The following is a 536,152-nucleotide window of genomic DNA, read 5'->3' as shown; positions in this document are numbered from 1 at the left end:
TATATATATACAAAATTAAGCAGGTTCTATGGGCCAGGCACACTATAGGAGCTTAAAGTTTGATAAGAAAAGGGTTAATAATTTTACATTGATTAGGCGCAGTGGCTCATGCTTGTAATCCCAGCACTTTGGGAGGCCGAGGCAGAAGGATCTCTTGAGGTCGAGTGTTTGAGACCAGCTCTGGCAACATAGTGAGACCCCACCTCTACAAAAAAAAAAAAAAAAATTATGTTAAATAAGATAAATGTACATAAATTTATACCAATAAGCAACATTATATCAGCTACAGGCAATCATCCCTTTGCATGATAGTGTGAGACTGCAAAAAAAGACTGTGCAAGCTAAAACCATGCAAAACAGTTATAATAATCAATGGGGAAAGTTACAACTGTCTGTGATGTTTAAATTTTTGTTGGAACATTGCATTGAAAACTTTCCTTCTCTTGGTTATAAATGTATAGTGAAATGGGAAAAAATGTACAACTAATATTTATTCAGCATACTCTAAAATTTTAGAAACATTGAGAATTAAACTGTTTTATTTCCTTATAAAAAACATATCAAGAGTAGTCTGAAAAGTTTTTGCCTTTTTGTCATATAATTTATGGTACAATATGAACATCTTTTCTATGCTTTGGAGAATTGTCATACTTTTTTTTTTTTTTTTTTTTTTGAGACAGAGTCTCGCTCTGTCGCCCGGGCTGGAGTGCAGTGGCCGGATCTCAGCTCACTGCAAACTCCGCCTCCCGGGTTTACGCCATTCTCCTGCCTCAGCCTCCCGAGTAGCTGGGACTACAGGCGTCCGCCACCTCGCCCGGCTAGTTTTTTGTATTTTTTAGTAGAGACAGGGTTTCACTGTGTTAGCCAGGATGGTCTCGATCTCCTGACCTCGTGATCCGCCCGTCTCGGCCTCCCAAAGTGCTGGGATGACAGGCTTGAGCCACCGCGCCCGGCCTGTCATACTCTTTTCTAAGTTTGAATCAGATACCAACATTTTATCCTTCGTGCTTTCAATGTCATAAAATATCTCTGAGAATTCCTTTAATGAAAAATTTTTTTGCTGCTGTCACTTCCTCTGGAAGATCTTCATCCTTTTTCTCACAAATATTTTTCTTCATTTATGTCAATAAAGTCATCTTCACCAAATGCCTCTGACTGCCTGTGCATTCTGTCAACAATTTCATCTATAGCTCCATTGATGTTGGACTCAAATTTCATGTCTAGCATTATCATTCATTGTTTTTGTTTTCTTTTTTTTATTCTGCATTCATCTTTACTGACCAAGTCCCTATTTCAATTGTTCACTTTTGTGGAATGCTGTGTGGGTTTATCACCAGGAGACAAAGAAGCAACACAGCTACATGCTTTGCTGCCTGTGTGTAAATGGAAGAACAGGTGCACAGTGACCATAACACAACCCAAGTGTCCCTAGATGGATAAATGGATAAACAAAATATGGTATAATCATACAATAAAATATTAATTAGCCATAAAAAGGAATGACGTTGGGTACATACCACAATATGAAGGAACCTTGAAAACATTATGCTAAGGCACAGGTCACAAAGACTATCCATTGTATGATTCCATTAACATGAAATATTCAGGATAGGCAAATCCATAAAGACAGCAAGTAGATTAGTGGTAGCCTAGTGTGGAGAGATTCAGGGAAATGAGAAGTGACTGTTAATTAGTATGAGTTTGGGAAGTGATTAAAATGTTCTAAAATGTATAACTATGATGGCCACACAACTCTGTGCAACTAAAAATCATTGAATTGTACACCTTAAATGGGTGGCTTACATAGTATATGAATTATATCTTGATAAAGTTGGCATTTAAAAAATCTTATTTCCCATTTAGTTTAAATGTTCATGGGAGGGAAGGCAGATAACACCTTAGGAAGCTATTCAATGCTCAAGAAAAACAATAATTAATTACGATAAATCATCTCAGTGAAACACAGAAATCATATGATTACAATTAGAAATTATAACTATGAAGATTAAGGCCAGGCACAGTGGTTCATGACTGTAATCCCAGCACTTTGGGAGACCGAGGTGGCTGGATCACTTGAGGCCAGGAGTTAGAGACCAGCCTGGCCAACATGGCAAAACCCCATCTCTACTAAAAATTTGCCAGGTGTGGTAGTGCACACTTGTAGTCCCAGCTACTCGGGAGGCTGGGGTGGGAGGATTGTTTGAGCCCAGGAGGTGGAGGCTGCAGTGAGCCGAGATTGTGCCACTGCACTCCAGCCTGGGCAACAGTTAGACCCTATCTAAAAAAAAAAACAAAACAACAACAACAAAAAAACTATAAAGATTAAAACATGGAAAAGATACATATAGTATAATGTTAAGTGAAAAAAGTTGAGTGCAACATTGTACCTAAACAACAAATTCTAAAGTGTTCCCTGGAATACAGTTTAATCTTGCTATGTTTGCTCTGTCATTACAGGACCTGCAGTTCCTAAATATACTAGGCACTCCCTCTTTCTTTCTCATCTCCCCAGATGAAATGATTTGAAACCATGCTATAAAGAGTTATCCTATACATATTGAAATTCCACTTGACATTGATTATACATACATATAAACATACATACATATACACACACACACACACACACACACACAGAGAGCCATTCTATTTAAAAGCTGTAAATACAAATTTTATATCAGGGTCTCTGGTTATTTTCAGGCTAAAAACACTCCATCTTAAAACAGGATGGCATTTAGCGCTTGGGTAGATTCTGGAAGCAACCTGTGTCAGAATGTAGCTGGCACCTATGCAGACCAAGTCCAGTAGGTGGAAAGAGAAAACAAAATTCTGCTTGCAGGAACTAACTTAAAATAAATAAATAAATAAATAAATAAAAATGAAAAAAAAAAAAAAGAAAAAGAATTTGGAGTCTTTTACACAGGCCAACTTGGATTTGAATCTGTTCTAAAATTCACCAACCATGTGACCTTTTGCTCTACTTAATTTACCTCTCTGTCTCTGAGCTTCAGCCTTCCCGCTGGTAAAATGGGAATAATATCTACCTCAAAGAGTTTCTGTAAAACTTGCGAAAGTTAGAGCAAAGCGCTAACAAAGTACCTCCCTCATAGTAGAGGCTCAATAAATGGTAGAGATGTGAGAAGAGGAGCAGCTGTGGTTCAGGTAGTAGGAATAATAGGATTTTTGGTAATCACGGGTGAGTTAATCATTAAAGAGCCAAGGGCCAAATGTCAAGTGCTTAGGTCAGGGGGACAAAACTAGGAGTGTATTCAGGAGATCACCAAGCAAACAAAACAAATATAAAAAAATAAGACAGAGGAGGTCATGGTCCCCAGGATGCATTCAGGAATGAAGAAACAGAAAAAATAGGCAAGTGAGCAAGAAGCAAAGCAGAGCTTTCTCCAGGAGAGCGAAGCTGCACCTGAGGCTGCTTCCACCGGCACACGTGATTTCTCTTGCCAGTCAGCATCCTCATCTCAAGGCCTGAAGGGATCCTGGCCTATCACAGGATTTTGTTCTTGTAGGACAAAGTTTCTTTACATATGCCAGCTCATTCTATCTCCTGTATATTCTGTGAATTCCGTATATCTGTATTGGCACCTAATGGTATTTCCAGCTGGAGAGAGGGAGGCCAGAGTCCCTGACATTCTCTGCATTGATTTGTCTACTGAGGCAGGGTCAATTATCTTCAAAAAGGTATTTGAGGCCAGGTGCAGTGGCTCATGCCTATAATCCCAGTACTTCGGGAGGCCAGGGCAGGTGGATGCCTTGAGCACAGGACTTTGAGACCACCCTGGGCAACATAGAGAGACCTCGTCTTGATAAAATATAAAAATTAAAAAATTATTTGACTATGTCCCTGACATTATCAAGTCTAGTGATTTTCAGACTTTATAGCAACAGAACCCATTTTGAAGGAAAAAGAATTGTATTTGGGACCCCAATAATAAAGAAAAAAACTATTCTCAATTGACATAATGCATATTTTAAATTCAAATTTATAATATGTACAACTTATAACGTCAGTTAATTAGAATAATGAGGCTGTTCTAATGAACACCAAAATTTAAAATGATACTGAATGTTGTAGCAATCTCTAGAGCAAATTTATTTATTTATTTATTTTTATTTATTTTATGTATTTATTTTTTTGAGATGGAATTTTGCTCTTGTCACCCAGGCTGGAGTATAATGGCGTGATCTTGGCTCACTGCAACCTCTGCCTCTCAGGTTCAAGTGAGTCTCCTGCCTCAGCCTCCCGAGTAGCTGGGATTACAGGCACCCACCACCTTGCTCAGCTAAGTTTTGTGTTATTAGTAGAGATGGGGTTTCACCATGTTGGCCAGGCTGGTCTCAAACTTCTGACCTCAGGTGGTCAGCCCACACTGGCCTCTCAAAGTGCTGGGATTACGGGTGTGAGTCACCACACCCAGCCGTTTTTTAAAAAAAACTTTTATTTTTTAGAGACAGAGTCTTGTTCTATCACCCAGGCTGGAGTGCAATGGCACTATCTCGGCTTACTGCAGCCTTGACTTCCCAGGCTCAAGTAACCCTCTTACTTCAGGCCCCAAGTAGCTGGGACTACAAGTGCATGCCACCATGCCCGGCAAATTTTTTCTTTTTTTCTTTTTTTAATTGTACAGTACTAAAAATTCTGACAATATTCAGGAAGAGTTGTAAAGAGTAAAAGCTATTTTTTTCTTGTATTTAAAACCATTTGATTTATTACATTGACAATTGTTTCCCCAGCAGTGGTAAAAATGACATCAAAATAACAATTTTGTAAGCTCAGATCATTAATATAAAATCAGTAATCAGGCCGGGCGCAGTGGCTCACACCTGTAATCCCAGCACTTTGGGAGGCTGAGATGGGTGGAACACCAGGTGAAGAGATCGAGACCATGCTGGCCAACATGGTGAAACCCTGTCTCTACTAAAAATACAAAAATTAGCTGGGTGTGGTGGTGCACGCCTGTAGTCCCAGCTACTCGGGAGGCTGAGGCAGGAGAATTGCTTCAACCTGGGAGGTGGAGGTTGCAGTGAGCTGAGATGAGATCATGCCACTGCACTCCAGCCTGGCAACAGAGCGAGACTACATCTCAAAAAAATATATAAATAAATCAGTAATCAGCTTTTTAACAGGTGTAGAGATTGGAGAAAAGGATAACCAGAATGTTTAACTCAAAGTTGAATCACCAGCAATATCCAACACTAGTTGATATTTTTATCAAAATATAAAAATCAAACATGAAGTTGGCAAAATATACAATAAGGGCCAAAATTCTTATATCATATTATCGTAACATAGCATATTGTATATTTAGCCACTACTGTGTAACAACTACCCATTCACTGTGGAATACTCTCAAGGAGTCTCAAATGGGTGTCCAATCTCTGCCTTATTATAACAGATTTCTTTCCATTTAGCAATGTTATAGAATGTCATATATATACTTATTTAAATATATATAAATTTACATATTATTTATATATAAGCAAAAAAAATTGGATACAATTCAACCTTAAAATAAGGTCATAGCACTGTTATTTGCCATACAGCACTTTTAGAAGAAGATAAATGTTCTGAAGATCATAGGGGGCTGATAATTGATCTATCATGTTCTGCAATCATCGTGCCCAGCATTTTGAGTTAGTTGCTGTTGCACTATTGTATGACCTATCAGATTTGGATAACAAATTTGTCCTGAAAAGAGAACAAAAGATGGATCTTTGAAAATGAATATACATATAGCACTGTTTCCATGGGAGAATTTAGAGTGATTGTTTTAAAGGTGTTTCTCTTTCCTTTCCCCAGATGAACCTCTACATTAAGTCATTAGGGTGTAAACCCCAAAATCTTCTATAAACGAATAAAACAACGCAAACATTGCTACACATTCAAATCCAGTACTGATTCGGAAGAGCTATGGCCATAGCTCTATTGCCAATCTAGGACACTGAGACCTGCTTTTTCAGGCTGAGAACACCAGGTGGCATATGGTGGCTGAATCAGAGCCTCGGTAACCATGGCAACCAGCTACCCTTCCAGCTCTGCAGCTGCCATCTTTTATCCAAAGCAGCGTTCTGTGCACGCTGGGGGTTTTGCTTTGAAATGGTGGTGTGGTGTGCTGTTCATTCTTCATACGGTCAGGGTTCCTACTTCTGGGCGGGGAATTCAGGTGTCAGAAATAGATAAATACTTCAGATCAGTAGCATTCATTTTATTTTCTGTGCATTATTTATTGTGTCTACATAAAGTCATCTGCAAACTGATACTTGAGAGGGCCACACCTTTCACAGCAGGCTTTCTCTAGGGAGGCTAGACTTCACTGAAGGGAAATGAATGATGGAGTGAATAAGTCCTCTCCTGACGAAGGTTAAGAACAAATATGAGTGCCCAGCTCAGTGCTTGAATTGGTTGTAGGTACAATAACCCTGAGATTTGCCTGTACCCTAAGGGATGTCTGCTAGAAATATCACTGATCTATAGACAGAAGACATCTGTTCACCAACCCACTGGGAGGCTCTAGTTGACATAAATAGTACCTTCTCACAAAATTTGTTTTGTGTCTGCCACGCAATAATAAACCAAATATTTATAAATTGGAAACTAGCCATTTCCATTTTTATCAGTCAAAAGTGATGAGATTTTCTAAGTTAATTGTCAGGCATTGCCCCTGGTGATTGGCATTATATCACACACCCAGCTGCCAAAAGCCATTTTCTTTGCTACTGGGAAGAAAGCTAAAATGAGTAATGTTATCCAAACTTCCCTAAATTCCAAAAAGGCTCTGGACCTGAAGCAGGACTCATTTATAAACACATCTATTTAAGCCTGGTGTTTTTCTCGCTATTACAGGGACTGTATCATAAATGTGCATTCTTTAGATGAAAGATCCTTCTCATGGAATGACAGTTCTGTTAAAAACCCATTATATTATGTCGCATAAAAAATGAAAAATTCACATTGTATATGTAACATAATAATAATGAAGGATGAAAGAGAAGAACTTCTGCTGGGAAAAATGACTGAAAAGAAATACAATGAATATTAAAAACCATGAGGCTTTGAATGGATTTTTTTTCTTCTTTCCACATTTACGGGCTTTCTACTTCTTAATCAGAACTTATTACTATGTCATAAACTTATGAAAACATTGAAATATTGTATTTTAGAATACATTTTAGAATTATATTTCCTATAGCAATGTCATTGCTTTTCACTTATCATGTTATAAATGTAAAACTTTAGCATTTCATTTGAAGGAATCATTTGAAATCATGAACTTCTCAAAATATTTTAATTCATTTTAATTGTTAAATAAATTGCAATATGCTTGCTCTAATAGGAAGAAAACTTTTTCAAAATCTATAAATAAGAAACTACTACTAAAACAGTTTTTATTTGATATTCCCTGTGAATTAAAGTATTATTTAAGGGTATCAGAAAGGAATTATTACATTTAACTTCAAGTCAAACCCAGCTTCTGGTTATTTTATAAAAATATCTATTAACACGAGGGATTTTATATCTTTATCTATATATATAGATATAGATACAGATAGATATATATTCATTGAGAAAGCTGCTTATAATTTGAGAAAATGGAGTTTTCACACATTTACTGGTTTCATACTACCACATGTTTTCCTCCCGCCTCTCTTTTCCATCTTTAGCTTAAAAAAGGGAAAGAAGACGACGAGGAGGAAGAAGAGGAGAAGGAGGAGGAGGAGAAAAGGATTTGAGGAAATTGAATCAGTTCTGGAACAGCAGACACAGGTAACCCATGCAAGCTAATCATTTGGGACACTTTATAAATGATTGTTCATTGTTGATTGACAAGAGCCTGTGTCACTGACTGGAAAGGATGGAGGTGGGTCACTGAGGAAAGCACCTTACTCACTCTCCTCCAGGCCAGCTCCACTGTGGTGACCGCAGCATTCAACACTACACTCAGCATAGTGAATTTCTGTGGGGCTATTAAGAATTATGTTCTAGAGACACACTTAATAATATGAAAACATGTTCAAATTATGTCATTATGTGTGAGAAAAATTATGATATTGAGATAGATGACAGTCAAACCCTCAATGAGGTTCTCAATGATTAAGAACCATCATCTCTGTCATCAATTAATTAGCTCAAGTGTAAGTATTTTCTGATTTTTTTCTTACACATTGCAAATATTTTCTGCCAAATTGTTGTTTGTGTGCATTGGGAAGTGGGATAGGGGAGTTGCGGAGATGGGGTCTCACTGTGTTGCCCAGCCTGGTCTTGAGCTCCTGGACTCAGGAGATCCTCCCACCTTGGCTTCTCAAAGTGCTGGGATTACAGGTGCAAGCCACTGCACCCAGCCAAATTGTGGCTTTTAAACAACATTTTGCTTGTTTTCTTTTTTCTCTCTCTCTCTTTTTTTCTCTTTAACAACATTTTAAATGATATCTTTTGTCATTGCTTAATATTTTGCTTTTATCTAATTAAGTCACTCAGTCTTTTCTTTTTCTAACTCTGGGTTTTGTGTTGAAGGAATTCAGGACATGCTACCCCAAAATGTGAAACTTTGGCATTTGAGAAGACAGCAGAAGCAGGAAGGTCACTCTCACTATCTCCCCAACAATGCCCCACTCCTCTGAAACAGATCATAAAACCTAGGAAGGATTTCCTGACCATCCCCTCAAGTAGGTCTTATGACCCTCATGTGGGAGGTGTCCTCCCTACACCCAGAAGATAGGAACATCCTCTTTTCTGAAGACACAGGAACAAAGAGAAGAGTTTGAACAAACAGGGCTTCCTAAGTTCTCCCCAGTTTATTACCATTATGTTACAGTCTCACCAATGCACCACAATGTAGTAGTCTCTCGTTTGAGGTACCACCCTGAGTTCTTTGTCTCACAACCATGACAATTAAGGAACATGATCACCAAGGTTGAGGTTGGAGTGGAAGTTTAATAAGCAAATGAAGAAAGTTCTCCACCACAGAGAGGGGGCCCAAAAGAGGTTGCCATTTTTACAGTTGAATGCAAAGGCTTTTATAAGAAACCAATTAGAGCTGGGCATCTCCTTTGCATGAGATGCGAATTTCTGGTAGCTCCACCCCATCCTCCTAATGTGCATGTAGGCCCTTAGCTTGAGTTACTCCATATTGCTTTGTTGCCCTTACTGCACATGTGTCAGGGGATGGAATTTTCCATTGCAGGCATGTCTGGGCAAGTCACCTGTGTAGCCTTTCTTATCTGTGTGGCTCTGGGCATGTCTTAGGCAAGCCCCGCTGTGCAAGTTGCCTTATCTGTGCCTGCAGCTTGATTTTTCTGGCTGTTCTTTTGTTTGAGAGGATTCAACCAAGGACCCACCATAACTGCCTGCCTGACTGGTTTCTTCCTTCCTCCTCTCTCAATGACATCATTCTCCCTTTGTTCAATCATATTTCTTCATCAAACCTAGCATAAAGAATATACAAATTTATGCATTTGGGGGAGGTCTTCCTTTCCTTATGAAGGCTTCCATACCACGTATAACTTGTAGTAAATAAATGTGTATGATTTTCTCTTGTGAATCTGTATTTTGTTATAGGGCCCTCAGCCATGAACCTAGAGATTAGTGAGCAAAAAGTATTTTTTTCTCAAGTGTTTCTTGCTTGAGATTACTTTCTTATCCCCAAGATTAAAATATTATCTGTTTCTTCCATGATTTTTATGGTGTTTACACCTATTTCTTTAATCTTTCCAGAATGTATTTTTGTACATGCTGAAATTTAGAATTAATTTTGCAAAAAGGAAAACGCTACTTGCTACTTTTACTATAATTATAATAATTATTATGTTTTTTCTTTTTTCTTTTTTAAAATTATTATTATTACTATTATTATTTTTGAGACAGGGTCTCACTGTGTCACCCAGGCTAGAGTGTAGTGGTGCAATCTGGGCTCACTGCAACTTCTGCCTCCCAGGTTCAAGTGATCATCCCAACTCAGCTTCCCAAGTAGCTGGGACTACAGGTGTGTGCCACCACAATTATTATTTTATTAGACCCTCTGTGGATCTTGTTCCATCTCTAATATCTCTGCCAAATGCTTTGAATCATGTAGATATATTTAAATTATAACTGGTGCAAAGAAGGAATAATTTGAAAAAGAAGAAATACTTTTAATACACATGCAAATAATAGACGTATTTATCTAGTTACTTGCATGCATTTATGGCCAAAAGCCATGAATTATAAAAAGAAGTAGCTGCAGCCAGGTGTGGTAGCTTATGCCTGAAATCCTAGCACTTTGGGAGGCCAAGCGGGGTGGATCACCAGAGGTACGAAGTTCAAGACCAGGCTGGCCAACATGGTGAAACCCTGTCTTTACTAAAAATACAAACATTAGCTGGGCATGGTGGTGGGTGCCTATAATCCCAGCTACTTGGGAGGCTGAGGAGAACTGCTTAAACCCTGGGGGATGGAGGTTGCAGTGAACTGAGATCGTGCCACTTCACTCCAGCCTGGGCATAAGAGCAAAACTCCATCCCCGCCGCACCCCCCTCACCAAGATAGAAAAAAAAAAAGGAAGTAGCTGCAACGCTGTTTTCAAGGTACGTAAGCCAATTTGGTCATACACACTTATTAGTTGCCTTATGATAGATATCCAAAGCTTCCAATAGTTAGAAGCCGGTGACAACCATAGAGACTTCAATTCCAGATGGTATGTTATAATGAAAGCAAATTTCAGACCTCATTCAGCCATGGGTATAAATATGTATTAGCAATCAGGCCCTCCAAATAGTCATACAACCCATTTTGTAAGCTTGATGAAGTCTTAGCTCTCTGACCTTTCAGTGTTCCCACAGAACCTTATGCGCATCAGAGACAGGAGGACCACGTTCCAGCTTTGGGGCAGGATGAACTAACTCTCAAGTAAGAGTCAGGTGAAAAATGTTCTCACTACAGTCTAGAATTTCAAGCCTGGAGAGATAATTCAAACAGTCTAGAATTTCAAGCCTGGAGACATAATTCAAAGTGAATAGACAGGCTAGCTGAACTTTTACACCTCATTTATGCAAAGGCAAGAGTATCCATAAAACATTTTTATACAATCCACATAAAATTGAATTCATTTTACCAGTAAAAAAATCATTTCTAACATCCCTTATGCTAATTAACAAATCCCCTGGGATTGATGTGAGATAAAGATGGCTGGAACCATAATCTAATCCTCCTGGAATATGGCTTCTGAATTGAGAATTTTTTTTTTTTTTTTTTTTTTTTTTTTGTGAGATGAAGCCTCACTTTGTTGCTGAGGCTGGAGTGCAGTGGCACCATCCCGGCTCACTGCAACCTCTGCCTCCCGGTTTCAAGCGATTCTCCTGCCTCAGCCCCCCAAGTAGCTGAGATTACAGACATGCACCACAATGCCCAGCTAATTTTTTTTTTTTTTTTTTTTGAATTTTTAGTAGAGACGGGGTTTTGCCTTGTTGGCTAGGCTGGTCTTGAACTCCTAACTTCAAGTGATCCCCCTGCCTTGGCCTTGCAGAGTACTGGAATTACCTGCATGAGTCACCATGCCTGGCCTGAAATGACAATTTCAAATATTAACCTACCATGGCTGGAGTATATTTTTCCTGAGGGAGTTTAGAAATGTCACTCCAAAATATGCAGCACTGGTATGCTGATTACTTTAAACCGAAGTCTTTTGGGAAATGGCAAATGCACAGATGGACTTTTCTTGAATTTCCCTTATCTGACTAAGTGCAGATTCTCCAGAAGGAAGCCAATTGTCATGAAAATGCTTCCTGGGGATTTTTATCTATCCGCGAAGATTAACACACAACAGAAGTCAAACCTAGAAAAAGCCGGAGGTTAGCACCTCCTACAGACAGAATATAACCTATTCTTCGGAAGGCTGATTCGTATTTTTCATAATCATTTACTCTCTCTAGGTTGCCTACATACTCCTCTTCCCTCTTTCCTATCCTATGAAGGGAATATAAAAGCTTTTAGGTCTCATTGAGTTATTGGGCAGTTTCTTACCTTCCATGTGATGCCCTTCTGCATGTCAATAAAATGTACATATATTATATATATATTTTCTCCTTTTAATCGGTCTATTGCCAGCTTATTTCACCAGACTTTTAGCCTCAAATCTTCAGAACAGGGGAAAGGACTTCCTTCACCCATATATCCCAATTATGTAACCTTCTGATTGGTTCTTCCTGCCTGCTGCACATACAAAATCAACTCACTGAGACCATGCCATTGCTGTAAAGAACGAGTTTGATTGACACAAGGCTGGCCACACCACACAGGAGACTGTTATCACTCAACTCAATCTCCCCAAAGGCTCAAAGGTTAGGGTTTTTTCCAAGATCGTTTGATGAGCAGGGGCCTAGGGTAGGGGTATACCGATTGGTTGGGTCAGAGATGAAATCATAGGGAATCAAAGCTGCCCTCTTATGCTGGGTAAGTTCCCAGGATGGGGCCACATGACTGGTTGGCAGGTACAGGTGGGGCCATCCCTTGTCAGAAATGCAAAAACCTGAAAAGACGTCTCAAAAGCCAGTCTTAGGTTCTACAATAGTGATGTTATCTGCAGGAGTAATCGGGGAAGTTGCAAATCTTCTGACTTCCAGAATAAGGGCTGGTAATTATTTAGAACTCAAGCCCCTCTCATCCTCCTAACTTGGTGGCCTTTCATTAGTTTTGCAAGAACCGTTTAGTTTGGGGAAGGGCTATTATCATTTAAACTATAAACTAAGTTTCTCCCAAAGTCATCTTGGCCCACACCCACGAATGAGCAAAGACAGCCAGCCTGTGAGGCCTAGAAGCAAGATGGACTCAGCCACGTTCAATTTCTCTGTCATACTTTTGCAAAGCCAGTTTCAGTCAGGGCTCTTCAAATGCCCAACTAACTATTCCTAAGTAAAGAATGAAAGTAATTAGAACACATCATACCACACTATCCATGCTGAAGCATTTTAAAGTAAACGTAAAGATAATGTAACGTACAGACACCTTCATTTTTCTCATGGTGATTTCTCTGGGATATTGTTTTGTATTTCCCTGTCTGACTTGTGGCAACATCTGTATTTCTGTAATTATAAAAGGCAAGACTTACTACTTGACTTTAAGAGGAACATTTGAGGCTGGGCACGGTGGCTCATGCCTGTAATCCCAAAGCAGTGGGAGGCCAAGGCAGGTGGATCACCTGAGGTCAGGAGTTCAAGAACAGCCTGGCCAACATTGTGAAACCCCATCTCTACTAAAAATGTAACAATCAGCCAGATGTGGTGATGTATGCCTGTAATCCCAACTACTCTGCAGGCTGAGGCAGGAGAATCGCTTGAATCTGGGAAGTGGAGTTTGCAGTGAGCCAAGATTGTGCCACTGCACTGCAGTCTGGGTGACAAAGTGAGACTCCGTCTCAAAAAAAAAAAAAAAAAAAATTTGATTAAGGCCTGGGGATTGCTAGGGGAGCCCAAATCCACTTTTGTCTTAGCCTCGGCCATTATGAGTAACAAACACCCTCTTCTCAACACAGTCTGTGATTCCCATGGGGAGGCTGGATGTTGGGAAAGCTGCCTCTCCCAGTTTGGCTTATTTTTTGACTTATCAGAATCTTCTAAATCAAAAGACCTCTCCTGATCTTTCTCCTAGGAGGAAAAACTACTAGTCGTCTTCTCAAATGTAGCACTCTTAGACTGCATTCCCCTAAGGATTTCTCTCTAGCTTCTGTATTTTCTCACCCTGTTGACCTTAATCAGTAACAAAGGCTTTTATAATACTACTACTGCATTGCCCCCGACCTCAAGTTTAGAAACTCCTTAGCTCCCTTGCCTCTGGGCAGGTCTGTCTATTGCGTTGCACAAAAGAAGAAGAAAGAAAGAGTAGAGAAAGGAATGTCTAGCCCTAAGCTTTCTTTTGCATCTGTATGCTTGGTGGCCTCGGAATCGCCTGAAGCAGTCAAAGGTAAATAAGCTTTGGTCTATTCTTCCTTTGTTCTCTGAACTGAGACTTTACTCCCGAGGAGATTTTCTTCTCAGATTAGACTTGGAGAGGTCTTTTTTTCTCCTTTGCTTAGATGATGTGAACTGATAATTTGCATCTACAAAGGGAACTAAGAAATATTGAATGACTAACTCTCTCACAGAAGACTGGTGGAGGTGCTCCATTCTGTAATCTCTCCTCTACTCCAGGAGACCTCCAGAGTAAATGGAAACCCAAAAGCAACGTTTTCAGGGCCAAGTTTATTTTAATATTGTCTCTGGATAGTTCTCTTTACAATCAAACAGGTTTTAAGTCACCAACCTTAAAACCAGCACTCCTCTCCTCCAGTTAAAAAAAAAAAAAAAAATCAGATAATTTTAACAAAAATAAACAAACAAGACATAGGATTTTTAAAAATTAACTCGCTATTACAAACCAAAGAAGGGCAATGTAGTAAAGGCTCAAGCGAAAATCTCACCCCACCCCACCCCTAATAGAGTTTCTCCATAAAGCATAGATTTTTTTTTTTTTGTAGCAAAATATATATGCACTTTATTCTCAGTGAGGTAAAGGAAAGCATTACTTTTCTTTGTTGAATCAGAATAGACTTTCCTAAGAGAAATAATACGACAAAACTCACTGCAACTGAAATAAAACAGATAAAATGAAGAGATGACAAGATGAAAGGAAAGCAAGCATTACCAAGGAAATCAGAACAAATGGAACAGAAGCAAAATCAAAGTTATCATACCCCTGCCAAAAAGAAATCCTATCAAAAGAAAACAGATAACGGATTGTAAAAGATCACCATACTGTGGGGGAGGGGGACGTGAACAAAGAACAGTGCTCACACATACCTTGGGAATAGTTTTAAATTCCAAACACAAAGGCAGCAGGGACCCTGCAGATGTGAATAAGCCAGCAGCTTTCTATTGAAGAATTTATGAGGTTCTCTTAGCCCCTTCATCTAGCACCTAATAACAGTGCCACCTTTGCCTGAAAACTATCCTGCCTCCCTCAAGCACAGCCATCAAACACATTATAAAAGGAGAGCTTCAGGCTTCAGGAAACACCAGATAATGACACAATTCTGTGGAAATCAGAAAGCATTAGCTTTGATTTCATCAGGCTGACAATACCAATAGACATGTAAGTTACAGTTGTATTTAATAAGAAGCTTGATGAAATTCAAAATACTGGGCTGGCCATTCTCTTTCTCAGTGCAGGTGAGAGTCGGCTAGAGAACATTTGCCTTCTGGTGATAATCATGTCGTTAAAAAAGAACCAGGTAGACAAAAATGTTTCCAATTGAATATACATGTTCACTGCTGCTCATCTACAAATTTCACTAAGAATAATAATAAAGTAGTATGACTTATAAGCGCAAAAGGCCAAAGAGAATAGGAGCGTGGAGGACAAAAGGCATCAACCCAAAATTGGGAGCTGGAATGAAAAGGAAAGATTGGCAACTGGTGTATCAGACCGGAGAGCACTGTTAAAATAATTTAATAGGAGGTAATTAGACAGGGGTGGCTCTGAAGTCCTAGGTTCCTACATGAGCAAACCAAAACCTAACTCAAACACATCTGTTTGTGTGTTTGTTTGTCTGTTTGTGCGTTTGTTTAGAGACAGAGTCTCACTATGTTCCCCAAGCTGGTCTTGAACTCCTAGACTCAAACGATCCTCCCCATTCAGCCTCCCAAGTAGCCAGGACTACCGGCATAAGCCACTGCACTGGGCTCTCTTTTCTAAGTGACCAGCTTAAAGGAAAATGAAACTGAAGCTTAACCACTCTGAAACTTCCATCTAACCTCAAACTCCAACTACTTTCCACTGGAATGATCAAATTTGGCTACTGCTCCACTTTCACCTACCAAATATTTTCTTGCCCTGGTTCCACATTCACCTTACAAAAGCCTTTCACTCCTGCGTCTTCTGTCTGGCGCTGTGGTCTGGAGCTGTCCAATTCACGCACTGCTGTTTGTTTAAGTAAACTCTTTAAAATTTTAATGTGACAGACAGGTACAGTGGCTCATGTCTGTAATCCCAGCACTTTGGGAAGCAAAGGTGGACAGATCAACTGAAGTCAGGAGTTCGAGACCAGCCTGGCCAACATGGTGAAACCTCGTCTCTACTAAAAATACAAAAATTAGCTGGGCCTGGTGGTGCAAGCCTGTAATCCCAGCTATTCAGGAGGCTGAGGCAGGAGAATCACTTGAACCCAGGAGGTTGCAGTGAGTCAAGATGGCACCACTGCACTCCAGCCTGGGTGACAGAGTAAGACTCTGTCTAAAATAAAATAAAATAAAATAAAATAAAATAAAATAAAATTGTAATGTGCCTCACTTTATCTTTTAACAGTTCTGACATCAAAGTGCCTAAAAGGAGTCCAGGTGGGTATATGGAAGCAAGAGGGAGTTAATGACAACGGATTCCCAATGCTGAAGCTCAGAAATCCCGGGAATTTGAGGCCCCAGGACACCCCATAGTTGGGGTGCAGGTGGGTCAAAAAACAGGAGAATTGCTAGAGTCTGTTTGTAAAGTAGTGGGATGAAGCAGGAAGGCCAGAGCCAAAACAGCAGTGACTCCTGTGTGCAGAGCTGGCCTGCATGGGAACCGCTGCACAGCCATGGCTGATGGAAAAAGCCCCAAACTCCTATTCTGAGTCACCTGAAGATGGCAGAACTTAGAAAGCCACACTTAGACCTCTGCTGAGCCTGAGTCCTCCATAGAGTGACCCCAAATCGAAATCAATAGGAAGATACTATGATCAGAAACATGCAAGTAAGATTTTCATTCTGATACTGTGATATCAGGTTTCTGCCTATAGTTCCTGGCTCATAATTCCCATAGCCCTTGTTTCAGTGAACAGAATCTTGCTCTCTGACCTTCTCCTGACCCCTTTGCACCTGCCCAAGGCAGAACTCTCATGTGACTATGGGTCATGAGACCCTCATTTCAGAAGGGGTTCTGCCCTGTACCCTGGAGGAAAGATTACTGCCCATATAGGCCAAGAAGAATCTGAATAGACAAGCCTTACTGGGTTTGGATCATACCCTGTTATTCAATCACATCTCTACATGGCTATCAATCATGCCTATCCAATGAAGTCTTCATAAAAGGCCCAAGAGGACTGGGTTCGGAGAACCTCCAGGTACCTGAAAACATGGAGGTTCCTGGAAGGTGATGAACCCAGGGAAGCCTGGAAGCTCTGCACCCCTTCTCACGTGCCTTGACCTATGCATCTCTCCATCTGCACCCTTTGAAAGAACCTCCATAATACACCAGTGCCTGTAAATGTTTCCCCGAGTTCTGTGAACTGCTCTAGCAAATTAACTGAACCCAAAGAGGGGGCTGTGGAAACCTCAACTTCAAGCTGATTGGTCAGAAGTTTCTGGAGGCCTGAACTTGCAACTGGTGTCTGAAGGAAGTCAGGGTGGGGGCACACAGTCTTGTGGGACTGAGCCCTCAACACGTGGGATCTGGAGCCATCTCCAGGAAGATAGCACCACAAGTGACTTGAATTCAAAGACACTCAGCTGGTGTCTGTTTCTCAGGGCATGGGGGAAAACCCATGCACATTTGGTCGCAGAAGTCTTCTCTGTTGTGGTAGTGGCGGTGGTGGTGGTGCGAGGAAAAATGATTTGAGTTTTTCAAACAAATGTGTAAAGAGTTTGGAAGTCATCACTCCCATCCTCACAACAAGAAAAGATGCTGTTGTAGACTAAAATTCAGCAATTCTTCTCAGAACTATCCGAGAACTTAGGTCACAGAGCAAACTCCCACATCAAAAGCTGGAGAGACGGGTGAATCACAGCTTACTAGGAGCAGAAGCTGACAGAGATGAAGCCTGTGGGAACGCTTAAACTGTAACTGACTAAGTGCTGGAGGTTGAGTGTGGATCAGCCTGTGAGTTAAAAACTATTATGGGCTCAATCTCAGGCACCCCCCCACCCCACCGATGCTTCCATGAGTTTTCCTCCAGAAGTCCCATTAGGTTCTTATAATGAAGAACACAGAAAAATCCCCTCATGTGTAGGGAAGGTGGAGAGAAGAAGTAATCACTTTGAAATAAGCCCAGAAACTTCTGTTCTCCATAACAAAAGCCTTCTCTCAAAATAAAGTACTTTGTTAAAGCCTTATCTGATCTTGTGGAAGGGCAATAAGCAATTAAGCCACTTTTAGCTTCCTACCTCATATAAACAGAGGGAAAAAAGCTAAAACTCTTCCCAAAGTTACAAGCCAGGGACAAAGAAAGACATAGAAAAAGAAAGAAAGAGAGAAAGAAAAGAGGAGGAAAGAGAAGGAAGGAAGAAAGGAAGAAAGGAAGGAAGGAAGGAAGGAAGGAAGGAAGGAAGGAAGGAAGGAAGGAAGGAAGGAAGGAAGGAAGGGACGAAGGGAGGGAGGGAGGGAGGGAGGAAGGGAGGAAGGGAGGGAGGGAGGGAGGGAAAAAGAAAGAACAAAGAGAGAAAGGAAAGAAAGAAAAAGAAAGAAAGAAAGAAAGAAAGAAGAAGAAAGGAAGGAAGGAAAAAGAGAGAAAGGAAAGAAAGAAAGAGAGGAACAAAAGAAAGAGAAAGAAAGAAAAAAGAGAAAGGAAAGAAAGAAAGAAAAAGGAAAGAAAGAAAAAGGAAAGAAAGAAAAAGAAAGAAAGAAAGAAAAAAGAAAGAAGAGAAAGGAAGAAAAGAAGAAAGGAAGAAAGAAAGAAAGGGAAAGAAAGAAAGAAAAAGGAAGGAAGAAAGAAAGAGAAAGGAAGGAAGAGAAAAGAAATAAATAAATAAAACAAAGAAATGAAAGAGAGGAAAAGAAAAAGAGGAAGGAAGAAAAAGAAAGAGAAAGGAAAGAAAGAAGGAAGGAAGGAAAGAAAGAAAGAAGAGAAAGAAGAGAAAGGAAGAAACAAAGAAGAAAAATAATGAAGAAAAGAAGGAAAGAAAGAAAGAGACCACACAAGCAAGAAGAGAGTGGAGTGAAATATTTAAAGTGTTGATACGACTATAATTTGTCCATTTACAATTTTAAAAACATGGACGGGCACGGTGGCTCACAGCTGTAATCCCAGCACTTTGGGAGGCCAAGGTGGGTGGATCACCTGAAGTCAGGAGTTCAAGACCATCCCGACCAATATGGTGAAACTCCGTCTCTACTAAAAATACAAAAATTAGCCAGGCATGGTGGCGGAGACCTGTAGTCTCAGCTACTCAAGAGGCTGAGACAGGATAATCACTCGAGCCCGGGAGGTGGAGATTGTAGTGAGCCAAGATCGTGCCACTGCACTCCAGCCTGGGCAACACAGCAAGACTCCATCTCAAAAAAACAAAAAGTATATATATATAAATTTTAAAATAAATCAAATGGTGAAAGCACAAAACCAATAATCTAAAATTCTGTATCCAGTAACATACCCCTGCAAAAATGGAAAGAGAAATAAATACTTTCTTAGCTAAACAATAAAATCATTTGATGTCTGTAGATCTATCTTATACGAAATATTTTTTTAAAGTTTTTCAGAGACAAGGGAAATTATTTAGGCCAGAAACTCAGGTTCACATAAAGAATGGAAAAGCCATCAGAGAAGGAATAAATGAAAGATAAAATATTTTAGTTTTCATACTCTTATTGATCTAATAATTATTGTTCAACATAATAATAGCAATTTGATGATAATTTGATTATAGTGTATGGATAAGTGAAATGAGTGACAGTAATGTTTTAAGGGAAGGAAGAAAGGAACTAGGAATACTTTGTTATAATGCATCTGCACTACCTGTGAAGTGGCATAGTATTAATTAACAGTGAACTTAGATTGGTTGTAAATGTACAGTGTAAATTCTAGGGCAACCACTGAAAAAAATTTAAAAGTGTAGTATTATACTAAGAGAGGATAGAAAATGGAATCACATAAAATATTCCATTAAAACCAAGCAGGTAGTAAAAGAGGGAAGACAAAGAAAAAGACAAAGTACAACAAGTATAAAACAGTTATAAATATGGTAGATATTAATCCAACTATTTCAATAATCACTTTAAATGTGAATGGTCTAAATATACCAACGAAAAGACAGACAGATAGAGTGAATCAAAAAATAAGACCCAATTATATGTTGTGTGCAAGAAACTCACTTTACAAATAGAGACATGTATTAAGAGTAAAAGGAGAAAGATATACCATGCTAACACTAACCAAAAGAAAAGTAGAGCAACTACATTAATTTCAGATAAAATACTTCAGAATAAGAAAATTTATCAAGGATAAAGAGAAATATTACCTAACAATAGAAGAGTCAATTCTTTAAGAAGACATAATAATCCTCAATGTGTATGCACCAAACAACAGAATCAATATCCTTGAAGCAAAATCTGATAGCACTGCAAGGAGAAATAGACAAATCCACCACTATTACACCTGGAGACTTCAACACCTCCTTATCAGTAACTGACAAATCCAGCAGGCAGAAAATTAGGAAAGAGATACCTGAAGTGAACAGCACCACCAATCAACAGGATCTAATTGAAATGTATGAAATATGTCATCCATCAACAACAGAGAACACATTTTCTCAAGCTCGCATGGAACATTCACAAATATAGACCACATTCTGGGCTATAAAACAGATCTCAACAAACTTAAAAGAAAACATACAGAGTATGCTGTGAGACCACAATGGAAGTAAACTAGAAATTAATAATGGAAAGATAAAGCTAGGTATGGTTATATGCACCTGTAGCACCAGCCATTCTAGAGGCTGAGGTGGGAGTGAAAGGACACAAAGATAGATGTGTACCCGCCCCCCACCCGCTACACCCTTGTTCTGCTCTCTAATCTTTGCACATACCAGAGATTTCGTAAGTTCTGTGAGTACCTGGTTTTCTGCACGTACCAGAGATTTTGTTTTGCACATACCAGAGATATTGTAAGTTCTGAGGCAAGGTCACAAGACGTGTTTAAGTAAGATAAACTCTTGCTGCCATAAACCTGCTCTCCCGCCTCAAAGTTTGAACCAAAATATCAGAAATGGCAGGAACCAATCATAGTTAGCCAAATCGCCTTGTTCAAACACTAGCCAATCATATATCTGATTTGTATAATAACTCTATGCCCACTTTTCTTAGACTATATAACACTGCTCGGCGCTCAGTGGGGGAGCTCTCCTGCCCGTCTCGTTTCACGAGCGAGGGAGAGTTCCAGGTTCGAACCTGTAATAAAGATCCTTGCTGCTTAGCTTTGACTCTGGACTCTGGTGGTCTTCTTCAGGGAATAAACGGTCTGGGCATAACAGGAGTATTGTTCAAGCCCAAGGATTCAAGCCCAGCCTGGGCAATATAGCAAGACTCCATCTCTTTAAAAAATAACAGACAGGTAGCTGAAAAATCCTGAAATATTTGGATATTAAGGCACACACTTCTAAATAACAACTGAATCAAAGAAAGTCTTAAGAGAAATTTTGAAGTATTTTGAATTAAATGAAAATGAAACAGCATTAAATGTCCTCCCATCCTGAGAAAGTTAGGACACTACTCTGCCCCTACCCTTGAAGAAGACTGAAAATTAACTCTCTGAAGATCTTGCTTTGCACTCTGAACTCAGACAGCAGGCATAGTTGAAGATGCTAGCTGAATAAGGGGAACTAAGTAATATTCCACATACCACATACTTGGTACTCTCTCCCAGCCTCCTTCTCCTACTTGTCTTTCAGAATAATACTAACCAGGAATATACCCCTTCAGTAGACAGAATAATGGCCTGGCAAAGATGTCAACATCCTAATCCACAGGACCTGTGAACATGTTATGTTACATGGTAAGGTGAAATTAAGGTTGCTAATAAACCCTGGATGATTTGGGTGGATCCAATGTGATCACAAAGGTCCTAATAAGTGACAGAAGGAGGGAAGGAGTATCAGGATATGAGAAAGACTCCACTGGCCATTGCTGTCTTTGATGATGGAAGGGGACCACAGCCAAGAAATGTGGAGCAACCTTTAGAAGCTGGAAAAGACAAGAAAACAGATGCTCCCTAGAGTCTCCAGGGAGGAACACTGTCCTGCAACCCCTTGATTTTACCCCAGTGAGACTTGTCCAACCTCTGACCTCCAGGACTGTAGGATAATACATTTCTACTGTGTTAAGCCGTATACTTATGGTCATTTGTTACAGCAGGAACAGAGAACTTACACAGCCCCCAATCCAGAAACTGCAGGTTTCCTCACCTTCAACACTGACCAGTCCACAGGAAATTCATATAGACCAATATTGGCACCTGGAGTCTCCTGAACAATAGTCAATGGCCCTCCCTGATCATCCTATAGTGAAATCTCCTTTTTAAAAACTACACTATCTAAGTCTGAAATATAAATGAACAGCTAAGGATCAGTCGACACTTGGAAAAAGCTTTTGACATCAAAGAGATCCCAACAAACACAAAGAGAGAGGAATTGGATGGAAATAGAGACAATGCCAGTGAAAAATGACTTTAAAAACATAATTGAGGGTAGCTGTAGTGGCTTCTGCCTGTTACCCCAACTAATCGGCAGGCTGAGAAGGGAGGATGGCCTGAGGCTGAGAGTTTGAAGTTACAGTGAGTTATGATCACGTCACTGGACTCCAACCTGGACAACAGAGTAAGGCTCATCTCTAAAACAATAAAAATTAAATAAAAAATCAAAACCCTAATTGATATCCTCAGAGAGAAAAGAGAATATATTGAATATATGAAATGGGATGCTGAGGTAACCCCAAGGATGAGATTATCAAACTGAACTCATAAGAATCAGAGATCTTAGCCAGTATCAACATTTACTAATTAGGCCAGGTGCAGTGGCTCATGCCTATAACCCCAGGACTTTAGGAGGCCCAGGCAGGAGGATCACTTGAGCCCAGGAGTTCAAGACCAGTCTGGGCAATATACTGAAATTTCATCTCTACAAAAAAATAAAAATAAATTAGCCAGGTATGGTGGCATGTGCCCACGGTCCCAGTGACTCAGAAGGCTAAGGTGGGAGGGTCACTTGAGCCAGGGAGGTCAAGGCTGTAATGGGCCATGTTTGTGTCACACACTCAAGCCTAGGCAACAGATCTAGACTCTGTCTCAAAACAAACAAATAAACAAACAAAAAACCTAATTATTCAAAGGATATGTAGGCAAAACCTGGAAAAGCCTGAAATGACCCGTGCAGATTCCCAGTCCTTCCTTGCCACTTTATAACATTCTCTAGTCCAGAGTTAACATGTAAGGTTCTAAGTAGCATATATAAGACATCCATTACACAAATAGAGTTATTTTATTGACAAAAGTCTTCTTTATATACTGTGGCAATTACATAGCAGACACTGACATTTTCAAGTGGGCCATGCCTCCATGTATGCATGGATTCCAGATTTGCACAACAAAAGCACCCTAGCCAGAGCAGGTACATCCTGGTAAAAGCATTCCAGAAATGAGACCTCTTTCTGCTTGTAGATGCTATCCCATTAGCTAGTTTGCATGAAGATTGAACTTGGTCCTTTCTTTTTTTTTTTTTTTTTCCCCTGGCATTTCCAAGTCAAGTAGAGTAAGTTACAAACCAGCTGCTAATCCTTTTCTTGCCAGAAGGTATAAAAAGAAACATTCAGAAAGCTCTTAGAAATTAAAAATATGGAAGTGGAAGTAAATACTTCAATAGGAAGGTTGAAACATAATGCCATGGAAATCTCCCATAAGGCAGAGCAAAAGGCAAAGATATGAACACAGAACAAGTAACAAATATTAAAAGATCAATTTAGGATTTAAGCAGAGTAATAGGAATTCCAGAGAAAGGAAACTAAGTTTTAACATGAGAAAGTGATGCTAGACAAAACAGCAACAATTGTTTCCAACTAAGGAAAGCCACTTTCCAGATCAAAAGGAGTCCCCTAGAAACAAGCACTACAAATGAGAGGGAAACTACACCGAGCCTCATTGCAATGACGTTTCAGAATACCAGGGACAAAAAGAAGACCCTCAGAACTTGCAGAGAAGGGTAAAAAAAAAAAAAAAAAAAAAGCAAACCAAAAAAACACATCAAGTACAAAGAATCAGGAATCAGACTGGCATCAGATTTCAGTGGGAACACTGAAATCTAGAAAATGATGAAGCAATGACTTCAGAATTCATAGCAGAAATCATATGCAGCCTAGAGACTATATATACACATCTCTCTCTCTCTCCAATGTGAGGACAGAATAAAAACTTTTTTTCTTTACATGCCAAATCTCTATAAGCACTGGAAAACAGCCTCTACCCAAACAAGGGAGAATACTAAGGAAAATAAGACATAGGGTTTAATAAACAGAGTCTAGCACAGAGGAGAGACAATGGAAATTCTGAAAATGATGGTTAGGAGACCTTTCTCTGTCACCCGGGCTGGAGTCTGGAATGCAATGATGTGATCATAGCTCACTGCAGCCTCAAACTCCTGGGATCAAGCAATCTTCCCACCTCAGCCTCCTGAGTAGCTAGGATTGCAGGCACACACCACATCAGCTAATTTTTATATTTTTTTGTAGAGACAGGGTCTCACTATGTTGTTCAGGCTGTACTTGAACTCCTGGCCTCAAGTGATCCTCCTGCCTTAGACTCTGAAAGCACTAGGATTACAGGTGTAAGACACTATACCTGGGCAGACTCTCTAAAACAACTATAAAACAAGACTAGAAGACAAGTCATCCAGAATGGAGAGGGAGGAAAGAGGACAAGAAATCCAGAACAAATATCAGCAATGTCTCAAACTGGATGGATGGATGGATGGATGGATGGATGGGTGGGTATGGAGAGATAGAAGACTATTGATATTTATCAACTTGTATTTTAACAGATAAGCTATTCATTTGCATAAGAATATATTATGTATGAATTACAATAGGCAGTACATTCATATAGTTTTTAATAACATAAAAAATCTGTTTTCATCCATGTCTCCATCCATCCTGACCACCATCTTCCACACACACATCATTATTTACTATTTTCTTTTTTGTTTATTTATTTGTTTTTTGAGACAGAGTCCTGCTCTGTCACCCAGACTGGAGTGCAGTGGCATGATCTTGGCTCCCTGCAAGCTCTGCCACCCAGGTTCATGCCATTCTCCTGCCTCAGCCTCCCAAGTAGCTGGGACTACAGGCGCCTGCACCATGCCTGGCTAATTTTTTGTATTTTTAGTAGAGACAGGGTTTCACCATGTTAGTCAGGATGGTCTCGATCTCATGACCTCGTGATCCACCCGCCTTAGCCTCCCAAAGTGCTGGGATTACAAGTGTGAACCACCACATCCGGCCTATTTTCTTTTTAATGTTCCTTAATGTGACAAATAATTTTATATACTCCTGATGCTATGTAAGTATATCTCTAGGATAAATGGTCATCAGTAGGAGTTTCAGGTCACAGAATAAATGCATTCGTAATTTGGGGGATATTATCAAATTTCCCTACATAGAGATTCTTTTTTTTTTTTTTTTTTTTTTTTTTTGAGACGGAGTCTCGCTGTGTCTCCCAGGCTGGAGTGCAGCAGCGTCATCTCGGCTCACTGCAAGCTCCGCCTCCCGGGTTCACGCCATTCTCCCGCCTCAGCCTCCCAAGTAGCTGAGACTACAGGCGCCCGCCACCACCCCCGGCTAGTTTTTTGTATTTTTAGTAGAGACGGGGTTTCACCATGTTAGCCAGGATAGTCTCGATCTCCTGACCTCGTGATCCACCCGCCTCGGCCTCCCAAAGTGCTGGGATTACAGGCTTGAGCCACCGCGCCCGGCCGAGATTCTTTTATAACACGTGCAATCACAACAGCAATGCATGGAAAAGCCTGTTTCTCAACAGTTTTGCCAAGAATGCATTGTAAAACTTTTAGATTTTGCTAATCTGAGCAGTGAAAAATGGTCAATTCAGTTTAATTTGCATTCATCTAATTACGAATTGGATTTAACGTGTTTTCATAAATGTTTTAACATTTGTATTTCTTTTTTGTGAAATGTCTTTTCATGTCTTCCACTCTTATTCGATCAGGTCACTTGTTCTCACCAATTTCTGTTTGTGTGTGTGTGTGTGTTTGTGTGTGTGTGTGTATATGCATGAATGTATTGAGAAAAGATCTATACTTCTGACAATGAGTTTGGAAACTAAATACTAGTATTGGGAGTAGAGAAAGAAGACAAAGGTATTATGGTTACAAGAGCTAAAGCCTCTTTTTCTACAATAGGGGAATGACAATAAATAATAGCTAAAACTGAAGTCAAGAAATAGCATTAGACAAACTCAGTGGCTCATGCCTGTAATCCCAGCGCTTTAGGAGACTGAAGCAGAAGGATCAATTGGGGCCAGAAGTTCAAGCCTAGCCTGGGCAACATAGTGAGATTCCATCTCTACAAAAAAATTTAAAAATTTAAAATAGCTGAGTGGTGACACATGCCTGTAGTCCCAGCTACTTGGGAGGCTGAGACAAGGAGGTCACTTGGACATAGGAATTTAAGACTGCAGTAAGCCATGATCATACCACTGCACTCCAGCATGGGCAACAGAGTGAGAGCTTGTCTCAAAAATATATTTTTTTTTAAAAAGTAGGCTGGGCACAGTGGCTCACACCTGCAATCCCAGCACTTTGGGAGGCCGAGACCGGCAGATCACAAGGTCAGGAGATCGAGACCATCCTGGCTAACACGGTGAAACCCCATCTCTACTAAAAATACAAAAAAAATTAGCCAGCGTGGTGGCGGGTGCCTGTAGTCCCAGCTACTCGGGAAGCTGATACAGGAGAATGGCATGAACCCGAGAGGCAGAGCTTGCAGTGAGCCGAGATTGCACCACTGCACACTCCAGCCTGGGCAACAGAGCAAGACTCCATCTCAAAAAAAAAAAAAAAAGAAAAAGATTAATGTTTGCATATTCCGTTTTCTTAGATACAAGATTCTCTTCCTATATTTGCTGATGGTTACTGAGAAAGAAGATTTCCCTGTTATCAAAAAACCTAGGAAACCTAATCTAGGTGTTTTCTTCCTGTAGTATTGTAAAATGCAAGTCGATAAAGAAATGAATCTGAGAGATCTAAGTATAAACACAGCATGATTCTTTCATAGTCTTGAGTCACTTCAACCAATTCCACGGATTTTTTTCAACTTGCATTTCTAATTCTATTAATTTCCTAGAGCTACTGTAACAAAGTACAAACTAGGTAGCCTAAAACAACAGAAACTCACTGTCTTACAGTTCTGGAAACTAAAAGTTTTAACTTAAAGTGTCAGCAAGCCATACTCTCCCTGAAGACTCTAAGCGAGATCCTGCGATCCTTCCATCCTTTCTCACCTGTTGCTAGTTTTTGATAGTTTATTGTTTGGTTTCGTTTTTGTTGTTGTTGTTGTTTGAGACAGGGTCATGCTCTGTCACTCAGGCTGGAGTGCAGTGGTGCAATCATGGTTCACTGCAGCCTCAACCTGGGCTCAAGCAATCCTCCCACCTCAGCCTCCCAAGTAGCTAGGACTGCAGGCGTGTGCCACCACATCCAGTTAGTTTATTTTTATTTTTTATAGAGATATGGTCTCACTGTGTTGTCCTAGCTGTTCTCCAACTCCTGACCTCAAGCTAACCTCTTACCTTGGCCTCCTAAAGTGCTGGGATTACAGGCGTGAGCCACTGCGCCCAGCCTGGGTAGTTCCCTGTTTGCTATTCCTTGACTTGTAGACACATCACCCCAAGCCTCCATCATCACATGATGTTTTCTCCATGTCTAAGTTTCCTTCTTTTTATAAGAATACAAGTCATTGGATTAGAGTCCACCCTTCTCCAGTACAACCTCATTTTATCTTGATCACATCTGCAAAGATCCTATTTCCAAATAAGATCACATTCATAGGTACGAGAGGTTAGGACTTCAACATATCTCTTTGGGGGACACTCAACTCACACACCTTCATTTTGTTTATTCTAACATATTTTTTCTTCTCTTTCTCTCCAGACTTCACCTTTGCCTTCCTTCTGGTGAAGCCAAAATAGGCATTTCTGAGTAATACAACTGATTCAGGGAATAACTATTCTGAATATACCCCAACCCTAACCCACCTGTCCCAGGAAAATTGTTATCCTCATCTACTTTCTCTTATACCCTGTTATCCTAATCTACTTTCTCCAAGTGGTAAACCCCACAATATTTAGTAGTTGCCTATTAAATTTGATATCCAGGTTGGGTGCAGTGGCTTACACCTGTAATCCCAGCACTTTGGGAGGCTGAGGTGGGTGAATTACCTGAGGTCAGGAGTTTGAGACCAGCCTGATCAATATGGTGAAACCTCGTCTCTACTAAAAATACAAAAATTAGCTGGGTGTGGTAGCATGCACCTGTAGTCCCAGCTACTTGGGAGGTTGAGACAGGAGAATTTCTTAAACCCGGGAGGCAGAGGTTGCAGTGAGCCAAGATCATGCCACTGCACTCCAGCCTGGGTGACAGAGCAAGATTCAGTCTCAAAAAAATAATTAATTTAAAAAATTTGATATCTAAATGATACAATGATCTCAGGACAAAAATCAACAGAAGAAATAATGGTGTGTTTGAAAGAGTACAAGGTTTGAAATCAGAAAACCTGAGTTGCAATTCCAGTGCTGTTACTTAAAACAGAACCAATCTAGTTCTTCTAAATGCTACTGCAATATTCTTTTCATCATCGTAAGGCTAAAGCCTCCACCTGTGACCCAAATTCAATTCCCACACCAAGAGCGGTCCTAGATTGCACAGAATGTTGCACCTAAATTTAAATGGAAATGCCCAAAGAGAAGGAAAAGAAGAGAATAAAGAGGAGGAAAGGAGGAGGAAAAGAAGGAGAAGGAAAAGGAGAAAGACAGGAGCAAATCGCAAAATACAATTTCCAGAAAATCTCTTTTAACAATTTTTAAGCAGATACACAGAAAAAAAGTCCCAAGAGGAAACTGTCTCTTGGAGCTTCCCTAAAAATGAATGGAAAGAAGTCACTGGCAGTTACCAGCGTGTATTTCATGCTATTTTCGTTAGTGGGTGACTCATCCATGCCGGGTAGTGAATTTCCCAGGCTTTCAAATTTAAATGAATGTAGATAGTGCAAGGCATTCATTTTACCATGGAGTGTTTTCTCCTGTTGGTCATAAAAGGAATCCATTGTGTTATGATTAGGTCATGCTTGACCCACCTCAGGAATGTTTTCAGAGTGACAGAATATTTATTTCTCAGAGATGTCTCCAAGGTTCAAGGAAGTCTGATTGGCATACTTACAAAGGCCTTGTGATCCTAATAGGGTCTAAGACAAGTCCTCCCCTTCTTTTGTGGGCGGGCTGTTATTGTTAATCCAGCTGCACTTGGTAATGACGCCCACCTTTTCATTCTAAACATAGAATAAGAGAGTAATTAACAGAGCATAATCACACCGAAAGAAAATCCTGCTTTCTAAAAAAATATTGCTTCAGAATAATTTAATTGTGCTTCACATGTTGTGAACAATTTTAGACAAGAATTTAACTTACTACTAGTAATAACATGTCACTTTTTCTCCATCTGTCATAATTACTCAATAAACACATAGGCTTCAAAAATTGCATCTAAACTTATGCATGCAAGTGGTGTACTTTCTGATCAAACCACTGTAGGCGGTGAGTAGTGCCATCAATCATTTTTTTTTTTTTGAGACAGAGTCTCGCTCTATCATCCAGGTTGGAGTGCAGGGGCGCAATCTCAGCTCACTGCAACCTCTGCCTCCCAGGTTCAAGTGATTCTCTTGCCTCAGCCTCTCAAGGAGCTGGGATTACAGGCATGTGCCACCACACCCACCTAATATTTTTGTATTTTCAGTAGCGACAGGGTTTCACCATGTTGGCCAGGCTGGTCTTGAACTCCTGACCTCAGGTGATCCACCTGCCTCAGCCTCCCAAAGTGCTGGGATTACAGGCATGAGCCACCATGCCTGGCCTTTCTATTTTTTAAAATCCCTCTCCATGTCCCCCCATTGACAATACAGATGAGTCCCAGGGCCTGGGTTGAGATGTATATGGGATAGGTTAATTCAGCCTCCTCTTTCTGTTTGGTTGGGGTAATAACATATCCTGTGCTGAGCACCAGGAGGCTGGCACCACAAATCTTTGAGGCCAAAACTTGTAAGATTTCAGCTTCTGAAACAACAAATCAGACCCAAACTGGCACTGAGCTAAGGACTCAGTGCCTACCAGTTACAGTTTGCATTTGTCACTCATATTTGACAGGTAATTATTTCTCCTCAGATTTTTTGACTTAAAGGGACCTCAGGTGAGAGACTAGGGATAACAGAAAAGGGCAATTAGGTTTTTGCTTAGCGGTTGTTACTGAATGTTAGAAATAACAGCTCGGGGTCATAAAGAAAACCAGCACTCGAACAAAAGATTTCTCAGCAAGGCAAATTTGCTTCTGCAGAAGGGTGCTGCTTGCACTCCTGGCCATGGCGATAGCAAACCAAGTGGGGTAGGGCAGGGGTTTTTATCCCTAATGCAGCAGTTCCTGTAGCTGTGTCCTTTCCCCATTGACTGGAGTCCAATCACACAATCTAAGCTGACTTGATTGGCTACTGTTTAAAATTGAATAGGGCTAACTAGGCAGGAAGGGAGAGGCTGTTTGTTAGAGCACAAGGTATGTCCGGGCATGTTAGGGCGCAGGAAAGGCTGGAGGGGTAGTTTTGATGGAAAGGACAATTGCAGAGCAAGTAATCAAGGAAATAGATGTGAATTACAGATTAGGGCTGGCTGGAAGGTTATTTACCATAACTAGGGGCAAGAAGAGGTACAAAGAACGAGGAAGTTAGGCTTGAAAATAGAGAACAAAGAACAAGGAAGCTGAACAAGCCAACTCTTTGAAGAGGAACTTACTGTACCTAACACTGAATAAGATTAACTGTGGCTTATTTCCATTCAAATATCAAATCACAAAAATGGAAATCTTTCTTGAAACTCATAAAATTTAACTTTAAGGAAGATTTAGGTTTAACAATATCAATTCATTTTTGTTTTTGTTGTTTGTTTTTTGTGACAGGGTGTCACTCTATTGCCCAGCTCACTGCAACTTCCACATCCAGAGCTCAAGCCATCCTACCCACCTCAGCCTCCTGAGTAGCTGGGACTACAGGCACATGCCACCAAGCCCAGCTAATTTTTGTATTTTTTTGGTACAGACGAGGTTTCACTATGTTGTCCAGGCTTGAACTCCTAAGCTCAAGTGATCTGCCTGCCGGGGCCTCTTAAAATGCTGAGATTACAGGCATGAACCACTGCACCCAGCCAATTCATATATTTTAATTGTTTCCTTTTTTTTTTTTTTTTTTGGAGACTGAGTCTTGCTGTCAACTTGCTGGAGTGCAGTGGCGAGATCTTGGCTCACTGCACCTCTGCCTCCTGGGTTCAAGCGATTCTCCTGCTTCAGCCTCCCAAATAGCTGTGGAGACAGGCGTGAGCCACTGCGCCTGGCATGCACCAGGATATTTATACAGGAACTGTTTTACCAGGTGGTCAGGTAGTGCCACAGGATAAAATATGACATGAATGTGGCCAAGGTCAAGAAGCAGGTAAGTGCCACCCAGGGAAGAGACCAGAGCATGAGTCAAGGTCACTGAGAACAGACAACATGCACACCAGGGTCAAGTATCTATTTACAGCAAGACAAGTGAGAACACAAAATCCAGTCCCTTGCAAGACATCAGTCCCCACAACTAGCAGATGCACTTCATATCCAATCCAGGCAGCATGGTCACATACAGGCCTTTTTGGGCTGTGGTAAGCTAGGCCCAGACCCTTGCCCCATGGGGTCTGAAATACAAAAAGCTGGGGGCATGCCTGACACATGCATGGCTAAACAGTCTGTTTTTTATTTGTTTTTTTTGTTTGTTCATTTGTTTTTGAGATGGAGTTTTGTTCCTTTTGCCCAGGCTGGAGTGCAATGGCGTGATCTTGGCTCACTGCAACCTCTGCCTCCCAGGTTCAAGCAATTCTCCTGACTCTGCTTCCCAAGTAGCTGGGATTACAGGCGCCCACAACCATGCCCGGCTAATTTTTGTATTTTTAGTAGAGATGCAGTTTCACCATGTTGGCCAGGCTGGTCTGCCATTCCTGACCTCAGGTGATCCACCCTCCTCTGCCTCCGAAAGCGCTGGGATTACAGGCGTGAGCCACCGCACCCAGCCTGTTAAGCAGTTTTAAGAAAGGTTTACTTGTGCTCAATACAGAGGGAACAGCGACAGTCTGGTGTGCTCTGAGCTCTTGCATGCAATGTGCTTAGTGAGCTGGTCAGCACCTCCTGTACCAAGCTCAGGGTTCTTCTTGGGAACACTGGCGGCCTTTGGACCTTTCTTTCACAAAAATATTTGACATCATACATGTATCCTGATGGTCTTATATACTCAATATTTTTTGCAATAGCCCATGCAGGAAAAACATTGGACTAGACAAACTGTGAGATGTTGAAACAATGAAATACACACAGCAATAAAAGTAAACAGACTAGAGATATGCACGATAATATAGATGAATCTTAAAATTAATATCATGCAAAAATGCAAGACACAAAAGCATACATACTAATTCCATTATATGAAGTTCAAAAATAAGCAAAACTAAACTATCGTTTAGGAATAAATGCATGATTGGCAAAACACCAAAGAATGGCAAGTGACCAAAAGAAGTGACCAACATTCATAAAAGGCAGAACAGTAGTTGCCTCCATGGAAAAGGAGGGGTTTGAGCCGGATGTTGTTTCTAAACACAGGGATATTCTGAAATTTCCTGTCTTGATCCAGCTGATAATTAGATAAGTGTTTGCCTTATAAATATTTACTGCACTGAACATTCACTGTGGAGGCTACGAGAACGCACCACCCAGCCCTCCTATTACAAGGAGTATAACTTGACTGAGGGCCCAGATGCATGCAGAACCCCACTGCAGCATTGGGGCAAGGCCAACTCCACCCCTACAACAATGGGGTTGGCCCTGAGGCTGCTCCACTCATGAATGAGATTAACAGGTAGAGCAGGGCAGAACAGATCCTGGGAGGTACACGAGGCTTGCAACCACCAACTTTAGCTGAGGGGCTCCCCAACAGCTTTGCCAAACCTTCCCTAGACTTCAGGTCAATCTAGGACAAATCTACCCACCTCGCTCTCTCCCCCTCTGAATGAGACTCACAGGGGAACAATGACTGCCCTAGCCTTTCCCCAAAGCCTCTCCGATTCCCTCTCTATTTACTTTCCCAAAGGTATTTCTCTTAATAAAATCCTTGCACATTTAACCCCCTTCTTGGCCTCTGCTTCTCGAAGGACCCCAAGCTGGCAAAATTATGTTTTATTCCTTTCTTTTTTTTTTTTTTTGAGATGGAGTTTTGCTCTTGTTGCCCAGGCTGGAGTGCAATGGCACGATCTTGACTCACTACAACCTCCACCTCCCCAGGTTCAAGAGATTCTCCTGCCTCAGCCTCCCGAGTAGCTAGTACACGTGTTCATCACCACGCCCAGCAATTTTTTTCTGTTTTTAGTAGAGACGGGGTTTCACCATGTTGGCTGGTCTCGAACTCCTGACCTCAGGTGATCCACCCACCTCGGCCTCCCAGTGTGCTGGGATTACAGGTGTGAGCCACAGCACCTGGCTGTTTTATTCCCTTTTCTACATGCGCATTCCATTCCTCAGTGTTAAAAATGTTTAAAACGGTCATGCCGGCTGGGCATGGTGAACCACACCTGTAATCCCAGCACTTTGAGAAGCCGATGGTGGATCACAAGGTCAGGAGTTGGAGACTAGCCTGGCCAACATGGTGAAACCCCATTTCTACTAAAAATATAAAAATTAGCTGGGCGTAATGGCGCATGCCTGTAATCCCAGCTACTTGGTGTGTCTGGAATTGGTTCTTCCCCATGGGCTCTTGGTCTCACTGATTTCAAGAATGAAGCCACGGTGAGTGTTACAGTTCTTAAAGATGGTATGTCCGGAGTTTCTTCCTTCAGATGTTCAGATGTGTCCGGAGTTTCTTCCTTCTGGTGGGTTCTTGGGCTCGCTGACTTCAGAAGTGAAGCTGCAGACCTTCGCAGTGAGTGTTACAGCTCATAAAAACAGTGCATCCAGAGTTGTTCATTCCTCCCGGTGGGTTCATGGCCTCACTGGCTTCAGAAGTGAAGCTGCAGACCTTTGTGGTGAGTGTTACAGCCCATAAAGGTGGCGCAGACCCAAAGAGTAAGCAGCAGCAAGATTTATTGCGAACAGCAAAAGAACAAGGTTTCCCAAGCATGGAACCGGATGCAAGCACATTGCTGCTACTGGCCCTGGTGGCCTGCTTTTATTCCCTTATTTGACCCCACCTACATCCTGCTGATTGGTCCATTTTACAGAGAGCTGATTGGTCCATTTTACAGAGTGCTGATTGGTGCGTTTACAAACATTTAGCTGGACACAGAGTGCTGATTGGTGCATTTACAATCCTTTAGCTAGACAGAAAAGTTCTCCAAGTCCCCACCAGACCCAGAAGCCCAGCCAGCTTCACCTCTCATTTGGGAGGCTGAGGCAGGAGAATTGTTTGAATTCAGGAGGCGGAGATTACAGTGAGATCGCATCATTGCACTCCAGTCTAGGTGACAGAGCAAGACTCTGTCTTGAAGAAGAAAAGAAAAAAAAAAAAAAAAACTGTCATGCCAATCTGTATAGCAAAACAGCGAGGGGGAGATACTATCTGGTGGTGTATATATGGGGGTTGATGGTGTTGCTGAAATGCCCCTGTGATGGTTAATATTGTGTCAACTTGATTGGATTGAAGGATGCAAAGTACTGTTCCTGGGTGTGTCTGTGAGGGTGTTGCCAAAGGAGATTAACATTTGAGTCTGTTGTCTGGGAAAGGCAGACACACCTTCAATCTGGGCAAGCACAATCTAATCAGCTGCCAGTGTGACCAGAATAAAAGCAGGTAGAAGAACGTGGAAAGACTACACTGGTTTAGCCTCCCAGTCTACATCTTTCTCCCGTGCTGGGTGCTTCCTGCCCTTAAACATAACACTCCAAGCTCTTCAGCTTTGGGACTCACACTGGCTTCCTTGCTCCTCAGCTTGCAGACGGCCTATTGTGGGACCTTGTGATGGTCTGAGTCAATACTCCTTAATAAACTCCCCTTTATATATACATCCATCCTATTTGTTCTGTCCCTCCAGAGAACCCTGGCTAATACAGCCCCCAAAACCAACACTGACCTCTTAGGTTAGCATTTGGAAAATGTGGGAAATCATGCTGTACTTGCCAGTGATCTTAAATGGTTTGTATTGGGCTAATTTCTTGAGAGAAGCTCTTCTCTTTTTTCCAATCTTTAAAGTGTCTGTGAGACAGAAAGTGCTAATAATGGTGAACATCTTTGCATGTATTTCTCTGTTTCCACATGTGCTGTCTCGGTGATCCTCACCATAACCCTATTACTGTTTTATGGAGAGGAAACCAAGCCACAGGGAGATTTAGTGATCTGCCTGTTGCCGCTTGTCTACTATGAGGGATAGCAAAGACAGACTTTGACTTAGGGTCCTCAGTGTTTTCTTTCCTTCCTTGGCTGGACACCGTCTACATTTCAATACTATTACATTTATATTTTAACAATGAACCTTCTACTAAATAGGGCATTCGATCTCATAGAACTTCCAAGAAGCCTTAGTCCCCTCTCTGGGTTTCAGCCAATAGCTCATCTCAAGACATGTGGAGTCTTATCTCACTCTGGCTCTTGGTATTCACCCCAGACATTGTCCAGACAAACTAAAAAGAGCTCTATCAGGATCCCTGGCACCAAAGACCCAAACTAGGCCAGGACAACAAAAACAGTGAGGGGGAAGAAACTGAGCCCCTTGATGGTCCTGTTTCCCAGCCTACGCTCTCCCATCCACCCACTGACCACATTAGAAGGCAGCTTGTCACTGAGGAGTGACCTTGAACACAGGGGCCCTTAGATTCAGAGTGTGGCTAGGGTGTAAGGAAGAGCAAGCCCATTCTAGCTGCTTTTGCAGAAGCCAGAAGACATCTGGTAATTGCCAGGGAAATCCCTGCCATATCAGTACCATAGGAAAGGGAAAGAAAGAAAAAGAGAGAAAGAAAGTGAGAAAGAAAAGAAAGAGAAGAAAGAGAAGAAAGAAAGAAAGAAAGAAAGAAAGAAAGAAAGAAAGAAAGAAAGAAGAGAAAGAGGAAGAGAGAAAGAAAGAAAAGAAAAAAAGAAAGGAAGAAGGAAGGAAGGAAGGAAGGAAGGAAGGAAGGAAGGAAGGAAGGAAGGAAGGAAGGAAGGAAGGAATCCCTGCCGTAAACCTCTCTTAGCAGCTCTGAAGACAGTCTCCAGATTTCCTGGTTGCATTAACCCTTAACCTTAGTCCCCAACCCTTTCCAGGGTTCAACCTGCATCCTCAGAGACCTGTCACAACCCTGCATCCTCAGAGACTGTGCTTCAGTGTCCCAGCCAAGTTTGCCACTGCTTAATTTGCCTTACCCAAAGAGCTCTATTCTGGAAAATCTAGTGACCCGGGGTCACTAGAAAATTTATATAAAGAGCTGGTTTGCCCTTGGGGAAAACTACATAGACCTGATAACTGAAAAAACTGCATCATACCTGGTAATTGGAAAACAAATAGTTTGGAAGTGATGATTTAAATTACACCATGGAGGAAACAAAATATTAGGCATAATGAATATGGTTGATTATAAAAGAATATTCCTTTGATCTTTGATGGATTGCTATTCATAACACAGGCCAGCAGAAAAATGTAAATGCTGATATTATTTGGATTGATTACTACAGAATATATATATATATATATATATATATATATAAATTTTTTTTTTTTTTTTTTTTTTTTTTTTTGAGACGGAGTCTCGCTCTGTCACCCAGGCTGGAGTGCAGTGGCCGGATCTCAGCTCACTGCAAGCTCCGCCTCCCGGGTTCACGCCATTCTCCTGCCTCAGCCTCCCAAGTAGCTGGGACTACAGGCGCCTGCCACCTCGCCCGGCTAAGTTTTTGTATTTTTAGTAGAGACGGGGTTTCACTGTGTTAGCCAGTATTGCCCTCTGTAAGTCCCCATTCAGCATCTGGAATGCATCTGCTACTAATTAGTAAAAGAGACTTAAAGCTTTCAATTCCCATTAAATAGCCCGTTGACCCTCATCAAGTGGGCAGTTCTTTTGATATAGTTTGGGGTTCTAGGCACACATGGTTTGTTATCTGTAGAACTATAACTAGTTTGCTTCTTTTCCCAAACTAGGAAGAGAAGCCAGCTTTTGGGAACCTGAGATGACCAGAACTTTTTTTACAACAGCCATGTTAGCATTATGTAGACAAGAGTGTATTGTATATCTTTCTGAAATAACACTTACTGCACAACTGATAAAGGTCTAGGATTTAGGACTGAAGGATATGTGAAAAAATTCAGAATCTAAGCTGTTGGAGCTCTAAATTATTTTGAGTCTTAAAAGAATGTGACCTAAAAAAGAAAACTATAGACCAATATCCCTGATGAACATAGATGCAAAATTCTTCAACAACATACTAGTAAGCCAATTCAAACAGCACATCAAACAGCACACATGATGACCGAGGATGGGATGCAAGGATGGTTCAACATATGCAAATTAATAAATGTAATACATCATATAAACAGAATTATAGACAAAAACCATATAATCATCTTAATAGATGTGAAAAAAAGCATTAGATAAAATTCAGCATCCCTTTGTGATAAAAACCCTCAAGAAACTAAGCATAAAAGGAATATACATACCTCAAACTAATAAAAGCCACGTATGACAAACCCACAGCCAACATCATACAGAATGGGGAAAGGTTGAAAACATTCCCCCAACAAACTGGAATAAGACAAGGATGCCCACTTTCACCACCACTATTCAATGAAATACTGGAAGTCCTAGCCAGAGCAATTGAGCAAGAGAAAGAAGTAAAAGGCCTCCAAATTGAAAAATAGAAAGTCAAAGTATCCCTGTTTGATGATGACATGATCTTACATTTGAAAAAATCTAAAGGTTCCACCAAAAATCTCTTACATTTGATAAATGAATTTAGTAAATTTGTAGGACACAAAATTAATATACAAATACCAGGAGTATATCTATACACCAATTAGCAATATAGCTAAGAGTGAAATCAAGAAGACATCCTCCTTGCAATAGCTATAATATTAAAGAAAAATAAAATACCTTGGACTATATTTAACCAAGGAGGTAAAAGATGTCTCCAAGGAAAACTAGAGAACGCTGATGAAAGAAATTGGGGATGCTACAAACAAATGGAAAAAAAAAAAAATCCCAGTTCATGGACTGGAAGAATTAATATTACTGAAATGGCCATACTACCCAAAGCAGTCTACAGATTCAATGCTATCCCCATCAAAATACCCACATTATTTTTCACAGAACTATTAAAAAAATTCTAAAATTCATGCAGAACCAAAAAAGGAGCTCAAATAACCAAAGCAATTCTAAGCAAAAGATTGAAGCTGGAGGCATTGCATTACCTGACTTCAAATTATACTCTGAATCTATAGTAACCAAAAACAGCATGATACTGGTATAAAATTAGACAAAAAGATCAATGAAACAGAATAGAGAACCCAGAAACAAAGCCACATATGTAAAGTCAACTGATCTTTGACAAAGTCAACAAGAACATACACTGGGAAATTTCAATAAATGCTGCTGGGAAAACTGGAATGTCATATGCAGAAAAATGAATCTGGACCCCTGTCCCTCTCATCATATACAAATATCAACTCAAGATAAATTAAAGACTTGCATGTAAGACCTGTGGCTATAAACATACTGGAAGAAGACCGGGCACGGTGGCTCACACCTGTAATCTTAGCACTCTGGGAGGCCGAGGCCTGTGGATCACCCGAGGTCAGGAGTTTGAGAACAGCCTGACCAACATGATGAAACCCTGTCTCTACTAAAAATACAAAATTTAGCTGGGCATGGAGGTGCATGCCTGTAATCCCAGCTACTAGGGAGGCTGAGGCAGGAGAATCCCTTGAACTCAGGAGGAGGAGGATGCAGTGAGCCGCAATCACACCACTGCCCTCCAGACTGGACAACGAGAGTGAAATTCCATCTCAAAAACAACAAAACAAAACAAAAAAAACCTGGAAAAAACTCATCTGGACGTTGGTCTAAGCAAAGAATTTATGACTAAGACCTCAAAACCACAGGCAACAAAAACAAAATTAGACCAATTAGACTTAATTAAACTAAAAGCTTCTGCCAGCAAAAGAAATAATCAATAGAGTGAACAGACAACCTGCAGAATGGGAGAAAATATTTGCAAACTATGCATCTGACAGGGGACTGATATCCAGACTATACATACAAAGAACTCAACTCAACAAAAATAATAATAATGCCATTAAAAAGTGGGCAAGTGCCAGTCCATTGTCCTGTATGAGGAACCTGACCTTGTTCATACCACGGGGGCATCTGGCACAGGGCATTTCTCATTAATAATCTGCTTTGAAAGTCTTGATTTTAGGACCGATTCAGGTTTGGGTCTTATCAATATCTTCACTTAAGACAGGGGTCAGGCCGGGCGCGGTGGCTCAAGCCTGTAATTCCAGCACTTTGGGAGGCCGAGACGGGCGGATCACGAGGTCAGGAGATCGAGACCATCCTGGCTAACACGATGAAACCCCGTTTCTACTAAAAAATACAAAAAAACTAGCCGAGCGAGGTGGCCGGCGCCTATAGTCCCAGCTACTCGGGAGGCTGAGGCAGGAGAATGGCGTAAACCCAGGAGGTGGAGCTTGCAGTGAGCTGAGATCCGGCCACTGCACTCCAGCCTGGGCGACAGAGTGAGACTCCGTCTCAAAAAAAAAAAAAAAAAGACAGGGGTCAGCATACTGTGGCTAGTGGACTGAATCCTGCCCACTGCCTAATAACATATGGTCTGTATCTGGATTTTACGTTTTTATTTTTTATTATTTTATTTTTTTAGACAGTCTTGCTCTGTCACCCAGGCTGGAGTGAAGTGACATGATCATAGCTCATTGCAGCCTCAAACTCCTGGGCTCAAGCAAACTTCCCGCCTCAGCCTCCTGAGTAGCTGGGACTGCAGATATGTGCCACCACATCTGGGTAATTTTTTTTTTTTTTATTTTTAACAGAGGAGAGGTCTCACTGTGTTGCCCAGGCTGGTCTCAAACTCCTGCGTCCAAGCGATACTCCTGGCTCGCTCAGCCTCCCAAAGTGTTGGGATTGTAAGCATGAGCCACCACACCCATCCTGATTTTCACATTTTTTAATGGTTGAAGACAAATTTTTAAGATATTTTATTATGTGAAAATCAGGCCAGGCACAGTGTCTCCCGCCTATAATCCCAGCACTTTGGAAGGCAGAAGCAGGCAGATCACATGAGGTCAGGAGTTTGAGACCAGCCTGGCCAATATGGTGAAATTCCATCTCTACTAAAAATACAAAAAAATTAGTCAGTTATAGTGGTGCATGCCTGTAGCCCCAGCTACTCAGGAGGCTGAGGCAGGAGAATCTCCTGAACCTGGGAGACAGAGCTTGCAGTGAACCAAGATCATGCCATTGTATTCCAGCCTGGGCAACAGAGCAAGACTGTCTCAAAAAAATAAAAATAAAAAATATGATATTTCATTATGTGAAAATCATGAAATTCAAATTTCATTTTAGTGAATAAACCTTTATTGAGACACAGTCATATCTGTCTGTTTAAAAAAAAAAAAAAAAAGGTGGGCAAAGGACATGAGTAGACATTTTTCTTTTTCTTTTCTTTTCTTTTTTTTTTTTTTCTTGATGGAGTTTTCGCTCTTGTTGCCCAGGCTGGAGTATAATGCCATGATCTTGGCTCACTGCAACCTCCACCTCCATGGTTCAAGCGATTCTCCGGACTCAGCCTCCCGAGTAGCTGGGATTACAGGCACCCACCACCACGCCCGGCTAATTTTTTGCATTTTTAATAGAGAAGAAGTTTCACCATGTTGGCCAGGCTGGTCTCAAACTCCTGACCTCAGGTGATCTGCCCGCCTCAGCCTCCCAAAGTGCTGGGATTACAGGCATGAGCCACCACACCTGGCCCAACATTTTTCAAAAGAAGACATAAAAATGGCCAACAACTATGGGAAAAAATGCTCAACATCACTACTTATCAGGGAAATGTAAGTTAAAACCACAATGAAATATCATCTAAGCCAGGCATGGTGACCCATGCTGTAATCCCAGCACTTTGGGAGGCCAAGACAGCAGGATCACCTGAGCCCATGAGTTTGACACCAGCCTGGACAACATAGAGAGAAGCCACCTGCACAAAAAATACAAACATTAGCCAGGCATGGTTGTGCACACCCATAGTCCCAGCCACTCAAGAGGCTCCAGCCTGGGCAACAGGGTAAGAGCCTGTCTCTAAACCAAACAAAAAAATTAAATATTATTTTATCCCAGTCAGAACAGCTATTATTTAAAAGTCAGAAAAGACAACAACTATTGGCAAGGATGTGGAGAAAAGGGAACTCCTACGCAATGTTGGTGGGAATGTAAATTAGTAAGCCCTCTATGGAAAGCAGTTTGGAGATTTCTCAAAGAAGTAAAAATAGAACTACAATTCAATCCAGCAATCTCACTACTGAATATCTACCCTAAGGAAATCAATATGTGAAAAAGACACCTGCACTTGTAGTTTATTAAAGCACTTTACAATAGCAAAGATGTGGAATCAACGTAAGTGTTCTTCCATGGATGATTTGATAAAGAAAATGTGGCATATATACACATAATTCAGCTATAAAAAAGAATGAAATCACGTCTTTTGCAGCAACATGGATGGAACTAGAGGCCAATGTCTTAGGTAAAGACCAGGCGCGGTGGCTCACACCTGTAATCCCAGTACCTTGGAAGGCCAACGTGGGCGGATCACCTGAGGGCAGCAGTTCAAGACCAGCCTGGCCAACATGGTGGAACCCCATCTCTACTAAAACTACAAAACTTAGCCAGGTATAGTGGCATGCACCTGTAATCCCAGCTACTCAGGGGGTTGAGACAGGAGAATTGCTTGAATCCAGGAGGTGGAGGTTGCAGTGAGCCAAGATCGCGCCATTGCACTCCAGCCTGGCTGACAGAGTGATACTCTGTTTAAAACAAACAAACAAACAAAACTTAGATAAAACAAGTTAGATACACAAATATCTCATGTTTCCATAAGTGGGAACTTAAAAAAGTGTATACATATGAATGTAGAGAGTGGAATGACAGAAGAAGGGTAAGGGGGTTGCAAGGGTACATGAAGACAAATTACTTAAAGGGCACAATGTATGTTATCCAGATGATAGTTACCCTAAAAGCCCTGACTTGAGCACTATGCAATCTATGCATGTAACAAAATTGCACTTGTACCTTATACATTTTTACAAGCAAAAAAATAAAATAAAATAAAATAAATGAATGTGAGGATGGCACCTGAGTCACGCGAAAGACAGCTGTAACCTAGGCAGCCGTAAGCTTTGTTTCTCTGTTTATAGATTAACCTTTCTCCTTGCCTATATTGTTTTGTAAAATGTTGCAAATTATTGAAGAGCCCCAAGGAAGACCCCTTCCCGCTTCACTGGTGATCTCCATCATAGATTAACATTCCTCTTACCTTTCTCACACAAAAACTTCATGGCTATCACATTGTTTTAAGACAGGATGTTAAATACATTCTTTTTAATTGGAAAGGAAATAAAAACCAGCTATAAAGAAAAGAAAACAAGCCTTATGGAAAAGAAAACAAAACTGCAACAAATTACATTGTTGTAACTCATAAACCAGTCTTTTATAGAAAATGTTATAATCCTACTAAATGTCTTTATTATCTTTCTATACAAGTAAGAACTTAGCTTTTAGTTTAGGAACACTGACCCCATTTCTCTAGAGTCTTTGTCTCCCAGATGGCTATTCCCAGCTTTTTGCTTGAATAAACTCTTTCAACTGGATTCTGGTCCTTTGGTTATTTCGGGTTGACAGAGACAAGCAAGAAAAAGTATACGTGTTTGAATGTCCACTTGCTTTAAGCAGATTGTTACCTTATGATGACTTGTCTTGCAGAGCAAAGAAAATATGAAAAAGCAGCACATCTCAATTCTTCTTTCTGGAAGGAATCCAAGAACATCTAGACTAGAGATTTTATATGGCTGGTCTCCCATGGAAAACTGACCTTTTCCATTTTCAGTAACTCCAAGACCAGCTGTTCAGATTGTGAACCACAAGGGCTTAAAGGATGTCATTCTTATCTTTTTTTTTTTTTTTTTTTTTTTTTTGAGAGAGAGCATCTCCCCCTGCCCAATCATAGATCACTCAAGCAGCATCAAGCTCCTAGGCTCAAGTGATCCCGCTGCCTTGGTACCCCAAAGTGCTAGGATTACAGGCATGAGTCACTGTGCCCAACTCACAGGCATTTTTATAATTTTCTATTTTGGGGAATATTTGTATTTATAATTTTATTGGCTCTAAAAATTGGTGCTATGACAGTTTTTGGCAGATGGCAGTAAAATGTCTTTTGCTAATAAAATCTGTATATTGCCATTTTCTGAAAAATGAAATAAATGGTTTATCTAACTGGTTCAATATGTATAATTCTGTTTCAATTTAAACAGGAGAAATAAGTATAATAATATAAAGATCTTGAGGATCCAAAAGCATCTGAAACAAACCTGTCCTTCTACACAAGGAGATGCTTTTCAACTAAAATACTGTTTGGGGAGCGTCGTAACATTTGAAGCAAAATTCTTTATTGGTCTTAGGGCACTTGGTATATCATATAATAGTTCATATTGTGACCTACTTATTTATTATATTGGAAAGATGTTGTTGAGTATCTCTGAGTCTTTTGATTATGACATGTGAAGGAAATCAAAATATTTTACCCCAAAATATATTTCTTTGACATACTTTGAAGTGACCCTGCAAGGATGTCTTTTGTGGGATAAATTTGCATATGTCCATCTATAGAGAATCTACATTAATACAGCCAGGCCATCTCTGGATCCAGGAAAGATTAATTGAGAGTTAAAGTTCTGAAAAGGAACATTTACCATCTCTTCTCTCTAAGGGCTCCTACCTGTGAGGTTTCATTTACATAACAAGACCACATCTACATGTAGGTTTCGTCTACATAACAAGACCACATTTGTTAGCCAATCCTCTTCCTTTCTCCCTCCATCTGCCTTGCCACTAAAACCTGACTTATCGCTGTAACTTATTATTATTATTTTTTTGGCCATACTCTGAGCCCACATTCTTTTTGTAACCTCAAGATGTTATACAAGTTTTTGTACCTCACTGATGGGTTGGGTCTTCATTCTGAAGGCTCACATGTATATACATTAAATACATTTGTATGTCTTTTCTCCTATTAATCAATCTACCTCATTTCAGTGATTTCTCAGCAAACCTTTTAGGAGGACAAGCCCCTTGGCTCCACATATGATTCACTACATAATAACTAATCTTCATTTACCACTAAAAATTTACAAAGAAATACTGCATAGAGATTGTTAAATATTAGTCCACTTTTAAAAATAGCAATTTTTTATTATGGATATTTCATCAGTATAAAAATAACTACTATTAAGATTTAGAGACTGGGTGTGGCGGCTCACTCTTGTAATCTCAGCACTTTGGGAGGCCTAGGTGGGTGGATCACCTGAGGTCAGGAATTTGAGACTAGCCTGGCCAACATGTTGAAACCCCGTCTCTACTAAAAAATAATAAAATTAGCTGGGTGTGGTGGCAGGCACCTTAATCCTAGCTACTTGGGAGGCAGAGGCAGGAGAATTGTCTGAACCCAGGAGGCGAAGATTGCAGTGAGCCGAGATCAAGCCATTGCACTCAAGCCTGGGGGACAAGAGCTAGACTTCTCTCAAAAAAAGAAATAGGCCAGGCGCGGTGGCTCAAGCCTGTAATCCCAGCACTTTGGGAGGCCCAGGCGGGTGAATCACGAGGTCAGGAGATCCAGACCATCCTGGCTAACATGGTGAAACCCCGTCTCTACTAAAAATACAAAAAACTAACCAGGCAAGGTGGTGGGCGCCTGTAGTCCCAGCTACTTGGAGGCTGAGGCGGGAGAATGGCGTGAACCCGAGAGGCGGAGCTTGCAGTGAGCCGAGATCGCGCCACTGCACTCCAGCCTGGGCGACACAGCGAGACTCCGTCTCAAAAAAAAAAAAAAAAGAAATAAATAAAATAAAAATAAAAGTAAAGATTTAGAGTAACATGCATACTATTTTTCATTTATCTTTAGTTTTCAATTTTTTATTTTTAAATGATATCAGACTTATTACAAAGTTGCAAAAATGGCATAAAAATTTTCCACAGACTATACACTTCACTCAGTTTTCCCTAATGTTAACTTTTTTTTTACTTAGAGGCAGGGTCTCACTATATTGCCCAGGCTGGTCTCAAACTCCTGGGCTCAAGCGATCCTCCCACCTCGGCATCCCAAACTGCTAGGATTACAGGTGTGAGCCACCACGCCCAGCCTTAACATCTTACATAACCATCACACAAGGATCAAAAACAGCAAACTAATATTGATATAATATTATTAACTAATCTCAAAGCCTTACTCAAATGTTACCAGTTGTCCCACTGATGTTCTTTTTCTCACCCAGAATCCAATCCAGGGTTCCGTGTTGCATTTAATTTTCATGTATCCTTAGTCTCTTCCAATCTAGGACAGCTTGGGTTTGGGGGTGGGGTTTGTTTTTGTTTTTGTTTTTTTTTAATCTAACTGACAATTTTGAAGAGCATTAGCTGGTTATTTTGTGGAATATTCTTTAACTGCCCAACAGGTTCACCTTGCTTACTGCTTAGACAGCGCCGACTTGTCAAGACAGAGGAATCACAATAGAGAAAGAGTAATATGTGCAGAACCGGCTGATACATTTCCAGAAAAACCAGAAAAGAAAAATACAAGACTCCATTAAGCCCAATATACTTTCTGTAGATCCTACTACACATTCATATAAATGGAATATTTAAAGAAAACTCTAGTTGGTAATTATCTATCTGAAGCTACAGGTAATACGTTTTTAAAAACATTACACACAATTCTCCCAGGTCACAAAAAATATTACTAGTCTTTTATACTTCAAAATAGTGTGTATTCTGTCTCTATGTGAAAATCTTCGGGAATAGAAAAAAAAACAACAAACGATTGAAAATAAAACAAACATTGGCAGCATTTATCACATGCCCTTAATAAACGTGAAGAAAATTAAACAGATATCAACAACCGTGTTAAGCATTTGAAATTGAGATGTGATTTTAAAATATGGTTACACTTACTTCATCTGTGAAAAAAGGGAAAAATATTTTAAAAATAAAATAATTGTATGTATAGCTATAATCATTAATGCTACAAAACATTAACTATATGAAAATAAGATAAACTACAAGTGCATATTGTGAAGGACAGAATGTAGATGACTCATTTTTGTTGGGACAAGGTCAGGATTCAGAAGATCATCTAAGAACTTTATAAACATAATAATGAAAACATAATAATGAAAAGCTGAGATTGTGCCACTGTAGTCCAGCCTGGACGATAGAGTAAGACTATCTCAGAGAAAAAGAAAAAAAAAAAAAAAAAAAAGACCAGTAAATCCCCGAAAAAATGTACATAACACAGCCTGTGTTCCTTGTTTTGCACATTCTTTAAACTTTACAGAAAACATGCAACAATGTCTTTGGCACCAGAGTTGGAGATACTTGAAAATAATTTTAGAAGAGAAAATTTTGGAACCATTTTTGAAAAAAAAAAAGATAAAGTCCAGTCAAAGCTATCATGGACCCTAGAAACTCAAAGAATGCAATACTCAGACATTACTGTGAGTTTGTTATATTTTTCTGCAACATAAGCCAAAGTTATAATTTTGAAAATAACCAATTTTAAATGTATTTACTCAGCACCAATTTGGTATAATAGCTTTAGTAAAATTGATGTTATATGCAAAATGATGCAGGAGCAAAAATTCAATGTACATAATACACTTAAAAGCATAAAAGGAATTAATAACTTTTTTGAAGACAGCAATAATGCTTAGGGAAAACACATTCATACTAAAGAAGTTGCAAAGTCTCTTGGCATTGACAAACTCACTGATATAGGCAAGACTGAAAAAGAACCAAGACATTTCAATTCAACTGAAAATCCAATCTATGATCCAAAACTAAATTTCAAATTCAATTTTTTCCTATACTAGATACAACAATATCATCTTTAAAGGAAAGTTTTAAAATACTGAAAGAAAATCATGGTCTTTCTGTGTTCCAGATGACAAATTTAAAGAATTCTAAGAAATATAAACTACTACAACTATGTAAGCATGAACTATTGAAATTGACTGGTGAACATCGTAAGAAAAATGACACTGACAAGACTTCAATGTATATGAAACTAAAACTTTTAGTTGATTTCTAAAATCAACACTTCCATTTCTCTAGTTGAGGTACTGTAATATATTTGCTACAATAATTTGCTGTACACATGCCCTATAACGTTGGTAGCTCTAAGCATAAAGCTAACTTTGTGACAGTAACTGCCAATGGAAAATTTTATAGCTTCACCAAACTAAAGTTTTTTAAAGGTATATGATGGCATAAAAAAACTTTGTGTTTCTTTAGAAAATAAGACATGAGCAAGTAAGCACTGAAACTGTTACCAGTTGAGGGTGTCCAGGTTCTTGGCATTTTGAACAAAGAACTGGACAAAACTCACAAAGAAAAAAATGAAGCAACAAAAGCACAGATTTATTGAAATGAAATCACACTGCACAGGGTGGGAGCGGCCTGAGCAAGTGGCTCAAGGCCCCAGTTACAGAATTCTCTGGGGTTTAAATACCCTCCAGAGGTTTCTATTGGTTACTTGGTGTACACCCTATTTAAATGAAGAGGCTGAAGTGAAGTTACAAAGTTATTTACTTGGTGTACACCCTGTGCAGATGAAGGGGATGAAGTGAGGCTACAAAGTTAGTTATTTTGTGTATACCTTGTGCAAATGAAGAATGTTTCCTGTCATAGCTGAAGTAGAGTTACAAAGTTATTTACTTGGTCTTAGAAAGTTGGTTTTTTTCTGTTTAATTCTAGGAAGTCCTTAGGTTCCCTGCCCCCAGACCCTATTCTCTTGCCTCATCTCCCCCATGAGAGACATGATCCCCATAAATCTTTATGGGAATCAGAGGGACTGATGGTCTTTCTTCTGCAACTCCTTCATGCTGGCTTGGGGCGTAGTCTCTACCTATTGGGGATCATGGAACTCTCACCCTGTTCTGTCTAATGGAGGCAGGGTAGCTTCTTCATGGCCAGGGAGGTGGGGGATGTCTTTACCTGGAACTGACTGGAACCCTTGTTATATGATCATCTGAAGCTTGATGGTCTCTAGGTGACAGGAAATGCATTTGGTTAAAAGATTTAATGGGAACTTCAGGGGGTGGATACCTGTGCTGTCAGGAATGTTTGTTACAGAGATTTGCAGGAGAAAAACAAAACCTGGTCCGTTCTAAGATCTATATGTTTCCTTAAAGTCTTAGCATGAGTGACTCCATTTTGGTTTGGTTTGGTCTGTTGGGGCCTAGCACATGAGCTCAGTCCAAAACAATGACCTCCCATAATTTTGTTTTAAAAAATTCCCGTTTTTGGTCAGGTTCTCACTTAGGTGAGAGTATGACCAAAACTTAGGGCCTTACTGCCACTCTCAGTTACCATCATGTTGGGTTTCCGGTCTCAGCACGTCATTGATAGGTTATGGTGTCCTCATGGTGGCACATTTCTTTCAGCTCTTGTCATTCCAGTTGAAGAGAAAACATTTGACATTCTAGAGATGGCTGCATGCAAACACTTAAAACCTCTGAGAGCATGCAGCACACCAGGCAGACTATTATTATGACCACTGGGAGGATAATACCAAGACCTTGGAGTGTACTCCTTACCCAGGGTTCCCATAAACCAAACCACATAAAATCAAATAGATCAAAGAATGAGCTAAACAGTCTACTCACCTAAATAAGCAATCTCTTCATTAATACCCTGCCATTGAATCTCCATAATCTTCATTTGATGTATTTCTCCATGGGTCACAGTGCCAGCAGCTGCACAGATACTTCTGTTCAGCCAATTCTATCATAACCTTCACAAGAGAATTTAAAGTCTTTAAAGTCTGTTGTGTAAATATAGCCTTTACAGTAGAATCCGCTATAGAGCCTATCATGAGGGATAAATTTCTAATCATTGCTTTTACTCCAAATCATGGAAAAAGGACCTAACAAATGATGCCCTTCTAGAATAGTGAAGGCCTCCTGGCAATGTTCTCTTTAACTCATGATGTGGATTAAGAGGAGTGAACCAGTGTTCCATTTCTGACTGATTATGAGGCAACATATGTACCATTAAAGTTTCTAACTTACAGGCCAGAGGCGGTGGCTCATGCCTGTAATCCCAGCACTTTGGGAGGCCAAGGCTGGCAGATCACGAGGTCAGGAGATCGAGACCATGCTGGCTAACATGGTGAAACCTTGTCTCTACTAAAAATACAAAAACAAAATTTGCCAGGTGTGGTGGCGGGCACCTGTAGTCCCAGCAACTCAGAAGACTGAGGCGGGAGAATGGAGTGAACCCAGGAGGTGGAGCTTGCAGTGAGCCGAGATCGCGTCACTGTACTCCAGCCTGGGCAACAGAGCGAGACTTCATCTCAAAAAAAAAAAAAAAAAAAAAAGAAGTTTCTCACCTACACCAGGCTTTCACCCTTTATCTACCAAAGTATAAGGGTATCCATGTGTATGGCTGGCTGCAAAATCTTTCACAAATAAAAGTATACTCCAACAAACCCCTTTTCCACTTCTACTGTTCATAGAGGCATAAACAAGGAAAAAATATTCAAAGATAAGAGTCTCATGATAGTAGAGAAGTTTTGATCCATGATGTTGGGAAAAGTTATTCGCATTAAGGATGCCATCTTCTTCTGGGGAGAAACTTCCCTGGTGAGCTTTACCTTAAGGGCTCCAACGGGTGTACAATTCCAAGAGTGTGGAGGGACCCTTTTCATCTGTGAGATTATGGACTTCAAGGTCCCGAAGTTTTGCTGTAGTGTGGATGGCAAGAACAGTCTTTCTCTGATGTTCTCAGAAGATCCAATCTTCCGGTTCTGGACTGTGAAGGGGTTGATTGTCCTCATTCAGTGAACCATAAAAAGCTTTCTTTACCTGGTGAAAATACACTGTAGCATAATAATCTACTGTTATAACATCTGCCCTCTTCAATGGGAAAGCTTTTACACAGCCAGAAAACATGCATTGAAAATGACAATTGAAATGTTTAAATGACCCATCAGGTAGCCAAATGCACCTGAGGCTTTGATTGACTTCCCAGGAATATGGATTTGACAAACCAAATATTGCTTATAAACTACCTTAGCAATTTATAAGTCAGCACACCAGTATAAATTTAATTTGGATCATTTTATCTTTTCCATGATGAGTCATAGAATGCATAACCTTTAATAACAAAAGCTTTAAGGACTCAGGAAGGACAACGTGGCCGTCCTGGTTCTCCATGAGTCCATGTTTAGCACTGGACTTATGACCTCTTGAATACCAGTTGTTTCTCCAACTTAGGGGCATAATACTGGTAACTATGGATTATAATAGGTAATTGGACTTAGACCATGGAGTTCAAATGACTTTAAATAATGGTAGTTAAAAACACTATTGACAAGAAATTTGGTTATTTCTGTGGTCTACCATAACTTAACATAATAATTAAGATTGATAGAATATACTCAGAATATACTAGAAATTTAGGATTCCCATAAAAATAATTCAGTCGACTGAGAAGAAAAAAACTTTCTTCCAGAAAAACAAGATCCAAGAAGAGAAAAAAACATAACATAAAGGCCTTCTAAATATACCTATAGTTAGAATTCACTTTTAATTAAACTGACTTAACCATAGCATTCTTTAAAAAAAAAAAAATCCTTTAAAATCTCGTATTATCCAATTTTAGCCACGCCAAGTGGCCAATATTTCTGGCTTTTGAATGTTATCAAAGGTAACCTCCCAAATGCTCAGAGAAGAAAAATTCAAGATGGTTCACAGAGGGGAAGAGAATCAACAAATGGTAAAGGTCACACAGATACAAAACCAGAAAGGAATCATTTCCCAAGCCGGGACTGAACCCAGGCCACCACTGTAAAATGGCAAAACCCCAGCTGCTGAGCCACAGCATTGGACAGTCTACATTGTTCCTTCCAGAAGGAGTCTAGAGTAGCTTATTTTGAGCTTGCAAAGGCTTCCAACTACGTAAGACAATTTTTAGAGCTAACTATGACATGAACCCCAAAATTCCTGTTCCAGATGGTAGAGACTAAGAGAAAGTACTGCCATGTGGTTAAAGGGCCAAGCTCCAGGGACATAAAACAAGATGGAGACCTCATCCAGTTGTTTTGTTTGTTTCAGGGACCTGCAGCAAAGTTTGTTACTGACCAGCCTACTGGGTTGTCATGAGCAGTGAGCTTATGGGGTCCTAAGCCCATGTTCTACCCTAAGGTACTCCTCTTCATGACAGGACAACAGAGAAAGAAAAATTCATAGCACAAAATACCCCAGATTTGCTACAGCTTATGACTAGCCTCAGAATTTCTTTTCACATTAACCAAAACTTTACAAAGGAGATAAACAGTAATTTTAATGATTCATTCAAATGGTTTGCACAGAGAGAGAAAGGCCAGAAGTTCAACTATAAGAAATTCTTACCCTTTTGCTGGCACGTCAGGTTTCTGGGTTCTCCTTCCCTATGCAGCCCTAGCGATCCTACTCAACTGCATGCAAAAAAATACATTGCCATGAATTAAGAACATTCACAAATAGTTTACAAATTTTGGAGAAATAAGGCAGAGAGAAAAATGACTCAAATTCTATTTATGAAAGTATACTCAATACACTTAAAGTATCAGGGAGCCTAATATCTAAAAAGTTAGTTTAAGTTTAAAAAGCTGGTGCACCCCATCAATTCCTGTGGGCCTGACAAATGCAGTCTAGGAATTCCAGATTAATAGAACAAATGATGACTTGCTAGAAAGGCATAGGAAACAAAATAACTATTCACAGAACCAAATAAAAGCTTTCCACTAGAAACAAAAAAATAAAAATAAAAATTTAAATTTAAAAAAATCATGGTTTTAGATATATGCATACACAAGCAAAGCCCAGAGGAGAATAAACAGCAAATGAATAAAAATTAGAAGCAAAAACAAAGGAACAGGAAACCAACCCTAAATTTTTTCTACCTAATCTACCCTGGAGGCTACATTGTTACCCAGGGCCCCCCAAAACCCACATAATAAATATTTTATTCCTGATACACAATTCAATATCCTTAAGTCCACCAGTATCACCATACATCCTGTGCAATCAATAAATTCACTCTAGGCCAGGCACAGTGGCTCACGCCTGTAATCCCAGCACTTTGGGAGGCCAAGGTGGGTGGATCACCTGAGGTCAGGAGTTTGAGACCAGCCTGGCCAACATGGTAAAACCCCATTTCTACTAATAATACAAAAATTAGCTGGGCATAGTGGTGTACGCCTGTAATCCCAGCTACTTAGGAGGCTGAGGCAGGAGAATTGCTTGAACTCTGGAGGCAGAGGTTGCAGTGAGCCGAGATTGCACCACTGCACTCCAGCCTGGGTGACAAGAGTGAAACTCCATCTCCAAAGAAAGAAAGAAAGAAAGAGAGAAAGAAAGAAGAAATTCAATGTAGGCACATGACCAATAAGTACTCCAGTGCCAGCACTATCCATGCAAAACAGTAAATATAGTGTGAAGCAATGCAAGTGTGTATGTGAAATTTGGCTCCACATTAAATCCAGCTTCAGGCTTAACTACATTTTAAAAAGAACTATCACCAGGCACGGTGGCTCAAGCCTGTAATCCCAGCACTTTGGGAGGCCGAGATGGGTGGATCACGAGGTCAGGAAATTGAGACCATCCTGGCTAACCTGGTGAAACCCCGTCTCTACTAAAAAATACAAAAAAAAAAAAACACTAGCCGGGCACGGTGGCAGGCGCCTGTAGTCCCAGCTACTTGGGAGGCTGAGGCAGGAGAATGGCGTGAACCCAGGAGGTGGAGCTTGCAGTGAGCTGAGATTCAGCCACTGCACTGCAGCCTGGGTGACAGAGCGAGACTCCGTCTCAAAAAAAAAAAAAAAAAAAAAAAGAATTATCAAACTTCCGATGCATTTCTTTACAATATTTACTTTAATCAAGACTAAGAGCTTTAACTATGAACATGTTAATCAGCCAAATTTCTCCAATTCTCTATCAGGTTTTTTGTTTTTTTTTTTTTTTGAGACGGAGTCTCGCTCTGTCGCCGGGGCTGGAGCGCAGTGGCCGGATCTCAGCTCACTGCAAGCTCCGCCTCCCGGGTTTACGCCATTCTCCTGCCTCAGCCTCCTGTGTATCTGGGACTACAGGTGCCCGCCACCTCACCCGGCTAGTTTTTTGTATTTTTTTAGTAGAGACGGGGTTTCACCGTGTTCGCCAGGATGGTCTCGATCTCCTGACCTCGTGATCCGCCTGTCTCGGCCTCCCAAAGTGCTGGGATTACAGGCTTGAGCCACCGCGCCCGGCCCTCTATCAGGTTTTAAAGAATATTTTATTACCTAAGCCTTTTCCACATTTTTCTCCCCTACTTACTGGTGCCTTACTACATTGTTTCATAAATAACCTTTTCAAATCTGTAATTTGAACTAATTTTTAGATAACTATTGAATTATACAACATTATTCTTTTTCTCACTAATAATACAACCCTTTCTGGCACATTTTGTATACAGAATCATGTGTTAACTAGATTCCTTACTTATTTCATTTTTAACAGTTTATTTAAATTAAATTACTTCTGTAAATTGAGATGTTAGATGCTGTCATTTAAAGTCAGTTATTTCCTTTTTAATCATGTTCTTAATAGCCAGTGAACATCAGGTCCTCACTTAAACCTAAGTAAGAGGTTTATTTTTGCCAATAACTCGGACGATTTAGCTAATAACATTAAATTACTCTCTTTTGTCAAAAAAGGCACATAAACCAGTATGATTTTGTTTTCACTGGGTTTATACTTTTATAACCTTCTATGCTAAACACTGACACCTCAAAATATCTAGCAGAGACAAATATAAAATCCAGATAAAATGCATGCTGACAAGAAAATGTGCAAAAGTTTGGAACTTCCTAGAGACTTGTTGAATGGCTTTGACAAAAATGCCGATAGTGATATGAACAATAAGGTTTAGGCTGAGGTAGTCTCAGATGGAGATGAGGAACTTGCTGGGAACTGGAGCAAAGGAGGCTCTTGTTATGTTTTAGCAAAGAGACCAGTGGCATTTTGCCCCTGTCCTAGAGATTTGTGGAACTTTGAACTTGAGGGAGATGATTTAGGGTATCTGGTAGAAGAAATTTCTAGGCAGCAAAGCATCCAAGAGGTGATTTGGGTGCTGTTGAAAGCATTCAGTTTTATAAAGAAAGCAGAGCTTAAAAGTTTGGAAAATTTGCAGCCTGACAATGCAATAAAAAAGAAAATCCCATTTTCTGAGGAGAAATTCAAGCCAGCTGTAGAAATTTACATAAGTAACAAGAAGCTGAATGTTAATCCTCAAGACAATGAGGAAAATGTCTCCAGGGCATGTCAGAGGTCTTCACGGCAGCACCGCCCATCACAGGCCTGGAGGCCTAGGAGGAAAAAATGGTTTCATGGGCCAGGCCCAGGGTTCCCATACTGTGTGCAACCTAGGGACTTGGTGCCCTGCATCCCAGCTGCTGCAGCAATGGCTGAAAGGTGCCAACATAGAGCTCAGGCCAGGACCTCAGAGGGTGCAAGCCTTAAGCCTTGGCAGTTTCCATGTTGTGTTGAGCCTACAAGTGCACAGAAGCCAAGAACTGAGGTTTGGGAGCCTCTGCCTAGATTTCAGAAGATGTATGGAAACACCTGGATGTCCAGGCAGAAGTTTGCTAAAGGGGTGGGATTTTTATGGGAAACCTCTGCTAGGCAGTGCAGAAGGAAAATGTGGTATTGGAGGCCCCACACAGAGTCCCTACTGGGACACTGCCTCATGGAGCTGTGAGAAGAGGGCCACCATCCTCCAGATGCCAGAAATGGCAGATTCACTGACAGTTTCCACCATGTGCCAGGAAAAGCTGCAGACACTCAACTCCAGCCCATGAAGGCAGTCAGGAGGGAGGCTGTACCCTGCTAAGCCACAGGGGTGGAGCTGTCCAAGACCATGGGGACCCACCTCTTACATCGGCATGACTTTGATGTGAGACATGAAAGCAAAGGAGATTGTTTTGGAGCTTTAAGATTTGACAGCCCCACTGGATTTTAGACTTGCATGGGACCTGTAGGCCCTTTGTTTTGGCCAATTTCTCCTATTTGGAATGGCTGTATTTACCCAATGCCTGTACACCCACTGTATCTAGGAAATAACTAACCTGCTTTTGATTTTATAGGCTCATAGGTGGAAGAGACTTGCCTTGTTTCAGGTAAGACTTTGGACTGTGGACTTTTGAGTTAATGCTGAAATAAGTTAAGACTTTTGGGGGACTGTTAGGAAGGCATAATTGGTTTTCAAATGTGAGGATGTGAGATTTGGGAGGGACCAGAGGCGAAATGATGTGGTTTGGCTGTGTACCCACCCAAATTTCATCTTGAATTCCCAAGTGTGTGAGGGACCCAGAGGGAGGTAATTGAATCATGGGGGCAAGCCTTTCCGATGTTGTTCTTGTGAAACAAAATAAGTCTCATGAGATCTGATGGCTTTAAAAAGAGGAGTTCCCCTGCACAAGCTCTCTCTCTTTGCCTGCTGCCATCAATGTAAGACATGCCTTGCTCCTCCTTGCCTTCTACCATTATTGTGAGGCCTCCCCAGTCACGTGGAATGTTAGTCCATTAAATCCTTTTTCCTGTATAAATTACCCAGTCTTGGGTATGTCTTTCTCAGCAGCCTGAAAATGGACTGATACAAACTGTAATGATGGGAACTGCAGGCTGGGTAGGTTTCTTTTGTCCTTAGCCAGAAGAGTAGGGGAAAGGAATAATTTTTCATAAGAAAAGAAGGTTCGAGTTGCCTGAAAGGCATGTGAGTCTGCCCTAGAGGAGCTGTGCCACATGTAGGGATCAGGGATCACAATCAGAAAAGACAGAAAAGAATCCTTCCCCTTTCCAGGCAGGGCAACTACCCCCATTCACTCCTTGTCTTCAGGCAACACTGGAGAGTGGCCCTGGCCAGAATCCTGCAATTACCTTCATGTTTAGGCACTGCCCACCAAGAGTCCACAGTTGGAAAGGAAAAAAGAGATAGAGAGACAGATTCCCCAGTATGGAACAGAAAGGAAAAGGAGAAAAATAAACCCCAAACTTTGGGTGTACCGCCTGACTGGCTTGCCAAAATATGTTACTAGTTGAGGTGTCCAGGTTCTTAGTATTCTAAACAAAGAATTGGACAAAATGCACAAACAAATCAAGGAAAGAATGAAGCAATAAAACACAGATTTATTGAAACAAAAGCACACTCCTCAGGGTGGGAGTGGCCCCAGCAAGTGGCTAGCCCAGTTACAGAATTCTCTGGGGTTTAAATACCCTCTAGAGGTTTCCCATTGATTACTTGGTGTATGCTTTTTGTAAATAAAAAGGCTGAAGTGAAGTTACAAAGTTATTTACTTGGCTACACACTATGCAAATAAAGAGGATGAAGTGAGTTTACAAAGTTATTTACTTGATGTACACCTTATGCAAATTAAGAGGATGTTTCCTCTCACAACTGAAGTAGAGCTACAAAGTTATTTACTTAGCCTAAGAAAGTTGGGGTTTTTCTGTTTGATTTAGTTCTAGGATGGCCTTACGTTTCCTGCTCCCAGACCTTATTCTCCTGCCTCAAAACTGTCATAAAAATGTTTTGTCTCTGAAAGTAAGATGTATGTAACTATCTTCTAATAAATTATTAAGTCTTCATGATTTCTTATTCTAGTGAGTTCTTAGTGTGATTATATATTTGTACATCCTGTTAATTTAATCATTCAATTTGTAGAATTTGTATAGCATGACTTCATTCTTGCTATAATTTTTATTAAGAAATAAATATAGTCTGGCATGATGGCTCATGCTTGAAATCCTAGCATTTTGGGAGGTGAAGGCAGGAGAATCTCTTGAGCCCAGGATTTGAGACCAGCCTGAGCAACATAGGGAGACCTTGTCTCTATCTAAAGGAGAATAAATAAATAAAGAAAAATTATAATACCTTCTAAAAATTATGCCTGAAGAAAAGAAAATTAATTATACTCAAGGAAGGGACACCTTTTTCCTAAATCTCACAAAAGCTGGCTACAGGTGCCAAGGCATAGTTCTCAAAATGTTAAAAACATAATTCTAATACAAATAGTGAGTTCATGTCAAATATTTATTAAACTCATTAATAAGGACTCAGAAAGATGAAAAAAGCCCAGTTCAAAAGAGAATTTAAGAAACTAGATTTTTATGATAAATGGAGAGGGAGCAGTAATGCTGAAATAAAGTTGTTAAGTTAGATAAAGTTATACGATGGCCGGGCGCGGTGGCTCACGCCTGTAATCCCAGCACTTCGGGAGGCCGAGGCGGGCGGATCACAAGGTCAGGAGATCGAGACCACGGTGAAACCCCGTCTCTACTAAAAATACAAAAAATTAGCCGGGCGCGGTTGTGGGCGTCTGTAGTCCCAGCTACTCGGGAGGCTGAGGCAGGAGAATGGCGTGAACCCGGGAGGCGGAGCTTGCAGTGAGCCGAGATCGCACCACTGCACTCCAGCCTGGGCGACAGAGCGAGACTCCGTCTCAAAAAAAAAAAAAAAAAAAAAAGTTATACGATGATTAAAACCCTACAGGGGGCCAGGGGCCATTCCTATAATCCCAGCACGTTTTGAGGCTGAGGTGGGAGGATTGAGAGAGGAGAGAGGAAGGAACTTGTTAGGCAGATAGTTCAGATAGGCACCCAGTAGAAGCCCTTCCAACAAAGGAACAGCCTGGAAGAAATCCAGCTGCAAGTGCAGATAAGGAGCAAGGTTCAACACCTTTATCTCTTGAGCAACCAATGAGCTCCAGGTAAACACAGTGTGCATCAGTGAGCACATTCCTTTCCTTTTCGGGCATAATCAGATAAGGGAACTGGCATTAGGGGGCTCCCCTAAGACAGGCCTGCAGCTGTACAGATTAAAAGTTACACTGAATCAGGCATATTCACAGTGGAAAATTCCATCTCCTGACACATGTGCAGTAAGGGAAATGACACAATATGGAGTAACTCAGGCTAAGAATTCACATCCTCACTAGAGGGACAGGGTGGAGCTGTCAGAAATTTGTGCCTTATGCAAATAAGGAACTGGTTTTTTGCACCATATGCAAATGAAGCACCCCACCCCACTGGCTTGTTTACAAAAGCCTTTGTATTCAACTATGAAACAGCAACACTCTCAGAGCCCCTCTCCACAGTGAAAAGCTTTCTTCTTTCACTTACTAAACTTTTGCTCCAACCTCACCTTTGCTGTCCACACTCCTTAATTCTCTTGGTCGTGAGACAAAGAGCTCAGATAACACCCCAGACAACAAGACTGCTCCAGAGACCCTAGACGGCTTCAGGATCACTTGAGGCCAGGAGTTCAAGAGCAGTTTGGGCAGCACAGTGACCTCATCTCTACAAAAATTTAAAGAATTTGCTGGACATAGTGGTACACACCTGAGGTGGGAAGATTGCTTGAGCCCAGGAGTTTGAGGCTGCAGTGAGATATGATAGCACCACTGCATTCCAGCCTAGGTGGCAGAGAGCCTGTCTCTAAAATTTTTAAAAATAATAATCCTATGGAATAAGAAGATCATAACCTTCTTATTTGAGGCCAAGAGTTTGGAACCAGCCTGGACAACATAGTGAGATCTTGTCTCTAGAAAAAAAATCAAAAAATGAGGCAGGAAGATGGCTTGAGCCCAGAAGGTCAAGGCTGCAACGAGCCACGATCATGCCACTGCACTTCCACTTGGGTAACAGAGCCAGACTCTGCCTCAATTAAAAAAATTATTTTAAAAAATCATAACCTTCTGTTTTACTTTTCCTGCTAAACAAAAAAGAAAGTCGTTGCACCAGATCAGCTTTACAGAATTGCAAAGTCTCTGGGTTCTAATGAATTATGCAAATGAGCTTAAATTTCCTGAGTCAGATGATCCTTGGGTGGGCTTGCTAGAAATGTTCTTAGCATGACATTCATCACCTTTCCCTTATGTCCAAGTTTTCTATAATGTTCCTTAACATGGGCTAGTGGTAGACCTGCATATTCACAGCAAAGCAGGAGTCAGTACTTGATTGTATAAAAAACAAAATGAAATAAAACCAATTCAAACTCATAAGGCATAGTGGAGTGAAGAAGATTTTACTAAAGACCTTACAGTGAGATTGAAGGGAGAGTTACGCTGTATCTCTCACAGCAAAACTTATATCCTTAGCTTACCATGCTTGTTGTCTCACCTACGCTGCTTTTCCCTTGGCCCTCCCCAATTCCTTCTCTACCTACTCTATTTTTTTTTTTCCTAGTGCAAAGGAATATACCTTCTTCAAGCTTGTATCCTCACACCTGGTATGTCTAGAATTGGTTCCTTACAGTGGGTTCCTGGCCTCGCTGACTTCAGAAGTGAAGCTGCAGACCTTCGCAGTGAGTGTTACAGCTCTTAAAGGTGGTGCATCCGGAGTTGTTTGTTCCTCCTGGTGGGTTCGTGGTCTGGCTGCTTCAGGAGTGAAGCTGCAGACCTTCGTTTATGAGTGTTACAGCTCATAAACATAGTGCTGACCCAAAGAGTGAGCAGCAGCAAGATTTATTGCAAAGACCGAAAGAACAAACCTTCCACAGCGTGAAAGGGTACACGAGCTGGTTGCTGCTGCTGGTGCAGGTGGCCAGCTTTTATTCCCTTATTTGGCCCCGCCCATGTCCTGTTGATTGGTCTATTTTACAGAATGCTGATTGGTCCATTTTACAGAGTGCTGATTGGTGCGTTTACAAACCTTTAGCTAGACACAGAGTGCTGATTGGTGCATTTACAAACCTTCAGCTAGACACAGAGCGCTGATTGGTGCGTTTTTACAGAGTGCTGATTGGTGTGTTTACAAACTTTTAGCTAGACAAAAGTTCTCCAAGTCCCCAATGGACCCAGGAAGTCCAGCTGGCTTCACCTCTCACTGGTACCTCAAAACCCAAAGCAATAAATGGCCATTTTACAAAGAAGATCCAAAATGAGTGATCAATTCCAAATCAATTCTTTTTGTTCCTCTTAATGTCACCACTGGTCAGAAGTAAGCCATTTTGCCTCAAGGAAAAAAAAATATGGATAAGATAAACAGGCTTGTTTAGGCTTGTTTATTTCCAATCATTATTTTGGGACCTCTGATACTGTTCCATGTTTTAATATCTGTTATAGTATTTACTATAAGGTAGGCAGTATCACCATGTAACAAATTAAGTAGCTGAACTCAAAGAGGCTGCCATCTTGCCAGTAGTAATAAAAAGCAAGGCCCGGGTCAAGACCCAGGGCTTCAAATTCCAAATCTGGAGTTGGTTTCTTATAGCTGAGATCGGAGGTTATAACCCTCTGTTCTGTTAGTAAATCTATGTTAGTAAATCTATGAACTGTTAGCTTAATCTAAAATGCTACTTCGAAATAATTAATTAGGGCCAGGCTCGGTGGCTCACGCCTGTAATCCCAGCACTTTGGGGAGGCTGAGGTGGGTGGATCACGAGGTTGGGTGATTGAGACCAGCCTGGCCAACATGGTGAAACCCTGTCTCTACTAAAAAATACAAAAATTAGCCGGGCGTGGTGGTGGGTACCTGTATTCCCAGCTACTTGGGAGGCTGAGGCAGGAGAATTGCCTGGACCCAGGAGACAGAGGTTTCAGCGAACTGACGTGATGCCACTGCACTCCAGCCTGGGCGACAGAGTGAGACTCTGTCTCAAAAAAAAACGAAAGAAATAATTAACTATTATTCTTCTCCTCCAGGATTTCTCATTCTCAGCGCTATTGACATTTTTCTTTTTTGCAGGAGGCTGTCCTGTGCATTTCAGGATGTTTAGCAGCATCTTGTGCTGCTTAGAATCCATTTACTTGATGCCAGTAGCAACCACACACACACCTTTCCCCAATCATAACAAAATCAGCCTCAGTTGAGAACCACTGTTCCACTCTATGCTGAATTCCTGTGGAATTCCCATCCTCTGTGTTTCCTTCAGTCTGTAAGAACACATGGAATGTAGGCCCTGAATACCTCCTGCCTGTGGCCTCTGTTTGGTCCTCCTGGACTTCCTGTAGGCCCCTTGCCTGCAGTAACCAACATCCTCACTATGAACCTTTATATGTCCTTGGAGAGCATCCAAAACGTACTCACATCCGCTTGATTCTGTATGCTAGCTCATCCAGGCATCCTGAGTCCATGGCTATTCAAGACCAGAGGTTAAAATTGAATTGGCTGCCCAAGAATGATTTACTGGAGGCTTCTGGAAATGTCTCCCGCAACTGGATTAGCTATTTTGATTAATTTGACCCGTCAGTTTGTTAGGAAGGAGGGGAATAGCCATTTAATTTATTCACTTAATTTATTCAACTGAATAATTTATTTAGATGCATTCATTTATTTATTTAACTGATACTGTGACTGAGATGACTTGCTTTTTTGACTAAATTGAACAGTTAAAATGATCAGATTAGTTGTGCATTGAGACTCAGGCTGAATGCAGCTACTATTTCAGTGCAAATGATTTCATATCCTTTATTCCCCAGAGAATGTAGCTCAGTTAATAAATAATCACAATTTTTATTTAGAGGTTGTTTCTAACTATTCTTTTTTCTTTTTGTTGCAAAGAATATATGATTTTTTTCCTTACATTTCAAAAACAATAGTAAAAATAATGTTTGGGGACCCTTGTGCTGATATGACTGACTGTATCTTTCAGGCAAGAGAGAGCGTCGTTTACTGTCACATACAGAGAACTCAGTACAATAAATGTGTGTCATTGTACATCCATGGTGGATTTCCTGTGGATGGAGGGGAGAAAAAGAGAAGACAGAGCAGAGGGTTCTCTTCACACTAGATTTCTTAGGGAGCTCATAAAAAGGATTTACTGTATTTTGATTAATCCATCCTTCATCCATCTTGAGTGTCTCCATGGCAACCGGATATTTGTTTCCCAAAGATGGGCTTTCAGACTATGGAAGGTTCATTCAGCTCCATACAAAACCCCCTGTATTCCTGAGAACCACATCTTTGAAATTCAGCGTGCATAGACAACCACTCCCAAACCCTTGTCTGTGTTACTGATGCCAGTGTTACTATCATTTTATCAATGACAAGACATGATCAATTTTTGAAGCATTTTCTCAGCGTTAACACAGACATCTGTTTTGCCTCTATTCCTCAATAACATTAAGTATTTTAAGCTTAGCCTAAAGGAAGCGAACTAAGTAGTCATTATGGGACTGAAAAAAAGAAAAAAGACACCATGTCAAATGTTGATTAGAGTATTTCAGGGCATAGGTCTGTAGTACTGCACCAATTGGATGCTCTTGTAAATAAAAATAACTTATCAAAAATTAATGATCCTGGCTGGGTACGGTGGCTCACGCCTGTAATCCCAGCATCCTGGGAGGCTGAGGCGAGTGGATCACTTGAGGTCAGGAGTTCGAGACCAGCCTGAGCAACGTGGTGAAACCCCAATTCTACTAAAAATACAAAAAAATTTAGCCAGGCCTGGTGGCACATGCCTATAATCCCAGCTACTTGGGAGGCTGAGGCAGGGAGAATCGCTTGAACCCGGGAGGCAGAGGTTGCGTGAGCCAAGATCACGCCACCGTACTCCATCCTGGGAGACAGAGCAAGACTCTGTCTCATAAAAAAGAAAAGGAAAGGAAAGAAATTAATAATCCCTTTCTTAGCCAGGCATGATGGCATGCACCTGTAGTCTCAGCTACTCAGGAGGCTGAGGTGGGAGGATTTTTTGAGCCCGGGAGGCGGAGATTGCAGTGAGCTGAGACTGCACCACTGCACTCCAGCCCGGGTGACAGAGCGAGACCCTGTCTCAAAACAAACAAAAATTAAATGTGTACTAGCATGAAAAGGACACATATTTCATATATGAGGTTGCATGACTTGCCCATTGTCTCACATGAGTTAGAAACCTGGCTGACACGGGAGTGTGGAGATCCAAACTCCCAGCACACAGCTCTGCAGATGCCCCACAACAGGATTTCCATCCTCGGCTCCCAGGCCAGCCTGAACAGTGCTGCGATGATGGACCGTGTGTGAGTCCTCTCTCTGAGAAGAATTCATTCCTTTCTGCCTTTCCCAAACTCTCTGCTCTTCAATATGGAAAGATGGCATGGATGGATGGATGGATGGATGGATGGATGGATGGATGGATGGATGGATAGATGGATGGATGGATGGAAAAGCTCTGGAAAATAACATCAGTTGCTTTTTGTTTTGTTTTGTTTTAACCACATATCCCTAAAAGGCATTATCTGGGGGCAATTTCACTTTATTCTTATAGAAATACCTTATATTCTTCTGTATTCTTTTCTTTTTCATGACCACAAATTACATTTATAATCAGCAAAAACAACAAAAAAGATTTCCATTTTGGAAAAAAACAAAAACCAAAAAAGTAGTCGCCAAAATCCAAAATAGACACCAAAAATCTATTTCTGATGTAAGAAAACAAAACACAAAACAAAAAAAACACACGACCATTTATGCAACTCTAATGCAATAAGTAGGATTTGCACAATTTCTCTCATTCTTTTATTTGAAAAAAATTCACCAAGTGGATTGTAATGTCTTCATTAATGATTAAAGTAATAAAACCAGGTTATTTTACTCATATTATGGAACTAATAATTTCAACTTTTTTTCCCCTAAAAGTAATATTGAATTGGTCTGACACACGGTTTAGGAATCATAACTTGAATTATTGGAATTCATTCGGGAAGCCCAGCCTCACTTAAAATTGCTGCTGTCTGCAATGTAATAAATGTGATCGATGGCCTTCTGCAGCTCTGCAGTTTAGCTGCTCCTTGGTTGTTGAGGGAGAGGCCCCTTTGTGTGTATACATGTGGGTATTTCTTGAACGCTCTGCAACTGTTTCCAACAGGAACTAGCTTTGAGCCTCCTGCTCACAGTTAGCTAAGAATATCCTGTTATTTTCCAATTATCATAGAACAATTTAGATTACCTGTAAGAAAAAAAATCTCATTGAAGATGGATGACTCGTAAAACAGCAAAAATATAAGCACAAGGAGCCCTTATTAATTCTGTTTCTCTTGATTCTTTGTCATTTTGAACTAGAAGGAAAAATTGGTTTCTACTGGTAACTAGAACTTTCACAAGATCATCGAATTAAGCAAAGTCACACCAGAAAATTTAAATTGGTCTCAATGTTGTTCATTAGAAATAAGTGTTTAAATACACTTTCAAACAAAGTAAATGCAGATTTTAGTCAGTGCCTTCCCCCAACATATCTCCAGTATTTCTTCTTCTTTTCTTTTTCTTTTTTTATGAGACAGGGTCTCACTCTGACACCCAGGCTGGAGAGCAGAGGCACCAGTATAGCTCACTGCAGCCTCAACCTCTTGGGCTCAAGCAATACTCCTGCCTCAGCCTCCCGAGTAGCTGGGACCACAGGCACGTACCACCATACCTGGCTAATTTTTTAAATCTTTTGTAGAGATGGGGTCTTGCTATGTTTCCCAGACCGATCTCAAATTCCTGGGCTCAAGCAATCTGCCCATCTTGGCCTCCCAAGTGCTGGGATTACAGGTGTGAGCCACTGCACCCAGCCAGTATCTTCAGTATTTCCGTACCTCCTCCCTGCTCTCCTTTTTTTCTTCCGTTGGACTTAACACTTCAATTCATAATTTTAGGAATAAATTATTTGACACTTCTCTTGCAGTCGATTACAACACACCCATGTATAGGAATAAAGCAGAGAACTTAAGCAACACACTCTACTACCATGTGAGATGTTTAACTCCTAAAGCAAATTATCTTCTTCACTTAGTAAATTTATGAATACAGGTTAAATATCCCTTATCTGAAATGCTTAGGACCAGAAGCATTTCAAATTTCAGACTTTTTCAGATTTTGGAATATTTGCTTATACATGAGATATCTTAGAGCTGGGATGCAAGTCTAAACACAAATGTAATTATGTTGCCTATATCTTACACACATAGCCTGAAGGAAATTTTATACAATATTTTAAATAATTTTGTGCATAAAACAAAGATGGTGCACATTGAACTATCAGAAAGCAAAGGTGTCACTATTTCAGCCACCCATGTGCATGTGGACAATCTGTGGTTGTTCGGCATCATCATTCCTGACACTGATTTATATACCGGTAAGCTGTCATTTTCTTCCACTTATTCACACATAAGTACTTAACAGTAAAAAAAAAAAAAAAAAAAATCACATATGATTAATACAGTGCAAAAATCATGTGTTCAGGGTAACTAAGCAGCACAGTAGCATCCCCAGAAAACCTGTATCAGCCGCTAAACTGCAACAACAGCCAACAGCAGGCATTGTCTCTACCTACAATGTTGTGCTTTTGGTTAAGGGATTACTTTGCACTGTATTGTAATTTTTAGGTGAGAAAAAACATCCAAAGCGACTAGTTGAGAGACCAGGAAGTGGGTCATCTAGACATGAGGAGGCATTCTGCTTGGTGGCTTTTTAAAATTTTATTTTATTTTATTTTATTATTTCATTTTATTTTATTTTTTGAGACAGAGTTTTGCTCTGTCACCCAGGCTGGAGTGCAGTGGTGCAATCTTGGCTCATCACAACTTCCACCTCCCAGGTTCAAGCGATTCTCCTGCCTCAGCAGCCTGAGTAGCTGGGACTACAGGCACATGCCACCATGCCTGGCTAATTTCTGTATTTTTAGTAGAGACAGGATTTCACCATGTTGGCCAGGATAGTCTTGATCTCCTGACCCTGTGATCCACCCACCTAGGCCTCCCCAAGTGCTGGGATTACAGGTGTGAGCCACCGCACACGGCCTGGGTGGCTTTTAAAAAGACTTCCTCCTGAGTCCTCTGCCTCAGTAACCACAGTTTTTGTCACAGAAGTCTCTCTTTGATTTTACATGAATACACGCTGCTCTATTCCAGCAATAAACCCATCCCACATTTTCAGCACGTTGTCTATCGGCCCTTTTTCTGCAGTGTTAATACTTCAGCATCAACATCATCACAGCCTCCTTGATTCAGGACTATTTCAGCTATTTCACTATCAGTCAGTGAATGACAATTAGAGTCTCATTATAGATGTTAAAAACTTCTTCGATATCCACATCTTTCAGGATACTGACAGACTCTGAAGGTATACTGTTTGCATATGTAAGGAAGTCAGGGATCTTTTTTTTTTCTCTCACTTGATATATGGAATTCTTCAAAGTCATCACTTTCTTCGCTATCATCACTGAACAGTCTCAGGGTGGAGGTTGCACCAGGCATGCACAGTTGTGTCTTTAGTCACTGTGTTCCAAGCACTGCCACAACAGCATCCTTCCTGCTAAACTCCTTTTGAAAACCTTTCAGGGCTGTCCAAGGGCAGTGGGTCACCGTAATCCCAGAACTTTGGGAGGCCGAGGCAGGCGCATCACTTGTGGTCAGGAGTTCTAGACTGGCTGGCCAACATGGTGAAACCCCATCTCTACTAAAATATAAAAATTAGTCGGGCGTGGTGGTGGGCACCTGAAATCCCAGCTACTCGGGAGGCTGAGGCAGGAGAATCACTTCAGCCTGGGAGGTGGAGGTTGCAGTGAGCTGAGATCATGCCACTGCACTCCAGCCTGGGTGACAGAGCGAGATTCTGTCTCAAAAAAAAAAAAAAAAAGAAAGAAAGAAAGAAAAAGAAAATCTTTCAGGGCTGGGTATGGTGGCTCACACTTGTAAACCCAGCATTTTGGGAGGCCAAAGCAGGCAAATTGCCTGAGTCCAGGAGTTCTAGACCAGTCTGGGCAACATGGCAAAACTCCATCTCTACCAAAAATACGAAAAAATTAGCCAGGTGTGGTGACAACGCCTGTGGTCCCAGCTACTTGGGAGGCTGAGGTGAGAGGATCACTTGAGCCTGGGAGGCAGAGGTTGCAGTGAGCCAAGATCGCGCCACTGCATGCCAGCCTGAGTAACAGAGTGAGACCTCATCTTAGAAAAAGAAAAGAAAGAAAACCTTTCACACTTATGCTTCTGTTCACTACTGCTAGCATGCTGTTAAAGAAAGAGTTTTTATATCTACTATTCATTAATCCAAGGATGTCCTGGTCACATGACTGAATTAATGAAGTCACATTTTTGAAGAAAATATATGGAATAGACATTGTTTTTTATAAGAGTTTCAGCTCAGCCCAGTGCCATGACTCACGCTTGTAATCCCAGCACTTTGGAAGACCCAGGCGGGCAAACCACCTGAGGTCAGGAGTTCGAGACCAACGTGACCAACATGGAGAAACCCTCTCTCTACTAAAAATACAAAATTAGCCGGGCATGGTGGCACATGCCTGTGATCCCAGCTACTCGAGAGGCTGAGGCAGGAGAATCACTTGAACCTGGGAGTTGGAGGTTGTGGTGAGCTGAGATCACGCCATTACACTCTAGCCTGGTGACAGAACGAAACTCTGTCTCAAAAAAAAAAAAAAAAAACAGCTGAAGGATGAGCAGAACATTGGTCAAGGAATAACACATCTTGCAGTTGCCATCCAGCCCATCTTCCCTGCAGTGAGCACAAGCCACTGGTACAAAATGTTTGTGAAATCAACCAGAAAAGATCTCCTTGATGATCCATGCCTTTTTGTTGGCATAACAATGGACTGGTAAGAAAATCAGTCCTTTAAAACAGTGAGGACATAAGCTTTTGCCTTCACAGCAAACTTACATGTAATTGTGCTGGCTGCATTAGCACATCTCAGCATTGTTCTGTCCTTGGCCTTTTTAACTCCTGTAAGGCTGTTTCATCAGTTATAGTCAATGTCTTTCTGGGGCAAGAATGCCAAAACAGTGATGGTTCATCAGCATTATGGATTTGTTCTGGTGTCAGATTTTCATCATTGACAACCTTGGCAAACTCATCAGTGATTTCTCTGCTGATTCATGCTCAGCAGATACTTTATTGCACAAAACTTTAAAAATTTAATGCTGTGCTTTTTCTTAAATTTCTGTATCCAGCCTGTCGAATAATCTCAGTTCCCTTCAATTTCCAGTTCATTGTGATAGATCTTTGCTTGTTTCATGATCAGCTTACCATTAAGTGGCATGTGTTCACTGTGACACTGACAGATCCATTGTTTTAAAACATAATGGAGATCTTCACTTCTGGCTTCAAGCAGTGTTTCTCTCGGTATCTTAAATTCTGTTCATTCCTTTCAGCATACAACTTCAACATTTTATCCTTATGTTTCTTCAGGTCTTTTTTTAAATTTTTAAATTATTTTTTCCTCTTTTTCTTTGGTTGAAACAAGATCTCACTCTGTCACCCAGGCCGGAGTACAGTGACATGATCTCAGCTCACTGCAACCTCTGCCTCCCAGGTTCAAGCGAATCTCATGCCTCAGCCTCTCCAGTAGCTGGGATCACAGGCATGCGCCACCACATCTGGCTAATTTTCGTAATTTTTAGTAGAGTTGGGGTTTCACTATGTTGGCCAGGCTGGTCTCAAACTCTTGACTTCAAGTGATCCGCCTTCTTCAGCTTCCCAAAGTGCTGGGATTACAGGGGTGAGCCACTGAACCCAGCTCTTCACGTCTTATATGGTGTTCCTTCCAACACCACACGATTCTGTAAGATGTTTCACACTGACACCACTGTCCAGTTTCTCCAACAGCTTGACTTTCTGTGCTATAGACAAACACACATGCTTACTCTTTTTCTTATCACTGTTATCCATAGCAGTATCTGCAGGCCTTTTTGACATTTTCAAGAATATCGTTACACAACAGAGCTGAGAATAAGCACAAAAACATGAGTAATGTACATTAAAACATAATTCAGCCTGTATGTGTGCCATTTTATTACAGTTTATCGGTGTGCCACGGAATCTGGGCGTGCATGGAAAAGATATATTGAAGCTGAAGAGGACTGAGAGGGTCTTTTTTTCCATTAGGTATACTGAATAAACTGTATGTTGTGTACCTATGTTTGGACTGCAACCCACCATATGAAACCGGGTGTGGGATTTTCCACATGTGGTGTCATGTCAGTGCTCAAAACGTTTCAGAGGCTGGGTGTGGTGGCTCATGTCTATAAATCCCAGCACTTTGGGAAGCCAAAGCAGGAGAATTGCTTGAGTCCAGGAGTTTGAAACCAGCCTGGATAAAATGATGAGACCCTGTCATTACAAAAAATATATATATTTTTTTTAAATTAGCCTAGTGAGGCCGAGTACGGTGGCTCATACCTGTAATTCCAGTACTTTGGGAGGCCAAGGCAGGCAGATCACTTGAGGTCAGGAGTTCCAGACCAGCCTGGCCAATATGGTGAAACCCCATCTCTACTAAAAATACAAAAATTAGCCAGGTGTGGTGGCACAAGCCTGTAATCCTAGCTACTCAGGAGGCTGAAGAAGGAGAATCACTTGAACCCGGGAGGCGGAGGTTGCAGTGAGACAAGATCACTCCAGCCTGGGCAACAGAGCAAGACTCTGCCTCAAAAAAAGAAAAAAAAAAAAATTTGCCTGGTGTACTGCTGCACACCTGTGGTCCCAGCTACTGGGAGGCTCAAGCAGGAGGGCCACTTGAGTTCAGGAGTTCAAGATTGCAGTGAGCTATGGTGGTGCCACTGCACTCCAGCCTAGGCAACAGAGGAAAATCCTGTCTCAAAGAGAAAGAGAGAGAGAGAGAGAGAGAGAGCGAGAAAGAGAGAGAGAGAGAGAAAGAGAGAGAGAGAAAGAAAGAAAGAAAGAAAGGAAAGAAAAAGAAAGAAAGAAAGAAAGAAAGAAAGAAAGAAAGAAAGAAAGAAAGAAAGAAAGAAAGAAAGAAAGAAGAAAAAAAATTCCAGATTTGGGAGCATTTTGGATTTTGGACTTTGAGAATAGGAATGCTCAACCCGAATAAATAAATATTTGCAAAGAAAAACTGAACTGCACAGGAGCCTTATCAGGTATTTATCTTAAACACAGTCCCAAACCCTTGAAACACGGGATTGTTAATTTGGAAGAAACCTCAGAGACTACTTCATATATGGTAACACTGAGGTAGATTGAGCCTGAGGAACTTATACCATATTGCAGAGCTAGTTAGTAATGATTCAGCCCTTCACTATCATCTTTCCATCTTACTCTTTGCTTTTCCACAGGAGGAAGAGAAAAGAAAGGCATGTGCATGACTTTCCTCATTTAACACCACAGTCGCAAGGTGCATGTTGTTATCCTGATTGACAAGATGAGTAAACTAAGACCCCGATAAGTTGTATAGTTAGTCCAAGGTCACAAAGCTGCCAAGGGAAAAAGTGGAATTGGAACCTCAAATTGTAACCTGAGTGGATTCTATAAGCAGTCTTTGTCCAAGTTCAGACAACAATGAAAAGAGAATATTTTACTGACAATTTAGAAGGATACATTGAGGAAACTTCACATCATATATCACATTAGGCAAAAACTTAAAAAAATTATTCTGTAGATATTTCTGCTAATTCCTCCCCCTCCCCAAAACTTGTTACTTTGCGACGTACCTGGTTTTTCTTTACAATGTTACAAGGGAAATAAATTACAATTACTTAATCAATATGAAAGGTAAGATTTCTGTGAAAAGTTTCTCCTGCCTGTCATCAAGACTGCACATGGGCTGGGCGCAGTGGCTCACATCTGTAGTCCCAGCTACTTGGGAGGCTGAGGCACGAGAATCACTTGAACCTGGGAGGTGGAGGTTGTGGTGAGCTGAGATCACGCCACTGGACTCCGGCTAGGGTGACAGAGTGAGACTCCTTTTCAAAAAAAAAAAAAAGAGTGCACATGTATGTAACCTGTCATGATCCTTGGTGGACTGAACAAAGCGGGGCAAACAGGGGAATAAAAGACAAAGACAAAAGAGTATATTTGGGAGAAGGGGTCGGGGGCACCTTGCCTCTAGTGGACAAGGGCCCTGAGCTTTGCACAGCCCTCCGTATTTATTAGGCAAAAGAGATAGTGAGAAGGAGGGGTTGGTTGTTGGGTAATTGTCAGTTGGCTGTTTGGTTCACAGCAGGCTTGCGAGACTGCATCCTTTGAACAATAGGAGCTAGATTTCCCAGTAGATAACTTCAAGGAGCCCAGCGCCAGGAATTGATGGCCCTCAGCAAACCTTTTGGTGGCAGGCACAGTGTGAGTTTGCCCACATCCTGCATTCATGATAAGCAGTTTGCTTTGATCATCTAGCCTCCAGTGGAATGCTGAGTTGGTCACAATCCCTTTGGCCTTGCAAGCTCCTAACACACGTAGAAATGCTGCATAAACTTTATTAAAAATAAATTCTGAGCTGGACACAGTGTAATCACACCTATCTGTTGGTGTGCTTGTGTAGGAGAATCTGGGAGTGTACTGAAAAAATATATTGCAGCTGAAGGGGGCTGGGAAGGTCTTTTTTCCCTTAGGGAAACTGAACAAACTGTGTGTTGCCCACCTATGTTTTGACTGCAATATCTGGTGATGTTTGTTTGAGACCAGATTGGGTAACATAGTAAGATTCTATGTCTAAAAAAAAAAAAAAAATTATCCTGTTTTTAACAGGGTCTTACTCTGTCACCCAGGCTGGAGTGCAGTGGAACAATCATAGCTGCAGCCTCGAATTCCTGGGCTCAAGTGATCCTCTCACCTCAGCTTCCCCAGGAGCTAGGACTACAGGTGCATGCCACCACACCCAGGTACTTTTTATTTTCCAGTAGAGATGGAGTCTCACCATGTTGCCCAGGCTGGTCTTGAACTCCTGGGCTCAAGTGATCCTTCTGTCTTAGCCTCCCAAAGTGTCGGGATATCAGGTATGAGCCACTGTACCCAGCACAAAAAATATATATATTTTAATTAGTTGGGTGTAGTGGCACACACCTGTAGTCTTAGCTACTTGGGAGGAAGGCTGAGGTGGGAGGATTGAAGGCCAGGAGTTTGAGGCAGCAGTGAGCTAGGATCATGCCACTGTATTCCAGCCTGGGGGATGGAGAGAGACCCCTTCTCTTAAAAAATATATGTAATTTTAAAAAATAATCCCTTTTATTTTGGGAGACAGGATCTCACTATGTTGCCCAAGCTGGTCTCAAACTCCTTGGCTCAAGCAATTCTCCCATCTCAGCCTCCTGAGGAACTGGGATTACAAGCTAAAAAATTTTGGGCTGGGTTCAGTAGCTCACGCCTGTAATCCCAGCACTTTGGGAGGCTGAGGCAGGCAGATCACCTGAGGTCGGGAGTTTGAGACCAGCCTGACCAACATGGAGAAACCCCATTTCTACTAAAAATACGAAATTAGCTGGGTGTGGTGGCACATGCCTGTAATTCCAGCTACTTGGGAGGCTGAGGCAGGAGAATCGCTTGAACCCAGTAGGCAGAGGTTGTGGTGAGCCAAAATTGCGCCATTGCACTCTAGCCTGGGCAACAAGAGTGAAATTCTGTCTCAAAAAAAAAAAAAAAAAAATTGGAGGCTGGACAAGGTGACTCATGCCTGTAATCCCAGCACTTTGGGAGGTCAAGGCAGGTGGATCACTTGAGCCCAGGAGTCGGAGAACAGCCGGGGCAACAACATGGAGAAATCCTGTCTCTACAAAACATACAAAAATTAGCCGGGCATGGTGGCATGTGCCTGTGGTCTCAGTTATCCAGGAGGCTGAGGTCAGAGGATTGCTTGGGCCTGGCAGGTTGAGGCTGCAGTGAGCCAAGATCACAACACTGCACTCCAGCCTGGATGACAGTGAGACCCTGTCTCAAATAAATAGATATATAAATTTTTTGGAGGGGAAACATATGGCCAAGCAAAAATTTAAAAAGCTAAGATGGCAAAAACAGACAAAACTTCAAGTCTAAGCAGCAACTGAAGGTTGAAACCAAAATGGCTCAGAGTTCCTGGCACTGAATGTGAACCTGAAAAGCTGGAGGCTAACATGCTGAAACCTACTCAGAAAGAAGAATGCAGCCCATGCCCTGTGCACAGAGCTGGACCAGAGCCATGTACACAATGCTGCTGTCTCCAAAATGACGATTTAGAAAACATTACCCAATAAAGTTTTGCAGGAGCAATGGCTCATACCTGCAATCCCAGGTGTGATTGGGAGGCCGAGGTGGGAGGATCACTTGAGGTGAGGAGTTCAGATCCAGCCTGGCCAACATGGCGAAACCCTGTTTCTCCTGAAAATACAAAAATTAGCCAGGCATGATGGTGGGCACCTGTAATCCCAGCTACTTGGGAGGCTGAGGCACGAGAGTAGCTTGAACCCATGAGGCGGAAGTTGCAGTGAGCCCAGATCATGCCACTGCACTCCAACCTGGGCAATAGAGTGAGAATCTGTCTCAGAAAAAGGAAACATTATGCAATAAAGTTGATAGAAGAATGTAAAGAAGAATATAATTGGCCTGAGATGAGAAATAATTTCATAAACACAATTCAAAAGTACAACCCATAAAGCAAACTATTGGTGAATGGAATTATAGCCAGATCAAGGATTTCTATTCAATGAAAGACACCAGGGGAACAGTTATGAATAGAGAATATGCAAATATATTTGTGATGTCTATGAGAAGGAAAGGGTTAAGTAGTAAGTCTGCAGTCTCTTCTATTAATGGAAGAAAAGTGGATTACTGCAAAAATAGGCAGACTAGGCCTAATCTCCTTGTGAAAGTGCTAATGACATGCCTCCTAGCTAACGGTATTTGCTAACAGGGAGTCTTTATCTATGGAATGCTTTTAATAGGAGAAACCTGGTTATTTATGATTGCTTATGTTAAACAAACCAGGAATCTATCGATTTATGGGCATGGCTCACTGGAAAATATTGTGTGATGGTTACAACCATCTGAGTGTAAATCGGAGATGTGTCATGACCTAAAAGAATAAATATTGATTTATACTATTTCTTTTTTTTTTTTTTGAGACGAAGTCTCGCTCTGTCTCCCAGGTTGGAGTGCAGTGGCTTGATTTCCGCTCACTGCAAGCTCCGCCTCCTGGGTTCATGCCATTCTCCTGCCTCAGCCTCCCGAGTAGCTGGGACTACAGACACCCGCCACATCGCCCGGCTAGTTTTTTGTATTTTAAGTAGAGACGGGGTTTCACCATGTTAGCTAGTATGGTCTCGACAGGATGGTCTCGATCTACTGACCTCGTGATCCACCTGCCTCAGCCTCCCAAAGTGCTGGGATTACAGGTGTGAGTGATTTATGCTATTTCTTTTTTTTTCTTTTTTTTTTTTTTTTTTTTTTTTTTTTGAGACGGAGTCTCACGCTGTTGCCCAAGCTGGAGTGCAGTGGCGCAGTCTCGGCTCACTGCAAGCTCCGCCTCCTGGGTTCACGCCATTCTCCTGCCTCAGCCTCCTGAGTAGCTAGGACTACAGGCGCCCGCCACCGCGCCCGGCTAATTTTTTGTATTTTTAGTAGAGACGGGGTTTCACTGTGGTCTCGATCTCCTGACTTTGTGATCCGCCCGCCTCGGCCTCCCAAAGTGCTGGGATTACAGGCTTGAGCCACCGCGCCCGGCCGATTTATGCTATTTCTAATGAACTTAGCTGAATCACTTGGTTAAGTAGGTGTTTGCCACGTTTCTCCATTATAAAGCTACTATCTTTCCCTTGAAATTAATAAGTATTTTATAAAGAGATACTTTGAGACTGTAAATATCATTTGTCATCGAATTTTCACTCACCGGATATGGTATCCATTAATGATTGTTTCCTAAAACAATTATTCTGTGGTGGTTGCCAAATGTTGATTTTTTAATTGAGTCACGTGTTCTACATGTATTCATTGATATTTTTAGCTGAGGAAGACCTTTCCCTTTTCCCCCATTTATTTATTTATTTATTTATTTGTTTATATCAGCAGGAACTCATAGATTTTTACTTTATTACTCATAGATTTTATGATATTCCTTGGGTTATATCAGGTTGGTGCAAAAGCTACTGTGGTTTTTGCCATTAAAAGTAATAACTTTTGGCCGGGCGGGGTGGCTAACGCCTGTAATCCCAGCACTTTGGGAGGCTGAGGCAGGCAGATCACCTGAGGTTAGGAGTTCAAGACTAGCCTGACCAACATGGAGAAACCCTGTGTCTATTAAAAATACAAAAATTAGCTGGTCGTGGTGGCAGGCACCTGTAATCCCAGCTACTCAGGAGACTGAGGCAGGAAAATCGATTGAACCCGGGAGGTAGAGGTTGCAGTGAGCCAAGATCACACCACTGCACTCCGGCCTGGTGACAGAGTAAGACTCCCTCTCAAAAACAAACAAACAAACAAAAAATTAGCCGGGCATGGTGGTGGGTGCATGTAATCCCAGCTATTTGGGAGGCTGAGGCAGGAGACTCACTTGAACCTGGGAGGAGGTTGCAGTAATAAACACAATATGGAAACACAGTTCTTTAAAAGAAAAATTTATCAAGTACATTTTAACCTTAGATAAAATGGATAATTTTTTTCCATCAGTTATTGGGGTACAGATAGTATTTGGTTACATGAGTAAATTTTTTAGTGGTGATTTGTGAGGTTTTGGTGCACCCATCACCTGAGCAGTATACACTGCACCATATTTGTAGTATTTTATTCCTCGCTCCCTCTCACTCTTCCCACCAAGTCCCCAAAGTTCATTGTATCATTTGTATGCCTTTGCATCCTCATAGCTTAGCTACCACATATCTTTTTAAAAAGTACACCTTACCAAATTTGATTTTTTTCAAAAGCTGACTGAACTAATAAACACTAAAGACATTTAAAAGATAGTCAGGCCGGGCGCGGTGGCTGGCCGGGCGCGGTGGCTCACGCCTGTAATCCCAGCACTTTGGGAGGCCGAGGCGGGCGGATCACAAGGTCAGGAGATCGAGACCACGGTGAAACCCCGTCTCTACTAAAAATACAAAAAATTAGCCGGGCGCGGTTGTGGGCGCCTGTAGTCCCAGCTACTCGGGAGGCTGAGGCAGGAGAATGGCGTGAACCCGGGAGGCGGAGCTTGCAGTGAGCCGAGATCGCGCCACTGCACTCCAGCCTGGGCGACAGAGCGAGACTCCATCTCAAAAAAAAAAAAAAAAAAAAAAAAAAAAAGATAGTCAATAATTCCCTTTCTTGCTCCAAAGGACACTTTTTCAAGATGTTAAAATATAGGTTTTATCAAGCCTTCAGGAAATGCATAATCCCTGTTTCATATAAAATATTTCAGAGAATAAAAGGAGGAAAAGTCACCAAATTCAATTTACTTTGATGTCAAATAGAACAAAAACAATATAACCTTACTTATGAACATACATCCAAAATGCTAAATTTTATAAATAACAAATCAAATTCTGTAAAACAATTGATCCTCATTATGAACAGATCCTGTATCTGTGAGTTTGCCTACTTGCTAAATGTTTTTGTAACCCCAAAATCAATACTCACAGCACTTTCACAGTTATTTACAGACATGCACAGGGTTGCGAAAACTTTGAGTTACCCAACTCACACATTCCTAGCTGAAGTCAACAATGGTGACACTCTCCTTTCTTGTTTCAGCTCCTGTTCAGTAAAAGGTGCCGTTTTTGCAGCCTATTTAGTGCCATATTTTTCAAAAATTTGTGCTTATTGTTGGTAATTTACTGTTTGAAATGGTCCCCAAGTGTAGGACTGAAGTGCTGTGTACTGCTTCTAAGCACAAAAAGGCTGTGACGTGACCTGTAGAGAAAACATGTGCATTAGGTCAACTTTGAACAGGCATATGCATTATATAGTGGTACTGGCCATGAGCTGCATGCTAATGAATCAACAATATAAAATAAGGTGGCTTTATTTATGTATTTATTTTTTGAGATGGAGTCTCACTCTGTCGTCCAGGCTGGAGTGCAGTGGTACGATCTCAGCTCACTGCAGCCTCCGCCTCCCAGGTTCAAGCAATTCTCGTGCCTCTGCCTCCCGAGTAGCTGGGACTACAGGTGTGCACCAACATGTCCAGCTAATTTTTGTATTTTCAGTAGAAACAGGGTTTTACCATGTTGACAAGGCTGGTCTCAAACTCCTGACCTCAAATGGTCTGCCCACCTTGGCCTCCCAAAATGCTGGGATTACAGGCTTGAGCCACCATGCCCGGTCAAAATAAGCTGTCTTTAGACAGAAAACACAAATAAAACAAGGTTATGTATTAATTGGTTGACTAAAATGTTGTGACCAGAGGCTTTCAGGAACCTAACTGTGTATTTCCTCTGGGAGCAATAGTTAAGTATTTGCTGATTCAGTATTCAAAGCAGCATAACTACTGTGAATAATGAGAATGGACTGTATGTATAGTACAAATGTGTGTGTGAATGCATACAGAATATATCATAGTCAAGCAAAGCTTCTCTCATGGATGCAAGGATAGTCAACATAAAATTTTCAACATAATTACCATGTTAATATAGTTGCCTAGTAGGTTCTCCCTGCTTGCTGAGCAATCAAAATCAATTCACTGAGACTGTGGCATTAAATTAAAGAAATAGTTTAATTGACATAAGACTGGCCATGTGGGAAATGGAGATATTACTTAAATCTGAAATTTTGGAGGCTAGGAGTTTTATGGGCAATTGGTAGGCAGGGGGTCTAGGGAATGGTTGCAGCTGATTGGTTGGAGATGAAATCATAAGAGTGTGAAAACCATCCTCCTGTGCTAAATCAGCCTCTGGGTGGGGCCACAGAACAAGCTGAGTCAGGAATCAGGAGTCTGGGTGTGGTATGTCAGTTGCCAGAATGCAAGTCTAAAAAAAAAATCTCAAAAGACCAATCTTAAGTTTCACAATAGTGATGTTATCTACAGAAGCAAAAGAGAAAGTCACAAATCTTGTGACCTCTGGCCCCATGACTCCTGAGCAGTAAGGGGTTATAGAAGCTACTCTTAAACTGTAGCAGAGTTCAGACCTCTCCCATAATCCTAATCTTGTGGCCTTTCATTAGTCTTACAAAGTCAGGTTTCCATTCTTGAGCAAGGAGGGACTTAGTTTTAGGGAAGGACTATTATCATCCTTGCTTTCAAGTTAAACCATAGGCAGGGCATGGTGGCTCATGCCTGTAATCCCAGCACTTTGGGAGGCCGAGGCGGGCAGATTACTTGAGGTCAGGAGTTCAAGACCAGCCTGGGCAACATGGCAAAACCCTGTCTCTACTAAAAATACAAAAAATTAGCCAGGCATGGTGGTGCATGCCTGTAGTCCCTACTACTCAAGTAGAGTGAGACAATAGAATTGCTTGAACCCAGGAGGCAGAGGTTTCAGTGAGCCGAGATTGCACCAGTGCACTCCAGCCTGGGTGACAGGGCAAGACCCTGTCTCAAAAAAAAAAAAAAAAAAAAAAAAAGAGTTAAAACATAAATTAAATTCCTCCCATGGTTAGCTTGGTCCATATCAAGGAATGAGCAATGACAGCCAGCCTGTGTGGCCAGAAGGAAGATGGAGTCAGCCACACTAGACTTCTCTCACTGTCATCATCTTTGCAAAGGCAGTTTCATTAACAGATTTTAGAAAGAGAAAATCAATGTAATCTTCTCAATAGATTGAGATAAAAGCACTCAGTAAAACTCAATATTCACTTATGACAAATGCTCTCAGCTAAGTAGGAATAAAAGACATCTTTAAACTCATCAATGGTTTGAAAAATGTATATAAAAATAAAATTTCATTATTAAATAATAAAAAAAGATAACATCCAAAGTTATTATGGAACCATATAAATGAAGACAGTACAATATAGGAACCAATAAACACACCCAACCACATATGAGACTTTAATATACTAGAGCAATGTCAACACAAACCACTAGAAAAATAATGGACAGGTCAATAAATGGTGCTGAGTCAACTGGATTACCATATGAGAACCATAACAATAAGAAATCTATTTCTATTTCACATGATGGGGAGGAGAAAAATACCAGGAGGATTACAGAATTCATTGCAAAAATAATTATTTAAAACTTCAAAGAAAAATATAGGATAGTATTTTTATACCTTTGGAGTAATGAAGAATTTAACAACAAAACTAATTTTTTAAAAGCAGAAATTATAAAGATAAAATATGTAAATTTTGGTATATCAAGATGAACATTTTCAAACAAAATCCATGCCATAATTATCGTTTAAAGACAAACCAAAAATGATTAGTATTCAGAATATAAAAAGAGGCCAGTCATGGTGGCTCACACCACACATGCAATCCCAGCACTTAGGAAGGCCAAAGCAGGAGGATCGCTTGAGCTCAGGCATTCAAGACCAGTCTGGAAAACAAAGTGATACTCCATCCTTATTAAAATGTATATAATATACATATATATTTTTATATACACATGTATATAAAGATAACACATGTACATATGTATATTTTTATATAAAAAATATATGTATATATAAAATAATAAAAAAAGGGCAGGCACAGAGACTCACACTTACAACCCCAGCACTTTGGGAGGTCAAGGCAGGAGGACTGCTTGAGCCTAGGAATTTGAGATCAGCCTGGGCAACATGGTGAGACTCAGTCTTTACAAAATAAATTTATTTTTAAAAAGTTCTAATCTGCCTAAGTTTATCTTATAACTGTTCAAATTAGCATATCCTGTGACCCAAAAATTTCACTTTCATAGCATTTGTATACAAGAATATAAGGAAACATATAACAAATATGCTGAATGGTTTGTTACAAGAAAAGAAAATATTTTCAAACAACTCATTATCAGTTGAGAGACTGATAAATAAATGTTGGCATATTTACAAAGTAGAATGCTATGTGGGTGATAGTTTTAATGAAAGGATCAATCAATATGTATCGATCGGTCTGGAAAAAGGCAGTGCTGTGCAATGTATAAAAATCGTAGAATCATATCCATAGAATGATAGCATCTATGTAATTTAAAGTGTATACATGTATAAAAAGATGGGTTGAATCCACACCAGATTTATAATGGAGTGATGTGGGAGAGAATAAAGTAGGATTCAACTTTATATGTAATATTCCATTTTTATTATTAAAACTTTTGGAGAAAAGCGACAAAACAGTGGCACTGGTTAATTCTGATTGATGAATACAAAGATATTTGTTCTATTTTCGATGTAAAGATATTTGTGTTATATTTTATATTTCTGTACTCTTCTTTATTTGAGGGAAAAAAAAGACAATAGAAGAATAAAAACTGGCCAGGCACAGTGGCTCCTGCCTATAATCTCAGCATTTTGGGAAGCTACTGTGCGAGGATCACTTGGGGTCAGAAGTTCAATGTAGTGAGAGCCCATCTCTACAAAAACGATTTTAATTTAAATTTAAAAAGAAAAATGATAACTAAAGTCATTTTTTTTTTTTTGAGACAGGGTCTCACTCTATTGCCCAGTCTGGAGTGCAGTGGTGCAATCTTGGCTCACTGCAACCTCCTCCTCCCAGGCTTCCTTAGCCTCTCGAGTAGGCTGGAACTACAGGTGTGTGTCACTAATGCCCAGCTATAAAGTCATAATTCTTGAAATTAGATATAATAAAGATGCAACATCATCAAGCTACAAATCCCTTAAAGGGATCCAGAAGTTTCCTTTATAAGGTTATTTTTAAATTTATTTATTTATTTGTTTATCTATTTTGACACGGAGTCTCACACTGTCACCCGGGCTGGGGTGCAATGGCGTGATCTGGGCTCACTGCAACCTCCGCCTCCCGGATTCGAGCGATTCTCCTGTCTCAACCTCCTGAGTAGCTGGGACTACAGACGTGTGCCACCACGCCCAGCTAATTTTTTGTATTTTTAGTAGAGACAGGGTTTCACTATGTTGGCCAGGCTGGTCTCAAACTCCTGACCTTGTGATCTACCCGTCTCAGCCTCCCAGAGAGCTGCGATTACAGGTGTGAGACCCCGTGCTTGGACTGTGATTTTTTTTTTTTTTTTTCCCAAGGCAGTTTTGCTCTTGTTGCTTAGTCTGGAGGGCAATGGCTCACTGCAACGTCCCCGTCCCGGGTTCAAGCAATTCTCCTGCCTCAGGCTCCCGAGTAGCTGGGATTACAAGCATGTACCACCATGCCCAGCTAATTGTTTTATTTTTTTAGTAGAGAGGAGGTTTCACCATGTTGGCCAGGCTGGTCTCCAATTCCTGACCTCAAGAGATCAGCCCACCTCGGCCTCCCAAAGTGCTGGGATTACAAGCATGAGCCACCGTGCTCAGCCTATAATGTGATTTTTCTTTTTTAATGACATACCACATGATAAAATATAAGGCATCACTCAAAAAAACCTTGACAGAGTCATTAGTGACATAAAAAATGCTAATGATCACTAATATTCAGTGAAATAAGATAAAAATCAAAAACGTACATTTAATACCTTCTCACATAAAATAAAAGTATACAGATGCAATTGGAAAGAAACACAATTCAACCAGCAGTTATTTTTCTCATCTCTGGGTGATGTGATTCTCAAATGTAAATTATTTTCTTGTACATTCTGTTTTCCAGTTTTTCTAACTTGAAGATACTTTGAAATTAGAAAACTTTGTTTGTCTCCTGAATAGGAGAGGATTAAAGAAAAATAAAACAACAGCAACAAAAAACAAAGTGAAAAAAAAAGTTTGTTTTATTTTTTTCTATGTTTGCATTACTGCTTTTTTCTGTTACCTATAAATGATTTAAGAATTTGAATCAATTCCTAAGTAACATTTTAGACCAGTTCTTACCTGTGATTTGGAAACATTTAAAGCATTGAAATTAGGAAATCACTCCACAGTGAATGAAAGGATATCAGCCACTGCAAATGTCTGTCTAATCTTGGGACGTTGAACCAGTTTACTGAGTTGTAGGCGGAGCCAAAGCCTTGCCATAATCCTACCATTCACTGGCTGTGAGTAATAACCATCTGCTGGGGACTGGGGAGGACCCAGCTCAGTTTGACTGCCTTGGTTTGCATGATAAAGGAAGGTCACAGAAAGTCAATAGGATTGAGAGCAACTCTCCAGGTGGTAGAAGCGATCTGCAGGCAACCGGCAGAAATGGCTTCCATTCTAGGACTGCGGCTCTGTAAAGAGTGCTCTCTCGTGATCCGTCCGTCTGGCTAACACGGTGAAACCCCGTCTCTACTAAAAAATACAAAAAAACAAACAAACAAACAAACAAAAAAGCAAAAAAAATAGCCGGGCGTGGTGGCGGGCGCCTGTAGTCCCAGCTACTCGGGAGGCTGAGGCAGGAGAATGGCGTAAACCCGGGAGGCGGAGCTTGCAGTGAGCTGAGATCCGGCCACTGCATCCCAGCCTGGGCGGCAGAGCCCGACTCCATCTAAAAAAAAAAAAAAGTTCTCTCTCTTTGGACATTGCACTTCTCCAAAAGGATGTTACAAAACCAAATGAAAGTTAAATTCAAAAACTGCCTCTCTTTAGGTGGGCTTAGGCTTTTTGTGTTTTGTGTTTGTTTTTCTTCATTATTACACGGAGAAGAGGGGTGAAAGAAATATATAGAATGTGCTTTTCGTTTTTGGATCTCAAGGTGCAAAGAGTTTATCAGATTCTTCAGTTAATAGTTTATTATCATCATAGGCCAATGAATAGCTGTCTTTTCTTCTGTTTAATTATAAAAATATTTCCTTCTTTAGACCCAAAGTCAACTCCCACTCCCTTCCTCCTTCCCATTGTAATGTGCTGGCAAATGTTCGTAAATATACATATGTTTTAGGAATGAATAGCCAACTGAGTCCTCTTAACTTTCTTTTCTTTTTTCTTTCTTTTTTTTTTTTGAGATGGAGTGTTTTTTCGCAGCCCAGGCTAGAGTGCAGTGGCGCAATCTCGGCTCACTGCAACCTCCGGTTTCTGGGTTCAAGCAATTCTCCTGCCTCAGCCCGGAGTAGCCTCCTGATTAGCAGGCACCCACCACCACACCCGGCTAATTTTTGTATTTTTAGTAGAGATGAGGTTTCACCATGTTGGCCAGGCTGGTCTCAAACTCCTGACCTCAGGTGATCCACCTGCCTTGGCCTCCCAAAGTGCTGGGATTACAGGCGTGATTCACCGTGCCCGGCCAGTCCTCTTAACTGTCTTACATGTTTATTACAATTTCCTGATAATTTTTATAAATTTAAGATATTCAGCAACTTGGATAAGGTCAACTATCCATAGAAAAGTTTGTCCAAACAACAGTCAGCATTACCAAGACACCTAGAAAAGCTCTGCTTACTCAAAAAAAATGCTCCCCATGGAATCATCAATCAGACAAGAGCAAGCACAAAACACATCACTAATTCATTCAACAAATATTTATTGAGTTCTTGCATTGCCTAGCCAAGACTGGGCTTAGCAACTGGTAACAAATCTTGGTTGCAGTTCAGGCTCTGCCACTTATCAGCTGCATGAATTTGTGAAATCACTGAAATTCTTGATATCTAAGGTCTCCTCATTTGCAAAGGGAGAAAAATAAAACCCACCCTACCTCCTTGGAAAGATTGTTTTGAGGATAAAATTTAATGGGTATAGAGCAAATCACATTGAAAATATAAAGCACCATAAAACTTTGGTTTATTATTTTGTTGATATTGCTAAAAGAGAGAAAGAGAGCAGATATGAAGGGAAACGTGATGAGAATTAGAAGGAGTCGCTGAGGAACCTTACCATGACTACACTAGCCAGGTGCGGCCAAGCTGATGAAAGCTGACAATGAAACACTTTGAAAGAACTAAAGACCTTGAAAGAATGATCACAATCTCAGTCTTGACTGTTGATAGAAAAATTGTGATTGAGAAGTGAAATGAACCTAGAGGTCAATGAACAGCAGGCAGCTCCAAATTTTCTCCTAGTCCTAGCTTGGAGATACTGCTGGAGATCCCCAGTTTTGGAAGGCAGAAGCAGGATATCTCATGAGTAATGTCATCTGTTTGCCCAGATCCAGGGTCAGAATTCTTGTTACTATGGTTAGGGTAAGCAAACACCCACAGGAGTGGGAGAAATTGTGGAGTGCAGTTGAGAGCTCTAATAAAGCTCCTGTAGAAAGAACACACCGTAAATGTGTGAGCCAAAAGCAATTAGTTTCTCTAAAGAAAGGGGAAAAAAAATAAATGGGGATTTTAAGCATCTACTCCCTTTTATATATATATATATAAAAAAAAGTAAAAAATGAAAATAAAATACATTGTTGCACTGATTTATCTCTAAATGGGTAGTAGACCAAACATTTATTCCCCGTATTTTTTTTTTTAAAAAGTAAAAATGAAAATAAGAAGGCTCACTGCAACCTTGAAAGCATTATGCTGAGTGAAATAAGCCAGACACCAAAGGACAAATATTATATGATTCCACTTAAATTAAATATCTGGATAGGCAAATACGTAGAGGCAGAAAGTACATGAGAGACTGGGGGTAGGAGCACTGGAGAGTATTGCTTAATGAGTACAGAGTCTCTGTCTGGAGTGATGAAAACATTCTGGAAATGGATAATGGTGATGATTGCACAACCTTGTGAATGTATTTTAGCACGACTGAATTGTACACAAAATGGTTAAAAGGCAAAACTTATGTTATATATGTTTTATCATACTTCTTCAAATGGGGGAAAAGGGCGCTGATTTGTCTTTTCTAAATGGCTAATAGACAAAACATCAGATCATAAGAATGCTTGGAATCCCAGAAGGATAAAGGGTGATCTCTTTAGAGCATATTGGTACCAAGCTGACACAGCCTGTAGGACTGTCTCTAACTCAGGGATATTTCCATCTGAAGAAGGAGCGGGAGACTGTGATCAACTTGAGGAGGGGAGCCCAGTTGAATCTGGCAGCCAGTAGATATTTAATAAGCACCTTCTGAGTGGATTATCTAGAATCAAAGCTCTCTCATGCATATATTCAAAAATGGTCATTGAGTGCCTCTAAATTACCAGGAACTGGACTAGGTACCTGGATGCCCAGGCAAATAAAACCAAAATATTTCATCCCAAAATATATTTTCTTGACATGTTTCAAGATGGCTGTTCAGAGGGGCTGGAAATGAAAGAAGAGCTGAAAAGCTGCCTTTGGTGAGGGAGATTTGCATCTGTAGAGAATCAATATTGACGCAGTCAGGCTTTCTCTGTGGCCCTCCCTTGTCTAGATCTAGGAAAGATTAACGGAAAGTCTGATGCCTTCAGGTCTGAAAGAAACACTTACCATCTATTCTCTCTGAGGGTGGCTACCTGCACAGTTTCATCTGTGTAACAAGATGACCTTTGCTAGCCAGGCCTCTTCTTCTGTACCTCTCATAACCTGTTTTGCCACCATAACCCATTCTGCCACCATAACCCATTTTGCCATGACTTAAGCCCCTAATCTTTCTGTAACCTCAAGATGGCATAAAAAACCCTCAGCCATTTTTCCTTTCTTTGGGATCTTATATTTTGTTTCACAAGATAAACCTGCCCCTCGGCCTCATGAGAATCATTTACAAGTTAATTTATGTCTTTCTAGTTCATTCATTCTCCCTTAAAATAATGTACTGTCCCTGAAAAAAATTGCCTATATTCCCCATCTCCTCCTTCCCCCTGGAAAAAGAGTATATAGACTTCTGAACTCCACTAGGGGGTTGGGATAATCATTCTGTGGTTCTCCCCCATGCACGTTAATAAATTTGGATGCCTTTTCTTCTATTAATCTGCCTTTTGTCAGTTGATTTTTCAGTGACCCTTCAGAGCGTTGAGAAAAGAAAAAAAGCTTAGAGTGGTCTGAGCTATGTAAGGTATGCAGGCCCAGAGAGACATGAGTATAGGCCTTCAGTCATGCCCCCTTTCCCTCCCACTCATGCCTGGGGGCAATTGTTTAAAGTCATTTTTGTTCCTGACTTGCTGTCTCACTCATTATCTTCATGTTCCTGGAATCTGTGATACAAAGAACAATGTATAGCCATTCAATCGCTTGTTATTTTTATATAAATTCTTGGTAAACAACTCAGGAACTGCCTCTTCTTTCCCTTTAAAAATTGACTTGTAACTGCTGTTAATCAGAGTGTGTAATCAGAGCAATTTGAATCGATGGTTCCAGGTTGCAATCCTCAGGTTTGGCCCAAATAAACTCTTACATTAATCTTGCCTCCAATTCTTTTTTTTAGGTCAGCAGGGCCAAGGGGAAATTTCCCTGACTGTCCTCAAACAGCCTACAGTCCACAGTGAGAGAGAGAGGCACTACTAAACAGTGGGACAGAGGCTGGTATGGAGGGACTGAGAGACTTCAGGAGAAGGGTTAGCCAGGTAGAGGAGAATGCCTCCAGGGGAGGTACTGGGTCTGCAGAAGAAGGAAAGGGAAGTAACAAGAGGCTGAAGGTAGAGCATGAAGAATAGAAACAGCTAAAGGTAGAGCAAGTGAACTTCATCAGAAGAGCAATGGAAAGATATTAAAGGGATTCCATTTGTTTATAGGTTCCATAGCCCATTGTGTGGTAACAGACCAATATACCAAAACAGCAGGGATTACAGCAGAGAAAGAGTTTAAGAATCGTAGGGCAGCCAAACCAGGAGGCTGGACGAAACTCAGATCTGCCTGCCTGAAGTTTTGGATGGGTTTTTAAGAGAGTTTTAGTGGGAAGAAGGATAAGGAGCTGTGATCACTGATTGGTTAGGGCGTGAGGGATGAAGTCATAACAATGTAGAAGCTACATTCTGTGCTGAGTCAGTTCCTTGGAAGAGTTTTCAGTCTGGCAGGTATCCTCAGAAGGCGGGATATGGAAAACATCTCAAATTTTAAAACTTGAGTTTTCTTAACATTAAAAATGTTATCTACAGAAACAAGGGGAAGTTAGGACCTTGTGACGGGGGCTATGTGACTTTTAAGCATTCAGCAACTGTAAGGAAGTGGGCTAAAAAGCTAGCTGGTTTATGCTTGGCTATGCTTCTACTCAGGCTTATAATTTTGTTAAAACCTAGCAATTTTGTTTTATTAATTTCATGAGGATGGTTTCAAATTCAAGAAATAGACTGAGCATATTTTACCTCAATAATCCAAAATATTAGTTAAATGTACCAAATGTTACTGAATGAATTTCACTCAACTTTTACTAAGAAAGAAAAAGAAAGAATAACTTTTCTATTCTCTTTGATTTTTCCCAACAAGTGTATAAATTTTTTACAATCAGACTAATCAGTAAAGCTATTTTCATTAAGACAAAACAGGAAGAAGAGAAAAGAAGAGGAGGGCTGGGTGCAATGACTCATACCTATAATACCAGCACTTTGGGAGGCCAAAGTCGGAGAATTGCTTGAGCCTAGGAGCTCAAGACCAGCCTGGGCAACATAGTGAGACCCTCATCTCTACAAAAAATGGTTGAAAATTAGCCAGGCATGGTGGCACACACCCGGGGTCCCAGCTACTCAGGAGGCTGAGGTTGAGGAATTGCTTGAGCCTGGGAGGTTGAAGCTACAGTGAGCCATGGTTTTGCCACAGCACTCAAGCCAGGGTGACAGAGCAAGGCTCTGTCTCAAAAAGAGTAACAGGAAGCAAAAATAAGAAAGACTACTCTGATCAGTTCGAAAATAGATTCAGGAAGCCTTATAAAACATGTATCAGATCATGTTATTCTCTTGCTATATGTGTGTGTGTGTATATATATATATACACACACACATATATCTGTATTAGGGTTCTCTAGAGGGACGGAACTAATCAGATATATATATTACATATATTTATATATAATACATAATATAATATATAATATAGAGATTATATATATATATTTATATCCTATTAGTCCTATCCCTTTAGAGAATCCTGACTAATACAGATTTTAGTACCAGAAATGGTTCCAGAGAAACAGAATATTAAGGATGGAATTTTTTCATTGATTTTGGGGCTTCTGGAGTTGGCTGCTTAATATTAGACCCAAAAATGCTAAAGACTCTACTTTTAATATTATAGAGAACACCAATAATCATTGGCATGAACTGTTTAGAGAGTTATGCAAAATAAATGCATTTGACACTCCTGATTTACCACTGCTCATGAGAGGCAAGGAGTTTAGTGAATCTATACATAATACCTTTGACTATATGTGGAGAACCAAGGAACATCATGAAGTTGGTTGGTTTCCCCTAAGTTCACTGGACCAAGTGATGAAAGAAAATGATGAAGTCAGGGATTCTAATTCCTGGCTTCAGAAGCTGATACGGAGCCTCAAATCTGCTAAGATTGTCCTGAGTGAGAGTCTTATCTCCTGTAGAGAAAGGGCTGAAATTGTGAAAAAATAGGCACAAGCTCTTATCACGTGAGTGGCTGACTGCAATGAAAGGTACATGCACAGCCTCGCCAGGTGTCTACTGTTAAAGTGAGAGCGTTGATTGGAAAAGAATGGGACCCTGCAACTCGGAATGGGGACATGTGGGAGGAGCCTGAGACACTAAGCTTGTAAACTCTGATGAATCTTTTTTTGCCAGAAGCAATAGCTTCCCCATCCCCAGTAGTGGCAACATTCCCTCCCCAACCCATGCTGCCACCAGACTTTCCACCTTTGTCTGAGGAGATAAACCCTGTGCTGCTTGAGGCAACAGTGATGGCCTCCCCTGAGGCAGTTTCCAGGCAAGATAATATTGATTCCCCTCAGGGGCCACCCCCAACACCCCAGTTTGCTCCTAGACCTATAACTAGACTAAAGTCCCAATGGGCCCCTAGAGGTGAGGTTCAGAGTGTGACCCATAAGGAGGTGTACTACACTCAAAAAAGAACTGCTTGAGTTTTCTAATTTATATAAGCAAACATCTGGAGAACAGGCATGGGAATGGATACTAAGGGTGTTGGATTATGATGGAAGGAACATAGAGTTGGATCAGACTGAATTTATTGATTTGGGCCTACTAAGTAGGGATTTTGCATTTAATGTTGCAGCTCGGGGAGTTAAAAAAGGTTCTAATAGTTTATTTGCTTCATTTGAAATATGAATTAAAAGATGGTCCACTGTGAGTGAGCTGAAAATGCCTGATCTCCCCTGGTCTGATGTAGAGGAAGGGATCCAAAGGCTTAGGGAGATTGGGATGATGGAGTGGATTAGTCACTTTAGACGTACTCATGCTAGCTGGGAAGGTCCAGAAGATATACCCTTGATCAATGCCTCGCAAAATAGATTTGTGAAGGCAGCACCTGCATCTTTAAAGAGCTCTGTAATTGCTCTTCTCTGTATGTCAGATCTAACAGAACTACATTTACCTAACTACAAAATTTAAATGTAATGGGGAATAATCGAATCCCGAGGTGGCAGAGGCCAAGTGGCAGCATTCAACCATCAAAGGCAAGGTGAGCGTAGCTACCGTAATGGACAGCAGAGACAAAGCAGCAATCAAAATAGTCTGACTCACATAGAGCTCTGGCATTGGCTAATTAATCAGTGTTCCTAGAAGTGAAATTGATAGGAAGCCAACTGCATTCCTACTTGATTTATATAAGCAGAAAACTTCCAGGTCGAACGGACAAAAGACTAATTTGAATTATAAAAACAGAATCATGGTCCCTCAATCAATTTCCAGACTTGAGCCAGTTTACAGGCCCAGAACCCTTTGAATGAAGGGGAGGCTGGGTCCCCTTGAGGAAGGACCCCACCACACTACTGACAATTTATGCTCTTCATCTTTTTTTTTTTTTTTTGAGATGGAGCTTCACTCTGTCGCCCAGGCTGGAGTGCAGTGGCATGATCTCTGCTCACTGTAACCTCTGCCTCCCAGGTTCAAGTGATTCTCCTGCTTCAGCCTCCCAAGTAGCTGGGATTACAGGCATGTTCCACCATGCCTGGCTAATTTTTGTTTTTTTAGTAGAGATGGGGTTTCACCATATTGGCCAGGCTGGTCTCGAACTCACCTGACCTCAGGTGATCCACCCACCTTGGCCTCCCAAAGTGCTGGGATTATAGGCGAGACCCACCACACTCAGCCCAATTTATGCTGTTAATCCTTCTCCCATCCTTCTCCAAGGAGACCTCTGGCTGTTACCAGGGTAACTGTGCACTGGGGAAAGGGAAATTATCATTTTGAGGATTACTGGACACTGGCTCTGAGCTGACGCTGATTCCAGGGTACCCAAACGTCATTGTGGTCCTCTAGTTAAAGTAGGGGCTTAGCGGGGTCAGGTAATTAATGGAGTTTTAGCTCAGGTTCAACTTACAGTGGGTCCAGTGGGTCCCCAGGCTCATCCTGTGATCACTTCCTCAGTGCCAGAATGCATAATTGGCATAGACAAACTTAGCAGCTGGCAGAATCCCCACATTGGCTCACTGACTGATAGGATGAGGGCTATTATGGTGGGAAAGGCCAAATGGAAGCCATTAGAGCTGCCTCTACCTAGAAAAATAGTAAATCAAAAACAATATCACATCCCTGGGGGGATTGTGGAAATTAGTGCCACCATCAAGGACTTGAAAGACACAGGGCGGTGATTCCCACCACATCCCTGTTCAGCTCTCCCATTCGGCCTGTGCAGAAGACAGATGGATCTTGGAGAACGACAGTGGATTATTGTAAGCTCAACCAAGTGGTGACTTCAACTGCAGCTGCTGTACCAGACGTGGTTCATTGCTTCAGCCAATCAACACACCTCCTGGTACCTGGTATGTAGCCACTGACTTGGCAAATGCCTTTTTCTCCATTCCCGTACATAAGGCCCACCAGAAGCCATTTGCCTCCAGCTGGAAAGGCCAGCAGTATACCTTTACTGTCCTACCTCAGGGCATATCAACTCTCTGGCTTTGTGTCATAATCTTATTTGGACAGACCTTGATTGCTTTTTGCTTCTGCAAGATATCACAACAGTCCATTACATTGATGACATTATGCTGACTGGATCCATTGAGCAAACACACTGGACTTATTGTATGACACTTGCATGCCAGAGGATGGGAAATAAATCTGACTAAAATTCAGAGACCTTCTACCTCACTAAAATTTCCTGGGGTTTAGTGGTGCAGGGCCTGTGGAGATATGCCTTCTAAGGTGAATGATAAATTGCTGCATTTGGCCCCTCCTACAACCAAGAAAGAGATACAATGCTTAGTGGGTCTATTTGGATTTTGGAGGCAACACATTCCTCATCTGGGTGTGTTACTCCAGCTCATTAATTGAGTATATTCAGTAATCCAAAAAACCGCCAGTTTTGAGTGGGGTCCAGAACAGAAGAAGGCTCTGCAACAGGTTCAGGCTGCTGTGCAAGCTGCTCTGCCATTTAGGCCATATGACCCAGCAAATCCAATGGTGCTAGAGGTGTCAGTGGCAGATACGGATGCTATTTGGAGCCTTTGGAAGGACCCCATTGGTGAATCACAGCAGAGGCCTCTAGGATTTTGGAGCAAGGACCTCCTGTCTTCTGCAGATAACTACTCTCCTTTTGAGAGGCAGCTCTTGGCCTCTTACTGGGCTTTGGTGATAACTGAATGTTTGACGATGGGTCATCAAGTCACCATGCGACCTGAACTGACTCTCATTAACTGGCTGCTTTCTGACCCATCTAGCCATAAAGTGAGTGGTGCACAGCAGCGTTCCATCATCAAATGGAAGTAGTATATACATGATTGGGTTCGAGCAGGTCCTGAAGGCACAAGTAAGTTACATAAGGAAGTGGCTCAAATGCCCATGGTCTTCACTCCTGCCACCCTGCCTTCTCTCCCCCAGCCTGTACCGATGGCCTCATGGAGAGTTCCCTATGATCAATTGAAAAAGGAAAAGAAGACTAGGTCCTGATTCACAGGTGGCTCTGCACGATATGCAGGCACCACCAGAAAGCAGACAGCTGTAGCACTACAGCCCCTCTCTAGGACATCCCTGAAGGACAACAGTGAAGGAAAATCTTCCCAGTGGGCATAACTTTGAGCAGTGCACCTGGCTGTGCACATTACATGGAAGGAGGAATGACCAGATGTGCGATTATGCACTAATCCATAGGCTGCAGCCAATGGTTTGGCTGGATGGTCAGGGACTTGGAAAAAGGATGATTGGAAAATTGGTGACAAAGAAATTTGGGGAAGAAATATGTGGAAAGAACTCTCTGAGTGCTCAAAAACTGTGAAGTGATTTGTATTCCATGTGAGTGCTCACCAAAGGGTGACTTCAGCACAGGAGGATTTTAATAATCAAGTGGATAAGATAACTTGTTCTGTGGACACCACCCAGCCTCTTTCCCCAGCCACCTCTGTCATCACCCAATGGGCCCACAAAGTGGCCATGGTGGTAGGGATGGAGGTTATGCATAGGCTCAGCAACATGGACTTCCACTCACCAAGGCTGACCTGGCTATGGCCACTGGTGAGTGCCCAATTTGCCAGCAGCAGAGACCAATACTGAGCCCTCAGTATGGCACCATTCCTAGGGGGGATCAGCCAGCTACCTGGAGGCAGGTTGATTATATTGGACCTCTTCCATCATGGAAAGGGCAGAGGTTTGTCCTCACTGGAACAGACACTTACTCTGCATATGGATTTGCCTATCCTGCATGCAGTGCTTCTGCCAAGACTACCATCCGTGGACTCACATCCTTATCCATCATCATGGTATTCCACACAGCATTGCCTCTGATCAAGGCACTCACTTTACAGCTAAAGAAGTGCAGCAATGGGTTCATGCTCATGGAATTCCCTGGTCTTACCATATTCCCCATCATCCTGAAGCAGCTGGATTTACAGAATGGTGGAATAGCCTTTTGAAGTCACAATTACAATGCCAACTAGGTGACAATACTTTTCAAGTCTGGAGCAAAGTTCCCCAGAAGGCCCTGTATGCTCTGAATCAGCATCCAATAGATGGTACTGTTTCTCCCATAGCCAGGATTCACAGGTCTAGGAATCAAGGGGTGGAAGTGGAAGTGGCACCACTCACCATCACCCCTAGTGATCCACTAGCAAAATTTACGCTTCTTATTCCCGCGACATTACATCTACTAGCCTAGAGGTCACAGTTCCAGGGGGAGAAATGCTGCCACCAAGAGACACAACAAAGATTGCCACCTGGGCACTTTGGGGTCCTCCTATCTTTAAGTCAACAGGCTAAGGAGGGAGTTACAGTGTTGGCTGGAGTGACTGACCTGAACTATCAAGATGAAATCAGTCTACTACTCCACAATGGAGGTAAGGAAGGGTATGCATAGAATACGGGAGATCCACTAGGGCATCTCTTAGTATTATCATGCCCTGTGATTAAAGTCAATGGGAAACTATACAACAGCCCAATCCAGGCAGAACTACAAATGGCCCAGACCCTTCAGGAATGAAGGTTTGGTCACTCCACCAGGAAAAAAAACACAACCTGCTGAGATGCTTGCTGAAGGCAAAGGGAATACAGAATGGGTAGTAAAAATGATAGTCATCAATACCAGCTACGACCATGTGACCAGTTGCAGAAACGAGGACTGTAATTGTCATGAGTATTTCCTCCTTCCTTTGTTAAAAACATGGTTGTGCATGTATACACTTGTACTATGAAAATATCTTCATTTTATTTCCTTTTTCCTTTATCATGTGACATAAGATTTATTGACTTCATATCAGTATTTAAGTATTGTTAACTTTATATAATAGCATTTGGGTTGGGGATTGGTGCATTTCTGGTTGTATGAAGGATAGCTGTATTATGTTAGGTGTAATTATGACTTTATTTTTGTCTTTATTTGAAGATTATGTACGATCTCAGGAGATGTGTATGGGTTCAAGTTGACAAGGGGTGGACTTGTGATGGTTAATATTTTGTCAAGTCGATTGGATCGAAGAATGCAAAGTATTGATCCTGGGTGCGTCTGTGAGGGTGTGGCTGAAGGAGATTAACATTTGAGTCAGTGGGCTGGGAAAGGCAGACCCACCCTTAATTTGGGTGGGCGCCATCTAATCAGCTGCCAGTGCAGGCAGAGTATAAAGCAGGCAGAAAAACGTGAAAAGACTAGACTGATTTAGCCTCTGAACCTACACCTTTCTCCCATGCTGAATGCTTCCTGTCCTCGAACACTGGACTCCAAGTTCTTCAGCTTTGGGACTCAGACTGGCTTCCTTGCTCTTCAGCTTGCAGATGGCCTATTGTGGGACCTTGTGATCATGTGAGTTAATACTACTTAATAAACTCCCCTTCATATATATATATATACACACACACACACACACACACACACACACACACACATATATATATATTCTATTAGTTCTGTCCCTCTAGACAACCCTGATTAATACAGACCCTGTGTCTTAGCTCCTTGATAGATACATGGACATGCCTTTTAATTATCTCCAATTATCTATCTCCTCTCTATCTTCTGAAGATTTTTTTTTTTTTTTTTTTTTGAGGTGGAGTCTCGCTCTGTTGCCCAGGCTGGAGTGCAATGGTGCAATCTGGGCTCACTGCAAGCTCCACCTCCTGGGTTCATGCCATTCTCCTGCCTCAGCCTCCCAAGTAGCTGGGACTACAGGCACCTGCCACCACGCCCAGATAATTTTTTTGTATTTTAAGTAGACAAGGTTTCACCATGTTAGCCAGGATGGTCTCGATCTTCTGACATCGTGATCCATCCACCTCAGCCTCCCAAAGTACTGAGATTACAGGTGTGAGTCACCATGGCTGGCCCCAGGATTTCTTAATTAATTTCAGAGGTAGATGTTTATGGTTGCAAGGACCAGATGGCTCATGACTTAGCAGCATGAAAGCCAAAGATGGGGCCTCACATTAGGTCTGTTTTCAAGGAGACACACTAAGGAAAGGAGGACCAGGTGGCAACTACTTCCCCCCTCAAAGAAAATTTCAGCATCTTATCCTTATAAAGCATAAATGTTCAATAAGATGTTGGCTATGTGGGACTGGAACTCTGGAGACAAAATGAAGAATTAGCAGTATTTTATGCTATTCAAATGTCAGAAACACATTGGCAGAATTTCCTTAATCTAAATTGAATCAGTCTGGGGTTACTGGAACAGTCTTGTTGCTTGATGTACTACCCAGAATTCTTTGTCTCACGACCAAGAAAATTAAAAAGCATGGACACCAAGGGTGAGGTTGGAGCAAAAGTTTAATAAGTGAAAGAGGAAAGCTCTCTGCAGCAGAGAGGGGACCCAAGAGGGTTGTTGTTTCACAGTTGAATATAAATGCTATTATAAACAAGCTAATTGGGGCCAGGCACTGTGGCTCACACCTGTAATCCCCGCACTTTGGGAGGTGGAGGCAGATGGATCACCTGAGGCCAGAAGTTTGAGACCAGCCTGGCCAAAATATAGTGAAACCCCATCTCTACTAAAAAACACAAAAATTAGCTGGGCATGGTGGTGCATGCCTGTAGTCCCAGCACCTGGGAAGCTAACGCAGGAAAATCACTTGAACCTGGGAGATGGAGGTTGCAGTGAGCTGAGATTGCACTATTGCACTCCAGGCTGGGTGACAGAGAAAGACTCCATCTCTCAAATAAAATAATTAAAAAAAAATAAAGTCAGCCGGGCACGGTGGCTCACGCCTGTAATCCCAGCACTTTGGGAGACCAAGGCGGGTGGATCAGGAGGTCAGGAGATCAAGACCATCCTGGCTAACATGGTGAAACCCCATCTCTACTAGAAAATACCAAAAAACAACAACAAAAATCAGCCAGGTGTGGTGCTGGGCACCTGTAGTCCCAGCTACCTGGCAGGCTGAGGCAGGAGAATGGTGTGAACCCAGGAGGCAGAGCTTGCAGTGAGCCGAGATTGCGCCACTGCACTGCAGCCTGGGTGACAGAGCAAGACTCCATCTCAAAAATAAATAAATAAATAAAAATAAACAAGTTAATGGGGCAGGGTGTTTCATCTGCATAGGGTACAAAAAACTAGTTACGGCTGGGTGTCTAGTTGAATAAGGCATGAATTCTTGTTAGTTCCACCCCATCCCTCTAGTGTGCATGTGGGTCCTAAGCCTGAGTTACTCCATATTCTTTCATGTCCCTTACTGCGCACATGTCAGGAGATGGAATTTTCCACCACGGACACGTCTGGTTCTATGTAACATTTTTATCTATACAGCTGCAGGCCTGTCTTAGGAAAGCCCCCTTGTGCAAGTTCCCTTATCTGAGTATGCCCAAAAAGGAAAGGAATGTGCTCACTGAACCCCACCGCGTATAACTGGAGCTAGCTGGCTGCACAAGAGATAAAGGTGTTGGATCTTGCTTCCTTATCTGCACTTACAGCTTGATTTCTTCCAGGTTGCTCTTTTGATAAAAGGACTTCTACCAGGGGACTTGTCCTAACTATTTGCCTAACCAGTTCCTTCCTCTCTCTTTCCTCAAAATGACCATGTTTAACATGACTCAAAAGTCACCAAAAAACTCTTTCATTATGCTTCCTCCTGCTTGAGTTTGCAAGATTATGAAACTGCCTTTGAAAAAATTATAACTGAGACAATGATTACAGTGAAAGAAATCTGACCTAACTGACTCCATCCTGCCCCTAACCTCCAAGCTGTCCTTGTCCATTCTTGGGGGTAGGCCAAACTAACTTTGGGAATAATTTAGTTTATGGTTTAGCTTTGAAACAAAAATGATAACAGCCGTTTCCTAAAACAAACCCCCTTCTTGTCTAGGGACTAGACTGCCTTTGCAGAACTAACAAATTAGCCACAAGATAAGAAATTATGATTTAGGAGTCATGCAGCTGGAGGCTGCGAGATTCTAAACCTCCCCAAATTGCTCCTAGGGATAACATCACTACTGCAGAACCTACGATCAGCGCTTCAGATATTTTGCAGCCCCTGCACTTGGTGGATCAGCGGGCACCACCCACACAGATAAACCCACTCATCTGTCTTGTGGCCCCCTCCCAGGAACTGACTCAGTGCAAGAGGACAGCTCCTACTTCTATGATTTCAACTCAAACCTGACTAATCAGAACCTCAGATTCGCTGCCCCCCACCCACCCACCCACCCACCAAATTATCATTAAAAACTCCTGTCCTCTGCTGGGCACAGTGGCTTATGCCTGTAATCCCAGCACTTTGGGAGGCTGAAGTGGGCGGATCTCCTGAGGTCAGGAGTTTGAGACCAGCCTGACCAACGTGGAGAAACCCCGTCGCTACTAAAAATACAAAATTAGCCGGGCATGGTGGCTAATTTGGGCTGAGGCAGGAGAATCTCTTGAACCAGGGAGGCAGAGGTTGTGGTGAGTCAAGATTGCGCCATTGCACTCCAGGCTGGGCAACAAGAGCAAAATTCAAAAATAAAACAAAACAGAACAAAACACTTCTCTTCCCAAATTCTCAGGGAGATTGATTTGAATAATAATAAAACTTCAGTCGCCCACACAGCCAGCTCTGTGTGAATTACTCTTCTCTATCGCAATTCACCTGTCTTGACAAATCGGCTCTGTCTAGCAAGCAGGCAAGGTGAACCCATTGGGCGGTTACAATTACTTCAGGTTGTTCTGTTGGTTTGTTTGTTTAAGTATGAAAAACATTGCTTGTTTCAGAATCTTCGAGTCCACGTGGAGGAAGGAAGGAGAAGAGGAAAAGACTGTTTTCCAGGATGGAAAGGAAGCCTTGCTTTCTCTTTGGGTGGATTACAGAAATTGGCTGAATTCTCCCTGCCCTGGAGAAAAGTCAATCTATTTTTTTATGTTAAAGAATTAGGCTCTTCCTGAGGGCTACTATGAAAGAAAAGTAGGGAAGGGAGCTTTTATTTTGAGAACAAAGAGTGAGCAAAGAGTGTAAAGTTGGTAAGAAGGTAGAAGGGAGTAGATGAAGGGGGAGGGGAAAAGAAATGGGCAAAGGGGAACTGGCCAAGAGAACACTACAGAACCTTGAAATGAGTGAAGAAAATGTATTACACCTTTTCATCCCTACAATATCTACATACTAATCCCCAGAAACTCTGAGTGTAACCTTATAGTGCAAAAGGATGTCGCAGATGCCATTGAGTTAAAGATCTTGAGTTAGGAAGATTATCCTGAATTATTGGTGTGGGCCCAATGGGATCACAACTTTCCCTATAGGAGGGAGGCAGAACTTGGATGCAAACAGAAAAGGAGAATGCTTTACCTTACCCATTTTCTACATGTTAGTCTGTAACATGATATTATAAAACAACTGGCTCAAAATCAATTTGAGTTATATTTTCAGAGCTTGAGGACCCTTTGAAATTGCCCTTCCAAAATTACAACATGAGCGACATTGGACATGGCTGACTCCATCTTGCTTCTAGCCTCACAGGCTGGCTGTCTTTGTTCATTCCTGGGCGTGGGTCAAGCTAACTTTCAGAGAAATTTAAATAACACTAGCCCTTACCAAAAACTAAACCCTACTAATGAAAGACTAATAAAAGACTACCAAGTTAATGATAGGGGCTCGAATTCTAAATACTTACCAGCCATTATTCTGGAGGCCATAAGATTTGCAACTTCCCCAATTACTCTAGCAGATAACATCACTATTTTAGAACCTAAGACTGGCCTTTTGAGGTGTCTTTTCAGGTTTTTGCATTTCTTTTTTTCTTTTCTTTCCCGTTTCTTTTTCTTTTTTTTTTTTTTTTTTTTTTGGAGATGGAGTTTTACTCTTGTTGCCCAGGCTGAAGTGCAATGGTGCAATCTCAGCTCACTGCAACCTCTGCCTCCTGGGTTCAAGCGATTCTCCCGCCTCAGCCTCCTGAGTAGCTGGGATTACAGGCACCCACCATCATGTCTGGCTAATTTTTTATATTTTTATAGAGACCAGGTTTCATCATGTTGGCTAGGCTGGTCTCGAACTCCTGACCCCAGGTGATCCGCCCACCTCAGCCTCCCAAAATGCTGGGATTACAGGCGTGAGCCACCACACCCAGCCATAAACCACATGTTGATTGCACCACTGCAGTCCAAGTCCAGCCTGGGCAATAGAGTCAGATGGCTGGCTCTTTAAAAAAAAAAAAAAATTTTTTTTAGTAAAAAAATAGAAAACCACATGTTAAAAAAATATTTTATTTAAACAGTTTGCCTCTTAAAAGATTTCAGCAGAAGCTTGTATAGTGGGGGTGCTTGGTAAGAAAGAATGCCTTTTTTTTCTGGCTAGATAATGGTATTTTAAAGTTTAGATTTTACTAAGTGAGAAGGAAAGCCACTGGGAAGTTTGCACAGGACAGTGAGGTGATCTGGGTATGTTTTAAAAGGACCTCTCTGGCTTTGTGTGAAGATGAGACTCTGGGAGCAACAGGGCAAGCTGCCAGATCTGTCCCTGTAGTCCTAGCGGGAAGATGGTAGCACATCGAGGTGGGAGTGGAGAAGAGATGCGAAGCTATTGGATCTTCATCTACTTCAACTTCAGATACTTCAATGGTAGAGACAGATTTGCTGATGTATTTGCTGTAATTATGCAAATGTAAGGCAAGTGTCTCCATTTTGTTCTTTAGATGGAGATGTTAAATAATGAAGGCTGTTTCCTTGGAGTGTGTGTGTGTCTCTGAGGCTTGGAGAAAAAGAGCACCAAGATATCAATGGAAGTATAACCAGTAGGCCTAGCACAAGCTGAGGGCTAAGAAATTGTTCAGCCGTGATCTGCCTGCCTTGATCTCCCAAAGTGCTGGGATTACAGGCGTGAGCCACCACGCCCAGCCTGCCTGCCTAATTTTTAATATATATATATATTATATATATTTATATATATATTTATAGAGTTGCACTCTCTCTACGCTGCCCATGCTGGTCTCAAACTCCTGGGCTCAAGTGATCTTCCCACCTTGGCCTCCCAAAATGCTGGGATTACGGGTGTGAGCCACTGTAATCCCAGCCACACATACTTTTAAATAACTCCATGAGTAAAAGAGAAAGTCTCAAAGATTATATAAAAAAAAATACATAGACTGAATGAAAATAAAAATACAACATGTCAAAACTCCTGAGATGCTTGGCTGGGCACAGTGGCTTGTGCCTGTAATCCCAGCATTTTGAGAGGATGAGGCAGGAGGACTGCGGGAGCCTGGGAGTTTGAGACCAGCCTGGGCAATATAGTGGAACTCGTCTCTACAACAAAAAACGTACAAAATTAGCCAAGCGTGGTGGGGCATGCCAGCAGGAGGCAGAGTTTGCAGTAAACTGAGATCGCACCACAGCACTTCAGCCTGAGAGATAGAGTGAAACTATCTCAAAAAAATTTTTTTTGAAAAAATAATGGCTGAAAATTTAATAATTTTTATTTTAAAATTAAATAAATAATTAAAATTTTTAAATAAATATTTTTAAAAAGACAAAAACATTGTGAGATGCAGCTAAGGCAGTTCTGAGAAGGAAATTTATAGCGCTGACATGCTCATATCAGAAAAGAGATTTCAGATCAGTAATCTAAGTTCCTACCTAGAGAAAAATAATAGCAAAATCAGCCCAAAGCAAGCAGTAGGAAAGAAATACAGATACAAGCAGAAATGAATGAATGAAATTAAAAACAGGAAAACAGAGAAATTTAATGAAAAAATCCAGTTCTTTTATTTTTATTTTAATTTTTTTTTAGGGTTAAGGTTTTGCCCTGTTGCCTAATCTGAAGTGTAATGGCACAACCATAGCTCACTGCAGCCAGGAACTGACCTCAAGCAATCCTCCCGTCTCATCCTCCTGAGTAGGTGGGACTACAGGTGCACAAACCCAGTTGTTTGAAAAATGAGTAAGATTGGCCAGGTGAAGTGGTTCACGCCTATAATTTCAATACTTTGGGAGAATGAAGTGGTAGGATATCTTGAGCCCAGGGGTTTGACACCAGTCTAGGAAACCTAGGGAGACTCCATGTCTACAAAAAATTGTGAAAAAATAGCCAGGCATAGGGGTGCATGCCTGTAGTCCCAGCTACTTGGGAGGCTGAGGTGGGAGAATTGCTTGAGCCCAGGAATTTGAGGTTGCAATAAATTATGATCTCACCACTGCACTCCAGCCTGGGCAACAGAGTGAGACCCTGTTTCAAAAAAAAAAGTTGACAAACTTCTCTTAAGACTGACAAATATAAAATGAAGCAATTAGGAATGAAACATGCTGTCACAACAGATTCTGCAGCCATTAAAAGAATAATAAGGGATACTATGAAGAAAGTTATGCTTGACCAGGCTCATCGGCTCATGCCTGTAATTCTAGCACTTTGGGAGGCTGAGGTGGGCTGATCACTTGAGCCCAGGAGTTTGAGACCAGCCTGATCGACATGGCGAGATCTCACCTCTACAAAAACACAAAAATTAGCCAGGCATGGTGGCATGCACTTGTAGTCTCAGCTACTTGGGAGGTTTAGGTAGGAGGATTGCATGAGCCCAGGAAGCGGAGGTTGCAGTGAGCCAAGATTGTGTCACTGCACTCCAGCCTATGTGAAAGAATAAAACCCTGTCCCAATAAAAAAAGAAAAAGAAAGTTATGCTTATAAATCTGAAAACCTAGAAGACACCAGACCAAACTTTGAAAAACATGAACTGCCAAAACTTAGTCTATTAGTTCATCCTTGCACTGCTATAAAGAAATACATGAGCTTGGGTAATCTATAAAGAAAAGAGGTTTAATTGGCTCACAGCTCTGCAGGCTGTACAGGAAACACAGTTGTTTCCGCTTCTGGGGAGGCCTCAGGAAGCTTCTGATGATGACAGAAGGCAAAGGGGGAGTGAGGCACTTCCCATGGCTGGAGCAGGAGGAAGAGAGTGGGGAGGTGCTACACATTTTTAAACAACCAGATCTCATGAGAACTCATTCAACACCACAAGAACAGCACCTAGGGTATAATGCTAAGCCATTCTTGAGAAACTCCCACCAGGTCCCATCTTCAACACTGGTGGTTACAATTTGACATGAAATTTGGGCAGGGACATAGATCCAAATCACATCATTTAGCTATGTGAAATAGATAACCTTAGTAGTCCTATACCCTTTCAACAAATGGTGCTGGGATAATTGGCTAGCCACATGTAGGAGAATGAAACTGGATCCTCATCTCTCACCTTACACAAAAATCAACTCAAGACGGATTAAGGACTTAAATCTAAGACCTGAAACTATAAAAATTCTAGAAGATAAGATTGGAAAAACCCTTCTAGACATTGCTTTAGGCAAGGATTTCATGACCAAGAACCCAAAAGCAAATGCAATAAAAATAAAGATAGCCAGGCACTGTGGCTCATGACTGTAATCCCAGTACTTTGGGAGGAAGATCATGAGGTCAGGAGTTCGACACCAGCCTGACCAACATAGTGAAACGCTGTCTCTACTAAGAATTCAAAAATTAGCCAGGCGTGGTGTCGCACACCTGTAATCCCAGCTACGCGGGAGACTGAGACAGGAGAATTGCTTGAACCTGGGAAGTGGAGGTTGCAGTGAGCCGAGATTGCGCCACGGCACTCCAGCCTGGGTGACAGAGCGAGACTCCGTCTCAATAAATAATAAATAAATAAATAAAAACAAATAACTGGGACCTAATTAAAGAGCTTTTGCACAGCAAAAGGAGTCAGCAGAGTAAAAAGACAACCCGCAGAGTGGGAGAAAATCTTCACAATCTATACATCTGACCAAGAATTCATATCCAGATTCGAAATGAACTCAAACAAATCAGCAAGAAAAAGACAAACAATCCTATCAAAAAGTGGGCTAAGGACATGAATAGACAATTCTCAAAGGAAGATATACAAATGGCAAACAAACATGTGAAAAAATGCTGAACATCACTAATGATCAGGGAACTGCAAACCAAAACCGCAATGCCATACCACCTTGCTCCTGAATTACCATAATCAAAAAATCAATAAATGGTAGATGTTGGCATGGATGCGGCAATCAGGAACACTTCTGCACTGCTGGTGGGAATGTAAACTAGTACAGCCACTATGGAAAACAGTGAGAAGATTCCTTAAAGTACTAAAAATAGAACTGCCATTTGATCTAGCAATCCCACTACTGGGTATTTACCTAGAGGAAAATAAGTCATTACACGAAAAATATACCTGAACATATATATATATATATATACACACACACATATATATATACACACACCCACACACACACATATATATATCTCTGATGGACTACTTCTCAGCCATAAAAAGAAATGAATTAATGGCATTCAAAGTGATCTGGATGAGATTGGAGACTATTATTCTAAGTGAAATAACTCAGGAATGGAAAACCAAACATCATGTGTTCTCACTGATATATGGGAGGTAAACCATGAGAATGCAAAGGCATAAGAATAATACAATGGACTTTGGGGACTTGGGGAGAAGGATGGGAGGGGGACGAGGGATAAAAGACTACAAATACAGTGCAGTGCATACTGCTTGGGTGATGGGTGCACCAGGATCTCAAAAATCACTACTAAAGAACTTACTCATGTAACCAAATACCACCTGTACCCCAATAATCTATGAAAAAATAAAAAAGATAACCTTAGTATACCTGCAGCTCTTACAGAAATTGAATTTACAATTTAAAAGCTCTCAAAAAAGAAATCTCAATGCCCAGTTTCACTGGAGAACTTTACCAAACACTCAAAAAAGAAGCAATATCAATTTTCACAAACTGTTCCAAAAAACAGAAGAGATAGAAACATTTCTCAAGTGTTTTATGAGGCCTGTATTATCCTGATAACACCCGACAAAGACAGTACAAAAAAAAAGAAAACTAAAGACCTACATCACTCATTAGCATAGGTGAAAAAATTCTCAACATTAGCAAAGGAAGTACAACAGCGTATAGAAAGAATAATACACTACAAGCAAGGAGGGTTTGTCCTAGGTATGCATGGCTTATTCAATACTTGAAAATTAATGTAATCTATTATATCAACAGGCTAAAGAAGATAAATTACATCACATCAATTGATGTGGACCATTTCACAAAATTCAACCCCCATTTGCGATAAAAACTCCTAACACAGTAGAACTAGAAGAAAATTTTCCCAACCTTATAAAGAGCCTTTACAGAATACCTACAGTTTGCATAATTAATTGTGAAAGACCGGGTGTTTTTTTCCCCTAAGATTGGGAAGAAGACAAAGAGGTCCACTCTCATCACTCTTATTCAACAGTATTGGAGGTGTTTCTTCATAACAATAGGGAAGAAAAAGAAGTAAGAGGCATACAGATTGGGAAAGAAGAAAAAGCTGTCTCTATTTGCAGACAATATTACTGCCTATGTAGAAAATACCAAGGAGCCTACAAACAAGAAAAGCCTCCTAGAGCTAATAAATGAGTTCAGTAAGCTTGCAGGATACAAAATTGACACACAAAAAGCAATTGCATTTCTTTATTTAAAAAAAAATTTTTTGTTGTTGAGATGGGGCCTCATTATGTTGACCAGACCAATCTCAAACTTCTGGCCTCAAGCAATCTTCCGGCCTTAGCCTCCCAAAGTGCTGGGATTACAAGTGTGAGCCACTGCACCTAACCCAGTTGCATTCCTCTATGTTGAAAATAAACAGGCCGGGTGTGGTGACTCAGGCCTGTAATCCCAACACTTTGAGAGGCCAAGGTGGGTGGATCACTTGTGGTCAGGAGTTCGAGACCAGCCTGGCCAATATAGTGAAACCCCAACTCTACTAAAAATACAAAAAAATTAGCTGGGCATGGTAGTAGGTAACTGTAACCCCAGCTACTCAGGTGGCTGAGGCAGGAGAATTGCTTGAACCTGGGAGGCGGAGATTGCAGTGAGCCCAGATTGCGCCACTGCACTCCAACCTGGGCAACAGAGTGAGACTTCATCTCAAAAAAAAAAAAAAGAAAGAAAGAAAATAAAGACTGTTTGAGATGGAGTCTTGCTCTGTTGCCAGGCTGGAGTGCGGTGGCGCCATCTCGGCTCACTGCAACCTCCGCCTCCCGGGTTCAAGCGATTCTCCTTCCTCAGCCTCCCGAGTAGCTGGGACTATAGGTGTGTGCCAACACACCCAGCTAATTTGTGTATTTTTAGTAGAGATGGAGTTTCACCATGTTGGCCAGGATGGTCTCAATCTCCTGACCTTGTGATCCACCCGCCTCAGCCTCCCAAAGTGCTAGAATTACAGGCATGAGTCACCATACCCGGCCTGTTTATTGTCTTATATTTAAAATTTATATCATGATCCATATTGAGTAAACTTTTGTATAATGTGTGAAGTTTAAGTCAAACTTCTTTTTTGTTTTTTGTTTGACTAGGATACCCAGTTGCTCCAACATGATTTGTTGAAAAGTGGGAGGTGCTACACACTTTTAGACAACCAGATCTCATGAGAACTCACTCACTATCACGAGAACAACAAGGGAGAACTCTGCCCCCATGATCCAACCAGTTCCTACCAGGCCCCTCCTACAAAACTGGGAATTATAATTGGACATGAGATGTGGTCAGGGGCACAAATCCAAGCCTTTCATGGACCTTATCAAAAATAAAAACTTTTACTTTGAAAAGATTCTAAGATGATGAAAAGACTAATTACAGACTGGAAGAAAATTTTTGCAGATCATGTAATCAACAAAGGACTAACATCATTAATACATAAAGAACTCTCAAAATTTAACAGTAAAAAGCAAAAGAAAAAATCTAAAATGGGCAAAGACACGAACAAATGTTTCATTTAAGAGACTATACAGATAGCAATCAATACATGAAAAAATGTTCAACATCATCAGTTATTAGAGAATTATAAACTAAAATCATAATGAGAATCACTACTCACCTATCAGAATGGCTAAAATAAAAGTATAATGATAATAACAAATGCTGACAAGAATGCATTGGATTCATTCATACATTGCTGGTGAAACAGAATGATACCACTACGCTTGAAAAAATTTTTGGATTTTCCTTTTAAAACTAAACATACAATTACCATATGACCCAATAATTGTAATCTGGGCATTTATCCCAGAGAAATAAAAGCTTATGTTCACACCAAATTCTCTACGCAACTATTCACATCAGATTTATTTATAATAGTCAAAAACTAGAAACAACTAGAATGTCCTACAATTGGTGAATGGTTAAACAACTGTGATACTTCCATACCATGGAATATTATTCAGCAATGAAAAGCAACAAACTATTGATACACACAACTCAGGTGAATCTTGAAGTTATCCAGAAGGAAGAAAGCCAAATCCAAAAGGTAGTATACTTTATGATTCCATTGATATATAACATTCCTTTTTTACTTTTATTTTGTGGTTTTTCTTTGAGACAGGCTCTTGCTCTGTCGTCCAGGCTGGAGGGCAGTAGCATGATCATGGCTCATTGCAGCCTCAAATTTCTGGGCTCAAGCAATCCTCCCACCTCAGCCTCCTGAGTGGCTGGTACCACAGGGACATGCCACCACGCCCAGCTAACGTTTTTTTACTTTTTTAAATATAAAGTCTCCCTATATTGCCCAGGCTGGTCTCGAACTCATAGGCTCAAAGTATCCTCCCACCTCAGCTTCTCAAAGTGCTGAAATTACAGACATGAGCCACCATGCCTATACAACATCCTTTTTTTGGGGGGTGGGGGATGGAGTGTCGCTTTGTCGCCCAGGCTGCAGTGCAGTGGCATGGCACGATCTGAGCTCACTACAACCTCTGCCTCCCGGGTTCAAGCCATTCTCCTGCCTCAGCCTCCCGAGTAGCTGGGATTACAGGCATGTGCCACCATGCCCAGCTAGTTTTTGTATTTTTAATAAAGGTGAGGTTTCACCATGTTGGTCAGGCTGGTCTTGAACTCCTGACCCCGTGATCTGCCCGCCTTGGCTTCCCAAAGTGCTGGGATTATAGGCATGAGCCACCACACCCGGCCTATAATATTCTTTAAATGACAAAATTATAGAATGAAAAACGGGTTAGTGGTTACTGAATGTCAGGGACAGGGAAAGGAGGGTATGTGGCTCTATGAAGGACTAGCACAAGGAACTCTGTGATAGCACAGTTAAGTATCTTGATTGTGGTGTTCGTTATAGGAAGCGAAATGTAATAAAATTGCATTGAATCATACATACACACAAGAGTTCATGTATGTTGGGTGAAATCCGAATAAGCTCTGTGGTATCAACCTGTGGTATTCTGATAAAATAAGAAAGATATATTTGGTCTCTACCCATTTCCTCAGACAGAGCTCCTAAAACCCTTGTAGATAGGCATGGCACTCCAGCCTGGAGGATAGAGCAAGACTCTGTCTCAGAAAAAAAAAACAAAACCCTTGTAGATAGGGATGCTAGGAGAATCTTTTATTCTAATATTTGGTCTTTGACTCTGGTTCCTGAAACAGAACTCCTAAGACCTTTGTAATTTTTTTTTGAGACAGAGTCTCCCTCTGTCGCCGAGGCTGGAGTGCTGCTGTGTTGCAATCTCAGCTCACTGCAACCTCCGCCTCCGTGGTTCAAGCAATTCCCCTGCCGCAGCCTCCCGAGTAGCTGGGATTACAGACAAGAGCCACTGCACCTGGCTAATTTTTGAATTTTTGGTAGAGATGGGGTTTCACCATGTTGGCCAGGCTGGTCTTGAACTCCTGACCTCACATGATCCACCCACCTCAGCCTCCCACAGTGTTGGGATTACAGGCGTGAGCCACCATGCTGGGCCACAGACAATTTTATCACTCAGGAAATTACAAGGTCTAGGCCAGGCACAGTGGCTCACGCCTGTAATCCTAGCACTTTTGGAGGCAGAGGCAGGCGGATCACCTCAGGTCAGGAGTTCAAGACCAGCCTGGCCAACATGGTGAAACCCTGTCTCTACTAAAAATACAAAAACTAGATGGGCGTGGTGACAGTCGCCTGTAATCCCAGCTGTTCGGGAGGCTGAGGCAAGAGAATTGCCTGAACCCGGGGAGGCAGAGGTTGCAGTGAGCCGAGATTGTCCCATTGCACTCCAGGCTGGGTGACAAAGAAGAGACTCCATCTCAAAAAAAAAAAAAAAAAAAGGATCTGACACAGAGCTTCTAAATTCTTTGGAATTTCTTGGCTGACAGGAGCATCTTTTGTTTTAATGAGATGACTCCTGGTGGGCTCCTGGACAGCTTCAAGATGGGGGCTGGTTACCAGAGGAACTAACCACAGGATTAGAGGGTTGGAAATTTCAGCCTCACCTCCTGACCTCAGGAGAAAAGAGGAGCTGAAGATGGAGTTGATCACCAATGGTCAATGATTTAATCAACCGTGCCTAGGTCATGAATCCTCCATAAAATCCCAAAAGGACAGAGTCTGAAGAGGTTCCAAATTGTTGAACATGTGGTGGTGCCTGGTGGGTGGTGCCTCTGTAGAGAGTATGGAACCTCTGTGCTCTTTCCTGGAGGGTGGTGCCTCCAGAGAGAGTATGAAAGCTCTGTGCTCCTTCCTGGAGGGTGGTGCCTCGGTAGAGAGTATGAAAGTGAGAGGTGACAACATGCTAGCAACCCTCGCTCTCGGTGCCTCCTTGGCCTCGACGTCCACTCTGGCAGTGCTTGAGGAGCCCTTCAGCCCACCACTGCACTGTGGGAGCCCCTCTCTGGGCTGGCCAAGGCTGGAGCCGGCTACCTCTGCTTGCAGGGAAGTGTGGAGGGAGAGGCGCAGTCAGGAACTGGGGCTGTGCATGGCAGCTCACAGGTCAGTGCAAGTTCTGGGTGGATGCCAGCTCGGGGGCCCCGCACTCAGAGCAGCCAGCTGGTGCTGCCAGCCCCAGGCAGTGAGGGGCTTAGCACCTGGGCCACCAGCTGCAGAGGGTGCACCAGGTCCCCCAGCACTGCTGGCCCGCCCATGCCACACTTGAATTCTCGCCAGGCCTGTCGCCTCCCAGCGGGGCAGGGCTCAGGATCTGCAGTTCACCATGCGTGATCCCCGCCCCTCCTTGTGGGCTTCCACGGCCCGAGCCTCCCCAACGGGCACTGCCCCCTGCTCCACGAAGCCCAGTCCCATTGACCGCCCAAGGGATGAGAAGTGCCAGCGCGCAGCATGGGACTGAGAGGCAGCTCTGCCCGTGGCCCCAGTGTGGCATCCGCTAGGCTAAGCCAGCTGGGCTCCTGAGTCCGGTGGGGACTTGGAGAACTTTTATGTCTAGCTAGAGGATTGTATATGCACCAATCAACACTCTGTGTGTAGCTAATCTGGTGGGGACTTGGAGAACTTTTATGTCTAGCTGGAGGATTGTATATGCACCAATCAGCACTCTGTCTAGCTCAGGGTTTGTGGATGCACCAATCAGCACTCTGTATCTAGCTAATCTGGTGGGTACTTGGAGAACTTTTCTGTGTAACACTCTGTGTCTAGCTAAAGGATTGTAAACACACCAATCGGCACTCTGTGTCTAGCTCAGGGACTGTAAATGCACCAATTGGCACTCTGTCAATACAGACCAATCAGTTCTCTGTAAAATGGACCAATCAGCTCTCTGTAAAATGGACCAATCAGCAGGATGTGGGTGGGGTCAGATAAGGGAATAAAAGCAGGCTACCTCGAGCCAGCAATAGCCCCCTGGTTGCGTCCTGTTGCACACTGTAGGAGCTTTGTTCTTTCGCTCCTTACAATAAATCTTGCTGCTGCTCACTTTCTGGGTCCACTCCGCTGCCTTTGTTTGCTGTAACACTCGTCACGAGGGTCTGCCGCTTCACTCCTGAAGCCACCGAGGCCATGAACACACTGGGAGAAACAAACAACTCCAGACGCGCCACCTTTATGAGCTGTAACACTGCGAAGGTCTGCAGCTTCACTCCTGAAGTCAGTGAGACCATGAAGCTACCAGAAGGAAGAAACTGCAGACACATCTGAACATCTGAAGGAACAAACTCCAGAGACATCATCTTTAAGAACTGTAACACTGCGAGGGTCCGCAGCTTCGTTCTTGAAGTCAGCGAGACCAAGAACCCACCAATTCTGAACACATTTTGGCGACCACAAAGGGACTATTGCCTATCACCCAGCGGTGAGACTATCACTAAGCCGTGAGCCTATCTATCGCCTATCGCCAAGCAGTGAGTGAGACTGTCACTAAGCCGTGAGCCTATCTATCGCCTATCGCCAAGCAGTGAGTACCATGGGACCCCTTTTGCTTGCTATTCTGTTCTGTTTTTCCTTAGAATTTGGGGGCTAAATACTGGGCACCTGTCAGCCAGTTAAAAGTGACTAGCGCGGCCACTGGACTAAAGACACAGGTGTCAGGCTTTCTGGGAAAGGGCTAACAACCCCCGAATCTTCAGAGTTGGGAGCATTGGTTTGCCTGAAACCAGCTTCCGCTTTTCCTGTACTTCTGGGCTGAGCCGAGGGTCGACAAAGAGGAAAGCCATTGAGCTCCAGGGTCCCGACAAGAAGTTAGTTGACCCTGTGGCCATGAGCGGAACTCTCAAAGCCATGTTGCCCAAGCGAGACTCGCCCATCTATTCTATATATGCTGACCCTTGCCTCCTGCGTCCTAATGCCTGTCAGATAAACTTCCTCACGCCTCTCTTCTCCAAGGCTAGTCCCACTTCTAAAAATCACCCCCTGTCTCTGATGTCTTTCTAGTTTCTCCTGTAAGAATGATTTTTAGTATAAACTCCAGGACTCTGTTACCTTCTTTAGGTACCCAAGCTCACCAATCGGAAAGACATAAATTTTGCCCAAAGCCCCCATCGCAGAGGGGACTATCAGGAATTTTAGGATCCCTCCTTAGACAGGCAGGCCTAACAAAAGCTATTCCTGAAGCTAGGATATAGGGAGCCTCAGAAATTGTATCCTTCCTATTCTTATAAGTGTGGACAAAAGGCGTCACTCTTCCAACTCTGGAGATCCCTTCCCTCCCTTAGGGTATGGCCCTCCACCCATTTTTGGGGCATAACATCTTTATAGGACAGGGGTAAAGTCCCAATACTAACAGGAGAGTGCTTAGGACTCTTAACAGGTTTTCGAGAATGCGTGGGTAAGGGTCACTAAATCCGATTTTTGTTGGTCCTCCTTGTGGTCTATGAGGACAGGCAATGGTGCAGGTTTTCAAGAATGCATTGGTAAGGGCCACTAAATCCAACATTCCTTGGTCCTCTTTGTGGTCTAAGAGGAAAACTAGTGTTTCTGCTGGTGCATGGGTGAGTGCAACTATTCCAATCAGTAGGGTCCTGATTTAATTAATTGTGCCTAGGTCATGAATCCTCCATAAAATCCCAAAAGGATAGAGTCTAAAGTGGTTCCAGATTGTTGAACATGTGGCAGTACCCGGAGGGTGTGGTGCCTCCGGAGAGAGTATGGAAGCTCTGTGCCCCTTCCTGGTGGGTGGTGCCTCTGGAGAGAGTATGAAACCTCTGCGCTCCTTCCCACTCACCTTGCCTTGTGCATCTCTCCTATCTGGCTGTTCATCTTGTCCTTTACTATATTATTTATTCATATAATAAACTGGTTAATGTAAGTATTTTTCTGAGTTCTGTGAACCACTATCACAAACTAACCGAACCCAAGGAGGAGATCATGTGAAACCCCAATTTTAGTTGGTTGGTCAGAAGAACAGGTCACGACCTAGGGTTTGGAATTGGTGTCTGAAGTGGAAGCAGTTTTCCTTAACCTGTGGACTGTGACTCTAACTCCAGGGAATTAGTGTCAGAATCGAGTTACATTATGGGACGTTCAGCTGGTGTCCACTGGAGAATTGCTTGGTGTGAGGGGAAAATCCCCCACATATCTGGTATAAGAAGTGTTCAGTGTTAAGTATTGAGTGTACAAGTAGGAAAAACACTTAAAAAAATTTTTTTTTTGAGACGGAGTTTCGCTCTTGTTGCCCAGGCTGGAGTGCAATGGCGCGATCTCAGCTCACTGCTACCTTTGGCTCCTGGGTTCAGGCAATTCTCTTTCCACAGCCTCCTGAGTAGCTGGAGTTACAAGCATGCACCACCATGCCCGGCTAATTTTTTGTATTTTTAGTAGAGACGGGGTTTCTCCATGTTGGTCAGGCTGGTCTCGAACTCCTGACCTCAGGTGATCCACCCACCTCGGCCTCCCAAAGTGCTTGGATTACAGGCATGAGCCACCATACCCGGCCCACTTTTTTTTTTCTTTTCTCAAACATTATTTTTTTCCATCAGAGTACCAATGTCAACTTTCTGGTTTTGATATTGTACTATAGTTATGACAGATGTTATAATTGGAAGATCCTGGGTGAAGGCTGCACAGAACTTCCCTGTATGTGCCTTTGAAATTTCTTATGCTAATTATTTCAAAATTAAACGTTTAAAAAAATAAGATTTGTTATTTTCCTTTCTTGTATTGTCATTATCAAGTTTTGGGATCAATATTAGTTTAGCCTAATAAAATGATTAAATAAATATTACTTCCCTTCCCCTAAAACACAGATATGTACTATTTTTTCTAAATCCCAAAGTATGATGGCTTAAAAACTTATTAAAAACAGAAAAAGTCTATTTTATTTTAATATAATTATACTACGGGTTAGACCTACATTCTTATGAGTTCTATTTTTCCATTTTATATTTATTTTCTCTATTTTCTTGACTTCTTTTGGTTTTAGGTTTGATCAATTTTTGTAAGTCCATTTTCCCTCTATACACCATTATTATTTTCATGTTTTCCCTTGAATGCCAATAAGTATTCTTCAATTATCAAAGCCTAGTTTTAATAAATACTTGTATCTTCTTGCTGTTCAATATAAAGATCTTAAATCCCATTTGTTTCATTTACGCCAGTTGCCACACATCCTTTAACAAATATTTTTATTTTATATTTGAACATACCACAAGACGTTATTATTGATGTTTTAAAAAATCAATGTTTTGGTCAGGAGCAGTGGCTCACGCCTGTAATCCCAGTACTTTGGTAGGCAGAGGCAGGTGGATCACCTGAGGTCAGGAGTTCCAGACCAGCCTGGCCAACATAGTGAAACCCAGTCTCTACAAAAATACAAAAATTAGCCGGGCATGATGGCAGGTACCTGTAATCCCAGCTACTTGGGAGGCTGAGGTGGAAGAATCGCTTGAACCTGGGAGATGGAGGTTGCAGAGAGCCAAGTTCATACCATTGCACTCCAGCCTGGGTGACAGAGCAAGACTCCGTCTCAAAAAAAAAAAAAATGTTTTTTAAATTTTTATTGTTTTAAAAATAGAGACGGCAGTCTCACTATGTTACGGAAGCTGGTCTCGAACGGCTGAGCTCAAGTGATTCACCCACCTTGGCCTCCCAAATTGTTGAGATTACAGGTGGGAGACACCGCACCCAGGTGAAATCAATCTTTCTTTACATTTATCCATATATTTACTACTTTCATTCTCTTTATCTCAAAATGCCTTTATTTTGGTTATATGCTTAAGTCGATTTTTGCTACCTGTGGAATTATATTTGGAACTTACATTCTGCAATATTTTGAAGATATTCTCCATTCCAGCACTTGCTGGGTTTCCTTGTGTGTCAAAAACTGCTGTCTTGGCGGTTGCTCCTTCGAAAGTAGCATGTACATTTTCTCTTGCTTCTCTAAAGATTTTTCTCTTTGTCTTTGGTTCTACAATTTATTTATTATAACTAGGTTATCATTTTATTGCTTTGTATGTATTAACCAATTTTGTATCTAACCTAGCAATCTTATTCTAACAGTTCTTCCAAAATGCCTGTAAGTGCCCAATTCCACAATGTGTTCTTTTATCCAAGTTTGCCATCTCACTGGTTTTCTCATTAAGTTTAACATATCTTTGCCATGTGTTCATTCTATATTTGTATGAGAGTCATGTTTTTAACTTTTAAAAAATTGTATTTTGACAAGTATTTACGAGGTATTGATATGGTTTGACTGTGTCCCCACCCACATCTCATCTTGAATTCTCATGTGTCATGGGAGGGACTGGTGAGAGGTAATTAAATCATGGGGGCAAATCTTTCTCATGCTGTTCTTGTGATAGTGAATAAGTCTTATGAGATCTGACGATTTTATACAGAGGAGTTCCCCTGCACAAGCTTTCTCTCTTTGCCTGCTGCCATCCATGTAAGACGTGACTTGCTCCTCCTTACCTTCCACTGTGATTGTGAGGCTTCCCCAGCCATGTGGAACTTTAAGTCCATTAAACATTTTTCCTGCATAAATTACCCAGTCTTGGGTATGTCTTTATCAGCAGTGTAAAAACAAACCAATATAAGTATGTACCAAGCATTGAACTAAGTTCTGGGGCTATAAGAAAGGAAAATAGAGAGCATGGTTCCCAGTGCTCAAGAATTTTTGGTATGACCTCATCATTCCCAGTATGCTCCAGCATTTACCTTCTCCAGGATCAACTCTTCCTCATCTAAAAAGTGTCCAGAGAATATTCTCAACTACACCAAACTATTTGCAGTTTTTGCTGATATTGTTTTCTCCCACACACATGTCTTCCTGAGGGAAATGTTACCAAAGTGTCTGCTTACAATACACAGGCAGACTAGGCATTTTGAGCATGTTTATTTTTCAAATATAATGCATTTCATTTCACAGACAAACTTGGCTGGACACAGTGACTCACGTCTATAATTCCAGCACTCTGGGAGGCTGAGGCCGTGGGGCGGCTGGGAGGTTATAGGTGGGGAGGATAGCTTGAGGCCAAGAGTTTGAGACCAGCCTAGGCAATGTAGCGAAACCCCATCTTTACAAAAACTATGCATATGAACACATACATGTAGCTAAGATGGGGGGACTGCTTGAGCCCAGGAGTTCAAGGCTGCAGTGAGTTAGGATCATGCCACTGCACTCTAGCCTGGACAACAGAACAAGACCTTGTCTCAGGAAAACAAATTAAAAAATGATAAAAAACTTTACCTTACCCCATTACCCTAGCATTCAGTATCTTTTGTCATGGCGTATTTTATTTTCTCTATATCTGGCTATTATAGATATTCTCTGGAAATAGAAGCTCAGAGACTTTGGTAGCTTACTGAAGTATAGAGACTCTGATAATGATTTCAGTACACTTAATGATATCCATGTGGTGATGAATTTTAATAATACAGCAAGTAAGATGACCAACTTTCTCAAATCAAAGATCCAAACAAGGCCAGGCACAGTGACTCATGCCAGTAATCCCAGCTACTTGGGAGGCCGAGGCAGGAGAATTGCTTGAACCCAGGAGGCAGAGGTTGCCATGAGCTGAGATCGCACCACTACACTTCAGCCAGGGCAACAACAGACCGAGACTCTTGTCTCAAAAAAAAAAAAAAAAAAAAAAATCCAATGTCAATGTTGAGAATATCGGGCAGGGCCGGATGCAGTGACTCCTGCTTGTAATCTCAACACATTGGGAGGCTGCAGCTGGAAGACTGCTTGAACCCAGGAGTTCAAGACCAGCCTGGGCAACACAGTGAGACACTGTCTCTACAAAAAATACAGAAATTGGCCGGGCGCGGTGGCTCAAGCCTGTAATCCCAGCGCTTTGGGAGGCCGAGACGGGCGGATCACGAGGTCAGGAGTTCGAGACCATCCTGGCTAACACGGTGAAACCCCGTCTCTCCTAAAAAATACAAAAAACTAGCCGGGCGAGGTGGCGGGCGCCTGTAGTCCCGGCTACTTGGGAGGCTGAGGCAGGAGAATGGCGTAAAAACCCGGGAGGCAGAGCTTGCAGTGAGCTGAGATCCGGCCACTGCACTCCAGTCTGGGCGACACAGCGAAACTCCGTCTCAAAAAAAAAAAAAAAAAAAAAATACAGAAATTATCCAGGTGTCGTGGCACGCACCTGTACTTCCAACTATTTGGGAGGCTGAGGTGGGAATATCACTTGAGCCTGAGAGGGTCAAGGCTGCAGTAAGCCATGATCACATTCCAGCTTGGTTGACAGAGCAAGACCTTGTCACTCACACACACACACACAAAAAAAAAACACAGATAATATCTGGTGAATAAGACATTCACATGTGAATGTCCACCTACATGATTCAAGGATGGTCCATATTTTCTAAATAGCTCAACTGTATTAACAGAGCCATCCTGTTTTTTGGTACCAGAGTGTGGAGAAAGCTGTCAGACCAAAAAGGGGTGCTCAAGGAGTTAATTTTGTAGATAATTTGTGCTATGCTTTGAATCTTTGAGTTCCCCCCAAAATTCCCATGTTGAAATCCTAACCCCCAAGGTGATGGTATTAGGGGGTGGTGCCTTCAGGAGATTTATTAGGTTATAAAGGGCAGAGCCCTCATAGTTGGGACTAGTGAGGCTATAAAAAAGACCCCAGAAGTGGGGCTGTATGGCACATGCCTGCAGTCATAGCTACTCAGGAGCCTCAGCTGGGGGCATCACTTGAGCTGAGAAGTTAAGGACCAGACTGGGCAAAAGCAAGATCCCATCTCTAAATAATAAAAGTAAATTTTTTTCTTTTTTTTTTTTTTGAGAGACTGGCCTGACTTGGTGGCTCATGCCTGTAATCCCAGCATTTTGGGGGGCCAAAGCAGGAGGATTGCTTGAGACCAGGAATGCAAGACAGCCTGAGGAACACAGGGAAACCCCCTCTCTACAAAAAATAAAATTAGCCAAGCATGGTGGCACATAACTGTGGTCCCAGCTACTCGGGAGACTAACATGGGAGGATCATTCGAGCCCAGGAGGTCAAGCCTGCAGTGAGCTGTGATTGTGCCACTGTACTCTAGCCTGGGTAACAGAGCAAGAACTCAGCTAAAAAATAGCAATAAATTTTAAAACTAACTAAATAAAAAATTTAAAAAGAGAGACTTCAGATAACTAGCTTATCCCTTCCACCCTGTAAGGACACAGCAAAAAGGTGCTTTATGAATCAGAAAGCAAACCCTTGCCAGACACTACATCTGCCAGTGCCTTGACCTTGAACTTCCTAGTCTCCAGAACTGGGAAAAATAAATTTCTGTTGTTGTTAAGCTGTGCAGTTTATGGTGTTTGTTTAGAGCAAACCAAATGAACTAAGGCAATTTGTTGTTAACATGAATATGTTTTAGTAAGTATGTCTTCTCAGGATGGTAGAGGCTTACTGACATTAATGTTCAAGAACTATGAACAAAATTACTTCTGAAAAGATTCATTTTTAGATTTTAAATGCCTTTATCATTTATTATAGGTCATGATACGTACTTCACAGAATTTATGGTAATGTCCTGGATATTTGTGAATATCTTCATTGTCCACGACCATCATAGACCTAAGTACTTATGAAATATTTAGGCAAGCCCATGTACATATATACTTTACTTCAACAGTGATTCCACTGTTCTCCATTCTGATATTGTAATTTACTCTAAACTATTAACTCAAGTCTTGTTGTCAACAAGTAGTGTCTGTTTCTCACCTGAGAGTTGCCTGATGGCATTGTATAAGCCACAGACCAGGTAATTGGGTTTTCTTGAAGAAACATCAAAAAGTAGCTTCAAGATCAAGAGATCGAGACCATCCTGGTCAACATGGTGAAACCCCATCTCTACTAAAAATACAAAAATTAGGTGGGCATGGTGGCATGCACCTATAGTCCCAGCTACTCAAGAGACTGAGTCAGGAGAATCTCTTGAATCTGGGAGGTGAAGGTTGCAGTGAGCCTAGATCACACTACTGCACTCCAGCCTGGTGACAGAGTGAGACTCCATTTAAAAAAAAAAAAAAAGTAGCATCAGAGTTTTATGGGAAGACCTAACTGCTAAAAACTGAAGGGATAGGTATAATTATCAATTTAACTTACATTAATGTCATTATCATCATTAATTAATGACATTACCATCATGAGGATTTCCAGGACTATTATGGTTGAGAAGCAGATGACTTGGTAAAAGTATATTACTAATTTAAGATAAGCAGAACAAGAAGTTGGAAGAAGCAAAACTATAAAATCGAATTGTGAGGCCAAGCAGGATGGCTCATGCCTATAATCCCAACGCTTTGAGAGGCCAAGCTGGGAAGACTGCAATTGCTTGAGTCCAGGAGTTCAAGACCAGCCTGGGCAAAATGGTGAGACTCCCATCTCAAAAAAAAATAATGAAATTGTTAATTAATTTCAGAGGACTAGGGAATGGGGAATGTTGATTGGCTGGAGATGAAATCATAGGGGTGTGGAAAAGGTTCTTATGCACTGAGTTTGCCTCAGTGGGGCCACAGGATCTGTTGAGCCATGAGTCAGAAGTTCAGATGGGGTCAGTCTGAAAGGTCTCAAAAAAACTGCTCTTAGGTTCTGTAATAGTGATGTTATCTATAGGAATAATTGGGGAAGTCACAAATCTTGTGGCCTTTGGCCACATGACTCCTGAGCAATAAGGTATTATGGAAACTATACCCACATTTTAACAGAATTTGTAACCATCCAATAGGTTCACCTTGCCTGCTGCCTAGACAGAGCTGATTTAGCAAGACAGGGGAATTGCAATAGAGAAAGAATAATGCACGCAGAGCCAGCTGTGTGGGAGACAGGAGTTTTATTATTATTAGTCACATCAGTCTCCCCAGGCATTCAGGGATCAGAGCTTTTAAGGATGATTTGGTGGGTTTGGGGGGCTAGTGAGTCAGGACTCCTGATTGACTGGGTCAGAGATGAAATCATAGGGAGTCGAAGCTGTCCCCCAGCTCTGTCAGTTCCTGGGTGGGAGCCACAAGATCAGACAGATGAGCCAGTTTATCAGTCTGGGTGGGGCCAGCTGATCCATCAAGTGCAGGTGCTCCAGAATATCTCAAGCACTGGTCTCAGGTTTTACAATAGTGATATTATCCCAGGAGCAATTTGAGGGGGGTCAGAATCTCGTAGCCTCCAGCTGCATGATTCCTAAACCATAATTTCTAATCTTGTGGCTAACTTGTTAGTCCTACAAAGGCAGTCTAGTCCCCAGCCAAGAATGGGGTTTGTTTTGGGAAAGGGCTGTTATTGTCTTTGTTTTAAACTATAAACTACAAACTAAATTCCAAAATTAGTTCAGCCTACGGCCAGGAATGAACAAGGACAGCTTGGAGGTTACATGGAGTTGGTTAGGTCAGATCTCTCTTACCGTTTCAGTTATAATTTTGCAGTTTCAAATTCAACCCCCTCTCATAATCCTCACCTTGTGGACTTTCATTAGTTTTGCAAAGGTGGTTTCATTTGGGGAAGGGCATCATCCTTGCTTTAAGGTTAAACCATACACTAAATTTCTCCCGAAGTCAGCTTGGTCTATGCCCAGGAATGACCAAAGATAGCTTGGAGGTTAGAAGCAAGATGGATTCAACTACGTCAGATTCTCTTACTGTCAAAATTTTGCAAAGGTGATTTCAATATTACTTTCAATGTTTTATTTTCTTTCTTTTTTTGAGACAGCGTTTTGCTGTGTTTCCTAGGCGGGTGTGCAGTGGCGTGATCACAGCTCACTACAGCCTGGACCTCCCAGGCTAAAGTGATCCTCCCACCTCAGCCCTCCAAGTAGCTAGGACTACAGGCACATACCAATATACCTAGCTAATTTTTAAAGTTTTTTTTATAGAGGTGGAGTCTCACTATGTTGCCCAGGCTGATCTCAAACTCTTGGGCTCAAGCAATCCTCCCATCTTGCCCTCCCAAAGTGATGGGATTACAGGCATGAGCCCCTATGCCCAGCTTAATGTTTTATTTTCTGGTAAGCATACAATAGAGTCTTCTTTGTTTCTCTTTGCTCTATCCCTGTTATTTTCATTTACTAGGCTTTAACTATACAAAATGGAAAAAACAAAAAACAAAAAACTCTCTTTTAAAAGGTATGGCTAAGGGGCTGGGGCTACTAACATAAAGCTCTGAATATTTAGTTGATTTTTTTTTTTTTTTTTTCCGAGATGGTGTCTCACTCTGCCACCCAGGCTGGAGTACAGTGGCACAATCTCAGCTCTCTGCAACCTCCGCCTCCCAGGTTCAAGAGATTCTCCTACCTCAGCCTTCCAAGTAACTGGGATCACAAGCACACGCCACCATGCCCAGCTAATTTTTGTGTTTTTAGGAGACACGGGGTTTCACTATGTTGGACAGGCTGGTCTCAAACTCCTGACCTCCGGTGAGCCACCCACCTCGGCCTCCCAAAGTGCCGGGATTACAGGCGTGAGCAACCTCACCGGGCTAAATTTGTATTTTTCCTTGATAGCTATTTTGTCCCAGCTGCCCTCTCAAGATTCATAAAAGGAAAAACATTGTATATTTCATATTGTGTACTCTTTTTCAGAACCCAGGAATGCAAATATTTTTCTGTTCTCCATCATCATGAGGGAAAATATCCTAAACAAAGTCTTGCTTTGGAAAACTGAATACAATGAGGAGACATTTGTTCATTCATTCATTCGATAATGGAGAAGTTTCTTTACAAACACTGCAAACGAAGTCAACGTTCTGAATTTTATGTCTTATGGTCATAGTTTTGTTTACTATTCATCACATGTTTTGCTATGTGAATAAAACCAGCTAAATGGAATAGAACATATACAATATAAAAGTTCATGAAATAGCTAGTACTAAATAGAATAAACATAGGATTTTGTGTGGAAATCTTCCTTAAAGTAGAAAACTGATTAAAAGGAAGAATTTCAATGGAAATTGCTATAATTAATAAATTGCTAAAGCTGTTTTCAGGTAAATTTTAATGAACTGAAAAGAACTATTCTTAAAATTAGCTATCTGCTTTTCAACTTATTCTTAGTCAAGGGTCTAATAAAATATAATCAGACATTCTTTTCTATTTCTTTTTTCCCCCCACTTTTTAGAAAAGACAGGTTCTTGCTGTGTCACCCAGGCTAGAGTGCAGTGGCATGATCACACTGCACTGCAGCCTCAAAATCCTGGGCTAAAAGCACCCTCCCACCTCAGCCTCCCAAGCAGCTAGGATAGCTATTCTCTAAACATTTTTTTGCAGAGATGGGATCTCACTATGTTGTCCAGGCTGGTCTCGGACTCCTGGTCTCAAGCAGTCCTCTCATGTCAGCCTCCCAAACTGTTGGGTTTACACTGTGCCTAGCTGACATTCTTTTCTTAATTATCTAATCACCTATTCCCTTTCTCTTATTTCCTCTATCAAAAGAAAAAACAATTAATTTGTCTGCTTAGGTTTCTTCATTTGTGCAAGTTTAAAATATAGCTTTGACACACGCTTGGAACAAATTATCTGAAAGGATGCTTCTTGTTTAAACAACATGAAAATTTTATTCATATGTTAATAGTTTGGTTAAATTTAAAACTGGAACTGTTTTATCTTGATCTTTTGAAGATTACAGCTAGTCAAATTCATCTTTTGCCTGAATTAAAGTTATCCCCGTTCATTTTGACCTCATACTATCCTTGATAACAATCAATATTATAGAAAGAAATTCTGTTCACATGTATTGGTGCAATTACATATATACAAAAGACCAGGTGGACAAACTGCATAGTTTCCTTTGAGGTAAAAACTTCTTTCCACATTTCCAAAGTCTATGTCTAATTCCAGTTTTTTTACACCAGTATACTTATGTAGTTTTGCTAATGTATTGTGTATTTTTCTTTTTTTTTTCTTGAGACAGAGTCTCGCACTGTCGCCCAGGCTGGAGTGTAGTGGCGCCATCTCAGCTCACTGCAAGCTCCACCTCCTGGGTTTACGCCATTCTGCTGCCTCAGCCTCCCAAGTAGTTGGGACTACAGGCACCTGCCACCACGCCTGGCTAATTTTTTGTATTTTTAGTAGAGACAGGGTTTCGCCATGTTAGCCAGGATGGTCTCAATCTTCTGACCTTATGATCCGCCCGCCTTGGATTCCCAAAGTGCAGGATTACAGGCGTGAGCCACCACACCTGGCCTATATTGTGTATTTTTCTAACAAGACTTTGTATATCAGACTATATCTCAAAAAAAAGTTCCTACCTAAGTAGAAGGTAAGCACATAGAATGATTTCTTTCTATTTTTTTTAAACTGCTAACTGAAAGAACTAGAATTATCACAAATCTGGTCCTTCAAAGAAGTCTTTTTTTTTTTTTTTTTTTTTTTTTTTGAGACAGAGGTTTGATCTCGTTGCCCAGGCTGGAGTGCAATGGCACAATCTTGGCTCACCGCAAACTCTGCCTCCCAGGTTCAAGCAGTTCTCCTGCCTCAGCCTCCCAAGCAGCTAGGATTACAGGCATGCACCACCACACTCGGCTAATTTTGTACTTTTTAGTAGAGACGGGGTTTCTTCATATTGGTCAGGCTGGTCTCGAACTCCTGAGCTCAGGCAATCTGCCCGCCTCAGCCTCCCAAAGTGCTGGGATTACAGGTGTGAGCCACCTTGCCCGGGTCCTTCAAAGAAGTCTTTATGTGAACAACTAATGCATTTAAATCTGTGATTGTAAAAGTAAACAAAATGGACTCAACAACCCTGATAGTGCAGACATATAACCTCAGTAAACAGGAGTAAATTATATCTGTCATTTAGATTCTTTGCGATGCAAATGAGGAAATGCTCTATTTAATAGTCCATTAGCACTCTGAAGAATTGAAAGTCCCTTTGCTATCATAGTTATTCTCCATGCTTGCTTAGATATCTCTGCAAATGGAGCACAGAGAATTAAGTACGGTATTTCTGTTGTACCTACCCAATACAGAGCAGAGCAAAACTTTCCACCCAACAGAGATCTTGTACCTTAATTGCTGCAGACTGTCTCAGGTGAGCGGTGAATATCCAGGTCAGTGGCATGGGGGTAAAAGAATTTACCAAGACAGCTGTAAATAAAGAAAGGCAGATTTATTAGAAAAAACTATGAAAATACAATGCAAGGTTGATGGGCAGACCAGCCAGAGAGGCGCTAACTGCAAGGAAATAAAGGCTTGCTGGGGACTTTATAGAATAGTGCTTATGCTGAAGAGTGCTACCTGCAGTACTGATAATGCCAAGGCTGCAGTGAGCTAACTTGCAGGTATCTGGTGAGAGCTAGGCACAGGAAGGTTGTGAGTTGTCAGCACAGGATGGGTATGTGTCCTGGACCATGAAGAAAGGCAGACTTATAATTTCCCTGCTTTCTCTTTTTGCTTTCCCTTGGTCCTGCCAGCCTGACTCCTTTTCCCTAATTAGGAGGACTCACAAAGACTAAGAACACTTTGTAAGATACAGTAAATTCCTATTCAAAGTTTAGCCTGTTAACTTCCTTTAAAATTCAAGAGGGAGAAAATTGTTAAGTACAATGAGTTCTGAGTCCCTCTCCAAAGAACCAATGTGTCAGTATGTTCAGCTTCTCCGTTTTAAAGTTAGACTTCCTCATTCTTTGTCTCCTTGCCCCTAGTTTCAGTAAACAACCCCTCCCATCCTCTATCACCTGCTCTGTCCTTAGTCATCCTTAGTCACCTACTCTGTAACTATCCCTCCTGCTAAAACTACTCACTCCACCACTTTGGCTCATACCCTTGCTCTCTTTAAAATAGCCAGTTGGAATTAGCTTAGACAGTGTGGTCCAACCCTAGCCAATAGGGGAAAGACACAGGAGGAGGGACTAGCTGTGTTAGGAGTAAGACCCCCCTTCCCCTTCCTTGTCTGGTGTGCTCTCGCCATTGCTCCATCACTGAGACACACCCTTCTATAGAAGTAAATTGCCTTGCTGAGAAAACTTTTGCCTGAGTGCTATTTTCACTTGGTGGCACTTACTTCCAACAACTTTATAGAATTGTTAATAGTCACATCATACTCCTGGGGCATTCTGAACTCAAAGCCTTTCTGTTCTATTCTTTTTGTTTGTTTTTGGAGACCAAGTCTCTGAATCTCACTCCATCACCCAGGCTGGAGTTCAGTGGCACAATCTCAGCTCACTGCAACCTCTGCCTCCTGAGATCAAGCAAATCTCATGCCTTGGCCTCCCAAGTAGCTGGGATTACAGGTGTGCCCCACCACACTTGGCTAATTTTTGTGTTTTTAGCAGAGACAGGGTTTCTCCATGTCGCCCAGGTTGATCTTAAACTCCTGGGCTCAAGCAATCCATCCACCTTGGCCTCCCAAAGTGCTGGAGTAGAATTTTTAATTTCTTTCAATAACATTTCCTCTACATTCACAATGTGGCTAAGTGTTTGGCACAAGAGGCCTCACTTTCTGCCTCTGTCAGCTTCAACATCCCTTCCTCACTAAGTTTAATGATTTCTATCTTTTGATTTAAAATGAGAGATGTATGACTCTTCCTTTTACTTGAACACAAAGAGGCCATTGTAGGATTATTAATTGGCTTCTTTCCTTTCCTTTTCTTTTTTTTTTTTTTTTTTTAAGACAGAGTCTCGCTCTGTCACCCAGGCTGGAGTGCAGTGGCGCAATCTCGGCTCACTGCAAGCTCCACTGCCCAGGTTCATGCCATTCTCCTGCCTCAGCCTCCCCAGTAGCTGGAACTACAGGCGCCCGCCACCACACCTGGCTAATTTTTTGTATTTTTAGTACAGATGGGGTTTCACTGTGTTAGTCAGGATGGTCTTAATCTCCTGACCTCGTGATCCACCTGCCTCGACCTCCCAAAGTGCTGGGATTACAGAAGTAAGCCACTGTGCCTGGCCTAATTGGCCTCTTTTCAATACTGTTGTATCTCAGGGAATAGGGAAGCCTAAGGAGATGGAGCAAGATGGGGCAACAGCCAGTCGTTGGAGCAGGCAGAACACACACGATATTTATCATTTAAGTTTGCTGTCTTTGTGGTCCCTCAAAATAATTACTATAGTAAATAGTAACATCAAAGACCATAGATCACCATAACACATACAATAATCAAGAAAAAGTTCAAAATATTGTGAGAATTACCAAAATGTGACCCAGAGAAACAAAGTAAGCACATGCTGTTGGAAAGGTGGTACTGATAAACTTGCTTGACATAGGGTTTCCACAGAGTTTCAATCTGTAAAAACCACAATTACAAGCAAAGTTCAATGAAGTAAGGCACAATAAAATGAGGTATGCCTGTATTGGTAACTATAAGCATGATGCTGTACAGAATCTTGTATAATGAAAACTTTGTACCCCTTTAACTGATATCTTCCTGTTTCCACCGCTCCTCACTCCAGCCCCTGGCAACCACCATTTCACTATCTGCTCCAATGAGTTTGACTATTTTAAATTTGTTATATAAGAAGTGTCATGTGACTTTTAAAAAAATTATTTTTATTTATTTTTTGAGATGGAGCTTCACTCTTGTTGCTCAGGCTGGAGTGCTGTGGCATGATCTTGGCTCACTGCAACCTCCACCTCCCAGGCTCAAGCGATTCTCCTGGCTCAGCCTCCTGAGTACCTGGGATTACAGTCACCCGCCAACACGTCCAGATAATTTTTGTATTTTTAGTAGAGACGGGGATTCACCATGTTGGTCAGGCTGGTCTTGAACTCCTGACCTCAGGTTATCCACCCACCTCAGCCTCCCAAAGTGTGTGGATTACAGGCGTGAGCCACCATGCCTGGCCGACTTTTTTTTTTTTTTTTTTTTAATAGAGACAGGGTCTCACTTTGTTGTCCAGGCTGATCTCAAACTCCAGGGTTCTAGCCATCCTCCTGCTTTAGCTTCCCAAAGTGTTGGAATTACAGGTGTGAGCCACTGCACTCAGCCTTTTGTTTGTTGTTTGTTTGTTTGAGTCAAGGTGTCACTCTATCACCCAGACTGGAGTGCAGTGCTATGATCATAGCTCAGTGCAACCTTGACCTCCTGGACTCAAGCGATTCTCCTGCCTCAGCCTCCTGAGTAGCTGGGACTACAGGTGTGCACCACCACACCTAGCTAATTGTTTTTATTTTTAGTAGAGACAAGGTCTCACTATATTGCTTAGGCTGGTCTCAAACTCCTGAGCTCAAGTGATCCTCCTGCCCCGCCTCCCAAAGTGCTGGGATTATAGGAATGAGCCACCAAACCCACCTGGCAATATTTGTCCTTCTGTGTCTGGCTTATTTAATTTAGCATAATACCCTGCAGGTTCATACTTGTCCCAGATACAGGATTTCTTTCTTTAGGCTGAATAACATTCCATTGTCTTTATATACCACATTTTCTTTATTCATTCATTTCTCCACGGACATTTAAGTTGTTTAAATGTTTTTGCTACTGTAAATAACGCTGCAGCAAACATGGGACTGCAGCTATCTCTTCCAGATTCCGATTTAATTTATTTTGGATACATTCCCAGAAGTGGGATTGCTGAACCATCTCTTAGTTCTATTTTTAATTTTTTGAGAAACTTCCTGTTTTTTATATTGGCTGCACCAATTTGCATTCCCACCAGCATTGTACAGGGTTCCCTTTTCTCCACCTCCTTAGCTACACTTGTGGTATGGTTTGGCGGTGTCCCCATCCAAATCTCATCTTGAATTGTAGTTCCCATAATCCCTGCGTGTCATGGGAGGGGGCAGGTGGAGACAATTGAATCCTGGGAGCAGTTCCCTGATACTGTTTTCATGGTAGTGAGTGAGTTCTCATGAGATCTGATGGTTTTATAAGGGGCTTCTCCCTTTGCTCAGTTCTTCTCTCTCCTGCTGCCCTGTAAACTTCCAATGTGATTGTAAGTTTCCTGAGGCCTCCGCAGTCATGCTGAACTGTGAAAACATGCTGTTGGAAAGGTGGTACTGTGATACACTTGCTTGACATAGAGTTGCCACACACTTTTAGTCTGTAAAAAACACAATTACAATCAAAGTTCGATAAAGCAAGGCACAATAAAATGAGGTGTGCCTGTATTGGTGACTATAAAAAGGAAAGAGTCAATTAAACCTCTTTCCTTTTTAAATTACCCGGTATGGGCGGCTACTTCATAGCAGCATGAGAATGGACTAATACAGCTTCTTATCTTGTTTTTGTTTTGTTTTGTTCCTTATAATAGCCATTCTAACAGGTGTGAGATGATATATCATTGCAATTTTGATTTGCATATCACTGATGAATAGTGATGTTGAGCACATTTTCTTATACCTGCTGGCCATTTTGTATGTCTTCTTTGGAGAAATGTCTCTTCAAATCCTTTGCCCATTTAAAATCAGTCTATGGGCCGGGCATGGTGACTCGTGCCTGTAATCCCAGCACTTCAGGAGACCAAGGCAGGCAGATCACCTGAGGTCAGGAGTTCAAGACTTGCCTGGCCAACATGGTGAAATTACTCTATTAAAATTTTTTTAAAAAAATTAGCTGGGCATGGTGGCACACACCTGTAATCACAGCTACTCAGGAGGCTGAGGCAGGAGAATCACTTGAACCCGGGAGGCAGAGCTTGCAGTGAGTTTAGATTGCACCACTGCACTCCAGCCTGGGTGGCAGAGTGAGACTCCCTCTCAAATAATAATAATAATAGAATCAGGTTATGGCTGGATGCAGTGGTTCACATCTGTAATCTCAGTGCTTTGGGAGGTCAAGGCTGGTGGATCACTCGAGCCCAGGAGTTCAAGACCAGCCTGAGCAACATGGCAAAACTCTGTCTCTAACTAAAAAATACGAAAATTATCTGATGAGGTGGCATGTGCCTATAGTCCCAGCTACTCAGGAGGCTGAGGATAGCTTGAGACCAGCAGAGGCTGCAGTGAGTTATGATGGCTGGCAGCACTGCACTTTAGCCTGGGTGACAGAGCCAGACCCTGTCTTAATAACTAACTAAATAAATAAAATCAGTGTATTTATTTCCTTGCTATTAAGTTCTAGGAGGCCTTTATATATTGTGATCAATAACTCCTTTATCAGGCCAGGAGCAGTGGCTCATGCCTGTAATCCCAGCACTTTGCGAGGCCGAGGTGGGTGGATCACCTGAGGTCAGGAGTTCGAGGCCAGCCTGGCCAATATGGTGAAACCCTGTCTCTGCTAAAAATACAAAAAAATTAGCCAGGCATGGTGATGGGAGCCTGTAATCACAGCTACTCAGGAGGCTTAGGAAGGAGAATCACTTGAACCCAGGAGACAGAGGTTGCAGTGAGCTGAGATCATGCCATTGCACTCTAGCCTGGGCAACAAGAGCGAAAGTCTGTCTCAAAAAAATAAATAAAATAACCCTTTATCAGATAAGTGGTTGGTTTCCTTTTCATTATCTTGACTGTTTCTTTTCTTGTGGGGAAGTTTTTTTAGTTTGGTGTAATCCCACTTGTCTAATTTTTCTTCTGTTACCTGTGTTTTGGTTGTTATAACTAAGAAATGATTGCCAAGGTCGATGTCAAGAAGATTTTTTCCTGTTTCTTCTAGGAATTTTATGGTGTCAAGTCTTATTTAAGTCTTTTTTTTTTTTTTTTTTAATGAGACAAGGTCTTGTCTGTTGCCCAGGCTGCAGTGCAGTGACTGGATCATGGCTCATTGCAACCTCAACCTCCCACGTTCAAGCGATCCTCCCACATCAGTCTCACAAGTAGCTAGGGCTATAGACACATGCCACCTTGCCCAGTTAATTTTTGTATTTTGTGTAGAGAAAGGGTTTTGCCATGTTGCCCAGGCTGGTCTCAAACTCTTAGGCTCAAGCAATCTGCCTGCCTTGGCCTCCCAAATTGCTGAGATTACAGGCATGAGCCACTGCACCTGGCCATGTTTAAGTCTTTAATCCTAATTTTTGTGTATGGTATAAAATAAGGGTCTATTTTCATTCTTTTGCATGTGGATATACAGTTTCCCCAGCACCATTTATAGGGAGACTGTCCTTTCCCCATTTGGTATTCTTGGCACCTTTGTCAAACATCAATTGACCATATTTGTGTCAGTTTACTTCTGGACCATCTATTCTATCCTATTGGTCTATATGTCTGTTTTTATGCCAGTATCATACTCTTGATTACTGTAACTTTGCTGTGTGTGTGTGTGTGTGTGTGTGTGCGCAGAGAGAGAGAGAGCAAGCTCAAAAATGCTTTGGCTATTTAAGGTCTTTTGTGGTTCTATATGAATTTTAGCATTTTTTCCAGTTCTGTGAAAAATGCCATTGAGACTTTGATAGGAATTAAATTGTTACATCACTTCAGGTAGCATGGGTTTTTAAACAATATTTATTCTTCCAATCCAAATATACATATGCACACACACGTGTGTGTATGTGTGTGTGTGTGTATTAGGCTGTTGTCCCAGATTAATTGATTTTAGAGACAAGGTCTCACTCTGTTGCCTAGGCTAGAGCGTAATGATCATAGCTCACTATATCTTCACATTCCTTGGCTCAAGTGATCCTCCCGCCTCAGACTTCTGCGTAGCTGGGATTACGGGCATAAGCCACTGCACCCAGCCTCCAAATTTAAGGAAAATATTGTATTAGGTTAGTGCAAAAATAGTCACAGTTTTTGCCATTGAAAGTAATGGCATCACTTCTTGGCCTTTTGGCTAAGATCAAGTATAAAAGTAACGGCAACAATTTACCCATTTACGTAATTAAAAGTAATGGCAAAAACCACAATTACTTTTCCACCAACCTAGTAGCACAACAGAAAGATGCATATGGCTCCATATGGTGTTTTAGAATTCATCCCAATTATAGTCTGGGTGACTTGGAGTTGGACACGCTACCAAAACCCAGAAGCTTCAGCATTTCCTTAGTGTGAGCATCTACTTCAGTGACTTCCTGATCCAGGACTGAGACCTCAGGAACATAATTGCTTCTCTCTCTCCTCCTCCTCGTGCAGCTTGATGGAGATACCTGTGAATCTGGGCCTCTGATCTCCTTCATCAGATGTGTCCCATAGCCTGCTATCTTGCTGCAGAGCTCCTTGCTGGAAGTAATGGTGATCTCCTTGCACACATACTTGCTCATGTACAAGTCACTGCCCAGGTAGATGTAGGACTTCTCAATGATGACCCAGGCCACCTTCTTCAGGATTTTAGTGCAAATGCGGCCCGTATTGGCGGGTACTTGGTAAAAGAGTATAATATATTTGGAAATCACAAAGTGTTGGCTGGAGTGACTCATGCCTGTAATCCCAGCACTTGGGGAGGCTGAGGCAGGAGGATAGCTTGAGCCCAGGAGTTTGAGACCAGCCACATGACAAAACTCTGTGTCTACAAAAAATACAAAAATTAGCCCAACATAGTGGCATGTGCCTAAAGTCCCAGCTACTCAGGAGGCTGAGGTGGGAGGATCACTTGAGCCCAGGAGACTGAGGCTGCAGTGAGCTGTGATTGAGCCACTACACTCCAGCCTGGGTGATAGAGTGAGACCCTGTCTTTAAAAAAAAAAAGTTTATTTTTAAAGTATTTTTCTTTTTTATGTTACTATAAATGGGATTCTCTTAATTTTCTTTTTGCATAATTCATTGTAATGTATAGAAGCACAGTTGATTTCAATATATTGAACTTGTAACATGTAACTTCGTTGAATTTTTTTGTTCTAACAGTTTTTTGGTGAAGTCTATAGTGTTTCTATACAAAAGATTATGTCATCGGCAAACAGAAAATTTAACTTATTTCTTTCTTATTTGAATGTCTTACTCATTTATATGTTTGCCTAACCGCTCCATGTAGAACTTCTAGAATCATGTTGAATAGAAGTTGTGAGAATGGGCATCTGTGCCTTGTTCCAAATCTTAGAGGAAATATTTTTTTACCATTAGGTATGACGTTAGCTATGGACTTATCTTTTGTGGTCTGTATTACGTTAAGTTCCTTCTATGCCTAATTTTTGAGAGTTTTTTTGGTCATGAAAGGTATTGAATTTTGTCAAGTGCTTTTTCTGCATTTGCTGAGATGATTATGTGCTGTTTCTTTTTGTTCTGTTAATGTGGCATATCATATTGATTTGTGTATGTGGAACCATCCTTGCTTCCCAGCAATAAACCCTATTTGATCATGATGTATAATCCTTTTATTGTGCTTTTGAGTTTTGTTTGCTAATATTTAGTTGAGAATTTTTGTATCCATGTTCATCTGGATATTGGCCTGTAGTTTTCTTTTCTTGTGATGTCTTTGTCTGGCTTTACTGTCAGGATAATTCTAGCCCCATAAAGAGAGTTTGAAAGTGTCCCCTCTTCTATTTTATGAAGGAGTTTTAGAATGATTAATATTAATTTTTCTTTAAAAGTTTGGTACAATTCACCTATGAGGCCATCTGTTTCTGTGCTGCTTGTTGAAGGGTTTGATGACTGACAATCTTCTTATTTGTTATTGTCTGTTTAGGCTATTTCTTCTTAGTTTTGGCAGAATGTATTCACTTCTTCCAGGTCATCCAATTTGTTGGCATATAATTTGTCATTTTAGTTCCTTATGATCTTTTATTTAGAAAAATGTATATTCTGCAAAAATTGGGTGGAACAGTCTATGGATCTCATAGGTCCATTTGGTCTATATGCTATGCAAGTCTGCTGTTTGTTTGTTTGTTTGTTTAGACAGTTTCATTCTTGTTGCCCAGGCTGGAGTGCAATGGCACAATCTTGGCTAACTGCAGCCTCTGCCTCCCGGGTTCATGCAATTCTCCTGCCTCAGCCTCCCAAGTAGCTGGGATTATAGGCATGCGCCACCACGCCTGGCTAATTTTGTATTTTTAGTAGAGACGGAGTTTCTCCATATTGGTCAGGCTGGTCTCGAACTCCTGACCTCAGGTGATCTGCCCGCCTTGGCCTCCCAAAGTGCTGGGATTATAGGCGTGAGCCACCACACCCAGCCTGTGTATTGATTTTCTGTCTAGATGATCTATCTTTGTAAGTAGGATATTTGTGTCTCCTGCTATTATTTATTCTATTTACCCTTTAGATCTATCAATTTTTGCTTTATATATTAAATGACTTGCTGTTGGGTGCATATGTATTTACAACTGCTATTTTTTTCTACTGAATTAATCCTATTATAATTATATAATGACTTGCTTTATCACTCATGACCGTGTTTTACTTAGAGTCTATTTTGTGTAATGTAAGTATAGCCACCTCTGCTGTCTTTCAGTTACCATTGTCATGGAATACATTTTTTCATCCCTTACTTTTATCCTTTTGTGTCTTTAAATCTCAAGTAAGGATCTTGCAGACAGCATATAGTTGGATCATACTTTCTATTCTACTCAGCCACTCAATCTCTTTTCATTGGTTAATTTTTTTTTTTTTTTTTTTTTTTTTTAGACAAGAGTTTCGCTCTTATTGCCCAGGCTGGAGTGCAATGGTGCGATCTCAGCTCACTGCAACCACCACCTCCTGGGTTCAAGTGATTCTACTGCCTCAGCCTCCCAAGTAGCTGGGATTACAGGCATACACCAGCATTCCCGGAGAATTTTTTGTATTTAGCAGAGACAGGGTTTCACCATGTTGGTCAGGTTGATCTCAAACTTCTGACCTCGGGTGATCCACTTGCCTCAGCCTCACAAAGTACTGGGATTACAGAAGTGAGCCACCATGTCCAGCTCTCATTGGTTAATTTAATCTGTTTACCCTTAAGTAATTATTGGTAGGTGAGGACTTACTGTACCTATTTTGTTCATTGTTTTCTATTTTGTAGTTCTCTTGTAATGATATCCTTTGATTCTTTTTATCTTTTTTTTAATCTACTACAGGGGTATGTGTGTGTATCATAAGGCTTACATAAAACTTCTTATCATTATACCAGTCTATTCTGAGCTGGTAAAAACTTAACTTCAATTGCATATAAAAACTCTACACTTTTACTTCCTCCCCCTCAAACTCTGTTATTCATGTCAGGATTTATTTCTTTTTATTTTGTGTATCCATTAACCAATTTTTGTTATTATTTTTGTCTATTAAAATATGTACTTTAATAAAGTTTTAATACTATGGCTGAAAGTGACTTATACACCACTATTACAGTATTTCCTTATTCTGTATTTGTCCATTTGTTTACTATTGTCAGTGAAATTTATCACATATGTGTTCATGTTATTCTTGTGAAGGTATTTTCATCTATAGATGGTTGTTAAATTACTGTTTCTATAGGAGTGTGAGGGCCAGAAACTCTTATTCTCCTATCTTGCTGGTATCATTCTGAAAATACAATTTAAAATTTTTTTTTTTTTTTTTTTTTTTTTTTTTTTTTTTTTTTTTTTTTTTTGGGGACGGAGTCTCGCTCTGTAGCCCAGGCTGGAGTGCAGTGGCCGGATCTCAGCTCACTGCAAGCTCCGCCTCCCGGGTTCACGCCATTCTCTGGCCTCAGCCTCCCGAGTAGCTGGGACTACAGGCGCTGCCACCTCGCCCGGCTATTTTTTGTATTTCTTAGTAGAGAAGGGGTTTCACCGTGTTAGCCAGGATGGTCTCGATCTCCTGACCTCATGATCCGCCCATCTCGGCCTCCCAAAGTGCTGGGATTACAGGCTTGAGCCACCGCGCCCGGCTAAAATATTTTTTGAAGTTTATTTATTTATGAGACAGTGGCTCACTCTGTCACCCAGGATGAAGTTCAGTGGCATAACCACAGCTCACTGCAGTCTTGACCTCTCGAGCTCAAAAGAACCTCCTTCCTCAGACTCCCAAGTAGCCAGGACTACAGGCATGTACCACCAAACTTAGCTAATTTTTTTTTTTAATTTTTAATACAGACAAGGTCTTGCTATGTTCTCCCTGCTGGTCTCAAACTCCTGGACTCAAGCAACCCTCTCCCCTTGGCCTCCCAAAGTGCTGAGATTACACATGTGATCCACTGATAATATATTTTAAATTCTAATTTTGGGAATCAACATATTCATGTTCTGGCCAGGCGTGGTGGCTCACACCTGTAATCCCAACACTTTGGGAGGCTGAGACGGGCAGATCACCTGAGGTTGGGAGTTTGAGACCAGCTTGCCCAACATGGAGAAACCCCGTCTCTACCAAAAATGCAAAATTAGACAGGCCTAGTGGTGGATCAGCTACTCAGGATTCTAAGGCAGGAGAATTGTTTGAACTTGGGAGGCAGAGTTTGGGTGAGCCGAGATCGCACCATTGCACTCCAGCCTGGGCAACAAGAGTGAAACTCGGTCTCATAAAAGAAAAAAAAAAGAAAAATACATCTTCTGTTTCAGTTTGCTGTCATTCAAATAGTTGATAATCTCATCATTTTATTTATACAATGATCTATTTTAAAAATGTAATCCCAATTACAAGGCCTGGGGAAGGACCTCTCTTCATCCGAATAAAACTCTAAATTGATATCCACTAATCAATAAATTCTTGGTATTGTTGATCAACCAATTTCAATTCTGCCTAAATGTATTAGCATTCAAATAGTACTACTCTAAGTCATCCACAAGGAAAAGTGGAATGCCTTGTTGTAATCAAGGTGAAGTCCATAAATAAACTCTTCATTTCTCTACAACCATATCAGTAAGTTGGTTAATGTAAAGTATTTGATTAGGTTGATATATTTTTAAGCATTTTATGTTTGGTCCAAATGACCACTTTTTTTGTTTGATAACTTCTTTAATAAGTGCTTGGAAAATCTCATTGGGGTTGATTGAAATATGCTGCTTAGTAATATACAATGCACAGAATCCATCCTCTTTCTTACGAACATTTAAACATTCTCTCATCTTAGATATTCTTTTCCATTTCATTTACAAGTTTTCTAAGAGCTCAAAATATAATTTGTCTGAGTTGGGTCTTAAAACTCATTTTAGTTTATTAAGATTTTCTCTTACAATCTCTTTACCCACCTTCATTTTCACATTTCTCTTACAAGTTATTCTGCCTTTTAAAATCAATAGATATTCTTTGCAGAAAACAGAAATTGAATTCACATTTCTTCCTGTCTACCCACTTTGTCATTAATCTCTCGTCATCAACCAACAAAACCAAAAAAGAGATTGATTTCTACCTTCAGAGTGAAAAATTTCTTTATCTTAGCATTTATCAAAGCTTCAGAAATATTTAGGCTTTAAACTTTCTACGGAGAAATGATTTGATTTCTCAGGCACCATACAGTAGCCATGTACTACTGGTCTTCATGGTTGAATTAGTAACAGATCTGAGACAAATTATAATAGACTAAAAGTGAAAAGAGATATGAAGGTTGAAACCAGGTTCTGCCAATGAGAGAGACTGACAGGAGACTGGAGGACAGAAACTGGGAGGGAGGGAGAAGCTAGGGTATTTCCCCTGTGTTCCCTCTGCCTTCTACAGTGACTCTGGTAGTGTATTCACTTCCTCTGTGTCTCCAAAATGGCTGCTATGGCTTCAGTTTCTGCAGGATGACCCCAGTGCCTAGTGTAAAATAAAAATTAAACACTGGTCACTTGTAAAAATGGTAATACAGCCCAGGCATGGAGGCTCATGCCTGTAATTACAGCACTTTGGGAGGCTGAGGCAGGAGGATCCCTTGAGCCCAAGAGTTCAAGACCAGCCCTGATAACATAGCAAGACTTTGTCTCTACAAAAATAAAAAAAAAATTAGCCAGGCATGGTAGCAGGTCTGTTGTCTCAGCTACTTGGGAAGCTGAGATGGGGGGATCAATTGAGCCTGGGAGGTTGAGGCTGCAGTGGGTCGTGACCGCACCACTGCGTTCCAGCCTGGGCAACAGAGCAAGACCCTGTCTCAAAAAATAAATAAATAAATAAATTAAATAAGTAAATAAATATTTGTAAATAGTCAAGATAGATTTTATTCAAGCTACTGCAGTAGGGAAGAGAGCTCAGTAAAGAGCAGAACTCAACTCTGAATACAGCAAAGACAGCTGGGAATTTCTAGCCTACTAGATGAGTAAAGAGGTCACTAAATGGAAAATTACTAAGAGGAACTCAATTGGCCATCAAGAGTAGGGGATTTCTGTTAAACCAGTTTAACAGGATTTTTGCTAAAAGCAGACCAAACATTTAGATATGGAAATTGAGGGATGAGGAATTTGATCAGATATCAAAGAGGAAAGGATTCTTGCTAAACGGCTTTAACAAGATTCTTGAAAAACCGGGCTCAGTAAGCCAAGGACATGGAAAGCCAAGCTTGAGGCCTAGTTAAAAGGAGAGTTCCAGTAATATTGCCCGTGTTTCTCCAGCACTGGAGTTGTTTATGCTGTTGGTAATTGCTTTATGCTCTTCATAATTACTGATTGCCTCACCAGCCTTTGGTTTCTCAACTCTTCCATCATTTATGTAGTCAATTGCCTGCATTGAATTCCTTCTATGTTTTTGCTACTCTTATACTTGTTTATGAAGTATAAAATACATACCAAAGAATACAAAATCTTAAGTCTGCTGGCCTGGCGCAGTGGCTCACACCTGTAATCCCAGCACTTTGGGAGGCCAAGGCGGGCTGATCACCAGGTCAGAAGTTCGAGACCAGCCTGGCCAACATGGTGAAACCCCGTCTCTACTAAAAATACAAAAATTAGCCCGGCATAGTGGTGGGCACCTGTAGTCCCAGCTACTTGGGAGGCTGAGGCAGGAGAATCACTTGAACCCAGGAGGCAAAGGTTGCAGAGAGCCAAGATCGTGCCACTGCATTCCAGCCTGGGCAACAGAATAAAACTCCATCTCAAAATAAATACATAAAATCTTAAGTCTACAGCTTAGTAAGTTTTCACAAAGTGAAAACATGTCCATTTTATTACCACTCAGATCGAGAACCACACCATTCAGTCAGAAGTTCGGAAGCCAGCTGGGTGTAGTAGCACATGCCTATAATCCCAGCTACTTCAGAGGCTGAGGTAAAAGAATCACTGGAGCCCAGGAATTCAAGGCTGCACTGTGTGTTGATCATGCCTATGAATAGCGACAGTACCACAGCCTGGGCAACATATTGAGATTAATGTCACAGAAACTCCTGGCTTGTCTCTTCCAGTCCCAACTCTGCTAAGGCTATCCTTCTAAGGCCATAAATTACTTCACCTATGTTTATATTTTAGAAAAATACAATATATACTTTTTAATGTCTGACTTCCTTGGCCCAACATTATATCTGTAAGGTTTACAATTATTGTATATTTTTGTAATTTCTTCATTCTAATTGCTGTATATAGTACACCATTACATGAACCCACCATTTATACATTCTATGAATCATGAATATTTAAATAGTTTCCAGGCTGAGGTTTGAACAGTGCTGCTATAAACATTCTTGTACATTTCATTTGCTGAACATAGTATGCCCTTCTCTGGGTGTACATATCTGGAAGTGCAACTGTGTAGATGTGCTTATGTGCAAGTTAGTATATACTGCCAGTTTTAACAAAAGGCTTTACTAAGTTACACTCCCGTCATCAGTGATAAGAATTACAATTGCAGCCAGGTGCAGCCTCTTATGCTTATAATCCTAGCACTTCAAGAGGCCTAGGTGGATCGATCACTTGAGCCTAGGAGTTTGAGACCAGCTTGGGCAACACAGCAAGACCCCGTCTCTATGAAAAATAAAAAAAAAATAGCCAGGTGTGGTGGCACGCACCTGTGATCCCAGCCACTCAGGAGGCTGAGGTGAGAGGATCGCTTAAGCCTAAGAGGTTGAAGCTGCACTGAGCCGTGATCCACCACACTCCAGCCTGGGCAACAGAGTGAAACCCTGTTTCAAATATATATATACATGGCCGGGCACAGTGGCTCACGCCTGTAATCCCAACACTTTCAGAGGCAGAGGCGGGTGGATCACCTGAGGTCAGGAGTTCAAGACAGGCCTGGCCAACATGGTGAAAACCCATCTCTATTAAAAATACAAAAATTACCAGGTATGGTGGCATGCGCCTGTAGGCCCAGCTACTTGGGAGGCTGAGGCAGGAGAATTGCTCAAACCCGGGGGCCGAAGGTTGCAATGAGCCAAGATGGCACCACTGCACTCCAGCCTGGGCGACAGAGTGATACTCCATCTCAAAAACATGTATGTATATAAACAAAAGATACGAATGAAGAGATGCATAGGGCAAGGTACAGGGGAAGGCCTCAGAACTTCCTTGCCCTACCCAGGAGTACCACCCTCCAGGGTTCAGAAGCTCCCTGAACCCTGCCTTTTGGGGTTTTTATGAAGGCTTCATTATGTAGGCATGACTGATTAAAGCGTTGGCCATTGGTAATCAACTTAATTTCTGCTCCCTTCCCTCCTCAGAGTAGGGGAATGGGGCTGAAAGTTCCAACCCTCTAATCCTGCCTTAGTATTTTTGATAACCAGCCCTCATCCTGAAGCTGCCCAGGAATTGCCAGGATTAGTCAACTCATTAGCATACAAAAAGACACTTATCACAGATTCCAAGGATTTTAGGAGTTGTAGGCTAGGAGATGGGTATGTAGACCAAATATATATTTCACAATCTCACAGTCCACCCCCAGTATTCAAACACAGATCCCTTGCAGCACAAGGATATACAACCCAAAAGACACTGGCACATTCTTAGAATCCCATTCAGTCATTAATAGTCCAGCCAGATGCAGTGGCTCATGCCTCTAATCCCAGCACTTTGGGACACCAATGTGGGAGGATCACTTGAGACCAGGAGTTCGAGACCAGCCTGAGCAACATAACAAGACCTCACATTTACTAAAAATTTAAAAATTAGCCAGGTGTAGTCCAGGCGCAGTGGCTCACACCTGTAATCCCAGCACTTTGGAAGGCCAAGGTGGGTGGATCACAAGGTCAGGAGATCAAGACCATCCTGGCTAACATGGTGAAACCCAGTCTCTAGTAAAAATACAAAAAAGTAGCTGGCATTGTGGTGGGTGCCTGTAGTCCCAGCTACTCAGGAGGCTGAGGCAGGAAAATGGTGTGAACCCGGGAGGCGGAGCTTGCAGAGATCCTGCCACTGCACTCCAGCCTGAGCGATAGCACAAGACTCTGTCTAAAAAAAAAAAAAAAAGGGTATGTCAGGATGGCTGGGTGTGGTGGCTCACGCCTGTAATCCAGCGCTTTGGGAGGCTGAGGCGGGTAGATCACCTGAGGTCAGGAGTTCGAGACCAGCCTGGCCAACATGATGAAATTCCATCTCTACTAAAAGTACAAAATTAGCCGGGCATGGTGGCAGGCGCCTGTAATCGAGCTACTCAGGAGGCTGAGGCAGGAGGGCAGGAGAATTGCTTGTTGCACTCCAGCATGGGCAACAAGAGCAAAACTCTGTCTCAAAAAAAAAAAAAAAAAAAAAATGTCAGGAGAGTAGTCAAGCGTGGCCTAATGACGGGGATAAGTTCTTGGAAACATGTCCCCAGGTGATTATGTGGCTATGGCTGTGCAAACATCATAGAGTGCTCGTATACAAACCTAGAGGGTAGAGCCTACTATTCGAAACCTTAGTTGTGTGGTACAGCCTGTTGCTCCTAGGCTCCAAACCTGTACAGCAGGTTACTCTACTGAATACTGTGGCATTTGTAACACAGTGGCAAGTATTTGTGTATCTAAACATAGAGAAAGTACAGTAAAAATATGGTAGTACAGAGTGGCCAAAATATATATATATAGTAGTATAATCTCATGGAATTGAGATTATACTGTTGTATATGCGGTCGTTACAGTGCATGACTTTATTTACAAAAAGCTATCCTGTGCGTGTGCCAAGGCTGGCCATGGCCACATTGCTGACACATGACACCCAGGTTTACTCAGACATGAGCTAAAATCTCCACTATAGAATGAGTGAACAAATAAATTCTGGGTTTCTGCAACAGCTGGTGCAGCCTGGCCTACATACACCTCTTGCCAAGAGCTCACTCATGCCTAGGGGAAGAGCTTGGGATCCAGGCAGTTGACTGTGTGGGGCAGAAAGAGGCAGTGGAGAGTTTGCAGCAGGAGTGGGCCCCTGTCCTTCCTCTCTCCAAAAGTTGGATCTGTCAGGCTGTGTGTGGTCACTCCCTTGCTAGGGAAGATGGCATAGTTCTCTGCAGGGCTTGGCAGAGTAACAATGGCTAATTCCCAGGCATTAGTTAGCATCGGATACACGTGCTTAATAGTTCTCTCTCTGTCACTTATAAGCTCACCTGCTTATAAGTTTTCTCTCTGTCGCTCTATTACTTAATCTTTTAAAGTGTTTATCTATAAAACTGGGATTAGATAAAAATTTCTTGGCACAGAACTGCCATTGCATTTCAGTTCTCATTCTTGCTATTTTTCTAATTGGTAGATGATAATTACTTAAAATATGTTTGTGGATTGAAGAATTAAAACTTGTTAATAGATATTATCAAGCAATATCAAGCAAAGTAGAAATATATATATCAATTTAAAAGTGGGAGTTTTTTTTTTTTTTTTTTTTTTTTTTTGATACGGAGTCTTGCTCTGTCACCCAGGCTGGAGTACAGTGGTGTGATCTCAGCTCACTCCAACCTCTGCCTCCTGGGTTCAAGTGATTCTTGTGCTTCAGCCTCCCTGAGTAGCTGGGATTACAGGCACATGTCACCACACCTGGCTAATTTTTATATTTTTAATACAGATGGTGTTTTGCCATGTTGGCCAGGCTGGTCTCGAACTCCTGACCTCAAGTGATGTGTGCCCGCTTAAGCCTCCCAAAGTGCTGGGATTACAGGCATGAGCCACCGCGCATGGTCAAAAGGGGGATATCTTTGATGAAACATGAGAGGAGATTCAATCTACCACTTGGTAACGAACTAATTGATTATTTTATAACAATGACAAAAATTTAAAAGAAAATTCAGTATGCCATTAATGGCAAAAATAGTTCATGAAGGATTTGAAATCGATTAGGAATAAATGTGAATGTTTTATATTTACTTTTATTTGATTGAAACACCCCTTAAACTAATATTACTGTGTTTGTAAAATCTGTAATAATGAATGCCTCTGCTATGATTACCAAGAGGAAAATTTAGAATGAGAGGGTTTTGTAAAGGAATTTAAAACACTGATTAATTTTATGAAGAAAAAGACAGGTATTTTGTTAATCTTGTGTTGATATATTCAAATAATACTTCCCTAGAAAGGACAGTTAATGATGGATCTCCTTGTATTTATTTTGCAGCTTCACTGAGGTATGGTTGACAAGTAAAATTGTATAAATTTAAGGTATACAATGTGATGATTTGATATATGTGTATAATGCAAAATAATTAGCATAATCAGGTTAGTTAGCACATCCGTCACCTGACAGCTGTGTGTGTGGTAAAAACGTTTAAGATCTACTCTTAGGAAAGTTCAAGTATGCGATGAAGTATCGTTAACTATAGTCAGCATGCGCTACGTTAGAGCCCCATAACTTACAACTGAAACTTTGTACCCATTAACCAACATCTCTCCTTTTCTGCTTTCCCACAACCCCAACTACCATTCTTCTCTGTTTCTGTGAGTTTGAGATTCTTAGATTCCATATTTAAGTGAGATCACACAGTATTTGTCTTTTTCTGTCTCATTTATTTCATTTAGCATAATGCCCTTAAAGCTCATCCAGGTTCTCACAAATGACAGGATTTTCTTTCTTTCTCTCTCTCTATTATTTTTTTTCAGACGGAAAGTCACTTTGTTGCCCAGGCTGGGGTGCAATGGCATGATCTTGGCTCACTACAATGTCTGCCCCCAGGTTGGAGCGATTCTCCTGCCTCAGCCTCTTGAGTAGCTGGGACTACAGGCACACGCCACCACGCCCGGCTAATTTTTGTATTTTTAGTAGAGATGGGGTTTCACCATATCGGCCAGGCTGGTCTTGAACTCTTGACCTTGTGATCTGCCTGCCTCAGCCTCCCAAAGTGCTGGGATTACAGGCATGAGTCACCGCGCCTGGCCCGATTTTCTTCTTTATTATGGCTGAATAATAGTTAATTGTGTGTGTGTGTGTGTGTGTATCTGTTCATCTATTGATAGACATTTACGTTGTTTCCATTTCTTGGCTATTGTAAATGATGCCACAACAAACAGGAGTTCAGATCTTCCTTTTGAGACACTGATTTTATATCCTTCAAATATATACCCGGAAGTGGGATTGCTAGCTCACATGATAGCTCTACTTTTATTTTTTTGAGGCATCTCCATTTTCTATAATAGCTGTACCAATTTACATTTTCACTAACAATGTGCAAGGGTTCCCCTTTATCCACATCCTAAAGAATACTTGTTATCTCTAGTTGTGTATTGTTTTGTTTTTTTGATAAGCACCATCTTAACAACTGTGAAGTGCTATCTTATTGTGGTTTTGGTTGCATTTCCTGTTGGCTCGTAATGTTGGGCACCTTTTCATGTACCTGTTGGCCATTTGTATGTCTTTTTTGGGAAAATGTCTTTTCTTTGCCCAGTGGATTATTCGTGGGTTTTTTTTGCTATTGAATTGTATGAGTTCCTTATATATTTTGGATATTCACTCCTTGTCATACATATGGTTTGCAAATATTTTCTCACATTCCATAGGCTGCCTTTTCATTATGCTGATTTTTTCTTTTGCTGTACAGTAGGTTTTCAGTTTGATATGTTTATTTTTGCTTTAGATGCCTGTGCTTTTGGTGTCATATAAAAAAATTGTTCCGGCTGGGCTTGGTGGCTCACACCTGTAATCTCAGCACTTGGGGAGACTGAGGCAGGTGGATTATGAGGTCAGGAGTTCAAGACCAGCCTGGCCAACATGGTGAAACCCCATCTCTACTAAAAATACAAAAATTAGCCGGGACTGGTGGCGGGTGCCTGTAATCCCAGCTACTTGGGAGGCTGAGGCAGAGAATTGCTTGAACCTGGGAGGTGGAGGTTGCAGTGAGCTGAGATCCGGCCACTGCACTCCAGCCTGGGCAACACAGCAAGACTCCGTCTCAAAAAAAAAAAAAAAATATCCAAGACCAATGTGAAGGAATTTTTCTCCTATGTTTTCTTCTAGAAATTGTATGCCTTTCAGGCTGATATTTAAGTTTTTCATCAATTTTGAGTGGATTTTTGTGAGTGATGTATGATAGGGGTCTAATTTCATGCTTTTGAATGTAGGTATTCAGTTTTCCCACCACCATTTTTTGAAGAGGCTGTCCTTTCCCCATGGTGCATTACTGGCACCCTTGTCAAATATTAGCTGAAAGTTCTTCTCTGGTCAGGCGCAGTGGCTCACGCCTGTAATCCCAGGCAGGTGGATCACTTGAGGTCAGGAGTTTGAGACCAGCCTAGCCAATATGGTGAGACCCCATCTCTACTAAAAATATAATGTTGTCTTATTGATAGAACATAGAAATAATTTAGAATAGAATAACAAATACAACAGATTAGTTGAATCCAAACAACTAATTAGCAACCTTGGTGGAAGCTACAGACAAACCTGAGCTTTTGTTTGTTTGTTTTTAAAACAAAGTTACACTCTGTTGTTTAGGCTGGAGTGCAGTGGCACCATCTCAGCTCACTGCAACCTCTGCCTCCCAGGTTCAAGCGATCCTCCTGCCTCAGCCTCCCAAGTAACTGGGACTACAATCATGCGCCACCATGTCCGGCTAGTTTTTGTATTTTTAGCAGAGATGATGTTTCACCATGTTGGCCAGGCTGGTCTTGAACTCGTGGCCTCAAGTGATGCGCCTGCCTCGGCCTCCCAAAGTGCTGGGATTACAGGAGTGAGCCATCGCGCCCAGCCTGAGCTGGTCTTTAAGTAATATAAGTGAAGCTGGATCCTGGTGAGACAGCCAGATGAGAAGGGCTCCCTGGCAGAGCCTTCACCTGACCTGTGCACTGGGAGGAGTGTGCACTGAGAGGAATATGCACTGGGGTGGAGTCACAGAAGTTTGCGACATGTTTGCAGTGGGGAGGAGCTTGGACCCTCCTGGGTGGAAGCTGGAATTCAATCTGTGAGGTGACAAGCCTACACTAGCAGGAACTCTGGCCTTTCGGAGAGTCCCTGTTCCCAACCCCTCCCCTGCCTTTGTTTGTTTGTTTGTTTGTTAACTTTAAGTTCCGGGATACAAGTGCAGAACGTGTAGGTTTGTTACACAGGCATACGTGTGCCATGGTGGTTTGCTGCACCTATCAACCTATCAGCTAGGTTTTGGTATTTGTTCTAATTCTCTTCCTCCCCTTGACCCCCACCCCCCCACCCCCGACAGGCCTGTGTGTGTTCTTCTCCTCTCTGCATCCATATGTTCTCATTGTTCAACTCCCACTTATGAGTAAGAACAGGCGGTGTTTGATTTTATGTTCCTGTGTTAATTTGCTGAGAATGATGGCTTGCAGCTTCATCCATATCCCTGCAAAGGACATGATCTCATTCCTTTTTATGGCTGCACAGTATTCCATAGTGTATATGTACCACATTTTCTTTATCCAGTCTATCATTGATGGGCATTTGGGTTGGTTCCATGTCTTTGCTATTGTGAACAGTGCTGCAATAAACGTATGTATGCATGTGTCTTTATATAGTAGAATGATTTATATTCCTTTGGATGTATATCAGTAATGGGATTGCTGGGTCAAATGTATTTCTGGTTCCTTCAGGAATCACCACACTGTCTTCCATAATGGTTGAACTAATTTGTATTCCCAACAACAGTATAAAAGTATTCCTATTTCTCCACAGCCTTGCCAGCATCTATTGTTTCTTGACTTTTTAATAATCGCCATTTTGACTGGGGTGAGGTGGTATCTAATTGTGGTTTTGATTTGCATTTCTCTAATGACTAGTGATGTTGAGCTTTGTTTCATGTTTGTTGGCTGCATAAATGTCTTCTTTTTGAAAAGTGTTCATATCCTTTGCCCACTTTTTGATGGGGTTGTTTGTTTCTTGTAAATTTGTTTAAGTTTCTTGTAGATTCTGGATATTAGACCTTTGTCAGATGGGTAGATTGCAAAAATTTTCTCCCATTATGTGGGTTGCCTGTTCACTCTGATGATAGTTTCTTTTGCTGTGCAGAAGCTCATTAGTTTAATTAGATCCCATTTGTCAATTTTGGCTTTTGTTGCAATTGCTTTTGTCATTTTCATCATGAAGTCTTTGTCTATGCCTATGTCCTGAATGGTATTACCTAGGTTTTCTTCTAGGGTTTTTATGGTTTTAGGTTTTACATTTAACTTTTTTTTTTTTTTTGAGATGGAGTCTCACTCTGTTGCCCAGGCTGGAGTGTAGTGGCGTGATCTCGGCTCACTGCAAGCTCCACCTCCTGGGTCCACAACATTCTCCTGCCTCAGCCTCCCGAGTAGCTGGGACTACAGGCGCCCACCACTATGCCCAGCTAATTTTTTTTTTTTTTTTTTTTTTTTTAGTAGAGATGGGGTTTCACCGTGTTATCCAGGATGGTCTCCATCTCCTGGCCTCATGATCAGCCTGCCTTGGCCTCCCAAAGTGCTGGGATTACAGGCATGAGCCACCACGCCCAGCCTACATTTAACTCTTTAATCCATCTTGAGCTAATCTTTGTATAAGGTGTAAGGAAGGGGTCCAGTTTCAGTTTTCTGCATATGGCTAGCCAGTTTTCCCAGCACCATTTATTAAATAGAGAATCCTTTCCCCATTGCTTGTTTTTGTCAGGTTTGTTGAAGATCAGATGGTTGTAGATGTGTGGTCTTATTTCTGAGGTCTCTGTTTTGTTCATTGGTCTATATGTCTGTTTTGGTACCAGTACCATGCTGTTTTGGTTACTGTAGCCTTGTAGTAGTATAGTTTGAAGTCAGATAGCATGATGTCTCCAGCTTTGTTCTTTTTGCTTAGGACTGTCTTAGCTATATGGGCTCTTTTTTTGGTTCCATATGAAATTTAAAGTAGTTTTTTTGAATTCTGTGAAGAATGTCAATGGTAGTTTAATAAGAATAGCATTGAATATCTAAATTACTTTGGGCAGTATGGCCATTTTCAAGATATTGATTCTTCTTATCCACAAGGCTGGAATGTTTTTCCATTTGTGTCCTCTCTTATTTCCTTGAGCAGTGGTTTGTAGTTCTCCTTGGAGAGGTCCTTCACGTCCCTTGTTATCTGTATTCCCTAGGTATTTTATTCTCTTTGTAGCAATTGTGAATGGGAGTTCATTGATGATTTGGCTCTCTGCTTGTCTACTATTACTGTATAGGAATGCTTTTGATTTTTGCACATTGCTTTTGTATCCTGAGACTTTGCTGAAGTTGCTTATCAGCTTAAGGAGTTTTTGGGATGAGACAGTGGGGTTTTCTAAATATAGAACTATGTCATCTGCAAAAAGAGGCAATTTGACTTCCTCTCTTCCTACCTGAATGCGCTTTATTTCTTTCTCTTGTCTGATTGTCCTGGGCAGAACTTCCAAAACTATGTTGAATAGGAGTAGTGAGAGAGGGTTTTTTCCCAATAAATCCCATTATTCCCACCCTTAAAATCATCTGCGAGCCTAATTTTTCATGGCCATGTGATAAGGACCTGGCTCTTACCTGAACTAAGGAAAAAGTTCCACAACACTGGACTGTGACATTACCCCATCTAAATGACATGGATTTAAGACTACTAACTCAGAGGCAATAGAAAAAGACTCAATACTGCATTCTATATTGTGCAAAAATTTGCCCTGGTGTTTGCAGCTCTACGTCTCATGTTCAATTAAATCTATGATTGATATACATTTTTAGCCAACCAAGAAGGTAACACCAAATGTGTCTTATTAGTGTGTGCTGACTTAATACCATGAAGACTTAGAATTAAATACAGAGAGAAACAAGTAAGTCAAGCCAATACAATTAATATTTTGGCATCAAATTTAGAAATAACCTGTGCATGTGTATTTGGCATTTTAGAAGGTAATTGGACATATCAGCTGTCCATGTTAAATAACAAGGTTCAGAAAATATGATTAATTGTAGAGTTTATTCAAGCACAAAGCTTGTGGGATAGCCACCCTGGAAGTACAGATTTCATGGAAGTATGTGTTCGGAAGCGTAGATGTCTGGGGTTGTTTATATAGACAAGGGAAGTTTAACGGAATTTCAACATCTTTCTATGTAAGGCTTAATGCATAGTTACAATGATCTCATTGGTTGAGATGGTATTTTTCTTTCAGGAAAAGTATATTTAACGTTCCATACTGAAGATGTAATAGTCATGGGGTCTTTTGCGCCATCTGGTCTGAGTTAACAAAACTCAGAACAAAAAAAGAAGGAGGTTAATCTGTAACAAAGGTCAGTGATTAGGACACTAGGTCTGGTCTCTTGTCTTTCCTAGTCATTTACAGAACAAGAACAATGAGAAACAGAGTTAATATATAATCTGAGAAACAGAAGTTGCAACTACATGCTGCCCAACTCAGATCATAGTCCTATCTCTTTCAAGACTTAAAGCGTTTTGAGTTCCAACAACTTTTGTGCTTTATTTACATATAGCCTTGGGATTATAGTTTAAAATGTGTAACTGAGGCCAGACAGGGTGGCTCATGCCTGTAATCCTAGCACTTTGGGAGGCTGAGGTGGGAGGAATCCTTAAGCCCAGGAGTTCAAGACCAGCTTGGGAAACATAGTGAAACCAGGAGTTTTGAGACCTGCCTATCTCTACGTTTTTTTAACTGTAATTGAGTAACTTCTGCTTATTATATTTAATGTAATTTAAGATTCACATTCCACACATGTAAAAATTTAACACATTAGATTTATAAATTATAGAAGTGCCTGGGAAAGCTTGTTTTTATTAGACAATTGAAATAATTAAAAAAGAAATTATAGTATATTGACTTTATGATGATAGTTAAGATTATTACAAAATTAATTGCATAAAAAATCCTTAAGTAATTGTTAAATTTTTGCATTTATAAATAGCATAAGATTTACAAATTTATGTCTAAGAAAGAACAAAGTTTTTGAATTTTTAACCTTGCTAAAATAAATACTGAATTGTAAAATAAAAATGACCCCTGAAATAATCTTTTTTTGCATAAAAGTTACCTTCAAGGGCACCAAAAGCTTACAATTGACTTTTTTTTGAAGATATTATCTTATCTTCCTATAGAACTTCATGTCAGTTTATCTAACATGTTGTCAGAAACATGAAGATTAAGATCCTGTTATTTTATTCCTTTATCTGGAAGCCTGACCTTTAGTTTCCATCAAAAATTTCAATTTCTGGCTGGGTGCAGTGGCTCATACCTGTGATTGCAGCACTTTGGGAGGCCGAGGTGGGCAGATCACTTGAGATCAGGAGTTTGAGACCAGCCTGGACAACATGGTGATACCCCGTCTCTACTAAAACATACAGAAATTAGCCGGGTGTGGTGGAGCACGCTTGTAGTTCTAGCTCCTGGGGCGGCTGAGGCAGGAGAATTGCTTGAACCCAGAAAGCAGAGATTGTAGTGAGCCTAGATCGTGCCACTGCACTCTAACCTGGGTGACAGAGTGAGACTCGGTCTCAAAGAAAAATAATTTCAATTTCTGGGAGCTTCCAGATAGCTGCACACCTAGAGGTTTTTGGAGGGTGGTGCACCTGGGGATGGCATGGAAGCTTGCAACCTCTTCTCTTCTACTCTGCTCTGTGCACTTCTTCATCTGTTTCTGTGTCAATATCCTTTATAATAAACTTGCAAATGTAGATAAATATTTCCTTGAGTTCTGTGAGCCACTCTAGAAAATTAATGGAACCCCAGGAGGGGAGCATGGGAATCCCAATTTATAGCCAGTGAGTGAGAAGCACAGGCCACTATCTGTGCTTGCAACTGGCATTGGAAGCAGGACCCATTAATGACCATTAGAAAGAGCTAATGGTTCCAGGTTTAGAAGGTGACTAGAATTGACAGCACACATGCCTGTGGGCTCCCTTGAGGTGGACATCTGAGTTCATGAAATGAGTAGATATGTTTTATAATAATAATAATGATAATAAAAACAGAACAGAAGATATTGCATGGATTTGGATAACTAAAAATCATTCCTTCAGACCAAAGAACATACTGTACATAATGCCCAAGAATGGGTAGAGATATCCTCCTCAGAGTAGTGGTTTGATAGAGAAGTGAAATAGGCAATTAACGCATTGGTTGTCAACACACACCTGATCCTATTGGAGGGTGGAGGGTGGAGGGTGGGAAGAGGAAGAGGATCAAGCAAAATAACTAATGGGCACTAGGCTTAATACCTGGGTTTTGAAATAATCTATACAACAAACCCCTATGACACAAGTTTACCTATATAACAAACCTGCACATGTACCCCTGAGCTTAAAAGTTAAATTAAAAAAAAAAAAAAGAGTCTGGACACCATGGCTCACCCCTGTAATCTCAGCATTTGAGGAGGCTGAGATGGGCAGATTGCTTGAGCCCAGGAGTCTAAGACCAGCCTGGACAACATGGCAAAACCTCATCTCTACAAAAAAAAATACAAAAAATTAGCTAGGTATGGTGGTGTGTACCTGTAGTCCTAGTTACTTAGGAGGCTGAGATAGGAGGATAGCTTGAGTCCAAGAGGCAGAGGTTGCAGTGTGATTGTACCACTGTACTCCAACGTGGATGACAGAGTGAGACTCCAGCTAAAAAAAAAAAAAAAGGAAGAGAGATATGAACAATTAGCACACTCAGCACCCCCGCTACATGATGCCCTGCAGCACCTCAGAACTCTATAGAGAATCTCCACCAGCAAGAAGGGCCTGACCAGATGCAGCTCCTAGACCTTGGACTTCTCAGCCTCCCAAACTGTAAGAAATAAATTCCTTTTCCTTATTAAAACAACAATAACAAACATTGGTTGTCTCCCTGGTGGTCTAGTGGTTAGAAAAAAAAAAAAGAAAAGAAAACATTGGTTCTCTAAAACAAGGATGAGGAGTGATAGAAGCCTGAGGGATGGCGTGTGCACCTTCACGAGTCTGTGCTCACATGCACGATGGGTGGGACTAAAGCTGTGTCCCCACTAGATTTTCCTGTTTTTTTTTTTTTTTTTTGAGACGGAGTCATGCTCTGTCGCCCAGGCTGGAGTGCAGTGGCCGGATCTCAGCTCACTGCAAGCTCCGCCTCCCGGGTTCACGCCATTCTCCTGCCTCAGCCTCCCAAGTAGCTGGGACCACAGGCGCCCGCCACTTCGCCCGGCTAGTTTTTTGTATTTTTTAGTAGAGACGGGGTTTCACTGTGTTAGCCAGGATGGTCTCGATCTCCTGACCTCGTGATCCGCCCGTCTCAGCCTCCCAAAGTGCTGGGACTACAGGATTTTCCTGTTTTTTGTTTGTATGTTTTGTGTGTGTGTGTCTGTGCGCGCGCGTGTGTGTGGATCTGGGGAAGGGGATCAGTAGGATGCTGGTATGACTATGCAATTCTTGCCAAGGGAGGAGTACGTTGATATAACAACTGTCATTTTCTTTTCCTTCTCCATATCACTTCAGTTTTATTTTCTTTTTGTACCTGACACAGTGGGCCTAGAACCAGGGTTGCAACTACAACCTTTTCAGACAGGATCCCGCTCTGTCACCCAGGCTTGAGTGCAGTATTGCAATCTTGGCTCACTGTAGCCTCAACCTCCCAGGCTTAAGTGATCCTCCCACCTCAGCCTCCTGAGTAACTTCACCACCATACCCGTCTAATTTTTGTGTTTTCTTGTAGAGATGGGGTTTTGCCATGATGCCCAAGCTGATCTTCAAATCCTGGACTCAAGCAATGCACCCACCTCAGCCTCCGAAAATTCTAGGATTGCAGGTGTGAGCCACCACACCCAGCCAGGTATAAGTTCTAAGCAAGAAACTGTAACTATGTTTTCAGATTTTATGTCATAATTCCTAAGGGCCTAATGGGAGTAGGTTGTGCCCTCTCTGCCATGCTCCCCCTCCCCTAGCAAAATTTGAGTTTAACAGTTGTCAACCTGAGGTAATCAAAAGGGTCAGAATCCTGTTTGAAAGATTTATTCAAGTGAAAAGCTGGGAATAACAATTCCAGAACACACACTCCAGAGAAGTGGGGTCAGTGCTCTGAAGTTAAAAGCTAAGCTCTTGTTTTTATAAGAATACAAAGAAATTTAACAGAATTACAACATTTTCTATACAAGGCTGGTTTACAAGTTACAACAAATTAGCTACAGTTTGATTTTTTTTCTGAGTGGCTGGTTTACTTTTATTTATAGCCAGTTTTCATTTTCTTTCCACTTTATTTTTTATTTCTTTATTTTTTTGAGACAGAGTTCTTGTTGCCCAGGTTGGAGTGCAGTGGCATGGTCTCAGCTCATTGCAACCTCCACCTCCTAGGTTCAAGCGATTCTCCTGCCTCAGCCTCTCAAATAGCTAGGATTACAGGTGCCTGCCACCACGCCTGGCTAAAACACAAACACACACAGGTACCCACCAATCCTGGCTAAAACAAAACAACACAGGTAAAGGGAAAAGCTTAATATGTAAGTACAGAAACAAAGGCTTATAGCTTCCTAGGTTACAGCTGCCTGTCACATGACCCAGACCCATAATTCACATTCCTTTCAGTCTCAAAAGAATTTAAGAGTTCCAATGGCTTAGATTGGGATTATTTTCGTATAGTTAATGCAGCTATATTACCTGGTGATAACAATAGCCTGCTAGTTCTGCACCTTACCCTGTATGAATGGAAGTGGACTGAGGGGGAGGTCCTTTTGGGACTAGTGTTGCTGCCTGTAATCTGGTCCAGCACAGCAGCAGGTCTAGACTGTAATGTCAGCTTCCAAAGGTGAAAATGTTTGGGTATTTATGGAAAGAAGAAACAATAGGAACTGAGGGTAAATAAATGAATAAATGGATTAAGATTTGAGGGAGATCCAGTATCACATTAATACCTTGAAAGAGACTCAGAGCAAGAGGTAAGACTGTCTCTTAGCTCAGTTATACTAGATGCATGAAAGGGGGAAGCTATATGTTTGCTGAGACCACTCCTGCTTTTGGGACTTAACGAAATTAGTGGAAACCTGCAAACCTCAGTGACCTCACACTAGGCCTTGCTTAGGAGACATATTCATACAACAGGATGGCAAACTGGATTATTACTATTTTTCGTTTTCGAGACAGGGTCTTACACTGTCACCCAGGCTGGAGCACAGTGGTGGCGCTCACTGCAACTTCAAACTCCCAGTCTCAAGCAATCCTCCCACTTCAGCCTCCCAGGTAGCTAGGACTATAGGCACGTACCACCACAGCAGGCTAATTTTTTTCTTTTTTCTTGTTTCTTTTTTTTTTTTTTTTTGAGATGGCGCCTCGCTCTGTCACCAGGCTGGAGTGCAATGGCATGATCTCGGCTCACTGCAACCTCCACCTCCTGGGTTCAAGTGATTCCACTACCTCAGCCTCCCGAGTAGCTGGGATTACAGGTGCCCACCACTATGCCTGGGTAATTTTTTTTTTTTTTTTGTTTTTTGTTTTTTGTTTTTTTTTTTTTTGAGACGGAGTCTTGCTGTGTCACCCAGGCTGGAGTGCAATGGCCAGATCTCGGCTCACTGCAAGCTCCGCCTCCCGGGTTCACGCCATTCTCCTGCCTCAGCCTCCCGAGTAGCTGGGACTACAGGCACCCGCCACCTCGCCCGGCTAGTTTTTTTTTTTTTTTGTATTTTTTAGTAGAGACGGGGTTTCACCGTGTTAGCCAGGATGGTCTCAATCTCTTGACCTCATGATCCACCTGCCTCAGCCTCCCAAAGTGCTGGGATTACAGGCGTGAGCCACTGCGCCTCGCCTACACCTGGCTAATTTTTAAATTTTTAGTAAATGTGAAGTCTTGTTCTGTTGCCCAGGCTGGTCTTGAACTCCTGGTCTCAAGTGATCCTCCCACACTGGTGTCCCAAAGTGCTGGGATTATAGGCATGAGCCACTGCACCTGGCTGGACTATTAATGACTGAATGGGATTCTAAGGATGTGCCAGTGTCTTTTGGGTTGACATATTCTTAATAGGTAACAGGCAGTGTAAGATGAGCTACAAGGGTGGTTTCCTTCTACAGCCTCTAGAAATACTTTCAACACTTCACAATCTGTGTTGCTGCCTACTAGGCTACCCTTGAAAACAGTTCTCAGGGAAAGAGGAAAAGAGATGAAAAATATATAGTTCCTGCCTTCAAGAAGCTCTCGTCTAATGCAGTGGGTGAGAGCTGAGATGAACGGCTCATACAAGGTGATAAGTTATGGTGGAGGTATGATCAGAGTACTGTGAGAAAACAGAAGAGGTTCTATTAATTGCAAATAGGTAGGAGGAGATGACCAGTATGCAGGAATGATTACGCAAGAGGTTATCATTGAATAGGATTTGAAAAAGCTGTCAGGATTTCCCTAGGAGAGTAGGGGAAGTGATTTTCCTGGAATTTAATACTGCATGAGCAAATACACAGGCTCCATGAGAAGTCAAAGACTTACATTCAAGAGTATGGGCCCCAAATTTGTAAACTTTAAATACTGATGTACTGACAAACAGCAAACCTGCAAGCTGTGCTTACCTGTCCCACTGTCCCATACACTTCCATCACTTCCTTCCTTACTGGATAGAGACACAATACAAGATTAACTGCAAGAAAACTAAGCATCTCCAGGTTTAGTAAGAAGTGCAATAATAGATCTAAATCTGGGGACAAACTTTTCATGCACAAGTCAGATTCTGAGCTAGGTCTGTCTTCTACATGTAATTTAGAGTCATGCATGAAATGAGTCTCAGGGCTGAGAAAAAGTAAGGATGGACAGAAAGGGGACCTGTTGCCTAAAGACCAGGAGGGTTGGGTATACTAAATATATCTGGTGCCATTCCCCAAATACATTTTGGAAATGGATTCTTCCATGAAATCCAGAATTGTGGAAGGCAGTGGTTTGGGTGTTAGGTGGACACTCATCTCTAAAAAAAGACGTCCTGGACGGGAAAGGCCTTGGAATATGTACAAGGAGTTGACTCTCCTGAAGGCAGAGAAAGGCTGTTCAAGGCTTTTAAACAAGGAGTAGCAAGGTTTGTGTTTTAGAAAAACACTTGTGGCAGCTGGGTACAGTGACTCATGTCTGTAATCCCAGCACTTTGGGAGGCCGAGGCAGGCGGATCACAAGGTCAGGAGATCAAGACCAACCTGGACAACAAGGTGAAACCCCATCTCCACTACAAATACAAAAATTAGTTGGGTGTGGTGGCGCACGCCTGTAATTGCCGCTATTCGGGAGGCTGAGGCAGGAGAATCACTTGAACCTGGGAGGCAGAGGTTGCAGTGAGCTGAGATCACACCATTGCACTCCAGCTTGGGTGACAGAGCAAGACTCTGTCTCAAAAAACAAACAAACAAAAACAGAACTGTCTCTGGTCAAAGCAAAGCTGCAACAGTTTTTGCATGACTCTTGTTGACCGAAGAAGAAACGGAGGCAAAATTAAGTAGAGGGTTTATTTGGGTCAAGGTTGAGAGCTAGAGCCCAGGAGTCCTAGAAATGTTGCCCTTCAAGTGGGTTTTTAAAGAAGTAAAAAGAACGTAGGAGGAAATTTCTAAGTTTACCAAGAATTTACATTGGTTCATTACAATAACATAAGCTACTGACTGGCTGTGCCTCGTCCTTGTATCACAAATCCCAGAATAATGGGTGAGGGTCACATTGTGCAACTTGTAGTAACATTTCAGGTAGTTTATCAGTTATCCGGAAACTACAGGGAAAGAAAGAAGAAACAAAATACCTGTAAACAATTGCCCAGGGGATGGGTGCTGGGAATGTGACTGCAGTCTCATGCTCATGTCTCTCTGGGGCTGATAAGTTCGGCATCCCTCACATTCCTCAGGCTGCTCTGAGCAGCTGTGCTTTTGCACTCTAAGTGATGGAAATGTATAGAGCATGTGAAAAATCTGTGAGTTGATTAACATATTCAAAAAAGAGCCAAAGTGCAGATTAAACCAAAAGAGATCAAATCAAAACAAAACAAATGCATTAAAACCTTATTTGGCACCACTGGAGATGACAATGACATTAACTCTTTTTAATATAAAAAATTAGTAGGCTGGGCATGGTGGCTCATGCCTGTAATCCCAGCACTTTGGGAGGCTGAAGCAGGCGGATCATGAGGTCACGAGTTTGAGACCAGCCTGGCCAACATAGTGAAAACCCGTCTCAACTAAAAATACAAAAATTAGCTGGGCATGGTGGCACATGCCTGTAGTCCCAGCTACTCAGTAAACTGAGGCAGGAGAATCACCTGAACCCAGGAGATGGAGGTTGCAGTGAGCCAAGATCACACCACTGCACTCCAGCCTAGGCAACAGAGTGAGACTCCATCTCAAAAATAAAAAATAAAAAAAATTAGTAAACTTAGTAATTAAGGGAAACATAGTAAGCATTTTTCTTACTTTTTCTTTTTTTGAATTTTTAATTCAAAAAATTAGCCGGGCGTGGTAGCACACGCCTGTAATCCCAGCTACTTGGGAGGCTGAGGCAGGAGAATCGCTTGAACCTAGGAGGTAGAGCTTGCGATGAGCCAAGATCACGCCAGGCACTCAAGCCTGGGCAACCACAGTGAAACTCGGTCTCAAAAAAAAAAAAAATCTCTTAAGTTCTTAAATTTGTTGTGTATTTTCATCTTGTTTAGTGCAATGTTATAAACCTTGAACAACACAATTGGACCCATACAAAGTGCCGCTAGTGATGCTGAAAGTGCTCCTAAGAAGCAGAGAAGAGTCATGACATGACAATAAAAAGCTAAATTGCTTGATATGTACCATAGATTGAGGTCTGCAACTGTGGTTGCAACCATTTCAAGATAAATGAATCCAGCATAAGTGTCAAGCCTCTGAGCCCAAGCTAAGCCATTGTATCCCGTGACCTGCATGTATACATCCAGATGGCCTGAAGCAACTGAAGATCCACAAAAGAAGTGAAAATAGCCTTAACTGATGACACTCCACCATTGTGATTTGTTTCTTCCTTACCCTAACTGATCAATGTACTTCGTAATCTCCCCCACCCATAAGAAGGTTCTTTGTTATTCTCCCCACCCTTGAGAATGCACTTTGTGAGATCCACCCCCTGCCCGCAAAACATTGCTCCTAACTCCACCACCTATCCCAAAACCTATAAGAAATAATAACCCCACCACCCTTTGCTGACTCTCTTTTTGGACTCAGCCCGTCTGCATCCAGGTGAAATAAACAGCCTTGCTGCTCACACAAAGCCTGTTTGGTGATCTCTTCACACAGATGAGTGAGACATTTGGTGCTGAATAACCAGGTCAGAGGGACTCCTTCGGGAGAACAGTCCCCTGTCCTCACCCTCACTCCATGAAGAGATCCACCTATGACCTCAGGTCCTCAGACCAACCAACCCAAGGAACATCTCACCAATTTCAGATTGGGTAAGCGATCTTTTCACTCTCTTCTCCAGCCTCTCTCGCTACCCTTCAATCTCTCTGTCCTTCCAATTCCAGTTCTTTTTCCTCTCTACTAGAGACAAAGAAGACACATTTTATTCGTGGACCCAAAACTCCGGCGCCGGTCACGGACTCGGGAAGACAGCCTTCCCTTGGTGTTTAGTCACTGCAGGGATGCCTGCCTGATTATTCACCACACTCCATTGGTGTCTAATCACTGCAGGGACACCTTCCTTGGTCATTCACCTACACACCCTTGGTGGGAAGTCAACTCGGGAACGCCTGCTTTGGCTGCTCACCCACACTGCAGCCCAAGGCTGCTCCCCACCCTCTTCTCCATGTCTCTATCCTTCCCTCTAAACTTGCCTCCTTCACCATGGGCAACCTTCTGCCCTCCATTCCTCCTCCTTCTCCCTTGCCTGTGTTCTCAAGAACTTAAAACCTCTTCAACTCTCCCTTGACCTAAAATCTAAGCATCTTATATTCTTCTGCAATACCAATTGGCCCCAATACAAACTCGACAGTAGTTCCAAGTGGCCTGAGAATGGAACTTTCGATTTGTCTGTCCTACAAGATCTAGATAATTTTTGTTGAAAAATGGGCAAATGGTCAGAGGTGCCTGATGTCCAGGCATTCTTTTACACAGTGGTCCCTCCCTAGTCTCTGCTCCCAATGCGACTTGTCCCAAATCTTTATTCTTTCTCTCCTGTCTGTTCCTTCAGTCTCCACCCCAAGCTCTGAGTCCTTTGAATCCTTTTCTAGGGACTCATCTGACCTCTCCCCTTCTCCCCAGGCTGCTCCTTGCCAGGCAGATCCAGGTCCCAACTCTTCCTCAGACTCCACTCACCCACCCTATAATCCTTTTATCACCCCGTCTCACACCCGGTCTGGCTTACAGTTTCATTCTGCAACTACCCTCCCCTACCTGCCCAACAATTTCCTCTTAAAGAGGCGGCTGGAGCTGAAGCCATAGCCAAGGTTAATGCTCCTTTTTCTTTATCCGACCTCTCCCAAATCAGTTAGCGTTTAGGCTCTTCTTCATCAAATATAAAAACTCAAGCCAGTTCATGGCCCATTTGGCCACAACCCTTAGACGTTTACCACCCTAGACCCAGAAAGGCCAGAAGACTGCCTTATTTTCAATATGCATTTTACTACCCAATCCGCTCCCACCATTAAATAAAGCTCCAAAAATTAGATTCCGGCCCTCAAACCCCACAACAGGACTTAATTAACCTCGCCTTCAAGGCATACAGTCAAGTAGCAACGTATTTCTGAATTGCAATTCCTTGCCTCCACTGTGAGACAAACCCCAGCCACATCTCCAGCACACAAGAACTTCCACATGCCTGAACCACAGTGGCCAGGCATTCCTCCAGGATTGCCTACCCCAGGATCTTGATTCAAGTGCCAGAAATCTGGCCACTGGGCCAAGGAATGCCCGCAGCCTGGGATCCCTCCTAAGCCATGTCCCATCTGTGCGGGACCCCACTGGAAATCAGACTATCCAACCCAGCAACCACTCCCAGAGCCCCTGGAACTCTGGCCCAAGGCTCTCTGACTCCTTCCCAGATGATCTTGGCTTAGTGGCTGAAGACTGACTCTTCTCCAATTGCCTCAGAAGCCTACAGGACCATCACAGATGCTTTGGGTAACTCTTACAGTGAAGGGTAAGTCCATCCCCTTCTTAAAACGGAGGCTACCCACTCCACATTACCTTCTTTACAAGGGCTCGTTTTCCTTGCCTCCATGACTGTTGTGGATATTGACGGCCAGGCTTCTAAACCTCTTAAAACTCCCCAACTCTGGCGCCAACTTGGACAACATTCTTTTAAGCACTCCTTTTAAGCACTCCTGCCCAGCTCCTTTATTAGGTTGAGACATTTTAACTAAATTATCTGCTTCCCTGATTATTCCTGGGCTACAGCCATACTTTATTGCTGCCCTTTTCCTCAATTCAAAGCCTCTTTCACATCCTCCGCTTGTATCTCCCCAACTTAATCCACAAGTATAGGATACTTCTACTTCCTCCTTGGAGACCGATCATGCATCCCTTACCATCCCATTAAAACCTAATCACCCTTACCCCGCTCAATGCCAATATCCCATCCCACAGTTTTAAACGCTTTAAAAGGATAATGCTTTAAAAGGATTAAAGCCTGTTATCACTCGCCTGGTACAGCATGGCCTTTTAAAGCCTACAAACTCTCCTTACAATTACCCCATTTTACCTGTCCAAAAACTGGATGAGTCTTACAGGTTAGTTCAGGATCTGCACCTTATCAACCAGAAACGTACCTACATGGAAGAGGTTATGTAATATTTTACTTCTCCACCCCGTGGTGCCAAACCCATATACTCTCCTATCCTCAATATCTCCCTCCACAACCCATTATTCTTTAGAAGCTTTTAAGCTACTCCCACACTAGCTCTGCCTAACTCATCCCAACATTTTTCATTACACACAGCCAAAGTGCAGGGCTGTGTGGTTAGAATTCTTACCCAAAAGCTGGGACCTCGCCATACAGGACCTTTCTGTCCAAACAACTTGACCTTACTCTTTTAGTTTAGCCCTCATGTCTGTGCGTCGCGGCTGCCGCTGCTTTAATACTTTTAGAGGCCCTCAAAATCACAAACTATGCTCAACTCACTCTCTACAGTTCTCATAACTTCCAGAATCTATTTCCTTCCTCATACCTGATGCATATACTTTCTGCCCTCCGGCTCCTTTGGCTACACTCACTCTTTGTTGAGTCTCCCACAATTACCATTGTTCCTGGCCTGAACTTCAATCCGGCCTCCCACATTATTTCGGATACCACACCTGACCCCCATGACTATATTTCTCTGATACACCTGACATTCACTCCATTTCCCCATAGTTCCTTCTTTCCTGTTTCTCACCTTGATCACATTTTGTTTACTGATGGCAGTTCCACCAGGCCTAATCACCGCTCACCAACAAAGGCAGGCTATGCTATAGTATCTTCCACATGTATCACTGAGGCTACTGCTCTGCCCCCCTCCACTACCTCTCAGCAAGCTGAACTCATTGCCTTAACTCAGGCCCTCACTCTTGCAAAGGAATTACATGTCAATATTTATACTGACTCTAAATATGCCTTCCATATCCTGCACTACCATGTTGTTATATGGGCAGAAAGAGGTTTCCTCACTACATAAGGGTCCTCCATCATCGATGCCTCCTTAATAAAAATTCTTCTCAAGACCGCTTTACTTCCAAAGGAAGCTGGAGTCATACACTGCAAGGGCCACCAAAAGGCATCAGATCCCATCACTCAGGGCAAGGCTTATGCTGATAAGGTAGCTAAAGCAGCAGCTAGCATTCCAATTTCTGTCCCTCATGGCCAGTTTTTCTCCTTCTCATCGATCACTCCCACCTACTCTCCCACTAAAACTTCCACCTATCAGTCTCTTCCCACACAAGGCAAATGGTTCTTGGACCACGGAAAATATCTCCTTCCAGCCTCACAGGTTAATTCTATTCTATCGTCATTTCATAACCTCTTCCATGTAGGTACTTTTCTGCTAGCATCACCTACCTATCACAAACTTTATCAGTTCTTCACGCCCAAGTGGACTCTCTAGCTGCAGTTGTCCTCCAAAACCGCTGAGGCCTTGACGTACTCACTGCTGAAAAAGGAGGACTCTGTATATTTTTAAATGAAGAGTGTTGTGTTTACCTTAATAAATCTGGCCTGGTATATGACAACATAAAAAAACTCAAGGATAGAGCCCAAAAACTTGCCAACCAAGCAAGTAATTATGCTGAACCCCCTTGGGCGCTCTCTAATTGGATTTCCTGGGTCCTCCCAATTCTTAGTCCTTTAATACTTGTTTTTCTCCTTCTCTTATTCAGACCTTGTGTCTTCCGTTTAGTTTCTCAATTCATCCAAAACCTTGTCCAGGCCATCACCAATCATTCTATATGATGAATGCTCCTTCTAACAACCCCACAGTATCACCCCTTACCACAAAATCTTCCTTCAACTTAATGTCTCCCACTCTAGGTTCCCATGCCACTCCTAATCCCCCTCGAAGCAGCCCTGAGAAACATTGCCCATTATCTCTCTGAGCCACCCCCAAAAATTTTCACTGCCCCAATACTTAAATACTATTTTATTTTATTTTTCTTATTAATATAAGAAGGCCGGAATGTCAGGGCTCTGAGCCCAAGCTAAGTCATGTATCCTGTGACCTGCACGTATACATCCAGATGGCCTGAAGCAACTGAAGATCCACAAAAGAAGTGAAAATAGCCTTAACTGATGACACTCCACCATTGTGATTTGTTTCGTCCCCACCCTAACTGATCAATGTACTTCGTAATCTCCCCCACCCTTAAGAAGATTCTTTGTAATCTCCCCTACCCTTAAGAAGGTTCTTTGTAATTCTCCCCACCTTTGAGAATGTACTTTGTGAGATCCACCCCCTGCCCACAAAACATTACTCCTAACTCCCACCGCCTATCCCAAAACCTGTAAGAACTAATGATAATCCCACCACCCTTTGCTGACTCTCTTTTTGGACTCAGCCCACCTGCAAGGTGAAATAAAAAGCCTTGTTGCTCACACAAAGCCTGTTTGGTGGTCTCTTCACACAGATGCATGAGACAATAAGGACCATTGTAAAAAAGGAAAAAGAAATTCATCAAGCCATTGCCACAGCTAAGCCAGCAGGTGCAAAAAACCTTGCACTTTTTTGAAATACCTTTTTGTTTCATATTGAAAATGCAGCTTTTGGTCAGGTGCGGTGGCTCAAGCCTGTAATCCCAGCACTTTGGGAGGCCGAGACGGGCGGATCATGAGGTCAGGAGATTGAGGCCATCCTGGCTAACAGGATGAAACCCCGTCTCTACTAAAAAAGACAAAAAACTAGCCGGGTGAGGTGGCGGGCGCCTGTAGTCTCAGCTACTCGGGAGGCTGAGGCAGGAGAATGGCGTAAACCCGGGAGGCAGAGCTTGCAGTGAGCTGAGATCCGGCCACTGCACTGCAGCCTGGGCAACAGAGCGAGACTCCGTCTCAAAAAAAAAAAAAAAATGCAGCTTTTATGTGTGTGGAAGGTTGCTATAAGGCAGGCATAGTTATGGATTTTAATATGATTTGAGAAAAAGCAAGGTCATTATAAAACAACTTAAAGTAAAAGAAAGGTAAAAGATCTAAAGCTGGAGAATTTAATGCCAGCAAAGGATGGTTTGATAATTTTGGCTTAAAAATGTCAAGATAACAGGAGAACCAGATTCTGCTAACCAAGAAGCAGCAGACAAGTTCTCAGATACCTTTAAGAAAATTATTGAGGAGAAAGGATATCTGCTTCAACAGGTTTTTTGTTTTTGAGACAAGATCTCTTTCTATTACCCAGGCTGGTGTGCAATGGTGTGATCATAGCTTACTGAAACGTCAAATTCCTGGGCTCAAGCAGTCCTCCCACCACAGCTTTCTGAGTAGCAGGACCACACATGCACACCACCATGCCCAACTAATTTTTTTTTTTTTTTTTGGTAGTGACAGGGTCTTGCTCTGTAGCCCAGGCTGATCTTGAACTCTTGGCTCAAACAATCCTTCCTCCTCAGCTTCCCAAAGTGCTGGAACTGCAGGTATGAGCCATTCTGCCCAGTCCTGAACAGATTTTTTTTTATTTTTATTTTTTTTTCAGGAGAAAGACTCTTACTCTGTCACCCAGGCTGGAGTGCAGTGGCATGATCCAGGCTCAATGCAACCTCTGCCTCCTTGATTCACACAATTCTCATGCTTCAGCCTCCTGAGTAGTGGACTACAGGCATGTGCCACCACATCCAGTTAATTTTTGTATTATGTGAGGACAGAGTTTTTGTATTTTGTAGAGATGAAGTTTCACCATGTTGGCCAGGCTGGTCTTGAACTCCTGGCCTTGAGTGAGCCGCCTGCCTTGGCCTCCCAAAGTCCTGGGATTACAGGCGTGAGTCACCAAAACTGGTCTTTGTTTTGTTTTTTTGAGACAAGGTCTCACTCTCTCACCCAGGCTGGAGTTCATAGGAGTTATGACAGAGCCAATCAGGGAAATCATGACGAAGATCATGGATGCAGCACAAAAAGTGATTGAAGGGTGAAGGGTTTCAAGACATGGATCTTAAAGAAATGTAAGAGCTAATAGACACCACACCAGAAGAATGAACAGACAACAACTTGATGGAGGTGAGTGCTTCTAAGCCAGCTGCAGACAACATAGACCCTTCTATGATACAGACACTAAAACTAAAGCAAATGGTGGAAGGAGTGGATTGGTACCATATAGAAATATTTTTATAGAAATTAAAAAACAAAAGTCAGACAGAAATTACTGTGCATTTCTGTAAGTTGCACAAAGTGTGTCTTCTCCCCTGCCTCTCCTTCTATGTCCTCCACCTCTTCCTCCTCTGCCACCCTGAGACAGCAAGACAATCCCTCTCCTCTTCCTCCACCTCAATGTGCACACACTAAGGATGAAGACCTTTATGATAACTCACTTTCACTTAATGAATGGTAAATATATTTTCTCTTCCTTATGAATTTCTTATCAACATTTTCTCTAGCTTACTTCATTGTAAGAATACAGTATTTAGCACATACATAAAATATGTGTTAATCAACTGTTTATGTAATCAGTCAGGCTTCCAGTCAACAGTAGGCTGTTAATAGTTAAATTTGGGGAGGAATCAAAAGTTATATATGGCTTTTTTTTTTTTTATTACTGCATTGGGGGTTGGTGCTGCTAACACCCACGTTGCTCAAGGGTCATGTATACAGATTATTTTCTTCATCAGGTATTTTTGTATTTTGTATTTTGTTCAGCAACATACTTCTTCTGTAATCATACACAAAATGTACTTTGTTATTTTTAAGATTCCCTAATTTTACTTTTAGTATCTATACACTTGCTGGCTCTGTGGCCCAGGCTGCCATGCAGTGGTGCCATCTCAGCTCACTGCAACCTTCACCTCCTGGGTTCAAGTGATTCTCCTGCCTCAGCCTTCCAAGGAGCTGGGACTACAGGTGTATGCCACCACGCCTGGCTAATTTTTGTATTTTCAGTAGAGACAGGGTTTCGCCATGTTGGCCAGGCTGGTCTCAAACTCCTGATTTCAGGTAATCCACCTTCCAAAGTGCTGTGATTACAGGGGTGAGCCACTGCACCTGGCCTCCAAATATTTTTTGTATTTTTTAAAGTATTACATGTAAGTAGTTAAAAAATTCATACAGCACTAAAGTGCTTCCATCACCAACAGGTATTTCCTTTTTCCCCGCTGCCTTCCCCATCTCATCCCATTCCCCAGAGCAAGCCATTCTCAACTCAACTGATTTTTCTTCAAATACTTATATTCACATTTCTAAATAAAGTACATATAACCTCTTGAGTCATCTATTTTTAACAATATCAATAACTTCATATTATGGTAAATAAAGATGTTGCTCACTTCTAATTATTTTTTCCTCTCCCAAGTCAACCGTTTATAATTTTGACCCTCATTTCATTTTTTCCCTATTGTGACTGTGACTATGTAAATATTGTTCCCTGTGAGTTAGGGATATATTAAGATTATATTTTCTTTCTCATATAATTCACTACCTTATCTGGAGTTAATCTGCTACATTTTTTGTGAATATTTAAGTTTTTCTATAATTTCCAATAGTTCAATGCCATACTTTAAATATATTCCCCCCATGATTAAACATGTCAGAAAATTTATCCATTCTTTTTTTTTGAAAGGTGTACCTCAAATCGAGAGTGTACTCTAGATATGCTGCACAGCCACCATCTTAAGATTTCCCTTTCTCAAGTATACTTTCAGAAAAGATAAAAAAGGTGAGTTGCAGTGGCTCATGCCTGTAATCCCAGCACTTTGGGAGGCCAAGGCAGGCAAATCACCTGAGGTCAGGAGTTTGAGACCAGCCTGGCCAACATGGCAAAACCCTGTCTCTAGTAAAAATACAAAACTTAGCTGGGCGTGGTGGTGGGCACCTGTAATCCCATCTACTCAGGCGGCTGAGGCAGGAGAATCGCTTGAACCCTGGAGGCAGAAGTTGCAGTGAGCCGGGATCATACCACTGCACTCCAGCAACAGACTGAGATTCTGTCTTAAAAAAACCTTCCATGTGCCTTTTCTGCATGGAATCTGTTATTTCTTACAGCCTATATCTTTTTCATTGTTTGTCTTTTGGAGACCTTTCAGCATTTTCTTTAAAACACTTTCATGACAGATATCTGTTTTCCCTGATCTATTTTGAAAATGTTTTTATCTATCTTCACACTTCACTGATAGTCTGGAGGGTATATAGAATTCTAGGTTGAAAATAATTTTCACTCAAAATTTTTCAAGCATTCTATTATCTTCAAGCTTCCATTAGTATTGTTGAAAAGACTGAGGACATTCTAATTCCCATTTCTTTGTAACTGACTTGTTTATTCTCTCCAGAGATTTTCTTATTCCACATTGCTTGGGGTAATTGTCTAGATGAACAATTTTGAATAAAGCAGGATGTGTGCTGTTCCTATCTTCTGTAGCCAATTTTTCTTGGCCTCCAGCCCAGGGACTCATGCTAAAGGTCTGAGGAAAGCTGTTATCCTAAAATCTCTGTACAACAATAGAGTGCAGGGAACACCCATTAGCCTCTGTAACACTGGATGGCATACGCTGAAACAAGCCAATGTTCTCCCTGTTTCAGTCATCTATTGCTGTGTAACAAGCCACCCAGAACTTAGTGGCATAAGGAAACATCTTTTTATTATGCTCATGACTTTGCAGATCAGTAATGCAAGCAGATCAAGTGGGAATAGCTGACCTCTGTTCCATATGACTGGGAACGCAGGTGGCTCAAGTGACCAGGAAGAGCTAGGGTGGGGTCATATGTCTAGGGCTCCAGTTTTTCATTGTTGTTGTTTTGTTTTTGAGACTGAGTCTCGCTCTGTCACCCAGGCTGAAGTGCAGTGGTGTGGTCTCTGTTCACTGCAACCGCCGCCTCCCAGATTCAAGTGATTCTCCTGCCTCAGCCTCCCAAGAAGCTGGGACTACAGGTGCAGGCCCCCACATCTGGCTAATTTTTTGTAGAGATGGGGTTTCGCCATGTTGGCAAAGCTGGTCTCAAACTCATGACCTCTGGTGATCTGCCAACCTTGGCCTTCCAAAGTGCTAGGATTACAGGCATAAGCCAGCATCCCCAGCCAAGGGCTCCAGTTTTGACTATCAACTGGTTTCTCAATTCTTCTCCATGCAGTGTCGGCTAAAGCTGAACTGTTGGGAGAGAAGCTGAGGCAGGGCTTGCATGTCTGCCAGACTTGCTGGCTCCTTGCTTCTAGCACTCCCATTATCTCAAATAGCCATATGTTCTCATTCACTTGATACACTGTTTCCTTTCAACTCCCACATCCTCACCACCTGTTTCTTTGAGCACCAATAAATAGCGTGGGCTCCCAGAGCTCTAAGCCTTTGCAGCCTCCACACTCACGATGGCCCCCTGGTCCCACTTTCTCTCTCAAACTGTCTTTTTCTCATTCCTTTGACTCTGCCGGACTTTGTTGCCCCCCACGACCTGGTGTTGGGTCTGATCACCCCAACATTCCTGGCTGCCCAACGTGGGACAACAAAGGCCTTGGTGAAGGAATGCTGGAGCATGTGAAAGCAGAGGACACATCATCAAATGACACCCAAGGATGTCTAAAAGCAGCTCAGCAGGAAAGCTGAGCACTCGGAAGAACCAGGGTAACAATGGGACAAAGTGAAAGCAGACATTCTGCTTATTTACATTTCTTAAGGCATTTATTATGAAGATGGGGAGTGAAAGTTAGTACTCAGAATTTGTTATCACTCTTTAGTACAGTACAGCAGTTTTGCCCATGATTTCTGGAACAAGGGACTATGGAGTTGGATGAATGCGAGAGAATTGGCAGAGATTTTAAAAAGACGTATAAAGATGGACCAAAAATTCCAGTTTCCATTTGGTCAATGTAGGCGCTAATAAAGACAACTCTTGAGCCATTTCAAACAGATGATGAGGCAGATTCAGATGAGGAAGAGGAAGATGAATGTAAAAAACTAACTTCAGATTGAGTGTGAGGAACAACTACCAGAGGAGATTAAAGAAAAGAAAGGAAAACTTAAAAAAAAATATTTTACTAGCCCATTGGCTCCAGCTGCTGAATTAAGTGAATGGCCACCTCCTCTCTCTCTCCTTAATGGGTGAGAAAATAAATTAGCTGAAAAACTTACTGTTTCTATAGTTGCAACATTAAAACCTGGAGCAATTGGTGGTGCTATACAAAATTCTATTCAAAAAGCTAGAGCCAAGGGAGACCTTAAAACATGGCAATTTCCCATTACTATAATCCAGCAGGGAGGACAGAGTATAGCTAATTGGATCTCTTTTCCTTTTAAGTTACTAAAAGAATTTAAGCAAGCCATTAGTCAATATGGACTGAACTCTCCTTTTGTGCAAATGTTATTAAAAAAATATGGCTCTTGATAATAGATTAATACCATATGATTGGGATATTTTGACAAAATCTGTTCTCACTCGATCTCAGTACTTGCAGTTTAAAACCTGGTGGGCTGATGAAGCTCAAACTCAGGCAAAGGAAAATGCAAGCACAGCCACCTGTGCCTGTTTACTTTGAACAGTTAATGGGCTTTGGCCCTAACTGTGGTCGATTAGAGAATCCAGCAGTAATGGAGGATGTTGCCATTGTTCAGCTGCACTTTGTGTGTTTACAGGCATGGGAAAGGATAAATGTTACAGGGGAAAAATATTCTTTCAGTTCTGTCTGACAAGGACCTAAAGAACCATATATTGATGTTATTGCTCTGCTCCAAGAGGCTTGGTATAAAGCCATAACTGGTAAAACGGCTCAGGATGTTGTAATATAGCTTCTTGCATACAATAATGCTAATGCAGAGTGTCAAACTGCTCATAGGCCCGAGAGGGAAGGCTCATTTCGCTGAATGTATTAAGGCTTGTGATGTCATTGGCAGTAACTTACATAAGGCTACTCTTTTAGCTCAGGCTATGGCTGGATTAAGAGTAGGAAAGAATATGCCCCATTTCTCAGGCTCTTGCTTTAATTGTGGGCAATTTGGACACACAAGAAAGGAATGTAGAAAAGGAAATCAAAAGGCAAAAACTACTACCATCAATCAACAGAAAAGTCCCAGTGTATGTCCCTGGTGTAAGAAAGGCAATCACTGAGCAAGTCAGTGTCATTCTAAATTTAGCCAAGATGGACAACCTCTTTTGGGAAACAGGAAGAGGGGCCCACCTTGGGCCCCTCAACAAACCGAGACATACCCAGCACAGCCAGTGCCCTTACAAATGTACAATTGTCCCCCACCTCAGCAGGCAGTGCTGCTGTAGACCTCTACAGCACAATTCCCATCTCCTTACTTCCTGGGGAGCCACCAAAGAAGGTCCCCACAGGAGTTAGGGGACCTTTACCCTCAAGAACAGTTGGTTTATTACTTGGAAGGTCTAGTCTGTTACTGTACATTTGGGAATAATTGACTCTGATTATACCAGAGAAATTCAATTAGTTATTAGTTCCTCAACTCCGTGGTCTGCCTCCCCGGGAGAAAGAATTGCTCAGTTGTTGCTGTTACTGTACATAAAACTAGGAAGCAGCACAGTGAAAAGAACAGGAGACTTTGGTAACACTAATCCAGCAGAAAGGCTGTGTATTGGGTTATCAAGTGTCTGACAAAAAACTTATTTGCACAGTAACTATTCAGGGAAAAGATTTTGAAAGACTAGTAGATACTGGAGCTGATGTCTCTATTATTGCTATAAATCAATGGTCCCGGCACTGGCCTAAGCAAAAGGCATCCATTGGTATTGTTGGAGTAGCAACTGCGTCGGAAGTTTTTCAGAGTTACTTGATTTTACCATGTCAAGGGCCAGATGGTAAGGAAGAGACAATTCAGTCTATCATTACACCTATTCCTGACAATTTATCAAGTAGAGACTTATTGCAACAATGGGATGCTGAAATATCTATTCCTATGGATCAATATAGTAATAATAGACCAATGATGAAAAATATGGGATATCACCTGGGAAAAGGACTAGGAAAAGATAAAAATGGTCAATCAGAACCTTTAGAATTAAAAGAGCAAACAGATCGGACCAGATTGGGATGTCATTTTTAGGAGTGGCCATTGTTGAGCCTCTGGCTCCCATTCCTCTTGTTTGGCTAACTGCCAAACTGGTTTGGGTGGAGCAATGGCCACTGAAACAGGTAAAACTGGAGGCTTTAAAAGAACTGGTGCAGGAACAATTGCAAAAGGGACATATAGAGCCTCCTTTCTCCCCTTGGAATTCTCCTGTATTTGTCATTAAGAAAAAATTAGGGAAATGGAGAATGTTAACAGATTTAAGGGCTGTTAATGTTGTGATTCAACCCATGGGCACTCTACAACCAGGACTGCCCTCCCCAACAATGGTCCCAAAATACTGGCGTCTCATAGTGATAGATCTAAAGGATTGCTTTTTTTACCATTCCTTTAGCTGCCCAAGATTATGAAAAATTTGCTTTTACTGTTCCCACCATAAATAATAAAGAACCAACAGACAGATACCATTGGAAAGTACTACCACAAGGCATGCTAAATAGCCCAACTGTTTGTCAAACTTATGTCGGGAAAACTATTAAGCCAGTTAAAGAACAGTTCAAAAAATGTCATATTATCCATTACATGGATGATATTCTGTGTGCAGCTGAAACTAGGGAAGAATTGATGGTGTGCTACAAACAGAAAAGACTGTAAATGTGGCATGGTTAATTATAGCCCCCAATAAAATCCAAACTTCTACTCCCTTTCAATATCCAGAAATGAAGGTACAGCAAAGTGCTCTTAAGCCTCAAAATGTTCAAATTCAAAGAAATAATTTAGAAACCTTAAATGATTTCCAAAAATTATTAGGAGACATTAATTGGATTCGTCCAACTTTAGGCATTCCTACCTATGCTATGTCTCACCTCTTTTCTACTTTACAAGGTGATTCTAACCTTAACAGTAAACGCTCCCTGCCCAAAGAAGCATTGGAGGAACTTCAACTAATTGAGGAGAAAATTCAGCAAGCACAAGTAGAATGAATTAATCCAATAGAGCCATTATAGTTTTTAGTTTTTCCTACTAAGATTTGCCTACAGGAGTTATAGTTTAACAGGATGATCTGGTTGAGTGGCTTTTTCTACCTCACAATACAACCAAAATGCTCACTCTGTACTTAGATCAAATTGCTGTGTTAGTAGGACAAGCAAGGCTGTGCACAACAAAGTTAATGGGAGATGATCCAAATCAGATTATAGTTCCATTACAAAACAACAAATTCAACAAGCCTATATTAATTCCCAAGAATGGCAAGTTAATTTGGCCAGTTTTGTTGGCATTCTTGATAATCATTATCCTAAGTCTAAAATCAAGCCATGCAAAATATTGAATGTGCCTTAATTCAAAATGTGACTGACGAACAATTTAATCTTATTTCATTCTTTACAGCAAGCAGTACAACAAAGGCATTCACCTTTCTATATCACTCAAATGAGAGCAGATACTAACCTCCCTGGCACTTTAACTAAACTTAATCAAAAGATGGACTCTTTGGTGTCTGCAGTTTTTGCTGATGCACAAACATTTCATTATTTATTTTTTATTTTATTTTATTTTTGAGACAGAGTCTTGCTGTGTCACCCAGGCTGGAGTGCAGTGGCACAATCTTGGCTCACTGCAAGCTCCACCTCCTGGGTTCATGCCATTCTCCTGCCTCAGCCTCTTGAGTAGCCAGGACTACAGGCACCCGCCACCACACGTGGCTAATTTTTGTGTGGTTTTTTTTTTTTTTTTTGAGACAGAGACTTGCTCTGTCGCCCGGGCTGGAGTGCAGTGGCCAGATCTTAGCTCACTGCAAGTTCCGCCTCCCGGGTTTACGCTGCCTCAGGCTCCCGAGTAGCTGAGACTACAGGTGCCCACCTAGTTTTTTGTATTTTTTTAGTAGAGACGGGGTTTCACCATGTTAGCCAGGATGGTCTCGATCTCCTGACCTCGTGATCCGCCCGTCTCGGCCTCCCAAAGTGCTGGGATTACAGGCTTGAGCCACCGCACCCAGCCTCATGTGTGTTTTTAGTAGAGATGGGATTTCATCATGTTAGCCAGGATGGTCTCAAATCTCCTGACCTCGCGATCCGCCCACCTCAGCCTCCCAAAGTGCTGGGATTACAGGCATGAGCCACCACACCTGGCCACATTTCATTCTTTAACCCATCTTAATGCCACAGGCCTTAGAAAAAGCTATGGTCTATCATGGAAACAAGCTAAAGAAATTGTGCAACACTGTTCTGCCTGTCAAGTCCTGCATCTACCACATTAAGGAACAGGAGTTAACCCTAGATGTTTATCTCCAAATTCCATCTGGCAGATAGATGTAACACATATTCCTGCTTTTGGAAAATTGTCCTTCGTTCATGTTTCAGTAGATACCTATTCACATTTTATCTGGGCCACATGTCAAACAGGGGAAGCTACAGCTCATGTTAAAAGACACTTTTTTTTTTTTTTTTTTTTTTGAGACGGAGTCTCGCTCTGTAGCCCAGGCTGGAGTGCAGTGGCCGGATCTCAGCTCACTGCAAGCTCCGCCTCCCAGGTTCACGCCATTCTCCAGCCTCAGCCTCCCGAGTAGCTGGGACTACAGGCGCTGCCACCTCGCCCGGCTATTTTTTTTTGTATTTCTTAGTAGAGACGGGGTTTCACCGTGTTAGCCAGGATGGTCTCGATCTCCTGACCTCGTGATCCGCCCATCTCGGCCTCCCAAAGTGCTGGGATTACAGGCTTGAGCCACCGCACCCGGCCTAAAAGACACTTTTTATCTTGTTTTTCAGTTATGGGAATCCCGGGAAAAATCAAAACTGATAACAGCCCAGGATATTGTAGTAAAGCTATGGCTACATTTTTTCAACAATGGAGTATTACCCACACTATAGGTATTCCATATAACTCACAAGGACAAGCAGTAGTGGAAAGAGATAATCATACTTTAAAAACTCAAATACAAAAGCAAAAAGGAGGGAACCAGGAATATAAGACACCACATATACTATTGCATTTAGCTTTATTAACATTAAATTTTTTTAATTTACAAAAAGATCAACCCATGACTGCAGCTGAACAACACCTGACAGGACAAAAGGAAAATAAAAAGACTGGACAAGATATATGGTGGAGGGATGCACATACAAAGAGCTGAGAAAAAGGTAAGATAATTTTTTGGGGAAGAGAATTTGCTTGTGTCTCTCCAGGTGACAATCAGGTGCCCATGTGGGTGACCACCAAACATCTGAAGATATATCATGAGCCACAGTATCTAGTAGACCCACCTGTAGTGCAAATGGAAGGTTTAAGGATTGCTTTTAAGCCTCGATTTGCTTTCTCTGTGCCTTCTGTTAGAAGGGGCCTGCTTCTCGTTATCAACAGTAAGTTTTGCCCCGTGGTAATTAACCAAAGAGGCAGAAGCTGAGTTACAAATGCTTCAGCAATGGCATGCCTCCCAGCTATAGCCACAAAAGTTTTTCCTTGTGTTTCAGTAGATTTACTAACGTAGGGGTGAGGGTATGCTTGTGTTTTGCAGGAGATAAACAGATCGTGTAGGTGCCCTCAAGATGTGTATGACCATGGAGCAGGAGACTGGACGGGCCCATGGATCCCAACCATGGACCAGGTTCCCCCAGTAGAAGCCATGCTGAGAAACTGCTGGAGCACCAGGGTTTACCTATAGATGCTTAGCAGACCAATGCTTTCTGACAGAACACCTCTCTACCCTGAACACAAGAGACCCCAATAGGTAGGCAGGAGTATGATCGCCCCTTTTCAGCATGAAGTTATAGAAGATGGACCTTCATCCTTCTGCAACTCCTAAGATTAAGGGTCCTCTTGTAAAAGGGAAAGGGGAGATATGTAGGAATCATTCAAACCAGAGTGACTCCATTTTGAATAAGGGCTAAGAAAAATTGAAGCTGGATCACCAACTGGCAATTAAGGGCTTCACAGCCTGCAATTGCCTTGCTCAATTAATTTGAAAAAGAGAGCACCTTATGTTAGTAATAATGATAGCTGTAATAATGATAGCTGTGGTGGTTTTTCCAAAAAAAAGAAGGGTTGCATGTTGGGAGAAAAGCCAAGTGTTGGGAGAGAAGCTGAGGCAGGGCTTGCATGTCTGCTAGACTTGCTGGCTCCTTGCTTCTAGCACTCACATCTCAAGTAGCCATATGTTTCTCATTCACTTGGTACACTGTTCCCTTTCAACCCCCACATCCTTACCACCTGTTTCTTTGAGCACCAATAAATAGCGTGGGCTCCCAGAGCTCAGAGCGTTTGCCGCCTCCACACTCGCGATGGCCCCCTGGTCCTACTTTCTCTCTCAAACTGTCTTTTTCTCATTCCTTTGACTCCGCTGGTCTTTGTTGCCCCCACAACCTTGTGTTGGGTCTGATCTCCCCAACACTGAATGACCAGGATGTCTCCTTCACTCATGTCTGGTCAGCATGCTGGTGTGGATAGAACAGTAAGGGCATGGAAAGAACACTCTCCTTGCAGCCTCTTACATGACTTGGCTTGGGCTTCCTCACAACATGGTGGTCACAGGTAAGATGGACTTCTGCAGTAGCTGGCTTACCCCAAAGCAAGCATTTCAAGATGCCCACTTGAAAGGTGCAAACTTATGACCTAGACTAATAAATCCTAGAATTTCTGCCACATTTTATTGGTCAAGTAAGCCACTAGAGCCAGCCAGATTCAAGGAGTGGGGGACTTAGACTCTACCTCTCAATGAGAGGAGAAGCAAAGAAATTATGACCATCTTTAATTGACGATGCTCCCATTCAGCACCGTGAGCATATTGAAATGTAGAACATAACTTCTACCTGAGCAATGAGTCAGAAGAGAGTATGTTTTGACTTGAGAAGCATCAGCAGGGAATGTCACAGCAGCAGCCAGAGCAAGGAGACAACAAATGGAGACTACCATATTAGAACTGAGACGATGTGCCTCTTAGGACATGCTGGAGGAAACAGAAACTGGGAGGACTGCATTCCCGGATACACACTGGGCATACCCTGGAGAACTCCTGAACAGTGGGAGAGAATTTGGAAATCATCAGCAAATAAGAGACTTATTGTAATGTGATGTCACTTCACACACACACACACGCGTGCGCGCGCACAGAGGTATGGCCAAAGGAATCACCTATTGTAACTAACACTTTTAAGCCCAGGCAACATGGTGAAACTTTGTCTCTACAAAAAATACAAAACTTAGCCAGGCATGATGGTGTGTGCCTGTAATACCAGCTACTCGAGAGACTGAAGTGGGAGGATTATTTGAGCCCAGGAGGTTGAGGTTGTAGTGAGCCAAGATTGTGGCACTGCACTCCAGGTTGGGCAACAGAGAGAGATCTGGTCTCAATAGTGTGTGTGTGTGTGTGTGTGTGTGTGTGTGTGTATAAAGACTTCTGCAGTGACTACATAGCTTTCCCACAGAATGATGTTCCCATCATGAACCATTTCGTCCCTCCATGAGGAACATATCATCAAAAATTGATGGGTCCCACACTTTGCAGTCAATGGATATTAAATAGAGCAGTGAAATAAAAGATGTATATTTTAACATCATTCATGGGTTGGAGGAAGAATGTCAATAGCTGTTGCTAATGCAATAAATAGCTCCAAATATAGCAACTGCAGCCATGTATCTCAATACCATAATAGAGTGAGCCAAAGGAAAAAATCAGAAAACAATAAATATACACAGACCACAAGCACACAAGGCCAATAAGAATTCATTACCACCACTACTACAAAATCTTTAAATGTCTTCCTCACTGGATAGAAATTGTTCTTTTCTTCATCAACATCCTGTCCCATGAGAACCATCCATTACCTGCTACCCTGTCCCTTCCGCCCTTTCTCCCTCAGAGAAAACTACCTTAGATGAACTACATTCTTCCACGATTGTCTCATCTTCCTCTCAATTTCATCCCCAAAGAACATTTCAGAAGCTGCTGATGCCCCGCGGACTGTTCTGTTCTGATACCTGTTCAACCATGTTGAAACCCCCAAGCCGCATGACAGTGAACTATAAAATGTGACATCATATTTTTCCAGATTATAATATTTTTTCAGAAATATAGCAGGGGGAGGGGAGCTTCTAAATGAAAAGAACTCAACCTCCTGAGACAAACATTTCTGCCTTCAGGGAGCTAGATTTTTAGAACGTTAATTCACTTCTAAAGCTTTGTGTGTGTGTGTGTGTGTGTGTGTGACAGGGTCTTGTTCTGCCACCCAGACTGGAGTGCAGTGGCGTGATCAAAGTTCACTGCAGTCTCAGCCCCCTGGGCTTAAGCAATCTTTTCACCTCAGACCCCCCAAGTAGCTGGAACTTGAGGTGCACGCCACCATGGCCAGCTAATTACGTTTATTTTTTGTAGAGACAATCTTTCTACATTGCCCAGGCCGGTTTCAAATTCCTGGGCTCAAGTAATCCTAACACTTTAGCCTCCCAAAGTGCTGGGAGGCCAGGCATGAGCCACCATGCCTGGCACTTTTTTTTTTTGAGATGGGGTTTCACTCTTGTTGCCCAGGCTGGAGTGCAATGGCACGATCTCAGCTCACCGCAAACCTCTGCCTCCTAGGTTCAGCCTGGCCCATTTCTAAAACTTTTATTCTTTTATTTGCCAACTGCATAGAGAAAAAAAATGTTAGAAGAAAGCAAGAACCAGACATGTTTACCTCTCTTAATTGAGGGAAAACTTTAAAAATTTTTCCTCGCTTAATCAACAAGACCTAATTTCTCTCCATTCTTATTTGGTTTGTTTGTAAAGGATATGGTACGTCTTGTTAAATAAATTACTTCTTGCCAAGCTGTGCACTGATTATTAAGACGTTTTTACTTTTTTTTTTTTTTTTTTTTTTTTTTTTGAGACGGAGTCTTGCTCTGTGCCCCAGGCTGGAGTGCAGTGGCCGGATCTCGGCTCACTGCAAGCTCCGCCTCCCGGGTTCACGCCATTCTCCGGCCTCAGCCTCCCGAGTAGCTGGGACTACAGGCGCCCGCCACCTCGCCCGGCTAATTTTCTTGTATTTTTAGTAGAGACAGGGTTTCACCGTGTTAGCCAGGATGGTCTCGATCTCCTGACCTCGTGATCCGCCCGTCTCGGCCTCCCAAAGTGCTGGGATTACAGGCTTGAGCCACCGCGCCCGGCCTTTACTTCATTTTTAAGTGTTCCAAACTCTGATGACTAATGTGTCTGGAGATCTCAATCCTTACATGAGCAATGATGTTAATAAGTCTCTATTCTTTTTTTTTTTTTTTTTTTTTTTTTTTTTTTTTTTTTTTTTTTGAGACGGAGCCTTGCTCTGTTGCCCAGGTGGGAGTGCAATGGTGTGATCTTGGCTCACTGCAGCCTCTACCTCCCAGGCTCAAATGAATCCCCTTCCTCAGCCTCCCAAGTAGCTGGGATTACAGGCACCCACCACCACGCCCGGCTAATTTTTGTATTTTTAGTAGAAATGAAGCTTCACCATGTTGGCCAGGCTGTTCTTGATTCTTAATTGTAGAAGAAATACTGCTTGTCCAAGGGCCATTCTTCTAGGGACATATGTACTAAATTGTATTCTGAAGAACACTGTTAAGTGTGACTTGAAAAACAAGTTTCTGAAACACTAAATAAAGCAGAGTTAAGTATATTTACATCAAGACTTCTCAAAACTTTGATATGGGATATTAAAGAAGATCCATGAATCTTCAAACGGGGAGTGTTTCATACAACTTTCCAAAATGTGTTGACTTTCATTACAAGCAGCATAAATTGTTATGTACTTAATATTGTTCTGAATACATGTTGAGAAATGCTAAGTAGGAAAAACCTGAATCCACCCGGTGTGGTGGCTCATGCCTATAATCCCAGCACTTTGGGAAGCTGAGGTGGGTGGATCACCTGAGGTCAGGAGTTTGAGACCAGCCTGGCCAACATGGTGAAACCCCCTCTCTACTAAAAATAAAAAAATTAGCTGGACGTGGTGATGCACTCCTGTAGTCCCAGCTACTCAGGAGGCTGAGGCAAGAGAATCACTTGAACCAGGAGGCAGAGGTTGCCGTGAGCCGAGACTGTGCCACTGCACTCCAGTCTGGGCAACAGAGATTCTATTTCAAAAACAAACAAGAAATAGCTGAATCCATCAAAATGGAAAAATCTCTAGCCAAACGTATCCATAAACATAACCCACCAGAGCTTACTAATGCTTCAAGTGATTCCTTTAGAATAAATGTACAGAAAACTTCATATTTTCTAACTAGAGAATTAGTGTGTAGATTACCTGAAGGCTATTCTTTTCCTACTCTCATAATTTAAATGAATACCTGAGGTCTTTACACACACACAAAAATGACCACATGAGCTTCATCCTTACTCTAAATTTAAGCCACAAAACAGACTGAGATGGCAAAAGTGGCTCTCTAAATTTACAAATAACTTTTTGGTCCCTAAAGAACTTCAGATGCTTTGTTTCAGCAAACTCTGACAAGAATTTTTCCCTATACCTCCTACTAGCAGAGTATTGCCAGGCCATTCCTGACTATTTCATGTTAAGGCAAATACAATGTCAATATTCCAGCTCTAGTTTTAGTAAGAAATATCCAGAAGCAATGAATGAAGAGGGTGAGGAAGATCAGTCTTGGTGGCTCACGCCTGTAATCGCAGCACTTTGGGAGGCCAATGTGGGTGGAATGCTTGAGCTCAGGAATTCAAGACCAGCCTGGGCAACATGGTGAACCTCCATCTCCATTTTAAAAAAAAGAAAAAGGAGGAAGGAGGGAGGAGGAAAAAGAGAGGGAGGAAAAAATCATGGAAGCATGGAAGATTGTTTGCAAAATGCCAACATTTCCAAAATGTTTTGCAAAATAGCCCTAATGAGTCCTCAGATACATGATTTCACTTTACTTATTTATTTATTTATTATTTATTTATTTATTTATTTATTTTTGAGAGGGAGTCTCACTCTGTCTCCCAGGCTGGAGTGCAGTGGCGCAATCTCAGCTCACTGCAACCTCCGCCTCCCAGGTTCAAGCAGTTATGCCTCAGCCTCTTGAGTAGCTGGGATTACAGTTGTGTGCCACCACATGCAGTTGATTTTTTATTTTATTTTATTTTATTTTTAGTAGACACAGGGTTTCACCATGTTGGCCAGGCTGGCCTCCAGCTCCTGACCTCAGGTGATCTGCCCGCTTCGGCCTCCCAAAGCGCTGGGTTTACAGGCGTGAGCCACTGCGCCTGGCCCCTGCCTTCACTTTTGTGTGCAGCCAACCCTAGACCATGGCCCCAGCTGAGCTGCCAGCTGACCTTAGAGATCTGCCAGGCCAGTCCAGACCAGAAAACCTCCCAGCCAAACCCACAAGAGTCCTGAGAAATAAATACTCCTTATTTGAAGCCACTAAGTTTTTGGATGATTTGTTATGCAGCAAAAGCTAATGGATACAAAAAATCTAAACAGATTAGGAAAACAGCACCGGGCGTGGTGGCTGGCGCCTGTAATCCCAGCACTGGGAGGTTGAGGTGGGTGGATCACCTGAGATCAGGAGTTCAAGACCAGCCTGGCCAACATGGCAAAACCCTGTTTCTACTATAAGTACAGAATTAGCCGGGTGTGGTAGCACATGCCTGTAATCCCAGCTACTCAGGAGGCTGAGACAGGAGAATCACTTGAACCTGGGAAACGGAGGTTGCAGTGAGCTGAGATCATGCCATTGCACTCCAGCCTGGGCAACAAGAGTGAAACAACTCCTCAACAGGAAAAAAAAAAAAAAAAAAAAAAAAAAGATTAGGAAAACAGTATGTCAAATGAAAAACAGCAAAAGCAACTCAACAGTAATTCATTTTTAAAATTTTTACGTAGGCAAAGGACATAAGCTATTGACAAAAGAAGAACTTAACTGAGTTTCTTAAAAGAAAAAAAAATAAAAACGTATAATATAGGAAAGAGATACTTACAAAGTAGTATATTCAATATAACCTCAATTATCTAAAAATAAAATTGTCTATATTTTCTGAGAAATAAATGACTGGAAAAATACAGAGCCAAGTGTTGATGACAGTTATATTTGTAGATGGAATTGAGTATTGTAGTAGAAACTTATTTCAGGAACTTTACTCATTCTGTGAAGGCCTCAAAGTTTTTACCTTCAATATTCAACAGTGACTCTGCCTCTGAGAAATACTCTCAGAAATACTGTACAGAGACTGTTTATGCATATGGATAGTTATGTGTAAAAATTAGAGTAGAAAACCGTGTCAGTGAAAATACAGAGATTATATATGGTACAAATTCAACTCTGTGACAGACAACACTAAAACGATTAGAGAAAAACACACTTGCCAAAAAATGTAAGCCTGAGTCTAGGACTGAAAATGTGCCAAAAGAGAACATGAGTATAGTGCCAAGTGAAAACCCTCTGTCAAGTGTACCCTCTCTGTCCAGAGAATTGCACAGATGGATTGGAGATGGGGAAAGACAGGACCTTGGAGATGGGGAAAGACAGGGCCTCCATCGATGTGAGCATCCAATAGCTGCAATGGATAGTCTAGGCTTTCATTCATTGCAGTACACATAAATCACACTAAAGGAAATTAAAAAAAACAAAACAAAACAAAACCCTCAAGCATCCCACATTATGATTCTGATCAAATGGAACTGCTTCACTGATTGATTTTCCTGAGGATTCCATAAGAACACTCTTCCAATGCCAGGAGCAGCGGCTCAGGCTTGTAATCCCAGCACTTAGGGAGGCTGTGGCAGGTGGATCACCTGAGGTCAAGAATTCAAGACCAGCCTGGCCAACATGGCGAAACCCCATCTTGACTAAAAATACAAAAATTAGCTGGGCACAGTGGCTCACACCTGTAATCCAAGCTACTCAGGAGGCGGAGGCAGGAGAATGACTTGACCCTGAGGGGTGGAGGTTGCAGTGAGCTGAGATCGTGCCACTGCACTCCAACCTGGACGACACTCTTCCAGCTATACTCATCTGCTATGAAACCATCCCCAAGGAAATTTTGTAAAACTGATTAAGGGAAAAAAGATAAAATTCAACTAGGCTTGCCGCACAATCAGCAGTAATTCAGCCAGCTTGCCCTTTGGCCCACTTCCTTGTAGCTTGTCGCTGCTTACTACCCCAGGATAACGTAGCCCTTGTCACAAGACTCTGTTCCGTTTCTGTTCTATAGATAAAATCTAAGGCATTATGAAATAAGCTTTCCATTTGAATTTCTCTTTTAGGTTTTGCTAGCTGAAGAAACTACTGATGCCAGCTGTTCTGAAGGACCCAGCAAGGAAGAGACTCATGGAAGATTAGTTTCTACCTAATGATCTCACCCTCCTTATCCTGACCAATCAATGATCCCAATTTTCCAGCCCCTTGTCATCCATGATCCACTTAAAAACCTTTCCCCAGAACTCCTTGGAGAGGTGGATTTGAGACTTGAAGATTCCATTTTTCTCCTCACTCAGTGGCCTTGGGATTATTAAACTCCTTCTCTATTGCAAACCCCACTGTCTCAGTGTATTGGTCTATCGCTGTACACAGGCAAACAAATCTGCCAATCCTATAAGACTTAGAAATCTCCAAAAGTCTCTTAGACTCAGATTTGGGATTTTACCTGGGTAGAGGTGGATCTCTATCTCTCTTATTGATATTCTCTGAATAATTAAAAGTGGGAGAGGGTGTGAATTTAAAAATCTTTGAAAACAGCCCTACCTTTGTATGATTGTGTTTCTCTAAATAGACTTATGGGGTGAATATTGTTGTTATCAAGAAATTATTGAGATTTTTTGAGTTTTCAAAATTCAAACTTGACACTACTAATTTCATCTTCTCCCTTTTATGTTATTTTTTAATTTTTTAATTTTTATTTTTTTGAAAGAGTCTCACTCTGTTGCCCAGGCTGGAGTACACTGGCACGATCTTGGTTTACTGTGACCTCTGCCTCCCAGGTTCAAGTGATTCTTCTGCCTCAGCCTCCCAAGTAGCTGGGGTTATGGGTGTACACAACACCCAGTGAATTTTTCTATTTTTAGTAGAGATGGGGTTTCACCAAGATGGCCAGGCTGGTCTCAAACTCCTGGCCTCAAGTGATCACCTGCCTCTGACTCCCAAAGTGCTAAGATTACAGGTGTGAGCCACTGCACCCGGCCATCTTCTCTTTGTTAATTTAATCTCTATGTAATTATTTTCAAAAAGAAAAATTAATGTTCTTAATTTTCATATCTTATTAACAATTTATTTTTTAATGGCATTTTTGTAATGGCAAATACAAAAATCTCAAGTGACTGGTGTCCCTGGGCTTCTTTTGTTGTTGTTGTTGTTGCTGCTGCTGCTGTTGTTTGTTTTGTTTTATTCACTACAAAGAGTCATATGAAGTCCCTGGGCTTAAATGCTAGATCTAATAATGAAGATAATTTGGCAGTCATAGTGGTCCAGAGCATGAATGCAGTAAGATAGGTCTCAAAGGCACAGATTTCTATCGGTGTATATAGATAGCCTATTTCTCTATTTCTCCCAGCTTTTTTTTTTTTTGAGATGGAGTCCACCCAGGCTGGAGTGTAGTGGCTCGATCTCGGCTCACTGCAACCTCTGCCTCCTGGGTTCAAGTGATTCTCCTGCCTCAGCCTCCCAAGTAGCTGAGACTACAGGTATGCGCCACCATGCCCGGCTAATTTTTGTATTTTTTAGTAGAGACGGGGTTTCACAATATTGGCCAGGCTGGTCTTGAACTCCTAACCTCAGGTAATCCACCCACCTTGGCCTCCCAAAGTGCTGGGATTACAGGCGTGAGCCACCACACCCAGCCTATTTCTCCCAGCTTTATAGGCCCTGGACAAATGCCTAAAATTTTGTAAACTCGCACAAATAAGGGAGCGAGCCTAATAGTCCAACAGAAAATGGAGGGGCAAAGAAGTGTTTCTATTTATGGCTATAAAAGACTATATATAATATATTAAAGCTGAATGCTGGCCAAGTAGATGATTGGACAAGCTGCATTCCCCAAAGATGGTCACAGCATTATCTCCCACCCTTTGTACTCATCTACAATGTAGAATGTGGCCTTCACACTCTTCCTGTGATGAAATGGGGTCTACTTTCCTCCCCTTTACTCCAGGCTGACTTGTGACTTTCAAGGCTAGATCAGACAAGGCATTGCAGCTTCCGCCCTGCTCACTAGAATACTCACTGTTGAAATCTGCAACTGCCAGATAAGTAGTGCAACTACCCTGAGGCCCCAGACTAGCCCAACCCGGTTGCATGGTGAGACCTGGAGAGGCCAGACAGTGAAAGAGTTGAGGGCCAGCCCCAGCTGCTCTAGCCCCATGCTGTTGCAGCCCCAGCCACTCTCTGACAGCAACCTCAGAAAGGACCCCAAGCCAGACCCACCCAGGCAAGCCCTCTTGCAGCAAAGCCCTGCTCCTCACCCACGCGAACCATGTGTGTCCTAAAGGAAAAGTACTGAAGGGCCTTAAGGGACATGATCAGGCCATCTCTGTCCACCCACCGGTGTTTATCAAAGTCAGTCTCCTACGCTTCCACAGAGACTGGGAGACAGGGACCTTTTCCTTCTTTATGATATTTCGAAGGGATGGCTCCCAGGTCCTTGAAAAAGGTATTCCACAGTTGAAGAAAATAGATAGACACCTCAAAAAGACAGAGAAATGATTTACAATTCCAAGATTTCAAAGGCAAATGCTCCAAGACAAAGCAAGTCAGGCATCTATCATCAGGTTTTGGCTGCAACAAATAGTACATTATTTTGGCAACCTTATGTTTTTACAGGCAGAAATGTACAGGGGACTGGGTCATCCCAGGGGCATGGCCTTTAGCCCTAGAAGCCCTACTGGAGATTAGTTAAGTCTCTTAGTGTGGAGGTTGAACTGAGTGTTTCTTCCTATGGAGACTTTTTCACAGCTCTATTTTGTTTTATTTTATTTTATTTTATTTTATTTTATGAGGCAGCATCTCACTCTGTCACTCATGTTGGATTGCAGTGGCATGACCATGGCTCACCGTAGCCTCCATCTAGGCTCAGCCTCCCAAGTAGCTAGGACTACAGGTATGCACTACTATGCCTGGCAAATTTTTATTTTTTATTTGATTTTTAGTAGAGATGGGGTCTTGCTATGTTTCCCAGGAACTCCTGAGCTCAAGCAATCCTCCCACCTCGGTCTCCCAAAGTGCTAAGATTATAGGTGTGAGCCAGTTTTTGCAGTCCTCAATTGTTACACACAAAAAATAACCAAGAACATATTTTGTTACCTAAAAATGCAGTGCTGCTGTATCCAACACCTAAAACAGGTAGCATTAGCTTTTTATTTTTTCTCTGAGACAGGGTCACCCGGGCTGGAGTACAGTGGCAAGATCATAGCTCACTGCAACCTCCACCTCCCAGGTGCAATGATGTTCCCACCTCAGCCTCCCAAGTAGTTGGGACTACAGGCACTTGCCACCATGCCCAGCTAATTTTTTGTATTTTTTGTAGAGATGGGTATCTCACTGTATTGCCCAGGTTGTCTTGAACTTCTGAGCGCAAGTGATCCACCCACCTCAGTCTCCCAAAGTGCTGGGATCACAGGCCTAAGCTACCACACCTAGTCAGCATTATTATTATTATTTTTTAACAGGGCTTTGCTCTGTCATTCAGGCTGGTGTACAGTGGTATGATCATGGCTTACTGCAACCTCAAACTCCTGGGCCAAAGTGATCCTCCCACCTTGGCTTCTCAAGTAGCTGGGACTACAGGGTGCACCACCACACCCAGCTAACTTTTTTAAGAATGGGGGTCTCGGCCGGGCGCGGTGGCTCAAGCCTGTAATCCCAGCACTTTGGGACGCCGAGACAGGTGGATCACGAGGTCAGGAGATCGAGACCATCCTGGATAACACGGTGAAACCCAGTCTCTACTAAGAAATACAAAAAACTAGCCGGGCGAGGTGGCGGGCGCCTGTAGTCCCAGCTACTCGGGAGGCTGAGGCCGGAGAATGGCGTGAACCCAGGAGGCGGAGCTTGCAGTGAGCTGAGATCCGGCCACTGCACTCCAGCCTGGGCTACAGAGCGAGACTCCGTCTCAAAAAAAAAAAAAAAAAAAAAGAATGGGGGTCTCTCTATGTTGCCCAGGCTAGCCTTAGCCTTAACACTAGGCATCAAGAGGATGCTAGAAGGACCTTGAGGAGGTGGTTAAGGAACACTGAAAGAGCCTAGAAGAGCCTGTTGGAGAGAGCTGATAGCATAAAGGGAGGAAAAAGTTATTAAAGATGAAGGCAGTCTGGGTGCAATGGGTCACGCCTGTAATCCCAGTGCTGCAGGAGGCCGAGGCAGGTGGATCACCTGAGATCAGGAGTTTGAGAGCAGCCTGGCCAACATGGCAAAACCTCATCTCTACTAAAAATACAAAAAGTAGCCGGGCGTGGTGGTGCATGCCTATAATCCCAGCTACACGGGAGGCTGAGACAGGAGAATCGCTTGAACTTGGAAGGTGGAGGTTGCAGTGAGCCAAGATAGTGCCACTGCACTCCAGCCTGGGCAACAGAGTGATACTTTGTCTCAAAAAAAAAAAAAAAAAAAGTAGAAAGAAAATGAAAGACAAAGGCAGGCAGGGGCAGTGGCTGTAATCCCAGCACTTTGGGAGGCTGAGGCGAACGGACCACTTGAGGTCAGGAGTTTCCACACCAGCCTGGCCAATATGGTGAAACCCCTCTCTGAAAAATACAAAAATAAGCCGGGTATGGTGACCCATGCCTGTAGTCGTAGCTACCAGGGAGGCTGAGGTGGGAGAATTGCTTGAACCTGGGAGCCAGAAGAGGTTGCAGTGAGCCGAGATCGTGCCACTACACTCCAGCCTGAGAGACAGAGTGAGAAAGAAAAGAAAAGAAGAGAAAGAAAAGAAAAGAAGAGAAAGAAAAGAAAGAGAGAGAGAGGCAGACAGGAAGGCAGGCAGGAAGGTAGGAAAGCAGGAACGCAGGAAGGCAGGAAGGAAGGAAGGAAGGAAGGGAGGGAGGGAGGCAGGCAGGGAGGCAGGCAGGCAGGGAGGGAGGGAGGCAGGGAGGGAGGGAGGGAAGGAAAGGAAAGGAAGGAAAGGAAAGGAAAGGAAGGAGAGGAAGGAAGGAAAGGAAGAAAGGAAGGAAAGAAGGAAGGGAAGAAGGAAGGAAGGGAAGAAGGAAGGAAGGGAAGAAGGAAGGAAGGGAAGAAGGAAGGAAGGGAAGAAGGAAGGAAGGGAAGAAGGAACGAAAGAAGGAAGGAAAGAAGAAGAAAGAAGGAAAGAAAGAAAGATGAAGGCAAGAAGACCCTTACGATGCAGTAGTAGCAGCAAGTTCAGCATGCTCTTGCCTACAACAACATGGAAAATACAGCACATACCTAATCTACTCAATGATCCAGCTTAGGAGATTTCCAGGCAGAATATTGCAAACACTGCATGCCTTCTGTTGGCTGCCTATAAGATACAGATAAAAAGAGGTGAGCTTTAAAGGGCATTTGTCAGATTTTAAAGAAACAGAGAAAATATAAAGGATCCAAGACTTGATTTCAAAAAAATAATTTCTTACTCTCAGATTTTCAAGACAGCAGAAGATCCTCAAAATACACCACTGCTCAATTGCTTCTTCATATAATAATATCTTTGTGATACAACTTTTCTTTTTTAAGCAGGGTCTTTCTCTGTCACTCAGACTGAAGTGTAATGGTGTGATCACAATTCACTACACCCTCGACCTCCTGGGCTCAAGCGATCCTCCCACCGCAGCCTTCCAGGTAGCTGGGACTACGGGTGTGCACCACCACACGCAGCTAATTATTTATTTATTTATTTATTTATTTTTGAAATGGAGTCTCACTCTGTTGCCCGGGTTGGAGGTCAGTGGCACTATCTCGCCTCACTGTATCCTCTGCCTCCCAGGTTCAAGTGATTCTCCCATCTCAGCCTCCCAAGTAGCTGGGACTACAGGCGCATGCCACCATGCCTGGTCAATTTTTGTATTTTTAGTAGATATGGGGTTTTACCGTGTTGGTCAGGCTGGCCTCGAACTACTGACCTCAAGTGCTCTGCCCACCTTGGCCTCCCAAAGTGCTGGCATTACAGGCATGAACCACCATGCACGGTCATAATTTTTTATTTTTTGTAGAGACCAATTCTCACTATGTTGCTCTGGCTGGACTCAAACTTCTGTGCTCAAGTGATCCTCCTGCCTCAGCCTCCCAAAATACAGGGATTATAGGTGTGAGCCACCATACTCGACCTGTAATATAACTTTTTTTTTTTTGAGACAGAGTCTCACTCTGTCGCCCAGGCTGGAGTGCAGTGGCACTGTCTTGGCTCACAGCAACCTCCCCCTCCCAGGCTCAAGCGATTCTCCTGCCTCAGCCTCCTGAGTAGCTGGGACTACAGGGGTACGCCACCACACCCAGCTAATTTTTGTATATTTTTTTAGTAGAGACAGGGTTTCACCACATTGGCCAGGCTGGTCTTGAACTCCTGACCTTGTGATCTGCCTGCCTCAGCCTCCCAAAGTGCTGGGATTATAGGCATGAGCCACTGCGCCTGGCTGATCAAAAAAAAAAAAAAAAAAATTATTGTTGATAGTCTTGACTAGGTATTAATGAGAAGCAAATTATCTATCTATAATTTTATATGATGTCAGACTGTGGCAGATAGAAAAAAAGTTATATGATGGATATTTGGAACATACATACTACATACGTGTGGAGCCTTGCATCAGGCTCCACACGTTGCAAATGTTACATCTCCTCAACTACCACAGTGACTCCCAGCGCTGCACCCCATAGCACACATTCCTGTTGGGATACAAGCTCTGGTCTTGTGCACGTGCACGAAGAAAGCCAGATGAGTAATCACAGTGGCTAGAATTACTGGAATTCATTTCTAATATAATATAAGGTGGTGAACAATAACTATGGAGCTATGTTGTGTTAATTGTTATGTTAACCAGATTCTTTGGGGTTTAAGAAAGATTTCATGATGACCTATAAGGCAAGGAGCAATTCTCAAGTTCCCAGTTTATTGAGAGAGTCACACACGCACATACACACACACACACGCACACACACACACACACACACACACACACACAGAGTCAAGCACACATTCACCACACTCTTATCATTATGTCTGTTTTTTGTTTTGTTTTGTTTTTTGTTGTTTTGAGACGGAGTTTCACTTTTGTTGCCCAGGCTGGAATACAGTAGCGCGATCTCGGCACACTGCAACCTCTGCGTCCCAGGTCCAAAGGATTCTCATGCCTCAGCTTCCCAAGTAGCTGGGATTACAGGTGTGTACCACCATGCCCAGCTAATTTTTGTATTTTTAGTAGAAACAAAGTTTCAACATGTTGGCCAGGCTGGTCTCAAACTCCTAACCTCAAGTAACCCACCCACCTCGGCCTCTCAAAGTGCTGTGATTACAGGCATGAGCCACCGCACCTGGCCAGTTTGTTTGTTTTTGTTTTTTTTAAGATAAGGTCTCCTGGCCGGGCGCGGTGGCTCACGCCTGTAATCCCAGCACTTTGGGAGGCCAAGACTGGCGGATCACGAGGTCAGGAGATCCAGACCATCCTGGCTAACACAGTGAAACCGCGTCCCTACTAAAAATAATATAAAAAATTAGCTGGGCGTGGTGGCAGGCTCCTGTAGTCCCAGCTACTCGGTTGGCTGAGGCAGGAGAATGGCGTGAACCCCGGAGGCGGAGCTTGCAGTGAGCAGAGACCGTGCACCACTGCCTCCAGCCTGGAGGACAGAGCGAAACTCCGTCTCAAAAAAAAAAAAAAAAAAAAAAGACAAGGTCTCCCTCTGTTGCCCAGGCTAGATTAAGTGGTGTGATTACAGGTCACTGCAGCCTTGGTATCTGAAGCTCAAGGGATCCTCCTCAGCCTCCTGAATAGCTGGGACTACAGGTGTGCCGCCATGCCCCACTAACTTTTTGTAGAGATGAGGTCTTACTATGTTTCCCAGGCTAGTCAAGCAATCCTCCCTCCTTAGCCTCCAAAGTGTTGAAATTACAGGCATGAGCCACCACGCCAAGCCCACAATGCAACTACTGTATAAAAAGCAGTTAAAAAAAAAAATTCCCAGCTACTCAGGAGGCTGAGGCAGGAGAATCATTTGAACCTGGGAAGCAGAGGTTGCAGTGAGCCGAGATCGCACCATTACCTTCCAGCCCAGGCAACAAGAGCAAAACTCCATCTCAAAACAGCAACAGCAACAACAAAATCAAAATAATAGCTGGGTGCAGAGGCATGCACCTGTAGTCCCAGCTACTGGGGAGGCTGAGGCAGGAGGATGGCTTGAGCCCAGCAGTTCGAGGCTACACTGAGCTGAGCCATGATTGCACCACTGCACCCTAGCTGGGCAACAGAGTGAGACCCCATCTCAAAGAAAAAAAAAAAAGTAAAGAAAAGCAATTTTACTGTGGTGTTAATGCCACCTAACATGAGTAACTCCATTTTGAGACATTAGGATCACAGATCATTATTATTTATCAAACTAACTACAAAACATGTAAATATATTCCATTAAATCAGGCCTAAATGTAGCCCCAATTCATCTTCCCTCTTGCCCAATTTCAAAAATGCTTATAACCACTCCAATGCTACCACCATGAGAAGCTACAGCAAAAAGAGAAAATGGTCTTAACATAATGGTACACTGGAGTACAGTGGCACAGTCCCAGTTCACTGCAACATCCATCTCCTGGGTTCAAGCAATTCTCCTGCCTCAGCCTCCCAAGTAGCTGGGACTATAGGCATCTGCCACTACACCTGGCTAATTTTTGTATTTTTAGTAGAGACAGGGTTTCACTATGTTGGCCAGGTTGGTCTCGAACTCCTGTCCTCAGGTGATCCCTCTGCCTCGGCCTCCCAAAGTGCTAGGATTACAGGTGTGAGCCACCGTGCCTGGCTGGGTGTTTTCACCTGATGTTTAAATTCGTTCATCTACTGGGCCTTGCGATAAAGAAAATTCTGCCAAGTTTTAGGTGCAGTTCTGTCTCAAAATGATCAGAATTCTGCCATCAGAGTTCTTTTGAGACAGTACTAAATGTGAAAGATAATTTAGCTTTCATTTTATCTAATCTCTGAATTGTCAAGCTTGGATCAATAATCGCAGAAGTAACCCCCTGTTGTGAGAAAAAGTTATAATCAGTATTCGTCTCCTTGTTTCATAACTGTTCTAATTGTGTCATTTGTATTGTTTGAAGGTATCCTTCTATAAAATTAAACTAACCTGCCTTGAGAAAAAGTTTTAATTTAATTTTAAAAGGCCAGGTGTGGTGGCTCATCCCTGTAATCCCAGCACTTGGAGAAGCCAAGGTTAGAGGGTCACTCAAGCCCAGGAGTTCAAGACCAGCCTGAGGAATATAGCAAGACACTGTCTCTACAAAAAAATTTTAAAATTGGCCAGGCATGGTGGCAGGCACTGGTAGTTACAGCTACTTGGGAGGCTGAGGTGGGAGGATTACTCGAGCTCAGAAATTCAAGGCTTCTGTGAGCTATTGTTAGAGTCCAAAAGGACTCCATCTTAAATAGGGGCTATAAAATGAGACTGAGACCTGCTGGGCCACATTCCCAAGAGGTTAGGTATTCTTAGTCATGGGATGAGATAGGAGGTCGGCAGGACCAGATACAGGTCATAAAGACCGTGCTGATGAAACAGGATGGGGTAAAGAAGCCGGCCAAAACCTACCAAAACCAAGATGGCAGTGAGAGTGACCTCTGGTAGTCGTCACTGCTCATTATCTGCTAATTACAATGCATTCGAATGCTAAAAGACACTCACACCAGCGACATGACAGTGTATGAATACCATGGCAATGTACAGAAGTAACCCTACATAGTCTAAAAAGGGAAGAAACCCTCAGTTCTGGGAAATCCCTACCCCTTTCCTGGAAAAATCATGAATAATTCCCTCCTTGGTTAGCATATGCTCAAAAAACAACCATAAAAATAGCCAACTAGGCTGGCTGCGTTGGCTCACACCTATAATCCCAGCTACTCAGGAGGCTGAGACAGGAGAATCGCTTGAACCCAGGAGGCAGAGTTTGTAGTGAGCTGAGATCGCGCCACTGCACTTCAGCCTGGGTGACAGAGCAAGACTCCATCTCAAAAAAAAAAAACAAAAAAACCAGCAGCCCGTGCTGCTGCTCTGCCTATGGAGTAGCCATTCTTTTATTTGTTTACTTTCTTAATAAACTTGCTTTCTTCTTGCTCCATGGATTTGCTTTATTTCATTTCAGTTTTGATTTTTGTTTTAATTTTTGCTTTATGGAGTTGCCTCAAATGCTTTCTTGCGTGCGACCCAAGAACCCTTTCTTGGGGTCTGGATCAGGACCTCTTTCCAGTAACACTATGATGGCACCGCTGTACTCCAGCCTGGGCAACAGAATGAGACTCTGTCTCTACCAAAAAAAAAAAAAAAAAAAGAAAACAATTATAAAATGAATCAGATTTATTGAGGTATAGTTATTATCAAACTTAATAAGAATCTGAGGCAAAATAAATGAAGGGAGTTTATTTGGGCCAATGTTGAGGACTGCAGCCCACGACACACTTCCAAGTTTCTCTGAAAAGTCTACTGTTCAGCCTTTGTTACAGCAGGATTTTAAAGACAATGGGGACCAGGAATGGGCTGGTCCAAAGTTGTCTCAGAGGAATTCTTACTGGTTTACAGAAATAGCATTGGTTTGTGATTGGCTATACATTGTTGAACTACAGAGTATGAGTTATGGTGTCCAGCATGTGGCATTTTATGGCTACTTGGCGTCTGTCAGTCTGGAGCCCACATACCAAGTGGCTTCAAGAGGTAATTACTTAGCCTAAGCGGGTAGTGAGACGTGACTGCTGTTGCATTTCAGTGCCTCTCTGGGTCTGACCATTAAGTGGGGCCCACATTTCTCAGAAAAAAAGTTTATTTTCTTTCTCATCATGGTAGAGTAAAATACATTCTTTTAAGGTGCATAGATCTGAATTTTGACAAGCAAAAAAGTTGTGCAATAACAATGTTGAGTTTTGCCTAAGCCCTGTGATCTCAGATAACAGTGATGATTAAGAAATCTCCCAACCTCTTATGTTCCAGGAAACAACTTATTGCAAAGAAGGACCCTTCCCCAAGAGACTCAGATATCTCCCTTGTTTACCCATAACAAAACCAGACACACACCCTCCAAATTCCCATGTGTTGCCTCCTGAAGGATTAGTTGAACAACTGAAATGAACGACTGAAGCATAGGTCTCCATCATCAAGGTTTATCAAGCCAGTTTTAAGGTGTGTCCAGGAAAAAACACAAGCCATAGACACACTTGTGGCTGTTTTTTGGAAGAGATTTTGAGGAGGTTTCGTATTTATATATTTCCTTAAGGGCTGGGGAGACATATAGAGTAGACAGTAAGACAAACAACCACATTCCTGTAAGACTTTAGTTAGTGCCAAGTCTACATTTTACATAAGATAAGGTGAAAGTTTCAACAGGAAAAGGAAGTAAAGAAGTCAATTATGAAGATATTGCTGGGTAGGTGGAGGAAATGATTCCTGGCTTTACTAAGCTTGTTAATAGACATGATCAGTTTTAGGAGCTAGACTTAGATTGTTGACCTGATTTGCGATTGGCATGTCCAGGTTTATGGGAGGCCAGCAAAGAATTTCTCATGAATGTCCTGTGGGGGCAGCCCTTGGAAGACGCGTGAGGCCATTTACCTTTCCCTGGGGATCTGGTTGATGGGTAATGGTAGTAACAGCTATTCATTTGGAAGAGGGTGTTCAAGGACTCAGCCTCTGATTAAGCTTCCTTTTTGCCTAAGAAGTTTGCTGGGTCCTAAGTATTACCCAGACTTGAGTGCAGTGGCACCATCACAGCTCACTGCAGCCTTGAACTCCTGGGCTTAAGCCATCATTCCACCTGAGCCTCTCAAATAGCTGACTATAGGCATGCCTCACCACACCTGGCTAACTTTAAACTTCTTCTTCTTTTTTTTTTTTTTTGGTAGAAATAGGGTCTCATCATTTTACCCAGGCTTGAACTCCTCGAATCAAGAAGCCTTGCTGCCTCGGCCTCCCAAAGTTTGGCCATTGCACCTGGCCAAAGTTTCTCTCCTACTTCCCAGGCTCTTGAACTTTGATCCACCTTCAGCCTGAGCCAGTATACAACCCTTCCTTATAGAACCCACCCAAGAATAAGCTGACCTCAGTCTAAAACGTTTTCTTTCCATCAGACCACCTCCATCCTTTCACCCCACTTCCCCACACCTTTCTAGCCTCGTTTACTTTCCCTACAATAGAAAAGCTCTTTCTGTCCAACCCTGGGGACACTTGGAGCAAGAGCGTTCTTCCAGTTGGAAATAGTCTCTTTTCCTCCTCCTCTACCAATTATCCTTTCAAAGTACTGTTGCCCCACCCTGGCTTATACACTGTTTTGCTTTCTGAGGTTCCAGTTACCTGAGGTCAATCTCCATCTGAAAGTAGTATCTTAATGGAAAATTCCATAAATAAAAAATTCACGAGTTTTAAATTGCACACTGTTCTGAGTAGCATGATGAAATTCCACACCATTCAACCTGGGAAGTGGATCAGCCATTTGTCCAGTGCATTCATGTTGTCTACACTGCCCACTCAGAAATCACTTAGTAGCTGTCTGCATTATCAGATTGAGAAAACATTATACATAGAATTGTGTACATCTGCAGTTTCAGGCATCCACTAGGGGTCCTGGGACATATGCAGATGGAGGGGGTGGGGACTACTGTATTTCCTTACCTAAATTCAGGAGTTGTTTTTTATTTGACAGTGAAAAAAATTAAAATATTTTGGCCAGGCACAGTGGATCACACCTGTAATCCCAGTACTATCGGAGGCTGAGGCGGGTGGATCACCTGAGGTCAGAAGTTCAAGACTAGCCTGGGCAACATGGTGAAACCCCATCTCTACTTAAAATACAAAAATTAGGCTGGGCACGGTGGTTCATACCTGTAATCCCACAACTTTGGAAGGCTGAGGCGGGCGGATCACAGGGTCAGGAGATCAAGACCATCTTGACCAACATGGTGAAACCCCACCTCTACTAAAGTACAAAAAATTAGCTGGGCATGGTGGCGGGTGCCTGCAGTCCCAGCTACTCAGGAGGTTGAGGCAGAGGAATCGCTTGAACCCTGGAGGCAGAGGTTGCAGTGACCTGAGATCGCACCACTGTACTCCAGTCTGGTGACAGAGTGAGACTCTGTCTAAAAAAAAAAAAAAAAATACAAAAACTAGCCGGTCATGGTGCCAGGCACCTGTAATTCAAGTTACTTGGGAGGCTGAGGCATGAGAATCACTTGAACCTGGGAGGCGGAGGTTGCAATGAACTGGGATCTTGCCAATGCACTCCAGCCTGGATGACACATCAAAACTCTGTCTCTAAAAACAAAAACAAAAACAAAAATTAAAATATTTTAACGCGGCCGGGTGCGGTGGCTCAAGCCTGTGATCCCAGCACTTTGGGAGGCCGAGACGGGCGGATCACGAGGTCAGGAGATCGAGACCATCCTGGCTAACACGGTGAAACCCCGTCTCTACTAAAAAATACAAAAAAAAAAATCTAGCCAGGGGAGGTGGCGGGCGCCTGTAGTCCCAGCTACTAGGGAGGCTGAGGCAGGAGAATGGTGTAAACCTGGGAGGCGGAGCTTGCAGTGAGCTGAAATCCGGCCACTGCACTCCAGCCCGGGCGACAGAGCGAGACTCTGTCTCAAAAAAAAAAAAAAAAAAAAAAAAAATTTAACCCAAAATATATTTATTTGACATGTTTTGAAATGGCTGCTGCTTGGCTAGCAAACAGAAATGGCCTTGCTAAAGTGTCTTAAGTGGGGAAAATTTGGATCTATAAAAATTCTCCACTAATGCAGCCATGACCTCTCCATTTCTATCTCTTTCCTGGATCCAGTAGAGATTGAGCATCTGACACCTTTAAAAGTCTGAAAGGAAACATTTACCATCTGTTCTCTCTGAGGGAGGCTTCATCTATATAACAAGAAGACCACCTTTGCTAGCCAAGCCACTTTTTCCTCCCTTCCCACAAACTGTTTTACCGGAATCCAAGCCCCCATTCTTTCTGTAACCTCTAAATGGTATATGAATTTCTGTAACTCACTGGGAAGTTGGGTCTTTATTCTGAAGGCTCCTCTGTATGCACGTTGTTAAAAGAAAAACATCCGCTGAAATAAATGTAAAGGAGCATAATTGAGCAATGAACAATTCACGAATTGGGCAGCCCCCAGAATCACAGCAAACTCAGACAGACTCCAGGGGTGCCTCATGGTCAGAGTAAATGTATAGACAAAAAAGTAAAGTGATGTACAGAAATTGTAAGTGAGGTACAAAAACAGCTAGATTGGATACAGGTTGACATTTGCCTCATTTGAACACTCAGCAGTGTATGAGTGGTTGAAGTAAGGCTGCTAGGTTTGGCCAGGACTCAGTGATTGCTACAGGCACATACTCCTAGGTTAGGTTTTCAATCTTGTCTACCTATTAAGTTAGCTTGCAGTTCATCCATATGGACTCAAATATAGAAGTACGGAGTCCTTCTTGGGCCATATTTTATTCACTTTAATAATTCCCTCCTTTTGACCGTTTTCTCAATTTTAAGAGATTAACCAAAACTTTAGTCACCATCATAAAGGCACTTATTGGGTCTTGAAACCTACTGAGTAAAACAGTGGGTTTTGCAAGGTAGGAATAAGGGCTAAAGCAGAGGGTACCTCCTTATGCTGGAACATCCTGTTCACAGGAGAAAAACAAAATCCAGTCTGTCCTAGGATCTATGTGTTTCCTTAAAGTCTTAGTTTGATTATGTCACATTTAGCACAACCGACTCCATTTTGGTTTGCTTTGGTCTGTTGGGGCCTAGTGGGTGAGCTCAGTCCAAAACAATGGCCTCTCATAATTTTGTTTAAAATTTTTGATCAGGTTCTCATTTAGGTGAGCGTGTCCAAAACTTAGGGCCTTCGGTAACTCAGTTACCATCATTTTGAGTTTCTGGTCTCAGCATATCATCCATAAGTTAAGGTGTCCTCAGGGTCACACATTTCTTTCAGCTCTTGTCATTCCAATTGGAGAAAAACCATTTGACATTCTAGGGACGGCTGCATGCAAACACTTAAAACCTTTCAGAGAATACAGTACACACCAGACTACTATTATGACTATCCGGAGGATAATACCAACAGTTTGGAATATGCGCCTTACCCAGTGATCCCGTAAACCAAACCACCTAAAATCAAATAGATCAAAGAATGAGGTAGGTAAAGAGTCGACTCGCTTAACTAAGCAGTCTTTTCACTAATCCCTGTAACTGAATCTGTATAATATTCGATGTTTTCTTCATAGGCCATAAGTGCCAGCAGCTGCCCGGATACTTTTTATGTTTAACAATTCTATTATTATTATTATCGAGACAGAGTCTCTCTCTCAAAAAATAATCTTTAAGTTACAGGGTCTGCTATTTAATCTTTCAGTCGACACTACTAGCAACGTAAAGGAATCACAGTTGCATCCACAGTACTTGGTATTGTCAGAGTTAGGGAGTTTTAATCATTCCAATAGGTATATAGGGATATCTCATTGCAGTTTTAACTTGTATCTCCCTAATGACTAATAATGTTGAGTTTTTTTGTTTTTGTTTTTGAGACAGAATCTTGCTCTGTAACCCAGGCTGGAGTGCAGTGGTGTGATCTCAGCTCAGTGCCGCTCCTGACTCCTGGGTTTGAGCAATTCTCGTCCCTCAGCCTCCCAACTAGCTGGGATTACAGGTGTACACCGCCATGCACAGCTAATTTTTGCATTTTTAATAGAGACTGGGTTTTGCCTTGTTGGCCAAGTTGATCTCAAATTCCTGACCTCAAGTGATCTGCCTGCTTTGGCCTCCCAAAGTGCTGGGTTTACATGTATGAGCCACTGTGCCAGCCCAATGTTGAGCATTTTTGTGCTTTTTTGCCATTTGTACTTATTCTTTGGTAAAGTATTTAAATCTTTGTTCACTTTTTTGTTGTTTTTTGAGACAGTATTTCACTCTGTCTCCCAGGCTGGAGTGCAGTGGCATGATCACAACTCACTGCAGTCTCCCCTTGCAAGCTCAATCAACCCTCCTGGCTCAGCCTCCCAAGTAGTTGAGACTACAGGCATATGCCACCACGCCCAGCTAACTTTCCTAATTTTGTAGAGATGGAGTCTCACTATGTTGCTTAGGCTGCTCTTGAACTCCTGGACTTAAGCCATCCTTCTGCCTCAGTCTCCCAAAATGCTGGTATTACAGGTGTGAGCCACTGTGCCCAGGCTGCTTCCTTTGTAATTGGATTGTTTTATTATTAGTTGTGAACATCGTTTTTATAGCCTACATATAACTCTTTTATCAGGAATGTGTTTTATCCCAGCCAGTGACTCATCCTTTCATCTTTTTTAACAATGACCTTCAAAGAGCTGAAAAGAGTTTGTTTGTTTTTAATAAAGTTCAATTTATTGGTCGGGCGCAGTGGCTCACAACTGCAATCCCAGCACTTTGGGAGGCTGAAGCAGGTGGATCACGAGGTCAGTGTCAGGCCTCTGAGCCCAAGCTAAACCATCATATCCCCTGTGACCTGCATGTGTACATCCAGAAGCCTTTAATCAACTGAAGATCCACAAAAGAAGTTAAAATAGCCTTAATTGATGACATTCCACTATTGTGCTTTGTTTCTGCCCCACCCTAACTGATCAATGTACTTTGTAATCTCCCCCACCCTTAAGAAGGTTCTTGTAATTCTCCCTACCCTTAAGAAGGTTCTTTGTAATTCTCCCCACCCTTGAGAATGTACTTTGTGAGATCCACCCCCTGCCTGCAAAACATTGCTCCTAACTCTACCACCTTTCCCAAAACCTGTAAGAAATAATGTAATCCTGCCACCCTTTGCTGACTCTCTTTTCAGACTCAGCCTGCCTGCACACAAGTGAAATAAACAGCCTTGTTGCTCACACAAAGCCTGTTTGGTGATCTCTTCACATGGACGCGTGAGACATTTGGTGCCAAATACCTGGTCAGAGGGACTCCTTTGGGAGAACAGTCCCCTGTCCTCACCCTCATTCCGTGAAGAGATCCACCTATGACCTCAGGTCCTCAGACCAACCAGCCCAAGGAACATCTCACCAATTTCAAATAGGATAAGCAGTCTTTTCATTCTCTTCTCTAGCCTCTCTCGCTACCCTTCAATCTCCCTGTACTTCCAATTCCAGTTCTTTTTCCTTTCTAGTAGAGACAAAGGAGACATGAACCCAAAACTCCAGCACCGGTCACAGCTCGGGAAGACAGCCTTCCCTTGGTGTTTAGTCATTGCGCGGACGCCTGCCTGATTATTCACCACACTCCATTGGTGTCTGACGACCACAGGGACGCCTACCTTGGTCATTCACCCACATTCCCTGGTGGCAAGTCAACTGCGGGGACGCCTGCTTTGGCTGCTCACCCATACTGTGCCCAGGGCTGCTCCCCACCCCCTTCTCCATGTCTCTACCCTTCTCTTTAAACTTGCCTCCTTCACTATGGGCAACCTTCTGCCCTCCATTCCCCTTTCTTCTCCCTTAGCCTGTGTTCTCAAGAACTTAAAACCTCTTCAACTCACACCTGACCTAAAACTTAAATGCCTTATATTCTTCTGCAATACTGCTTGGCCCCAATACAAACTCAACAGTAGTTCCAAGTGGCCAGAGAATGGCATTTTTGATTTGTCTATCCTACAAGATCTAGATAATTTTTGTCGAAAAATGGGCAAATGGTTGGAGGTGCCTGATGTCCAGGCATTCTTTTACACATTGGTCCCTCCCTAGTCTCGGCTCCCAATGCGGACTCGTCCCAAATCTTTCTTCTTTCTCTCCTGTCTGTTCCTTCAGTCTCCACCCCAAGCTCTGAGTCCTTTGAATCCTTTTCTAGGGACTCATCTGACCTCTCCCCTTCTCCCCAGGCTGCTCCTTGCCAGGCAGATCCAGGTCCCAACTCTTCCTCAGACTCCACTCACCCGCCCTATAATCCTTTTATCACCCCGTCTCACACCCAGTCTGGCTTACAGTTTCTTTCTGCGACTAGTCCTCCCCCACCTGCCCAACAATTTCCTCTTAAGGAGGTGGCTGGAGCTGAAGGCATAGTCAAGGTTAATGCTCCTTTTTCTTTAACCGACCTCTCCCAAATCAGTTAGCATTGAGGCTCTTTTTCATCAAATATAAAAACCCAGCCCAGTTCATGGCCCGTTTGGCAACAACCCTTAGAAGCTTTACAGTCCTAGACCCCAGAGGAACGCCATCTTATTCTCAATATGCATTTTATTACCCAATCCACTCCCGACATTAGAAAAATCTCCAAAAATTAGATTCCGGTCCTCAAACCCCACAACAGGACCTAATTAACCACACCTTCAAGGTGTACAATAATAGAGTAGAGGCAGCCAAGTAGCAACGTATTTCTGAGTTGCAAATGTGAGACTAACCCCAGTCACATCTCCAGCACACAAGAACTTCAAAACGTCTGAACCGCAGCGGTGAGGCATTCCTCCAGGACCACCTCCCCCAGGATCTTGCTTCAAGTGCCAGAAATCTGGCCACTGGGCCAAGGAATGCCCGCAGCCTGGGATTCCTCTTAAGCCATGTCCCATCTGTGCGGGACCCCACTGGAAATCAGACTATCCAACCCAGCAACCACTCCCAGAGCCCCTGGAACTCTGGTCCAAGGCTCTCTGACTGACTCCTTCCCAGATCTTCTTGGCTTAATGGCTGAACACAGACACTGTCCGATTGCCTTGGAAGCCTCCTGTACCATCAGAGACGCTTTGGGTAACTCTTCCAGTGGAGGGTAAGTCCATCCCTTTCTTAATCAATACGGAGGCTACCCACTCCACATTACCTTCTTTTCAAGGGCCTGTTTCCCTTGCCTCCATAACTGTTGTGGGTATTGACGGCCAGTCTTCTAAACCTCTTTAAACCCTGGTGCTAGCTTGGACAACATTCTTTTATGCACTCCTTTTTAGTTATCCCCACCTGCCCAGCTCCCTGATTAGGTTGAGACATTTTAACTAAATTATCTGCTTCCCTGACTATTCCTAGGCTACAGCCACATCTCATTACTGCCCTTTTCCCCAGTTCAAAGCCCCTTCACATCCTCCCCTTGTATCTCCCCACCTTAATCCACAAGTATAGAATACTTCTACTCCCTCCTTGGAGACCAATCATGCACCCCTTACCATCCCATTAAAATCTAATCACCCTTACCTGGCCACACTTTAAAAGGATTAAAGCCCATTTTCACTCGCCTGTTACAGCATGGCCTTTTAAAGCCTATAAACTCTCCTTACAATTCCCCAATTTTACCTGTCCAAAAACTGGACAAGCCTTACAGGTTAGTACAGGATCTGCACCCTATCTGCCAAATTGTCTTGCCTATCCACCCCGTGGTGCCAAAGCTATATACTCTCCTATCCTCAATACCTCCCTCCACAACCCATTATTCTGTTCTGGATTTCAAACATGCTTTCTTTACTGTTCTTTAGCTCCCTTCATCACAGCCTCTCTTTGCTTTCACTTGGACTGACCCTGACACTCATTAGGCTCAGCAAATTACCTGGGCTATACTGCCAAAGGCTTCACAGACAGCTCCCATTATTTCAGTCAAGCCCAAATTTCTTCCTCATCCATTACCTATCTCGGCATTAGTCTTCATGAAAACACATGTGCTCTCGGCCGGGCGCGGCGGCTCAAGCCTGTAATCCCAGCACTTTGGGAGGCCGAGATGGGCGGATCGCAAGGTCAGGAGATTGAGACCATCCTGGCTAACCTGGTGAAACCCCGTCTCTACTAAAAAAAAATACAAAACACTAGCCGGGCGAGGTGGCGGGTGCCTGTAGTCCCAGCTACTTGGGAGGCTGAGGCAGGAGAATGGCGTGAACCTGGGAGGCGGAGCTTGCAGTGAGCTGAGATCCGGCCACTGCACTCCAGCCTGGGCGACAGAGCAAGACTCCGTCTCAAAAAAAAAAAAAAAAAAAAAAAAAAAGAAAACACATGTGCTCTCCCTGCCGATCATGTCCGACTGATCTCTCAAACCCTAACCCCTTCTACAAAACAACTCCTTTCCTTCCTCGGAATGGTTGGATACTTTCACCTTTGGATACCTCGTTTTGCCATCCTAACAAAACCATTATACAAACTCACAAAGGGAAGCCTAGCTGACCCCATAGATCCTAAATTCTTTCCCCACTTCCTTTTCCATTCCTTAAAAACCAGCCCTAAAAGCTGCTCCCACACTAGCTCTCCCTAACTCATCCCAACCTTTTTCATTACACACGGCGGAAGTGCAGGGCTGTGTGGTTGGAATTCTTACACTAGAGCTGGGACCGCAACCTGTAGCCTTTCTGTCCAAACAACTTGATCTTACTCTTTTAGTCTAGCCCTCATCTCTAGGTGTGATGGCTGCTGCTGCTTTAATACTTTTAGAGGCCCTCAAAATCACAAACTATGCTCAACTCATTCTCTACAGTTCTCATAACTTCCAAACTCTATTTTCTTCCTCATACCTGACACATATACTTTCTGCACCCTGGATCCTTCAGCTACACTCACTCTTTGTTGAGTCTCCCACAATTACCATTGTTCCTGGCCTGGACTTCAATCCGGCCTCCCATAGTATTCCTGATACCATACCTGACCCCCATGACTGTAGCTCTCTGATCCACCTGACATTCACTCCATTTCCCCATAGTTCATTCTTTCCTGTCCCTCACCCTGATCACATTTGGTTTATTGATGGCAGTTCCGCCAGGCCTAATTACCACACACCAGCAAAGGCAGGCTATGCTATAGTATCTTCCACATCTATCATTAAGGCTACCACTCTGCCCCCCTCCACTACCTAAGGCAAGCCGAACTCATTGCCTTAACTCGAGCACTCACTCTTGCAAAGGAATTACACATCAATATTTATACTGACTCTAAATATGCCTTCCACATCCTGCACCACCATGCTGTTATATGGGCAGAAAGAAATTTCCTCACTATGCAAGGGTCCTCCATCATTAATGCCTTTTTAATTAAAAACTCTTCTCAAGGCTGCTTTACTTCCAAAGGAAGCTGGAGTCGTTCACTGAAAGGGCCATCAAAAGGCATCATATCCCATCACTTAGGGCAATGCTTATGCTTATAAGGTAGCTAAAGAAGCAGCTAGCATTCCAACTTCTGTCCCTCATGGCCAGTTTTACTCCTTCTCATTGGTCACTAGTATTTACTCTCCTACTGAAGTTTCCACCTATCAGTCTCTTCCCACACAAGGCAAATGGTTCTTGGACCAAGGAAAATATCTCCTTCCAACCTCACAGGCCCATTTTATTCTGTTGTCATTTCATAACCTCTTCTATGCAGGTTACAAGCTGCTAACGTGCCTCTTAGAACCTCTCATTTCTTTTCCATCATGGAAGTCTATCCTCAAGGAAATCACTTCTCAGTGTTCCATCTGCTATTCTACTACTCCTCAGGGAGTGTTCAGGCCCCCTCCCTTCCCTATACATCAAACTCGGGGATTTGCCCCCTCCCAGTACTGGCAAATTGACTTTACTCACATGCCTCGAGTCAGAAAACTAAAATACCTTTTGGCCTGGGTAGACACTTTCACTGGATGGATGGAAGCCTTTCCCACAGGGCCTAAGAAGGCCACTGCAGTCATTTCCTCCCTTCTGTCAGACATAATTTCTCAGTTTGGCCTTCCCACCTCTATACCGTCCAATAACAGACCGGCCTTTACTAGCCAAATCAGCCAAGCAGTTTCTCAGGCTCTTGGTATTCAGTGAAACCTTCATACTCCTTACCATCCTCAATCTTCAGGAAAGGTAGAACAGACTAATGGTCTTTTAAAAACACACCTCACCAAGCTCAGCCTACAACTTAAAAAGAAGGACTGTGTCAAGGAGAGAGCCCAAAAACTCACCAACCAAGCTGACCCGCCTTGGGCACTCTCTAATTTTATGTCCTGGTTCCTCCTAATCCTTTAATATCTGTTTTTCTCCTTCTCTTATTCAGACCTTGTGTCTTCCATTTACTTTCTCAATTCATCCAAAACCATATTCCAGGCTATCACCAATCATTCTATATGACAAATGTTTCTTCTAACAACCCCACAATATCACCCCTTACCACAAAATCTTCCTTCAGCTTAATCTCTCCCACTGTAGGTTCCCATGCCGCCCCAATCCTGCTCAAAGCAGCCCTGAGAAACATTGCCCATTATCTCTCCATACCACCCCCAAACATTTTTGCCACCCCAACACTTCAACACTATTTTGTTTTATTTTTCTTATTAATATAAGAAGACAGAATGTCAGACCTCTGAGCCCAAGCTAAGCCATCATATCCCCTGTGACTTTCATGTATACATCCAGATGGCCTGAAGCAACTGAAGATCCACAAAAGAAGTGAAAATAGCCTTAACTGATGACACTCCACCATTGTGATTTGTTTCTGCCCCACCCTAACTGATCAATGTACTTTGTAATCTCCCCAGCCCTTAAGGTTATTTGTAATTCTCCCCACCCTTGAGAATGTACTTTGTGAGATCCAGCCCCTGCCCACAAAACATTGCTCCTAACTCCACCACCTATCCCAAAACCTATAAGAACCACTTACTTTGCTGATTCTCTTTTCGGACTCAGCCTGCCTGCACCCAGGTGAAGTAAACAGCCTTGTTGCTAACACAAAGCCTGTTTGGTGGTCTCTTCCTACGGACATGTGGGACAGTCAGGAAATCGAGACCAGCCTGGCCAATATGGTGAAATCCCATCTCTACTAAAAATACAAAACTTAGCTAGGTGTGGCAGCAAGTGCCTGTAATCCCAGCTACTCAGGAGGTTGAGGCAGAAGAATCACTTGAGCCCAGGAGGCAGAGGTTGCAGTCAGCCGAGATCGTGCCACTGCACTCTAGCCTGGGTGATAGAGTGAGACTCCATCTCAAAAAAAAAAAAAAAAAAGTTCAATTTATTAATTTGTTTTCTTTTAAAGTTCTGCTTTTCGGTTCTAAGAAGTCTTTGCCTAATCCAAGGTCATGAAGTTTTTCTCCTGTTTTTGTTTTTTTTTTTTCTTAGAAATTATAGGTTGAGGCTGGGCACGGTGGCTCACGCCTATAATCCCAGCACTTTGGGAGGCCAAGGCAGGTGGATCACTTGAGATCAGGAGTTCAACACCAGCCTGGCCAACATGGCAAAATTCCATCTCTACTAAAAATACAATATTAGCCAGGCATGGTGGCATGTGCCTATAATACCAGCTACTCAGGAGGCTGAGGCAGGAGAATCACTTGAACCTAGGAGGCAGAGGTTGCAGAGACCTGAGATGGCACCACTGCACTCCAGCCTGGGCAACAGAGTGAGACACATCTCAGAACAACAAAAAAAGAAATTATGGGTTGAGTTCTTGCTTTTGCATATGGGTGGCCAATTGTTTCAACACTATTTGTTGAAAAGACTACTCTTCCTCCATTAAATTGCCTTATTTAATGGATTATTTATTCTGTTCCATTGGTCTCTTTTGCTGATACCACACTGTCTTGATTACAGGACATTTACAATAAGTCTTAAAATCAAGTAGTATGAGTCCACCAACTTTGTCTTTCTTTGCAAAATTGTTTTGGCTATTCTAGTCCATTTGCTTTTTTGAAATCGCCTTTGCAAAACTTGTAACAGTGAGAAAATTATGACAGTGAAAGAGATCTGATTGCCCTCTTGCCATTAACCTCCAAACTGTTCTCATTCATTCCTAGGCATAGGCCAAGCTAACTGTATGAGAAATTTGTTTACAGTTTAACCTTGAAACAAAGTTGATAACAGCTCTTTCACAAAATAAACTCCTTTCTTACCTGGGGACCAGACCACCTTTGAAAGACAAATTAGCCACATGATCAGAAATTATGGTTTACAAGTCATGCACCCAGAGGCCACAAGATTCCTAACCTCTTCAATTGCTCCTATGGATAACATCACTATTGTAAAAGTTAAGACTGGTGTTCAAGATATTTTTCTTTTCTTTTGGAGACTGGGTCTTACACTGTCACCTAGGCTGACGTACAATGGTGGACCTTGAACTACTAACCTCAAGCGATTCTCCTGTCTCAGCCTCCCAAAGAGCTGGGATTAAGGCATGAGCCACTGCACCTGGCCTGAAATATTTTTAGACTCTGTCTTATGATGGACCAGCTGATGCCACCCAGACCAGTAATTGGGTGCAACTGTTCTGTGATCCCACCCAGGAACAGAAGACAGCAAGAAGAACCCACTTCAACTCCCTATGATTTCATCTCAAATTCAACCAATCAGCACTCCCCATTCCCTCGCCACATTGTCCACCAAGTTTTTTTAAATCCCCAATCTCCAAATTTCTAGGAAGACTGATTTGAATAATAAAACTCTGGTCTCCCTTTTAACCAGCTCTGAATATATTAAACTCTTTCTCTATTGCAATCCCTCTGTCTCTATGAATTGGCTTTATCTGGGCAGCAGACAAGGAGAACTCGGGAGGTGGTTACACCTTCATATACATTTTAGAATCAGTTTGTGAGGTTTTATCAAAAACCTTGCTGAGATTTTGATGAGGATTTGTTCATGATAAATTAGGGGGAAATTGACATTTTTGTTTTTTTTGAGATGGAGTTTTGCTATTGTTGCCTAGACTGGAGTGCCATGGCATGATCTTGGCTCACCACAACCTCTGCCTCCCAGATTCAAGCAATTCTCCTGCCTCAGCCTCCTAAGTAGCTAGGATTACAGGCATGTACCACCACACCTGGCTAATTTTGCATTTTTTGTAGAGATAGGGTTTTTCCATGTTGATCAGGGTGGTCTCGAACTCCCGACCTCAGGTGATCTGCCCGCCTTGGCTTCCCAAAGTGCTGGGATTACAGGCATGAGCCACCACGCACTGTGGAAACTGACATCTTAAGACTCAGTATTTTAATCCATGAATACAGCATAGGTCTCCTTTTTTTTTTCTACTGCCCCTCTCTCCATTTTAGATCTGTACTTGATTTATTAAATAGAAATGTTATAAACTTTTTTTTTCCAGACAGAGTTTTGCTGTAGTCGCCCAAGCTGGAGTGCAATGTTGCAATCTTAGCTCACTGCAACCTCTGCCTCCCGGGTTCAAGGAATTCTCTTGCCTCAGCCTCCCAAGTAGGAGGGACTACAGGCCACCGTGCCTGGCTAATTTTTGTATTTTTAGTAAAGAAAAGGTTTCACCATGTTGACTAGGCTGGTCTCAAACTCTTGACTTCAGGTTTGGCCTCCCAAAGTGCTGGGATTACAGGTGTGAGCCACTGTGCCCAGCATGTTTTGTTTTATTTTTATTTCCAATTGTCATTGCTAGTATACAGAAATACAATTGATTTTTCTTTACTGACCTTATATCTTATGTCATGCAACCTTGCTAATCTCACTATTAGTTCTCATAGCTTTTTTCCTTTTTTTTTTTTTTTTTTTTTGAGATTGTCTGGATGACAATCTCACTCTCTCATCCAGAGGTTGGAGTGCAGTGGCACCATCTTGGCTCACTGCAACCTCCACCTCCCAGGTTCGAGCAATTCTCATGACTCAGCCTCCTGAGTAGCTGGGATTATAGGTGTGTATCTCCATGCCTGGCAAATTTTTGTATTTTTAGCAGAGACAGGGTTTTGCCATGTTGGCCAGGCTGGTCTCAAACTGCTACCCTCAAGCGATCTGCCTGCCTTTGCCTCTTAAAGTGCTGGGATAACAGGTGTGAGCCACCAGGCCCAGCATCTCATAGCTTTTTAAATAGACTCTAAGTTTTTCTACATAGACAATTATGTTGTGTACAAATAATGACAGTTTTCTTTTGCAAAATATATGTTTTTATTGGTTGATTGCACTGGCTAAGATCTTCAGTACAATGTTGAATAGAAGTGATGAGAGTTAACATCATTTTCCCTGATCTTAACAGGAAAGTACTTAGTCTTTCATTTTTCAAGTCAGATATTATCCTAGGTGTTTCACAGATGTCCTTTATAAAGTTGGGGAAATTCTCCACTATTCTTAGTTTGCTGAGAATGGATGTTGAATTTTATCAAATGTTTTTTCTGCATCTATTGTAATGGTCATATGGTTTTTCTTTATCTTTTTTTTTTTTTTTTTTTGAGACAGAGTCTTGCCCTGTCACACCTGCAAGCTGGCCTGCAATGGTGCAGCTCACTGCAATCTCCGTTTCTCAGGTTCAAGCAATTCTCCCACCTCAGCCTCCTGAGTAGCTGGGATTACAGGCACCCACCATCAGGCCCAGCTAATTTTTGTATTTTTGTAGAAGTGGAGGTTTTACCATGTTGGCCAGGCTGGTCTTGAACTCCTGACCTCAGGTGATCCAACCCCTCTTTGCCTCCCAAAGTGCTGGGATTACAGGCGTGAGCCACCACGCCCAACCTTCTTTTTCTTTTTTGAGATAGGATCTCACTCACTCTGTTGCCGACACTGGAGTGCAGTAGCATAAACACAGCTCACTGCAGCCTCCACCTCCCCAGCTCAGTGAGGGCATCCTCCCACTTCATCCTCTTGAAAAGATGGGACCACTGGCATTCATCACCATGCTTGGCTACTTTTTGTATATTTTGTACAGATGGGGTTTTGCCATGTTGCCTAACCTGGTCTTGAATTCCTGGGCTCAAGCAATCCAACCACCTTGGCCTCCCAAAGTGCTGGGATTAAGGGCATGAGCCACTATGCCTGGTCTCATGTAATTTCTCTTTAGTCTGTCGATACCATGGAGTATGCTGATTGATTTTCAAATACTGAACCGATCCTGCATTCCTTATATAAACTTCACATTTTCAACTTACCTTCTGCTGGATCCAATGTACTAATATGTTAAAGCTTCATATTCATGAACGATATCGGTTTATGGAGTTTGCTTGCTTGAAAGTCAGTTACAGACATTTTGAGAGGTCACGCCTAAATATATGGGCACTGCCCTCCATGCAGCAGCAGAAGGCAGCCCAGGCCTGTCATTTCCCAATCTCCTTTCCTCCCACACCAGAGGCTCCCAACAGAGATGGGAAGCCACTGACACTTGGAAGAACTAAGAAACAGTCTTGGTCCTTTGGTCCCCAGCATCTCCCACTCCCACCTAGCAACACCAGTAGGCCCAGCAAGTGTTTTCACCACCACACCTGGCACCAGCAGGGACTGAGGGGGGCCCTGCCAGCACTGGGCAAACTTTTGATTGTGCTATCCTCCCTGTAGCACTGATGTCTCCCATGCCCACCTAGCAACACCAGGACCTGAGAAGTATATTCTGCCTAAGCAGGTGTCCCTGAAGCCCCAGGTGAACCACGCAGACCAGAATAGCCCTATGAGAGCTCCGAAAACTAAATTGTCCTGGGGCCCACAGCCCAAAAAGTAAGCCAAGACCCACACATTAAACCTATACAGTTAATTGCCTGCTAAAACAGAAGATTTAAATGGATTTCAGCCTCCTAACATAGTATCAGAAATGTCTAGGATGCAACAGAGAATCATTTGTTACACCAAGAACCAGGAACATCACAAATTGAAATGAGAAAAGACCATCAACAGCCACAGTAGTGAGATGAATCAGATATTGGAATTATCTGACAGGGATTTTAAACCAATGTCATTTAAGAAATGCACTTGCAATGAAGAACTTTTGAAACTTGAAACCGGTTTAAAACAATGAAGAAAATTATCTGTTACTTATATAAGAATTAAAATGTCTAGACATCAATCACAAAACAAGGTAGACAAATTACAGAAAGGAAAAATATTTGCAACATACGTGACAAGCAATGTGTCAATATCCTTAAACTATAAAATCAAGAAAATAAAAATATAATATATAAAACCCTTAAATATAAAAATATATAAAAATCCTAAAATCCTTAAAATATAAAATCAACAAGAAAATACAAATCAAAAAGAAAAAACAGTCAAACAACCTGGTGAAAAAATGCACAGGGGACACGAACAGACATTTTACAAGAATGGCCACTAATGATATGAATAGATAACCTTATATAAATAACCATATATTAAAATTATAAAATGTCATTTTTCTCAGATCAGTTTGCAAAGTATAGGGGAAGTAGGTTCCCATGACAATATTGGTGGGAGTGTTAAGTCTCTTCAGAGGGGGTTATGGGGATGCCTATCAACTTTTTTTTTTTTTTTTTTTTTGAGACGGAGTCTCACTCAGTCACCCAGGCTGGAGTGAGTGGCGCGATCTCGGCTCACTGCAAGCTCCGCCTCCCGGGTTCACGCCATTCTCCTGCCTCAGCCTCCCCAGTAGCTGGGACTACAGGTGCCCGCCACCACACCCGGCTAATTCTTTGTATTTTTAGTAGAGACGGGGGTCTCACTGTGTTAGCCAGGATGGTCTCAATCTCCTGACCTCGTGATCTGCCCACCTCAGCCTCCCAAAGTGCTGGGATTACAGGTGTGAGCCCCCGCGCCCAGCCTCAGATTTTTTAATGTATTAATACATTACCTTTGACACAGCAATTCTATTTTCTAGGAATTTATCCTATGGATATTATCACATACAGCACTATAGACACTGAGAATAGAGAATTTATTTGTTTGTTTGTTTATTTTCAGACAGAATTATCGCTCTTGTCACCCAGGCTGGAGCGCAGGGGTGCTATCTCACCTCAGTGCATCCTCCACCTCCCAGGTTCAAGTGATTCTCCTGCCTCAGCCTCCCGAGCAGTCGAGACTACAGGTGCCTGCCACCATGCTCCGCTAATTTTTGTTTTTTTTTTTTAAGTAGAGATGGGGTTTCATCATGTTGACAAGGCTAGTCTCGAACTCCTGATCTCAGATAATCCACCCGCTTCAGCCTCCCAAAGTGCTGGGATTACAGGTGTGAGCTACCATGCCCAAAAAGAATGGAAAATTTATTAGAACATTTTAATAACAGAAATCTGTATATACCCATTCACAGGTGAGTGGTAGAATAAATCATGGTTCATCCAAACAATGGCATTTAATATAACCAAAGTAAAGAATGAGGTGTAGCTATGTGTGCTGAATGAAAAGATATCTATGCTATATTATTGAAAAGAAAAAAAAACAAAAGCAAACTTATAGAGAGTGCTATAGTATGACCCCTTTTTAGTAAATGAAGCAAATAATTATAGTTTAAAAGTTCGTCGGTCTCTTAAAGGACACACAGGAAGCTATTAAGATGATTCTCTCTGGAAAGCTACAGAATGGCACTCGAAGAAGGGAACTAAAATCTATTTTTTATTATAACGTCCTGTACTACATGAATTTTTCAGTATCGATGACTTTTTTTTTTTTTTTTTTTTTTGAGACAGAGTCTGGATCTGTCTCTCAGGCTGGAATACAGTGGTGTGACCTCAGCTCACTGCAACCTCTGCCTGGCGGGTTCAAGTAATTCTCCTGCCTCAGCCTCCCGAGTGGCTGGGATTACAGGCCCACACCACCACGCCTGACTAATTTTTGTATTTTTAGTAGAGACGGGGTTTCACCACGCTGGCTAGGCTGGTCTCCAGCTCCTGACCTTGTGATCCGTCCGCCCCGGCCAAAGTGTTAGGATTACTGGCATGAGCCACTGCACCTGGCCAGTATGTATGACTTTTATGATACAAAATCAATTAAATAATTAATAAAAAAGAAAATCAAAGAAAAAAATGAACGAAATGTAACCGAGTACCTTAGCTTTAAAATGCATCTTAGATTTTTTTTTCTAATCTCAGAATGTAGCCTTGAAATGTACTTTAAAATCCTTTGTTTTCCTCTTTCCCACCAGGCATTTCCTTGCCTGTGTTCACTTATCTAATTATGTGTTTCCTTAGAATTTCCAGAGGCTAATCTTGAAAGAAAGCAGGCGTGGAGACCCAGTTTTGCAGTTCTCCCCCATCTAGAGATTACCTCAGGAAGTTAATCTACAACCTGGGCATTGTCAAGATAAGATGGCACCAGCCCACACTCCAGGTGAACAATAACTCAAGACAGCCATTGCAACAAGACACACAGACCCTGCACCCTACTCCACTCCCATGGGTCTCCCAGACCAGGGCTCCCTTCTTTTTTTTTTTTTTTTAATTTATTTTTATTTTTTTATTTCTTTTATTTATTTATTTACTTATTTTTTGAGACAGAGTCTCAGTCTGTTGCCCAGGCTAGAGTGTAATAGTGCAATCTCATTGCAACTCATTGCAACTTCCGCCTCCTGGGCTCAAGTGATTCTCCTGTCTCAGCTTCCCAAGTAGCTGAGACTACAGGCGCATGGCACCACGCCTGGCTAATTTTTGTATTTTTAGCTAATTTTTGTATTTTTCTATTTTTTGTATTTCATCATATTGGTCAGGCTGGTCTTGAACTCCTGACCTCAGGTGATTCACCCACCTTGGCCTCCCAAAGTGCTGGGATTACAGGCATGAGCCAGCACGCCTGGCCCAGGTCTCCCTTCTTTCTTTTTTTTTTTTTTTTTTGAGACGGAGTCTCGCTCTGTGGCCCGGGCTGGAGTGCAGTGGCCAGATCTCAGCTCACTGCAAGCTCTGCCTCCCGGGTTTATGCCATTCTCCTGCCTCAGCCTCCCGAGTAGCTGGGACTACAGGCGCCCGCCACCTCTCCCGGCTAGTTTTTTTTGTATTTTTTAGCAGAGACAGGGTTTCACCGTGTTAGCCAGGATGGTCTCAATCTCCTGACCTCGTGATCCGCCCGTCTCGGCCTCCCAAAGTGCTGAGATTACAGGCTTGAGCCACCGCGCCCGGCCTAGGTCTCCCTTCTTAACCCCCTTCACTCTGCCTAAAATTTTGAGATGGTTCTTTGAGACCTAAGTCCAGCCTTTCTCTTCAACTGCTAGCATTTGAATAAAATTGCTTTCCTTTTACCACACAGCACTTTGTTTTTTGGCTTTCAAGTGGCGAGCAGCCAGACCTGAGTTTGGTTACAAAAGGACTTAAACTGGCAATTTTTAATAATGAAAATAGCCAAAAATGTTCAAAAATGTTTACTCTCTCAAACACACATTTGAGCAAATATAAAGTATTTTCAAAACATTTCTCATCAGTGAGTTTGGATGAGATTTAAAATATTTGACAAATATTTGATGAGCCTATAGAAAATAGGCATACAAAGAAGCACTGATGTGATTTCAAATAAAGTTTCAGGAATAAAAGAGTTTAGCAATTTTATTTAAAAAATTTTTTTCTGCCAAGCACCGTGGCTCACGACTGCAGTCTCAGAACTTTGGGAGGCCAAGGCAGTTGGATTACCTGAGGCCAGGAGTTTGAAAACAGCCTGGCCAACATGGTGAAACTCCATCTCTACTAAAAATACAAAAATTAGCCAGGCCTAGTGATTCACGCCTATAATCCCAGCTACTCATGAGGCTGAGAAGAGAGAATCACTTGAACCCAGGGGCAGAAGTTGTAGTGAGCTGATATCACGCCACTACACTCCAGTCTGGGTGATAGAGCAAGACTCCATCTTAATAAAAAATAAATAAAATAATTTTTTTTATTTTACTCTCATTCCCAATGTTTATCAAAAAGTTGAAAATGCATATTCTTTGAACCAGCAATTTCACTCCTATAAATTTTTTCCAACAAAAAAATTGGTTGGGCATGGTGGCTCATGCCTATAATCCCTAGCACTTTGGGAGGCTGAGGCAGGAAGATCACTTGAGCCACAAGTTTAAGACCAGCCTGGGCAACATAGCCAGACATGTCTCTACAAAAGATAAAAATATTAGCTGGGCGTGGTGGCATACACCTGTAGTTCCAGATAATTGGGAGGCTGAGATGGGAGGATCACTTGAGCCAGGGAGGTCAAGGCCTCAGTAAGCCATGCCTGCACCACTGCACTTCAGCCCAAGCAACAGAGCATGACCCTGTCTCCAAAAAAAAGAGCCGGGTATGATGGCTCACACCTATCATGCCAGCACTTTGGGAGGCTGAGGCGGGCAGATCACCTGAGGTCGGGAGTTTGAGAACAGCCTGACCAACATGGAGAAACCTCATCTCTACTAAAAATACAAAAGTAGCCAGGCGTGGTGGCACATGCCTGTAATCCCAGCTACTCTGGAGGCTGAGGCAGGAGAATCACTTGAACCCAGGAGGTGAAGATTGGAGTGAGCCAAGATCACGCCACTGCACTCCAGCCTGGGCAACAAGAGCAAAACTTCGTCTCAAAAAAGAAAAGAAGTAGAAGAAGAAAAAGAAAGCAAACAAGATGTAAAGATTTATTTATAAGGAACATTATCATAGTGCTAATTATAATTTTAGATCATTTTTAAAGCCCAATTGTCCATCAATAGGAAATCAGTAGAACTATTGTTCATTCTAAAACTAAATACTTGACCAGCCATTTTTAAAGTGAGGATACATATCTATACTATTGATATGAACAGAGCTCTATGTTGTATTGCTAGGTTAAAATGCAGGATACAATATATCACTCTACTATATAATATACAAATAAGCATTTTTTATATATGTACATATATGTCCTATAGCTAGAAAAATATGACAATCTAGATTAAATCTATAAAATATTCTAGCAAAAAAAATTAAACCTGAACCCAATCAAACCACTAGATCTAACTTCGTTTTGCCAGAAATTTAAGGACAAGAGGAACATGATAAATGATACCATCTAAATTCAGAGTGTAGAAAATTCAACAACTGGCCAGGTGCGGTGGCTCAAGCCTGTAATCCCAGCACTTTGGGAGGCCGAGATGGGCGGATCACGAGGTCAGGAGATCGAGACCATCCTGGCTAACACAGTGAACCCTGTCTCTACTAAAAAAATACAAAACACTAGCCGGGAGAGGTGGCGGGCGCCTGTAGTCCCAGCTACTTGGGAGGCTGAGGCAGGAGAATGGCGTAAACCCGGGAAGCAGAGCTTGCAGTGAGCTGAGATCCGGCCACTGCACTCCAGCCTGGGCGACAGAGCGAGACTCCATCTCAAAAAAAAAAAAAAGAAAATTCAACAACTAAATAGAATCGTTACAAAAGGGAGGAAAGATCTGTTTTTTATTAAAAAGAAATGTGTGAGATAAATCAAATAAATTCTATGTGCAGACCTGTTTGGATTGTGATTCAAACATTGGAACACAGGTCTGGTGCAGTGGCTCATGCCTGTAATCCCAGCACTTTGGGAAGCAGAGGCTGGTGAATCACCTGAGGTCAGGAGTTTGAGACCAGCCTGACCAACATGGTGAAACCCCACCTCTAATAAAAATACAAAATTAGCTGGGTGCGGTGGTGCATGCCTGTAGTCCTAGCTACTTGGAAGGCTGAGTCAGGCGAATTGCTTGAACCCAGAAGGCAGAGGTTGCAGTGAGTTGAGATCATGCCATTGCACTCCAGCCTGGGCAACAAGAGTGAAACTCCATCTCAAAACCAAACTACCAAACAAACAACAACAACAACAACAAAAAACATTGGAACACAAGCTGGGTATTAGAGGATGTTAAGAAATTAACACTTTTTTTTTGGTCAGGTGTGATAAAATATATATTTTTTTAATGTCCTTATTCACTGGGGATACATACAGAAGTATTTATAGGGGAAATGCTGCAATTTAATATAAAATAATAAGCAAATAAAGTAGAGCAGTGTATTAGTCCATTTTCATGCTGCTGATAAACACATACCTGAGACTGGGCAATTTACAAATGAGAAAGGTTTATTGGATTTTCAGTTCTGTGTGGCTGAAGAGGCCTCACAATCGTGACAGAAGGTGAAAGGCACGTCTCACATGGCAGCAGACAAGAGAAGAGAGCTTGTGCAGGGAAGCTCCTGTTTTTTAAAACCATCAAATCTGGTGAGACTTATTCACTATCAGGAGAACAGCACAGGAAAGACCCGCCCCCAAAATTCAATTGCATTCCACCAGGTTCCTCCCATGACACATGGGAATTGCAGGAATTACAATACAAGATATTTGGGTGGGGACACAGTCAAACCATATCAAGGAGTATACATCAAAAAAAGATTTCTGGCCGGGCACGGTGGCTCACACCTGTAATCCTAGCACTCTGGGAGGCCGAGGCGGGTGGATCACAAGGTCAGGAGATCAAGACCACGGTGAAACCCCGTCTCTACTAAAAATACAAAAAATTAGCCGGGCGCGGTTGTGGGCGCCTGTAGTCCCAGCTACTCGGGAGGCTGAGGCAGGAGAATAGCGTGAACCCGGGAGGCGGAGCTTGCAGTGAGCCGAGATCACGCCACTGCACTCCAGCCTGGGCGACAGAGTGAGACTCCGTCTCAAAGAAAAAAAAAAAAAGATTTCTAAAAATTGATAATTTTTGCAAATAGATGATGGCTACATAGTTCTGTGCTATGTTATTCCCTGCACTTCCAAATATACTTAAGATTTCTATAATAAGAAGTTCTATTAAATCTATAAATAATTGGAAAAAAATCAGCAGCATATTTACAAGTTATCTCTATGTGGTGAGATTGGGAATGATCTACTTCTTTAATTTTTGTGTGCCTGAATCAGTCAGATGATTTTTTTTTTTGAGATAGAGTCTTGCTCTGTTGCCCAGGCCAGAGTACAGTGGCTCAGCTCACTGCAATCTCTGCCTCCTGGGTTCAAGCAATTCTCCAGCCTCCGCCTCCTGAGCAGCTGGGATTGCAGGCATGTACCACCACGCGTGGCTAATATTTGTATTTTTAATAGAGACGATGTTTCGTCATGTTGGCCAGGCTGGTCTCAAACTCTTGACTTCAGGTGAATCATCAGCCTCAGCCTCCTAAAGTGCTGGGATTACAGTTGTGAGCCACTGTACCCGGCCCGTCAGATGATTCTTTAATTAAAATATTTGCAGAAAAAATATAAAGTTGAATTTTCTCTTAAATCTAAAATTTTCTGACCCAATCTTTTATCAGTCCACTATGCTAGCTCACTCACTCCCACACCAACTATATTTTTACCTCACTAATCTCCTCCATTCTTCAAACACTACTTTCTCCTCATACATCTCAGCTGTTGTCACTTTCCTCTCAATCCAGATAATATTGAGTGCATCAATCACTCATGTAGGATATCAATAACTCCTTTGCAACACTGTTCTTCCGTCCCATCCACCTGGCAAAACCCCAACCACTGGAGCAACCAGACTAGCCGCCTTCTCAATACCAAAACTGCTGAATGTTCACTTTCTGGATTTATGGTCTCTAACCTCAAGCGTGTTCAGAAAATACACTAGGAAGTTCTCTACTCAGATCTTCTTCCCATTTTTCACAGTGACTTCTACATACAGGCTCATCTGCAGAGAGCAAACCAATAGAGAAAATTGCTCCAGTTACTGCCCCTCACCTATAATCCTAATCTGCAAATTTTAGTTCATTTTGTGCTGCTACAACAAAATACCTGAGACTGGGTAATTTATAAAGAATAGAAAGTTATTGTCTCACAGTTCTGGAGGCAGGGACGTTGAAGGTCAAGGCACCAGCAAGTTTACTGTCTGGTGAGAGCTGCTCTCTGCTTCCAACATGGTGCCATGTTGTTCCATCCAGAGCAGGGAAGAAGTGCCGTGTCCCCTCACAAGGCAGAATGCAGAAGAGCTAAAGAGCAGAAAGCTGCCTGAAGCTGCTCTTATAAGGGTCTTAATTCCATTCGTGAGGGAGGAATGGCTTTATGGCCTAATCACTTCTTAAAAGCCCCATCTCTGGCCGAATGCAATGACTCACACCTGTAATCCCAGCACTTTGAGAGGCCACAGCAGGTGGATCACCTGAGGTCAGTAGTTCAAGACGAGTCTGGTCAACATGAATAAACCCTGTCTCTACTAGAAGTACAAAATTAGCTGGGCGTGGTGGCAGGTGCCTGTAATCCCAGCTATTCGGGAGACTGAGGCAGGAGAATTGCTTGAACCTGGGAGATGGAGACTGCAGTGAGCCGATCGTCCCACTGCACTCCAGCCTGGGCATCAGAGGAAGACTCCATCTCAAAAATAAATAAATAAATAAATAAATAAATAAATAAATATTATATAGGCAAGGAACTCATTAATTATTTGATCTGTATTTTTATAATTGGCACATATATATTACCATACTGTCCACGACTCTTGTCTGCACATTATAGAAAACCAGTAGTGACTCAGACAAATGAAGTGTTTTTTTTTTTTCATATAAGGAGTTTGTAGATAGGGAATACTGGCATCAAGGTCCAGGCCAATGTTCTGAGATGCTCTTTGCATATACTTCATGACTAAAAATAGCTGCCAGAGCTCTGGACATTAAGTCTGCTTTCAAGAGAGGAAAAAGAAAAAACAGAAGAGGTGGTGTTGGCCACATCTGTCTCTTTCATGAGGAAATAAAAGTCTTTCCCACTGTGCACCAACAGTCTTCTGTTTATGTACCAGCAGCCAGAATTGCCTACAAAGAAGATTAAGAAGGTCAGTCTTTGGGAGGCTGAGGTGGTGGTTCGATTGAGGTCAAAAGTTTGAGACCAGCGTGGCCAACATGATGAAACCCCATCTCTACTAAAAATACAAAAATTAGCCAGGAGTGGTGGCACATGCCTATAATCCCAGCTACTCTGGAGGCTGAGGCAGGAGAATCACTGGAACCCAGGAGGCAGAGGTTTCAGTGAGCCGAGATCTCGCTACTACACTCCAGACTGGCAGACAGAGCAAGACTCCATCTCAAAAAAGAAAGGGTCAGTATTTTAGGCTTTCCCAGCCTCTGTGGTAGAGACCATCATCAACTGTGTCTACCACAAAATTGCAGGTGTAATCAACCCTAAACCATTGTGTTCCTTGGAGAATTAAGGTCTTTCTGGGACACACATATAGGAGGAACCAATCTGGCATCATTTTCTTTTGTAATCTTATGCTTAAACTCTACTAGTGCTTAAAGCATCTGTTCGCCTTTTATTTTATTTGTATACTTTTTTTGCCTTGTATTTTGTTTTTTGTTTTTGAAACAAAGCCTCATTCGGTTGCCCAAGCTGGAGTACCGTGGCAAGATCTCAGTTCACTGCAGCCTTGACCTCCTGGGCTCAAGAGATCCTCCCACTTAAGCCCCCCACAAGCAGCTAGGACTACAGGCATGTACCACCATACCCAGCTAATTTTTGTTTATTTTTTGTAGCGATGAGATCTCAGTATGTTGACCAGCAAGCTGGTCTTGAACTCCTGAGCTTAAGCAATATTCCCGCCTCAGCCTCCCAAAGTGGTTGGATTACAGTCATGAGCCACTTCACCCAGCCTACTTTTTTTTTTTTTTTTTTGAGAGATGGGGTCTCACTATGTTGCCCAAGGTGGTCTCAAACTCCTGACCTTAAGCGATCCTCCTGCCTTGGCCTCCCAAACTGCTGGAATTACAGGTGCTAGCCACCTTGCCTGGCCTGATTTCTTTAGAGATGTAGTTCATTTTAAGTTTTACTAGAAGGAGGTCAGACGCAGTGACTCATACCTGTAATCCCAGCACTTTGGGAGGCAAAGGCAGGTGGACCACTTCAAGTCAGCCTGGCCAACATGGTGAAACCCGTCTCTACCAAAATTACAAAAATTAGCCAGGCATGGTGGCAGGTGCCTCTAATCCCAGCTACTCGGGAGGCTGAGGCAGGAGAATCACTTAAACCTGGGAGGTGGAGGTTGCAGTGAGCCAAGATCGTGCCACTGCACTTCAGCCTGGGTGACAGAGTGAGGCTCCTGCTCAAAAAATAATAATACTAAAATAAATTTTACTAGAAGGAAGCTAATACACTTATAGGCAAGTTTAATCTGTTGGACAAAGATTCTGGGTTCAGCATCACATATTTGTGTCACAGCATGGAACTGCTCCTCTTTGGAACCCTGTGGCAAAATTAAATTATGTTTTGTAATTTATATTTTCTTAAATAAAAATTATAAAAACAAGAAGACTAAACTATAAAGATAGAAGGTTAGGATAGTGTAATAACAAGATACAGGCAGGGCACGGTGGCTCACGCCTGTAATCCCAGCACTTTGGGAGGCCGAGGCCGGTGGATCACAAGGTCAAGAGATCAAGACCATCCTGGCTAACATGGTGAAACCCCGTCTCTACTAAAAAATACAAAAATTAGCCGGGTGTGGTGGCAGGCACCTGTAGTCCCAGCTTCTCCGGAGCCTGAGGCAGGAGAATGGTGTGAACCCGGGAGGCGGAGCTTGCAGTGAGCGGAGATTACGCCACTGCACTTCAGCCTGTGCGACAGAGTGAGACTCCGTCTAAAAAAAAAAAAAAAAAAAAAATACAGCTTCCCATAATTAATTCAGATAGTAAAATTTGTTAATAATAATGTTAAAGAAGAACTATAGAGATGGGAATCAGTGATCAAAGTGGTCATGTATTTAAGATCAATATTCATTTATTATATTTTTAATAATAATGAATACCATAGTCTATTTTTAGTAATAACATAACAAAAACACTGTCACCATAAGATAGTCTTCATCTCTTCCCACCTTTCACGAATTATGCAAACAAGCACTGAGAGCTCAATATCCACCACTTCCATTTTCTTTAACTGTCTTGTTTTTGTCTACAGTGTGACTTTATTTGGCATTTAGATTCTCACATGACATTGCATAACAAAATCAATCCAGGTAAAATAAAAATTCATGTATAGAATGTGTTATAAAGAATAGTAATTTAGGCCAGGTGTGGTGGCTCACACCTGTAATCCCAACATTCTGGGAGGCCAAGGAGGGCAGATTGCTTGAGCTCAGGAATTTGAGACCAGCCTGAGCAACATGGTGATACCCCATCTCTACCAAAAATAACAAAAATTTAGCTGGGCATGGTGGTGTGTGCCTGTAATCCCAGCTACTTGGGAGGCTGAGATGGGAGGATTGCTTGAGCCTGGGAGGCAGAGGTTGCAGGGAGCCAAGATAACACCACTGCCCTCCAGCCTGGGTGAGAGAGTGAGACCCTGTCTCAAAAAAAAAAAAAGAAAGAAAAAAATAATAATTTGAAAGCCTTGGTTCTGATGCATGAATAAACAGATCAGTGGAACAAAATATACACTACAGAAAGAGCTCCAAATGTACATAGAAAGTTAGTAGAGGATAAAGGCAACATATCCTCTATGTAGGAAAAAAGCAGATTTGTGATCAATGGTGGTGGGATGCTGGGAAGCCATCTGGAAAGAAATGAACTTGGCTCCCTTCCTCATTCCTTTTGCCAAAATAAACTTCACATGACTCAAAATTTTAAATGTAAAACTGAAATCTTAAAAGTAGTAGACAAAAACATAAATTAATTATGGTATGTGTCTAAATAAGATACAAATCCCAGAAGCTATAAAGGAAAGATTCGTAAATGGACTACATAAATATTTAAATTTTTCTGTATGGCCAAAAGTACCACAAACAAATAACAAAATAGGGTAAAAAATAAAATATATAGGCAGAGTACTAATTTTCTTGAAATATGGACATTCTTAATAAATAATTGCTTTGACTTAGCAATTCCAGTTTTGAAAATTTAACCATTGCTATTTCTGCCTACGTACACAGACATATTTACAAAACTGTTCATTGCAGCATTATATGAAGCATAGTAGACTATAGGCATCACTCTTTATCATCCTGAGTTATTCAGTAGAAAATCATGCAGCTATTTTTTTTAATGGGCTACATATACACATACTAATCTAGAAAGATATCACAGGTATACCAGTAAGTAAAAGAGAAAAAGAGCAGAAGAGAGTTTGAAACAGGTTATCATTGCTTAAAGGCTGTACATGTGGGTATGAATTGATGAAAGAACAGACCCATTAGTATGTCTGGAGATCTGGGCTGGAAGGAAGTACCATTTGACTTTTTTTCATAAGCATGTAACATATGTGCATGTATTTCTGTTCAAACAAAAAATAATGTATATACAAAAATAACTTAATACTTACCAAATTTCTAAAGGGGAAGAATTATAAGAGTAAAGGCAACAGAAACAATCAGGAGGGAAAAGATTTTATCAATTTGACAACATAAAATTAAAACACCTAGGCCAGGTGTGGTGGCTCACACCTGTAATCCCAACACTTTGGGAGGCCAAGGCAGGAGGATCGCTTGAACCTAGGAGTGAATTCAAGACCAGCCTGGGCAACATAGGGAGAGTACATCTGTACAAAAAAATTTTTTTTAATTAACTGGGCATGGTGGTGTGCACTGATAGTTTCAGCTACTCAGGAGGCTAAGATGGAAGGATCACTTGAACCCAGGAGACCGATGTTACAGCAAGCTATAATCATACCACTGCACTCCAGCTTAGGCAACAGAGACCCTGTCACAAAAAATAAATTAATTAATTTAATGTAATTTAATTAATATGTTGCCAGGCATGGTGGTTCACGTCTGTAATCCCAGCACTTTGTGAGGCCATGGAGGTACACTGCTTGATCTCAGGAGTTGGAGATCAGCCTGGGCAACATGGCAAAACCCTGTTTCTACAAAAAATATAAAAATTAGCTGGGCATGATGGCACTCACCTGTAGTCCCAGATACTCAGGACGCTGAGGCTAGAGGATGGCTTGAGTCTGGGAGCCTGGGAGGTGGAGGTTGCAGGGAGCCAAGATTGTGCCACCGCACTCCAACTTGGGTGACAGAGCCAGATCTTGTCTCAAAACCAAACAAACAAACAAAAAACCCCAAAATTAAAACGTCTAAGCTAGCACAGTGACACAGGCCTATAGGCTCAGCTACTTGGGAAGTTAAGGCAGGAGGATCACTTGAGCTCAGGAGTTCAAAGCTATAGTGTGTGATAAATGCACCTATGAATAGCCACTGTAATCCAGCATGGGCAACAAGGCAGGAAAGACTCTGTCTCCATTTGAAAAGCAGGGAAAAGAATCATCTAAGATAAAATTAACACAATAAAATACTACTTTTTTTTCTCTCAAATAAGCGAAGGTTTCCTAACACTATCACATTTAATGCTAGCATAGATAAAGGGATACCATCACCCTCATGTATGCTGGTGAAAATTTCACATTTAAGAAAGCAATTTGGTGCCAGGTGCAGTGGCTCACGCCTGTAATCCCAGCACTTTGGGAGGCCAAGGTGGGTGGATTACCTGAGGTCAGGAGTTCAAGACCAGCCTGGCCAACACGGTGAAACCCCATCTCTACTAAAAATACAAAAAAAATTAGCTGGGCGTGGTGGCACCTGCCTGTAATCCCAGATACTTGGGAGGCTGAGGCAGGAGAATCGCTTGAATCCGGGAGGTGGATGTTGCAGTGAGCAGAGATCACACCATTGCACTTGCAAGCCTGGGTGACAGAGCGAGATTCTGTCTCAAAAAGAAAAACAACAAAAAAAAGCAATCTGGCGAATTGATTTCCTTTAAAATGAATTAGAAAAGCCTGCTGATCAAGGAAAGGCAAGTTTATTAGAGGTACTGCAGTAAGGAAGAACATGATCTTGCCAGAATCCAGTAGTTTCTCAGAATGGGAAATTAGTACAGAATATTTTTAGGGTTTCATTCCCTGGGTTGGGTGATGTTTAAAGAAGGCCTTACAAAATGGGGGCTGTTGGGGATTGAGTATAGTTTATGGCATAACTTTGATTTGGTGGGTACAGTGTCTTGATTTGTAGGTGTGAGTCTTAATAAGTAAACTAATTTGTTGATTCATAGGATATTTCCTGCAGCGAGCAGCTGACTTGCTTTTACTTGCTCTCAGTTTTTTTTTGTCTTTGTTTTTTGTTTTGTTTTGTTTGACACAGGGTCTTGCTCTGCCGCTGAGGCTGAAGTGCAGTGGTGGGATCAGGGCTCACTACAGCCTCAACTGCCTGAGCTCAAGCAATTCCCCGACCTCAACCTCCTAAGTATCCGGCACCACAGATGTGCACCACCATGCCCCGCTTTTTTTTTTTTCTTTAAGAAATGAGGTCTCAGCTGGCCGCGGTGGCTCTGGCCTGTAATCTCAGCACTTTGGGAGGTCAAGGTGGGTGTCTACCCTGAGGTCAAGAGTTTGAAACCAGCCTGGCCAACATGGTGAAACCCCGTCTCTACTAAAAATACAAAATTAGCCAGGCAGGGTGGTGCATGCCTGTAATCCCAGCTACTCAGAAGGCTGCAGCAGGAGAATCACTTGAACCCAGGAGGCAAAGGCTGCAGTGAGCCGAGATGGCACCATTGCACTCCAGGCTGGACAACAAGAGCGAAACTCCATCTCCAAAAAAAAAGAAAAAGAAATAAAAAAGGAAAAAGAAAAAGAAATGAGGTCTCACTATGTTGCTGAGGCTGGTCTCAAACTCCTGGGCTCAAGTGATCCTCCTGGGATTACAGGTATGAGCCATAGCCCCTGGCCTACTGTTCTCACTTTATTATTTATTTATGTATTTATTCATTCATTTTGAGACAGAGTTTTGCTCTGTCGCCCAGCCTGGAGTGCAGTAGCATGATCTCGGCTCTCTGTAACCTCTATCTCCCAGGTTCAAGTGATTCTCCTGCCTCAATCTCCAAAGTAGCTGGGATTATAGGCACCTGCTACCACACGTGGCTAATTTTGTGTTTTCAGTTTCATCATGTTGGCCAGACTGGTCTCAAACTCCTGACCTCAAGTGACCTGCTCGCCTCAGCCTCCCAAAGTGCTGGGATTACAGGCGTGAGCCACCATGCTTGGCCTCAATATTGGTCTCAATATTGTTTAGCAGAGAGAAAGGTGTATGCTTCACCCTAGAATTATTTAGTTCTGGGACAGGAAGCATGTTTGGTCCCAGAATTGTTTAACTTGGGGAAAAGAAAATATGCCTGCTCCCAGTACTGTTTAATAAAGAAACAGGGAAAAACTTGGATTGCGATTCTAACATCAAAAGCCTCAAACGTTCCTTTAAAAAAAAAAAAAAAAAAAAAAAAGAGTATGGTTTTGTCATTTATTTCTACGGAGGAAAAAAAAAGAAAAAGTAATTATAAAAATAAAATAACAAAGCAGCTTTAAATATCCCTCATATTACAGAGCCCTAGGATAAAGTTTACATACTCTCAGCTCAGGTTTTATCTAAATCACTTAATTGTGGTAATGTGAGATAATGTACCTTCATTTGGGATTTCATACTGTCAGGCCTCTGAGCCCAAGCTAAGCCATCCTATCCCCTGTGACCTGCACGTATACATCCAGACGGCCTGAAGCAACTGAAGATCCACAAAAGAAGTGAAAATAGCCTTAACTGATGACATTCCACCATTGTGATTTGTTTCTGCCCCACCCTAACCGATCAATGTACTTTGTAATCACCCCCACCCTTAAGAAGGTTCTTCGTAACCTCCCCCACCCTTAAGAAGTTTCTTTGTGGCCGGGCGCGGTGGCTCAAGCCTATAATCCCAGCACTTTGGGAGGCCGAGGCGGGTGGATCACGAGGTCAGGAGATCGAGACTATCCTGGCTAACATGGTGAAACCCCGTCTCTACTAAAAATACAAAAAACTAGCCGGGCGTGGTGGCGGGCGCCTGTAGTCTCAGCTACTTGGGAGGCTGAGGCGGGAGAATGGCGTGAGCCCGGGAGGCGGAGCTTGCAGTGAGCCGAGATCACGCCACTGGGAGACACAGCGAGACTCCGTCTCAAAAAAAAAAAAAAAAAAAAGAAGTTTCTTTGTAATCTCCCCACCCTTAAGAAGGTTCTTTGTAATTCTCCCCACCCTTGAAAATGTACTTGGTGAGATCCACCCCCTGCCCGCAAAACATTGCTCTAACTCACTGCCTATCCCAAAACCTGTAAGAACTAATGATAATCCCACCACCCTTTGCTGACTCTCTTTTCGGACTCAGCCCACCTGCACCCAGGTGATTAAAAAGCTTTATTGCTCACACAAAGCCTGTTTGGTGGTCTCTTCACATGGATGTGGGTGACACATGCCAATGATGTAATCCATGAGTTAAATTTTTTCAAATGAATAAAGAAATATTCTCCATATTCAAAATATTTATTACAATATTGCACTGTATACTTTCTAGTATTTTTGGCCAGCCAGAGGGATGATATTCAACATATTTCAATAAGCAGCAGTGCATAGGCGTTGAACAAGCAGAATGTGAATCGGCTGTAACAAAACCAGTTTTAATATACTAACACACACCAGAAAAATTACCAACCTAGCTATTGCACAAGCAGACATCAAATCCACAAATCGATGAGAAAGACCTCACCACCCACTACAGAATGGCAGTGAGCTTAACACAACAAAAATTTATTCCTCATTAATGCTACACTTTTTTTCCCCAATTTTATTTTTTTTATTTTTTTTGAGACAGCGTCTCATTCTGTCACCCAGGCTGGAGTGCAGTGGCAGGATCTCGGTTCACTGCAACCTCCGCCTTCCGGGGTTCAAGCGATTCTCCTGCCTCAGACTCCCAAGTAGCTGGGACTACAGACGTGTACCACCACACCCAGCTAATTTTTGTATTTTCAGCAGAGATGGGGTTTCACCATGTTGGCCAAGCTGGTCTCGAACTCCTGACCTCAGGGGATCTGACTGCCTCAACCTCCCAAAGTGCTGGGATTATAGGTGTGAGCCACCACACTCAGCCACTAATGCTACACTTCTAGTGAGAGTTTATGGGGCTCTGCTGTGTCACTCAGAACCCACAATGATAGAGCAGTCATTACCTGGAATAATGCCAATCACTGTGCAAAAATGAAACAAAGCCCTTGAGGTTCTCACATTAGCAATTACAGGTCACTTCTGCTCACAACTCATTTGTCAGAACTAGTAGCTAGACCCCACACAAACACAAGGGGCCAGCAAGCACAATTTTATATGCCTGAAAGGGGTCAACAAAACATATCCTGAATGGCAGTAGTGACTACCACAGGATACCTATCGTTGTCTGATGGGTTCTTCCTGCCTGCTGCACAGACAAAACCAATTCACTGATACAACTATGGTATTGCAGTAAAGAAAGAATGTAATTAATGCAAGGCCAGCCAAACAGTAGGATGGAGATTTTATTATTATTACTCAAATCAGCCTCCTGGAGAACTCAGAGGCTAGGGATTTTACGGATAATTTGGCAGGCGGAGAGCTAGGGAATGGGTGCTGCTGATAGGTTAGAGATGAAATTATACAGGTGTGAGGCCAGGCGCAGTGGCTCACGCTTGTAATCTCAGCACTTTGAGAGGCCAAGGCAGGCTGATCATGAGGTCAGGAGTTCAAGACCAGCCTGGGCAACATGCTGAAACCCCGTCTCTACTAAAAATACAAAAATTAGCTGGGCGTGGCAATGAGTGCCTGTAATCCCAGCTACTTGGGAGGCTGAGGCAGAAGAATCGCTTGAGCCCAGGAGGCGGAGATTGCAGTGAGCCAAGATCAAGCCACTGCACTCCAGCCTGGGCAACAGAGCTAGACTCCATCTCAAAAAAAAAAAAAAAAGAAATTATACAGGTGTGGAAGAAGTTCTTGTGAGCTGAGTCCATCAGGAGTCATGGGTCTAGGTGCGGTCAGTCAGTGGCCAGAATGCAGAAGTCCAAAAAACATTTCAAAAGACCAATCTTAGGTTCTCCAATCCTGATGTTACCTACAGGAGCAATTGGGCAAGTCACAAATCTTGTGACCTCCAGCCCCATGACTCCTGAGCTAGTAAAAGATTATGGAAACTATGCTTATCTTATCAGAATTCAGGCCCCTCTCATAATCCTAATCTTGTGGGCTTTCATTAGTTTCACAAAGGCAGTTTGATTTTGGGAAGAGCTCTTAAAGCAAAGGTGTTTGCTTTAAGGTTAAACTATAAACTAAATTCCTCCTAAATTAGCTTGGCCTATACCCAAAAATGGTCAAAACAGCTTGGAGGTCAGAAGCAAAATGGAGTCAACTGGGTCAGATGTCTTGCTGTCATAATTTTGCAAGGCAGTTTCAGCATCACTGCCAATCATTTAGGCTAGAAAAGGGAGTTAGAGAATTCATTGTCTTAAATGTGTAGTTTTATTTATCTGCTTCTCCTCATAAGGGGCTGGGGGTCCAGGGAGGAAAGATAGTAATGATTGACTTTGCTATTAGAATTTTTGAATAAAAAGAACAGACTTCAATCTCAAGGAGAGTTGAGGAACAAGTGCAGTCAACTTGGGATAATGGCTTAATATTCAGTTTAAAACTATTGAGAAATCTTTGTGACACTTTATACTTCCATGAATTCTAAATGTCTTTTGCACTATTTTCTCAAATGAACCAATTAATGTAGTGCTTGGCAAGGGAGTAGAATCAATCTGGGCCAGGCACGGTGGCTCACACCTGCAATCCCAGCACTTTGGGAGGCTGAGGCAGGCGGATCCCCTGAGGTCGGGAGTTTGAGACTAGCCTGACCAACACGGAGAAACCCCGTCTCTACTAAAAATACAAAAAATCAGCTGGATGTGGTGGTGCATGCCTGTAATCCCAGCTATTCGGAAAGCTGAGCAGGAGAATCGCTCAGAGACAGAAGAATCGCTCAAACCCAGGAGGCGGAGGTTGTGGTGAGCTGAGATCGTGCCATTGCACTCCAGCCTGGGCAGCAAGAGTGAAACCCTGTCTCAAAAAAAAAAAAAGTATCAATCTGTTCCTTGGTCAAGAATTCCTTCTCAACAGAGAGTGCAAGGAAGGCATATCAGGCACAGAAAAGCGTTATTTAATATCAGTGAGTTAGTCCGGGCATGGTGGCTCATTTCCCCGTAACCCCAGCACTTTGGGAGGCCAAGGTGGGTGGATCACTTGAGGTCAGGAGTTTAAGATCAGCCTGACCAACATGGTGAAACCTTGTCTGCACTAAAAATACAAAACTTAGCTGGGCATAGTGGTAGGCACCTGTAGTCCTAGCTACTCGGGAGGCCGAGGCAGGAGAATCACTTGAACCCAGGAGCCGGAGGTTGCTGAGCTGAGATTGCGCCACTGCACTCCAGCCTGGGTGACAGAGCAAGACTCTGTCTCAAAAAGTAATAATAATAAATAAAAAATAAATCCATGAGTCAATAGATGGAATAGAACTAATACTCATACTGTGCTGGTTAGAATAGAAGACCCTGTAGGAAATAAAGGCAAGAGAAAGTTAGACTGATTGAGATCAGCCACCAAGGAGCATCACCAGTGCCTTCCTTTCTTGTGCATAACATTTTATTATAGGCCCATTTCACCTCCTCCTGGGATTATCACAAAATATTTCTAGACATTGCATTTGCCTCCAATCTGCTTCTTTAAATGTTTTCTAATTATTAGGGCAATGTGTTCCTCAAATGTCACTTTCATTATATGAATCTGCAATTGTAATCTATGTTCATGCCTTCAGTCCCTTGAAGGCACTATCTGTTTAGCATCATATTATCATTTACTTGGAGTTTTACAAGTTAGTTAAGGCTACTATGAGGGATAATATTCACAAGTATTTTCTGAAAGTAGAAATAGGCTGGATACAGTGGGTCATGTCTTTAACCCCAGCATTTTGAGAGGAAAAGGCGGAAGGATCAATTGAGGCCGTGAGTTCAAGACCAGCCTGGGCAGCATAGCGCCAGACACAGTGGCTCACGCCCGTATTCCCAGCACTTTGGGAGGCTGAATCAGGTGGATCACTTGAGGTCAAGAGCTCGAGATCAGCCTGGCCAACATGGCAAAACACCATCTCTACTAAAAACACAAAAATTACCTAGGTGTGGTGGTGCATGCCTGTAATCTCAGCTACTGGGGAGGCTGAGGCACAAGAATAGCGTGAACTTGGGAGGTGGAGGTTGCAGTGAGCCGAGATCACACAACCACACTCCAGCCTAGGCAACAAGGCAAGACTATGTTTCAAAAAAAAAAGACCAGCCTGGGCAGCAGAGCAGGACTCTGTTTCTAAAAAATAAAATAAAACGAAAATGAAAATGAAACTTTTGTTGTTGTTGTTTTGAGACAGAGTCTCACTCTGTTTCCCAGGTTGGAGTGCAGTCGCGCGATCTCGGCTCACTGCAACCTCTGCCTCCCAGGTTCCAGCGATTCTCCTGCCTCAGCCTCCTGAGTAGCTGGGATTATAGGCATGCACAACCATGCCTGGCTAATGTTTTGTATTTTTAATAGAGATGGAGTTTCACCATGTTGGCCAGGCTGGTCTCGAACTCCTGACCTCAGGTGACCCACCTGCCTCGGCCTCCCAAAGTGCTGGATTACAGGTGTGAGCCACTGCAGCCAGCTACTCCCTGAAAAATTTTTTCAATTAGCCAGGCTGAGCACCATGGCTCACTCCCAGCACTTTGGGAGGCCAAGACAGGAGTATTGCTTGAGCCCAGGAGTTCCAGATCAGCCCAGGGAACATAGTGAGACCCAGTTTCTACAAATTTTTTTTTTAAAAACTTAGCCAGGCATGGTAGCACACTCCTGTAGTCCTAGCTATGCAGTGGGCAGAGGTGGGACGATTGCTTGAGTCCAGGAGGTTGAGGTGACAGTGAGTATGATTGTACCACCGCAATCCAGCCTGGGCAGCAAAGTGAGAAGCTGTCGTTAAAAAAAACAACAAAAAAGTGTAAATAGATAGTGTTCTAAATCACTGTAGAATGACTATAGTTAACAATAACGTATCATATAGTTTCAAATAGCTATAAGGAGGCTATTGAATGTTCATAACACATAAATGATATATAGTTAACAATATGTGGCCAGGCACGGTGGCTCCCGTCTATAATCCCAGCACTTTGGGAGGCCAAGGAGGGTGGATCACAAGGTCAAGCGATCGAGACAATCCTGGCCAATATGGTGAAATCCCATCTCTACTAAAAATACACAGAGTAGCTGGGTGTGGTAGCCTGCACTGTCTCAAAAACAACAACAAAACAATATGTATCATTTCTGTGTTGGGAATATTCAATAGCCTCCTTATAGCTATTTGTTAACAATATGTATCATTTCTGTGTTGGAAACATCCATATAGTTAACAATAGGTATCAATATGTATAGTTAATAACTATTGATACATTTGTATCATATCATTTCAAATAGCTATAAGGAGGCTATTGAATGTTCCCCACACAGAAATGATACATGTTTGAGATGATGAATATGCTAATTACCCTGATCTGGTCACTATACATTATATGTATCAAAACATCACTAGGTAGCCCATGAATACATAAAATTATTGCCAATTGTTTTAAATGGTGGGGGTGGTGGGAATAATGACTATCATCAAAAAAACAAAAGATAACAAGTGTTGAAGAGGATGTGGAGAAAAAGGAACCCTTACACACTGTTGGTGGGAATGTAAATTAGTACAGCCATTATGGAAATCAGTATGGAGGCTCTTACAAAAATTAGAAATAAAACTACCATATGATCTACCAATCCCACTATTGGGTATATATCCAAAGGAAATGAAATCAGTATGTCGAAGAGGTATCTGACTCTCATGTTGGTTGCAGCACACTTCACAATAGCCAAGATAAGGAATCAGCCTAAGTTTCCATCAACAGACAAATGAATAAAGAAAATGTGGTATCTATACATGATGGAGTGCAATTCAGCTATAAAAAGGAACGAAATCCTGTCATCTTAGATGACATGGATGAACCTGGAGAGCTTACGTTAAGTGAAATAAGCCAGGCACAGAAAGATAAATACCGTACGATCTCACTCATATGTGAAATCTAAAAATTTGTTCACATAGAAGTAGAGAATACACCAGTGTTTCCCAAAGACTGTGGAAGGGAGGGGCTGGGGAGAGTAAGAATGAGATGAAGCAAGGACTCCTCTTAGGGGCCTGTTGGACACCCCCCTAGCATGGAAATAAAGGAAAATCTTGAGTTCCTTCAAGGGAAACTTCAGGCACCCAGCTAGTCTTGAGAAGTAAATGAACTGGATAAGCGAGAAGGTAATAGTAGCTTAAAGCAATAGCCTAGAAAATTCAAGTCACAAAATGTTTGACTCCATATAAAATTTAAAGACAACATCTTAACATTTGTCACTGAGTTGTTTTTCAGAAACCCAGACCCCCACCAAATAAAAAATGCTCTCTGCTGGCACATAGACCTCAGATAAGGGGGAATGGAGGACTGAACTCTGACAGCCATTCTTCGTTTGAACTTCTTTCTGAGAGACCTGGAGGAAGTCAAACGCACAGGCTGCATCTAAGATTCTTTTCTGTGGACCCCAAGCCTTTAGATAAAGCTTCCCTTCCTTCCTTCCTTCCTTCCTTAACCAGTTGCAAATCGAACAATCTTTGAATCTACATATGACCTATAAGCAGCCCCCCACCCCACCCCTGCCATATGGTTTAGGTCTGTGTCCCCAACCAAATCTCATGTCAAATTGTAATCCCAGTGTTGGAGATGGGGCCTGGTGGGAGGTGATTGGATCATGGGGGCAGATTTCCCTTTTGGTGCTGTTCTTATGATAGTGAGTCAGTTATCATGAGGCCTGGTTGTTTCAAAGTGTGCAGCACCTCCTCCACCCACTTCCCCCAGCTCTGCCCATGTGAAGACGTGCTGCCTGCTTCCCCTTTGCCTTTGCCGTGATTCTAAGTTTCCTGAGGCCTCCCCAGTCATGCTTCCTGTACAGCCTGCTGACTGTGAGCCATTTAAACCTCTTTTCTTTATAAATTACCCAGTCCCAGGTACTTCTTTATAGCACTGCGACAACGGACTCATACACCTGCCTTTAAGATATCCCACCACTTTAGGCCAAACCAAAGTATAACCTCCATTCATTGATTTACAATTTGGCCTGTAATGTCTGCTTTCCTCAACTGTACCCCACCATTAAAAATCCTTGCATGTGCATACAGCACGGTGGCTCATCCCTGTAATCCCAGCATTTTGGGAGGCTGAGATGGGTGGATCACCTGAGGTCAGGAGATCAAGACCAGCCTGGCCAACATGGCGAAACCCCATCTCTACTAAAAATACAAAAATTAGCCAGGCATGGTGGCGCGTGCTTCTAATCCCAGCTACTTGGGAGGCTGAGGCAAGAGAATCGCTTGAACCTAGGAGGCGAAGTTTGCAGTGAGCTGAGATGGCACCATTGCACTCCAGCCTGGATGACAGAGCGAGACTCTGTTTTGAACAAACAAACAAAACCCTTGTTTGTAAGAGTTTGGAGAGGTCAGGCCTTAAGCCTGAGCTGCCTGATTCTCTTTGTTTGGTGCCCTGCAAATAAACACCCTCCTTTCTCCCACTGCAAAACCTCAGTGTGGATGATTGGCCTTAGCACACCCAGCAAGCAGACCCCAGTTCAGTTCAGTAACAGGGAGAGAATGGTCAACAAGTACGAAGTTGTAATTAGGAAGAAAAGGTTGTGGTGTCCTGCACATACAGTGCCTATAGTTACCGATAATGTATTGCATATTTCAAAATAGCTGGAAGAGAAAATTTTGAATGTTCTCACTACAAAGAAATGATAATATCTAAGGGGAGAGGTATGCTTAATTACTTTGATGTGATCATCACACAATGTATGCATGTGTATATATAAAACTTCACATTGTACTAAACAGATATGTACAGTTATTATATGTAAATTAAAAAGTTTTTAAATAAAAAATAATGGAAATATAAAAGTTATCCACAGTTATATTATTTCTTTCTTTTTTTTTTTTTTTTTTGAGACAGAGTCTTGTTCTGTCTCCCAGGCTGGAGTGCAGTGGCCCGATCTCGGCTCACTACAACCTCCACCTCCCAGGTTCAAGCGATTCTCCTGCCTCAGCCTCCCGAGTAGCTGGGACTACAGGTGTCCGCCACCACTCCCGGCTAATTTTTGTAATTTTTTTTAGTAGAGACGGGGTTTCATCATATTGACCAGGCTGGTCTCGAACTCCTGACCTTGTGATCCGCCCGCCTTGGCCTCCCAAAGTGCTGGGATTACAGGCTTGAGCCACCGCGCCTGGCCCACAGTTATATTATTTCTATAGAAACAATTCTTTTTCTTCTTCCTCCTTTTCTTTTTTCTTTCTTTTTTTTTTTTTGAGACAGGGTCTCATTCTATCGCCCAGAATGGAGTGCACTGCTACAATCATAGCTCACTGCCTGAACTTCCCAGGCTCAAATGATCCTCCCACCTCAGTCTCTCAAGTAGCTGGGGACCACAGGTGCCCACCACCACACCTGGCTGTTTTTGGGTTTTTTTTTTTTTTTTCCTAGTAAGTGTTTCAACTCCTGAGCTCAAGCAATCCACCCACCTCAGCCCCCTGAAGTGTTGAGATTACAGGTGTGAGCCACCATGCCCAGCCGTAACAATTCTTGAACAAGGCACTTAATCTCTCAAAACTTAAATTTTTAAAAAACAGTTAAATTTCTTATTTCTTTAGAGACATGGTCTTCGTATGTTGCCTAGGCTGCTCTGAAGCTGCAGTGATCCTCCCACCTCAGCCTGCCAAAATGCTGGGATTACAGGCATGGGCCACCGTGACTGGCCAAAACTTCAATTTTTAAAAAATCTGGCTCAAGTCCTAGAAGAGTTGCTAAAAAATCAAACAAACAAAAATCTATAAAATGTAGGCAAATTTTTTTTTCTGAGAAATAAATACATAAAAAGCATTTAGTAAAGTGCCAGGCATACAGTAACAGTCCCCACAAAAGTTTATTTAATTTTATTTATTTAAAAATTTAGACCCTTTCTACAAAAAATACAAATAATTAGCCGGGCATGTAGGCACATGCCTGTGGTCCTAGCTAGCTGGGAGGCTGAAGTAGGAGAATCGCTTGAACCCAGGAGGTTGAAGCTGCAGTGAGCCATGATCGCACCACTGCACTCCAGCCTGAGCAACAGAGCAAGACCTTGTCTCAAAAAAAAAGTAATTACTGACTACCATCTGCATAAAATTTAAATAACAAATTGAGAATAAAACTTAAGAAAAAATCAACTAAGTATCAAATAATTACTTTCTTTTTTTTTTTTTTTTTTTTTTTTTTTTGAGACGGAGTCTCGCTCTGTCGCCCAGGCTGGAGTGCAGTGGCCGGATCTCAGCTCACTGCAAGCTCCGCCTCCCGGGTTCACGCCATTCTCCTGCCTCAGCCTCCCGAGTAGCTGGGACTACAGGCGCCCGCCACCTCGCCCAGCTAGTTTTTTTGTAGTTTTAGTAGAGACGGGGTTTCACTGTGTTCACCAGGATGGTCTCGATCTCCTGACCTCGTGATCCACCCGTCTCGGCCTCCCAAAGTGCTGGGATTACAGGCTTGAGCCACCCCGCCCGGCCCAAATAATTACTTTCTTAACACTTAAACTGCCTAATCTAATGACAGTCTAAGGCCAACGAAAAAACTGATTTTGCTCCTGATTCTTGGATTCCCATTAAGTGAGATCTATCTGCAAGAGAAGGTTAAAAGTTCCTCTTAACTAGAGCCTTACAAGTGATCATGCTTCACCTCAGGTGGTTCCCTTCCAATCCATGTTCTGCCCATTTTCCTTCCCTTTGCACTTAAACACTTTTAGCACCATATAGCTTCCTGGATCCAAATTACACTCTTAAATTGCCATTTAAAACCCGCTCTTCCTTAGAGCAAAAGGAGAGTATATTACAAAAGCAAAGATCACAGCTATACCCAGCCTAGGTCTACAACCTATGATTGTCCGCTTTCAATGCTGAGAAGGTTGTCGTGGCAACCGGCTTTACTAACTTGCTCTATTTCTCTCTCCTAAAGCCTTTGAAGTGAGCCCCTCCTCCTTCCCAGCCTTTGAAGTGATTCTGAATAGAATACTAAAGATTACCTATTAACTGGCCTAGCAGATTTTGATCACCCCAGAAACACCTGCGGCATTTTCTTGAGCCACAGGCACAGCACAGGCACAGGGCTTCACGTGATTACAGCCCAACCTGCTAGTGTAATTATTAATAACTAATCAACCAATTAATATTTCTTGAACCTTTCCTATATCCTGGGCACTTTGATGGGTTCTACAAATATAAGAGTGAAATCCAGTCTCTGACCTCCATAGTTTCAATCTAGTGCCATCTAATCTTCTAACCTGCACTCTCCAAGGTAATAGCCATGGCCACACGTGGCCATCAAGCCTTTCAAATGTGACTGGTCCAAAGTGAAATGTACCATAATGAAAAATATTCATTGGAGCCAGGTGCAGTGGAATGTGTCTGCAGTCCAAGCTACTGGGAAGGCTGAGGAAGGAGGATTGATTGATGCCAGGAGCTGGAGATCAGCCTGGGCAACACAGTGAACCCCATGTCTAAAAAAAAAATTAATTAAAAAAAAAATAAAACACTTAGCTGGTGCATGGCTGTAGTTCCAGCTACTCAGGAGGTTAAGGCAGGAAGGTTATTTGAGCCTAGGAGTTTGAGGCTGCAGTGAGCTATGATCATGCCACTGCATTCCAGCCTGGGTAAGAGTGAGACCCTATCAGCGGGGTGTGGTGACTTATACCTGTAATCCCAGTACTTTGGGAGGCCAAGGTGAGTGGATCACTTGAGATCAGGAGTTCGAGACCAGCCTGCCAACATGGAGACACCCTGTCTCTACTAAAAATACAAAAATTAGCCAGGCATATTGGCAGGCACCTGTAATCCCAGTTACTCAGGAGGCTGAGGCAGGAGAATCACTTGAACCCAGTACACAGAGGTTGCAGTGAGCCAAGATTGTGCCACTGTCCTCCAGCCTGGGTGACAGAGCGAGACTCCATCTAAAAAAAAAAAAGAAAGAGAAAAAGAAAAGAAAGAAATAAAAAGTTAATCCACAGATTGGGACAATATATTTGTAAATCACATATCTGATAAGGACCTCATATACAAACTATATAAAAGAAATTTTATGATTCAATAATAAAAAGACAATCAAATTTTAAAATGATCAAAGGATCTAAAAGACATTTTTCTAAAAAAATGGCCAATAAGCACATGAAAAGCTGTTCAACATCATTAGCCATCAGGAAAATGCAAATCAAAACCACAAGGAGATGCTACTTCACACCCACTAGGAAAGATGGCCTATAATATAAAAGACAAATAGTAGCAAGTGTTGGAGAGGGTATAAGAAACTGGAACCCTAATACATTGCTGGTGGGATGTGTTTTGGACAGTAGTCTGGCAATTCCTCAAAACCATAAACATAAACTTACCATAGGACCCCACAATTTTACTGTTAGTAGAGACCTGAGAGAACTGAGTGTATATCCACACAAAACTTGTATTCAAATGTTTACAGCAGCAATATGAATGATAGCAGAAAATGAAACAACCTAAATGTGCATTAGTTGGTGAACAGAGAAGTAAAATGTGGTCTATCTATATAATAAAAAAATTATTTGACAATAAAAATAAATTAAATACTACTGATATGTGCTACATTGAAACTTGAAAACATCAAATGTCAAGTAAAAGAAGCCAGTCACATAAGATCACATATTGTAAGATTCCATGTATATGAAATGTTTAGTATAAGTGAATCTATAGGGACAAAAAATAGATTAGTGACAGTCTAGGGTTGGTGAGACTGGAGACAAACGGAATGGCAGTGGAAGGGTTTGGGGGGTTCTAAACTTAAATTGTACTGTTGGTTGCACAACTCTGAAAATACACTAAAAATTTTAAATTGTATATTTTAAATGGGTAAATAGTATGGTATGTCAATTTCATCTGACTAAAGTTGTTAAAATATAATCAAGGTATTTCTAATAAAAAGTGAAAGTCAATTGCCACTCTGTCCCCAGCAATCATCTAAAACACTGTCTTAGTCCATTTGTGCTGCAATAACAAAATACCTGAGGCTGGGTAATTCAGAAAGAACATAAATTTATTCCTTACAGTTCCAGACGCTGACAAGTCCAAGATCAGGGCACTGGCAGGTTTGGTGTCTGGTGATGGCTCTGCCTCAGTTTCCAAGATGGCACCTCAAATGCTGTGTCCTCATATGGCAGAAAGGAGGGTGAGGCAAAGGCCTATGTTGTTCCCTCCAGTCCTTTTAGAGGTTGTTAATCCCACTTATGAGGGCTCAAGAACAGACTGGGAAACATAGTGAAACCCCATCTCTACAAAAATTAAAAAAAAAAAAATTAGCCAGGCATGTGTCTCTAGTCCTAATTACTCAGGAGACTGAAGTGGGAGGATTGTTTGAACCCAGGAGTCCAAGGCTGCAGTGAACTATGATGATCATGCCACTGCACTCCAGCCTGGATGACTTAATCCCCAGGACTTCATCACCTCCAAAAAGGCATTATCTCTTAATGTTATCGCATTGGAGATTAAGTTTCAATATGTGATTTTTTTTTTTTTTTTTTTGAGACAGGGTCTCACTCTCTTGATGAGGTTAGAGTACAATGGCATGATTACAGCTCACTGTAGACTCCAACCCCTGAATTCAAGTGATCCTCCTGTTTCAGCCTCTCAAGTAGCTGATACGGGCCCATGAAAACACACCTGGCTAATTTTTGATTTTTTTTTTTTTTTTTTTGTAGAGATGAGGACTCTCTGTGTTGCCTAGGCTGCTCTTGAACACTTGGCTTCAAGTGATCCTCTTGCCTTGGCCTCTCAAAGTGCTGGGATTACAGGTGTGAGCCACTGCTCCCAGCCCACATGAATTTTGCAGGACACCTTCAAACCATGGCAAACAGGGACTTGGCAAATTGACAAATTTTATGCATTTTTCGATATCAAAAAACACAAACTCGATGGAGCTTTAGGAGCCTTCTCTATTCCACGCTGCACTACATACCAATGAGACTTGGCATTCAAGATATATTGTTTTGCCATTCCAGCTACATGTTCTTAAATATACCAAAAAATAAAAAATGATTAGAAAGTAATATGGAAAAATGTTCACAGCAATAGTCTCTCTGGATGATGGGACTTTTATCCTGAACTTTCCTAACTTTGAGCAGCATGTATTCGTTTATAATTAGTAAACAAAATATATCTTTAAAAGAAAGGCATATTCCTATCTTACTGGGAAGCAGTGTGGTAGTAGTGATTAACCAATATTCATAATGTGTTATCCCTTGGGTCCTGGGGGCCTAAAATAAGTAAATATGATCTAATGAATACTTTAAAATCTTAAATAAAATTATTATAAAATTTCAAAATTTTATAATAGGAGATAGCAGAATTTGTCATCACTTTCTGAGGAACAGTGTTAGGTATCTGTGAAGTCCACAGAGCAATCTTTTTTTTTTTTCTTTCAGACAGGGTCTCACTCTGTCACCAAGGCTGGAGTGCAGTGGCATGATCATAGCTCACTGCAGCCTTGGACTCCTGGGTTCAGGTGATCCTCCCACCTCAGCCTCCTGAGTAGCTAGGACTACAGGCACACACCACCATGCCTAGCTAATTTTTTTAAAAGTTTTTTGTGGAGACAGGGTCTCACTATGTTGCCCAGGCTGCTCTAGAGCTCTTGGCCTAAAGCAGTCTTCCTGCCTCAGCCTCCCAGAGCGCTGGGATTATAGGCATGGGCCATCACACCCAAACCACAGAGCAATCTTCTTTCTCAACATTGCTATCACAACTACTGAACATGGCCATCAGGGTAGGCTATACTGGGCTGAAGCAATGCAGAATATGCCACGTGTCACTCTGGCATAAGGATTGTTTTGTGCTAAAGACAATTGAGAATCAACAAATTCAGGAAGAGTTTTGTTCTCGCCATCTGCCTAAAAGCAGGCCATAAATTTTTCTGTAATGAAAGTGTCACAGACAAACACACACACACACACACATACACACACACACAAGTTCCCCCTAACCCCTCAACCAGACCAGGGAGAGAAGAGCCACTCTTATCCTCAAGACCGGGAGTTGACACCAAGATGAGTTTGCATAAACAGGTCTTACTCAAGTAGCCCTTATCTTCCATTAGTTCCCCCAGATGTTTCCTAGTCTTTTCCCCACAAATGATCATCCTTTAAACCCAAATCCTCTTTCCATTGTTCAAAGGGTATATGAGTCCCTGAGTCTAATCTCTTCTTTGAGTTTCACCTCTTTTCTCTGAACTCGTGTACACATAAATACTAATGCAAATTGGGTATTTTCTCCTGTTAATCTGTCTTTTGTCGGTTTAATTCACATACCTCCAGTTACAGAAATTAAGAAGATAGAGGCAAAGTTTTTTTCTCCCTGACATTTCTTGATTTTTAAAAATTATTAAATAATCTTCTTTACATAAAAATGTTTTAAGAACTAAAAATTTATTAATATTGTTTTTATTGCTTTTATTTGTCAAGAATTATATAAAATTTACTAGGTTTTTATGTATTCCTTTTCTCCCTCAACTAGAATCCAAGCTTGAGGGAAAGACTATGTCCTAATATAATGAGTGTTCAAATTCCCCTAAAATAGATCTTTTGAGGAATGGGGAAAAATAAAATAAAATAAAATAAAATAAAATAAAATAAAATAAAATAAAATAGTCCTTCACATAGTGAAGGTAATCAATAAGCAGGTTTTAGATCTCTCTGTTATAAAACATTTTTTAGCAACAAAAAAAATGCATTGTTGGTTGCTTTACATAAATGTCTCTAACAACTTCTTTGTGCTTAGCTATTAATCCGCATATTTATAGCTCATTTTATTCTATGCCATATCTCCATGTTTACAAATCATCCTTTGGTTTTTATAGCCTATTTTATAGTTGCCTTTAAAATTTTGGTCTTTTATAAAAGTCATCCTATGTTCTAAAAACCAAAATGACTTACGTTTGAGTTACAAACGTGTTTTAATTTATGAAAAGTCTTTCTTGCATCTTATATTTCCATATCATATTTACTCAAGCTTGGATTTGAGTAGATTCTTATGATTTCTTTTTTAGCAGAATTTTGCAGCTATTAAAATTAAAAAGCAAACTTTCAGTTTGAAATTAAACATTGATCTTATGGAATGTATTTAATAGTAATCAAATATCTGTAAGCAAATATTCCTCATAATTAAAGTATGCCGTTCTAAATCTTACCTGTTCTTGGGCAATCTCACCACATATGAAAAAGATTACCTTTTGTTGTGTCTTCACACTCCTGGATAATTGGATTAGTTGAAGGGTACATACATGTGAAGTAGTCCTACATTCTCTATCACTATACTGAGTTGAAAGACTCTTTCATGTTTCATGTAAATATCAGAACCAAATAAGATGGAATTTTTTTATCACCTCCTTTGTCATTTCTTTCCTTACTTTCCTTCCTTTCTCCATCCCCACCAGTCTATCCCCAGTCATCTCTTCTTTCAAACTATCTTCAGATTAAGAGTCAATCATATAACTTTCCTGCATCCAAGGTTTTAATGGTTCTTCCATTGCCTGAATAAAGCCTAATGTTGATACTAAAAGGAGACACATGGTGAAGAATAGAGTGCTGACTACTGTCTGGTTTGTCAAGGTGACATTTCCCTTGTCGAAGTCATCATTTTTGTGGTAGGTCTTCATTTGAATTATGTTTATCAATTTGCTAAGAGCACAGGCTCTCATTAAAGTAACAGAAGACTGACATGTAAACAATACTGCTATGGTCTGGATAGTTGTGTCTCTCAAAATTCTTGTGTTGAAACCTAACCCTCAAAGTGATGTTATTAAGAGGAAGGGCCTTTTAGGAGTGACAAAGTCAGGAGGGCAGAGCCCTCATGGATGGAATTAATGCCTGTATGTAAAAAAAGGCCTCAGGAAATTCCGTCCCTTCTACCATGTGAAGATGCAGCACACAGATACCATCCATGAGAAAACTAGCCTTCATCACACACAGAGCCTGCCACTGCCTTGATCTCAGACTTCCCAGACTCTAGAACTGTGAGAAATAAATTTCATTGTTTATAAGCCACCCAGTTTTAAGGCATTTTGTTATACCAACCTGAACAGACTAAGACAAATACCAATGTATTTAGCTACAATAAGAAATTTGGCCAGGCACAGTGGCTCATGCCTGAAATACCAGCACTTTGAGAGGCAAAGGTGGGATGACCGCTTGAGCCCAGTTCGAGGAGGCCAGCCTGGGTAACATGGCAAGATCCTGTCAAAGGGAAGGGAAGGGGAGAGAGAGGAGGGGAGGGGAGGAGGAGAGGAGGGGAGGGGAGGAAGGGAGGGGAAAGGGGGAGGGGAGGGAAGGGAAAGTGGGGAGGGGAGGGGAGGGCAAGGGTAGGGGAGGGGAAAGGAAGAATTTTTGTTGTTAGAAAAACTCAGCAAAATAAAATTCCTGTTTCTCGTTGGACAACATTGTTTTATACATACATCAAACAGGCCAATAATAATAATAATAATAATAAAACAGCAACTCCATAGACAAAAAAGGGAAAAAAAAAAAGAAACCTTTTTTTTTTTTTTTTTTTTTTTTTGAGACGGAGTCTCGCGCTGTCACCCAGGCTGGAGTGCAGTGGCCGGATCTCAGCTCACTGCAAGCTCCGCCTCCCGGGTTCACGCCATTCTCCTGCCTCCGCCTCCCGAGTAGCTGGGACTACAGGCGTCCGCCACCTCGGCCGGCTAGTTTTTTGTATTTTTTTTTTTTTTTTTTTTTTTTTTTTTTGAGATGGAGTCTTGCTCTGTCGCCCAGGCTGGAGTGCAGTGGCTGGATCTCGGCTCACTGCAAGCTCCGCCTCCCGGGTTCACGCCATTCTCCTGCCTCAGCCTCCCGAGTAGCTGGGACTACAGGCGCCCGCCACCTCGCCCGGCTAGTTTTTTGTACTTTTTAGTAGAGACGGGGTTTCACCGTGTTAGCCAGGATGGTCTCGATCTCCTGACCTCGTGATCCGCCCGTCTCGGCCTCCCAAAGTGCTGGGATTACAGGCTTGAGCCACCGCGCCCGGCCAGAAACCTTTTATCTTTGGCCTTTTTAACCATCTCATACAAACCAACCACTTGTGGTACAGCTAAGTACATACACAAAAAAGTTACTGGAATGCTCGTGTTAGATATGAGTTCTAAATTTCTTTTCAAATAATTACTATGTCAGTAAGTTCAATTCTTTGCCTTCTACTTCCTCATAAAGCAACCTTTTTCGATTACCTACTCCACCCTAACTCATTCCAATTACCTACTGCACCCTGACTCATTCTGATCACCTGCTCCACCCTCACTCATTCCGATTACCTGCTACCTGCTCTGCCCTGACTCCCGCCAAAGCACTCACCCCATCATTCTCTTTAAATTAGCCAGTCGGAATCAGTTTAGCCTGTGCCGTCTAACCCCAGCCAATAGGGGAACGACACAGCAACAGGGGCCACGTGCGTCCTCGGTAAGAACCCCTTCCCCTCCCCTGTCCAAGTGTGCGCGCATCATTGTTCCTTCTGTAAGGGCACACCCTTCTATATAGAAATAACTTGCCCTGCTGAGAATTAAAAGGAAAATTTTGTATTTGAGTGCTATTCCTTTTGTGGCACCGAAACTTTATATATAACACTTGGAATAAGATTGTTTTTCTGTTGTCGGTTTTGTTTTTTTACAAGTTTTTTTTTTTCTCTCTCTCCTTTGAGATTATAATGAACATGGTCACACCACAAGTCAAGTCAGGAATAGGACAGAGAACGCTCTGAAGGCTGGTTTGGTCATTCGAGATCATTAAAAATGGCTGACCCTAACTATCTGTACAAAAATATAAAATGTAAATAAAAAATACGAACAAATTTCCTTTTTAAAGCACATTTAAGAAAAAAAGCAGGGCCTTGGAAGTTTTGGGCTTTTCCTCCTCTGTTGCAAATTCTCATGGTTTGGGTTGGGTGGTGGAGAGCGTGTGTCGTCTGCGGGTGGCACTGCCCGCGGTGGGCGGTGGGCGGTGGGGGGGCCTCTCTGCTCGAAGGTGACCACGTCTAGATTCTGAGACGGGAAGTGGAGGGTGAACAGGTCACGGCGGCTTTTTTTTTTTTTTTTTTTTTTGTAGTTTAACTTTTCCTTTTCTGCTGTCTGGTCATCCCCGTGGGTCTTCTGCTGCTTGGTATCGACGTCGTCATCATCATCCTCAGCTGCCCGCTGGCCCGTGGCCGACTCAGCTTCCTCGTCTTCATCTCCATCCTCTTCCTCAGCGTCACCTTCTTCTTCCTCCTCCTCTTCCTCCCCACCTTCTTCCTCTTGTTCCTCTACCTCATTGTCAGCCTCCTGCTCCCCGTTTTCCTCCTTAGCATTCCCGATAGCAGCGGCGTCTCTTCCATTTTCCGCCTGTTCCACGACTTCCTTCTCCTGTAGGTCCGTGGTGGTGATTTCGGAGCCGGTGTCTACGGCTGCCTCTGACACGGGGTGGGGGGACGAGGGTGATCCGATGCAGGGGATTAAGGAGAAAGCCAGAGTTCAGGGACTCTGGCGATAAAGCTGCCCAGCCGGACAAGGAACAATGCAAAGATGGCTTTTCAGAGCAGCCAGTGGGGAAAAGAAGGAATTTAGCTGGCAAAAGAACTAGCTATTCTGACCACCTCAATTCTGAATTCTTTTTGTTTGTTTTTTGTTTGTTTTGTTTTGTTTTTTGATACAGAGTCTCACTCTGTCACCCAGGCTGTAGTGCAGTGGCACCATCTCAGCTCACTGCAACCTCCATCTCCTGGGTTCAAGTGATTATCCTACCTCAAACTCCCGAGTAGCTGGGATGACAGGTGCCCACCACCACTCCCAGCTAATTTTTGTATTTTTAGTAGACATGGGGTTTCTCCATGTTGTCCAGGCTGGTCTCAAACTCCTGACCTCAGGTGATCTGCCCGCCTTGGCCTCCCAAAGTGCTGGGATTACAGGGGTGACCCACAGCGCCCAGTCCAATTCTGAATCCTTAGAAATGTGTGAAAAGCTGGATTATAACTGAAATTATGTGTGCTTAGAATCAGGGCAAGAAGCAATGTGTCTTAAGTGCATGATGGCATTAGGCTTGATATTTCAGCAACAGATTTATACTGCATGTTGAGTCTTTAAACAGAGTGTCCAAAATATTCTTTTTTGAAAAAAAATGTTTGAGACAGGATTTCACTTTGTCACCCAGGCAAGAGTGCAGTGGCGCAATCACAGCTCACTGTAGCCTCCACCTCCCAGGCTCAAGCCATCCTTCCACTTCAGCCTCCCAGGGTGCTGGAACTACAGTCACACACCGCTATGCCCAGCTAATTTTTGTATTTTTTGTAGAGACGAGGTTTTGCCACGTTGCCCAGGCTGGTCTCAAACACCTGAGCTCAAGCAATTCTCCTGCCTCAGCTTCCCAAAGTGCTGGGATTTCAGGTGTGAACCACCCTGCCCAGCCTTTGTTTGAAAATTATTAAGAATTTTGACACTGACAGAAGAACATCAAAACAAGTGCAGGGACCTTCTGAGCTCATGGCCCTGTGTGACTGGCCACACATTCATAAAGCCAGCCTAAATATAAAACAATCCTCTAGTGCAAACTACCACCTACCATCTAAACCCAGCTTGCCCTCTGTTTCTGTAAATAAAGTTTTATCGGAGTGCAGCCATGCTCATTGGTTTCATCTGTGGCTGTTTTTGTTCTACAGGAGGAGAGTTTCCCATACATGCAACAGAGATTGTAAGGCCCACAAAGGCTAAAATATTTACTATCTGGCCCTTTATCAAAGTTTGTTGCCTCCTGCTATAGGATGTAATCTGTCAGTTCTTGCCCCATACTTGCTATTCTAAATGAGCACTCAGCCATCTACAACGTGTTTCACTCTTCTCCTTGGAAACCATGTAGAGTCCACCTGGAGTCTATAGCTACAAATCAGAAGAATTTGGACACTGCTGACCTGCTCACAGACTGAAATGCCAAGAATTTCTGTGGCAGTGTAAGGACAGCAGTAACTATGAATTCTCCAGGGGAAGCCTGCAAAGCTATATGATCTCTTCTACCCGAATCTCTTGTGTACCTGAGGTTTCTCACCGCACTACCACAAAACAATATACAGCTGCCAACTCCCAGTCAGCAACTTGCCTGGAGTCTTATGTTCCCCTCATAAAGGATAGGGCTCAAGAATTGCTCTTCTTGACTGGCTATTAATAAAATCTCCAAAATCCTCTAGCACCATGTCTGGCATATCTGCCTCCCACGTAAATTCCCCTGGACCAGGTGCCCATGTGCTATGGTCTGAATGTCTGTCCTCTCCAAAACTCATGTTGAAATTTAATTACCGTTGCAACAATATCAAGAGGTGGGATCTTATTTTTCGTTTTTTAATTTTAATTTTAATTTTTTTAGACACAGGGTCTCACTATGTCATCCTGGCTAGAGCGCAGTAGCACAATCACGGTTCACTGCAGCCTCAACATAAGCTCAAGAGATCCTCCTGCCTCAGCCTCCTGAAGAAGTAGGACCTTTAAGAAGTGATTAGGCCATGAAGGTTCTGCCTTCCTGAATGGATTAATGCCATTATCTCAAGAATGGGCTTGTTATGGCAGGAGTGTGCTCATTATAAAAGGGCAAGTTCAGTCCACTTTCTTCCCCCTCTTCCCCTCTTTCCTTTTGCCTTATGATGATGAAGCAAGAAGGCCCTCACCAGATGCCTACCCCTTGATATTGAACTTTCCAGCCTCCAAAACTGTGAGCCAATAAATTTCTGTGTATTATAAGTTGCCCAGTCTCAGATATTCTGTTATCATAGCGCAAAAGACTACGTAACCTTAATACCTGGGCTAGGTCCTATTAGAACTTTAAGGATCTAATAGCTTACCCTGAAGGCTGGCTATCTAGTCAGCCTGCTATAGTTTCATGGATGCTGGTAGAAGACATGAGACATCTGGGTCAGAAATAAAGGATTGTTTATTACTCACAACAATAGCAATAGCCAAAGTAACAGCATTTCGGCACTGGTTCCCCAAGCCCCATTTCCACAGGGTGACACAAGGGACAGTTGATGTCCGCACAGGCAGTGAGTTCTGTTACAGGAAAAGCACCCTGAGCTTGGAAAATAATCCCATTATAATGGGTTGTGGCACACTTCCCCTGAGCCCTAGAAGGAAAGATGATTTTACAACACTGGATAGTAAGCAAACTTGCTCTTTTGCTATGAAGGGAGATGCTATCTCTATCCTTCAAGACAGTTTGCTATATAAATGTCCTCTAAAGATAGATTAGAATAAAAGGTAGTCAGTGCCCTGGTTGCAACATGTGCAGAAATGCAAAAAATTCTTGGAGAATTGTCTCTCAACAGCCTCCATATGGACTTGGTCCATAGCTATAAATGAGCCCCTTTTTTTCTGTGAGCAAGCTGGATTTTTGCTAGTGATCTTCTCCCAGGTTTGCTTCCTTCTTTTCTAGTTTGCAGATTTATACTGGGTACTTTAGAGAAATATACCCTACCCATCGTATTGCCCCCAAACCAACATACAAATAAATGGTCTCTCATGTTTTGTGACTTTTCAAGTAGAATTTTATCAATTGCTTTTGTCTCTATATAGCCATACAACTTAGGTATCACAATATGTTCAAAGCACTTAGCCATTTCTTCCCCCCAACCATTCACCATGTTCTTCCCAAATTCTTAAAGCTGTGTGTGTATAATGCTACAAAAATTATGATATTAAACTCAAGTGCCAGGGTATTCCAGCCATCATACATAAATGTTAGAGATTATTACTGGAATCATGTTTAGAATGTACCGTGTAAGGAGTCTATTGTGCAAACAAGAGACTAAACAGGAGTAGATAAAACGGAAAAGGAAGAGGAATCAGGAACTCAGTCCAAACAAAAACATCATCCAGAGGAAACAGGATAAGCCTGTCCAGACACAGGAAACTATAATGAGGAAGGAAAAGCAATTCTCAGAACAGATGGGCGGAAACTGAGCAACTAACAGAGGTGGAGCCATGTTTATTTGAGAAAGTGTATTCTGAGATTTGGGGGTTGAACAGAATCTGTGCTTATTCCCCACAGCTCCTGGATCTCTAATGATGCTATATGTGGATACTGAACTGGCACATGCATGAGCTCCTGTAACGATCAAGCTATTTCTTAAACCTCTAATTCTCTGTCACTTGTAACTTCCTGTCTTTTGAAAAATATATGTATGTTTTTATTTGAATGGATACTAACTTGATTAATTCATTTCCCAAATATTTGAATTTCTAGAGAACTGTGAAAGTTTATGGAGATGATTGAAAAGGATATTGAAACGAGGTCTATCCCAGAAAATATAGGACAGATGGTTATGGGGCATTAAAAAAGAGAACTGTTAAGCCTACAATCCAGCATCTTATTGTCTGCTGTATTTTTTTAAAAGCTTGCAGAGTAAGGCGTATGTTATTGTTTCATCTCTTTTGATACAACTGAGTTCCTTCAAACACATACAATTAAAAAATAATCCACTCTCAAGTAAATTGTATGTCTGTGTGAATAAAAATGCAATCCCTTGTAGATGAGTTTTATGTTTCCCAGCTGCCTATGAGATTATTATGTATCATAAATTGTATACTCTGTACTCTGCATTCCTTTGCAGCTACAAATGAAAAGATTTAGGCATGTTTTTATTTCTTATTGAAGTAAAGCCTTCACTAATTATTCATCAGCTATAAAGACTTTATAATTGTTCAATATTTTGAAGCATTTGTGCACATAAACTAACCCTCATTTTAATAGTTTATTCATCTAACAGCTTTAATAGAGTACCTCTTTTTTTCATACTCTAAATTAAACATCAAATGCAATCTTTTCCAAACAACTAGAATCACTGATTTTGAGAGCTGAAAAATATTTCATTTTCTCAAGGTAAATAAAAAAACTGAGTCTCAGTGGTTGCCTAAGAATCACATTCCCACAAGATCTGCCCAGCTAGAAGTGCATTAAAACCACTTTTTCAGACCCTTAAGGGTCCATGCTCTTTCTATAACATGCAGATTTTTCTCTTCATGATTCTTGTAGGGAATTGATTCTAAATTTATTCAATTTAGTAGTGCTCAGACAGATGTTTGTATATCTCTTATAACATGACCAGTGGGCATTGCTTTTTTTTATTCTTTAGTTATCTAGGATTTTATTCTGTATTACTATTCCAGATAAATATTTTAAATCCTTAATTTATTCTTGTAATAAAAGATAGGCTTTTCTTTGGGGGCAAGTCCATTTCTCAAGCTAAACTATGGAAAGCTGGAGCTCCAAACCGAACACAAATTAAAATTTAAATTTAACCATGTTGTGATGCCAATGAACCACTGATGGTTTTCGAAATCTTCACAAAGGCTGGTAGAAAAACTTCACAGTGAATGAATTTTATTACTTCTGACTATAATGTCCCTACCTACAGTGCTTCTGTAATGTTTGTAAGACTGAAATATTTAGAAATGTTCTCCTGGCTACATTTTACCTTATTTTCTTTTTCTTTTTTTCTTTTCTTTCTTTTTTTGTTTTTTTTTGTTTTTTGTTTTTTGTTTTTTGAGATGGAGTTTCGCTGTTTTGCCCAGACTGGAGTGCAGTGGCACAATCTCGGCTCACTGCAACCTCTGCATCTCAGGCTCAAGCGATTCTCTTGCTTCAGCCTCCCAAGTACCTGGGATTACAGGCATGTGGCACCACGCCGGGCTAATTTTGTATTTTTAGTAGAGACAGGATTTCTCCATGTTGGTCAGACGGGTCTCAAACTCCTGACCTCAGGTGATCCACCCACCTCAGCCTCCCAAAGTGCTGGGATTACAGGTGTGAGCCACCACGCCCAGCCTATTTTACCTTATTTTCATCTCTTCATTATTCTTGTTCAGTTAGGTCCTCTGGATACCTTAATTGTTTTTAGGATCACAAACTCTTTTGTGGAATCCTTTGCAAATAAAGTCTCTGTGCTCCTCAGTGTCGGTGGCTACAAGGATTTCTTGCCATGTTCAATGCGTAGGCTTTTCCCAAAAGGCTTATGTTATGGCTCTCTTCCATTCACATTGGCATCATAAGGCACAACTGGCCAGGCACGGTGGCTCACGCCTGTAATCCCAGCACTTTGGGAGACCAAGGCAGGCAGATCACTTGAGGTCAGGGGTTCAAGACCAGCCTGGCCAACATGGTGAAACCCTGTTTCCCCTAAAAACACAAAAATTAGCCAGGCGTGGTGACGCGCACCTGTAGTCCCAGCTACTCGGGAAACTGAGGCAGGAGAATCCCTTGAATCTAGGAGGCAACTAAATTCCTTCAAACACATACAATTAAAAAGTAATCCACTCTCAAATCAGTTGCATATCTATGTGAATAAAAATGCAATTCCTTGTAGATGAGTTTGCAGAGGTTGCAGTGAGCCGAGATCGTGCCACTGCACTCCAGCCTGGGTGACAGAGTGAGACTCTGTCTCAAAAATAAATACATACATACATACATACGTACATACATACATAAGGCACAACTGTGTCTGTTTTCCATTAGCACTTTTTTGGGGGAGGAATTGCCATATGAATAGGTGCACCAATGTATTTTCCCAACAACAGTGTACAAGGGTTCCCTTTTCTCCATGTCCTCACCAATATTTGTTACCTTTTGTCTTTTTTTGATAATAGCCATCCTAACAGATATGAAGTGATATCTCAGCGGTTTTGATTGGCATTTCCCTGATGGTAAGTAATGTTGAGCACCTTCTCACATACCTGCTGGCCATTTGTATGTCTTTTTTGGAGAAGTGTCCATTCTGTTTGCCTATTTGCAAATCAGGTTATTTCTTTGGGGTTTCTTCTTTGTTAATTTGCTTGCTATTGAGTTGTAGGAGCTTCTTATGTATTTTGCATAGTAATCCCTATCAGATCTATGGTTTGCAAACATTTTCACCCATTCTGTACATTTCCTTTTCATTGTGTTGTTTCCTTTGCTGTGCAGAAAGTTTTTAGTTTGTTGTATTCCCACTTCCCACTAGTCTATTTTCGCTTTCTTTTAACCTGTGTTTTTGGTGCCATGTCAAAAATCATCACCAAAGTCAATGTCAAGATTCTTTTTCCTGCATTTTCTTCTAAGGAATTTTATGTTTCCTGTTCTTATGTTTAACTCATTAACCCTTTTTTTTTTTTTTTTTTTTTTTTTTTTTTTTTTTTTTTTGAGTTAGAGTCTCCCTCTGTCGCCCAGGCTGGAGTGCAGTGGCATGATCTCAGCTCACTGCAACCTCCACCTCCTGGGTTCAAGCAATTTTTCTGCCTCAGCCTCCTGAGTAGCTGGGATTATAGGCATGAGCTGCCAGGTCTGGCCAATTTTTGTATTTGTAATAGAGACAGTGTTTTACCATGTCGGCCAGGCTGGTCTGGAACTCCTGACCTTAGATGATCCACCTGTTTCAGCCTCTTAAAGTGCTGAAATTGCAAGTGCGAGCCACCGCTCCTGGACCGATTAACCCATTTTGAGCTGACTTTTGTGTATGGTGTAAGATAAGGGTCCAACTCTCTTCCATTAGAATTTTATTCATGGTTAAAATGGACAAACTTTTGTTATAATGGCCTTAAAATAAGCTGTAGAATTTTATAATTTTATATTTATATTATTTATAAACTATCTTTTCCTCCAAATATATTTACTAACTATAGGACTTTTATACCAGTTAAAATTTCGTGTCCATCAGTTTATACTGGTTGGGCACAGTGGCTCATGCCTATAATCCCAGCATGTTGGGAGGCTGAGGAGGGAGGCTCACTTACGCCCAGGAGTTCAAGACCAGTCTGGACAACACAGTGACTGAAAATTAAAAATTAATTTTTTTTTTTTTTTTTTTTTTTTTGAGACGGAGTCTCGCTCTGTCGCCCAGGCTGGAGTGCAGTGGCCAGATCTCAGCTCACTGCAAGCTCCGCCTCCCAGGTTCCCGCCATTCTCCTGCCATAGCCTCCCGAGTAGCTGGGACCACAGGCGCCGCCACCTCGCCCGGCTAATTTTTTGTGTTTTTAGTAGAGACGGGGTTTCGCCGTGTTAGCCAGGATGGTCTCAATCTCCTGACCTTGTGATCCGCCCGTCTCGGCCTCCCAAAGTGCTGGGATTACAGGCTTGAGCCACCACGCCCGGCCAAAAATTAATTTATATTAAATATTTATACATTTTCCCTCCCTTTCTTATTCCAAATATTCCTTTTTTATCATAGTGTTTCAAAATCTGAGATTTTTTATATCATTGTTTCTTTTTAAATCATGCAACTTTCTCTTTTTGTTTTTTGTTTTTTTAATTCTTATTTATTTGTTTTTATTTGTTTTTTGAGACAGGGTCTCACTCTGTGATCCAGGACAGAGTGCAGTAGCATGATAATGGTTCACTGCAGCCTCAACCTCCTGGGCTCAAGCAGTCCTCCTGCCTCAGCCTCCCGAGTAGCTGGAACTACATGTGTGTCATCATGCCTGGCTAATTTTTTTGTAGAGGCAGAGTCTTGCTATGTTGCCCAGGCTAGTCTCCAACTCCTGGCTTCAAGCAATCCTCCCTCCTTGGCCTCCCAAAGTGCTAGGATTACTGGTGTGAGCTACTGCACCTGCCAGGAAGATCTTCTTTGATAAGATACCAAAGGCAAAGGACAAAAAGGTTACAATACTGATAAATTTGACTCTACGAAAATTTTTAAATTTCTGTATGACACAACTATGCTATGAACAAAATTAAAGAAAGTGCATAGACTGATAGTAAATATTTGCAATACGTATAACAGGCAAAGGGTTATAAGCCAGAATATTTATGTACTTTTATTTGTAGATAACCTATATTTAAGCCTCCTTTATATCAATAAGAAAACGACAACTCAATAGAAAAGCAAATCGCAAATTGTATGAATGAGCAATTTGTAGGAGGAAAAATATAAATCGTCAATAAACACATGAGAAGATAACAACCCTCATTGGTAATCAGGGAAATGAATGCTGAAACAAGAATGAAATACTACTTTTCCACCAATATATTGCTAAAGATTTAAAAATTTGCTAATATCTATATTGGTGAGGTTATAAGAAAATGGATGGTCTCTTACATTGCTGGTAAGAGTATAAATAGTAAAACCACTTTGGGGGCAATTTGGTAATATCTAGTACTTTTCAAAATGCATATACCTTATGAACCAGCAATTCCCCATCTTTGTATCCATGCTAAAGAAGCGCTAACACATACATGCAACAAAACCCATACAAAGGCTCATTGCATCATTTTTATCATGAAACATTAGAAACAACTGGCATCCAGAGAAGAGGAATGGCTACATAAGCTGTAGCTATATTATGCAATATTATGCAACATTTAAAAAGGAGGTAGTGCTAGGTGTTGTGGCTCATGTCTGTAATCCCAGCACTTTGGGAGACCAAGGCAGGCAGATCGCCTGAGGTCAGGAGTTCAAGACCGGCCTTGCCAACAGGGTGAAACCCCATCTCTATTAAAAATACAAAATTAGCCAGGCTTGGTGGCACACGCCTGTAATCCCAGCTACTTGTGAGGCTGAGGCAAGAGAATCACTTGAAACCAGGAGGCAGAGTTTGCAGTTAGCCAAGATCACGCCATTGCACTCTAGCCTGGGCAACAAAAGTAAAACTCTGTCATAAATAAATAAATAAATAAATAAATAAAGGAGGTAGTGCTGGGTATGGTGGTTCATGCCTGTAATCCCAGCACTTTGGGAGGCTGAGGCGGGTAGATCACCTGAGGTCAGGAGTTCAAGATCAGCCTGGCCAAGATGGTAAACCCTGTGTCTACTAAAAATACAAAAATTAGCCAGCTGTAGTGGCAGGTGCCTGTAATCCCAGTTACTCAGGAGGCTGATGCAGGAGAATCGCTTGAACCCAGGAGGCAGAGGTTGCAGTGAGCCAAGATTGTGCTACTGCACTCCAGCCTGGGTGGCAGAGTGAAACTCTGTCTCAAAAAAAAAAAAAAAAAGGAAAGAAAAATAAAGCAGGAAACCTAAAGATACACAGAATAGTGTATCAGTTTCCTAGGGCTTCCTTAACAAGGCACAACAAACTAGACATACGTGTCTAACTTTTGGCTTCCCTGGGCCACTTTGGAAGAATTGTCTTGGGCCACACAAAAAGTACACTAACACTAACAATAGCTGATGAGCTAAAGAAAATCAAAAAGGTCCGTGCATAATTTTCATCATATCTGCCCCTATAGATAAGCAAAAAAGTCTTTGCATTCAAAGGCTAACATAAACTTATATATCATCTCGCTGTTCTAGAGGCTAAAAGTTGGAGCTCAAGGTGCTGGCAGCACCACGCACCTGCTAAATCTTCCTGGCTTTTGGTGGCCCTGGGTGTTCCTTGGCTTGGGGCAGCCCAACTCCAATGTTCCATTTTCATGTGGCATTCTCCCTCTGTCTTCTCATCACCTTTCCTCTGTGCATGTCTGTTTCTGTGTCCAGATTCCTCCTTTCTAAAAGGACACCACTGGCTGGGCACCGTGGCTCATGCCTGTAATCCCAGCACTTTGGGAGGCCGAGGCGGGCGGATCACTTGAGGTCAGGAGTTCAAGACCAGCCTGGCCAACAATGGCAAAACCTCATCTCTACTAAAAATACAAAAATTAGCCCAACGTGGTGGCAGGTGCCTATAATTTCAGCTACTTGGGAGGCTGAGGCAGAGAATTTCTTGAACCTGGGAGGTGGGGGTTGCCATGAGCCAAGATTGTGCCACTGCACACCAACCTGGGTGACAGAGTGAGACTCTGTCTCAAAAAAAAAAAAAAAAGGACACCAGTCATACTGGATTAGGGCCCACCCTAACAATCTTGATTATCTGTAGAGACCCTGTTTCCAAATAAGGTCACATTTTGATGAACTGGGGGTTAGGACTTCAACGTATCTTTTTTGAGAGAGACACAATTCATCCCGCAACAAATGGTATACCATATGTGGAAAAAATACATACATATTTTTTCTTTTTTTCTGAGGCAGGGTCTCTGTCACCCAGGCTGGAGTGCAGTGGCTCGATCTTGGCCTGCTGCAACCTCTACCTCTAGGCTCAAGCAATTTGGCCACCTCATTCTCCCAGGTAGGTGGGACTACAGGTGTGTACTACTTTGTCTAGCTAAATTTGTTTGTATTTGTGTGTGTGTGTGTGTGTGTGTGCTAGCTAAATTTTTTTGTACCTGCGTGTGTGTGTGATGGGGTTTCACTATGTTGCCCAGGCTGGTCTCAAACTCCGGGCCTCAAGCAATCCACCTGCCTTGGTCTCCCAAAGTGCTGGGATTATGGGCATGAGCCACCATGCCCGGCCTCATATATTTTTAAGAGTTCATATGTACGTATATAAAGACAGATGGAAATATTTAGAAAAATACACAACTAACCAGGCTCAGCGGCTCACAGTGGGAGCACCACTTGAGCCCAGGAGTTAGAGGCTACGGTGAGCTATGATTGTGCCACTACACTCCTGTGTGGTGACAGAGCAAGACCCTGTCTCCAAAAACAAACGACAACAACGAAAGTACACCTAACTGATAAAATAGTTACTATTGCTCATGGTAGAAGATCATACTGGTGGATTTTCGTATTTTAGCCTTTAGCTTTGTTGGCAATGTTCACATTTTTACAAGATAATGAATTACCAGAGTAATTTTTCAAAAATCATGGCTGCTCCAATGATAGTGGGTTATCAGAACTTATTAATATTAGTGTCACTAAAGTTGGTAGACAATCCCCCCTGCTAAATTTGACTGGATAAATAAATAAAAATAAAAATCATACAATCCAGAACGATGTTAATTAAAAGCAATAGAATGCTTCCCTACACTTCTTGATCTCTTAGTTCCATTAAGGAAATCACTTAAAAAAAAAAAAAAACTTTTTATAGAAGAAGTCTCACTATGTTACCCAGTCTAGATTCCAACAGCAAAGCTCAAGGGATCCTCCCACTTCAACCTCCCCCAAGTAGCTGGGACAACAGGTGCTGCCGCTACGTCCAACTGGGAGCCACTTTCTAACTCTCAGTAGTTATCTCCATCGATCTAAATAACATACCAAAGGAGATAACAGTAATCCCCAACTCCTGGGACTTACTGAGAGAAGTGAATGAACTAAGCCAAGCACAGTGGCTCACGCTTGCAATCCCAGCAATTTGGGAGTCTGAGGCAGGTGGATCACTTGAGGCCAGGAGTTCAAGACCAGCCTAGGCAACATGGCAAAACCCTGTCTCTACTAAAAATACAAAAATTAGCAGGGCATGGTGGCACATGACTATGATCCCAGCTATTTGGGAGGCTGAGGCAGGAGAATCGCTTGAACCTGGGAGGCAGAGGTTGCAGTGAGCCGAGATCACACCACTGCACTCCAGCCTGGGCAACAGAGTGAGACTTTGTCTCAAAAAAAAAAAAAAAAAGAGGCTGGGCGCGGTGGCTCAAGCCTGTAATCCCAGCACTTTGGGAGGCCGAGACGGGCGGATCACGAGGTCAGGAGATCAAGACCAATCTGGCTAACACAGTGAAACCCCGTCTTTACTAAAAATACAAGAAAATTAGCCGGGCCAGGTGGCGGGCGCCTGTAGTCCCAGCTACTTGGGAGGCTGAGGCAGGAGAATGGCGTGAACCCAGGGGGGCGGAGCTTGCAGTGAGCCGAGATCGCGCTACTGCACTCCAGCCTGGGGCACAGAGCAAGACTCCGTCTCAAAAAAAAAAAAAAAGAAAGAAAGAGACTGAACTAATAAATGTCAAGAACTTAGAACTGCTCTTGACATATTGATACTTAATATAGATTGGTTATTACTATTTTCATTGTATTATTATTTTGTCATCTATCAATTTTAGTCAACTACCTATTGATTTCAGCAATGATAACTGAGGATTTGGGGCTCTGATACCACTCCCTCCTCTCTCTCACCTTCTCAATTCATTAGTCTTTTCAACTACTTATTAACTCGTTTGGAGGTCTCCTGAGTTGTTCTAATTCTCCCATTGTTTCAGTTTCAAACTCACCAGTATCTAACCGAATGAATCTCATCAGAAATACTGCACTGAAATTTGGAGGAAAATCTGGTTGCATTGATCGTGGAGAAGTGATTTTTAATTTCTTGCTGAAGTGGTCCCTTTCTTGATTATCTTTTTGGCCTTTCCTTTTGTCAATCAGCCCATTGCAATCTGGCATATTACTGTGCTTCTCATCTAATATGCTTCCCTCCAGCTTCTAGAGGTCCAGTTTCAGAGTGCTGACCTAACTAATACTGTCACTCTTTCAATAAATTTATTTATTTATTTATTAGAGACAGAGTCTCAGTTTTTCACCCAGGCTGGAGTACAGTGGCGCCATCTCTGCTCACTACAATTGCTGTCTCCTGGGTTCAAGTAATTCTCATGCCTCAGCCTCCCTCAGCCTCCTGAGTAGCTGGGATTACAGACGTGTACCACTATGCCTGGCTAAGTTTTGTATTTTTAGCAGAAACAACGTTTTGCCATGTTGGCCGTGCTGGTCTCAAACTCCCAACCTCAAGTGATCCACCTGTCTCGGCCTCCCAAACTGCTGGGATTACAGGCACGAGCCACTGCACCTGACCCAAATTTTTCTTAATGAATCAAAAGCTCTTTTACTATTGTTTTTACATTAATGGTATTAGTCTTACCAAGTTAGAGCTCACTGAGAAAGCCAGCTCACAACCCACATGTCATCTCATGTGCTAGTTAATGAACTTGATGTCACCAGATTAACTGGAATGTCAGCTTCCCTTTGGGTTACACTCTGCTTGTGACTTTCATTATACCTATCATCATCCTGTCTACAAGGTTAACCTGCTTCCGAGTTAACTCGCTAGAGCAAGAATGCACAAAAGCCCTTTTCTGGCGTCCCTCAGATGGAATTGAAACAGACCAAAAATTTTAAAAATACTTTATTGAATGATAAAAACAGAAATCCACATAGAATACAAGACATATCAGTGGTCTGGCTCACAAAGAAGGGATATCATATCTTGCAAGCCAGCGTTTCATATGCCTTTTATATCCAGCCCGGGAAATTTCCTTCCCCCTAAGTGAATAGCATTAAGTGGTCTTAAAATAGCCTCTCATACACGAACTGAGTTTGCCCATAGTAAACCTCCAGTAGTGTGATATTCTAATACAATAATCATATACCAGAATGACCCACAAAGGGTAAAAGGGAGTAACAAAGAGTTTTTCTTTCACTCTGCACACCTCAAGTCAAAAGAACAACATCAAGGTAAGACAGTGTCTACCACACAATGCACAGGGACCTTGGTTTCTGTGGGTTGAAATCACTGACATTTTTATCACCTAGTGAGGAAACAAAGGTTGTGGAGAAGCAGCTGGTGCAGAGGAAACAGAACACAGCTTAGCATTACATGATCTAGATTCTACTCATCATTCTTCCGAATATTCAACTAGAGTTCTTTGTCCTTGGAAAAGTGAACTTTTCTGAATCTCAGTTTCCTTATCTAAAGAGTAAGCATACCAACATTTACACTACTTATCTCTCAGTGTTGTTCAGATAATTGTTAAGGTAACAATTTATTGTGAGCAGAGTCAAAGTTTACTCCTATCTTGCTTGAGGGAACTTGAAGAAAATTCATAGATTTCTTTCATAGACACTGTCTCATACTCATGGGTAGCTAGATAACATTTTTAGACTAAGTACAAGGAAAACTATCTGGGTACAGCTTACTGGGCTCCTCATGTGCAAGTTACTCTTTTTTTTATTATACTTTAAGTTCTAGGGTACATGTGCACAGCGTGCAGGTTTGTTACATATGTATACATGAGCCATGTTGCTGTGCTGCACCCATTAACCCATCATTTACATTAGGTATTCTTCCTAATGCTATCCCTCCCCTTTACCCCCACCCCACAACAGGCCCCAGTGTGTGATGTTCCGCAACCTGTGTCCAAGTGTTCTCATTGTTAAGTTCCCACCTATGAGTGAGAACATGCGGTGTTTGGTTTTCTGTCCTTGCGACAGTTTGCTCAGAATGATGGTTTCCAGCTTCATCCATGTCCCTACAAAGGACATGAACTCATCCTTTTTTATGGCTGCAAAGTATTCCAGCAAGTTACTCTTTATAAAACTGTGTGTGGATATCTAACAACCCATGGAGAGCACTATTATAAGGCATTGTATTGTGGTTCAATTTTTTTTTTTTTTTTTTGAGATGGAGTCTCACTCCATCACCCAGGGTGGAATGCAGTGGTGCGATCTTGGCTCACTGCAACCTCCGCCTCCCTGGTTCAAGCTATTCTCCTACCTCAGCCTCCCGAGTAGCTGGGATTACAGGCACCTGCGACCACACCTGACTAATTTTTGTATTTTTACTAGAGATGGGGTTTCACCATTTTGGCCAGGCTACTCTTGACCTAGCCTGTGGTTTGATTTTATACAAAATTAGAAAGGTAGTGCAATTTAAACTGGCCTGGGCCAGGCGTGGTGGCTCACACCTGTAATCCCAGTACTTTGGGAGGCCGAGGCGGGTGGATCATGAGGTCAGGAGTTCAAGACCAGCCTGGCCAATATAGTGAAACCCCATCTCTACTAAAAATATAAAAAATTAGCCAGGCGTGGTGGTGGGCACCTATAGTCCCAGCTACTTGGGAGGCTGACACAGGAGAATCACTTGAACCCAGGAGGCAGAGGTTGCAGTGAGCCAAGATCATGCCACTGTACTCTAGCCTGGGCAAAGGAGCAAGTCTCCATCTCAAAAAAACAAAACAAAAAACAAACAAACCTGGCCTAGTTTTCCGATAGAACTAAAGCTTGAGAAACTTACATTTGTCTTAACTGAGTTCCTTTCTCAGGAAACTGACTGTCAGGGCTTTCTGATAGGATCAAGGAACTGAAACGTTCCAGATCATCATAGCAAGACAATGAGACACACCTGCTACCTATTGGCCAACTCCTCTTCCTCATCCCTTCCTAATTCCTATTTTCCTTCCCCACTATATAAACTCCAAACTTTCATTGGTTAGGAGACGCATTTGAGACTTATCTCCTATCTCTAGACTGATGTCACCCAAAATAAAGCCTTTCTCCTATTTGTTGTCTCAGGGATTGGCTTTCTGTAAGGTGAACAACCAGACCTATGCCAAACCCCTGGCATTCAGCAACATGATAGCCTGTACCTGTCACCTTGCTTCAAAGTTGTTAACACATAACCAATCTTAGTGATGTACACTCCTATCTATTCCACCACCCTGAATGGATTATTTTAAAGCAAATTCCGAATTTCACCTATAGATATGTAGGAGATTAGAACACGCCACCTCCGAATATGCTACTCTGGGATAAAGATTATTTTGAGCTGACAGCAATTGAGAAAGAGTAAACATAGGAAGAGCTCTCTGCCATCCCCTGTGTGCCTGAAAACAGTTCATAAAATCCCCCTGTGAAGGGCACCCCCCACCAACTTCCCATACCAGGAAGGGAATAAGCACCTTAACATGTGAGACAAGAAGTTACCAAGAAAGGGCCTACACAAACCCCACTAGCCCTTTCCTACCTTAGTTTCCCCATGTATTTACCTTCCTATAATTTGCCACCCCTTGAAGTGCAAAGACCCTTTCTTTCATTTTATCACTTCTCTTCATATGTATTCTCTTTTGCCTGAATGGTATAAAAGCCTCCAAGCTTAGTCATTTCTTTGGAGGTTTTTTCTCTTCTCTCCGTGAAGCACTTCCCACCCCCACCATAGAAAGCTTTTTTTTTTTTTTTTTTGAATTGGAGTCTCGCCCTGTTGACAAGGCTGGAGTGCAATGGCACAATCTCAGCTCACTGCAACTTCTGCCTCCTGGGTTCAAGTGATTCTCCTTCCTCAGCCTCCTGAGTAGCTGGGATTACAGGCACTTGCCACACCTGGCTAATTTTTTGTATCTTTAGTAGAGACAGGGTTTCCCCATGCTGCCCAGGCTGGTCTTGAACTCCTGACCTTGTGATGTGCCTGCCTCAGCCGCCCAAAGTGCTGGGATTACAGGCATGAGCCACCACATCTGATCACCATGGAAAACTTTAAATATCAAGTCCATTTGCGTGACTTTTCTCCTGTTGATCTTTTAAGTTTATTTTGAAAATTAAGCCAGAGACCTAAGAAGGTAGAGGAAAATTTTCTTTCCTGACAGATACTTGAGTTTTTGCTTCTAAGATGTTCTCTCCCTCTCTCTTTAACATAACAAAAAAACACTAACAGACCAGCATGATGGTTCACATCTATAATCCCAGCACTTTGGGAGGCCAAGGTGGGAGGATCTCTTGAGCCCAGGAGTTCAAGAGTAGCCTGGGCAATATACTGAGACCATATCTTTGCTATATATATATATATGGACATACACATGCATACATATAAAAGATTAATAATACTTCCTTAATATCGTTAAATATCCAGACAGTGTTCAAGTTTCCTTTACTGTTTCATAAATGTTTCATTTTTACAAATGTTTTGTTCCAATCAACACCCAAACAAGATCTTCTCATTGCATTTGGTTGATATATTTCCTTCCTTTTTTTTTTCTGAGACAGAGTCTCACTCTGTCACCAGGCTGGAGTGCAGTGGCACCATCTCAACTCACTGCAACCTCTGCCTCCCGGGTTCAAGTGATTCTCTTGCCTCAGTCTCTCGAGTAGCTGGGACTACAGGCACATGCCACTACACCCAGCTAATATTTGTATTTGTAGTAGAGACGGGGTTTCACCATGTTGGTCAGGATGGTCTCGATCTGTTGACCTTGTGATCTGCCTGCCTCAGCCTCCAGAAGTGCTGGGATTACAGGCGTGAGCCACCGCGCCCAGCCACATTTGGTGATATATTTCTTATGTCTCCTTTAACCTATGGCCTCCTTTTCTCTCTCTTTTTTTTTCTAGCCATTTTGTTGTCGTTGATCTTGAAGAACCCAAGTTGTTTGTGTTTGTATAAATACAAAACGATTCCATATAGAAATTCCCACAATCTGGATTTTGCCAATTGCATCTCTGTCATTTTCTCACTCAAGCACACACATATTCTTCGGCTCCCAGTATAACCTACCTGTAAACTGGTACCGTAGTTAGATCCAGTGGTATGATCAGCTTCAGCTTCAAGTTCGATTTTTTTTTTTTTTTTTTTTGCAAAAATAGTTTGTCGGTGATAATGTGCACCCCCTGTTGCTTTACATCCAGAGGCATGTAATAACTAATGTTGTTTCTGTGATGCAAGATGAACCTATGGTTTCCGGTGCTATCAGCCTAAGCCATTTTTTTTTAGACAGAATCTCACGCTATCATTCAGGCTGGAGTGTACTGGTGCTATCTTGGCTCACTGCAACCTCTGCCCCCCTGATTCAAGTGATTCTCCTGCCTCAGCCTCCCAAGTAGCTAGGATTACAGGCCCACATCACCATGCCTGGCTAATTTTTTTGTGTGTATTTTTAATAGAGATGGGGTTTCACCATGTTGGCCAGACTGGTCTCAAACTCTTGACCTCAAGTGATCCACTTGTCTCAGCCTCCCACAATGTTGGGATTACAAGCATGAGCCACTGCTCCTGACCAATGATATGGTTTTCTGTTGACTACCAACTCTTCAATTTTCACGTGATATGCTTTAATCCATTCTTCTTCTTCTTTTTTTTTTTTTTTTGAGACGAAGTCTTGCTCTGTCACCCAGACTGGAGTGCCATGGCATGATCTTGGCTTACTGCAAACTTGGTCTCCTGGGCTCAAGCGATTCTTGTGTCTCAGCCCACGTAGCTGAGATTATAGGCATGCACCGCCACACCTTTTGACACATCTGGCTAATTTCTGTATTTTTAGTAGAGATGGGGTATCGTCATGTTGGGCAGGCTGGTCTCCAACTCTTGGCCTCATGTGATCTGTCCACCCTGGCCTCCCAACGTGCTGAGGTTACAGGCGTAAGCCACCATAATCCATTCTTCTTTTTGATGTTTGAATTATTCCTCCAGTCAATAGGAGTTTCTTGTCTCTTCAAGTTGGTTTTTTTTTTTAGATGGAGTCTCACTCTGTCACCCACATCCGGCTGATTTTTGTATTTTTCATAGAGACAGGGTTTCACTACATTGACCAGGCTGGTCTCAAACTCCCAACTTCAGATGATCCACCTCCCTCGGCCTCCCAAAATGTTGGGATTACGGACGTGAACCACTGTGCCCAGTCTTCAAGTTGGTTTTGATATACTTTTGACATGACCATAGTAGTCTTTGATAGTTTCCTTGCTCTCTCATAAAGAAAAGATGTTCCAGAATCATTTTATACATTTTCTGCCCCAAATCTGAGATCAGTCATTTCTCCAAGGCATTCTGGCTTAAAGAATCTCTTAATCTCATCAAAATTGTGATATTGTGAAATATATATTCGGTGTTCATCCTGTTTCTTGGCATGCGGCTCCTAAAACCCTTGGAGTCTCCAGGGTGATGAGAGTCTTTTGTTTGAGAAGTGACACTGTTGAAAAGTGTAAAACAAACAAACAAACAAAAAACAAAAAAACAAAGAATTATCTTTTGTACGCTCATGTAACCCCCACATAGCTTCAGGATGGGAGCTGGTCACCAGAAAAACCAAGGCATGATCAGAGGGTCGAAACTTTCAGTCCCACCTCCCAACCTCCAGGGAAAAGAGTGGGGCTGAAGATTGAATTGCTCATGAATGGTTAATGATTGAATCAAGCATGCCTATGTAATGAAGCATCCATAAAAACCTAAAAAGACTGAGTTCTGGGGCCTTCAAATAACTGAACACATGAAGATTTCTGGAAAGTGGTGCTCCTGGAGAGAGCATGGGAGCTCCATACCCCTTCCCACATACTTGGCCCTATGCATCGCTCCCATCTCACTGTTCATCTGTATTCTTTGTAATATCTTCTAGTATAAAAAGATAAGAGTGAATGAAGTGTTTCCCTGAGTTCTGTGAACTGCTGTAGCAAATTTATTATTATTATTGCTACTATTATTATTATTATTATGACAGAGTCTTGCTCTGTTGCCCAGGCTGGAGTGTAATGGCATGATCTCGGCTCACTGCAACCTCCACCTCCCAGGTTCAAGAGATTCTCCTGCCTCAGCCTCCCAAGTAGCTGGGATTACATGTGCCCGCCACCATGCCTGGCTAATTTTTGTATTTTTTAGTAGAGACAGAGTTCCACTATGTTGGTCAGACTGGTTTCAAACTCCTGACCTCAGGTGATCTACCCACCTTGGCCTCCCAAAGTGCTGGGATTACAGGCGTGAGCCACCACACCTGGCATTATTATTATTATTATTATTATTATTATTTGAGAAGGAGTTTCACTCTGTTGCCCAGGCTAGAGCGCAGTGGTGCGATCTTGGCTTACTGAAACCTCCACCTCCCAGGTTCAAGCAATTCTCATACCTCAGCCTCCTGGGTAGCTGAGATTACAGGTGCACACCACCACACCCAGCTAATTTTTGTATTTTTAGTAGAGATGGGGTTTACCATGTTTGCCAGGTTGGTCTCAAACTCCTGGCCTCAAGTGATCTGCCTGTCTTGGCCTCCCCAAATGCTGGGATTACAGGGATGAGCCACCATGCCTGGCTTCATCTAGCAAATTAATTAAACCCAAGGAGAGGATTGTAGGAACCCCAATTTATAGCTAGTCAGTCAGAAACTCAGGCCACAAACTGTGCTTGCTACTGGCATCTGAAGTGGGAACAGCCTTGTAGGGCTGAGCCCTCAACCTTTGGAATCTGAAGTTATCTCCAGATAGATAGATAGTATCAGACTCTGAAATCTAAATAAGGTCTATGAATTGTACAAAAGAAAAAACAAAAAGACAGTGTCGGGGTTGAGTTGAATTAGGGGAAACCCAGTTTGTATCCATGGCAGAATCGGGAGAATTGATTGCTTGCTTGTTGCATGGGGAGTAAAACCCCACACATGTCTGGGGTCACAGAAGCATTCTTTGTTGATTATTGAGTGAAAGTGTTACCAGCAACAAGTCTTACAGGTCCTCAGCAAACTCAGTTGTTGCCTCCTTGGAGGAAAGAATTCAGCCAAGGGGCAGAAGGCAAAGTGAGAGACTGAGACAAATTTTAGAGCAGAAGTGAAAGTTTATTTAAAAGTTTCAGAGCAGGAACGAAAGGAAGCAAAGTACACTTGCAAGAGGGCCAAGCTGGTGACTTGAAAGACCCAAGTGCCCTGTTTGGCTTTCGACTTCAGGTTTTATACATTGGCCTGGGTTCTGGGGTTTGCATTTCCTCTCCCTTGATTCTTCCCTTAGGGTGGGCTGTCTGCATGTGTGGTGGCCTGCCAGCACTTGCGAAGGGTCGCATGCTCAGTATGTTTACTGAAGATGTGTGCGTGCTCACTTAGGGCGTTTTTTTCCCTTGTCAGTCAAGCATTCCTTCAGGAAGGTCACATACTGGTAAAACTCCGCCATTTTGCCTCTTAGTGCTCATGCTTGAGCCTGCTCATCCAGCTCTTGAGATCTTATTGGGAAGTTGCTGGTCACCAGCTTCAGGTGTTTTCTATCTATTGGGAGACGATCGTTCCCTGGTGCCAGCTATAACCAATTATTCTTTTAGCTAGCCAGTTTAACAACCGCCTGACCATCAACTGATGGTTGCCCAACATTCCTGGGGGTGAGGGGCCTTCTCTGCCCTGCTCTTGTCTGCCTAGCTGTCTACTCTAACAAAAGAATAGGAAAACCACTGGTTTTTCCTATGTCAGAATAAAAGTCTGTCTGAAAATTGCTCAAAACATTTTCTTAGAAATGCTGGATACTTCACAGAAGAAGATTCAATTACATCATATAAGAAAAGCTTGGGGCTGGGTGTGGTGGCTTATGCCTGTAATCCCAGCACTTTGGGAGGCCAAGATGGGCGGATCACGAGGTCAGGAAATTGAGACCATCCTGGCTAACACGGTGAAACCCTGTCTCCACTAAAAATACAAAAAATTAGCCGGGTGTGGTAGCGGTCACCTGTAGTCCTAGCTACTTGGGAGGCTGAGGCAGGAGAATGGCATGAACCCGGGAGGCGGAGCTTGCAGTGAGCCGAGATCGCGCCACTGCACTCCAGCCTGGGTGACAGAGTGAGACTCCATCTCAAAAAAAGAGAAAAAAAAAAAGTAAAAGAAAGCTCAAGGCCGGGCATGGTGGCTCACACCTGTAATCTCAGCCCTTTGGGAGGGCAAGATGGGTAGATCACCTGAGGTCAGGAGTTCAAAACCAGCCTGGCCAACATGGTGAAACCCCGTCTCTACTAAAAAAATAAAAAATTAGTTGAGCGTGGTGGCACGTGCCTGTAGTCCCAGCTACTCAGGAAGCTGAGACAGGAGAATCGCTTGAACCCTGGAGGTGAAGGTAGTAGTGAGCCAAGATCGTGCCATAGCACTAGAGCCGGATGAGAAAGTGAGACTCCATCCCCCCAAAAAAAAAAGAAAGAAAGAAAGAGAGAGAGAGAAAGAGAGAGAGAGAGAGAGAGAGAGAGCAAGAAAGAAAGAGAGAGAGCAAGAAAGAAAGAAAGAAAGAAAGAAAGAAAGAAAGAAAGAAAGAAAGAAAGAAAGAAGAGAGAGAGAGAGAGAGAGAGAGAAAGAAAGAAAGAAAGAAAGAGAGAGAGAGAGAGAGAGAAAGAAAAGGAAAGCTCACACCTGTAACCTGAGCACTTTGGAGGCCAAAGTAGGAGAAGCACTTGAGCCCAGGAGTTTGAGACCAGCCTGGGCAATGTGGCAAGACATTGTCTCTATAAAAATAAATGAATAAATAAGTAACAGTTCTGCTCTAAACCTTTTTTACTCAAACTTGAGACAATGTTACTTCTCATGGAGTAAGCTAATTTACAAATTAATTAAAGAGCTGTACAAAATTTATACTTACTATAGTTAGGAATAGTCCTAAAGTAAGGAGTGAGAAGCAGGGTAGAGCTTATTAACACATTTTGGGGATTAGATACAGAATCCATATTTTTGCACAGCATTTGGACTAATGCTTTGGCTCCCCACTTCCTTCTTTTTTATTGATTGATTTAAAAATACTTCAGTTTTTAAGAGCAGTTTTAGATTCACAGCAAAATTGGTGAAAGTTTCAGATATTTCCCATATACTCCTTACCTCTACACATGTATAGCTTCCCCCATATCAGCATCCCACACCATGATGGTACATTTGATGAACTTACATTGACATGTTATTATCACCCAAAGTTCATAGTTTATGTTATGGTTAATTCTTGGTTGCTTTGACTTTTTATTTATTAAAATATTTTGCTTGATTTTAAAAAAAAGAGCTGTTTATTGGAAAAGCAGAAAAACACACAGAAGAAAACAAAATCACCTGTATCTCACTCAGGGAAAAACCACGGAAACATTTTCATATATACACTTCTAGGTCTTTCTTTCCATCCTTACCATCCTTGCTTCCTTCCTTGCTTCCCTCCTTGCTGCTGCTTCTTTTTTTTTTTTTTTTTTTTTTCCATAAGTTGGTTCTTCGCCTATTTATCTGGGACATATTGTCCTACATTGTGTCCTATATTGTCCTATATTGTGTCCTATATATCCTATATTGTGTTCCAACAGGAGAGTTCTTAAAGGTTATGTAGCATTTCAGTACATAGATTTAACTATTTATTTAAGCAAACTCTTAGTACTGGTTTATAGATTGTTTCTAGCTTTTTGGCTATTAAGACTATTGCTGTAATTTTTTAAAAACCCTCTATACATGCTGGCCGAGCGTGGTGGCTCACACCTGTAATTCCAGCACTTTGGGAGGCCAAGGTGGATGGATCACAAGGTCAAGAGATCGAGAACATCCTGGCCAACATGGTGAAACCCTGTCTCTACTAAAATGCAAAAATTAGCTGGGCATGGTGGCGCATGCCTGTAGTCCCAGCTACTCGGGAGGCTGAGGCAGGAGAATCGTTTGAACCCAGGAGACGGAGGTTGCAGTGAGCCAAGATTGTATCATCGCACTCCAGCCCGGCCACAGAGCAAGACTCCAAATCAAAAAACAAACAAACAAAAAACCCTTCTATATGTGCCATTATTTACATTGGTGCATATTTTTTCCCAAAAACAAAATCCTTACAGTAGAATTTTAGGTCAAATATATAAAAGTAAATTTGGATAATTCAAACTGAACTGACTTATACTCCTACTTGTGCACTAATACTTCTGTAATACCTATGCTTTTATAAAAAGTAATAGGAGGGCCAGGCATGGTGGCTCACACCTGTAATCCCAGCACTTTGGGAGGCCAAAGTGGGCAGATCACTTGAGTTCAGGAGTTCAAAACTAGCCTAGTCAACATCATGAGACCCTGTCTCTACAAAAATACAAAAATTAGCCAGGCATGGTGGTGCACACCTGTAATTCCAGGTACTAGGGAGGCTGAGGCAGGAGAATCTCTTTAACCCACAAGGCAGAGGTTTCAAGGAGCCTAGACTGTACCACTGCACTCCAGCCTGAGCAACAGAGCAAGATTCTCTCTCTCTCAAAAAAAAAAAAAAAAAAAAAAAAAGTAATAGGAGGCAGTAACTACCAGTCATACAGCTAATGGCTTCTAGAGAGGCTAAGTGGATATCACTTTCCATTTCCAAGAAATGGGTGCTCACTAGTGTAAGGGACAAACTGGATTCATTCATTGTGTAATTTAGAATATATATATATATATATATATATACTTGAATCTCTAAAAAGTTCTGAAATCCCCTATTCCAGTAGAAAGCAAGTCTTCAAATTGCATATTTTACTGTCAAATCTCATCTGGAGTGATTCAACTCAAATATTTATGAGCAATGAATAATGAATTGAGTGTAATAACTAGTTATTTCTATCAATGATTGATACTTATATGAAAGAAGAAAAATATGTTCAAGAGGTAAAGTGTGATTGGACCTCATGATCTCAATATGAATTTTGACCCTTATGGAATAAGTTGTGGAAAATCATGGTTTTAAAATAACCTCAAGGTGGAAGGAGAGAGAGAAGATCAGAAAGCATACCTATCAGGTACTACGTTTAGTACCTGGGTGATGAAATAACCTGTACACCAAACCCCTGACACGAGTTTACCTATATAACAAACCTGCACATGCACCCCTGAACCTGAAAGTTAAAAAAATATATATAAAAAATAAAATAACTTATCTTTTTACTTTGAGGTAGAACTGTTATTGGGGAAGGAGTCTGAAGCAATAAAAACATTTATTTTATTTTATTTTATTTTATTTTATTTTATTTTAATAACACAGAGTCTTGACTGGGCATGGTGGCCCACACCTGTAATCCTAGCACTTTGGAAGGCTGAGGCAGGTAGATCATGAGGTCAGGAGTTCAAGACCAGCCTGGCCAAGATGGTGAAACCCCGCCTCTACTAAAAATACAAAAATTAGCCAGGTACGGTGGCAGGTGCCTGTAATCCCAGCCACTTGGGAGGCTGAGGCAGGAGAATTGCTTGAACCTGGGTTGGGGGTGGAGGTTGCAGTGAGCCGAGACTGCAACACTGCATTCCAGCCTGGCCGACAGAGTGAGACTCCATCTCCAAAAAAAAAAAAAAAAAAACGCCAGAAAAAAACAAAAAAAAAACCCAGAGTCTTGCCATGTTGCCCAGGTTGGTCTTGAACTCCTGGGCTCAAGTCATCCTCCCACCTCAGCCTCCCAAAGTGCTAGGATTATATGCCTGAGCCACTGTGCCTGCTCTATGAAAAAATTTTTGAAAAGATTTCCAAAGATAGGAGATTATGCAAAGTATAGCAACTATCAACATGTGGCCATTGAGTTCCTATCATATTCAAGGCCCTGTGAGAGGCTAGTGGGTGTAGTAAGCTGAGGAGACTGAGATGGTCACCCTAACAGTCTAATCAGGAGACCAATGATCATAATACAATGTAACTTACATTGGAGTTCTGAAAAGGATGTTAGAAATAAGAGCTTGGAGCCACAGAGAGAATAAGCACTCAGACCAAGGATTTCTCAGCAAGGCAAATTTACTTCTGCAGAAGAGTGATGCCTGCATCAGTTACAAGCCCAAGAGCACACCAAACAAAGAAGAGAAGGGGTTGTTATCTGTAACACAGTTAGTCCCTGTTGCTGTGTCCTGCTCTCATTGGCTGGGGCTGGACAGCACAATCAATCTAAATTAATCCTAGCTGGATATTTTAAATGGAGCAGGGGTGTGGGTTACAGCGGTGGGGCGAGCAGTTTTGGTGGGAAGAATACTTTTAGCGGGGAGGACAGTTACAGAGTGGGTAACCAAGGGAACAGGTGTGAATCAGATTAGGACTGGCAGGAATGTTTTTACCATAACTAGGGACAAGGAGGCACAAAGAATGAGGAAGTTAGGCTCTGAAAATAGAGAACAAAGAACAAGGAAGCTGAACAAGCTGATTCTTTGAAGAGGAACTCACTGTACCCAATAAGGAGAATTCCAATTCTTCTGGGAAGTCAAATTAGGAGAGGTGGTGGGGCTACTTCAGCAACACCCTATGACTTTGATATGGTTTGACTGTGTCCTCGCCCAAATCTCATCTTGAATTGTAGTTCCTATAATCCCCACATATTGTGGGAGGCACCAGGTGTAGATAATTGAAACAAGGGAGCAGTTTCTCCCATCCTGTTCTCGTGATAGTGAGTTCACACAAGATCTGATGTTTTTATAAAGGACTTTCTCCTTCACTGGGCACTCATTCTTCTTCTCCCTGATGCCATGTGAAGAAGGACATATTTGCTTCCCCTCCCACCATGATTGTAAGTTTCCTGAGGCCTCCCAGTCACGCTGCACTGTGAGTCAAATAAACCTCTTTCCTTTATAAATTACCCAGTCTCAGGTATGTCTTTATTAGCAGTGTGAGAATGGACTAATACAAACTTCTAGTACACCCAGTCATTAAAGTCTGTAACAGGTAATGTTTTACTATGATTACAATGTTAAAAATATGGCAGTTGGGCACAGTGGCTCATGCCTGTAATACCAATATTTTGGAAAGCTGACACAGGAGGCTCACTTGAACCTAGGAGCTCAAGACCAGACTGGGAAACATAGTGAGACCTCAGTCTCTACATCTCTACAAAAAATAAACAAAATTAGCCCGATGTGATGGCCCATGCTTGTAGTCTCAGCTCCTCAGAAAGCTGAGGTGGGAGGATTGCTTGAGCCTGAAAGGTCCTTGTTGTAGTGAGCTGTGATATCACCACTGTACTCCAGCCCGGGCAACAGAATGACATGCTGTCTCAAAAACAAACAAATATATATATATATATGTATATGGAAAGACACAGAGTGTTAGCAGAGAAACAGGGTGCAGTGGTGTGCAACTGTAATCTTGGCTACTTAGAAGACTGAAATAAGAGGATCGCTTGATCCAGGAGGTTGAGACCAGTCTGGGCAACATAGTGAAACCCCTGCCCCTCATATATATATATATATATATATTTATACATTTATATAGCAAAGAGACACTATTCTCACGAGATTACTTTTCAGGCTAAAGAGGAGTAGAAATACATATTGTTACAGTCTTGCCAATGCACCACAATGTAGCCAAAAGGAGTAGAAATACATATTGTTACAGTCTTGCCAATGCATCACAATGTAGCAGTCTCTCCTTGTGAGGTATCACCTGGAGTTCTTTGTCTCACAAACAAGAGAATTAAGGAGCTTGAACACAAAGGATGAGGTTGGAGCAAAAGTTTAATAAGCAAAAGAAGCCTCTCTGCAGTGGAGAGGGAGCCCAAAAGAGGGTTACCATTTTTACAGTTGAATGCAAAGGCTTTTATCAGAAACTGATTAAGGCAGGGCATCTTATTTGCATAAGATGCAAATTTCTGGTAGCTCCACCCCATCCTCCTAATGCACATGTGGGCCCTTAGCTTGAGTTACTCCATATTGCTTTGTTCCCCTTACTGCACATGTGTCAGCAGACAGAATTTTCCATTGCAGACGTGTCTGGGCAAGTCAGCTGTGTAGTCTTTCTTATTTGTGTGACTGTGAACATGTCTTAGGCAAGCCTCCCTGTGCAAGTTCCCTTATCTGTGTCTGCTGCCTGATTTTTCAGGCTGTTCTTTTGTTTGAAAGAATTGAACTGAGGGCCCACCCTAACTGCCTGCCTGACTGGTTTATTCCTTTCTCCTCTCTCAATGTAATCATAGAGCTATGCACTGGTATTAGCTCTTTAAAAATCATTTGAATAATACAGAAAAATGTTCAGGGTTGGTAATGACTTTTTCTCATAATTCTGAAGGCTTTTCCCCATTGTCTCTAGCTTTCTGTGTGACTGTTGAGAAGTTTGATTTCATTCTGATTCTTAGTTCTATATCCGTGACCTGGTTTGTTTGTTTGTTTGTTTTTCCTTCCTTTAGGAGCTTTTAGAATTGGCCCAGCATGGTGAGTTGTGCCTGTAATCTTGGTACTTTGGGAGGCGGAGAGAAGAGGAGTGCTTGAGCCCCGGAGTTTGAGGCTGCAGTGAGCTATGATTGTGCCACTGCACTCCAGCCTGGGTGACAGAGCAAGACCCTGTCTATCCTGTCTCTAAAAACAAAACAAAACAACAACAACAAGAACAAAAAACAGCTTTGGTGTCATGCTTCTGTGGTCCCAACTACTTGGGAGGCTGAGGTGGGATGGCTTGAGTCCAGGAAGTGGAGGTTGCAGTGAGCTGATCACTGCTGAGATTACACCCTTGGCCAACAGAGTGAGACCCTGTATCAAAAAAAAGAAGAAGAAGAAGGAGAAGGAGAAGGAGAAGGAGAAGGAGAAGGAGAAGCAGCTTTTAGGATACCTCCTTATTCCATGGGTTCTTAACAGCTTCCCCTTCTCTCTTGCTGCCTAGTCCCACCTGCGGGTGTGCACATTTCCTTCCTTTCCCAATGATGAGAGCTAAGACTTGGCAGAAACATTTTTTCTTTTTCTTTCTTTCTTTTCTTTTTTTTAGAGACAGGTTCTCCTCTGTCCCCCAGACTGGACTGAAGTAGCAGGATCACGGGTCACTGTGGCTTCCACCTCCCAGGTTCAAGTGACCCTCCTTCCTCAGCCTCCCAAAGTGCTGGGATTACAGGCGTGAGCCATGGCACTAAGCCTCACTGAAACATTTAACGAGACTTTAATAAATACTTAATGATTTCAGGATAAAATTTTAAGACATCAGACTTAATTTTTTTGGTTTTTACCATTCTTAACCCACAGCAACTATTCGACTAACTTTTTACCATAATGGCCAAAATGCTCCTTTTCTAACTACTTAAAAAAAATGACTTTTTATTCAAAAATATACTAACTAAATATCCTATGAGAATATTTTGACCTTATGGTTTCAAAGACCCACTCACTGATGACCTTGGCATGACAGTTTCTAGTTAGAGAATATTGCATGGAGTACATTTGAATTGTATGCTATGTTTGACTTTTGTTTTGTCTGTGTTTCTATGTGCATTAAGTAATAGAGATTCTTCAAGCTGTTTTAAGGTCTTGTGTTTAGCCTTCATTTGTCCTAAAGTGTTTGTTTGTGTTATAGTTTTACTTAAAAAGCAGTTCAAATGCAAAATAACTATGAACCTCCAAAAGGTAGAAGTATTGGTGGAAAAAAAAAAAAAAAAACAGGTCCAGAAAGAAGAAAGTTAACCATGAACTAAGATGGATGAGACAAAGAAAAGGAAAAAGGAATAAGAATAGAGTATATTGAATGCTTTTAAGGGAGAGCTCACTGTATTGTGTATGATAGTTTTTGATAATTACAAGAAGAGAAAGAAAAATTCTGGGGCCAGCACAGGGGCTCACAATGAGGGTGTAATCCCAGCATTTTGGGAGGCCAAGGTGAAAGGATTGCCTAATCCCAAAAGCTGTAGAACAGCCTGGGCAACATGGTGAAACCCCATCTCTACAAAAAACAAAACAAAACAAAACAAACCCAAAACCAAACCAAACCAAAACAAAAAAACATCAAAAATTTGCTGGGCATGGTGGCACGTGCCTGTGGTCCCAGCTACTCAAGTAGGAGGGTCAACTGGGGCAGCGGAAGTCAAGGCTACAATGAGTCGTTATTCAACCATTACACCCCAGCCTGGGCGACAGAGTGAGACACTATCTCAAAAAAGGAAAGGAAGGAAGGAAGGGAGGAAGGGAAGGAGGGAGGGAAGGAGGGAAGAAGGGAAGGAGGGAGGAAGGGAGGGAAGAAGGGAAGGAGGGAGGGAATGAGGGATGGAAGGATTGATTCTGAATTGGTTATATATTGCAGGAAATTGATCATATCCCCAAAACGAGCTTCCTCTAGTTTCAATCTAAAGAAAGAAGAAATTATTACCAAGTTCACTTGACTCTAATGTTTTTGTTGTTGTTGTTGTTATCAAAGTATGGGGTATTCAGTCTTGAATTAAATGATGTGCTGTCAACAATCCAGTCTATGTCATGTAGGATGATCAGTATGAGGCAGGAAAATAGCATCTGGAGGCAGGAAATATAAGGCCAATTCCCACTTCAGCTATGGCAGGAAATATCCTCTCCATAGGGTGTATGCTGAGTAAATAACTTTGCCATTCTCTTCATTTACATAAGGCATACTCCAAGTACAGGGTATTTAAACTCCAAAAATTCTGTAACAAGACCCTTGAGCCCCTATGCTTGGCTCACTCCCACTGTGGAGTGTACTTCCTGTTAGGCAGGAATCTAGACCTAACATAGCGGCGACTTGGGGCACCAAAATGTAAAGGTAAACTGAGGCTGGAACCGAACCAGGAACGAAGACACAAGGCAAATGGCAGTGAGAATAGCCTTTATTAGGACTCGCGGGTGAGGTTCCTCAGTCCAAAGGTGCGGGCCGAGGAAGTTGCGCTAAGGGAGGAGGGTAGGGGCTTTTTATAGCCCGAGAGGTAGGGAAGCTGGTTGTACAAACAGAGCCTGGGGGGGTCTTGAAACTACTAGGGCAGGAGTCGAGTAAGGGTCATGAGGAAGGGGTCTTTGGAAACTGTCAACTGAAACTGCTGTTTACGAACTTGTGGAATGCAGGTGAGCTGCAGGTCATGGGGGAATGTGGTTGCCTAGCCAGAACTCTGACGCATGTAAGTCTGTGGGTGTGTACAAGGGTGAAGAGAGTCTTTAACAAAAGGCCTGCTACACCAGGTAATGCTGCCATGTTGGGTCTAGATTCCTGCCTAACATTTTCATATTCATTCAATCCCTTCATTCCTTCCTTGCTTCGTTTGTGCATGTTGTCCAATTCTTTGTTCAAGACACCAAGAGCCTGGACACCCTCCACTGGTGACAAGTGTAGTGCTTTGGGCAGTTTTTCCTCCAGCGTGAAGGGATGGCCGGGCCTGAACATCATTTCAGCAATGTTCAGTGTCACTGATTTTCTGTGAGTAACCAACACAATAAAGGATTTAACTACAGACAATGCCCAAGAGTAAGCAGAAGCAATTGCATGGGGCAGTCAGAGTCTAGGAAACAAGCATTTCTCTAAATGAGAGTCTCAGGGAAGAATATTTAGATATACAATTCTGTCTGAATTAAGACAAATGTTAATGAACCCTGAAGAGCACTTTAGCCCTTAGACCACACCTTCACTTTAGAAAGTGCCTTCACTCGCATTTGCACAACTAAAGCAAAAAGAGAAAGGTTTTCTTAGAACTCAGAGATGGTTGGCCTCCATGTAAATCAAGGCTTTCCCTCTAGGAGGCCAAGAATTGTTTGCATATTTTAAATGACAATTGTTTTCTGTTTTCAGTGTCTACCCTTGGTAGAGCCCAGTCTTAATATAGGTCACCCTCTCACACATCAAAACCAACTCTTTTTATCTCCTTAATACCATCCCAAGGCTCTGATCTACATCCTTGGCACCAGAATACAAAGAGAAATCAACACAAATGCTGTCCCTGGGAAGCCCATTATTGTGTTGGGGAGACAGATACAATTGTATATACAATTAACTGTAATAAAAATAAGAATGAGTCAAAATACAGTTACAACCTAATTCTATAGGTCCTCAAAGGTAGAATTAATGGTCATGACCTAGACTAGTGACATAAAGATCATGAGTTAATTTTTTAGCAACCATTAGAATCTGCATGCCACCTGCCATGACTGCTTTCTCAATAGTATGCACATATTCAGTGAACAGGTGTTATAAATAAAATTTCTGTGCTGCAAAAGAAATAGCACTCAAATATAAAATTTTTCTTCTCAGCAAGGCAATTTACTTCTATAGAAGGGTGTGCCCTCACAGATGGAGCAATGGTGAGTGCACACCTGGACAAGGGAGGGGAAGGGGGTCTTATTGCTGACATGCATGGCGCCTACTGCTGTGTTGTTCCCCTATTGGCTAGGGTTAGACTGCACAGGCTAAACTAATTGCCATGGGCTAATTTAAAGTGGGTGACAGGGTGAGTGGTTTGACAGGAAAAATGGTTATGGCAGAGCAGGAAATAGAAATTAGTTGGGGTGGAAGATGAGCAGGTAATCGGAATGAGTCAGGGTGGAGCAGGTAATTGGAATCAGTCAGGGTAGAGCAGGTGATCGAAAAAGTTTGCTTTGCGAGGAAGTTAAGTTTAAAAGTAGAAGGCAAAGAATTGAACATACTGACATACTGATTCTTTGAAGAGAAATTTAGAACTCATATCTAACAATGGTATGGCTTTATACACTTGGAAATTTGCATTAAGTCCATGTATTTCTATTCAAAAATATATAATTTCATTTTTAAAAATCACAATTAGGTTTCTTTTATAGAACTTGATAATTGCAAAGTGTATTTGGAATAGTAAACATTCATGAATAGTCTAAATAATCTGAGAAGAGAAATAAAACAGTAGATGTACCCTCTTAGACTGAAATACTATATAATAAAGATGTATAAATTAGAAGTGTATTTAAGAATAGACAAAACAATAAATAAAAGGAGACCCATGCATATATGGAAATCTGATAAAAGCTACAGGTGGCATTTCAAATTAGAGAGAAACAGATGAGCCATTTAATGAATGTGGTTGGTACCACTGGTCATCTGTGTGAAAGTAAGAATGAATTCAGTTTTCCTTCCCTTTCCCACCTTCAGAAATAATAAAATATTCATGGCACAGAGTTGTTACTATATTACATGATTGTGCAAAAGAATAAGGTATATTTATGTGTAAAAATATGAAGAGATCTTCAGACTGTAAAGTAAAAGGGGTAAGTCACAGAAAAAAATATATATAGCACAATTCTATCTGTGTGTGTGTGTGTGTGTGTGTGTTGGATTGGGGAAGACAAACCCCAAGCCCCAAGTACACATGTGTATATTAATACATATGCAGAGAAAAACGCCCTGGAAATATGTACAACAACTGTTACCATGGTTACCATGAGGAGGCGAGTAAGAGCGGGGTACAGCTGTGGGAGCCGTTATTATTATTATTATTATTATTTTTTTAGAGATTTTTTTTTTTTTTAGGAGTTTTGCTCTTGTTGCCCAGGCTGGAGTACAATGGCATGATCTTGGCTCGCTGCAGCCTCCGCCTCCCTTGTTTAAGCCATTCTGCTTCAGACTCTTGAGTAGCTGGGATTGCAGGCACGTGCCACCATGCCCGGCTAATGTTTTGTATTTTTAGTAGAAATGGGTTTCACCATGTTAGCTAGGCTGGTCTCGAACCCCTGATTTCAGAAGATCCACCCATCTCAGCCTCCCAAAGTGCTGGGAGTACAGGCATGAGCCGCTGCACCTGCCTGGGAGCCATTATTCTTTATTCCAAGCTTCCATAGTGGTTAAATTTAAAAATAAATAATACTGTGAAACAATCACATTGAAAGTATTATAAAAATTGTAAATCTCTAAATAAATATGTGGTTATTTAAGAAATCAAACTGTTCAATTGGCTTTTTTTAATTAAAAAATGCTTTTCCTTTTTTTTTTTTTTGGGGGGACGGAGTCTGGCTCTGTCGCCCAGGCTGGAGTGCAGTGGCCCGATCTCAGCTCACTGCAAGCTCCGCCCCCCGGGTTCCCGCCATTCTCCTGCCTCAGCCTCCCGAGTAACTGGGACCACAGGCGCCGCCACCTCGCCCGGCTAGTTTTTTGTATTTTTAGTAGAGACGGGGTTTCACCGTGTTAGCCAGGATGGTCTCGATCTCCTGACCTTGTGATCCGCCCGTCTCGGCCTCCCAAAGTGCTGGGATTACAGGCTTGAGCCACCGCGCCCGGCCTTTTTTTTTTCTTTTTTTTTTCTGGAAGTCTTAGCTTTGCAGGGTAAAAAATGTTTTTTCTTAAAGATGCAGGTTTTGCTATGTTGCCTAGACTGGTCAAGGACTACTGGGCTCAAGGGATCCTCCCACATCCACAAACAGGTACCTGTCACCCTGTCTGGCTCTCAACTAGCTTTCTGAAAAGGTTTTCTGCCTGCTAGTCTTGGGCTGGGTCAGTGGTTCTCAAAATGTGGTGTAAGAAACCCTAACGGTCCCTGATGCGATTGCAGGGGGTCTGTGAGGTCAATACTATTTTTAAAATAATACTGATGTTATCTGTATTTTCTTCCCATTCTTTAATGAGTTTACAGTAGATTTTTCAGGAGAAAAAGAAGGTCATGAAGTTAATGAGATAGATGGGACTAGGGGAAGTAGCAAGATTTTTCACTGTCTAGCTTTCTTGTTGTAGTTTAATCTTTAAACCATAAAATGTGTTACCTATTAAAACATGTACATTAGAAAATCTTAAAGATGAATACTTGTATAATCTCTGGGTATGCGAGGTGTTCTGGTTGCCTCGAATGATGGAGAAGTGGAATTGTGGCCCCACCCAGGTCTATGTTGTATGACAGAGAAATAAACTTGATATTATTTGAGCCACTGAAATTGTCATATCAGCCTAACTCATAACTAAACTAATAGAGGCTTAAATGTCTCTTCTTCTTCTTTTTTTTTTTTTTTTTTTTTTTGAGAGAGAGTCTCACTCTGTGGCCCATGTTGGAGTACAGTGGCGCAATCTCAGCTCATTTCAACTTCCAGCTCCTGGGTTCAAGTGATTCTCCTGCCTCAGTCTCCAAAATAGCTGGGACTACAGGTGTGTGCCACCACACTTGGCTAATTTTTGTAGTTTTAGTAAAGAAAATGTTTCGCCTTGTTGGCCAGGCTGGTCTCGAACTCCTGGCCTCAGGTGATCCACTTGCCTTGGCCTCCCAAAGTGTGGGATTGGAGGCATGAGCCACTGTACCAGTCAAATGTCTCTTAATGCAGCTCCTCTCCAACCAAGAATGTTATTATAGAATAATAAACAAGCATTCAAATATATTTTATAAATCTATAGATGTCCATATGTATTACTGGGTGCCTTTATCTACTTGAGGTGCTATAACAAAGTACCATAGACTGGGTGGCTTAAACAACCGAAATTTCTCACTGTTCTGAAGGCTGGGAAGTCCCAGGTTCTAGCCAATTCCATTCCTGGGGAAGACACTGTTCCTGGCTTGCAGACAGCTGTCTTCTCCCTAGGCTCTTACATAGCCTTATTATTTATTTATTTATTTATTTATTTATTTATTTATTTATTTATTTGGTGTGTGCCTGTGAAAGACAGACCATAGCTCTCTTTCTCTTCTTATGCGGATACCAGTTCTACTGGATTAGGGCTTTTGATAAACTAAATATATATTTGATCTTTGTCCCAGTTTCTGACACAGAACCCCTAAAGTTCTTGTAATTTCCTGAGTGATAAGGGTGCTAGGAGTAACTTTTGTTCTAATATTTGGTCTTTGACCCTGGTTGCAGACACAAGAACTTCTAAAACTCTTGGAATTTCCTCAGGGATGGGGAATGAGGATGGGCAGTGCCTTTTGTTATTCATAATAAGCACCTCTTAACCATAGAAGATTTGTGGTGATGATATGACTCTTGCAAGGTGGAATCTGGTAACCAGAAAGACCAACACTTGGCCGGGCACAGTGGCTCATGCCTGTAAACCTAGCACTATGGGAGGTCAAGGTGGGTGGATCATGAGGTCAGGAGTTCAAGACCAGCCTGACCAAGATGGTGAAACCCTGTCTCTACTAAAAATACAAAAATGAGCCAGGTGTGATGGTGGGCACCCGTAATCCCATCTACTCGGGAGCCTGAGGCATAGAATTGCTTGAACTTGGGAGGCAGAGGTTGCGGTGAGCCGACATCGTGCCACTGCACTCCTGCCCAGGTGACAGAGCGAGACTCCATCTCAAAACAACAACAACAACAACAACAACAAAACAAAAACCAACACTTTGTTATAAACAAAGTTTCGGTGCTGCAAAAGAAATAGCACTCGAATATAAAATTTCCTTTTTAATTCTCAGCAAAGCAAGTTACTTCTATAGAAGGGTGCGCCCTTACAGATGGAGCAATGGTGAGCGCACACTTGGACAAGGGAAGGGAAGGGGTTCTTATCCCTGACGCACGTGGCCCCTGCAGTTGTGTCCTTCCCCTAGTGACTGGGGTTAGACGGCATAGGCTAAACTAATTCTGACTGGCTAATTTAAAGAGAGTGATGGGGTGAGTGATTTGGCAGGAAAAATGGTTATGACAGAGCAGGTAATCGGAATGAGTCAGGGTGGAGTAGGAAATCGGAATGAGTCAGGGTGGACAATGAATCAGGGTGGAGTAGGTAATTGGAATGAGTTAGGGTGGAGTAGGTAAATGGAAAAGATTGCTTTATGTGGAAGTAAAGTTTAAAAGTAGAAGGCAGAGAATTGAACATATTGACATATTAATTCTTTGAAGAGAAATGTATAACTCGTATTTAACAACTTCCTCCTCTTGCATTTTTCCTTACAGCTTTCTCTTCAAACTCCTTTAACATGTCTTTGCTTAGTTGCTCTGCTTGATTTTCCAAAAGAAGGAGCTTCCCTGGTTAAGGTGGAGAATAGTTAAGGGAGGTCTTAGTAAGTGCTGTTTCTATGAGCCTATGCACCAACCCACAGATGCATGATATGACACAGCACCCAGCAAGAATAAGTACACCTATTATGGCTACGAGGGAGTGAAGAATGGAGGCTATTATTCCTTTCTATTTACCGAACCACTTTTCTATCCATCCTGTAAAGTGGTCATTTACCCCTGAGTCGCTGGCTAACTCATTGGATAGAGCAGTCAGACCTTGCAATGCCTTTGTTTTACTTCCATTAGGGGCCGTGTTGTTTGGGATGAAGGTGCAACATTGAGTTTTAATCATGACGCAAACTCTTCCTCTTTCTGCTAATATCATGTCTAAGGCTATCCTATTTTCCCAAGCCGTCTGGCTAGTAGCCTCTAATTGCTCAGCTATTCCTTTAATAGCATCTCTAGTGTAGTTAATAAATCGCTGTTGGTTGTAATAATGTAGTTTATCCAATCTACATTTTTATTAACTGTCACCCACCAAAAAATTGACTCAAATCCTGCAGCTATTTGATTTTGGACTTTAAGTTGATCTTGTATTCCCCGTGGGACTCCAATTGGGTCTAAATAGACGTGAGAGTCGAAAGACGCATAAGGGGTTTCTCTTGCTTTATGATGTCTTATTTTTCCTTCCTCTGGTTGATGAAATGCCAGGGTGAAAGGGATAGCCAACTGGACTAAAGCACAAGTACCACTCCAGTTATTCGGCAGTGTCCAGTAAAGGTCCACCACAATACCATCACCCATCCTCTTGGGGATTAACAAGGGCTGACTGATTGATAAGCTCTTGAAAATTCTTGGCCGCGCGGTGACTCACGCCTGTAATCCCAGCACTTTGGGAGGCTGAGGCGGGTGGATCACGAGGTCAGGAGATCGAGACCATCCTGGCTAACACGGTGAAACCCCGTCTCTACTAAAATTACAAAAAAAAAAGTTAGCCGGGCGAGGTGGCGGGCGCCTGTAGTCCCAGCTACTTGGGAGGCTGAGGCAGGAGAATGGCGTAAACCCGGGGGGCGGAGCTTGCAGTGAGCCGAGATTGCGCCACCGCACTCCAGCCTGGGCGACAGTGTGAGACTCCGTCTCAAAAAAAAAAAAAAAAAAAAAAAAAAAAGAAATTTCTTAAGCTCGAGCCTGCCGGTCCTGCAGCAACAGCGTGGCTACCGTGCAGCAGCGGCAGCAGCAGCAGCGGCAGCAGCAGCGGCTGGCAGCCACGCAGGTGTTTATGTCAGGTGGCTGGGTCTCCGGGCGGCATGGCGGACTACCTGATCAGCCGCAGCACCTGCTACATGCCCAAGGACCGGCTCACCGCGCAGCAGCCCTTGGCTAGCACCCACAGCCTCACGTGCAACCACTTCCTGATTCTCCCAGGACTCATAGACTTCATAACTGATAAGGTGGACCTGAGCTCAGCCCTGACCTGGAAGATCACGCTGAAGATGCCACTCATCTCCTCCCCCCATGGACACTGTGACAGAGGCTGACATGGCCATCGCGATGGCTCTGATGGGAGGTATCGGTTTCATTCACCAAAACTGCACCCCGGAGTTCCAGGCCAAGGAGGTGCGGAAGGTCAAAAGGTTTGAACAGGGCTTCATCATGGACCCCGTGGTGCTGAGCCCCTCGCACACTGTGGGTGATGTGCTAGAGGCCAAGGTGTGACATGGCTTCTCTGGCATCCCCATCACTGAGACGGGCACCATGGGCAGCAAGCTGGTGGGCATGGTCACCTTCCGAGACATCGACGTTCTTGCAGAGAAGGACCACACCACCCTCCCCAGTGAAGAGATGACACCAAGGACTGAGCTGGTGGTGGCTCCAGCAGGTGTGATGTTGAAAGAGGCAAATGAGATCCTGCAGTGTAGCAGGAAAGGGAAGCTGCCTGTCGTCAGTGATCGCGATGAGCTGGTGGCCATCATCGCCCGCAAAAACCTGAAGAAGAACCGAGACTACCCTGCGGCCTCCAAGGAGTCCCATGAGCAGCCGCGATGCGGGGCAGCTGTGGGCACCCGTGAGGATGACAAATACCGCCTGGACCTGCTCACCCAGGTGGGCGTCAATGCCACAGTCTTGGACTCTTCCCAAGGGAGCTCAGTGTATCAGATCACCATGGTGCTAACAGAAGTACCCCCACCTCCAGGTGACTGGGGGAAACATGGTGACAGCAGCCCAGGCCAAGAACCTGATTGACACTGGTATGGAAGGGCTTGGCGTGGGCATGGGCTGTAGCTCCATCTGCATCACCCAGGGTGTGATGGTCTGCGGTCAGCCCCAGGGCACTGCTGTGTACAAGTAGGCCGAGTATGATTGGCGCTTTGGTGTGCCTATAATAGCCGATGGCAGCATCCAGACTGTGGGGCACATGGTCAAGGCCCTGGCCCATGAAGCCTCCACAGTGATGATGGCCTCCCTGCTGGCTGCCACCACGGAGGTCCCCAGTGAGTACTTCTTCTCAGATGGGGTGTGGCTCAAGAAGTACCAGGGCATGGACTCACTGGATGCCATGGAGAAGAGCAGCAGCAGCCAGAAACAATACTTCATTGAGGGGGATAAGGTGAAGATTGCGCAGGATATCTCCAGCTCCATCCAGGACAAAGGGTCCATTCAGAAGTTCGTGCCCTACCTCATAGCGGGCATCCAGCATGGCTGCCAGGATACTGGGGCCTGCAGCTGTCTGTCCTTTGGTCCATGATGTACTCAGGAGAGCTTAAGTTTGAGAAGCGGACCATGTTGGCCCAGATTGAGGGTGGCGTACAAGGCCTGTGCTCTTACGAGAAGTGGCTGTACTGAGGACGGGGTGGAGGCCGAGATGCTGGAGGGGGCGCACCCCAGTGTCCACCTTCGGGCACAGTCTCCCTCCATAACTGAGTGGTCCACAGATTTGCACTCTGGGCTCCCCAGCTCCTTTCCAGGGAGAGAGGAGGGGAGGTCCAGAGGGGTCTGTGGCCCCTCACTGGGCATCCCCTGCAGAGTCAGGACTGCTCTCTGGTGCAGGCTGCCCTGGGAGACCGACCAAGCCCAGTCAGCTGGGTTCTTAGGCCCTGCGCCTGCCTCAGGTCTTTCTTGCTGCAGCCTGCTTCAGCCTGGCCCCCACCCCAGGGGCAGGCAGCCCCTCCTGGCTTCTCCTGTAGGGCACCTCCCTGTCCCCAGCCCCCCAGGAAATGGTGCTCTCCTGGCCCTGCCTCTGGCCCTTCCTGGGCCGCTGCTCCCTCATGTGGCACTTCTGAGCTCCTGACCTAGGCCAAGGGGAAGTCTCTGCCCCCTTCCCCGGCCCTGGGCTGCCCTCAGGTCCTGCTCCTCAGGCCACTTCCCTGTCCTTGTCCCTGGGGAGGAGGCTGCCCTGGTCATGACCACCTGCCTGTCATTCCTGACTCACCACCATCCCCAGGTGTACTGTTCCTGCCCTCTCCTCAGCTGCAGTTGAAGGCTTTAACTTTGCACACTTTGGGATCACAGTTGCATCATTGACTATTAAATGATTGGAATAAATCAAGCAGGTATCAAGAAAGAAAGAAAGAGAAGGAAGGAAGGAAGGAAGGAAGGAAGGAAGGAAGGAAGGAAGGAAGGAAGGAAGGAAGGAAGGAAGGAAAGAAAGAAAGAAAGAGAGGGAAAGGAAAAGAAAAGAAAAGAAAAGAAAATTCTTAAGCTCACTGTGTCCCTTCAGGTCTCCAAGGAACGCTAAGTTTCCTCCCTGTCATGGGAGACATGAAGTGAACTTAGTGTTGGGAAACGGAAGCTGGATGGCCTTCGGTGGCTGACCTGCAGGGTATCAGACTTTGGGATATAGCAGAGAGAGAGCTTGGCACGACTTGTTACCCCAGGCTGTAGAATCCTGGAAAAGAACTACCATGCAACCCATGCCTGGGAGACTGGAGGACAAACCTAGTGGAAAGGGAACAATCTGGGCCTCTGGCCTGCCATGCACACAAGCATAACAATTGCTTTTGTTTAACGTGCAGATGGAATATTTGATCCATTCCAACCAGGCATGTACATCTTAGTATCCTGTCTCAACTGCCAAAGTTTGTTTTAAGTCTTTAACTTCTACCATCGCTATCTTGGCCTTGTCGTTAGATGGAGGAGGAGCAATGGTTCCGTTGTGACAGGTTTTGGAAAAAGGCTTAGAGGAAGGTGCAGGTGGTGGGGGATCAAAGAAATGCATTTCAAAGAATCCAATAGGGTCTGTCCCTGAAACCTCAGCCTCCATACCATAAAACTGGCTTAAAGAAGAGAACCGGTTTAGAAAAGGGGAAGAACTTTGGGGGCTCAAGATAATAACCTGTATAGGATTGCACTGGTTTAGTTGACAGTTGCGGGGGGCTGTCCCTTTAGTAAAATGAATGTATGGTTTTAGGAAACTACAAAAACTGGTTGGGACAGTCCATCCTTGTTCTTTGGTGGTCAACAGAATGTTGGACCAACTATGGCACAAAAGCTGTACATGAAGGGGGCAAGATAAAGACCTGGTTGCCACTAGGGTCTTTATCGAAATCTCCCCAGATTAAATGGTCCCAATTCACTAATGCCCAGTCTGAGGAGAGCCAGGAGGCACAGAGGTACTCTTTTAAAGTAGAGGGCTGTCTTTGACTTAACAAGTCCCCAGAGGGACTTGGCAAGCAGCAAAATGCAAGCACCAAATGCAATAGTTCAAGGCAAAATCGACTTGGTTATGTTAATAACTAGATGGTCAGCAATAGAGCGAGGAAAGAAGAAAGACTATTAGAATAGATGAAAAAGAGTTAAATTTTTCTTAGCTTTAGTTTGGTAAGGTTTTCCCCTGGGACTATGGCCCACAACTCTGGAGGGGGTGGCACTTTCTTGACTCGGGTGTGGTGAGTCCACCCTCTCTGCTGTGCGGACGATGGTTTCAGTAGTTAGGAGCACTAAGTAAGGACCTTCCCAGGCTGGCTCAAGCTTTTACTTTTTCCAGCTCTTAATGAGGACATGCTCCCCAGGCTGATGTTGATGCACCAGGAACTCCAAGGGCGGCGCCTATGCTAATAGACCTTTAGTTTTAAGATAAGAGAAAACAGAAGTAGACCAAGTATATAATTTTAAAGGAATTGATCTTTTGTTTCAAAGGTAGGAATATCAGCAGTGGAGTGCAAATAAGGTAATCCGTAGAGCATCTCATAAGGAGAAAGACCTATATCTTTCCGTGGTGCAGTATGAATTGTCAGCAGGGCAATAGGAAGACACTTGGTCCATGACAATCGAGTCTCGAAAACTAATTTGGTTAAGTCTAAGACCACTTAACCAACTGGGTTGAGTGAATCAGTAGAAGAGTCTGATTCATCCCTTCTACTCTCCCTGATGAGGAGAGTATGGTATTCCCATCTAATGTCTAATGTTTGGGATAGCTTTTTAATAATGTGCGTGGTGAAATGAGTTCCATTGTCTGAGTCAATTTTTCTATTAGTCCAAACCTGGGTACTATATTTTCAATTAGGGCCTTAACTACATTATTGTCTGCTGCATTAGAAAAGGGGATAGCTTCGACCCAGTGAGTGAGGTGGTCTACTATCACTAGTAAATATTTTGGATGATCTAATGGAGGCATTTCTGTGTAAACAACATGGATACTTTGGAATGGCCTTAAGCCCAGATTCCTTCCCCCAAGAGGTAATCTTTTTATAGTATGTTTATTAGTTTTCTTGAATACTAAGCAACTATCTGTAACCTGTTTGGCCAGGGTATAAATTTCTATACAATCATAAACTCTGAGAACTGCTCTCTGGTCTGGCAGTATCCATTTTCCTTCTGAATTCTCTTTAGCGCCTATTTTTATTCGTGTTTCTTTTTTGGTGGAAGAGAAAATGGGGATTACAGTAGGAGGAGGGAGGCAGGGAGTTAAGTGAAAAATGCGCATTTCAGAAGATACAGCAGCCTGCTTGGCTACCTGATCTGCTAGGTTATTTCCTCGACTTTCAAAAGAAAGGCTTTTGTGGTGTCCAGAACATGGACAATACCTGTTTCTTCTGGCAACTGAAGATTATTCAATACTTAGGTAATCAGCTCTTTACTATTAATGAGACCTCGTTCAGTCCAAATTTTCCCAAACATATGGGCCACTCCAAAGGCATACCTGGAATCAGTATAGATGGTTCCTTTCTGGTTCTGTAAGTACTTTAAGGCTTGGCTGAGTGCAAACAGCTCACATGTTTGAGCAGATCAACTGTTGAGCAGTTTTCCTGACTCTATTTCTACAAGAGTTTCTCCATCAATCAGTGAATACGTATTTTGTCTTTTTCCCTCAATCACCTGGGAGGAACCATCTATGAATAAGTGCCATCCAGTCCAGAAGGGGGTTTCTCTTAGGTCTGGTTAAACCTTTGTATGATAATCAATTAAATCTAAACAAATGTGTTCCCTCCTTAGATTTGGATTCCCTATTAGGAAACCTGCTGGGTTGAGTGAATTATCAGTGGTCAATGTTAAATCATCCCTTTCTAACAGAATGGTCTCATACTTTAAAATTCTTGAATCAGTAAGCCATCTCTCTGCTCTCTGATTTAAGATAGTTCTAACTTGGTAAGGCATGCTTACTGTCAATTTTCCTCCAAAGCTTAGCTTTCTGCTTTCCTCAACTAGTATTGCCATAGGCGCGATGGACTGGATGCATTGGGGCCATCCACAAGTTACTGGGTCTAAGACCTTTGATAGGCTACAGGCTGCCAGCAGCCTCTGTGTTCTTGAGTCAGCACTCCTAAAGCTACCCCACTGTCCACATTAACAAAAAGGTGGAATGGCTTTTCTAGGGAGGGTAAGGATAAAACGGGGGCAGTTATGAGCCTTTCCTTCAGCTTCTCGACTTGATCAACTTCCTCAGAAATTCACAGGAGATGGTTGGGCTTCTCCTGGGCAAGTTTTTGATATAACAGTTTACTGTGTAGTGCATATGAGTCAATCCATAAGTGGCAGTATCCGACTAACCCTAAACATTTCCTGAGTTCTTGTTTAGTTTGAGGCAAGGGTAGGGACATTACTCCCTCGATTTGTTCAGGCCCTATTCTTCACTTGCCTGCACTTATTAAGTGGCCTAAATATTTAACTTTGGGATCTACATACTAAAACTTTCTTTTTGAGACTGTAGCCCCCCAAACTGCAGATGTTTAGGAATACGTGTAGAGGAGTCAGTTACCTTCTCTATATCTTCACCAGATATAAGAATGTCGTCCACGTACTGAAGAAGGCATATTTGTTCTGGGATGACAACTCTTTCTAGTACTTGTTCTAAAATTTGACCAAAAAGATTAGGGGAGTCTGTAAACCCTTGGGGCAAGGCTGTCCATTGATATTGTTGTTTCTGCCCTGAGTGGGGATCCTCGTACTCAAATATATCAAATATATCTCGGCTATCTTCAGTCAGGGTACATGCCCAGAAAGCAACCTTCAAATCTATTACAGTAAACCATTGATGATTGTATGGAATCTTGCTAAGAATGGTGTAAGGATTGGGCACAATAGGGTGGATAGTCTGGACTATTTGGTTGATAGCTCGAAGGTCCGGTACTAGCCAGTATGACCCATCTGATTTCTTGACTGGCAGTATTGGGGTGTTATAAGGGGACATACAGGCCAGGCGAGGTGACTCAAGCCTGTAATCCCAGCACTTTGGGAGGCCGAGACGGGCGGATCATGAGGTCAGGAGATCGAGACCATCCTGGCTAACATGGTGAAACCCCGTCTCTACTAAAAAAAATATAAAAAACTAGCCGGGCGAGGTGGCGGGCGCCTGTAGTCCCAGTTACTCGGGAGGCTGAGGCAGGAGAATGGCGTGAACCCGGGAGGCGGAGCTTGCAGTGAGCTGAGATTGGGCCACTGCACTCCAGCCTGGGCGACAGAGCGAGACTCCGTCTCAAAAAAAAAAAAAGGGGGGGACATACAGGGCTCGAGAAGCCCATCCTTAATGAGGTCTTCGATGATAGCTTTCAACCCTATCCTACCTTCTAGGGGAATAGGGTATTGCTTCCTTCTTACTACTTCTACCGGGTTTTTTTGCTTGATGTGGATCGGAGGGACTTGAAGTTTCCCTCAGTTTCCTTTGGACCAGACATTAGGAGTAATATATTTTTCATCTGCAGTGGTGAGTAGGTTTAATGAGGTGAGGAATCCTCTTGGGCTGACTTGTAGACCTTTGGCCAACTTTAATGTTAAATCCCTCCCCAGTAAATTAGTTCCTGCTTCAGGGATTAATAAGAACTGAATATGAGCTGAGCAATCCTGGTATCTAACTTCTGTGCTTTCTAAATTTGTTGCTCTAAATCCTTCCCGTTTTACCCCGGAGGCTAAAACTTCCTCTGAGGAGGAGACAACATTAGATGGGGGAAACAGAGAAGTGAGCAGCCCCTGAATCGACTAAAAAGGTGATAAGCTCATGTTTAGGCCCCACCTCCAAATTTATCAGGACTTCTGGTGAGACTCAAGATAGAAGAGACAGAGCGCCTGACCCCCCTATTCTTCCTCGAAAGTCATGAGTGGAAGAGCTTCTTTCTCCTTTCTTAGTTCAGGACATCCTCTCTCGAAGTGGCCTGTTCTTCTACATCTATAGCACCTATCTTGTCCTTCCTCCCCCTTAGTTCTGGGATTCTTTAACCCTGCTCCCCCATACTCTTTAGGGGATGTGATAGACGAGGACCTTGGTCCTCCAGATGGAGACTGGAGTCCTTTAAAAGAGGGTTCAGATCCTTTATAGTTTCTGGCTCCCTGGAAACTCTGTCTAGAAGTACCTGGGTTTGCAGCCATCTGTTGGAAGGTGGAAAACATAAGTTTTGTCTTTTGTTTCTGTTTTTCTTTGTCCCGTTTCATGTATACTTTCTGAGCTTCCCGGAGAAGCTCACTTAGGGGACGGTCTTCCCAATTGCCTATCTTTTGTAACTTTTTTGAAATGTCTGGCCAAATTTTAGTGACAAATTGGAGTTTCAGCATTCCTTGCCCAAGGGGATCATCCAAATTGAGGCCTGCATATTGCCTCATTTGCTCTCTCAGTCTGTCTAGGAATTTCATAGGCCTTTCGTCCTTTTCCTGTTGTATATCAAATGCTTTAGAAAGATTTCGGGTTTGGGGTACTGATTCCCAAATTCCTTTTATTATCATCTCTCTTAGGTCCTGCATATTTCCCTGGTGATCTGCGTTGTTATTGTCCCACAGCAGGTCTTGGGCAGGGAATTTCTGGTCTGCAGTAGGAACGTTTTCACCAGGAGGGTGTTCACGTTCCTAAACTACCATAGCAGCCCTACAAATCATAATCCTTTCTTTCCCTGAAAAGAAGATGCCCATGATGGACATTAACTCAACCCAAGTGTATAACTGAGGTCCTAAGGATTTGTCAATTTGGTCTGCCACTCCGTAAGGGTCATCTAATAGCGGTTTAAGTTCCTCTTTAAGATTCCAGCTTTCTGAACTGGCTAAGGGAGCATTTACAAAGCCAATGGCCCCCTACTCCTTATGGTACCTCTTTCAAAGGGAAGAGGGTCGGGACCAACCTCTTAGGTACAGAGGGAAATGGGAAATTCTGCATATCTTTTTTACATTGTTCTACCTCATGCTGAAGTCCTTTTAGAGAGGGGTATTTAAGTTGGGAGGGAATGGGCTGGTGGGACATTAATTCCCAAGAGTCAGGGTTATAAGGAGGAGGGATAACATGAGTAGAGGGGGGATCTGGGATGGGATCTGAGGCAGCAGTGGCTGTCTGAGGGGAAAGACTGGGGACACTGGACGAGGGAAGATAGTCTAGGGCCCATGCACTGGAGTCTTTAGGCATGAGAGCTGGCTCCTCTGACTTCATTTTAAGGTGTCAGTTGGGTTCTTCCCTATTTGTTTTTAAGGGGAAAAGGAGGACAGGTCCTTGCCTCCAACAAAGGGCATAGCCTAGTTCTTCTTGAGACACTGGGCTTTTATCATTAACATATTGGATTAACAGCTGACACATTACATCCTCATTCAACCCAAACTTTGGCCAGAAGATTGAGGGTTTGAGGATGGGTCCCGGAGTCCAAATAAAACTAATATTTTATCATTTGTTGCTTTTTCCTATGTTTAGTCCTTTCATTATCCTTCCAGTATTTTAGCATGAGACCTAGGGGGCTATCCAGTGGGGATATCTTTGTTACCATATTTATCCCCCTTGCTCCCTGTCTTGCTTGGGGTATTTCCCATCTTGATGGTTTGGGGGTAAGGTTCGAGTTGAATTTCCCTTACTGGAAATGTCTCACCTTTTGGGGTGAGGCTCCATTTTCTGCACTGGAAATTTCTTGCCTTTTAGGGTGAGGCTCAATTTCACCCACTGGAAATTTCTTGCCTTTTGGTGTGAGGCTCAATTTCCCCCACTGGAAATTTCTTGCCTTTTCTACTACTGGAGGTTTGTGTGAGGTTCAGTCCCCCTGACTGGTGATGTCTTGCCTCTTTTTAACCTCTAAGCCACCCTGACCAAGGATTACTTCATCGCCCCCTTGCGGCTTTCTTACCTTGGTCCTGACCACTAAGGAAATACTTTACCACCTCCCTTGGTGTCTTTTCCTCGGTCCATCCAAAGACTTGCATGGCCATTATGGAGGATCCTTAAAGCTAGGTTGCTGCCCAGTTTCTTTCCGTGTTGCTGAGAGCTTGGGTTATTCCTCAGACTGGGTGGGTCTTGATTTCTCACCCCTGAGGCTGCCACAAGGGGGCAGGGCATGCCTCTTCGTGAGAGAGAACCAGAGACCACCCCCAGAGGGGAAGGTAATCATGAGCGAGCCCCCAAATTGTTATAAATAAAGTTTCAGTACCGCAAAAGAAATATAACTCAAATATAAAATTTTCTTTTTAATCTTAACAAGACAACTTACTTCTATAGATGGGTTCACCCTTACAGATGGAGTGATGGTGAGCGCACACTTGGACAAAGGAGGGGAAGGGGTTTTTTTTCCTGATGCACATGGGCCCTGCTGCGGTGTCGTTCCCCTATTGGCTAGGGTTACACTGCACAGGCTAAACTAATTTCGACTGGCTAATTTTTTTTTTTTTTTTTTTTTTTTTTTGAGATGGAGTCTCGCTCTGTCGCCCAGGCTGGAGTGCAGTGGCCCGATCTCAGCTCACTGCAAGCTCCGCCTCCCGGGTTCCCGCCATTCTCCTGCCTCAGCCTCCTGAGTAGCTGGGACCGCAGGCGCCCGCCACCTCACCTGGCTAGTTTTTTGTATTTCTTTTTTTTTTTTTTTTTTTTTTGAGACAGAGTCTCGCTTAGTCGCCCAGGCTGGAGTGCAGTGGCGCAATCTCGGCTCACTGCAAGCTCCGCCTCCCAGGTTCACGCCATTCTCCTGCCTCAGCCTCCCGAGTAGCTGGGACTACAGGCGCCCGCCGCCTCGCCCGGCTAATTTTTTGCATTTTTAGTAGAGACGGGGTTTCACAGTGTTAGCCAGCATGGTCTCGATCTCCTGACCTTGTGATCCACCCGCCTCGGCCTCCCAAAGTGCTGGGATTACAGGCGTGAGCCACCGCGCCCGGCCTAGTTTTTTGTATTTCTTAATAGAGATGGGGTTTCACCGTGTTAGCCAGGATGGTCTCGATCTCCTGACCTCGTGATCCGCCCGTCTCGGCCTCCCAAAGTGCTGGGATTACAGGCTTGAGCCACCGCGCCCGGCCAATTTTTTTTTTTTTTTTTGAGACAGAGTCTCACTCTCGCCCAGGCTGGAGTGCAGTGGCACAATCTCTGCTCACTGCAAGCTCCACCTCCCAGGTTCATGCCATTCATGTCTCCTGAGGGACTATAGGCACCCACCACCATGCCCAGTTAATATTTTGTATTTTTAGTAAAGACAGGATTTCACCATGTTAGCCAGGATGGTCTCGATCTTCTGACCTGGTGATTCCACCTGCCTCGGCCTCCCAAAGTGCTGGGATTACAGGTGTGAACCACTGCACCTGGCCCTGATTGGCTAATTTAAAGAGAGTGACAGGGTGAGTGGTTTGGCGGGAAAAATGGTTATGACAGAGCAGGTAATCAGAATGAGTCAGGGTGCAATAGGTAATTGGAAAGATTGCTTTACAAGGAAGTTAAGTTTAAAAGTAGAAGGCAAAGAATTGAACATACTGACATATTAATTCTTTGAAGAGAAATGTATAACTTGTATTTAACAACTTGGCTTGATGGTTGGAACTTTCAGCCCCACCCCCTGACCTCTGAGAAAGGGAGAAGGGATTGACCTAATCACCACTAACCAATGATTTAATCGATTATGCCTGTGTAATGAAGCCTCCATAAAAATCCTAAATGATGGGGTTTGGAGGGCTTCCAGGTTGATGAACACATGGAGGTCCTGGGAATGTGGTGCCCCCAGAAGGGCATGGAAACTGTCTGCATCTCCTCCCCACCCCCATCCCTTGCCCTACACGGTACATCTCTCCCACTTGCCTGTTCCTACGTTTTATCCTTTATAGTAAACCAATAAACATAAGTAAAGTACATTCCTGAGTTCCGTGAGCTGTTCTAGCAAATTATTGAACCTGAGTAAGGGGCTGTGAGAGCCCTCAATTTGTAACCAAGTTGATTGGAAGCACTAGAGGCCAGGGACTTGCATTTGGCATCTAAAGTGGGAGGCAGGCTGGGTGCAGTGGCCTGTAATCCCAGTTCTTTGGGAGGCTGAAGCAGGAGGATGGCTTGAGGCCAGGAGTTCGAGAGCAGCCTAGGAAACAGTGAGATCCTATCTCTATTAAGAAGAAAGAAGAAAGAAAGAGAGAAACAAAGAGAGAAAGAAAGAGAGAGAGAAAGAGAGAAAGAAAGAAAGAAAGAAAGAAAAAGAAAGAAAGAAAGAAAGAGAAAGGAAGGAAGGAAGGAAGGAAGGAAAGAAGGAAGGAAGGAAGGAAAAGAAAAGAAAGAAAGGAAAGAAAGGAAGAAAGGAGGAAAGGAAGAAAGAAAGAAAGAAAGAAAGAAAGAAAGAAAGAAAGAAAGAAAGAAAGAAAGAAAGAAAGAAAGAAAGAGAGAAAAGAAAGAAAGAAGTGAGGGGCAGTCTTTTTATACTGAACCTTTAGCCTGTGGGTTCTGATGTTAACTCTGGATGGTTAATGCCAGAATTTAATTGAATCTTTAGACACCCAGTTGGTGTTTGCAGAAAATTGGAGAATCCTTTGGTATGGAAAACCCACACATCTGGTGCCCAGAAGTGTTGTGAATATAGAAGAAAAGTGGTTTCCTTTTACAGCCCCACTCTGACGACCTCATTTAACTTTACCCCTGAAGACCTAAATACAGTTGCATTGGGGATTAGGACTCCTATATATAAATGTGGTGGTGGTGGGTGGGAGGGAGAATGGGCACAATTTGGTCCAAACCTTTGGGTTAAAAGCTTATTAAAATTATATGTATTGTAATTCTAATGATGTCTTGCAGGTATATATGTATAGAGTATATTTACATAGATTCTAAAAAGATGCTCCCCAAGTAACAATGAACTGTGGTAGTAAGATTTAGGGATGCAGTGACAGGCATCTTTGAGACTCTTGGTTGTTTACATTAAGAATAAGTTATAGGCCAGTGAGGTGGCTCACACCTGTAATCCCACCACTGTTGGAGGCTGAGGTGGGAGGATCGCTTGAGGCCAGGAGCTCAAGACAAGTCTGGCCAACATAGCAAAACCCTGTCTCTTCAAAAAGTAAAAATAGCTATGTGTGGTGGCAAATGCATGTAGTCCCAGCTACTTGGGAGGCTGAGGTAACAGGATCACTTAACCAGGGAAGTCAAGGCTACAGTGAGCACGATTGTGTCACTGTACTCTATCCTGGGCAACAGAGCAAGACCATGTCTCAAAATAGAAAAGAACAAATTATAGAACAGAGAAGCAGAAAAGTAGGCATAAATAAAAGTTGATAGTGCAGGCATGGTGGCTCACGCCTGTAATCCCAGCACTTTGGGAGGCAGAGTTTGGGCGAATTACTTGAGCTCAGGAGTTCAAGACCAGCCTGGCCAACATGGTAAAACCCCATCTCTACTAAAAATACAAAAATCAGCTGGGCATGGTGGCAGACACCTGTAATTCTAGCTACTCAGGAGGTGAGGCACGAGAATCGCTTGAACTCAGGAGTCGGAGGTTGCAGTGAGCCAAGATCATGCCCACTACACTCCAGCCTGGGTGACACAGCAAGACTCCTTCTAAAAAAATAAATAGGCTGGGTACGGTGGCTCACGCCTATAATCCCAGCACTTTGGGAGGCCGAGGCAGGCGGATCATGAGGTCAGGAGATTGAGACCACCTTCGCTAACATGGTGAAACCCCGTCTCTACTAAAAATACAAAAAAATTAGCCGGACGTGGTGGCGGGCGCCTATAATCCCAGCTACTTGGGAGGCTGAGGCAGGAGAATTGCTTGAACCCGGGAGGTGGAGGTTGCAATGAGCCGAAATCGCGCCACTGCACTCTAGCCTGGGCGACAGAGCGAGACTCTGTTTCAAAAAAAATAAAAATAAATAAATAAATAAATAAATAAATAAAAACAAAAATAAAATAAAAGTTGATGTATATCACCACCATGAAAACAAACAAAAGTTACATAACAAATGAAGATTTGTTTCATGCAAGTAAACTTAAATGTCTAAAAAATCCAAAAGAATGTCATTTCTTTTGTTTTTTTGAGATGGAATCTTGCTCTGTCAACCAGGCTGGAGTGCAGTGATGTGATCTCAGCTTACTGTAATCTGCTGCACCCCCACTGCCACCCACTTCTGGGCTCAAGCAATTCTCCTGCCTCAGCCTCCTGAGCAGCCAGGATTACAGGCGCCCACCACTAAGCCCAGCTAATTTTTTTGAATTTTTAGTAGAGACGGGGTTTCATTATGTTGGCCAGGCTCGTCTCAAACTCCTGACGTCAGATGATCCACTTGCCTTGACCTCCCAAAGTGCTGGATTACAAGGGTGAGACACCACGCCCGGCCAAGAATGTCACTTTCTAAAGTATAAATGCATACAATGAATTCTACCTCCAAGGAAAATATTTCTTTAAAAGAAGAAATTGCTTCTGCTATTGCTACACTTCATGTTGAGTTGTGCTAGGATACTTGGCTTAGAAATTATTTCTTGTGAATAAACCATATCATCATTTTCATTGAGTCCTTTCAATTTCCCACTTTGGTCCACTCATCCATCTCACTTCCCGGCTCTCTTCCCTATTTGCCCCTCATAGAGTGTGATGCATATCCTTATTTTCCATCTAGCTCCTAGTTGCTCTGTTTTTCTTTTTCTTTTCTTCTTGTTATCTGCAACCATTATTTTACTCTATTTGTTTTCTTTCATTTGTTCTCATTGTCTTCCTCACACTCACCCTCTTTTCCTTCTCTTGATCCTCTTATTGGCTTACTCTTTATTGAGTTTTCCATTGCGTTTTTCCTCTTTTTCCTCTCTGCAAGCCCTACCCTCATAATAAAACCCAGTAAAAAGTGCTGCCACAGAAAAGGCAGAACATTAACATGTAGGGATTCACTCTGCTCCAATATTCCCAGAACAGTTCTGCTTGGGTCTAGCCCTAGCCCTTCTGGTGACCGCCCATCCATAGAGTTGGTAAGTTGACCAGAATCCCATTAGTCAATATTCAGTTACAGCCCACTCCATTACTTCTGTTCTTCAGATGGAGGAATAGCTATGCCCTTCTCTTGCCCTACCTCCACTCCCACCCCCACGCCCCACTGCCACTCGCTGGCTCTTTGTGACTTACTTTCCTCCACACTAAATGCTCAGAAGACATTATTTACCTGGGGAGGTGGAAGACTGGGGAGGGGAGGCAGTGAAGGAAAGAAGTATCTCCCGTAATTATCTGTCCTGAGCCTTCCATCTCTTTTTTTTTTTTTTGAGACAGAGTCTCGCTCTGTTGCCCAAACTGGAGTGCAATGGCACAATCTCAGCTCACTGCAACCTCCGCCTCCCAGGTTCAAGCGATTCTTGTGCCTCAGCCTCCCGAATAGCTGGGATTACAGGCGCCCACCACCACGCCCAACTAATTTTTGTATTTTTAGTAGAGATCAGGTTTTACCATGTTGGCCAGGCTGGTCTTGAATTCCTGACCTCAAGTGATCTGCCTGCCTCAACCTCCCAAAGTGCTGGGATTACAGGTGTGAGCCACCACACCCAACTCTTCCGTCTTAGTAGAAGGTTCAAAAGAGCTACATACTTGAGGAAAGAAGATATAATTGGGGCAAATACTGAGAATACCACAGAGGGTGAGAAGACCAAAGCATGAGGAAGAAAGTTATAGATGTTTGGTTTCCATGATATTTCTGATATATTAAAGAAATATAGAGGAGCATAAATGGTTTTTAGTCTAAATGAATTACAATCTAGTAGAAGAAACTACATGTCCTTTATGTAGGAGGCCCCAGGATCATCCTTAGTTTCCACAATTTGCTAAAAGGACTCAAAAGATTCAAAAAAAGTTGCTATACTCTCAGGTACAGTTTTTGTTGTTGTTGCTGTTGTTGTTTTGTGTTTTTTTTTTTTTTTTTGAGATGGAGTTTTGCTCGTTGCCCAGGCTGGAATGCAATGGCGAGGTCTCAGCTTACTGCAACCCCCACCTCCTTGGTTCAAGGGATACTCCTGCCTCAGCCTCCTGAGTAGCTGCAATTACAGGCACCTGCCACCACACCTGGCTAATTTTTGTATTTTTAGTAGAAATGAGGTTTCTGCCATATTGGCCAAGCTGGTCTTGAACTCCTGACTTCAGGTAATTCACCCTCTTCAGTCTCCCAAAGTGCTGGGATTACAGACGTGAACCACTGCGCCCAGCCTAATCTGTATCCTTTTGCTGTAATAAACTGTACCTGAAGCCAGGCATGGTGGCTCATGCCTATAATCCCAGCACTTTGGGAGGCCAAGGCAGGTGAATCACTTGAGGCCAGGAGTCCAGGACCAGCCTGGCCAACATGGCAGAAACCCCATCTCCATTAAAAATATAAAAATTAGCTGGGTGTAGTAGTGCACGCCTGTAGTCCCAGCTATTTTAGAGGCTAAGGCAGAGTATTGCTTAAACTCGGGAGGTGGAGGTTGCAGCGAGCCAAGATCGTGCCACTGCACTAAAGCCTGGGCAACAGAGCAAGACTCCGTCTCAAAAAAAAAAAAAAAAAAAAGGATACAGGTTAGAATTAGCAAAGGGAAAAGGTGCATAGACCAAGTCCAGGAGAAGCCAGGAACAAGCTTCCAGTTGCTCCCTCCAGCACAGTCCCACAGATAGTGTTTCATTCTCCCAGCAATAATATATAACAAGACATATGAAGTCTTGCCAACCAGGGAGATGCACCCAAGCCTTGGATTCCAGGTTTTGTATTGGAGGTCCTGTAGGCATGCAGCACCTATGTGACTGGTCTTGGCTACTCACTTTCCAGCTTCCCAGGGATCAAACTGACATATAGTGGCCAAGGGCCTCAGGTATATAAAACAGGTGTGAGCCATAGGTCCATCCCGAGCATAAACTCTCTGGTTAAATTGATACAGTATGGCCCAAACTCTCAAGCTCTCCTCTTATCAGGCAGGATATTCCAAAGGGGCAGAGGTAACCTCCCAGGAGCTAGTCAAGGGTCAATCCTTTCTTTGGAATGTGCACAATTTGAGTAACCTAAGCTTGCTAAGTTAACCCTTTATTGCACACCCAAGAAGTGTGTTATGTTGACTACAACATTTAAAAAAAATTATCTAAGTTTTTCATCTTCCTGATGGCAGAAAACTTGATGTAGTCATATTTGAGTTAATTTGCTTTTGTTTATTTTGTTTTTAGTCATTTAAATTTTAAACTCAATCAATACCATATTCATTCTCCCTTTTATCTATCACTGATTTGAAGGTCCAAGAGTTTAAGAGGGCCATGGCATATGTGGGGAAAGACATTAGATTTTGGGAGGCATTCTTGGTTTACCGTGGCATATGTAGAGTGTGCCTTGCCTCCATTTCCCCCCCTCCCACAATAAAACATCTGCAAATATTTCTTTTTGTTGTGAAACTGGGTCTTGCTTTGTGGCCAAGGCAGACCTCAAACTCCTGGGATCAAGTGATCATCCCTCCTCAGACTCCTGAGTAGGGGGTATTGCAGGCACAGGTCACCCTAGCCGACTAAAAATATAGGTTTTGTTTTGTTTCTTTAGAGACTGAATCTCGCTGTTGCCCAGGCTGGAGTGCAGTGACTATTCACAGGCATGGTTATAGTGCACTGTGGCCTGAGACTCCTGGTTTCAAGTGATCCTTTCACCTCAGCTTCCTGAGAAGCGAGGACTACAGCAGTGCACACCTGTGCTTGAGTTCCATTGGATTTTGACTGTGGGCCCCCCATGGACCCCACTGAGATAGTCTGAGATGGCCTTTGGTGCCTACTCATTGCATTCTCCTTATCCTGACTCAAGTCATCCGGGCCTCTCTACTTCTGAAAGCCTGAGAATCTTTTTCTTCTTCCTCTAAAGCTGTAAGAAATCGGGTGAAGGAGTTACTTCAGATCCTGTATGCCTAAACACGCCTCACAATCAGAGTTCTACTGAAAAATGATTTTCTTTTTTCTTTTTCTTTTTTTTTTTTTTTTTTGAGATGGAGTTTCACTCTTGTTGCCCAGGCCAGAGTGCAATGGCGTGATCTCAGCTCACCACAACCTCTGCCTCCTGGGTTCATATGATTCTCTTGCCTCAGTCTCCTGAGTAGCTGGGATTGCAGGCATGAGCCACCAAGCCTGGCTTATTTTGCATTTTTAGTAGAGATGGGGTTTCTCCATGTTGGTCAGGCTGGTCTCAAACTCCTGACCTCAGGTGATCTGCCCACCTCGGCATCCCAAAGTGCTGGGATTACAGGCATGAGCCACCGCACTCAGTCCTGAAAAATGATTTTCTTTTTCTTTTTTTTTTTTTTTTGAGACAGAATCTCGCTCTGTCGCCCAGGCTGGAGTGCAGTCTCACCGCAAGCTCTGCCTCCCAGGTTCACGCTATTCTCCTGCCTCAGTCTCCCAAGTAGCTGGGACTACAGGTGCCCGCCACCACACCCAGCTATTTTTTGTATTTTTAGTAGAGATGGGGTTTCACCATGTTAGCCAGTATGGTCTTGATCTCCTGACCTCATGATCCCCCTGCCTTGGCCTCCCAAAGTGTTAGAATTACAGGCGTTGAGTCACTGGGCCCGGCTGAAAAATGATTTTCTTAAGTGTCCTGGAAGTTCTAGAATTTCCACTCACTAGCACCTTTTGAGGGGTGGGATGAGAAATCTCACTAGCATCTAATGCTTTTTTTTTTTTTTGAGATGGAGTTTAGCTCTTGCTGCCCAGGCTGGAGTGCAATGGTACGATTTTGGCTCACTGCAACCTCTGACTCCCAGGTTCAAGCAATTCTCCTGCCTCAGCCTCCCAAGTAGCTGGGATTACAGGCATGCAACACTATGCCCGGCTAATTTAGCGTTTTTAGTAGAGACGGGGTTTCTCCATGTTGGTCAAGCTGTTCTTGAACTCCCGACCTCAGGTGATCCGCCTGCCTTGGCCTCCCAAAGTGCTGGGATTACAGGCATGAGCCACCGTCCCTGGCCAGCATCTAATGCTCTTATTCCCCTTGCTGATGCCCTTCTCTTCCAGTTCAGATGGCTTTGATCTCCTCTCTTGTAGGTGGTGGTAGTGGTGCAGTTAAGAAACGGCACATCATCCAATTAGGCGGACCCATAGGATGGATATGGGAAAGCAGTAACATCAGACAGGAAGATCAGATGGGAATAAAATTGTGGAGAGCTTTAGATGCAGTAGAGAGCCACAGAAAATTATAGGACAAGGGAGGGACATAGGATGAGAGCTGTAATTAAGGAAGAGTAATCTATTGGTAGCGTGGATCTTTGTGAAATATATTTGAACACACTTTGTAGGGCAACAATATCTAAATAAAGAAATCATATGATTAAGAAAAACAAACAATAAATTCATTTTCTGGACTTGAAGTCCCATATATGTGAACAAAGTACAAAGTAAGATTGTTTTACTCATGTGAAATTAGGAAGGCTAAAACGATGGAAGATAATTTTCTGTAAACCACGCTGATTTGAAAAACTTTAAGCTAGTGGGTTTGATCAAATTACATGGGATTCTTTCAAAACCAGTCTGCTCAATTTTACCTCTCAGTTTTCCTTCTCTACCACCGTCATCTGGGGAATAAGAAGGACTTGTCTTTAGTAGGCTTGAATCCTGTACACCACCTATGTAATGAATTTTTAGCAAATTAAGGGAGCTGATATTTGAACACAAAATTTCCATTCCTAGTGTGTGAATGTTTTCAAGGTGCAGCTTCAAAAATATACAACACGGTTTGAATTCTGGGGAAGGAGTGTTCAACTTTGGGGTGGCTTTAGGGGATAACAGATAAGTCTGAATTTTGAAGGAACTAAAACAAAGGGAACAGCGTGTACAAAGCAGGGTGGCCTTAGAATTGCGGCAGCATGAAGCTGAGAGTCGCGGCGACTTCAGCTTGAGAGGTATATACGGACGAAATCATGGAGGGATTGGTAAGTGGGTGAAGACAAGTGGGACAGACTTCTGTTTCTGGACTCACCCAGGTCAGAATCACTTGAGATGCTGTCAAAATTGAATAACTGAATACGGAGGTGGCCCAAGCACCTGCTTTTCATTAAGCTTCTCAAGTGATTCTCATGCAAACTAAGGTTTAAGAGCTACTTCCATGCAAAAAACAAAACAAAACAAAAAACCCCCAAGCTTAAACAGGAACCAATGGGGGTAGGAGGGGTGGCGGGAAGAGCCGTTGAATTTCATGTGATTAAGTAAAAGAATTTCTCACTTGAGGCCTGCGGAGATTGTGTTTAACAGCAAGGTCTCGAAGGACGGCTACGTCGCCTAGCCCTCCCCCATTGTCATCCTATGTAGTCCTCCAGGAAAATTGTGATTTTAGCAAAGTCTTTCATGACCCACTCCATCTTTCTCTAAAGTCCAGTACCGCTTCATTCGTATTGAAAAAAAAAAAAAAAAAAACTTATATACACTTCTTAAAGTCACGTGTTTACAAAAGCTTGTTTCCTCCACTCCGTTTCTATTCTTCAAGTTCCTTAAAAGCTGCGCCATTTTTTGAGTGAAAAATGTGCTTAACTTCTGATATCAGCATAGAGAGGTGAGGGAGGGAGGGAATAAAATAAGAGGGAGGGAAGAAATAAAAAAGAATCTTGAAGTTATGAATTATTTGGGGATCAGTATTGAGGCTTATTTTTACTTAATGATGCTATATTTATGCAATAAAAACATTAGCCAATCTGTATTAATTCCTGGGAAAACGAACCTTTAGTCACTTTAAAAAGCACATCACTGACTTTGAAAATTAACTTCACCTTTTTCATTGGGGAACCCTTTAAAAATTTCCAACTTGCACAAGAACTTCCCTCCCTTATTCTTCATACTCAGTCATTCATTCTAAAGATGAGTAAAATTAGGTTGCAATATCCATGCTGCCTCCAGAGTACCTCTTTCACACAGTATTTTTAGAAAATTATTTCCTTGTTTGCTCTTCTAGTACCTCCACTCCTTCCTCCTGTGACCCTCCTACCATATTTACCCCTCCTACAAGACCAGGTCTCCAGTAATGAAACGAGTTTTCCAAGCAGTTACTTAATTAACGGCATAGAGTAGACAAGTGAGGTCCCGCCCCCTAGGAGGAGCTAACACCGCGGACCGAATCAGGCGGATGGTCGATAACAAATGAACCCTCAATCTTTTCAGAGGAGAAAACACACACAAAGGCCCAATCAGAGACCGCGGCTCCAGGAGCCCAGAGGGGGCGGGGCTGGACAAGCACCACCCACTTCCCAACCTCCCGCCGCGGCCGACAGAGCCTCGCGGGCTCCGACAGGTCCCGCCCCCTCGCCAGGCGCGGCTGCTATTGGGCGGCGGGCTCCTCGCCGAAGCCTCAGTTGCTGGGAGAGGGAGGGCGGGGGCGGGGCCTGAGGTGGGCTTGGGGAGCGATGAAGAGAAAGGCGGGGAGGTAAGGGCGGGCTGGGCGTATTCGACGAGCGCAGCGGCGGTTGGCGTAGCGGACGGGGTGCAGCCTCCCCGGTGTGAGGAACGGTCTCCGCTGACAGATCCCCTTCTTCCGGCGGCGCCACTCGGGAGGCGGATCCCCTGGGCCTGAGGAGGCTTCCCCCGCCCGGCTTGCTTTCCCTCCCTCCCTGGCGCTGCCGCGAGTCCACCGAGCGGCCTTTGAGGAGCAGCCGCAGGAGGAGGAGGAGGTCGTCGGGGGCGGCGGGCGAAGACCGCGCTCTCGCTTCCCCGGCGGCGGCGGGGGCAGGACAATGGAGGTGGCTGTGGAGAAGGCGGCGGCGGCGGCGGCAGCGGCCTCGGCGGCGGCCTCCGGGGGGCCCTCGGCGGCGCCGAGCGGGGAGAACGAGGCCGAGAGTCGGCAGGGCCCGGACTCGGAGCGCGGCGGCGAGGCGGCCCGGCTCAACCTGTTGGACACTTGCGCCGTGTGCCACCAGAACATCCAGAGCCGGGCGCCCAAGCTGCTGCCCTGCCTGCACTCTTTCTGCCAGCGCTGCCTACCCGCGCCCCAGCGCTACCTCATGCTGCCCGCGCCCATGCTGGGCTCAGCCGAGACCCCGCCGCCCGTCCCTGCCCCCGGCTCGCCGGTCAGCGGCTCGTCGCCGTTCGCCACCCAAGGTGAGAACCGGCTGCGGCCGCGGGGGAGCCCGGGGAGAGGGCCGGGAGGGGGCGGGCGCCCTTGTGCAGCGCGACCCGCTGTCATGTCGCCGCCGCCCGGGGTGCGCGGCGGGGGAGGGGCGAGCAGGAGGGTCTGTGCTGGCGACGGTGACATGGAGGGCCCGCGCTCTGCGGCGTGCTGCGCTCGGCCAGCAACTTCCCCGGGCGCTGTGGACTTGACCGCGCCGCCGCCGCCGCCGCTCCGCGTTCTCTACAGCCGGGCGGCCCCTGCCAGCCGCACTTTTGCAGACCTCTGCGGAGTCTCCTGCAGCCGGAATCTCGGGTTCTTTGCCGCCTGCATCCAGTTAACTGCTACCCGCCCGCTGCCTCCACAAAGCTTTGTCCAGGTCCATATGATCCTGATCATCTCGTCTATACCCACGTTATTTGAGCTGGAGGGGAGAAGGGAGGGATGAAGATGAAGTGATGGTGACTTTCTTTCATGACTGATTGCAGATCGGATGTCATTTATTTCTTATTTTGCATGTTTGGGGCTCTTTACCTTAATGAGTTTCCCAATTCTTTTCCCTCTCCTCTGCTAGGGACAAAGGAACCAAGAGACGTTGTTTTGTTGTGTGTCTCTTTCAAGGGTTTTATTTTGAGACGGTGAAGAGAAATAATGCAAAGTGATTTGGGGTGCAGGGTTTCCTGGTATTTTATAGATAAAGCTAGAAGTTACTCTTCTCTTTGTGGTGTTTATTACTGTAGAATTAGACTTTTGACAGGTGCTCCCATTGCTAACTTTAACAGGTTTGAAACATTTAAAGTAAGTTTACGGTTTTGGGTAGAACACTTGGCAGTTTTTAAATTTTATTGCAAATATTTGAGCACCTCTTTTTAAAAAAATACAGTGTAACTGGAAGAGCATTTTTAATACTTTTTAGAGGGAATAGTTGATTTAGTTTGAAATAAAATGCTAATTTTACGCTACGTTAAGGGAAGTGTGAAATGGATACTTTAGATTGTGGTCCGAGACTCATTTATTTAACTGCATGTTAGGCCCAGTATCCACTTGTAGGAGACAGTTTTCCATGCGTGTCCGTTTCTTCACTCTTGCCAGCACCCTTGCCAGGAAGATACTGACTGCCCTTTGTTTCTGTTTTTCACGGATATTATCTAAAGAGCAGCCTTCGATAGTGTCTTCCACCAGAGCAAGAGGCAGGGATACGTATTATCCAGTATAATAAGAATAATGTCTCCCTCTGGAGCGAAAGGGTAGGCATGCTTACTGCCCATCTTAAAAGATTAGGGTTCCCTAAGCTTAGGGTTCCTCTCCTGTAGAGAAGGAACTGCCTGTGTAGATGTCAGCTGGCTCTCTTCACGTTGACCAGTGGGAACCTGGAGTTCCGAGAACTAGTGCAAAAATCTTGATGCTTTGGCTTATGCTGTTCCTGTGAGTAAAAAACAAACTGCCCTGTGTCTCTGACCCTTGAGTGTCTTCTATCACCATCCGTGAAACTGGTAAGGTTGTTAGCTTGCAAGTTGAACAAACTCTCAGATCCTTCACACTAGTTTGCTCTGAAGAGGCCCACTACTGGAAAGTTCGAACAGGTGAAAGCTTAAACCTTAGTTCTTGTTTCTTTATTTTGAGAGGGAGTGTCGCTCTTGTTGCCCAGGCTCAAGTGCAATGGTGCGATCTTGGCTCACCGCAACCTCTGCCTCCCGGGTTCAAGCGATTGCCCTGCCTCAGCCTCCCGAGTAGCTGGGATTACAGGCATGCGCCACCACGCCCGGCTAATTTCGTATTTTTTTTTTTTTTTTTTTTTGGTAGAGATGGAGTTACTCCATGTTGGTCAGGCTGGTCTCGAACTCCCGACTTGAGGTGATCCGCCCACCTTGGCTTCCCAAAGTGCTGGGATTACAAGTGTGAGCCACCGTACCCCGCCTGTTCTTATTTCTTAGACGCATTTTAAGGTTGGTTTTTCCTTCCTCCCTGCCTACCTTCCTACCTTCCTACCTCGCTTTGTCCTTCAGGCTGGAATGCAGTAGCACGATCTCATCTCACTGCAACCTCCGCCTCCCGGGTTCAAGCAATTCTTGTGCCTCAGCCGGGCGCCACACCCGGCTAATTTGTGTGTGTTTTTTTTTTAGTAGCGATGGAGTTTTGCCATTTTGGCCAGGCTGGTCTTGTACTCCTGACCTCAGGTGATCCACCTGCCTTGGCCTCGCTAAATGCTGGGATTACAAGCATGAGCCACCCCGCCCGGCCTCTTCCATTTATATTTTAAATGGTTAAACAGGCTAGTAGCCAATTAAGATCTGAATTGTGCATTATTATAGAATTAAGATATATTGTTTGCCTGGCCATGACATACGGACTTGAATTAATGAGAACATGGATCATAAAGTTATCATCCTCAATTCTGAGACAAGTTTGGGATTCCATACTTCTCAAAATGTTCTACGTAATTACAATCTGAATATTTTTTATCTTTATGCTCTATTGTAAGCAAGAGTTCAAAGAAAGCATTTAAATTGGGAGATTTTTTGTTTTTATACTAAGAAAAAGGTTTTAACAAATTATACTTTAAAATAACCTCTAAAAAGGATTAAAATTATCTTTAATAAATTAAAAATGCTGTCCTGAGTCTTAGTGACTTGGGTATTTTCTCCCTTTATCTCTCCTTGCATACTTATTTTAATACTAGCTGAAGCAAAAGTTTAGACATTTCTTAACTAAATAATGGGTTCATTTGATCTAACCATTTCTTCATTTTCCTAATGAATTTGTGAGTATGGGCATCACAAGTCAAGTAATATCTATTACAGAAGGGTTAAGTAGGTAGTTGGGATGGAGAACTGTGTGAGCCTTGGGGTAAAATGATAGGAAATGATAGGGAGTACAAGCAGGGGGGCAGACTCTTAGCTATAGCACTTTGTCATGTGAGTGCAGGGCAAGTATTGAAGGATCTTTTATTTATTTAATGCAAATTCTGAATCTGGATTTTTAACAAAATTTTTCTAGTATTAGGTATTGTCAAGTAATTAAAAATGTGAATATTTATACACATAAATATATATACACACAGACAATTAATTTATGGGCCCATGCTATAGGCCAAACAATAGGTGTGTTGAGGCCAAATATGTTACAGTTCATACACTTTTTAGATTTCAAAAACTGGAGATTTTCAAACTTTAACACCGCTAGAATCACCTAAAAAAAACTTAGATTTTTAGGCTCCTCCCTCCTTTAAGTCCGATTCTACCTAGTCTGGCATACTTACAGAATTCTAGAGTATAATACAGTTATACTCTAGAATTGTTTCTTTAACACAAGCAGTATTCTAAAACTGTTTCAGATCTAGTTTCCCTTTCTATAAAATACTTTTTCATGCTCTCTTTGTCATCCTAAATGAATTTCATGGGGAAAAAAATCCTTCCTAACACATTTTTCTTACAAAAGTAAACATAATGTTTGAACTGTTTTAAAGGAGAAATAAAATGAAGCAAATAACAACAGAAAAGTATAATTTATAAATGCTTAGATACAATTACACTGGCCACCAAGCTCCCATTGAGAACATTTGTTTTAAAACTTTGGTTTAACTGTCTTTTTTTCTCAGGCTACATGTTGGAAGGAATGAGGGTGAATGACCACAAGCTAAAATTGGATGACTCCTTCAGTCTTAACTGTCATTTTGTTAGTATGCAGTTATATCTAGGAAAGAGGCAAAACTTGAGAAAATGGATTTTCTTTTATGTACACTAAGAAAACAAACTGATCTTAGAGAAATGTTATGACATTGTGTACTATTTAGTGTTAGCATACTGTTTGGCTAACGAGTAGCGAACTGAGAGTTTGAGAGCAGTTTTTCCCTCCATACCTAAAAGACAATACTGAAGAGCTATTTTTAACAAATACTGAGAACGTAACTTTTGAAAGGTATCACATTATTTGTCTAGAGAGGGTAAAATATAAGACTAAATCCCTTTTCCAAGATTTCTTTACTAACTGGCAGTATACAAGATATGTAACTATTCTGGGACTGATTTCTTGGCAAAAAGTATAAATCATCTCATGAGTGCAAGCTTTAATTCCAAAGGATTAATATTTAAGAATGATCTGTGTTACCTGTCAGTCCTATACATGGTTTATTCACCTGTTGGTAGAAATCAGTATTTTTTAAATTTGGGGCTATTATGAATAAAACTTAAAGGTATTTGTCATTTCCCTGAGTAAATAACTTAGAATTGGAGTTTCTTTTTATGATAAATGTATGTTTACACTGCTTGTATTACTTTATAGTCCCTCCAGCAGTTCCCTCCCGAGTTTGTTCACTCTCCCCAATTTGGGTATTGTCAGTCTTAAAAAAAAAATTTTTTTTTTTTTTTTTTTTTTAGACGGAGTCTCATACTCTGTCACCCAGGCTGGAGTGCAGTGGTGCAATCTCGGCTCACTGTAACCTCCGCCTCCCAGGTTCAGGCAATTCTCCTGCCTCAGCCTCCCAAGTAGCTGGGATTACAGGCACCTGCCACAACACCTGGCTAATTTTTTTTGTATTTTTAGTAGAGACAGGGTTTTACCATGTTGGCCAGGCTGGTCTTGAACTCTTGACCTCAGGTGATCCACCCGCCTTGGCCTCCCAAAGTGCTGGGATTACAGGCGTGAGCCACTGTGCCCAGCCTGTTATTCTTTTAAATTTTAACCATTGTAGTAGGTGAGAAAAGCTATCTCATGGTTTTGGTTTTCATTTTTCTGATGAATAATGATGAGCATCTTTTCTTGTGCTTAGTAGTCATTCTTTTTTGGTGAGATTTTGGCTTGTCTTTTGCAAATTTCAAAAAATTAGGTTGTTTGCCTTTTTTTTTGTTTTTGTTTTTTTTTTTTTTTTGAGACAGCATCTTGCTGTGTTGCCCAGACTGGAGTGCAGTGGTGCCATCTCAGCCCACTGCAACCTCCACCATGTTGCTCAGGCTGGTCTCTCAACTCCTGAGCTCAAGTGATCCATTCTTCTCGTCTCCCAAAGTGCCGGGATTATAGGCGTGAGCCACTACGCCTGGCTGGGAGTTTGCCTTTTTATCGAAAAGTAAAGTTCTTTATATATATTCTGTATCCTGGTCCTTTGTCAGATACATGTATTGCAGGTATTGACTCTGGCTTGCATGTTCATTTTCTTGGTGTCTTTTGAAGAGCTAAAGGTTTAAATTTTGATTAAGTCTGCTTTATCAATTTATTTTATGGTTGGTGACTTTTGTGTCCTATCTAACAATTTTTTGCCTACCCCAAGTTTACTAAGATTTTCTCCATTTTTTTAACCCAGCATTTTTATAGTTTTAGCTTTAAAATACAAACCTGTAATCCATTTTGTGAGTTATTTTTTGTGTGAGGTTGAGGTTCATTTTTTTTTTTTTTAACTGTATGTTAAAACACTATTAAAGAGAGTGCTTTTTCATTATATTATTTTGGCATTTTTATACAAAAATCAACCATCTGTGTGTGGTCTATTCTTTATTGATTTGTCCATTCAGCTAATACATAATGTTTTTTGATTATAGTACTCTTCTCACCCAATTTTGAAATTTGACAGTTTGTTCTTTTTCAAAATTGTTTTGATTTTTTGAAGTCATTTGCATTTCTTTATACATTTTAGAATCTTTCAGTTTCTACACAAAAGTCTGTCATGGTTTTGATTGGAATAACATTGAATCTAGATATCAATTTGGGTAAGGGGGAAATGTGTTTTGTTTTGTTTTGTTGTTGTTTTTTTTTTTGAGACGGAGTCTTGCTGTGTTACCATGCTGGAGTGCAGTGGCGCGATCTCTGCTCACTGCAATCTTTGCCTCCCATGTTCAAGTGATTCTCCTGCCTCAGCCTCCTGAGTAGTTGGGACTACAGGCGTGCGCCACTATGCCCAGCTAATTTTTGTGTTTTTTAGTGGAGACAGGGTTTCACCATGTTGGCCAGGATGGTCTCAATCTCTTGACCTCATGATCCCATCCGCCTTGGCCTCCCAAAATGCTGGTATTGACAGGCGTGAGCCACCGCACCCAGCCAAAATGTTCTTAACAATATTGATTCTTCCAATCTGTGAATATGTTTTATCTCTTAAATTCTGAGCACTGTTTTATGGTTTTCATTGTAGCATTCTTGTACAGTTTTTGTTTACATAGTATAAATATTAAATATTTTATAATGTTAAATGATACTGTATATATTTTTAAATTTTTCATTTCAAACTGTTGGTAGTATATTGAAATACGATTATTGTTTGCATCCCATTATCTTGCTAAATTCGATTATTAAATATAGTTGTTTTTTTTTTTGTTTTGAGGACTCCTTAGGATTTTCTATGTGGTCTACAGGGAGATAGCTTTACTTCTTTCTATTCTTAATAATTTATGTCTTCTTATTGCACCAGCAAGGACTCCAATACAATATTGACTAGAAGTTGAATTTCAGTATTAAATGAGGGAGGATTTCCTTGCCTTATTCCTCATCTTAGGAAAACACTCAATTGTTCACCATTAATATGTTAGCTGTTTTCTATAGATGCCCATTATCAAAATGAAGAAGTTCTCTTCTATTTTTAATATGCTGAGAATTTTTATTATGAATGGGTGACGAATTTTGCCATGTACTTTTCCCGTGTCTATTGAAATGGTCATGCAGTTTATCTCCTTTTTTTGTTAATGTATGAATTGCATTAATTTTTAGATGTTAAATCAGTCTTGCATTCTTGAGATATTGGTTTTGCTCGCTTGGTTTTGCTACAGGTATTTTGAAGCTTTGATGAATTGCCTGCCCTTTTTTAAGGTGAAATGTTCTTTGTTTCCTATAATGCTGTGTTATGGTCTACTTTGTCTGATATTAATGCCATTTTTAAAAATCTGTTTGTTTGAATGGTATATTTTTCCCATGCTTTTACTTCTAGCTTTTTAAAGTGCCTCTTATAGATAGCATATAGTTGTCTTACTTTTTTATCCCAGCTTTTAATTTTTGCTTTTGCTTAATCCATTTATATTTTATGTAATTGTTGGTATGGCAAGGTTTAAGACTGACATCTTTTTATTTGTTTTCTCTTTGTTCCTGCTTGGCCTCCAGTATCTTTGCTTCTCTCTCAATCCCTTAGCAGCTGCTCTCTGGTAAACTTCCCATGGACTTGCTCTGCACATGCGTAGTAGCCTTCAGCCAAGGACTTGGCAAAACCCTTACATAGACTACTGGCACCCTTTCTCTGTTCAGCTCCCTTCTCCCAAGTGCTTTGCCTTGTATATTCCATCTGGTTCGCAATCCCCGAATTTCTCTGGCTCCTTTGCTATGTTCTTCGTTGGCTGTAGCTCCATGAACCACCAAGATAGTCCTCAGTTAGAGAATCAAGATTTAGGGGACTTACTCACCCGAGCTTCTCTTTCCTCATGGGTCACAGTACTGCATTGCCTTTTGTCCATTGTCTGAAAAGTTGCCTCAGGTATTTGTCCTGGTAATATACAGTAATTAATGACAGGAAAGCTTGTCTCAGTACTAGTTACTCTATCCTGGTGGAAAGTTGATATCAGAAGAATGCTTTTTAATTTCATTGTACCTTTTTAAATATACCCAAATGTGGGTAATTTGTAAACTTTCATTTTTAGGTCTCTAGATTTCTCTTTTTAATTTTTCTTCTAGAAGTTAAACTGTCACCTAGATACACAAGTTTCTCAAATTTCTTTCTGCAATGTGACGTTGACCCCTTTCTCAATTTTTTTTTTTTTTTGGAGACAGCGTCTCGTGCAGTGACCACTACAACCTTCACCTCCTCAGCCCAATCATTCTCCTGCCTCAGCCTCCCAAGTAGCTGGGATTACAAGCACATGCCACTATACCTTGTTAATTTTTTTGCATTTTTAGTAGAAACAGGGTTTTACCCTGTTGGCCTTGAACTGCTGACCTCAGGTGATCCACCCTCCTTAGCCTCCCAAAGTGCTGGGATTACAGGTGAGCTGCCACACCCTTTCTTAATTTTACTCCCGCATTTTGAACGTACACTTAGACCAGTATTCTCCAAAATGGCATGACTGAATGCCATTATATTTTATTCTATAATGTAGTGTGGCACACCACATTATGCAATACAATATCCATTCAGGTGAGGGAAGATATTAGAACTTCTTTTCAGAAATTGAGCTTTGAAGTACTTGATATATAGTTTGTCACAGTCACATAAATAAGCATGTCAAGTGGCTACATTTCACATATACTGAATAGAGTATCCTGAGAAAAGGGATTGAGGCTGCCTCAAGCCCAAATGGTATTTGTGTGAGTTAGAAAAAAGAGTCCTCTTGACAAATATAGGACCAAAGGATGTGTGCCTTAGGAAGTGGAATGTGGACCCCCATTTGCCTGTAAGTCCCCATTTCCCCTCAAGTCAGGCAGTCCCTTGTACTGTATAAGCTATCTAACTGTACACAGCTGCCCTAGAGGTAATGGGATTTTGATACTGCAGACTGTTGTTTCTTTTTCTCTCCTACAAGTTATAATTTTTTTTTTTTTTTTGAGATGGAGTCTCGCTCTGTTGTCAGGCTGGAGTGCAGTGGCATGATCTTGGCTCACTACAACCTCTGCCTCCTGGGTTCAAGCGATTCTCCTGCCTCAGCCTCCCAAGTATCTGGGAGCATAGGCGCGTGCCACCATGACCAGCTAGTTTTTATGTTTTTAGTAGAGATGGGGTTTCCATATTTTGGTCTGGATGGTCTCAATCTCTTGATCTCGTGATCTGCCCACCTCAGCCTCCCAAAGTGCTGAGATTACAGACATGAGCTGTCACACTCAGCCTTTGTAACATAATTTTATATGTACTTGTGTAAGTAGGTTTATGGGTTTTAATATCTGTTTTTAACTAAATGTCTGTCAAAAAATAGAAGATTATGGTAGGCCATTACCAGGCCTCTGGCATAAAACCCTTAATCTCATTTCCTAGGGAAGTCCCAAATGGAGGCTGCTCACAAAAGCCCCTTAATTTCAGCAGTTTGGTAAGTCCCTAAGTTGTAGGATATAGGGCACGTGTACAATAACCAGGAAAAGTGATCCCCTGTTTTAGTTAACAACAGAAACATTTCCATTTAAGTCTGTAACTTCACCAGTGTTGTATAGATGGATGTATACCTGTCATTCTTGGGACCTGAATATGCAATTAGCTGACAAGGGGGTTAGCTGGCAAGGGAGATCCCTGTCCTATAGAAAGCTGTAGCTGTTATTGTCTCATTTTGTGTTTCATTTTATCAGTGTGTGGAGTTGATGGAACTTTAATTTTTCACCAGCTTTAAATTATTTGAATCTTTGAAGTCTTATTTTTAGTTATGATAAAGATAGTATTGCGTTGCAGGTACAATAGCATTAAAGTGGCAGAGCTAGCACTTTATAGGCTCTTATCAGTTTTATTGTGAGGTTAACAACTGATTATCTAACCAGATCTAACAAGAAGTGGGCCTAAAAGTTCAAAATTAATGATTACTCTTTGAAATTGACTGACATCCTCCATTACAAATGATGGACCATGCATTAAGTGTATACTGCATCTGAAAGCATTAGTTGACAATAGTGTGAAGCTATCTTGATTAGCAAAACATTTAAAAATATTTATTTCATCTTGATTTCATTCCTCATATGTTTTATGCTTACATGATTTATTATGTATAGGATGTACTAGCACTATAGTATATGTACATGTTCAAATATTTGTGTCTAAAATAACATAAACATAACTTATGTGAATTGCCTCAATATTTTTGCTTTTTGTGTGGTCTTTCAAAACCTTTTCAAATGCCATATCCTCTTTGACATTATGAAACCACCTTACTTCTCAAAAACTTCTGATTTTTTTCTAATATAAATAATCTATAGGTTCTCATCTCATAGTGTAATACATTTATTTATTTTTACTTTATTTATATTTTTTGAGACAGAGTCTCACTCTGTTGTCCAGCCTGGAGTGCAGTGGTGCAGTCTTGGCTCATTGCAACCTCTGCCTCCTGGGTTCAAGTGATTCTCATGCCTCAGCCTCCCCAACAGCTGGGATTACAGGTGTGCGCCACCACACTTGGATAATTTTTGTATTTTTAGTAGAGATGGGGTTTCGCCATGTTGGCCAGGCTGGTCTCAAACTCCTCACCTCAGGTAATCCTCCTGCCTCAGCCTCTCAAAGTGCTGGGATTACAGGCATGAGCCACCACGCCCGGCCTGGTATAGTACATGTAAAAGAAAAATGTCTTCTATAGGAATTAGGAATCCTGACTACCAGATCTTTATTTTGTTTTGATTATGGGTGAAGAGTCTCCCTGGTATCTCTTACCAAAGGCAGCAGTGTTTTACAGGGTCATGCTCCTCCTGCAAGGTCAAGTAAGAGAAGACTAAAAAAAGAAAAAAAAACAACCATGGAAAAGCATATAGGTGGAGAGATAGATATTGGAAGCCAGATAGGTTGAACAATGAAAGGGAGATGAAGAGACATGGTTGGAAAGTTAGGCAACTCTGAAGTGGGGAGGAAAGGGGTAAGGTAATACTTAAGGGGAGAAAAAAAATAAGAAGTTGAGGAAGATTTCTTTCTTTTTTTGTATAAATTGGAAAGGCTTAAACACATTTAAATGGACATGGAAAGGATCCATGAGAACTATTGAATATACTAAAAAAAAAAAAAATTTGATGAGGCTTCTGAGAAAGTAGAAAGGCATTGATGTAAGGCATGAGTAGAGATGGGTGACTCTGGATAGGAGACACACTTTGTCTTGTGAACAGGAGAGAAGGTAGGAATAGATGTTAAGTACAGGTATGTGTGTCCTCAAAATGGATGGAATTTCTGTATTCTGAGCCCCCCACTGATTTCTCCCGTAAATAGAAAGTGAGGTCATCTGCTGAGAGTGAGAGGATAATAGGAGTGGAATAAGGTTGAGAAGGGAGTTTTGAAGTTGACCAATAAAATGTAGTGTTAGTGCAGGTTGCGTTGAGGCTTGTTTGCTGCTAGAGACCGTGAATTAACAGCGATAGCTGTCTGTCTTCTTATAGTGCTATCTAGTGCCTCTTTGAAGCAGGGTGTTTTAGGGCAGTGCTACTCAAGGCATGATCCACAACCTATTAGGGTCTGAAACAAGATAAGGAGCTTGCCACAGAATGTTAACCAGTGTACTGCTTCCTTCCTCCAGCTGAACTAAATGTCAGCTGAACTAAATGATCTTGGTTGGTTTACATTCTGACACAAGCTCTTAAATTTTTTATTTTTTTTTAGTAGAAACAGGGTCTCATTTTGTTAGGTTGAACTCCTGGACTCAAGCAGTCCTCCTGCCTCAGCCTCTCCTGAATGGTCCCTTACGGTGGTTAATAATTCTTTATGTTGTCTGGGTGCATTGGCTCACGCCTATAATCCCAACACTTTGGGAGGCTGAGGCGGGCGGGTCACCTGAGGTCAGGAGTTTGAGACCAGCCTGGCCAACGCGGTGAAACCCCATCTCTACTAAAATTACAAAAATTAACTAGGCGTGGTGGCATGTGCCTGTAGTCCCAGCTACTTGGGAGACTGAGGCAGGAGAATTGCTTGAACCCAGGAGGCGGAGGCTGCAGTTAGCCTAGATCATGCCACTGTACTCCAGCCTGGGCAACAGAGCAAGACTCTGTCTCAAAAACATGATGATAATAATTCCTTATGTTAAACTTCATTTGAAATTAATGTGTGGTTTCTCTCTACTTACTGTATGCAAACTGATGCATCATTTTGGGCAACAGTGATTTGTCTTTTTCAGTGCCTTACATTGAGAAACACATGATTGTCATTCTGTCCTGTTGTTAGTGTTGGCCTTGATCACTTGTTTAAGGTGGTGACTGCCAGATTTCTCCACTCTAAAGATATCTCCTCCTCTCCTTTTGTAATTAACAAATAACCTTTTAGGAGATACTTTGGAGTCTGTGTGAATATTCTGTTCCGAGAAGACTTAGATTGCTGATTCTTGCGTTTATCAGCTATTACTATGATAGTACGAAATGGTTTTTCTGTCACTCTATGCTTACTAGTTGATAGTCTACTGTGTGGATAACCCTTTTCTTTTCCATTTATCTATCATGGGCTTATGAAATATTTCAGTCAGTATGTTATATCCATTCCTTTATTTCTTTTGACAATCAAATTGCCCTAATTTGGACAATAGAAACCTCTTAAAGTTGACAATCATGGCTCACTACTGCCTTAACCTTCCAGGCCTGAGCTATCCTCCCACCTCAGCCTCCCAAGTAGCTGGCACCACAGGAATCTACCACCATACCTGGCGAATTTTTATTTTTATTGTAGAGACAGGGTCTCCCTACATTGTTCAGTCTGATCTCGAACTTCTGAGCTCAAGCGATCCTCCTGCCTTGGCCTCCCAAAGTGCTAGGATTACAGGCATGAGCCACAGCACCCAGTTGAGCACTTTCTTATTTCCTGACAAAAAAGAATTTCTAGATTTATCTTATACTTTTCCTATGCCGGCTCTCCAAGGAGCCCCAATTCCTTATTTTGGTGAAATCTAGTTTATCTTTTATGGATTATTCTTTTGTGCCATATTTAAGAAATCTTTGTCTAACACAGGTATTTTATCCTGTTTTCTTCTTGGAAGTCCCATAGTTTTGAGGTTTACATTTAGATCTATGATCCATTTTGAGTTAATGTTGGTATGTGGTATGAGATATGAATCTAAGTTCATTTTATATATGGATATGCAGTTTTTCTAGCATTGTTGTTGAGAGGACTGTCCTTTCTCCACTGCATTGTCTTTGTCGAAAATCAGTTGTCCATGCATGTCTGTATTTATTTCTGGACTCTCTTCTGTTTCATTGGTCTTTTTGTTTATCTTTACACTAATGTCATGCTGTTGAGTCTGTATTAAAGCCAAGAGATCTGATGTCAGGAAAACAATAGAGAAGATGTTCTGCAGGGAATCCTTGTGTCTAACTGTAGAACTAAATTTAATGACAGAAAAAAGGGGTGACAAAGTAGTATGTATTTGTTATACGCCCCAACAATGTAGATATAATACAGTTATTCAAGAGTATAAGGGCCGGGTGCGGTGGCTCAAGCCTGTAATCCCAGCACTTTGGGAGGCCGAGACGGGCGGATCACGAGGTCAGGAGATCGAGACCATCCTGGCTAACCCGGTGAAACCCCGTCTCTACTAAAAAATACAAAAAAAAAAACCTAGCCGGGCGAGGTGGCTGACGCCTGTAGTCTCAGCTACTCAGGAGGCTGAGGCAGGAGAACGGCGTAAACCCGGGAGGCGGAGCTTGCAGTGAGCTGAGATCCGGCCACTGCACTCCAGCCTGGGCGACAGAGTGAGACTCCGTCTCAGGAAAAAAAAAAAAAAAAGAGTATAAGGGTTAATTATTTATGTGAATACTTCCTGAGGAAGCTGTTAGAGAATTAAGTTTCAGACAGCCAAGAAATGGTTTAATAGGCTCATTGATTGATTGCCTTATAAAACTTAACCAGGGCATCAAGGGATATTATTACTTTATATAGATGCTGTGTGTTGTGGTGTAGGAATGGTGAAGGGGAAGAAGGGAGCTAATTTTCTATGTTGCTCATACTAGGGAATCAAAAGACAGTATCTAACAAAGAGAGGACTTAAGGATATTATATAAAGATAACCATTAGGACAAAAGCCCAAACCTTTCTAGATAACAAAAGAAGTATTGGCAAGGCGAGGGAGGTGGTGGGAAGGGTGCAGAAAGGAGAGCAAAAGAAACAAATACAGTGAAATTATGTATTCTCACTATGACAGACTTGAGACCATAAAGTGATATTAGTAAATGGGCTTAACTGACCTATTAAGAGAAAAAATATTTTTAGGTTAACATAGCAAAATCCAACTCTGTGGTTTTGTTTTCTTTTGTTGCTGTTTTGAGACTGAGTCTTACTCTCTTGCCGTGGCTAGAGTGCACTGGTGTGATCTCACTGCAACCTCCAGGGTGCAGGCGATTCTCCTGCCTCAGCCTCCCAAGCAGCTGGTGCTACAGGAGAGATGCACCATACCCAGCTAATTTTGGTATTCTTGGTAGAGATGACGTTTTGCCATGTTGGCCAGGCTGGTCTCGAATACCTAGCCTTAAGTGATCCACCCGCCTCAGCATCCCAAAGTGTTGGAATTATAGGTATGAGCCACTGCACCTAGCCCAACTCTGTGTTTTATATAAAAGATACATCTGCAAAATCGAAAAACTCAAAGATTAAGAGGCTGGGCAAAGATAGGACAGACAAATATAATAAAAGGGGTTATTATAGTTATTTTACACAAGGTAAAATTCAGGCCAGAAATCATTAAAAAGGTAGGACACATTACAATGCTACAAGGTGCAGTCTGTAATGAAGATGCGTTATTGGGGACATGGATATTCGTGACAACTTTCATTTAAAAAAAAAAAAAAGCTTCAGGAGAGTCATTAAGACTTAAGAACATATTAATAATAGAAGACCTAAAATCCATCTCAGTTCAAGATAGATCAACTGGACAAAAACTTCAGTAAGGCTATTGAGGACCTAAATAACACAACTGAAAGGTAGATCTTAGGGTCATCTATTGCATATAAGAGAATATACATTTTTGTTAATGCAGATGGGATGCTCATGAAAGATGATTATTAAGGTACAAAGAAAACTCTTAAAAATAGGCCGGGCGCGGTGGCTCATGCCTGTAATCCCAGCACCTTGGAAGGCCGAGGCGGGCGGATCACAAGGTCAGCAGATCGAGACCATGGTGAAACCCCGTCTCTACTAAAAATAGAAAAAAATTAGCCGGGCGCAGTGGCGGGCGCCTGTAGTCCCAGCTACTCGGGAAGCTGAGGCCGGAGAATGGCGTGAACCCGGGAGGCGGAGCTTGCAGTGAGCGGAGATCGCGCCACTGCACTCCAGCCTGGGCGACAGAGCAAGACTCCGTCTCAAAAAAAAAAAAAAAAAAAAACTCTTAAAAATTTCTCCCAGGCCAGGCGCAGTGGCTCACGCCTGTAATCCCAGCAGTTTGGGAGGCCAAGGCGGTGGATCATGAGGTCAGGAGTTCGAGACCAGCCTGATCAACATAGTGAAACCCTGTCTCTACTAAAAATACAAAAATTAGCCGGGGCGTGGTGATGCTTGCCTGTAATCCCAGCTTCTCAGGAGGCTGAGGCAGGAGAATCGCTTGAACGTGGGAGGCGGAGGTTGCAGTGAGATGAGATTGCGCCACTGCACTCCAGCCTGGGTGACAGAGCAAGGCTCCGCCTCAAAAAAAAAAAAAAAAATTCCCCCCAAATAGGTACAGCATTATACTTTGGCGTTATACTTTTTGGGTGAAACTGAGGAAAGGAAGATAATCCATTATATTGCCGGTGGGAATGCAGAATGCTAAAACTGGAAGGGAATTTGGCAATATCTAGTAAAATGCAAATGCATTTCCTCATTGACCTAGCAATTTCCACTTCTAGGAATGTATCTCAGAGATTCAAATGCAAAAGAATAAAGTGAGGCGTGCACAGGGTTATTTGTTTGTAGCACTGTTGATAATAATGAAAGATTGATATGACCACCAATAAATGACTGGTGGAATAAACTATGGTATATCACTGAGCAGATATAAAAAAGGAATGAAAAAGATATGTGTACTGCTGTGGAGTGAATTCCATGATGTATTGAGTAGAAATCAAGGTGCAGAAGAAAGCATATTATGTGCTACCCTTTGTGTCTCTGTGTGTGTGTTTCTTAGCTCTATCCACTAAAAGGATCTAAAGCAACAGTATCTCCATGACAATAAGAGAAAGAGAAAATATGTGCTTATATTTACAAATAAACAATGGAGGCCAGGCATGGTGGCTCACACCTGTAATCCTACACTTTGGGAGGCTGAGGCAGGAGAATCGCTTGAACCCTGGAGACAGAGGTTGCAGTGAGCAGAATCCCTTGAATCCAAGAGGCAGAGGTTGCAGTGAGCAGAATTCCTTGAATCCAGGAGGCAGTGGTTGCAGTGAGCAGAGATCAGGCCACTGCACTCCAGCCTGGGAGACAAACAGAGACTTCATCTCAAAAAAACAAACAAACAACAGAAGAATAAATAACTAAAAATGACTGCTAGTGGGGCCAAAAAAATTGGGAAGGAATTAGAGAAGAAAATTAGACCTCTGTAAATGTAACTGGTTCACAGTATTGACTTTGGAACTATGTAAATGTTTTATGTAACTAAACAAATGTAAGTAACTCTCCTGGCTTCCCCAGCAAACAAGACAAATGAACATTGTTCTGTATCAACCAGATAGTTTTACCTACATAGTAAAGGACTTTTGAAACTGATTTTAAAATCACAATATTGATTGTGCATTCCTAGTATGCTATATTGTAAGGACAAAAAAAATCTTATATTGCATTCAATGTTGTGTTTTTAGTGGTTTTGTTGGTATTTTGAAACTATTCAGATTTCATGTGACGTAAAGCAAACAGATACTTGTGGTGATATCATTAGGCATAGGAATTCCCAGGATAATGATGAAGGAAAGCTCCAGGATGGCATCTTGCAGCAAGCTTGAAAAGGTTTGGAGCTGGAAAAAGGACTTCATATTTCGGAGAAGGATACGTTTCAGGGCACAAATGTAAAACTCTTTGATGAGCTGATATATTTGAACATACTGAAAAGGGTTTGCAGTTTTGTTGGAAAGTTTGCTGCTGATTTAGTGATAAATACTTAAAAACTAAACAGATTTTTAAAATGCAGGCAATTGATAATTCGAAAATGAAATTGCTTGAGAAAGGAAATATTGTACTATGCTCTGCAGCTCAGTTGTGAATGTTATTAAATGTTCATAATATCTAAATACATGTTTGTTTCATTTATCAGATTTCCAACTAAAATTATAAATTCGTTGGAATACTAAGAGAAATAAATGTCAGGAGGATAAGGAGGGAAAGATTTTTGGATGGGGGCTTATCTACATTTTCCACTGTAAGGCGGGACAGGTAATTCTTGTGGTTTATAAATCTTGGAACGTTGTAATTTAAAAAGAAATTGGTTTATGTACTAGCATAATTAAAGGAAACTGAGAAGTATATTGATTAATATTATAGGTCAGGGTAAGTTATTTTGGTCTGGGCATGGTGGTTCATGCCTGTAATCCCAGCACGCCGGGAGGCCGAGGCAGGAGGATTGCTTGAGGCTAGGAGTTCAAGACAGCCTGAGCAGCATAGTAAAAACCCTTTTTAAAAATTTATTTATTTATTTATTTATTTATTTATTTATTTATTTATTTTGAGGCACCGTCTTACTCTGTGGCCGGGAGGCCGAGGCAGGAGGATTGCTTGAGGCTAGGAGTTCAAGACAGCCTGAGCAGCATAGTAAAAACCCTTTTTATTTATTTATTTATTTTGAGGCACCGTCTTACTCTGTGGCCCAGGCTAGAGTGCAGTAGTGCAAACACAGCTTACTTCAGACTTTATCCCCTGGGCTGAAGTGATCCTCCTACCTCAGCCTCTTGAGCAGCTGGGACTACAGGTGCACGCCACCACACTCGGCTAGTTTTTGTTTATTTTAGAACTCAGGGATTCATGAATGAGCAGTATCAGTTGAGCAAGTGGCTCAGTGCTCCACAGAAGGGGTAGGAGAGGGAAACTTTGATAAGGTGTTCTTGGCATCAAGACAGTAGAAAGTACCTAGTTAGAGACTAGTTGGCAGTTTCTGATTCATAAAGTCACTGGAGGTTAGTTGGTTTCTGATTAGTTAAGCTTAAGTTCACCTTGAGTTTGGTTTCTTTTTGCTTAAGTAGGAACCTGAGTGCTGTGGCCATCTCAGCATAGTGGCCTCCCAATTCATTATTTTATTTTATTTTATTTATTTATTTATTTTTTTGTTTTGTTTTTGTTTTCTGAGACGGAGTCTCGCTCTGTCGCCCAGGCTGGAGTGCAGTGGCGCGATCTCGGCTCACTGCAAGCTCCGCCTCCTGGGTTTACGCCATTCTCCTGCCTCAGCCTCCTGAGTAGCTGGGACTACAGGCGCCCGCCACCGCGCCCGGCTAATTTTTTGTATTTTTAGTAGAGACGGGGTTTCACCGTGGTCTCGATCTCCTGACCTTGTGATCCGCCCGCCTCGGCCTCCCAAAGTGCTGGGATTACAGGAGTGAGCCACCGCGCCCGGCCCAATTCATTATTTTAATAGGGATTAAAAAGACTAAAAGTTAAGGCTCCATCCTTGACTTTTTAAAAACTCGAACCTTCCCTTAACAAATTCTATCAATTCTTCTTTCTACATCACAGAAATCTGTTGCCTTCTTTTTTTCTTCCTTAGTTCAAGCCGTCTTTATTTCCTAAGACCATTTCAGCTGCTTCCTAATTGTCCTTCCTACCTCTTAGGGTGCCTTCTCATTTTTGTTGAAGAGGTCTCCCCACCATGAACTGAAAACTTAGGATGCTTAAGCTTTTCAAAAAGTGTGAGGGAAATACATGTACAATTAACACATTAAGTGAATAATTATGCAACCACCACTTAGATCAAGAAACACACATTGCCAGTAACCCCAAAAGTTCCTTGTCTGCTATATTTTTATCACTCCTTCCCTCTCCCTTAGAAGGTAACCGGTTGTCCAACTTTTTCTTCTTTTTGACAGGGTCTTGCTTTGTTGCCTAGGCCAGAGTGTAATGGTGCAATCATGGCTCCCTGCAGCCTTTATCTCCTGGGTTCAAATGATCCTCCAGCTGTAGCCTCCTGAGTAGCTAGGACTATGGGTGTGTGCAACCATGCCTGAATGAGATGGAGTTTTGCTCTTGTTGCCCAGGCTGAAGTGCAATGTCGCGATCTCGGCTCACTGCAATCTCCACCTCCCAGGTTCAAGCGATTCTCCTGCCTCAGCCTCCCAAATAGTTGGGATAAAAGTCATGTGTCACCATGCCTGGCTAATTTTGTATTTTTTAGTAGAGACGGGGTTTCTCCCTGTTGGTCAGGCTGGTCTCGAACTCCCGATCTCAGGTGATCTGCCTGCCTTGGCCTCACAAAGTGCTGGGATTACAGGTGTGCCACCACGCCTGGCATTTTTTATTTTAATTTAATTTAATTTTATTTTATTTTATTTATTGTTTTTGAGACAGAGTTTTGCTCTTGTTGCCCAGGCTGGAGTGCAATGGTGCAATCTCAGCTCACTGCAACTTCCACCCCCCAACTTTGAGCGATTCTCCAACCTCAGTCTCCCAAGTAGCTGGGATTACAGGCACACATCAACACGTCCAGCTAATTTTTGTATTTTTAGTAGAGACAGGGTTTTGCCATGTTGGCCAGGCTGGTCTTGAACTCCTGACCTCGGGTGATCCACCTGCTTTGGCCTCCCAAAGTGCTGGGATTACAGGAGTGAGCCACCATGCCTGGGCCATGAATAAGTTCTTTTTTTTTTTTTTTTTTTTTGAGACGGAGTCTGGCTCTGTCGCCCGGGCTGGAGTGCAGTGGCCAGATCTCAGCTCACTGCAAGCTCTGCCCCCCGGGTTTACGCCATTCTCCTGCCTCAGCCTCCCGAGTAGCTGGGACTACAGGTGCCCGCCGCCTCGCCCGGCTAGTTTTTTGTAATAAGTTCTTAAATTTTTTTTTTTTTGTAGTGATTAGGTCTCATCGTGTTACCCAGGCTGGTCTTGAACTCCTGATTTCAAGCAATCCTGCCACCTCAGTCTCCCAAAGTGTTGGGATTACAGGCGTGAGGCACTGCACTTGGCCTGCCCCACTTTTATGTTAACAATTCCTTCATTTACTTTATAGTAAATGCTGTAACCTAGCTTTGTCTGTTTTGGGACTTTGTGTGAAAGGAATGGTGCTGGTGTATTTTATTTCTTCCTATCTTCATTTAACATTGAAGGCGTCATCCATGTTGTTGCATATAGCTATAGTTTATTCACTTTTAATGCTATGTAATACTTTGCACAAATATGCCACAATTAATTTTTCCATTCTGTTGCTGTGTATTGGAAATGTTGCTTGCTTTTGCTCTTTTTAAAGCAATGAAGCTATTAACATTCTTGTATTTCCTGCTGTTTATATATGTGAGTCCTGAGGTTTTGGTGTTTTGTTTTGTTTTTTTTTTTAATACACCGTAAAGCAGAATTCCTGATCATAGAGAAGATGAACGCTCAAGTTAACTTTTACCGACTCTCATATACCCACCAGCAGTTCATGTGTGTTCCTGTTGGCTGAGATGTAGATGTTCACTAACATTTTGTATTATCAGTCTTTTTATTTTTTGGCAATCTTGTGGGTGTTTCCTGTTAACTTATTGGGATCTGAGAAGCTTTTCCTAAGTACCACTTAGGTTGAGCACTTTTCATATCCATCATTTGGATTTCAGCTATTGTGAAGCACTTGTTTGATCTCTCCTATTTTTTCTTTTTGTTGGGTTATTTAAACTTTTTGTTTTTCATTTTTAAAAATGTTATTTTTAAGACAGAGTTTCGCTCTTGTTGCCCAGGCTGGAGTGCAATGGCGCGATCTCGGCTCACTGCAACCTCTGACTCCCAGGTTCAAGCGATTCTCCTGCCTTAGCCGCCACGCCTGGCTAATTTTGTATTTTTAGTAGAGACGGACGGGGTTTCTCCATATTGGTCAGGCTAGTCTCAAACTCCCGACCTCAGGTGATCCACCTGCCTTGGCCTCCCAAGTTATTACTATTTTTTTATGAGACTTGATCTTGCTGTGTTGTCCAGGCTGGTCTCAGGCTCCTGGGCTCAAGCAATCCTTCTGCCTCAGCCTCCCGAATATCTGGGATGACAAGTATGTGCCACCATGTCTGGCTATTTTAATTTTAATAGGAGTTATTTTATATTCTCGCTATCTTCTTCCATTCTATTTGCCTTTTTTATAGGGTCCTTTAGTTTTCGAATTTGAATTTTTGAATTGTGTGAATCTCTGTGGTAAGTACTCTTGTTTTAAGAATCTTTCTGGGCCGGGCACGGTAGGTAGCTCACACCTGTAATCCCAGTACTGTGGGAGGATCACTTGAGCCCAGGAGTTTGAGACTAGTGTGGGCAACATAGGGAGACCTTGTCTCAAAAAAATAAATTAACAACAAAAAAAATAAACGAGCCAGGCATGGTGGCACAAGCCTGTGATCCCAACTACTTGAGAGGCTAATGTGGGAGGATGGCTTGGACCCAGGAGGACCCAGGGCTGCAGTGAGCCTTGATCATACCACAGCACTCCAGCCTGAGTAACAGAGCAAGACCCTGTCTCCAAAAAAAAAAAAAAAAAAAATTCTTTTAAAAGCTCTATAGTTTTTCTTTCACATTTGGGTTTTCGTTTCATCTGCAGTTGATTTGTATGTATGGTGAGGTTGCAGTCCAGTTTCACTTTTTACCTGCTGTCCAAGCCCCATTAGTGGAAAATAGTACCATTCTTTTCCCAGTGCTCTACACCGCCGTGCTTATAAATTATGTATGCGTGAGTCTGTTTCTTTCTTAGCAGTCTGATTTCTCTTTCTCAGGCAGTTTTGATCTGTTGATATATTTGTTACTACCTGCACTAGGGCCACACTTTTTTTTTCCTTTTAGAGAAAGGGTCTTGCTATGTTACCCAATTTGGTCTTATACTCCTGACCTCAAGCTGTCCTCCTGTCTCGGTTGGTCTTGGGATTATAGGCATGAACCTCTGCCTGGCCCACATTCTCTTTACAGTAGTTTTTGATAGCTGGCAAAGCAAGTCCTTATGTAACCCCTCACCAATACCTGTAATTATTTTTTGGAGGCATCTTCTAATTATTTTTTAGCTAGTTGAATTATCCCATCCATAAGAATCCACGTATCATGTTTCACAAAAAACTTGATAGGCTATTAATTGGGATTATGAGAAATTGATAAATCAGTTTGGGGAGAATATTATTATGCTTCTTAATTTTTTTCCTTTAAGTCAGATGGGTAGCGTGCTAGCATCCTAACAAAGTTTGAAGGAGGCACATTGCACACATGTGCCTGAAAACCTGATCATCATGCTTATGAACCACAAAAGGATCTTATGCTTTCTTCAGTGACTTAAGTATAATTATTCCCGTTGGGATTTTGTATGTCTTCTCTTAAAGTTTTTCTAGGTACTCGATAGGTTATGATGCTACTGTAAATAATACTCCATTTTAACTTCATTCTACCTTTTTGTTCCTGGTAAATATAAATACAAATGTGTGGGGGTTTTTTCCTTTTTATTATTTTTTGTAGCAATGGTGTCTCACTATGTTGCCCAGGTGGGTCTTAAACTCCTGGACTTAAGCGATCCTTTCACTTTGGCCTCCCAAAATGCTGAGAGCTTTTGGCCACCATGCCTGGCCTGAATATGTTTTATATCTTAATTTGTTTTTGTTTTTTTGAGCCATGGTCTCACTCTGTCATACAGGCTGAAGTACAGTGACACAATCATGGCTCACTGCAGCCTCAACCTCCTGGGCTCAAGTCATCTTCCCACCTCATCCTCTCGAGTAGCTGGGACTACAGGCATGTACCACTATGCTTAGCTAATTTTTGCACATTTTTGTAGAGGTGGGGGGGGGGGGTCTCACTTTGTTGCCCAGGCTGGTCTCAAATCCCTATACTCCTCTGGCCTCAAATCCCTACACTCCTCTTGGTCTCCCAAAGTGCTGGGATCCTAGGCATTAGCCTCTGTGCCCGGCCCCAAATGTGTTTAAAAAGTTTTTTTTCCAATAACCTTGTTAAATCTTTCTAATTCTAGTAACTTCTCTGTAGCTTTGTTTGGCTTCTTTTGTATCTAATACTATCATCTGTGAATAATGACAATGTTTATTATTTCCAATCTTTATGCCTTTTATTTTTCTTGCTTTATCATGCTGCCTGAACTCTCCATTGGTGAATAAAAATCAAGCCAGTGGATATCTTTATCTTATTCCTGATCTCAGAAAGGAAGCTTCAACATTACACCATTAAATAGGAAGTTTGCTGTAGGATATTATGTAGATCTTTTATAAGTGTATAGATACTCCCATTGGTGAGGGAGGGATTCCTGCCCTAGGGTTATGAGGTTGGCCCAGTACATAACATCTGACACTGGACAGATGAAATTGACAACAGTTTATTAGTCACATAGACTTATATAGCCCTGGGGAGGACACTACATTGCCAGGGGGGCCACATGATGGTTGCACTTGGGATGGAGTGAACAAACAGGGACTTTAGGAGGTAGCCTTTTTATGTATTATCATGAAATCAGGGGTGCCCCTGGCTTGTTTGAATAACTCTATAGGCTGGCAAGGAACTGAAACTCAATATTTAAGCATAAGCAGAAATTGTGCCTGGTTGCTTTGATAAAGAGTATTTGGTTAAGGGACCCTATCTGTGAAAGTAGAGTGGGAAGGAGAACTTGTGGTTAGGCTGTTCAAGGTCCTCCCAATTTTGCCAGAATCAAGGTAGTACCTAATATGGAACCTCAATTCTAGGCCATATACCTCCCCATTTATTTCCTAATATTCACAGAGGCGTGTGTGTGTGTGTGTGTGTGTGTGTGTGTGTGTGTGTCTTTTTTTTCATAGATTTTTTTTTTTTTTTTTTTTGGAGACGGAGTTTCGCTCTTGTTGCCCAGGCTGGAGTGCAGTGGCGTGATCTCATCTCACTGCAGCCTCCGCCTCCCGGGTTCAAGTGATTCTCCTGCCTCAGCCTCCCAAGTAGCTGGGATTACAGGCATGCGCCACCACGCCTGGCTAATTTTGTGTTTTTAGTAGAGATGGGGTTTCACCATGTTGGTCAGACTGGTCTGGAACTCCTACCCTCAGAGTACTGGGATTATAGGCATGAGCCACCACACCCGGCCTTAGATTTTTCTTTTAAATATACTTTTTCTTCTGTATCTAGTGAAAGCATAATTTTTCCTTTAATCTGTTAGGTGGTGAGTTCTAAGAATTGATTTTCTAATAGAAAATAACCTTACTTTCCTAGGCAGAAGTCTACTTAGTGCTGTAGGATTTGGTTTGCTAATACTTTGTTTATTGCTTTTATGTTTATGAATTACCTTAGCCTGTGGTTTTTCTTCGTAATACTTCCCTTATGAGTTTTCTTGTAGAGTTAGGCGAACTTCATAAAATGGATTACAGTGTGCTACTTACTTCATTTCTCTGAAGGAATTTGTGTAAGATTGAAATTAAAGTATTTCTTGAATATATGGTAGCAGTCAGGGACTGGGCCTTTCTTTGTGGGAAGATTTTAACTCTGGATTCAGTTTTCTTAAAGGTTTATCTACAGGACTCTTCTACTTGAGAGACTATGGTAGATAGTTTCTTTTTTTTCTAGGAATTTGTACATTTTATATAAATTTTCAATTTTATTGATACAGTTAGTTGATAATAACCTTGGTAATTCTTTGTATCATCTAAAGTTATGAAATTTTCTTTTTCATTTCTGGTGCTGATTTTATAGGTCTTCCCTATTTCTTTCTCTTTCCTCAATATGGATTTTCAATTTTACTGGTTTCTTTGAAAAAATACATTAATAGTTCTATTTCATTTTATTAATTTTCTTCTATTTGGGTATATTTTACTATGCCTTGTCAAAGTTTTGAGTACTTTTTTTTTTACAGTAAAATATAACATAAAATGTACTACTTTAATCATATTGAAATATATAATTCTGTGGTATTAAGTACATTCATAGTGTTCTGTAACTTTCACTACTGTTTCCAGAACTTTTTCATCATCCTGAGCAGAACTAGTTTTTTTTTTTTTTAATTATACTTTACAATGTGCAGGTTTGTTACATATGTATACATGCGTCATGTTGGTTTGCTGCACCCATTAACTTGTCATTTATATTAGGTATTTCTCTTAATGCTATCCCTCCCCCATCCCCTCATCCCACGACAGGCCCCGGTGTGTGATGTTCCCCGCCCTGTGTCCAGGTGTTCTCATTGATCAGTTCCCACCTATGAGTGAGAACATGGGGTGTTTGGTTTTCTGTCCTTGTGGTTTTTTACTCAGAATTAAGGTTTCCAGTTTCATCCATGTCCCTACAAAGGACATGAACTCATCCTTTTTTTAATGGCTGCAAAGTATTCCATGGTGTATATGTGCCACATTTTCTTAATCCAGTCTATCATTGATGGACATTTGGGTTGGTTCCAAGTCTTTGCTATTGTGAATAGTGCCACAATAAACATACGTGTGTGTGTGTCTTTATGGTAGTGTGATTTATACTCCTTTGGGTATATACCCAGTAATGGGATGACTGGGTCAAATGGTATTTCTAGTTCTAGATCCTTGAGGAATCTCCACACTGTCTTCCACAATGGTTGAACTAGTTTACACTCCCACCCACAGTGTAAAAGCGTTCCTGTTTCTCTACATCCTCTCCAGCACCTGTTGTTTCCTGACTTTTTCATGATCGTCATTCTAACCGGTGTGAGATGGTATCTCATTGTGGTTTTGATTTGTATTTCTTTGATGACCAGTGACAATGAACATTTTTCATGTGTCTGTTGGCTGCATAAATGTTTTCTTTTGAAAAGTGTCTGTTCATATCCTTTGCCCACTTTTTGATGGGGTTTGATTTTTTTCTTGTAAATTTAAGTTCTTTGTAGATTCTGGATATTAGCCCTTTGTCAGATGGGTAGATTGCAAAAATTTTCTCCCATTCTGTAGGTTGCCTGTTCACTCTGATGGCAGTTTCTTTTGCTGAGCAGAAGTTCTTTAGTTTAATTAGATCCCATTTGTCTATTTTGGCTTTTGTTGCCATTGCTTTTGGTGTTTTAGTCATGAAGTCCTTGCCCATGTCTTTGTCCTGAATGGTATTGCCTAGGTTTTCTTCTAGGGTATTTCCAGTTTTAGGTCTAAGATTTAAGTCTGTAATCCATCTTGAATTAATTTTTGTGTAAGGTATAAGGAAGGGATCGAGTTTCAGCTTTCTATGTATGGCTAGCCAGTTTTCCAGCACTGTTTATTGAATAGGGAATCCTTTCCCCATTTCTTGTTTTTGTCAGGTTTGTCAAAGATCAGATGGTTGTAGATGTGTAATGTTATTTCTGAGGCCTCTGTTCTGTTCCACTGGTCTATATCTCTGTTTTGGTACCAGTACCATGCTGTTTTGGTTACCGTAGCCTTGTAGTAGTATAGTTTGAAGTCAGGTAGTGTGATGTCTCCAGCTTTGTTCTTTTTGCTTAGGATTGTCTTGTCAATGCAGGCTCTTTTTTGGTTCCAGATGAACTTTAAAGTAGTTTTTTCCAGTTCTGTGAAGAAAGTCATTGGTAACTTGATGGGGATGGCATTGAATCTATAAATTACCTTGGGCAGTATGGCCATTTTCACAATATTGATTCTTCCTATCCATGAGCATGGAATGTTCTTCCATTTGTTTGTGTCCTCTTTTGTTTCATTGAGCACTGGTTTGTAGTTCTCCTTGAAGAGGTCCTTCATATCCCTTGTAAGTTGGATTCCTAGGTATTTTATTCTCTTTGAAGCAATTGTGAATGGGAGTTCACTCATGATTTGGCGCTCTGTTTGTCTGTTATTGGTGTGTAGGAATGCTTGTGATTTTTGCACATTGATTTTGTATCCTGAGACTTTGCTGAAGTTGCTTATCAGTTTGAAGAGATTTGGGGCTGAGACGATGGAGTTTTCTAAGTATACAATCATGTCATCTGCAAACAGGGACAATTTGACTTCCTCTTTTCCTAATTGAATACCCTTTATTTCTTTCTCTTCCCTGATTGCCGTGGCCAGAACTTCCAACACTATGTTGAATAGGAGTGGTGAGAGGGGGCATCCCTGTCTTGTGCCAGTTTTCAAAGGGAATGCTTCCAGTTTTTGCCCATTCAGTATGATATTGGCTGTGGGTTCGTCATAAATAGATACATTCCATCATTTGTTATTTTGAGATACATTCCATCAATACCTAGTTTATTGAGAGTTTTTAGCATGAAGGACTGTTGAATTTTGTCAAAGGCCTTTTCTGCATCTATTAAGATAATCATGTGGTTTTTGTCTTTGGTTCTGTTTATGTGATGGATTACGTTTATCGGTATGCATATGTTGAACCAGCCTTGCATCCGAGGGATGAAGCCGACTTGATCTTGGTGGATAAGCTTTTTGATGTGCTGCTGGATTCAGTTTGCCAGTATTTTATTGAGGATTTTCGCATTGATGTTCATCAGGGATATTGGTCTAAAATTCTCTTTTTTTGCTGTGTCTCTGCCAGGCTTTAGTATCAGTATGATGCTGGCCTTATAAAATGAGTTAGGGAGGATTCCCTCTTTTTCTATTGATTGGAATAGTTTCAGATGCAATGGTACCAGCTCCTTTTTGTACCTCTGGTAAAATTTGGCTGTGAATCCATCTGGTCCTGGACTTTTTTTGGTTGGTAGGCTATTAATTATTGCCTCAACTTAAGAGCCTGTTATTGGTCTATTCAGGGATTCAGCTTCTTCCTGGTTTAGTCTCGGGAGGGTGTATGTGTCCAGGAATTTATTCATTTCTTCTAGATTTTCTAGCTTGTTTGCTTAGAGGTGTTTATAGTATTCCCTGATAGTAGTTTGTATTTCTGTGGGATCAGTGGTGATATCCACTTTATCATTTTTTTATTGCATCTATTTGATTCTTCTCTCTTTTCTTGTTAGTCTTGCTAGCGGTCTATTTTGTTGATCTTTTCAAAAAACCAGCTCCTGGATTCATTGATTTTTTTTTTTTTTTTTTTTTGAAGGGTTTTTTGTGTCTCTGTCTCCTTCAGTTCTGCTCTGATCTTAGTTATTTCTTGCCTTCTGCTAGCTTTTGAATTTGTTTGCTCTTGCTTCTCTAGTTCCTTTAATTGTGATGTTAGGGTGTTGATTTTAGGTCTTTCCTGCTTTCTCTTGTGGGCATTTAGTGCTATAAATTTCCCTGTACACACTGCTTTAAATGTGTCCCAGAGATTCTGGTACGTTGTGTCTTTGTTCTCATTGGTTTCAAAGAACATCTTTATTTCTGCCTTCATTTCGTTATGTACCCAGTAGTCATTCAGGAGCAGGTTTTTCAGTTTCCATGTAGTTGTGTGGTTTTGAGTGAGTTTCTTAATCCTGAGTTCTAGTTTGATTGCACTGTGGTCTGAGAGACAGTTTGTTGTGATTTCTGTTCTTTTACATTTGCTGAGGAGTGCTTTACTTCCAACTATGTGGTCAATTTTGGAATAAGTGTGATGTGGTGCTCAGAAGAATGTATATTCTGTTGATTTGGGGTGGAGAGTTCTGTAGATATCTATTAGGTCTGCTTGGTGCAGAGCTGAGGTCTTGGATATGCTTGTTAACCTTCTGTCTCATTGATCTGTCTAATATTGACAGTGGAGTGTTAAATTCTCCCTTTATTATTGTGTGGGAGTCTAAGTTTCTTTGTAGGTCTCTATGGACTTGCTTTGTGAATCTGGGTGCTCCTGTATTGGGTGCATATATATTTAGCATAGTTAGCTCTTCTTGTTGAATTGATCCCTTTACCATTATGTAATGACCTTCTTCTCTTTTGATCTTTGTTGGTTTAAAGTCTGTTTAATCAGAGACTAGGATTGCAACCCCTGCTTTTTTTTGCTTTCTATTTGCTTGGTAGATCTTCCTCCATCCCTTTATTTTGAGCCTGTGTGTGTCTCTGCTTGTGAGATGGGTCTCCTGATTATAGCACACTGATGGGTCTTGACTCTTTATCCAATTTGCTTGTCTGTGTCTTTTAATTGGGGCATTTAGCCCATTTACATTTAAGGTTAATATTGTTATGTGTGAATTTGATCCTGTCATTATGATGTTAGCTGGTTATTTTGCCCGTTAGTTGATGCAGTTTCTTCCTAGCATCAGTGGTCATTAGAATTTGGCATGTTTTTGCAGTGGCTGGTACTGGTTGTTCCTTTCCATGTTTAGTGCTTTCTTTAGGAGCTCTTGTAAGGCAGGCCTGGTGGTGACAAAATCTCTCAGCATTTGCTTGTTTGTAAGGGATTTTATTTCTCCTTCACCTATGAAGCTTAGTTTGACTGGATATGAAATTCTGGGTTGAAAATTCTTTTCTTTAAGAGTGTCGAATATTGGCCCCCACTCTCTTCTGGCTTATAGAGTTTCTGCCAAGAGATCCGCTGTTAGTCTGATGGGGTTCCCTTTGTGGGTAACCTGACCTTTTTCTCTGGCTGTCCTTAACATTTTTTTCCTTCATTTCAACCTTGGTGAATCTGATAATTATGTGTCTTGGGGTTGCTCTTCTCGAGGAGTATCTTTGTGGTGTTCTCTGTATTTCCTGAATTTGAATGTTGGCCTACCTTGTTAGGTTGGGGAAGTTCTACTGGATAATATCCTGAAGAGTGTTTTCCAGCTTAGTTCCATTCTCCCCGTCACTTTCAGGTACACCAGTCAAACGTAGATTTGGTCTTTTCACATAGTCGCATGTTTCTTGGAGGCTTTGTTCGTTTCTTTTTACTTTTTTCTCTAAATTTCTCTTCTCGTTTCATTTCATTAATTTGATCATCCATCACTGATACCCTTTCTTCCACTTGATCGAATCAGCTACTGAAGCTTGTGCATGCATCACGTAGTTCTCGTGCCGTGGTTTTCAGCTCCATCAGGTCATTGAAGGTCTTCTCTACACTGTTTATTCTAGTTAGCCATTCATCTAATCTTTTTTCAAGGTTTTTAGCTTCCTTGCGATGGGTTCGAACATCCTCCTTTAGCTCGGAGAAGTTTGTTATTACCGACCTTCTGAAGCCTACTTCTGTCAACTTGTCAAAGTCATTCTCCGTCCAGCTTTGTTCTGTTGCTGGTGAGGAGCTGCGATCTTTTGAAGGAGAAGAGGCGCTCTGATTCTTAGAATTTTCAGCTTTTTTGAGCAGAACGTCTTTACCCATTAAGCAAGAATTCCTCCCTATTGCCCCTTCCTCCTAGCCACTTGTAACCTCTTTTCTACTTTCACAAATAGAACTTTTTATTTGCCACAATTAGAAAACAGATTATTAGACTGTGGTTCATATCCATCAGCTCATTCAACTTTAGCATGTGTCTCATCCCCAGTGGCTTTTCCAGAACTGCTACCTTCGTGAAGCTCCATGAGTTTTTACAATTCAAACCTGGGGTTCTTCAGCATTTTTACTTTTCTACTGAAGACATCTTGGAGAGGATAAATAGATTGGCAAGCCTTTTCTGTGTCTTTTCCAGTGCTATCCGGAATCAATGTATTGACCACATCTTTCACGTCATTTGTACCTCTTAGGTCATGATTTCCAGTATCTTCTTCTGGATTTGGCAGACCTGTTGGTGCAGAGCATAAGAGATCTTCGGTATCTGATTGTTGGTTTTTTCATAAAACCAACACAGAACAGATGAAACAAATAATCATCAGTAGTAGTCTTGATGTCAACATGAGCTTCAATCATGGTCTGCCATTTTTTGACCATGGAACACATTTTGTCACGGAGTAAGACCCATGCCATGGAAGTTAAATCAGGCAGCTTTTGGCCTGAACATTTTTGGTAATCAACTTGAATTTTCTAAATGCAACTTCATCATTCTGCAAGTCAAGACTCACTTCAAACACATAACCCTTGAGACTGTCAGATGCAATTTTTGTTCCTTGAGTTCTGATAACTAGTGTCTTTCCGATATTTCTTGGACATAGCAGGAGTTTTCACATCATAACAATCTTTCTAAGAAAATGGATCAAATACCTTCTTGGCTGCCTTTGCTGCCTTTTGTAAGGCACTTGTTCTTGACGGTCGCTATCGTGCTGCTCCTCTTTCCTTCTGTCCTTGTGAGTTTTCCTGTTCTAGAACCTCATACAAATAGAATTATACAGTATTTGTCCTTTTCTGGTCTGACCAATTTCCTTTAGCATAACGTTTTCAAGTTTTATCTATAATGTAGCACGTATATCAGATTTCACTTATGGGTAAGTAATACTCCATTGTAAGGGTATAGTACATTTGATTTACACATTGGTCTTTTAGTGAATATTTAGGCTGTCCACTCTTTAGCTCTTATGAATAATACTGCTATGGACGTTGATGTCCAAGTATCTGTTAGTCCCTGTTTTCAGTTCTTTTTGGGTGTGTAGGAGTAGAATGACTGTTAGCTTTTTGGTACACTACCAAACTGTTTACCATAGCAGCTCCACCATTTTGCATCGTGTCAGCAATGCACAAGAGTTCTAATTTCTCCACATCCTGGATAACATTTATTTTTCCTTTAATTTTTTGGATGAAAGCCATCCCCAGTGGGTGTGAAGTGATAAATCTCATTGTGGTTTTGATTTGCATTTCCCAAATGATGTTGAAAATCGTTTCATGTGCTTGTTGATTACTGTTTTTTTTAATCTTCTTTGGAGAAATGTCGGATAGGCACAGTGGCTCAACACTTATAATCCCAGCTATTTGGGAGTCTGAGGTGGAAGGATCACTTGAGCCCAGGAGTTCAAGACCAGACTGAGCAACATAGGGAGACCCTATCTCTACAAAAATAAAAGTAAAAAAATTTAGCCAGGCATGGTGGTATGTGCCTGTAGTCCCAGCTACTCAGGAGGCTGAGGCAGGAGGAACACTTGAGCCCAGGAGGTAGAGGCTGCAGTGAGCTGTGATTGTATCACTGTTCTCCAGCCTGGGCAACAGGATAAGACTCTGTCTCAAAGAAAAGAAATGTCTATTCAAGTTCTTTACCTATTTTTGAATTTTTGTTGTAAAAGTTTATATATTCTGGATACTAAGCACTTACAAGATACATGATTTGCAAATATTTTCTCCCATTCTTTGGATTGTCTTTTTATCCTCTTGATAATGTCCTTTGATGTACTGTAGTTTTAATTTTGGTGAAGGGGACATCCTGCAAAGTAGCAGAGTAGGAATCTCTAGGAGTTAATCCTTAACATTGAAACAACCAGTAAGCTGGAAAAAATGACCAGAATCAACTTTCAGTCTGTGGAGCCAGGGGAGTGCTTGATGAAGGGAGAGGCTACTGCTCTTGCAGAATAGTTTGGGGAAAGTCTCAAATGGACTGTGCCAGCCATCAAGAAGCAAAAATAAGCCATCCCTTACAAGTTGGAAAATTACAGTTCTAAAGTTACCACAGTAACAATATCTGAGTTTATCCTGCTTGGAGCTTATTGAGCATCTTGCATGCATGGATTCATGTTCTTCATCAAATTTAGGAAGTTTTTGGGTATTAATTATTCCATATGTCGTTTGCCTCTTTCTCTTCTAGGACTTGTTTCAATGGTTTTCCATAGGTGCCTTAGGTGCTGTTAATTTTTTCTTTATTTCTTTCATTTTAATCTTCAGACTGGATAATTTCAATTTTTTTATCTTCAAGTTTGCTGATTCTTCTGCCTGCTTAAATCTACCATTGCACTGCTGTATGAATTTTTCATTTAGCTCTTAGGCTTTTCAGCTTCAGAATTTCTTTTTGGTTCTTTTCTGTAATGTGTGTCTCTTTACTGACATTCCCTTTTGTTCATACACTCTTCTGATATGCTTTAGCTCTTTGAGCATAGTTTCTTTTACATCATTGAGCATATTTGAGACAGTTGATTTAACATCTTTGACTAGTAGTTTTACTGTCTGGGCTGTCCCAGGGATAGTTTTCTGTCAAATTATTTTTTTCTTATAAACCAGTTATGTGCTTTCTATGATTTATAATTTGTTTGTTGAGAATCAAACAATTTAAGTATTATAATGTGGTGGTAACTCTGGAAAACAGATTCTCCTTCTACTCAGGGATTTATTTTGTTGTTTGTTGAGGTCTAAAGTTGTCTATTAGCATAGTGACTTTTCCAAGCAATTTTTGTGAAGTCTTTGTTCCTTGTTATATGTGTTACTGAAGTTTCTGTCCCATTATCTCTGTATCTGCTTGCAGCCTCTCGGATATTTTAAAATGTCTAGATTTTAAAAAAATAGTGTGCATTCCTTTTTAAATGTTCTGACAAATGTCACCAGAGAAGCCGCCCTAAGCCTAAGGGGGTCACATGTAGCCAACCGTCTCTTCTGATCCTCAGGGAACTGCCATACCAATTAAATCACACCCCAAAATTTTAGAGCACAAAGTCTTTACTGTTCACTATAGCAACAGTGAGCCACTTTAAGAATGCTGTCCCCATGTTGCAGCAGGACTATGGAATGGGTCATGGTAGCTGGTTTATGCATGCCAGTCTCTTACCAAAGATAAGACAGTCACGTTGATAATACCAATAACCTTATCACAGCTGTCTAAAATAGGCATTATTTCCCAATAGTCTAATACAAGTCCATCTTCCATTTTTCCCCTTTTCCTAAAAATGCCCTTTATATCTGTTTATTATTGTTATTATTATTATTATTTTGGAGATGGAGTTTCGCTGTTGTTGCCCAGGCTGGAGTGCAATGGCGTGATCTCAGCTCACTGGAAACTCCGCCTCCTGGGTTCAAGCGATTATCTCGCCTCAGCCTCCCAAGTAGCTGGGATTACAGGCGCTCGCCACCACGCCCAGCTAATTTTTGTATTTTTAGTAGAGACAAGGCTTCACCATGTTGGCCAGTCTGGTCTCAAACTCCTGACCTCAGGTAATCTGCCCGCCTCCACCTCCCAAAGTGCTGGGATTATAGACGTGAGCCACCAAGCCTGGTGTTATTATTTTTTAAATAGAGACAGGGTCTCACTATGTTGCCCAGGCTGCTCTTGAACAGCTGTCCTCTAGTGACCCTCCCGCCTTGGCCTCCCAAAGTATTAGGATTACAGGCGTGAGCCACCACACCTGGCCATGTTTCTCTTAATCTGGAATTACTTCTATGATTAATATGAGTGGTGACTCGCGCCTGTAATCCCAGCACTTTGGGAGGTTGAGGCAGGAGGACCACTTGATGGCAAGAGTTCAAAACCAGCCTGGGCAACATAGCAAGACCCCATCTGTATTTTAAAAAAGAAAAAAAGAAGAAACAACAACAAAAAGAAAGAAGTTAAACCTTACAATAAGGAGTGTGTCAACTACAACTATACCAATATAGCTGTTTTTCACCTATCAGGCAAAAATCCAAATGTTTGTTAACGTACTCTATTTGATACTTTGAGAAACTGGATATTGTTATACATTTCCAATAAGTGCATTTGGTTGTTTCTAACAAAATTGCAGGTTCTTTTATCCTTTGACCCACAAACCCACTTCTAAGAATTTATTTTAAGGGTACATCTGCCACTAGTAAAGTGACATGTAGACAGAGTTATTCATTGAGTCATCATTGTAATAGCAGAAGATGGAAAATAAGCTGTAAAAAAGACTGAGGTACATACAATGTGGGGGGAAAAAGAATGCAGGTAGATCTGTATTTACTGTTTTGGAGTGATCACCAGGATATATTGTTAAGTGAAAACAACAACAACAAAAAGCTGCAGTACAGTGTTTTTTGCAAGAAGAACTTCTAGGAAAAAGGGAAAAAAACACCCAGATACCAGAAAACACGGCTTAATAAAAATGATTATTTATAGGGAAGGTGAAGTAGGGCAAATGGATTTGAGTGATAAAGATGGAAGAGAAATTTGCTATACTTATTTAATACAGTTTTTTACTTTTGAACCCATGTAAATGTTTTACATGTTCAAAAATAAGTTTATATCTAAACAAAAAGTAAACTCTAAAAGTAGTGAACCTACAAAATGTATCAGATTGACAACATAGCGGCATATTGTGGGATTTTATTATTGATTCTGACAGTCTGTTTCAACTAATGCATCTTAGTCTTTAACAATATTTCTGCTGGATTTAGTATTCTAGTTAGGCAATTTTTGCACTTGGAAGACAGCCTTCTACTGTCTTCTGACTTATGTTGTAGCTGACGAGAAGTAGGCTAACAGTCCTACTTTTGTCTTTTTTCATGATAATTCATCCTTTTTTCTTTGTATTTAAGGCTTCTCTTTGTCTTTGATTTCTGCAGTTTTAGGATGACATATTTGTTTTCTTTTTTTTTTTTTTTTTTACAGTGATAGGGTCTCATTGTGTTGCCCAGGCTAGTCTCAAACTCCTGGCCTCAAGCAATCCTCCTGCTTCAGCCTCCCAAAATGTTGCGATTACAGGCATGAGCCACCATGTCCAGTCTAGTGTGATATATTTAGATGTTAGTTTCTTTTTATTCTACTTGGAAGTCGTTGGACTTGGGAAACTTGTAGGCTCTGTTACTTCACTTCTACAAAATCCTTGCCCATTTTGTTTTCTCTCAGTCCATCCTTTTGAGACTCTGATTAAATGCTTGTTATATAATCTGTACGTATATGTCTGTTTTTGGACTCTATTCTGATTCATTGTTGGTATTTCTCTCCTTTCTCGAATACCACTCTGTTTGAATTACTGTAGCTCTATCCATAGTAAATCTTGAAATCAAGGAGCATAAGTCCTCCAAATTGGGTATTTTTTGAATTGTTATTGCTATTCTCTGTCTTTTGCATTTTCATTAAATTTTAGTGTCAGTTTGTCAGTTACTACAAAAAGATACCCTGCTGGGATTTTAATTGGGATTGCATTGAATCTTGAGGTCAGTTTGGAGACATGGAAAATCTCGACCGTATTGAGTCTACCAATCTAATAATGTTTTTAATGTCTCTATTTAAGTCTTCTTTAATCTTCGTTTTGTGGTTTTTACTATACATGTCCTGCATATCTTTTGTTAATATTACCCCTATTTTATGTAGCTTTTTTTGGGGAATGCTTTAGGACTTTTCACTTATACAATCACATCACCTGTGAATATAATTCTTTCTTTCCAATCTGGATTTTTTTTTTTATTGTGTCTTTTTGCACTCACTAAAACAGTTCTGAATAGAAGTGCTAAGAGTGTACATCCTTACCTTCTTCCCAGTGACAGCAGAAAGGATTCTGTATTTCATCATTAAATATATATTAGCTGTAGGTTTTTCAGAGACGGTCTTTATCAGGTTGAAGAAGTTTCCATCTGTTCTTAGGTTCTTGAAAGTTTGTTGTGGGTAGGTGAATTTTTCAGATTTTTTCCCCCTTTTTGAATTGTATTTTCTTTAGTAGAGATGAGATCTCACTATGTTGCCCAGACTGGTCTTGTAACTCCAGGCCTCTGGTGATCCTCCTGGCTCAGCCTCGCAAAGCACTGAATGTGGCATGAGCCACTGTGCCCAGCCAAAATTTTCAGATTTTTTTTCCGGATATATTGAGATGATCAAATATGGCTTTTCTCCCTTATTTTATTAACATAATAAATTATTTGAATGCTCATCCAACCTTGTATTTCAGGAATAAACCCTACCTAATCATGATGTATATGTATTTCTAGGTTTGATTTTCTAGTGTTCTGTTAATAATTTTTTTGTTAATTATAAGAGAGATTGGTCTATAATTTTCTTTTCTTGTAATGACTATCTGATTTTAGTATCAGGGTAATACTGGCCTCATAAAATAAGGTTGGAATTACCTCTTTTCTGAAGGAGTTTGTTTAGGGATGGTCTTATCTTCTTTAAATGTTGAATATAATTCACCAGTGGAGCCCTTTGGATCTAGACTTTTCTTTGTGGGAAGGTTTTTTGTTTGGTTTGGTTGGATTTTTTTTGTAGAGAAGGGTTGTTTTTTTTTTTTTTTTGTAGAGAAGGCTGCTCTTGAAATCCTGGGCTCAAGTAATCCTCCCACCATGCCTGGTTTTCAATCACAAATTCAATTTTTTTTTCTTTTTCTTTTTTTTTTTTTTTTTGAGAAAGAGTCTTGCTCTGTCGCCCAGGCTGGAAGACAGTAGTTTGAACTCGGCTCACTGCAACCTCCACCTCCCAGGTTCAGTCTCCCTGCCTCTGCCTCCTAAGTAGCTAGGATTCAGGTGCCTACCACCACGTCCAGCTAAGTTTTGTATTTTTAGTAGAGACAGGGTTTCACCATGTTGGCCAGGCTGGTCTCGAACTCCTGACCTCAGGTGATCTGTCTGCCTCGGCCTCCCAAAGTGCTAGGATTACATGTGTGAACCACCGCGCCCAGCCTGTTGATTGGCTTTGGAGACAGTGTCTGGCTCTGTCACCCAGGCTGGAGTGCAGTGGTGCAATCTCAGCTCACTGCAACCTCTGCCTCCAGGGCTTAAGCCGTCCTCCCACCTCAGCCTCCCAAGTAGCTGGGACTACAGGCACACGCCACCATACCTGGCTAATTTTTTATTTTTATTTTTGTAGAAATGGGGTTTCACTATGTTATCCAGGCTGGTCTTGAACTTCTGAGTTCAAGTGATCTGCCCGCCTCGGCCATCTAAAGTGCATGAGCCTCTGTGCCTGACTCTGTGTGGTTTTTTTATTTTTATTTTTACTTATTTATTCATGTATTTTTTGAGACAGGGTCACCCTCTGTCACCCAGGCTGGGGTGCAGTGATGCAATCTCGCCTCACTGCAACCTCCACCTCCCGGGCTCAAGCCATCCTCCCACTTCAGCTTCTTGATCCTGTCATTCAACTCACTTGAGTAATTGGGACCACAATCACATGCCACCACACCTGGCTAATTTTTGTTATTTTTTTTTATTTTTTTGAGATGGAGTCTCACTCTGTTGCCCAGGCTGGAGTTCAGTGGTGCGATCTTGGCTTACTGCAGCCTCTCTCCCTCCTGGGTTCAAGCGATCCTCCTGCCTCAGCCTCCTGAGTAGCTGGCATTACAGGCATCTGTCGTCATGCCAGGCTAATTTTTGTATTTTTAGTAGCGACAGGGTTTAACCATGTTGGCCAGGCTGGTCTGGAACTCTTGAGCTCAAGTGATCCTCCCACTTTGGCCTCCCAAAGTACTGGGGTCATAGGCATGGCCCCTGTGCCCGGCCCCCTGTGTGGGTTTAGTTATAAATTTATTTACACGTTTTATTTTCCTGTATATGTTATATCTTGTGAATATCTCGTGCATGCTTAAAGAATGTGCCTTCTGCTCACATTGTTTTTTCTTTCTCTTTCTCTTTCTTTTCTTTTCTTTTTTTTTTTTCCCCGAGATAGAGTTTCGCCCAGACTGGAGTGCAGTGGTATGATCTCAGCTCACTGCAACCTCTGCCTCCTGGCTTCAAGCAGTTCTCCCTCCTCCTCCCGAGTAGCTGGGATTACAGGCATGCGCCACCATGCCTGGCTAATTTTGTACTTCTAGTAGAGACGGGGTTTGACCAGGCTGGTCTTCAGCTCCTGACCTCAGGTGATCCTTCTGCCTTGGCCTCCCAAAGTGTTGGAATTTCAGGCGTGAGCCACCACGCCTGGCCTGCTCAGATTGTTTTTTTAAATGTCAGTTGGATCAGGTTTGATTCTTTTGTTCAAGTCTTCTATGTGTTTACTGATTTTTCTGTCTACTGCTCCATTGATTTCTGAGAGGGGAGAGTTGAAATCAACAAATGGAGTGGATTTGTCGGGTTTTTTTTTTTTTAGCTGTATCAATTTCTACATTATTTTTTCAGAAGCTCTGTTAATTAGATGCATATGCATTTAGGATTATGTCTTGATGAGTTAACCCCTTTATCATTACTCAATGTTCTCACTTTATCTCTTGTAAATAGTCCTTGTTCTGAAGTCTGCTTTGTCTGAGAGCATTATTAAGTCCTCCTGGTTTCATATTATGAAGGATGTTCACTGTGTACTAGTTACCATTTTAGCTCACTATATCTTGGGCTGCATTTTTACTACTTGCCTGAGTCCAGTGAGTCAAAACATTCATAAGCAGAACAACTTACATGAAGCCCAGTTTTATTACCCACAGATGGGCAGCAAGGGACAGGAGAAGCCTAGCATTCATTGCAAATCAGTCCCTCAAGGCTTGGGAAAGCTGCCCAGAGTGGATAGTCTGTGGACCACAGCTAGGGGACCCAGGAAAGAAGGTTTATGTCCCAAGGGCAACATGATTCACTGGGCTAAAGATTAGAGGACATCCTGTTTGAGGGTGGAGGGAATGACAGGAACAGAAACTGAGGCTCTTCCAACCAGCTCCTCCTTGTCTCAGGATGCTTCATTCCCAGTATATTATACAGTTACACAGAGGTGTGGGGCAGAGCAGGGAACTGGCTTGATTCAAAGCCACCTGGAGCACTGCCCTGTACATATGCTTATTGTTTGAATGTGTATCTGTTAGCATCCTGTTTGTTTGTTTGTTTGTTTTTTCCTTTAACCTCTCTCTGTATATTTGAAGTAGATTTCTTGTAGATAGCATTTACTTGTTTTTTGTTTTTTTGTTATATATGTAGGAGTCAAAACCATTAGTGGTATTGACAGGACCACGGACAGCACTATTTGGTTTTTTATATATATATATATATATATATATATAATATTTATATATATATATATATATATATATATAATATATATATATATATATCTTTTCCCTTGTCTGCCGTGGATGTTGGAATAAAGTTGCCAGATTGGTGGTGATCCATCTCATGATCCTGTCATTTAACTCACTTGTGTTGTGATCTACCGTGTGTAATAAGAGACTTTAAATCCACGTACATCTCTTTTGTGGAGCTGGGCAGTCAAAGAAGTACGAGCCATTCCTAGCACATAATGTCAAAACATAAGCCCTGCATTATACTTAGGTTTAGAAACTAAAACTTCACAGAAAGGAGATAACAAATCATATTCACATCTCAAAACCCAAAAGCTTGAAACATTTCATTTGTAGAAAAAAGGAATAAGAGGCCAGGTGTGGTGGGTTATGCGTGTAATCCCAGCATTCTGGGAGGCTGAGATAGGCGGATTGCTTGAGTCCAGGAGTTTGAGACCATCCTGGACAACATAGTGAAACTCTGTCTCTACTAAAAATACAAAACAATTAGTGGAGTGTGGTGGCACAGGCCTGTAGTCCCAGCTACTCAGGAGGCTGAGGTGGGAGATTCACCTGAGCCTGAGAGGTGGAGGCTGCAGTGAGCCAAGATCATGTTGTTGCATTCCAGCTTGGGCAACCAGAGTGAGACTGTCTCCCCCCTGCCAAAAGGAAAAAAAAGAAATAAGGCCAGGCACCATGGCTTATGCCTGTAATCCCAGCACTTTGGAAGGCCAAGACAGGAGGATCCCTTGAGCCCAGGAGTTTGAGAGCAGCCGGGGCAATATAGTGAGACCCTGTCTGTTCATAAAAAAATAAAATTATCCAGGCATGGTGGTGCAATTTTGGCAATTTTATTGTATAAATATCATAGGGTGTACTTACACAAACCTATATGGTATAGCCTACTGCACACCAGGAGAATATGGTACAGCCTGTTATTCCTAGGCTACAAATCTGTACAGCATGTTACTGTACTGAATACTGTAGTGTTCATCTGTAACACAATGGTATTTGTACATCTAAACATATCTAAAACCTAGAAAAATACAATATAAAAGATAAAAAATAAGGTACGCCTGTATAGAGCACTTATGAGTGGTGCTTGAAGGACTGGAATTTGTTCTGGGTGAGTAAGGTAGTGAGTGATGAGTGCATATGAAGGGGGCCTAGAAATTATGTACTTTTATATGACTGGTAGCTCAGTAGGCTTGTTTATACCAGCATCACCCTAAACACATGAGTAATGCATTGCACTTACAATATTATCAATATTACCGCAGCTTTCACTAGGTGATAGGAATTTTTCAGCTCCATTTTATTTTTATTTATTTATTATTATTATTATTTTTTGAGATGGAGTCTCACTCTGTTGCCCAGGCTGGAGTGCAGTGGTGCGATCTCGGCTCATTGCAACCTCTGCCTCCTGGGTTCAAGCAATTCTCCTTCCTCAGCCTCCTGAGTAGCTGGGACTACAGGCACATTCCACTGAACTCGGCCAATTTTTGTATTTTTAGTAGAGACAGGGTTTCCCCATGTTGACCAGGCTGGTCTTGAACTCCTGACCTCAAGTGATCCACCCACCTCAGCTTCCCAAATTGCTGGGATTACAGATGTGAGCCACCACACCCGGCCTTCAGCTTCATTATAATTTTATGATACCACTGACATATATGTGATCCATTGTTGGCTAAAAAAACATTATGCAGTGGCCAAGCGAGGTGGCTCACGCCTGTAATCCCAGTACTTTGGGAGGCTGAGATGGATGGATCACGACGTCAGAAGATCAAGATCATCCTGACTAACATGGTGAAGCCCCATCTCTACTAAAAATACAAAAAATTAGCCAGGCATGGTAGCGGGTGCCTGTAGTCCCAGCTACTTGGGAGGCTGAGGCAGGAGAATCACTTGAACCAGGTAGGCAGAGGTTGCAGTGAGCCAAGATCGCACCACTGCACTCCAGCCTGGATGACAGAGCGAGACTCTGTCTCAAAAACAAAAAACAAAAAAAACCCAGCAACAACAACAACAAAAAACCCGTCATGTCATGCACCTCATGATTGTATTTACTGTGTAATATGTAGTGCTTTGTTTTTCTGTTACTGGAAAAACTGATACACCTGGGGCTTGGGAATGACGTTCTGGTAGAGATGTAAATTTGGGATTTACTAACATTTGGTTTCAATTGTTCCTTATTAGGCAGAGGTATATCCATGACTCAGAATTTATTTGTAGCCTTAGAGATCATACTTTGAGGGAGTCAGTGTAGATGAGATTGTGCTGGTCCTCATTTACCTGATTCAGAAAGAGCTAGCTATTGTCATCTGATTTTAGCTGGACAGTACAGGGGTTACTGCCCAGGTTTACCAGGTACCAACCTAGGCTAGACCGGTTCTGTGCATTTACTCATATAAAATCCTTACAACAATCCTGCCTCAGAGTTGTTCTAATGGAAGTGGAATATTGAGCACAATAACTAGAACACAGCAAGTTCTCAATAGGATAACTATCATCATGATTATCATTTATTACTGTTTTACAGAAGATGAAACAGAGGCTCAAAAAGATTGATTAGGAGGAGTTACAGAGCAATCGAGCCTGGGCACAGTGGATCACGAGGTCAGGAGTTCGAGACCACCCTGACCAACATCATGAAACCCCGTCTCTACTAAAAATACAAAAATAAGCCGGGTGTGGTGATGCATGCCTGTAATCCCAGCTACTCAGGAGGCTGAGGCAGGAGAATCGCTTGAACCAGAGAGGCAGAGGTTGCAGTGAGCCAAGATTGCACCATTGTACTCCAGCCTGGGTGACAGAATGAGACTCCATCTCAAAAAAAAAAAAAAAAAAAAAAAAAAAGAAGGAGTTACAGAGCAATCAATGAAGAGGGCTGATCTAGGTCTTGTACAGTTTTAAAGTCTATGCTCTATCTCCATTTTAATACTTACCATGTAGAGTGTGTACATGACATGTCATTAGTGGTTGTGTGACCACAGGCCAGTCATAGCACCCAGTTTCCTCATCTGTAAAATGGGGGTAACACTTAATGTTTTATGTAGAATGTCTAGAGTTCTTAGCTGTGTGAAGCTGGAGGCATAATGAAAATTAGGTTTACTCCATCTTTCTTTTCTCTGAAATGCATTGTGACATCTTTCCAGATTTTAAGTATTAATTCTTTGCCAGTACTGTGTGTTTACATAGATCTTCCAGCTTAAGGCTTGTCTTCTCATTTTGTTCATGGTAATATTTTCACTAGCTGTAGATCTGTAACAAAGAACTGTAACAAAGGTGGATATATTAATCTTTCCCTTATAGCTCTTGCTTTTTTTATCTTGCTTAAAAATTTATTCCAATAAATTTGTACTCCAAGGTCACAAAGATATTCTCTTACATTTTCTTGTGAAAGTCTTATAGTTGTTAATCTACTCAAAATATATATATATTTTTTGGATCAAAGTAGGGATCTAATTTCATTCCCCACCCCCAATAATTGTTCCAGCAACATGAAAAGTTCATCCCTTTCCCCACTGATTTCTAGTGAACATCTGATATATATAAAGTGTACATTTATGTAAGCCTTACAAAATATCACACCATTTTAATTTTTATAGCTTTATATATAGTAGGTATTATTAGTTGGGAGGCATGTCCCCTCAGCTTGTCAAAATTCTATGGAAATTTCCTTTGGGATTGTTACTAGAGCTGCATTGAATCTATAGATATGGTTGTGGGAGTATTGATATCTTTACCATCATGAACATGCTTTCTTCATGATTTAGATATTTTAAAATGTTTTTAAATATAGCTTAATATTTTCCTGCACAATAACCTTCACAATCTTTTAAAATTTATTTCTAAGCACTTAGTGCATTTTTGTTGCTATTGTAAAAAAAATTTTTTAAATTAAATTTTTGTTTGTTATTTGTTTATACAAATGAAATTGGCCTTTGGATTACTTTGTGTTTGTTCTTATGCATTTCATTAAAAAATCTATCTGGGAACCTTACTGCAGTCTTCCATAGTATAAATTATATGGCATCAAGTTTATATTACAGTTTTAACTCGTTTGTTATTATTTATTGTTTTACCAAGCGCTACGAAAGACTATTATTTTTTGTTCAAAGGAATACTGTTTGCATTTGTTAAAAGGAAATGGTGTTTCACAATCTCTGTGGCGATTTTAAACAAAAGGAGCATGTCTCTGTTCTACTTCCAGAAATCCTCATTTTGTAGCTCTAGAGAAAACCTGAGCTCCTTGTTCTTTTGAAAATCTCCCATATGGTTCTGTACATTTCTGTTGGAAAACCACTGCTAGAGAAGTTGCTAAACAGTAAAAGCATTTAGCCCATGGTGATGTGGGGGAAGGGAGGCATTTCATTTAAAATTATGAAGAATTTATGCATCGTTTAGTATTTCATGTGTGATGTATAGATAAAATCAGTATATTTACATAGACAATTGTTTTTAAGTGACAGCAGGTATGAATTTAAAAAGAATGGACATTGAAAAAGAACCAAGTCACAGTTTGAATGGGATGTGTTGGTTAAGTACTCAGTATATTTGTATTAAAACTTAGAATATAATTTTGTTTTTCCCAGTTGGAGTCATTCGATGCCCAGTTTGCAGCCAAGAATGTGCAGAGAGACACATCATAGATAACTTTTTTGTGAAGGACACTACTGAGGTTCCCAGCAGTACAGTAGAAAAGTCAAATCAGGTAAGTGTATTACGTCTTGAACCTTTTGCCAGCTTTTTTTTTTTTTTTTTTTTGAGACGGAGTCTTAACTCTGTCGCCCAGGCTGGAGTGCAGTTGGCGCAATCTCGGCTCACTGCAAGCTCCGCCCCCTGGGTTCATGCCATTCTTCTGCCTCAGCCTCCCAAGTAGCTGGGACTACAGGCGCCCACCACCTCGCCTGGCTAATTTTTTGTGTTTTTAGTAGAGATGGGGTTTCACTGTTTTAGCCAGGATGGTCTCGATCTCCTGACCTCGTGATCCTCCTGCCTTGGCCTTCCAAAGTGCTGGGATTACAGGTGTGAGTCACCACGCCCAGCCTCTTTTTCTTTTTTTTTTTTTAAATTGAGATGGAGTCTTGCACTGTTTCCCAGGCTGGAGGACAGTGGTACGATCTTGGCTCATTTCCACCTCCTCCTCCTGGGTTCAAGTGCTTCTCTTATCTCAGGCTCATGAGTAGCTGGGATTACAGGCGTGTGCCACCATGCCCGGCAAATTTTTGTATTTTTAGTAGACGTGGCATTTCACTATGTTGGCCATAGTGGTCTCGAACTCCTGACCTCGAGTAATCCACTCACCTCGGCCTCTCAAAGTGTTGGGTTTATAGGTGTAAGCTACCATGCCTAACCTCTTTTGCCAACTATTGATGAGGCAACCTAAAATGCTGGAGGTCTTTAAAAGGAGCCAAACATTAGATAATTGATCTATAAAATTATATAACATTTAAAAAGGAATATAAAGAATAATGAATAATTCACCTTAAGAAATTAAACAGTGAAACAGGGACAATCCAGAAACTCTTGATTGCATACCCACATTCCAATCTCCTCCAGAGAAACCATTATTCTATATTTGACATTATTTCATTTCTTTGTACTTTTACTGTGTATTGACAATGAGATTTTTATTTCAAGCTCAGTTTTTCACTTTTTTTCTATTTTAATGATAAGCTCTATAATGATACATATGAAAGACTCCATGTCTTTGATCTGTAAAGTTTTTACATTTTTAAGAAAGCCGTCTTTTCTACATGGTGTTACTTTGAAAGCTTCATTTATTTTTTGGGGAAGGGGTGGTGGTGGCGGTGGTGGTGGTGGCGGTGGTGGTGGTGGCAGTGGCGGTGGCGGTGGTGGTAGTAGTAGTAGTAGTAGTAGTAGTAGTAGTAGTAGTAGTGACAGGGTCTCACTCTGTCAGCCAGTCTGGAGTTCAGTGATGTAGTCATAGCTCACTGCAGTCTCCAACTCCTGGGCTCAAGTGATTCTCCCACCGTAGCCTCTTGAGTCACTGGGACTTCAGGTTTATGCCACCATGTCCAGCTAACTAAAGCCTCATTTTGTAGCATTGTCCAAGGTGTTGGATTTAGAGATCCAATGGTGTGGCCGGGCGCGGTGGCTCAAGCCTGTAATCCCAGCACTTTGGGAGGCCAAGACGGGCGGATCACGAGGTCAGGAGATCGAGACCATCCTGGCTGACACGGTGAAACCCCGTCTCTACTTTAAAAAATACAAAAAACTAGCCGGGTGAGGTGGCGGCGCCTGTAGTCCCAGCTACTTGGGAGGCTGAGGCAGGAGAATGGCGTGAACCCGGGAGGCGGAGCTTGCAGTGAGCTGAGATCCGGCCACTGCACTCCAGCCTGGGCGGCAGAGCGAGACTCCGTCTCAAAAAAAAAAAAAAAAAAAGAGATCCAATGGTGTTTTTATTTTCTTTCTAACTTCTGTAACCCACATGTAGAACATCTCTGTTGGCTTCTTAAATCTAGATGTCAAATCTATCATGCATGATCTATAGTACTCCAGTGGGGGTTAGCCATGTTGAGATTAATTCTACAGCTTGTGCTGAGTATAGTGTATTAGTCTACTTTTGGCTCATGATTCATTGATGATTCCTCTAAGCAGTTCCCTTAACTTGGAACAGAAGATCTGGGAAAGAACTAAATCTGGGCCGGGCGCGGTGGCTCAAGCCTGTAATCCCAGCACTTTGGGAGGCCGAGGCGGGCGGATCACAAGGTCAGGAGATCGAGACCACAGTGAAACCCCGTCTCTACTAAAAATACAAAAAATTAGCCGGGCGCGGTGGCGGGCGCCTGTAGTCCCAGCTACTCAGGAGGCTGAGGCAGGAGAATGGCGGGAACCCGGGAGGCGGAGCTTGCAGTGAGCCGAGATCGCGCCACTGCACTCCAGCCTGGGCAACAGCGTGAGACTCCGTCTCAAAAAAAAAAAAAAAAAAAGAACTAAATCTGGTTAGGGAAAAGCAATTATTAGCTATGTTTTTCAGGACTCTTTAGTAATCACGTGGTTAATTTCTGTACTTTCTGTTGAATTTTTAGTTTTTTGTTCCTGGGTAGAGCTACAGGAATTTAAGGTTCACTTTAAATGAACATAGCCACTACTGACTAAAATACCTGTTTTTGTAGTTTGGAAAGTATCCACAATTCTTCCTGATGTGAACCTTATCAAAGGCCAAAACAGACAGGCTTGCTGCGGGAGATAAACTTTCTAATTATTTAATTGTGAAACCACCCTTAAAGAAAGAAACATAATTATTTATGTAGGTTACAGTGTTGAGCACTTAAGTCCTCTGAAAGTTCTCTTCTAAATACAAATGATTTTGTTTCCGTCTTCCATTGTGTCATGTCACTTTGCTTTACATGTGACACCTATCATGTCACATGTAGCTATGCTAGATATCCTAGATACTCATTAGTCATATTCATAGTAGTACATGTGCATGCTCAATCCAGAAAACTAAAAAATACAGGAGCATAAATAATCCTCAAATGTAAAGTAGCATAAATAAATGTCAACCAGGTAGGATATTCGTATGACATGAAATGATGATAATAGGACATGAGAGTTAAAGGGATTCTAATCCAAAGGACAAGTTTAAGAGGCTTCTTTATTACCTCCATGTGATCAATTAGTTTTCAGTACGTTTATGTTTATTTAGTCTGCTTCTGTCACAGAAACATAGTAGGAAGAAGTTAAACTAGAGATGGAGTCCAATAGACATCCTAAATGTTGACACTGGGCATGCATGGGTTGAGGTAGGAAATGTGGTATGAGAGTAGGGTGCTGCTGGGGGCATTTGGTAAGGATGGAGAGTAGAGAGGTCATATGGGGGATGAATTGAAACCAGGCAGTACTTAGCAAGAGGTAGTGGGAGCTGAATTAGCATGGTAGCAATAAGGAAAGGAAGTTACCACCCAGAGAGAACTTGATATGCCTGACTGGGTGTGGAAGGTGAGAGATGTTTTACTGCCTGGATGGTGCCTTTCACAGAGATCATGATAAAGAGGGTAGGAGGTAGGTAGGTTTTGAATGTGATTGAGTTTGCATTGCCTGTGAGACTGTAGAGGTGTCATCATCCATGGTTAGAGTGGTGCTCTAAAGAGAGTTCATAGCTGGAGATTTTGAAAAGTTTTAAAAACTTTTTGTTGTAGATAATTTCAAGCATTACCAAAGAAACAGTTGACATAACAAACGTCCGTGGACCCATCACCTAGATCAATAGCCATCAACTCTTGTTTTGTACATACTCTGATTACCCCCAACCACTAGATTACATTGATGTTAATTCCAGCCATTATGTAATGTCATCTTTAATTTTTAATTTTTATTTTTTGAGACGGAGTTTCGCTCTTGTTGCCCAGGCTGGAGTGCAATGGCGAGGTCTTGGCTCACTGCAACCTCAGTCTCCCAAGTAGCTGGGATTATAGGCGCCCACCACTACACCTGGCCAATTTTTGTGTTTTTAGTAGAGACAAGGTTTCACCATGTTGACCAGACTGATTGCGAACTCCTGAACTCAGGTGATTCACCCACCTCGGCCTCCCAAAGTGCTGGGATTACAAGGGTGAGCCACTGCGCCCGGCCTCATCTGTAAATATTTTGGCATGTACTTAAATAAAATATTTTTTCTGTAAACATAACTACCATATGAATTTCTATGTAAAAATAAAAGGACCAGCCTTGGGCAACATGGTGAAATCCTGTCTGAGCGAATGAATAGATGAATGAATGAAAGAAAGAACGAACGAAAGAATGAACAAGAAAGAAAAGCAAGCAAGCTGGGTGTGGTGGTGTGCACCTGTAGTCCCAGCTAGTTGGGAGGCTGAGGTTGGAGGATCACCTGCACTCAAGGAGATGGAGGCTGCAGTGAGCCATAATTACGCCACTGCACCCCAGCCTGGGTGACAGAGTGAGACCCTATCTCAAAATAAATAAATAAATAAATAAATTTCAAATGCTTAATGATCTCATTATTATCAAATATCTAAGCAGTAATCAAATGGATCTAATTATTACAGGTTTTTTTTAAAACAGTGGTTTGTTTCCATAAGGATCCAACAAGGCCTACACAGTACATTTGGTTGATTTGCCTCAAAACTATCTTTTAATTAATCTCAAGTTACCCCTTTGCTTCTCTTGCTTTCCTTTTCTTCCCATTTAACATTTTCGTTGCATAAACTGGGTTGCATATTCAAAAGAGTTAGTTTTATTCTGAATTTTGCTGATAATTTCCATAAAGTCATTTAACATGCTGATTCTATGTTTTGTGAAACTGTGAATTAAAATGAAACGTAGTGGCTTGTTTAGGTTCTGGTTCCATTGCGGGAGAAGGGTAAGAATACTTTGATCCATATGTCCATGTGTATGCTCATCAGGAAGCATATGGTGTCTGGCTGTCTTTCTTTTTTCTGATGTTAGTGGCCATTAATGATCACTGCCAAGATTTCTTATTTCATGAGGGCTTTGAAAAATAGTGACATTTTAATTCTATTATTCCTCTTTATTTCTTAACTGAAATAGAAAGAGAAAGCTTCCTTCATCAATTCTTTGATTACCCTGACCTACGGTTCATCCAGGAAAGGTCAGTTCAATTTTGATTCCTTCCCTTTAGTTGACAATTTTTAGAGCAGTGAGTTAATTTCTTAGGATTCTTCAGAGGTGACTAATGAGAGGAGTATGTGTGTGTGTGTGTGTGTATATGTGTGTGTGTGTGTCTGTGTCCCTCTGTTTGAGTCTGTAGTAGTCATTGCTCTCTCCCTTGCTGTTTTTTCTGTCATTTTCTGTTCTAGACCTTGAAGCATCCATTTCTCCTAGGTGCCTTGATTCCTTTTCATGGGAAATAATATTTGGAGACCACAGTATGGTACAATGGGTGCTCATCATCGAGTTGGTCACCTATCTAGGCCTTTCAGGGAATTATCTAACAGAGACTATTTATTTATTTATTTATTTATTTATTTATTTAGAGACGGAGTCTCGCTCTGTTGCCCAGACTGGAGTGCAACCTCCTCCTCCCATGTTCAAGCGGTTCTCCTGCCTCAGCCTCCCGAGTAGCTGGGACTACAGGCGCGTGCCACCACGCCTGGCTAATTTTTTGTATTTTTAGTAGAGACAGTGTTTCACCATGTTGGCCAGGCTGGTCTCAAACTCCTGACCTTGTGATCTACCCACCTCGGCCTCCCAAAGTGCTAGAATTACAGGTGTGAGCCACCACGCCTGGCAGAGACTGTATCTTTAAAAGAAAGTATAAGTATATATTGACTTTTTTTTTGTATTTTGAGATGGAGTTTTGCTCTTGTTGTCCAAGCTGGAGTGCAATGGTGTGATCTCGGTTCACCGCAACCTCCGCCTCCTAGGTTCAAGCGATTCTCCTGCCTCAGTCTCTCGAGTAGCTGGGATTACAGGCATGTGCCACCACTCCCAGCTTATTTTGTATTTTTGGTAGAGACGGGGTTTCTCCGTGTTGGTCAAGCTGGTCTTGAACTCTCGACCTCAGGTGATCTGCCTGCCTCGGCCTCCTAAAGTGATAGGATTACAGGCATGAGCCACCACACCCGGCCTATATTGACTTTTTGTTTGTTTGTTTGTTTGTTTTTGAGACAAGAGTCTTGCTCTGTCACCCAGGCTGGAGTGCAGTGGCATGATCTCAGCTCACTGCAACCTCCGCCTCCCGGGTTCAAGCGATTCTCCTGCCTCAGCCTCCTGAGTAGCTGGGATTACAGGTGCTCACCACCATGCCCTGCTAATTTTTGTATTTTTAGTAGAGACGAGGTTTTACCATGTTGGCCAGGCTGGTCTCAAACTCCTAACCTCAAGTTATCTGCCCTCCTCAGCCTCCCAAAGTGCTGGGATTACAGGTGTGAGCCACTGCACCCAGCCAAAATGTTGGTTCTTAATTGCATTGATGTAATTTGTTTTCTCTAGGAAAAAAAGTTTATAGGTATGTATAATATACATGTAACATATATTATATGCATAATTTATATGCATAATATGTAATATAGTCTTGGTGCAATTAGGAATCATTTTACTTCTTAAAATAAGGCCAGGTATGGTGGCTTATGCCTGTAATCCCAATACTTTGTGAGGCCGAGGCAGGTGGATCACAAGGTCAGGAGTTTGAGAGCAGCCTGGCCAATATGGTGAAAGCCTGTCTCTACTAAAAATACAAAAACATTAGCCAGTCGTGGTGGCACCTACTTGGGAGGCTCAGGCAGGAAAATTGCTTGAACCCAGAGGCGGGAGTTGCAGTGAGCCAAGATTGCACCACAGCACTCCAGCCTGGGTGACAGAGCAAGACTCTGTCTCAAAAAAAAGAAAAAAGAAAAGAAATAAAGAATTATAGACTAGATACAAGATTTTCTGAAAAGATACAAATACAATTCTTAAAGTATCACAGAGGTAGCAACTTTGAGAAGCAGCTGAGGGAACAAATGCAAAAGGATGGAATTATTAAAAGATAAAAGCTCAGAGGAAAGGCCTTGTGGAACTTAAACACCTGAGAAGGAAGTGCATCTTGGCTGGTGATGGGGTCTAGGTGTTTGACTTCGGACTCAGACTTCTGACGGGCAGAAGCAGTGTTGCTGGCATCTCTGAAGTGGATTACAGTAAAGCTGGTCCTACAAATATTGGAAAGTCTGCAAACTGGAGCTAGCTCCAGTATAGGAAGGAACTGCTGCAGCTGGGATGAAGCTGCATCACTGGTGTGATACTCACAGAAATTACATGCAGATAGGAAGAAAAGAGGAAGCTGACTATGAGAATCAAGTACCTTCTTCTGACGTTGCATTCTCCCTCCAGCATTACCCGTTGTTAGACTCGAATGTGAAACCAGCTTGTGAAGCATAAATGTTGCTTTCTGAATAAGAGTTTATAGTAGAGTGGAGTTGGAGCTGAAAATAGAAGTTGTAGAGTGTTTGTATCAAAACAGAAAGCAAGGAAGACAGTAGTTATATGTATGCACTGGAGATATTCAATCAAATCATGTGTTTTTGTTGTTGTTGTTTTGTTTTTTTTTTTAAGAGAAGGAGTTTCACTCTGTTGCCCAGGCTGGAATGCAGTGGCATGATCTTGGCTCTCTGCAACCTCCACCTCCTGGGTTCAAGCAATTCTCCTGCATCAGCCCTCCAGAGTAGCTGGGACTACAGGCGCACACTGCCACATCCGGCATTCCACCTGCCGTGGCCTCCCAAAGTGCTAGGATTACAGGTGTTAGCCACTGTGCCCAGCCAGCCAAATCATGTTTTAAAGTTACCTGAAATAAATAAATCTTCTCTGTGCAGTTAAGCCACCCACTTGATTAGGCAGGTTCATTTATTAAATTTTGCTTTTGACATTTAGGAATTTAAATGTTTAAAATATTGCATAACTACATATAAAACATTCATGTCGTTTGAAAAGAAAATCTATAAACTTCTATCCCTGTCTTGTCTACCCATCTACCTTATTTCTTCCCAACCTCGTAGGTAACTATTTAATCTCTTTTATGGATTATCCTTCCTTTTTAAATATTATGTTAATATACAATTTAAAAGTAAACTATCCCATTCCATCCCATCTGTATTAGTCTGTTTTTGCATTGCTATAAAGAAATACCTGAGACTGGGTAATTTATAAAGAAAAGAGGTTTAATTGGCTCACGGTTTCACTGGCTGTACAGGAAGCATGATGCTGGCATCTGCTAAGCTTCTGGGGAAGCCTCAGGAAACTTACAATCATGGTGGAAGGCAAAGGGGCAGCACGCTTGTCTTACATGTGGCCAAAGCAGGAGCCAAAAGAGGGTGGGAGGTGCCACACCCTCCCTCCCTCCCTCCCTCCCTCCCTCCCTCCCTTCCTTCCTTCCTTCCTTCCTTCCTTCCTTCCTTCCTTCCTTCCTTCCTTCCTTCCTTCCTTCCTTCCCTCCTTCCTTCCCCTCCCCTCCCCTCCCCTCCCCTCTCCTCCTCTCCTCTCCCCAGATGGAGTTTCGGTCTTGTTGTCCAAGCAGGAGTGCAATGGCCAATCTCAGCTCACTGCAACCTCCACCTCCCAGGTTCAAGCAATTCTGCTGCCTCAGCCTCCCAAGTAGCTGGGATTACAGGTGTGCGCCACCATGCCCAGCTAATTTTTTGTATTTTTAGTAAAAACGGTGTTTCACCATGTTAGCCAAGCTGGTCTCAAACTCCTGACCTCAGGTGATCGGCCTGCCTCAGCCTCCCAAAGTGCTGGTATTACAGGTGTGAACCACCGCGCCCGGCCATGCCACACACTTTTAAATGAACACATCTCCATGTGAACTCACTACTATGAGAACAGCACCAAGGGGGATATCCACCCCCATGATACAGTCACTTCCCATCAGGTCCGACCTCCAACATTGGGGATTACAATTCTACATGAAATTTGGTCAGGGACACAGATCTAAACCATATCATTCTACCCCAGCCCCTCCCAAATCTTATGTCCTTCTCACATTTCAAAACACAATCATGCCTCCCAACAGTCACCCAGAGTCTTAACCATTTCAGCATTAACTCAAAAAGTCCTAAGTCTCATATTTGAGATGAGAAGACAAGGCAAGTCTTTTCTCCCTGTGAGCCTGTAAAGTCAAAAACATGTTACGTTACTTGCAAGATACATTGTGGGTACAGGCATTGGGTAAATACTCCCATTCCAAAATGGAGAAATCGGCCAAAAGAAAGGGGCTGCAGGCTTTGTGCAAGTCCAAAACCCAGCAGCACGGTCATTAAATCTTAAGGCTCCAAAATAATCTCCTTTGACTTCACATCTCTCATCCAGGACACACTGGTACAAGGGGTGGGCTCCCAAAGCCTTGGGCAGCTGTACTTAACACCTGTGGCTTTGCAGGGTTCAGCCCCCACAGCTGTTCTCACAGGCTGCTCTCATGGGTTGACACTGAGTATCTGTGACTTTTCCAGACTGAAGGTGCAAGCTGCTGGTGGATCTGCCCTCCTGGGTTCTGGAGGACAGTGGCACTCTTCTCACAGCTCCACTTGGGAGGACCCCAGTGGGGACTCTGTGTGGGTGCTCCAGCCCCACATTTCTCCTCTGCACTGCCCACGTAGAGGTTCTCTGTGAAGGCTCTGCCCCTGCAGCAGGCTTCTGCTTGGACATCCAGGCCTTTCTGTAAATCTTCTGAAATCTAAGCAGAGAGAGGTTCCCAAATCTCACCTCTTGGATTCTGTGTACCTGTAGGCTTAACAGCATGTGGAAGCTGCCAAGGCTTATGTCTTGCATCCTGTGAAGCAGCGGCCTGAGCTATATCTGGGCCTCTTTGAGCCATGGCTGGAACTGGAGAGGCTAGGATACAGGGAGCAGTGTCCTGAGGCTTCTCAGGGGAGTGAGCCCTTGAGCCTGGCCTGGCCTGCAGAACCATTCAGTCCTTCTAGGCCTCTGGGCCTGTGACAAGAGTGGCTGCTCAGAATGTCTCTGAAATGCCTTCAAGGCTTTCCCCCTACCCCCAGTTTCTGCAGCCTTCTTGAATTCTTCCCCCGAAAATGGGCTTTTCTTTTCTACCACATGGCCAAGCTGCAAATTTTCCAAACATTTATACTCTGCTTCCCTTTTAAATATATAAGTTCCAACTTCAGGTCATTTCTTTGCTCATGCATATGAGCATAGGTTGTTAGAAGCAGCCAGATCACATCTTGAACACTTTGCTGCTTAGAAATTTCATCCACCAGATACTCTTAAATCATCTCTCAAATTCAGAGTTCCACAGATCCCTAGAGCAGGGGCACAGTCCAACCGAGCTCTTTGCCAAGGTGTAACAAAAGTGACCTTTGCTGCATTTCCCAATAAGTTTATTTCCATCTGTGACCTCCTCAACCTGGACTTCATTGTCCATATTACTATCAGCATTTTGGTCATAACAATTTAACAAATCTCCAGGACAAAATTTTTGTCACCTTCCTGCCTTTTTCTGTGCCCTCCAAGCTGTTTGAAATTCTGCCCCTTACGCAGTTCCAAAGCTGCTTCTACATTTTAAGGTATCTTTATAGCAGTGCCCCACTCCTCAGTCTCACTTTGCTATAAAGAAATATCTGAGACTGGGTAACTTATAAAGAAAAGAGGTTTAATTGGCCCATGGTTCTGCAGGCTGTACAGGAAGCATTATGCATCTGCTCAGCTTACAATCATGGCAGAAGGTGAAGAGAGCAGGCTCATCCACATGGATGGAGCAGGAGCGAAAAAGAGAGAGTGGGGAGGCACCACACACTTAACTAGATCTCGTGAGAACTCAATCACTATCATGAGAACAGCACCAAGGGGTAAATCACTCCTGTGATCCACCCACCTCCCAGCAGGCCCCACCTCCAACATTGGGGATTACAGTTCAGCATGAGTTTTGGGCAGGCACACAGATCCAAACCATATTACCATCTTTCTTGAATAAGCAGTAGCATTACACACACATGCTTTTCCTGTTTTATTTTACTTTATGTACTAGTAATCTCTCCTGAGTGGTGTAAATAGAAATTACTTATTTCTTTTTATAGCTTACTGTGGAGATTAAATTTTAGATTACATCCTTTTAGAGATGCTATGTGAGGCTAAGCAAGTAGATGAGATCAATCCCTATAATAAAAAACTACAGAATCAGAGGAAGAAGGGTGGGATCCAGTGACAGTCAGGCTATCTGATAGGAGGATTGGCAGGTATTAAGGAATTCACATGATTTCTAGGAAGCAGGAGTCAGTGGTATCAAGTGATGTTAGAAAGATTGAAGATGATAAGACCAGAGAAAAGGTAGATTTTGGTTTATGGACCTATCAGGTATTTGGAATTTGGTTAGTGTCAACGACTGAGTGAAGTGGAAAAAATTTTTGCTGTCAAACCTGTTCTCATCTCCACATCCCACTTCCAGCAACCCTCACCAAAGCCACTGAAAAATCCTCCTAGCTTGTCATTATACAGAAACGCTTTTGCTCCTTTTGTAATTTGTTCTCTATATTGTAGCCATTGTGACATAAAAATTCAAATCTGGCCATGTCACTTTCTTAAAAGCTTTTAATAGACTTATTTGGACAAACACCAAAATTGTCTTGTGACTCCACTTAATCTGGCCCCTGTCTCTTGTCCTAGCTTCTCTTGCCAGTCTTCCCCTCAGTCGCACCACTTCAGTCATACTTGCCTTCGTTCAGTTCTTTGAACCTGCTTGCTCTTCTTGCCTGGGACTTTTTCTACATGCTGTTCTCTCTTCCTAGAAGTAAAAGCCTTCACTGGGTAATCCCTCTTCATGCTTTCCCTAGCCTTCCAACCCCACTAAAATGAGATCCATTTCTTCATCATACGTTCTTACAACTTTCCGTATATTTCCTTTATGGTAATTATCAGTTTGTAGTTATATATTGATATGCTTATTCTAATAATGTGCATCTGCCTCACATTTAATCTTCACAACTACTCAGTAATATCTGTATCATTACCCTCATATTAAAGATGAGTATTCTATGTAACCTGCCCAAGACCACTGAGCTAGTAAGTGAGGGAACTGGGATTTGAACCTGCAATATTTATAAGACTGTAGTTATCATATGGGCAGGGACCGTGTTTGCTTTTCCTGACTGTTCTGTTCTCACACCTAGCATAATGTTTGGGAAACACCTAGTTGAAATATTTGGGATGCTGAATTAAGGAGAAAATGTACTTATATTCTTGTCTCTGCACAGTATTTTCATTTCATATGTGTATAATGTAACACACTATGTCAGTTTAAAATTTCCCAACACCATTAGGAGGCTAACTGATTTAGCCTGATATGGTTGGTGTATCATGTATATATAGCTCGTGATGGGACCAGCTTTTCATTTTCTCAAAAATTCATGTGCCATGGTTCTTTTATTGTCAGGTGTGTACAAGCTGTGAGGACAACGCCGAAGCTAATGGGTTTTGTGTAGAGTGTGTTGAATGGCTCTGCAAGACGTGTATCAGAGCTCATCAGAGGGTAAAGTTCACAAAAGACCATACTGTCAGACAGAAAGAGGAAGTATCTCCAGGTAATACATGAGTTATTTTCTTTTTTTTTCTTCTATCTTTCCCCGTCTTTTCTTCCTTCCTGTATTGACTTGTTTTGACACTTTTATTTTGATAAGTATTAAATATATACTCTTAAGTAAAAGAGTTTTATATTATAATTGAAATTTAAATACTTAAAAATGTTGGAAAATGTGAATAGATGTAGAACCCTGTTTTACATTCATACTGCATGTCCTCCTGCTTCTATAAATGTCTTCAACTGGTGTGAATATAGAACAAATGGAGAAAAAAATTGCTTTTTCTTATTTTTCTTTTATCTCTAAGGTAACAACAAAGAGTGGGCTTAAATATTTTATAACTCTTTTTCTTTTGATATTCTTGTTGCAAACCTGCATCATGATTATTTGTCTGATATGTGGATAGCCAGAGAGGCTTTTTTATGTAATTATTATTTCTGGTTTTATTGTCTTGTTTTTAATGTACAGTTCACTCATATGTTTTTTATTTGGTAAAATACATGCAACATAAAATTTGTCATTTTAACTATTAAATGTACAATTCATTGGCATTTATTACATTTACGCGTTGTGCAAGCATCATTACTATTTTCAAAACTTGTTTATCACCCCAATCGGCATCTTTGTACCCTTTAAGTAATAACTCCAATTTTCTGGCTGGACGCATTGGCTCATGCCTGTAATCCCAGCACTTTGGGAGGCTGAGGCGGGTGGATCACGAGATCAGGAGATCGAGACCATCCTAGCTAACACGGTGAAACCCCATCACTACTAAAAACGTACAAAAAATTAGCCAGCCATGGTGGTGGGCGCTTGTAGTCCCAGCTACTCGGGAGGCTGAGGCTGGAGAATGGCATGAACCTGGGAGGTGGAGCTTGCAGTCAGATCGCGCCACTGCACTCCAGCCTGGGTGACAGAGCGAGACTCCGTCTCAAAAGAAAAAAAAAAAAAAATAACTCCGTTTTTCTTCCCCTAGCTCCTGGTAACTTCAAACCTATTTTCTTTTTTGTGAGACTGAGTCTTGCTTTGTCACGCAGGCTAGCTGTAGTGCAGTGGCGTGATCTCAGTTCACTGCAACCTCTGCTACCTGGGTTCATGCTATTCTCCTGCCTGTAACTGGGATTACAGGTGTGCGCCACCATGCGTGGCTAATTTTTGTATTTGTAGTAGACACGGGGTTTTACCATGTTGGCCAGGCTGGTCTCGAGCTCCTGACCTCAAGTGATCCGCCAGCCTTGGCCTCCCAAACTACTGGGATTACAAACATGAGCCACTACACCCAGCCTTTATTTTCTGTCTCTATAAATTTGCTGATTCTGGATATTTCACACAAGTGGAATCACATGGTATTTGTTCTTTGATATCTAACTTATTTTACTTAGCGTAATATTTTAAGGATTCATCCATGTAATAGCATGTATCAAAATGTAGCAAAACCTTTTTTTTGTGTGTTTGTTGTTTGAGACTAGTGAAAGACTTGGTATAATCCCAGCACTTTGGGAGGCCGAAGTGGGATGATTGCCTGAGCCCAGGAGTTCTAGACCAGCCTTGGCAACATGGCGAAACCCTATCTACAAAAAAAAAGAAAATTAGCTGGGCGTGATAGTACATGCCTGTAATCCCAACAACCTGGGAGATGAGATGGTGGGAGGACCGCTTGAACCAAGGAGCTCGAGGCTGCAGTGACCTGTGATCATTGCCATTACACTCCGCTTGCATGACAGTATGAGATCCTGTCTCAAAAAAAAAAGAAAGAATTGCATTGCTGGAGTTAATCCCATATTTCATCTTGATGTGTTGTGCTTTTAATATAATATATTACCGATTTTCTCTATCTGGTTATTTTCATTTTCATTCTGAATTCTACGTGTTTACATATTTGTATCTTCAAAAATACTTCTTGAATTTATTTATCTAATTATCAGTTTTATATGTTTTAGTTCATTAATTTTATCTGTAATTCCTCTCAGGTTACCTTAGGGTTTTTGCGTGTGTGTTTTGTTTTGTTTTGTTTCTTGAGACAGAATCTCACTCCATGACCCAGGCTGGAGTGCAGTGATGCGATCTCGGTTCACTGCAAGCTCCACCTCCCGGGTTCAAGCAATTCTCCTGCTTCAGCCTCCCAAGTGCCTGGGATTATGTAATCTCTGTGCCACCATGCCTGGCTAATTTTTGTATTTTTAGTAGAGATGGGGTTTCACCATGTTGGCCAGGCTGGTCTGGAACTCCTGACCTCAAGTGATCCACCCGCCTTGGGCTCCCAGAGTGCTGGGATTACAGATGTGAGCCACCATGCCTGGTATAGGCCAGCATACTAGTTTGTCAGTTTTGACACTATTGACATTTTGAGCTAGATAATTCTTTATTGCTGGGGACTGATTTGTGCATTATTAAAAAAAAGAAATGTAAATGGCTAATTACTGAACATTGTTTCATTTCAGTTATTAAAGAAATGCATTCTAGGATAGTGACGTATGTGTCTTCTCTCTTTCTCTCTTTCTGTCTCTTGCATTTATTAAATTGTCAAAGATGAAAAATTTTGAGAGTTCCCCCTGTTAATATGGTTAATAGCCACTCTACACTGGTTGGAGTACAAATTGGCACAATTATTTAGCTTTTCTCTGTATGAATTACCCTTTAACAATTCTACCACTAGGAATTTATCTTGTGGAAACATTTAAATGATTTATAATTTTCATATGTTTATTTCAGCATTATTTGCAGTACTGAAAAATGAATAACTTACAAATATCCTTAGCAAGCGGTATAGTGTTTTATCTATTTTGTGAAATACTATACAGTTAATAAATAAGAAATGAGGTGGAAATATATACTAATACAGAAAGGCATCTAAGGTAGAGTTAAGTGAGAAAAAAAATCTTTAAAAGACAATATATGTACTGCCATTTATTGTTTTATAAAATGTAACACTGCCCTATACTATATGTACTTCCATACTTAGAAAAACAACCAGAGGAATGCACACCAGGTTATTAATAGTAATAATCTCTGGAGGTAAGATTATTTCTGAAATGTTTGGATTTTGCCTTTAATTGTTAGTAAGATAACTGAGGTTTACTATTTAACCATATTTATTCATATTCTGATTTTTTTCACTTAACATGACATAAACATTTTCCAGTTTTATCCCCACACTGGAAAACTAGAGTGTAATAATGAAAATATTATTATTTCTGTGTTAATGGGTATCCTCTGTTAGGATTTTTACAAAAGTAGGTTATTTGACTACTCCTTTTAGACATTTTTATTATATTTTCTTTCTCCCTCCCTCTCTTTCCATCTCTTTCTCTGCCTCTCTGTCTCTGTCTATGAGGTCTTACAATGTTCCCAGGCTGGACTCAAACTCTTGGTGCTCAAGCAACTGATCCTCTCAACTCAGCTTCCTGAATAGCTGAGACTACAGGCATGGGCCACTGTGCCCTGCTGGATTTTCCAAATTGCATTTTCAAAAAATCTCCTCCCATATTTGGGATAGAAGACATCCAGGTGGTTCATACTCATTTACCAGGGCTGTCTTCTTAAGGCTTTTTAATGCAATAAAACATATTTTTAACTACACACTTAGTTCTTTCATTTACTTCTGAATTAATTTTAATTTCTTCCTGGAAAATGAAAAGATTATTTGCTTTTTTTCCTGAAATGCTGACAATATGTGATATCTTAATATCTGTAATTCTTAGTGAAAGTTATGGTATAGGTGAAGCTGTAGTGTTTATATCAATACATGTGAATTCAAATGGGCAATCGAATAATTATTTACTATTCAATTATGTTCATTTTCTTCTCTCTGTCTCCCATTGTTTCTGCAGAGGCAGTTGGTGTCACCAGCCAGCGACCGGTGTTTTGTCCTTTTCATAAAAAGGAGCAGTTGAAGCTGTACTGTGAAACATGTGACAAACTGACATGTCGAGACTGTCAGTTATTAGAGCATAAAGAGCATAGGTACCAGCATCTTTGGTTACGTATATAGATTCATATGCAGCTTTAGAGGACTAAAGGACTGCTGCCAACCCTCATCAAATGGCAGTCTGCAAATAGGTTTTGTGTAACCAGCAGTATGCTGGCCTATACCAGGGTTTATCAATTTTGACACTACTGACGTTTTGGGCCAGGTAATTCTTTATTGTTGAGGACTGATCTGTGTGTTATATGGTGGTTAGCATCCTTGACCTCTACCAACTAGTTGCCAGTAGCAACCCTCTAACCCTCCCCAGTTGTGACAACAAAATGTGGCTCCAGACATTGGCAACATCCTATGGAGCAAAATCATCCTGAATTGAGAACACTGGCCAACACCCTGTTTAAAAATATATAGAACTAGTTGCCAGCATTGTAAAATGGGGAGATTTTACATTTTTTAAATATCTAGATTTTTGGCTTTTTTGAGAAAATGGAAGCTCTTCTAGCCCTGGGTCTGTATACATTCATGTCAACAACATTTGAGGCATGCCTTTTCCAATTCATTATAGTTCCTAGCAAAGCTGACTTTTAAATCTCATCTCAACAATCATTCAGGTCAGCAACAGATGATTTAGACAGTAAGATTCAAATCGATACAAAATATAATTGCTTATGATGGTCTAGGCTCCTGATACTGGCAGACTGGATAATTTGGACCAACAGTGAGAATGACTAGAAAACCTGCACAAAATACAGAAATTATCTATATGAAATGCTAGAGCTAATAAAATAGTAAAGCATTATTGGACAGGATTGGGTTGGAGCTGGGGCTAAGGATGGCGGGGGCCTTTTACTCCCCTTGAGGTATTTGCCTAGAGATGAGGAGTAATTTTAATAGGCTCACAGAGCTGAGAAATCACGGCCTGGAGTGCAAGGATCATGCATGGTCAATGTGTCTCCTTGTCTTGAGTTGGTACCCTGAAAGTCTACACTATTACAGTAAAGATAAATTAGCTAGTAAGTAGTTCCTCACAGGGACTAAAGCTCAGCACTTAAAATTGGATTAAAGTGAAGTCATATCGCTGGCTCCTCAAGTTTCCTGGTAGAATCAAATGTAAATCCTTACCAGAAAGACAAAGAAGACATCTAGGCCTCCAACTTAGTCAATAATGAATTTTGGAAAAACGATATTCACAGAATTAGAAATAACCAGGTTTGTTAGGAGATTAGACAATGTGAACATAGTGAGACCCCATCCCAACAAAACATTTGCTGGGCACAGTGGTATGTGCTTGTATTCCTAGCTACTTGAGAGACTGAGGTGCTCCCACCTGAGCTCCCGGGATTGCTTGAGCCCAGGAGTTCAAGGCTGCAGTGATAGTGCCACCGCACTCCAGCCTAAGTGAAAGGATGAGACCCTGTCTTTAAAAAAGAAAGAAAGAAAGAAAACCCTGAAAATTACGGTATCTGAAATTAACTCAGTAGAAGGGCTTAAGAACAGATTTGGCATAGCATGAAATGAGAATTAATGAGCTAGAAGAAAATTAAGAAAATATCCAGAAAGAAGCATCATCAACAAGAGGAGGATGAAAAGTAGAAGACATTGAAGATCTAATATGGATGTAATTGCAGTCCAAGAAGGATGGAAAGTACAGAGAATGGGAAGGAAGCAATATCTGAAGACAGAATGTAATGGCTGAGAACTTTCAGAAGCTGACGAAAGGCATTTAGCCTATATTTAAGAAGTTTCACAAACCTCTAGCAGGATAATTAAGAAAGTAATATTTTTAAAGTGCAAAAATAAAGTAACTTTCAAATCTAAAATTCTGTACCCAGTAAGCATATTCTTTAAATATGAAGGTGGATGAAAAATGTTTCAGGCAAAATACACTGGGAGAGCATATCCCTGATAAACTCTCACTTAAAGTACCTCTTAGCAGAAGAAAAATAATAGAAGATACAGAAAGGAATATGGAGCAATTAAAATAATAGGTATGAGTAAATCTAAATGAATGTTGACTTAGGAAACAGTATCTTTTTGGTGTGGTATGTGTATATGTATATCACATAGCAGTAAATGTGCTAAAAGGGTATGGAATTTATGTTCTAAGGTCCGTGCATAGTCTAGGAAGAGGGTAAAAAGTACAAATATTAGATGATATGTAAATATCTGTTTTTGTAATGTCTAGAGTAGTCACTAAAAGAATAATAAGTACATATAATTACCAAGGTGTGGAGAGTTGTGGGAATGTGGAATAATCAGTATAAACAAAGGCCAAAAAAGTGAGAAAAAGAAATAAAGAACAGATGGAATATAATGAGGCCTTGGTAAGTTGGTAGATCTACAAATATACTATAATTATACTAAATGTGAACAGACAAAATGTTCCAAATTATAAGACAGGTTTCAGACTGGATAAGAAGGAAAATAGAAAAATGTGCTATTTTCTTTTTATGAGAAATATCTAAAAAACTCAATATATAAAAGACTTAATGGGAAAAGACACACCATATAAATACTAACCAGAGGCAAAATGGCATAGTAGACAAAATCCATTATTTGAGATAAAGAGGGACACTTTGTAAGGATGAAAGACTCTCTTCATCTAAAAGATATGAGTTGTAAATTTATACAGGTTATAAACTTACAAAAAAATGACAGAACTTCAAACTAATAGAAAACTCCATAGTCACAGTGGAAAATCTTACCACTTTACGCAATAATCGAAGCCGAGTAGTGTGGCAGGTACCTGTAAGTGCTAGCTACCTAGCTACTCAGGAAACTGAGGTGGGAGGATGGCTGAAGTCCAGGAGTTTGAGTTCAGCCTGGGCAACATAGCAAGACCTATCTCTAAAAAATAAATAAGTAAATAAACAACACAATAAGCAGACTAAAAAATCAGTAAAGATAGAGAAATAAGGGCCAAGCATGGTGGCTCGCACAAATAAATACATACACACATACATAACTGACAAAACAAACAGACTAAAAAATCAGTAAAGATAAATAAGGGCTGGGCACGGTGGTTCACACCTGTAATCCCAGCTACTCGGGAGGCTTAGGCAAGATAATTGCTGGAACCTGGGAGGTGGAGGTTGCAGTGAACAGAGATGGCACCATTGCACCCTGGCCTAGGTGACAAAAGCAAAACTCCATCTCAAAAAAAAAAAGATAAATAAGATTGAATAACACAATTAACATAACGTCGTATGGACATTATGGAACACTGTACCCCAAAATATACATTCTTACAATAAAATATTTTTAACTGACCATATGCTAAAGTCTTAAATTTGGAAAGATTGAAAGATACTATATATTTGGAAATGAAATTCTTGTGATAACTAAAGTCTGCTGATACATGATCCTGGAATTCTGGTTTAAAGGAAAAAAGTATTTAGAAGACATTATTGAGTCAAATGATACAAGTAAGAAGCATGGTCTATAGGTTAAAGTACTGTAACAAGGTCAGTTTTTTTTTTTTAACTTTGCTATGAATACATAAGAAAATCCTTGTTTTTAGGAAATGCACACTTAATTTATTAAAGGGTTAAAGGGCTATGAGGAGGCAAACTAAAAAATTGATTAATCTGTGTAAGGAGATATATGATCTCTATATACTTGGAAATTTAACTTTGAAATTATTATAAAATAAGCAGTTTAATACATTTAAATCATCAACAAGGAATTCCAGTAGATATTAGAAAACATTTTGATTTGAATAGTAGTGAAAATATCAGTCAATCAAGCCTTGAGGTTTTTCTTTTTAATAACTGAAGCCATATTTGGAGGACAGTTTATATTATTAAATGCATATGTTGTATGTTAAGGATAAAGTCAATTCACTAAACATTTATTGCAGTTTAGGAAAAGTAGCAGATTAAACCCAAAGTAAGTGTGTTTTAAAAGAAACATAATAAAGACAAGTGTAGAAATAGTCAAAGCCAAAAATTCAGTCTTTCAAAAGACTACTAAATAATCAACAATTCTCTGTACGAGTGATTGAGAGAGCAGGCCCAAATAACCACTACCAGGAGTAGGAAAGTGGCGTTACTCCATATTTCAAATGTTATAATGAAAATTTTTACATGATATTGGAAAACTCTTAGAAAATGAAGTTTTTACCAAAACTTACGCTAAATACAATAGAAAGAATAGTCCTTTAATGTTCATTCATAATTTAAAACCTTCCCACAAAGAAAATTACACATGCAAATGACACCAATAAATGTACCACATAGTTAAGGTAAAAATAGCCCCTTTTGGCCTGGCGCGGTGGCTCACACCTGTAATCCCAGCACTTTGGGAGGCCAAGGCGGGCAGATCACAAGGTCAGGAGATCGAGACCATCCTGGCTAACATGGTGAAACCCCGTCTCTACTAAAAATACAAAAAATTAGCCAGGCGTGGTGGCCGGCGCCTGTTGTCCCAGCTACTCGGGAGGCTGAGGCAGGCAAATGAACCCGGGAGGCGGAGCTTGCAGTGAGCCAAGATTGCGCCACTGCACTCCAGCCTGGGCTACAGAGCGAGACTCCGTCTCAAAAAACAAACAAAGGCCGGGCGCGGTGGCTCACGCCTGTAATCCCAGCACTTTGGGAGGCCGAGGCGGGCGGATCACAAGGTCAGGAGATCGAGACCACGGTGAAACCCCGTCTCTACTAAAAAAATACAAAAAATTAGCCGGGCGCGGTGGCGGGCGCCTATAGTCCCAGCTACTCGGGAGGCTGAGGCAGGAGAATGTCCTGAACCCAGGAGACGGAGCTTGCAGTGAGCCGAGATCGTGCCACTGCACTCCAGCCTGGGGGACAGAGCGAGACTCTGTCTCAAAAAAAAACAAAAACAAAAACAAAAAAGCCCCTTTCTTATACAGACTTGTCCGGAGAGTGGCAAAAAAAATGAATTCTTTCCAACTTGTTATATGAAGCCAGCATAACTTTTACACCAAAACTGACAAGGAATAGAAATGAAAAATTACAGGCCAGTTTCACCCATGAAATGAATGTGAAAATTCCAAGAAATGGAAAATAAGTAGAAAACAGATGATTTGAGAGGAGGGAAAAACTTGCCTTAAATCTCGTAGTATTGTCATTTTTGGACAGTGTAATCACAACCAATTTGGCCTCATTTTGGGGATACAAAATTCATTTAACATGCCAAAATCATTGATGCTAAAACCTTTCATGTCATATTAAAAGAATAAAGGAAAAAGTATATGCCTATCTCAATAGAAGCAGTAGAAACATTCCATAAAAATTAAATATACCTTCCTAACATCTTAGCAAACTAGAAATAAAAAAAGAATTTCCTAAGCCTGATAAAGATTATTTATGGAAAGTAGAAAACATACTTAATATTGGAATATTGAAAGTCTTTGCATTGAGATGAGGAACAACATAAGGGTGACCATTTTGACCATTTCATGTAACCTTATATTAAATAAGTGTAGTAAAGAAAAAGTTTACTAAGATAAAAAAAACTTGAGTTGCCTATGAAAGTGTTTGAAATGTTATTATTCACAGATATGATTATGTACAAAGGAAATCCAATGTAATTATTAACTGGGTATCCCCTTTTTCTAACTGGCAACCCTATTTAATTACATGTAAACATTTAAAATCACATTATATAAAATATGTTAATTTAGAAATATTGTATTTTGTACATTTTATAGGAAAACTTAAATAAAACTCTTGATATGTATCTTCTATATCATTGCCTTTCTATCTTCTCTAGAACTTCTCTTCAGTTATCAAACATAGTCTGGCAAAGTAAATGATCTTTCCTCACTTTCAAATTGGAAACTTTTTAAAGTGCTATATCTTATTATACTGTTGCTTAAAGTTTTATCACAAGGCATAACGTCTAGAATTTTGCCCTTCTCTCTCTGTATTTATCCCAATTTTTCTTTGTGGCCCCTAGAACATAACTACCTATTATTTAAAAATGGTCTTTTGAAATGTTTGTTTTCAGCAGGCTTGCATAATGTAGAAATTACAATATAGTTAATAAGTCAGATTATATATCATTGACTATTTTTTGCCAAGTCCACCAAGTGAAAGTGAACTCTGTAAGCTTATAAAACTGAATGATGGATGCACGTGGTTCTCAAACTTTCAAACTATTTACGTGTCCATAATCTTTCTTGAAGGATAATTTGAGAGGTGGGGAAAACTTGCTTTATTAGGGATACATTTGATGTTTTAAAAGATTGTTATATAAATTCTTTATAATCCTATTTTATGTTTTTATCAGTCTTTTTATTCTTGGACTTTTCCTCATTATATGTTTTTATATGAAATAATTTGCTTATTTCTTCAGGTATCAATTTATAGAAGAAGCTTTTCAGAATCAGAAAGTGATCATAGATACACTAATCACCAAACTGATGGAAAAAACAAAATACATAAAATTCACAGGAAATCAGATCCAAAACAGGTAATTTTATGGTATTATATAATCATTTTTATATAATTTGTGAAGTATATTCACTTTTAGAACATTTTCCTTAACTCACAGTTAAGTAATAAGTTATTAGATGACAGCAATAACACATGGTTGATAAGACTTTCCCAGAAACTTAGTTGGAAAGCATTCTTTTCTGCTGTAAAATTTCAAAACTCATATGATAATAAACTACATTTAGTATTTTGATAGCTCATTTATCTAATAGGTATTGATAACTTATTATCACTTATTTTCCAATTTTAAAGAAATACCAAGATTTAAATGCAAAACCAACCATTTTGTGCCAGTATTGTAAAATATTTAACACTTGAATGAACCCTGAATTGTTATTTTAAGGTTTGCTGAAATTTGAGATGCCTGCCTTATGCTGTGATTTTTTAAAACTGCAAACAGGTGGAAATTTTAAGACACTAGGATACAGGGATTGTTAAACTGTTCCACACACTTTTTACTTCTTGCCTGATAAAATGCTTACTTAAACAATTACTTATTATGCCTTTTGTCCTGGTAAGAAAATCATCAACTGTCCAAAGTCTTAGACATCAGTGACTGGGGAGAACCACTAACCTCCGTGGAGCAGGGGCAGCTGAAGGTGTTGTCTAACCCCTTTTTAAATCCCATGTAGGGCACATACTGACATTTAATTTATACACCTATGAAATCCCATGACCTCTTCTGTTGTTTCACACACAAAAGAAATGTCACTGCCTACATAAGTCAAGAAATGTTCATTAGAATGAGCCAGAGTAAAAGAGACCTCACAGAGAATTTAAATGTTTTCCCATGTATCAGTTGTGTCAGCCTTTAAGACAGTCATCAATCTGTTACTATCATTTTGGAACACAACTGGGGGTGAAGCATTTGGAAATTTTTTAAGGTAATGAATTCCCTGTATTACCTGATTTCCTTAAAAGAGATTTTTAAACATAATTTTACTATTTCTTGATGCCCCAGCATCATTATTGTATCTATTTATTATTATGCATTATGTTGTATGTCTTTTAGTTTTTCTCGTTATCAGCTCTCATTTGTTTTTACCCCTCTCCTTTTTTTTTTTTTTTTTTGAGACAGAGTCTCACTCTGTCACCCAAGCTGGAGTGCAGTGGTGCGATCTCAGTTCACTGCAACCTCTGCCTCCTGGGTTCAAGCAATCTTCCTGCCTCAGCCTCCCAGGTAGCTGGGATTACAGGTGCCCACCACTGTGCCCAGCTAATTTTTGTATCTTTAGTAGAGATGGGGTTTCACCATGTTGGCCAGCCTGGTCTCGAACTACTGACCTCAGGTGATCTGCCACCTCATTCTCCCAAAGTTCTGGGATTACAGGTGTGAGCCACCATACCCGGCCCTCTTTTTACCTTTCTCTTTGACACAACTATAGTTAATGAAATACTATTTCCTTTATTTACCATATTCTAATCAGAATAGTATATTTTGCCAAGTAGAATAATTGGTGGGTTTAAAATTTTTTTATTCTGAGTAATTGAAAATTTGTAATGAATATTTATTGAATGAATGAAGAGAGATAATTATAGGCATTTCTACCATCTAGTGGCAAAAGGTAGCAATTGTAAAATAATTAATTTTAAATTAAAGATCTGCCCTTAATGAAATTTATCCCTTTGACTTTTTTCTTACTGTTTCACTGAGCATATGGTTTGAGTTATGGTCAAAGTTTACATTTTTTTAATGTATGGATGTCAATTTCTCCCACTATCATTTGTTGAAAAAACTGTTTCTCTGTGGGATTATTATTCTGTTCCATTGTGTTTTTCTCATTGCTAGTACTTCACTTTCATGATCTTGATCATCGTAGCTTTTTATAGTAAGTCTTAAGATAGTGTTCTTCAAATTTGTTCTTTTATTTTTGTAAAGTGATTTGTGCTTTATTTCTTCTACAAAATTATAACATTGTGTGTAACAATTTTGATTTCTGAATTGAGGCAAAAATTAAAGAATCTTTGTTAAGTGCAAATTGCTTATATATCTTTATAACCTATCTGATTATAAAAGGGTACATTTATTAGAGTAACTGATATTCATTTTTATGCATTTGCCCCCATGCCACTGTTTTTCCCTTATTCATCCTATTCTACCATCATGAATACTTAAATGAGTTTTTTGAGATTGGTTGCTTCTCAGGCTTATCTGGTTCCCTTGATCCTGTAGTAATGTTGATGTCAAACAATTATCTTGAAGAATTTCCAGCAGGAAATAAAGTTTCTGCCAGTTTGAAGTTTTGGAGGGTAACTATGGGAGAAGCTTGCAGAAGAAATTAAGCTTTTAATTTAATCTCACAAAGTTTGGCGGATGCTCTGTTATTTTCTATAACATTCTGGTGTGGTACCGTATGTTTTTCTTTCTGTAAGAGTGTTGCGGGAATCAGGAGACTGGAGAGACCAGTAGGTAGAGCAGGAGGATTTTATTGAGTGTACTCAGACCCAGCGGATTAACAGCCAAAGACTGGGCCTAGAACAAAGACCGGACTTGGCTTTTATACACAATTCTAAAAGAGGGTGGGCTACTTTGAAACAAGCTTACAGTGGCGTGAAGCATAGTGGCACAAAAGCTCAGGTACAGAAGCAGAACAAAGGCAGTTAATCATACTTTGACAGGTTCATAACTCAGACTTACATATGATTCTTGCTATGCGGCTTAGATGGCTGTTACCTAGGGTTGCTCTAGTGCCTTGCACGGACTTATCTCATAACCTTCACTATGGTGTCTGGATGGCTACAATCCAGGCCCGCTCAGGCATGTCTCATGACCTTCGCTGAGCTGCTTAGATAAAACAATACTTAAAGTTACTAGTTATAGAAAACAGGAATCAATAAACTCATAAGTTTACTCATACCATAGGAGAAAGGAAAATAAAGAAAATTTGTTTTTTTCTTCTCCCCATGTTGAGGGAGTGCTGGGAGAGTCTTCAGAGCACATTCCTTTGAGCCCTAGTTTCTTAGATAATATTATCAAGACTTTCCTGGGTCTGGGCTGTGCCTATTTCTGCCTCTGGGATGAGTCAGCCTAATACAGGAAAGCTTGTTTTTCAAACTTGCTTTTCTCTTTTTAATTTTATTTTTCTTTTTTTCTTTAATTTCCCACCTCAAGAGAGGTATGTAGTTGATAAAACATGGTTATTTGGCTGCTAATTTTGCAAAGAATGGGTTAAGTAGCAAACTAGTATTTTTGTCTTTTTCTTCTTAGGTGTGTGAATACTGTAGCAGTTAAGATTACTAAGAAAAGAGTATCACATGTACACTTTTCTAGCTTTTGGTTGCAATTAATATAGTAGAACTTGTTCAGAATCATGGTTTATAAATCCTTTTTAGTCCACCACCATCCCCCATCCTTTTAGGTAGAGCATTGATTTTCCTGGGTGTCATCATAATTTTTCCAAACTGTATTTTCTTAAAATGTACTCATTCTTTTCTAACTCTATATATTTTTAAGATTCAAGACTTAATTTTAAGATTAAGTGGTGATATCTTTCAGAAGAATTATATTTCTGCTGTCTCATCTTCAAGACAGTCAATTTAAAGTGAAGGACTTAGAAATAGCAGAGCTTCTAAGGGCTGAAAACATTTTGGTCTAATGTAGACATTAAAACATCAATTTTAAATATTATACAAAAAAATCTGCCTTATGTTTTTTCCCCCTTTTAATTTTCAGAATTATTGAAGTAAATCAAAATCAAAAGCAGGTGGAACAGGATATTAAAGTTGCTATATTTACATTGATGGTAGAAATAAATAAAAAAGGAAAAGCTCTACTGCATCAGTTAGAGGTAAGTGACTGCCCATGGGATAGTATATTGATTCAACATAGTATTTCCTAAAGTACTGTGAAGTAGAAATCATAGTGCTTTTAATATAATTGTTTCATTTATGATTCAATACTTTTTTTCCCCACTCCCAAGTTTTCCTTTGCTGGATTTTGTATTGTAGCTGACAATTTAAAACTTTATAATACACTGTGAATGTCTGACGACTGATTGTTTTCTTTATAGCACAAATTATAATGCCTTGCTTGTAGGAGGATCTCTGAATGTTAAACAGATGAGTTATTTTTGAGATTAACTGAAGTGACAACTTTGCATCTTAAGGAGGTTTAGTGGAGCGAAATTTTCTAGAAAGATACACTTCAGTTTAGTTCTCAAGTATATATATTCAACCCTGTGAGAAGTTAGGTGAAAGAGTACGGCTAGCCCTGCCCTCAACATTTTATAATTCTAATTGCGAGAGCAGCACTTGGGGAGATATGCCCAAGGCACTTAGTTGTTTCTCACTGCAGGTAAGAAAAACATTACTATCTTCCTCAGCTTTTTAAAACTCATGAAGGTCAAGATCCAAACTTGTTGTTTTTCGTTCAAATAATAGAAAGTTGTAACACCTACATGATACATTAATCTATAATATTAATTGCATGGTTTTTAGGTATTCCTTTAGTATGTTGACATAGAAAGCATATTGATACAGTAAAGAAGCAAATGAGAAAAAAATAAAAGAATCCTAATGTTTGAAGATTTGAGGAAAAAATAAGACTTCTAGAAATAATTTAGATAATCTTCTTTATGTCATAGTTTGCCAAATTATAAGGTTTCTGTCAGAAAGTTCTATCCCTTCTGGGAAAGCATGGTCATTCCTGTGTATTACCAGCTGTACAGGAAACAAAGACTAAAATAATTCTCTATTCTTTTGGAAATGTGGTTATTTAATGAGGAAGTATTTTGGGCAGGAAGAATCAGACCCCATTTATAGTAACTATTTGTTCAAGGTCTGTGACTTAAAAAAAAAAATTTTTTTTTAAGTAGAAATTTAAGTTTCTAAAACTGCTTAAAATCAAATATCACTTTGATTTGCTTTCCCAGATACTACTAGTGCATACATTACTATGTCTGTGTTTTCAAACTTGACTGTGTACATCAGAATCACTTGAAGAGCTTTACAAAGAAAATGACCAGACTTGCAAATATGTAAGAATGAACCTGGTCAGTATATATCTACTGATGACCAGGTTCATTCTTAAAAAATAATTTTTTTTTGAGACACGGTCTCGCTCTATTGCCCAGATGGAAGTGCAATAGCATGAATCACGGCTCATCACAGCCTCCACCTCCTGGGCTCAGGTGATCCTCTCATCACAGCCTCTCAAGTAATTAGGACTACAAGTGTATGCCACCATGCCTGGCTAATTTTTTTTTTTTTTTTTTTTGAGATAGGGGGTTTTGACACGTTGGCTCAGGCTGGTCTCAAACTCCTGGGCTCAGGCAGTCTGCCTGCCTCAGCCTTCCAAAGTACTGACATTACAGGTATGAACTACCCCACCTCCCCCACCCGGCTTTTTTTTTTGAGACAGTGTTTTACTTTGTTCTCCAAGCTTGAATGCAGTGGTGTTTTCACTGTAGCATTGACCTCCCGAGCTTGAGCAATCTTCCCACCTCAGCCTCCTGAGTAGCTGTGCAACCACATCTGACTAATTTTTTATTTTTGTAGAGATGAAGTCTCACTCTACTGAATTTTCTTATTTTACTTTTTAAAGACAAGGTCTCAGTTTGTCATCTAGGCTCGAGTGTAGTGGTATGGCCTTGGCTCACCGTAGCCTCAAACTCCTGGGAAACTGGGACTACAAGCAATCCTCCTGACTGAGCCTCCTGAGAAGCTGGGACTACAAGGCATGTGCTGCCACTCCTGGCTAATTTTTTTTTTTTTTTTTTTTGTAAAGATACGGTCTCGCTATGTTGCCCAGGCTGGTTGGAGTCCCTTTTAAAGGCAAATAAACATAACCCCTTTTATCTGTTAAGACTCATAAGAAATTGGCTGAAATAGATATTTAGGATAGAAGGCCAAAAAACCAGGGCTTCTGATTCTTAATTCTCAACCTCTTCAAAGTAAACAATTTCTATTCCTACTAGAATGTTTCCAAAGAAACACTTAATACATTTTTAGAGGTCAAAAATAGCCTACTAGGCAAATTACTGTCTCTCTGAACTTAAATTACATATGGCAGAGTCATTGGCTGTTACCAGTCCCTCAGACAGACAACTGCAATGTCCCCCTTAACTCAGTGTAGCTCAAGTGTATTTTCCAAATCTGGAACTGACTAGGGCCAGGATCTGGGTTCACTTTTTATTGAGAATGTAAGTCCATGTTGTAGTACAGCAATTTTAGTTTTAAACTTTTCTAATTTATCTGAGACAGTAGAAAGTCCTGTTCTCCTTTTTCCTTGCTAGATCTAGGATGAGGTTTTTGGATAGGAACCTTTAAAATACCCAAGTTCAGTGTGCTCTACTTTTGATTATCTGCCTTCTCTAAGGAAAGTACATACATACTTCCCTTAGAGAAATCTGTATTATTTTATGTAGCTTTTCTTAAAGTGCATTGGCACAATCGTGCATCTGTTGGCTCCCATGTTAATTCTCAATAGACAGAAATAATGTGATGCCTTTTAAAAAAATTACCACATACAAAGGATAAGTGTCATCTACAACACAGCATGACTCTGTTTTGCACAAACTACTTGCAATTGCAACTGTGAAGTAGAATCCCTAAAAGGTGAAATCATATGATTGAGTAAATTACGTGATTGAGTTACTTTACAGGTTTGCTGGATAGTACATCTGTCTTATTTGTGAATGTTGAATTTCATAGGCTTTTACTGTATTATAGCTAATCTATCCTTTTTTATGTATTGTAAGATGAACGAACAGAGTTAACTCCCAGAATACGTAAGGCCCCTGATCCAGGGTCTTGAGGGCTGAGGGGCCACATTTGGGATGCAGTTTTTTGCTATAGTGAAAATGATCCTTTGTACTAATAGGGAAAACACTAAGAGTATTTTTAGTTTCAGTAAATTGAGTACTTAGAGATTGTAGTTATTCTAATTTGTTTACCTGGAAATGACCATTAAAGTCTATATTACGTGCTGATACTAATTTTGAAATTATTTTCTTGTTTTCAGAGCCTTGCAAAGGACCATCGCATGAAACTTATGCAACAACAACAGGAAGTGGCTGGACTTTCTAAACAATTGGAGCATGTCATGCATTTTTCTAAATGGGCAGTTTCCAGTGGCAGCAGCACAGCATTACTTTATAGCAAACGACTGGTAAGATAAAGTATGCTATTTAATATACTGTATAAATGCACAGTAAAACAATGGAGCCATTGTAATGCTTAAAATTTATTCTGCTTGTGCGTTAATGCTTTTTACCTATTTCTAATATTTATCAAAATATTTTGGTTTAAATATTTTTACCTGGCATAATTTGGGTGTACTTTCAGTTTTAATTTGTCATGAATTCCTTCTTTGTTCTTTCCAAGTATTCACTGTCTTAATAGCAATTGAACTTGATACCAAAAATAAGGACGATAGTGAACATTTTCTGATTACCTATAGTGTGCCAGGTACTAATTCTAAGAATTTCCATGTAATATATAAACTTTTACATTATTCTTATGAGATACACCTATTCACCTCCATTGTACACATGATGAAACTAAGGCATGTGATTATGTAACATGTCTAACATCACACAATAAGAGGTATAGCCAGGGTTTATAATATGATCTCAGACATGACCTGAGCCTGTGTTATTGTTGGTGCTACACGGCAATCTATGGTGTTGGATGTTTTTGCCACAGAAAAATAGCTCTGTGATTTGGTGAACTATTTGACACTGGTCTAGAACCTTGCTACTTAACATGTGACTACCACATCACTTGAGGATCTGGTCAGGAGGTCTGGGGTGGGGCTTGTGAATTTCTAACAAGCTTGCAACTGACGCTGATGCTACTTGGTCTGTGGGCTGTGCTTTGAGTAACAAAGATATAGAAGACATTTAGCTACATTCTTTAAAATTCCTGCTTTACATTCATCTTATTAAAGATTCAACAGAGATTTATATTTCAAAGTATACTATAAACCGTAGGTTCAGTTCCAGACTATTGCAATAAAGCAAATATCATAATAAGCCTAGCCATACAGTTTTGTTTTTAAGTTTTCCAGTGCATATAACTGTGCAATAGTATTATGTTTTAAAAAAAACAAGGTATATACCTTAATTAAATAATCCTTTTTTTTTGGGGGGGGGGAGACGGAGTCTCGCTCTGTCACCCAGGCTGGAGTGCAGTGGCGCCATCTCTGCTCACTGCAAGCTCTGCCTCCCGGGTTCATGCCACCATTCTCCCTCAGCCTCCCGAGTAGCTGGGACTACAGACGCCTGCCACCACGCCTGGCTAATTTTTTGTATCTTTAGTAGAAACGGGGTTTCACCGTGTTAGCCAGGATGGTCTCGATTTCCTGACCTCATGATCTGCCCGCCTCGGCCTCCCAAAGTGCTGGGATTACAGGCGTGAGCCACTGCGCCCTAAAGAATACCTTACTGCTAAAAATGTTAATCATCTGAGCCTTCAAGAGTCAGTCTTTTTGCTGATAGAGATGTTGATGGCTACTGGGATTGTAGTTGCTGAAGGTTGGGATAACTGTGGCAATATCTTAAAATAAGATGACAAGTTTACATTGATTCTTTTTTAATGAAAGATTTCTGCATAGCATGCAATGATAATTTGATAGCATTTTACCTACAATAGAACTTCTTTCAGAATTGGAGTCAGTCCTCTCAAAGCTTGTAGCTACAGTATCACCTAAGTTTATGGAATATCCTAAATTCTTTGTTGTCATCTCAACAATGATCACAGCATCTTCACCAGGAGTAATTTCTATCTCAAGAAACCACTTTTCTGTGCTCATCCATAAGAAGCAACTGTTCATCCATTCAAGTTGGATCATAGGATTGCAGCAATTCAGTCACATCTTCAGGCTCTACTTCTAATTCCAGTTCTTTTGCTGTTTCTATCACATCTGTAGTTCCTTCTTCACTGCAGTCTTGAATTCCTCCAGGTCATCCCTAAAGGTTGGAATCAACTTACTCCTAACTCCTGTTAATATTGGCATATTTATCTCCTCCCATGAACCACTAAGGTTCTTAATGGCATCTAGAATAATGAATCCTTTCTAGAAGGTTTTTAATTTACTTTGCCCAGATCCATCAGAGGAATCACTGTGTATGGTGGCTATTATACTAGCCTTATGTAATGTATTTCTTTTCTTTTCTTTTGTTTTTTTGAGATGGAGTCTCACTCTGTCACCTAGACTAGAGTGCAGTGGCGTGATCTCAGCTCACTGCAACCTCTAGCTCCCAGGTTCAACCAATTCTCCTGCCTCAGCCTCCCAATAGCTGGGACTCTAGGCATGCCACCATGCCCAGCTAATTTTTCTATTTTTTTTTGTAAGAGACGGGGTTTGCCTATGTTTTCCAGGCTGGTCTTGAACTCCTGACCTCAAGTGACCCGCCTGCCTCGGCCTCCCAAAGTGCTGGGATTACAGCATGAACACCTACACCAGCCACATAATGTATTTCTTAATAATTATTTCTTAAATAATACTTGAGGCCATGCACCTATAATACCAACACTGAGAGGCTGAGGCAGGAGGCTTACTTGAGGCTTGGAGTTCAAGACCACCCTGCGCCTCAGGGTGAGACCCTATCGGTACCAAATGGAAAAAAAAAGACATGAGAATCAGAATTACTTCTTGATTCATGGGCTGCAGAATGGATGTTGTGTTAGCGGGCATAAAAACAACCTTAATCTCCTTATATATTTCCATGAGAGCTCTTAGGTGACCGGTTGTATTTGTCAATGAGCAGTAATATTTTAAAATCCTTTATTTTCTGAGCAGTGTGTCTCAAAAGTGGGCTTAAAATAATAACTAAAATATATTGTAAGTAGGTGTGCGGTCATCCTGCCTTTATTTTCACTTATAGAACACAAAAGCAGTATAGATTTAGCATAATTCTTAAGGGCTCTAGGTTATTTGGAGTGGTCAGTGACCATTGGCTTCAACTTCAAGTCACCAGCTGCATTAGTCCCTAACGAGTCAGTCTGTCCTTTGAGGATTTGAAGCCATGCATTGTATGAAATTTCTAGATGGCATCATCTTCCAGTAGAAGTCTGTGTCATCTACATTGAAATGTGTTATTTAGAGTAGCCACCTTCGTCAATGATCTTAGCTAGATCTTATTGATTAATTTGCTGAAGCTTCTACATTAGCACTTGGTGCTTCACCTTGTACTTTTATATTGTGGATACTGCAGAATGGATGGTTTCTTTCCATAAATCTCATGGACCAACCTTTGCCACCTTAAAACTTTCTTTTGCAGCTTCCTCACCTCTCACCTCTCAGCTACCTCACCTCTCACAGCCTTCATTGAATTAAAGAGAGTTTTAGGACCTTTCTCTGAATTAGATCTTGGGTTAAGGGAATGTCATAGCTGGTTTGATCTTCTGTCAAGACCACAAAACTTTCTTCCTGTCAGCAACAAGTCTGCTTGGCATTCTCATCATTCATGTGTTCACTGGAGTAACACTTTCGATTTCCTTCAAGAACTTTTCCTTTACATTCACAACTTGGCTAACTGGTGCAAGAGGCCTAGCTTTCAGCCTGTCTCAGCTTTGGACCTGCCTTCTTCAGTAAGCTTACTCATTTCTAACTTTCGATTAGTGAGAGTCATGCAACTCTTCCTTTCACTTGAACACTTAGAGACTATTGCAGGGTTATTAAATTGTTGCGTCTGAAACTAGGGAGGCCTGAGGAGAGGAAGAAAGAACGGCTAAATTGGTGGTACAAACAGAATATATTATTTGTGTTTGCTTTTACATGGAAGTAGTTTGTGATGTCCCAAAACAGTCACAATATTAACATTAAAGACCACAGATCACTGTAACAGATTATTGTTAAGAATTACCAAAATGTGACAGAGACACATGAGCATGTGCTGTTGGAAAAATGGTGCTGATTTTCTCAATGTGGTGTCGCAAACCTTAAATTTGTAAAATTTACAGTACTTACGAAGTGCAGTAAAGCAAAGCTCAGTAAAGTGAGGTATACTTGTATTACTACCTCCAAATCGAGTTTTCTGTCACCTATTCCAAAAAATGGAAGTCCAGAAATTTTCTATACAATTTTAAAATAAGGAAATGTGATTCTGGATAAACTTTATGAAATAACTTCGAATATTGAGTGACATCAGAGTTCTATAACTTTTCTTAATAATGAATTGTATTTAATTGTTAGGATTTGTTTTCCTTTCATAATTATCAGTGCTATAGTTTCTATCCTGATTTTTATTTTTTCATTAGTTTTAATGGGAAACATCTATATACTATGTACCTTCCGTATTCTGTTACTTATATTTTTCTGAAAGTCAAATAGAAGAGGGATAGAGGGAATAGAGAATTATGTTTTTCAACTTAATCCATCATGAGTATGTATGTGTAAGATACATTATTCACGCAATCAGATAAGCATTCCTTCAATTTCCTTATCAATTTAAAAATGTGTTTTTCATTCTGTTCTGATTTTTGATTGTATTATGGAGAAAATAAAAACAGGAGATGGGATAAATTAATTTACACAATGATCTGTTGAAATAGGAATGAAAGAGATAGTCATCTGTATGATACATAGAAGAAAATAGGAACAGTGAATCATATAGTACTAGTATTACCATTATCTTGGTTAACTAAATTTTAAAACACTGTGGAACCCAAGTGAGCATTGATGCATTTCTAGTAGCAGCTATAGATAACAATTTGCCTGTAATGCGTGCAGAGCTGAGGTTTGTGATTATTTGTAAACATTTAGAAGATTTTCTAACTTCAGAAAATGTGAAAATCATTATATTGTATAACTCTATTCTCCAGAGTTCTGCTTTGTAAATATAGCCATGTTTACTTAGGTTATCCTTTAAATGGTGGATTTTATATGCTTAAAAAATGAAAATGAAATGCCTAGCAGCCCTGAAACCTCAAGCTTGGCTTGCTGTTTTTAAAAATTTATTTATATTTTATTATATATTTAATGTATACAACATGATATTCTGACATATATGCATATTGAAATTATTGTTTCAATCAAACAGATTAATATTCATTATCCTAGTTACCTTGTATCTGTGTGTATGATAAGAACACCTAAAATCTATAACAAATTTTTGATATACATTACAGTGTTATTAAGGAGGTTTTTTTGGTTTGTTCTTTTGGGTTTTTTTTTTTTTTTTTTTTTTTTTTTTTGAGACAAGGTCTCCCTCTATCACCCAGGATAGAGTACAGTGACATGATGATAGCTCATTGCAGCCTCAAACTTGCAGGCTCAAGCGAGCCTTTTGCCTCAGTGCCCCAAGTAGCTGGGACTACAGGTGCATGCCACCATAGCCCAGATTTTTTTTTTTTTTTTGAGAGACAAGGTCTTTCTCTGTCACCCCAGCTGGTCTTGAACTCCAAGTGTGAGCCACCACATCTGGCCGGCATTACAATGTTACTAACTGTAGTTCTTACTCTGTACATTAAATCTCAATGCTTATTCATTCTACCTACCTGGAAATTTGTACCCTTTGACTTCTCTACATTTCCTACCCACCTAGCCCCTAGTAATCACCATACCACTTTGTCTTCAACTTTCTAAAAATATTCCATGTATAAGTGAGATTATACAGTATTTTTCTTTCTGGATCTGGCTTATTTCACTTATCATAGTGTCCTCAAGGTTCATCCTTCTTATCACAAATAGCAGGATTTCTTTCCTTTTTAAAGGCTGAATAATATTCTATTATATATATCTACCACAATTTATTTATCCATGCATCATTGGATACAGGTTGTTTTTCTATCTTGGCCATTGTGAATAATGCTGCAGTGACATGGGAGTGCAGATATCTCTACAAGATCCTATTTCATTTCCTGTCATAATATACCCGACAGAGGGATTGCTGGACCTATACTAGTTCTGTTTTTAATTATTTGAAGAACCTCCATACTGTTATCCATAGTGGTTGCACCAATCTGCATTCCCACCTAAAGTGTACAAAGGGTTCCCTTTTTTCCACACCCTGGCCAACACTTGTCTTTCTTGTCTTTTTGATATTAGCTGGATCCTAACAGATATGAGGTGATAGCTCATTGTGGTTTTGATTTGAATTTTCCTATTGATTAGTGATGTGAAGCATTTTTTCATATGCCTGTTGGACATTTTTATGTCTTCTTTGGAAAAATGTAAATTCAAACTCTTTGTTCATTTTTTAATCACGTTATTTGGGTTTTTGCTATTGAGTTGTGTGAGTTTCTTATACAGGTTAAGCATCCTGACTGAAATCTGAAGTTCTCCAAAATTCAAAACTTTTTGAGTACCATCATGACACCACAAGTGGGAAATTACACACATAAGAATTGAACACAACTTGGATTCATGCACAAAATTATTAGAAATATTGTATACAGTTGCTTTCAGGCTATGTGTATTGAGTATATGAAACATAAATGAATTTCATATTTAGATTTGGACCCTATCCCCAAGATATCATCATTATCAGTATACATAATACATAAAATCTGTGTGTGTGTGTGTGTGTATCTATATATTCACATAAAAACTATAAAGAATCTTACTGTCTCACCTTCTCTTCCCGGCATGGAAGCATCAGCATGGTGACTGAGGTCACTGCATATTGGAGAGGGTTGGGGAACCACAACAGGCATGAAGCTGGCAGCCACGGATGTGAAGTGGTGAGGGAGGAATACAGAAGTGGTAAGAAGAATTAGCCAGTGTCATTTGGATTTTGGTTACATTGAGTAAATAAGTAAATGGATTGAATAAGTAAGTAAATATATTGAAGGTAATGGCAGCCAAGTTTCCAGAGAAGGTATTTAGAAAGAAGTTAGGCTAGGAAGGGCCCAAAGATGTGTTGGATTGGAATTAAGAGTACAAGTGTGAACTTAGAGTTTTATTTTTATTCTTGGACTGAGATCTAGAAATAGTTATAGATGTATATGTCCATCTGTATGCATATATATATATTCGATGTTGGTGTGCTGCATCCCAATAGCAGTGAGGCCACTTCCTTCCAGATCTTGGTTTCAAAATACCAAAGAAAGGGGAGGAAAGTAAAAGGTGTGCCCAGAACGTGTCGTTATACCAGAAAACTACTGAAATGCTCAGAGAATAATGGGGACATGTCAAAGGGAACAGGATTCAGTGTAAAAGGGCTCCCACTGGGAAAACCAAGAACAAATTTGAGGATCAAAATAAATCACTATAATAAATTATAACACACTGAATTAAATAAGAATACACGAGTTCATAATAACATAAATCAGTAAACAGTAGATTATTTGGGGGAGAAGTTGATAACAAAACTAAAAGTCACGGTTATAAAACAATGGGTATACAGAAGCACATTTGGTCACTATCATAGAGGTAATTTGAGAGGAGTAATCAGTGGCTGCAAATATGCTGGGCAGAGGATTGATGGGGAACAGAGTATTAGTAAAATCTCAGAATACCTCTTCAACTTTAAGAAATTGAGTAGCAGAATTATGGATCAAGATGAATATCACCAGTGGTACGACAATTTGACATCCTATGTTTCCTGGCACATCATCATTTGTATGGTATTCTTGCCAAGAATACTGTAACTAAGTCTAATCAGGAGGAAATACCACCCAGGTTCAAGGTCATCCTACAGAATGTAAGGCATAAAATTTTCAAAACACATCAGGGACATGAACGAAAGGGAAAGACTAAGCAACTAAATAATGAGGCAGCTAAGCAATTTTGTGTCCTTGATAGCATCATGGAAAAGACTGCTGAAACTTGGCATTTGGATGAAGTGTTTAAACTGGATGGCTGTGTTGTAACAGTTGGTTTATGAATTTGGAATCTGGGATTTGGTTATGTTAGAAGATCTTTGTTTTAGGATATCCATACTGCAGTATTTAGGGAAGACAGGACCTCACGCCTATAGCTTGCTCTCAAAAGTTTCGGAAAAAATTAGCGTGTGTAGGAGCAGTTGGGTGGGCACTGGAGCAAATGTCATAACTTAACACTCAGGGAATTTGGGTGAAACAAATGTAGGGTTCTTTTACTTTTCTGGCAGTGTTTCTATGATTTCAAAATTATTTAAAAATAAATGATTAAATAGCTATTGTCAAAAAGATAAAGGTAACAGGTGTTGGAAAGGAAATGGAGAAAGGGGAACGATTGCATCCTGTTGATGAGAATGTAAATTAGTACAACCATAGAAAACAGTATGGAAGTTCCTTGAAAATTTACATATAGAAGTATCATGATCCAGCAGTCTCACTTTTGGGTATGTATATATTCAAAGGGAATGAAATCAAGATCTTGAATAGATGTATGTAACTGGGTTCATTGCAACACTCACAATAACCAAAAAATGGAATCAGCCTAAGTGTTCAACAGATAAATGGATAAAGAAAATGTGGTACATATACCCAATGGAATACTATTTAGCTTTATTAAAGAAGGAAATCCTGTCATTTGCAACAACATAGATGAACCTTGAGGACATTATATTTACTTCATGATCTCACTTATATGTGGAAAAAAATTAAACTCAGAGAGAGTAGAATGGTGGTTACAAAGGGCTGGAAGGGATTCAGGGTATTGGAATAGATGTTGGTCAAAGGCTGCAAAATTTCAATTAGATGGGAGAAGTAAGTTCACCAGAGCTATTATATGACATGAGAACTAGAGTTAATACCACTGCGTTTATATTCTTGAAAATTGCTAAGAGAGTAGATTTTAAGTGTTCTCATTACAAAAAAATAAGTATATGAGGTAATACATAGATTAATTAACTCAATGTAACCATTCCACAATGTATATTTATTTCAAAACATGCTGTACACAGAAATATATTCAATTTTTATTAGTCAATTAAAATAATACTTTTAAAAAATAAATTATTAAATTTTAGATAAAACAGTTATTAAATTTCAGATAAAACATAGTTCTTAGAATATTCCTTATGGTTAGCATTATGAGCATGATTTATGGTGGGAATTATTAGAGGGTGCAAAAAGTTAAAGGGGGAAATTTGGGGGAAAGGTATATTGTATTGACTGCTGCCTGGTAAATACTTTGCTAAATATTCTACATAGTCCCAAAATAAGTTATTTATTTATTTATGTTTTTGGAGACAGAGCCTCCCTCTGTCACCCAGGCTGGAGTGCCTCCCAGGTTCCAGTGATTCTCCTGCCTCAGCCTCCCAAGTAGCTGTGATTACAGGTGCATGCCACCACACCTAATTTTTTGTGTGTTTTTAGTAGAGACGGGGTTTCACCATCTTGGCCAGGCTGGTCTCGAACTCCTGACCTCGTGATCTGCCCGCCTCAGCCTCCCAAAGTGTTGGGATTACAAGTGTGAGCCACCGTGCCTGGTCTACACATATGTTTTAAAAGTAGAGCCAGTGGGATTTGCTGACAGGTTGAATATAGAGTGTAAGAAAAAGAAAGGAGCCGAGGACTTTAAGTTGTAGGGAAAAACAGTATTACCAATAATTGAGATGGAGAGGGAGGGTTATAGGAAGAGTACACCTGAGGATAAAAAGTACAGTCATGTGTTGCTTGATGACAGGGATGCATTCTGAGAAATGGTGATTTCGGCATCGTGTGACATCATAGGATGTACTTACACAAACCTAGATGGTTTACCCTGTTGCTGCTATCTGTACAGCATATTATTGTACTGAATACTGTAGGCAGTTGTACATAATAGTAAATGTTTGTATATCTAAACATAAAGAAAGTACAGTCAAAATACAATACAAAGGATTAAAAAATGATACACCATGGAGGTTGCAGTGAGCCGAGCTGAGATCATACCACTGCACTCCAGCCTGGGTGACAGAGTGAGAGTCAAAAAAAAAAAAAGGTGCACCTGTATAGGTATAGGGCATTTACCATGAATGGAGCTTGCAGGACTGGAAATTTACAGTGCTCTGGGTGAGCACGTGAGTGATTGTGAAGGCGCAGGACATTACTGTACACTACTGGGGACTTTATAAGCACCATGCTTTTAGGCTACATTAAATTTATTTGAAAATATTTTTTCTTCAATAATAAATTTTAGCTTAAGGAAAGCTTACTGTAACTTTTTAACTTTATAAACTGTAATTTTTTTAATGTTTTGACTGTTTTGTAATAACAGTTAGCTTAAAACACAAACACATTGTACAAATTCTTCCTTATATCTTTAATTCATAAACTTATTTATTTGTTTATTTTAAAATTTTTTGTTAAAAACCAAGATGCAAACACACACGTTAGCCTAGGCCTACCCAAGGTTCATATCATCAATATCACTGTCTTACACCTCCACATTTTATCTCCCTGGAAAGTCTTCAGGGGCATAAACATGCATTCAGTTCTCATCTCCTATTATAATAATGCTTTTTCTGAGACTATCTCTTGAAGGACTTGGCTGAGGCTGTCACTTTTTTTAGTAAGTAGTAGGAGTACACTCTAAAATAATGAAAAAAAAGGTGTAATATAGTAAATACATAAACCAATAACATAGTAGTTTATTATTATCATTATACAACTGGCAGCACTGTAGGTTTGTTTACACCAGCATCACCATAAGCACTTGAGTAATACCTGGTGCTGTGATGTTACTACAGCTCCAACATCATTAGGCAATGGGAATTATTCAGCTTCATTATAATTTCATGGGACCACTGTTGTACATAAGGTTGATTGTTGACTGAAACATTGCTATATGGTGCATGACTACATAGGAATGTAGAGGAAGAGAGAAGTAAAAAAACTCAGCCCTGAGCATTCCAGCACATAGCGGTGTGGGAGAGAAGAAATCACCAACAATGGAGACTGAGATCGTGCACTGCCAAGAAGCAGAGGAATCCCTGCCCTTACTGGGGAGTTCAAAAACAGTGGGATTATAGTGTGCTGGAAACCAAATGAAAAAAAGCATTTCCATGAAGGCAGACCGACCACCTGTGTGAAAAGCTGCTACAAGTGTGAACGTAATGGTTTCAGGAAAGAATGGATGGGAAAGAATAGGAGACAGTGAACCTAGATGAGTCTTTGGAAGAGTTTTGCTGTAAAAGAAATGGGGTAGTTGATGGTAGGAGAAAAGGAGTTAAAGAGTTTTGTTTTTAGCTGAAAAAAGTTAAAAGCGTATTTATATGTTGATGGTGTGATCCAGTAAAATGGGAAAATTGGTGTTACAGAAGAGGGATGAAAATTACTGGGCAGGCAAGATGGGATGTGCTCTACTGCACAAGTGGAAGGCTGGCTTTAACTAGAAACATGGACATTTCATCATCCGTTGCAACAGGAGGGGATATTGACTGAAAAGTGGTGGAAGTTTGTGGAAGATCTTTGATTGTTGCTGATTTTCAGTGAAATGCTAAGTACATTAGCTAAGATTAAGAATGGGGGAGGAAATACTGATGATTCAAAAAGAGAAAAGAAAGTAGGAAATAGTTATTTAGGAAAGTAGGGAAGTGAATGGATTAGAGAAATGTCATATGATAGCCAGTCAGCCTTAATGGCCTACCTGAAGTAAATGGTCATGTGTTTGAAGTGAGATCAGTTCAATTATGTTCAGGCAGCATGTGGGATTTAACCAGGGTAAGTTGTTTTATCTAGGGGAAACACTGAGGAGAGTGAAGTGACCATATATAATTGAGTGAAAGGGGAGTTGACATATATATGTGTCATATATATGTGACATCTATGATGTTATATATGACTATGTGACACGTTATATGACATGTGACTGACATGTTACATGACATGTGACACACATGCTGTATGACATATGTGTGTCATGACATGTGTTACATACGTGACATATATATGTAAGGAAATTATGATTATTATTGAGGCTGGATAATGAGGAATTGAGGGATAGAGGGCAAGGGTAAAGTGAGATGAAAGGATGGAAAAAGCAAAGTCTTATAGGACCTAGGGGGATTATTGGTATTTGGGCACTAGAGGAAGTGAATCATTTGGTTGGATATTGAAATCATCAAAAATTGCCACAGGACTAATGTTGGAGATGGTGATAGTGAACCAAGAACTAAAATCTTCAAGGACTGAGGGAGAATGAGTAGATGCTCATTGATGACTGCAGCGTGGAGGAAAGAGGATGGTGTGGTGTGATGATATGAGATTCAAAGCTGGTTGTATTCAGGGCAATGGCGAGAACAGAACTGTAATGAGGAACAAGGAGAATCACCTCACTCACAGGCCCAGTTCCTTTTCCTGAACACAGACAAATTTGTATTCCCTGTAACTCATTAGCCCTTAGTCTAAATTCTGAATCCTTCTAAGGGAGTAAGTAAAGTAAATGAAAGCATTAAGATACGTTAATAATTTTTATTTTACAAATATTTGAGTTAGTGATTCTGCACAGTTTTATTAGTAATCCAAAAAACTAACTTTAACCTGTCACTTCAAAATTGGTTCAGTAGTACAGCTAACTGAATTATGCCTCAAAACTTTTTAACTTGTTTTGGAAAGAAAATTGTGTTGTATGTCCAACATACAACACAATTTTGTGACCTATATATGATTGTTTATTGTGTATTGATGTACATACCAGAGACTGTTTTTGTATATTTACTGGGCACTTAATAAATTATTTGCCTAATATTTAGTTGTCTCTCCTTTTTCTTCTAGATTACATACCGGTTACGGCACCTCCTTCGTGCAAGGTGTGATGCATCCCCAGTGACCAACAACACCATCCAATTTCACTGTGATCCTAGTTTCTGGGCTCAAAATATTATCAACTTAGGTAGGCCATTACCATTACATACATTTCTCAAAGTGACATTTGTTTGTAGAACTCTCAATGATTATGTCATGTTACTGAAAATATGTTCACTTAGCGTGGGCACGGTGGCTCACATCTGTAATCCTAGCACTTTGGGATCACTCAAGGATCATTTGAGCCAGGAGTTCAAGACCAGCCTAGGCAACATAGGGAGAGTCCATTTCCACATAAGATTTCTAAGTTAGCCAGGGGTTGTGGCACATACTTGTAGTCCCAGCTACTTGGAAGGCTGATGCTGGAGGATCGAAGAAAATATGTTCTCTCACTTTTAAAATGTTTTCATTATTTTGTTTTAAAAAGACATCTGATAGTATTTCTCAGTGTATGTATATGGTAACAAATATACATGAATATAAACACACATACATGTACGGATGATAAGAAAATATTCTATAACATTGACAGGGTGTCTAGACTTAGGGATTTAGGTGTCCTGTCCTGTCCTATTCCCTCAATCCCCCAAATCTGGTTTGTTCTGTTAGCTCTAAATTTATCAGAATGTGTTAACTTGACTTGTCATTGATAAAGGATTTTTGATATCCTGAAAGTTTTATTTGAAACGACTAAATTTTTATTGGCTTATCTTTAGAACTATTCAGTAGGAACTTAATGATTCAATCCTTTATCTTGCTTAGGGAAGACTTAGTTTTCTTATTTTGCCTGATCAGGTAATAGTTATATACATATCTTACTAACTGAAGTACAACATACATACTGACAAGTACCCAAATCTTAAGCAGTCAGGTACTGCATAATGATGTCTCAATCAACTAACTGCATCTATGACTTATAAATACTGTGAGCTCTTTTACTGTATCTTTTGTATGTTTAGATACACAGATACTTACCATCGTGTTACTATTTTCTACAGTATTGTCCAGATAAATCAGTACAATTACATGCTGTACAGGTTTGTAGCCTAGATTCTACCTAGCAATAAGCTATGCCATATAACCTAGGTGTGTAGTAGGCTATACAGTATAGGTTTACATAAATTAACTGATGTTTGTCTAAAGATAAAATTACCTAAATGACACATTTCTCAGAACATATCCCCATCCTTTCACAACACATGACTATATTAGAGCTCACTAAATTATCACAAAAAGAGACCATCATTTTGGTAACATCAGGAATGAAAGTATCCTTGCAAGCAGTTCGGCAGAAAGTTACTACTTTAGCTTTTTTATTATACTATTTGCTGAGTAGAAACACCTTTTTGCCTTCTTTCTTAATTTCTCACAGGGAAACTATACAAATTTAGGAATTCCCTACACATTGTCTGTTCATCAACAAACAGTATTATCGTTTTTGATTTTGGTGGGGTTGGGGGGCGAGGGGTGCTCATTGAATTTGTTTCAGAATCATCAAAGACGGTTTCTCATCCCCAACACTAGATTCTGGGTGAGAAAAGAAAATGGCTGGAGAAAGAGCCCATACTCACCAGGAAAGGAGGAAATAGGCAATCTCACCCGTAAGGGAAGAACAAAAAGATTTATCCTGGAAGCAAAGGTGATAAGGAGACCCCTGCAGACTAGTTTAGATACAAACATATGTATATTGATACATAGCAGGAAACTGGAATTATACACACTCATTTTACCAAAAAGAAGCATCTTTAGAATACAAAACATGTGTATAAGTAACTCTTATTGCCACACCTGACTCCACCACTACACATTCATCTGTACTCAGAACCCATCACAAGATATAAATCCAAACAAGTGGTCATATGTGTTATGTACTTATATCACAATAGGTCAATACACCCACATATAGACATCAGTACGTTTAAGAATTATATTCAAAACTGTACACACATAAATGGATATAGTTTCAGATAAATCTACTTTAGCCAAAACAAAAACAGGATCTCCTAGTCTAATAGTTTGTGAAACCGGTATAAGGAAGTTAAACAATAAATTTTACTGTAGAATTTCTCAGAGCTGTCACTTACAGCACTGTAAATTTATAAACAGTGAGATTTACATTGTAAATCTCTAAAGAAGGAGACAAGTTTCCTAAACTTGTTACCCATGGCTTCTGAGAAACGTATAAGAACACTAGGGAAAAATATTGGTCTAGGTGAATATTTTGTTACTGTCTTGAGTGACTTTGGATAAGTTTTACAACCTCTCTAAACCTTATATCCCTTATGTGTAAAAGAAAATGTTATTGTTTCTTTTAAACATATGCATACACCTACCTGTAGTAGTGAATTACACACAGTAAACATTTAATGAATAACTATATATTTTTAGAATGCATATGAGTAATCATAAACATTTGAGTTTCTACTGTTGAAATCAAGCTTGAATCAGACCTTTCAAAGGCACCATTAAACTCTTAAAACTAGTTTTAAGCTGGTCAATGTATTCTGTATCAAAAAGTTAACATAGTATGCATTGTAAAGGTATAGGAAACTTGAGAGATCACAACTTGTTAATAGTAAACATTCAGAAATACTTTTTGGGATTGTTTTTAGAGCCAATGTCAGGTTTGCTTGTTTTGATATATGACAGCGGTTCTCAGAGTATAGTCTGGTACTCTATCAGGGGACCACAAAGGTCACCCTTTTCCAACTACACGTCTGGATGAATGTTGTGCCAGACCCCTATTGACTTCAGTAGGGATAGGACCATGTTTGAGAGGCCCAAGAAGAGACCTGGAGCTAGTGAATGAGACACAGGGCTTATTGAGGGAACTTACATACAGGACAGTCCAGTGGCAGTGGGCTGGACAAGAGAACCACCAGCAAGTAGTTAATATAGCACTTAGCACCCTCCCGCTAGCAACCTCCATGTGGCAACCTTCATTTAACACAAAGCAAAAGTCCTCCATCCCCGATATGGCCTGGATTCCACAGGCTGGCCTGGGAGTTCAGATATTCTTCATTGATAAAGAATGGATCTCTGGGTTGGCCACTCCTGGGTTCCTTAGCACGGAACTCCAAACACACATTCTCCTTAGTCTATACAGGGTCACTCTCAGGGTAGACTTAAGTTATTGCTGTCAGGTGCTGTCTGCCATACAGTAAGACTGAAATTTTTTTCATATATTTTAACTTAACAATATATTATGATAGTGCAGAAACAGATAATGAGATTTCAGCTATTAAGCCAGACATTCAAAGAGATTTTTTAAAACATCAAACAGTATTTTAAAATATCAAAAATGTTTACCAAATTTTTTACAACGTAGTTTTATAAAAACATGTTGTTATGGTTTTATTATTCTTAAATGAATTAGTTTTTAAAATTATTTTTAATTTCTAATATTATAAATTTTGATGACTAGAACTTAGATGAACAAAAGCTGTTTGGGGGTCCTCTGTCTTTCAGAGTGTAAAAGGGCTCATGAGACCAGAGAATTCCTTGGCAATTTTGAAGTTCTGCAAAAATAGTCTTAGAAAATGTGATACTTCACCAACTATCTGAAAAACTTTTTCCCTTAACCTTTTCTTTTTAATTAGGTTCTTTAGTAATTGAGGATAAAGAGAGCCAGCCACAAATGCCTAAGCAGAATCCTGTCGTGGAACAGAATTCACAGCCACCAAGTGGTTTATCATCAAACCAGTTATCCAAGTTCCCAACACAGATCAGCCTAGCTCAATTACGGCTCCAGCATATGCAGCAACAGGTAATGGCTCAGAGGCAACAGGTGCAACGGAGGCCAGCACCTGTGGGTTTACCAAACCCTAGAATGCAGGGGCCCATCCAGCAACCTTCCATCTCTCATCAGGTAAATTTGGAAGCAGGCCTGTCCTCACTTAGATAATTATAGTATAATTGTGTTGAGCAGCTCAAAATGACAAAGACATCCATTTTCCATAATCTAAATATCTGCATTTATAAAAATTTATCACATTAAGGATCCCTGATTTAATGCCTAGTTTTTAATCCCTACTTAAAAAGGATTTAATGGTTTGTTTAGCTGATAAATCTATTTTCATCTACTCTTCATTGTCTTTAAATTATAGCAGAGGATAAATGTTTGTATTCCTAAATAACCCAGGCCTGTGATTGATGGGAAAAGTTGTGTACCTGTTAATTCCTATACTGGTGCTTCAGAATGATGAATACATTAAGAATCTGTCCTCTGTGAGGATGTGGTGTTTAGTAAACCACATTGCATCTTAGAAACTAGGGCAGAGTGAAATACAAAAGGGCAGAAGTGTGGTTCATTATAATATACCTTTTTCAAACTTTATTTCTGAGCAAATATACTGTTTACCATTCTTATTTTTACTGTAATCCCAATTTTTTTTTTTTTTTTTTTTGAGATGTAGTCTCACTCTGTAACTCAGGCTGGAGTGCAGTGGCACGATCTCAGCTCACTGCAACGTCTGCCTCCCAGGTTGAAGCGATTCTCATGCCTCAGCCTCCCGAGTAGCTGGGATTACAAGTGTGCGCCACCACGCCCGGCTAATTTTTGTATTTTTAGTAGAGACAGGGTTTCACCATGTTGGCGAGGTTGGTCCCAAACTCCTGACCTCAGGTGATCCCGCCTCAGCCTCCCAAAGTGCTGGGATTACAGGTGTGAGCCACTGTGCCCAGCCTCAGTCCAACTTTTGAAGATAAAATATATATACTTTTGTTAAATAGTTTAACTCTGCTTTTCAGGTTAGATGTGGGCAGACTTATTTTAATAAAAGTTTAGTAAGGAATATAAAGTCTAATTTATATAAACTGTTGTTTTCAGTTACATTTACTTACACTTTTTTTTTTATATATAGACAGAGTTTTACTCTTGTTGCTTAGGTTGGAGTGCAATGGTGCCATCTCGGCTCAGCACAACCTCTGCCTCCTGGGTTGAAGCAATTTTCCTGCCTCAGCCTCCCGAGTAGCTGAGATTACAGGCATGTGCCACCATGCCGGCTAATTTTGTATTTTTAGTAGAGACGGGGTTTCTTCATGTTGGTCAGGTTGGTCTCGAACTCCGACCTCAGGTGATCCTCCCACCTCGGCCTCCCAAAGTGCTGGGATTACAGGCGTGAGCCATTGTACCCAGCTATTTATACTCTTTTTCTGCAAAAGATTTGAAGTGATTTACAATAAAGGATACAAATGAAATTGAGCAGAGTTTAATAAAAAGCCAAAGTATGCAGACATAGGCTAAGAATTCTCATACTTAAGAATAAAACTTAGCTCAGAACTTCTTGCCAACCAAAGAAAAAAGGAAACCAGAATAATACGGGTATTGCTATCTAAAAAGGAAAACATACTAGTTAATTAGGGAGAGAAAATTTTACTAGTATTTTACTAGCACTAAGAGGAATACATGGTTCTTTATGAAAAAGCAATTAAATGGCATAATAAGATTTCTTTGGTAGAAATTTTAAAAAAACAAAAATGGTTTTTATATGGAACTCATACTTTAATTCTCAGTAAAAGTTGTGGGCATTTGTAGATCCAGAATGTGTTACGTGGTATATGTGAAGGCCTGAGGTAATGTATTTGAGGTTTTATGGCTTTCTAGTAATTTGACTAAGAAGGTATGTAAAATCCAAGGGAATATTAGCATGGCTGTTTAAAACTTCGTTTCAAGCCAGATTCTTACAAAAAGTAAGTAGGACGCAATGTAAAAGGTTTTTGAGTGTTCCATGGGAGGATAATTTTACACTTTATATACCAGGAGGAGTATACCTAGCAGAGTAGAAATTTTGTTAAGAAAATTGAAGGCAGAAGGACATGCTTCAGATAGACTGCAAAGATTACTAAAATTTTTCTGAAGCTAGATAATGGAAACGAGAGATAATATTTGAGTGCTAAGCATTTGCATGTATTAATATTTATCTTCTAAATATTTAGTAGTTTAACAACAAAAGGAATGAATCAACTGAGTTAATTGCCTTTTCACTAAGAAGTCAAGAACTGGCTGGGCACAGTGGCTAATGCCTACAATCCCAGAACTTTGGGAGACTTGAGGCAGGAGGATCACTTCACTCCAGGAGTTCAAGACCAGCCTAGGCAACACAGGGAGGACACCGCCCCCTCCCCGCCCAATCTCTACAAAAAATAAAAATAAAAAATCATCTGGGTGAGGTGGCACATGCTTGTGGTCCCACCTATTCTTGGGGGGCTAAGGTAGGGATCGCTTGAGCCTGGGAGGTCAAGGCTGCGATGAACCATGATCTCTCCGCTGCACTCCAGCTTGGTGACAGAGCACGAGACTGTCTCAAAAAAAGAACTGAGGCAGTTAGTAGATACTATGTGAAAATAGTTATATAAGCAGTGACAAAACAGAAGTGACTTGAGCTGTTAACCTGCTTTTCTCAGAAATTTTCTTTTGATCTTAGTTGCAGTCTCTACAATGTAGTGCTGTAATCTGTGTAGTCTCTATTATATAACCTAATTTTCACACTTAGAAATGAAGTACTCTTCACATATTGCAGTTCTTACATTGCATACTGTTGTTTTTCTGTCAATTTGCAATAATTCCTGCAGTTTCTTTCACATTCTCGTCACTCATTTTTATCTGTTCTCTGCTAAATGCCCATTCATATGTCTTCACTCCTTGGTACCCTTCTTCTATAAACTTGTATATTGTCCTGCCTGGGTACAGTCTGAGTTTTCTACCAGCTTGTTTGCAAGTACATGTGGGAAAATGCCTGTCTAGGCATAGCCTCACAGCAAGTGTCTGTGTGGCTATGAGTATGTGCAATTTATACTCTACATCTGTCCATATATACGGGTAAATTGAAAAGAACTGTTTCTAAAAATTACTTACATGACAGTTCTCTCTTCTTCCTCTGAAGATTAGCCATGTCATCTGCATGGTTAAAAGAGCTGTTGATAACAAAAGTAGAACAGTGATATGACTTAGTGATGCAAACTTAATAGACGTTGTACATCTCTGTTTATTTGGCTTTACACAGTATATTCTATTAAACTCTAATGGATCTAAATTTAGGACAGAACACTGTCACATATATTAAATATTTTTGCTATTCTTTTAGGATTTTAACTGTTTCCTAATTTTATTTATTTTATTTTATTTTATTTATTTATTTTATTTTATTTTTTGAGACAGAGTCTCGCTCTGTCACCCAGGCTGGAATGCAGTGGCGTGATCTTGGCTCACTGCAACCTCTGCCTCCTGGGTTCAAGCAGTTCTCCTGCCTCAGCCTCCGGAGTAGCTGGGACTACAGGCATGTGACACCACAGCCAGCTAATTTTTTATATTTTTAGTAGAGATGGAGTTTCACCTTGTTAGCCAGAATGGTCTCGATCTCCTGAACTCGTGATCCGTCTACCTTAGCCTCCCAAAGTGCTGAGATTTACAGGCATGACCCACTGCGCCCGGCCCCTAATTTTATTTTTTAAGTAGCTTCCTCTGTCACGGGATTCTTAGACACTAACTCAATCAACCATAACAGTTTAGAAGAGTTGGGGGGGAAATCACCTTATATCTTACCAGAACATAAGCATCATGATGGCATGGTTGACAACTTACATACCATAGCACATTACGCTGGCATTAAGTGTCATTTTTTTGGTTGTCAATATGTAAACACTAGTCTGGATGAAGGTGGCAAAAGACCTCTATGATTACCTTTATTCTCCCTTAAGGACCATTTTGGGCTACAAAAAATTATCCCTTAGATACATTTAGAAGTTTTTCCATGTAATTTCCTAAGTATGTTCTGCTTGTATTTCTATGATATAAAACCCTTCAATTCACAAAATTTTCATGGAAAAATAAAAACATTGCTATAGCTTTTAGGTTTACACTTTTTCTACAGTTTTGAGATTTTCTTATTTTTCTCTAATATTATTTTTCTACTGTTTACCTACCGAATTTCACTTGTTTAGAATCAGCTTCTAAATGTATTTTTCACTGGGTCTGTAATTGCTGGCCACTCTTGAAAGTTAATGAGAGGTAAACCCAGTGCCACCTAATTTTTAAGAGGGAAGCAGTTGACCCAGGCAAGGATAGTAAATTCCAAAAATGGGAGGAAGAATAAAAATAATAAAGAGGATAGGACTGTACTTTATAACTGTCTGCCTTCACAGTGTCAAAGTTTCAGGTGTTGCTGCTTCAACCTTAAAAGATTATTTATTTGTCCCCCTATGAATGTAGGGGGAAATAGGCTCCTCTTTGATAAGTTGTGATCATACAGTTAAGATATACTAAAAGGAATATTTATTTTGCAATTTATTTTGCAATTCCCAACTGTAGAGAATCAGTCAAGAGGATACTGGCATATAAGGTTATCTTTTTCTTCTAGGACTGGTCTCAATTTCTAGGTCTAGTATTTATGCACCCATAGAACAGGCTTGCCTTTCTAGCCCTTGCCTTGTTGCAGGAATTAGAGGACCAGAGAGACCAATAGATGAAACAGAAGGATTTTATTTAAGTGGCCACTGGCCCAACGGATTCACATCCAAAGGCTAGGTCCCGAACAAAGACAGGGCTTGACTTTTATACACACTTCGGAAAGGGGATTGGCTAATTTAAATGGCACAAAATTCGTGGTGCAGGCAAGGAGGCTTACAGAGTCAGAACAAAGACAGTTAATCAAACAGTGACAGGTTTTGTAATCTTTGGCTTGTGACTTTGCAGCTGCATTGAAAGAAAAACAGGAACTTACAAAACTTGGAAATTGAGTAATGGTAAGGGGGATGAGGAGATAGTAAAGGAATTTATTCTTCTTAACCTTGCTCCGAGGGAGTGTTGGGAGAGTCTCTGGAGCTCTTCCTTTGGGCTCTGGCTTTCCAGATAGTGTTATCAAGGCTTTGCCAGGGCCCTGCCTATTGCTGGCCTTGGAGTGAGTCAGCTAAGTACAGGAAAACTTGTTTTCCTCTTAAAAAAATTTCAGCCTCATTCCCCCCTTTGATGCTCCCTAGAAACGAAGTTTAATAGAAAGCATCACAATTACTTAATTCTTCATGAAAAGGCAGGTTTCTTCCTTTGGCAAAGGTTGATATTTAGTTAGAGCCATTCACTGAGTGATAGTTTGCCTGGTTACAAGAGTCTCTATGGGCGATTGGATGTTTTTAACAAGGAGGGGTAAGAGACAAGGGAGTGTTAAGCAACCTCCTAGTATGGCCAGGACTATTCCTATTAAGGTTTTAAATCCCCCGAGGGATGAAAACCAGCCCCCGAAGAGAGAATCTGGAGACCATCCTTTCTAAGTCTGGCTGGAACATGGGCTAATTTTTGGATTTTTGCAGTTGTATCTTCGATGACATTTCCATTGTCATCAGTTTCTAGGCAGCAATTAGTTAGATTGAACTTTCCGCATACCCCACCTTCCTGGGCTAGGAGGTAGTCTAAGGCCAGTGTATTTTGATAAATAGCAATTCTCATTTTTGTGGCTTGTTGGGCCAGTAGATTTAAGGCCCTTGCAGCGTCATTAGTCATGATTTCGAGTACCACCTATAACTTTATCGTGCGGTTGAGCATGTAAATAGGGGTACAGTATCCATACATTCCATCTTGCACCCAGGTGGCTGGCCCAGAATATTGGATTATTCTCTCAGGGGGCCATTCATCATCTTTCTAATTCCCTGTGGTTATACCCCTTTTATTTCTACTTTTTGTTTCATCATAAACAGGGTATCCTAAGGCTTCTCCTTGCCTTAGAGGGATTAGGAAGAAGGATGGTCTGATTGTCCCTAGTACACAGGCTTCTGACCATTTAGCTGGCAGCTGCCCATATGCCCATGACCCACAGATCCAGTAGAGGCCAGAGGGTGCCGGCCAGGCATTTGGAGTTTCAAGCTGGTACCAAGAGTGGTTTAAAGAGGCAAAACAGGAGAATGGACTAGGGTGGGGTGATTTGGAATTATTTCTCCTACCTAGTTGGTAAAGGCCTTTCCCCAGCGAGCAATGCAGAATATCCTGATAATAGAGATTTTTAAGAGCCAGATGCTCAAGCTTGTGAGCATTGGTTCAGGGGAGGGGACAGTCAGAATAAAGTTATCTTGGGGCATTAGCTCCTTTGCTTCCTACCATCATTGATCCCCTATGATGGTTCCTCCACATACGTAGCATGAGGAGACATGTAGGCTACCGACTGTGTTTTCAGCCAGTTGGACAAACAGATTACTGACTGAGGGAGAGAGTTCAGGCAATTCCTGGAGGATGTGCTCACAGAATGACTCAAAAACTTGGAACTGTTGGGTTGAACAGGTCCAGGTTTTCTTTATAATATACAGACTGACTTTTGAGTTTACTTTTTGACCTTTGACTTTGAACCCCAATGTCATGGGATAGCCTGTAGTCCATATGGGCAGACCTGGCTCTAAGGTGGTGAGATGTGCAGGATAGCAAATGCTAGGTTTATAAGTTGGTTTTTCCAGTAGTTTCATATGTATGACTTGCCTCGGTGGTTGTCGATCAGTGGACCAAGTCATGCAGCCCCAGCAGGCTATTAACGGGGACCCGGGGGAACAAACGGGACACACATTTTTGCTTAGAACAAGTACCATAGTACCTTGTGGGGCCAATGATTATGGACCACCACAGTATTGCTGCCTCCTGGCAAACATTGAAGTATAAGGATACAACCCCCCCATAAGGGGAAGAGGGTTTGGTTTGGTTTAGAAGATCCCGTTCCTGAGTATGAACTTCAAACCAAGTCTTAATAGGTGGGGACTTACGGTCATAACATATGTAGGGCTGGCTATTTCCTGGGTCACAGATTGAGTAGGTTACCTGGTTGTGAGGACAAGTTCCTAGGTGGGTCCCTGCGCACTCCTAATAAGTATGGTACAGCAGAGTCCTAGTTACAGTGCTCCCCGACCACGTAGTATGTGTGCAGTGGGGGCAACCTTGTATGAGTCCATTTTCTGACACCGGTATGGGGAGTGTCATGATGGGGATGAGTAGGAACAAAGTAAAGAATAACATGTTTATACCCAGCAGGGACAAAAGAGGTCTTTGCCCCAGGGAGGAGGTTGGGCAAAGCTACAGGATAATAGTAAAACAATTAGTATTATAAGGAAAGCTATTGGACCTAAGATTTCTAACCACGTTTACTTCCCTGATGATGCTCATGCTTCGGCCGTGCGTAGTCAGCTTCCAGGGTGGCTAGAGTAGGGCTGTTGTCTCCTCAAGCTTCAGCCGTGTGTAGACTGGTCAACTTCCAGGGTGACTAGAGCAGGGCTGTTGTTGACTTCACTGGCAACCTGGTCCTGCTGTAGGATCAGCCGGGTCAGATGGTCTGGGTCCTATTGGCTGGTCCACTTGTCTTGGGCTGCCCGTTTCAGCTGACTGGTGGATCCAAGGCACAGTTCCTGCAACTTTAACAGCAGTGGGAGTGGACAAGATTACACTATGGGGCCCATCCTATATGGGTCCTAAAGTGGTTGGGTTCCATTTCTTAACTAAACAGAGTCCCCAGGTCTAAAAGGGTGTGATGGGTCTGTTAGGCTTATGGCCATTCTTTCCTGTACCCAGCCATGGATTCTTTGCATGACTATCCCTAAAGACTGCATTTGCCTTCTTAAGGTTAATTCCCCTAGTTCACGGAGGTCACCTTTAATTTGACCTATGATTGGGGATGGCCAATCAAACAAGATCTCATAGGGCAAATAGCCAGTTTGTTTGGTGGGGGTGCACCTGACTTGGAGGAGGACCATGGACAGGACTTGATCCCATCTCAGATGAGTTTCTTGGCAATATTTCTTCACCAGCTGTTTAAGTGTCCAATTCATGTGTTCTACTTTTCCTGAGCTCTGTGGCCGGTAGGCTCTGTGTAACTTCCATTTTATTTTTAACAGCCTTGCTAGATCTTGAACTATTTTGGCTACAAATGCCGGACCATTGTCTGACCCTGGAGTCAGGGGCAGTCCAAATCTGGTGATAATGTCTCTTAATAATGCTTTAGTCACTTCTCATGCTTTCTCTGTTCTGGTGGGGAAAGTCTTGACCTATCCTGAAAGGTGCAGACAAGCACTAACATGTACAGATAGCCCCTGACTCTGGGCGGCTCAGTGAAGTCCATTAGTAGGTTTTCACAGGGTGTGGCTTCTATTTCCTGTATTCCTGTGGGCCAAGTGGGCCCTTGCCGTGGGTTGTTCTGGGCACAAATTAGACATTGTTTGCAAATGGCTCGGGTGATGGCAGTGAGCTGTGGCACATAGAAATGGCGTCCAAGTAGTGTTTCTAGTGCCATTTTCCTTATATGAGTTCCTTGATGGGATTGTCTTACAAATTTGGGGGCCACTATTTCAGGGATGGCTAGCCTCCCATCGGAGAATTTCCCCCATCCTTCTTCAATGTAATTTCCAGTCTCTTGGTCCAACTAGGCCCTTTCATTTGGAGAGTAATTTGGGACCCCTGGAAGAGGAGGCTCTGGAAGGAGAGGCAAAGCTAGGGCTTCCTTTTTACAGTGCGAGGTAGTCATTCCTGTCTGTTTTGCCTCCCTGTCTGCTTTTCTGTTTCCTTTGGCCTCTAGTGTTCCTGCCTTTTGATGCCGTTGCAGTGCATAACAGCCACTTTCTTTGGGGCCTATACAGCATCTAAGAACTGTAGGAGTTCTTCCTTGTACTTTATTTCTTTGCCCCCAGCAGCTAAGAGTCCTCTTTCCTTATATATAGCTCCATGAACATGCAATGTAGCGAAGGCATATTTGGAGTCAGTATAAACATTGAGTTTTTTGTCTTTTGCTAGCGAAAGGGCTCTTGTCAGGGCTATTAGCTCTGCTTTTTAGGCTGATGTTCTGGTGGGCAGAAACTGAGCCTCCACTGAGTCCAATGTTACTACTGCATACCCAGCCTGCCGAACCCATTCCAGTACAAAATTGCTTCCATCTGTAAAGTATTCAACATCTGGGTCCTTGAGGGGTTGGTCTGTAAGATCTTTCCAGCTTGAGAATACCTTGCCTACTACATCTACACAGCATTGAAGGGGGCCTTCTGGTTCCACACCAATTGGGAGCAAGGTAGCCAAGTTTAGGGTATTTACTGTCTCTAAAGTTATGTGAGGATTTTTGCACAGGGGCCCTTGGTATCGAGTCATTCTTGGGTTTGATAACCAATGATGCCCTCTCTCATCCATTAAAGTTATAACCGAATACAGTACCTGGATGGTCAGTTGCTGCCCTAGAGTCAGTTGGTCAGCTTCCTATGCCAATAGAGCCGTGACAGCTAGTGCTTTGAGGCACAGAGGCCGTCCTAGTGCCACAGAATCAAATTGCTTGGATAATTATGCTACTGGGCCATGCTATGATCCTATGACCTGAGTTAGAACCCCTATAGCCATTCCTTTTCACTCATGGACATGTAGAAAAAAAGGCTTAGTTAGATCTGGCGATCCTAAGGCTGGGGCCTGAGTTAAGGCTTCTTTGATCTGCTTATGTCTTCTCCTGGTCAGCCTCCCAGAGGAGGGGCTCCTTTTCTCCCCCATTTTGTGGCTTCATATAATGGCTTGGCCATAAGTGAGAAATTTGGGATCCAGATATGGCAAAACCCTGCTGCCCCTAGAAATTCTCTTATTTGTTGCTGGGTGGTTGGAGTGGGGAGCGCACAAACAGCCTGCTTTTGCTCACTGCTGAGCTATTGTTCCCCTTGACTCACTTTGAAGCCTAAATATTGGACTCTCCTGGAGCAGATTTGTGCCTTCTTCCTGGACACCTTATATCCAGCTTTCCACAGGAGATGGAGGAGGTCTTGGGTTCCTTGGAGGCAGTCTTCTTGGGTTGGGGCTGCCAAAAGAAGGTCATCTGTATGTTGCAGCAAGGTGCAGTTCTCATTTGGCAGTGTGTAGGCCTTGGGGTTCAAAGATCGTGGGAGAGTTTTTGAATCCTTGTGGGAGTCTCATCCAGGTGAACTGCGACTCACCCCATTAAAATGCAAAATGGGCTAATTGGTGCCAGGTGAAGACAGAAGAATGCATCTTTCAGGTCTAGGCAAATAAACCAGGCAGCACTTGCTGAAATAAGTCCCATCAAAGTATATGGGTTTGGTACCACTGGGTGGATGTTTACTGTAGCCTGGTTCACAGCATACAAGTCCTGCACCAGCCTTTATTCTCCAGACGGCTTCCGTAATGGCAGGAGTGGAGTGTTCCAGGGTGACTGGCATTTGACTACAAACATGAGTCCATGTTTGTAGAGTGGCTCACTCTGTTTGTGAACGCCTCATAAGGCTTCTGGGAAAAGCAGGTACCGGCAAACCGAACTGTGGTTGCCCCTGGTTTTAGCTTTACTACCAGTGGCACCTAATCTTTAGCCAGCCCAGGTGGGTTATCTTCAGCCCATACTCCAGGAATTTTATTAAGTAGCCTCTGTAATTCAAGTATTCCTGGTTCGTGAGACAGTTTTGGTGCCTTTTTTGTGTATAGCCTCCATTCCTCAGTTTGCTGGACAGTAAGGGTTAACACCATGGCCTTTGGGTGAGTCAGGTTTAGAGTTATATCCCCTTGCGGCCCAAAAGCAATCTGTGCTTGCAGTCTTCGGAGTAGGTCTCTCCCCAGGAGGGGGACTGGGCAATTTGGGAGGTATAGGAATTCATGTTGGACCTCTGGTCCTCCTATAACAAACCTCCTTGGCTGACAAAATGGCCTCTTTTCTGAGACCCTGGTGGCCCCAAAAATAGTTGTATAGTGTTTGGATAGTGGTCCTATGGGTAGGGTTACTACCAAGTGTTCAGCCCCAGTGTCCACCATAAAGTCCATTAGCTGCCCCCCACTTCTAATGTGACCATGGGCTCCTGGGGGCCTAAGGAGAAGGAACCCAGTCTGTCCTTGTCCTTGTATTCTTCAGTCCCTGCCAGCCCAATCAGGTCAGCATCTGGTTCCTTCAGGGTGCAGCAGCCTTTGACAAGTGGATTTTTTGTTTCGCAGCCTCGGCCATTTTCTTCACTGCCGTCTGGATACTGATTTTTCCAGTGTCCCCTTTTGCATCATGCACATTGGTCCTTATCTAGCTCAGCGAGGTTTCGAGCCTCTGTCCAGTTTGGCTCCATTTGCATCTGCGCCCGTGTCCATGTCTGTGCCCCCTCGCAATGCTAGTTTCCGTGAGGACCACTGCTAACGTATCAGCCTTTTTCCTAAGCGTCTGCTCTGCTTCCTTTTTTGCCTCTTGGTCATGGTTAACGTACACCTTGGTGGCCACTCCTATAAGTTGGGTGGCATTCATGCCTGCAAAACTCTCTACCTTTTGCATCTTGCACTTGATGTCACCCTGGGCTTGTCCTACAAATACCATGTTCACCATGCACTGATTTTCAGTGGCCTCAGGGTCAAACGGAGTGTAAAGCTGGAATGCCTCACCGAGTCTCTCATAAAACTGGCTAGGGCTCTCATCAGCTCCTTGAAGTACTTCTGAGATATTTCCTATATTGATTGCCTTTTTCCTGCCTTCCTTTAGCCTCTGCAAGAGTGCTTCTCAGTACTTCTGTAGGTACTGTAATTGGCCTGCATCATTTGAATCCCAGTGGGGGTCTGCTTCTGGGAACTGGTCCTGAGTGCATGCCTGAACATTAAGTGTGCCTTCAGGTGCATTTGCTTCCAGCCAGCAGAGAGCTGCCTGGGTTACCCTCCAGCGCTCCTCAGTGTTAAACAGCATCAAGAGGAGCTGCCTACAGTCTGGCCAAGTTGGATTGTGTGTCTGGAAGATGGACTGCATTAGATCTATGAGGGCCTGAGTGTTCTCCATGTAGGAGGGCTTATGGTGTTTCCAGTTTAGGAGATCAGTGGTTGTAAAAGGCTGGTAGATGAAGGTCCATTGCCCCCCTTGGACTTGACCTGGTTCATCATAATAGATGGGTCCCCATGTCTCCCTGAGAGGCATTTGCATAGCCCAAGCGTGACCAGATCGGAGGCAGCCTGCTTGATCATCTTGTCTTTCTTCCCTGACCTTCTGGGGCTCCGATCTTTCCTTCTGGGGTGAGTCTCGGAGCATGTTACCATCTGAATCTGACTCCTTGGGGGCCGTTGGCCTCGGTAAATGGGGGTAGAGTGGAATATATGGAAGAGGAATTTCTTTCTTTTTTTTTTTTTTTTTTTTTTATGAGACGGAGTCTCGCTGTGTCTCCCAGGCTGGAGTGCAGTGGCGTGATCTCGGCTCACTGCAAGCTCCGCCTCCCGGGTTCACGCCATTCTCCCGCCTCAGCCTCCCAAGTAGCTGAGACTACAGGCGCCCGCCACCACGCCCGGCTAGTTTTTTGTATTTTTTTAGTAGAGACGGGGTTTCACCATGTTAGCCAGGATAGTCTCGATCTCCTGACCTCGTGATCCACCCACCTCAGCCTCCCAAAGTGCTGGGATTACAGGCTTGAGCCACCGCGCCCGGCCTGGAAGAGGAATTTCTATCTCCTCTGGCAGTTCCTGCAAAACTGGTTTCTCTTGCCCTTCCCATGACTTTTCCTTTGTCTCCATATTTGCCAGCAAAGCTGAGATTTTACTTTCACTTTAGGCTCGGTCTGAGCCACAAGCATTTTGCAGTAAGCTGCCAGGCAGGGCTGCAACCATGCAGGTCGAGTTTGAACTATATTTAGCCATGAGTCAATATAAGGGAATTGGTCTGGGTGCCCTGGCTGTCATTCGACCCCAGTCACCACCTTAAATACATGGCCAATTGTTTCCCTATCTATAGTTCCTTCCACTGGCCATCTGACACTGAAAGAAGGCCATTCTATTTCACAGAGAGTTCTCAACCTCCGAGGGGTCAACTTCATCCCATAATCCCCTGCATAACCTTTCTTAAAACTTTTTAACATACAGTGTAATGGGGTGGGTTTTGACAACTTCCCTCCTATTTCCTACCAGTTACAGCACAACACACTCTTTTGCTTCAGACCGATTAGACTGTCCCCCTCGCAGGAGTATTTCAGACGCCACTTAGCACTGGAGGCTCCATTTTGACCCCCACAAATACTAAATTGTGGGGCACCTCCCTAAGCCATATGCGATCACCTCTAGTCCTGGTCGGTCCCACAGTTTGCTCAGAGTGTGCGGTCTGTGCGAAGAGACCTGCAGCCCCCACATGTCACTCCCCATGTTGGTTCCTCCTGGAACTGCCTCTTTCACACACACTCACACACTTCCCTGCTCCCAGTTCCCCTTTCTCAACCGACTCTGCGAGCCGCTTTCGTGCCCTGGGTTGGTTGGGGTGTGAGTTTCCCTGACTTTGCAAGCCACTCTCACGTCCTGTGTCGGACTACTAGTTACTCCCCAGGAGGTGATCAAGCTCCCCTTCCATTCTTATGGGACAGGTCCTGCCTTGGGCCCAAACCTTACTGCGATCCTGTAATGCACTGTTCCTGGAATCGTCCTGTACCCCCTTAGGTTCCATTGTGCTGTCAGTTAGGGTCGTGGGAGAGCCGATCACCCCTCCAGATTGAAGTTCTCCCAGTGGTGCCTGGGGGCATGGGTCTCCCCCAGCCTGGGACTCCAGTCCCACAGGCAAAGAGACAGTAAACCTGTCATCTCCAATCCTGGGTGAGCCCCCAGAAAATGTTTTGGGAATCAGAGGACTGGAGAGACCAATAGGTGGAACAGAAGGATTTTATTTAAGTGGCCACTGGCCCAACGGATTCACATCCAAAGGGTAGGCCCCGAACAAAGACAGGGCTTAACTTTTATACACACTTCTGAAAGGGGGTTGGCTAGTTTAAATGGCACAGCGGGAATCTAATGGCGTGAAACTCCATTAGTGCAGGCAAGCAGGCTTACAGAAGCAGAACAAAGGCAGTTAATCAAACAGTGACAGGTTTTGTAATCCTTAGCATAGCTTGTGACCTTGCAGCTGCTTTGAAGGAAAAACAGGAACTTACAAAACTTGGAAATTGAGTAATGGTAAGGGGGATGAGGAGATAGTAAAGGAATTTGATTTTCTTAACCTTGCTCTGAGGGGGTGTTGGGAGAGTCTCTGGAGCTCCTTCCTTTGGGCTCTGGCTTTCCAGATAGTTTTATCAAGGCTTTGCCAGGGCCCTGCCTATTGCCGGCCTTGGAGTGAATCAGCTAAGTACAGGAAAACTTGTTTTTCTCTTTTTAATTTCTGCTTCAGCCTCGTTTGTGATTCCTTCACCCAGCGTTCCTATAATCAACCAGGGTTGTTCTTGGAGACTTGGCTTTGATGATATGTTTTCTGGCCAGGCACAGTGGGTCAAGCCTTTAATCCCAGGACTTTGGGAGGCTGAGGTGGGCTGATCACTTGAGGTCAGGAGTTCAAAACCAGCCTGACCAACAGGGCAAAACCCCATCTCTACTAAAAATACAAAAATTAGCCAGGTATGGTGGGGCATTCCTGCAATTCCAGCTACTTGGGAGGCTGAGGCAGGAGAATCATTTGAACCCAGGAGGCAGAGGTTGCAGTGAGCTGAGATCAGAACAAGACTCCATCTCAAAACAAAAAAACAAAATATGTTTTCTTCTATGGAGACTTATCCTCTAAGTTGTAATTAGTCAGTATCTTAACAGCCAGCTAAGCACCGGAACATGTTTTGGCAATGATATGGCAGACTAGATTTGGATTAAAGTCTTGGTGTGCTGCTTGGTATTAGCTGTGTGACTTTTTTCAAATTATCTATGTTTTCAAACTTTTAGTTTCCTAATTTACAAAACAAAGGTAATACCTACTGCATAAGGCTCAATGACATAATAATATGTAAAATGCCTGGCAGGGCTCATTAAGATCTAAAACTTATTAAGTGTTATTAATATCAACTATTTTCATTATTAACAATTTATTTTGAGTACACCCACTGAGCCAGACTACTTGTTCAAATCCCAGCTCCATGCCTTACTGTCTTTCTTAATCGCAAGTTACTAAATTTTCTGTGCTTTATTTTAGTTTTCTTATCTATAAAATACAAATAATCTGTGCTTTATTATATTGTTAAGAATAAATTAGTGAATACATGTGAAGCACTTAAAGCAGTATCTGGCATTTAATAACTGCTCAATAAGTGTTAGCAATTATTATTCTACCATCACTTTATTTTTAGGAGGTCTCAAAAGGGTAGTTCTCTGTGAAAGATAATTGTGAAGGACTTAGAAGGATACCAAAGACACATTTTACCTACTTCCCAACATGGCCTAGGTCCAATACTGGTACAATCTACTTACAAAATCTAGGTGGCAATCCCTCTCCCAAGGTTCTTTCCTAATAAGGTTCTTTTAAAAAAGTTGTTTACACAAATTCTGAAAGTCTGCCCACCCCCCACCCCTCATTCCCTTATGTAAATCTTGATTGATTGATCTGTGGCAGAGTTCTGTTTTTCTGTAAAAGTTTTATAAGATAGAGATTTATAATTTGTTTTTCAGAAGAAGATTGTTACTAAATTGGTTTAATTTCTTTTTTCTAGCAACCCCCTCCACGTTTGATAAACTTTCAGAATCACAGCCCCAAACCCAATGGACCAGTTCTTCCTCCTCATCCTCAACAACTGAGGTATCCACCAAACCAGAATATACCACGACAAGCAATAAAGCCCAATCCCCTACAGATGGCTTTCTTGGCTCAACAAGCCATAAAACAGGTATAGATCTACCTTCCTTTCTCACTTGCTTATTCTGCTGCTTTCTACTTTCAGATCACAATGAATTTATAGATTAAGCAACAGCAAATAGCCAAGAGCAAGCTTTCTTTTTCATTTTTTAAATAATGTGAATTGCAACGTTTGATGCTTTTTATCAATAAGAGAAATTAAACCACTTATGTAGAAGTGAAGGCCCAATATAATCAATGACCATAGGTATTAATTTTTATAATATGGTATGGATAACTTTTAGGTGAGTATATTAAATTTCCTAAGATAAAAGTATTCTAACAAATACAAGTTACATTCCACAAAATAGAACAATAAATCAATATTCAAAGTGTCCCAAGAAGATTTCTTGGAAACAAAATTATGGCACAGTTTCAAGAAGGAATACATATATATCTGATGAAGTTTATTATTTAATGCATATTTAATATGATACAGCTTATTTATTTATTTTCATTTTTTATTTTTTTTGAGACAGAGTCTCTCTCTGTTGCCCAGGCTGGAGTGCAGTGGCACAGTCTTGGCTCACTGCAAGCTCCGCCTCCTGGGTTCACGCCATTCTCCTGCCTCAGCCTCCCCAGTAGCTGAGACTACAGGTACTCGCCACCATGCCCGGCTAACTTTTTTTGTATTTTTAGTAGAGACAGGGTTTCACCGTGTTAGCCAGGATGGTCTCAATCTCCTAAACTCGTGAGCCACCATGCCTGGCCTCTTTTTTTTTTTTTAAACGGAGTCTTGCTCTGTTACTCAGGCTAGAGTACAGGGGCATGATCTCAGCTCACTGCAACCTCTGCCTCCCGGGTTCAAGCGATTTTCTTGCCTCAGCCTCCAGAGTAGCTGGGATTACAAGTGCCCACTACCATGCTTGGCTAATTTTTGTATTTTTAGTAGAGACAGGGTTTCACCATGTTGGCCAGGCTGATCTCGAACTCCTGGCCTCAGGTGATATGCCCACCTCAGCCTCCCAAAGTGCTGGGATTACAGGTGTGGGCCTGTAATCCCACCTGTAATACCTGGCTGTATTATTTATATTCTTAATGTCTTCAGGTAAAAATATTTTCTGTGTTTTACATTATCCTGAAGTGAAAGTTATCACAGTGTTTCTTCTCAAAGCTCCTGTGACAACAGCCTGTCTAGCTGATTGTAGACTGATTTTGGTTTAATTTTTTTCTCCAAGACCAAAATAAAAGATGATGCAATTTTCATAATTCTGTAACATTCATTTTAATAAAATCATTTTAATATTCTAAAAGTATTCACATTCTGTGTCTATACATATGTTTGTATAATCAATTTGGCTTTGCTATATCATCACCAAATTCTCTTAAACAATATTTTAATTATTTAAAATAAAATTCATACCAATTATTTCATCATTTGAAGGAAAGTAAAAAGCTTCAGTTTGGCCTTAAATTCTGCTTATTTACCTAATAATTTTGTGGCATTAGTCTTTTCACATCTCACTTGCCTCAGCTATAAAATGAGTATCTTGCAGAGTTAATGTTGAGAGTTTATTCTAAAGTATACACAAGCATCTAGCACATGCTCAGTACTCACATGTTTACCTCTTCCCTATTTATTATATTTTAATGAGTAGGCACTCTAAATATGTTTTTTAAAAATGGTTGTTGACCAAAATTGTAAACATGAATGAATAAGTGAACAAGCCAGGAAAAAATCTCGTGGGAAATTGATTTTAAGTAGTAGATGAGTTTAAGAAATTAACATGTACTCATACAGTGGAATACTTTTCAGATATTAAGAAAATGCAGTAATCTAGATATGATTTTCTGAGTATGTGAGGAAAAGCATGTTATAGAATTTTTGTGAGGTGTTACCTCATTTGTGTGTGTGTTTTCCTCCAGCCTCATCATGTACATAGAAAAAAACCTGAAACGATCCACCAACTAACTGATTGTTCTTGGTAGAGGAGGAGGAAAGGGGGCATAGGGGTAGGGAATATGAGGGAGGAGTAGGTGGTAAAGAGGACATTCATGTCCAGCTATGTTTCTATATGTAGTTTTTACAGTGGAATATATAAATTAGGTTTTTCACAATTAAAATGTTTCAGACACTGTCTCTCTATATAGTGTTGTTCATTTATGAATGACCATGTTTGGAAAATGCAGCATCTTGCAATATTCTTATTTTTCTTCTCCCAGCATGAAAATTTTCAAACACAATACAAATTGAAAGAATTATATAGGGAACATTTTGTTCTGCTTGCCTTATTACGTATTTATTCCTTTGTCCATTCATCAAGTCATCCTTTTTTTTTTTTTTTTTTTTTTTGAGGCGGAATCTCGCTCTCTGTAGCCCAGGCTGGAGTGCACTGGTGTGGGGTCTTGGCTTACTGCACCCTCTGCCTCCTGGGTTCCAGTGATTCTCCTGCCACAGCCTCCCAAGTAGCTGGGATTACAGGTGCCCACCACCACGCCCAGTTAATTTTTGTGTTTTTAGTAGAGATGGAGTTTCACCATGTTGGCCAGGCTGGTGTTGAACTCCTGACCTTAAGTGATCCACCCATCTCGGGCTCCCAAAGTGCTGGGATTACAGGCATGAGCCGCCATGCCCAGCCTATCATATTTTTCAATAGGTTTTGAGTAAATTGCAGACAGCAGCATGCTTCACTTCTATATACTTCAGCAAGCCTGTCATCATCTTAATGTGTTTATCTCAGCAGGAATGATAGTACTTTCCTCGGATATTTATCGAGCCCTAATTAATCTCTTTATATAGAGAAAGAGCAATATAAAATCCCGAAAGCACCAGTCTGTAGCTTATTGTTTTCAGGTGTTTCAGATAGGGATAGAAGAAATGTATGTTTTCAGCCCTCCATCTTTAACTTGAAGTTGCTATGTATATATTTACTTTTTTTTTTTTTTCCAGTACGTATAAACCTGCCAAGATTGGGTACTGTGATTTTCTGGTATATACTAACTGTTGTCTTCCAGTAAAAATCAGTGCTTTTTACTGTGTGTTTTTTTTGTTTTTTTTTTGACAAGATTAATGAAAATTATATATACTTGTACAGTCTTTCCCTGTCCCATTCTCCTTCCATGTAAATTACAGTTGAACTCTTCTACTTCATTTTGTGTGAGTGATTAGATAGACTTTGTATTTTATAAGCTTGTTGATAGCCTTTGTTCTTCCCTTCTTGTTACTGTAGTGGCAGATCAGCAGTGGACAGGGAACCCCATCAACTACCAACAGCACATCCTCTACTCCTTCCAGTCCCACGATTACTAGTGCAGCAGGATACGATGGAAAGGCTTTTGGTTCACCTATGATCGATTTGAGCTCACCAGTGGGAGGGTCTTATAATCTTCCCTCTCTTCCAGATGTAAGTAGACACAAAATTTATACTAGCATCTGTTGAAAATTGTCCACCGGGTACAGTGGCTCACTCCTGTAATCCCAGCACTTTGGGAGGCTGAGGCAGATGGATCACTTGACGTCAGGAGTTTGAGACCAGCCTGGCCAACATGGTGAAATCCTGTTTCTACCAAAAAATACAGAAATTAACCAGGCATGGTAGCACACGCCTGTAATCCCAGCTACTTGTGAGGCGGAGGCTGTGGTGAGCCGAGATCATGCCACTGCACTCCAGCCTAACAGAGCGAGACCCTGTCTCAAGAATGAAAGAAAATTGTCAGTGAATTTGGATCTGGTAGAAGGCATGAATTTGTTGGATTATAGGTTGTTTGTTTTTACAAGTTAATTTTAATCCTTTAGAATATTACAACGGTCGTAAAAGTAAAAAGATTATGAACATTGGACACATAACCTAATGACTTTCAAGCCACCAGAGTTAAAGGTGTTTGTAAATGAGTGATTATGGTGAGGGATCATGGAATCTAAGCTGGGAAAGGAGAAAAGTAAGGACATGGAAAGATATGCTGGGAAGTTGAATGGCTGGACATCAGAAGAGATGAAGACAAGTTTAATAAGAGAAATCCTGTTAGATCATACTGACAAGTGCAAAATTACCTCTGGTTTATATTACATGTGAATTAACTCACTCTCCAAACTCTTTGTCGGTATGACTTTTTGTTATTTATTATATTTTTTAATGATTTTTATTTTTAATAGAGATGGGGGAGACTCCCTATGTTACCCAGGCTGGTCTTGAACTCCTGGGCTGAAGGGATCCTCCCGCCTGGGCCTCCTAAAGTGCTGGGATTACAGGCATGAGCCACCACACCCAGTCAGTTTGACTATTCCAAAGGGAGAAATTCTACATTCTGTAGACATATCTTTATATATAAGTTGATTCTGTGTTTGATCCTTTTTTTAATCTAAGGTTAGATAACCCACCGTCGTGCACATACACATATGCAACCTAATGTTAAGAAGCTTTTAGGAAATGTCGTGTACTCTGTACTTGGATTGAATTACCTATAAGATTGTGAAAAGAACTTTTTTATTTTCATTATTTAATTTGTTTTTCAAGTTGAGATCAATTAATATTTCCTAATAGTTGCATTGTTAATCTTACCAGAGTCATTCCATTTTTAAAATAGTTTTGTATACTTTAAATGAGTAGGATACATATATTTTTTCATGTATGGATGGTTCATAGGAAACCTTATATCTAATCCCCATAGTTTTATTTGGTTTTTAGGATTATCCCACAACATAAACAACTTTCCTTGTATTAAGTTCTCACGAATTTAGTAATTCTAGTACTTTTTGTACTCTCTGAAAAATATTGGCCAAGTATTGCCAAAAGAATATTAAAACAAAAATGACCCTGTGTATTAACCACCCAGCCCGATTTCCCCCGCCCCCGAACCCACAGGAAGTAAAATTCTTTCTGCTTTTTCCTCTGCAGATCTCATACAGGTGAACCTTTTTCCACCAGCCTTTCTTACCTGAAATTCCTCTTATGAATTACAGAATAAACTAAAATGAGTGACTGTTTTCTCATTTCTCCCAAACGTGCTTCATAACTAGTACCATTCTAGGTGCATAAGCAAGAAATTGATTAATTATATACAAACTGTGCCCTATGGCTGTAGGACTTAATTATCTTATAGAATCCTGGATGAACAAGAGTAGAACTATGTTAAAGAATTGAACTGGATTTTAAGCCCAAAGACATTGGTGGGAAATTTGGTATATGTAGGCATGAAGGAATTTTTGTGCCTAAAGCAGTAAACTCTTACTCATTAGGGATTTATAAGTATTTTTGCCTGGCAGTGGATAAGGAAAACAGTGTTATTTGTATTCCTGTTATATTAAAGCAAGAATCTTTAGGGTTCATCTTTTCTCCTACAAAACAAGAGTAATGTATTCAGTGAGGTCAGTGCTATAGATATATGGACTTCATCTATCTAGCACATACCCAGAGTATCAGTTGCTAAAGTATCCCTTTCAGAGGGTCCACTAGGTCCTATCTATGTGAGGCTAGATTTTCTTCATATTTTTCAAGCAAAACTATACACCACAATAGATTGAATGCTGTTTAGGGAGACATTAAAGAGATTTGCAAGAAATGTAAAATTGTGATAGTCTTCTCACCAAGTTTATGTTTTTCATATGGCAACCTTTTGTCGTTTCTTTATAAATTAAGAATTTTTTTTTCAATTTTTAAGAGTGTGAATGACATGATACTCCTTTTGACTCTTGTTTCTGAAATACTGTCCTTAATATTTTACTAAAGTGAAACACTAAGATAGTGAAAATCTTTATTCAAGGTTGTTTATGGGGAAAATATCTGTTAGAACTTCTCAAATGTGGTATCTATGTTTTGTTATTTGATAATAATTAAGTTATTGAAGCTTTCTTATAAATTTAAAAGTAGCTTTTAACTTGCAAAGTCAGAATGCCCTGAAATAATTTCTTTTCTTGTAAGATTGACTGTTCGAGTACTATTATGCTGGACAATATTGTGAGGAAAGATACTAATATAGATCATGGCCAGCCAAGACCACCCTCAAACAGAACGGTCCAGTCACCAAATTCATCAGTGCCATCTCCAGGCCTTGCAGGTAAAGTGGGCTTCTTTTGATTTTTGTGAAAGTTTTTCTAGTTTTCACTTAACTTGGAATAAAAAATTACCCCTCTTCCCTTTCTTTTTTGTTGAATGCTTAATCTGAGTTTTTCACTATGTAAAATTAGTATGCTTTCAAAGAAAACAAGGATTAAATTTCTTTATCCTTTCTTTCGGGTCACAGTCTCACTCTGTTGCCCAGGCTAGAGTGCAGTGGTGCAATCATAGTTCACTGCAGACTTACTCCTGAGCTCTAGCGATCTCCCACTTCAGCCTCCTGAGTAGTTGGGACTGTAAGTGTGCTGCTCTACCAAGCGTGGCTAATGTTTTTTGTTTTTTGGTAGAAACAGTCTTGAACTTCTGGCCTTATGTGATCCTTCTGCCTTAGCCTCCCAAAGCTTTGGGATTACAGGCATGAGCCATCATACCAGGCCTTCTTTACCTTTTCAATTTCAACAGAACTTCCCACCATTATAGTACTTCCAGGGGGAAATTGGTGTTATCTTCTCTCTTATTGATAAGTTGCGTGTGATGTGATCTTTAAGATGTAATTTGCCTAGGGTCAAAATGTATTAGTGACAATAAGTAGAAATATCACTCTTTTGGTGATTTGTTTGGTGTTTAATTGTGTTTGTGAATCTTAACATACCTACTCATTTCCTCTGAGAGAAAAACTCTAATATTACTTCTGAGGACATAGGTACCTTAAACCAAAATATGAAAAGAGTCACTCACCAGTCACATGAACACAATTTAAATGGGGATGCCTATTTTAAACAAACTTTTGACAAAATATGGCAGAAAAACTGTTTATCATATGACAGGTTTATACAAATAAGGAACATATGTAGTATTGCCAAAGGACATGATGAAGCAGATAATTCCCTAAAGAGGAAATACATTTATCCAATATAGCAGATGAGACAAAAATGTCATTCTTACTAGTGGTCATAAGAAAAATCAAAACAAGATAGAATTTCTAAGTTACTGAATTAGCTAAGATTTAAATAATAAAAATAGTCATTGAGAATGTGAGAGGTACTCTCATACATAGGTGGAAGGGGTATGAGTTGGCAAAACATTCCTGGAAATCATCATAGCAATATTACTAAAGTTTACATTTATCTAATACTGTACTGTGGGCCAGACTGTGGGCAAAGTACCTTATATGTATTACCTAGTAGGATATTTGCTTCAAGGGGCTTGGGAAATGTATGTACCCTTGAACCCAGTAATTTCCATTTTAATACCCCAATTATAAGGAAATAATTAGGAATTGGATAGGCAGAACATATTTATTAATATTTATATTACTATTTATTAAAGCATTATTTGCAGTAGTTAAAATTTTGAAGCAGTGCCCAAATATAAGAGAATAAAAATAAATTAGAATGTACTTACTTGTAAACAGAATATTATTTAGCTATTCAAACAATGCTCATATAGAGTTTTTAATGGCATGCTCATGGAATACTGTTTAGTGAAAACAAGTATACAGAATCATATAAAAGATGTAAAAGTATGTTTAAAACTGGAAAGAGATATATCAACCTTAGCAGTGTTTATATATGGATGGAGAAGTTATGGGCTACTTAAATGTTATATCTTTTTATAGTTTTCAACTATTCTAAAATGAAGCATGTATTCTTATCAGAAGATTATAAATAGTCATTGTTTTGACTGATTTTGAGGCAGGGTGTTACTCTGTTGCTCAGGGTGTAGCAATCATGGCTCACTGCAGCCTCAAATGCTTGTGCTCTAGCGATCCTCCTGCTTTAGCCTTCCCAGTAGTGGGGACTACAGGTAGGTGCCACCAAGCCTGGCTAATTTTGTGGTTGTTGTTGTTTTGTTTTGTTGTTGTTAGAGATGGGTCTTTGTTGCCCAGGCCTTTTATTTTTAAATGAAATTCTCCAGAGTTTACAAACCAATGAAATGGATTTTTTCCTCTCCATTTTATCAGCCATATCCTGTTGTTCATCAAACCTTTTAGAACTTGTCACTTCGAAATTGTTTTCTGCTTCCCACTTGGATTGTATTCCTACTGTTACTGTTTAGTTTGGGCCTTCATCAGTTCAAATCAAAATTATTTACAGCAGTTTTCCTTCTTTCTTGGCTGCTTTTAATTAGATCTTCCTTGTTACTGTCTACACTACCACCAGAGCATAGCTTCTTAATCTTTTTAGGGCAGTAGTCCAGAATCCCTCTTTTGCTTATTGCCTCAAGTCTGAACCCATTGATCTGACTTTGTGCCTTCCATTAGTTGGTCTCATTTTGTTTACTTGGTTTTCTTTTTTGAACTCCTTTTCTATCAGCCCATACCACCTTTCATTGTCTTCTGTAGCTTCCGCTGGCACTAGGGTCTCACTGAGATCTTACCCCTGTTACTGTAACACAGAAAGACTTGGCAATGTTTGGAGACGTTTTTGATTGTCACACCCCAAGCTGGGAAGTATAGAGAGATGCCACTGGTATCTAATAATTGGTGGAGACCAGGGATGTTGCTAAACATCCTAAAATGCAGAGACATTCCTCCACAACAAGGAGAATTATCTGGCCCAAAAGTCAATAGTGCAGAGGTTGAAAAACCCTGCCAGTGTAACAGGCTGTAACCGACTGCTGAAAATTCAGCAGCTACTTACTGTTTCATATAATTTAATCATGGTTCCCAGTTTCAATGTAGTGCTAAGTGAACACATTCAATAGGACTTCAATGCATAATTATTCATTCGTTTTATGAATGTATGATTTCCCCCTCCTCAGGACCTGTTACTATGACTAGTGTACACCCCCCAATACGTTCACCTAGTGCCTCCAGCGTTGGAAGCCGAGGAAGGTAAACTGACTAAACCATATTTTCTAGTACATAAAATCTCTTATTAGATTTCTCTTGCCAGTGTTCAACATGTTTTGATACTCAATATATTTTGAACAATTTCCTTTATCTTTAATTAAAATCTTAATAAATTAGTTAAGGGATTAACAAAAGTACAAATTTACCTTTGAAGATAGAAGAATATTTGTCTATATGTTGAAAATAAGAAATGTTTGATATTCATATAATAGCAAAGAAAACATAAAAATGAATAGGTATAACACAGTATACTATATAGAAACACAAACAAGGAAAAGATAAAATTTTATGCTAATTTGATCTCTAATGACTAAATATTGATTCTACTTTAAAATAAATGAATATACAGTTATTGAAATTCTATTTTAAGCAACTGCCCTCCTCTTCCCTGCATTATGCCTGAAAATTCCTCCTAGTGAACCCAGTTCTTACTTTCTTAATCATATGGAAGAATTGTCTGAAGGAGAAAAGTTTGCCTTTAATCCTATGAGAACATAGTAAATATCTGTAAAAGGTTTTTGTCCCACTACCTTCTTTAAATAGCATTGTTTAAATAAATGATTATTTCATTGTCTTCACCAAAGTATTACTTTGCTACTGACTGGAGAAGGAAATGAGAAAGTCTAAAATCAGATGCCAGTTCTAAGATACTAAATCTGGTTGCCTAATTGTAAAGCCTCAGGTTTTTAAAAGTTTAGGTTTATTGAAACATCTTTCCAGATATATAACTATTTAGATAGGTTAATATGTAAAACATTTTTATCATAAATGAAACTTGCATATAGCAGTTTCGTTAGGCATCATTAATTGCCGATGTAACATACTTACTGTTGTGAGGATACAGTATTATTTTAGAAAGTTGTTGTTATACTTTTTATGAGGTATTCAGCTTCACATTCTTAGATTGCTTTTTCTTCTCTCTCATACTTACAGCTCCGGCTCTTCCAGCAAACCAGCAGGAGCTGACTCTACACACAAAGTCCCAGTGGTCATGTTGGAGCCAATTCGAATAAAACAAGAAAACAGTGGACCACCAGAAAATTATGATTTCCCTGTTGTTATAGTGAAGCAAGAGTCAGATGAAGAATCTAGGCCTCAAAATGTAATTATGAATACTTGCAATATTATTCCTATGCATGGTGGGTAGGGTGAGAGAAACTCTTAAATAGCTCTTAGGAGTTTTTTCTTTAATGTTATATTTAAAGGGATTTAAAGACAATTTGAGGGAATCTCTCAGTAAATTAAACAAAAAGTCAAAGATGGAAAAACAGGAAAGTTTTAAAAAATCAGAGGCTCAAATATGGAGACTGGGCAGCTAAAAAGAGATATTCTCTAACCAGAGTTTTATACCCAGGCAAATTATCAGACATGAAGATTAAACATTTTTGTGCAAGTTCTCAAGATAATTCTTAAGTACTTATTCTCAGGAAGATATTTGATAATATGTATCATCAAAAATATAGTAAAACAAGAAAGAAGAAGATACAAGATTCCAAAAATGGAATCTGACACAGAAGAAAAAGGCAACCCACAGTACAGCAGCAGCAGCTTGTGCAGTAGTCTCTAGCAGGAAGACATAGGACTCCAAAGGGAGAAAAATGCTTCAACAGTATTGAGAATCTCCTGCTGGAGATTGTGAGAATCACATAGAAATAGGTACCTGAAAAAATAAGGTAATTACAGAGTCTTAGTAAAAACAAAAAGTTGTACAAAAAGAAATGTCATAGTACATTTTGTGGGTCTACAGTGAACAATATTTACATAATAATGATATAAAGAAACACCTGAGTACAAATGTAACGAAAAACTGTGACGCAATCAGGATATAACCTAAATATGTATGCATTTAACCAAAAATTGTGATTTTCAGAATACTTAACCAGTACAGACAAATACTAGTCAGTTGGAATAGATACTGGCAATAAATAGTTACACCGGTACCTACCAACTAAAAAAAGCAATGCTTAATAAAAACTAAGTTAAAGGGATGAGGTGAATGGTGGTTTTGTGTGTGTCTGAATGGAAGGACAGGGTTGGAGAGTCAGGATGTAAAAACCTAATCTCCTGATCTTCACTAGCAAGGATTATAGATGTATTGCAATCTTTAACAGTCATTTTATTTAGAAATATGGAGGTAGATGGCAGAAGAAAAAGCTAGGTTTGAAAATAGTACTTCTAAGGAATGAGTGCTTTTAACTATATCTACGTTTATTACCTTGAAGTTTTTGAAAACATTTGAAGGAGACTGTTCTTGTTATAGATTTGAAATTTTTACCATCCTGGGCTTCAACAGAAAGTTTAGATTCATCTTACAATTTGTGTATCTTAGGTATAATTTGAATGAACAGCTCCAGTGAGGTGTATATATAGGTCATGTGACTGACTTCCACACTACCCAACCCATTCTCGAATTTCTGTAGCCATCCCCAGACTCAGATTTGTTTTCTCTATTTTGATATTTTTCAGTAGAGGTCCATGTCTTCTATACCAGTTAGCAGTAAACATATACTGTTCTCATGAAGATTCCTTTGAAGCAGCCAGGTGCTCACTAGAGAGTGGTCCTACAGCTCAGAATTGCATTAGTGATAAAATTTTTTAAACACCAGTTAAATATATATTTTTTCTACTACAGGCCAATTATCCAAGAAGCATACTCACCTCCCTGCTCTTAAATAGCAGTCAGAGCTCTACTTCTGAGGAGACTGTGCTAAGATCAGATGCCCCTGATAGTACAGGAGATCAACCTGGACTTCACCAGGAGAATTCCTCAAATGGAAAGTCTGAGTGGCTGGATCCTTCCCAGAAGTCACCCCTTCATGTTGGAGAGACAAGGAAAGAGGATGACCCCAATGAGGACTGGTGTGCAGTTTGTCAAAACGGAGGGGAACTCCTCTGCTGTGAAAAGTGCCCCAAAGTATTCCATCTTTCTTGTCACGTGCCTACATTGACAAATTTTCCAAGGTAAGATAGTACTTCCCTTCCCACATTCTTTTACTCTAAACTTTTGAAGATTACTTAAATGAAATTCTACTTGGCACAAATGTATACTCCAAAATCCCAGTGAATAGTCTAGGTTTTCCCATACCTTTCCGCTTATTCCTTGTGCTTCTTTCAAGAAATTAATCATTCAGCCTGAGCAACACAGGGAGACCCTGTCTCTACAAATTAAAAAATTAGCCAGGTGTGGTAGTGCATGCCTATAGTCCCAGCCACTCAGGTGGCTAAGGTGGGAGGATTGGTTGAGCCTGAGAGGTCAAGGCTGCAGTAAGCTGTGATTGCACCACTGCACTCCAGACTGGGCAACAGAGCAAGACCCTCTCCCTAGTCATTATAAAAAGAAAATAAATAACAGGCCCTTTAAATTATCACAAGGTGTCACCATAAGGAACAATGTCCTTAGGCATAACAGCTACCAGTTTATTATGTCTTTTTTCCAGGCATCAAACTGTATCATTTACAAGTATTTCAAGTAAATTCTCAAACCCTATGGGGATGATGATCATCATCCTGACCAAGATGGTTAAGAGCCATTGGGTTGATCTCTCAGTTCTTGGAAGGCTATACTTTTGAAAATTTAATTTTATAAACTTAGAGTAACAAGAACAGTACAAAGAGCTTTTCTGATTTCTGAATCCTTTGGAGGAAAAAAATTCAATTATGCCCTAGATATGTGAGCCCTAGATTAATGTGTTAATTTGTCTAGGTGGTTTTTTTGGTTGTTGTTTTTTCATATATGTATCTCACACCTTCTTAACTAGATTTTGATGTTAGACCCTTGCATTATATTTCTGCTGTTTCCTCTCAGCATGGTACAGTATACCTAGTGGTATGTGGTAAATGCTGAGTGATAAAATTCATGCCAAATAAACAATTCTGTATCATAGATGTCATGGAGGAGGTGGGAAAGGGAAATAGTGAAGAGAGGAAATGATGCATTAGAAATTCAAAAGTACATTGTCCCCCTACAGTGGAGAGTGGATTTGTACTTTCTGCCGAGACTTATCTAAACCAGAAGTTGAATATGATTGTGATGCTCCCAGTCACAACTCAGAAAAAAAGAAAACTGAAGGCCTTGTTAAATTAACACCTATAGATAAAAGGGTAAGTCTTTGAGCATTTCCAACCTAGCATGTTAGACAATTTTTTGGTAAGATGCATTATTGTACTGTGGTGCCTTTCATCAGAGAGGTGTATATCCATCCAGATTTTATACTGATCCTTTTTATTTAGGAGTTTTTTTTTTTTTTTTTACAAAGGTATAACTTTCTTTAAATTTAAAAAAAAGTCACAGAATTTTGTGTGTTTTTTATAGAAGCTTATTGTACCTGAACAAGATGGAGTATGTAGCCTAGACTTTTAAATTTAATCTACCTTAAGTAAATTTCTATTTTGTTTTATTTCTACCATAGATAAGTTTTTTCCTCAGAATTGCCACCAAGGAGCTGGGTTTTTTCTTTACTCTTCCTGGAAATAATTCTTTTTTTTTAACTGAATGGGACTAGACTTATGCATCAAAGCCAACTGATACATTTAACTGTAAATAACATTTACAGCTACCAAGTCAACACTTTGTTACCAAAAAAACGCCTTTGCTAAATTATTAAATAGAACAATCAATATGAAAGTTGTCATGCAAGAGGGGACGTGCCCATTCACTGCCAGTACTACTCAGTGGTTACTGGGATAAACCCATAAGCAGGGAAGTATAAATAGCAGAGCACATGGTTGGACCTTCTGCATGCAGAGAGGTGCCTTAGGTCTGTATGCACATTGAGAAGGTCCACCTCCAGTTCTCCTGAGAGACATATGTTCTTCCTTTAATGGAGTATTATTAATTTATAATACACAGACTGGAGCAATAAGTGCAAATTTATTGTTAGAAAACTTCAAATGGGTTTCTAGTGATTGTTAGTTCATTCAATTACAGGGCCTGCTCCCAAATATCATATATACCCTAAATTGTCAAGTAGTACAGTTCAGTTAGATTGGGAAGGAGAACAAAACTCCAAGAATCAATAATTTTTTTGTATTTATCTGAGTTTAAATTTTTAGTCTGATACTTTGGAACCTCTGAGATTGTTATTTAAAATAAGCTGTGAATTCATTGTTTTATATTTTATGTTTTTATTTATTTTTGCTTAGAAGTGTGAACGCCTACTTTTATTTCTTTACTGCCACGAAATGAGCCTGGCTTTTCAAGACCCTGTTCCTCTAACTGTAAGTATTAATGTCATTTTGTGCATGTTTACACAGTGGAATGCTTTTCTGGAATTTTTATTTATGAGAATCTAGCTTATATACCATTTTCTAGTATTTTTTAATCTAAACCTTAAATCTTAATAATACATACTGAATGCTTTGATTCTATATAGGTACATTTTTAGTAAGTGGCCCAAAACTTGTGTTCATTTCTCAGGTATTCTTTCGTCTTTTCTCGTCTATTTTACTTAGTACTGGGGTGTTTGGGGTGATTTCTGTTAATTGTCTGTATCTCAGGAGTTTTAGGCATGTTTCCAAAGCTGTTGGAAAAAAACTTTGTTTGAAATAAAGACATCTCTCCCTGCTAAATTTTCCATACTTATTTTTATTTATAGGTCCAGACTTCAAGTAAATAAGTAGACTCTACCAATACAAAAAAGTTGAGGTTCATATTGAAAGTTTGATGTGACTTTAATGCATAATTTTAGGGTGCTGGAAAGGGCCTGGTACCCCAAAAAAGTATTCTAATGTCTGAACCCAGGAGGCGGAGGTTGCAGTGAGCCGAGATCACGCCATTGCACTCCAGCCTGGGCAACAAGAGCAAACCTCTGTCTCCAAAAAAAAAAAAAAAAAAATTAATTTGTTCTACAGTTTGATAAATCTCAGATTAGTACAAAGTTAGAAGAGTATCAGCTTAGTAAATACATTCAGCTGATAAACAGCTTCTTTCTTAAGAACAGGTTTGGAGAACCTGATATAGGAAATAAATACTTCCAGGGAGAAGGCTCGTTTGTACCCAAAAGAGGCAGGGTATTGAATTGTGCTTTCTGTTATCCTGGCTTAGAGTTATGTTATTAATATCAACAGCACTGACAAAGTAGCCCCCTTTTTCTTAATAAATACCATCTCATTTAGTCTGTATAAAATGTTGTGAGCTTGGCAGGATTATTCCTATCTGGAATATGAAGAAACTGAGGTTAAGTAACTTACCCAGGACTGTGATACTGAGCAGCAGAGCTGGGGATTAAACCCAGATTCGAAGTCCTTCTTCCTCTTTACCACATGTTATATAAATACATGCAGCAAAAACATGTCAGATTCTACTAGAAATGATATTATTTCTAGTAATTGCTTTTTGTTTAATAATGAAAGAAAATCTAGATGATTTAAGAGAGAATATGTGAAGACAAGTTTTTTCATTAAAAATAATTGGGACTGGGTGCAGTCGCTCATGCCTGTAATCCCAGCACTTTGGGAGGCAGATTGCTTGAACCCAGGAGTTTGAGACCAGCCTGGGCAACATGGCAAAACCCCATCTCTATAAAAAATACAAAAATTAGCCAGCTATGTTAGCACATGCCTGTAGCCCCAGCTACACGAGAAGCTGAGGTGAGAGGATCACTTAAGCCCAGGAGGCAAAGTGCAGTGAGCCGAGATTGTGTCACTGCACTCCAGCCTGGGTGACAGAGCAAGACCCTGTCTCAAAAACAATAATTGGTTAAACTTCTTGGAAAAAGTAACACAAACCTTTACCAGTATGTATGTGGAAGGCAGTGGGCACTTGTAAACACTGTTAAATGGGTTTCTTTACTAATGACAGATAGCACAGAGAAAAGCAATGAGAACATTCTGAATTTTAGAGCACATCTCATAGACTATATTTAGGACAAGGTAGAATTTAGCTATTTATAACATCTCATTTTTTTTTAAAGGTGCCTGATTATTACAAAATAATTAAAAATCCAATGGATTTGTCAACCATCAAGAAAAGACTACAAGAAGATTATTCCATGTACTCAAAACCTGAAGATTTTGTAGCTGATTTTAGATTGATCTTTCAAAACTGTGCTGAATTCAATGAGGTGAGGCTAGGGGAGGGGAGGGGCAGGAAGGAATAGCAGTGTGAAAATCATTTTATACTAAACACCGTGTCAACATAGGAGACCAAGATGTCTGAGTTAGAAAAAATTTCCAACTTTTCAGATCAGGGAATGCAGGAGAGAATTCAGATAACTATCCACATTTATATTCAAAGGTTTATTAGATGGTGATGGAAATGTAAATTACAGCTGATAACGGAAAGACAAAATATTTTTCTCTGACCTAAAATTATTCTTTATGATTCCCACCTTTATTTCTTATTTTTATGTTGATCTTGAAATATTAAGGATGTGGGCCAAATAGCTCTAATTTAAAAATTTCTCATCTGTCAGTTCATCTAAACATCTGTCAGACTTAGGACCTTTTGCTGCTAGGTGGTTTGTTCTCTGTTACTCATTGTAAGAGTACTACATTTAATTTGTTCTAAAAATACCTGGTTCATGATCCTATGGTTATGGAATCCTAACTGATATATCTTTGGCAATACAGTCCTACCATTACCACCTTCTTTTAGAATAATCCAGTCTTTTACTTTTTTCCACACTTATGAATCTTTTATTTTAGCTGGCCTTCTATACAGAGACTTTGTCTAGTCCTAGACTATTATTTATTTCAATGACTATGCATGAACATTTTTCAAAACAGCACATTAATATATATAATCTCACAAGTCAAAAATGTCTTCTTTACTCATATTTTTATTTTTACTCAACAGCCTGATTCAGAAGTAGCCAATGCTGGTATAAAACTTGAAAATTATTTTGAAGAACTTCTAAAGAACCTCTATCCAGAAAAAAGGTTTCCCAAACCAGAATTCAGGAATGAATCTGAAGATAATAAATTTAGTGATGATTCAGATGATGACTTTGTACAGCCCCGGAAGAAACGCCTCAAAAGCATTGAAGAACGCCAGTTGCTTAAATAATATGCAGCACCACTAGCTTGTGCTGGTTTTTAGATTTTTTTTTGTTTTCAAAAAAACCATTTGTCAGTAATTTAACATCACTACAAAGAAGAGTTTGTGACTACTCTGATCTCTGTTTTGGACGTTTACTAGACTTTGATTTCCTTAATAGCCCATTTCTGTTAACCTCTTATCACTAAGAAAGAAGGAGATGAATGGAAGAAAGAAAATGGAGAGAAGGAAAAAAGGATGGAAGAAAAAAGGATGGAAGAAAGAAGCATTGAAAACAAAGACATTCTTCCCCCTTCTTGGATTTTTAAACCACAATCTGGAGCGATAGCTGCTGTAGAAAGGAAATAGACTTTGTATGAACTCTTCAGTTGAAAAGTATACGTGGTTTGGATGTGTGCGTTAATTCAGTTTTAGAAATTAATACCACTACCCATGAATTATATGGCCTGACAATGTGAGTTAGGTGTACTGTACTAAAGAACAGTACTCCGCAAACATGAGTGGTAACAAGAGTTCCATCCCAGGAGGCCAAACGGTGCAACAGAAGGGTAGGTTAGATGCTATTAAGAAGGCACCTAATAGTACATCATGTAAGATGGCAACTGTATTAAAGAAAAATCCGGAAAACAAATTTTGTTTGATTTTTGTTTTTTGTTTTTATCTTGTCTGTAGAGGTGTTTGGTATAGGTTTTCAAGGCCACTTTTTATACATTTCTAGATCTAGATTTTCAACTTCTTCCACTGAGGGAAGTATACACATTTGGTTTTGCTGTGTGTCTATGTGAGGTTTAACTGTACAGGTGATCCTTTTACAACAAGCCTCATTGTTTGCAGTATAGCTGTTAGTGGAACTATCCAAAATATAAATACAGCAGCGTGCACTGTATTTGATGTGAGGTTTCTTCATCTACTGGGCATTAAATATAAGTTCCTCTGAAAGGGACTCGTTTTTGTGGTTTTCATCTGTCTGTAATTTGGAATGAAAATGTGTTGTGGGATTTTGGGAGCAGGCAGTTGGGGGGAATTAATAGTGATTTTTTTTTCCTGAAGCATCTAATGTTTTTCTTTCGAGAGTCAGAACATCAAATTTAATCTTTGATCTGACTTCTGATTTTATTCTCCTGATAGAGATACAAAAGACCTATCTTCTGAGGACAAGCATATTCTCAATGTGCCAGACCTACCCGGTTCAACTGATCTAGATAGAAGAAAATTGCTGTGCCATACACTAATCCAGCATTTGACACAATACCTAAATGGTTTGCCGAAGTTAATCTTAATTTATAAAACATTAACTGGAGTAAATTTTTCTCCTTAGGATGATAGAATAAAAAGAGCTGACTTTAAAGAAGGCTATTATTTGCATTATATCACCTCCCATAAATTTAACATAGAAGACTTGGTTTTATCTACATGGCTTTACTTCTTAAAGTGGAAAATACCCTGTGGCTAATTCATTGGGTTTTCAGGTATTGCTAAAGATAAAATATAGGGAGAAAATAACTTGTTAGCAATAGCTTCCCGTTGTTTATATATAGGTCTTGTTCATAATATGTCAATTACGTATTGTTAAAAAGTCCTAATCGCTTTTCCAAATATGTGTTACATGGTAATGTTTGTCATTATCGTTTTAAAGTTGCATTTGACATTTGTTCTCCAAAGAGTGTTTGAACAGATTTTGATAACAGTGCACACACCTTTTGTCTTTTTTTGCTCCAGCATTTTATTTTTAGCACAGCAGCTGTGGAGCTTTTGCTAATTATTTTATTGTTGGTATCTTAGAATACTGTTCGTCTGACAGTTTATTCTTCCATACTTGTCTCCCGAGTTAAAACAGTTAAATTATTTAACAACACAGTTAAATTATTTTGAGAATCATTACAAAAGGGAGTTAGAACTTGTCAGAGTAAAACTGTAATTTCCTAAATGTGACTAATGAACCCCCAACTGTCACTATTACATTCAGTGCCATATTTATCTTTCAAAACAGTATTTGTTTCACCCTAACCATCTTTGGCTGAATGAAAGGCAGTTGAGAACCATCTTTTCGTCATACATAATATATTAAAATATAATTATATTTAAAGTAAAGGTCTTGGGGCCGGGCACAGTGGCTCACGCTTGTAATCCCACCAGCACTTTGGGAGGCCAAGGTGGGCAGATCACAAAGTCAAGAGTTTGAGATCAGCCTGGCCAACATGGTGAAACCCCCGCTCTACAAAAAATACAAAAATTAGCCGGGGATGGTGGCATGCACCTGTAATCCAAACTACTCAGGAGGCTGAGACAGGAGAATCATTTGAACCCAGGAGGCAGAAGTTGCAGTGAGCCAAGATCTCACCATTGCACTCCAACCTAAACAAAAAGTAAAGGTCGGGTTTCTCTCTGTAAATAGCCCTTGTGTAATGGTCTTTAGATTAATATCCTTTGACTTTATTAATAAGTACCTGTGTGCCCAAGTGGATCTCAGTTAAGTCATCCTTAAATTCTATTCAAATAGAAATAAATTATAAAATGAGCCTAACTATAACCTACACTCATTTATCAAGCATTCCCCCAAAAGTTCAGTGCAATTCAGGTACCCTTGACCTAAACTTGTACACTCCAATGTACATCTTTGATAAACTCTGGAAGATTTCCCTCTGGATTTGGGATCAGGAGCCCAGTGGGCCCCATTGCTGAATGTTTACCACACCTTTGGCTAGGGCTTATGGATGAGCAGACTACGTGGAAGCTAGGATTTACTCAGTTCCACCTCACTGACAGCTTTTCTAGGGGCCAAGCAACTGACTTTCCTGCGTAAGGAAGCCCAAGTACTCGACCAGTGACATATATGGCCATTTGGCAAAAGTATAAATGGATGGATGTAGACCATATTGAATGCAGAATACATTTTAGATCAGTATCTGGCATTGCAATCATTTTGCCTTTTGAATTAACATGCCCTGCTTGTCTTTTCTGAATGTAAGGGTAGGAAAGTAGAAGGTACTAAAAAGGAAATGTAGTTTTAGTTTCTTTTCTAAGCTAAAGAACTGGCTTTACTACTACTATATTTTACTACCACACAGTAGTATAGATGTAGTATAACTTGGTTAGGAATGCTTTCCCAAAGGTTACCTCCATAGTCAAAAGGGTGAGTATACAGCTGATTCTTCCATTTATGAAACTGCATTTCAATATCCTATGCTGCTACTGTGCTTAGACACTTAGTTACATTTGAGTTCCAAGGAGAGAGAGTGAGAACAGGAACTCCTCCTCTTGCTGAGCTCTGGTCCAAATTAATGTGAATGCCAAAAGTAAATTGCTGTATATGAATAAAAGGTTTTAGGTTTAAATTGAAGATATATTCATTTTAAGGTTTATATGTATTGGTTGTGAATGAGAGAAATTGAGTGATCTGATTGGCCATTAAAATTACGGTAAACAGGCCAGGTGCAATGGCTCATGCCTGTAATCCTAGCAGTTTGGGAGACCGAGGTGGGTAGATCACCTGAGGTCAGGAGTTCAAGACCAGCCTGACCAACATGGTGAAACCCCATCTCTACTAAAAATACAAAAATCACCCAGGTGTGGTGGCACATACCTGTAATCCTAGCTGCTCAGGAGGCTGAGGCAGGAGAATCAGCTTGAACCCAGGAGGCAGAGGTTGCAGTGAGCTGAGATCACACCATTGAACTCCAGCATGGGCGTCAGAGCAAGACTGTCACAAAAAAAAATTATGGGGAAAGGCCACGCGGTGGCTCATGCCTGTAATCCCAGCACTTTGGGAGGCCGAGGCTGGTGGATCACCTGAAGTCAGGAGTTGAAGACCAGCCTGGCCAACATGGTGAAACCCCGCCTCAACGAATATACAAGAAAATTAGCTGGGCATGGTGGTGGGTGCCTGTAATCTCTGCTACTTTGGGAGGCTGAGGCAGGAGAATCACTTGAACCCAGGAGGTGGAGGTTGCCGTAAGCCGAGATCACACCATTGCACTCCAGCCTGGGCAACAAAAGCGAAACTCTGTCTCAAACAAAAAGAAAAGAAAAAGAAATTATGGTGACCACGTGTTCAACCATCTGATTTCTTATTGAAATTGAGCTCCTCCTTTTAAATAACCATTTATATATTTTTAAAAGTATTTTATAGCCCTATGTAAATTAATAGTTGATGTCTTTTTATAAATGTTTATTGCATATTCATCTTGAATGTGAATTTACTGTTGTAATTCACATACTGGTGTTATGTTTCTGAGTGAGAATAACGCTAGCCAATCAGATCACAGATTTTTCCCCATGAAGGTTTTACTTATTGAGAGGGACATCTGAGGTAGTAGTCTTCATTTTTAATTTTTGGGGGCAGATTGGTGCTTTGGTTTTAATAAAAATTAACTTTGATGGATTTTTACTGTCAATATTTTACCACAAGGATCTTTTAATGGAAAAATTACTGAATATTACTTCAGCAGAGTTCTAACTTCTTTGAGCCTCCGTTACTACTCCTGTTGTTCCCCTAGCTGTAACACTGATACATATAGGGGCAAGCTACTAGTCCATAAATAGCTGTAATAGGAAAACAGTTTTTTTAAATTCTAACACATGTATTTCACCGGCCTTAAAAGATTTTTTAAAAATTGACAGGAAGGAAAGCGGGTGGTAAATATCTTGGATTATTCTGCCTCATACCAGCCACTCCCAAACTAGAACCAAAGATGCCATGAAAACTTCTACTTGTCTGGAAGTTATTTGGGGAAGGAGGGAAAGACACAGAGTGGGGACTTTTGGGAGTCACTTAAAAAATTTAGCTATGTTAATTCCACTTGTAAAGTTTGAAAGGTTTTGATTCTTATAATTTCTGAGAATTACTATGTTTTAAATTTACTATTGGATATTTAACAGATCTTTCATGGGGCCAACCTATTTGCTTCCTTAATTTTCAAATTAAGTCCTAATTTGAGTCCTAAAAAAATCTTTCCTTGTTAGTTGCAAGTTAAACATTTAATAAAATTATTTTCCCATGTTTCCACATGTGGTATGGAATAAAGGCTGTTTTAACATTCCCTGCAAGATACTTGGGAATATGGATTCTTTGCCTATGTACTAATGCCTTTAACCCCAAGATAACTGAACCAGAAAATTCAGTCAGGAATCTTTCCATTGCAGATGACTGAATCCCAATTGCCATTGCTTTGAGGGAGAGGATAGAATATACGGATCAACCAGAGTTAAGCCCTCCTCACCTTTTAAATGAAAATGTACTGACCTAAGAAGTGGCATTTCTCCAAGGAAAAATCAGGGTGTTCTCTATTATTATTATTATTTTTTTAGGCAGGGTCTCCCTCTGTCATCCAGGCAGGAGTGCAGTGGGACCATCATGGCTCATTGCAGCCTCCATCTCCTGGGTTCTGGCGATCCTCCTGCCTCAGCCTCCCAAAGTGCTGGGATTACAGGCATGAGCCACCGCATTCAGCCCAGGGTGTTCTTAACAAGAAGCAAAAACAAACTAGGCCACCAAGTACCAGACTTTGACGGTGATGCTGGTTTATCTGACTGGTCCTTTTAGGGATTTACTAATGAGGTTGTATGTTAAGAAAACCCTAGGTACAAACAGTTCAAAATAAATATTTTGGCATTCATATTATAAAAGTTTTTGCAAAATTTCAGGCCAATATTCCTAATGAACAGAAGTGTGAAAATCCTCAGTAAAATACTGGCAAACCGAATCCAACAGTACATCAAAAAGCTTACCCACCACGATCAAGTCAGCGTCATCCCTGGGATGCAAGACTGGTTCAACATACGCAAATCAATAAACGTAACCCAGCATATAAACAGAACCAAAGACAAAAACCACATGATTATCTCAATAGATGCAGAAAAGGCCTTCAACAAAATTCACCAGCCCTTTATGATAAAAACTCTAGGTACTGATGAAACATTTCAAAATAAAAGCTATTTATGACAAACCCACAGCCAATATACTGAATGGGCAAAAACTGGAAGCATTCCCTTTGAAAATGCCCAAGAAAAGGATGCCCTCTCACCACTCCTATTCAACATAGTATTGGAAGTTCTGGCCAGGGCAACCAGGCAAGAGAAAGAAAGAAAGGGTATTCAATTAGGAAAAGAGTAAGTCAAGTTGTCTCTGTTTGCAGATGTCATGATTGTGTATTTAGAAAACCTCATCGTCTCAACCCCAAATCTCCTTAAGCTGATAAGCAACTTCAGCAAAGTCTAAGGATACAAAATCAATCTACAAAAATTATAAGCATTTCTATACACCAATAACGACAAACAGCACCAAATCATGAGTGAACTCCCATTCACAATTGCTACAAAGAGAATAAAATACCTAGGAATACAACTTACAAGCCATTATAGACTGCTTTAAAGAGACTCTAGAAGGCTGAACAGCAATTAAGAGAAAAAACAAATGCATAAACGCATAAACCTTAGTTGCTTTCTACAGCATACATAACCTTAAGAGTTTAGCGTGCACGGGTGTGATGTCTTGCATGCATGGAATGGTTTCAAAACAAATAGCATGTAAGTAGAGGCATACAACAGAGATTGCGGTTTCAGTTCCAGACCACTGCAATAAAGCAAATATCACAATAAAAATGGTCACAAATAGTTTGGTTTCCCAGTGCTTATAAAAGTTATGTTTATACTGTAGTCTATTAAGTGTGCAATAGCATTATATCTAAAAAATCTACATACCTTAATTTTCTTTCACCAAATAGCTTCTCACATATCTTAATTTTGAAATAATTCATTACGGAGAAGTGCAATCATCTAAGCCTTCAGCACGTCAATCTTTTGCTGATGGAGAGTCTAGCCTCAATATGGATGGCTGCTGACCGTTCAGAGTAGCAGTTGCTGAGGGCTGGGGTGGCTGTGGCAATTTCTTAATGAAGTTTGCTGCATCAGTGGACTCTTCCTTTTATGAAAGATTTCTCTGTAGCACATGATGCTGTTTGATAGTATTTGACCCACAGTAGAACATCTTTCAGAATTAGAGTCAATCTTCTCAAACTCTGCCACTGCTTTATCAACTAAGTTCATATAATATTCTAAATCCTTTGTTGTCATTTCCACAATGGTCACAGCATCTTCACCAGGAGTAGACTCTACCTCAAGAAACCACTTTCTTTGCTCATCCACAAGAAGCAAGTCCTCATCTGTTCAAGTTTGAGATTACAGCAATTCAGTCACATCTTCAGTCTCCACTTCTAGTTCTCTTGGTATTTCTGTCACATCTACAGTACCTTTCTTCACTGAAATCTTGAACCCCTAAAAGTCATTTGTGAAGGTTCAAATCAATGTCTTTCTCACTCCTGAGTTATTCTGACTCTTCCCGTGAATCACAGATGTTCTTAATGGCATCTAGAATGGTGAATTGTTTCCGGAAGGTTTTCTGTTTACTTTGCCCAGATTCATCAGTGGAATCACTATCTGTGGCAGCTATAGCTTTATGAAATATATTTCTCAAATAATAAGACTTGAAAGTCAAATTTACTTCTTGATCTATGGTCTACAGACTGTGTGTTTTGTTAACAGACATTAAATTATCGAGATCTTAGGTGACTAGGTGCAATGTCAGTGAGCAGTAATGTTTTAGATGAAGTTCTTTTTTTGAACGATAGGTCTCAAAAAATGGGCTTAAAAATTCACCATGCCGTAAACAGATAATTCCATCATCTAAGCATTGTTCTATGTATAAAGTACAGGCAGAGTAGATTTAGCGTAATTCTTAAGGGCCCTTGAATTTTGAGGTCAATGAGCATTGGCTGCACCAGCTGCATTAGTCCCTAATAAGAGAGTCAGTCTATTCTTTGAAGCCAAGCATTAACGTGTAACTATAAAGTCCTAGTTGGCATCTTCTTCCAATAGAAGGCTATTTTATCGACACAAAAATCTGTTTAGTGTAACTACCATCAGTGATTTTAGCTAGATCTAAATAACTTGCTATAGTGTCTCCATTAGCACTTGCTGCTTCACCTTGCACTTGCCTTCACAGAGAGGTAGGGTCTTGCTCTATGTTAGGTTTTGGCTTAAGGGATTGTTGTGAATAGTTTCATCTATCCAGACCAAACTTTCTCCACGTTAGCAATAAGGCTGTTGTGCTTTCTTATCATTCGTGCATTTTACTAAACCAGACCCTTCAAGAACTTTGTGCATGCACAACCTAGCTGTTTGGCAGAAGAGGCCTAGCTTTGAGCCTGTAGCTTTCAACATACCTTCCTCACTAAGCTTCATCATTTGTAGCTTTTGATTTAAAATCAGAAATGTGCGAGTCTTCCTTTCACTTGAACATTTACAGGCTATTGTAGGGTTATTTGGCCTAATTTCAATAGTACTGAGTCTCAGGGGATAAGAAGGCCTAAGGAAAAGGAGAGAGAAGGGGGAACATCCAGTAGGCAGAGCAGTAAGAACACACATGTATCAATTAAGTTTGCCTTCTTACATGAGTGTGGTTAGTGGCACTCTCAAAACAATTACAATAGTAACGTCAAAGATCACCAATCACCACAACAGATGACCAAAATAGGACAGAGACACAGTGAGTACATGCTGTTGGTAACAGTGCAATATATGGAAGCACAATAAAATAGGACAGGCCTGTAATTACATGATGGCGAAAAGCTTGCTGCGTTCTTTAATCTTTATCAAGAGAATCAAAGACTCCCCCTATAAAAAAATAAAATTAGAGACAGGGAATGTAAGGGGTAAAATTGGTTTATTCCCTGCTTCTTGGTGATTATGTGTAATACTCATTCTAATGTAAGCATTTATGAATAAGCAATTTTCATCAAACTATGGAGGCTGTAAGTTACATAGGCGAATTTGAATTTGAACTTGATGGCTATTCTAGTTGTTTTGAAAATGATATCATCCCAGGTTCTTGCCTTAGCTACAAAATTTCAGTTCAAGTTTAGCTACAAACCTCATGGGAGAATATCAAATATAAGTTTAAAATTTAGTATTTATTCATATAAAGGTTTACAGACTTGATTTCAAGGAATAAAAGCCATCTTTCCCCCACCATCTCCCTTTCACACCCCTTTGAAAGCTTAAGTTATATTTTATAAAAGTACTTTATATATTGTCCCTCAAGGAAGAGATCAATACAGAGTTACCTACCCCATTCCCATATATGCCTTTAAAAAAAAAAAATCACTTTACTAATTACCGAGTAGCATACAGAAGTAAAACCAAGTTTTAAAAAATGCACCAGTTCTGAAGATAGAATTCATTTTTCTCATCTGGTAGACAGCTTTGCAGGTCTTCATTTAATTTGCTGGAAGAAAGTTATTTAATAGATCAGTAACAGACTTTTAAAAAGTCTTGTCCATTCATACTCAGCTGATATTTTAGTAACAGAAGATTCTGTAATAAAAAATTATTAGGAGGGAAGATCCTAGCATTTACCTTAGTGTATCTGAAGATATAATGCTAACTTTTTTATTCTAATATAATGCAGACGTCATTTAGAAAAATTCATATTTTATATAGATTATATATACATTATATGTATACTATATACATGCATATATATACACGTGTGTGTGTATATACATATATAATTTTTTTTTTTAGAGACAGGGTTTCACCATGTTGGCCATGCTGGTCTCAAACTCCTGACCTCAGGTGATCCACCTGCCTCAGCCTCCCAAAGTGCTGGGATTACAGTTGTGAGCCACTGCACCTGACCAGTATTCTCTTTCTAGATAGCGTTTTAGATTTTTAGTTTACCAGACTCCTCAAATCAGAGTTTCTTAGAGTAGTTGTAACACAGAATCAATACCACTTTAAAATTATTGACCAGGTTGGTTCATCCAAATTATTAGGATGTTGTCTGTGTGTGTTGTTGGAAGGAAGTTAAGATTTTTGACATGTTCTTATAAACATTTCTAGAAGCTGTATTGGTGTCAGTTAGGTGGTTTCATATGGTAACCACTCACAACACTGAAGTAAGGGGAGTGGGTGTGGCTGTGTATTTTAAGATTTTTCCCAAAGACATGTAGCCAGTTAGTGGCAGTCATCAAGGGATACATGCCCAGACAATTGTATGTGTTGAACCTACTTGTTTGTTTAAAAGGTTATAAACAATCATGCAGAATCATTTCCCCATAGTGCTAAACCCAAGTCCCACTCAACAGAAGAGGAAAAGTCTTCTAGGTAGATATGACTTGAATAGGAGATTCTAGATGCTAAGTCAGGTTTCCACTTATATGTATCATTATTTGCAAAATTAAGTAACACTAAATTCCTATTTCCTTAGTGTTACGGTCTGGTTTAAATTGTAGCCTCACTACAATATTAGTGTGCTCCTTTATACAAGTTGCTCAACTTGTGTCTTAGTTTCCTCATTTGTATAAAGGATCTGATCATCCTTTTGCTTATAATTAAAAGGAAGCATATCGATCATCTAAGTCTCTGGCTTTAAGCACTCAGTGACTGGATCACCTTTCCAAGTAAGGAACCTAAACAAAGCCCTAAATTCACAATTACATAATAGATCACCTAATCTGATTAAAATGCAATATTACATTAAAAATAAACTAGCCTTAAAGATAGGCAAACTAGGCCGGGTGCGGTGACTCACACCTGTAATCCCAGCAATTTAGGAGGCCAAGGCAGGTGGATCTCTTGAGGTCAGGAGTTCGAGACCAGCCTGGCCAACATGGTGAAACCCCATCTCTACTAAAAATACAAAAATTAGCTAGGCGTGGTGGTGGGTGCCTGTAATCCCAGCTACTCGGGAGGCTGAGGCAGGAGAATCACTTGAACCCAGGAGGCGGAGGTCGTAGTGAGCTGAGGTCACACCACTGCACTCCAGCCTGGGCAACAGAATGAGACTCTGTCTCAAAAAAAAGCTTAGTTTTTTTTTTTTTTTTTTTTTTTTTTTTTGAGACAGAGTCTCATTCTGTCGCCCAGGCTGGAGAGCAGTGGCATGAACTTGGCTCACTGCAACCTCCACCTCCCAGGTTCAAGAGATTCTCCTGCCTCAGCCTCCCGGTAGCTGGGACTACAGGCATGGCTAATTTTTGTATTTTTAGTAGAGACGGGGTTTCAGCATATTGGCCAGGCTGGTCTCGAACTCCTGACTTCAGATAATCTGCCCACCTCAGCCTCCCAAAGTGCTGGGATTACAGCCGTAAGCCACTGCACCCGGCTGCCTTTTTAATACTCAATAGTGCCTTCCTTGTATCTACTCACAGAAACAAAACATATCAGTATCAAAACAAATATGAATGCATACAAGGTTTACAGTGAGTAGGACGTAGCAGAGAGGGCAAGTTACACTCAGCCACAGAAGCACCATGACTCTACAGCCTCAGGGAGAGGTGGCATCTCAGGGTCAACTAAACTATGTGACCAGTGGCCTAACCCAACCATTCTCCCCCTTCCCCATAAGCACCCACACACGCCCTTGTAAACCAGCTACAAGCTTTGTGTTGAAGACAGGAAGACATCAGACCCACCACCTGTACTTGGAGGTGACCATCCTTCACTGAATCCAACCATAAGGGCAGGGGTAGGAGAGGCCCTCTCTTCAACTTTGAGCCTGGAAGGATGCCTTATACTTTTGAGGTAGGGGTGTGTGTGCGCGTGTGTGTCTGTGTGTGTGTGTGTGTATATATATATATATTTTTTAATGTACTTTGCAAAATAGAGTGAGCAGTCAGTCCTGCTGTTAGTATTGGAAAGCGACTGGCACAACATTGGAGCTTTTGACTCAATTCTTCCCAGAGGGACCAGAGGTAAATGAAGCTGGACCAACACATGAAGACCATGTGACCCCAAGGACAACACAAATAGCTGTTGCAGCTCTGCCAGTCACTTTCAGCTCTGCAGTAAGGCTTATATTCAGATAGAAAAGTGGGAAGGGCAGCTGGGCGCGGTGGCTCACGCCTGTAATCCCAACACTTTGGGAGGCTGAGGCAGATGGATCACGAGGTCAGGAGATCGAGACTATCCTGGCTAACATGGTGAAACCCCGTCTCTACCAAAAATACAAAAAATTAGCCGGGCGTGGTGGCACGTGCGTTTAGTCTCAGCTACAAGGGAGGCTGAGGCAGGAGAATCGCCAGGAGGTGGATGTTGCAGTGAGCCAAGATCGTGCCACTGCACTCCAGCCTGGGAGACAGAGTGAGACTCTGTCTAAAAAAAAAAAAAAAGAAAAAGAAAAAGAAAAGTGGGAAGGGTAGAATCCCGAGGCCTCTACAACTGTCACTAGGAAAAAAAAAAAAAAAGTTCTTGTTATTCAAACCGCAACTTTACAGAAAGAAACTTGATATGAATTACCAGTTATCTTAACTACAGTGATGCCCATATACCAAGTTCATTTCCTCTGGGCAAAAGCGGTAGTCGAAAAGACTTCAGAGCTCCCTGCATCACTCACCTGGAGGGCCCGTCCTTTTGTTTCAATGGGGAGAGTAAACGCAGAAATGGCACATACAACACAGACAGACGAGAAGAGACACAGGGCCCCCAGTATTGAAGCACTCATAAGAACCTGCAAGTCACAAGAGAATTACTCACTTTATTATGCTTCAGTCACCTCTAAACTGTTCTTTATGTGAAAGGGAAACTACGGAGTCACTTCACTAACATGGTCCTTTACAGCCATTCTGCAGGTTGTACCCTTCCTGACAAATTGATTTATCTGAGCCACTCTGGTGTAGTCATTTTGTGTGATTAGGCCAAGAGCAGGGACCGGCATTAACACGCGTTGGCCAGGTAAGACCCCTCTTGGCACCCACCTGTCAGTCATCTCCAGAGCCAAGTTTTGATATCTGGAGAAGACGGGGGATCTGCCCGTTTTCCCACCCCCTTTCTCATACCAATTCAGCTTGCTTAACTTCTAACTCTCACTTCACGCTATATCCTCTCTCTGCCAAATATCCATTATCCCTTCAGTCCTGACAGCACGAAACAGGCAAAAGTTTTTGTTTTTGGAAGAGATGTTATCTCAGGGTCTCTGAAAGGATTGCTAATGTGTCTTGTCTCTGGTTATGGAGTTGTGTGACAAGCCTTGTGTGACACCAGAACTCTTTGGTGTCAATTTTTCCACAGTAACTGGGTTTCTGTCCATCTGAACACACACTTTGGCCTGGATCTTTTCATGCAGATACTGGCTAATTCAGATACTCCATCTCATACTTCAGTTTCTCTTGGTCTGTGTTCTTGGTAGTTCTCCATGAATCTCACAACAACAGTAAAGTATGAAGTGGTTAACCAACAGCAAAGCTCTCTAGAATCATAGAATAACATATTATAATTTAGAATGACCTAGAAACTATCTGGCTGAATACAATTTCTTCCCTTTACAGATGAGCCTAGACTAAGTGACTAGTCTCAGTAACTACTTGTCCAAAGTCACATACAGATCCTGACACACAGCCTGGTGGTACCACCACCACTTAGGTTCCCTTATGATACACAATTTGGGAGTATACCTCCTGTGTTTCAGGGCTGCTGCCTTCCAAAACACTAAATAATTCCACTCACCATGCAAACAGAACCCACAGCATTGATCTCACTAATTATTTTGCAATTGCCCTAGCAAGTTATAGGTACTATGCTGATTTTTTTTCTCCCAAAATTACAATTTTGCCCTAACAGGAGTTTGTATAACGTGTGTGTGTGTGTGTGTGTGTGTGTGTGCGCGCGCGCGTGTACGTATGTTTACTGCTGGAAGTCTCGGAAGCAAGCCCAGAAAAGGGATAGAAACCAAAAGGCCAGGCAGTCTGAGCTAAGATCAGATCATGCCATAATTAGGCACGTGTCTAGATTCTGTCATTATTGCTGCTTCTATTACTGGACACCAAAATTCTCGCCACCACCAGAACGAATCCTAAACTATCCCCACTTTATATCCTTATACCACATTTAAAGTCCTAGGTAGTGTGAGACCCAGATGAGTTGAGTTTGGGTCACCTACCTGTGCTCCAGCAGTCACGGTCAGGGAGAGTAACTGCCTAGGCGTTCTGGCTTCCCTGAAGCTTCGTAACAAGACTCCACAATCCATTAGATGTTACCAGATATTTTTTCGATAAATTCTACCTAAGTTTACTAAAGTCAGTTTCTACTGTTTGTAAGCAAGAACTCTGAGTAATACCTGATTATAAAAATAATATTGGAAATTTGTTAAAATGCAGATTTTCAGAGACCACTCCAGATTTACTAGATCAAAAGTAAAGAGATCTGTTGTTAATCTCTTCTTCTAAAAAGCAACCCAGACTAGGGATAGAGAGACATTACATAATGACACAAGGGTCAATCCACCAAGAAGACGCTGCTATACTAAAGGTTATACATCAAACAAAAGAGCTTCAAAATACATTCAGCAAAACTGTTAGAAATAAAAGGAAAAATAGACATCCACAAATACATGGAGACTTTAATACTCCTACCTCAACAATTGATAGAACTATTAGACAGCAAATCAGCATAGAATTTTATGACACCATCAAGCAATGGGATCTAAATGACAGTTGTAGGACAGTCCACCCTATAACAGCAGAATACACCTTCCGTTCAGGTGCCCACTTAACGTTCACCAAGATAAGCCATATCCAGGGCCCTAAAACGAACCTCAACAGATTTAAAAGAATTGAAATCATAGAGTGTGTTCTAGTCCTAAAAGGATGTCAAGCTAAGAACAGGTAACAGCAAAATCTGCAAACACTTCTGTGTAATCCACGCACTAAAGAAGTCTCAAGAAAAATTAAAAATACATGGAATGGAATGAAAACACAACATGTTAAATTTATAGGACAGAGCTAATAGGAACAAAAACAGAGTACTTAGGAATAAACTTAACAAGAAATGTATAAGAAAATTATTCTTAAAGCCAGAACTGTCTTTCTGAGATCTAATTCCAAGGACTTCTCCACAGCTAAGTGAGATGCCTCACACCAGTATTAGATGATTCTTTGTGTGGACAGAACAGAGTATTTTCATCTTGTATTTAAAGCAATTTGTTGGCTTCGGCTCCTCACCACTTTCTATACTAGTCTCCCATTCACGTCCCTAGTAATACCTATGCAAAAAAGAAAAAGCTGATGATGAAACCCACAGGTTTAAGAGCTTAAATCTCAAACTTTGTTACGAGTAACAGGAGTGTGCTGAGAGGGCAAGCAATAAAACAAGTCATACCAAAAAGCCACATTGCTCTCTCCTAAGCCCCAACCCCACTCCACTCCTGTGGCCGGTGGTCCAAACAGAAAATAACTGGAGAAGACGAGGAGGTCAAAGGATCAGGGAACTAAGCATTATGTGAATTCACCAGCAAGATGTACAGAACACTTGTGTTTACATTGTTTTTATGGAACTAGCAGAATAAAACTGATCTATTTTAAAAATGAAAAAAAAAATTATAACTCTACCAAGTACATAAAAACATCTATTTCAGTTCTTAGGAAAATACAATCTTATAAAAATATAATCTTCACCAAAACAATCTGTAGTTCTAATAGAAATTAAAATGCCAACAGGATTTTGAAAAAACACAAATTCTAAAGTTAACTTGGCTAGGCAGAGTAGCACGCACCTGCAGTCCCAGATACTTGGGAGGTTAAGGCAGAAGGACCACTTAAGGCCAGGAGTTAGAGGCTGTGGTGTTCTATAATTGCATCTGAGAAGAGTCCCTGTAATTGTACTCCAACCTAGCGGGATCCGTCTCCAAAAAATAATAATAGTAAGAGATACAGAAATGTCAAAAGACAAATTACCACAAACTTTTTAAATAAACTGGATTCCTTATGTAGTAAAGTTAATTTGAAATAATTAACATATAACAAATTAGGCAACTTCTGAAAACATGTGGAGGTACAGGGAGTCGGAGGAGTTATTTACCTAGGAGAAATTAAAGTGCAGTCATTAGCAGTGTAGCGTTGGTGCTGGAATAAAGAGATCATCAGTAAAGCAGTGAGTCACAAAATAGATCCAAACATCTATGGGCATTTGGTTTATTATATAACAGGGACATGTTTAATCATTTGAGGGGAGACAGACAAGGATGACTGATGGCCTCAGAGCAGCCAGCTAGGCATTGTTTTGTTGCTTTTTAAAGCTAGATCCTTACTTCAGGCCTTGTGTATAAATAAATTATGAAAAAATCAATTTGCTGGGCGCGGTGGTTCATGCCTGTAATCCCAGCACTTTGGGAGGCCAAGGTGGGTGGATCACCTGAGGTCAGGAGTTTGAGACCAGCCTGACCAACAAGGTGAAACCCCATCTCTACTAAAAGTACAAAAATTAGCCAAGCATGGTGGTGCACACCTGTAGTCCCAGCTACTTAGGAGGCTGAGACAGAAGAATTGCTTGAACCTGGGAGGCAGAGGTTGCAGTGAGCTGAGGTCACGCCACTGAACTCCAGCCTGGATGATGGAGCGAGACTCCGTCTCAAAAAAAAAAAAAAAAAAAAAGAAAAGGAAAAAAATCAATTTAAAGTTAGATGAAACACTGAAAGCCTCTGAACTTTCAATTTTTATATTTGCAGAAATATGAACAAGTGATGAAGGCCATTGAAGCCTGACAGAAAATAAACACCTTAAGTGAAAATAATTGGTAAATTGACTACATACAAATTAATATTTTGTTTGCCAAAAAACTTGATCATAAAACCAAATTAGAAACAATGTAAAAACATCTGTAGTATGATGACACATGGCTAACAGCCTGTAGAAAAATTGCAAATTACATTAAAAATTTAATAAAATATAAAAAGATAGTAAATGAAAGCTGCTCAAATTGATTAATAATGAACAATGTGCAAATTAAGACAAGATATAATTTATCGTTCACCAGATTGAAAAAGGTTTAAAAACTTGCTATCCCTGGCCAGGCACAGTGGCTCACACCTGTCACTGCAGAGCTTTGGGCGGCTGAGGTGGGAGGATCTCTAGCTAGAGCCCAGGAGTTCATGACCAGCCTGGGCAACACAGGGAGACCCTGTCTCTACAGATAATAAAAAAATCAGTCAGACACAGCAGCACACACCTGTACTCTCAGCTACTCAGAAGGCTGAGGTGAAAGGATCGCTGGAGCCCAGAAGTTTGAGACTGTAATGAGCCATGATTTTGCCATTGCATTCCAGTCTCAGTGACAGAGTGAGACACTGTCTCAAAAGAAAACAAAAATGCTATCCCTTTTGGTGATGATGAAAACAAATGGATGCTTGTTTAACAATGTGTTTATAGACCTGAATAGTCATTTCTCCAAAGAAGCCATACAAATGGCCAAGAGGTATATGAAAATGTGCTCAACCTCACTGATCATCAGGAAAATGAAAATCAAAACCACAGTGAGATATATCACCTCACATGTCTATCACAAAGACAAGATAAGCTTTGGCGAGAATGTAGAGAAAGGAAACCCACTGTCAGTATGAAGCCACTATGGAAAATCCTATTGATATTTCTAAGGACGTTAAAAGTAGTACTACCAGACGATTCAGCAATCCCTCTGCTGGATACACACCCTAAGAAAATAAAATCACCACCTTGGAAAGATATCTGCCCTCCCACCGCAAATGCTCACCGCAGCATTACACAGTAGCCAAAATAAGGAAACAACTCATGTGTCCACCAACAGATGAATAAAGTGTGATATATACATGCAATGAAAGAAGAGTCGGCCTTAAAAAAGAAGGAAATGGGCCGGGCGTGGTGGCTCATGCCTGTAATCCCAGCACTTTGGGAGGCCGAGGCGGGCGGATCACGAGGTCAAGAGATCGAGACCACCCTGGCCAACATGGTGAAACCCCATCGCTACTAAAAGCACAAAAATTAGCCGGGCGTCGTGGCGCTTGCCTGTAGTCCCAGCTACTCAGGAGGCTGAAGCAGGAGAATTGCTTGAACCCAGGAGGCGAAGGTTGCAGTGAGCCGAGATCGCGCCACTGCACTCCAGCCTGGCAACACAGCAAGACTCTGTCTCAAAAAGAAAAAAAAGAAGGAAATGCCATTTGCAACAATTATTCTAAAAACTAATAATAATAATAATCCAAGCACAAACAGACAAATACTGCATGATCTGTCTTACATGTGGAATCTAAAAAAATCAAAAAATAAAAAAAAATCAGATACATAGAATAAAACGATTACCAGGGGTAGGGGAAAATGGGAAAATGTAGGGGAGAAAAAAAGAAAGTGTTTCTAATAAATTGTTATACTAAGAAGTGCATACATTTTAAAAAATATAAAACATAATTTGATAAGATTGGTCATCCACTTTTAAATGTACATTCTTTGGACCTAGAAATTATTCAATAGACTTTTTCTACAGAATTCTGCTTTTCCCCTCCAACATGCTCCTAAGTCACTGCCTTACTTCCCACGTGTCTCTGCCCTATTGTAGAAGCTCTCTCTAACCACCTCATCACCAGCTCCTTTCCCTGTTTTATCTTTTCGTAGCGTTAATCACATCTGATGTATTACCCGACTGTTCATCCCTTGTCCGTTCTCCACTAGTATGTAACTTCAAAGAATCAGACCTTGACTATTTTAAAGTGTCTGGAACATAAAAGGGCTCAATAACTATATGTTAAATGATTAAAATAGTTGCACATGAGCTGGGTATGGTAGTGCATGCTTATAGTCCCAGATATTTGAAGGCTGAGGTGGGACGATCATTTGAACCCAAAGTGTGAGGCTACAGTGAGCCACGATCACTCCTGTGAATAGCCTCTGCAGCCTGGGCAACAAAGCAAGACCCCCTTTTTTGGAAAAAATAGTTGCATGTGGACAGGAATAAAGGCCTGTTGCGCACGAGGTTCAGTTTCCCATGGCTTGTAAATAGCAGAAAAAAATAAAATGGAAACAATGTATTCATTGACAAGGTGATGGCTCTCTAATTACGGCACATCCATGCCAGAGAAATCTATGCACCTACTTAAAAGAATGAGGGTAATCGGCCGGGCGCGGTGGCTCAAGCCTGTAATCCCAGCACTTTGGGAGGCCGAGACGGGCGGATCGCGAGGTCAGGAGATCGAGACCATCTTGGCTAACACGGTGAAACCCCATCTCTACTAAAAAATACAAAAAACTAGCCGGGCGAAGTGGCAGGCGCCTGTAGTCCCAGCTACTTGGGAGGCTGAGGCAGGAGAATGGCGTAAACCTGGGAGGCAGAGCATGCAGTGAGCTGAGATCCGGCCACTGCACTCCAGCCTGGGCGACAGAGCGAGACTCTGTCTCAAAAAAAAAAAAAAAAAAATGAGGGTAATCTACATGTACTGACATAAGATTATTAGTGAGAAAAGGCAGTTGCCATAGATAGATAGATAGATAGATAGATAGATAGATAGATAGATAGATAGATGTGTGTGTGTTTATACACAGACATATCTACATATATATTCACACAGATGTAACTATACACTGTAAAGAGGGGTCTGACTCCATCTGACATTTGCTGATGGTCTTTAAGCCTCACTCCTCTCCCTTTCTTTTGTGTTCCACATCTCGACAAGCTTATGAGAAAGGCTGAGTGCTCCTTCCTTTGTGCTAGCAGGAGATTTAAACCACAAAAGCCCCTGCCCTTGCATAGGCACCCTCACCACGGTTCCACCCTAACCACAGTCCCGTTCCCTTGCTCTCTCAGGCCATTTCTGACCTGCTTGAGAGGTCTGTCCTACTCTCCCAGGACCTCAATTTTGTAAAATAAGGTAAGAAACATTTTTATGCCCTCTTGGTGTGGGTGTGTGTGTCATCATCAGTCTCAACAACTGAACCAAACTTTGAAAAGGGGGTTATCCATCTGCCTCTGCAGGTCACCATAACGCAGATACATCTAGATAGATATACAGATATTCATGGAAGTAAATATATCTACAGATACACAAGCATCTATATATAATACATATAACATGTATATAAAACACACATCTATATATACATACATATCCACATATACACAAATATGACTGGAACACACACAGACATGCCCAGAGAGACAAAATATATGTATATGAAAGCATCTGGAAAAATATACCCAGAACTACAAACAGTGATTATCTCTGGTAGTAAATTACAGATAATTTTCCCTTTCTTATAACTTACAGGTCACATTTGACAGTTTAGAAACAAGCAGGCTTCCAAATTAATCCATTTTGGGGGGGGTCTTGTGATTTGATGGTGCCTTTCTGTCTCGAAGTAAAGAATCTTATGGTAATTTCCTCACACTGTTGATGTACTGATCAATGTATAACCTGTTGACACTTAATAGGGGGCAGATGTATTTTAAGATTAGCTAAAGCAGGCTGTGTGCGGTGGCTCACGCCTCTAATCCCAGCACTTTGGGAGGCTGAGGCAGGTGGATCAATTCAGCCCAGGAGTTCGAGAACAGCCTGGCCAACATGGTGAAACCCCTTCTCTACTAATAAAAAAAATTAGCTGGGCACGGTGGCACGCACCTGTGGTCCCAGCTACTCAGGAGGCTGAGGCACAAGAATTGCTGGAACCTGGGAGGCGGAGGTTGCAGTGAACGGAGACTGCACCACTGCACTTCAGCCTTGGTGACAGAGTGAGACTCTGTCTAAAAGATTAGCTGAAGCATGAAATTTTACTATCTTGCACATAGATCTTTACAGCCTGTATGTTGTAGTCTGCAGCTAATGAATGTAACCTCTGTATTATACCCTCCAATGAAAAGAGGAAAACGCTGATGTGAAAGACCTCCTTCTCTTCTTTTAAACTTTCCTGTAAAAACCTTTCTCCTTGTGACAGACTCCAGAACACCCAGCTTTGTGGTCATCACATTTGGCTTTCGATAAACCTTTATAAAATTATTTCTATCTCAAAAACCTTAATTTCTTTATTATTTTTTTTTTTTTCGCTGAGACAGGGTCTCACTCTGTTGCCCAAGTTGAGTGAGTGCAGTGGTGTGGTCACGACTCACTGCAGCCTTGACCTTCTGGACTCAAGTGATCCTCTCACCGCAGCCTCCCAAGTAGCTGGGACTATAGGCATGTGCCACCACACCCAGCTAATTTTTTATTTTTTGTAGACATGGGGTCCCACTACGTTGCTCAGGCTAGTCTCAAATTCCTAGGATCAAGCAATCCTCCCACTTTGACCTCCTGAAGCACTGGGAGTATAGGCGTAAGCCACCATGCCTGGTCAGCAGTCTTAATTTTGGTGATATTCAGTTACATACTTCTATGTTTGAAGCTCTACAACAAGCATATTTTTATATTCAGAAAACAATGCAAATTACTATAAACCTTGTTAATATTAAATATGTTAATATAGTAGGCTGGGCACAGTGGCTCACACCTGTAATCCCAGCACTTCGGGAGGCCAAGGTGGGAGGATCACCTGACGTCAGAAGTTCGAGACCAGCCTGGCTAACATGGTGAAATCCCATCTCTACTAAAAATACAAAAAAAGTTAGCCAGGTGAGGTGGCAGGCACCTGTAATCCCAGCTACTTGGGAGGCTGAGGCAGGAGAGTCTGTTCAACCTGGGAGGCAGAGGTTGCAGTGAGCCAAGATTGTGCCATTACACTACAGCCTGGGCAACAGACTGAAACTTTGTCTTAAAAAAAAAAAAAAAGTTAATATAAGAAATAATGAAAAACAATGAACTATTCTTCCAATTCAAGAAGTTAAAGTTAATAAACCTAAGAAATTAGTGCAACAGAAATAAAAACAAAAGCTTAAATGAATACATTGGAAAATAGAAATAAGTGGGGTTGATAAATTGATGCAGGAAATATTTTATTTTAGGAAAAAATAAACCTAGTTAGAAATTAAAGTAAAAAATCATGGCATTAAGGATGTAAAAGAAGATTGGGTGTAGTGGCACATACTTGTAATCCCAGCACTTTGGGGGGCACAGATGGGAGGATCACCTGGGGCCAGGAGTTCAAGACCAGCCTGGCCAACACAATGATACCCCATCTCTAAAAAAGAAAAAAAAAAAAAGATGTGAAAGAGAAAATCATCGCTAATATAGAGGAAAGGCAAAGAACCACAAGAGAATTCTCCCCAAAGTTCAATGCTAATAAATTCGAGTGGAGGATTCAGTAAAAATGTTTCCTGACATTTACTTAAAAAAAAAAAGATAAAACTAAGAGAAACAACCAAAGAAGAAACAGAAGGACCAAAGAACCACATTCTCCAAAGTGCCAGGATTCCCTCTTTCACAGATAGCTCTTTCAAACCTCCAAGGAACAGAGTCTAGAGAGAAAAGAAAATCTTCCCATGTATTTTTAGTAAGAGTAGAATGAAGGCCAGGCGTGGTGGCTCACGCCTGTAATCCTAGCACTTTGGGAAGCCAAGGCGGATGGATCACCTGAGGTCAGGAGCTTGAGACCAGCCTGGCCAACACAGTGAAACCCGGTCTCTACTAAAAATACAAAAATTAGCCGAGCGTGGTCGCAGGCGCCTATAATCCCAGCTATTTGGGAGGCTGAGGCAGGAGAATAGCTTGAACCCAGGAGGTGGAAGTTGCAGTGAGCTGAGATCGCACCACTGCACTCCAGCCTGGGAAAAAAAAAAAAAAAAAATGGAATGACAGTCATTCCGGAACCTAACAAGATAAAACACATACCCACAAACAGTCCCAGTCACCATCCATTTATGAGTAGTGATTCAAAAATGACAAATACTGTCAAATAAATCTCAATAGTTCACCAGCTAAGGCAAAGGCTCTTGCTGAGTGGGAGTCCTCGCTGGCCACCCAGCATCGCAGTCCCAGGGCTCTCCCTCACCACTCTGGCTGCCTTCAGGTGTTTTCCAATCAACCCCTTGCATCCGCTTCTCCAAGGACTCAAATTCATATTTCAGTAAAATAGTTGAATACAAATAAATGTTTTAAAAAATAGCCAATTAGAAATCATTCGCAAAATGTTTTGAGCACCAGGTCACTCAAGTAAGAGGTATTATGTATGGTAGGAGCAAGGAACACAAAAATTAGCAAACTATGCACACATCCTGGTCCTCATGGGGAGTAAAGTCTATTGGAAGAGATGGGCAATTACAATATTGTTGCAGTCTTGTTGTCTGAGGTATTTGAGGTATTACCTGGAGTTCTTGTCTCACGACCAAGAAAATTACGGAGTGTGGACACCAAGGGTGAGGTTGGAGAGAAAGTTATTAAGCGGAAGAGGAAAGCTCTCCACTGTGGAGAGGGGACCCAGAAGAGGATTGCCATTTTTTCAGTTGAATACAAAAGCTTTTATAAGAAACTTCCCTGCCTGTGTAACTTCCCTTATCTGTGTAGCTACTTGTGTAACTGCCCTTATCTGTGTAGCTGTGGGCATGTCTCAGGCAAGCCTCCCTTCTGTGCAAGTTCCCACAGAGCCCACCGTGGACATGTCTGTGGAAGTGGAGGAAATCTTTTCCCAGGAGGCTGCTCATTACACAAAGAACAAAGGCATTTCTCCATTGGGCCTTGCTCCCTTCTCCGTGCAGCTACAGCTTGATTTTTCAGGCTGTTTCTCTGTTTAAAAGAATTCCACAGGCCGGGCACAGTGGCTCTCGCCTGTAATCCCAGCACTTTGGGAGGCCGACGCAGGTGGATTACCTGAGGTCAGGAGGTCGAGACCAGCCTGGCCAACATGGTAAAACCCTGTCTTTACTAAAAATACAAAAATGAGCCGGGCGTGGTGGCAGATGCCTGTAATCCCAGCTATTCAGGAGGCTGAGGCAGGAGAATCGCTTGAACCTGGGAGGCAGAGGTTGCAGTGAGCTGGGATCGCACCATTGCACTCCAACCTGGGTGACAGAGCTAGACTCTGTTTCCAAAAAACAAACAAAAAATAGAATTCTACGGAGGACTTGCCTTAACTGTCTGCTTAACTGTTTTTTTGTTTGTTTGTTTGTTTTCCATTCTCCTCTCTCACTACAATAAGTGATATGAAGGAAAAGCTCTAGGTGCCATAAGAGCTCACAGCAGGGAGGCCAGACGGGTTCGGGGAGAGATGTCAGGAGTTTAATTTCAAACATGCTGGGTTTAAGATGCTTTTGAGACATCCAGGTGAAAATGCTGGGGAGGTGATCAGGTGGATGAATCTGGAGCGGGAAGCAAGGCCTTGTCTAGAGATAGAAGTTTGGGATTCATGAGTAAGTCATTGGTAACTAAAGTAATAAAATGGATGATATCATCTCAGTGGAGAGTGAAATAAGAAACTATAAGGTTCTAATACTGAGCAATAAGAAATCCACAACAAAAGGAAGAGTAGAGGAAGACAAGTCACAAAGAGATGGGGAAGCAGCAGCCACAGAGGTCAGAGGAAACCCACAGAGTGCAAGTGAGGGAGCCACCAGAAGGGAACACGGGATGCTAGAGGGAGAGCACGGCTAGCAGTCCGTAACGTGGGTCAAAGGTCAGAGGAGATGAGGGATTAAAATGACCTTTGAACCTAGAGACATGGAGGTCACTGGAGACCTTACCAAGAATGATTTTGGTGGAGTAGAGATGGCTACAGCCAGATTGGAGGAGGTGAAGGAATGAGTGGAAGGCAGGAAATGAAGCGGGAAGAGAACCCTTTTAAGGAGTTTAGCTGGAAAGAGGAGAAAAGCAATAGTGAACAAGGTTGATTTTACAGCTTGGAAGCTGTGGAACCTGAAGCACATTAAATGCTGATTGGAAGCATTCAGCATCAAGGGATAGATAGAAATCACAGAAGGGCTACCATTATAAACCCAAAAAACTCAAGAAACTCAAATGAGAAAGTATTCGGAATGCATTCAGTAAGCTGGTTGTTTAAAAATCAATATTTAAAAAAAATCCATTCCAAATAGTTATCTGTATTTAGATATCTGTATTAGATAACTATTTGGAATGGATTTTTTTAATATTGATTTTTAAGCAACCAGCTTACTGAATACATTATTATCTGTATTTAGATAACTATTTAGAATGTTAAAATAGAAGTTATAATGAAAGAAAATAATCCATTCCTAATAACAACAAAATGCCATAAGATGCCTAGGAATAAACATAGCAAGACACACAGGATCTATTTGAAGAAAACAATAAAATCCCAGCAAGGGCCATAGGAGGAAAGATTGAACAAAGAGAGCGACCAACCTTGTTCTTGGACACGTAGACAACGCTGTAAGAAAAAAAGTCAATTTTTCCTCTATTAGCCAATACACTGAAAACATTAACAATTAAAAGTTAATAGGATTTGGGCGGAATGTTACTAAGTATTCTGAAAAAGAGCAATGAAGTAGGTTTTGAACAGCCAGTTTAAAAAAACGTGTATAAATCTCATTAGAGTAATAAAAAGAACTCGTCAGTGACAAAAGCAGATGGATCAATGGACGAAAATAGCGAGCTAGAAATAGGCCAATTGTGGGAACAAAAGCAAACAGACATTTCTGACCTGTGAGTAAAAAATGGATTTTCAATACATCGTGTTGGAACAGCCGGCTTGCCACTGGGGGAATTGTACAGCTGTTTCCGGCACTGGACCTCACGCCTCAATAGACGCCCATGGCTTGAAGAGGGCACAGCAGGGATATCTGGGTCAGAGTCTGGGTTGCATTCACTTTGTGAAATGTGAGTAAGTTGGACACGTATGATGTGGGCACTTCCACGTGTCTGTTATACTTCAATTAAAAGTGTACACTCCCTCCCGCCTTGCCCTCTCAAAAAAGAAAATGCCATAGAAGGCCTGGAAGAAAAGAGGTGTGTGTTTTTATAATCCTAAATGCAGACTCCAGAAATATAGAGAAGAAATACTGATACATTGGAGTGTCTATGAACCCCGCACAGAAAAAGAAGAACATGAACAAGAATGAAAGACAAATAAAAAAACTCTGCAACGTAATTGCCAAATGCAGAATATTTGTGATATGCCAGAAAAATTGTTAAAAATCCTTTATAGACACACCCACCCGCACACACATTTATATACATACACATTTATCAGAGGCTCTTACAGATTCATGTTTTAAAGACTGAATTGAAAAATGGGCAAGTACCTGAGTGGGCAAGCTAAAAAAAAGATAAATTGCCCAATTAAAATATGAATAAGAACATTCAGTACCATTCCTAATAAAAGAAACACTAATTACAATAATCAAGAGGTATCATTTATTGCCAGTGAGATTGGCAAAGATGAAAGACTAACATCTGTGGCAGATATGTGAAGCAGCAAGGCTCTCAGGCACTGGTACAACTCGCCCGGGAGGACTTGAGCACAATGTACCAAAATGAAAGCGAGCAGACCCCTTCACCTACCGATCCAATTTCTAGGGATTCACCCTAAGGAGATAATTGCATAATTGGATAAAAATGTAAGCACAGCTGGGCCCGATGGCTCACGCCTGTAATCCCAGCACTTTGGGAGCCAAAGTGGGAAGACTGCTTGAGCCCAGGAGTTCAAGCCCAGCCTCCAACCTGGGCAACATGGCAAGACACTATTTCTACCAAAAAAAAAAAAAAAATAGCAGGGTGTGGTGGTGAGCACCTGTAGTCCCAGCTACTCAGGAAGCTGAGATAGGAGGATCACGTGAGCCCAGGAAGTCGAGGTGGCAATAAGCTGTGATTGCACCACTGCTTGCCAGCCTGGGCAACAGAGTGAGACCCTGTCTCAAAAAAAAAAAAAGCAAGCACAAGCATGCTCATTACTGTTTTTTGTTTTTTTGTTTTTTTGTTTTTGGGGGGTGGTTGTGGGGAGAAGGATAGAGTCTCGTTCTGTTGCCCAGGATGGAATGCAGTGGCATGATCTCAGCTCACTGCAACCTCCACCTCCCAGTTTCAAGCGATTCTCCTGCTTCAGCCTCCAGAGTAACTGGGATTACAGGCACCCACCACCACACTCAGGTAATTTTTGTTTGTTTAGTAGAGACAGGGTTTTGCCATGTTGGCCAGGCTGGTCTCTAACTCCTGACCTCAAATGATCTGCCTGCCTCGGCCTCCCAAAATGCTGGGATTACAGATGTGAGCTACCATGCCTAGCCTTATTATTGTGGTTTATATTAAAATATTTCTGAAATAGTCGAGATGTTCAATAATACAGAACTAACTGAAAAGAAACTTTTGGGATATACATACGATGAAATATTTTTCAGTTTAATGCTTATTTTTTATATTTATGGACATGAAAAATGTCTACAACATATGAACAAAATATCTTTTTCTTCCCTTTCCTTTCCTTCCTTCCTTTTCTTTTCTTTCTCCCCTCCCTTTCCTCTGTCCATATATTAAAAAAAAAAAAGAGAGAGAGAGAGCAAAAGAGCAGGCTATAAAAAGTACTATGATATTTGGGTGAAATTTATACTCTTTTTTTTCATTTGAACCTACATCACTAATAATGCATATGCATATTTATACACACATACATAGGAAAATATATTTTAAAAGCCTCATTAAAATATTTATATTTGTTATCATTAAATGGTGAGATATTAGTAAAGTTTCAAGTCTACTTTGTAGGTGTTTATGTTTTCAGGATGGAAGAAAAAAAGATGGGGTTTCACCATGTTGGCCAGGCTGGTCTCGAACTCCTGACCTCAGATGATCAACCAGCCTCGGCCTCCCAAAGTGCTGGGATTACAGGCATGAGCCACCACAACCGGCCAGAAATGTAAATTTTTTACGCAGTCAGGTTTACCATCTTTTCCTATATCTTTATAGCGTAATAGAAAGGGTTTTCCAAAATTCTGAAATTTCCTCTTTCATGGCAATAATACATGGCAACGTGAACTGAGAGTTGTTTTATAAGATTGCTCTACCCTTTCCCTCCTCCAATTTACTCTCTGCAAGCAACCAGAGTGATCTTTTTATTATCTTTTTATTTTTTTGAGACAGAGTCTTACTCTGTCAGCCAGGCTGGAGTGCAGCAGCACGATCCTGGCTCACTGCAACCTCCGTCTCCAGGGTTCCAGCAATTCTCCTGCCTCAGCCTCCCAAGTAGCTGGGACTACAGATGCATGCCACCACGCCTAGCTAATTTTTGTATTTTTAGTAGAGATGGGGTTTCACCATGTTGGCCAGGCTGGTCTTGAACTCCTGACTTCAGGTGATCCGCCCACCTCGCCCTCCCAAAGTGCTGGGATTACAGGCATGAGCCACCGCGACAGGCCAGAGTGATCTTTTTAAAAAACAAAACTGATCATATCCCTCATTTGCTTAAAACCCTTAAAATTTTCCCCACTGCTCCTAAGGTAAAAATCTAAAGTCCTTAATATGCCTAGAAGGCACATTCTGTCCCTGCATTTCTCTCCATTTGGCTCCCCAAGGCTATTTTTTATTCCTAGAACACATTGATGTCCATCCCACCTGGAGGCCCTCAAACCAACAGTCTTTCTACTCGAAATGCATTTCCCTTGACACAGCAGTCAGCTTCTCACACTTCAGATCTCAACTCCAATATCACCTTCCCAGACAGGACGGCCTAAAAAAGCCTGTCACCCCTTTTACTCATTACCACATTACCTCCAAAGCCTAATCACAATCTGGAATTATTTTACATTAATTGCTTATTGATAAAAGTACCCAACTTGAACGTAAGTCTCTTGAGGGCGGGAACCTTGTGGTGGTGTGCTGTCAAATGTTCAACAACAGGTTCTCAAAAAACCCAAGGCCAAAAAAAAAAAAAAAAAAAAAAACAACGTGCTAAACTGCTAAAAAAAAAAAAAAAAAAACCCAAGGCCCTGACTTACATCATTTGTCCATTTCCACAGTGTACACACTACCACCATGACTAATTTCAAACAATGTGACATTAACCAGTTCGCAATTTTTCCTGAAAATTTAACCATCAGCTTTCAAAAGCCAGCCCAGGCCAGCTCCAGCACACCACTGGCACCTCATCTGACTTATTGATTACTGCAAATCAATAGAACTAGAACAATAGCAGGCACAGAGGCCAAGTTCAATAAATGTGTTGAACATTCAGTTGGGATGAAATAATTCTTGATTCTATGCTAACAAGTAGACTGTAGCTAATTGAGCCTCTTTTGGTGCTCTAACCGCCAAACTACATAAGAAGCCCTCGGCCAGGCGAGGTGGCTCACACCTGTAATCCCAGCACTTTGGGAGGCCGAGGTGGGTGGATCACGAGGTCAGGAGATCGAGACCATCCTGGCTAACACAGTGAAACCCCGTCTCTACTAAAAATACAAAAAGTTAGCCAGGCGTGGTGGCGGGCGCCTGTAGTCCCAGCCACTCGAGAGGCTGAGGCAGGAGAATGGCGTGAACCCAGGAAGTGGAGCTTGCAGTGAGCCGAGATCGCGCCACTATACTCCAGCCTGGGTGACAGAGTGAGATTCTATCTTAAAAAAAAAAAAAAAAAGTCCTCTAAAACTTGTAGAGAATTATTCCAGAAAGAACTTGTTGAACGGTCACCAAAATAGGACTCTGAATTAAAGAATTCTCCTTCCTCCTAACAGAGTCTCTTGTTTGTCTACTTTGCTTTCTTCTGAAACCTGAAAGGCTGAATGATTTCAGCTAGAAAAAGCAGAGAAGACAAGCAAATATATCGGAGTTTGTAGAAGGCTAGAAAAAAGCTAGTTCTGCTGAATTTTGGCAGCATTTCAATTTTTTTTTTTTTTTTTTTTTTTTTGAGAGACCGAGTCTCACTCTGTTGCCCAGGCTGGAGTGCAATGGCGTGATCTCAGCTCACTGCAACCTCTGCCTCCTGGGTTCAAGTGATTCTCCCACCTCAGCCTCCTGAGTAGCTGGGATTGCAGGCGTGTGCCACCATACCCGGCTAATTGTTGTATTTTTAGTAGACATGGGGTTTCACCATATTGGCCAGGCTGGTCTTGAACTCCTGATCTCAAGTGATCCACTCACCTCAGCCTTCCAAAGTGTTACGATTACAGGCCTGGGTCACCACGGCTGGCTGGCATTTGAACTTCGAAGGGGTGATAAGGTTGAAGGGATGAGGCTGGAGACCTGGGGATGACAGCTATGCGGCTGACAACAACGGAAGTGAGTCAGGCAAAGAGGCTGCTTAAAAGTTTTGCTAGAGTCACAAATGGGGTTTTCCACTGACATCTCTTTGAGGAGCTTTTATAGGGACTTTAAATGCTTTTCAATGCCTTTTTTGGATGTTGACCCATCTCATTTGATGAAAACACCATGTGAAGTCTGGCCACAAGGGAAAGGTCTTGGTTGCATTACCCAAATCTCAGCCACACACCGTGGGGCTGTAAGGGCCTGTGCTGCAAGCCTCGGGTAAAGCCCAAAGCCATGGATGTGCTGAAAGGACTTTAACCATCCGCAGTAGGTTCCAGCAGTTCACACATCACTGAACCAAGGGACGCCTGGTGTTAGGCACTGGGTGCTTTTGTCCCTCCAAAATTCATAGGTGGAATCCTCAATATGATGGTATCACATTTGGATGTGGGACCTTTGGGGGTGATCAGGTCATGATGGTGGAGCACTCATGAATGGAATTAGCGTCCTTAAAAAAAGAGATCAGAAGGCTGGGCACAGTGGCTCACGCCTGTAATCCCAGCACTTTGGGAGGCTGAGATGGGCGGATCACAGGGTCAGGAGATCAAGACCATCCTGGCTAACATGGTAAAACTCCGTCTCTACTACAAATACAAAAAATTAGCCAGGCGCGGTGGCGGGTGCCTTCTGTAGTCCCAGCTACTCGGGAGGCTGAGGCAGGAGAATGGCCTGAACCCAGAGGTGGAGCTTGCAGTGAGCCAAGATCATGCCACTGCACTCTATCCAGCCTGGGCGACGAGCAAGACTCCGTCTCCAAAAAAAAAAAAAAAAAGAAGAAGTTTGAGACTAGCCTAGCCAACACAGCAAAATCCCATCTCTACTAAAAATACAAAAATTAGTCAGGCATGGTAGCAGGTGCCTGTAGTCCCAGCTACTCGGAGGGCCGAGGCAGGAAAACTGCTTGAACCTGGGAGGCGGAGGTTGCAGTGAGCCGAGATCACGCCACTGCACTCCAGCCTGGGGGACAGAGCAAGACTCTGTCTGGGGGAGGAAAAAAAACGAGATCACAGATGTACCACCCAGTTTAAGAAAGGAAAAATTTTTTTAAACAAAATAAAAATAAAAGAGACCAGAAAAAACTCTTTCCCCTCTTTCTGGATGGGAGGACACAAGAAGGTAGCCGTCTCCAAGCCGAGAAGAGAGCCCTCACTAGAACCCAAACATATGGGAGCCCGATCTTGAACTTCAAGCCTCCAGAACTATGAGAAATATGTTTCTGTTTTTATAAGCCACCCAGTCTGTGGTACATGCTATAGCAGCCTGAACTAAGACACCCAGCTAGGGTTAAAGTGACTGATCTCCTGAAGTTCCTCAGAATAAGTGGGGAGGCAGTCCCTGACCTATTGGCAGAGGCCTTGCACTGGTCCCTTCTGTATTTCAGTGAATCTTTAACACTTTTTTTTTTTTGAGACGGAGTTTCACTCTTGTTGCCCAGGCTGGAGTGCAATGGCGTGATCTCGACTCACCTCAACCTCTGCTTCCCAGGTTCAAGTGATTCTCCTGCCTCAGCCTCCCGAGTAGCTGGGATTACAGGCACGCGCCACCAAACCTGGCTAATTTTATATTTTTAGTAGAGATGGGGTTTCTCCATGTTGGTCAGGCTGGTCTCGAACTCCTGACCTCAGGTGATCTGTCCGCCTCAGCCGCCCAAAGTGCTGGGATTACAGGTGTGGGTTACCACACCTGGCCCTGAATCTTTAATACTTTTGTAGCAAAATTTTCCTTTATTGTTTTCTCGGACTACATACTCATGACTACTGTTATTTTTTACTATCATTAGTTTCTAACAAGTAAATATCTTAAAATGTTCTTATTTAAAGTTTCTGGGTGGGTGAATTATTATTAATTAATTTGTTTATTTATGAAAGAGTCTTGCTCTGTTGCCCAGGCTAGAGTGCAGTGATGCAAACATAGCTCATCACAGCCTCAAACTCCCAGGCTCAACCAGTTCTCACGCCTCAGCCTCCTGAGTAGCTGGGACTATAGGTGCATGCCATCATGCCTGGCTGAAACACTCAATTAACTTATTTATTTATTTATTTATTTTGAGACAGAGTCTCACTTTGTCATCCAGGCTGGAGTGCAGTGTCACAATCTTGGCTCAGTGCAACCTCCGTCTCCCAGGTTCAAGAGATTCTCATGCCTCAGCCTCCCAACTAGCTGGGATTACAGGTGCCCGCCACCATGCCCAGCCTAATTCTTATATTTTTAGTAGAGACGGGGTTTCACCATGTTGACCAGGCTGGTCTCGAACTCCTGGCCTCATGTGATCTGCCCACTTTGGCCTCTCAAAATGCTGGGATTACAGGTGTGAGTTATTGTGCCCAGTCTGAAACATTCGTTTTAAAAGAGACTTTTGTATTAACCTTAGAGTCATTAGAATGTGTAAACATATTACTGATTAAAATGTAATCATTTTAGTTTAACTGATTTAACAGCTTGTTTTAGTCAAAAAAATAAAAAAATAAGAAGGGGGAGCAAGAAGAAGGAAAAAAGAGAAAAAGTGGAAGAACAAGGGGAAGAATTAAGTGAAAGGAAGGACTAATCTCCCAGTCCTCCCTATTGATAGCAGTGCCTCCCAGAGGGTGGCCCGCCATCAGCTGCATCAGATATGCTGGGGATACTTAAAAATATAAGTAACTGAGGCCGGGCTCAGTGGCTCACACCTGTAATCCCAGCACTTTGAAAGGCCAAGGTGGGAGGATCTTGAGCTCAGGAGTTCAAGGCCAGCCTGAGCAACACAGTGAGACCTCATCCCTACTAAAATTAAAAAAAAAAAATTAGCCAGGCATGGTGGCACATGCCTGTATTCCCAGCTACTTGTGGGGCTGAGGTGGGAGGATTGCTTGAACCCAGGAAGTTGAGGCTGTAGTGAGCCCTCAACTGTACCACTGTACTCCAGCCTGGGTGACAGAGTAAGACCTTATCTTTAAGCGGGGGAGGGGGGTGGAAGTAGGTAACTGATCCCCATCTACAGAATCGGCATCTGGGAGTGGAATCCAAGGATCTGTTATCAAGTTACCCTAGTAATTCTGAGAAGCACTAAAGTTTGAGAACTACCCTTAAGGGAAGTGACTAATTCGCTCATGAAAGTGACACCAAACCCTACCGTCTACTTAGAGCAGCTCACCCCATCCTAAACCGAGGCAAATATCCTAGCAGCTGGCACAAAGCTTCCCAGATTCGAAACCTCCCCAATCTAAACCTGTTAAGGAAAGCAGATCATCTCGATTGCACAGAGATTGATGTAACAATACTTTCCAAAATTAAATGATTGAGAAGTATCCATTGGAATAGCATTTCACCTTGACCGTTATTGGGCATCATGATCATATGAGCTGACATTTACTGAGCGCTTACTATATGTCAAACATTGGGTTAATTGCTTTACATTTATTCATCTCATTTCATCCTTAGAGCAAAACTCTGTCGTGGGTGCTATTCTTTATCTCCGCTTTAGAAATGAGGGTAGCAGGCTGGGCGCAGTGGCTCACACCTGTAATCCCAGCACTTTGGGAGGCTGAGGCAGGTGGATCACCTGAGGTCAGGAGTTTGAGACCAGCCTGGCCAACGTGGCGAAATCCCGTCTCTACTAAAAATACAAAAAATTATCCAAGAGTGGTGGTGGGTGCCTGTAATCCCAGCTACTCAGGAGGCTGAGACAGGACAATTGCTTGAACCCAGGAGGTGGAGGTTGCAGTGAGCCAAGATCATATCATGGCACTCCAGCCTGGGTAACAGCGAGAGCGAGAGCACAGAAGGAAGGAGAAAAGAAAGAAAGATGGGAAAAGAAAAGAAAAGAAAAATGAAAATAAATGAGGGGAGGGTAGCAGAGAAAGATAACTGAGAATGACAAGGAGTTGAGAATCCAGGTGGGCTACAGGATGCCAAGCAGAGCAGGGCCTTATGGCCCCAGGAGACCTAGTTCCAGTTGGGTTCTTTCCTAACCCACAAACCCACCAACAGCGGCGTAGCCTCTGGGACAAATATCCACAAACGCCCAGGGAAAATGTTCCAGGTGGTCAAGAACTCAATTCCTAATGAAAGCTTGGGAAATGAACTATGCCTCAGTTCAGTCATCCAGAAATAGGGTTAATGTTTTACTACTGGCAGGGCGCAGTGGCTCACACCTGTAATCCCAACACTTTGGAAGGACAAGGCAGGAAGATGGCCTAAACCCAGGAGTTGGAGACCAGCCTGAGCAACATAGTGAGACTCCATCTCTAAAAATAAATAAATAGGCGTGGTGGTGCATGCCTGTAGTCCCAGCTACTGGGGAGGCTCAGGTGGGAGGATCCCTTGGGCCTGGGGGGATTGAGGCTGCAGTGAGCCATGACTGTGCCACTACACTCCAGCCTGGGCAACAAAGCGAGACCCTGTCTCTGGGAAAAAAAAAAAAAACAAAGGACAACTTTTTTTCATCACTAGGTTCTTTTCTGATACACGATGAAGTAAGTACTAAGGAATTTTGAAAAGCAAAAGCACCAGACAAAAGGCATCCCAATTTTTCTTTAGGACAGGTGGGGATTAGCTTGGTTTCTCAGATATTAAAAAAAAGAAAAAGTGAAAAAGACAGGTGGGGAAAACATTCCCAAGATAGTTTTTAAAAATTCGTGGTAGCAAAATCCTTGTGTTAAATGGTAGGAAATACAGGTTAACGTCTACTCAGCCCATCCCAACTCCCGTTCTCTGCAATTTTGCCTCTGCCAGCTGCATTTATATGTAACCGGGACTGTGGGCCACAACTGAGTTAGCTCAAGCATGGACAACTGCCGAGACCTGGACCAGTGGGGGTCTCTGTCTCGGGATTCAGAGAGAACTAATCAGCGTCTTCCGGAGGCCAGAGCGAAGGGTGTGTGTCTGGGATTTGTGGAGCTGCCATAGGCAGCGGCAAGCACAGCACCCTGGTTCTCAGGAATAAGGAAAGCCTGCATGCTTAGGTGGAAACGAGTGACCACAGGCACTAGACAGAGAAAGAGGACAGAGCCTGGGCCCCTGTCAGTGCCCCTACTCCCAGACCGGGCTCGGACTCATTCCTGCCCTTTTTTGCTACAGCCAGGACATGTGGATTTCTGGTTTTTTTTTTTTTTTTTTTTTTTTTTTTGAGATAGAGTCTCACTCTCGCCCAGCCTAGAGTGCAGTGACGCAACCTCAGCTCACTGAAACCTCTACCTCCCGGGTTCCAGTGATTCTTGTGCCTCAGCCTCCTGAGTAGCTGGGACTACAGGCGAGCACCACCATGCCCAGCTAATTTTTGTATTTTTAGTAGAGATAGGGTGTCACCATGTTGCCCAGACTGGAACTCCTGACCTCAGGTGATCCACCCACCTTGGCCTCCGAAAGTGCTGAGATTACAGGCATGAGCCACCGTGCCCAGGCTGGATTTCTGTTTTTTGCAGCCAAAAAAAAAAAAAAAAAAGGACTGACATGTGCAAAGCAGCAAGCTCCACAGCCCTCTGAGGAACCACGACCCCAAGGGTCGCCATACCTGCCTCTGTTGTTTCTTCTGAAACAAGGCTCCATCCATGGCTCCACGTCACCTTGGGATTTTATCCCAGCCTAAGCCTGGCTCACCTGTGCCCCAGTACCACCTCCCTGCACCTCAGCTGAACCTGCCCGCACTCTCTGGCTCTGTTTTACAGTTGCCACCTGGACAACGGACCAGACAACCATTCTAACTCAGGGTTAGAGCCCACTGTCATTCAACTGCCCAGGCTCCTCGTGTTGACCATTGTTTTCCATCTTCCCCCCATTTTAAAACGGAGCAAACCCTGAATGCAATGCAATGCATACTACTGACTGGAAGCCTGAAAGCCTGGTAGCAGATTTAGCCTCTTTCTACCTAAATCCACCAAACAGCAGGGAAACGGCACCTCGGAAAAACTCATGAAGTCCACAGAAATCCTCCGTTCTGCCCTTAATCTGAAGGGCCCTGGGGTTCCTCTTTCCCCACCCCTCTCAGACTCTCTCCCACTGCAGAGTCCTCAGCCGTACCTGGGATATAAATGGCGCCACCATTGCACCAATGCGACACAGGGAGCCGCTGATTCCCATCCCCAAAGCACGCATAGTGGTGGGGTAGACCTGCAGGGAGAGGCAGAGAAAGTACCAGTCAGATAATGTCCGTCCTTCCTCGAGCCCTCCTCTTCCCCTTTCCTCCCCAGGTCAGGCTTTGGAATGCATCCATTACCAAACACAGTTACAGAATATGGAGCGGAAGGTGTTCATTTTCTCAGGTACACAACTTTGAATTTTTGGGACAATATCAGCAAAAAATAAAGACTTCAAAATTATCCTTTAAATGAGCAAATTCCAAAAATGTGTTTCACTGAATATTCCAAATATAATTTTAGAAAGACAAGCTCTGGAATCAGACAGAAGAGCGCCACTTCAGAACTATAAATATATAAAAGTGATTCTACTGAATGGGAAGAAAATACTCCTCAAAGATCCGATGAAGTCTTCAATACAAATACAGCTAAGAGAATTAACCAGAGGGCCAGGTACTTGCCACACCATTCCCTGTGCTCTTATTTTTACTTCTTTTCTTTTTTAAAATTAGAGATGGGATCTTACTATGTTGGACATACAGTCTTGAACATCTGGCCTCAGCAATCCTCCCACCTCAACCTCCCAAAGCGCTGGGATTAGAGGCATGAGCTACCATACCTGGCCCCTGTGTTCTTGTTAAATTCCCTAGCCTCTTTGCTGTTGCAGAATCTTACAGCATTTCCCTCCCTCTCTCCCTCCCTCCCTCCCTCCCTCCCTCCCTCCCTTCCTCCCTTCCTTCCTTCCCTCCCTCCCTCCCTCCCTCCTTCCTCCCTTCCTCCCTTCCCTCCCTCCAGAGTCTCATCACTCTGTCACCCAGGCTGGAGCACAATGGTGCAATTTTGGCTCACTGCAACATCCACCTTCTGGGTTCAAGCGATTCACCTGCCTCAGCCTCCCAAGTAGCTGGGATTACAGGCGTGCACCACTGCGCCTGGCTAATTTTTGTATTTTTAGTTGGTCGGGAGGGGGTCTTTCCATGTTGGCCAGGCTGGTCTTGAACTCCTGACCTTAGGTGATCTGCCAGCCTCAGCCTCCCAAAGGGTTAGCATTACAGGCATGAGCCACCATGCCCAGCCCTTTTTAACATTTTATTAAATTTTTATTTTATAGAGACAATGTCTCGCTATGTTGCCCAGACTGGTATCAAACTCCTGGGCTCCAGCGATCTTCCTGCCTCAGCCTCCCAAAGTGCTGGGATTACAGGTATGAGCCTCCATGCCCAGCCATATTCTACTTTCTTGCTGCAACTTGTTGATATTTATAGTAAAATCTAATTGGTTTTTCATTGATTCAGAATTCTTAAAGGAACCGGAAGTTTAATAAGTCAGCAAGTCTTATTGAATAAATAGAATTGTAGGGAGAATACTTTCTAGGAAAGAATGGTTTCTCAAAATGTTGGAACATGTTCTTAGTGCTATAAAATACTGACAAAACAGGTTTATCAACTCTCTAAGGCAAAGCATGTAGCCCCCTTTAGTTGCCCACATCTTTGCCACCATCTGTCAAATGCAAAAAGCAAGATGCTTTCCGCCTCACAGGACACTGCTATATTTACAGGAGAAGGTCTGGGGGTGGAATATCTTTATGCGGAGCTTTCTTATTTTCTGAAAAATGAGGTTGCTATGACTGAAAATAATGAATTCAGGTGATGGCTTCTTTGCTGTAATACTGACAAAGTCTTTTGTTCACATTGTGAGTCACCTGGAAGATGGAATAACAGAAAACTATCATTTTTAGTTATACATCTTTTTTGAAAAACAATATAAAAAATAAAATACTGGCCGTGTGTGGTGGCTCACGCCTGTAATCCCAGCACTTTGGGAGGCCGAGGCGGGCAGATAATGAGGTCAGGAGATCAAGAAAGACCATCCTGGCTAACACAGTGAAACCCTGTCTCTACTGAAAATACAAAAAATTAGCCAGGTGTGGTGGTGGGCGCCTGTAGTCCCAGCTACTCGGGAGGCTGAGGCAGGAGAATGGTGTGAACCTGGGATGTGGAGCTTGCAGTGAGCCGAGATCGCACCACTGCACTCCAGCCTGGGCAACAGAGCGAGACTCGGTCTCAAATAAATAAATAAATAAATAATAAATAAATACTTAGAAATGACCCTCAAAATGAGCAAATTCCAAAATATGTTTGACCGTCCATCTCAAACACAATTCTAGAAGTATACCACGTTACTCATAGATTTTTTTGGTTTATAAATTTACAAAATAACTTTAGATTTGTTTTTGTTTTTAATTATGCAAACTTACTTTCTTAACTATGCAAAATTACTTAAAGTCAGTAATTTTTTTTTTCTTTCTTTTTGAGACTGAGTCTGTCACCAGGCTGGAGTGCAGTGGTGTGATTTCAACTCACTGCAACCTTTGCCTCCCAGGTTCACACAATTCTCCTGCCTCAGCCACCCAAGTAGCTGGGATTACAGGCACCCGCCACCATGCCTGGATAATTTTTGCATTTTTAATAGAGATGGAGTTTCACCATGTTGGCCAGGCTGGTCTCAAACTCCTGGTGTCAAGTGACCCACCTGCTTCAGCCTCCCAAAGTGCTGGGATTACAGGCATGAGCCACCGCACCCAATTAATTTTTATTCTAGGAATTTCATGTTGTAATTCCTTCCACTGTCCATCAAGTTCACCTTTGTTCCCCTACAGAGCTGGAGTAAAATTTATCGTCAAAAGATCTTCAAGTTAGCCCTTTTTAATAGAACTGATACTTAATCCAGTTGTCCTGTCAGCCCATAATTCTTTTATTTTGGCTTCTTTCATCTCCTTTTAATATGGATATACTGATGAAGACTTCAAAATTCACCAAAAATCTTTGGGATCTAATTTCTTCAACCAATTTACTGTAGGGTCATTTTCGGAGTAGGTAGATCTCCCTCGTTCTCCATTTGATGCCCTCTGTGAATATGCGTGAGTTCAAATCATATTCATTCCTAAGCTATCACAGCTCAAGAAGAGTACAGACCTGTGGAATATGTCAATACCTTTAACCCCAGACATCACGTTCTCAAGATAAAAGCCTTTAAAACAAAAAGTCATCTTGATATATCAAGTCAACATGAAATTGGAATACAAAATGGATATAGCTGAGATTTTCCTCATATATTATGCTTTTAAACTCTCTATTTGATAGTCCTAGAACCAAACTTTTTTTTTTTTTTTTTTTTTTTTTTTAATTTAGAGGCAGGGTCTAACTTTGCTGCCCAGGCTGGAGTACAGTGGTGCTATCAGAACTCACTGCAGCCTCCAACTCCTGGGCTCAAGCAATCCTCCTGCCTCAGCCTCCCTTTCCTAAGTAGCTACAATTACAGGTGCATGCCCCTACCCCTGGCTACTTTTTAATTTTTGTGGAGATGGGGTTTTAGTTTCCTTGCCAGGCTGGTCTTGAACTCCTGGCTTCAAGTGATTATCCCACCTCAGCCTCCCAAATTCAGGGATTGCAGGCATGAGCCACTGCGCCCAGCCTGGAACCAACCTTTATGGTTATCAATACTCCAATCATTTTAAGTGTCTCAGGTATCATAATACCCCTTCTTATTTATAGTAAAACTTACACTGAAAAATGAGTTCTGGATTGCAAAAGAGGATTGATTTTTTTGTACCTGTCTATAAGTCAACTTTAGATTTTGTTCATGGAACTAAATGAAGTATTATGTATAACTCGAACATCTCATAGCTTTCTATTTTTATCTCTGTGTGGGAGAAAAAGTACTTTTCTCTGCGGGTTTAATGGTTTTTGACATGCCAAATCTTTAATCGCAATAGACTTCCCCATTTCCTGCCATGAAGCTGAAGGCAGCTGTATCAGTGTCTAAAGCACTGTTTCCTGTAGCTCAATGAATGACAAAACCAGTGAAAATACTGTTAAGTTCCCTATTCAAATATTGTTTCATTTCCAGGAATATAGGTTCTTTAAAGTGGGAGGTTTATGAGGAAAACTCCAGCTACCTCAGGCAGTACCTTGCACATAGATGTATTAATTCAATAAATTAATACAGAATAAATCAAGATTATATTCAGATTTAAGCTACATGCAGCAAATAACAGATGGAGGGAAAGGGATCTTCCAAAAGAATAAAAGTGAAAAATGTATTCTAATTTCAAAAAGAGAGAAAGGAAGTTCTACATTTGACAGCAACGTGTTGCTACCTATTACTTCTGGGAGCCTAGTGCCAGGGCAAGGAGGTGGTTTTTCCATGCAAGCTATTTAAAGAAAGGAGGAAGATCCTGTCTTCCAGAGATTGGCTTTCAATAGACTGAACGGGGAAGGGGAAATTCACACCAAATAAACTTCTGGTGTCTTTTTAACAGATTGTTTTTAGAAAATCATCAAAAGTCAACAGAAACCAGGGATACATTACCTTTGGATGGACACCCTGTTGTAAGCAAGCCCTGCATGAAAACTCACCTCAGCTGTGTAAATGTAGATAGTGTTGAAGTTTGCAGCTACCAGGGCCCTCAGCATGAAGAGGAAGCCAATCAGGCCGGCACTACAAAACAGGAAGCGGAGAGAAATGATAAAAGGCAGCATGGAGGACCACCTCCCATGGCCCGGTTCCAAGTGCACTGTGGATGATAAGACACACCCACAGATAACTCAGAAACCGAGGGAGGTGCTGCTTCTCAGCTGGCCTGATTGTGGGGTCCTTAAGCAAACCTCCTTCCAATCTTACTCCCCCCGCTGCCCTCTCCTTTCCCCAGTGCTGCCATTCGGCCTGGCCCCTCACGTTAGCACACCTGCTGGGCACGGTGGTTCACACCTGTAATCCCTGCACTTTGGGAGGCCGAGAGAGTTAGATCACTTGAGGCCAGGAGTTCAAGACTAGCCTCAGCAACATAGTAAGACTTTTTTTTTTTTTCTTTTTTTTTTTTTTTTTTAAGACAGAGTCTGGCTCTGTTACCCAACCTGGGGTGCAGTGGCACGATCATGGCTCACTGCAGCCTCAGCCTCTCAGGCTCAAGTGATCCTCCCACCTCAGCCTCTTGGGTAGCTGGGACTACAGGCATCAACAACCACACTCGGCTAATTTTTGTATTTTTTGTAGAGATGGGGTTTTGCCATGTTGTCCAAGCTGATCTTGAACTCCTGGGCTCAAGTGATCTACCCGCCTCAGTCTCCCAAAGTTCTGGGATTACTGGTATGAGCCACCAAATTTTTTTTTCAATTGACCCAGCATGGTGGTGTGTGCCTGTAATCCTAGCTACTCAAGAGGCTGAGGCAGGAGGATGGCTTAAGCCCAGGAGTTAGAGGCTGCAGTGAGCGGAGATCGCATTACTGCATTCCAGCCTGGGTGACAAGGTGAGAGACTCTGTCTCAAAGAATAAAAAAAAAAATTAGCACACCTGCTGCTACCATCCCCTGGAAAACAGTGCAGAGAACTTGTAGAATAAATGATACATATCAGAGCTCAGGTCACTCCAGGACTGCAAATTAAGAGTGAAATGAGCAGAAGGCTCAAATAAGCACACTGTTTGTATTACTAAACTTTCTTGGCACTGGTTCAAATAATGTGATAAACAACCAGTGCCCCGATTCTCCAGGAAGCATTACATAACGATCCTCAATGTTTTGGTAGGTAAAGTGAGTACACCATCATTGGCACCCATAATCCTGTGATAGCTGGAGGAAGATGGGGTCTGTAGGAAGAGGGAAGGGGGTAGTAGGGAACAGGCAAGACCATTCTAGTCAAACAAGCAGCCCACTCTCCACTCTCCTGGGTGAAAGGGACTTGTCCGTGAAACTACTGAACACCATGGGTCAGGAGACTCCATTTAGAAACCACTGCAAAAGGCCGGGCGCGGTGGCTCAAGCCTGTAATCCCAGCACTTTGGGAGGCCAAGACGGGCGGATCACGAGGTCAGGAGATCGAGACCATCCTGGCTAACACAGTGAAACCCCGTCTCTACTAAAAATACAAAAACTTAGCCGGGCGAGGTGGCGGGCGCCTGTAGTCCCAGCTACTCGGGAGGCTGAGGCAGGAGAATGGCGTGAACCCGGGAGGCGGAGCTTGCAGTGAGCTGAGATCCGGCCACTGCACTCCAGCCTGGGTGACAGAGCGAGACTCCGTCTCAAAAAAAAAAAAAAAAAAAAAAAAAAGAAAAGAAACCACTGCAAAAAACCTGAAGCAACTAACCAGAAAATACCTTGAAGTGCAAATGTTGAGGAGAAGGAAGAATAAAGCCGTGCATCCCATGGTAATGGAAAGGCTCAGCCGTCTTCCCAGGAAATTGATGCCCAGGATATTTAAAGGATTCACTAGAAAGCAAACAGTAAAGATAATTTCTGGAACCTTGGAAGGCAAGTGGCATATTGCAACACTGGCATGGATTCATTCTTGTCATTTCAGAAAGAAGCAACATCATCCAAACCTCATGAGTATTCCAGCCAAAATCCAGTCACGTTGTCATCAATTTCAAGACTTTTTACATATACTTTACCCACGTGGGTCCAGGAAATATAAGCACTGGTGCCCAGGATATTTATTATATCATGCAGGTCTATTGTAGATTGCCAGCTTGCCAGGCCTATATTTTAAGTGTTTTCTATGTTTTCATCAAATTCAAGGTGCCTTTGATTTTTTTTTCATCGGCTCAATTTAATATTCAGCCATTGATTTTTAAGTACCATCATTTTATGTCTACTAAAATAGAAATAATGCTGTCAATTGCAATCTAACAAGCCATTGTAAGCCACATTCCAATTTCAGAGATGTTAAAATGTAAGGGCGAAAAAAACACCTTACAATTGATAGAATACAGCACTTCAAAGCTCTACTCCTCCAGACTTCTCTTGCCAACACCAATCCAAATTGGAGATTTTTCAGCACTACTTTGTGACTTACTCAGTTCTGCTAGGCAGGAGCAGCATCACAGCATCACACTTCTCTCAGCTAAGACTCAAGTGCACATATACCACCCAAGACAGAGACCCGACATGCAGAGGGACACTTACGAGCAATTTCACCGATGGTGCTGATGATCATGGTCCGATAGTCAGAGGGTGCAAACATGTGGCAGTAGCAGGGGCTCTGGCTCTCCCCTGAGTCGCCCCCAGTCACCACCACCTCAGAGTCTGCCTTTGAACCACAGACCAGGTCCCGCTCCAGCAGCTCAGCACTGGCCAGGATAACCCCATAGTAGGCAAAAGAGATTCCGAGCCTGGAAGTGAGAAAAGAATGTCACTAGCAAACGCTGAGACCAGACCTGAAGGATGAGTGGGGAGGGGATACCAAGTGGAACGTGCAGCACGTGGAAAGCAAAGAGAGCAGAAAGTCAGGTTCAGATGCCACACAGAGCATTTGTGGAAGTATCTCTTACACATCATACAGATGTACACATGCCTGTTGGGTGTAAACCTAGGAGCGGAATTGCTGGGCCATAGTATACACATACTTCCAGCTGTAATAGAGACCTCCAGTTTTTCAAAGTGGCTGTACTAATTTGAACTCCAGTCAGCTGTGTATGAAAATTCCAGTTACAGCCACGTGCGGTGGCTCACACCTATAATCCCAGCACTTTGGGAGGCTGAGGTGGGTGGATCACAAGGTCAGGAGATCGAGACCATCCTGGCTAACACAGTGAAACCCTGTCTCTACTAAAAATACAAAAAATAAGCCGGGTATGGTGGCGGGTGCCTGTAGTCGCAGCTACTCCAGAGGCTGAGGCAGGAGAATGGCGTGAACCCAGGAGGCGGAGTTTGCAGTGAGCCGAGATCGCGCCACTGCACTCCCACCTGGGAAACAGCGAGACTCCGTCTCAAAAAAAAAAAAAAAAGAAAAAAAAGAAAATTCCAGTTACTTTGCCTCCTTCTCAACCCTTGGTATTGTCAGTTTTTCATTTTAGCCATTCTCTTGCACTGGCAGATTTGTAATGGTATCTTGTTGGGTTTTAATTTGCATTTCCCTGGCGACTTTAAGGTTGAGCATGTTTTGATGTGTTTATCTGGTATACGTTTTTAGTGAAGTGCCTGTTCAAGTCTCTTGCCTATTTCTAAATTAGGCTGTTGGCCGGGCATGGTGGCTCATGCCTGTCATCCCAGCACTTTGGGAGGTTAAGGCAGGAAGACTGCTTGAGGCCAGGAGTTTCAGACCAGCCTGGGCAACAAAGCAAGACCCATTCTACAAAAGCAAAATAAAATAAATTTTAAAACTTAAAAAATTTTAAAAAACTTAAACTGAGTTGTCTATTTTTTCCTGTTAAAAAAAATTATATGTCTAATATATAGCATATTTTATATATATGTGTGTGTGTGCGCACGTGTGTGTGTATATATATATATAATTTGCTGGAAATATACATTGCAAATTTCTTCTTCCCATGGATGGCTTACCTTTCAGGCTCTTCATGATTTTTTTTTTTTTTTTTGAGGCAAAGTTTCATTCTGTCACCCAGGCTCGAGTGCAGTGGCACAATCTTGGCTCACTGCAACTTCCACCTCCTGGGTTCAAGCGATTCTCTTGCCTCGGCCTCCCAAGTAGCTGGGATTAGAGGCACCCACCACCACACCCAGCTAATTTTTTTGCATTTTTAGTGGAAACAGGGTTTCTCCATGTTGGCCAGGCTGGTCTCGAACTCCTGACCTCAGGTGATCTGCCCGTCTTAGTCTCCCAAAGTGCTGGGATTACAGGCGTGAGCTACCACATCCAGCCTTCTTCATGATATCTTGACACTGTTCCTAAGTTCATAATTTAATGTATTAAAACTCATCAATCTTTTCCTTTAGAGTTAGCATGTTTTCATCCTGTTTAGAAAATCTTTGCTTACTCAAGGTCATGCTGCAGAGAAATGAAACACAGAGGGTACCACAAGAGTCTGTGCCATTGGACTTAATGATTGGTGACTTCAAAGGACAAGTTTCTGTCATGTGGTGAGGAAAAAGACCAGGCTGCAAAAGTTAGGAAGTGAGCTCATATGCTCATAAGAAAAATTTTAAAATTGGTTGAAGACAATTAGGGATTTTTCCTCTATCTGTCTATGTATCTATTTACTTATTTAGTGGTAGTGGTGTTTGTAGAATGACAAGACATTGCTTGTCTTTGTAATATTTGGAGTTGGTCTTATGTTTTTCTCCCCAGTGGCACTCACATAGATTTACTTAAATAGGCTTCCTCCCAATGCCTCTATTTAAAACTAGTTTTGAAATAATTACACTCTTACCATATGACCCAGATCTGTAACGTGGTCCGTAAATATTTAGCATCCAATAGGTCTGCAAATCTTCCTCTTTTTTCCTGGGGTAATAATGAAAAGAGGGAGACAGAATATACTCAGCAGGTTAAGGATGAACGAAAGTTTCCACTGTTTTCGATCACAGAAGGTGAGAATCATATTGGAGCATGGTGGCCTGGGATAACCACTCAGCTCCTATGAATACAGCTGACACAAACCCAGAGATAATTGCTTTAAACACATCTGTCTCAGCCAGATCTGTCTTTTGGCTTTTTCTTATCATTGACAATTACCAAAGTTCACTGAACTTAAGATCCTAACCTTTTGCTCTTCCTCTGCTCACCAGCACTGGTGCGGGGGTGGGGAGGGTAGGAGGACACATGCAAAGTAACTGTGAAACTGATGAGAGATTCTTCTAAAATTAGCATTAAAACGAAAACTCTTATATTAAAAGAATATGAGACTTGTTAAGAAAACAACGGCATCAAGTTGAAAAAGGACAGAATGCCTAATTTCTTTTTCTGTCTTTAAGGGGTGTAGTTAGCAAAAGTTCTTGTCCATAGTACCTATTCAATACCTTTGGATAAAAACAAGTAACAATGGGCTGGGTGTGGTGGCTCACGCCTGTAATCCTAGCACTTTGGGAGGCCAAGGCAGGTGGATCACCTGAGGTCGGGAGCTCAATACCAGCCTGACCAACATGGCGAAAGCCCATCTCTACTAAAAAGACAAAAATTAGCCGGGCGTGGTGGAGCATGCCTGTAATCCCAGCTACTTGGGAGGCTGAGGCAGGAGAATCACTTGAACCCAGGAGGCGGAGGTAGCAGAGAGCCGAGATCACGCCATTGCAGTCCAGCCTGGGCAACAAGAGTGAAACTCCGTCTCAAAAACAGAAAAAAAAAAAAAACAAGGAAGAGTTACCTGATGGCACAGTAATTGATTTTTATGTAAAGCTAGGAATGCTTCAGATGAGGGCACGCCATTGAAAACCAACAGCTCTTTTCTCAGAAAGAGACCTGGGATTACAGGCTCTTTCTAGAGACACCGGGAATGTGGTCCTTTGGTGCCCCAGATTTTGTTATCACAGAAAGTTAGAGTTTGAAGGTAACTTAGAGGCTTTTTGCTCCAATGGTTAATTTTTAATTTTTGTGGGGCACATAGTAGGTATGTCTATTTATGGGGTACATAAGCTGTTTCGATACAGCTCATGAAATAAGCACATCATGGAAAATGGGGTACCCATCCCCTCAAGCATCTATCCTTCAAGTTACAAACAACCCAATTATGTACCTCAAGTTATTCTAAAATGTACAATTATTATTAACTATACTCACTGTTTTGCTATCAAATAGTAAGTCTTATTCTATTTTTTCTGGCACACATTAACCATCCCCACCTCCCCTTATGCTTCCACTACTCTTCCCAATCTGACCAAGGCCTGTCGCGCATTCCCGCATCTGGTCTCAGCGCATATCTCCTGGGGCCTGCAGTGCCCTCTCCCCTCCCCAAAGGCTTTTTTCCTTTTTTTTTCTTTGAGGAGTCTCACTCTGTCACCTGGGCTGCAGTGCAGTGGCGTGATCTTGGCTCACTGCAACCTCCACCTCCCAAGTTCAAGCGATTCTTGTGCTTCGGTTTCCTGAGTAGCTGGGACTACAGGTGTGCACAAAATTGCCCAGCTAATTTTTGTAATTTTAGTAGAGACGGGGTTTTATCATGTTGCCCAGGCTGGTGTTGAACTCCTGACTTCAGGTGATCCACCTGCCTTGGCTTCCCAAAGTGCTTAGATTACAGGCATGAGCCACCACGCCTGGCAGGCTCACTCTCCTTTTAGTGTTGTTTATGTCCCATTTATCCCCGGAAGAGGCTCAGACTGCCATGGCTCAGTCCCTTCTGCTCTGATCACACACACACACCTACACCCCACCTGGTTCTAAGCATCTGGGCTCTGTTATTTATTCCTTCATATGTGATGCTCATTTCATTAACCAGATTGTAAGATTGTGACCAGACCAAAGGCAGGGTCTACTGCCAGTAGCTCTGGGCCTTGCTCAAGAGATGACTGTGGAGGGCCGGACGCGGTGGTTCACACCTGTGATCCCAGCACTTTGGGAGGCCAAGACAGGTAGATCACCTGAGGTCAGGGGTTCAAGACCAGCCTGGCCAACATGGTAAAACCCCATCTCTACTAAAAATACAAAAAATTTAGCCAGGTGTGATGGCATGCACCTGTAATCCCAGCTGCTTGGGAGGCTGGGGCAGGAGAATCGCTTGAACACGGGAGGTGGAGGTTGCAGTGAACCGGGATCACACCACTGCCCTCCAGCCTGGGTGACAAGAGCAAGACTCCATCTCAAAAAAAAACAGATGACTGTGAAAAAGATCACTTAATGGGCATGACAGATGGAGGCCACAAGCTGAAGGCTTAAGAAAAGTGGAGAGGAGGAGGAAGTGGGGACAGAAGGATGGAAGAGGGAAGGTGAAGAATGGGGGATGGAGAAGGTGGAGGGAGAGGTGAGGTAGGAGAGGAAAAGCAAAGGAAGTAGGATGTGGAGGGAGGAAGCCAGACAGAGGAGCCAGGGGTGGAAAGGAAGAATGGAGAATGTGCAGGGAAGATGGGAGATAGGGGATTGTGGAGGGAGGATGGCAGAGGGAGGAAAAAGGAGGAGGAAAGAGGAGAGATAACTTATTTCTGACCTCAGTGCTCTTCAGTCTTAGAGTTCCAACTACTGCATTCAGTTCACAAAGCACATGCCAAAAACAGTTGTACTCAGCTATCTTATAATGTTACAGCTATCCGTGGTTTTGAGTTAATTATCTCTGCTAAGATTTTTTCTTTTTGCAACTATTTTTATTGTTTACACTATTGACAATCAGAATTTTACAGCCACCTAAAGATTATGTTCCAGTCTCTATAAACCATAATAGCTTCCTTCTTAGTTGCCTAGCAACTAGTTGCCTAGCAACTAGTTCATCCTCCCACCCTGCTTTGCTGGGTAAGAGGTGATTGTCAGTATCTCGGTAGGAAGGAAGAAGGGAGCTGACGCTGTAATAGTAGCTTTCTGAACTCCAAACCCATGAGAGTGTATTTCCAATATTTAAAAATAAACTAGTATGATGGAATCATTCTGAATCCTTTGGAAGAAAATTGGGGTTTCTTGTTTAATATGGTTTGGTTATTTGTCCCCTCCAAGTCTCAAGTTGAAATGTGTTCCCCAGTGTCGGGGTGGAGCCTTATGGGAGGTATTTTGGTCATGGGGGCGGATCCCTCATGAAGGGCTTGGTGCTCTCCCTGCAGGAATGAGTGAGTTCTCACTCTACCGGTTCAGGCGACAGCTGGTTTAAAGGAGCCTAGCACCTCTCTTGCTCCATCTCTCACCATGGAACGTGCCTGCTCCCTGTTCACTCTCTGTCATGAGTAGAGGCTTCCTGAGGTCTCACCAGAAGCCCTGCAGGGGCTGGTGCCATGCTTATACAGTCTGCAGAACCATGAGCCAAATAAACCTCTTTTAACAGTCACCCAGTCTCAGGTATTCCTTTATAGCAATGCAAAACGAACAGACGCCCTGCTCCAGGATTATAATAGGTTTTGAGATACATATAATAACGGGGGCAACATTCCACAGAAGCAAGTGAGAATACCTTACCAAAATACAATGATGAATATGGGGAAGGTTTGGCATACCGAACGCTCACGATATTTGCATTACTATAGAGCACACACCACCTCACTCTTAAAATGCAGGCCAGATGGTAGTGGGATTCAAGACTTTTGTCATCAGTGATGTCCTCGGCAACCAATCAGGAACACCCAGGGCAGCCCACCTCTTGCCTGTGTGTAGGACACTCGGACATCACTTGTCCCATGGTGGCTACAGGATCCTGAGAATGCAAAGATTCAGGGCGTGGGTAGCACTGCTGGTATGGACCCATCTCAGACACAGAGCATGAGCTGAGGGCAGAAGAGCCTTTCCCATGGTCCTGCCTGCCCCAGCAAGGTTGTGCACCAGCAGCTTTTCTCTGTACCTCCTGGTCTCCCTGTTATGCATTCATTCCCTGCCTTGGCGTTGATGCCATCTCATTCTGCCAGATGTCTAGTATCCTTGGATCCTGTCCTTCCTCATCCTATCAAAATCTGGGGTTCTGGTGCGGTGGCTCATACCTATTATCCCAGCACTTTGGGAGGCAGAGACGAGAGGACTGCTTGAGGCCAGGATTTGAGACCAGCCTAAGCAACATAGCAAGACCTCATCTCTATTAAAAAATAAGAAAATTAAGGCCAGGCACGGTGGCTCATATCTGTAATTCCAGCACTTTGGGAGGCCAAGGTGGGAGGATCAGTTGGGGCCAGAAATTTAAGACCAGCCTGGGCCAGTGAAACCCTTTTGCAACAAAATAATTAAAAAAAAAAAATTAGCCAGGTGTGGTGGTATGCACCCATGGTCTCAGCTATTCAGGAGGCAGAGGCAAGAGGATCACTTGAGCTCAGCAGGTTGAGGCTGCAATGCGCCAAGGTCACACCATTGCACTCCAGCTTGGATGACAGAACAAGACCCTGTCTTTTAAAAAAACAAGTAAATAAAAATGAAAAAATTAGCCAGGCATGGTGGCACATGCCTGCAATTTCAACTACTTTGGAGGCTGAGGTGGGAGGATTGTTTGAGCCCAGGAGTTCAAGACCAGCCTGGGCAACATGTCAAAATCCTGTCTTTACAAAAAAATTGTACAAAAATAGCCAGGCGTGGTGGCACACTCCTGTAGTTCTAGCTACTCAGGAGCTTAGGCAGGAGGATTGCTTGAGCCCAGGAGGTCAAGGCTGCAGTGAGCCAAGATCGCACCACTGCACTGCAGCCTGGGTGACAGAGCAAGATCCTGTCTCAGAAATTTTTTTAAAAAGTTAATACGGGCCGGGTGCAGTGGCTTATGCCTGTAATCCCAGCACTTTGGGAGGCCAAGGCAGGTGGATCACCTGAGGTCGGGAGTTTGAGACCAGCCTAACCAACATGGAGAAACCCCATCTCTACTAAAAACACAAAATTAGACGGGTGTGGTGGCGCATGCCTGTAATCCCAGCTACTTGGGAGGCTGAGGCAAGAGAATCACTTGAACCCAGCAAGCAGTGGTTGCAGTGAGCCAAGACTGCACCACTGCACTCCAGCCTGGGCGACAAGAGCAAAACCATCTCAGAAAAAGAAAAAAAGTTAATGTGGTAAATTTTTTGTTATGTATATTTTGCCACAATGAAAAGACTCAAAAGGGGAAAACAAAGCTGGTTGGAGGAGGAAAATGAGGAGTTCTGCTTTATTTTACTTTTCTTTTGCTTTTTGAATGGAGGTGGGGGTAGGGTTGCACCATATTGCCCAGACTGGTCTCGAACTTCTGGCCTCAAGCAATCCTCCTGACCCAGCCTCCCAAAGGAATGGGATTACAGGTGTGAACCACCACGCCCGGCCAGGAGTTTTGTTTTAAACTTGATAAATATGAGATTTATACACTTGTCAACTCCAAGAATAAATGTCCTATGGAGAGAGAAAGGTAGGGAGCTGGATGTACGCAGGAACTAGGGATGAACATGTGGAGATGGTGAAGTCTTGCAGTTAGTTTAGGTCACACGCATGCCCAAATGTGCCCGATACTCATGTTAAAAATGCTTCTTGCTGTTCTCCAGGGAAATGGCTTCTTCAGCCAATTCACAAGGAATGGGTGTCATTTAGCAATCAAGAAATTGGCAACTGCTGTTAAGAGAGTTACAAAGCTATAAAAATATTTCAGAGAACCACCACAAAAGTGAGCCATACAACACAGAAAATAAAAGTGATGAATCTGATAGAAAAATATATATATATATATTTTGGAACAGAGTCTCACTCTGTCACCAGGGCTGGAGTGCAGTGGTGCGATCTCAGCTCACTGCAACCTCCACCTCCCAGATGCAAGCGATTCTCCTGCCTCAGCTTCCTGAGTAGCTGGGAGTAGCTGGGACTACAGGCACGCACCACTACGCCCAGCTAATTTTTTGTATTTTTAGTAGAAATGGGGTTTCACCATGTTGGCTAGGCTGGTCTCAAACTCCTGACCTCATGATTCGCCCGCCTCGGCCTCCCAAAGTGCTGGGATTACAGGCATGAGCCACCATGCCTGGCAGAAAAATAATTTTTAGAATTTCGTCTATAAAATAATTTTTTAAAACAAAGTGGATAGGAATACATTTCTATAAGCAATGTGCAGTACTAACATTAGTTATAAAATGTTGCTGAGAAAAATAAAAAGAAATAAATGGGGAAATACACTTACAGCAGGACAAGAATACTCAGTATTATAAAGATACTGATTCTCACTACATTATTAGCCTATAATGTCAACAAAATCTCAAACTCTCATAGGATTTATTTATTTATTTATTATTTATTTGTTTATTTATTTTTGAGACAGAGTTTCATGGTGTTGCCCAGGCAGGAGTGCAGTGGCATAATCTCGGCTCACTGCAACCTCCACTTCCTGGGTTCAAGCGATTCTCGTGCCTCAGCCTCTCAAGTAGCTGGGATTACAGGCGTCTGCCACCAAGCCTGGCTAGTTTTTGTATTTTTAGTAAAGACAGGGTTTCATCATGTTGGCCAGGCTGGTCTCGAACTCATGGCCTCAGGTGACCCACCCGCCTCAGCTTCCCAAAGTACTGGGATTACAGGTGTGAGCCACCACACCCGGCCAGATTTTATTTTATTTATTTATTTATTTTTTTGAGACGGAGTCTCACTGTGTCGCCCAGGCTGAAGTGTAGTGGCCAGATCTCAGCTCACTGCAAGCTCCGCCTCCCAGGTTTATGCCATTCTCCTGCCTCAGCCTCCAGAGTAGCTGGGACTACAGGCGCCCGCCACCACGCCCGGCTAGCTTTTTGTATTTTTTTAGTAGAGACGGGGTTTCACTGTGTTAGCCAGGATGGTCTCGATCTCCTCGTGATCCACCCGGCTCGGCCTCCCAAAGTGCTGGGATTACAGGCTTGAGCCACCGCGCCTGGCCTATTTTATTTTAATTAATTTATTTATTTATTTTAAGGGGAAGGTGGGAGTAGATCTTAATAAAGTGGCTCCAAAATTTTTCTAGAAAAATAGGCCTGAAAAAATACTGAAAAAGATGTTTGACCAGGGGAATTGACCCTATCAGAAATGAAAAGTATACTATAAAATACTATAATTAAAACATCATATATCCAACCTATCTATCCTTTTCTCAACAACTTGAAATGCTCTTTATCATATAATAAATCCCCATATATACTTGAATCTACAAATCTATTATTAGAACAGATTATTCAAAAACAGATTCAAATATATAATGAATGGATTATTCAAAAAATATACATCATGGGCTGGGCATGGCGGTGTACGCCTGTAATCTCAGGACTTTGGAAAGTTGAGGTGGGTGTATCACTTGAGGCCAGGAATTCGAGACGAGCCTGGCCAACATGGTGAAACCCCATCTCTACTAAAAATACAAAAATTAGTTAGATGTGGTGGTGCACACCTGTAATCCCAGCTACTCGGGAGGCTGAAGCACGAGAAACACTTGAACTCAGGAGGCAGAGGTTGCAGTGAGCTGAGATCACTCCACTGCACGACAGCCTGGGTGACAGAGCGAGACTCCATCTCAAATATATATATATATATATATATATATATATATATATATATATATATATATATATATATATATATATGTATACGTGTGTGTATATATATGTGTATGTGTGTGTGTGTATATAATATATACCTATATATATATACACACACACACATACACACACCCCCCAGAGCAACTGGTTAGTCATGTGGATATAACAAAGCTAAATCTGTAGCATGTTTCTTGTACCCAATTAAACCCACAGAGATCTAACATTTCAATATTAAGAATAAAACCAAATCAGCTGGACACAGTAGCTCAAGCCTGTAATTCCAGCACTTTGGGAGGCCAAGGCAGGCAGATCACTTGAGGTCAGGAGTTCGAGGCCAACCTGGCCAACATGGTGAAATGGCATCTCTACTAAAAATATAAAAACTAGCCAGGTTTGGTGGCGGACACCTGTAATCCTAGCTACTCAGGAGGCTGAAGCAGGAGAATCACTTGAACCCGGGAGGTGGAGGTTGCAGTGAGTTGAGACTGCGCCACTGCACTCCAGCCTGGGTGAGAAAGCAAGCTTCCATCTCAAAAAATAAAAAATAAAATAAACAAAAAATAAAACAAATTGGCTGGGCGTTGTGGCTCACACCTGTAATCCCAGCACTTTGCGAGGCCAATGCAGGTGGATTATTTGAGGTCAGGAGTTCGACACCAGCCTGGCCAACATGGTGAAACCCCTCTACTAAAACACAAAAATTAGGTGGGCGTGGTGGCCCATGCCTGTAATCCCAGCTACTTGAGGGGCTAAAGCAGGAGAATCGCTTGGACCCAGGAAGGGAAGGTTTCAGTGAGCTGAGATGGCGCCGCTGTGCTCTAGCCTGGGCAGCAGAGTGAGACTCCACCTCAAAAAAAAAAAAAAAAAAAAGAATAAAACCGAATTAACACAATAGAAAGGACATGCAAAAAACTCCTTAGGAATAAAAACTGCAAAAATCAATAAAAATGTTAATTAATCTAAATAAATACTGGCTCCAAAATCATGACAATTTAGAAAAACTTATGAACAAAGTGTAACTGAAATCCTGGGCAAACAAGATTTGGAAAACAGTAATTGGCAAGATCATATTTAATGTCCTTGTATTGTCTAGCTTGGGAGGTCAAGATTGCAGTGAACTATGATTGCACCACTGCACTCTCACCTGGGTAACAGAGTGAGACCCCATCACAAAAAATAGCTGAAATAAGAGTTGAAATTACAAAAAAACAAAATAAACTTCAATTCAGTTTAAAGAAAAAAAAAGAATTTAAGGTCCAAAGCCATATAAATGAGAGAGGAGAAAGAAAAAAACCAGTTACCAGATAAAGGTAGCAAATAATATTAAATATTGTAAAGGAGTGTTTTCAATAGTTAAGGGCTACCTCTAGAATAAAAGAAAGTACATTAATTCCAAGTCAATAAAAGGAAGTACAGGGGAGGGAAAGGCAAACTCAATCTAACACAAGTTAGTCAAGGAGAAAAGGAAAGACATGATTCAGAAGAAAAAAATATTTTCCTGAAACTGTGCCACACATAAGAAATACAAAATAAATAACAGGCCAGGCACAGTGGCTCACACCTGTAATCCCAGCACTTTGGGAAGCTGAGGCAGGTGGATCACCTGAGGTCAGGAGTTCAAGACCAGCCTGGCCAAAATGGCAAAACCCCACCTCTACTAAAAAAATACAAAAATTAACTGCGCATGGTGGCACATGCCTATAGTCCCAGCTACTTGGGGGTCTGAGGCAGGAGAATTGCTTGAACCCGGGAGGTGGAGGTTGCAGTGAGCCGAGATCCCATCACTGCACTCCAGCCCGGGCAACAGAGCAAGATTCTGTCTCAAAAAATATATAAATAAATAAAAATAAATGACAGAAGCCCAAATATGCCAGGAGAGGTAAGTGGGTTCAACTCATTATCGAAAGACAGAATATCGACTGGGTGCAGTGGTTCATGCCTGTAATCCCAGCACTTTGGGAGGCTAAGGTGGGTGGATCACGTGAGATCAGGAGTTCAAGACCAGCCTAGCCAACATTGTGAAACCCTGTCTCTATTAAAAAAAAAAAAAAAGTTGGCCGAGCGCGGTGGCTCAAGCCTGTAATCCCAGCACTTTGGGAGGCCGAGACGGGCGGATCACAAGGTCAGGAGATCGAGACCATCCTGGCTAATACGGTGAAACCCCGTCTCTACTAAGAAATACAAAAAAAAAAAAAAACTAGCAGGGCGAGATGGCAGGCGCCTATAGTCCCAGCTACTCAGGAGGCTGAGGCAGGAGAATGGCATAAACCTGGGAGGCGGAGCTTGCAGTGAGCTGAGATCCGGCCACTGCACTCCAGCCTGGGCGACAGAGGGAGACTCCTTCTCAAAAATAAAAATAAAAAAAGAGAGAAAGAAAAAAAGAAAAGAAAGGAAAAGAAAGGGGGAAAAAAAAATAAACTATAGCTTTACAAGAGATACTTTTTTTGAGACAGGGTCTTGCTCTGTTGTCCAGGCTACTAAAATACAGGGTCCAGGACAGCAGTGCGATCATAGCTCACTACAGCCTTGACATCCTGGACTCAAGCCTCCATAGCTCACTGCAGCCTCGACCTCCTGGGCTCAGGCAATCCTCCTGCCTCAACCTCTGAAGTAGTTAGCTGGGACTACAGGTGTACACCACTATGTCTGGCCTTTGTTTTTTTTTGCAGGGGGTAGGGCGCGTAAAGAGGGGTCTTGTTTTAATGCCCAGGCTGGTCTCAAAATCTTGGCCTCAAGTGATCTTTTCATCTCACCCTCCCAAAGTGCTGGGATTACAGGCATGAGCTATCTCACACCCGGGCTCAAGAAATACATTTAAAACAAAGCAGTATAGAAAGGTTAAAAATAAAGAGTTGAAAAAATGCACATGGAAAATATTAGCCAAAGCTACTTTCAATATGTTAACATGAGAGAAAATAGAATTTGAGGCCCTTCATTCTCAAAGACAATGATTTTTTTAAAAATTTGTATTTATTTATTTTTGAGATGGAGTTTCGCTCTTGTTGCCCCAACTGGAGTGCAGTGGCGCGATCTCGGCTCATCGCAATCACCGCCTCCCAGGTTCAAGTGATTCTCCTGCCTCAGCCTCCTAAGTAGCTGGGATTACAAGCATGTGCCACCACGCCCGGCTAATTTTGAATTTTCAGTAGAGTCAGGGTTTCTCCATGTTGGTCAGGCTGGTCTGAAACTCCCAACCTCAGGTGATCCACCCGCCTCGACCTCCCAAAGTGCTGGGATTACAGGCGTGAGCCACTGCACCCAGCCTTTTTAAAATTTTTAAACAGTTTAAGGCAGCCACAAAAAAGAATGAAATTATGTCCTTTACAGCAACATGGATGCAGGTGGAGTCCCTTATCCTAAGAAAATTAATGCAGGAACAGAAAGCCAAATACCCTATGTTCTCACTTTTAAGTGGGAGCTCAACACTGGATACTCATGGACATAAAGAGGACAGCAATAGACACTGCGGACTACTAGAGTGGGGAGGGAAAGGGCAAGGGCTGAAAATCTAACTAGTGGGTACTATGCTCACTGCCTGGATGACAGGTTCAATGATACCCTAAACCTCAGCATCAGGGAATAGACCCAGGTAACAAACCTGCACACACACCCCCTGAATCTAAAATAAGAGTCGGCTGGGTACAGTGGTTCACACCTGTAATCCCCTAACTTTGGGAGGCCCAGGAGGGAGGATCGCTTGACCCCAGGAGTTGCCTGAGCAACAAAGCAAGACCCCATGTTTACAAGAAATTTAAAAATTAGCTGGGTGTGGTGGCACACACCTGTGGTCCTAGCTATTCTGGAGGCTGAAGTAGAAGGATTGAGCCTGGGAGGTCAAGGCTACAGTGAGCTATGACAGCACTAGTGCACTCCAACCTGGGTGACAGAGTGAGACCCCATCACAAACATAACTAAATAAAAGTTGAAATTATTAAAAAAAAAAAAAACTTCAGTTTAGACAACTACAACAAAAAAATGTAAGGTCCAAAGCCATATAAGGTTAAAGAAATACTTCAAGTAATAAGACTAATGCATGGACAAAAATCAGTCATATGCTAGAATGCAATGAAAAGACAGCCTCGCTGGACGGATCACAAGGTCAGGAGATCGAGACCATCCTGGTCAACATGGTGAAGCCCCGTCTCTACTAAAAATACGAAAATTAGCTGGGCGTGGTGGCGGGCGCCTGTAGTCTGAGCTACTTGGGAGGCTGAGGCAGGAGAATTGCTTGAATCAGGGAGTCGGAGGTTGCAGTGAGCCAAGATTGTGCCACTGTACTCCAGCCTGAGCAACAGAGTGAGACTCCATCTCAGGAAGGAAGGAAGGAAGGGAGGAAGGGAGGAAGGGAGGAAGGGAGGAAGGGAGGAAGGGAGGAAGGGAGGGAGGAAGGGAGGAAGGGAGGAAGGGAGGAAGGGAGGAAGGGAGGAAGGAAGGAAGGAAGGAAGGAAGGAAGGAAGGAAGGAAGGAAGGAAGGAAGGAAGAAAAAGAGGCCTTGAAGAGCTATCTGGTCACCCATGTTCATAGTAGCATCAGTCAATAGCTAGACAGTAGAGGTGTTCATCAACAAACACATAAGCAAAATGTGGCCTATCCATACAATGAAATAGTATTCGGCCTTAACAAGGAAGAAACTTCTGACCTATGTATGCTACATGGATGAACCTTAAGGACATTATGAGAAATGAAATGAACCAGTCACAAAAAGACAAACACTGTATGATACTACGTGTGAGGGATCTAGAATAGTCAGTTTTACAGAGACAAACAATAGGATGGTGGTTTTTAGAGGGCAGGGGAGGGGGAACAAAGTGTTTGTTTAATGAGTATAGAATTTCAGCTTTGTAAGATGAAGAGTTCTGGAGATGGATGGTGGTTATGGTTTCATAACAACACAGATGTACTTAATATCACTGAACTATACATTTAAAAACTGTTAAGATAATAAATTTTAGGCCGGGCGCGGTGGCTCAAGCCTGTAATCCCAGTACTTTGGGAGGCCGAGGCAGGTGGATCACGAAGTCAGGAGATCGAGACCATCCTGGCTAACATGGTGAAACCCCGTCTCTACTAAAAATACAAAAAAACTAGCCGGGCGTGGTGGCGGGTGCCTGTAGTCCCAGCTACTCGGAGGCTGAGGCAGGAGAATGGCGTAAACCCGGGAGGCGGAGCTTGCAGTGAGCCGAGATCGCGCCACTGCACTCCAGCCTGGGTGACACAGCGAGACTCCGTCTCAAAAAAAAAAAAAAAATAAATAAATAAATAAATAAATAAATTTTATGTTACGTATATTTTACCACAATTTAGACATGCCTGTAATCCCAGCACTTTGGGAGGCTGAGGTGACTGGGATCACGAGGTCAGGAGATCGAGACTATCCTGGCTAACACGGTGAAACCCCATCTCTACTAAAAAAATACAAAAAATTAGCCGGGTGTGGTGGCAGGCGCCTGTAGTCCCAGCTACATGGGAGGCTGAGGCAGAAGAATGGCGTGAACCTGGGAGGCGGAGCTTGCAGTGAGCCGAGACTGTGCCACTGCACTCCAGCCTGGGGGAAAGAGCCAGACTGTCTCAAAAAATAATAATAATAATAAAAAGGAACTCTGCTCAACAATGTCTTGCTATCCTCTAACCCCTCAAAATAGATATCAGGCAAACTACTCTATAGGCAAATTTCACCAAATGTTCAAGGAGGTTAACACCTACCTTATAGAAACTATTTCAGAGAGATGAAAAAAGTCATGTAATGAGGTTTATAACCTTCATAACAAAACAAAACAAGGCCAGTACAAAAAAGAAAACAATCTCCCATCTATTGACAATGATGCCAAATCATGTGATTAGCTCTGCAAGGTGGATGTTAATATTCCTATTTTATTGATAAGAAAAACAAAGGTAGGTAACTCACCAGGGTCCCATGGCTCACAGTGAAAATGAATGTAGCCTCACATCTTTCCTGGCCATGGCCCTGCCTCTAGGACAGGACTAGAGAGCAAGGCTCCCCCCTCCCTCCAGCCTTCCACAACTTAGGGGATTTCCCAGTGGCCACTGGTGATGGGAGAAGACCTCGGGTGTCAGCACTCACCAGGACGGGCTCCACCAGCTTCCCCTCCGGCATGACTGAGCGGTTCATCTTGGCAATGTGCTCCAGAGTGGCCACGGCAGCCTGAGTGTTTCCAGTGGAGACATTGAACCGGGCAGATTCAGGAATAAACTGGGTAGAGATTACAAAGAACATCAGAGTGGCCACTGCTATAGAACCCAGGAGTACAGCTATTATTGCTCTATACACTGTACAGTCCTAGTTTCCCAAGATAGGAAAAGTATGTGCCAGCTTAAACGCATGCAATGTAGCAGGTATTCTGTTGGATTCAAAGTTGATTTGGAACAAAAAAGGTCATGTTCTCCTTATCATAGTGCCTTCTAGGATGATGGCAGGCTGATACTCAGTTTAGCACCAATAGGACCCAACCTAGTTGTTAACATAACGCAATTCTCACTTTCAATTGGTAAATAGCCACTGCCACAGGCGCCTCTCTCCACCCCCTCCCCAGGAACCCCAGGACCTCCCCACCATGCAACCGCCAAAGGGTGACAGGAGCAGGGGGCTCCAGCACCCACATGGTGAAGAATCAGTTCTGACTGTCAAGGCCCTCAACCCACTGAACGCTGAATAGTTTGAACATTGCACGCAGAAAATAGTATGGGCTTCCACTGAAGCTGGAGACTCAACTCTGACCACCTCCCATCTCTCACACCTCACGCAATCAAGGCTGTTGGCTCTTCCTCAAAAAAGCACCTCCACAGCAGCACCTGGCCCCACATTCCCATGGCCAGAGAGGGCAGTTTGGGTCCCCCCTCTTGGTTATTCTGACACTTTTGATTTTCCAGCCTTTTTCCTCTTGCCTCATGCCCAGCCTCCACAGCAATATGACAGTTTCCCAGCACATAATCTCTTCCACAGTCAGAAGTCCCCTCCTTCAACACCTCCAAAATCCCTTTTTTAAAAACAGTCCAGAGGTCTTTTTATTTTTTGCACTTAATATGCCATGAATTCATAGGGAGAAGTTTCCAGCAGCTCAGGCTCCCCACCATGGTTCTCACAAATGTGCCTCTCTGGGTGGAAAAGGGCTGGTGCTTCAGCTGAACCCAGGTAACCTACCCTTTGGCTTCCTTTTTTGTTTTGTTTTGTTTTTTGAGATGGAGTCTCGCCCTGTCGCCCAGGCTGGAGTGCAGTGGTGCGATCTCGGCTCACTGCAACCTCCACCTCCCAGGTTCAAGCGATTCTCCTGCCTCAGCCTGAATAGCTGGGATTACAGGCACGCACCACCACGCCTAGCTAATTTTTGTATGTTTAGTAGAGACGAGGTTTCACCATGTTGGTCAGGCTGGTCTCGAACTCCTGACCTAGTGATCCACCCGCCTTGGCCTCCCAAAGTGCTGGGATTACAGGTGTGAGCCACCGCGCCCAGCCGGCTTGTTTTTCTGATCATTTTCTGCAAGTTTCAGGAAGCTATCTCGGCTCTTAGAGTGCTTAGTGTACTCAATATGCACACGAATTCCCTTAACAAGAATCTAGCCCATAACCTGCTTGTTTACAACAATGCCAACAGCATGCTGAATAACATCATAGACTCCTCCAGTTCTGCCACAGTAACACCTGGGGGCATTCCTTTTGAACAGCACCCATTCCCTTGATGTCTACAGTATCACCTTTCTTACAGATTCATAGGTATGTGGCCAAAGGAACAACTCCATGTTGTCTAAGAGGTCTGGTGACCTCTCCTCTTTCCCTTTGTGTTGGTCATTTTGGTGACTTACTGGAAGATGGCACCCGTATTGAGTCAAGGTTTAGAATGAATGGCTATCAAGGACCTTTCTAAATTCTGACATTCTTTGATTCCATAGGGTAGGTGACACCAAAGTAAAACCCTGTTCTGCCAAGCGGTCAATCTTGTCTTTGAACAATGAGTAGAATTTTACTGCAAACTAAGGAAGATGATGATTCTACAGTTGAACAGCTTACAGAGTGGGAGAGGAGGACACGCCAGCCAGTAGGCCTGTGGTGGCCTGGGAATATGTCAACAGCATCCAACAGGTGGGTGCTGAAGGATAAAGTGGAGTCAGCAAAAACACAACGGAGCTGTCAGGGAAAACTTCTAGGAAGAGGGGCAATGAGGCAGGCTAAGGGAGGTGAGGGCTGCTCGCTGGTTGAGACAGACTCCCCAGTAAAGGTAATAGGATGTGAGAAAGATGGCCAGGCACAGTGGCTCACGCCTGTAATCCCAGCACTTTGGGAAGTTGAGGTGGGCAGATCACTTGAGGCCAGGAGTTCGAGATCAACCTGGCCAACGTAATGAAACCCCTTCTCTGCTAAAAATACAAAAATTAGCTGGGTGTGGTGGTGCATGTCTGTAATACCAGTTACTCAGGAGGCTGAGGCAGGAGAATCACCTGAACCTGGAAGGCAGAGGCTGCAGTGAGCCGAGCTCATGTCTCTGCGCTGCAGCCTAGACAACAAACAGAAACTCTGTCTTGAGGAAAAAAAAAACAAAGATAGATATTTGTGGGGCATGAAGGCCACTGGACCAGCAGGAGGAGGAGACAGGAAGGAGCCATGACTGCTTCCCCACCTTGAAGGCCATGATGAGGATGATGCCTGGGATGGAGGCGATGCGGATGAGCCAGCGCCACCCGATGGTGGGGATGACCACAGAGGCCAGGCCAATGATGAGCAGCGAGCCCGCAAGCCAGAACACCTAGGGGAGAGAAGTCCAAGATTAAAGTTCTTTGGGGAATTATGACAATGAAAAAAAAAGGAGAAAAATATATTTTAAAAAAGATTAAAATTCCTTCTGTCCCATGTGCTTTACATATCCTCTTTTGGGAACCACCTTGTCCAGCATTTTGCCTTTTTTTTTTTTTTGCTTTTGTTTTGAGACAGGGTCTCACTCTTTCACCCAGGCTGGAGTGCTGTGATGCAATCTCGGCTCACTGAACCCTCTGCCTCCTGGGTTCAAGTGATTCTCATGCCTCAGCCTCCCAAGTAGCTGGGATTACAGGCACGTGCCACCATGCCCAACTCATTTTTTTTGTATTTTTAGTAGAGACAGGATTTCACCATGTTGGCCAGGCTGGTCTCGAACTCCTGACCTCAAATGATCCACCCGCCTTGGCCTCCCAAAGTGCTAGGGTTACAGGCGTAAGCCACTGCACCTAGCCCAGGGTGACTATTTCATCACTAAAGAACTGTTACCAACAAAAATGAAGATTATTTCAGAAAGCGATAAGGCCTGTAAAGAAAATGGAAAAATGTGATAGAGTGGGACTTGAGTCATCAGGGACAACATTGCCAAAGAGGCAATGAATGAGCGGGCCAGTAACAAGGCTACTACAGTAGACCAGGTCAGTGACGTAGCATTGAATGGGATTTTAGTAGTGAATGGTGAAAAAACAGGTTTGTTTTTTGTTTTGTTTTCTTTGGGATGGAGTCTTGCTCTCTCACCCAGGCTGGAGTGCAGTGGCGCAATCTCAGCTCACTGCAACCTCTGCCTCCCAGGTTCAAGCAATTCTCCTGCCTCAGCCTCTGAGTAATTGGGAGTACAGGTGCGCACCACCACTCCTGGCTAATTTTTGTATTTTTAGCAGACACGGGGTTTCACCATGTTGGTCAGGCTGGTCTCAAACTCCTGACCTCGTGATCCATCCGCCTTGGCCTCCCAAAGTGCTGGGATTACAGGCATGAGCCACCGCACCCAGCAAAATTCTTATTTTTAATTGACACATTTTCAACACATTAATTGTACAAAAATTTTTTAATGGGTGGATGAACACATTTCGGAGATAAAGGTGACAGGGTTCGCTGATGGACATTTGGACTGAAGGTCTAATAATAGAGGGTGTGTTAGTAGGGGCTTGTGATTGGGGATGAGGGACAGGGAGGGCCCAGGATGCCTCCTGAGTTTGTGTGCAAGATCACTGAGGGGAAAGTGTTTGCTATTAACTGAGATTGGAAACAGAAATAAGAGGCTTCAGAGGAAGAAGTGATTAGTTCTGAGTATCTTGTATTGAGGAGCCTGTAAGACATTCAAGTAACTATCAGGTCATTGGCTGCCTAGGTCTGAAGGTTAAGGAGGCGCTCTAGGTTGTAGAGGAAGATTTTGGGGCCAGTGCGGTGGCTTATGCCTGTTATCCCAACACTTCGGGAGGCTGAGGTGGGGGAATCACTTGCAGCCAGGAGTTTGAGACTAGCTTGGGCAACAAAGCAAGGCCCCATCTCCACAAAAATAAATTTTTTTTAATTCACTAGGCACCATGACATGCACCTGTAGTCCCAGCTACTCAGGAGGCTGAGGTGGAAGGATCACTTGAGCCCAGGAGTTCGAGGCTGCAGGGAGCTGTGATCACACCAATGTACTCCAGCCTGTGTAACAGAGAGATAAGCTGTCTCTAAAAATAAAAAAAAATTCAGGGCTCGGGGTAAAGTATTGGAATGAAAAAATATATATATATATATATCACCTCATATATATATTTATATATATACGTATATTTTTTTGAGTCTCACTCTGCTGCCCAGGGTAGAGTGCAGTGGCGCGATCTCAGCTCACTGCAGTCTCTGCCTCCCAGGTTCAAGCAATTCTCCTGCCTCAGCCTCCTGAGTAGCTGGGATTACAAGTGCATGCCCCCACGCCTGGCTACTTTTTGTATTTTTAGTATAAGAGACAGGGTTTCACCATGTTGACGAGGCTCATCTCCATCTCCTGACCTCAAGTGATCCACCTGCCTCAGCCTCCCAAAGTTCTGGAATTACAGGCATGAGCCACTGCACCCAGCCCAGTATTGGAGCATATTAGATGACCCAGGAGACATGGAAAATAAGACAAGCAAGGGAGAGACAGAACCAGGAAGCATGGCAGAGTAAGAGGCACAGGTGGAAGAGAAAATGTCCATAGGGGAGCTTGAGTAGGGCCATGCTCAGTCAATAACACCACATGTAAGACCCAAGCACTCCCAAGCCTCCAGTTTTTGGTTTTTTGTCTGTTTTTTTTTTTTTTTTTTTTGAGACAGAATCTCACTCTGTTGCCCAGACTGGTGTATAGTGGCACAATAAATGGCTCACTGCAGCCTCAGTCCCTTGGTCTCCTGAGCTTAAGTGATCCTCCCACCTCAGCCTCATGAGTGGCTGGAACTACAGGCACACACCAATAGCCCCAGTTAATTTTTTAATTTTTTTTTTTTTTTTTGTAGTGGTGGAGTTTCACCATGTTGCCCAGGCTGGTCTCAAACTCCTTGGCTCAAACAATCTGCCTGCCTCAGCTTCCCAAACTGTTGGGATTATAGGTGTGTGCCACCGCACCCGGCCTGTGCCTCCATCTTGACAAAGATTAGAAGAGAGCTGCAGGGATTGAAAAGCAGCACTATCCAGTACCTGTTAGATTCTTTTAAAATTTTTTTGTCAGGCCGGGCATGGTGGCACACACCTGTAATCCCAGCACGTTGGGAGGCCGAGGCGGGTGGATCTCTTGAGATCAGGAGTTACAGACCAGCCTGGTCAACATGGTGAAACCCCGTCTCCACTAAAAATAGAGAACATTAGCCAGGCATGGCAGCGCATGCCTGTAGTCCCAGCCATTCTAGAGGCAGGAGAATCACTTGAACCGAGGCAGCAGAGGTTGCAGTGAGCCAAGGTCACGCCACTGCATTCCAGCCTGGGTGACGAGACTTTGTCTCAAAAAAAAAAAAAAAAAGTCACCTATGTTTATTAACAAAAAATAAATTTGAAAGTATTTTCCTACTGCTTTATTTATTGCCAAGTGTATAAAGGCTTCAGTGGGAAGGGTCATCTTTTTCTTGGTTCCTCTGAAAATTCAGGGCTTTTGGTTAAGTATAGATGGGACAGGGCACCTAGACTGACCTGTTTTCTGGATTCAAAACCTCTAATCAATGGCCATCAGGGGCCTGAGGAGGGATTGGGACCACCTAAAGGAGGCAATTTTGGCCCATTCCCTCAGGTATGAGCCAGTTCTGGACTTGCAACCACCAGGATCCTTGGAAGGGAGGTAGGACAGCCTAAAGGGGTAGCAGCTGGGGCCTACTACTGAAGCTCAATGGGGAAGAAAGTTTATCCTGGATGCATTCCTAGGCTTCTGTCATTCCAGTGAAACCGGTCATTGGACTATTTGGTCGCTGTGTTCTAAATGCTGTTGGATGATGATCATCCTGGGCTCAGAAAACCTTGGAATTGGACGTATGGCTTCAAGCATTCCCAGGCCTCTTTGGTTGGTACAAAATAATAGACAGTGTATCAACTGAAGAACAATCAACCAGCCAAAAATAAACATGCACAGGCATACCTCCCTTTAATCGTGCTTTGCTTTAGTGCACTTTGCAAATATTGCAATTTTTTTAAAACAAATTGAAGGTTTGTTGCAACCCTGCCTTAAGCAAGTCTATTGGTGCCATTTTTCCAATAGCATGTGCCCACTTAATATCTCTGCTATGTTTTAGTAATTCTCACAATATTTCAAACTTTATCATTTTTCCATCTGTTACGGTAGTCTGTGGCCCACGATTTTCTATGTATCTTCTACAAAACAATTATTTTCATCGTTTGGGGGCACCACAAACTGCACCTACATAAGACATGAACTCAATAAATGTCGTGGGTTCTCATGGCTCCACTGGCTGGCTATTCTTTGGTTTCTCTCCTCTCCTTGGGCCTTCATTCTTTGGTTCTTCATTCTTCATTTTTGAGAGAGAATCTTGCTTTATTGCCCAGACTGGAGTGGGCAATACTTTGTCCATTCTTTGTCCATTCTTTGGAACCAGCCAAGATTGTCCCACTGCATTCCAGTCTGGGCAATAAAGCAAGACTCTCCCTCAAAAAAAAAAAAAAAAAAAAAATGCTAAATCTTGTGCACGAATAAACACACGGAAGAAATAAGTCCTGGTGTCTGCTAGATCAGTAGAGTGACTGTAGTTAATATTAATTGACTGTACATTTCAAAATAGCTAGAAGAGAGTAATTCACAGGTTCCTAGTGTACAGAAGAGATAAGATGATGTATATCCCAATTATCCTGATTTGATTACACGAATGTATTACCACACATATACCCAAAATATGTAAATCCATATATGAATAAAATAAATTGTTTAAATGATGCTATCTACTCTGTCTGTGCTCTAGAAATAGAACAACAAAACCTGGATGACGGCATGTCTGTTTACAGCATGGTTTACTGAGTATTTTTTTTTTTTTTTTTTTTTGGAGAAGAAGTCTCACTCTGTCGCCTAGGCTGGAATGCTGTGGTACAATCTTGGCCCAGTGCAACCTCTACCTCCCAGGTTCAAGCGATTCTCCCACCTCAGCCTCCCGAGTAGCTGGGACTACAGGCAGTTTACTGAGTATTTTAAGACCACTGTTGAGACCTACTTCTCAGAATAAAAGGTTTTTTAAAATATTATTGCTCACCAGGCAAGATGGCTCACACCTGTCATCCCAACATTTTGGAAGGTTGAGGCAGGAGAACAGCCATGAGTTTCAGAACAGCATGGTCAACATAGTGAAACCACATCTCCACAGGAAAAAAAAAAAAAAAAAAGGAAGTGAAACAGGAAAGAAAAAAAAATATATATAAATTTTTTCTTTCCTGTTTCACTTCCTTTTTTTTTTTTTTTTTAAAGAAATCAGAGCCTGCTGGGCACAGTGGCTCGCACCTGTAATCCCAGCACTTTAGGAGGCCGAGGCGGGCGGATTGCTTGAGCTTGGGAGTTCGAGACCAGCCTAGGCAACATGGAGAAACCCCCATCTCTACAAAAAATACAAAAATCAGATGGCATGGTGGTGCACACCTGTAATCCCAGTTACTCGGGTGTCTGAGGTGGGAGGATCACTTGAGCCCAGGAGGCAGAGGTTGCAGTAAGCTGAGATCGCACCACCGAACTCCAGCCTGGGGGACAGAGCAAGACCCTGTCTCAAAAAAAACAAATCAGAGCCGGCTGGGCACAGTGGCTCACGCCAGTAATCCCAGCACTTTGGGAGGCCAAGGCAGGTGGATCACCTGAGGTCAGGAGTTTGAGACCAGCCTGGCCAACATGGTGAAACCCCATCTCTACTAAAAATATAAAAAATTAGCCGGGCATGGTGGCACACATCTGTAATCCCAGCTACTCGGGAGGTTGAGGCAGGAGAATTGCTTGAACCCAGGAGGCAGAGGTTGTAGTGAGCTGAGACCACGCCATTCCACTCCAGCCTGGGCAACAATAGTGAAACTCTGTTTCAAAAAAAATAAAATAAAAATATAAGAGCCTCACTTATCCTCCAAGGTGATATAAGCTACACATGCACACACATACACACACACCCCTACACACACACTCTACAGTAATATATGTGCATATAAATGTATATATACTATGTATATATTATACTAATATATTTACATATAATTTACATATATGTACATCAATATATTAGTGTGATATATACTATATTTGTGTAGTATATGTATATATTCATTTATTACTGTAATATATATTATAGGATTATATTCTTATGGATAAGCAACAGAAGTGATTTCTTGAGATGAAATCTACTCTGGTAAAGAGGCTATGACGTTGTTGAAAGGACAACAAAGAATTTAGAATATTCATAAACTTAGTTGATAAGGCAGTGGCACAGTTTGGGAGAACTGACTGCAATTTTGAAAGAGTTTCTCTACTGTGGGTCGAATGCTATCAAACAGCATTGCATCCTACAGAGAAATCATTCAGGAAAATAAGTCCATTGATGTGGCAAACTTCATTGTTATCTTTGTTTAGGGAATTGCCACAACCACCCCAATGTTCAGCAACCACCACCCTGATCAGCCAGCAGCCATCAACACTGAGGCAAGACCTTCTACCAGCAAAAAGATTATGATCCTCTAAAGTCTCAGGAGATCATCAGAATTTATCAGCAATCAAGTATTTTAAAATTAAGGTGTGTAGCTTGCTTTTTAGACATGATGCTATTGCACACTTACTAAACTTTAGTATAGTGTAAACATAACATTTACACACACTGAGAAACCAAAAAGGTCGTGTGACTCACTTTCTTCTGACACTCACTTAATTGCCGCCATCTGGTACCAAACCAGCAATATTTCCAAGGTATACCTGTATGTACATCATATCCCATAGGATGCCAAAGGCACGTAGAACTCCTATGTTGCCTTACCTGAGACAAGGGTAACATATAGCCTCGGTATTTCGTGGGCAAAAATTCAGTCTTTATGATTAACCTAAACAGGAAGCGGGAAAAAGCACAATTTCGTTTTAAAAAAACTAAATAATCTTTTAAAAAATAATCAGTTTTTCTTGTCACAGGGATAAAGAATTCAAAAGCATAGATGTCGATTATATATCAGAAGAGAATTGTGACAGCTAATATCCACATAAGAGAACACTAAGAACTAAACTGACAGCTGCTCCTGAGTTTACATCTTTACTCCCAATACTTGAAACCTTCTAACACTTAAGAAATGTAAGCCTGCCCGGGTGCGGTGGCTCACACCTATAATCCCAGCACTTTGGGAAGCCGAGGTGGGTGGATCACCTGAGGTCGGGAGTTCAAGACCAGCCTGGACAACATGGAAAAACCCCGTTTCTGCTAAAAATACAAAATTAGCCAGGTGTGGTGGCGCATGCCTGTAGTCCCAGTTACTCAGGAGCCTGAGGCAGGAGAATCACTTGAACCCAGGAGGTGGAGGTTGTGGGGAGCCGTTATTGTGCCATTGCATTCCAGCCTGGGCAACAAGAGAAAAACTCCATCTCAAAAAGAAAAAAAAAGAAAGAAATATAAGCCTTATCTGTTTTGCCAAGGGAAGCACTGGCAAAATGTTTTCCCAAGCCTGATTCCCTTTTATTTATTTATTTATTTATGAGGCAAAGTCTGGCTGTCTCCTAGGTTGGAGTACGGTGGTTTGATCACAGCTCACTGCAGCCTCACACTCCTGGGCTCAAGAGATCCTCTCACCTCAGCCTCTCAAGTGGCTGGGATTACAGGTGCTCACCACCACACCCGGTTGATTTTTTAATTTTTTGTAGAGATGGGATCTTGCTATATTGCCAATCCTGGCCTCAAGCAACTGTTGCACCTCGGCTTCCTAAAGGGCTGGGATTACGGGGGTGAGCCACTGCACTCAGCCTGATTCTCTTTTCTAAAACATATTGGCAAATGAAAATACACCCAAGAGAAGGTAAATAGTTCTCTCAATTCATGAGGACAGTCAAGGCACAAGTTTCTAATTAAGTACATATTTTCTTTGTGAATAGAATAAATGGAAACATATTCCATCAGTTTTCTAATTGCTCTTCTCTGCTGCTGTTATTAGCCAGAATTTGGGGATTTTAACGTATTTATTGAGCTGTTTCCTGGGGTATGTTTTACATTTTTACTTAGCTTCTACTCCTTTAGGGCTTCAAAGCTCAAAGTTTACAGTATGCCCCAGGGAAGAACAATTCTTTCTCTAACACATGAAGGCAGTAATTAGGTGCTTTGACATCTCCTAAAATATTTTAAGAAAAACCTGCTCCAAGGCACTAAGAAGAGAAGAGCCCAAGGGGCCCTGTTAATTCAAGGGGTGGGGAATTCCTGCAACTGAGGGTTCTTCCCTATTTTAGGCCATTTAGGGTAATTTCTGGACATTGCCATGCATTTGCAAGCTGTCCTGGCACCAGTGGGAGTGTCTTTTGGCATGCTAATACATTATCATTAGAGTATAAAAAGCAGTGAAGACAACCAGAGCTCGCTTTGGTCGCCATCTTGGTTTTAGTGGGTTTAGGCCAGTTTCTTTACCACACCTTGTTTTATCAGCGGGGTCTCTTGTGACCTGTATCTTGTGAAAGCAGTCCTGCTGATCGCCTATCTCTTCCTGTGACTAGGAACGCCTAACCTCCTGAGAATGCGGTCCAGCAGGTCTCAGCCTCATTTTACCCAGTCCCTATTCAAGATGGAGTCACTCTAGTTCGATCCCATCTGACATATTCCCCCCCCTCCCTTTTACAAGAGGAGTCTTCAATCATAGGGTGATAGTTCTTAAAAATAGTTACTCCTAAATGTTACAGGGGCTTATGGTCAAACTAAACTCTTCCAACAAATTTAAGAAATTAATAAATGATGTTTGGATTGACTTCAAAAAAAATTTTTTTTTGAAGAGAGAGGGTCTCACTATGTTGCTCAGGCTGGTCTTGAACTCCTGGGCTCAAGGGATCTGCCTCAGTCTCCCAAAGTGCTCAGATTACAGGTGCGAGCCACAGTGCCCAGCCTGGGTTGACATTTTTGTTACCTAATATGGCACTTTTCATTAGCATTTACTGTAACAAAATATTACACATCTACAAAACAATGAATAACCTTATGAAAAAATGAGCACATGCTTGATCTAGCACTCTGTTAGCCTCACCATCAAGCATCATTTTAAGGAGAAAATTGCTCCTGCTGGAGCATTAAATAAGCAGCTATCACTAAAAACCAAACAAAGCTCAAACTGAATTTGCACAAGTGACTTCCATACATCTGTAACTTATTAATGCTGTAAATCGGAAATAAAATTTGAAGCATCCCGTCCCCCCGCCCCCATTCACCTCCCAACCACCACCATCTGAATGGATTCCCTCCTCAGCCAGGATACTCTAAAATTTAACCTGAAAGACTGGTTCAGGCCACGACAGGAAGTGCGGTCGGACATGCCTCATTATACCTTTCCAGTATTAACATCGACGCAGCCCTTAAGTCGGTAAGAAACATTTACAATCTATTTTCTCTGAAGCTGGCTACCTGGAGGCTTCATTTGCATGATAAAACCTTGGTTGTGGAGACCAGAATGCCTTAAACTAGACATTCTTTTCTACTGACAACTCTTTCAACCAATGCCAATCAGAATATGTTTAGATCAGCCGGGCATGGTGACTCACACCTGTAATCCTAGCACTTTGGGAGGCCAAGGCAGGTAGATTACCTGAGGTCAGGAGTTCAAGACTAGCCTGGCCAACATGGCAAAACCCCATCTCTACTAAAAATACAAAGAATTAGCCAGGCATGGTGGCAGGCATCTGTAATCCCAGCTACTTGGAGGCTGAGGCAGGAGAATTGCTTGAACCCAGGAGGCAGAGGTTGCAGCAAACTGAGATTGTGCCATTGCACTCCAGCCTGGGCAACAGAGCAAGACTCTATCTCAAAAAAAAAAAAAAAAGTCATATGTTTACATCTACCTGTGGTCTGGATTTACATCTACCTGTGGTCTGGAAGCCCCCCACCCTTTGAGTTGTCCTGCCCTTCCAGATGGAACCAATGTCAATCTTACATGTATTAATTGATTTATTACGTCTCCCTAAAATGCATAAAACAAGCTCCACCCCGACCACCTTGTGCATGTGTCCTCAGGGCCTCCTGAGGCTGTGTCATGGCCACATCCTTAACTTTGGCAAAAATAAACTTTCTAAATGGACCAAAACCTGTCTCAGATATGCTGGGTTCACAATGCTTTTGGTCCATTAAGTGTGGTTGTGCATCAGGACCTGCAGGGCTACACATTTCTGTCTCAGGCCCTCTGGGTGACATATTTACCCCTGTGAGTGGCCGGACACACCACAGCCCACCATCGTCCGCAGGAAGACAAACCAGACGTACGAAGGAGCAAACGAGGTCAGCAAGGAGAAATAGGCTCCCCACAGGAACGAGATGAGCAGAATCTGAAACAACAGAACACATGAATGGGACCTGCCTCAATGCGGGGAGGGAAGAAGCCCTAACATCTGAAGGTGATTTTCTGTTTCCATTCTGATAGTTGCTTCTCTGAGGAGCTAATCGATAGCCAGCCCAATGGTCTTCACAATCATCCAACAATACAATCCATGCCACTCTACTGTCTGGAAGCCCAGACCTACCAAGTTCAGACCGTTCTTTAAAACTACCCTGCTATGCCCACCCTCACGGGTGGCAGGTCCCTGAACTTGGACATCAAAAGGCAAAAACGTGTCCTTCCTACTCACAGGGCTGTTGGGGACAGAACGAAGCAGTATGTTGGGAGGAGTACAAGGAGAACGTTTAAGGTATTTGCTTTTTCTTTAATTATAAGGATCATATAAGTTCATAGTAAACAATACAGAAGAAAAAAGAAAACGTAAAAATTGAAATCACCATTGTCCAACCCAGAGAAAATACTCTTAACACTGTTTTATCTTCTCTGTTTGTAAGAGAAAACAAAGTGTTAATGGCTGTAAATATTGCAGTGGAAAGATGTACTTTCATACATGTAATGTAATACATAAGACCTTGCTCTACTGTTAAAGTTGTTTCAGATCTTCTCATTATTAAAATAAGCTGGGACGATATCTGCATAAGTCATTATGCCCTCTCTGATATCTTTAGCAAGCTAGATTTCTGGAAGACAAATGTTCAGGTTAGCAGAATATTTTCAAGGTTCCTGATTCATACTGCCAAGCTGATGGTCAGAAAAAATTATACCAATAGGGTTTAATAATATTATATAATAATAATGATATAATAACACCAATAGGGTACATAATAAGGGTGTCTATATACTTGCAAGGCATGAAAATGTCCATTTCAATGGTGCAGGACTCTTTAAGGAAAAAGTTCCTTACATATTTGATAAGGAAAAATTATATCTTACTATGTATTTTGTTTTTGATAACTCCTGTGCTTTAATGTTTTTTCCAAGGTTTCTTGACAATTTGTATTTCTTTCATAAAATGCCTTTTTTGTGCTTTTTGAGATATTTGTGTTTTCAAATTTACAAGAATCTATGATATTTATTTCATGTACTTTAAAACATACAGCCAATTCTATTAATGTTTTCCTTTGAGGTTCCTCCATTTGTGTTTATGCTTAGAGAAGATTTCACCAGAAATCAAGCAAATAGAAAAGACAGACCTGGGTTTGTAACCAGAAGACATAATTTATGTCTTGATGTTTAATCTTAGTAGGTACGTGACTTTGAGCAAGTAGCTAGTTTCAAAGTTATACCAACGTGAGCTAAATGTGTAGCTGCTTATGTTTATACCTGCAAATGTCCTCATTCTAATATGTTTTAACTCCATACATCCATCAACTTGAGAAAGAAAAGCGGCTCAGAGCAGTCTGAGGAATGTGAGGTATGCAGAATTTATCAGGTCCAGAGACACAGGAGCATGCGACTCCAGTCACATTCCCGCACCCATGCCCAGGGTAATTGTATAAAGGCATTTTGTTTTTTCTTACCTTCCCTGTAGTTTCCAGACTAGCTGATAAATCACTTAAAATGTTAACCACAAGTTGCACAATGTGACGCTCATCCATTATCTCCATGTTTTTAGATTTTGTGACACAAAGAGCGATGTAGAATCAGCTGATAGCTTACCATTTTAATGAACCAATGTAAATTATTAGTAAATAACTTAGGAAGTGCCCCCAAATTCTTTTCTCCCCTCCTTTAAAAAACCCAGTTGTCACTGCTGCTAATCGGAGCATCTATTCAGGGCAACTGGACTGTATGACTTCTGGGCTGCAATCCTCAATCTTGGTCCAAATAAACTCCCTACTTAAATTAACTTTGCCTCTGTTTCTTCCTTTAGGTCAATATTTCTGGCATAGCTGGCAGGGTTCAGAGCAACACCACCCTTTACCCCCCCCAATTACCCACAGTCTCTTCCTGAACTTGCTGCACGAACCCACTGTGTTCCCCTAACTCCAGAGATTTCACTGGGGGCAAAAGGGTGAATCTTTCTGAATCTGGCCCTCCTTTCCTTTAGGTTGAGGTCCAGAGTTTGGGGGGCTTCTTTATAAACTCTCTAAGAGCAAGGGCTTCCATTTCTGTCCCTGGACAGGACATTCAGGCGAATGGCTCCGCAGAGGACTTCTGTTTTCTCAGCCTCTGCCTCATGAGAGCAGGTTTGGCTTATGGTCTTGGCCATCCAGCACTAGTGGTTTGACTTATTCTTGTCCTAAAATTCCATCACAGGCTTTAAAACTTGCTCCTGTTTCCCACTGATTGTAATTTGGACTTGTCTTCTCATTTGTGACCGGTTCCTGCTAGTCTCAGATAGGTGTCTGAGGGTGAGTTTTCTCGCCCCGAAGTTAAGGGAGACTTGCTCCCTCCGAACCCACTTGGGTGCTCTGGGGGGCTAGAGACTTTATGGACATTCATTCATGGCACGTAGTTGTCTCCCTGAAAGAACAGCTTCTTCTGAGTTTGCTGCTGCAGCAGTGGACTAGTCACTTAAACAAAAACCAGAGGGAAAAAACCTCCCAACAGGGCTGCTCTGAAGGGCAAAAGGGGCCTCTTCCATTCCCCTTATTAACTCATTAGAAGTGAACTTACGGATAAATGGAGAACAGATGTGTGCCCCCACTGATATCAGATATCAGAGCCACTATCTGTTCTCAACCCACCACAGTAAACTGGACATGGTGGAGGCATCTAACCAAGCCATGACTGCTTCTAAGTCCCAACCTTTAAAAGTTCAAATAGAGCCACTTAGCGGCCTTCATTCCTTTAGTCCTTCTTGGTAGAGATTTCTTAGAACTCTATAATACCTGCATCTCCTTTTACTCCACACCTGGACTGCAGAGGAACAGCCGCAGGCACAGGTACCCTGAGAAAAATGTCCAGAAGATAAGCCTGGAATGTTCCATTAGGGAGGGAATATCTGCATTTTCTATCTTGGGTATTAGGAGGGAGATGCCTACTAAAGAGAAACAGCGATAAGGTTGCCCCAAAAGAATACATGAAAGACTACTCCAAATGCTACTGTGAGGGCTCACCTACCTTCCAGCGGCCATATCTGTCAGCCAGGAGGCCAAAGAGGATACTGAAAACCATGTAGCCAAAAAACACCATCTGCAAGTGGGAGCGAGACAAAACGGTTCTCTAAGCAGGTTTTAGATGTTACTTTACCCCATTAGCCATTTTCACTAGATGTAGGCTGGAAATATGTGAGGGATGGAAGTTAATTTGAAGAACAGGGTTTCACCAAGCACTTGCTTGCCCCTGAGACCCTTCACGTTCAGAATTTCGGAGGCAGGCTTTTATGATCCCTGTTGGCGGGAGCCTAACAAGGGAGACATTGCCTCAGGTGGAAACGGGGTCCTCTGAGCTGCCGCCCACCTGTTGCTAGAGGGCGGCTTCGGCTCCACTCTGTTCAGACGTGTACTTGTGAATTTCCACTACAATTTTTAAAACTGTCCGTTCATGCGCTGCCTTATTCAATACAAAAATTGGGGCCACTAGAAGCAGTCTCCCTTTATGTTATTACAGATAAACATAACTTTAACCGCCACGTCCAATCGCTCATTTAAAAAACTCTTCAGAACATATATAAGTCCTAAGATAAACCTACTTCTTTTCCTTACTTGTTCTCACAATGGCCTGTCCTCCCCTGATAAAATTCAAGGACCTGGGATTTGACACTAGGGTTTTATTTATTATAACTTGGCCTGAGTCGTCAACTGCTGTCTGCGCCTCTGGCCTCCTTATTTTCCTGCCTTCAAGAAGTTCAGGCTTCACTGCAGCCCTGACTGACGGCCTCCAGGGCAAGCAAAGGAATGCTGTTAGCTCGCATTTCTAGGGGAAAACAAAACAAACCAGAAACAGCCCTGTTTCCCTTTCGCTGTCGCTGTTCTGCTTCTTTTCTCCTTCCCCTCACTCTTTGGAGGAAAGACTGAAATGCAGTTCTCCCACACGGAACCATGTGTTCATCATATATATTCTTTCACGACAAAAGCCACGACTGGGCCCTGCGCGCTACACTTTCTAGGACAGAAATGTTCCGTAACCCTGTTAGACTGCAGAGACAGAAACCTGTCTGCTCACTGGGGTTCCGGCTCTCCCTCTCCCTCCCTCCCTCGCCCGGATCCTCAGAGGCGCCCCTTTCTTGTGCACCCTCCCCTACCTCTTCCCTCCCCGACCCTCTACCAGGAAGACGCCCTCCCTCCCTCACGCGCCCCACCTAGCGCGCCTGAGCCCCCGTCGGGCGCGCGCCTATCCCTCCAGCGCCCGTGAGCCCCCATCGGGGGCGCGCCTATCCCTCCAACGCCCTTGAGCCCCCATCGGGCGCGTGCCTAACCTTCCAGCACCCCTAATCCTCCATCGGGCATGCCCCTGACACTTCATCGGGCGCGCGCCTAACCCTCCAACGCCCGTAATCCTCCATTGGGCACGCCTGTGACCCATCGGGCTCGCGCCTAACCCTCTGGCACCCCGTATCCTCCAGCAGGCGGGCGCCTAACCCTCCGGCGCCCCTAATCCTCCATCGGGCACGCCCCTGACTCTTTATCGGGCTCGCGCCTAACCCTCGAGCTCTCATAATCTTCCATTAGGCGCGCGCCTAACGCTCCAGCGCCTTTAATCCTCCATCAGGCACGCCCCTGACCCTCCACCAGACGCGCGCCTAATCCTCCAGCACCCCTGATCCTCCATCGGGCGCGCCTAACTCTCCAGCGTCCCTGACCCTCCGTCGAGCGCGCCCCTGACCCTCCAGCGCCCCTGATCTTCCATCAAGCGTGCTCTAACCCTCCAGCGCCCCTGATCCTCCAGGGGTGTGCCACGCGCGCCTGATCCTCTCGCGCGCGCTTTCCCCCTCCCCCGCACGTCCTCCTGCTCACCCCCAGCTTTTCCTCCTCTGCCACCCTGGCACTCGACCCTTCCCCCCTCCCCCCTACAACCCTCACCCTTCCCCCAACAGCCCTGCGCTCGACCCTTCCTTACCCCCACCCCTGCCGTTCAACCCTTCACTCCCACGTCCACCCTCGACCCTTCCCCCGACACTTCCCCCCATCCCCGCCCTTTCCCGGGACCCCTGACACTTCTCCCCGACCCCCTCCCCCGACCCTTCCCCAAACCACCCCCGACCCTTCCCCCAACCACCCCCACCCTCGACCCTTCCCCCCAACACTCTATCCCTTCCCCACCCCCACTCCCACGCTCTATCCCTTCCCCACTCCCACGCTCTATCCCTTCCCCACCCCCACGCTCTATCCCTTCCCCACCCCCACGCTCTATCCCTTCCCCACCCCCACCCCGCCTCCCTAGGGTGAGCTCTTTTCTGCAGGTGCTTGTCTTTAATACAAAACATGACTCCACTGTTTGATTTAAGTAGCACATAAGGTGTTTCTTCAGCATGACTCTTACAAAACACAAGGGCCATCATAGCCCCATAATTCTTTAGTTTTCTCAATTAACAACTGCTTAGAAAATGGGGTTGGGGGGCCTGGGAGACAGTGACAATGTTGCTCATTAGCCTGGCCCTTCCATTTAGCACAATTGTTCCCAGTAAGCTCAGGAACAGAGTCAGAGTCAGACAGGCTAAGCCAAGACAGGAGGATGGGAGGAGCCCAGAGCAGGAAACAGTCTGGCCTTGGGAGAGTTCAGTTGCTTAGAGAGAAGTCTTTGAGCTGTGATGGCCTAATGAGGGAGATTGTGTACCTGCTGGAAGGCACCTCTGTAGGCACCGTTAGGAAACAGCACAAATGCAACCAATGAAATGTGAGCTGTAAATATCATATTTACATGTGTATCATGTACTATAAAAAATGGTATCATGTAATATAATTTTGTAGTGCAGGTGCAAATGCCACACCTGGCTCTCCAGCATTCTCAAGGAACTAAGATGTGCATATATACAAACCAACTGGGGTACAGATCAGTTAGAATTAAACATAAAGTTATAGGGTCACCCTAAAGATACAAGGATTGGCAAGTAATGCTTTTGTGAAAGCCATGAGAACCAAAATGGAGTCACTTAGGCCACATCCTACCAAAATGGGATCGTAGGCAACAGAGGAGGGGCTCTCAGGCACACGTGCCTAGCACAGAAACTGTAATAAGGACTCTGAAAACCACAGCGTTGCAAAAAGACCACTAATCGCTTGAGCCCCGGAGCTCAAGGCCAGTCTGAGCAACAGAGTGGCATCCCCATCTCAAGAACAAAAACAAACTGCTTCTGCAAGAACAATACCCAGCCTGTTCAACTTCAGACTGATGCCACTGTTGTCACCGATCCTTGTAGCCAGGGAAAAGTATTTCAAAATAACTTATATAGCCTTCCTCATTTTGCCTTTAAGAAACTCTCGACTTTCCTTGCCTTCCTAAATACATCTATGGCCCAGCCATGGTTCTCCATAGCACAGGAATTCCCAGATTGCAATCCCCTGTCATTCCTTTCCAAATAAACTCATTTTGCTGGAGAGCTTCTCTGTTATTTTAGGTTGACACTTTCTAAAGTATTTTATAAATGGAAGAAAATGGAAAGCAATCGAGTCACTTTATTACAAGTCTAAGTAAAAACCTTGATTTCTAAAAATTTTTCTAAAAGCATATGATCTGAGACACCAAGACACCCCTTTAGCAACCGAGATGGGCCCCAAGGTTAAGGAAACAAAAGTTATCTACAGGTCAAGGGTTCAGAGCCTGGCGGACATGGCAGATTTCTGAATTCCTTTCTGAGATATTAAGCTGATTTACAACCCAGACCACTATGGTCCTGACTGGACAGAGGACCGGACCAGCCTTACAGACGTTCTTTTTGGATAAGCTACTGCAGACCTCAGGCCAGTTTCAGCAGCTTATACAGACAGTGCACAAACTGTTTTTGTGTTCTATAGTTCACCTTTTGACATAAACAGCCGAATTCCACCTCATTTTAATGCTAGAACTCTCCCCAAAGTGAACATGTGATGTATGTTACATATATGCTTACCTAGTCTGCATGTAGGCTCCCCTCACAAATATGTATAGCTTTGCCCCCAAACCTGCCAAATATGTATGATGCCAGCCTTGTGAAACATAAAACCCAACCTGTCCTTCTCCTCTTCCAAGAGAAAGCACCTTCAGTGCACACTGGAGACTGTCTCTTTCAGGCTTGCAAATCACTATTGCCAATAAAGCTGTCCTTTCTATTTAGCCATCCTGGTGGTCTTTGGGACAACAAGTATTAGAGAACTTTAAAAGCACAAAAAGGAACCAGGGCACCAAAGTTAATAACAGGAGTTTTAATGAGGGAAATGGAACTAAGATAATATAATGGAAAAATAAAACATCTCGGGACCCCCAAACTCATCACACCAATGAGGAGGTTAAGCCTGAAGACAGTCTTGCAACACTGGCCATCCTTTTCCCAAATGAATAGCTGTTGCTTTACAATCTTATGTCAAAGTATTATCCATCAGCCAGACCCCCCATGGAAAATTCTTTGCTGGTCTTGAAACCCTTCAAGATGCATATCCTCCTGTAAAGCAAGGACATGTCCATTGTAACTTAGGTTTTCAATCTAAGTCTAGCTTCTACAACTAACATCTGTCTGTTAGATTTCACACTGATAATGTTGATTGCAAGCTCATCTTCCCAAGTGATGAGAATCATTCTTCCCAGAAGATGAGACCATTCTTCCACCTACCTGAGACATCTGCATAACTGATGCTTCCTTTACTCTCCCTTTTTTCTTCCAATGTTCACCTCATTTTATATAAAATGTAGATTGACTGGGCACTAATTAAAATCTCACAAAAATGTAACCATTTGCCTCACTGGCTGGCTACCCACCTCTTCCTACATGCTTTCTTTCCTTTAAAAGAGAATATAAATCCTGAGTCGCCCAGAAACCTCTGCTTCAAGCCACAGATGTTTCCGTAACTGGTGTTCTTGAAACCGACACTGCAAAATTGTAACTGAGTCAGTGAAAGAGATCTGACCTAACCAACTCCATATCTTGCTTCTAACCTCCAAACTATCCTTGGTCATTCCTAGGTGTAGGCTGAACTAGCTTTGGGAGAAACCTACTTTATAGTTTAAAACAAAGATGATAACTGCTCTTTCCCAAAACCAACCTCCTCCTTGGCTGGGGACTAGACTGCCTTTGTAGGACTAACAAATTAGCCACAAGACTAGAAATCATGGTTTAGGAGTCAGACAGCTGGAGGCTACAAGATTCTGACCCTCCCTAAACTGTTCCTGAGATGAGTGCTTGAGATATTTTGCAGATGGTACACTTGACGGATCAGCTGGTACCACCCGGACTGATAAACTGGTCCTCTGATCTTATGGCACCCACTCAGGAACTCAATCAGCACAAGAGGACGTCAATTCCCTATGATTTAATCTCTGACCCACCTAATCAGCACTCTCGACTCACTGGCCTTCCCCCATCCACCAAGTTGTCCTTAAAAACTCTGCTCCCCAAATGCTCCGGGAGACTGATTTGAATAACAATAAAACAACTCCGGTCACCCACAGAGCGGCTCTGTGTGAATTACTCCTTCTCTATTGCAATTCCCCTGTCTTGAGAAATCAGCTCTGTCTAGGCAGCCGACAAAGTGAACCCGCTGGGCTGTTGCATTCTTCTCAGTCACACCCTCAAGCTCTGGCTCAATAAACCTCAGATGACTGAGATTTTTGCCACAGTATCTCATTTGGGTTAGCAAAAATAAGGGCAGATTTTTAGATGTGCTGCTGTGATTGGGCATACAACTGGAATCCAAACTTTCCAGCCTCCAAGACACAGAAAGAAACACAACTGGGCAATGCCATGGATTATCTGAGACAAGAACTCCAACCAGTTCCTCAAGGGAGGGACTTTTCCCTGGTGCCACCCCCAAAGATTAAAATTCACAGGTAAGATTTGGTTAAGGCAGTGAGTGACAGGGATACCCCCTTCCTCTGTCACTTTCTGGGGTTACTCCTTTGAGCACAGCCTTGTAAGTTTGGGGGGCAGGAGGAATTCTTCTGGAATTCACCACCAGTTTCAGACTAGCTCTCACTGTCTTACAGAATTTGCCCTCAAGGCCTCTGCCACCTGACTGTCCTCCTCCACCCATCATGGTCTACCTACCTCCCAGACACTCCCTTTAGTGAGGATTTGAGCACCTGGGCTCATAGTTCTTTCTATTAAGTTGTTGGGACCCAGAAAGTGATACAACAAAGACTGGCACTTTGACATGTGGAGAGGATAGAGGCAGCTGCATCAGAATCAAGGTCCCTCTAACCTTGTCTTGCTCCTTCGCCCTCAAGCACAGGGAAGGGCTCTCTGAAGTTTCCTTATCTGACAAGAAAGCTTTGTTCCAAAAGGAATGCAACTGGGCCAGGTGCAGTAACTCAGTTTGTAATCCCAACACTTCGAGAGGCCTAGGCAGGAGGATTGCCTGAGGCCAGGAGTTAAAACCCAACCTCTTCAAATTAGCCAGGTGTGGTGACCCACCTCCCAGCTACTCAGGAAGCTAAGACAAGAGGGTTATTTGAGCCCAGGAGTTCAAAGCTGCGGTGAGCTATGATCATACCACTGCACTCCAGCCCAGGCAACAGAGGGAGACTCTGCTTCAACAACAACAACACAACAACAACAAAAAAGGAACGCAATTATCCTAAACCCACTCCCTGTAGATCATGTCAAATTATCAAGATCAGCCACCAGAAAAGAGAAGGGGCTGGGGATATCACATTGACCCAGACTTTTCACCTAGTCCTCTGGGGGCAGCTCCCAGAGATCACCTGGATAACAAAACAACCTTTGTTCCACCCCTCACCTTCCTGTAATGCCTGCCTCACACCTCCCTGGTCCATTCATTCTCACTAATGACTTATTGCCCCTCTAAAGAATCTTTGCCCACTGTTGTCCTCCCCTATGAAAAAGGCTATATGTTTCTGTCCCACACTGGGTTATCGGTAATCACTCTTGTGATTCCTTCCTGCTATGCCCATCAAAATAAAATTTTGGATGCCTTTTCTCCCATGAATCTACCTTCTGTCAGTTGATTTTTTAGTAAACCTTTGGAAAGCGAAGGGAAGTTTTCCCTTGGCCCCTACAAAGTCCTGTCTTCATTAAAACCAACTTCAATACCCAAGTAATCAACCTTTCTCTCCTCATCTGCTGGTTCTTTGACCTCCTTGGCTGATGTTACTTCCTAATTACATCCCAGAACACAGAACTTCACTCTACCACTTATACCACAGCCCATTTGAAACCATCTTTGCAAAAATTATAATAATGAGAAAAAATTATGACAGTGAAAGAGATCTGACCTAACAAAATCCATTTTGGCTTTAACTTCCAAACTGCCCTTGGCCATTCCTGGGCATGGGTCAAGCTAACTTTTGAAGAAATTTAGTTTACAGCTTAGATAATAGCTCTCCCCAAAACTAAACCAGCTTTATAAAAGTAAGTAAAGGCCACCAGGTTGGGATTATGAGGGCCCTGAATTCTGTTAAGATGTAGGCTTAAAGGATTACCAGCCACTTTCCAGCCTTTGTTCTGGAGGTCACAAGATCTGCAACTTCCCCAATTACTCCTGGAAATGACATCACTATTGTAGAACCTAAGATTAGCCTTTTGAGAAGTCTTTTCAGACTTTTGCATTTTTGACAAAAGGATAACTCCACCCAAACCCATGACCCGTGACTCAACTGGTCTCGTGGCCCCCCCCAACCCATAAGCAGACTCTGCGCACAAGGTCCATTTTCTACACCACTATGATGGTATCCCCAACCAATCAGCAACACCCATTCCCTAGCCCCTGCCAACCAAACTATCTTTAAAAAACCCTTGCCTCCAAATTTTCAGGGAGGCTGATATAAGTAATAAAATTCTGGCCTCTGGTTTAGCCAGCTCTATGTCTATTAAACACTTTCTCTATTACAATTCCCCTGCTTGATAAGTTGGCTCTATTGGGGCACTAGGTAAGATGAACCCTAGGGCAGTTACACCCTCACTGCCCTTCTACCCTGCAGCCTTCTCTCCTTGGAGTTCTTAGAAAACTGAACACATCCTTCCCTGAAGCCTTCCAATGGCTCTCCACCCTCCACAGTATGGCTTCCAACATTCTTATACATCAGGAGCCTCTTTTAAGATTAAACATAAATATTTTGCAAAGCTCTATGATAGGTGTACTTTCATACCCATTTAATCAGAAATGTATAATGACTACGAAGTCAATAATGCTATTATGTTGATTTTTGTTATACAAAATGGCAATCTGAAAAACTGTAATATGTATATTTGTCACATATGTTTTGCATGGAGGGTTTATATGTGTTTGGCCCAATGTTGGGAAGCAGTGGCTATAGAATGGAATTTATGCTTAGCAGGTGGGGTGCTTCTGGCCCTGCCCACCTCTGCAACTTCACCTCCCATCACTACATCTTTCTATTTAAATGTGATACTCCTTGTAGTCTTCTCAGCACACATGCATACACACATGCTTTTTGAACGAATGATGGATATCATCAATTCCATTTTGTAGCAAAACTTGATGTGCAACTCATAAGGCTGTTTTTTCTTTTTTGAGATGGATTTTCACTCTTGTCACCCAGGCTGGAGCACAATGGTGTGATCTCAGCTCACTCTAACCTCCTCCTCCCTCCTCCCAGATGCAAGCAATTCTACTGCCTCAGCCTCCCAAGTAGCTGGGATTATAGACACCCACCACCACATCTTGCTAATTTTTGTATTTTTAGTAGAGACAGGGTTTCACCATGTTGGTCAGGCTGGTCTCAACCTCCTGACCTCAGGTGATCTGCCTGCCTCAGCCTCCCAAATGCTGGGATTGCATGCATGAGCCACTACACCAGGCCCATAAGGCTATTCTTAATGGTCTTTGAGAAAAGTTGAAGGAGTAACAGTACAATTCAGTGAGGGTGATTGGTAAAGTCACTATGGTCCATGTAAATAGCTTCTCTAGTGATTCGATTTAACCTATGACTAACCCATGACTTTGGGATCACTTTCTGAATTGCATGTCTCATGTGGATAGTAAGCAGTTTAGGATTATGCATACTAGGAAAAGAAAAAGATGAGGAAGACATCAAACGCTGGTTTCAGCCTGCAAACCCTTGAGTTTTGGAAGCCAACATACCAAGTGGTGAGACACCCTTTGGCTCTCAGCCCTGCAGGATGGAGGAAAGGGAGCCCAGGCCCTCAGTTAGCTTGTTCACAGCACAGGAAGCAGGTACTTACTGTGGTTACTAATGCCACCTGCCAATTCTCCAGTTGCCATTCACAGCGGATGACAGGAGACACAACAGCTATCAACATGATCTCCATGGCCTCAACAACCTTAAAGAAGAGGGACACAATGCCATGTCTAAGTGCCAGCTTGTCATCACTTCTTCCCAGGTCTGCCTACCCATCATCCTACCTAGTCCTGTCCCCTTCGTCCTTCTTCCCCATTTAGGGAGCATCTATTGTATACCCACATAGCACTGCTAGTTGGATAAGGAACTATAGAACTTCAGCTTTCATGGATATGACCTTCATGGTTTGAAAAACTTGAGAGAGTTCCCGAAAATTTGTGAAACGTATTCACTTATGATTTTGTTGACCAATGCAGTTGCATGGTAGCACTATGGGGGAGCTGTGTGAAGGCCACTCCCATAGCTAAGGGGTGAAACTAGCTAACCAGCAGCATCCACATCAATGAGCTTTGTTGTTTTGTACTCATGATTGTGAAGGTTGCAGGGCACAAGCCTTACAAATGGATTTTTGAGACAGTCTCTGATCTCACACTCGGATAGTAAGTTTCATGAAAGCTGGAAAATAAAGCAATGAGTACAAAATAATATGAGTTCGTCAGCAGGAAAGTTTTTTTTTTGAAAAAAAAAAAAGAAGAAGAAATGGGATCTCACTATGTTGCCCAGGCTGGAAACTCCTAGGCTCAAGTGAACCTCCCACTTTGGTCTCCCAGAGTGCTGAGATTACAGGCATGAGCCACTGAGCTCAGCCTAAGAAAATGTGTCTTTAACAGACTTAGTGCTACTAAATATTTCTTTCAATACAAAGTTTGAGTATTATCCTCTATCCATATCTTGCAATCCGTTATAGGGATAAGTTTGTCTCTCAAGAAAAAGAAGGAGATGCTAGAAAAGAATTGAAGGAATAATTAGAAATAGATGATGAAAGTTAGGTACAGGATCACGAAGGATGAGTCAAAGATGACTGAGATTTTGTGTTTGGTGGAAGGGAAGAACACTGACATCACTGACAGGGACAAGGTTATCAGGAGGAAAAAAAGGGAATTAAAGGAGAAAATGAATTTGTTTGGTGTTGAGAGTTCAGAATGGGTGGAGTTTTATTCCTTACTGGTTTATTTCCTTCTGGAACCCTTTAGAGGAGTGGCATTTGGTTAATATGGATCCAGCTGTTCTGTATTACTGAAGGAAGATGAGTTTACTAAATCAAACTTTCTTAGATTATTATTATTATTTGTAGACAGGGTCTTGCTCTGTCACCCAGGCTAGAGTGCAATGGTGAGATCTCAGCTCACTGCAACTTCTGCCTTCTGGGTGCAAGTGATTCTTGTGCCTCACCCTCCCGAGTAGGCGTGCAGTACCACGCCCTGCTAATTTTTGTATTTTTAGTAGCGATGGGGTTTTGCCATGTTGGCCAGGTTGGTCTCGAACCCTGGACTCAAGTGATCCACCCACCTCAGCCTTCCACAGTGTTCAGATTACAGACATGAGCCACCGGGTCAGCTCTTCTGAGATAATTATGCTGTCTTACTTCTGAAACTTTTTGAACTTAAACTTGCCAGCTGGCCAACTGAACTCTCAACACCACTATAATGCTCTCTTGTGGCGAGACAAGTCACTATAATATGTGTACTTCAAAGTCCCACACACTAGCTGACATCATTCCACCTATTTCATCCCAGACTCCCAAGTTATACAAATGTAAACATTATAATAATCCATACAGATATTCTATCAATGTTATCAACAGAACATGTGCCAAATTCATTTTCTCCTTTAATTCCCTTTTTTTCCTCCTGATAACCTTGTCCCTGTCAGTGATGCTGTCTTCTGAAACTTTTTGAACTTAAACTTGCCAGCTGGCTAACTGAACTTCTCTGAGGGGAGAAGGACCAGGCAGGGAGCCAGAGTGGAGTACACAGAGGAGTTTCACTCTAGACCTCAGGGAACGTCTTTAAGACAACCAGGACTGGCCGGGCAAGGTGGCTCTTGCCTGTAATCCCAGCACTTTGGGAGGCCAAGGTGGGCAGATCACTTGAGGTCAGGAGTTCAAGACCAGCTCGGCCAACATGGCAAAACCCTGTCTCTACTAAAAATACAAAATAAATTAGTTGGGCATGGTGGCACATGCCTGTAATCCCAGCTACTCAGGAGACTAAGGCAGGAGAATCGCTTGAACCTGGGAGGCAGAGGTTGCAGTGAGCCAAGATTGTGTCTCCGCACTCCAGCCTGGGCAACAGAACAAGACTCCATCTCCAAAAAAAAAAAAAACAACAACAACAAAACACACACACACACACACACACACACACAGACAACCAGGACTTAGGAGTCCTGGTCACAGGCTGAGGCTGCTCAGCTGCTGTGGATGCAGTTATATACACAGTCACATGAGGCCCCGAAACCCAACTGCTGCTTCTACCTGTTCAGGCCTCTGAATGAGAGCCTGAACAGGTGGAGGGGCCACGGCCAGGAGGAGCTGGGGCCCCTCACTGTCAACATGTCAACGCTGATGGAAGGATCTTGCTCACAAAACACCCCATCATAAGACCAGGCAAAAGATCTGGTTCCTGCACCCACATAAGCAGTTCTGTCTTCCTTTGTGAGACAGGAGAGGGTGGCCTGGCAGAGAGCCCCTCCTAGCTGGTGAGCTGGGAGAATTCCCACGACTATAAGGCACTTGAAGAGCAGAGACCATTTCACTTCCTCGGGATGTTCTGGGCGAAGGTAGAGAAGAGTTGATAGGAAAACTCCGCCTCGTCACACCTACTTGTCCCTTGAAATGTGGAATTTTTAAAATTTGGGGCCTATGAGACCTCACTGTACAGGTAAGGAAGTCTTCTAAATTGTACCATTGGTTATCATCAAAGTAGGAGTAGGACACATCTTGCCTTTCTCTTTTTTGTACTAGACTGTTGCCTGAGGCCGGGCTTGGTGGCTCAGCCTACAATCCCAGCACTTTGGAAGGCTGAGGTGGGAGGATTGCTTGAGTTGAGGAGTTTGAGACCAGCCTGGGCAATATAGCTAGCTCCCATGTCAAAAAAAAAAAAGAAAAAGAAAAAGAAATAGACTGTTGCCTGAGAATGCAATACTTTTGAATGAAAGATGCGTCAAACTCACATGGCTACCTCTAGATCACACAACTTTTTTTTTTTTGTCCTGACACAGAGTCTTGCTGTGTCGCCCAGGCTGGAGTGCAGTGGCGTGATCTTGCATCACCGCAACCTCCATATCCTGGGTTCAAGCAATTCTCCTGTCTCTGCCTTCTGAGTAGCTGGGATTACAGGCATGTGCCACCATACCCAGCTAATTTTTTTTGTATTTTTAGTAGAGGAAGGTTCACCATGTTGATCAGATTGGTCTCAAACTCCTGACCTCAGGTGATCCACCCGCCTCGGCCTCCCAAACTGCTGGGATTACAGGTGTGCGCCACTGCGCCCGGCCCACACAACCCTTTCTTATACTTTTTAGCTGCCTGGGGAGGGTCAGAGCCCTCTAGCGTTTTCTCACTTACCTCCCTCCTGTGTATTTTTACCCTCCGGCCCAACACCATCGTTGGGTGGACCCCTTGTCTTTGATTTTCCATTCTGTCTGATTGTCATTATGCATCTGGGTATGAAGTTTTGTTACCTGCCCCCCACCCCCAAAGTCTTGCTTTGTCGCCCAGGCTGGAGTGCAGTGACGCAATCTAAGTTCACTACAACCTCCGCCTCCCAGGTTCAAGCAATTCTCCTGCCTCAGCCTCCCAAGTAGCTGGGATTACAGACATACACCACCACATCTGTCTGATTTTTGTATTTTTAGTAGAAATAGGGTTTCACCATGTTGGCCAGGCTGGTCTCAGACTCCTGACCTCAGGTGATCCGCCGGCTTTGGCCTCCCAATGTGCTGGGATGACAGGCATGAGCCACCACGCCTGGCCTGGAGTTCTTAACATATACCTTACCTACTAAAGGAGGAAGCGGGAGTAGTGGTGTGGGTTCACAGACATCACCACTGTTGTGAGAGCCTCTGGGTGAAGCCATCACTCTTCTTTCCTCAAAATAGCCTAGGGTGTATATCTTAGGCCATTTGTGCTGCTATCACAAAATGCCTAAGACTGGGCAATTTATAAGAAATCTAAATTTATTTTCTCACAGTTCTGCAGGTTGGGAAGCCCAAGATCAAAGTGCCAGCAGGTTCTGTTGCCTGGAGAGAACTGGAGAGGACCTACTCCCTTGTGTCCCTCAAGAGCAGAGGAACTACTGTGCTCACAGGGCGGAACGGCAAAGCTGAAACTCCTGCTGCATGAAGCGTCTTTTATAAGGGCCTTAATCCCATTCACGATGGCGGAGTCTTCACGGCCTAATCAACTCTTAAAGGCCTCGCCTCTTAACACTAGCTCATTGGCATCACCTGGGTTTTGGAAGGGACACATTCCAACCCTAGCAGTAAATAACAAGCCTTCATCAGTGCCTCTTAAAGGATCTGAAACTATGTAATTACAGCAGGTGGCAGGTGTCTCTAGTGATTCTTATGCGCAAAATGTTTGAGAGCCATGTTGTTCAATTTTTTGTATGATAAAACCATAGTTTTCTCCTTTTTTCCCAATACCTCAATTTCTATCATTTTTAAAAATGAGTATTGAATTCCCAAAACATAGACAGAAATGCTCACCTGCTTATAACCGAACACCTGCCAAAGGTGAATGAAAGTGATTTTTGGGTGACCCACCTCATGGAGTTCCCGCTGTTTTTCTTATCCCTACACCCCCTGGACTGGAGAGCCCAGAGCCGGAGGTCAGTAGAAAAAAGACTGTGTGTCCAATGATGTTAGCTTTGAAGACTCTCATAATCTCTGAGGACTAAAGTTCTGATTGTTTTTATTTTGCCCAAATTCCTATCTAAGGGGTCTGGGGAGTCATGCCCTACAAACCATAAATTCTCATCAGATGGGTTTTATCAACCCTATATATCGTGACTTACTTTCCGATCTGGCATAACATTATGTGAAAAAGAAATAAGTCAAATATTTTACCCCAAGACATATTTCTTTCCTTATTTTTGAAATAGTCTTGCAAAGCTGTGCTTTGTGGGAGAAAATTTGCATCTGTAAAGAATCTCTGTTAACAGAGCTAGATCTTTTTCTTCCAGGCCCTCCCAATCCTGAAGAGATTAACTAAAAGTCTAGCACCTTTTAAAGGTCTGAATAGGAAACATTTGTCATCTGTTGTCTCTAAGGGCAGCCACTATAAGACTTCAAAAGAACCTTGATATCCGCAATCTTTTTTTTCCACATTATTATTATTATTATTTTTCGAGACACAGTCTCACTCTGTCATTCAGGCTGGAGTGCAGTGGTACAATCTTGGCTCACTGCAACCTCTGCCTCCTGGGTTCAAGCAATTCTCCTGCGTCAGCGCCTCCCGAGTAGCTGGGATTACAGGCACCCACCACCATGCCCAGCTAATTTTTGTGTTTTTAGTAGAAACGGAGTTTCAACACCATTTGGCCAGACTGGTCTAACTCCTGACCTCAGGTGATCCACCAGCCTCGGCTTCCCAAAGTGTTGGGATTACAGGCGTAAGCCACTGCGTGTGGCTACAATCTTTTATTTTAACTTGAACATCTCCTTTTCTATCGATCCCAGGTCTTTAGACAAACTCAACCAATTGTCAACCAGAAAATGTTTAAATTTACCTATAGCCTGGAAGCCCACCCCTCCCCCACCACTCCCGTTTTGAATTTGAATTGTCCCGCCTTTCTGGACCAAACCAACGTATTTCTTTTTTTTTTTTTTTTTTTTTTTTTTGAGACAGAGTCTCGCTCCGTCGCCCAGGCTGGAGTGCAGTGGCCCAATCTCGGCTCACTGCAAGCTCCGCCTCCCGGGTTCACGCCATTCTCCTGCCTCAGCCTCCTGAGTAGCTGGGACTACAGGCGCCCGCCACCGCGCCCGGCTAATTTTTTGTATTTTTAGTAGAAACGGGGTTTCACCGTGGTCTCGATCTCCTGACCTTGTGATCCGCCCGCCTCGGCCTCCCAAAGTGCTGGGATTACAGGCGTGAGCCACCGCGCCCGGCCCCAACGTATTTCTTAAATGTATTTGATTGATGTCTCCTGCCTCCCTAAACTGAGCCCCATCCACCTTGGGCACATGTTCTCAGGACCTCCTGAGGGCTGTGTCACAGGCCATGGTCACTCATATTTGGCTCAGAATAAATCTCTTCAACTATTTTGCAGAGTTTGACTCTTTTTGTCAACATCTCCAAGGAGCACTCACCCCAGTGCTGCCCATGATGAGAAAGAGGGCAATGTGGAAACGCCCGAAGCCAATGGTCTCCACTGCATCTTCCACGGTGAATGTCTTTGGCTCTAACAACGAAAGAAAAAGTAGAAGAAATTGCTTCTGCAGGGAAGGGAATGCGTGTGGACTATCAGCTTCAGAAAGCCAACCCATTATTATAAAAACAAGTTGATACGGGGGGGTCAGTGGTAGTGAAAAGTGAAGCAGCGGGTTGAGCCGGAGACTTCTATGATAATCTTACCTTTAACCTGTGGCTCAGCCGTCCCCAGGCTCAACTTCCGAAGGCTGAGGATTGTGATGGACTCAGTTGGCTTGGTTGCCATCTTCTGAATAGCTCAAGTTCCCCAAACAGCTTCCCTGGGGGAAGCAAGGGAAGGAAGAAGGAAAGAAATATAACGGTTATTGGGTACTTAGTGTATGCCAGGCATACTACACACAAAATTTCCCGAAGCCCTCGCAAAAATCGAATGAGGTATGTATTTTTATCCTCTTTCACACCTGGCCTCTGGAACCAAGCAGCTCAGTGTTTTTTTCCCCTACTACTTTTTATTGATTGATTGATTGAGATGGAGTCTTGCTTTATTGCCCAGGTTGGAGTTCAGTGGTGCAATCTCAGTTCACTACAACCTCCACCTTCTTGGTTCAAGTGATTCTAGTGCCTCAGCCTCTTGAGTAGCTGGGATTACAGGCACGCATCACCACGCCCGGCTAATTTTTTTGTATATTTTGTAGAGATGGGGGTGTCACCATGTTCTCCAGGCTGGTCTCGAACTCCTGACCTCAGGTGATCCGCCCACCTTGTCTTCCCAAAGTGCTGGGATTATAGGTGTGAACCACTGTGCCCAGCCTTCTCTACTACTTTGTAGGTATGTGGCTTTGAGGAATTTGCCCTTTGCACACCTCAAATGGGTTTCCTAAAATGGGGATGATATAATAATGGCACCCAACTTTCAAGGTGGTTGTGATGATTAAATGAGTTAGTTCACAGAAAGCACTTACCCCATACCTGGCAAGTACTGATGTGCTTGATAAATGGAAGCTGTTACTATTATTACTGTATACTAGGGATGCATTTGTCACTAGTTGTTATCCTGAACACTTTACATACATGAATTATTCCCGCTAATCTTCACAGAAGATCTGTAAAGTATTATAATTGATCACTGTCTGGCATGTAAGGAATCTGAGAAATGGAGAGACTAAATGGCTAAATTAGATAATTGAGCTAAATTAAGAGGCCAGATGAGACAATCAGAACTCTGAGGCCAGTAACCAACCTTCCGCCTGGGGCCAGACGCAGGTCTTGGCAATTTAACCAATAGCACCCTCTGAGTGGGAGGGAAGAAGGCTTTGCTACAGAAAAACAATCACAAAGCAGCACTTCACACTTCCGCAGATCCTGTGTTTCCAGGGTGCTTTCTTGCATGTCATTGTCATTTAATTCTGACAGAAACTGATGAAGTGCTTTTTTTTTTTTTTTTTTTTTTTGAGACAGAGTCTTGCCCTGTCACCCAGGCTGGAGTGCAGTGGCACAATCTGGGCTCACTGCAACCTCTGCCTACTGGTTCAAGCAATTCTCCTCCCTCAGCCTCCTGAGTAGCTGAGATTACACACACCCACCTCCACGCTGGGCTAATTTTTGTATTTTTAGTAGAGACGGGGTTTCACCATGTTGGCCAGGCAGATCCCAAACTCCTGACCTCAAGTGATCTGCCTGCCTCGGCCTCCCAAAGTATTGGGAATACTGGCGAGCCACCATGCGCGGCTGCTGCTTTTTACCTCACCTTTTTGCATTTAACCCTAAAAAGGATTCTTAACTCTAAAAGTCAAAAGAAAACTAAGACAAGATGGGTATCAAGTTAGTGGCTTAAACAGACTTTTTTTTCAAATAACTTTAAGACATAGTAATTTAATTGTACATTGCTAGTGGGATAAACAGAAAGCCTAAACTATTCTTGCTAATGATATTGTTAGTGATAATATTGGTATCATTAGTTGTATATTAGTACATATTTAGGATGAAGAAAGTAATTATATTAATATTGTTAGGAACCCAGGTTTTCATTGTTAAGAGGAAAAAGATAAATATAAAATCAAATTTAGCTATGTAAAAAATGTATAATTCTAATTTGGAACTGGAAGTAGAGATATGAGTTATATAACATATATAATATTAACAAATATAATATATTGACAAATATAATTATATAACATATGTAATAAATAAATATAAACAAACCCAGGCACCTCAGGTGCCTAATTTGAACTGGAAATAGAGATATGAAATTATTATATAACATATTATTAACAAATGTAATATATTAACAAATATAATTATTATATAACATATATAATAAATAAACATAAACCCAGGCATCTTAGGTAAACGGCTGCTTCTGGCTCAGGGACAGGAAATGTACAAACTGAGCCTGGGGCATCTTGTCGTAGCCTATAGCATGGGCAATATCAAAGACCCGTGGGGTCGTAATAAAAGATTACAAAATTAAAACTGAGGGATGGGGGCAGTACCTCACACCTGTAATACCAACATTTTGGGAGGCTGAGGCAGGAGGATCATTTGAGGCCAAGAGTTTGAGACCAGCCTGGCCAACACAGCAAAACCCCATCTCTACTAAAAATGCAAAAATTAGTCAGGCGTGGTGAGACTCCATCTCAAAAAAATATATATTAAAATTGAAAAGGTGCCCACTGGCCAAAGATGGGACAATTTGAACATCAAAAAGACTAATGACTGCAAATAATTGAACCATATTAAAGATGTTAAAATCCATTTATTCACAGTAATACTATAATGAAGACCTCATTGATCACCTTTGGAGAATGATAAGAAACAAACCCATTATTCTGAAAGCTAGTAAATATTGTAAATATCTTGACTTTTTTGTACAAATTGTCTGTACATCAGGGTAAACAGTTGATGAGGGAAAATTATTTGTGAATAATAAAGCTAATGTGTGCAGAAAAAAGGATGAAATTAAATTATCACTGTTTTGCACCTTCTAAAAAAATAATGGATCCAGGCAACAATCATCACTGGCTGATAAACTATGAAGTGAAAGGCTGATGGCGAACTTTGCTATGAGAGGGATACGGCTGATAACACCTGAGCCCACTGAAAAATCTTAACACCATGGAAACAGAGACAGGCAGATTGCATTGGCTCCTAATGAGATGCAACGGGAAGGCGTATACAACATCACCTGTGAAGTATTCTCACAAAGAGAAACTGAACCTGAATCGAATCAAGAATCTAGCTCTAGCTACCAATTTACACAGGAAATAAAGAACATATTAAACAACACCATGTGGATGCAATAAGAAAAATGCAGAATGCTGGAAGCTGTATAAAATAAATGACCCAGTTTCTTCATTAAGTAAACGGCAAGGGAAAGAAGAGGAAAGGGGAACTTATAGACTAAAATAAAAGAGACACATCAAACCAAAAATGGACCTTGTTTGGATGTTCATTCAAACAAATCAGCTATAAAAAATTTAAAAACAAAACAAGTGTGTGGCTTGGCGCAGTGGTTCACCTCTGTAATCCCAGTACTTTGGGAAGCCAAGGCAGGCGGATCACCTGAGGTCAGGAGTTCAAGACCAGCCTGACCAACATGGTAAAACCCCATCTCTACTAAAAGTACAAAATTAGCCGAGTGTGATGGTGCATGCCTGTAATCTCAGCTACTTACGAGACTGAGGCACAGGAGTCGCTGGAACCCGGGAGATGACAAGAGCAAAACTCCATCTCAAAAAACAGAAAAAAAAAAAAAGAAAAACAACAATGTGAGAGAGATATACAGACAATATCAGGGAAATTTTAGCAAGTTTGGAAATTTGAAGATATTAAGAAATTACTGATGACCTCATTAGGTGTGACAATGGTATTATGGCTATGGTATAAGAAAGAATCCTTGTATTTTTGAGGTACATACTAAAATATTTGCTAATGAAATGATGATGTCTGAGATTTATTTAAAAATAAATAATAAGGTGAGGGCAGTGTGTATAGGAATTATATGGGTGTATAGATGAAAAAAGAATGGTGATCTGTTGAAAATTATTGGAGAAAGATTGTTATCTTCTACTTTTGACTATGTAGTATTTTCCAAAATAAATAGCTCAAAAAACATGAGGTTCTGAGATTCCTTTTTTTTTTTTGAAACAGAGTTTCGCTCTTTTGCCCAGGTGGGAGTGCAGTGGTGTGATCTCAGCTCACTGCAACCTCTGACCCCGGGTTCAAGCAATTCTCCTGTCTCAGCCTCCCGAGTAGCTGGGATTACAGGTGCACGCCACAACGCCCGAATAATTTTTGCATTTTTAGTAGAGATGTGGATTTCTACTCCATGTTGGCCAGGCTGGTCTCGAACTCCTGACCTTAGGTGATCCACCCACCTTGGCCTCCCAAAGTGATAGGATTTCAGGCATGAGCCACTGTGCCTCATGGTTGTGAGATTCTTATGTAACTTTTCCAATGTCTGATCACTAGTAAGTAGTAGAATCAGAACTCACAAAGAGTTAATATCCAAACTATGTAAGAAACTCCTGGGCCAGGCACAATGGCTCATGCCTGTAATCCCAGCATTTTGCGAGGCTGAGGTGGGTGGATCACAAGATCAGGAGTTCAAGACCAGTCTGGCCAACATGGTGAAACCCTGTCTCTACTAAAAATACAAAAATTAGCCAGGTGTGGTGGCGTATGCCTGTAATCCTAGCTACTCAGGAGGCTGAAGCAGGAGAATCACTTGAAACTGGGAGGCAGAGGTTGCAGTGAGCCGAAATCATGCCACTATACTCTAGCCTGGGTGACAGAATGGGACTCTGTCTCGGCAGGGTGGCAGTGGGGGGGCAGCCTCCCAAAGGGCTGGGATTAAAGGCATGAGCCACCGCTCCCGACCACAATGGAATATTATTCATCTTTAAAAAAGAGAGAAACCCTGCCATCTGCAACAAGGTAGATGAACCTGAAGGACATGATGTTAAATTAAACAAGCCAGACACAGAAGAATGAATACTATGTTATGTCATTTACATGATGAATCTAAAATAGTCAAAGTCATAGAAGCAGAGAGTGGAATAGTGGATGCCATTCTGAGGGGCTGAGGGGAAGGGGAAACAGGGAAGTATTAGTCAAAGGCACAAAATTTTGGCTATACAAGATGAATGCGTTCTAAAGATCTTCCTACAGCATTGCACCTGTAGTTAACAATATGGTATCATGCGCTTAAAATTTTGCCAGAAAGGTAGATCTTCTGATAAGTGTTCTTATCACAATAATAGCTGGGTGTGGTGGCTTATGCCTATAATCCCAGGAATTTGAGACCAGCCTTGCCAACATGGTGAAACCCTGTCTCTACTAAAAATACAAAAATTAGCTGGGCATGGTGGCAGGTGCAGTGGTGGGCACCTGTAATCCCAGCTACTCGGGAGCCTGAGGCAGGAGAATCACTTAAACCCAGGAGGCAGAGATTGCAGTGAGCCGAGATTGCGCCACTGCCCTCCGGCCTGGGCAACAGAGCAAGACTCTGTCTCAAAAAAATAAATAAATAATAAATAAGCAGGCTAGAGGAAACTTTTGGAGGTAGGTTTATGGCGTAGATTGTGGTGATTGTTTCACAGTGATACTTATCTCCAAACTCTTCAAGTTGTATACATTAAATGTGTACCAGTTTTTATGTCATTCATGTCTCAATAAAGTGGTTAAAACAAAAACAGAAACAAAAAAAACCCAAGCCAAGCTGTCCTTTTGCCAGAACGTAAAAATAGCCAGAGAGGGCCGGGCGCCGTGGCTCACACCTGTAATCCCAGCACTTTGGGAGGCCAAGGTGGTTGGATGGCCTGAGGTCAGGAGTTCGAGACCAGCCTGGCTAACATGGCAAAACCCCATCTCTACTAAAATACAAAACTTAGCCGGGCATGGTGGCCGACGCCTATAATTCCAGCTACTCCGGAGGCTGAGGCAGGAGAATCGCTTGAACCTGGGGACAGAGGTTGCAGTCAGTTAAGACCGGTGCCACTTCACTCCAGCCTGGGCAAAAGAGTGAGACTCTGCCTCAAAAAAAAAAAAAAACAAAAACAAAACAGAGAACAGCTGTGTAGTAGCACATCAAGGTCATTAATGTTTGCCAAGTGCTGGCTCTGTAGCTCCTATGGAAGCTTCAGAGGAGGATCTGACATGTTCCTGGCCTAAGGAGTTTTTTGTTTCTGGGTTGTTTTTTTTTTTGTTTGAGACAGAGTTTCACTCTTGTTGCCCAGCTACAGTGCAATGGCGCGATCCTGGCTCACTGCAACCTCCGCCTCCCAGGTTCAAGCAATTCTCCTGCTTCAGCCTCCGGAGTAGTTGAGATTACAGGCATGCACCGCCATGCCAGGCTAATTTTGTATTTTTAGTAGAGACAGGGTTTCTCCGTGTTGGTCAGACTGGTCTTGAACTCCCCACCTCAGGTGATCCACCTGCCTTGGCCTCCCAAAGTGCTGGGATTACAGGCGTGAGCCACCGCGCCTGGCCTAGTTTTTAATCTAGCTGGGGACGCAAAAGATAAACATAGCAAACAACTATATTGCAGTGTATCTATTCTTTGTTTTCTTAAACACTGTCACAGAAACAAAAATATTCCCAGATGGGAAAGAGATCAATAATGCTCAAAGTTAATACATGAAATTCTCTCTCTCAAGAGAGACCATAAAAAGTATGAAAAGTTGTTATTTACACATAGTAAGAAAAGCAAAATAATTGGTGTCTCAGACCATCTGGGATCCTGAAAGTTATGTGGACAGACAATTATGAAACTACTGCTCCCTTTTCAGACATTATTGGAACATCATTTGAAGGGTATTCTTTATTTGGAAGCTTTTTTTCCCCCCCTTTTCTCCTTTTTTTTTTTTTTTTTTGAGATGGAGTTTTACTCTTGTTGCCCAGGCTGGAGTGCAATGGCGTGATCTTGGCTCACCGCAACCTCTACCTCCCAGGTTCAAGCGATTCTCCTGCCTCAGCCTCCCGAGTAGCTGGGATTACAGGCACCCATCACCATGCCCAGCTACTTTTTTTTATTTTTAGTGGAAATGGGGTTTCACCATGTTGGCCAGGCTGGTCTCAAACTCCTGACCTCAGGTGATCCACAATCTCAGCCTCCCAAAGTGCTGGGATTACAGGTGTGAGCCACTGTACTTGCCCTAAATTTTTTTAAATTTTAATTTAATTTTTATTTTTTGATACAGGATCTTACTCTCTTACCCAGGCTAGAGTACTACCATACCTGGGCAAAAAAAGAAACAAAAAAAAAACTGGACTTAATAAAAATTTAAAACTTTTGTGCATCTAAAGACACTATCAAGAAGGTGGGGAAAAAAAAAAAAAAACAGAATGGGAGAGAGTATTTGCAAATCATACACCTGATGAAAGTGTAGTATCCAGAATATATAAATAACTCTTACAACTCAACAATAAAAAGACAACCTAATTTTGTTTTTTTTTTAAACAGTCTCACTCTGTCGCCAGGCTGGAGTGCAGTGGCATGATCTCGGCTAACTGTAACCTTCCCCTCCTGGGTTCAAGTGATTCTCCTGCCTTAGCCTCCTGAATAGCTGGGATTACAGGCGCACACCACCACGCCCAGCTAATTTTTGTATTTTTAGTAGAGACAAGGTTTCACTATGTTGGCCAGGATGGTCTCAATCTCTTGGCCTTATGATCCACCCGCCTCGACCTCCCAAAGTGCTGGGATTACAGGCATGAGCCACTGTGCCCAGTGACAATCTAATTTTTTAAATGGGCAAATGATTTTAATAGACATGTCTACACAGAAGATATGCAAATGACCAATGAGCACATGAATAGAGACTCAGCATCATTGGTCATTCGGGAAATGCAAATCAAAACCACAAGATATCACTTCCTACTCAGTAGGATGCCAAAAAAAAATTTTTTTTTGAGACAGAGTTTCACTCTTGTTGCCCAAGCTGGAGGTGCAGTGGCATGTTCCCAGCTCACTGCAACCTCTGCCTCCCGGGTTCAAGTGATTCTCCTACCTCAGCCTCCCAAGTAGCTGGGATTAGAGGCTTGCACCACACTCGGCTAATTTTATATTTTTAATAGAGATGGGGTTTCACTGTGTTGGTCAGGCTGGTCTTGAACTCCTGACCTCAGGTGGTCCACCTGTCTTGGCCTCCCAAAGTGCTGGGATTACAGGTGTGAGCCACAGTGCCCAGCCAGATCCCTAAAATTAAAAAGGTAGGCAGTATGTTTCTCATACTTTAGAATTTTTTTAAAAGAAAGGCAGTAGCAAGTGTTAGTGAAGATGTGGGGGCATCAGAACACTTATGTGTTGCTGGTGGAAATTTAGAATCATGTAGCCCCTGTAGAAAACAATTTGTCAGTTCCTCAAAGGGTAAACATAGATTATGTGCTGTTCCACTCCTAGGTATAACCTCAGGAGAATTGAGAACATAATTTTATAAGTTGAATTGTGTGCCCATCAAAATTTATATGTGGAAGACCTAACCCCTAGTACCTTAGAATGTGAGTTGATTTGGAATTAGGAGCATTGCAGATATAATTCGTTAAGATGAAGTCAGCTCTTTCTCTTTCCCTAAGTGGCCTGAGGTAATCTGTGAAAATGGTTCAGTATTCACTTGACCCAGAGAACTCCACAAAATCATGCAAATCAAGAGGTTCAAATCTTTGTTTCACTTTAAGAACACTCATGACACTTCCCAGGTCATCAAGGGTATGCCTATATGGAAAACCACGAAGTATCTGAAAGATGTCACTTTACAGAAATAGTGCATACCATTCCGATGTTACAATGGTGGAGGTGGCAGGTATGCCCAGGCCAAGCAGTGGGGCTGGACACAAGGTTGGTGGCCCAAAAAGAGTGCTGAATTTTTGCTGTACATGCTTAAAAATGCAGAGAGCAATGCAGAACTTAAGGGTTTAGATGTAGATTCTCTGGTCATTGAGCATATCCAAGTGAACAAAGCACCTAAGATGTGCCGCCGGAACTACAGAGCTCATGGTCGGATTAACCCATCCATGAGCTCTCCCTGCCCACTGAGATGATCCTTACTGAAAAGGAACAGATTGTTCCTAAACCAGAAGAGGAGGTTGCCCTGAAGAAAAAGATATCCCAGAAGAAACTGAAGAAACAAAAACTTATGGCACGAGAGTAAATTCAGCTTTAAAATAAATGCAATTAAAAGTAAAACAAAAAAAAAAAGGGGGGCCAGATGTGGTGGCTCACGCCTGTAATCCCAGCACTTTGGGAGGCCGAGGTGGGTGGATCACGAGGTCAGCAGTTTGAGACCAGCCTGACCAACATGGTGAAACCCCATCTCTACTAAAAATACAAAAATTAGCCGGGCGTGGTGGCACGTGCCTGTAATCCCAGCTATACAAGAGGCTGAGGCAGGAGACTCTCTTGAACCTGGGAGGTGGAGGTTGCAGTGAGCTGAGATCACGCCACTGCACTCCAGCCTGGGTGACAGAGTAAGACTCTGTCTCAGAGAAAAAAAAAAAAAAAAAAATGAAGTTATACTGGAGTGGAGTGGGAGTCTTATCCATTGTAACTGATGTCATCATAAAATGGGAGAGTTTGGACACAGAAACAGCACACAGAGAGAATGGCCTGGGAACACGAAGGCAGAGATGGGGGTGATGCATCTATAAGCCAAGGCACCCCAAGGGTGCCAGCAACCACCAACAGCTAGGGGAGAGGCATGGATCAGATTCTCCCTCCCAGCATCAGAAGGAACCCACCCTGCCAAAATCTTGGTCTCAGACTTCTAGCCTCTCGAATTGTGAAATGATCAATTTCTCTTGTTAAAGCCGCTCAGTGTATGGTGCTTTATCATGGCAGCCATAGGGAACTAATACATGTGTCCACGCAAACACTCATACATGAATGGTCAGACAGGCATCATTTATCATAGCCAAAAGTAGGAATGGTCCAAATGTTCATCATCTGATGAATGGATAAATGAGATGTGGTCTATCCATACAATGGAATATCATTCAGCAAATAAGAAGGAATGGAGTTCCGATACTTGCTACATCATGAATGAATCTCAAAAACATGCTAAGCAAAAGAAGTCAGACACAAAGACCATCTATTGTATGATTCAATTTATGTGAAATATCTGTTTATATGAAAATTCACAGAGACAGAAATAGATGAGTGGTTGCCAGGGGAGGAGAGAAGGGATTGACTGATAATAGGTGTGAGGATTCTTTGGCGGGTGATGAAACATTCTGGAATTCTACTGTGGTGATGGTTGCACAACCTTGTGAACATACTCAAGATCACTGAATTGTACCTCTTTCTTTCTTTCCTTCCTTCCTTTTTTTTTTTTTTTTTTTTTTTTTTTTTTTTTTTTTAATGGGACAGAGTCTCGCTCTGTTGCCCAGGCTGGAGTGCAGTGGTGCAATCTCAGCTCACTTCAACCTCTGCCTCCCAAGTTCAAATGATTTTCCTGCCTCAGTCTCCCAAGTAGCTGGGACTACAGGTGCCCGCCACCACGCCTGACTAATTTTTTGTATTTCTAGTAGAGACTGAGTTTCACCATGTTGCTCAGGCTAGTCTCGAACTCCTGACCTCAAAAGATCCACCCACCTTGGCCTCCCAAAGTGCTGGGCTTATAGGCATGAACCACTGCACCCAGCCTGAACTGTACCCTTTAAAATGGTGACTTTTATGTACGAGGATTATGTCAATTATATATTTATTCCTTTTGTAAAAACAGAAAAATAAAATAGTAATGCAAATCACAGCGGCAGACTTTAAAACCAAAAGGAATCTGGCTATTTATAGTATCTGGGAATAAAATGATTCAGTTTGATGGAAAAATTGTATTTTTAAATCCTAGTGAGTTCATTTTAAGTTCAGTTACAACTAAAATGCGTAACAATGAGTTCTGTCTTCAGTCAACATTAAATCTCTTCCATCAGTCATGTTTTATGATGTCTCCTAACAATCTAAACATATTTTACAATTTTAACAATCTTAAAGGTTTACATTTTAGAGGGGCAATAAAACAATTTCCAGCAAGTCTCCTTGTTTTCTATATTGAACAACAAGAAACCTGGAAATCTTCCACTTACTACTGAGCAGAACAAGTTTTTTTGTTTTGTTTTGTTTTTGTTTTTGTTTTTGGAGACCAAGTCTCGCTCTTGTCGCCCAGGCTGGAGTGTAATGGTGTGATATCGGCTCACTGCAACCTCTGCCTCCCAGGCGATTCTTGTGCCTCAGCCTCCTGAGTAACTGGGATTACAGGCGTGCGCCACCACGCCCAGCTAATTTTTGTATTTTTAGTAGAGACGGGGCTTCACCATGTTGGCCAGGCTGGTCTCAAACTCCTGATCTCAGGCGATCTGCCCACCTTGGTCTCCCAAAGTGCTGGGATTACAGGCATGAGCCACCGTGCCAGCCCAAGTTTTTATTTATTTTAATTTTATTTTATTTATTTTTGAGGCAGAGTCTCACTCTGTCGCCCAGGCTGGAGTGCAGTGGTGTGATCTTGGCTCACTGCAACTTCTGCCTCCTGGGTTCCAGGGGTTCTCCTGCCTCAGACCCCCGAGTAGCTGGGATGACAAGGGTGCACCACCACACCTGGCTAGCTTTTGTATTTTTAGTAGAGACAGGGTTTCACCATATTGGCTATGCTGGTCTCGAACTCCTAACCTCAAGTGATCCAACACTTTTGGAGGCTGAGGCGCGTGGATCATTTGCATCTGGGAGGAGGAGGTTACAGTGAGCTGAGATCATGCCGTTGCACTCCAGCCTGGGTGACAAGAGTGAAACTCCATCTCAAAAAAGAAAAAATAGCCTTATGAGTTGCACATCAAGTTATGCTACAAAATGGAATTGATTATATCCATCATTCTTTCAAAATCATGTGTGTATGCATGTGTGCCGAGAAGACTGCAAGCAGTATCATGTTGTTTAAATAGTGAGAAAGAGGTAGTGATGGGAGGTGAAGCTGCAGAGGTGGGCAGGGCCAGAAGCACCCCACCTGCTGAACATAGATTCCATTCTATAGCCACTGCTCCCCAACATTGGGCCAAAACATATAAACCCTCCATACAAAAAATATGTGACACAAATACATATTACAGTTTTTCAGATTACCATTTTGTATAACAAAAATCAACATAAGAGCATTATTGACTTCATAGTCATTATATATTTCTGATTAAAAACAATAATAATAATATTTTGTTTCCATGATATGAAGAAAACTAAAATGTGGCATAGTTTTAGGCAACTGATGATATAAAAGAAAATAAAATTCCTTTTGGTCTTGACATTAGACCTCCAGAGAAACAGAATCTTCATATGCAACCCTTGGTCCTAGAGTGAGCAAGATTTACATGGCCATAAAAAAAGCAGCTGTTTATTCATTTTCAGGTTCACAGTCAACCTCCAGAGTTTTGAATAAAACACCTAAGATTTGATTGTGGTTTCAAGATGGAACAAAATGTTAATATCTTTGACAAGGCAACAGCCAATTACATATAACAAAGGTGAGAGTTGGAAGTCAGTGAGGAAAGATGGAGGGATTTGGTAGGCATCCTACCCAAGGATCAATATGGTGACTAAAATGCACATAATAAGGATTAGAGCTATAAGTGTACTATGTATAATTCAAAAGTAACTAAGGGAATAAAGATATCTATACCATATTGGGAGAATAGCACAAAGGAAGGAAAATTATGACCTAAATTATCATTTTTCTTGTGAGTAATGGATTGATACTGTCATAAACCAAGAAATAAAGTATAATTATATTGTTTTAATCATAAAAGTAATCACTTGGCAAACTAAAAACACACAATAAAAAGAAATTTCTTGCCAGGCATGGTGGTTCACGCCTGTCATCCCAGCACTTTGGGAGGCCAAGGCAGAAGGATTGTTTGATTGCTTGAGGCCAGGAGGTCAAGACCAGCCTGGGCAATATAGAGAGACCTCTTCTCTACTAAATGTTTTTAACAAATTAGCCGGGCATGGTCCCAGCTACTTGGAGGGCTGAGACAGGAAGATCACTTGAGCCTAGGAGCTCTAATCCAGCCTGGATGATAGAACCCAGAGGAAGGAAGGAAGGAAGGAAGAAAGAAAGGAAGGAAGGAAGGAAGGAAGGAAGGGAGGGAGGGAGGGAGGGAGGGAGGGAGGGGGAGGGAGGGAGGGAGGGAGGGAGGGAGGGAAAGAGAGAGAGAAAAGAAAGAAAAGAAAGAGAAAGGAGGGAGCGAGGGAGGAGAAAAGAGAGGGAGGGAGGGAGGGAAGGAAGGAAGGAAGGGGAGGGAGGGGAGAGAGAGAGAGAGAGAGAGAGAGAGAGAGAGAGAGAAAGAAAGAAAGAAAGAAAGAAAGAAAGAAAGAAAGAAAGAAAGAAAGAAAGAAAGAAAGAAAGAAAGAAAGGAAGGAAGGAAGGAAGGAAGGAAGGAAGGAAGGAAGGAAGGAAGGAAGGAAGGAAGGAAGGAAGGAAGGAAGAAAGGGAAAAGAAAAGAAACAAGAAAGAAAAAGGAGGAAGGAAGGGAGGGAGGGAAGGAGGGAGGGAAAGAGAAGAAAGAAAGAAAGAAAGAAAGAAAGAAAGAAAGAAAGAAAGAAAGAAAGAAAGAAAGAAAGAAAGAAAGAAAGAAAGAAAGAAAGAGAGAGAGAGAGAGAGAGAAAGAAAGAAAGAAAGAAAGAAAGAAAGAAAGAAAGAAAGAAAGAAAGAAAGAAAGAAAAGAAAAGAAAGAGGAGGGAGGGAGGAGAAAAGAAAGAGAGAGGGAGGAGGGGGAGGGAGGGAAGGAAGGAAGGAGGGGGGAGGGAGGGAGGGAAGGAAGGAAGGAAGGGGAGGGAGGGAGGGGGAGAGAGAGAAAGAAAGAAAAGAAAAGAAAAAAGAAAGAAAAAGGAGGAAGGAAGGGAGGGAGGGAAAGAGAGAGAGAAGAAAGAAAGAAAAGAAAAGAAAGAGAAAGGAGGGAGGGAGAGAGGAGAAAAGAAAGAGAGAGGGAGGAGGGGGAGGGAGGGAGGGAAGGAAAGAAGGAAGGAAGGCAGGAAGGAAGGAAGGAATGGGAGGGAGGGGGAGAGAGAAAGAAAGAAAGAGAGAGAAAAAGAAAAAAAGAAAGAAAGAAGGAAAAAGGAGGAAGGAAGGAAAGAAGGAAGGAAGGAAGGAAGGAAAGGAGGGAGGGAGGAAGGAAGGAAGGAAGGAATTTCTTTGGGGATGTGGGAAGTTGAAGCAGGAGATTGCTTATTTCTGTTATAAACTCATTTTACTATTTGATGTGTTGCCATGTGCCCTTTTACTTCAAGAAAAATTTATAAATTTAAAGAAAGCTAAACAGCAAAACAGAATATGAAACCTACATGTTTAACAGAAGCTCTTACAGCTCAGGAAGGAAAAGATGGAGGCATCAGGGACATGAAGAATACATACAGTGGCTGGCAAATCTATGAAACCATGTTCACCTGCACCACATCTTCACATTAAAGGGAGTTACAATTCTTCTCTGTCAGATTTGCAAGAATTTAAAGGATTGATTATACCAACTGTAAGAGAAATAGGGACTCCAACTATTGGCAGACGTGTAAATTGGTACAACCTTTCTCGAAGGCAATGAGGCATCGGATGACAGAATTGTTGACTGAGCAATTTCACTCTGAGGACTCATCCTCATGAGATAGTCAAACAAGTATACGACGATATAGGTGGGCATAAGGAAGGTCACCACACTGTTGGTTTTTTTGTTTGTTTTTGAGGCAGAGTCTTGCTCTGTTGCCCAGGCTGGAGTTCAATGGTGCGATCTTGGCTCACTGCAACCTCCGCCTCCTGGGTTCAAGTGATTCTCCTGCCTCAGCCTCCTGAGTAGCTGGGATTACAGGTGCCTGCCACCATGCCCACCTAATTTTTTGTATTTTTAGTAGAGATGGAGTTTCACCATGTTGGCCAGGCTGGTCTCGAACTCCTGACCTCAGGTGATCCACCTGCCTCTGCCTCCCAAAGTGCTGAGATTACAGGCATGAGTCACCAAGCCAGCCCACACTGTTGTTTTAACAACAACAACAACAACAAAAGAATTAGATACAACCTAAATGCTCACCAGTAGAGAAGCAGTTAAACAAATGATAATATATTCCCATAATAGAATGCCATATAGAAGCTCTTAAGTGAGGCTATTGAGTGTTGAACTGTGTTTTCCAATATGTGTCTATATAATGATACCGATTTATAAAATTATTATTATTTTGTTTGTTTGTTTTGAGACAGAGTTTCACTCTTATTACCCAGGATGGAGTGCAATGATCTTGGCTCACTGCAACCTCTGCCTCCCGGGTTCAAGCGATTTTCATGCCTCAGCCTCCTGAGTAGCTGGCATTACAGGCGCTCGCCACCATGCCCAGCTAATATTTGTATTTTTAGTAGAGACAGGGTTTCACCATGTTGGCCAGGCTGGTCTCAAACTCCTGACCTCTGGTGATCCACCTGCCTCAGCTTCCTAAAGTGCTGGGATTATAGGCATGAGCCACCACACACAGCCAATTTATAAAATTATTGAAATACATACTTTTATAGATGGAATGATTTCAGCAAAGATGTTATCCAAAACTGTGTTTAGTCTTTCAACAAATATTTCTTGAGCACTACTAGGCATCAGACAATAAAATACACTGAAAAGAGTTCCTGCTTCCAAAGAACTTGCAGTCTACTGTGGGAGAAAGGCAAGTATTGCACCAGGCACAATGGCTCACACCTGTATTCCCAGCACTTTGGAAAGCCGAGGTGGGCGGATTGCTTGAGCCCAGTAGTTTGACACTAACCTGGGCAACATGGCAAAACCCCATCTCTACCTCAAATACAGAAATTCAGTGGGTGTGGTGGTGCCCACCTGTAGTCATAGCTACCTGGGAGGCTGAGGTGGGAGGATCACCTGAGCCTGGGAGGTTGAAGCTGCCGTTAGCCGTGATCATACTACTGCACTGCAGCATGGGCAACACAGTGAGACTCTGTCTCAAAGAGAAAAAAGGCAAACATTCAGGTATGGCAGATATGGCAACAAGGTTAGTGAAGGATGCTCTGGCAACATAAGAGAGGGCCCCTTCTCTTGTGAGTCTTGAGACCTGGCGGAGCTTCTGTAGGGAAGTCTAAATTGAGACTTCAAAGACAAGTAGTAGTTGCCCAAGAGAAAAAGGGTGACATACATATTACTTGCAGGGTTTAGATTTTAGGTTTCTGGGTTCTCTTTTTTTTACTTTATATTTTTATGCATTGTTTGCATTTTTATTTATTATTTATTTTTGTATTTATTTTGGGGCAGCGTCTCACTCTGTCTCACCCAGGCTGGAGGGCCGTGGTGTGATCTCTGCTCAGAGCTTCTGCCTCCTGGGTTCAAGCGATTTTCCTGTCTCAGCCTCCCAAGTAGCTGCGACTACAGGCATATGCCACCACCCCTGGGCAGTTTTGTATTTTTAGTAGAGACAGGGTTTCACCATGTTGGCTAGGCTTTTCTTGAACCCCTGACCTCAGGTGCTCTGCCCATCTTGGCCTCCCAAAGTGCTGGGATTACCGGCGTGGGCCACCTCACCCAGCCTAGTTTGAATTTTTAGAAAGACTGTTTTCCTTCACCAAGAATTCTTTTTGGAAAAAATGAACCACTGAGGCCATGTTGACATGTTACTCACGTGTTGTTGACATGCTGCCCACAGTGCTCCCTGTGCCAGGCAGGTCTGCCTTTTTTTTTTTTTTCTTTTCTTGAGATAGGGTCTTGTCTGTTGCCCAGGCTGGAGTGCAGTAGCATGAACATGGCTCACTGCAGCCTCAACCTCCTCCTCCTGGGCTCAACTGATCCTCTGGCTTCAGCCTCCCAAGTAGCTGGAATCACAGGTGCACACTCCCATGCTTGGCTATTTTTTTATTTTTTTTTTGAGACAGAGTTTTCTCTTGTCCCCAGGTTGGAGTGCAATGGTACAATCTCGGCTCACTGCAACCTCTGCCTCCTGGGTTCAAGCGATTCTCCTGTCTCAACCTCCCAAGTAGCTGGGATTACAGGCACCTGCTACCATATCCAGCTAATTTTTTGTATTTTTGGTAGAGATGGGGGTCAGGCTGGTGTTGAACTGCTGACCTCAGGTGATCCACTTGCCTCAGCCTCGCAAAGTGCTAGGATTACAGGCATGAGCCACCGTGCCCTGGCCAGTCCGGCTAATTTTTTAAATTTTGGTAGAAACGGGGTCTTACCATGTTGACCAGACTGGTCTTAAACTCCTGGGCTCAGGCGATCTTCCTCCCTCAGTCTCCCAAAGCGCTGGGACTTACAGATGTGAGCCACCATGCCCAGCCAAGGCCTGTGTTTTTGTGCCACATGCCCCCACCTGCTCTCCATTACTAGCCACGACCTATTGGGCCAGGGATAGGCACTTGACCTGGAGACGATCAAATGATTGGTCAGAAGTCCACAGGGTAGCCTGGCATAAAAGGCCCTGTTTGATAGTGGTGATGGGTACACAATATTGTGAATGTACCACATGCCACTGAATTGTTCACTTTGAAACTGTTACAGGCTAGGCATGGTGGTACATACCTGTAATCCCAGCACTTTGGGATGCAAAGGTGGAAGGATTGCTTGAGGTCAGGAATTTGAGGCCAGCCTGGGCAACAGAGTGAGACCCCCATCTCTACAAAAATAATAATAATACTAATAAATTTAAAAATAAAAATGTTACAATGGCAAATTTGAAGTTATGTGTATTTTACCATAGTTTTTTAAAATTAAAATTACAAGAAAAAAATTGCCAAAAAAATACAGTACCAGTAAATGTTTGTAGCAGATATAAACCACAAATTACAAGACAAAAATATTAAGATTCTAATGGCCAGTCTGGGCAATATAGTGAGACCTGGTTTCTACATAAAAGTTCTTTAAAAAACTAGCCCTGTGTGGTGGCACACACCTGTGGTCCCAGATACTTGGGAGGCTGAGGTGGGAGAATCGCTTGAGCCTGAAAGGTGGGGGCTCCAGCGAACTGCGATCATGCCACCTGCTGCACTCCAGCCACAGACGTGGACCCTGTCTCAAAAAAAAAAGAAGAAGAAGAAGAAGAGGAAAAGGAAGAACAAGAGGAGGAGAAGGAAGAAAAGAAGAAGGAGAAGAAAGAGAAGAAGGAAAAGAAGGAGAAGGGGGAGGAGGAGAGGAAGAAGAAGAGAGAAGAGACAGAAGAGAAAGAATAAGAAAGAAGATCATCCCAGTAGATTCACAGGCAAATTGTATGAACAAACAATTCACAAGATGAATGTAAATTATAATTTAAAAATCTTTAGGTATCATTTTATGCCAACTAAATTAACAGACATGGAAAGGAAAGAAGGAAGAAAGGACAGAGGAAGGGAGGAAAGAGGAAAGGAGGGAAGGAAGAAGTAGTGAAAAAGAGAAGATGACAGGAATGGAGAGAGGGAAAAAAGAAAGGAAGGAGGGAAGGGAAGAAAGGAAGGGATGAGGGAAGAGTAGAGGTGGGAATGAAGCAAGAGGAGGAAGGAAAGAATGGAGGGAAAGAAGGAGGGGAAAAGAAGGGAGGGGGAGAAGGAAGAAAGCCAGTAGTCATGGTGAGCTCAAGATTAAACTTACTCCATTTCTTCTGCCTGCATTTCCTCATCTGGGAATAAAAATAATTCTACGTGCCGGTGGGAGAAATTGCTATTGCCTACCCAACATCAGGGCTTCCCTTGTACCTTGCTGGTGGCAGTGGTGACTGAGATGCAGGTGAAGGTTGTTGGGGCTTCAGGGAAAACCTTCTTCTGCCCCTTGCCTCTTCCTCACACCCCCTCGCTAGACTACAGGCAGGGTGGCTGGCCCTCCGGCTGGCATCTCAGGTCATGATGCAAATGGAAAGATGGAAAGATGGAAACTTTGGACCAAATCTGGCCAGCATGAGAGCAACAGCCTGGAAACTGAGGACCAGGAGATCTCCTGCAGCCTTGAACTGCTCATCTCCAGACACCACGTACGAAGGAAACAAATATACCTCTTAGGTCCAAGCCACTGTGATTTCTGGTCTCCGTTACTTGCAGTTTTGTTCAATTCTCAATTGATAAACTTTCTCTTAAGTGTGTGATGACAATGAAATGAGATGATGCATTTTATAAAAATACGTCAATGTGCCATTGCATCAAAAGTCCTCTTGGTAGTACTGTCTCTCATCTCTGAGCAAAGCCATCAAACAAATTTTTACAACTTCACCACAATCACAAAGCATTTACTCAGGAAATGTTTTGAAGTATCTACAGGCTGGGGGCAGTGGCTCACACCTGTAATCCCAGCACTTTGGGAGGCCCAGGAGGGTGGATCACCTGAGGTCAGGAGTTTGAGACCAGTCTGGGGAATATGGTGAAACCCCGTTTCTACTAAAAATACAAAAATTAGCTGGGCGTGGTAGCACACGCCTGTAGTCCCAGCTACTCGGGAGGCTGAGGCAGGAGAATTGCTTGAACCTAGGAGGCAGAGGTTGCAGTGAGCTGAGATCAAGCCACTGCACTCCAGCCTGGGTGACAGAGTGAAACTCCGTCTCCAAAAAATCAGCTGAGCATGGTGGTGGGTGCCTGTAGTCCCAGCTACTTGGGAGGCTGAGGCAGGAGAATCGCTTGAACCTGGGAGGCAGAGGTTGCAGTGAGCTGAGATTGTGCCGTTGCACTCCAGCCTGGGCAACAAGAACAAAACTCCACCTCAGAAAATAAAAATAAAAATAAAGTATCTACAGAGTTACCAAATATATATGTATCCAAAAGGAATTTATTGCTAATGTTCTGCTAATATTAGAACATACTGGGATCAAATAAAAAATTTCCCAAAAGGGGGAGAAAAAGTCACTTGTTTTCTAAAACAGGTTGATTTTATTTTACAGGTAAACTTGAGTGGTGTTGGGAAATTGTGCTCTCAGTGTGCTACTTTCCTACTGGAAAATAAGACCTCAAAACCTCTCCAAACTAGTCACTTCATCTTACTTATGAGAGGCTCAACAAAATGGATACTTTTCACCCAAAATTCTCCTGTTTTCCACATTGCAAAATCAATATATTTTAGAGAAAGAAGAAGCTTTCAAACTTCAGTTCTTCCAAAGGCATAGTTGGTGCAGGGGGTGGAGTGAGGGTGAAAAAAAGGGCTGGCGGTGAGGTGTGGCTCAGAGGAGCAAGCCAGCCCTTGCCCCACCACCAGAACAGAGTTCGGTGCCTGTCAATTTTAACACCGGTCTTCCCAATGCACCGCCCTTAAAGATGATCAGGGAGAGGTGGGTCCCCAGTGTCAGGGGAATTTGCCAGGAAGGGGAAGAAACAAACGTACAGGTTTACCCGCAACAGAGAAAGTCCTCATTCCCACCCTATTAGGATATAGAGTTTTCAACAACAGGATTCCTTTGGTGGAGCAAGTTGTAGGGCACAGGGTTGTTGGCAGGAGATTATCAGGATCGCAGCGTTCACATCTGTACGTTGCAAAGGGGTTTACTCTCCCAGTCATTAAAAGGACACTCAAACACAAACTCAAAGTTAGTTAGCATATATATGAAATGTATTTTCTTAGTAGTTTCTAGAGTTTCAGCCAAAAGCTACATAAAGAAAGAAGAGAACAAAGTGTTTGAGAGATGGAGATGAGGAACATTATTCAGGGATAGAGATTGCAATCTTAACTCAGAAATGGAACGCTGGAAAGGCTGAGTTGACATCCTCTGTTCTTTGGTCCCCTATGTCTTTTTTTTTTTTTGAGACAGAGTCTCACTGTTGCCTAGGCTGGAGTGTCATTGCATGATCTCGGCTCACTGCAACCTCCACCTCCTGGGTTCAAGCGATTCTCCTGCCTCAGCCTCCTGAATAGCTGGGATTACAGGCACCCACCACCATGCCTGGCTAATCTTTTTGTATTTTTAGTAGAGACGGGGTTTCACCATCTTGGTCAGGCTGGTCTTGAACTCCCGACCTTGTGATCCACCCACCTCGGCCTCCCAAAGTGATGGGATTACAGGCGTGAGCCACCGCGCCCAGCTGGTTTCCTATGTCATTCTAAATCCTTTCTAACCCAGTAAGAGGATGGCTGGATGGATGAATGGATGGATGGATGAATGGCAGATGGATGATCAGTTAGACCAACTCAGGAAAATAGGGAATAACATGGAAAAGAATGCTTTGCATCCCTCACCATCAGTTCCTAAAAAGCTATAATGGGAAAGTAATCCATGACCTACCTTCACAAAACCTGGCAAGAAACTGATAGATTGGGGATTTACCCTGAAACCCAAGGCTCAGATGGAGTTCGAGCTTCATTAAAACGAATCCTATTTATTTATTTATTTATTTATTTATTTATTTATTTATTTATTTTTTGGAGGGAGTCTGGCTCTGTTGCCCAGGCTGGAGTGCAGTGGCGCGATCTCGGCTCACTGCAAGCTCTGCCTCCCGGGTTCACGCCATTCTCCTCCTCAGCCTCCCGAGTAGCTGGGACTACAGGCACCCGCCACCGTGCCTGACTAATTTTTTGTATTTTTAGTAGAGACGGCGTTTCACTGTGTTAGCCAGGATGGTCTCGATCTCCTGACCTTGTGATCCGCCCGCCTCGGCCTCCCAAAGTGCTGGGATTACAGGCATGAGCCACGGCGCCCGGCCATTAAAATTAATTCTAAAGGACTGGTTGACATTTTATTCTACTGTTTTTTGTTATACTGATTTTTTTTTTAATCAGAAATAATTGGGCCACAGTAGATCTTTTTTAAACTGAGTTTTGTGTGTGGTGTGTGATGTAATTTGTTTTGCAATATCAGATGAAATTTTCATGCTCCATTTGCCTTCAGCCACAAACTAACAGTCAATGCCCCACCCCCACCCTCTACAGCAGCAGGAAAAAATAAGTCCAGATCAATGTTGTCCATAAGTTTCTCACCTCTGTATATTCCTTGGACAGCCTTCCAATTTCAGGATCTTTTGCTCCCCTCACCGTGGCCAAGTCTTAGACGGAAGTTGCAGCACTGATGGCTTCTCAGGGGTGTCCAGACTTGTGTTCCCAAGACGCCTGGCTCCCTGATCTTATCCTCTCTTTTCAGGTCGGGTCTCAGATCAGGAATCTTTAAGCGCCAACTTTGCATTCTGGGCAAGTGAATGACACCTAGGGCACACCCTCTTCTCAGCAGCCTGCACCTGATCCCCTTTTAAAGGGGAAATTACATTTCTTGTTAAGACAGAAAGAGGCTGCCGAACTTTGGAGGAAATTACTGTTGTTCTCAGGACAGCTGGAGGAATTTCTGAACGAGAAGACCTAGGCAAGGGGCAGAGGGAAGCTTTGCCCTTGCAAACGTTTGCTCACAGCCATTGTTTAGACTTAAGGGGCAGGTTCATGCCCATCCTGTCGGCCACATCCTGCAGGGTAGCAGGCATTGTAGCCCCTGGTATAGGCCATGGTGCCCGCCACCGTGGAGCCGCCTGTACTGTACATGGAGCACGCTTTGCTATGCCAGGAGTCACTGAGTGGCCAGGCTGTGAGCCAGTCTTGGGTCAACTCTGTGGGCCTCAATGTCCCTGCTTCTGTTCGTTATTTCCATACAGACATCAATGTGCCCGACTTCCCTGATTACCATTGCACTGAGATTTTTGATGGGGCAAAGTCTTCGAAAGAGGATGGCAAGGCTAGGAAAGGGTTCTCCTATTTGGTAACTGCAACACCTGCTGTGGGTGTCACATGTGCTGCCAAGAATGTCATCTCCCAGTTTGTTTCCAGCATCAGTGCTTCTGCTGATGAGTTGGCCATGTCGAAAATTGAAATCAAGTTATCTGACATTCCAGAAAGCAAGAACATGGCTTTCAAACGGAGAGGCAAATCCCTGTGGGTATGCCATCAAACCGAGAAGGAAACTGACCAAGAAGCTGCAGTTGAAGAGTCCCAGCTGAGGGCCCACAGCATGATTTAAGGGCCAGGTGCAGTGGGCTCATTCCCAGTACTTGGGGAGTACTGGGAATACTCCCCAAGTAATCCCAGCACTTGGGGAGGCTGAGGTGGGCGGATCACTTGAGGTCAGGAGTTCAAGACCAGCCTGGCCAACATGGTGAAACCCTGTCTCTACTAAAAATACAAAATTAGCCAGGTGTGGTGGCATGCGCCTGTAGTCCCAGCTACTGGGGAGGCTGAGGCAGGCGAATCACTTGAACCTGTGAGGCAGAGGTTACAGGGAGCTGAGATCACACCACTGCACTCCAGCCTGGGCAACAGAGTGAGACTCTGTGTCAAAAAAAAAAAAAAAAAAGAAGAAGAAGAAGTAAAGGATGGGCTGGGAGTGGTGGCTCACACCTGTAATCCAAGCACTTTGGGAGGCCAAGGCAGGTGAATCACTTGAGGTCAGGAGTTCGAGACCAGCCTGGCCAACATGGCAAAACCCCATCTTACTAAAAATACAAAAATTAGCTGGGAGCGGTGGTCCATGCCTGTAGTCCCAGCTACTCGGGAGAATGAGGCAGGAGAATCGCTTGAGCCTGGGAGGCAGAGATTGCAGTGGGCCAACATCATGCCACTGCACTCCAGCCTGGGAGAGAGAATGAGACTCTGTCTAAAAAAAAAAAAAAGATAAAAAAGGAGTAAAGGATGAGTGCAAAGCCTATCAGGATAGCCCATTTGAGTTTCTT

At 41.9% G+C, this 536,152-nt stretch overlaps 3 protein-coding genes, 2 long non-coding RNA genes, 3 other non-coding genes and 2 pseudogenes across 14 annotated transcripts; 4 read left to right on the top strand and 6 right to left on the bottom strand.

Annotated features, from left to right (window-relative positions):
* Nucleotides 1-29,910: 29,910 nt before the first annotated feature.
* On the bottom strand, nt 29,911-30,042 carry LOC112424874 (small nucleolar RNA SNORA51). The gene has a single exon (XR_003015812.1). It is a non-coding gene; the product is annotated as a small nucleolar RNA SNORA51 (small nucleolar RNA).
* Nucleotides 30,043-109,507: 79,465 nt separating this feature from the next.
* Nucleotides 109,508-179,337, top strand: LOC105471314 (uncharacterized). Of its 2 annotated transcripts, XR_011621925.1 has the most exons (6): nt 109,508-110,025; nt 150,043-150,159; nt 161,777-161,949; nt 170,918-171,025; nt 171,400-171,612; nt 179,093-179,337. It is a non-coding gene; the product is annotated as an uncharacterized lncRNA (long non-coding RNA). The 2 variants fall into 2 exon arrangements; XR_011621924.1 differs by having other exon boundaries at nt 170,918-171,612.
* A 60,534-nt stretch (nt 179,338-239,871) lies between these two features.
* Nucleotides 239,872-251,546, top strand: LOC139362512 (uncharacterized). Its single transcript, XR_011621618.1, has 3 exons — nt 239,872-239,918; nt 247,112-247,168; nt 251,440-251,546. It is a non-coding gene; the product is annotated as an uncharacterized lncRNA (long non-coding RNA).
* On the bottom strand, nt 240,326-240,928 carry LOC105471439 (prothymosin alpha-like; the record flags this gene model as incomplete). Its single annotated transcript, XM_011723925.2, has 1 exon — nt 240,326-240,928. A coding segment is annotated over one exon (603 nt), but the record flags the coding sequence as incomplete, so codon positions are not given.
* Nucleotides 251,547-278,518: 26,972 nt separating the features above from the next.
* On the top strand, nt 278,519-280,055 carry LOC105471313 (inosine-5'-monophosphate dehydrogenase 1-like; annotated as a pseudogene).
* A 19,131-nt stretch (nt 280,056-299,186) lies between these two features.
* On the top strand, nt 299,187-423,382 carry LOC105471312 (tripartite motif containing 24). 2 transcript variants are annotated; one of them, XM_011723738.3, is made up of 19 exons: nt 299,187-299,878; nt 343,640-343,758; nt 355,909-356,056; nt 359,884-360,016; nt 366,294-366,410; nt 370,107-370,221; nt 373,395-373,541; nt 386,003-386,120; nt 389,632-389,798; nt 405,419-405,592; nt 408,771-408,944; nt 411,459-411,594; nt 414,357-414,429; nt 415,381-415,549; nt 417,080-417,408; nt 418,416-418,548; nt 419,590-419,664; nt 421,359-421,508; nt 422,243-423,382. In XM_011723738.3, the coding sequence occupies exons 1-19, from the start codon at nt 299,515-299,517 to the stop codon at nt 422,450-422,452; spliced, it is 3,051 nt and encodes a 1,016-aa protein (XP_011722040.1). In that variant the 5' UTR covers nt 299,187-299,514; the 3' UTR covers nt 422,453-423,382. The 2 variants fall into 2 exon arrangements, with proteins under 2 accessions (XP_011722040.1, XP_011722039.1); XM_011723737.3 differs by having other exon boundaries at nt 389,632-389,900.
* LOC112424877 (small nucleolar RNA U13) lies at nt 321,741-321,844 on the bottom strand. The gene has a single exon (XR_003015815.1). It is a non-coding gene; the product is annotated as a small nucleolar RNA U13 (small nucleolar RNA).
* On the bottom strand, nt 329,742-331,020 carry LOC112424843 (small ribosomal subunit protein eS1 pseudogene; annotated as a pseudogene).
* Nucleotides 423,383-431,390: 8,008 nt separating the features above from the next.
* On the bottom strand, nt 431,391-534,608 carry LOC105471309 (SVOP like). 5 transcript variants are annotated; one of them, XM_011723728.2, is made up of 17 exons: nt 534,423-534,605; nt 512,763-512,878; nt 512,498-512,589; nt 506,229-506,327; nt 497,057-497,128; nt 493,855-493,979; nt 490,465-490,528; nt 483,876-484,001; nt 481,328-481,456; nt 467,568-467,641; nt 465,364-465,569; nt 464,556-464,667; nt 462,820-462,901; nt 458,346-458,435; nt 447,468-447,492; nt 434,832-434,945; nt 431,391-431,723 (listed from the first exon to the last, which is right to left on the bottom strand). In XM_011723728.2, exons 2-16 carry the CDS (start codon nt 512,842-512,844, stop codon nt 434,854-434,856), a joined length of 1,470 nt encoding a protein of 489 aa, XP_011722030.1. In that variant the 5' UTR covers nt 512,845-512,878; nt 534,423-534,605; the 3' UTR covers nt 431,391-431,723; nt 434,832-434,853. The 5 variants fall into 5 exon arrangements, with proteins under 5 accessions (XP_011722030.1, XP_011722029.1, XP_011722033.1 ...); XM_011723727.2 differs by lacking the exon at nt 447,468-447,492 and having other exon boundaries at nt 534,423-534,608; XM_011723731.2 differs by lacking the exons at nt 434,832-434,945; nt 447,468-447,492.
* Nucleotides 461,935-462,063, bottom strand: LOC112424875 (small nucleolar RNA SNORA40). Its single transcript, XR_003015813.2, has one exon. It is a non-coding gene; the product is annotated as a small nucleolar RNA SNORA40 (small nucleolar RNA).
* Nucleotides 534,609-536,152: the final 1,544 nt, after the last annotated feature.

This window comes from Macaca nemestrina, chromosome 4, assembly GCF_043159975.1.
Source record: "Macaca nemestrina isolate mMacNem1 chromosome 4, mMacNem.hap1, whole genome shotgun sequence".
NCBI classification, from domain to species: Eukaryota; Metazoa; Chordata; class Mammalia; order Primates; family Cercopithecidae; genus Macaca; species Macaca nemestrina.
The sequence above is the reverse complement of the archived record's forward strand: the minus strand, read 5'-3'. Positions and strand labels throughout refer to the sequence as shown.

What these genes read in the sequence shown, in the direction of transcription:
- LOC105471312 (XM_011723737.3), top strand. Translation starts at nt 299,515, where the DNA reads ATGGAGGTGGCTGTGGAGAAGGCGGCGGCGGCGGCGGCAGCGGCCTCG. An exon ending in CTCTACTGCATCAGTTAGAG is followed by an intron (nt 370,222 to 373,394) that starts GTAAGTGACTGC and finishes TCTTGTTTTCAG; the next exon opens with AGCCTTGCAAAGGACCATCG. An exon ending in TCAAAATATTATCAACTTAG is followed by an intron (nt 386,121 to 389,631) that starts GTAGGCCATTAC and finishes CTTTTTAATTAG; the next exon opens with GTTCTTTAGTAATTGAGGAT.
- LOC105471309 (XM_011723727.2), bottom strand. Translation starts at nt 512,844, where the DNA reads ATGGCAACCAAGCCAACTGAGTCCATCACAATCCTCAGCCTTCGGAAG. An exon ending in GGCTGAGCCACAGGTTAAAG is followed by an intron (nt 512,590 to 512,762) that starts GTAAGATTATCA and finishes TTTCGTTGTTAG; the next exon opens with AGCCAAAGACATTCACCGTG. An exon ending in TCCTCATCATGGCCTTCAAG is followed by an intron (nt 481,457 to 483,875) that starts GTGGGGAAGCAG and finishes ATCTCTACCCAG; the next exon opens with TTTATTCCTGAATCTGCCCG.